General features: G+C 38.3%; 2 protein-coding genes across 3 annotated transcripts; one reads left to right on the top strand and one right to left on the bottom strand.

The window, feature by feature from the left end:
• The first annotated feature begins 15078 nt into the window (after nt 1–15078).
• On the top strand, nt 15079–96650 carry CD226 (CD226 molecule). The gene is made up of 6 exons (XM_060119596.1): nt 15079–15124; nt 15429–15767; nt 72223–72570; nt 87872–87974; nt 93491–93548; nt 96537–96650. Exons 1-6 carry the CDS (start codon nt 15079–15081, stop codon nt 96648–96650), a joined length of 1008 nt encoding a protein of 335 aa, XP_059975579.1.
• A 21211-nt stretch (nt 96651–117861) lies between these two features.
• DOK6 (docking protein 6) lies at nt 117862–529860 on the bottom strand. Of its 2 annotated transcripts, none has more exons than XM_060119271.1 (8): nt 529604–529860; nt 386823–386930; nt 357624–357738; nt 281689–281808; nt 264140–264329; nt 213488–213626; nt 200871–200988; nt 117862–118752 (listed from the first exon to the last, which is right to left on the bottom strand). In XM_060119271.1, exons 1-8 carry the CDS (start codon nt 529667–529669, stop codon nt 118613–118615), a joined length of 996 nt encoding a protein of 331 aa, XP_059975254.1. In that variant the 5' UTR covers nt 529670–529860; the 3' UTR covers nt 117862–118612. The 2 variants fall into 2 exon arrangements, with proteins under 2 accessions (XP_059975254.1, XP_059975255.1); XM_060119272.1 differs by lacking the exon at nt 117862–118752 and adding an exon at nt 141825–142105 and having other exon boundaries at nt 529604–529857.
• Nucleotides 529861–576716: the final 46856 nt, after the last annotated feature.

Genomic DNA, 576716 nt, shown 5'->3' with positions numbered 1-576716 from the left:
TTTGGTGAGTTCCAATGTCTTCCTGTTGATGATTGTTCAGCAGTTAGTTTTGATTCCAGTGCTTTTGCAAGAGGGAGTGAGAGCATGTCCTTCTACTCTGCCATCTTGAACCAATCTAATACCCTTCTTGATGACACCTAAAAGGTGAATGAGTCCCCAGTTCTGACTCTTCACAGAAGATTCCTGGCAGTGGGACACCAAAGAACCATAAATGTTATGATATGTTATTGCCTTCTCTCTTTATTTTCATTGAAATTTCATTGATATAATTGTAGATTCACATGCAATTGTAAGAAATAATACAGAGAGACTCCATATATTTTTACCCAGTTTCCCCCAACAGTAGCATCTTACAAAATAGAGTACAATATCACAGCCAGGGCTTTGACATTGGTGCAATCCACTTACAGTATTCAGCTTTCCCCAGTTTTACTTGTACTCATTTGTGGGTGCATGTGTGTTTTAAGTTCTATTGTATTAAGCTGTAAAGATGCATAAGTATATCATGTTAATACAAGAATAATTGCATTAATTATATTAAGATCTCTACAGTGTTGTCCCCGGTGTAAATTTGCATATCTCCCACCACAGTCAAGATACAAAACAGTTCCACCATCATGAGGTTCCTTTGTGTTGCCTGTTATGACAAATGTTTCTTTCCCACATCACTCCCCATTTTTTAACCGCTGGCAACTTCTAATCTTTTCTAAAATTTCTAAATTTAAAAACTTTTGTCATTTCAAGAATGTTGTATACTACCAAACGTAAGGTAGATAGCTAGTGGGAAGCAGCCGCATAGCACAGGGAGATCAGCTCGGTGCTTTGTGACCGCCTGGAGGGGTGGGATAGGGAGGGTGGGAGCGAGACGCAAAAGGGAGGGGATATGGGAACATATGTATATGTATAACTGATTAAATTTGTTATAAAGCAAAAAATAAAAAAATTAAAAATAAAAAAAATAAAATAAATTTAAAAAGAATGTTGTATAAATGGAATACATTCACTATGAAACCTTTCAAACTGGCTTTTTTTTTTTTTTTTTTTTTTACTCAGCATGATTCCCTGCAGATTTATCCAAGTTTTTGCATGTATCAATAGTTTGATCTTTTTTATTGTTGAGTAGTATCCCATGGTAGAAATATACCAGACACCTAAGTCTTTTATTTTATTTGGAGTGATTATAAATGGTATTATGTTTTAAATTTTGGTTTCCCTATGATTATTATTAGTATATAGAAATGCATTTGAATTTGGGATGTTGATCTTGTATACTGAAAACTTACTGAACTCACTTATTAGTTCTAGAAGATTTTGTAAATTTCTTGAGTTTGCTACATAAACAATCATGACCTCTGCAGTTCGGAGTAGTTTTATGTCTTCCTTCCCGATCTGTATGCCTTTTATTTCTTTTTCTTGCTTTATTACAGTGGCTGGAACATCTAGTACTATGTTGTACAGCAATGGTTCAAGCGGACCTCCTTACTTTTTCCCCAGTCTTAAGAGGAGAGTATTCAGTCCTGGCTATGGGTTCTTTGCAGATGATCCTGATCAAGTTGAGGTAATTCCCCTCCATTTCTAACTCATGGCTTTTATTGTGAGTGGGTGTTACATTTTTTATCAAATTCTTTTTCTGTGTCAATCAATATGATCACAAAATTTTTCTTCTTTAACTTGTTGATACATTGAATTACATTTATTTTTGATTCTCAAATGAGAAGTGACTTTGGACAGGTGAAGAAGGCAGTACACCATGTAAGACTTTGAAAATGAAGCCAAGGTGTTTAGATGTGAATCTATTGCACACCATTTTCCAAAGTATGTTCTGAGACTTATGCTAATAGAGGATACATATAGATGTAATTTCACAGTCAAACTAGTTTGAGAAACAGTGGTTTAAACTAAATTCAGTAGGCTTCTTCGTTCCTGATTTTCTCAGAACCTTTAATATTCTGCATTGAATGATATCTGTATTTCAAAAAAGGGAATGAAGAGTGTAAAGTTTCCAAATCCAGTTTATCCACAAAATCCACATTTTCCATAATGTCTTTGATAATTGGAAGATGCACTTCGGGAAACATTGCCATAGGAAATAATTTTTTCTAATGAAAATTTCTGACCTGGGGAGTACCATAGAAGAAAGGCAGTGTGCTGCGGTAGGTCTTACACATGGAACTTCAGGAAGGTTTCCTACCTGCTGAAAGCCCACTTCATTATCTGTTGAGTGGGGAAAAAGCCTGACTCCATGGGTGGGCAGTAGGATGTTGAGGTAAAGAGTGTGTGCTCTACAGTCAAACATCTGAGTCCAAATCCTGGTTTTGCTACCTAAAAGGTGTGGGGAACATTGGGTAAGTTACTTAATCACTCTGTGCCTGTTTACTCACATGTAATGTAAGAATAGTAACAATTCCTACTTTCTAAGATTTTTAAAAGGTTTAATGAATGAAACATGTAAAGCCTTAGAGAAGTGTCAGGCAACTGGTAACCACTTACTAGTCATTACCTGTGCTGTTTATAGTTGAAGGATTAAGTGAGATGATCAGAAAAATGCCTATCAATTTTATTACTCTGAAAGTAGTTATTAGGAAAGTAGATCCAAGGGCAGTTGTAGGATGAGTTAGAAGCAGGTGAATCTATGCTCCCATGTTGGATGCTTTGAGGACTAGGCCAGTGAGAGTACAGATGTAGAGGTTGCTTTTTAAAATACTTTCTTTGACTCTGTAGTATTTGGTGATTGAATATGAGGGGTTGAAAAAGATGACCCAAAGGTGACAGCAGTGTTCAGCCTCGGCATTAGGGAAATGGATGTTGTACCCACCATGAATGAAGTGTGTCCTGGATATTAACGTGTCAGCCAGATAATTTTAGCGTTCTCATTAAAAAAATAATAGATATTTTAATTTCAGGTTTTAATAAATGCAGGAAAATAAAGAGTTTCAGCCTGTTTATGCTAAACTATGAAATTTGATCCCTGTTGGTAAAGGAACAATTTGATTACATAGCTATACTACAAGGAAAATTATGCCTGTGATGCAACTTTGAACTTTGAGGACATCTCAGCTTTTTATTTAGGGCACTGAATTGGTGGAATGGTTCCTCAGAGTAAATTAAGAGAGAGAAAGGCATGCTGGTGCTCAGAATAGCAGAGAAGATTGAAATAAATGGGAAACGTGGTAAAATGACTGAAAATAAGCCAAATATATAAGATAAAGTTAGATCATAGTTATTGTTTATTGAACACCTGCTACATACTGGCCATCACTTTTGGATTGGGGATAGAGTTAGTTACAACTGCCGAGGTCTACCTGGGACTGTCCTGGTTTTAGCAATGAAATCCCATGTCCTGGGAAACTGCTTGGCCTCAGGCAAACCAGGACGGTGGGTCACACTCAGCACAGCAGTGAACAAGGCAGTCTTTGCACTCAAGGAATTCACATTCAAGTTGGGGGATCCAGAGACAGATGCAAAGCAGATAAAAATAAGACAAAAGGCACAGTTTTATATATAGTGCAGCGTCAGGTTAGAAGGAATGTAAACTATTGATATATTGGTTCATCTATTCATTTTGAAAAAGGAGCTGGCTCCTTCTATATCTAGTGTGGGAAAGAGAGGGTCACCGCAGGTCATAATTTGACTTTCAGAAGGATCACTACTTACCCCCTCAGAGTGGATGCACATGAAGTGGGTAGGCTCCCATTGCCCTGAGGGAAGGGAATAGAAGGACTGTTTTTCTGTCTGACCCAGCTTGCCCTTCACAGGACCTGGTGGAAACTTTTCAAAAAGGCCACATGCACTGGGGAGAGGAGGATGGAGACTCTGGCCCTGCCTCCTTGAGAGCCAGCAGTGTTAGAAGCTTTATGATGGATAAGGGTAATCCTGATTGAGGGCTGGGTAGAAAAGACACCATAGCCTCCCAAGGTGACCAGGAGCTTACCAGGAATGAAGATGGGCTGCACCCAGCACCAGGGCCCAGGCGGTCTTTGTTACTGCTGTATAAGTGGAGACCAGCTATCCTGATTTGTCCAGGACTGAAGGGTTTCAATGCTCATGGGATTTCAAACCCACAGCTAACTGAGGTGGCTTTTAAGATGACCTATTATCCAAACCAGGACACTTTTGAGAATGAAATGGGAGGCTATTAATAAACACACCAGTTCAACCAGGTGTATGTTGGAGCCATTCTGGGGGGCTCCAGAGAGAGATGGGACCCTATCTACATTAGACTACACTTATTCTGGATTCAAATTACAGGAAGATGTGGGGCCTTGTGTAGCTGAGGCAGCAAACCTTCCCTTATCTAGTTACCCTGCCATGGTGACAGGCTATGGGGACAATGACCTTGGTGTAATTGTTAACCAAACAGCTCAAATATAAGCTCCATTACTCGACTGCAGACAAAACTGTCCTCAGGGCACCAGCAAAGCAGAGGAACAACCATGACAACAAAAAAAAAGTTCAGAAATTTGTAATAACAGTATCTATCAAGGATCTAATTTAAGTATGTATATGTTTTTTTTAATTGAGGTGTAGGTGATGTACAATTTTACATAAGTTTCAGGTGTACAAGATAGTAATCCACAATTTTTAAAGACTATATTCCATTTACAGTTATTATAAAATATTGGCTATATTACCCATGTTGTGCAATGTATCATTGTAGCTTATTTATTTTATACATACTAGTTTGTAACTCTTAATCCCCTACCCCTATCTTGCCCCTTCCTCCTTTCCTCTCCCCACTGGTAGTCATTATTTTGTTCTCTGTATCTGTGATTCTGTTTCTTTTTTGTTACATTCACTAGTTTGTTTTATTTTTTACATTCCACATATAAGTGATAATCATACAGTATTTGTCTTTCTCTGGCTTATTTCACTTAACATAATATCCTCCAAGTCCATCCATGTTGTTGCAAATGGAAATATTTCATTCCTTTTTATGGCTGAGTAGTATTCTAGTGTATTTATTTATACTACATCTTCTTTATCCATTCATCTTTTGATGGACACTTAGGTTGCTTCCATATGTTGGCAATTGTAAATAATGCTGCCATGAACACTGGAGTGCATGTATCTTTTTGAATGAAGGTTTGGGATTTTTTTTTTTTTTTTTTGAATACCAAGGAGTGGAATTGCTGGGTCATATAACAATTCTATTTTTAGTTTTTTGAGAAACCTCCATACTGTTTTCCACAGTGGCTGCACCAATCTACATTCCCACCAACAGCATGCAAGGGTTCCTTTTATCCACATTCTTGCCAACCTTTGTTATTTATGTCCTTTTGATGATGACCATTCTGACAGGTGTGAGGTAATATCTCATTGTGGTTTTGATTTGCATTTCTCTGATGATTAGCAATGTTGAGCATCTTTTTATGTGCCTGTTGTCCATCTATATATATTCTTTGGAAAAACATCTATTCAAGTCTTCTGCCCATTTTTAAAAATTCAGGTTGTTTGTTTTCTTGAGTTATATAAACTGTTTATATATGCTGGATATTAATCCCTTATTGGTCATATTATTAGCAAATATTTTCTCCTAGTCTGTAGATTGTCTTTTCTTTTTGTGGATGGTTTCCTTTGCTGTACAAAAGCTTTTAAGTCTAATTAGGTCCCATTTGTTTATTTTTGCTTTTATTTCCTGTGCTTTAGGAGACAGATCCCAAAAAATATTGCTACAATTTATATCAGAGAGTGTTCTACATATGTTTTCCTTTAGGAGTTCTATGGTTTCTGGTCTTATATTTAGGTCTTTAATCCATTTTGAGTTTATTTTTGTATATGGTGTTCTAATTTCATTCTTTTACATGTAGCTGTCCAGATTTCCCAGCACCACTTATTGAAGAGACTGTCTCTTCTTCATTGAATATTCTTGTCTCCTTTGTCATAGACTAAATGACCATAAGTGCATGGGTTTATTTCTGGGCTCTCTATTCTGTTCCATTGAGCTATGTGTCTGTTTTTGTGCCAGTATCATACTGTTTTGATTACTGTAGCTTTAGTAGTATACTGTAGTATAGTCTGAAGTCAGGGAGTGTAATACCTCCAGCTCTATTCTTCTTTCTCAAGATTGTTTTGGCTATTTGGGGTCTTTTGTGTTTCTATACAAATTGTAAGATTATTTCTTCTTGTTCTGTGAAAAACATGCTTGGTGTTTTGATATGGATTGGATTGAATCTGTAGATTGCCTTGAATAGTATGGTCATTTTAACAATATTATTATTCCAATCCACAAGCACGGTATACCTTTCTATCTGTTTGTGACATCTTCAGTTTCTTTCATCAGGGTCTTATCATTTTCTGAGTACAGATATTTTACCTCCTTAGGTAGGTTTATTCCTAGGTACTTTATTCTTTTCGATGCGATTGTAAATGGGTTTGTTTTCGTAATTTCTGTTTCTGATAGTTCATTATTAGTGTATAGAAATGCAACATATTTCTGTATATTAATTTTGTATCTTAGCACATGTATATTTTGTGCTGTTTTGGAAAGTAAAAAAAATTCTTTAAAGTACCTGGGATGCAGCAGTATTGAGAGTATAAGAGGCCGAATAAAATATTCAGAGCTTTGTGTCTGAAATTCCCCATCTGAGTGGAGGGCACTTGGCTGGGTTAACATGAGGGTGGGGTTTGCCAGCCTGGGTGGTCCACTGGGGCTGGCAGGGTCTTTGCTGTCATCAAAGTCCTGGGAGCTGGAGGCCCCACGGCTAGTCCAAGATGGATCAGGATTTGAACATAAGTCTCTTTGCAAAGCCCATACTCTTTTGTTTATAGGGGAGTAACTCTCTCTCTCACTGACTAACCATAATGCAGAGGGAGTGTTATCACATAGCAGCAGCACAGAGTAACGTGGGATGCAGAGGAGAAAGGAATGAGCTCTGTCAGGGGATGGCTGTGGAGAAGAGATAGTGAATATCTGCAAGTCCCCATCCGTCCATGGACAGTGGCTGTCTGCTGCTTCCTGGGGTCTTTAGAACCAATTCCCAAAGAGGAACTTAGTACTTACCCAGGCCTGATACTCAGGTCAGGAGTCCTGAAAATGTGTGTGCAAGTATTTATTTCCTTGAAACCTTGAGACCATCAGGAGAGGGGAGGTTGATAAACAGAGGAGGAAGAAGAAGACAGTGGCCAGTGGAGTCCTGAGTGCTGCCTGCTGGGCCCAGCAATGCCACACCAGGTGAGGAGAGGGTGTGGGCTCCCACTCTGGGTAGAACTTTTCAGAATGGCTCATTTGCTGCCTTAGTTTTATGAGTGTACGTGTGTTGAAAAAAGTTCTTCACTTGGTATACTACAGACATTTTGCATGTCTAAATATAGATCTGCATAACCATTAAAGAGCCGCAGAGCATCCCAGCCTATGGACTTAGCACAATTAATTGAGCCAGGCCACTAGAGAAAGGCATGCAGAGTGTTTCCAGTTTTCATTAATAGAAATAATGCTGTAATAAACATTTCCATTTTTAAACACATATCTTTGCTAAATTTATTGTTCTTTAGGATAACTATCTTGTGGTGACCTTGCTGGTCAGAGGATACAATAAGTCATATCTTAACTCTTCTGCATAGAAAATGTGTACCTGTGTGCATTTGCACTAACAGCATATGGCATTTGTGTTTCCATCTGCTCTTGTTAACAATGGTCACTATCATTCTTTTCATTTGTATTTTTACATATGTGACATGCAAAAATTAATTTGTCATTGTTTTCATTTTTATTTATTCATTCATTTCATTTATTACAACTGGTGAGATTAAATATCTTTTTACATTTTTCTATCTGTAGTTCTTCTCATGTGAATTGATGTTTAGCATCCATTGCCTGTTTTCTGTTGGGACATTTGTGGGATTTCTTTTTGTCATTGATATTTAAGTACTTTGGACTTAGAAAATACTATACTTCTATGTCATCCCTCTCCTGATTGTCCTGCCTTTTGCTTTATTAGTGTGTGATATTTGCCATGCCAGACTTTTAAGTTTTTATGTAGGAAAAGCTATCACATTTTCCCTGGCTTTGGCATTTTATGTGTGTGTATATATACACACACACACACACACACACACACACACACACACACACATATATACATCTTAAAATGTGTACCTTAATATATTTATATATATACATATTCTATATGTATGTAATCTCAAAACCAAAAATCCATCTCTACCCTCAAGCTTATAAAACACATTCTCCCCTTTTTTAGAATATTTTTCTTTTTCGAATTATTAATACCTTTGAAATGTGTGCTGTTGTGACAGTTGAGTGTAGTGATCAGGGTCCTTAGTTGTAACTTTCCAGAGTACTTCTGTCTAAGGTGAGAAGGAAGCAACTTGAAGGGACAGGGGACGCGGAGCAGGTCACAGAACGAATGGGTGTGAGTTGGGGGGCACTGGCTCCGTGCCACTAGGCCGGCCACAGTTCCCCCAGGGCCACCCCCGCAGGCCTGCGAAGCCACCCCTGCAGCCGGCACAGGCCCTGCCGCCGCTCCACGGGGACACCCAGCTCCCCTGCTGCTGGCACAGCCTGTGTGCTGCTGTCTTGGGCATTGGTAGGGCTGCAGCCCTGCCGCCCTCTGGCCAGAATGGACCCTTGGGGCCCTGTTGATACCCTGCTTTGAATTCTCAAGCTTTGGATTTGGATTCTGATGGAATAAATGTGTTAGCAAGATTCTAGTTCCCCCGCCCAGGCACTAGCTGTGCGGGCCCTCTGGTGGGCGTGGGGAGGTCCTGCTTTCCCGGGGGTGGCAGACGTCCACGGGGTGGGGGCTGGATGCCGACTGCGGCTTTGCCCCATAGCCAGTCACTTTCACTAACACCCTACAGTAGACAGTGGGTTCTTTCCCTGCTGTGCTGAAATGTCACTGTGTCATATGCTGAGCATCGGTAATTCTGTTTTTTAAACCCTAATTAATTCTGGGTTTATGAAAAAGAAGCTGACTTGCAGAGCCACCATTCACTGTCTACTCAGTTCTGAAAAAACGCTTTCCACGAGACCTAATTACACTTTATTTGATGCAACTTAATTACGGGAAAACATTCTACACGTATGTGAAACGTCTACACAATCCTGACCGACTAGAACATTGGGTGACACAGGAGTTTAGATGTTAGTGTTGAAAAGATGGTAAACCATTCACATAAGACAAAGAAAGCCCTTTTAGTGAAGTAAGAGAGTATTTCCTGTCCCACAGTTGCTCAAAGCATCTTTTTCTCCTCCAGGAGGCCTCTTCCCTTTGCTTAGACATATTCTTGATATTCTTCCTCAGTGAGGTTGACTGACTTCTTGGGTGAGCCGAGCTTCCGCCACAGATCTGGTTACTTCTTTCACTAACTCACTCTTTAGCCAGAGGGAACTCTGATGAAAGAGTTCTGTATTGGTTTCCTGCATGGTTTGTTGCTTATTATTATTTCAAGCCTGATTGTATCAGAATGGCAATGCCTGTGCAGATATTCTTGCTGTTTCGAAGGAACGTAGCAGATCCCCCTCTGGTCCCAGCAGAGGTACATTTGTTTTGAAATCTTTGAAGGGATCCTGGTTTCCATTCAGAGCTGCTCTCTGGGCTGCATGAGATCAGTAAACCACCTTCATTTTTTAGGTAAGCAGCACCTTTAAGCCCAAACTATTAGGTGGGTCTGGAGTGAAGGAAGGGAGTGAGCAAAGATGTCAGATGTAAGACAGGAAAAAACAGCAGAGTTCAAGTGCATCTGGCCTCGTAAGTCGGTAAGAAGTTGGATATTCTTTTGAGGATGGGGAGGCCTTGAAGAGAGTGACACAAGTCAGGCAGGTGTTTTAGGAAGCTTCCTCTGTCCCACAATTAAGTGCCCAGAAGATATTTGTGTGATGCAAGGCAGTACTTCAAGGTCTTTTGCATGCTTTCAGGCATACACAGTGTGCAGAAGAGGCCAGCCCAAATGTGTGACCTGTCGTTCAGTGTTTGGGGCAGGTTAGCCCCCAGCAAGTGGCTTCTCTTCTGTCAGATGCCAGCTTTTCTCCCCAGTATTTCCACGAATTGAATGAACTCAACTTCAGCCACAGCCCTTCATGGTGGTTTAACCTCCATTCCCTAGTACATCAAAAGGAAAAGTAAAACTAACTCTCCTGTCCTCTGGAACAACCTAGAAACTAGTGCATGTCTGGGACAAAGAAGCTGATAGACTTGCGGGGACAGTTCTTAGGAAACCACCAACTTGTGTGCTTTTTGTGTCAGAGACTCAGAGAGTCAGAAAACTACTGAAAAGAGTATCTAGGAGGTAGGATTCAAACGCCCTGCGATATGGGCAGAGATAAGCTTCCTGCACTTCAGAGACTTCTGACTCTGAAGTGCTTTGATTGGCAGGAAAGCAGATGGGGAAGAAAAGGCAAAGTAACCAATTTCAAGTTTTTTGTGTGTAGTTTCAGTTCAGAGTTAGAACATTCACAGTGAAAGTATATCCTTTCAGACTGTAGAAGCTTAGGTGGGGCAAAGAGAAGGACAGACGTATATCTGAGTTGGGAATGAGTCTGAGAAGCTAAAACGGTAAAGATGCTTCCAGAAGCAGGGACACTTCTTGACTGGTTTTAATCCTCCTTAGTGAAATATTAGTGATTTACTTCAGCTCCGACCTGAGGGAGCTCTGGTGGAGAGGGCATAGGACGAACGCCCCCAGCTACTGCCAAGATGCAAACTAGGGGATGAGCACAGCCAGGGAGATGGCCTTGACCAAAAGGGGGTGAGGCCAAGAGGCCATGATAAACAGGAAGCCCTTAACCAAGACACACACCGGGAAAGAAGAGTCAGAGCGAGCAGAGCGCTCACATCTCAAGGTTAGTAACCTTCTAGAAAAAAGACTGGATGTGACCAAGTTCACACTTTTAAAATTATTAGTGGGCAGGGAGTTCGGGCTGTGGATACAGGAGGATGACCAGTAGGGAAAGCAGGAGGAGAGCTGTGGGGAAAAGCTTTAATTAATTCGCAGAATGGTTGATCTCTGTGAACCTGTACGTTTACTGATGGGCATAGTGTAGTAAAAGGGTGTTGCATAAAGTCCTTTTTCTCAATCTGTTCCTGGGAAAGTCTGGTAGTTTGGGTCTTGAGAATAAGAAAATTTAGCTCTTTTACCAGTGTCGGGCTATCAGGCTTAAACTACCTTCCTTCAAGTAAGCCTGAGCAAGGATGAACTTCAATAATAAAGATTCGCTCTCCAGGTATAAATAACCCTAAGCAAGGGCTGGTGAACTTTTTCTGCAAAGGGCCAGAAAGCTCATACTTTTGACTCTGCAGGCCACATGGTCTCTGCTGCAGCTACTCATAGTGGCATGGAAACAGCCATAGACACGTAGACAGACGGGCATGTCTGAGTTCCAGCCAAACTATTTCCAGCAATGGGACAGTGGGCTGGCTTGTTCTGGAGGATCCCCCTGAGGCTGAACTAAAGTCTTTGCTTTGAATGGAAGTACGTTTTTATGGCCCCTCAGCGGCAGTGGAACCTGTCCTGGGGGCAGGTCTGTGACTCACCACAGGCCCTGGTTGGAAAGATTCTCTTAAGAAGATGCTGTGAGGCAGGGAATGGAAACCTGGACCACTTGCACCCCCTGGAAGCAGGAGCCTCTGAGCAGCCCAGACCTCCCAGCCACGGGCACCATCAGGTCTGCCTCTAAAAACAAGGGAGGGGACTAAGGACCACACAGCTGTGACCCTTCCGGCCCAGCAGCTTGTTCTCAGGGCTTAGCCCAGGTTTTCTCTTTCACAGGCCTCGGGTCCTCAGCATGTGGACAGTTGTCCAAGCTGGGGAGGAAAGATGTGGGAGCAGGAATGGGCTCCCAGACACAGCAGGAGTCTCAGCGCAGGCTGGGAAATGCTGGCTTGGGGAACCGAGGGGAGACTAGGATCCTCCCAGTTTCAGAAAGGGCACCGGCATCCAGGAAAGCAGAACATCTCACAGAGGGCAGAGCAGTGTGGCTGAGGAGGTGGAGAAGGTCTGTAAGGACAGCCAGGAGAGGAAGCAGCAGGTCTGAAGAGGGGCACCCAGCCCAGGCCACGTAGGGGCACCCAACCCAGATGAACGTGTGAGACGAAGTCACTTCTGAGGTTTGCTGAGACATATTAACAGTAGAGAAATCCAGGAATATCTTGATTAATGCCATCCTTGAGGATGAAGCTCTTTTATACAGACAGCTCTATTAGAAAACAAACCTTGAGCCAAAATCCCTTCATAAATCATGCAAGAAATGGCTGCCTACACAACAAAAATAGCTCCGGGCCAGTCTCTGTTTGCCTTTGGTTAGACATTGATAAATAGGGCTCATCCTTAGCAAAGTTGTAACAGTTGAACTTTACCTTCAGTTCCGTGTCTTTCTGCACCTTTCGTTCACATCCGAGACCTCTAGGTCCTTTGAGTTTAGACACATCAGAACGCAAGTGCCCTTCTGCTTTCTTCATCCTTGAGCTACGCTGACTTCGGTGCCTTGCAAATGAAGGGGTTACTACTAGTTATTATCAATGAGCACTTTTTTCCCAGTAATCCTCCCACATTCCTGAGTCCTTACTCCCAGTGCCGGGGCAGGCATTCACTGAGGGTCTTTCTGTCTTTCTGACGTGAAATATAATTTCCTTGACTCTGATTGGATCTACTCAGTCCACGCTTGGCTTCTCCACCTCCGGCCCCCAAATTAGTCATAGTTGTCAGTGGAATGGCTCAGATTTGTCATAATATCCCAGTGGTGTGGGAGACATGGATGCCCAAACCAAAACAGGTTTTTGTTAGGAGTGAGGAGAGGGTGCTCAGCTCTGTTTCTAAGAATTTAAATCAGATCACGTAATTCTGGTGCCTAAAAGCCTCCAACAGCTTCCCCTTGCTCTTAGCATTGTATCAGAAAATCTTCATCCTATCTGTCTACACAATCTAATCTCTTATCATTGTCTGTCCCCATCTCCTCTCAATGGCTCCAGCTATAATGATGTTTTAAAACAAGTTCCTCCTAGAACTGTTATTGTTTATGCCTTAGACACATGTCCCAGGAATCGTGCTTGGCGCCGGAGTGACAGATGTAAGCAAGATGTCAAGTTTGGGGGCTTCCCTGGTGGCGCAGTGGTTGGGAGTCCGCCTGCCGATGCAGGGGACACGGGTTTGTGCCCCGGTCTGGGAGGATCCCACATGCCGCGGAGCGGCTGGGCCCGTGAGCCATGGCCGCTGAGCCTGCGCGTCCGGAGCCTGTGCTCCGCAACGGGAGAGACCACAGCAGTGAGAGGCCCGCGTACGGCAGAAAAAAAAAAAAAAAAAAAAAAAAAAGTCAAGTTTGAACTCCCTTATGGATGTCATTCAAGACATTTTCAAACCAGACCCAATTTCATTTTTGTCCCTTCCCACCCACTAGACGGTAATCACATCATTTCCTGAAAATGCCCTGTGTTTTTGCACCTTTATCTCCTCTTCTTATTTCTCTACTTGGAAAGTCTCATTCAGGTTGGAAGGCCCAGGATGTGGTACACTTTTTTTGTTGTTGTTTTTTACAAAATCTTCCCCGAATCTGTTAGAATGAATTGTTCCTCTCTGGGATGTTGTAAAACTTGATCAAAGAAATGATCTAGTTTTATTATAATGAATTGCTCCTTTAATCTATCTGACCCAATACGTTATGCATGACTAGAGGGCAGAGACTGTGTCTTTCTCATGCTTGTGTCTCCAGGACCTAAGCAGGGTACCTGGTAGAGCTCAGTAAAATTTTCATCAAATTGCTTCATTAAATTACTTACAAGACAGAGATGAGAGTTACTTCATCTGACTATATCACAGAGCTATTATAGGCACAGATAATATAGATGTGAAAGGTTTTGGAAAATAGAATGCTCTGTAACCATAAGGCAGCATTATATGTTATTATATGGACACATTATAATTTTGTTCTGATTATCATTACATTTTTTATTTCATATTTGATTTTATGTTTCCTGAGAAAGTTCCCACATTAGATACTGATGTTAAGGAGAAGACACCTGCTGGTGAACTTTTAGATGGAATCACATAGGCTCAGAGTCAGCATTAGGCAAAGTTGTCTTTAGTGGTGCCTGCTCCCCCTTTTCTCAGTTTTCACCCCCCTTTTATTTTGAACCTCTCATCAGGGGTCAAATGCATTCTTACATTGTTGCCTCTTGTTACAGAGGCAATAATATATTTTTATGCTGACATGGTTATACGTTCCCAGCAAGTTCTTAGGAAACTGAACTGTTATTTTATTAGAGAGGGAAGGGAGTAATGACGTACCTACTAAGATTATATAAGACAGAACCATGGGGGAAATAAGGTGAAGGGTACACAGATCCTCTCTGTACTATTTCTGCAAATTCCTGTGACTGTACACTTATTTCAAAATAAAAAGTTTAAAAAAATCAGTGATAATGGTGGATTTGCATATTCCCTGAGCCACGACACTTTGGAATCTGGAGGGCCATCAGTGGTCCCTTCATCACCCCCGAAGCAAATGCCTGAGGTCAGCGAAGAGGCTGAGGGGACAGGAAGGCCATGCCCCGTGGGCCGTCCATGTGGTGGAGCAGCAGGCCCCTTCCTGCGCCCTGTAGTCTCTGCCCCGATCTCACATTCTCAGTGCAGACTTCCCAGCCCTCCTATCCAGGGGGGAACACTACCACACCATCCCGGTCCTGCTTTGTGTTTCTTCATGCACTTACCACCTAACTCTATTTTGTCCTTCTTTATTTTATTTTCTGCCTCCTCCCACTAGAATGTAAGTTCCATTACGGCAAGGATTTTTTTTTTTTTTTTAATTGCTGTATCCTCATCACCTAGAGCAGAGTTGGGCCCAGAGCACGCACTCAGAGAATGTTTGTTCAAATGAATGAATCTTTGTAGAAAATGAAAGCTTGAAAAGAAGCTATTTCCCCGAGAGAGAAGTAACTCAAACCTGCCCATCTTTGTACGAGAGCAAACCTGACTTTGAAGCTAAGACCTTTTTCCTGTGTTCATACTTCAGATAAAGAAGACACTGCTGATAGGATCTGAGAGGAAGGAAACAGTGCATCGTGCTGGGGCTCTCAATGTGACATTATAAATTGTCTTTCTGTGGACTGGCCTCCCAAACAGGTTCCAGAGATGGATTGCCTTACTTTCCTCTTGGCTATTCTTTATGTATACAAAGGTAAAGATAATGTCTTCATTTAAAGAATTTACTCCTTTTTTAGTCTTATAGTGTGACATGTTCAGAATTTATAATGCCCTTAGTTGGCTTAGATAATTTCTTACTTGTTCAGAAAAACTACAAGTTGTAAATACCAATTATCAGCAGTGGAAACCTTTTTAGACTAAGGTAGAAACTGTTAGCCTTTACCATGATCTCAATTTACTATCTTGATAGGTCTAGAGTAAGCTTCAGATGTCTGTTTGGTGTTTCAATCATCATGTCTAATTGAATTCACATGATCACATGATGGTGTGTCTTTCAGCTCAATGTGAAGAGAGATTTTGGGACACAACTGTTAAACTTGCTAAGAATATGGCCCTAGAATGTGTGTATCCATCAAAGGACACTTTAACCCAGATGGAGTGGTTCAAGATCAAGACACTGGAGAGAGAGTCCATAGCCATTTTCAACCCTACTTACCGTGTGATCATAAGAGAGCCGTACGCTGATAGGGTTTACTTTTCAAATTCAACCATGGCCTCTAACGATATGACCTTGTCCTTCCATAATGCCTCTGAGGTGGATGTTGGCTTCTATTCCTGCTTTCTTCATACTTTCCCACATGGAACCTGGGAAAAGGTGATACAGGTGGTTCCATCAGGTAAGTGAAATTTTTATTTACCTTTTTACCCATCTACAATATTTGTTTCTGTAAAGACCAAGTAGAAACTGTGAAATGTTTTATCATATTTTTGTGCCATTTTCCAATTCCATTTCTAGGTTCTATATTATTGTTTCAAAGATATAATACAATTCCATTTTTCTTAATGTGCTATCATTTCTGAGTAGAAGAAGCATCTCATGAATTCGAATGTCATGGGAGAAAGCACAGGCTTTATCTTGTCTTAATGAGAACTTGAACCTAGATGAAGCTGATGTTGGCAATGTTTGGGTTCAGGGGTCAGACACCTCCTGTGACGTAGTCCCATTTCCTTTTGCTTCCAACCCTGCTTGTTCAGAGTCCTTTCTGTAACACCAAATCTGGGTTTATTAGTGAGTCCTAGGCAGAGTTCAAGCACTGGCTCTGTTTTTAGCTTCATCCAAGTTTCACTAGAGAAGATGCTTCAGAAATTGCAAGCTGTCATTTCAGAAAGAATCGAATGATCTCTTGAAGTATTTCCTGCCATGTCTACCAGTGATTGTGGTTTGATGCTTAGTTAGTCCTACAAGTAATAGCCACATGGATTGGGTGTGGTATGTTGGAAAAACTTGGGTTTTACAGCCTTTACTTCCTTTATAACCTTATATTAGCTGCTCAGTCCCTCTGAATCTCAGGTTCCTGAACAGTAAATTGAGTTAATAATACCATCCTCTTTGTTGAATGGTTTAGGGATCATATATGTAAGGAATTTGGCCCATGGTAGTCGGGGAATGGTAGGTATTATTATTACTGTCACTGTTATTATTTCCTAGGCTTTTGATACAAAATGACTAGTGATGAAATTTTTAGTTGTCACAGATAGATAGTCTAGGGAAGGAAATAATTTGGGACTGTGTGTTTCTTGTCTGGTGTCTCTCAAATTATATCCCAAATAGACCTCCAGCAGAGTACATCATATACCACCTGATATAGTGCTTTCTTTTTTTTAGAAATCCGTATTATAAAAGAACAATTTAAAGTGCTATATAAGGAATATCTAATGGTCAGGAAGTAGGAAAAATTCCCATGTGTAAGTTTTCCCTTTCTGTTTAGGTGTAGCTAAGCTCAATAATAATTCTGTGTATATGGGTGAGGCTTACAGAGTGTCAATTAGCAAAATCTCTTTAGTTAAATACTTACTTATTACAGACTCCATTTTGCCACTCAAGATCTCATTTGCTGTTGTGTGCAGCCACCTGCTAAATGCTGTTTGCAAGTCTGCAGTGTAGAGTCCACTCTGATTAGCCATGCAAGTGACGGAGAGGATGGGAAGGGTCTTAGGGGTGAGCTGTTTGACACATGGCCTGAGCCACCATGGCCAGAAATAGATGCCCTTCCCCACCCTGCCTCGTGTGGTGAGCTTTTGTAGTTTGGGTCCCAAATCAGGTTATTCCGATTTCTGTAAAGAACAACCAATTGAAAAAAGGTACACCTGAAACTAACACAACATTGTAAACCAACTATACTCCAATAAAATTAAAATATTAAAAAAACAAAAATGTCCATCAACAGAGGAATGGCTAAAGAAGATATTGTACATATATACATATATACACTAATATGTATAAGATAGATAACTAATAAGAACCTGCTGTATAGCACAAGGAACTCCACTGTACAGTAGAAACTAACAACACATTTTAAAACAACTATACCCCAATTAAAAAAAAAAAGAAGGAAAAGAGAAAACAGGTAGAACGGTGGTTACCAGGGTGGGGAGGTGGGGAACGGGGGAGCTAGATGTTGGTCAGAGTACAGAGTTGAAGTTATGCAGGATGAACAAGTCTAGAGACCCAATGTACAGCATGAAGACATTAATGATAGTTAATATCATTGTCTTGAACACTGGAAATTTGCTAAGAGAGTAGATTTCAGGTGCTCTTATCACCAAAAAATGGTAACTATATGGGGAGAAGATGTGTAAATTAGCTTGACTATAGTAATCATTCCACATATCATTTTGTTGTATATGCCCTAAACATATGCAATTTTTATTAAAAACAAAACAAAACAAAAACAGGTAGCTTGACCTCTTGTGAAGGTTTAGGATAGAGGGTAGCACTAAATTATTGAGAACTAAATTATGGTTGCCACACCAAAGTAGGATTTTTAGCATCATGTATGAATGATTTTGGCAATATTTTCTTAATTTTATCCAGATTTATTTCTCCTGTTATTATTTTGAGGACAGGAAAAGGGAGATCTCTGCCTTATGGGGCTTTTTCAAAAACAGTGGTGAGATTTTCAGTCAGTCACCAAGAAAGGGGCGGCCAACTCTCCGTCTAGTTCAGGTTAGAATCTGATGGTATTCTTAAACATATTTTGCTGTTGTTTTTGATCATTTATATTTTTAAAGAATAGATTGCATTAACCAGCCAGCGAGAGTATTTCATCCACTTTTGAGATTTGGAGAGCTTCGTATTTTTTTAAAACTAAGAAAGATAGTGAATTTATTAAAATATAGTAGCTGTATTTACATTAAATATACTTAAATATACTTAACCTTAAATATACTAAATTAACCTTAGATATACTTAAATTCTTCCATGTGTGCTTTATTAACAACATATCAGGATCTACAAATCTTACATGCTTGTATAACATAAAGGGGGAGTTGATGATCTATTTAACAGTGAAAGATTGGACTTGGAATCCGGAAATCTTAATTTGTATAATAGATCGTTAAGATCGTCAAAGAGGTGAAGGAATTGAGCCACATGCTCTCTAAACATACTGATTTCTTCTGTTCACTGGAAGCTGATGATGTGTGAGAAACTTGATCAGTACCTTACCTAGGTCTCTCGTTTAACGCCCCCTGCACACTTGGTTGTGGATGTAACCTTGCTTTTCGAGTGAGGACACTGAAGGGAAGTAAGGTCTAGTAATCTGTTAATCTGTTCAAGTTCTCAGACTTCGTTTGTGTCCATTGGATAGAGTTGCAATTACAGGATGGAAAGTGCCAGCTTGTGGGGCATAGGAGCAGGCGGGGACCCTTGAATGTGGAGACATCCATCATTGCTTGTCCTTTTGGCCTCCCTCCCCCTTGAGTTTTCAGCCCAGAGTTGAAGAGCACATTGGATGTCTTATTCTGGATAAATGATATTGTTAATGCAAAATTATGTTAAAACATGTGTTACCTTCAGAACAGGCCTTTCTTAATCGGTAACTGACTTAGAGCATTTAGTGGCAAGAATGGCTGCATTTATTTCACTGCCTCATGGAAAAATACGCCGAGGCGACTTGAGAGGTGACATTTCAAAGGCAGCCCTTTCACGGCAGAGTTTGCGGTGGAAGTGGGCTTGTGGAGAAAATTACCGTAACCCATGTGTCTCTGGCTTTACTAGTCACTTAAGGCAAATGTGGTTATATTTATGGAAATGTCCCCCCAAATGTATGATGCACCCCCAAAACTCTGCTAGCTAACTCTGATTAGGTGCCTACTGTGTGTGAAGTAAATGCCTGTCCTCTCGTTTAATGCCTGTGAAACAGCAGGCGGGAGATTAGCGTGTTCACATTAGACAGCTGAGGAAACTGAAGTCAGGGTCATTAACCAAGTGAAGGCTGCTGAGCTGCTGAGCCGCAGCACCAGGATGAAACCAGCTGGCGTTTCCAAAGAGCCAGAAATGAGAGGGAGCGGAGCTTGACACCAGCAGAGTGAACGTGAACAATTAAAAAAAAAAAAAGGAAGTAGAGTTGCTGTGCAATATTATATAAGTTACGGGTGTACAATGTGGCGAGTCACAATTTTTAAAGCTTATACTCCATTTATGGTCATTATTGAATATTGGCTATATTCCCCTGTGTTGTACAATATATCCTTATAGCTTATTTAATACATAATAGTTTGTACCAGGAATTTTTTAGCATAGAGAGACTGGTGTGAGGGAAGAAGAGAAAAGGGCATCTCCGGGGGTACTGATGGTGTGGAGAAGGGATGAGGAAGTCTGGTTCACGCAGGGAACAGAGACTGGATGGTCTGCCTGGAGCACAGAGCTCCAGGAGGAGTAGGTCTCACCCGGGCTCCGGGGCCCCTCACTGCCTGAGAGGCAGCCTTGAGGGTGAGGAAGAAACTGTGACAGTGGGACCCTCTCTCTGCTCTTACAGCAGAGGTGCTCTGGGGCCCCAGGTAAGGTTTTATACAGTAGATCCTATGTTTAAAAAAGAAGCCGAAGCCCATGGGGCAGGAGAGTGTCGGAGAAGAACTTGGAAAGATGGGATGGCCCAATGTTGCTGAGCCTAATGGGGTTGGAACTTGACCCTGCAGTGTAGACTGTGGGAAGTCTCTGAATGTTTTCAGATGGAGACAAATAATGACCACTTTTTTTTTCACCACCTAGAAGATTAAACTAGTTGCATCCTTATAGAAGGGGAAGAGTTGAAGGGGCAGGGTGAACAACTATTATTTTATGGATTGGAACGCTTATCCACTGCTAGTAGGAGTGTAAGTTGGTGGATCTACTGTACTATTGGTATTGGTAATATTCAGAGTTCTCCAGAGAAACAGAACCAATAGGATGTGTCTGTGTATAGAAAGACATTGATCATGAGGAATTGGCTCATGTGATCATGGAGACTGCAGTGTGGGCCATCAGGCTGGAGACCCAGGAAAACCAGTGATGGTGTAGATGCAGGCGGAAAGGAAGCCAGGGAGGCCAGTCTTTTTGTTGTATTCAGACCTTCAGGTGATTGGACGAGGCCCACCCACATTATGTAGGCCAGTCTGCTTACTCAAAATTCACCAATTTAAATGTTAATCTTATCCAAAACCACCCTCCAAATTCATACCTAAAATTAGCCATCACATCTATTTTGGAAAATGATATTGCGTTAGCTAGTTAAAGAACCCCATTCCTAAGACCTAATCATTCTTTCTATTGTATATTCTGGGGATTGCCCACATGTAGGAGAAATGCCTGATGATGTTTAAGGCAGCAGATCACCGTGATAGCCAACAAATGAATGACTGATCGCGAGGTTCATCAACAGGGATGAATTTTGGGAACATTGTGTGAAAGAAAAAAGCAAGTTTCAAAAAAACACACAGGGGATGATTCCTTTCCTTTAAAGTTTAGAGACATGCAACTAAACAATATGCTACTTATAGATACAAACGTATGGTAAAACTCTAAGGAAAGCAGATCTCCGAAGCACAGTCAGGAAGGAGATAGAACCAGGAAGGAATACAAGGGTCTTCCAAGTTCACAATCAGGTGTTTTTCTTATACAGGTGTTTTATTTCCCATCTGTCTTAAAAATGTTTTATGAAACTTCTCTCAAATCTATTGAATTTCTAATAAAAACAGTGAAGAAGGATACAATTGCAATTGTGAGCAGTTCACAGGTAATTATCTAAGTTAAGGGTAAGATCTTCATTCTGATTTGGCCTGGAGGTCTGGAAGAGGGAAAACAAGGATTCCAAATTTTTATGATTCAGGGACTGAAAAATGATGGTTTCACTTAAAAAGATGGAAAATTAAGAGACCGGTTTGGCTTGGAAGAGAGTAAATAAGTTCAGTTTCAGATGCATTGAGTTATAAGGTAGCCTTTGACCAGCTCACGGCTGAAATTATGGAATGACAAACCATAATGAAGTTCAGGATTGAAAATACCAATTTTGGAGTCATCCAGCACACGTGAAGAAGATGGTTAACTAAGAAAGTACTTGTACATGGGACAGAGGCCGTGGCATTGAAGGATGCTCACATCGAAGTGGGGGGACCATTCGTGTTAAAGACTGGAGAGGGTATAGCGAGGGGAGGGAGGGAAGAAGCGGGGGAGACTCGAGATGCAGGACAGACGCGTAACTGGTGTAGGAGCCAGATGGGTTTCCTCTTAGCTCATGTGTACAGGAGAGGGTTAGATGGTCCCCTCCACACATTCTGGTGCTCTGTGTTACTGTATCACATAGATTTCTCACTCTGTGATCTTCCACACTCCAACCCCCACATCTCAACTTTGACACGGGATGTTCCTCACTGTCTCCTTTTTAAGGTTTCATTCTTTCCTGGGTGGGATGGGGCTCCCTGTGTGTCATCCATGCTCGGTCTTAGATGGGTCTTATCTCTATTCCCATCAACATCAGTATTTGCTTTTCTCTTGCCAGTTACTTTTTTTTTTTTTTTTGCAGTACACGGGCCTCTCACTGCTGTGGCCTCTCCTGTTGTGGAGCACAGGCTCCGGACGCGCAGGCTCAGCAGCCATGGCTCACGGGCCCAGTCGCTCCGCGGCATGTGGGATCTTTCCGGACCGGGGCACGAACCCGCGTCCCCTGCATCGGCAGGCAGACTCTCAACCACTGTGCCACCAGAGAAGCCCTACTTTTTTTTTTTTTCTAATGTTGGGGTGATCTCAGGATTTAAATTTTATTTAAATCTGGAAATGGGGGAGTGGCCCAGATCTGGCTGTAGAAATGGGTGTGCTGATTTGTGGGACCGAATTCACTTATCCATTAATTCACTCATCAAGTCTTATTGAGAACCTACTATATTCAAGATAATGTCTGTGGTGGGGAAGCTAGAAAGACATGATCTTAGCTCTAAACAGAATGCAGAGCATTAAGGGAGATAAAAGTTGTATATCACAAATTATAATGTAAAGCAAAGAGTAAGTGCTATTGTAGTTCAGAGGATAGAATTTACTTTCAACCAGGAAACTGAGGATAGATTCCCTGAAAGGGGGGAATTTGAAGTTTACCTTGAAGGAGGTAAGTCAGAATATTTGGACATGGAGTTGGGCGGAGTAGCATTCAGGAGAATTCCTTTAAATATTATCTAAAAAATAGATAACTCTGGCTCTGCTTTAACCTACTTTGCAAGCCAACACATAGGATTGATCAACAATGAATGCAGTTTATTCTGGTTTAAAATTCATGGCTTGGTTTATTTCAATGTGTTGACTTAATGCTTCAAAAGGCATAGGAATCCAGATGTGTTATGCAATTATATTTTGCAGCGTATCTTGAGAATATTTTCATACTCTCATTTCAGCTTGTGTGTTATCTATCCCAAATTCAGAAGGAAAGAAGAAAACTGCATTACCTTATATATTAGTGAAAGGTGCAAAATGATGGAGGGGAAGCCTTTGTCTAAAAGCCTTCTTTGCCTGTCAGTGGAAATTCCAAACAGGGCTAAGAGGCCATGGAAAAAGAGTCTTTCTTACTCTCCTGTTACATGGGTCACCAATACATACCAGCATGTTTTGTCCCTGCTGGATTCTTTCAGCTTTGCCTGTCAGATGCTTCTCTTTTGCTTTGGGGATGGGTTTGTTTGTTTGTTTGTTTTTAAGTGAGGTAGAAGAATAAGAAAAAAATTCTTTCATATCTACTGTTTAAAGAATTAATAAATAATTATTAATAGATAACAATAGGTAATATTAATAAATAATAAACTCTCTTAAGGTCCATTCTTACAAGCTCAGAAATAAGTCATGAAAGTTTCCCCATCTGTATAACTGTGTTATATACATACATATATGAGAATAAAAAAGGGTTCTGTGAAATGTTACATTTCAGCAGTTTTTCATTTAAGGAAGAGAAAAGATATTAAGTAGTATCAATAAGAAATAGCCAACTGATGAAAACAAAAACATTTTCAAGGCTGAGAAGTCTCACTCCTTAATGAAATAAAATAGTACATAGAGAAGGCAAATGGTGAAGAGCATTTTAAGATTCGTGGAAGGCAAGGTTATGGTCACTGCACTTCTCAAGGGTGAAATTTATGGGAATCTGAAAGTGAACTAGTTACCAGAACCCAGGCCAAGGTTGTTTTTATTGACTTGCTTTCTGTTTGCTAAGCCAGGGAGGAGATGCTTGAGAGCACATATCACCATGAGATTCAGCGCTCAGGCTTTGGGGTAAAGCTCTGTAATCAAAAATCAAAAAGGGAGACATAAAAAACAACTCTGAAACAAGGCAATACTGGATTTATGTACAAAATTAGATTCAACAATTGAATGGCAGGTAAAGTTTAACGTACAGGAACAAATACACATTTGGGTTTGGTGAGAATAGTTTTTTCTGTTTGTCCACCTGAGGGCACAGGCCTATGTCCACTGTGCTACCACCATGCCCTGCGAGGCCGCCCAGGCTTTCCCACTTCTCAGCCGGGTCAACATCCAGAAGAGAACATTTTCCCTAGACTTGTTGGGAAATCCACTCAGGCAGTCCAGAGCAGGGGAGGCACCTGGCTGTGATCTTTGCCTGTGGTTGTTTTGTTTACTTCCACAAGCCCTACCCTTCCTTGAGCAGCTATTGTTATTTCCAAGATGACCATAGCGTAAGGGTGGCTTTGGCTCGAGAATGAACTACAGCTGAAGCAGGAGCACTGGCTCCCCTGTGGCCCTTGGAGATGGTCTTCGTGCAGCAGAGACACACAGTTCTTGGGTTTTCCTCCTTCAACCCTCAGCGATCGAGACAACTTGCACCTCTTCTATCACTTGTGACCACAACCCCCCTCTCCCCAGCACTCGGGTGGCTGCGAACTGCGGGTTCTGGAACACGCTTCCTCTGCAGAGTGGGTGCTGCTGGTGTGTGGTGTGAGTGCAGGGTGGGGATTGTGGCTTTGTGAGTAAGAGCCCCTGAGGGTAATCGGAACCTGCTGGGCCCACGCACACTGAGACCCTCCCCTGGACCGTCTCGGCTTCTAGATTCTTTCTAAAAAATTCCTCTCATCAAAGGTTGAGAACAGCCCCGATGGAGGTGTGTTCACCGCATCTTCTCTCAGAAACTTCTCGTAGGATTAGGGGGAGGCGTCAGGGACCTTCAAAGAGACCTTACGGGGATGTGCATCCCGACAGATCACAGTCCTGACGGAGGGTAAAATGATAAAAAATTTTGTAAGATAAAAATGCTGGATTTGGGAAATTTAAAAACGAAGAAGTGAAAGGAAAATAAATAACTGAAGAAAGAAGGAAAAGGGTCAAGCTCTCAGGACCAGAAGCTTAGGGCTGTGCAGCCCGCTTTCTCTTTGAGCCGATGCTGTCCAGGGGCAGCTGGTTTAGCGTTTATAGAAAGAAGACTTGTCCCTAAGCTCTGCTCTTGGTTGCTGGTTTTTGTTTTTGTTTGGTTTTTATAGGGAGTGGAGGTTGCAAACAGGATAGCTTTTCTGTTCCTTCGGGAACATTTCTGAAGACATTTAAGATTTTGAAACCATTAAGAATTTTAAGACTATCAAGCCCATCCTTCAGGGATCAATGAGAAATTATTCCCCTGCACACCATCTCTTCTACTTACTCCACAATAGTTTTAATTAAATAACTCAGCTGATGGGGCTTCTGGCACTTCCCTTGAGAGATTACTCACAATCCAATAAATCTCAATGTGAGAAAAATTCCCCTGACTTAAGCTATTTAACCAACTTACATTAAAAAAAAAAAAAGTCTTCTGCATAATCTGCCCAGAGAGAAAGACCCATGTTCCGTAGAAGATTGATATAGAAAGCTTTCTAAGGATGGAGATGCGAGATGCAATATTCACATTTAATAGCACTGTAAATAGCTATACACGTCATACCTGCTGGGTTTAGTAGGGCCAATAAGGGTGATGTCTGGGCATGAATTCTGTGAGCACTTATGTGCATTTATTAATGCACATTTACGTGCATTTAACTAGCAGAATACTTAAGAAACTTAATATTCTCATTTCAGCAAATTACCTCTTAAGAACATATTTGTTCCATTTCTTGGCAGGCTACGTGAAATCCTATATGCTACCAACACTGACATTTCCAGAATAGCTTACTGAAGGTGTATGCATATGTTTAGGATAATTTCCTTCTTGACATATAAAGAACCCAAAACTTCAGAAAATTTTAGGTCATCCACCTAATTCATTCCACTAATGGAGAGAGTACATTTATTTCTCTTTACAAACTGGGTGCTACAATTGAGAGTGTGTATACCATTTTTCATTTGAGAAACAGCCAGGGAATTCAATACTCGTCTCTGAGGCAGAGCTCAGTAACATTAGTGTTTGTCCCCAAATGAGACCATTTTGTGTCCCATGAGCTTGTGACACCACAATTCTCAAATTATGTCCCTGTTATATATATATATATATATTTTTAGTTTCTGCTTTATAACAAAGTGAATCAGTCATACATATACATCTCTTCCCCCATCCCTTCCCTCTTGCGTCTCCCTCCCTCCCACCCTCCCTATCCCACCCCTCCAGGCGGTCACAAAGCACCGAGCTGATCTCCCTGTGCTATGCGGCTGCTTCCCACTATCTATCTACCTTACGTTTGGTAGTGTATATATGTCCATGCCTCTCTTTTGCTTTGTCACAGCTTACCCTTCCCCCTCCCCATATCCTCAAGTCCATTCTCAAGTAGGTCTGTGTCTTTATTCCTGTTTTACCCCTAGGTTCTTCATGACATTTTTTTTCTTAAATTCCATATATATGTGTTAGCATACGGTATTTGTCTTTCTCTTTCTGAGTTACTTCACTCTGCATAACAGACTCTAGGTATATCCACCTCATTACAAATAGCTCAGTTTCATTTCTTTTTATGGCTGAGTAATATTCCGTTGTATATATGTGCCACATCTTCTTTATCCATTCATCCGATGATGGACACTTAGGTTGTTTCCATCTCCGGGCTATTGGGAATAGAGCTGCAATGAACATTTTGGTACATGTCTCTTTTTGAATTATGGTTTTCTCAGGGTATATGCCTAGGAGTGGGATTGCTGGGTCATATGGTAGTTCTATTTGTAATTTTTTAAGGAACCTCCATACTGTTCTCCATAGTGGCTGTACCAATTCACATTCCCACCAGCAGTGCAAGAGTGTTCCCTTTTCTCCACACCCTCTTCAGCATTTATTGTTTCTAGATTTCTTTTTTTTTTCTTTTTTTTTTTTTTTTTGCTGTACGCGGGCCTCTCACTGCTGTGGCCTCTCCCGTTGCGGAGCATAGGCTCCGGACGCACAGGCTCCGCGGCCATGGCTCGCGGGCCCAGCCGCTCTGCGGCATGTGGGATCTTCCGGGATCGGGGCACGAACCCGTGTCCCCTGCATCGGCAGGCGGACTCTCAACCACTGCGCCACCAGGGAAGCCCTAGATTTCTTGATGATGGCCATTCTGACTGGTGTGAGATGATATCTCATTGTAGTTTTGATTTGCATTTCTCTAATGATTAATGATGTTGAGCATTCTTTCATGTGTTTGTTAGCAGTCTGTATATCTTCTTTGGAGAAATGCCTATTTAAGTCTTCTGCCCATTTTTGGATTGGGTTGTTTGTTTTTTTGCTATTGAGCTGCATGAGCTGCTTATAAATTTTGGAGATTAATCCTTTGTCAGTTGCTTCATTTGCAAATATTTTCTCCCATTCTGAGGGTTGTCTTTTGGTCTTGTTTATGGTTTCCTTTGCTGTACAGAAGCTTTGAAGTTTCATTAGGTCCCATTTGTTTATCTTTGTTTTTATTTCCATTTCTCTAGGAGGTGGGTCCAAAAGGATCTTGCTGTGATTTATGTCATAGAGTGTTCTGCCTATGTTTTCCTCTAAGAGTTTTCTAGTGTCTGGCCTTACATTTAGGTCTTTAATCCATTTTGAGCTTATTTTTGTGTATGGTGTTAGGGAATGATCTAAACTCATACTTTTACATGTCCCTGTCCAGTTTTCCCAGCACCACTTATTGAAGAGGCTGTCCTTTCTCCACTGTACATTCCTGCCTCCTTTATCAACGATAAGTTGACCATATGTGCGTGGGTTTATCTCTGGGCTTTCTATCCTGTTCCATTGATCTATCTTTCTGTTTTTGTGCCAGTACCACACTGTCTTGATTACTGTAGCTTTGTAGTATAGTCTGAAGTCAGGGAGCCTGATTCCTCCAGCTCCGTTTTTCGTTCTCAAGATTGCTTTGGCTATTCGGGGTCTTTTGTTTTTCTAAACAAATTTTGTAATTTTTTGTTCTAGTTCTGTGAAAAATGCCAGTAGTAGTTTGATAGGGATTGCATTGAATCTGTAGATTGCTTTGGGTAGTAGAGTCATTTTCACAATATTGATTCTTCCAATCCAGGAGCATGGTATATCTCTCCATCTATTTGTATCATCTTTAATTTCTTTCATCAGTGTCTTATAATTTTCTGCATACAGGTCTTTTGTCTCCTTAGGTAGGTTTATTCCTAGATATTTTATTCTTTTTGTTGCAATGGCAAATGGGAGTGTTTTCTTGAATTCACTTTCAGATTTTTCATCATTAGTGTACAGGAATGCCAGAGATTTCTGTGCGTTAATTTTGTATCCTGCTAGTTTACCAAATGCATTGATTAGATCTAGTAGTCTTCTGGTAGCATTTTTAGGATTCTCTATGTATAGTATCATGTCATCTGCAAACAGTGACAGCTTTACTTCTTCTTTTCCAATTTGGATTCCTTTTATTTCCTTTTCTTCTCTGATTGCTGTGGCTAAAACTTCCAAAACCAAGTTGAATAAGAGTGGTGAGAGTGGGCAGCCTTGTCTTGTTCCTGATCTTAGTGGAAATGGTTTCAGTTTTTCACCATTGAGGACAATGTTGGCTGTGGGTTTGTCATATATGGCCTTTATTATGTTGAGGAAAGTTCCCTCTATGCCTACTTTCTGCAGGGTTTTTATCATAAATGGGTGTTGAATTTTGTCGAAAGCTTTCTCTGCATCTATTGAGATGATCATATGGTTTTTCTTCTTCAGTTTGTTAATATGGTGTATCACATTGATTGATTTGCGTATATTGAAGAATCCTTGCATTCCTGGAATAAACCCCACTTGATCATGGTGTATGATCCTTTTAATGTGCTGTTGGATTCTGTTTGCTAGCATTTTGTTGAGGATTTTTGCATCTGTGTTCATCAGTGATATTGGCCTGTAGTTTTCTTTCTTTGTGACATCCTTGCCTGGTTTTGGTATCAAGGTGATGGTGGCCTCGTAGAATGAGTTTGGGAGTGTTCCTCCCTCTGCTATATTCTGGAAGAGTTTGAGAAGGATAGGTGTTAGCTCTTCTCTAAATGTTTGATAGAATTCGCCTGTGAAGCCATCTGGTCCTGGGCTTTTGTTTGTTGGAAGATTTTTTTTTTTTTTTTTTTTTTTTTTTTTTTTTTTTTTTTTTTTTTTTGCGGTATGCGGGCCTCTCACTGTTGTGGCCTCCCCCGTTGTGGAGCACAGGCTCCGGACGCGCAGGCTCCGGACGCGCAGGCTCAGCGGCCATGGCTCACGGGCCCAGCCGCTCCGCGGCATATGGGATCCTCCCAGACCGGGGCACGAACCCGTATCCCCTGCATCGGCAGGCGGACTCTCAACCACTTGCGCCACCAGGGAGGCCCTGTTGGAAGATTTTTAATCACAGTTTCAATTTCAGTGCTTGTGATTGGTCTATTCATATTTTCTGTTTCTTCCTGGTTCAGTCTCAGAAGGTTGTGCATTTCTAAGAATTTGTCCATTTCTTCCAGGTTGTCCATTTTATTGCCATAGAGTTGCTTGTAATATCTCTCATGATCTTTTGTATTTCTGCAGTGTCAGTTGTTACTTCTCCTTTTTCATTTCTAATTCTATTGATTTGAGTCTTCTCCCTTTTTTTCTTGATGAGTCTGGCTAATGGTTTATCAATTTTGTTTATCTTCTCAAAGAACCAGCTTTTAGTTTTATTGATCTTTGCTATCGTTTCCTTCATTTCTTTTTCATTTATTTCTGATCTGATCTTTATGATTTCTTTCCTTCTGCTAACTTTGGGGTTGTTTTGTTCTTCTTTCTCTAATTGCTTTAGGTGCAGGGTCACGTTGTTTACTCGAGATGTTTCCTGTTTCTTAAGGTGGGATTGTATTGCTATAAACTTCCCCCTTAGAACTGCTTTTGCTGCGTCCCATAGGCTTTGGGTCGTCGTGTCTCCATTGTCATTTGTTTCTAGGTATTTTTTTATTTCCTCTTTGATTTCTTCAGTGATCACTTCGTTATTGAGTAGTGTATTGTTTAGCCTCCATGTGTTTGTATTTTTTACAGCTCTTTTCCTGTAATTGATGTCTAGTCTCATAGCATTGTGGTTGGAAAAGATACTTGATACAATTTCAATTTTCTTAAATTTATCAAGGCTTGATTTGTGACCCAAGATATGATCTATCCTGGAGAATGTTCCATGAGCACTTGAGAAAAATGTGTATTCTGTTGTTTTTGGATGGAATGTCCTATAAATATCAATTAAGTCCATCTTGTTCAATGTATCATTTAAAGCTTGTGTTTCCTTATTTATTTTCATTTTGGATGATCTGTCCATTGGTGAAAGTGGGCTGTTAAAGTCCCCTACTATGGTTGTGTTACTGTTGATTTCCCCTTTTATGGCTGTTAGTATTTGCCTTATGTATTGAGGTGCTCCTATATTGGGTGCATAAATATTTACAATTGTTATATCTTCTTCTTGGATTGATCCCTTTATCATTATGTAGTATCCTTCTTTGTCTCTTCTAATAGTCTTTATTTTAAAGTCTATTTTGTCTGATATAAGAATTGCTACTCCAGATCTGATCTTTATGATTTCTTTCCTTCTGCTAACTTTGGGGGTTTTTTGTCCTTCTTTCTCTAATTGCTTTAGGTGCAGGGTCAGGTTGTTTACTCGAAATGTTTCCTGTTTCTTAAGGTGGGATTGTATTGCTATAAACTTCCCCCTTAGAACTGCTTTTGCTGCGTCCCATAGGTTTTGGGTCGTCGTGTCTCCATTGTCATTTGTTTCTAGGTATTTTTTAATTTCCTCTTTGATTTCTTCAGTGATCACTTCGTTATTGAGTACTGTATTGTTTAGCCTCCATGTGTTTGTATTTTTTACAGATCTTTTCCTGTAATTGATGTCTAGTCTCATAGCATTGTGGTCGGAAAAGATACTTGATACAATTTCAATATTCTTAAATTTACCAAGGCTTGATTTGTGACCCAAGATATGATCTATCCTGGAGAATGTTCCATGAGCACTTGAGAAAAATGTGTATTCTGTTGTTTTTGGATGGAATGTCCTATAAATATCAACTAAGTCCATCTTGTTTAATGTATCATTTAAAGCTTGTGTTTCCTTATTTATTTTCATTTTGGATTATCTGTCCATTGGTGAAAGTGGGGTGTTAAAGTCCCCTACTGTGGTTGTGTTACTGTCGATTTCCCCTTTTATGGCTGTTAGTATTTGCCTTATGTATTGAGGTGCTCCTATATTGGGTGCATAAATATTTACAATTGTTATATCTTCTTCTTGGATCGATCCCTTTATCGTTATGTAGTGTCCTTCTTTGTCTCTTCTAATAGTCTTTATTTTAAAGTCTATTTTGTCTGATATAAGAATTGCTACTCCAGCTTTCTTTTGATTTCCATTTGCATGGAATATCTTTTTCCATCCCCTTACTTTCAATCTGTATGTGTCTCTAGGTCTGAAGTGGGTCTCTTGTAGACAGCATATATATGGGTCTTGTTTTTGTATCCATTCAGCCACTCTGTGTCTTTTGGTGGGAGCATTTAGTCCATTTACATTTAAGGTAATTATTGATATGTATGTTCCTGTTCCCATTTCCTTAATTGCTTTGGGTTCGTTATTGTAGGTATATTCCTTCTGTTGTGTTTCTTGCCTAGAGAAGTTCCTTTAGCATTTGTTGTAAAGCTGGTTTGGTGGTGCTGAACTCTCTCAGCTTTTGCTTGTCTGTAAAAGTTTTAATTTCTCCATCAAATCTGAATGAGATCCTTGCTGGGTAGAGTAATCTTGGTTGCAGGTTTCTCTCCTTCATCACTTTAATTATGTCCTGCCACTCCCTTCTGGCTTGTAGAGTTTCTGCTGAGAGATCAGCTGTTAACCTGATGGGGATTCCCTTGTGTGTTATTTGTTGTTTTTCCCTTGCTGCTTTTAATATGATTTCTTTGTGTTTAATTTTTGACAGTTTGATTAATATGTGTCTTGGCATATTTCTCCTTGGATTTATTCTGTATGGGACTCTCTGTGCCTCCTGGAGTTGATTAACTATTTCCTTTCCCATATTAGGGAAGTTTTCAACTATAATCTCTTCAAATATTTTCTCAGTCCCTTTCTTTTTCTCTTCTTCTTCTGGAACCCCTATAATTCGATTGTTGGTGCGTTTAATGTTGTCCCAGAGGTCTCTGAGACTGTCCTCTGTTCTTTTCATTCTTTTTTCTTTATTTTGCTCTGCATCAGTTATTTCCACTATTTTATCTTCCACCTCACTTATCTGTTCTTCTGCCTCAGTTATTCTGCTATTGATCCCATCTAGAGTATTTTTCATTTCATTTATTGTGTTTTTATTCGATGCTTGATTCCTCTTTAGTTCTTCTAGGTCCTTGTTAACTGTTTCTTGCATTTTGTCTATTCTATTTCCAAGATTTCGGATCTTGGAAATAGAATCTTGGATCATCTTTACTATCATTATTCTGAATTCTTTTTCAGATAGACTGCCTATTTCCTCTTCATTTGTTATGTCTAGTGGGTTTTTATCTTGCTCCTTCTCCTGCTGTGTGTTTTTCTGTCTTCTCATTTTGCTTATGTTACTGTGTTTGGGGTCTCCTTTTTGCAGGCTGCAGGTTCGTAGTTCCCGTTGTTTTTGGTGTCTGTCCCCAGTGGCTAAGGTTGGTTCAGTGGGTTGTGTAGGCTTCCTGGTGGAGGGGACTAGTGCCTGTGTTCTGGTGGATGAGGCTGGATCTTGTGTTTCTGGTGGACAGGTCCACGTCTGGTGGTGTATTTTGGGGTGCCTGTGGACTTTTTATGATTTTAGGCAGCCTCTCTGCTAATGGATTGCGTTGTGTTCCTGTCTTGCTAGTTGTTTGGCATAGGGTGTCCAGCACTGTAGCTTGCTGGTCGTTGAGTGAAGCTGAGTGCTGGTGTTGAGATGGAGATCTCTGGAAGATTTTCGCCATTTGATATTATGTGGAGCTGGGATGTCTCTTGTGGACCAGTGTCCTGAAGTTGGCTCTCCCACCTCAGAGGCACAGCACTGACTCCTGGCTCCTCAATTTGGGATGATTCGTTGTGTATTCATGTATTCCACAGATGCAGGGTATATCAAGTTGATTGTGGAGCTTTAATCCGCTGCTTCTGAGGCTGCTGGGAGAGATTTCCCTTTCTCTTCTTTGTTCTCACAGCTCCTGGGTCTCAGCTTTGGATTTGGCCCCACCTCTCCGTGTAGGTCGCCGGAGGGCGTCTGTTCTTCGCTCAGACAGGACAGGGTTAAAGGAGCAGCCTTTTCGGGGACTCTGGCTCACTCAGGCCGGGCGGGAGGGAGGGGCACGGAGTGCGGGGCGAGCCTGCAGCAGCAGAGGCCGGCGTGACGTTGCACCAGCCCGAGGCGCGCCGTGCGCTCTCCCAGGTAAGCCGTCCCTGGTTCCCGGGACCCCGGCAGTGACGGGCTGCACAGGCTCCCCGGAAGGGGGGCGTGGACAGTGACCTGCGCTCGCACACAGGCCTCGCGGCGGCGGCAGCAGCCCCAGCATCCCACGCCCGTCACTGGGGTCCGCGCTTACAGACGCGGCTCGCGCCCGCCTCTGGAGCTCCTCCAAACAGCGCTCCTAATCCCCTCTCCTCGCGCACCAGTCCCTGTTATATTTTAAGAAGCATAGTTGCTCATTTAAATAAGTCAGTAAATATAAATAAAGAATATTTATTGAACATAGGACTTGTTACTTCTTCCTCTTATTTTCCTTAAATCCTACAAATGGTTCCTAAAAGAATGAACATTTAATAAGATGGAAACATTTCCAATTACTGGTATTGTGTTTCTTTGAGCTGACAGTGTTTGAATTTTTATTCTTAACACAGTCTGACTATTATGTTTTCAGTGAAAATAGCAGAACTGAACCAAAGTATTATACCTTATTGTTCAAATGACACTTTGAGATGTTCTAGTCTTTTATTGGATGAATGTTGATAACAGTAATTTAAAGAATTGTAAGCCCTTTCTAAATACATTGAATAGACATTTATATGTCTATTTACAAACTCCTCACAGTTTGCTGTGAGGAGAAGAAGAAATGAGTAAGAAGGTCACTGTTTTTGAGACGTTTATAATCTAAGAGGGGAGGTACGTACTATACATTATGTAAACAGGAGGACTGAGTAACCGTGCTGTACAGTGGAACTCGATAAGTAGCATAGATCAATGTCTGGGGAGTTGAGAGTGGCAGAGGTTACTTCCGGTTTGGGGGACCTTGAAAGGTGCCTGCACCAGGCTGGAAATCTAGGTAGGATTCCAGAAGAAAAATGCATCATGGAAAAAATCCCATGAAAGGGCAATGCTCTTTGCATTTGGGGCAAATGAAAAATACATTTGGTCACAAGCTTCGAGGAAAGGCAGTGGTGGAAGGTCTAGTTTTGAACTCCCTTGGTGGTTAGTAAAGTTTTCAAACAGCGGAAGTCACATGGGTCATGTTTGCAGCCATTATTTGGAGCCGTTACTCTAGCAGCTGCATGTGGGATGATTTAGAGGTGGGGAAAAAGAAAGATGGGAGACTAGGAAACAAGGGAGAGGGAGCCTGCAACCCTGTAATGCAGCAGGGGCACTGCCTCCACGGCATGGCCCACCAATGCAATCTTCACAAAGTCTCTGCTTACCTTGCTAAATCACAGCCAAATGAAGCTTCCCCCTCCTCAAGGGCTTCCTTCCCATCCACTCCTAGCTTTCATTCAATAAACAGTTAATGAATGCTGGCTGTGTGCCAGGGGGCTGTGTGAGGTTGCGGGTACATAGACACGTCCCAGTCTCTGATCTCAAGCTGAGGACTCATTTATAATGCCAGTCGAGGTATGGGACAGGTGCTGGTTGCGATAGGATGGTGGTGGCGGCAGTGCGTGTGCGCGCGCGCCTATACGTGTGTGTTGGAAGAATGATTGTTTGGAGCAGGGGGAGTAATTACGGAAGCTTCAGAGAACAAAAGATGCTTGAGCTTACTCATAGAGGGAGATGCCAAACCTCCTGGGTTGAAGGATGATCATGCCATTAGCGGGATGGCATGCCTCCTAGAGGGAACTCATGCTAATGCTACAGAAGCAAAGTGAGTCTGATGTGCTTAGGAGCCAGCCTGCTGGGTAAAGCCCGAATGTAAATTAGTTTAAGTGGCTAGTGGTGCCAGGTGGCGAATCTGGAGAGTGGAGAGCAGAAAAGAACTTTGTTATGCTTTCTACAGGGGCTCCAGATTTTTGCTTGGGAGGGGTGGGTTCAGTTTTCGGAATACTCGACTTGGAATTTTGTTTGCGTAGCAAGGCCTTATTCTGACTTAGATCGCATTTTCTTTGCAGTGGGGTGGGAGATAATGTTCCCTCTAGTTCCATTTTGTGTCACAACCGTACACCATTCTAAGGTGATCTTACTTTATTTTAGGCAATGGGAAGCCATTAAGAATTTGGATTAGGTGAATGTTTTGCAATTTAGAAAGAGCAGCCAGACAAGACTCTACAAGGGGATTAGAGGTGAGGGACAAGTGAGCGAAGTCCAGAGGCTGTTATGGGCTGAGGTGTGTCCTTGCAAAATTCATATGTTGAAGTCCTAGCCCCCAGTACCTCAGAATGTGACTGTATTTGGAAATAGTCTTTAAAGATATAACTGAGTTAAGATGAGGTCATTAGAGTGGACCTTAATCCAATATGACTGGTGTCCTTATGAGAAGAGGACATAAGGACACAGACATACACAAAGGTAAGACCATGTGAAGACACCAGGAAGAGGTGGCCATCCAGAAGCCAAGGAGAGCGGCCTCAGAAGGAATCAACCCTGCTGGCACCCTGACTGCAGACTTTCTGCCTCCAGAATTGTGAGAACATAAATTTCTGTTGTTTAAGCCACCCAGTCTATGGTACTTTGCTATGCCAGCCCTAGCAAAGTAATACAAAGGCTGTAGTCGTGGGTCAGACAAGAGAGGCAAAAGAATTATACTGAGGCAACACAGTGGAGATAAAGTAGAGAGGGGGTATATTCAAGATAGAGTCTCTTTCTAGTGTACTTTTCATTATTTTGATTTCTTCCCCTCCCACGGATTCAGAACTTATATAAAAAACCATTACAGCTGCCAGCACTTGGGCTCAGAAATTGCTGGAGCACTGCTCCCCCTGCCTTCCTGCTTTGTTGGGACTTTGTTCACAGCCACTCCTGGTTCTCATTGTCTCTCTATCCTAATTTATTCTTTTCAATGCACACCCTCTCCTCTCCCCAGACTAGGTACACATAGTTGTTTTATCATCTATGTCTGACATTCTAATATCAAAAGGCTCATTTCTAATATCTGTTTTCCCCCTGCTGCTGACTCTTCCTCTTACTGCTTTATTTCCTTATGTTCTTGGCTATTTTTGACTGTATGCTGCACATCACCCTTCATAAAGCATTTCTGGTTGTTCTTTGAGGCCCAGAATAAATGGGTCTTCATTCACAGAGGCGTTGTCTTGGATTACTTTAAAAGGCTTTATGGAGCACCCCTGCTCTGGGAATTTACACTGTAAATTCACATGAGAACTGACTTGTGCTTACAGCTACTCAAGGATTTTCTTTCTTTCCATGGTCTCCTAGGGATGTGAATGAGGGCAGGTTTACTTCCATTTCATCCTTACCATGAAGGTGTACCCCCAGATGTCTCAACAGGAAGAGGGTCTTCTCCTCCATTACCTATCGTGGGGAGGCCCTGGGCCTTGACACCCGTGTCACTTGTGCTGTGTGAGGCTCAGAATCAGAGTTCAAGTTTGCTGAGATTGGCCAGGCGTGCTCAGGGCAAAAATGGCTTCCTTCCATGTTCTCACCTCCCTAGTTTGTCACTTTCTCTTAGATTTCTCCCGGTGACTCCTATGTTGTCTGAAATTTGATGCTTTTAAATTGCTTTTAAGATATTTTAAATTGTTTAACATACATATTTAGTTGTTTTTTTAACATCTTTATTGGAGTATAATTGCTTTACAAAGGTGTGTTAGTTTCTGCTGTACAACAAAGTGAATCAGCTATACATATACATATATCCCCATATCCCCTCCCTCTTGCATCTCCCTCCCACCCTCCCTATCCCACCCCTGTAGGTGGTCACAAAGCACCGAGCTGATCTCCCTGTGCTATGTGGCTGCTTCCCACTAGCTATCTATTTTATGTTTGGTAGTATATATGGCCATGCCACTCTCTCACTTCATCCCAGCATATTTAGTTTTTAATAGGAGGTTTAGTGCTAATAATGGAGCCTGGTATTTTACTAGAAATGCAAATATCTACATTTCTAAACAATAAATCCACCCCCGCACACAATCTGTTCTGCGCCCAGTCTCTCTCATTTGAGTCAATATCCCTGCTTCTCAAAACCATAGAAGTCATTCTTTATACCTTATTTTCTCTCATTCTTCCCATTTAAGTGGCTAGACTTTCAAAATAAATATCTCATCCATGTTATCTCTGCCTATATTGCAAAGCACTGTTGTTTCTTACCTCTATGTATTTTTTTTAAGTTTATTCATACTCTAGATGCTTTTACGTGAAAGTTTTATCTGAGTAACATAGCCCATCAACCACCCAGAAAGACAACATCTGTTGCCCCAGTTTTTGGACTCTGGACCTGGTAGGACTATGTTTCTAGTTGTCTGTGTTCTACGTGCCTATAAGGGGTACCTGATTTCCTTCATTGTTGATCATCCCCTGATAAGGCAGGCAGTCTGCTCAGCTTCCACATTTCTGGGAATGGGCTCCGACCGTGATTTTACAGCAGGAGAGTTGAGAGAGAAGATTTCACTTTGTATTGGGTGTTGGGTGTGACGTAGAAGGAGGATTCAAGAGTGAGATCAGGTTTGTACCTGGGATCCCGAGCAGATGGTGCTGTCGTTTCCTGAACTGGGGGGTATGAGGTGAGAGGAAGGTCCAGGGTGAGGCTGAGTGGTTTAGTTCAGGACACCCATATGGAGCTCTCTTATAGGCAGGAGGATTTTCGAGTCTGAGCCCAAGAGAGAAATTGAGGTGGAGTGTAAATGTGCAGTCGTGAGTGTGCACGAGTGTGCACGCAGAGCTTGGGCTGGTGATCTTTTGCATCAATAACTATGGCTTATTGAATGTTTATTATGTGGCAGCCTCTGGGCAGGGTCTTAAAGGCTTTACATGGATTCTTTTATTTATTCCTCGCAATACCCATATGAAGTAGTCTTATTAATACAGAATTTTGAAAATGCATTCACACAGAAAGTGAAGGACAAACCATGAGAGTGGAGGGAGAAAAAGAACTTAGCACATAAGGGTGACTTGGTAAAACAGTGTTTAGTGGACATGAAAAAACCAAGATGAAAGAGATGTTACTGGACCAGGAGAAGCCTCACTATCTAAACCAGCATTTGCAGGCCGGTTCTGGCCCCTAAGAACCACTCCATTTGACCAGCACATTTTCAGAAAATTGGAGACACTCATAAACATCTGGAAGGATGGTCGATATTGACATGACTTTTCTGTTTGGCAGCCTTTTCTAGGCTGAGTAGCAGCTGCTTTTTCATGAATGATACATTCGTAAGTTCTCCACAGTTCCCACTATCCCCTCTCGTTCTACCTTCTGGCTTCTGTAATTTCTGTTATCTTCCTGGAACCTCTGGGAATCTGACATTTCAATCCTTATCTACTCAATTAAGCCTAAATCTTGAAAAGTGCTATTCAAGGCCTTCTAAGATTTGGTCCTTGTGTACATTCCTGCTCGTCCCTTTGTACACCCTTCTTTCAGCCAAAGTGGGTTAAGTTTTAATTCCCTAAGCATCCTCTGTATTTCTGAATTTCATGTCTTTGTGCCTTTTCTTTCCCTTAAATATTCTTTCACTCCATATACTACTCACCCTTCAGGGCACGGCTAAAGAAACGTTGGCCCGTCCCTAAAATGGAAAACAGTGTCTCCTTCTCCACTCCCCAGATGTTGTTTGTGACTACTTTTAGATTGACTATAGGCTGGGACTTCCCTGGTGGTGCAGTGGTTAAGAATCCGCCTGCCATTTCACAGGACACCGGTTCGAGCCCTGGTCCGGGAAGATCCCACATGCCATGGAGCAACTAAGCCCATGCATCACAACTACTGAGGCTGTGCTCTAGAGCCCGCGAGCCACAAATACTGGGCCCCCGTGCCCCAATTACTGAAGCCCGCGCACCCTAGAGCCCATGCTCTGCAACAGGAGAAGCCACTGCAATGAGAAGCCCACACACCACAACTGAAAGGTGGCCCCCGCTCGCCACAACTAGAGAAAGCCCGTGCGCAGCAACAAAGACCCAACACAGCCAAAAATAAAAATAAATAATTTTTTTAAAAAAGAAAAGAAACTTAAAAAAAATTGACTACATGTCATTTTCTTTGTATTCCACCTAGCGGGTACCATGCCAGTTTCTTCACTGCCTCCCCCATCAAAACCCTCAGAACCCTCCATTGAAGGCCATACCCCTCCCCCTCCCCATGATCCCAACACACTTGGACACTGTGCTTTGCACTTAGGAGACATGACTCAATAAAACAGCAAAAAGGTGGGGGTGAAGGGAGGGGAGTGAATCTTCCATAGAAAATCGTCAGCATCAACCCCTGATCAGTACATAGGAAAGGTGTTTATTCCAAACACAATTAAGTGGAACAGAACAGCCTCTTCTGATACCTTCCAGGAAGTGTAAAGTACTTTCCTGGGTGGTAAACCGAGATTTATAGCACATTATATATAAAATATAGTTTGAAGTCTTTTTTGGTGTAGTTTTTTCCCCTAAATAATTTAATTATTTATACCTAACTTCATTCTAAAAGATAAGTAGAGGAGTTTTTTTTATACCCTAAATATATTCTTTCCATTGGGCATTTATTAAAATGTACCTAACCACTTTTCTGCATATTTCACAGGTTGCTGAGATACCTTGGTAATCCACCCCACTGGCCTGTTATTTCACCACACAGAATGGTTTAGTGTCATTTGCAAGGTTTTGCTATGGATGTCTATTAGCACATTATTTGTGAATATATTGTGAGTTTAGTACACCAAGTTCACAGAAGCATTGTTCATAACAACCAAAAAGATGGAAGCAATGCAGGTCTCCACTGAGGGATGAATGGGTAAACAAAATGTGGTAAAGACACAATAAATACTATTCAGCCTTAAAAAAGGAAGGAAATTCTTACACATGATATATGGATGAACCTTGAGGACATGATTCTAAGTGAAATAAGCCAGTCACAAAAGGACAAATACTGCACGATTCCTCTTATATGAGGTCCCTAGAGCAGTCAAATTCGTAGAAACAGAAAGTAAAATGTTGGTTGTCTTGGGGTGAGGCCCAAGACAATGTTGGGTTGAGGCCAGGGGATGGAGGGTGTTTAATGGGTATAGTATAGAGTTTCAATTTTGCAAGATGAAAAGTTTTGAGGATTGGTTGCACAATGATGTGGCTGTACTAAAACTACAGAACTGTACACTTAAAAATGGTGAAAGTGGGCTTCCCTGGTGGCGCAGTGGTTGGGAGTCCGCCTGCCGATGCAGGGGACGCGGGTTCGTGCCCCAGTCCGGGAAGATCCCACATGCCGCGGAGTGGCTGGGCCCGTGAGCCATGGCCGCTGAGCCTGCGCGTCCGGAGCCTGTGCTCTGCAACGGGAGAGGCCACAGCAGTGAGAGGCCTGCGTACGGAAAAAAAAAAAAAAAAAAATGGTGAAGGTGGTCAATTGTATGTTACATAAATTCTTCCACAATTAAATATAAATATAGAAAAAATATATATTAAATATATAATAGTGAGCTTAGTTACAGGATTAATTCATGGGAGATTTACACTGTTAACAATTTTCTTTTCAGAGAAGTTCTTGCTATCTGTTGTGTTGCTTTTTGTCTTCATGACACTGAGAACAAAAATGAATTTGTTGGCAGAGAACTTTGGGTTCAGGTTCTGCCCTTGTTCCTAGTAGTCTTGTGACATTTGGAAAGTTCCTTCATTTTTATCGAGCTTCAGTTTACTCATCTATAGAATGGGAATAATAATATACACTTTATGGGCAGGCTTGAGGATTAATGAGATAATGTATTCAAGACCCTATGAGGTCATAGCAGGTGCTGGGTACATGGTGGCTGCATTGGATTCCCTTTCCACGCTCCCTAAAAAATTGGATCTTCTTGTTCTGTGTCAAGAGTATTTCCACAGACACCAAGTAAGCAGTTACTAGTTGCCAGGCAGTCCTTCAGGAACCTGAGATATTATGATGAGTGAGAAGATAGAGCTCCTGCCCTCATCCCTGTTACATACTAGTAGGGGAGAGAAATAGGTGGTACTATATCACAGTATGATAGGTGCTCTGATGGGGATAAATGCCAAAGGGGGCTATCAGAGCCCTTAGGGTGACCCTTGTCTTTCCTTATTGTGCAAGTTGTGGGCAGGGTGTCTGACAACTAAAGGAGGGCTAAGAGTTGGCCAAAGAAGGAGCCAAGTAGATGTATCCTCCACAGTAGGACCAGCACGTGCAGAGGTCCAGAGAACAAAGAGAGTGTGAATTGCTTGAGGTGGGAGCCCATGAACCTGGAAGGTAAAATATGAGGTAGGGATGGGGACAGGTAAAAGGGAGAGGCAAGCAGGGGCCATACACTAAGTGGTTCTGTGTGCCGTGCCAGGGACGGGGAGGTGATTGAAGGGTTTGGCCAGAGGATAGAGAGTAGACTGTGTCGTGGAGAGTAGTTTGCATGGGACCAAGACTGGAGGGAGCTTGGGCTGGAGGCTATTTCAGGAACACAGGCTGGAGGGGGTGAGACTGGACTAGAACAGGGCAATGGGGATGGAGAGCAGGAGACATGTTTGACAGATATTTAGAAGGTACAACTGACAGGATCCAGCCACTGATTGCGTGAGTGTGTAAGGGAAGAGAAATTCAGCATGTCACCGGGGCTCTGAACAGTGGGGAGAGTGGGATGGAGCCATCTTGGAAAGGGGAACGTGGCTTTGCAATATCTGTGAATAGAAAGTGGAGAAAGAAGTTCTGGAAATCTAAATAAGTGTATCCATTGGCTCTCCTTTTCCACATCACTGTCTACTTAGGAAATTCTAGGAGGTGAGTTGGGTGTTGTTTCTCTTTGCAGATACCATGATGCAGTGTCCTTTCTCGTTTATAGCTGGTTATGAACTAAGTGCTGTTCCAGCATATCGTCCCAGTTTTCTGGACAAGAGTGAGCCTCATTGTAGTTAATTTTGTGACCTATCTAGAGCTCCCTTGTTGTATGGTGCCCACTGGAAAGATACTTGTTCTGAAGCATGGCCGCCATTCGTAAATATCAGATGCACATTTTGTCAAACAAGCCTTCATCGAGCATCTGCAGAGAAACTTGAGTGGAGCTTCCCTATTCCTGGGGAGGTCATTTTTGTCCAGTTCCTGAGTTAGGTCAAGTGCTCATAACTTCTTTAGAGTAACATGTTACCTCTCTGTTCTAATGGGAAAATTTGGAAATTCCCTAATAGCTTCCATAGAGATGGAATAAGATCAGATAATTCCTTAAGTGTCCTTATTGTCATTCTCTTTTTGCTCTCTGAAAAACTTGTTGGGGGTGCTATTTTCAAATGCTGTCAAGTTTCTCTCACTCACTTTCTCTCTGACGTATTTAAAAACTTTTTGGCATTTATTTTGCAGTCTTTTGCAGGATGTTTTTCAAATACCCTTTTGGCCTCATTTGTGCCTCTGGGCTTCGGCACTCTCTCAGTTGAATGATCTTTTGTTTTATGGTGAGACCTTCATCCTACTGTGGCACTTTCGCTTTGCCAGTCTAACCATGAGTGGTTTTGTTTTAAACACCCAGACCTTTAGATCTGCAGCACTTACTTTCCCTGGACTTTCAAAAAGGTGTTTTTCAGTAGGTTTGGGGTTTCTTCTGGGATTTTTACTCTTTCAACTATATCTTTTATTTTTTTAACCAGAAAACATGCATTTTATTATCCTTTCTACCTGTCATTATACAAAATTTCCAATTTTATTTTTTTACTTTGATTTCTAGTTAGAATTGCCTTTAGTCATTTTGATCATGACAGGTGTTTCAAAGCACATAACATGTATCTATTCCATTTCACAATGTGATATAAATTTCAATGTATCTTTATTTCCTGTGGACTCACGGAACAGTTACATGTAAAACCAAAATGCAGGGGGTCAATAGTGTTTTCAGAGGGGGAATTCAAGATAGAGTGTAGATAAATTTGAGTTCACCAGTTTAATTTTTCAGTCTGCTCCATTTTGCATATTTTCCTCAGAGTTTTATAATATTGGCTAGAAGGTCTAAAGAACAACCCAAGCTAGTGCCCACTTTGTAAAAATTTTAAGTTTCTATAGCACTTGTCTATTTAGACAGTTTCTGTGTATGCTGTCCTTTTATACATGATGCTGTATCTATCTTCTAGAAACATTTTCTTTTGTCCAAAGGCACGATACTCCATTAATTTTTATTGATTAACCTATTTCCACCCTGAATCAGATGTTTCACTTATATCAAGCTTGTCACTTTCTTGAAAGTTTCCCATTAACCCATTTAATTTTTTTAGGCCTCCAGGATACATGGAGATAAAGTGATGGATTCCTATTGGTCAGTTCCCAGATAAGAAGGATAGAGATTTCACTAGGGAACAGCACATTTTAAGAAAGGCCAGAGCTGATGGGGCAAGGCAGAGATAAAGGAGAACATGTTGGCAGTTGCTGCTAAGAGACTTGAAAAATCAAGTGTTTGGTGGGGTTCGAATCAGTCAAAGCCAAGTTCCTCCTGTATCTGCCAGCCCCTCATCCTCCAATCTTGTCTTCCTGCAACTTGACCCAGCCTCTCCGACATTATGCTGTATTTTGCCATTTTCTTACCATATTTCTGCTTCAAAACTACTCTCAATGCCTCTAACTTAAAACTACTTGGAGGTGGAGGTGGAGCTGGGGGACGAGGCCGAGAGGGGCTCCCTTCCCAGGCTTTGGTTTTCAGCACTGCGTGTCCTCAGTTTGGCCTGGGTCTGAGTTTTCTGACTTTATGAGATTAGTGCAGAGAAGAGTGTGAGGTTCTGTTGAAGTCTAACATTTCTATGTTGGGTCTTGGGCTCTTCAACACCAATTGTTCCTTTGACCCTAGTCTATGTTTAGTGTAAAAACGTGATAGACACTCAGCAAACACGCAAGGCCTTTCATCTTGACAATGAAATGATTTCTCAATGAAATGATCCTTATTAGACCTCTATTAATATTTGAAAAAGACTATCCTTTTTAGTTAGAACAAATGTTAAATTTTGCAATATATTTGCAGCATCTCCAATGTTGTTTTTAAAAACCTTCTGAATGTTTACTTTTCCAGCTTCGTATACACCTTAGTGCTTCATTTAATAAATGATAACTTGTTATTTTTCATGGGGAATTTCTTATGTTTGATGGACCTGGTAATGATGGGTAACAAAAACAGTAAGGGTTCTTAGTACTCTCTTAAGTGTAGTCATCCAAAGACGGAAATAGGATCTTGTTTTCAATTTACACACACACACACACACACACACACACACACACACACACACACCACCCAAACCAAACCAAAACCAAAAACCTGAAGGAAAGAAGTCTCTAGGGTAATAAGAATAAAGAACATCATGGAGACAAATTATTCCAAATGGCACTGGGTACAATTTAGAGTGTGCAGGACATCTAACGTTTGTGTCCTTCACTTTGATGTACAGTTATATTGCCTAATGAGCAGACGGGTCATGTGAGGTCATATTCAAAGATAAGGTAAAGCGAGGAAGACCTCATGAGTCTCCCCACCAGGCACACATTGACCTTGACGTTTTCACAGGGGCTCAGCCTGGAGGGCGGGGTCACTGGCGTATTAAGGAGATTGGGTGGGTCGGTGAAAAGGCTGGTGCCCTCTGGTCTCACTGGACCAGAGTGGCTGAGGCCACTCTTGCCCTGGAGGTGCTCACAGTCTAGTGCACAAGAAGGTGTGTTAATTTCTGACGGCAATGTCTAGACGGGAGAGATACCAAGGTGAAAACTACCTGTGCAGTGAAGGCGGAGAAGGCTTTACAGATCACCTTGGAAGAGGTATTCAGGAGGGTTCCAGCGGACAGAGCAGCCTGCACGAGGTCGCGGGGGAGTGGCTGAGAGCGTGGGCACGTGAGGCCTCGAGTGGCGTGGTGAGCACGGAGATTACAGCTGCAGGTGGACTTGGTGACGAGGCGCTGAGGGCAGAAGAGGGACGACAGACTCTGCTGGCCCAGGGGGGCTGAAACTGTGGGTTCGTGTGGAGGAGATGGTCGCGATCAGACTGACAATCGGGAAAGACTGCGCTCTCGGGAGAAAGATGCATGTACGTCTCCATAGCCTCCGCGTGAAAAGCAAACGCATCTGAAGATGACGGTGACTGAAGATAGGAGGAGGGCACGTACAGCTGATTTACAGTGTGCACGGGGGCTGACATTTTTATTTAAAAGGGCTCCAGAATCAGTAGTTTGTATAGGTCAAAGGAGGAGCTACGGGACTCCCCTGGTGGTCCAGTGGTTAGGACTCAGTGCCTCCACTGCAGGGGGCACGGGTTCAATTCCTGGTGGGGGAAATAAAATCCCACAGGCCGCACAGCCTGGCCAAAAAGAAAAAAAAAGTAGGAGCTATGATGTGCTGTAAGATACACACCTACTATTCTGGTCCATAATGAGCCTTTGGTTCTTTCTGTTAAGAAATTGAATCACGTTTCAGATTCAAATACTGACTGTAGCTTCAGTAGCCACGACTTTGTTACCATACCTTTAAAATGAGAAGGATAATAATAGTACCTTTAAAATGTAGGGTGGCTTTGAGATTCAATGAAACACTCCCCAGAAAGTGTCACGTCTCAGGTCAAATTGTAAGTACTGAGTACATGTTAAATATTATTATCATTAATTAGCCAAAATTACCACATCAAAAAGAATGCACCAAAGTTGCTTTCTTTTGAAGAAGAGTTATGAGTAGTGCTATGTAGAGTGAGAGATACAGAGAACATATGTGCATGAAAGTAAAAGAGAGAAGGGTCAAGATTTTTCAAATGATACAATAAAAAAAGAAAAGGATGCATTCGTAGGACAAAAAGGGCTGATATAGTACATGCTGCACGGGGCATTCTTTTATCTCCTATCTGAATTGACATTTGAAAGTAACAGGGGTGTGTTTTCTGTGGGAAATTCCTGTGTTTCAAAACACATGAAGTGAGGGTTCATAAATATGAAGGACAAAGAGACTAGGCCACCTTTAATCAGAACCAGCGGAGGGAGAGCAATAAGCTCATTTGCTGTATGTTTCCTGAGGTAAGGGAGACAGTTAAGGTCATATTCCATGTTTGCCAGTTTGGGGTTTGAGCCTATGAGGAAAGAGTGAGAACAGAGCAGCAGAAGGTGAGGGGATAGTCCCTGGGCCTCAGGGTAACTGGTTGGATCTTCTTTGAAAGAACTTCATTTTAAAAATCCTCACGCAGTGTCTGCTACTACTCTGCAAATTACACATCTCGTTACTAGTACTTACTTATCAGTCATGATAAAAGAGTTCTTTGTTGTTAGACTTGATGGTCCTGCCTTGCATTGTTCAGCAAAATAAGATAAACATATGCTTTGCAGAATGCCATTTACTTCACACAGAGATAATATGCTTTGTTTCTTCACCATCTATTTATTCTTAAAATTTAACCTTCTTGCCTTCAGTTCTTTCAAAAAGTAGAGTCATGACTTTTCTTTTGCTACCAGACATTGGTTGAAGGGTTTTATCTACCTTCCAAATGACCCTTTCGATTATTGTGGTGAAAATGAAATGTTTTTTCCTATGTGATAAAATTTCCCGGTTCATGGCTTCTTTTGAAATATTTTAGATATTCTACTTTAGTCATATAAAAGGTCAAGTTTTTTTTCTTCTGTGTTTGAAAAACTTTCCCCAGCAGCTTTTCTGGAATGTTTGAATTACTCAAGTTTCTCCAGTATTCTTTCTCACCTTGAGCATCATGGAAGCAGAGAGGCCACAGCCAGTGTTGGGTCATCCCTGAGAAATGAAGCAGCAGATTGGCTGAGATAATATCCAGTACTCATTCGGTGCCGTGGTCGCAGCCTCTCCCGTCAAAACATTTACTTTGTAAAGTTTCAACCTTTCTGTGTGTTTGACATTTCTCTTCCCATTGCGCTTTTCTCTCGTTCCGGCTGCCAGATCTTCCTGGAGCTACATGATTCCCAAGTCCTCCTCCATCTTTCCATTTCTAGGCCCTGGACAGGCTCTCCACCACCTCCTGCCCCCTCTGATGGCTTCCTGTGTCCAGAGAACAGCGTCCATCTCACTCTCCTGCAGTGTCACTACTTTGCCCCAAACATTCCATCTACAAAATTCAGCATAAGCACACATCCAACATTCCAGGCCATTTTCAAGGTTTGAATCCAGGGCCTCCCGGCAATTATCAAGCTCTTTTGCTCCTTTTCAGAGTGAATCCAAACTACTCTTTTTTTTTTTTTTTTTTCTTTCACTAAACCTTCCCCCTGTGATCTCAAAACATAGTGAGCAATGGATGAATTATTACACTGGAGCCTCAGCCTTGGATAATTTTCAGTGACTTTTTTTTTTTTTTTTGCCAACAAGCTGTATAAGGAATCAAAGATGTTTATACGCAAAACTCAGGGCTTACCTGATGTTCTGAATGATGATAGAGAGGTAAAAGCAACAATTTGGGGAAGTGTATTCAAGCTATCAAGACAAAATTGGGTGAGAAAACATGTAAGTCCTTCTGTTTTATTTTTTAAAGCCAACAGCTACAGCAGAAGCATATCTTAGAAGCAGCACTGTGAATAGAGAGATAAATATAGGTTAAACTATGGGCATAAGTTGAGGGAGGGTGGTCTAATCTAGCAGGAGGAGGAGGAGTGATACAGAAAAGCTTAACGGAAGGCTCCACACCTGACTCCCAAGGCGGAGGCACAGGCAGGGCAGGAGGGGAAGGAAGGATGGAGCTGAGGGAGGGACTGACCTCGTGTGGGGGGGGTGGGGATGGGAGGACCCAGAGCGAGCTCAGGGACAGGTGGGCAGTGGACCAAAGTTGAAGGTTGGCAAAACCAGGCCCATAAAGACTTTGGGGATGCATTCAAGACTTTTAAACTGGGATCTACGGGGCCAGCTTTGTGTTTTACCAAGGTTGCTCTGACTCTATGATAAGGGATGGATGGATAGGAGTGGGCATGAATGGGGACAGTTAGTATCAGGCTATTGCTGCAACCCAGGGCAGTGGGGACGATAAGAACATGCAAGACTGGGATGCAGGGAAGGGGCAGACTGAAGGCTGTTAGGGAGCATGAGTGACTGAACTTGCAGGTGAGTTAGATGAGAGGAGTAGGTGGGGGATATTAAGGCTGGCTTCTACTCAGGTAACATGGCATGTGGTGATGCATGTACTGAGACAGAGACCATCAGGAGGATACCATGTCACAAAGGTTCAGAAGTTACGTGCAGGAAGTAGGACTGCTCTTTTAACATCTCTTAAAGCAAAACTGAGACTATAATGAATGGTCATTAGGTACACATATTGAGTATAAAACTCTTCCCTGGTGTTCTCTTATACACAGATGGCATACACAAGGTTCATGCCCTTAGGAGGTTTATACTTCCGTTGATGAACCATTTATTCATTACGGAAGATGAAGCTAGAGCTCTAGTTCCCTGGGAATGACTCATTACGAAATATTATTTTGTGGTTTGACTTTTGTCTAAAAGTCGAGAAAATATACTTTTTGTCTTATGCAATGAATCAAACATATGATGACTGTTTCTGGTTGAGATGATAAATGCTTCAAGTCATAGCTTTCTGGAAAACATTTTATTTCATACAGATTAGTCTGACAACCTAATTTTTTACCTTCTATTTTTAATTTTTTCAGAAGATATATTTCATTTTCAGAGTTGAAATAATATTTGGGGAGAGGGCAAGTGGAGATGGTCAATGCCATACTAAATTATTCCCTAGGGCTAGCATATTCTTAAATTCTATTATTTAAAATTGGTTTTGGTTTACTTATCATATATGATTTTATAAGTAACTATGCACTAAATTAATCTTTTCCTGAAATCTGCAGCGAGGTTTTTGGTTTTATTTGTGGTGTATTGCAAATAGGTCACAGATCATCGTCTTGGTGATTATTTCTAGTTGCTTAAGCCACCAGCAATTTACTTATATGCATCACTTAGATGCCTAATTTAAGCCCATGAGTAAATTATTTTTGTGGCTGAATACTACTGAATCTATTGACAGGCAAAAAAGATGCTTTATTCTCCTATCTGTTACTCTACATGGTATACCTGTGAAATGAAATAACATGACTGTGATAAACCTCACCTTGATTGCAACACATTAGGGTATATTAGTAATCACCACTACTGGCTCTGACACATCCTGTGATTAGACTCAGACCCCCCGATTTTACAGTTTTTGTTTTGTTTTTAAAAGGCAAACCCATAAATGTGATAAATGTAATTCCAAGATAATGGAGTTAGGAAGCCATCACTGAAGGCAATTTTAGAGGAAAATGGAAAGTGTAAAATGATGACTTTAAAATCTTTAAAATTACGGAAGTAGAAACTAAATTGCAGACTTTGGAGGGAAGTGTGTACTGTGTGGGGAAAATGGAAGTCACCCCTAACTTAGAGGAAGAGTTTACAGCAAGATAGAAAAGCCAGGGAGATGGCAAACGTGGGGTTCAGATATAACCATTTCAATTAGTTTCTGCTTTTAAAAAGTGACACGTAGCAATAGGACATTCACATTCATAAGAGGCATATTTATATGAGCTCTTTATGACCTTGTTTCAAACAATGTGTTTGACAACTAATGGTAATCTGAAAAAGAATTCTGTTTTTTTTTTTCTAGTTCATCTTTGCTTCCAGTGTTTACAAGTTTAATGTGGCTTTTAGATGAATTCTAGTAAGTGGAGAGCCACAGCACAACAGAAGGCACCCAGGGTCTTTGGTTAGTGACATTAACAGTAGATTCACTTATTAGACTGAAAAATACATCACACAGGCTCTTTGGTCACTTACTAGCATGGCTATATGTGTCTATATATTTCCACTTATTCTACTAATAAATTAAAGCAAGTAGCAGTGATTCTAAGCCCTATTAGAGCCAATCTTCTCTTTCATAATCAATACTTTATAAATCCCTTTAACTATTTTGAAGTCATATCACAGATAATAAAACCTACCTACACATACAATTTCAAAAGAATAAACATAATGCTTTAAGTATAATTTCAAGGAGAAGTAACAAAAAATTAATTTATTATAAGTCTACATTTAAACATGTAAGTGTTCAGGCTTTATTATGTGAAAAGACAAAAAGTGGTCAAATGTGTCCACTCCATCTAGAATCACTGTGAACCATGACTACACATGCCGTTGAAGATGCAATTACCCTGAGTGGTATTGTCACCAATGATGCTGTTTTCAAAATGAACAGCTCCTGGTGACATTTTGATACTTCAAGGTGAAATCCTCCCCCATTTAAACTGACCAGGAATAGAATTCCTAAAAAAAAGTCAGGATATGCTAAAAGAGTTCAGAAATATTTTGTGGGCTTTTTCTTGTACGAATTTACTTTTCAGATGAGTCAGGACCTCTTGCATTATTAATTGTAATTCCTTTGAAGGTTGTTCGGTTTTGCCTCAGAACTCAAAAAACATTGTATTAAATATACTAAGTCCTCAATTGATGGTTATTTGTGTGTTAGTTACTTTAGAGCGTGAACATTCCTATTTTATTGGGAGTAACAATGACAGCTGAACACAACTGAAATGGTTTTGGTTGTCATTCTCAATTAGAAGAAGGGCCAAAAGTCTGTTCTGTCTTGCCCTTCCTTCTTTTTCCAATTTCTTTGAGTAGAAATATTTTTCTAAAAGAGCAATGTATAGGACCTGGAAAAATATTGGACTCTACAGCTCTTCAACGAGAAAATTGGAGACTGAAAGAGCCATTGCAAGGAATTGCCAACCACATGTTCAAAGCAAAATTGGAAAAGAAATATTTTGCCCTGGGTCCATGGACATGGTGAATATATTGATATAGGATGTACCTTGTGAGTTTCATTTCTTGTAGTGGTAATGAACTTGAACTAAGCTCCACTGGTTCTTCCTCTCATTGCCAATGGCACTAATATGAGGTTGTCGGAAACAGTTCAGGAAGATCTCATCAGACTCCTCGGAAGGCTCAGCAATGCAGTTGCTCTCAAGACTTCTTAGCACTTGCTCACCTAACATACTAAGGGCCACAGAGCTGTTTGAAATGTGTTGTATGGAATGTTTTTGTGGAAAGGTAGGATTTCAGAGCCAGAAAAATTCTACTTCCTGATATATTTACAAACCCAACTCTTGGACAGTATTATAAATAATAGATGCTTTTGATCATTGCTCTGAAATAACGCTAAGAAAATATGATCATCATAAGACAGCTTTCCAAATTTTGGAAATGTCTCTAATAACAGTGATGTATTTTCCCCAACTTACTTTGTTTTTGGAAGCTTCATTATGAACACTAGGGATTGTAGAGAAGGCCTGGGATACCAGTCTTTTCCTCACACACTTTGATAAGAAGCATCTTCTCTCCTTCCCTCTCCTTCCTACGGGAGGTCTATAACCCTCAGTTCACTTAGCCTGTCTGAGGTTTCTCCTATGTCCCTGGGGCCGGTTCTTTGTTCAATGACAAGCATTTGACTAGGACACCTGAGCCATGGGAGAAGCATTCTCTATCCACAGTGCCTCCTTCTGCCTCTGAGACCTGAGCTGGCAAAGGGACCATAACCACAGAGCAAGACAGGTAGAGGTTTACCAGTTTAGCTCTAAGGTGATCTTTTTTTTTTTGAATATTTACACTTTAATGCATAAGCACAGATTAATGAAATTCTGAATTTGCTTCTGGCAGTTTTCCATTTTAGAAAATAAAAAAATTTTTGTTTGTTTTCCAGTTGTGGCCAAGCTAGTCCTTCTTCCACTTTGAGAAATGAGAAACTTAAATGGCAAAATAATCTTATCTGTGATCTATGACAATATCAAATCCTTTACACATACTTATCTCAATTAAGGACTTGTTTTGTGGTCAAAACTCTGCCACTCTACTTTCTAAAACGTCCTTATGTTCCTTTTTCTTTCTGTGATATCCTTGATATTCTCCATCTCTCTCTCTCTCTCTCATTTCTCCACTGCTTTTGAAAAGGTCATGAGGTGGAGGCAGGGAAGATGACTCTATGGATCCAGGTAAGATGTTAGTGGTGAAGCTGGGCCAATCTTAAAGGCACATCTTCAGAGACAGCATGTACCACCTGCTGTGTGAGGGGCCTTTGCCCATCAGATGTGATCTTTTCTACTGCTTCTCTTAAGAAGCAGAGTGTCACTGAAGCCTGGGAGTACCTTACTCTAGTTATAAGAAGCCAGTGAATGTGACTCTCTGTTGAGATTGGTTTCTGAGATGCTCTCCATCTCCTAGCTTCTTCTTGTGCTCTATGTGGTGACTTGGAAATATATTGCATTTATTACGAGTGATAAGTTCAAATCCTGCCTCTTTCCCTTACTTCTCTGGCCTTAGTTTCATCATCTATAAGATGATGCTAATAATAAGGTATGTATATACCTTATTGGATTATTGTAAACACTAAAATGAAATACTATATGAAAAGCATTTAGCATAGTGACAAGCAAATAAGAGGTACTCTAGAAAGTATGGCTATTATTATTATTATTAGCTCAGATCCAGAGATTACATTATTATCATCCTTCTTGACAGGGATCAGGAAACATAGCTGACAAGCTCAGCAAATCAGGGTGACAATTGTAGCTCCAGTGGGGAGGATTTTTTATCCCAAATTTTAAACAATTTTATACTCTAGGTATCTCAGTTTCAAATTTTATAGAGTTTTATTTACCCTTTCTCCAGACTAAGAAAGAAAGAGACATGTGGATAGAAACAAAGAAAAAGTATAGAATGGGCACCGTTTTAAAAGTAGGCAGTTATGGGCCTCCCTGGTGGCGCAGTGGTTGAGAGTCCGCCTGCCGATGCAGGGGATGCGGGTTCGTGCCCCGGTCTGGGAGGATCCCATATGCCGCGGAGCGGCTGGGCCCGTGAGCCATGGCCGCTGGGCCTGCGCATCCGGAGCCTGTGCTCCGCAACAGGAGAGGCCACAACAGTGAGAGGCCCGCGTACCACAAAAAAAAAAAAAAAAAAAAAAAGTAGGCAGTTATGTCACATCATGGTAACACCTCTTATTTTTGGGGGTCTGCTGGGTTTGCACAATATCCTTCCCATAGCAGGGCTTGGCCATTTTATGTTGAAACAAAGAAGCTCAAAAAACACTTTGAATAAGTATAAGGAAATGAAGAATTTACTGCATTCAACTGAACAAAAACTTAAGAAGTTCACAGCTAAGAAATATGATTAAGAGATATCTTAATTAATATACTGGGCAAAAATTATTTGTTCAGTATATTCCTGAATAATTTCTATTTTATTTTGAGAAAGGAATAAAAGACACAGAATTTTTTAAATGTATGCCAAAGTAGTTACCTCTTTATCTTGATCTAGTGATTTGGAAATAAATGAAAAACCAGACTGAGCAGTATGAGGAGTAGGTGAGGAAGGCGTGAAGAGCAGATGCCCAGGAGGAGATGGATCTGAGGCTCGTGGCTGCACTTTGAGTGGCAGCAGGTGATTTCCCAAACCTGGGTGGATGTCCTCATCTATGATATTGGAGACACAGTGACTTGAAGGAATAGCTGTGATCATGACTGGTGGGCTGACAGCTTCGCCTCTTTCTACAAGCACTGATTTTAAGGCTGTCCTGGCACTGGGTTGGGAGAGACACTTATTTAGGGGTTATTTCCAATTTGTTTTGGTCCCAGCTTCCAAAAAGGGCAGGCTCTAGCACATGGTGAGCTAATTGACTTCTAATAACTCATTATTTTAGTTAGATAAATGTCAGTATTTGGGCGAAAGATACTGGAGCTCAGCTGATTTCACTAATCTGCTCTGTCCTGCGGAGCCCAAACCTATCTCACTGAAGCTCTCTCTCTGAATTTTGACATTTATTACTTACTTTAAAAAATAGGACTAGCCCATCCTTCTCAATGTGGTCATGTCTCAGAAGAAACAGAGAAATTTGTATTCTTAGTTAACAAAATGTTGGGCAGTTTTATTTTTTTAATTTTTATTTTTTATCGGGGTATAGTTGATTTACAATGTTGTGTTAGTTTCAGGTGTACAGCAAAGTGATTCAGTTATACATAAACATATATCCATTCTTTTTCAGATTATTTCCCCATTTAGGTTATTACAGAATACTGAGTAGAGTTCCCTGTGCTATACAATAGGTCCTTTTAATATAACGTTGCTTTGTGTATACCAGCTTCCTGTGCTGACTCACTTCACCAACACCCAGTTTATTCCTGTCTGTGGGTCCACCCGTATCTCGTCATCATCCCTCTTTCTGAACCCCCTGAAGTGCAGCCCCAGTGCTCCCGCTGTACTTACTTGGTTTTCCTTGTGTCACTCTAGATGATACTGGAAAAATATTCCTCTGCTCCACCATCAGTCTTGTCTCCCTTTCCTCTTCTAGATTCCCAAATCCCACCCCTCTCTTTCTAATAAACTTTGATTTTGGAGTATTTTGGGGTTTACAGGAAAGTTGCAAAATAGTCCAGAGAGTTCCCATGTGCTCCTTACCCAGTTTCTCCTTGCTAACATCTTACATTACTGTGATATATTTGTTAAAAGAAAGAAAATGAAATTAGTCTATTACTGTTAACAACGCTCCAGATTTTACTGGGGTTTCCTCATTTTCACATCAAAGTCCTCCTCCTGTTCCAGGGTCCAATCCAGGGCACCATACTGCATTTAGCCATCACGTCTCCCCAGCCTACTCTGCTCTATGGCAATTTCTGTCTCTCCTTGGTTTTCATGACCTTGACAGTCTTGAGGAGTACTAGCCATGTATCCTGCAGAGTGTCCCCCATTTGGGCTTTGATGTTTTTCTCATAATTATCCTGGGATTTTTGGATTTTGGAAAGAATACACAGAGGTGAGGTGCCCTTCACATCAGATCATATCAGGGGTATCTGATATCCACACACCACTGGGAATGTTACCCCCATCCCTTGGCTAAGGTGTGTTTGCCGGGTTTCTCCACCAAAAAGTTACTCTTCTTCCTTTCTATGTTCTAGTCTTTGGACATGAGTCACCAAGTTTAGCCCACCTTCACAAGGGCTCCCCTTCCTTTGAAAATAAAAGTGAATCAGCTACACGTATACATATATCTCCACCCTCTTGCATCTCCCTTCCACCCTCCCTATCCCACCCATCTAGGTCATCATAAAGCACCGAGCTGATCTCCCCGTGCGATGCAGCTGTTTCCCACTAGCTATCTATTTTACATTTTTTACATTTGGTAGTGTATACATGTCCATGCCACTCCCTCACTTTGTCCCAGATTCTCCTTCCCCGTGCCCATGTCCTCAAGTCCATTCTCTACGACTGCGTCTTTATTTCTGTTGTGCCTCTAGGTTCATCAGAACGATTTTTTTTTTGATTCCATATATATGTGTTAGCATACGGTATTTGTTTTCCTCCTTCTGACCTACTTCACTATGTATGACAGACTCTAGGTCCATCCACCTCACTACAAATAACTCAATTTTGTTTCTTTTTATGGCTGAGTAATATTCCATTGTATATATATGCCACATCTTCTTTACCCGTTCATCTGTCGATGGACACTTAGGTTGTTTCCATGTCCTGGCTATTGTAAATAGAACTGCAATGAACATTGTGGTACATGACTCTTTTTGAATTACAGTTTTCTCAGGGTATATTCCCAGTAGTGGGATTGCTGGGTCGTATTTAGTTTTTTAAGGAACTTCCATACTGTTCTCCATAGTGGCTGTATCAATTTACATTCCCACCAACAGTGCAAGAGGGTTCCCTTTTCTCCACACCCTCTCCAGCATTTATTGTTTGTAGATTTTTTGATGATGGCCATTCTGACTGGTGTGAGGTGATACCTCATTGTAGTTTTGATTTGCATTTCTCCAATGATTAGTGATGTTGAGCATTCTTTCATGTATTTGTTGGCAATCTGTATATCTTCTTTGGAGAAATGTCTATTTAGGTCTTCTGCCCATTTTTGGATTGGGTTGTTTTCTTTCTTTCTTTTTTTTTTTTTTTTTTTTGTGGTACGCGGGCCTCTCACCGTTGTGACCTCTCCCATTGCGGAGCACAGGCTCTGGACGCGCAGGCTCAGCAGCCATGGCTCACGGGCCCAGCCGCCCCATGGCATGTGGGATCTTCCCGGACCGGGGCATGAACCCGTGTCCCTTGCATCGGCAGGCGGACTCTCAACCACTGCATCTCCAGGGAAGCCCATTGCTTCCCATTTGTAATCTGTCTCCCTGCTTACGTCTCCACCCACCCCTTCCCTGCACTCACAGGTGCTCCCTCTCTGCTGCCCTTTGCCCCCCCGGGAGCATCATGGCCTGTGCCAGGCTGGCTCCTACCTCTTCTCAGTGTCCTTTGCTACAGCCTGTCTGTTCCAGGCCACTCACCTGCGGGAACCTGCCTCCTTTCCTTCCACTCAGAAAGCAATCTAATGGACGATTTCACACCAGTGTGTTGGCACCTGCCAAGAGCTGAGGTTGTTATGTGCATTTTAACAAGGACAAGTAAAGAAACATTTCTAATTATAGGGTTTAAGGCATCGTAAAATAAGATATTTAGAAAGAAGGGCTTCCTGGGAACCTATTTTGCGTCTGTGCAGTCTAGTCCAGTTGCAGGGTGGAGAGGAAAACTCTGAGTATCACATGTAGACCCTTCCCAGAGATGAGGGCCAGGGCGGCTCCATAAACCCCTGCCCGGGGGTCGGGGGGGACTCCCTTCTGTGCTGTCAGCCAGCTGGGAGACTCACCTCTGATGGCTGCTCTGAGGATTAAATGTGTGAGCACATGTCATGCATTTAGTGCAGGCACATAATAAGGACTCATTCAAGGTTTATTATTTTGCTTTTAAAATATGTTAAAAATGTTTAAAGTATCTGAGACCAAATGCTTCAATGTAGTCTAGACAATTCACTAATGTGATATATTCTCTAGTAGGGGATGATTAGGGTTAGTGTTAATCTCTGATTTTTTTTTCTGTGAAACCCTGCCATGCAGAAACTCTACATTAAATTTCCAAATCTGGGAGGTCAATTGCTAACATTTTAGCAGAAAACAAGCCAATGCTCCTGGGCAGTATTGTCATCTATTGGTTTTATAAGACCTTAGAATTAGACCGTTTAAAATTCTTATATCCCATGAGTCATTTCTTTTTATAGTCGGGAGAAATTGCAGAGTTGCCCAAAGTTAAACTTTTTTAACAAACCTTGTGCTACTGACTTAAATAAAAAGCATCATTCTCATTGTACCATGACAGAGAGATTGCAGTGTTGTTCTTTCAACAATTAAAACCCATGAGGGTTAATTGGGAGATTGGGATTGACATATGCACACTATTATATATAAACTAGATAACTAAGAACCTACTGTATAGCTCAGGGAATTCTACTAAGTGTTCTGTAATGGCCTCTGTGGGAAAAGACTCTAAAAAAAAATAAAGAGTGGACATATGTATATGTATAACTGATTCACTTTGCTATATACCTGAAACAACACATTGCAAGTCAAGTATACTCCAATTAAAAAAAAAAAGAAAAAAAACATGAGGAAAGTTTACAGTGTGAGAAGGTATGGGTGCTCTATTTTTGTTCTGCTTGAAGCTGCTCGACACCTCAGTTCTGTGTCCCTTAGTGCCTGTCACAGGCGGAGCTGCGGGGAGGCAAAGTCATACGTGGCAATTCGGCCTTCGAGTCTGTGCTCTTCCTTCCACCTGCAGCTTCCTCCCCACACTGCCTGTGCCCTTTGAGCCCCACAAGGGCCACTGCTCTTCTTTCTGAACCTTGCTGCCTGCTTGTGATCAGGAATTTGTGTTTCTATTTCTTTTGCTTGCCTTTTTTCCCTTTAATGAATTGATTTAATATTGAGGTATAATTGACATATAGCATTGTTAACTTCAGGTGTACAGCATAATGATTTGATATTTGTATACATTGCAAAATGGTCACCACTGTAAATCTAGTTCACATCTGTCACCCTATGTATATAGATATAGAATATTAAATTTTCTTGTGCTGAGAAATTTTAAGATCTACTCTCTTAGCAATTGCTTGCTATTTTTGAGAGCTTCATCTCAGGTCACTTTAGAATACTTCCACAGTCCCATGCAGCCAACATTTTATTTTGCATTTGTAGAGAACACTTTATATTAATGAGTTTTTAGGAAAGTTCTCAACTGAGCACATACATAGTCTAGGCACAGCTGGGAGTATGCAAAGCTCCTGCTCTGATCACTTCTCATTAGCTGGTGTAAAAGCAGTGCTCCTGCAGAAAGCTTCAGGCAACTCTGGCTGTTTAATTTTTAGCCTGTTTTAAACATCAGAAGTAGAAGGTATTGTCTCAGGCTTTACCCTGGGGAGAGTTCTCACTGAGCAGGGGCTATTGACTTGGCCTTCCTCAGGAGAGCAGGTGGGATGACCAGGGATGGTGAGTGGAGTGGGGGGGAGCAGTGGAGTCCTGGGGGAGCGACGGCATTTTAAAAGACCAGCAAAGAAAGAGGGACCCCTAAAGGAGACCGGGGCAGGTCAGGAGGGACAGGGGACAAGCAGGAAGGTGCAGTGTCACAGAAGCCAAGGCATTGCCAGGAGGGCAAGGATCCAGTACCGAATGTCAAGCACGTTGGTGACGTCTTCAGTGCTGGATTTGTTGGAAATGGTGCACTGAAGCTCACGTAAGAATTGATTAGGCACGTTCAGAGGAGCAAGAGGTTCCCTGCAGAATTATGAACGGATGGGGAAGAAGAGAGAGCCAGCGCCTGAAGTTGGTTTGCAGGCCTGGGAGAGATCCTATTCAGTGCTGAGGCGTTTTGAGTCTTCCGTACCCCCAGGGACTGCTTGCCAGGGTGTCATCGGACATATTTCTCTGCTCTTTGTACTTCTGCAGGTTGGTCATTAGATTTTGAGGCTTGATCAGAGTCAGGTTTGATGATTTGGGCAAGGCTACTACTTCCAAGGAGGTGTTGTGAAGACATGAGTGCCTTTTTTTGTGAATTTGCTGGCATTGATGATTGTTGCCCGGAAACATTAATTCGTTTAGGCATTACAAATGTGATTCTAAATACATTTCTTAATATTATCAATGGATACACATTGCATATTGTCTGCCGAGTGAAACTGCAAATTAATTTTTTATTAGAAAAATAGTGATTGATGTTTTACGATATAGAGCCAATGACCAGTGAGGACTATGAAGGAGGAAGGGTGAGCAGCTGGGATGTGACGGTGACTGGGGCAGTGGCGTGATGCACAGGGTACCCAGGAATGTTTGTAGTAACCAGGGACTGAATGGTGCTTGGAGAAGGTGATGAAGCACTGAAATAATTTTCAAAAATGATCTATTATCTTGCCAGAAAAATCACATTCAAAGTACAGAGGATTTCATCATGTTATTCTACAACAAAATATCATGTGAAAACAACACACAGACAAACCTATTAGAATGGCCAAAATCCAGAACACTGACAACACCCAATGCTGCTGAGAAAGGGGAGCGACAGGAATCCTCATTCATTGCTGGTGGGAATGCAAAGTGGCGCAGCCACTTTGGAAGACATTTTGTCAGTTCCTTACACAACTAAACAACCTCTTGCCATTCAATCCAACAATCATGCTTCTTGGCATTTGCCCAAAGGAATTGAAAACTTATATCCACATGAAAACCTGCACATGGTTGTTTATAGCAGCTTTATTCGTAAGTTCCCAAACTTGGAAGCAACTAAGATGTCCTTCAGTAGGTGAATGGTACTGTGGTACATCCAGATAATGAAATATTATTTAGTGCTAAAAAGAAACAAGCTATCAAACATGCAAACACAGGGGAATCTTAAATCTATATTACTAAGTGAAAGAAGACAATATGAAAAGGCTACGTACTATATGATTCCAACTATATGACACTCTGGAAAAGGTAAAACTATGGAGGCAATAAAAAAATCAGTGGTTGCCAGGGATTGAGCGGAGGGGAGGATGATTAGGCAGGGCCCAGAGGATTTTAGGGTAGGGAAACTCCTCTGTATGACATTGTAGTGATGGATACATGTCATTGTACATCTGTCCAAACTCATAGAATGTACAACACCAAGAGTAAACCCTAAGGTAAATTATGAATTTTGTGTGGTTATGATGTGTTAGTTCACCCTTGGTAAAAAATGTATCATTTTGGCGTATGATGTTGATAACGGGAGAGGCTGTGTGTGTGTGTGTGTGTGTGTGTGTGTGCATGCGTGTGTGCATAAGGGCAGGGACGTATTAAGTAAATTTCTGTACCTTCCTCTCAGCTTTGTTGTAAAACCTGAAACTGTTCTAAAAAATAGTCTTTCAAACAAAACACAACACAGACTCTTCTATGTGTATGCTGCGAATTAATATATAACTAAATAGAAATATAAAATTAACTGGTTTTTATTATGTTTGTTTCTATTTTTACAATTAAATCCTAATCAAACTTTTCCTTCCCTATTAACGATGACATTTTGATCCCTATTTTAAGTAGATTCCCTTTCCAATTCCAAGCACCTCCAGATGCCAGGTCTTCTTATGACGTGGGGTCTCTCTGGTTGTTGTTTTCGGGGTCATTTCATGTCACTTTACACGTGCCCAGCAGGGGGATCAGGTGGCCTGAGCATCAACAAGCATGCAAGGCGAGGCAGGTTCTGCAGACCTCAGCTGGGTCTGGATTTTCCTCTGACACCAGTCAGCTATTTTGTTCATCAGGAGAGGTTAAGTGGGGTTACTCTGTGCTTCTCAACCACCTGCCCCTGGGGCAGGGCCTGTGGCCTTCAGGTCCAGTCTTCGTCTATTGACAGGTGGCTCGGGTCCTTACACAGAGCCTGTGCTGTGAAAGCCTCCCTGTACTTGCTCCCCAAGGGACAGCTCCACCTGAGGCCCCCGAGCAAGACCCACAGAGGAAAACCAAACCAAACAAAACGAAACAGGTGCGTTGGCCCTGAAGACAGACAGCAAAACTGTGGCAAGGGCAAGCCTGCCTCTTATTTTCCAGGGTCCAGCATGGCTCACAGAAAATTTTGTTTCTCCTTCTTGTTAAAATTTTGTTTATGTTCTTTCATTTTCCCAACACAGTGTCCCGTATCTGACTTAGCCTTTTATTTATATTGTCCCACAGTTTCCTTCTCTTTTCTCATACCTTCCTTTCCCTGTATGAATTTTAATTTCGCATTCGTTTCCTTTAAGCTTTTATTTTCTTACTTTTTCCATTTCTTATGAGTGTTCTCCCTTTTCTTCTTTTTTTGCCCCGGTCTTGTCTCACCTTACTTAGAGATGAAATGTTTTCTGTGTGCTTGTTATGTGGGTGAAGTGTTAACTTTGGTAAATAGCTGTATGGTTTCAGGTTGTCAGCCGGAGGGCTGTGGTTTCTCTTTCCAACATTTTGTCACATGGAACCACTTGCTGAAGAAAGGAAGCTAGTTTTTGGTAGATATGAGACTCATAGACACAATATTGTAGTTTAACACAGATAGCACATCTTATCGTATTTTAAAATAAATTTCTTTTTTTCAAGGGTGGTTTCCCTTCTCTTCTCCTCTTCTCTCCTGTCCTCTCTTCTCTACTCTTTTTTTTTCTTTTTTTTGAAGTATAGTTTACAAGCAACATTATATTAGTTTCAGGTGTACGACATAGTGGTTCAACATTTATATTCATTATGAATTGATCACTATGATAAGTCTAGTTCATCTGTCACCATACAAAATTAATACAATATTATTATTATTTTTTTTTTGACCACACCACATGGCTTGCAGGGATCTTAGTTCCCAACCAGGGATTAAACCTGGACCCACGGCAGTGAAAGTGCTGCGTCCTAACCCCTGGACCACCAGGGAATTCCCAGTAGAGTATTATTAACTATAGTCCCCATGCTGTACATTACATCCCCGATACTTATTTTATAACTGGAAATTTGTATTTCTTAATCCCTTTCACCTATTTCACCTAACCTCCCATTCCCTTCCCCACTGGTAACCGCCAGTTTGTTCTCTGTATCTATAAGTCTGCTTCTGTTTTGTTTGTTTCTTCATTTGTTTTATTTTTTTAGATTACTCATACAAATGAAATCATATGGTATTTATCTTTCTCTATCTGACTTATTTCACTTAGCATAATACCCCTAGGTCCATCCATGATGTTTCAAAGAGCAAGATTTCATTATCTTTTAATGGCTGAGTAATAGTCCATTGTGTATATATATACCACATCTTCTTTATCCATTCATCTGTTGACGGACACTTAGGTTGCTTCCATATCTTGGCCATTGTAAATAATGCTGCAGTGAATATAGGGGTGCATTGTATCTTTTCAAATTAGTGTTTTCATTTTCTTTAGATAAATATCCAAAAGTGAAATTGCTGGATCATATTGTAGTTACATTTTTAATTTTTTGAGGAACCTCCATACTGTTTTCCACAGTGGCTGCACCAATTTATTATGTTCCCACCAATAGTGCACCAGGGTTCCCTTCTCTCCTCGTCCTCGCCAGTACTTGTTATGTCTTGTCTTTTTGATAATAGCCGTTCTGACAAGTGTGAGGTGGTATCTTATTGTGGTTTTGATTTGCATTTCCCTGATGATTAGTGATGTTGAGCATCTTTTCATGTGTCTGTTGGCCATCTGTGTATGTCTTCTTCAGAAAAATGTCTATTCAGGTCCTCAGCCCATTTTTTAATTGAGTTATTTGCTTTTGTGAAATTGAGTTGTATGAGTTCTTTAAATATTTTGGATATCAACCCCTTATCAAGTATATCACTTGCAAATATCTTCTCCCACTCAGTGGTTGCCTTTTTGTTTTGTTGATGGCTCCCTTTGCTGTGCAAAAGCTTTTTAGTTTAATATGGTCCCATTGTTTATATTTGCTTTTGTTGCCCTTCTTTGCTTTTTTAATTGGAAGACAAGAAAGTGGCTCCCAGACAAGCCCTGAGCAAATCTGTGACCAGGTAGAGGCTGTGACAGAAGCTCTCACCTTCCTGCATTTCTTTTCTGGAGTCTGTGTGCTTTGTGACACTGTTACTCTTCTTTTTACTTGAACAATAGGTCAGAATTCCTTGTTGGCAACTGTGAAGCTATCAAATTAAAAACGTGGTAATAACTACTAAATAGATAGACATGTTACCATTCTGGGCTATTGTAATTTTGAAAAATAATTCCTGAAGTTTATTCTCTAGATCAAGTTCTTAAACTGCTTGCTCTCAGGATCCCTTTAAACTCTTAAAATTTTTTTTATTGTGGTAAGACCATTTAATATGTGATCTAAATTCTTAACAGTTTTTTTTAGTATACAAGCAGTATTGTTACCTACATGCACTATGTTGTACAGCACGTCTTGAGAGCTTAGGTATCTTGCATAACTGAAATTTAATACCCATTGATTAGCAACTCCTCATTTCTTCCTTCTCCCAGACCCTGGAAACCACTGTTCTATTCTTTGCTTCTATGACTTGACTCTTTTAGATACTTCATATAAGTGAAATCATGCAGTATTTGTCCTTCCGTGATGGGCTTATTTCACTTAGCATAGAGTCCTCCAGGTTCATCCCTGTTGTCTCATATTGCACAGTTTTCTTCTCTTTAAGGCTGAATAATATCTCATTGTATGTATATTCCACATTTTCTTTATCCACTTATCCATCGATGGACATTTAGGTTGCTTCCATGTCTTGGCTGTTTGAATAGTGCTGCAATGAATATAGGAGTGATACCCATAAGTGGTATTGCTGAATCACATGGTAGTCCTATTTTTAATTTTTTAAAGTAATCTCCATACTGTTTTCCATAGAGGCTGTACCATTTTACATTCCTACCAACAATATACAAAATTTCCAATTTCTCCACATCTTCACCAACAACTAATTTCTTTCTTCCTTCCTCTCCCTCCCCTCTCTCCTTCCATTCCTTCCTTCCTTCCTTTTATATTAGTCATCCTAACAGGTGTAAGGTGATATCTCATTGTGGTTTTGGTTTGCCTTTCCCCAGTGATTAGTGACATTGAGCATCTTTTCATGTATCTGTTGACCATTTATATGTCTTATTATGTAAATCAAGTATTTAGTCCATTTTTTGAATTGGGCAATTAGTTTATTTTGCTGTTGAGCTATAGGCATTCCTTATATATTTTGGAAATTAACCCTTATCAGATATAAGGTTTACAAATATTTCTCCTGCTCTTTAGGTGTTTTTTTCTCTCTGTTGATTTTTTCCTTTGCAGTTCAGAAGGCTTTTAGTTTGATGTTGTCCCACTGGCCTATTTTTGCTCTATTGCCTGTGCTTTTGGTGTCATATCCAGGAGATCATTGCCAAGGCCAATGACATAATATGTTTTCTTCAGGAGTTCTGGAGTATCAGATCCTACGTTTAAGTCTTTAATCCATTTTAAGTTGATTTTTATGTATGGTATAAGTGTTTGAGTCGCCAGCCCAGCATTACCAAAGAACAGTACTGTGAAATTCAGTCTCTTGATATGATCACTACCAAGAAAAGCTCCAGGAGTTTCAGTTATGTTTCTTATTATATGGTTAACAGAGTAAAACTTGAAGGAACATGTGTAAACAGTCATATCCTCTTTTCTATTTATGTTCTAGCCTCTTTCAAAAGCCTTTTTCTTACATAAAATGTGGTATAAAGATATTTACAATTAGTGAAACTATGTAAAATAACATCACCAATCATTTTTTTAAATTAATTAATTTATTTTTTAACATCTTTATTGGAGTATAATTGCTTTACAATGGTGTGTTACTTTCTGCTTTATAACAAAGTGAATCAGCTATACATATACATATATCCCCATATCTCCTCCCTCTTGCTTCTCCCTCCCACCCTCCCTATCCCACCCCTCTAGGTGGTCACAAAGCACCGAGCTGATTTCCCTGTGCTATGTGGCTACCTCCCACTAGCTATCTGTTTTACATTTGGTAGTGTATATATGTCCATGCCACTATCTCACTTCGTCCCAGCTAACCCTTCCCCCTCCCTGTGTCCTCAAGTCCATTCTCTGTGTCTGCATCTTTATTCCTGTCCTGCCCCTACGTTCTTCAGAATGTTTTTTTTTTGATTTGTTTTTTTTGTTTTTAGATTCCATATATATGTGTTAGCATATGGTATTTGTTTTTGTCTTTCTGACTTACTTCACTCTGTATGAAAGACTCTAGGTCCATCCACCTCACTACAAATAACTCAATTTCGTTTCTTTTTATGGCTGAGTAATATTCCATTGTATATATGTGCCACATCTTCCTTATCCATTGATCTGTTGATGGACACTTAGGTTGCTTCCATGCCCAGGCTATTGTAAATAGAGTTGCAATGTACATTATGGTACATGACTCTTTTTAAATTATGGTTTTCTCAGGGTATATGTCCGGGAGTGTTATTGCTGGGTTGTAGGGTAGTTCTATTTTTAGTTTGTTAAGGAACCTCCATACTGTTCTCCATAGTGGATGTATCAATTTACATTCCCACCAACAGTGAAAGAGGGTTCCCTTTTCTCCACACACTCCACACACATTTATTGTTTGTAGATTTTTTGATGATGGCCATTCTGACTGCTGTGAGGTGTAGTTTTGTTGTAGTTTTGATTTGCATTTCTCTAATGATTAGTGATTAGTGATGTTCAGCATCCTTTCATGTGTTTGTTGGCAATCTGTATATCTTCTTTGGAGAAATGGCTATTTAGGCCTTCTGCTCATTTTTGGATAGGCTTCTCTTTTTTATTGATATTGAGCTGTATGAGCTGCTTGTAAATTTTGGAGATTAATCCTTTGTCAGTTGCTTCATTTGCAAATATTTTCTCCCATTCTGAAGGTTGTCTTTTCATCTTGTTTATGTTTTCCTTTGCTGTGCAAAAGCTTTTAAGTTTCATTAGGTCCCATTTGTTTATTTTTGTTTTTATTTCCATTTCTCTAGGAGGTGGGTCAAAAGGATCTTGCTGTGATTTATGTCATAGAGTGTTCTGCCTATGTTTTCCTCTAAGACTTTTCTAGTGTCTGGCCTTACATTTAGGTCTTTAATCCATTTTGAGTTTATTCTTGTCTATGGTGTTAGGGAGTATTCTAATTTCATTCTTTTTACACGTAGCTGTCCAGTTTTTCCAGCACCACTTATTGAAGAGGCTGTTTTTCTCCATTGTATATTCTTGCCTCCTTTATCAAAAATAAGTTGACCATACACGCTTGGTTTATCTCTGGGCTTTCTATCCTGTTCCATTGATCTATATTTCTGTTTTTGTGCCAGTACCATACTGTCTTGATTACTGTAGCTTTGTTGTATAGTGTGAAGTCCAAGAGCCTGATTCCTCCAGCTCCGTTTTTCTTTCTCCAGATTGCTTTGGCTATTCGGGGTCTTTTTGTGTTTCCATACAAATTGTGAACTTTTTTCTTCCAGTTCTGTGAAAAAAGCCATTGGTAGTTTGATAGGGATTGAATTGAATCTGTAGATTGCTTAGGGTAGTATAGTCATTTTCACAATGTTGATTCTTCCAATCCAAGAACCTGGTGTATCTCTCCATCTGTTTCTATCATCTTTACTTTCTTTCATCAGTGTCTTATAGTTTTCTGCATACAGGTCTTTTGTCTCCTTAGGTAGGTTTATTCCTAGGTATTTTATTCTTCTTGTTGCAGTGGTAGATGGGAGTGTTTCCTTGATTTATCTTTCAGATTTTTCATCATTAGTGTATAGGAATGCAAGAGACTTCTGTGTCTTAATTTTGTATCCTGCTACTTTGCCAAATTCATTGATTACTTCTAATAGTTTTCTGGTAGCATCTTTAGGATTCTCTATATATAGTATCATGTCATCTGTAAACAGCAACAGCTTAACTTCTTTTTTTCCAATTTGGATTCCTTTTATTTCTTTTTCTTCTGTGATTTCCGTGGCTAGGACTTCCAAAGCTATGTTGAATAAGAGTGATGAGAGTGGACATCCTTCTCTTGTTCCTGAACTTAGAACAATGCTTTCAGTTTTTTACCACTGAGAATGATGTTTGCTGTGTGTTTTTTGTATATGGCCTTTATTATGTTGAAATAGGTTCCCTCTATGCCCACTTTCTAGAGAGTTTTTATCATAAATGGGTGTTGTATTTTGTCAAAAGCTTTTTCTGCATCTACTGAGATGATCGTATGGTTTTTATTCTTCAGTTTGTTAATATGGTGTATCACATTGATTGATTTGCGTGTATTGAAGAAACCTTGTATCTCCAGGATAAATCACACTTGATCATGGTGTATGATCCTTTTAATGTGTTGTTGGATTCTGTTTGCCACGATTTTGTTGAGGAGTTTTGCACCTATATTCATCAGTGATATTGGTCTGTAATTTTCTTTTTTTGTAGTATCTTTGTCTGGTTTTGGTATCAGGGTGATGGGGGCCTCATAGAATGAGTTTGGGAGTTTTCCTTCCTCTGCAATTTTTTGGAAGAGTTTGAGAATGATGGGTGTTAACTCTTCTCTAAATGTTTGATAGAATTCACCTGTGAAGCCATCTGGTCCTGGATTTTGTTTCTTGGACGATTTTTAATTACATTTTCAATTTCATTACTTGTGATTGGTGTGTTCGTATTTTCTCTTTCTTCCTGGTTTAGTCTTGGAGGGTTATACCTTTCTAAGAACTTGTCGATTTCTTCCAGGTTGTCCATTTTATTGCCATAGGCTTGCTGGTAGTACTCTCTTAGGATGTTTCATATTTCTGCGGTGTCTGTTGTAACTTCTCCTTTTTCATTTCTAATTTTATTGATTTGAGTCCTCTCCCTCTTTTTCTTGATGAGTCTGGCTAATGGTTTATCAACTTTTTTTATGTTCTCAAAGAACCAGCTTTTAGTTTTATTGATCTTTGCTGTTGTTTTCTTTGTTTTTATTTCATTTATTTCTGCTCTGATCTTTATGATTTCTTTCCTTCTGCTATCTTTGGGTTTTGTTTGTTCTTCTTTCTCTAGTTCCTCTATATGTAACCTTAGATTGTTTATTTGAGATTTTTCTTTTTTCTTGAGGTAGGCTTGTATAGCCATAAACTTCCCTCTTAGAACTGCTTTTGCTGCATCCCAAAGGTTTTGGATCGTTGTGTTTTCATTGTCATTTGTCTCTAGGTGTTTTTTGACTTCCTCTTTGATTTCTTCAGTGATCTCTTGGTTATTTAGTAACGTATTGTTTGGCCTTCATGTGTTTGTGTTTTTTACATCTTTTTCCCTGTAATTGATTTCTAATCTCATAGCGTTGTGGTTAGAAAAGATGCTTGATATGATTTCAATCTTCTTAAATTTACTGAGTCTTGATTTGTGACCCAAGATATGATCTATCCTGTAAAATGTTCTGTGCGCACTTGAGAAGAAAGCGTAATCTGCTGTTTTTGGATCGAATGTCCTATAAATATCAATGAAATCTATCTGGTCTGTTGTGTCATTTAAAGCTTGTGTTTCCTTATTAATTTTCTGTTTGGATGATCTCTCCATAGGTGTAAGTGAATTGTTAAAGTCCTCCACTATTTTTGTGTTACTGTCAATTTCCTCTTGTATAGCTGTTAGCAGTTGCCTTATGTATTGAGGTGCTCCTATGTTGGGTGCATGTATATTTATAATTGTTATATCTTCTTCTTGGATTGATCCCTTGATCACTATGTAGTGTGCTTCCTTGTCTCTTGTAACATTCTTTATTTTAAAGTCCAGCTTTCTTTCTTTTTTTTTTTTTTTTTTTTTTTTTGCGGTACACAGGCCTCTCACTGTTGTGGCCTCTCCTGTTGCAGAGCACAGGCTCTGGACACACAGGCTCAGCGGCCATGGCTCACAGGCCTACCCGCCCCACGGCATGTGGGATCTTCCCAGACTGGGGCATGAACCCGTGTCCCCTGCATTGGCAGGCGGGCTCTCAACCACTGCGCCATCAGGGAAGCCCTCCAGCTTTCTTTTGATTTCCATTTGTGTGGAATATCATCTTCCATCCCCTCACTTTCAGTCTGTATGTGTCCCTAGGTCTGAAGTGGGTCTCTTGTAGACAGCATATATATGGATCTTTTTTTATATCCATTCAGCCAGTCTATGTCTTTTGGTTGGAGCATTTAATCCATTTACATTTAAGGTAATTATCGATATGTATATTCCTATTACCATTTTCTTAGTGGTTTTGGGTTTGTTATTGTAGGTCTTTTCCTTCTCTTGTATTTCCTGCCTAGAGAAGTTCCTTTAATATTTGTTGTAAAGCTGGTTTGGTGATGCTGAATTCTCTTAGCTTTTGCTTGTCTGTAAAGGTTTTAATTTCTCTGTCATATCTGAATGAGATCCTTGCTGGGTAGAGTAATCTTGGTTGTAGGATTTTCCCCTTCATCACTTTAAATATGTCCTGCCACTCGCTTCTGGCCTGTAGAGTTTCTGCTGAAAGATCAGCTGTTAACCTTATGGGGATTCCCTTGTATGTTATTTGTTGTTTTTCCCTTGCTGCTTTTAATAATTTTTCTTTATATTTAATTTTTGACAGTTTGATTAATATGTGTCTTGTGTGTTTCTCCTTGCATTTATCCTGTATGGGACTCCCTGTGCTTCCTGGACTTGATTAACTATTTCCTTTCCCATATTAGGGAAGCTTTCAACTATAATCTCTTCAAATATTTTCTCAGTCCCTTTCTTTTTCTCTTCTTCTTCTGGGTCCCCTTTAAATCAAATGTTGGTGCGTTTAATATTGTCCCAGAGGTCTCTGAGACTGTCCTCAGTTCTTTTCATTCTTTTTTCTTTATTCTGCTCTGCAGTAGTTATTTTCACTATTTTATCTTCCAGGTCACTTATCTGTTCTTCTCTGTCAGTTATTCTGCTATTGATCCCTTCTAGAGAGTTTTTAATTTCATTTATTGTGCTGTTCATCACTGTTTGTTTGCTCTTTGGTTCTTCTAGGTCCTTGTTAAACCTTTCTTGTATTTTCTCCATTCTATTTCCAAGATTTTGGATCATCTTTACTATCATTACTCAGAATTCTTTTTCAGGTAGACTGCCTATTTTCTCTTCATTTGTTTGGTGTGGTGGGTTTTTACCTTGCTCCTTCATCTGCTGTGTGTTTCTCAGTCTTCTCATTTTGCTTAAGTTACTGTGTTTGGGGTCTCCTTTTCGTAGGCTGGAGGTTCGTAGTTCCCGTTGTTTTTGGTGTCTGCCCCCAGTGGCTAAGGTTGGTTCAGTGGGTTGTGTAGGCTTCCTGGTGGAGGGGACTAGTGCCTATTTTCTGGTGGATGAGGCTGGATCTTGTCTTTCTGGTGGGCAGGACCATGTCTGGTGGTGTGTTTTGGAGTGTCTGTGACCTTGTTATGATATTAGGCAGCCTCTCTGATAATGGGTGGGATTGTGTTCCTGTCTTGCTGGTTGTTTGGTTAGGGTGTCCAGCACTGTAGGTTGCTGGTTGTTGAGTAGAGCTGGGTCTTATCATTGAGACGCAGATCTCTGGGAGAGCTTTCGCTGTTTGATGTTATGTGGAGCCAGGATGTCTCTGGTGGACCAATGTCCTGAACTTGGCTCTCCCACCTCAGAGGCACAGGCCTGACACCTGGGCAGAGCACCAAGACCCTGTCAGCCACCAGTCTCAGAGAAAAGGGAGAAAAGAAAGAAAGAAAGAAAGAAAGAAAGAAAGAAAGAAAAAGGAAGGAAGGAAGGAAGGAAGGGAAGGGAGGAAGGAAGAAAGAAAAAAATAAAATAAAATGAAGTTATTAAAATAAAAAATAATTATTAAAAAGTAATTAATAAAAGAAAGTAAAAAGAGAGCAACGAAACCAAAAAACAAATCTACCAATGATAACAAGCGCTAAAAACTATACTAAACAAACAAACAAACAAAAAATGGACAGACAGAATCCTAGGACAAATGGTAAAAACAAAGCTATACCAACAAAAGCAAAGAAGCATACATATACACACTCACAAAAACAGAAGGAAAAATATATATATATTAAAAAAAAAGGAGGAAGAGAGCAACCAAATCAACAAACAAATCTACCAATTATAATAGGCTCTAAATACTAAGCTAAGATAAACATAAAACCAGAAACAAGTTAGATGCAGAAAGCAAACCCTAAGTCTACATTTGCTCTCAAAGTCCACCACCTCAATTTTGGGATGATTTGTTATCTATTCAGGTGTTCCATAGATGCAGGGTACATCAAGTTGATTGTGGAGATTTAATCTGCTGCTCCTGAGGCTGCTGGGAGATATTTCCCTTTCTCTTCTTTGTTCACACAGCTCCCGGGGTTCAGCTTTGGATTTGGCCCCGCCTCTGCGTGTAGGTCACCTGAGGGCATCTGTTCTTTGCTCAGACAGGACGGGGTTAAAATAGCAGCTGATTAGGGGGCTCTGGCTCACTCAGGCCAGAGGGAGGGAGGGGCTCGCTCGTTGCGTGTTCTCCTGGGGAAGTTGTCCCTGGATCACGGGACCCTGGCGGCGGTAGGCTGCACAGGCTCCCGGGAGGGGAGATGTAGATAGTGACCTGGGCTGGCACAGAGGCCTCTTGGTGGTGGCAGCAGCAGCCTTAGCGTCTCATGCCCGTTTCTGGGGTCCGCACTGATAGCCGTGGCTTGCGCCCGTCTCTGGAGCTCATTTAGGCAGTGCTCTGAATCCCGTCTCCTCGCGCACGCCAAAATAATGGTCTCCTACCTCTTAGGCAAGTCCAGACCTTTTCCCAGACTCCCTCCCGGCCAGCCGTGGCGCACTAACCACTTCAGGCTGTGTTCACACCGCCAACCCCAGTCCTCTCCCTGCACTCCGAACTCAGAAGCCCAAGCCTCAGCTCCCAGCCCCCGCCCACCCCGGCGGGTGAGCAGACAAGCCTCTCGGGGTGGTGAGTGCTGGTCGGCACGGATCCTCTGTGGGGAATCTCTCCGCTTTGCCCTCCGCACCCCTGTGGCTGCGCTCTCCTCCGCGGCTCCGAAGCTTTCCCCCTCCGCCACCCGCAGTCTCCGCCCGCGAAGGGGCTTCTAGTGTGTGGAAACCCTTCCTGCTTCACGGCTCCTTCCCACTGGTGCAGGTCCCGTCCCTATCCTTTTGTCTCTGTTTATTCTTTTTTTCTTTTGCCCTACCCAGGTACTTTGGGAGTCTCTTGCCTTTTGGGGGGTCTGAGGTCTTCTGCCAGCGTCCAGTAGGTGTTCTGTAGGAGTTGTTCCACGTGTAGATGAATTTGTGATGTATTTGTGGGGAGGAAGGTGATCTCCGCATCTTACTCTTTCTCCATCTTGAAGGTCTCCTCTCCATCACCAATCAGCGCCCAGAACTTTCTGGGTGCTTCCGCCTTAGCATCCAAGAGTTCGAGGACCGAAGTATAATCATTTGCTTCTTCTTTTCAGACGGTTTTGAGACAGCTGTGCCATCAAATAGCCAGACAGTCTCAGAACCTGGAAAAAATGTCACACTCACCTGCCAGCCTCAAATGAAATGGCTGTTAGAAGAAGTTACATGGGAAAAGATCCAGCCCCATCAGATTGACCTCTTAACTAACTGCAACTTGTCCCAAGCAAGAAGTTACACTTCAAAGTACCCAAGACAGATACTGAGCAACTGCACCCAGGGAATGAGGAGGGCCTTCATCACCATGCCCCACATTATGGCCTCTGACTCAGGACTCTACCGCTGTGGCTTCAAAGCCAGCACAGGAGAAACTGAAACCTTCGTGATGAGACTGATCGTAACCGATGGTGAGTGGGTGACAGATGCCTTAATGTGTCAAAAATGGAAAAAGCCAGCCACTGTGGATTGGTTTCTTTTGTCTTTTTCATTACTTTATTATTCAAAATATCTTTAATGATTGAATTTGGTAACTTGTCAGTTATCGCATGTTAGTGTTTATCTTGCTAATCCATCAATCACAGATTTAACAGATTTAATGTTTCCCATTTTTTTGATCTGCCACTTTCCTAAAATTAAAAAAAAAGATTCAGTCAGTCTGAAAAATACATGGTATCAACAGCCTATAAGTTTCAGCTGTATAATTTCTTTTTTTTTCAGCTGTATAATTTTTAATTTTCCAATTACTTTAAAACTTTTTGATGGTGGTAACTAGGTTTTATAATCCTCGTGTATCCTCAGCAATAATAAGGTGTTAGATTGGTATTTGCTGAGTCAGTGTTGAGTAAAGTGTAATAAATGTTTAATAATGTGGTTGCTACTTTGCCAGATCAGAGCTTTGGTTCCCTCAGTTTTTTTCAGAGCTGGGAGCAGGAATAGACTGGCCTTGAAGCTTTGAAATTGACCTTCAGGGCCTCTCACCTGAGCTGGCTCCTTCCAAGGCCTGGTACTTATTTTGTATTAGTTATTTGTCTCCTGTGTCATGATGAAGCCCTAAATTGTGTAAGCTTCAGGCTCCACAAAACCTGTGTGAGTGTAAGGAAAAGCGGTATTTCACCGACTGATGGGCAGATACAGAGAGGCCTGTGTAGACCCGCATTCCAGTTGAGTGGGAGGAAGTCTGTCTCAGACTGCCAGCTCTGCTTCCAGGCAAGTTTTCTCACTGCAGAGGGACCTGTCAGAGAAAATAATTTCTATTTACTGATGACAGAAATTTCATTTCACTTTATTCTCACCCTCTTCTTCCCTCCCTCTTCCTTCCTCCCATCCTCCCATGCATCTGCCCATCCATCCGTCTTTCTTTCTGCCTTTCTTCCATATGCTTCTAGCCAACTCATGTGCCTTGGCCTGTGTGTAGACTTTTAGAGCCAAGGCTTCCTAGGATGTGACTGCCCGTTCATAGACTCTGCTTATAGTGCAGGCTGAGATTCCCTCCTGCATCAGGAAGGAAGAAGAGGAGGTTTTGTATGTAGAGCAGCCTCCACTGCTGCCACTGTAGCAGCTGTGTGTGCTAAGGAGGCCCTTTGCCAGAGGTCAGCAGCTTTTGTACACAGTCACCTTGCACAGCATCAAAGCTTTCTCTACTCCTCTTAATGACAGAGGGAGCTTAGAACTTGATGAAAAAGATGGTTGATGGAATATTTGGGGGAGAAATATTGAGGTTCTTCATGTTGACTCCATTCCTTCAGAGACATTGAGAAAATATTTCTCACCTTAAAAAAAATACTCTTGCATTATAGAAGTGTTCTTAAAACCTGGACAGAAAAAAAGAAAGAATAAAGGTAGTCGCTAATCTTCTCTCAGAGACCAAGGCAAGAAAAAGTTCTATTCAGAAAATGTCATAAAGAACCATTTTCAAACACTTCTGAAATAAAATCTTGTCCATTATATGTTGAAAAACTTATTAAAAACACCTTAAATCATAGAGAAAATGGATTCTTGGAGGTATAATTATTTAACTCTTACTAATTAATAAAAATGTCTTTCAGTTACCCAAACATGGCTAAGTTCCTTGCACAGCTGTTTCTTTTCTTTGTACATAAGCTATAAACAGTGTCGAAAATGAAGGTGACAGTGTAATGGTCAGCATTGTTAGTGTTGAAGTGTTTTGAATTCTTGAAAAATGGCTTTTTGACATTCAACTGACAGGTTGAAAGAATATCAACTCGGCCCATTAGTAAAAAGTTATATTTGATAGAAGATGATACCTGTTTACTGTATGTTTTGGTTTAATTCCTTTTTGTTGTTGTTGTTTTTTTGTTTTGTTTTTTGTTTTGTTTTTTGCGGTCCGCGGGCCTCTCACTGCTGTGGCCTCTCCCGTCGCGGAGCACAGGCTCCGGACGCGCAGGATCAGCGGCCACGGCTCACAGGCCCAGCCGCTCCACGGCATGTGGGATCTTCCTGGACCGGGGCACGAACCCGCGTCTCCTGCATTGGCAGGCAGACTCTCAACCACTGCGCCACCAGGGAAGCCCTAATTGCTTTTAAAAATAATTATAAGTAAAGATTGAAGATAAAAAATCAGATGGAAAGCAAAAATATGCACACACACGCACACACACACACACACGCACACACACGTTCTTCCCCTGATTTTGCCTGCCTGTGTTCATCTTCAGACAAGTACCAGGTACTGAGAGGCCACTGAAAAGATGATACGATGTCAACCAATACATCGTATATCCAGGCCTTGACTTACTTTGAACAGAGGGAGAAAGTGGCAGAAGCATGAGTTGAACCCAAATTGACTTTTTTTGCTGAATGAAAAGAAATACTTGACTCCCCCTGTTTGCACTCAAGACCTGGGAAGTAGTGTAAAATGCTTCCAGACTGAGTTTTCTGAATTTGAAGCTTGTCTAGACCACAGGGGCCAGGAACAGGGGAAAAATGCATGCATACTGACAGTGACCAAAATTACTTTTGGCCCTTAATATCCTCTGGATTTTCATTAGTTATGAGAAAAGTATTTTAAGTTCTACCAAAATAATTTGTGAAGTCTTTTAATGTTAATTTAATGATGTGCAAACTACAATTGTTTCAACTGAGCTTATTAATTATAAAAATAATGAGGATCAGAGAAATGAAATCAGACCCTCAGAAAGTTTCTGGAAAAGACTAGTTTTTAACTATATTAAGAAGTATAGTTACTCATGTCTTTCCCCAATCATCTTCCACCAACGAGGCCACTCATCTGAACCATCAAGTTTATATAAAGCTTTGATGATCAGAGCAGAACAAAGAGACAAAACAGAGTCCGGGGATGTACACAGTATGCACGGGGTGGGGCGGGGGAGTTGTGCGTGGGTGATTACACTCAAATGACTAGGTTGGTACAGAGGTTCTGAGTTATGGGTTAATATAGAAGGAGGTAGGCTCAATTAAGTGATAACTTGGTGAAATACTAGATCTCATGTAAGAGCAATGAAAGCCACTATCAATTCTTGATCAAAGATGGCACAAAGTAGTATTTAAGGAAGTGTAAGTCAAATCGTAGAAAAAGAGAAATTTGAGGCAGAGGAAATTAGCTAAGAGTCAGTTGCAATAATCAGTACACGAATGACTGAGCTCTCAAACTAGGCTACCACTGTCACATACTGGGTCTTTGGGACACAAAAAAGGAGCCCACTTCAGGTAGACAAATTACAAATGGCAGATAAATTAGAAAAAAGGTGCCCCTTCCTCCACACTGATGAAGACCCAAGCTGATGCACAGGCTTGGTGATGGGCCACAGGTCCCCTACCCACTTGGCGGGGCACACAGGTGGCCTGGAGAAGGGGTAGGTGTCGTTGGTCAGATTGGAACGTCAGCTTGTGCTTGTCACCAGTGCCACGTTCCTACTTTCTCCTATTCCCAACCAATTTACTAATTTTCACCGCAGTTACCTCCTTTCCTTTAGGGTTTCAGTCTGATCTTACCATCTTCACGATCTTTTCACATTAGCTCAAACTGCTTCCCTGACATTGAACCATCAAGCATCTTGAATTTCTCAAACTTTTATAACTAGGAAACTGATACCCTTGAGTCATTTAATAACTGCGTCTATTTGCAATGGTCCCGACTCTTATATTAGAAATTACTTGAGATTAAGGATTATGACATCTCTGCTTAGAGCTGTCAATGTATCTTTCCAGAACGTGCTTAATAAGTGTTCTTGACCGATTCTGTGAATGTTAATATTTCTGTATGTTCTAGTAGGGACTGTGTCCATTTTATTTCCCAGTTTTCTAGCTGGATTATTTCTAGATTTTCTTCATCAACACAACATTTGAGGCTTAGTGATTGCTGATCAAAGAAACCTGAACTCTCAGAAGATCCACTGCAATGTTTGGGGAGAAAATTTTCATGAACTTTGTTCACATATATATCTTTCAAAAAGGTGATTTCCTTTCTTTAGTTCTCTTGTTTTGCATATTCTATATAAATGGTGTATAATGGCTAGTCAGTAGACGTGGAGGATGGAAATTATAAATAGAGATTGAAGAAGTTTTCACTAGGAAGTCATGGGGCCACAGCCAAGAGAATCTTCCCATATCTTTCTTCCGTGAGGTATGGGGTCGACCAAGGGGTAGCGTAGAGGAATAGATGCTATAGGTTCTAAATCTTGCCTGTGATGGCTTGGTGGAGATTACTGCCTCTGGACTCTGTGCTCCTGAGTGAGACCATGAGAATATTACAGAGGAGAAATAAACTTCATTTCTTTCTTTGGCCTTAGTTTCTGCTAAAATTCACACATTTTTCTCCCAGGTGATTTGGATTCCTAAACAGTTTGAAGTTGTAGACAAAATGTATCTTTTTAGGGATTTATTAATCCAGAACCTTCTGTCCCACTCCTCTGAATTTATAATAGATGCAACTATTGTAGGCATGGCAGTTTTCTGAGCTGGTATGCGCTGGGCTGCCAGATACGTCCATTTCCGTGACCCGGTGTGATGAACCTCAGCCTTTTATCATCTCTTCCTACATAGAAAATAATGTCCATGACAATTAATTTATATGATAGAACCATAGGGCCAGAATCCCAGAGCACTGGTGTCATTGCCTGGAGGCTCAAATAGCCTCTACCAATACAGATCAAGTACAATTTTTAGCCCAATTTAGTTATGTTATTAAAATTCTGGATGATAACTGGGTATCCAGATGAAACATACTGTTTCCAGCATCACAAGTGAGTTGATTACTCAATCAGGGCCTATTATGTCGTTGTAGCTTTACAGTTGCCTCTGCCCACATCAGTTCTTTTATGAGACATCTAATTAAAAAAAAAAAGCAACCAGTCAGTCATTCAGTTTGTTTTGTGAGCCCACATGTTGATTTATTCATCTTTCCTAAGGCACACAATCCTGGAATGTTTGCCTGCAGTCATTGTTTATACGTACCATATTTGTGTAGATAAACAAGGTATTGGATTGACAAGTTATTAACAGAGAGAAGGAAATGTTGAAAATCTAATGTTAAGTGGATTTGATGGTGCTCTTACATAAGGAACATTGATGAATGTGTATTGTTATCACTACTGTAAACAAAGTAAGTTGGTGGTATTAGAAAGCAGCTAATCCTAGGAACTGCTTTTCTTTAAGTGGATCCTTATCCTCAGCCTGAATTTCAAGTAATTTTCATGACACTTTCCTCTCCGTAGGAACTTAGAGTACAGGTAGGAATTCAAATTCAGAAAAATGCACTGATTTTCTTCCCACTTAAAATCCCTGACCACACTTGTGTGAGAGACCTGCCTAATGACTCCCAAGGCAAAATAGCCATTTGGACTCCTTTGTCGTGTGTGTGCTTTTTTTATTTTAAAGCATCTGGGAATTGTTAACAGCTTGTAATTGTCTCTTAGAGCCTTATTAGAAACTGAACGTAGATGACTGTGTGAAGTTTTCCCCAAAGGCAAGTAGAAAATTACTTAAAATTTAAAAAAAATTAGTTCTTCATATAAGATTAATGGCATTTCATTCTTAATAGCAATTCTAGTTTTAAGTATTGCAATTCAGTTAGTCAGACAACTACTTCCAACTTCAACTGAGGTATTTCAAACATGTACTGACCTGACCCTTGACAAATATTCAAAGGTGACCTAGTAGGTTTGCAGAGGGCTATGTTATTTAAAAGAACAAGAAATGAAGAATAAACACAGATCTGTCATTTGTAGAGATACATCTTTGAATCCCCATTTTTATCTTAAAGTTATTTACACTGAAACGATTCAGGGGTTTTTAAGAGTTATTTATTTTACAGAGGAGTATGCTTGGATAATTTAATAAAAGAAATATTTTGTAACTCTCATTGGTCACTCTAAACTTCATTTCCAGAGTTAATTTGATGCATTTCACTTTGCCTAAAACTCAAAAATAACTATGATGTTCATAATCTTTGAAGTATAAGAGTAGTGTTTTATTTAATTAACCCACAGGAAGAGATTCTTCCTTTCACGGATGTAAGGTTGAACTGTTTAAAGCTCTCCACTGCACTGGTGGAGGAGTGAGAAATGGCTTTAGCTAAGGTGACTAGTGAGTGAAATGAAAAATCCTTATCAACACAGTGATGGACACGGGCAAGTAAAGAGTAAATATTGAGATGAGAAACTACGTTAACAAAGGATGGGATATTTTCTGTGGCTTCAAATCAAAGAAGCTCAAGGGCATGATGGATGTGCAAATGACCCCCAAACTGGGGCCACATAAGAGGTGAGTTTACAAATATAAAAAAATACAGGCTTGCAAAGTATAACCATTATTCTGATTTTTTCATGTTTTATATAGAGCACTGAGATAAATTCTTCACTCTTTTAATTTGTATGTGTATATACAGAAATGTTGTGAATTAAGATAACTGTGAATATTGTTAGGTGGAACAATCTGCCATATGGTAAACATTCAATAAATACATGTGCTTGTGTGGGCAACTTTACACTCACAAGAAACACACAAACCCCAAATACTTTAATCAAAACAGGTTGTTTTGCTTTTATGCTGGCTACTGTCTTCTCTTCCTGGTCTAATAAGTAAAGATATCAGCTTTGAAATCCAATCATGCAATTCCTTTTTTTTAATCACTGGCTATTTTAAAAATGGAGAGATCAGATGGATAATTAAACTCTAGAGCATAAAGCTGCAGATTTTGCAATTATTACCAGAGCACTTATTCCTTTAGCCAGGCATTAGCTTTCACATGTTTTGTAGAGCATTTAGTAAACAGTTTTTTAATTAAAATGTCTTAAGTTGGATAGAATATGTGGAGGTACATACTCAGCCCAAAGCTTGCTGTCTGTTTCATATTCTGAAAATATCTGGATGACATTTATAGCACATTTATATATAGGCCTTTATAAATGCCATATAGTTTGAAGTCTAAAGTTTTCTAAGGACCCAAGGGAAAAGTTATAAATAGCAGTTATAAGAACTAAATGTCACAGGGCTTTGTCTTGGCCACTATATGACAAACTCACACATTATGCTTATGTTTGTGCCAGTCACTCTAAGAATCTACTGGCAATTACTCATTTAGTTGTCACTACAGCTCTATTATTATCTACATTTTATGGATGAGGAAAGTGAGGCATGGAGAGGTTAAGTGAGGCATGAAGCCTTATCCAAGACTTCACGGCTAGTAGGGAGAGGGGCTGGGATTCAAAGCCATGCAGACGGGCTTCAGGGTTCTTTTTTCTTAACTGTGGCACTATCTTGCTTCTCCAAGTGGAAGGAAAAAATCATTACTGCCATCAAGAGCAGCATCACAAGGGAAGCTGGCTACTGTGGAGTTCCACAGCCTTGCGTCCATTCTTTTAGGAGGTTCGTAGGTGCAATGGGTTACCTACCGGACCAGCACATAGAGTATCTGTAGGCAAAGGAGCGGGAGTTTGATCGCCCGCTAGTTTCTTCCAGCTCCACCTGCTCAGGTCGCCCCAGGTGCTGTGTCTGTGGGTTCCCCACTGACTCGTCCCCTTTTCTGGGGTTTGCAGGTATCCTGAAGTCACCTGAGGGAGGGTGTTCACACAGTCACATGAGGGACAAGCAAAACCAGGTAGTAGGTGTTAGGGTCTGGAGGGGAGTGCGGGTTGCTGATGAAGGCACGTCCACACCAGGAACAGGCTAGGGCAGCTTTAGGAGTAGCCTCCAGGCAAAGGCGAATTAAGGGCCTTGCTGGAGAGAACTGGTGAGAGCTCAGCTCTCACGTGACTCACTGGCTTTGCGAACACCTGCCCCCAAGGTCTTCACCAGACCCGCCCAGCAGAACCTCCCTGTGGGCAAGCTTGCTCCCTTGAGCGACTGCCCTGGAACCAGCTCAGAGTTCCCGAACACGGCCTCCTTCCGCCTTAAGTCCCTCCTCTTTCCTCTTGAATCCTGCTCTCTCTCCAGTTCTCGAGGTTGACTAATGACCATTGGACCCAGAGCTGCAGTTATTAGCCATCAGAGTAAGGACAGCAAGGACTTAGCCTTCACAATCTCCCACGAAAAAACAGAAGCCTATTTTCTATATTAAATATTCTGAAGAGTTATATTCTCTCACATGTATGGACCTTTATCTTGAACAACTAAATAAATAAATAATTTAAATGGTATGTTATGCCTACTTATGTTTTATTGCATGGGTAAAATGTTCATCTTGATTTTAGTGGAGCATTTGAAAAATTTCCTATTATATCCTCATGGATAAGCATGATAGTGACACAGTAATGTAGAGTTACACTTGGTTAAACAACAGTAATAACAACAATGTTTTGGGGAATTAGAATTGGAAACAAAATCTCCTCCCTACCCAGAAAACTGCTCCACCAAGGAAGAAGGGAAAGAAAACAATTTTACTGTTGAATAAGCATGAAACTAGAATTGTGATACGCATCATAGGCAGTCCACTAAGAGACTGCAAAGACAGAAGGAAATCTTAACCTTTTGTAAAGCCTGGCAGATACAACCCATTATATGCATGTTCTCAAGGTAAACAGTAACTAGTCCTCAAGTAGGAGGACTTGATAGCCATCATTTGTCACAAACAGCTCATCCTAAATTCACCTGGTATGATCATCTATGTTAGCTAATTGGCTTTATCCAAAGGAAAAATGAGCTTCTTACATCTTTACACCAGGAGGTAGTTTTGTACCTCGGAGCAAGGTGCCCTTGGAAGTTAGGCTTCTACCTTCCCACAGAATTGGAATATATGGGCTCTCCCTTCTTTGATGATTACATTCCAAAGATATGGCTTTGATTTATTACGGCAAAAGGATACAAAGCAAAATCAGCAAAGGGAAAAGATGCGTGGGGCAAAGTCAGAAGGACTAATTCCCAGAAGGGAAGCAGGTGTTTAGCATAAACCACATTGTTTGTGTCAACAGTTTAGACTCAATAAACCACCCTAACAGTTAAGAAATGGTGAGAACACTCCCCAATTCCAAGTTCCCACACACTAGCCAAGGGCCAACCTTGTAAGCAGGCCTTTCGAAGGCCAGCAGTCTTTGGGCTGCTACATTAATTCTTTTCTGCACACTAATTCACCACAGAAGTGAGCAGGAAGTGTGCAGGTCTTGACATTCTGACTTGTGATGCATAAATACAATCTCCTTTCATAAATAATATCTGTTTATGAAAATGGAGAAATATTTTAAGAAATATAACGTAAGACTAAGGAATACTTGAGTAGAAAGATGAGACATCTAATATGATGGAGTCAGCCTTGAAAATTTTCTCAACAAATTACCAAATCAGAACGTTCACCATCCCTGTGCCGCATATGCTGACTTGGGTGCCCTTCCCGTCCTTCAGTCGCTGTAGAGCACTATGGCCCAGAGTACAGCCAGTGCACATAGTGACACCAGAAAATGTAGCTACTGCAGTCAGCCTAGTCAGTAGTAGACTTTACAGCCTACCTTAGACTATGTGTTTCCCAACTGACGTAAAGTTGTTTTTTTTTTTTGACGTAAAGTTTTAAAGTGTTTAAGTCACTTGAGAAACTATTTTCCATCAAGAGAGGCAAAACCATTGCAGCAAAACGTGTACATAAGATTAGAAACTCGCTTCCTCATTGGCTTGCTCTGTAATTACAGGACAATTATTTAGATTCTGTGCACCTTATGTTTCTCAGTTAAAATCTAATAATTTAGTTTTTTAATTTTATTGAAGTATAGTTGATTTACAATATTGTGTTAGTTTCTGCTGTACAGCAAAGTGATTCAGTTATACATGTATATATATACTTTTTTATATTCCTTTCCATTATGGTTTATTACAGAATACTGAATAGAGTTCCCTGTGCTATACCGTAGGACCTTGTTGTTTATCAATTCTGTACATAATAGTTTGCATCTGCTGACCCCAAACTCCCAACCCACCCCTCCCCCACCCCCCTCCCCCTTGGCAACCAGAAGTCTCCTCTATATCTGTGAATCTGTTTCTGTTTCATAGATAAGTTCATTTGTGTCATATTTTAGATTCCACATATACAATAATACTTTCATTTTGAGGAGGAATAGTTACTATTCACTCAGAAGAAAAATTAGAGGTTGATGTCATGGCCCTTTAATTCTCTGAAAGTAATTTATTCCCTAGGACCTTCTTGCTATAAAACAGGGAAAGGTTTCTGAACTACAAAGAGTATAAAATCGGTCTGCACAAAGAAAGTTGACCTTTGAAAACTTGGAATCATATTACCATGCCTGTATTTCAGGCATACAGGAACGTTCAAGAGACTTCAGACCACCATTTTTTCCATTGGTCCTCCAAAGCTACAACCATTTTATACATGTTTATCAACACCACTTCTACCTTTCCCCAGGAAGGTGAATCTAGTTACAGGAACAAGCATCCTCTGTTATACATGACTAGTGCAACATGGAATGTCAACGTGAAAAGAATAGAAATTAGTTGTTTAAATCTAATTTTGAATGTGTGTGGACAAAACATAAGTTCACTCTTAATAGCTTACATTATGTGGTGCTTAAATATGTAAATATGTAAATAAAGCCCCCCTACATGTTTTATCTAGAGCCACTCCCATGGCCACCCTTGGATTGATTGCATCATCATTTTGCAGTTGCCAAAAAAGTGTCCAGAAGATCAAGTGATCTTACGCCGGGGTCTTCCAGGGAAAAGAATTAGAAGATAGGACTTAGAACCGAAGGCTTCCCTCCTCCATCTATTTTTTCAGCAAATCAGTGTCTAATGGGGGACGAAGATTGGATATTTGCACTGTACAGTGAGTCAAAAATTGGAATCAACCTGATAGTGCTGAGTCTGTCAACTAACACACATCTATCCTGTGGTAACATACACAGTGTGTATCCCATCTGTACATAGAGTGAAATCAAATATTTCTCTTCTTTTTAATGAGGTAAGACAGCAGGAATAACTTTTACTGGTATCTACCATGACCTGCCCAGGGCTGGGTAGAGGGTCATGATCTCTTGAGTTTTTCTCAGCATGTTTTTTTGGTCCAGATATTTAGGTTCTAAGTTGCTTGGTTTCCCCAGTCCCTAACCCCACCCCAGACTCTAATAAAAGGTAAATAGTAAACATCAATGCCTGCTCTTACCCGCCTGGCTCTGAGGCAAGGACCTGGCAGCATTTATATCCCAAGCCTTTCTAAGGGTTTATAACTCAGCTGTAAATACTTGGCATTGGCAGAAACGTGGCCTGGAGGTTTGCAGTCCTCGAGTAAGTTACTCATTTATATATCTCACTGACGTGCTTTAAATTGTTTTAACTGTATTTACCTTTCTTTCCTTTTTAAAATAAATTTATTTATTTTATGTATTTATTTTTGGCTGCATTTGATCTTCGTTGCTGCACGCAGGCTTTCTCTAGTTGCAGCAAGCGGGGGCTACTCTTCATTGTAGTGTGCGGGCTTCTCATTGCGGTGGCTTCTCTTGTTGTGGAGCACGGGCTCTAGGCGCACGGGCTCCAGTAGTTGTGGCACGTGGGCTTAGTAGTTGTGGCTTGTGGGCTCTAGAGCACAGGCTCAGTAGTTGTGCATGGGCTTTGTTGCTTCATGGCATGTGGGATCTTCCCAGACCAGGACTCGAACCCATGTCCCCTGCATTGGCAGGTGGATGCTTAACCACTGCGCCACCAGGGGAGTCCTATTTATCTTTCTTGATGGGAGGGAAAATAATGGCTTTATGGTTCACGACACTTTTGTCCTCTTATGAATCAACACCGCATTGGGATGAAGGTTGAAAAAAAAATCAGCAAAAAAGTGGCTGCCTAGAAGAGACAGTAATTCTTTCTTTAGGAGAGGGGCTTGAGGGCTGATGTTTCTCAAGCTAAGATCTGTTAGCAGAATTTAGGAAAAAGTGAACGTTGGGAACTGTTAACTCCCTAAAGCACCCACACCCATTTGCTTTTCCATTTTTTTTTTTTGGTTTTAGCCTCACAGGACCCAGCAAGTTGGGTGCTTACGCCAGCCTGGTCCAAGTACTGCTGGTTCACAATAACGCAGCAGAGGGGTGGGAAGCTGAGAAGGAGGTAACAAGTAGGATTGGCTATAGGCTGGGATACTCTGGATTGTAAGTGAATCTCTACCAGACTTCCATGCTTTTTGTCGGTGCCCACCATTTCATCTCTAATGCCAGGTACACAGTCTGCCTTGAAACACTATGTGTTAAAAGATGAGCGAAGAAGATGGATCTGAGTCCAGCAGGTCACCCATTGCTAGAAGAGGTTAAAAAGAGGCAACATATTTCACATTAAGCAATGCATCTGAAGTTCAGATTTTGGCTTTATAAGTGAGCAGTGTGAAACAAATGAAGATACTATTCAGTGGTTTCTACTTAATTCATATAATTGAGAGCTTAGCAAAGAATGCCATCTTAATTCTTAAGGATTCTGAGTACACTTCTGCAAAGACACTCTCTATATCCTGCACTTTAAATATAACCACTAAAAATTGGCAGAGTATTCTGCTTTAAGCATGCAGACCTTTAAATTTTTGTACTATTTTTTCTGATTATTAAAAGCAATACATCATTTAGTACATCTGAAAGATAGCAAGAAGCTTAAAGAAACCATTGCTTTTAATTCTATTCCCTGAAGATCATCACTTTAAAATTTTGGCATGTTGCTGCCTGGCAGGCATTTTCTCCTAAGTTCTATACTTGACTGAGATATCATAGCATGCGCAACTGTGAATTCTGGCTTTGAAATTTTACTTAACTTTCTATCTAGAGTCAGCAGTTTTCCATGTCATTGGGATTCTTTACACCCATGATCCTAATGTCTATAGCTGTGATTCTCTAGGAGGTGGCCTCAGACCAGCATCACACAGGAGCTGCAAATTCTGGGACCCACACAAACCTCCTGAGTCAGAAATTCTGAGGGGGGAGCTCAGCCATCTGTGGTTTAACGAGCCTCCCCCCACCCCCCTGCCCTGTGATTCTAATTACATTTGAGACCCTCAGCTGTGTAGTCTTACTTTAGAGTGCTGCTGGGAAATAAGGATTTTCTTTTTGCTGTTATAAATGTTCCACAAAACTCTTTGTTCACATTTCTGAGCATTTCTTTAGGAAAAAAGTAATTAATCAAATGTGCAAGAAGCTCGTGGAAGGGTCTGACGCACAGAGAGCGATTTCTTCCCAGAGGCAGGTTGCAGCAGATTTCTCTCCCCCAATGGAGCCTGAGGTAGTCCATCTTGCCACCTTCTTCCTTTCATGCAAACTTGCCTTTAAGCACTTTTGGTTAATAAGTTGTTTTTATCTTTCTTATTGTCTTAACATAGGTTTTTCTTGATAGCAAAGTGTGTTAAAGATACTGATTTTTTGCCTTTACATGTTGTTTGTGATTATTTTGACCTACAGATATTTTTCATTTTGACCCAGTCAGTCCCCTATGTATTTGCTTATCTGTATAAATTGGAAAGTCGTTTCTCATTACAGAGATTAAATAATACTCACTTATAGTTTCTTCTCATGTTTACATTTAAACATTTAGATCTCTGTAGTCCACCCAGATTGGCTTTTTTTTTTTTTTTACTGTAATTAAGATCTAAATAGTATTTCAAAAAGCAGGTAAATAATTTTCCCAAAATACTGTCAATGAATTTTTTGATCATAACTTTCATTTTTTTTCCACCATGCCTATTTAATTTAACCTTAGCATCTGCCATATTCAAATTATGTCAGCATAGCAACTGCGGTCCTTTTATAGGCCTGTGTTATAATGCAAATACTTTCAGGTATTTTGTTTGCTTTTAATAATGTACCAAGAGCTTAAAATCATTAATTTCTTATTTGACGGGGGAAAAATATCCTTGTTCCTTTTGCAGTGGTGGTTCAGCATATTTGTTGTTGTTTTTGTTCAATGTATTTTTGTTCTGAATAAATTTCGCTTTCCTTCTCCCCATCGTATTTGGACAAAACCCTATCTTAGACACTACATACGAGGTCTTTAAAAGTGTTCATATATTTTTTCTATCTTTATTCACCTTACAGGTTAACAAATTCAAAACATAAAAATAATATTTATTTTTTGACTTAGTTTCTTTTTTGCAGTAAAGCTTGCAAAAGAATGAGTGGAGTAGACTTTGAGCTCTTATCATGAAAAAAATCTCAGCTATAGTGGGTCAGGAAGGAAGAAATCATCTGAGTGAAGGATTGGGAAGAATGCTGTGAAAAGTATGGTTTACAGGTTGCTGTGGGATTCCAGATAGCCTGGGAGTCAGGGTACAAGTGTTCGAGCTTTTATTTCAAGAGAGAGGGAAGCTGTGCTGTTCTCTGCCATAGCTACCCCTTTTCTACAAATTTTCTGGAAAATTTGCTGCCTAAAGATATAGAGATGGCCATAAAGATGGCGCCTCGGTTTCAATTCAATCCTGTTTCCATCAACAACACATACTGACGAGTTTCTTCTCCTTGTAAGGAGCTCTGTGGGTGGCAGTGGGTGAGGTGTGCTGTGGGCAGGAGGACATTTGAAAGATGAAATGGTCTCTGACCTCATGGGATCTGGCTCCAGAGGTGAGCAAATATTTGCATATTGCCTTATTAGCCTCTTATCACAACTCTGTGATGTAATTAGAAGCGTTGGCATCACTTGACAGTTGAAGGAAGGCTGGCAGAGAAGGTTAGGAATTTGCTGGAGGTCAAACAGCTAAACAGTGAAAGAACCAGGATGAGAATTTCAGATTCCCTGACCATTGCTCTTTCCAGTTAATCGCTGAGTTGGAAAAGTAACATGCTTTTCCTGATTTTTTTTATCATTAACCGTAATTGAGTAGACAATATTTCTTGAGCAAAATTCCACTTATAAACATCAAAGTTACATACTGTTGTGTCTTGGATGTACTTAATGCAGTGGAACTAAGAAGTAATCTTCATTTATATGCTATTTTGATGTGTTTTTTTTTTTCTACAAAAGATTTCGTGTATGTGATCAGGAGCTCATTAGAATGAAGTGATATCTGTCTTGAATGCTTTCTATTCTTGGTCTCATTAAGGTGTCAAACCCACCATTAGATCAAGGAACTAGTGAAAATCTGTGAGGAGTCAGAAATATTTAGGAGACTGAAAGAAAAGTCTTTTTCCCCTATCTCATCCTATTTTTTATTGGAATCTTTGTTTTACACTGTTACCCTATGATGATTAATATACCCTTTCCTAATTTTCCCACTTCCCTTTCTTTTCTGGCTTTAGCTGAATTCCTAATTCCTCCTATAATTTTGCTTCCTTCTAGGTAAAACCAATAACCAATCCATCCTCTTCATGGCTGCAGGGACAGCTTTGTTGTTGCTGTTGATTATCCTAATTACCACTGTCATCGCCATTCCTTGTAAGAGGTGAGTATTGCAGCTCCTCCTGGATCTGGTTTTCCCTGAGTAATTCTGATGCTGGAGTTTCTCTATTAATAACCCAGTAGTTGGTCAAGCTGTCTTATGACTCAGGTACTGAGTCCATGTACTTTGAGCGCTGCTCTTGTACGTAGCGGAGAAGGAGTTCAAGTTGGAGGAGGAGGCTAGAGTGACTCATTTCGGAATTAGTAGGAGTGGCCAGTGCGCCCCTGCATTAACAAAGCCAGCCGCCTGGAGCCTCTGCTCTGTCTGCTACCCCGTCTCTCCTCTCCTCCTGCAAAGGAAAACAGCTGTCAGGTGAGGGGGAGGTATGTGTGTGTGACAGAGAGAGAGATGGATTCTGAGAGGAGATCAGGGTTGAACAGTAATAATGCCTTCATTTATTCATTCATTAAATATTTATTGTGACAGTGGTGACTGAGATATAGTGGCATGCATATTCTAATAAGCAAACAACGTGATTTTAAATGGTTATATATTCTCTGAAACAATCAGTGTAGGTGCCTTTATTACAAATTATTGAGAAGAAAGGAGTTGGGAGGGGCTGCCCTAGAGAGAGCAGGTGGCCATTTGGCCTCTTCTAAAGTTTCCTACTTTTTACTGCCTGTGGCACACTTGGCAATTTTCTAGGATGTTCCTGGTTAACTCTTCCCTTCTTAGCTGCCCCATGTTCATCAACTCACCAGTCTAGGTATTTGTTGCAGTCTTAGTTGTAGTCATATTGGGTTGGAATCATTCCTTATACTTGTGATCCAACTAAAGTATTAAATTCTTAAGGAAAGAAGGAACCAAACTTTTGATGTCTACATTTTGAATGTCCGACACATTGTAGGCACTTACTATATGTTTGTTGAGTGAAGGAATACAGCCATCTCCACTCTTCTCCCTCAGTAATGTTACCACTAATGCATGCGTGCGCGCGCACACACACACACACACAGTCCTGCGTGCTTATTGATAGGGTTTCCCATCGGTTTCTCCATCTCGTCGCCATATCCCCAAACTCCGCCTCTTTGGAGGCTCTCCTCACTGCTCGCCTGACTTCCGTGGTACTCTCTTTCTTTTTAACCCATCTGTTATTTTCCTGGTTCCTCTTCTAAAAGCTAGACTGGCCACGTCATCTCCCTGTTTAAGACCTGTTTATTGTCTTTCCACTGGCACCAGAATAATGCTAAGCTCATTAACCTTGTGGCACAGGTGCCCTTTGTTCTGACCCCAGCCCAATTAATCTGACCCCAATCTAATATTCATTCATATTTTCTACTTTACTTACTCCCCTGATATTGACAAATTGTATTGAAACTACAACTTTTATTCTGTGAACACGCCTGACTCTTCCCATTTGTTATGCCACCAAAATGCTGATTTCCCCCATATTTGGCCTTCGAATGATCTGGTCCTGCAGACCATTCAAGGTGTGGGATGCGTGTCCCCTCTGTGAGGGCTGTCCTGCTTCTCCCTCCCTACAAGTAGACATGATGTCACCATCCAGAATCATGTTGCCCTTCGTAACCACCACACCTCGCAGCCCGCTTTGTAGTTTAATCATTTCCATGCTTGTCTTCCCTTCTATTCATAATGGCAGGGGTTATGTTTTACTCATTTTTTAGTGTTTGATAGCATTTAGCACTAATCTTTCCAAATAATGGATGGTCCATAAGCATTTGTCTAATTAAATTGAAACATGAAACCGTCGTCGTTCCTTTCTCTCCATCGTGGGCTGCCCTCCAGTCTTTCCCTGGTCAGAAATTAGCAAATTGAGGTAAGGAACCCAGGATGTTAGTGACACTGAGGATGTCTCTACTGCTTCACCTTGGTTGATTAAAAAATGCACCGAGGGCAGATACGACAGGAGGAGCACATGGGAACTCAGGAAATATGGCTAGGAGAGAGTGAGTGACAGGACAGACCTCGAGAGGGTTACAGATATTGGACAGAAAGGATTTAGCTTCATGAAAATGCATCAATTTTACATGAATAGCTAAATTGAACTGTAGAATATCTTGTCCCACTTGGTTAAATGTGATAAAAAGATCAGTGGACTTGAATGCATAACCATGGCCGAACACCACAAAGCAAAAAGCACTTGTTCTTTCTACCTTGTCATTGGTATTGATTTGTGGTCATTACTTAGAATGGAAACGTCTTGAAAAATGACCCAAGGGACTAAACAATGACCTTCTGAACTCTGTCTTAGCAACTGTTTAAAATAATCCTGCTGCTTCAGCTTCAGATGTGCTGACCTGGAGAGAAGCCAAAATACATCACAGGGTGCCTGAAGGAAACTGAATTCTTCCTTCACGCCCAGCACTGGGGAGCCTGTGAGCACGAGGCATTTGGAGCACAGTTGGTGTCATTTCCAGTTAGAGACCAGAATAGTGACAATATTCAGTGAGCATGGCTAGGGGAAGGCATAGCACCAGTAAGCGTGACAGGAGCCGAGATACAGTCTAGAGATAGACACCTGAGTCTGTAGGAAGAAATTTAATATTTAGTGAGCAAATGTTAGGCACTTTCTTTTACCTTTGTTGTCAGCTTTGAGGTTCACAGCAAATAGGGTGTCTTGGTTTACCTGGGACTTTCCCGGTTTCAGCACTGATCATTCCTCATCCCAGGGAAACTCCTTAGAATCAAGCAAGCCAGAACGGGAATATGTTTATTGTCTTTATTCTACAGGCGAGAGCACTGACCTTTAGAGATGCAAATAACTAGTCAATTGCAGAGCACAAGTTAGACGCAGATCATCCAGCTCTAAACTTCATGTTCTCGTTGTATGATAAATAAGTGCTAGGGATGCAATCTACGACGTGGTAAATATAATTAACACGGCTCTACATTATGTATGTCTGTTGTTAAGAGAGCAAATTCTAAGGATTCTCGTCACAAGGAAAATGTTTTTTCTATTTCTTTACTTTTGTGTCTATATGAGATGGTGGATGTTCACCAAACTTATTGTGGAAATTGTTTCATCATGTATGTGTCAGATTATTATGTTGTACACCTTAAACTTACACAGTGCTGTATTGTATCAATTGTATCTCAATAAAACTGGAGAAAAATATCATCTTCTCTTTTCCTCATCACATTGTATATGCTAAGCTTATGTTAAAAGTATATTTGTTGGGGTGGCATAGGGAGCGGGGGAGGGAGATGCAAGAGGGAGGAGATATGGGGATTATATGTATACATATAGCTGATTCACTTTGTTATAAAGCAGAAACTAACACACCATTATAAAGCAATTATAATCCAATAAAGATGTTAAAAAATAGATTTGTTTATATATATAACACACACACATATATATATATATATTTGGACCTACTTGGGAAAGTTAACTCTATATTATTATATAACAAACCTTGTGAAGGATAATTTAACAAAGGATCAAAGGTCATAGATCTGTGTCTGTTTCCTCACTTGTGAAAAGAGGATAATAATAGTGTCTGTATCATAGATTTCTTATGAGGAATAAATAATTTATATAAAAGATCTTAGAAATATGACTTGCACATAGTAAATTTACACATAAAGTAAGTAAATAATTTGTTTAAATACCACTTAATAAGTAAATAAATAAATGCACATAGTCTGTGATTCTGTTGACATGGTAGGAGGATTTCATAGCAACTAGAAGAGACCATCAGAGTCAACACTGATTATCTGAACAACCTTTCCTTGGAGAGAGACTATCTTGCCAGGTTTTCAAAATTTCTGTGAAGTAATTATAACCTCATCTTTTTTTTTTTCTGCTTTACAACAAATTTAATCAGTTATACATATACATATGTTCCCATATCCCCTCCCTTTTGCGTCTCCCTCCCACCCTCCCTATCCCACCCCTCCAGGCGGTCACAAAGCACTGAGATGATCTCCCTGTGCTATGTGGCTGCTTCCCACTAGCTATCTACCTTACGTTTGGTAGTGTATATATGTCCATGCCGCTCTTTCGCTTTGTCACAGCTTACCCTTCCCCCTCCCCATATCCTCAAGTCCATTCTCTAGTAGGTCTGTGTCTTTATTCCTGTCTTACCCCTATGTTCTTCATGACATTTTTTTTCTTAAATTCCATATACATGTGTCAGCATACAGTATTTGTCTTTCTTTTTCTGACTTACTTCACTCTGTATGACAGACTCTAGGTCCATCCACCTCATTACAAATAGCTCAATTTCGTTTCTTTTTATGGCTGAGTAATATTCCAATGTATATATGTGCCACATCTTCTTTATCCATTCATCCGATGATGGACACTTAGGTTGTTTCCATCTCTGGGCTATTGTAAATAGGGCTGCTATGAACATTTTGGTACATGACTCTTTTTGAATTATGGTTTTCTCAGGGTATATGCCCAGTAGTGGGATTGCTGGCTCATATGGTAGTTCTATTTGTAGTTTTTTAAGGAACCTCCATACCGTTCTCCATAGTGGCTGTACCAATTCACATTCCCACCAGCAGTGCAAGAGTGTTCCCTTTTTTCCACACCCTCTCCAGCATTTATTGTTTGTAGATTTTTTGATGATGGCCATTCTGACTGGTGTGAGATGATATCTCATTGTAGTTTTGATTTGCATTTCTCTAATGAGTAAAGATGTATAACCTCATCTTTAAACAAAACTCTACACTTTTGTTTCTGACCTGTCCCCTCTGTGGTTCAATAAGAATCTTTTCTGTAGGGGGATGAAAAGAAATAGTCACCATCTCCCCATGACAACAATTTCCATACACTTGGATATAGTTATTTCATCTTTGCATTCAATTACATTACTCTCTTCTCTTGTATTTTCTTTTCAAAGATTCCTCCTGAAGTTAGGCTTTTATAAGTTTTGTTGAAACTGTGGAGAGTTTATGGAATAGTATGGTTTTGGATGGCCCATTTTCAGCTGCAGCAATGTGACTGTAGAAGCAGTGAGCCTGGTAGTCAGGAAGGAGGGCTGTGAATTCAAATCCCGATTCTACGGATAACCCACCGTGGGATTTGGGGAAAATTACTCTTCCTCACAGTGCATCAGTTCCCCAGTTCATTAAATAGAGAGTTTTTGATGAAATCTGAATAAAATAATCCATACAGGTGGTTTAGTAAAACAGCCGGAAGATTCCATAAAGCTTAGTTATATTGTCATTGTCATCCAAGAAGTTGCACTGTTGGCATTTAAAAGGAAGTTTTAATTGTGGGAAATCTCTAAGTCATTTATGTATCATTAATAACCCACTCTGCACCATTCTTTAGTAAACTCACTGAGATTAATTACTAAGGAAATGGCTGCATATCCATTTAGTTGCCTTCACCATCTGTGAGCACATTGGAGCAGGTACGAAAAATGAAAAAATTTAGGACAACGGAATTTTGGGTGAGTATGTATAAAACCGCTGTGGACAGCTGCTTTAACATAATTACTAAGGGCATGTGGGCTGCGGGCACAGGTGAGGTATTATAGAGCATCTGAAATAATGCTGGTGCTGGAGTGTCATTCTTATTACCTCTCTTGTACGTGTTTTTCCAGAAGGAGAAGGAGACAGAAAAGAGGCCTATTTAAAGAGTACTGGGACACACAGAATAGGGTAAGTTTTCTCAGAATTGTCATTCCCTGCCCCCCTCCACATTTTGTGCATCATAAATGTAAAGTCAGTCCATTTTGCAGTTAGCAATCTTCTTTTTTATTCTCCTTTCAATAACCTAACCAATGCAGTTGCCTGTTGTTCCAGTATCAGCTATTTGATGAAATGGTTATTTTCTGAACTAGTCTCCTATTATTAATACCTTTTGAAACTGTTTGTTTTACATTCACATAAATAAAGGAGCAATTACACTAGATAATAATAATCAACATTGCACATTACCAAAATCTGTATTAGTTTCCTAGGGCTGCAGCAACAAAATTACCACAAAGAGGGTGACTAGAAACAACAGAAATCTAGTCTCTCACAGTTCTGGAGGGTTGGAATCCAAAATCAAGGTCTCAGGATCAGTTCCCTCTTGGGATGAGACTCTGTTCTGTGCTTCTCTCCTGGCTTCTGGTGGTTGTTGGCATTCCTTGGCTTGTAGACACATCACTCCAGTCTCTTCCTCTCTCTTCACATGGCGTTCTTCCGTGTGTGTGTGTGTGTGTGTGTGTGTGTGTGTGTGTGTATCTCTTCTCCTTTTATAAGGGAACCAGTCATATTGGACTAAGAGCCCACCTTACTTCAGTATGACCTCATCTTAACTAATTACATCTGCAGCAACCATATTTCCAAATAAGGTCACATTAATGAAGGTCTGGGAAGGACAAAAATTTAGGGGGGATGATATCTGACCCAGTACAGGACATGATAATATTTTTATGTCGTGAGGTTACTGTGAGGATTAAATTAAATTAAACTGAAAGCATAGCAAGCACATAGAAAGATGCAATGCAGGATATTCATTATTGTTACGATGTTTGGATTAATTTATTAATTAATGGATGTTCAGATTATAAAGCTAAAGACCTTTTTATTGGGCTGCAAGAATCGAGTGAACTTGACATTGTCCTCCTTTTTTTTTTTTTTTTTTTTGCGGTACGCGGGCCTCTCACTGCTGCGGCCTCTCCCGCTGCGGAACACAGGCTCCGGACACGCAGGCTCAGCGGCCATGGCTCACAGGCCCAGCCGCTCCGCGGCATGTGGGATCTTCCCGGACCGGGGCACGAACCCGTGTCCCCTGCATTGGCAGGCAGACTCTCGACCACTGCGCCACCAGGGAAGCCCTGTCCTCCTTATTCTACGTGCCCCTGCCCCCTAATGTTTAATTGACAGAGGAGAAATTTCCTTCTGGGTTTGAAGATAAGAGGGACGCTTATTTTCATGCTTATTGTCTCCACTATAGGTCAGATAGTCTCTTTAACACATACTATTGTGTTTACAAAATTTTACAATAAAACGTTTCCCTGACTGTTATCTAAAAGTACATCCATATCTCTTCAATTTAATTATTTGCCATTGAATGCTACATGGCCAAAACCTCAAGTACTAAAAAGTTTCTGACAATCCAGTGTGTGTGCTTCAAACTTCTTAATAATCTATCAGTTTAACTTTGTTCTTTCTGTTAGGTAGTTACTTTTTTGCAAAACAAAAAAAAATTTTTTCCAAATATCTCATGGTTTGCTTTTGGGCACCAAGTGCGAAGGCTGGAGAAGTCTGGCCTTGTCTGACCTGCCGTGCCTGCACGCAAGGAAACCGTGTTCTGTCACATACAATTTCCAGATCCCTTCTCTGTCCTTAGCTGTTGTCCATTCAAGCCAATCCAAAGCCACATTTATTGCTGTGAATTTCAGAGGAGGAAAGGTGCTTTGCAACTTCCTCACTAGGTATTCAACTCTTCCAGGCTTTTGCAGAATAATGATAATTTGGATGGTGATTAGAAAGTTAGACAGTAAGCTGGTCTGTGAAGTTAGACCTACTTGATTCTTTCAGGGTTTTTTTTTAGACAAACTACGTAGGAAACAATAGCACTTGAATTTTCCTTTTACTTTCTCCTGGCAAACACCGAAACCACACTAAATTTTCAGACTACTCACCAAAAGACCCCTCTCTCTCCCTCTCTTCTCCTCCCTTCAATTCTGCCCCACTCCCGCTCTCTCTCCCCCTCTGTCACTTATGCTTACATATTTTCTCTCACACACATACATACAGGTGGTCAAAGTGACCCAATTAAGGTAGAGAAGATTCATGATAGTATAACATCATCTTGAAAGTGAATCTCCATTTATTTTTGTAATTTTAAAAAAAATTATTTATTTTATTTTATTGTGTATTTTGGGCTGTGTTGGTTCTTCGTTGTGGGCTTTCTCTAGTTGCGGCGAGCGGGGGCCATTCTGCGTTGTGGTGTGCAGGCTTCTCATTGTGGTGGCTTCTCTTGTTGCAGAGCACGGGCTCTAGGCGTGCGGGCTTCAGTAGCTGTGGCACGCGGGCTCAGTAGTTGTGGCTCGCAGGCTGTAGAGCGCAGGCTCGGTAGTTGTGGCGCACGGGCTTAGTTGCTCCGCGGCTTGTGGGATCTTCCCGGACCAGGGCTCAAACCTGTTTCCCCTCCATTGGCGGGTGGATTCTTAACCACTGTGCCACCAGGGGAGTCCCTGTAATTTTTAAATTGTGTTCAGTTGCTTATTTTTAGGCCAGCATACTGTGTACTTTAAAAGTATTTATTTTTCCATTCAACAGAAATTAATGATTATCCACTATGGGAAAATACTGTACTAGACTTTCCATATAAAAAATGCAAATAATGGTTCTCTTCGCAATAGCCTAACATCAGGAGAGGGAGTTTTACATTTAAACAGGTAATTTATATCACAATATATCAAGTGATAATCAAGGCTAGGTCTCTGTTGTATCTCACTCACCACCCTGCCAGTCAAGAATGTAATTTCTCACAGAAGTTCCATACAGTAAAGAGAATATTTTATGAAATTAACTGTAATAGAAATTTGACCTATTTCATGGTTGAACTAAGGAGAGATTTATGTTTTGAGTGTCTTTATTAAGTGCTGAAATGCAGTGAATTATTAACATCCTTTGTGTTTGTCTTTCTAGGCAACCAACAACTACAGAAGTCCTGTCCCTGCCAATCAACCTTCAGATGGTGCAGGAGAGGATATTTATGTCAACTACCCAAACTTTTCTCGTAGACCAAAGACTAGAGTCTAAGCTTTTCCCTTAATCTGAGCATATTAATGATGACTATTATGCACATGGATCTTTATACAATTTCTTCCCACTATTTAGTGTCTACCTTGGATACCAGTTGACCAAATTTATTTCATTTGACAGGAAAAATACTGCCTTAACTAGAGAGCATTCTTAACAGAAATGTTTTAGAAAACCTGACTCTAATTAGCTTACACATAAAAGGAAACTTATTGAATCATGTAATGGAACAATCAAGGGGAGATCAAGCTTCAGGCAAGGGTTATTTACCAGGGCTTAAATATTATGTCTAGAATTAAGTATGGATATAAGACAGTTTGTGCATGCCCTTTCACAGTGTTGGATCCACTTCCTTGGTGTTAGCCTAACTCTCATTCAGGCTTTTCCCTTGTGTTTCCAAGATGACTGCCAACAACTCTTGGCAATTCATAATCCTTGTTTCTGTCTGGTAAAGAGTTTGCTCTGATAGAGCAAACACATTTGGTTACTTGTCCATCATAAAACAGTCATTATGGCCAGAAAGGATGAAATGGCTTAAGTCAGTTAAGGGCTCACCTCTAGAGCTAAGTAGGAGTGGGACCAAAGCACACTACTGGGAAATTCAGAGTTTTATTAGAAGTAAAGGGGAGCCTGGAAGCTGGGCTGGTTGCCAACAAATGAGGACTGTAATGACCTTCCAAGACATCTTCTGTTAACCAGCTAAAAAGAGTAGGAGGGCAGGTCTAGGTTAGCTCTCTCTCTCTTCCCACTTCTCGAACCTACTCTGTCAGCTTGGTCCAGAAGAGTACTTGGCAGTAGAATGACTAAATGGTCAAGAGGAAGATAAATGTGACAGGGAAATCTCTTCGTGTTCTACTCTCAAATAAATTCATTTCTGATTTCATATAGAATTTCACTATCCCTGGTTTAGCCTTATGAGCAAGAGTAGTAGATGATCCAACAATAACAATTTTTATATTGAATTTTTGATACTTTTGAGAATTATTTTTAATATAAATTTCTCTCAAAAGGGTCAGATACCTAGACATTATTAGTTTAAAAAAATAATTTTGTGAAATTTAAATACGAGAAAAAGAATGATAGTTGGAGGCAGTGGTATAGGGTGGAAGGGTAGAAAAGAGAGGGGGAAGAACACTGGGAGGGTTAGGGAAGGAGGAAAAGGGACCAAAGAATAGGAGGGTACAAAGAAACTTCTGTTGCTTCAGAGTTTGGCCAAAGACACAGTTTGGCCTAATGTTATGACTGACAGGGCAATTAAAGACCATGCCTGCCATTGTCCAAATTCTAGATGCAGGCAACAATGAAAAGTATTTGTGAAACTCAGTAATGGTCATGGTCACCTTGAAACCACAATGGTTTGGTAATGACGAAATATAATGATCATTTGTGTCTCTAATACTCATCTTTAAAAGATTCTTATTTCTAGGCAGTTCCCTGGTGGCCTAGTGGTTAGGATTCTGGGCTTTTACTGCCATAGCACAGGTTCAACCCCTACTTGGTGAACTGAGAACCTGCAAGCTGTGTGGCACAGCCAAAAAAAAAAAAAAAAAAAAAGAAAAAGAAAAAAAAGATCCTCATTTCTAAAAGGTTCATCACAATAGCTGCATTTAGATTTCAAAGTTGGAGACTTTTCATGATAATCTTAAGCAATCCCAAACCAAATTCTCATATTGTCTAGACAGATGCTTAAGCTGTAATTGACAGTTTTAGCAGGCCAGTGGATGTTTTATGGTTTTATCTTTAAATACATGCATGCCACATAGTTCAATTACCTGTGAATTACAGAAATTGTGAATGCCCCTACCTATTTCAGAAGGGAAAAAGTAAAACCGACCACTCCCTGTTGTACTTACATACATGCAATGAGAGTTAGCTCTCATTTTTATTTTGTTTGCTGATAGATCTTCATATCTGGATTCAAGAAATGTTTCCACAAATATAGTTGTAACAAAGTTGGAAGGCAGTTTTACAAGAAAACCATCTAGTGTTTTGTTGACTATATCAGATCAATGAAAGTTTCCATGGCTGAATCTATCAATTTGCATGGTGAAGCAAACTTAACATCCTTTAAAAGATAAATGACTTCTTTTCCCTAAAAGTTAATAAAAATATTACTTTCTGGAAGATTCTGATGACCAAATCCTCTATGACTAATGTAGGTGAGAAGTAAAACATTTCTACCATTACAATATGGTTTCAGGGAAGATTTTTGTGGCAAACCCCTTACGTGTTGCAAAGCCTCCAGAACACTTGAAACTCATCTCTTTTTCCATGGGTGTTTTAACGTTTTATAAAAATCTCTCACTCAAAATACTTATGAGAACTATTTACTCTTTCCCTTCTTTTCTATAAATTCTTCCTCTGCAGGGCTCAGAATATTTTCGGGGATTTGGAACCTTCCTAAGTCCTGCTGAAATTTCTCTGATCTCCTCTACTGATCCTGCTACACTGTCAGCTGTTATGCTGATGAAATTCCGTTCATTCATTTTCTTTCTTTGGATATTCTACTTAACAAATCACTTTCATTGTAGTCTCTTTAATATTATACCTAACTTGCTGGAGTTGTGAACTCTACCTATAGAGTAGAGTTTTTATATATATAAAAAACTATGCTTGATATATATATGTATACACACACACATCCTATATATGGTATCTATAGTAGGTATATGGTATATATATAGTATGTGTGTATATATATATTTACATACAAACACACATGTATATATTTTTCCCCTGATCTGTTGTACCTACTATTCCAGTTGTTACTAAGGAAACAGATCAAAACAGATCCACGGAATGAAAGGTCAGACTTGAATTAAATTATGTTTTAAATCTTTTCTGCAAGGTGTTATTTAGGAAACAAGATGCTTCCTAAGATTATTTTTTACATATATAATTTATACTGATACATAATACATTAAATAATAATCTGTGTTTCCTTTGAGTGCCCTTATTTTAGTATTTACATTAAAGTAACCAGTTACAAGGAATTGCTGTGTGATGACAAGGTAGGTGAGTTTGTTAAATGTCATTATAGAGTACACAGTTTTGTCAGGGAAAGAATACATCTTATTAACCTACAATGATTAGGGTATTGATTATATTATCATCAGAGAGACCTTGGAACATTATTTAAAAGCCTTTATGCATGCTGAGAAAATCGTATAGGAATTTCATTAGCTTGTAATCATGCTTATATGGGTGGGAGGCAGGTGGATGAGGTTAGCGTTTTCAGTTAGTAAATATTCATGTTTATAGAAAGTTTTAAGTAATTCAGTTTATTACTAAAATATTATACATATACATTTAAAATACTTTGACTATCAATTTACAAGATAAAGTAAAATAAAAATAATTTTAGTAGGTTTACTTTTATTGTAAACATCCAAGTTATGTTTGTTTGTATAGAACTATGTTAAAAAATAACTACAGCTACATTACAGTAATTCTCCAAATTGGTATAGTCCACATCATAATTAGAAATCACTGTAATCAAAATGCTTCTCCTTGATTTTTAATAATGTGCTGTATTTTGTACTGCTGGTGTGAATTGTCAACAAGGTTGAAGATACTGTAGAATACAGATGCTTATATAGTGAGAATGAAGGTGCTAAACAGTGAGTACAAAGTTTAGCTTCTTTCCCCAGTAGAGATAAGAAAATATCTTTGAAAAATATAAAACAATATGAACATGTAATACCATTATTTTATTATCATCAGTAGTTAGGCCACTATTAGAATGTAGTGTCTAGAAAGTATTGACCTTCACGTGCAGGTTTTTGCATAAATTAATACACTTTTCCACTGGTCTGTTCATTGGATTATTCTAAGTCATGTCTCTAGGCTCTTATACATTTATGAAGTAAAAATAAGCTTTTTAAAAAACTTTTCTATTGCTAGTGATCCGATAGGTAGAACTATGGTTTCTAGAATTAACTGCAATGCTTTCTTAAAAATTTTTACAAGTCTTTAAGGTTGGATTACATATTATGTTTTTCGAGATTTAAAGCACTATGTTGTAAGGTGTTGTAAGAAAAGATCTAATTTGGAGGTATGGGTGATAAATGTCTGGAATAATCCCCATTTATTGCCTATTGTCCCCGTTTGAATGATAAGTAACATAGTCACCCTCTTTAGAACATTTTTTTCCCAGTTTTATGTGTAATTTCAGACTTGGGTTTTGTAAGGCATGCAAATGTTTACCTTGATATACGGTATTCTGTTGTTTGAATGAATAAAATGTAGAGCTCCACGATCGTTAGTTTCACTTGTTATCAAAGAATATTAGGGGAAAATTCCTACAGAATTATATTAACACGAAGAGTTAAATGCAGAAAAAAATCAAACCAGTGATACTTTGTAGCTTCTATCTCAGTGCAACATTCAGTTCATTTTATAAGGGCATGTAGTTCAGAGAGTCAAAGTATGCTGTTCAAGGGTCGTTTTTTGTTTTTTGTTTTTTTTTTTTTTTGCAAAAATATGTTCCCTGTCCTTCACATTTTCCCACCATTGAGACAACAAATTTCACTTCTGATTATTTTTTCTACTTTTCTGAATAGTATACATATATCATTACTAGATTTTTAAAAATTTTAGACATTCTTTATTGATTTAGATGTCTTATTCTCCACGAACTCACCACACATGTGTACCTTTCCCAAGTACCCATCCTTCCAAAATATTTATATTAAAATATTGATTATTTCAATATTTGGTGTTTATTTATTTATTTATTTATTTATTTATTTTTTCTTTTTGCGGTATGCGGGCCTCTCACTGTTGTGGCCTCTCCCGTTGCGGAGCACAGGCTCCGGACGCGCAGGCCCAGCGGCCATGGCTCACGGGCCCAGCCGCTCCGCGGCATATGGGATCCTCCCAGACCGGGGCACGAACCCGTATCCCCTGCATCGGCAGGCGGACTCTTAACCACTGCGCCACCAGGGAGGCCCTGGTGTTTATTTTTAATGATCTTGCCAATACTCTTCTTAGTTGAATCCCATGGTAAAAATGATTATGCATTCTCTCATACATAACTTTTTTTCCTACCTAGAGTTAATTATTGTCTCTCTTTGTAGTTTACTATTTTTGTATTTACCATAAATTTATCTCAGACTCTTCACCAATGGTCCAAGGGATCTTTCCAGATCCTCTGACATGCAATAGATATTTAGGCAGTCTCCTCCTCCTAAAAAATTACCCTAGAACGTTGACTTGGGCTGATAAACAGTGATTCTTTCTGCAAAGCTGTCATCCTGATGTCTCTCTTCATCCAGAAAAAAGTAGAGAGAGGACAGTACAACCTGGAGTCAATTCGAGAAAATTTCCCAGTATAAAAGGATATGAGGTGCCAGATTACAAGTATTTAAGCAGTACCCAGGAAACGGCACAATAAGAAGCCTGTTATATTTGGATTTGTGTCTGTAAAAGTTGAGGGTACTGGTTTTAAGCATTAGAAGCAGACGCTGACCGTGTTATAAATAAAACAGTTAATTTATTTGAGTGATATGGGTGGCTCATAGCAGTTCCAGGACACTGATGGAACAAGTTTAGAAAACAGAGAAAAAGTGGCAACTCCAGTGGTCCACAAGCAGGAAACCACTTTGAGCTCTGAAAACTTTCTTCACTCTTCAAAACTTAACCTCAGCTGATTTTATATTTTTCTGCTAGTTCATTCTTAAGATGATCTCCTTCTTATTTAATTGCTTATTCATGACAACCTTTATTCCCGGTATTTAAAAATACTTATAGTGAATAAGACCATTATTCTTTAATCTGATGATTGGGTAAGACTGAAATCTCCAATTTACTCTCAATGTTATTAAAATTTCTTGCTACAGCTTTTGATGTGGCTTCAGTTGCACTAATTTATCTCGCCTTTAAATTTTATCATTTCTAATGAAGATCATCAGAAGCAAATTTTGATTTTTTTTAGCTCACATGATAAACGTACAAAGAAATGTAATAGCTCAGTAGCTTCTAGAGACATACAAAACTCTTCTAGCCTTTCTGTAATCTTAGATGTCTGTTTGGTCATAATTTCAATGGCTAATGAATAACTAACTATTATAAATTTGGGCTCCTGACAAAAATATTATTATATGTTTTTACTATGCACTATAATTCCTCAAAGAAATTTCTTACATTATCCCATTTAATTTTTAATACAACTCTAAGATATAGGCAAGTTAAATATGATTATCCAAATTGACAATTGAGGCAAAAAGATCCAGAGAAACTATGTACCAGATTGTGTTTTGTCCATTGGGTTAACAAGGAACTGTAAGTCCTGGAATCTCCTTTTTTTTATGTGGTTATGGGTTAAAGTTGGCTAAAATGGAACTTGCATGAGATGTGGGGCACTGGGTATTGCTCTGTGTAGGTTATTTAGGACAATGTTGATGGACAGATGGAGAGGGTCTGGCACATTCCAGCTTGTCTTTACCCCCCTCTGTTGCATGTCCAGCTCTTCCTGACTGCTGACCCTGTAGACCAAAAATCACTCCAGATATTGCTACATGTTTGGCTGCAGAACCACAGAGGCAATAGGTATTCAGTGGTAGCAGCTTCACAGACACCTCTTAAAAGCTTCCCATTTATAGCAAGGTAACAGGATAAAAGGCCAATATATTATTTTTAAAGTCAATTGCTTTCCTACATACCAGCAATGAACAATCAGAATTATATATTTAAAAATCAACATCATTTACCGCAGCACCAAAAATATACATATAAAGTACTTAGGTGTATTTTTAACTAAATATGTACAGGACCTGTATGCTTTGTATCCTATTAACTTGTTGTATTCGCTTGTTAGTTTCAGGGTTTTTTTTGGTGGATTCTTTGGAGTTCTCTGCATAGACAACTATGTCTTCTGCAAATAAAGATAGTTTCATTTATTGCTTCCCAATCTTTATGCATTTTATTTCTTTTCCTTGTCTTATTGTGGCAGCTTGGACTTCTAGCAAAATGTTGAATAGGAGTGATGAGATAGTCCATTCCTGCCTTCTCTCACCATTAAGTATGATGTTAGCTGTGGGTGTTCTGTAAATGTTCTTTATCAAGTTGAGAAAGTTTTTCTCTGAATTTGCTGAGAGTTTTTAAAAAATCATGAATGCACGGGGTATTTTGTCAAATGCCTTTTCTGCTTCAATTGATATGATTATATCACTTTTCTTTGTTAGCCTGTTGATGTGGTAGATTACATTTATGAATTTTGAATGCTGAACCAGTCTTGCATAACTGTAATAAATCCTAGCTGATAACAAAAATTATTATTATTATTATTATTTTTTTTTTTTTGCTGTACGCGGGCCTCTCACTGCTGTGGCCTCTCCCGTTGCGGAGCACAGGCTCCGGACACACAGGCCCCGCGGCCATGGCTCGCGGGCCCAACCGCTCCGCGGCATGTGGGATCCTCCGGGATCGGGGCACGAACCCGTGTCCCCTGCATCGGCAGGCGGACTCTCAACCACTGCGCCACCAGGGAGGCCCCAAAAATTATTTTTAGACATTGTTGGATTTGTTTTGCTAATATTTTGTTGATTTTTTTTTCATCTAAGTTTATGGGAGATATTTATCTCTTTTTTTGGCAGTGTTTTATCTGGTTTCATATTAGGATAATTCTGACTTCATAGAATGAGTTAGACATGATTTCTCTTCTTCTGTTTTTTGGAAGAGCTGTAGAGAATTAATTGGTATTATTTTTTCCATAAATGTTTGGTAGGATGGTACTTTCACTTTGGAAGGTTATTAATTTTTGATTCAGTTTCTTTAATAGGGCTATATAGTTCATCTATTTTTCCTTGTGTGAGGTTTGGTAGTTTATGCCTTTCAAGGAATTGGCCCATTTTATCTGTTATCAAGTTGTTAGCATAGAGTTGTTCCCAATATTCCCTTATTACCCTTTAACATCCAATTGTTTCTTCAATTGGCTATCCGTAATGATGATCCTTCTTTATTTATGATAATGGTAATTTTTGTCTTCTCTCTTTTTTTCTTGACTACCCTCACTTGACCTTACTAATTTTTTTTTTTTTATGTTTTCAAAGAATCAGATTTTGGTTTCATTGATTTTATTCTGTTATTTTCAATTTCTTTGATTTCTGCTCTAATTTTTATTATTTTCTTTCTTCTGATTGCTTTAGATTTATTTTGCCCTTCTTTTTCTAGTTACCTAAGGTGTAAGCTTTGGCTATTGATTTTAGATTTCTCTTCCTTTCCATTCTTGGCATTTAACGCTTTAAATATCACTGCATCCCACAAATTCTGGTAAGCTGTATTTTTATTTTTATCTAAATAAAATATTTTTGGATTTTTCTTGAGGCTTCTTTGACTCATGGGTTATTTTAAAATGCTTTTTAAACCTCTCTATATTTTTGGATTTCTCTACTATATTTCTCTTACAGAGTTCTAATTTAATTTTTTTGTAGTCTGAAAACATTATTTGTATGATTTCTATTCTTTTAAATTTATTAAGGTGTGTTTTGTGGCCCAGAATATAGTCTACCTCGGAGAATATTTCATGTGAGCTTGAGAAGAATGTGCATTCTGCTGCTGGATGTAATATCCTATAAATGTTCAGCAGATCAAACTGACTGATAGTGCTGTTCAGGTCACCCATATTCTTTCTGATTTTCTCCCTGCTTGACCTATCACATGCTGACAGAGACGTGTTGCAGTCTCCAGCTACAGTTATGGAATTGTCTATGTCACCTTTCAGTTTTATCAGCTTTTGCCTCGTGGATTTTGATATTCTATTATTAGGAACATACACTTTTAGGATTGTCAGTGTTTCTTGGAGAATTGACCACTTTGTCACATGTAATGCCCTTTTTATCCCTGATAACATTCCTTGTCCTGAAGTCTGCTTTGTCTAAAATTAAACAGGTGCTCCAGCTTTCTTTTTAATTGTGGTAGCATGTCCTATATATCTCCAGCTATGGGCTTGGACCATGGCAGACATTGGATTGGCTCCCAGGAGTCCTCACTGTGGCCCAGAATGCTTGGAAGTGTACACACTCTTGGCCCACACATGTGCAGTACATACCCCCGCCCTGGCTTTGGTCAGTCCTGCCTCTGCATGTCCTTTGGCCCAGAGCCTGGTCCCCACAGCTGGCTGTGCCTTTGGGGTGAGACTTCAGCGCACTGTGATTCTGACTGAGGGTTGGGAAGCCTTGACAATGATTGGGGTTTGCTTGAAAGATGGCATGGACCAGACTGCATACTGAGAAGTCTGGAATAATGGCCTCTGGCAACTGGGGCGCCCAGGTGTTTCCCATCCAAGGACTCTCCATCCTCTCCCCCACCCCTCCCCCCACCTCAGGAACTCCTGAGATCAGGAGACATGGGGCTCGTTCTGGGATGAATGCTCCTGGCAGAGTCTTGGGCATCTTCTGCTGTCCTCTTAGCTGCTCCTGACACTGAGCACATCCCAGCCTGTTCTCTGCCTGAGCCTCTACCTGGACCTGCACTTTACTCCCCACCCGTACACAGCCACAGTCACAAAGTGCATCCTGAGAGCTTCACATGTGCCCCCTTCCCTTCCTGGGAGACTTCACAAAGAAGAAAAAAGAAAAAAAATGTACCAAGTACTCCTAGGTACTCCTCAGAGAGATTTTCCCTCTTGCAGCTCTTTTGTCTGCAGTCTGCTGTGATTATACTGGACCCCTACTGGTGTGATGGCAAGTGGCGGGGGAGGAGGGTGTTCTACTACTGTATGATTCATTCTCAGCCTATGACTTTGTTAAGTTCACAGATGGTTCCCTGGCGGAATTGCTTTCCCTCTTGCCCTCTACCCCAATCCCTAGCTGCAGAGTTTCCAGTCTACTTCCATGACAGCCTGGCCACTGTCAACTATGTTATGATGGTTATGATTTTTATTTTTCTTTCTTAGGTGAGACAGGAAGGCTGCAGGAGCTGCGACTAGGTGTGAGAACTGTGCTCTGACAGAGTCCCGTCCTGCGGAGTGTAGGTCTTTGTTACTGAGAAGGCGCTTGGCTTATTTCACAGTGGTGACGCTGCCCCTTCCCTGGCCAGATCCATGAGGGAATCTTTCTTGGATCCTCATGGTGAGACTCTGGTGGCTTTCGGGGTCCCTCTTAGACTATGGTTCCCATGAGTTTCTCACACTTAGTCCACAATTACATTCAGCAATTCGTCCAGCTCACCATTTAGGTGTTCCTATTAGTTGATGGCCTCAGAGCTTCTGCTCCAGGTGAGGAGATATTGGTTGTGGTAGCTGTCTGGATGTGTCCGTCTGCAGATTTTGCAGTGGAGGTTTGCCTTGTGACCTCAGTTCTCTGATAGATCCAAGGAAAGTCACTGATTTTTAGTCTGTTCATTTTTTTCTTGTTGTAATCATGGCCACTGCCAAGCTCTTTCTATGTTGGCATTAAACCTGGAAGTCCTTCCCCACGTACTTTTAGTATGTGTATTTTCTACTGTCTTGGTTTCTGGCCTGTTTCTTCATCCTGATTTTGTGATGCTTCACTAGGGTGGCCTGACACTGGATTCTGACCCATCTGACTCCCTCTATTCCATACTTATTTTTGTCCCACTTTCATGGGCCACAGATCCACGTGACAAAATATCTATTGTCTATGAAAATTGAGCACAAATAAAATGTAGAATACAATCTGAAGATTCGTATGAGATCATATGATCGTACTCAGTTTCCCTGACTGTTCAGATCAACATCAGGCCTTATAAAATTTTTAGTCCAAAAAGAAGCAAAAGGTAGTAAAGAGACATACCATCTCAAGCCACAAGAAGACAATAATGTGTCAAGTCTACACAGTCAACAAAAACTAAGTCAGGGGAACTGTCAGTAACACCCATCCATCCCAGAATACAGTCTGAGGCACCAGACTTCATGACTTTTTTGGATGCTGCTAAAATGGAATAAATGCAAGTCAAAGGAAAGTGTTTCCCTGGTTACATGTATTCAGTATAAATTTATTTTAAGGATTAGTTGCACAGAAGGTAAATGAGAGTCAGAAGAATGCATGGGTAAGAGGAAACAAGGCACTAACAGCATGATCAGGGTGTATATATACATATGAATGTTAGGCTTCAATGGAAGAAAACACACAATGCAAAGCAAGATAAAACAGAATGGCAACTTGAGAAAGGAGGTCCACACATCCTGAGGGCCCGTTACACAGTGCTAGTTAGTTATATGCTTTCATAAATGTGTGAAAGAGTCACTTTAACATGAACAATGGACCCAAGTCAGAGTGGCCCTATAGCTTCTTCACTCCATATGGCCATAAACCAAAACATTGCAAAGCTTTTCTAAATAGATCATTGAACAATTTCTTCTAAAACTCTAAACTCTTTCTCTTTACATGTTAGTAGAAGCAGTGTTGAAGTTGAACATTTCTATTAAGTTAGACTAAGAAACAACCCATTACTGCCCAAGACCTGTTACCATCACTTCCAGATTAGGGAACAACGTTAATAATAACCACCAGTTATTATTGTAAGAATCCCATGTCATTTAAGCTTCAAGAAAAGATGGTGTCTAGACAGGAACCAAAAAAGACAGAGATGATCTCTTTTACTCGAGTTCTCAGCAGTGACCTGAATTATTTGAGAGCTCATAATGTTCTGATACATTAAAAATAACGCCCCAAACTCTACAACACACAGTTAAGTATAGCATATAAATGTTATTGTTTAAAATGTCAAACATCATAATATAACATCTCTTTTGGGGAATAGTGCCTCTTGGATATGTATACATTTTACATCTCTATTGAAGAGTTGGAAAGGACAAATGTCACACGAAGGATGGAATAATTACATTTTGTTCACATATGTAGTGAAATAGTTTGTACTATATGCAATGTTGATTTTACCTGAGATATCAAATATCACCACCAATCAGTCTAAGTTGTGCACAATATTAAAAGTAGCAGTGAACAATCTTTCCTACATAGTACCTAGTCATCCCACTTACAATTTCTAAATTTATGATGATTCATTTTAGTTACATTTCTTAGCGCTCTCAATGGTCCATGCAATTTAGAATTTAGAATGCCAGCCTCTCTCAGTATTGAAAAAGAAGGCCAGATGGTGGGGAAGGAGGGTGGGGTGTGGAGCTGAGCAGAACGTTCACAGTATATCCTTTGCGGCATTTTTACTTTAGATTATTTTGCTGACAGTGAGGTGGCTGTAGTTTGAGTGAAATGGATTAGTTCTGCTAATGGCCTTAATATTTATTGTTTTGGACATGAAGCTCTATCTATTTAGGTCTCTGAAATAGAATTACATTTGTTAAAACACTATAAATTTCAGAAACAGCAGGCTACCTAAAACATATTTTTTAATGGATATTGGAACAAGAAAGGAATTTATTAAGTCAAGCAACATTGGCTGAACAGCGCTAGACTGGATATACCTACTTCATGACTTGAAATGCATACTTGTCCTTAAATGGTGAGTTCCTTAAAGGAGAATCCAAGTCTTACTCACTTTTGAATTCCCAGCTCTTAGAAGGTTCAATTAATGTTTTTTAAATTGAATTTTGAAATAGTATTTTTTTTCTTTTGGCTACCTTATAATCAAAGTTTGCAAATATTCAGAAGAGTATAAGACATGTAGAACAGATTTCTGTAATTCATACATACATAGACAGTGATGGCGAGTGTGTATTCGTCTTATGTACACGTTTGTGTCGAGAGGAATAGGGAATTTTAGAAAAACTAGTTTAACAAAATTTATACAATAGAAATAGCAAGAGGTAATTTTGGAGTTATGTTAGACTATGCTGCCTAATAATTTCCTGTGATTAAAAAAAGCGAGGCCTAGCTATTCAGAGAGAGAGAGAGAGAAAAAGCGAGGGATTGAGAAAGAAGAAGGGAGGAGGAAGGGAAGGGGTGGGAAGGGGGGAGGAGGAAGAGAGAAATGCAGAGACAGCTTTGAGAAAGGGATTTAGGAAGCTGATGAGGCTGGTCTCTCTTCCCTCCCTTACTCCTTGATTTTTGCCATCTCAGGTCTTCTGTGGAAAGCCACATAGCCTTTTGCCATCAGAGTGCCCTCCTGGCACTGCTGTGTATCAAAAGTAATTAAAAGGAGGCAAGAACAAGAGCCAAGAGATACCGGGTGCCCTCTACTCATGTTTTGTCAATATCAAGCATTCAGTAAGTATTCAGCCACTGACTAGTCTTTGAGATCATATAAATCAGCAGCATATGGATATCAAAATTAGGTATATTTGCCTAATATTTTTCTTGAATAACTTGGAAATAAAGATAGCAGTTTTGCCATTTGGGGGAGTTATTTGATTTTGCTTTTCTTTGTATATTACAAAAAATAGCATAATAATTGCTATTGGGCCGTGCCCTCTGACATGCATTTATTAAATATCTTCTCTTATGTCAGCTCTAAACTTACACAAACCTTGCACTTTTCATAAAGACCCTTTCCCCGGTAAATATAATCCCTGTGATTTTAATAGTGACAGGAAGGGAAAGAAAAATCCATCAAGTTCACATCACCAATTTGTTATGAAATTAGCACAAAAAAGTCATATCCAAAATAAGGTGTATTTCATTCAGCAGTTAGAAAGAATGAGTGTTTGCATCATCATTGCCACTCCCTAAGTATTTTCCAACCTTCTACCTTCTGCACAGAATTGAAAGCACTCATACATTTTTCATTGCTTTCTTCAAATTCATGACCTTGTCCAGACCTGGTTGGAGCAGGACATTTTAGCACTAGGACTGACCGCTTGACCCTCACCCATTTTGATTTCTCTGATATTATGGAAGCCTCACCCTTTCTTTAAAGACATGACTCTCTAAAAGGAACAATACTCCCAACTAATTTGATAAAGTAATAAGATATATCCAGCTAATATTTAAAGATTAAGTTTCAGGAACAGATTCTGTGGTCTAAATCCAAGTGACAAAGGTTCTATATCATGGGATGGAAAATAATAAAGAAGCCACTGGTGTCTAGTAGAGTCATGACCACACACATTTCACTTTGGATATTAAACCTTTGTCTACCAAATGTTCATTTTTAATAATTTTCTTTTTTTTATTAGAGGGTGAGCATAGTTCTGGAGGAAAAACTTTTTTCTAGTTGTGTGACACTGAGAAGGCCACTTAAAAACTTTGGGTGTGACTTCACTAGAAAATGTGTTGACCACCAATGTCATTTTCAATATTAATATTCTATGATTCCACCAAACCAGAGTCAACCTAATAAAAATTATATTCTATTATAACATAGGGTGAGGAAAACACTGGAAATATATAATAAATTCTCAGTAACCTTACATTTAATAAAGGGCCTTCTTTTACTTTATTTTAAAAATAGCAAGCCAATAAGTAAAGGAATAATTGACATTTTAAAGGTTAGCAGAATATGATTGCCAGAATTCTGCTTAATTACATAGTTACAGTTCATCATTCAATAACAAAAATTAAGGAAATCATATAATATTACAGTGCCAACAATATTAAACAATTCTTGAGTAAAAACCATCAAGTTAGATATTCAAAATCTCAGTCATGCAAAGTTGTGGTGTAAAGTATATTTTTGAACTGCTTTACCTTTTTTTAAGTGATGGGGGAAACAATCTTGCACAGTATAAATTTTCCTCTTGGTAACAATATCATTTGTAAATTTCTTAGAATTATGAGTAAGACATTAATAAGTTTTATCTATTAAGGATTGAGATATAGAAACTATGAATTCAGAAAAAGGTAATTCTTGAACTATGCATTTCCTGTATTTTACCAAGGGGAAAAATCACACAGACAGATTTTAAAATAATTTAATTTCCTAATTTTATTATTGCCACATTATAATAATATTTTCTGTTCTACCAGAAATTCACATTTAGTTTCCAGGGACAGCTATTTCTTTGCATCCCCTTCCCAAAGGTGGCCCAACAAGTATTTAAGTCCAGACGTCCCCAAACTATTATTTATCTGGGATAGATTGTGATTAAAAATAAAGAATGTCAACTCACATATTTTCCAATAGAAGCAAATTTGCAATGGGTATTTTATTACTTAACAGGGGCCTAGCATCCAAAGTTATTTTTATCAAAGTACTCATAAACAATAAATTTAATCAATGACAAATGACATTTGTTTACAATGTACAGTATAACACTTCACAAATTATATATAAATTAATTTAAAAGAATTTATGGAAAGTAGACATACAGCACATAATTTTAATATATTTTGAAAATTCATAGGGATAAAGATTTTACAAGATGGGATAATTCTGTGTAGACCTAGGAAAAAGAGTATTACAGTGGAATATATAGTGTAGGTAAATAGTCAAAAGTGTGTGTGTGTTCATGTGTATGTGTGTGTGTTAGGGCTTGTGTGGAGAGAGTAACTGGGGCCCCTGCAGACCCTGGGAGGTCTCCTGTCATCTGCAGTAAAGATGATTCCGGCTTTCATGTTCATTTATTGTCAAGGGGTAGACTGATTTGTTGCTGTGATTTATACAGTGCTTGCTATAACTAAAATTAGAGTGTCTTATACTGGGAAAGAATCTTCTACTTCATGTCATCACAAAAATTTGGAGCTCCATCTCCCCCAACTCCACTCACTTATATATATATTTTCTTTTTGATAAGAAAAAGCATTGTTCTTTGAATTATGCAATATATATGTAAATCTCAATTTTATTAATCAAATTATTTCATATTGACCTTTATCATATTAATTTCTGATTCATACTTAATATCAAGATACTTCTGTCATTTTCTTCTTCATTTTTCATGCCTTTCAGCCTCAGTCAAAGAGTTAATGATATTGAAACACCATAAAAACCCTCTCATAATGTTTTCTTTGAGAGAAATCATGTGGTGACTTAAAATTTTTTTTTTAAACCATCATCTCAATTTTCTTTTTCTCCTTAATTTGGGTTTTAAATTTCTGATTCCTGAAAATAAGCAACTCTTATGAGGCTGTGGATCACTTGAGTGTTAAGATAACAATCAAATTCCAACATGAACACAACTACAGGGACAGTGTGGAGACCTTGCTCCATTTGACCCATGATTCTGTGTCTACAAAAAGGATTGATTTTATGTTCTCTTTAAGTCTAAAATTGTCCTAAAATCAGGGAGCAGTCTGAGGAAGTTAACTGCATCAACTACTAAACTTACCAAAATAACTATTAGAAAATTTTAATCCACTCATTCTTCTTAAAACCAGAATCTGGAATATGGACTAGGGTAGCAGACATAGAAGATGAGGTAAAATAAAAACTTATTAAGCTGAATTTGTAGAAGGAAGTTAGTATAATTCAATTAAAAATGTATTTTTCCTCTCCTTTAAATCTTAACAAGATGTTAAAATCTTCAACTGGGAAAAAAGTACTAAAATCACAAGTAAAATGTGGTTTTCATATTATTTAGTAATTTTAACTTATTTCTCTAAAGTTAATTTAAATAATTGTCTACTGAAGTGTGTAAGAAAAAACTTGATGTGTAAGCTATTTTAATGTAAAAAATGCCATTCCCCAAATTTCAATTGAAAATGAAAGCTTTTTGAGTTCACATGAAAAAAAATGTAGCTTGGATATTATTATCTAAGTTGTGACAAATGCCATAAATAATTAAACGAAAGTGCTACAGAATGATAAAGATCCTCAAAATAATAATCACAATTATAATATGATGAACTAGCAGGAATACAAAACATAGACATCTACTTACTTTTTTTATAGTTGTTCAACTATCGCTTCAGGATAAATAAATTTGAATTTCCAACAAAGAACTCGAAGACAGTGTAGGAGGAATAAAACTTATCCTAATCATTCATGACCTACAACCAGTCTAATGAATTGCCTCATCCAGCCTTTCTATTGATATAGTGGTGATGAATCCAGGAAGCATGAGGAACATCTAAAAAATTGGAAGAAACCCTTAAGTGTACAAGGGCCTATTTATTTAGAGGCCACGTGGTATTTCTCGGCTCCCACCATGCCTAACTGGGAGATGACATGGAGTCAAGGAAACATTCCTGGATTAGAAGCCTGGAGTGAGGCAAAACTATTCCTGACCATTTCTTTGCCTTTGAATAAATTACAATAACCACGGGTTTTGGTTTTCTCCTGAGCAGAACATAAAGCCGAAATTTTCTTCTACGTGATTGCTTTCCAAGCTAGCTAGCATTCCATCTATTTAGAAAATGTGTCCAACATCTCATGATACTTCCCCGAGAGTCTATGAACTATCCCATGCCTCACCTAGTTGTAATAATTGTAGAAATGATACAACAAAAATTCACATTCTCGAGTAAAAAAGGAAGCATTTGTGGTCATGTCAGAGAAGAAAAGTGGGTGAATCTTTCGAGTACATTGATAGAGAATTCACATGTGAGGCTGTTGACCTCTTATTTAGTCCCCAGCCAGTGTCACAGCTAATATATCTTCGTGCTGAAACTCAGATGAGGTTGACCATATGAAACTGATGCTCATGTCACTGAAGAGACATTTAACCATGGGTGTTTTGTGATGATACATTCTTTTGTGTGCAATAATTTTCACTAAACTGAAGGAAGCATACTTGATATGTGTTGTCTTTCTGTGGTAACTTCAAAACCTGATACAACCGATGTCTTCTTTCAGTTGCATACTTAGTACGAGGTGAAACTAGTAAAGAAGGCCACGTCTGTGACATAGAACTGAGGTCAGAATATGAAGACAGCAGAGTCCCAGTGTAACACTGGACACTTCATTGGAGTTTTTGTAATTTTACCTAAACTGTTGCCCTCCTGACTAGTCCCCCTCCTCTTGTTCTACCCCCTCCATGGGAAATTGCACTCCATAAATTTCATAGGCTAGAAGTTCATTTGTGTGGTGTATCACCTACTATAATTATTAACACAGGTCTAGTGGCAAAGTTCTATCTATTTTGAGAAGGCCAAGCTTCCGGGATTATAAAGTATAGTTAATGATTGATAAAGCAGTTTGAAATTACAAGGTATTGACAGACATGATAGATTTGGAGAAAATGTGTAATTTTCACTTTGAGCAGTTTTTAGTATAATGTTTGCTATAAAACACAAATTGTTAAAGGCCTAAGCTCAGCCCCACTGAGTGTATACTGCCCATTTATTGTGCTGTATGTATTGTAAAAATCAAATCTGGACTACAATGTTTTTACAAGAATATAATTTTCTTAGCTTGTTTTCACTGTAGCATTAATGGTCCATTTTAGTAAGTGGCTCAAATAATCAAGGGAGTAGGGTAATCATGCTTTTTTACAGAGTTTTCTGAGATATTGGCCAAAGAATGAGGGGCAGACATCAATTTTTATGATGTTTTTAATATCTACTATAAAGATACCACATGCAATAAATTGGATTTATAGAAACTACTAACAGTGTAAAGTTATTTATCAGTCCACTGCTTCTATACTGGACAGAAAGAATAAGTGGTTAACCATTTTATAAGTGATAAATTATTTTCAAACATAATTGCCCAATGAAGACAGAGGAAAATTGTACAAGATACCAGGACTAGTACTATAGTTACTACTTGTTGGAAAAGGTGAGGTTTACTTTTAATAAATACATTTCACTTTATTTCACATGCTCTATCAAACCACATCTTCCTTAATATATAAGTAAATATATATTTCTTATTTCATTAAGTTCAAATTGTGGCAGTGGCCAAAACCTATTGATTCATAAATATTTATTGCATAAACAAATTAGTTCTGAGTGCCTATTATTTGTTTGATGACTAAGAGAAAGAAGTGTTTTCTTTTCCCTCCCACCAGAATAGTAAACCATTGGGTCAAAGTTATTTTGTACTTTTCTACATAAATATAATGTCACGTGTACAACAATTAATATTATCAGAACAAAAAATTGGGGACATAAAAAATAAATCCCTTCAGGTAATCTTTCCATGAAATGTGTATGTCTTCCAGGCTTTCTCTGCTCTCAGAAGATCCTTTATGACTTGTGTTGGGGTCCTTGACCACTGCTTTCTTCCAACCCGATATGGAAGCTGTGACCATCTTCGTCCACCGGTCTAAATCTGGACGGAAAGCTGACTGAGTCAGTTTCAGAAGGAGCCGAAAGATGTCTTTGGTTCATAGCAGTCACTCCCTCACAATGAAAAAGTCACATGTATATTAAAAAAGAACACAATTTCTGAAGGGAGAAAAATGCTTGCAAAGCATAGAGGCATCTTCAGTCAAAAACCTACAAGCTTGAGTGAGTTGGATACATGCCTATAACTCTACTTATGCCACTGGTGCTGGTTTTATGACCTTCCAGCAGACTGGTTCAGTAAGTTTTCATCTTTGGTTTTTGCAGAATATTTATCTGCTTGTCAGTGATTACAGTGTGCATTGCCTTATGCCAAGTATATTAGGTTAATATAAATTCTCCTATCTGTTCATTTAGCAATTTTGACTTAGCTGCAATTTTAAGTATAGTTATAGGAGTATGCTAGAATAAATTTCCAAAAATTTATCATGAAATCTTTTACAGCGTTATTCTCATTGTGATGAGATTGGGTTAAGGACATGGGAAGGAAATTTCTCTCTGACTCTTTTTTTATGACATTATTTTGAACTGGCCCAAGGTTATGCCTGATCTTTGGGACCCCCTCAGTTACACTCACTGGTAATGGTCACAAGCAAACAGTGTTCTGGAAACTACTTCATGCAGGAATCGTGTCTCCCATCAAACGTACACAAGAGCAGACTCGTCTAATTAGCAGAATCCCCCCGGACCCGCTGTCTGTGCTTCTGGCACATTAATAAAGCTGAGACATATACCAGGACCCCTGAGGATCTGTCCCCCTAAGTTCCATGTAGAAACGTGTGGTCTGTAAGCAACAACTCGACCGAGTGAGCCGCGAGAGGCTTGCTTTGAGCGCGGCACCACTGGGAGCTGTGCTCAGCTGGTCTCAGCTGGGAGTTGCTCTGGTGTGTTTCACTAGCGGCATTTCAAAAGCAAATGCCATGTGCTAAAGTAATTCAGAGGTGTTCAACCCTGAAAGCTGGGATTTCAGGGAAGGCTGTATCATCGTCAGGAACCAGTCATCCGCTCTTCTGCTGTGTCATCAAAATTCACAGTGCAGAGCATTTGAGTAATTTTCTTTTTATCCCTGAAAGCTTAGGATAATTATTTTTCACAGCCACATTAACTCTTATGATTAGCATCTTGAGGGCATTTTCAGACTTATCTGAGAGATGTGGAAAATCTAGGCAGTTGCTATAAGTGCACATTTATCACGGAGGGACTGAATACCGCTTTTACCACTAGTAACTCTCCACAATGAATTGTGACTCTGCATTTCAAGCTATGGACATGGATGAAAAAAAAAAGTCTTATCACAGATCAGCAAAAAAGGTACCCTTTCAACAGACTAACTTTGAAAGCTTAAAAAAAATTTGATATTGAAAACAAAATCAGGTTTTCATCTTACATGACCTGGGCTCACTGTTCTTTAAATCCACCTTTGGAGTATTTATGAGCTGACCATCTTAGGCACGTGGCATCAGATAATTCGGGCAGAATGATTTTTATTTTTACTTGAGTAAACTCCAAAACTAAGGGCAAAAATATCTATGTTGACCCAAATTAGCCAAACTTCCCCAGTTCACATGGAAATCACCACGTCCCTTTAAATCTACTAGGTTTGTCATTAGTCTCAGGAATGAAAAAAACTTTTTTTTTTGATCCATTTTCTCTTATAATCCCAGCCAACCCATATCCAGTAAAAGGAACGTAAAGCCCAGCCAATTCTGGTTACACAGTAAATTACAAGCCCCTGATGGCTCTCTGAGAACAGCATCTGTGACACATAAAATGATACCTACAGTCCTGTCCCTATTGTTGGTCTCCTGACTGCAAAATGTCTGATTTCATTTAAAGTGTATTTTTATCTCTTTCTTAAACAGATTGTCATGTAGAGTCCTTCTTTTTCTCGAGGTTAAATGAAAGCCAGTCGAGGATCACACCCAATCTTCCCCACGTAGCTCAGAGGGGGCCAAAGGGAGAAACATCGTCACCAACAAGGGATTACTGAACAGAAAGACAGTGCAGTGACGTGACGTGCAGGACAGCCAGACTGGTTCCTTTGCTTCCAAAGTGGTCCCCCTTTTCACATCGTCACCTATGTTTGTCACAGGAGCAGACATGACCACATAAATACTTTGCTAATAAGAAGCCTTTTTTTTCTTACAGCACTATTTTAAAAATAGCTATTCAACATAACAATCTTAATTTTAATGCACCAAATAACAGTTTTCAACAATTTAAGTGAGCATATGCTGTCACTCTCAGCACACATTGATATATACTTGTTAGATATAGATGGATACAGCAATATCCATATCTCTATTTGTCTACAGACACACACACACAACACACACACACACAGAGCACACACACGGAATAGAGCTACAAGGCCCTGCTTAAGAGTGTGTTCTAAATTTCGTGGGCGTGTTCCCTTGTCACTGGGCTTATTTATATGGAAAGTTGTGATGCCATTTGTAGAGTTTACTGGATTTGTCCCTGTCGAAACCCTCCAAGCCACAGAGCTTGTGGTGGGTCACCTTTCTGTCTAAGGACAGACCTCTCCTCAGGTGGGAGGACTGAGCCAGGAGGACAGGGGCAATGCCTTCACCCAGGCACAGTCCAGCGTGGGCGACTTCTCACCCTGCCCAGGCTTCTGCTACTGTCAGACTCAAAGGATTTTATTTAAATGACTGTTCAGACGATTTGGATTCTATTTTTGTAAAACATAGACTCCCCCGCAAGAAACTCAATAAATAAAGGACTTAGCCACGGAATCAAGGAAGCGGAACTCCAGTTTTTAACCTTCCACTGGGAGCGGGGATAGACCCGACCCATTTCAATGTTCCCTGCAATTGGTCCTCCGCGAGGCAGAGGGCGCGATGGCCCCCAGGCAGGTCCGGACAGACTGTCTCTCTGGTCTCAGCATCTCTCTGGGTGTCATTGGATAAAGCTGGAGCTGTAGCTGAAGCCGTAGCTGCTTGACCGGGACAAAGACGGCTGTGTCTCTTCGCTCTGCTCCGAGGCGTAGCTGGGAAACGTCTGTGCTCGTGACATCTTCGAGGACCCGAACCCGTGACCTGGAGAGAGAAAAAGGAAGGAGAGCTGTACCAAGAAACTGACTCCGAAAAGCGCGAGGTGAGTAGGTAAAAATGGAGAAACGGCGCCTGGTTCCTTGGTGAGTTACAAATGTTGTATGCAGGGCTCAATAGTTTCCTTAGTGTGTCTTCTCAGAAATTCTGGATGCCAGAGAGCTAGGGATCTCAGACTTGTACTCTCCTTCAACCTCTGGAACAAAAGCACGAAAAGCGTTTCCAAAAAAAAAAAAAAAAAAAGCTGTTTTTGCCGGAGAGCCTGTAAGCGCTTTCTTTTCTTTGATACTCACTTTTCAGCGTACAGAAGCAAATGACATACTTCTTAAAACCTTTTGAGCAGGCAGACTACACTTTATCCTAACCCGTCACCATCAATTATCAGGAGAAGGCTTTCACAGTGATTGCGTTCCAGGCCCTGGCTTCTCCTGGCGGGTTTGTGAGTAACCGAGCCCACTTCATGATGGTTAACCCAAACGATAAACCTTCACGGTTACTAAAATGGCCTCAGAGTTAAGCCTTAGAGGAAATTTATTTCTATGATTTTATAGTTAAGATGCACCCCTGCAACGAGAAATTTGTTTAATGCAAAATCCAGAAATGATTACTGGAAAACTAGCAGAATGCTAACAACGTAGGGAGACAGGATGCGTTCTAGGGCCTCAGGTGAACTTCCCAGGGCTCTCCCCATCCTCCTCAATCAGTCAGTAATTGTTCTTCACACGTGAGAATGGTGATTATCTGATGGATGAGCTCAGTGGGGAGAGAAGGAAACATAGATACAGTGTGCACTGCCCTCTCGGAGCTATTTGACTCAAAGCAAGAGATGTATTGAGTTTGGTTTATATTTTTTCTCGTCTCTATGGCGAGGAATCCAGGGAAGATGATCTGTTAACACAGAAACGTCAAACATCTCATCAGGCTCCTCAGGTGGGGCTGGCGTTTGCAAGGTCACGCACTAAAAGCCAGTTTCATCGTCAGGTGTGTTTGGTGACTCGGAATCGATCCGTGTCGAGTCTGAAGCTTGGGATCCAGGGAGGAAATGCAAATGCATTGGGCAATAAAAAGGTAATTAAAGTGGTAGAAGCTCTTAATGTTAAAAAGTCGTGAGAGCAAAATCTTGCTTTCGAGATAGAAAGCATTTTAGTTTCATTGTTGGCCTGGTTCTCTCATTAAGACTCAGCAGGGGCCTCCCTGGTGGCGCAAGTGGTTGAGAGTCCGCCTGCCGATGCAGGGGATACGGGTTCGTGCCCCGGTCTGGGAGGATCCCATATGCCGCGGAGCGGCTGGGCCCGTGAGCCATGGCCGCTGAGCCTGCGCGTCCGGAGCCTGTGCTCCACAACGGGGGAGGCCACAACAGTGAGAGGCCCGCATACCGCAAAAAAAAAAAAAAAAAAAAAAAGACTCAGCAGCAGGTCAGGGAGGAGAGGCCTGGGCATTTCCTACCGAGGCCGTCCCGTCTGCTCCTGTGCTGCTTCTGCCACCCAGCCTCCTGCTTCTGAGTTTCCAGACCTTTCTGCTCCCTTCCCTGCCTCTCCCAGGGTCCTGAAACCCCATTTCCTTTCTGTGCTCCTTCAGGCCTGAGGCGGGCAGGGCTGCCTTGCCGTCTCTCACATCTCCTTACTGGTTCAGTAATTGGACCGACAGCTGATTCAAGGGTCCAATTAAATTCCATCATCAAATTCTCATAAAATCTCAGCTAAGTGTGTCTTCCCTTTGCCGTAGGACCCTGAGGAGGCAATGAGGAAGATGAAGCTGGGGGTAGGCAGGAGGGTTTGGCCGTTAGAGGCGAGATCAGCTTGGGGACTTAGGAGTCAGAGCTCTGGGCACACGTGCTGCCCCTGTGGCTAACTCGTTGTAACTGATCTTGAGAGACTTACTTGGTCTCTGGGTTTCGCAGTTTCCTTATCTGCACATTCTGGATGACAATAATGGTATAATATGGTGCTTTTGAGTATTAAATCAATGTGTATCAATTAAATTCATACATGTTAAATGCATCCACACAGCAAGAGACAGATGCCATGAGGGACTCTATCCAGCACGGCCATCCATAGGGGGCAGTCCGTGAAGGCTTCCCTGAGGAGGTGGCCTTTTGACATGATGCTTATACGACAAGGTTGTGATACACTAGTCCAATATGGGGAACATCACTTAAAATTTTAACAGTTTGCCTCCTTATCTCACCATTGACTTGCTGGATGATAGTTTAGTTCCCGTAAGAGGAGAGACTGGCGTTCATGAGCACGAACCAGTTGGAAATCCTAATATTAAGACCATGTTCCTGGCCTTGGTTTTATCCTGTTATTTTAAAAAATGTAAGGAATAGCTGAAAGAGAGCAGTGCGAGAGCACACCTTTAATTCCCATTACTTGTGGTCAAAGGCTAAGGTTTAAGTCGTGAATATAGAAGAGTCTTTGCCTATGTACACAGAATCTAGAATCTTGGGGGTAAAACTTCAATCGTGCAACTAAAATTTGCCAAGCATCTACTAAAATAGATCAGGACTCTACAGAGAAGACAACGTAATGGAAGCCATGGTTCCTGAGTTTCCAGAGTTCACAAGCTGCTTTGGGAATGATCATCAGACAAGGATAGATAACAGTAAACATCAAATGAAGGGTCCGCACAGCCAGTGCTGTACGGGATCAGAGCAGGACGCCAGCGGAGCTTAGAAGAGCTGGTTACGGAACTGTACACTTCAGTTCAACAATCACCAGAGACCTCTGCTCCACGGAGTGTGTAGACACCACCACCACGGACTCTGACATTGCTGAGTCCAAAGTCCAGCTCTGCCATCCCTCTCTGAGCCTCAGTTTTTTGCATGGAAAGAACATACTTTCCTAAGGTATTTTGAGGGTTAAACAAAACAGCATACAGGAAGACACCTGGGATGGTAGGTACTTAATAAATGTTAGTTTTGATCCCTTCTTTCTATGCTGAATGTGTCCACGCTCTTGTCCATTTTCTTGTTCAATGTCTATACTTTGTCTACCCTTGCAGTACGCTGTTCTCACTGTGACAGGTTTGGAATATTATTTTCCTTCAAGGTCATCTTGAAGATTTCTTCTTCTCCTCTACAAACAATTTCTAGTCTAATGGGAGATTAAATGATGTTTTTTCTTACCTCAACCATTTCTTTATGGACCGTTCACAAATGATGCTGTTTCTGCTTATCACAAAAATAACATACCTCAATCAGAGCTGAACATATGAAGGCTTAATAAGTGCTGTTTGATTTTGGCAACAATGAGTATGAGAACAAAAGAGAGAAGTAATTAATCATTTTCTCAACATTTATTTGAATTGTGCCCTTAGGCACTGTTGATGAAAACAAAACAAAACAAAACAAATCAACTTTGTGGCTTAAATGAAAAACTTGCTGGACTAGATCTGGTCACTCCACTCAACAGAGACCCTATTTAAATCCTTCCTAAACTTTCCCCTCCGGACCATCCCCTGAAAGACAGACTCTGGGCATCTGGGGGATGCTGCAATTTAAAAGTAACAAATTTGTTCATAGCTATCAGTCTATCTTAAAAGTCCTTTTGAATTTTCATTTCTACTCCATTGTATATTCATGTTTGTTTTAATAGAAAATAATATTTTCTACCCATATATTCAGGTAACATTGACAATCTGGGAGAGAAACATATCATATTTACCTGGTGGTTTGAAGTATACTCTGAAATGACACTCCATACCATCCCCTACCCCCTTCCCTCCATGGCAAGTATATGAGCCCCAGATGGAGAAACATGGGTCCACTCCAAAAGGAAGGACATATATTGGATACAGAGGCATTTAAGACATTTGTTTATTCTAACAAAATTACATGACTTCTGGAAACTGAAGAGTACCACGTGACAAGAAAGGTGAAGTGACTCTAGCCATAGAAGGAAAACTTCCTACCGCATCATGAAAGATTCAAACCAGGGATAAACTAGATGGAACACAATGCAGTAGAAAATAACTACCAAATTGGAATGCAGGAGCAGAGATTCACGTATCACCTAGGAGAAAAAGGGAAGAATGGCCGGCTCTTGTAAATATCTTCTCTTTCCTGAGGGATTAAGTAGTACTTTGCTGCCTGGTACAGAGTTACCACTGCTCATTCTCTTTCTGCTAGCTTCTAGTTTTCCATACTTACTAATACCGATTTTATTCTTTACATAAAATATAAAGGAAATTGTTTTGGAAGGAAGTCAGAAGATTCCCAAAGCATAAAACTTGTGGTTATTAATTGGTAAGAGGCGATGCCCCAGTAATGCTACGTGCTGACGTGAATTTGTGTGTTTTATTAGTCTGTTAGAATCTGGGGGAGAGGAAAGAGTGTTGTCCCTTTAAATAATAAAACAAACAAAACAAAGCAGGAAAAAACCCCAAATAAAACAGTTGCCTCCTGAGGAAGGGAGCAGCCTGGAATCAAGGCATCAGCAGCAATCAGGACTAGGTGGACACAGGGGAGATGCTGATTTCTGTGGCTAGAAACCCCTTGTTAGGAGAGGGCACACGGCAGATCAGGCCCGGATGCTGGAGGAGGGAATGGAAGAATAAGTTGGGGTGCAAAGCAGAGGGCTTAAGGGCTCTCACTGCAGTGAATCTGGGGCCAGCAGGTTTCTATGGGATGTTTAAAACTTGTATGTTTACCTTGCAGCCAGGTAAAAGGTGAAACCAGACAGGAGGTAGAAGCAACAAGGGCCATCTCCAGTCTCTTAGTAAAAACCTACCATGTATTAGTCATGCTTAGAAATGCTCAGGACCTTTAGTCAGTGGCTCTTCTATAAGCTGTATTTGAATTTTCCTCAGTTCTAATTACAGTTCAAAGTGGACTATGTTTTGGTGGATCTTTGTGCTCTCCTAGGGGGGTGCTCCAGAAATGCCTGTGGGGATTCCAGGGTCCCAGGAGCTCCATGACCCTTGAATAGATTTGCTGGGGGGAATTGAGGCTCGGTTCAGTGCATCTGAGCCACCGGGGAATGAAGATCATGGGTTTCAATGCAGACAGAAAGTGATTTGGAAACGAAAAGCCATGATGGAATAACTACTGTTCATTGAGCACATATGTCTATGCTAACTATGTTTGAAATATTATTTTTAAAAATCCTCATATCAATTCTGTAAGACTGGGTAGCTTAAACAACAGATATGTATTTTCTCATAGTCCCAGAGGCCAGTCTTAGATCAAGGTGCTGGCAGGGTTGGTTCCTGGTGAGAACTCTCTCCTTGGCTGGCAGGGGGTCCTCACTGGTGCTTTTCTCTGTGTGCACTTTCCTAGGGTCTCTTCCTCTTATAAGGACACTAATCCTGTTAGACCTGGGTCCAACCCATATGATATTATTTAACCTTAATTGCCTCCTTAAAGGCCCTATTTCCAATACAGTCATATTTGGAGTTAGGGCTCCAGCCTATGAACTTTGGGGGACACAGTTCAGTCCATAGTCCATTCATTTTATAATAAATAAAATTAATCAGGAGACATTAATCTGAGAAAATGTAGGTGACACCTTTTCTTTTGTTAGGGATTATTATTTTCTTGACCTTTTCTCTGGGAGGTATTTGTACTTTTTAGTGAAATTATGTAATTTGGCTTAAGATTACATAAAATGATTAAATATGACATGTAATTTTTCATCCTTCAAATTGTCAAAAAAAGAAAAATTTTAATGGTTGTTTTATGCCACTGTTTCTGATATAAACTGTCAATTTGCATTGCACTAGTTTACATTCCCACTTGGAGGGTATAAGAGTACTTTTTATCTTAACATTAGATGATCCGGATATTAATTAGATTAAAAATTTTGCCAGGTTGAAGGATGAAAAATTACATCTTATTGTTTAATTTCCTTTTGCTACATAAAGTATTTAAATTTTATAGTCAAGTGTTGGTGGTTTCTGATTTTGTGTCTTGAAATAAGTCTTTCTTCATCACAAGATTATTAAAATATTTTCTTATAAGTTCTTTTTATATTTTCATAAATTTCTTTTGCTATCTTCAGCTTTTTAATTTATTGGGAATCTCTCTTGGTTCATGCCCTAAGTTAAGGATCCTGTATTGTGTGATGGTTAATTGTGCTGGCTCTGAAGGAAGACGACTTGTGTTTGAGTTCCCACTCTATCCCTTTACTGTTCTGTCCTTCGAGTTCCTCAAGTGTAAAATGGCAATTATAATAGTTTCTACCAATAGGATCATGTGTTAAAAGAGTTATTTCATAATAGCACAGTCTAATGGTGTATTACATTAGTGTTTATATAATACAATATTAACACTAAGAGCAGGGGTACTATATTGTGGTATATGCACACGACCGTGCGAGCACTACACACACACAGCCCACTAGTTCATTTAATCTTCACAACCTGCTACTGAAGTAGAAACAAAGCGTTTGCAATAGTGCCTGGCATTGATCCTTTGTTATGAGGTTCATAATGATGTGTCATGGTGTTAGTATTTTTCCAAATACTTTATGAGATTTTTTTTTCAATCAAGGAACCAAGGTGTCTCATTTCTGGGAAATACTTCTGGATTATTATTATAATTTTTGTTAATTATTTCCCTTCCACCATTTTTCTCTGCTCTCTTTCTCCCACTTCTGTTCTCTTTCTCTAACCATCTATTAGTTATATGTTCCAGTGCTGTTCTGATCTTACAATTTTCCAATCTTTTTTATTTTCACTCTCTTTTTTGCTGCTTTATTTTGTGGGAGATTTGAGGTTTGCTTAACCTTCTCTTCCAAGTTTACTAAATTATAAAAAAGATTTTACTGCTCTAATTTTAATTTGCAAAAGCTTTCTTTTCCCTTTTACTTTCCCTCTCTTGTTCTCCTTTCTTTAATATACATTCATACATTTATTGTTATTAATAATGGCACTTTCACCCCTAAAACTATGGACCTTTTTTGCTTGTTTCATAAGTGGACATCTAAATATCCTTTACTCATATCTTTAAAAATTAGAAATTTTTGAATGGGAAAATGCATATTATTTAATTCTATGTAATACCCAGCCTCCAGTTATAAAGAGACTGGTGGGTTAGCAACCGATTCTAATACTGAAAAATATCCAACACAATATAGTTTATAATAGTTTAATTTGTTTTAAAGATGGTTTAATTTTATTCATACAGAATTACATTTTTAATACCCATTTCATAAATTCTCTGGACTAAAAATAGTCTTCTATCTATCATTCTGGTTGATGTAGCATTCATTTTTCCCTGTTGCTTGCATTTCATTTCTCATGTATTTTAATTACCCATTGGGATATTAATTTTCTACAGCTGTGATATTTTCTATAACTGTGATCTCTTCACAAGACTTAGCTGAACTCTTCACTGTTAGCAGAATGCATTTGAATAGTTGTGGAAGGTATAAGCAATCTGTGGCAGCTACTACAATGGTAAATATTAACATGGGATAATCTAAGTTGAAACTGAGTAGAGAATACATGAAATAAAAATACATCAGTGTTGCTCAACAAGAGGAATGGAAAATATAAAAATTCAGTTTTTTGAGGAATGGGAAAATATCATAAGATAAAAATTCAGTTTTTTATTTAGTTTTTGAGCTATAAATTTTTCATTGCTATTTTCAAGGGTTTAGGTATAAATTTTTGAATATAATAAAAATAAGTTATATATTGATACATCTTTGTTTCCATTTATGAATATATTATTTATAGAAAGTTTTAGCAATCAAGGAACTATTCAGGATCATGAAGTAGGGTGTGCCCAGTTCAGGTTGAGATCTCCAGAACTATAATCTGAGGTATTTTAACAAGTTTACTGAAAAGTCACATTAATCTCCTGCAAATCAATAACAAGAATACTTTCCAGCTGATCATCCTCAAGATGATATCTTAGGGAGAAAATGGAAATTTTTATTTGATATAATTCTTTTCTAAAGATTTTAAATGAATGCATAGAAACACTTTTCCAAGAGCATGGGACTTCCCTACATAATGTATAGTTAGAGATTTGAGTTACGACAGAAATGTTATAGAAAAAATATTGAATGTCACATAAGTTTACATAGGAGGAATTTTGCAAAAAAGACTAAATATGAGGAAGATTAACAAAATTATTGAAAATTTACTGTCAGGTTTTCATAGAATGTAGCACAGTTTTATTCTGCGGTAGATACAAGGTTAAGCTTGCATTTAGTCTGAGGACCTCTGAAATGAGTTTGAGGATAAGTGTCCAAAAATCTGCTTAGCACTCGACACATCCGATTTCATCTCATTCTCTCTAGAACTTTACCTAGAATTTTTCCTTCTAGTAATGACTAGGTTGATTTTTTCAGAGGTCTGGGAAACATTCTGATAATCACAAGCAAAATTTTGTCTTCTTAGATTTGTAAATATTTTGTTTGTCAGTATAAGACCACAGTGCCCAAATGGTCATGGCTTTCAGACTCTGTATCTCACCATTAGGAATTAGGCCCTCATGATGCTAATAATGAAAGCTAAAATTCCAGATGGTGAGTTGCAGCAGATGAGATATGGATGTGGGGAGGGGACACACCCCGGAGAGTCTGTTATATCTTATGAAGCCAATTGGATACTTTTTAAATGGATGATAGAAAACTTTTGAATGATTTAAAGATGAGTGATTGGATCGGATTTGCGGTTCAAAAGCTCGCTCATTCAATGAGACGACAGAGGAGCTGTAATCAATCTTTTCCCACCGTCACACATCTGATAGATTAAATTTAGCCCCAGATAGAACAATTTCTCACGGAAGGCAGTGCCAATATAAAAAGAAGCCTCTGGTTTTATGTGCATTTCCTAGGGTTTACTTATAATTCTTCCTGATTTTCTCCAACTCATCAGCATTCTTCCAGGTCCAGTGGGAGCGTTGGAAACTGCCAGTACCGACCTAGAGAAGAATGAGGCCAGATGGGTGGGGGTGATGAGGAGTTGAGGACATTCGTTGTCATTGAGAGAGACCTACAGACATTTCTTACTATAGTTAAATTCAGTATTCTGCGTTCTCATTATACAATCAATAAACTGCAGTCATTTCAGAACCTGGAAATCTGAAGCCTAGATAGTTTCTGGTTAGCACTTCCTGGAAAGTCGATATTGCAGTGTCTGTATTGATATTGAAAATATCCAGATAAATAGAGAGTAGGAGATCAGAGATTCATGAAAATGGAGTCAAGGAGTACAGGACAAAGGACGTGCTCTGTGGACATTTCTTCTGTTTTATGAGAAACTGCTGCAAAAAATCCAAATTACTTTTCTAGGCAGGTTGAGAAATCCTTATTAGGCATTTTTTCACCATTGTACCCAGAGACAGCAGGGAAAATCATTTTAACCCCTGATTAGCTTTTAATTTTTACTTAGTTATCTTTATTTTATTTTTACTCTGTGAGAGATTGAAATATATTTTCATCAGTTATTGCTTAATATTAAGTACTAATGTCAAAAGGCTAGAAAATGTTTGTAGAATTATTGCCATTTTACAATGTCACGTTACCTGTAATGATTTCACTGAAAACAGGCCAGGACAGGGAAGGGTTGAGAGCACAGGCTCTAAGGCTGGTCCTAGCCTCACCGGGTGACCTCGGGTGCGATACAATCATACATCAAGTATCCGAGTGCTTGACTCATGATATTAGTGGTCATTAATCCTGCGCACTAACAGTGTACCAGGAAGTGTCAGATGCTTCACTTATGTTGATTTACTTAATCCACCTGGCAGCCCTATAGGATCAGTCCTCTTATACGCTCTCTCCTGGGTGCACAGACACCAGTGCTGGAATCCAGGCTGCTGGCTTGAAACTCTTCACTCACCCCAGAAGGTTAAGGCTACCCCACAGTTAGCACAACAGAGAAAAGGGCACGATTTGGCAAACAAAAACATATTTTAGAGGCAAGGGAGCAAGCAGGCCTCATAACTCTTTTTTCTTTTAATTCCCTCAGTTATATTGGTTTTCAGAAGAGCACAGGATAATCTGAATTACTTTATTTCATGTTACTTGACTGTGAGAATATGGATATTCACTGTGTTTTCCAAGAGTCTTTCTTTCTTTATATGTTTACTTTGATTTTATAATTGTGAAAGTCATAAATGTTAGTTTCTATCGTTTATTTTTTAAATATTTAACAATCACTTAATAGAATAAAATGCTAAATCCATCTGGATTGTTCTTGGATTATGTCCATGACAGTGAGTTGGCCAGTGTTACTAAATTCACTCAATTTCACTACTGCTGTAGAGCGTAATATTTTTATGGAAACCATTTATGTTTACATAATTAATAACATTGACTTAAATTGGTAAATCATATAAAAATTAAAATTTCCTAATTAACTAAGTCAAAGACAGAAAAGCTTTATGTTTCCTTGAGTCTTTATGCCTCTACATAAGTCTCTAATTCTATCAAATTTTAAAACTTTCTAGTACTGGGAAATTTGGCCAGCTCTTTAAGGAAACATATTAGTTTCTATTCTTTCCTACACTATATATAAAAATAAATTACAAAGACCTTGAAAAGCAAGTGAAAAAATAAGCATTAAAAATCACTAGAAATAAATCTAGGAAAGTAGTTTGAATTGGGAGATTTTTCTAAGTATGAAAGTATGAAAGCAGCTGAAGTTAAAATAAAGGGTCATTTGTCATTTTTTGACACCAAGTCGAAAAGAATCAAATTCTGAGTTTTAGCTCCTCTAAAGCTGGACAACATTCAGTCCTGTGGAGCCTCGATTTTAATGTGACCCTGTCAGGAAAGTGTTTATTAGCTACCATTTACATGTTAGAGAACATTTCAGCCTGGACTGATTCAGTGAGGGGTCATGGCAGTGGTGGTGAGTGGGCTTGAAGTGGTCAGAAAACTAGTTTTGTTAAAAATTTTAAAGGAAATTATATTTTTACTTAAGACAGGTCTGCCCAATGCGAGTACATTTTCTGTGTGCTTTGGTTGGATATATCATATATATACGTATGAATACACACATACATATATACACACACATACATATGTATATACACACATACCTATACATATATTTCAGGCTGGTAGTACTATCATCTAATGATTGCACCTTGTGATCTTCAGTCATATGTATTTTACTTAAAACATTTTTTTTGGTAGACAAGTCATTCCAAACATAAATCCAATGAAATGATAATGAAAGAATCTCTCAGGGCTTCCCTGGTGGCGCAGTGGTTGAGAGTCCACCTGCCGATGCAGGGGACACGGGTTCGTGCCCCAGTCCGGGAAGATCCCACATGCCATGAAGCGGCTGGGCCCGTGAGCCATGGCCGCTGAGCCTGCGCGTCCGGAGCCTGTGCTCCGCAACGGGAGAGGCCACAGCAGTGAGAGGCCCGCGTACCGCAAAAAAAGAAAAAAAAAAATCTCTCAGTGAAGATGAGTGTAACAACTAAGACAAAGAACAGGCATCTCTCAGGAGCTAGAAATACGGAATTCTAGAGAAAGGACCAGGAGGGTGCTGAGAAAGGAGAGCATTTTTGCTTGACCTGAGAATTTGATACCAGTATTATATGAATTCGGCCATAGCATGTAGGCCCTCCTGTTCCTTTCAATCAGGAGATTAGAAATGTAATTCTCACAAAGAAAACTGCAGAAGTTTAGCTGCGTAAGAAATGTATTCCTCTCAGTTATGAAAGAAGTGCCTGGTAGACCAGAGATGGGACCTTGAGAACTGCTGATTCTGCCAGACTCGCAGACTTTACTAGCCTTAAGCCTTGAGCAGAGTTATAGTACAGATAATTTAAATGGTTTCAGCAGGTTTAGAAACAAGACCGAGATGGCAAAATACTACACCTTTTAGAAACTTTGAAGTGAAATTGTATGGGGAACACAGGAGAGTTAAAGAATATAATTCAGGGTGTGATGGACTTGAGTTATAGAGTCCTGACTGTAGCTGAAACCTGAGGTTCCTCTTTATCTGTGAAATGAGAACAGCCCTAGGGACTCCACCTGAGCAGTGGAGATGAAGTGGGACAGTGGAACTAAACCAGTGCCGGGAGGAGATCCCAGTATGTTCTAGTGATGCCTTGGTTTTGCTTCCCTTTTATTTGAAATGGGTTTCTGGATATTGTTGGCTTTACTAAATAACTAGGCTCTGATAAATTGAAGAGAGAATTGATTTCTAAAAACGGAGGAGGGAAAGGTGAGTTGTTTAGGGGTTCCCGTTTGGGAAAGCCCAGCAGCTGGAGATCTGATCGCTGCAATGTTCTCTATCACCTACAGACAAAGAATGAGAGGCTTTTATAATGGGGAAAACCTTTGTGCCTCTTCAAGTTGGCATTCATCAAATAAACAGGAGAGCATGGCCAGAAAACAAAAACTTGTCCATTACTGACAGGTGGTATTCCAACACTGAACCCACCGTTCTTCCCTGCCTGATTTCCTGTCCTCCTGTACTTACTATTTCAGTGAATGGCACCCATCAGCCCAGCCCAGGTCAGAGAACTGGGAGCCATCCTGGTCTCCGTGCTTTGCTGTCATCTCCCCTCCTGCCATCAGCCACTAAGTCCTGCAGTTCTACCTCTTCAGAACCTCTCGAATCCACGTATTTTCTTCATGCTCCCTCCCTGTGCCCTAAACCTCTCATCAGGCTTACGGCCATAGCCAGCCAGCTGACCAGTGGTGTCCACCCCGCTGCACACCTGTTCAGGGTAAATGCAAACTCTCCCGCATGGTACTTAAGTACTTAAGGTTCTCAGTGGTGGTGACAAGGGTATGATTTGGGGGTTCTTTACTCGACCCTCATGTACAAAATCCATCAGTTCCACTCCTTTCCAGTAAAAAGCCATGTAAAAACATTGCTTTGCTTACAAGTACGGTTTCAAGACAAATCCTCCAGGGCTTCCTTTTAACCACATTGTTACCCTTAAACACCTTCCTATATATATGTGTATGAATATATTGGAACTGCCCCTAAGGACTCTGATTTGAACTGTGCTCACTTCTCCAGCTTCAGCTTTTTCCAGCCTCCACCTCCACGTCTGCTTTCACGGCCTCTTTCTAAAGGACACACAGTTCCCAGCTAAAGAGGCTCCCTGACCCGTGGCATGGGCTTCTTTCTCTGCTTGGAATGTCCACCCTCACATTCCTTTGTGCTCAGCTCTTTCAGGCTAATTCCTATTTTTCTTGAAGAATCCATCTTGGAAGCCTGGCACCATATCACCCAGCCTGAGTCTGCTGCGCTTTTCTTCCATTTTTATTTATTTTTGGCGGCGTTGGGTGTTTGTTGCTGCGCGCGGGCTTTCTCTAGTTGTGGCGAGGGGGGGCTACTCTTCGTTGCGGTGCGTGGGCTTCTCATTGCGGTGGCTTCTCTTGTTGAGGAGCACGGGCTCTAGGGACTTCAGTAGTTGTGGCTCGCGGGCTCTAGAGCCCAGGCTCAGTAGCTGTGGCGCACGGGCTTAGTTGCTCCGCGGCACGTGGGATCTTCCTGGACCAGGGCTTGAACCCCTGTCGCCTGCATTGTCAGGTGGATTCGTAACCACTGTGCCACCAGGGAAGCCCCTGCTACACTTTCTTAGCACCTCTTGCTCATCTCTTAACGCTTCACCTTGGTGTCTCTTCTGTGAGCTCTTACCCTGAACTTGAGGAAAGGAAGCTTATTTACCTTTGTCTTTGGAACCCTGTAAAATGCCAGTCTCACAGCAGGCACTCAATAAATATTAATGAATAAAACTATGAAAAATGCATGCAGCAGCTCACTCTGTGCAGATAGAAGATAGAAGGACCGATATCTCATCGATTGCCTCGCACGTCTTTGATGGTCAATAATTATTTTGTTGAATCAAAATAATTTAATGATGTCACCTGGTCCTGGCTAATGGGGAAATGACAATCCTTTTTAAAATTAGAATTTTAGTAATAATGTAAGGCTAAATGTGATTGTCAAATGTATGCTATAGGTACAAATAGGAGAATAAGGAAATGATTATTTTTAGCTTCATTATAATACACTGACCCCAACAAATGTACCCATTTAAAACGTTTTAAAAGATCTGAACACATGCGAGTTTAGTGAAAAAATGAGGAAGTGCAAGTTTGTTGGTAGACGATCCTCCATGATCCTCGTGCATCTCTGCATGTTTTGTGAGCAAAGGCACGGATGGCCTTCTTCTGAAAAATGGAGCAAGTGTCTCCCTCTGGAGAAAAGGGAAGATTTGCCTATGTCCCATGAAGTAAGGATAATGTCTCCCTCTGGGACAAAGTTCAGGCTGGATAATCGCCCACTATAAAATACTGGGGTTCCCTGTGCTTGTGGTTCCTCTCCTGTAACACAGCCTACTTCATACTTCATACTTCATATGTGGGTGTCACCTGACCCTCTCTTCATCTCCCTGTAAGAAATGGGACTCAGGAAACCAACATAAATGCTGATTCTCTGGCCAGTGCTATTGCTGTGAGTAATAAAGGGTCCTTAGTCTCTGATCCACGGGTCTCTTGTTTTCTGCCAGCATCCACGAAACTGCGGCAGGCTTACTGGCTAGCTGGCATGTGGGGTGAAATCTTAAGACTGTCCACAGTTCTTGACGATGTTAATAAATAGTGATATTTAATGATTCTCACGATAATGGCAGTGACTTCCAGTTTTTGTTGGATTTTTACAATGACTTTTTATTTAGTAAGACTCTGCTAAGTCTCAGTGAAATTCTTCATCATCTGAAATACACATCATATCTTAATGAAATAATTTCATGATAGTGACCAATAGGACAGTATCATAGAGAGAGCTGAGTAACTCCATGATATGTGAGAAAGAAAGAATGAATACGGATATTCTGGAATTCTTACTAGAAAACAGAAAATTAGGTAAGCAGTTCTTTTACCACTCAAATTCATAGGATGGATATACTTATTAATCAAAATTAATTTCCAGTAAAGACAGTCCAGTCACCTGAGAATTATCCAAATTATTTCTTATAAGGCATATAGATTTTTGTTGCTGCTATTGTTTTGATGGGGAGAGTCTCTTCTTCAGATGATTTTTTTTTAACAATAGCATGCTGTCAACATAAAAATAAAATGGAGAAAAAAATCAGAGAGTTCATTTAATTGTCACAGGGAAGAAAGAAACATTTTAGGACAAACACAACACAGAGAAGATGAATGACTCCTGCGGTTTTAGAATGAAGCTTTCATTCTGTTAGAGCCTTTGTTAAAAACAGTGAAGCATGTTTTAATTCTGAATATGGAAGACTGTGCTTGAAGATTTGCTGCCACTTAAAATTGCTCTAGAGACGATTGTTGTACCGCAATAGGGTACTTTAAAGATAGAAAATAAAGAGATTATAGGGTAAATAGCTTACAAGCTGTGATGGTTAACATTCAGGGGATGATTAACTGGTGAATATATCTCTTATCAGAGTTCTTTTGTTAAGATAGTTTCTTTTTGTTTGTCTCCTGTGAGACAGTTAAACCGAACTGAGAAGATGCAGTCTTAGTGTATTTTAGAATATCCTGTTACTGCTGTTAGAACTTGGGACGGAAAGCAGAGAAATGTGGCTGACACAGGAAGTATGGTGGGGGGGTTGATAAGCCAGTTGACAATCGGACACGCGCTGTCTTATTGATAACTTTCAATTACCGACTTGCCTCACTATTCTCAAGCATTTTAACCACTACGTGTAATTTTCACAGGATGGTTGACACGTGAGTCTATTGGAAAAAAAATGTGTATAGAAAATGAATGGCCAGTGATTCTTATTCTGATATTTACAAACTTCTGAATGGTTTGCCTTTTTACTTTAATAACAGTAGGTTCTGGCAGTGTTTACATATTGCAGCTGTATTTTTAAATAAGTGGAAAGAGATAGGATATAAAAACAGTAAATCGGAGGTTTAACATCCCTCCTAATCTTCACTGTCTGTGCTAACCTGTGCCCAGTGGAGCTAATCCATGCACAGAGGCAGCTCCCTTATTGCTTGGTGTGTGCTGAAGTGTGTACTGTTGGGAAAAATTCATCAGTGACTTGCATCATTACACATGTATTCTGCCTTTTGCTTGCTACTGACAATCACAACTTTAGATAGAGTCATTAAGTCTGCATCTATCTATCTATCTATATAAATAATATATGTATATATGCTATATTTAAAAAATATTATATGTGTTTTCCTTTGTGGCAGAAACTACAAAGCACAATAATTTTTGTCCATTCAGGTACTTGAGACTTGGGAGCTTAGTGTGGGGATGCGTGTGGGACACAGCTGGTGGTTAAGATCGTTGTCTGAAATCATGTTCAGTCTCTGGATATATGGGATGCACTGGAATGAGAACTGGTCTTGGACAAGCTGCAGAGCTCCTGGGGAAGGGATAGCTCACACGGTCTCACAGCCAGGATCACAGGGTGGTCGGGAGCTGCTCGCTGCTTTGCGGGGCAGCAGGTGCACTGTAGACGGTGTGGAAACCTGCATCAGTGGGGTAGTTCTGTCTAGACGTTTTTCTTCACTTCATGCATACTCTTCACTCATTGAGAAAAATACATGCTGAAGTAGACGGCTATTCTCCTAAGACTAAGATAACGATACAGATTAGATTGAGTGACACTGGCTAAAATTAAGAAACACGGAACTCAACAAAAGTAGCAGAGATGCAAGAGTTCATTCCTGGTGAGATGGTACAGCCTGATGCCCCTGTGTACTTTTGTTTGTTTTGTTTTGTTTTTTGCGGTACACGGGCCTCTCACTGCTGTGGCCTCTCCCATTGTAGAGCACAGGCTCTGGACGCGCAGGCTCAGCGGCCATGGCTCACGGGTCTAGCCGCTCCGCGGCATGTGGGATCTTCCCGGACCGGGGCACGAACCCGTGTCCCCTGCATCGGCAGGCGGACTCTCAACCACTGCGCCACCAGGGAAGCCCCCCGCTGTGTACTTTTAAGAATTTTTTTTTGCTTTTAGAATAATAGGCAGACATTCTCTGATACCAACAGTGCTAAAACTAAGACTGTTATATGTGTGCAAAAATTTTCTTTTTAGTATTTTTTACATGCATTGTTTCATGAAGCCCTCGCAGTAGAGAACTACACTCAGATTTCACTGGGGGTAACGCCGTGGTGCCCGACAGCCCTCTATAGGGTGGAGGGGATGCCTGCAGGCTGGGGGGTCTTTCCTGTGTGAACCTGGCTGGGCCACAGACCCGGTTTTAATCAAACACTAACTGAGATGCTGCTCTGAGGTGTTTCGTAGATGTGGTTAGAGTCCAGAAGTAGGGAGATGATCCCAGAGAATCTGGGTGGAGCTGATTCCATCAGGTGAAAGAACAGCACTGAGGATTTCCTGGTGAAGGAGCAATGCTGCCTGTGGATGGCAGCTTCACGTCCTGTCCCGGAGTCCCCGCCTGTGATCTTGAACTTGCCCAGTGAGCCCCCAGAAGTACATAAGCCGATGCCTTGCATTGTCTCCATGTGTCTCTCCAACTGCCTCTGCTTCTCTGCCTGCACCCTGATGGATGGATGCATGCACCGGGGTGTCCGCTGTAACTAAGTTCTGGTCTCGGAGCACATCCCTCCTGCTTGAGATGCCCTGGGGTACAGGAAACTCTGTTGGAAGTGGCTCCACAAACTACAGCGGGTCTGGGAAAGCCGTAGCTGCAAAAATGGCCAGTTCACAGGCTGGAAATGCTCCATAATGTGATGGCATTTCAGGCTTCAGGAGGCTCCAAGGTCCTCATAGTTCATTGGTTCTCATTTTGAAGGGGGGTCTTCAGTAGGTATTTGTGGGGGAGGGCTGTATATGGTATGGTATGTTTGGTTTTGGATCCCAAGGACTCTTTCTGAGTTCTCAGTTCTCTAAAAAACTCCAAACCTCAGAATTCTGATTTTGGCGGCCTTTCTTAGCTTAAATATGCTCTTGCTTCGGTCTGGATCTAGAACTCATAATTGAGGTGAGGGTACCCACTGAGTTTCCCTGAGATGCTGACATTGGTGTGGACCAGAGGCGGGATTCTCATGGTGCATCTAGCCTGTGATGGTTGGGATCCTGGACTGAACCCAACGGTTGCAGGACTGCTGTGGACTGAACTGTGTCCCCCCCATATGCACTTGTTGAAGCTGTAATCCTCAATGTGACTGACTTGGAGATAAGGCTTTTAGGATATAATTAAGTTAAATGAGGTCATAAGGGTGACCTAATCAGTGAGCATTGGTGACTTTATAAGAAGAAGAAGAGAGAGATCTCTCTCTTTCCACACTCACTGAGGAAAGGTATGTGAGCTCACAGCAAGAGGGCAGCCATTTGCAGGCCAGGAAGAAAGCTCTCTCCAATATCTGACCATGCTGATGCCCTGACCTTGGACTTCCAGCCTCCAGAAGTGTGAGAAAATAAATTTCTCTTGTTTAAGCCACTCAGTCTACGGTGTTTGGTTATGACAGCATCAGTAAATTCTGGAGTGATTGATTTTAGGGCCAAAGATCCTTAAGGACCATTTTTATTATTGTCTTATTTCTTTTCTTTTCTTTTTTAAACTTATTTATTTATTTTTGCTGCATTGTGTCTTTGTTGCTGCACGCCGGCTTTCTGTGAGCCGGGGCTACTCTTTGTTGTGGTACGTGCATGGGCTTCTCATTGCAGTAGCTTCTCTTGTTGCGGAGCACGGGCTCTAGGTGTGGGGGCTTCAGTAGTTGTGGCTCGCGGGCCCTAGAGCGCAGGCTCGGTAGTTGTGGCGCACGGGCTTAGTTGCTCCGCGGCATGTGGGATCTTCCTGGACCAGGGGTCGAACCCGTGACCCCTGCTTTGGCAGGCAGATTCCTATCCACTGCGCCACCAGGGAAGCCCCTCTTATTTCTTAATTAAGAAGAAAAATGAAGCTTTTTCACTTAATAAAGATGGAACACATCTGAAATGATCAGCAGTAGTGATCACCGATGATCAGTTCAAGACAAACATTCACTGAATGGAATTGTATAAGGCATTTCATGAAAGAATAAGAAAGAAATAGATGAGTTGGGCTCATATTCAAAGAAGGAAAACCTACTAGGCAGCAACGGTTGAAGTGTAGCACTTTTAAAAGTTTAGTTTGCACATCCTTTGGTGTTTGTCGAAGCTGTGAGTCTACTGACTACCTCATGGGCAACAGGGACGCGTGAGAAGTCTGCTCTCCTCCGTAAATACGGTGCCCGATGCACAATGTTTTCCCTTTGGGGTTTTCTTCAGGAGTGTACTGGTGGACGCAGCTGTAACTTTTGCTGCGATGCGACCCTACAGCTCTTGCTCAGGGCCTCTGCTGTGGCCCTGGCCTTCTCTGCCCCTCCCTGGTCCTCCTGGCATAGCGTTCAAAGGTCAGGAACGGTTCCTAAACCAGCAGCTCCAAAGCTGACCTCCTCCAATGTGGACAAGTTCTCAGACCGAGTACAGGATTTGCATGTCGACTGATCTGGATTTAAATCCTGTTTGCCCTTAATTGGAAGTCACTTAAAGGCCCCAGGTTTTGCATTTTTCAAGGGCGGGGGGTGGTGGTGGTGGTGGGGGTGGTGGTGGTGATAATATCTACCTCATGTTTTAGGCTAAGTAGAAAGTATTTTAAACAGGGTAACACATGTGAAGTTCTTTGCACAGCACTCACTCCTGTAAATGTTCCATACATATTAGCTGTTTATGTTTATGACCATGGAAAAAGATACCCCAGAACAACAAATCTCCAACCTTTCTGGTCACAAAACATCATCCATTCACTGAAAATCTGCTTTAAGGCTGCGAAGTTAATTCATTAATTTGCTCATGGGGAATGGGTCTAATTATAATGTGTGGCCACAATTTTATTATGCACAGTTCCTGTTTTTTGGAAGAGGAACACATTGCACTGGAGATGGAAAATGGTCAGTGCTGTTGGCAGAGAGACATATAGGAACAGCTGTGGTCATTCGATGTCCTGCACATCAGATTGGAAAGGGGCCTGGCAATGCCATAGGCCTTTCACTTCTGGAATTTGATTCTTCAACAGCACAAATTCGGAGCAGTGGGATTGCGGTGGGTCTTCTGATAGATTCAGGAGCTTGTTTTATGTTTTAAAAAATATCACTAGATGGAGGATACAAATAAAGCTGTTTGATCTGTTTTTAAAAGTGATATTAATATCAAGATATTTGGCTGTGCTCCTTAAGTCATAGTGTTTTATTTTCGGATACCAAAATCATTTGCATAGAAATTAGCATTTTTCATAAATCCTAGAGGACATAAAATGTAGGATAGAAAGTACAGTTGTATAAGTTTACAACTGTGGAGATTATTTTTCATGCAAATGTATTTAATCAATGAAACTGACAATGAAACCAAAAAAGAATTTTAACCAAATCTTGAAAAGTCTCAAGTTACATTACCTATCTATCTATCCATCTATCTATCCAAATAGAAAGATAAGATTGAACCCTATTCTAGTTGTTTTTAGGTCACAAACTGTAAAATATCAGAAATTTCATGGAGTTCAACCTAAAATACATACATACAGAATTTTAAAATGTGTTGATTACAAAGTTTTATGTCGTCTGTCAACTTCATTTGTTCTTATTTAAATGACTTATTCCTGTAACTGTATTCTTACGTTTTAATTAGAAAGAGCTGCAGCACTCATCATATGAACTCTGTGATGCTTCAGACCTTATTCCTAGCCCCAGTTAATGGCTTTGATGCTAATTTTAGCACACAACTGCATGATATAGTGTTGGTTTTTTATTAAAATTTTTTCCTTTGATGTGTTCAATCACAGAAGATGCATGTTTGTTGTAGTGAGTGAGACCAGACAATGTGAAGATGAACAAAAGTAAAGTTCATCTTCCCATCTTCCTTCAACCCCGGGCTAAGGCGTGGCTTTCTCTCTGTGTCATTTCCCCCTGGGGGCCTGAGATCTCACCTCCCTCCCTCCTGGTGCTTTTATTTCCTGCCCCCTAAGCTAGGCTTCCCCAGGTGCCCCGAGGCCTGTGATTTGCAGGGAGCACATCTCCGTTCTGGTCGCAGCGCCAGGCACAGGGAGGCCAGCTCACGTCCACTTGCATTCTTAACGGGGCTCAGACTTTCAGACTTGCCTGCGATGGTTGAAGAATTATTAGAGAAGAGAAACTAAAACCCAGCCCCGCCTCCACTTCACCTCCCCCTGTCCGGCCACTCGTCCTGCTGGCCACGTCCCCGCAAAGGGATTTTGCTTTGTTTACCACGGCGCCACTTTTTGTCCCCTCCCATCCCCCCCCCCCCCCAGGGCCAGTGTAGCCTTAAAAATACACGCTTGTGGTTGTTGAACTGCAGCTCAGGAGCACCTCACCCAGCCTACCTCTTCCACTTCTCTTTCGGGTTGCTACTGGTTTCTGATCGCCGGCCCCGTATTTTTATCGTCGTCCTTTACGGGTTTTCTCAAGGTCACCCAGCTCTAGGCCACGGTCTGTCCCGTCCTTTCTCCTGGGGGTCCCTCCTGTCACTCCCCCAGCTCTGTGTGGCGGTGCCTCCCTTCCGGGTTATACCCTCTCGGCCGCGGGCCGCATGCTTGCTCAAAGTAGTAACATGTTTATATGTTGCTTTCAGGCTTCAGATAGTTTCACGTGTAATTACTTATTTTAATTCTGAAAACGGCACTGAGAAGAGGGCAGGTATTATCCCCACTTGGTACTCGGAGGAACAAGCTGGGGGCTGGTGTGACCCTGCTAGGCGCGGTCCGGTGCGTGTGAAGTCTACGACCCAGATTGCCGAGTTCCTGGTGGTGTGTTTGCTTCCTCACACTGCACCCTGGGTGTCCTCTGGGCTCTGCTTCGTGGCTTCTGGCACATCAGCTGTCTAATGACAAAACTCTAAGTCCCCCTTCCCCCATTTAACTCCCCAAATGAAGTCCAACTCTGCCACTAAAAAAAAGGCAATCATCGGTATGAACGGTGTAGGATATTCTTAGGGAAGTCAGGAGACCTGAGGTTCCTTCTGACTTTGCTGTGTTGTCACTCATAAAATGGAACAAAATGGGGCAGAGTTGCTTGGCATTTAAGCGTTCATCAGAATCACCCACAGGGTTTCCTAAACACGGACTCCTGGGCTCCACCCCTAGAATTTCTGATTTTCAGTAGGTCTGGAATTTGCATTTCTAACAAGTTCCCTGATAATGCTGATCCTGCTGACTTGGGGACCACACTTTAAGAATTGCTGGCCCACATGATTTCTAAATTCCCTTAAATTTCAACCAGCTGTGATTGGGAGTGACAGTGGTCACTGTCAGTAAGCTGCTGATAAAACCATGTAGCTTGGCACTTTTTTGAAGATGAGAAGCTAAGATGGAGGATGCTCATACATACCCACCAGCTTCTCCTGACCGGGTCTGCCTAAAGCTTGATGTGAATCCAATATTGGTTCCCTTTTCCATTTGAACCTATGATGAACTTGAATGGATAGTGTTTATGTTTTAGAAATTTGTAGAGACATCAAAGCCAATCTGCATGCCATCGGATTTCTGAATGACCTTGTCACTTAGCATAATACTGTTATATAATAAATAACCTGCCTAGTGGTATGAATCTTCAATTACCTAGCCCGCCTTGTAAAATACTCATCCTTAAGGTTGATGATAATGGGACTACAGTGATTGATGAATGGGATTTTATACTGTGATTCTGGGTCTCAGCAAAAAGGAATGTATTTGGGCTCTATAGCTAGTTTCTAGTCAGGGCAGCAGCTGCACAATTTATGTTTCTTATCATTCTGCTAGGTTCATGGGTTCTGAGGGAAATAATCCTATTTTCCTGCTTAATAAATATAGGGTAAACTCATTAATTACACTGAGACTAATCTGGCATTTAGTGCAGACACTAAAATGCACTGCATTGAGTATCTGACCTTTTACAATATTAACAGTTGGAACGGGCTAAAATTTAACATACAGCACAAATAGAATTAGCAGTATGCTCCTGAAAATTTTTATATTTCATTCAGCTGCCTTCCAATAAGAATTTATAGGCAGCAAGACCATCCAAGAAGACAAAAATAAAACTAATTTTCTAAACTGTGTGGATACCATTAAATATATAATTTATTATACTAATTATAATAGAACAAGTAATTTTTTTTTTTTTAGTTTTTAAAAATTTTTTTTAAAATTTATTTTTGGTTGTGTGCAGGCTTTCTCTAGTTGCGGTGAGCGGGGGCTACTCTTCGTTGCGGTGCGCGGGCTTCTCATTGCGGTGGCTTCTCGTTGCGGAGCATGGGCTCTCACACGCGGGCTTCGGTAGTTGTGGCTCATGGGCTTAGTTAGTTGTTCCACGGCATGTGGGATGTTCCAAGACCAGGGATCGAATCTGTGTCCCCTGCATTGGCAGGTGGATACTTAACCACTGCGTCACCAGGGAAGCCCCAAGTAATTCTCTTTGATTAGGGCTTTACTAGGTTAGAGAACTAAAAAAAAAGCCCAGATAAGAGAGACATTTAAGTGGATATAATGCAAATTTCAATCTAAAATTTTGAAATACATCCAAGAAATCTTGAAGGAAAAGTAAACAGTAAAGTACACAACCTTTTTTTTAGTACACACACATACAAAACATAAACTCAGTTTCAAAAACCAAATAAGTGAAATTATAATATCTCTTCCCTTAATAATAAAATGAAAAACTTATTTGAAAGGATAGATACAATTAATGACTTTTCTTCAGAGTTTATTCATATGTTTGTACCCTAAAATGTTTCAGTTAAGCCTGTGAACCTTTGGTCAAAGCTTCAGGAAAATGTGTATTGCTTGTTAATTGACAGTTCTCAAACATTATTACATATGTGCTTTATGTTAGATCAGAATTTGTTTGGGAGAAGATCTATTTGGAAATACTGTGGCCTATTTGTGTTTCTTCTTTTTTCCTCCCCGTGTGTATGAGAGGTATCTTAACAGTGTTATGGTTTCCTGGAATATTGAAAGAAGATTATTAAACTGTAGAAACAAGTTCAGTCAAAATTATGGCACTGCCTATTTTGCATGTGGCTATGTGTATTTAAAAAGGGCTATGTCTATTTTATTTTGCATGGATTATTTCATCAGTAGTCTTATTTCTTGGATCATTACTTCTCATCACTCATTTCTTCCATGAAATCTTTTCAGTGGCCTTCATACTCCCACCTTCATCCTCCCCAAAAGGACATAACAGGTGAAATAAAGCCACCATCTAAGTGCTCGTGAACTTTCCTCCTCTGAGGTGAAAATACTTTCTTCGGTGATGAGATTAATGTCTCACCAGCATATATGCCTCCCTTAGATTATAAACCGCAAGTGCAGGAGCTGTGTCTCTTTATGTGCTGTCCAAGTTCTGACTTCTTGATGGCACTTAATCATAAGAATCATTAAATGAGTGAGAAATTGCTCTACCAAACGCCTCCATTTTGGCAGTAAAAGGATATGAAATAGCTTGTTTTTTTTTTTTTTTTTTGCGGTACGCGGGCCTCTCACTGTTGTGGCCTCTCCCATTGCGGAGCGCAGGCTCAGCGGCCATGGCTCACGGGCCCAGCCGCTCCGCGGCACGTGGGATCTTCCCGGACCGGGGCACGAACCTGTGTCCCCTGCATCGGCAGGTGGACTCTCAACCACTGCACCAGCGGGGAAGCCCTAGAGCTTGTTTTGAAGTGCTTCCCTGAAGTGCTTCCAGGATGTAAGGACTCACCTTCCTTTCTGAGCAGAAATGTATTTTGACCCTCCCCCTGTTGCTAAACTTCTCCATTCTTTATTTTTATCCAACTTTGCAGTTACTCCCTTTGGTAGATACCCTGCACCAAAGTCAGAGTTAGAGAAGATTTATGACACTCATAACACCAATACCAGCTGGCAGTCTGTGTTAATATGTGAGGTGGCAGAGCAATTTGTGGGTATGAAAAATCTTGGCTTAAGACTTTCTGAGGAAGCTTAAGAGGTACTTTGGGTTCCAGCTCTAAGATAAATAAGTTGTGGGAATGTGATGTACAGCATGGTGACTATAGTCAACAATACTGGATTGTATATTGGCGAGTTGCTGAGAGAGTAGATGTTAAAGGTTCTCATCACAAGAAAAATAATTTGGTGTTTAATAGCAAAATAAAAAACCAAACCAAAAAACACAAACAGGAAACAGTCTAACTGTTTGACAGTGGGAGTTGGTTGTATCTATTAAACTATAGACCTACTGCTTAGAATATCGTGTAGCTATTCTAAATGATGATGTACAAGGATATTAATGATGTGGGAGAATGCCCATGACATATTGTTAAGGAAAAGACTGATTAAAAAGTATTAAAGATAAGATGCACTGAGTAAAAAAATCAAACTAAACAGAACTAAACAAAAAGGCTGCACATATCTTTATACCTACATACCAACATGATAGTCTCTGGGAGATGCTTTTAAACATTTTATTCTCATTTCTCACTTTATTCTTAGTTCTTTTTTCTTTCCCCAAATTTTCTTCAATTCCCATACATTATTTTAATCAGAAGTATATGCACTTAAAGATAGATTTAAAATAGTAACTTGCTTGAATAAATATTCTTGCAGTTTCTAATTATATTGTCCTAAAATATGCCAGATTCTGTTTATTGCCTTGACAACTGCCCATTTGCCCTTTTGTCCTTGTGATAAGAAGCCAGGGTAGAAATCTTTTGATCTCAGGGAAGTTAGGGTTTTCCCTCAGGCAAGGAGATAAATAATGACTAGTAAGCTCATCACAGCAATTCCTTCCCCTTTGCCAGTTACTTACTTTCCCAGCGGTTTTCCCAGTGCAGACAGAGTTACCCATAATGTCAAAATTCTGGCCCATGAAATAGAAGACATCTGTGTGGAAATTTGGAAAGATTTCCTTCACTGATTAAAAATTAATAAGCCTAAAAGTGGAGAAACTTTGTCTCTTCCTTCTGATTTGTGTTTTGAAAGTAAATGTGATTCCTGGAGCTCTAGCAGTCATCTTGTGAACAAGAGTTACAAGCATGAAGATGGAAAGGAAGCTTGCTAAGCACAATAGAACAGAAGCATAGAAAGACCCTGGATCCCCAGTGATATCACTGAGCAGCTAAATCAACAAGAGGAGCCAAATGAGGCTTTTTTATATGATAAAGAAATGAACTATTGGTGTAAACCACTGTCAGTTTTTTTTTTTTTTTTTTTTTTTTTTTTTGTGGTACGCGGGCTTCTCACTGCTGTGGCCTCTCCCGTTGCGGAGCACAGGCTCCGGATGCGCAGGCTCAGCGGCCATGGCGCACGGACCCAGCCGCTCCGCGGCATGTGGGATCTTCCCAAACCGGGGCACGAACCCGTGTCCCCTGCATCGGCAGGCGGACTCTCAACCACTGCGCCACCTGGGAAGCCCTGTCAGTTGGTTTTTAACTTACTTGCCGCAAAAAACATTCCTAATTATTAAATGAGGTCCACTAGCAAAATTAGATGGTGGGATCGTAACTATCTCTTTTTAAAAATACTATTAAAGCCCCCTTACAAATCGTTTGAAAAAAAGAGAATATTGTAAACAATGTAATTTAACAATATTTGTTATAGTGCAGTTTGGAGTAGGTTCTCTTTCCTTTTTTTAAAAAATTAATTTTTATTGCAGTATAGTTGCTTTACAATGTTGTGTTAGGTTCTGCTGTGCAGCAAAGTTAATCAGTTATACATATACGTATATCCACTCTTTCTTAGATTTCCTTCCCATGTAGGTCACCACAGAGCAAGGAGTAGGTTCTCTTTCCTAATAGTGGTCACTAAGATGTGGTTTCCCTTGAGATCAAGCAAACTTGGGGCTAACCTCTTTTTGCAAGGGGACGGAGGACAGGAGATGGATTCCTGCTGTTCTCTGGTCCCTGTGCCAGGAGACGCTGACTCGCCCAGCTGTAGCACAGTAAGCCTTAGGGGTGACACTGGCCCTACGTGTGCTGCCTGCGTGAGGCTCAGCTGCTAGGCACCCCCTCAGGCTTGAACTTTCAACTCGAAAATAATAAAAATGTCGGTTTCGAAAAAGTAAAAAGAGAAAACTTGAGTGGCCTTTCTTAAACTATGAAAAAAAATATTTGTCTTTGACAGTTTCTTGGCAATTCAATTCCCAACTATGTGGTACTTGAACAAGAGTCCAGTATTCTCTAGCATAGAGGTGACCCCAAATGTGCAGTATTCTCTATGGATTAGCCCAAAATGTGATGAAAAGTATAATAGCCAGAGAGTCAGAGATGTGGTAATAGTTCTGGGAACTTCAGTATCTAGTTGGATGGCTGTTTTGGTTTCCTACTGCTGCTGTAACAAATGGCCACAAACTCAACGGCTTAGAACAACACAGATTACCCTGTTGCAGTCCTGGAGGCAGGAGTCTGAAATGAACGTCCCTGGGCAGAAAGGTCAGCAGGGTCACGCTCCCTCCGGACTGTTTCCTTGCTTCTTCCTGCTCCTGGAGGCCGTCCCCATTTTTGGCTCATGATCCCACTGGCACATCACCTTTGTCCTCTTCTGCAGCCACATCCCCTCCTGCCTCCCTCTTATAGACACACTTGTGATTACTTTTAGGGCCCCTCTGGGTAATGCATCTGTCTCACCACTCAAGATCCTTAACTGAATCACCCCTGTGAAGTCCCTTTGTCATGTAAGGTTCTGGGGATGCGGAAGTGATGGGCGTCCTTGGGGGACCATTATCCAGCTCACCACAAGAGCCTTAGACAGTTAAGTAAAAACCATACTGATACTAGTTGAACCCAAATTGTGTTCCACACACTATTTATTCTAAGGCCTGGAAAACAGGAGAAAAAAAGTGAATATTTAAGAGGAAAAAACATTAACTCACTTAATATTTGTATCCCTATGTGATAAGTACTAAAATTATTCTCATTTGACAGATGAAGATAATAAAGTACAGAGAATTTAGTTTACCTGAGATCATAATGCTTGTAAGGGGAAGAGTCCTAAACAAGAACCCCTATTCTTCCTCTGCATGCTATCTGCCACCTTGACTTCTTAGGACTGGAGTTTCATGGGTTGTTGAGAGGGTATAATAGAACTAGATACTCCCTGTATTTCAAGTTCTAATGGATTCTTTCCAACCCAAGGATGTAAATATATTTTGCCCAATGAGAAAAATTCCAAAGGTATGTTAGTTGTAGCAACAAAATCATTAAAATAAATGTTTCAGAGTCATTTATTATGTTGTTTGGAAAGAGTGTAGTGTAGGGAAAAAGTCATATTTCTTAAAATACAAACATCAAGATATTAGTAATGACATTTCTAAGCTGGCCAGAATGACTGAACTATTCAGAGGTTGAGTCTGAGAGGCCAGATTATATAACAGGTCACTGTAAAAAAGATACCCCATGTCTTTCAGAGGCCATTTTCATAAATGAATTTTAAAAATCTAGCATTGTGAAACTATTATGATGCCAAAATAGAAAAAAGTCTGGAGTAAAGAAGATATTCATGTGAACTTTTTTTTACAAAATTATGAATTCTGACAAAATAAAGTAACAAAGCTTTTTGTGTTAAGCTAGATCTACTGGACTTGTATACAGGCAGAGTGCATGGGATGAATCATGTTCAATAATGGCACTTAATATCTTTCCCAGAACCATAATGGGTAATTTCTGAAGCATAAGTGATTTCTGAAAAGAGGAACTAAACAGAGGCAAAATAAATGTTGACATAATGTAACTTCTTTGTTATAAGCAATTTGAAAATATAACGGGGAAGAGTAGAATGTAATTGTAATATAGAATATATTTTAAAACCCCATTTAATGAGAAGCCATTTGGTAGGTAGTGTACCTAAAGAAAAATATTAACATAATTTGAAATTAGGGAAATTCATGGATTAGTGGCTTTAGATTTCATTTACTGTTTCAATGCAATAGAAAAAGGAAGCCAAATTGAATGGTTCCAAATGTTGTGGGTTTTTTTTTAATGTAGTTTCTTATTTTTTTTCTTTAAACCCACATTTGTTTATTTATTTATTTTTGGCTGTGTTGGGTCTTCGTTTCTGTGCGAGGGCTTTTCTCCAGTTGCAGCGAGCAGGGGCCACTCTTCATAGCGGTGCGCGGGCCCCTCACCATCGCGGCCTCTCTTGTTGCGGAGCACAGGCTCCAGACGCGCAGGCTCAGTAGTTGTGGCACACGGGCCTAGTTGCTCCGCGGCATGTGGGATCTTCCCAGACCAGGGCTCGAACCCGTGTCCCCTGCATTGGCAGGCAGATTCTCAACCACTGCGCCACCAGGGAAGCCCCAAATGTTGTGTTTTTATAGCACATACAGAGATTTAAAAAAACCCTAAAAATTGTAAAAATAACTCCATAAAGATAAGCTGAACTGTAAAAGTTTCTTTCCTGCTGATTTCAATTTGTTGCCTTAAAATTGTATATGCTGGGAACTAACTCCCACCCCTTGAAAGACAGCCATCATAATTACTTCTGTTTGCTTTTATATTAAAGTCAAATGGCTTGGAGAATGAAGCTGTGCGGCTAAGTTTAGAGGGTTTCTCAGCTGATGATATCTGAGAGCGAACCAGTCAAGTGTGAGAAAACTGTAATAGAGGCTTGGTCATCAGGGCATCATGGAAATGATGGATTCTCAGGGTAGAATCACATCTGATATTTATTATGCTGTGTCTTCCACAAATGACTGAAGCAGCCTGATTACTCAAGATGTGGATTCTACGTGATAAAAACATCACATTTCAATCTCATGGCCAAAACTTGTTGTTAAATTAGTTTCATTTTAGGGCTTCCCTGGTGGCGCAGTGGTTGAGAGTCCGCCTGCCGATGCAGGGGACACGGGTTCGTGCCCTGGTCCGGGAAGATCCCACATGCTGCGGAGTGGCTAGGCCCGTGAGCCATGGCTGCTGAGCCTGCGCGTCCGGAGCCTGTGCTCCGCAGTGGGAGAGGCCACAACAGTGAGAGGCCCACGTACCACAAAAAAAAAAAAAAAAAAAAAAAAAGTTTCATTTTAGAGCCAACTAACTTATTGAGGGCACTTCATGATCTTGGATGCCCGTCAAGCAAATATCGGAGACATTCAAGCAATGCTAAGGAAGTATAGGTATCTTTCTTTTTATGGAAAAACACTTCATACCTTTTTCGATCTTTTTTTTTTTTTTTTTTTTTTTTTTTCAGTATGCGGGCCTCTCACTGCTGTGGCCTCCCCCGTTGCGGAGCACAGGCTCCGGACGCGCAGGCTCCGGACGCGCAGGCTCAGCGGCCATGGCTCACGGGCCCAGCCGCTCCGCGGCATATGGGATCCTCCCAGACCGGGGCACGAACCCGTATCCCCTGCATCGGCAGGCGGACTCTCAACCACTTGCGCCACCAGGGAGGCCCCTCGATCTTTTTTAGAATGAACAATTTCAGTCATTTCAGAATGGTAAGTGCTCTTCAAAGCCCATTTGTTGCCTTTTGGGCCATAGGCAAGCCAGAGTTAATGACTTAATTTTTTTACGAAATGAGGTTAGGTGTTCTCAGATTTAAAAATACTTAATTTTTCTCAGCTAGTTTGCAGAATATTGCTGCTGACAAAAAAAACTTCTAAAAAAATAGTTTCTAATTTTGTGGTATCTTAATGGATTTTGGATGAACAAGATAAAAGTGTTTAAAATTCAAATGAAGAAATGTTTCCTTTTAGCTCACAACTTCAATTTCTTGCTTGCAGGTCAATATATTAGTTATAATAGTAATAATTAGTAGTAATAGTAGAAAAATCACAGCATTAATTGTAAGTTTACTATGTACTAGGATTTATGGTTTCTTTAAACACATTAAATTCTGTTTACAAGCCAGTGACTTGCTAAAAAGATTCTTAGTTCTATTTTACACATTAGGAAACAGACAATATGGTAGTTAAGTTTTCTGCCCATGATTGCATAGCTAGTACTCCAGCAAGGTTGGTTTGGCCTCAGAACCAATGCCCTCATCCCCTCTAGAAGCTAAAAAACATGAAGTGAAAATGGTTGTCTCTATAACCTAAAAACTTAGAAGCAACAGTAAGTGGAATATTTCTTTCTAAATTTTATAATATTAATAATAATATTAATAATGAATAACATGATACTATTGTTTTAGTTTATTTAAGAGATTCCAAAAGTATACAAAACAGAAAACAAAAAAATTCTGTTCTAAAATCTGGTAAGATCAACTTCTGGCATTTTAGATAACTTGAATTTTCACAAAGATTTGAAGACATATTCTAACGTGCAAGTGTTATATAATTAATACAGTTAATTTTTAAATTATGATTTTACTCTTTTGAATAGTTTTAGCTTCACAGCAAAACTGAAGGGAAGGTGCAGAGATTTCCCATAAACCCGCTGCCCCTACACATGCACATCCTCTCCCCCATTATCAACATCATCCACCAAAATGTTACATCTGTTACAACAGATTAACCTACATTGATACATTGTAATCACTCAAAGCCCATAGTTTACTTTAGGGTTCATTCATGGTGTTGTACATTCTATGGGTTTGGACAAATGTATAAAGATATATATCCATCATTATGGTATCATACAGAGTATTTTCACTGTCCTAAAGATCCTCTGTGCTCTGCCTGTTCATCTTCCCCTTGACCAACCTCTGGCAACCACTGATCTTTTTACTGTCTCTCTAGTTTTGCCTTTTTCAGAATGTCATATAGTTGGAATCATAAGTACATAATATTTTCAGACTGGCTTCTTTCTCTTGGTAATATGCATTTGAGGTTCTTCCATCTGTTTTTATGGCTTGATAACTCATTTATTTTTAGCCTGGAATAATACTGTGTGGATATACCACAGTTTATTTATGCATTCACTAGGTTGCTTCCACGTTTTGGCAATTATGAATAGAGCTGCTATTAATAGCTGTGTGCAGGTTTTTGTGTGGATGTAAATTTCCAGTTCTTTTGGGTAAATATCAAGAAGCATGAATGCTGGACTGTATGGTAAGAGTATGCTTACTATTTTAAGAAACCACCAACCTGTCTTCCAAAGTGGCTGTATCATTTTGCATTCCCCAGCAATGAATGAGGGTTCCTGTTGCTCCACATTCTCACCAGCATTTGCTGTTGTCAGTGTTCTGGATTTTGGCCATTCCAGTGAGTGGAATCCTGTTGTTTTACTTTGCATGACATATAACATGGATCATCTTTTCATATGCTTACTTTCCATCTGTATATCTTCCTTGGTGAGGTGTCTGCTAAGACTATTGGCTCATTTTTAATCAGGCTGTTTCCTTTTGTTGAGTTTGAGTTCCTTTTATATTTTAAATGAGAGTCCTTTTTGGATTATCTTGTGCAAATATATTCTCCCAGTCTATAGCTCGACTTCTCATTCTCTTGCCATTGTCTTTCATAGAGCAGAAGTTTTTCATTTTAATGAAGTCCAGCTTATCAATTATTTCTCTCATGGACCATGGCTTTGGTGTTGTATCGAAAAAGTCATCGCCAGACCCATAGGTTTTCTCCTATGCTATCTTCTAGGAGTTTTATAAGTGTTATGTTTTGCATTTAGGTCTGTGATCCATTTTGAGTTCACTTTCATGAAGGGTGTAGAGTCTGTGTCTAGTTAAACTTTTTTTTGTATGTGTGTGCATATGGATGTCCAGTTGTTCCAGCACCATTTGCTGAAAAGACTATCCTTGCTCCATTGTGTTGCCTTTGCTCCTTTGTCAAAGATCTATTTCTGGGCTCTCTATTTTGTTCCATTTACCTATTTGCCTATTTTGCCAGTACCAAACTGTGTTGATTACTGTGGCTTTATAGTAAGTCTTGTAAGTCTTGAAGTTGGAGAATGTCATCCTTCAATCTCGTTCTTTTCCTTCAATATTGTGTTATCTATTCTGAGTCTTTGCCTCTTCGCATAAACTTTGGGATCAGTTTGTCATTTCTATGAAACAAATCACTGGCATTCTGAATGGGAAAGCATAGAATCTCTACATCAGTTTGGGAAGAACTAGAATCTTTACAATTTGAGTCTTCCTATCTGTGAACATGGACTATTTTTCCATTTATTTACTTCTTCTTTGATTTTCTTTATTAGATGTTAATGTAAATGGTACTGTGGCTTTAATTTCAGATTCCACTGTTTCATTGCTGGTATATGGGAATTCAATTGACTTTTCTGTATTAACTTGTATCTTGCAGCTTTGCTAATTACTTACTCATTTCAGGAGTTTTTTGGTCAGTTCTCCCAAATTTTCTGCATTGATGATCATGTCATCAGAGAACAAAGACAGTTTTATTTTTTCCTTCCCAATCTATGTACTTTTAATTTCCTTTTCTTACTGCATTAGGTACTATACTACTTCAGTATAATACTGAAAAGAAGTGTAAAGGGCAACATCCTTGTCTTGTACCTGATCTTACTGGGGAAGCTTCTAGTTTCTCACTCTCAAGTAAGTGTGATGTTAGCTGTAGATTTTTTGTAGATGTTCTTATTAAACTGAGCAAGGTCCCCTCTAGTCCCAGTTTACTGAAAGTTTTTATAATAATTGGGTGTTGGATTTTGTCAAAAGCTTTTTCTGTGTCTACTGATATCCTCATTTGATTTTCCTTTTTTAGACTGTTGATGTGATGGATTGCATTAATTGAGTTTCAGTTGTTGAACCAGACCTGTAGGGTTGAGTTGCCCACAGGCTGGATTCACTGTTGCACATTTATGGTGGTCAATATATTCTGCTCCTCTCTTTGTTTGCTGAAAATTAGGTGTATACAGAGACTTGATCAGATTTCAGGTTTGAAAATGATTTTTGACTAAGATGCCAAATCAACTCAATGGGGGAAATGAAGTTTGTTTTTGAACAGATTGTGCTGCAACAACTTTAGTATCTATATAGATTTTCAAAATCCTCTATTCCTACTTCACTCCATGTAGAAAAGTCAATTTGAGGTGAATCAAATACCTAAATGTAAAAGTGAGACCCATAGAGCTTTTAGAAGAAAACATAGAAGCCTATCATTATGTTCTTGAGGTAAGCAACTTTTTCTTAGGGAGGACTTAGTAAAGCACAAACCTTTGAAGAAAACAGTGTGAAATCAGAGTTTTCCAAAATTAAAAATTTCTTCTCCACAAAGGACTCCATTAAGAAAGTATAGAGGCAACCCATAGAAAGGGAAAGAATTTGCAATACTTATATTTAACAACTTATACCAAGAAAATATAGAGAACACCTACAAAACAAAAATAAGACCTAAAATCCAGTTTTGAAAAGAGCAAAAGCCTTGAACAGACACTTTAGAAAATTAGATAGACAGTGGCCAATGGGCACATGGAAAGATGTTCAACTTTATTACTCATGTCAATGCAAATAAAAAAACAAGATAGGGCCTCCCTGGTGGCGCAGTGGTTGAGAGTCCGCCTGCCGATGCAGGGGATATGGGTTCGTGCCCCGGTCTGGGAGGATCCCATATGCCGCGGAGCGGCTGGGCCCGTGAGCCATGGCCGCTGGGCCTGCGCATCCGGAGCCTGTGCTCCGCAACGGGAGAGGCCACAACAGTGAGAGGCCCGCATACCGCAAAAAAAGAAAAAAAAAAAAAAAAACAAGATAGAACAACACACCTGCTAGTATCACTAAAGTTAAAATCTTGAAATACCAAATACTGACTAGGATGGGAAACAACTGGAACTACACTCCCATCTGAATGGCTGAAATAGAAGAGACTGACATCAAATGTTGAAGAAGCAACTGGAACTCTCACAAGTGGTTGGTGGGAATGTAAAATAACAACGTTTGGGAGTTTCCTACAAAGTTAAACACACATCCAACTTATTACCTAGTGATTCCCCCCCAATTAATTAACCAAGAGAAATGGAAATATGTGTCCAAAAAAGACTTGTATGAGATTGTTTTTCACAGTCTCGCTCATGATAATGAAAACTGGGAACAATCCACAAGATGGTCAGTAAGAGAGAGGATTAACAAATTGTGGTATATTCATACAATGGAATAATATTCAATGTTACTGGACAATAATGGGACAGTATTCAGTGAAAAGAAACAAAGCACTAAACCACACAACAATACAAATAAATGTCAAAAGTTTGTTGAGAGAAGGAAGCCAGACACAAAATAATATACAATGTCTCATTGCATCTTTAGAAGTCTAAGAACAAGTTAAATAGATTCGATGGTGATCGAGTTCAGGAAGGAGTTGTTTGGCGGTGGAGAATTTGACTGGAAAGAGTCACAAGCGAACTTTATGAGGTGATAGAAATGTTCTATATCTTGTTTAGGTGGTGGTTACATGAGTAATTTCAAACCTCAAAGGTGTGAAATTAACGGTCTATAAATATTTATCTTATTGTAGGTAAATTATAACTCGATAACAAGTTAATATGGGAAAACAAATAAGTCAATCAAGTTGGCTTATTACATGAATCTGTATAAAACTCCAGGGTATAAGCTGTGATGAAAATCTGAGTCAAGAATCATATTTAAAGAGGAAAATTGCATGGAAGCAGCAACCTTATTTTTCTGGTTTACTAATCCCTGCTTTAATAAACATTTGATGAAAGAATGAACAAAAAGAAGAAATGAATATAAGACAGTGATAGTCACTGTGAGGAAGTAAAAAGATACTGCCCCTAACTACTAGAGAACATACCATTTGTAATACAAACTATGAAATAGTGTCATATAAGAAAAGAAAGAAATGTGATGGCAGTTCAAAAAAGGAAGAACTTATACCCAGCTGGGGGGACCAGTGGTACAAAAGGCCTTAGTAGAGGAAGTAGAAGATAACTTATTTATGGAAATATTTATTAACAATTACTTGTATCATTTATTTTTTATATTCTTTTTTTTTTTTTTTTTCTTTTTGCGGTATGTGGGCCTCTCACTGTTGTGGCCTCTCCCGTTGCGGAGCACAGGCTCCGGACGCGCAGGCCCAGCGGCCATGGCTCACGGGCCCAGCCGCTCCGCGGCATATGGGATCCTCCCAGACCGGGGCACGAACCCGTATCCCCTGCATCGGCAGGCGGACTCCCAACCACTTGCGCCACCAGGGAGGCCCTATATTCTTTAAAAAACTAGTATATTAAAAAATTTGAGCTATTTTTCCCCTAGACTAACAAAATAGAAGATTCTTGCCCTTTTTTTTGTTTACATTCTTCCTTAATATATACAGGTATTTTTTAAAGGTTAATGTCATTTCAAGATATTAGTATCCCAAGGGTGACATTCTGACATTTTTATAGTTTTCCTGAATGAAATTTAAAAAGTTACTTTAGAGAGGCAACTTAGTAAATGAGACATGGCTTATATAGCATGTGGTAAATAGTTTTCAGGTAAGTGGAACAAAAATGTGAAAAAAATGAAAGTAAAGCAAGCAATGATACATATTTTCCTAATTGTTTTATTTTTTTCACATTTAATATGCGGTTGGTGGGTAACATTATCTGACTACAGTGATGGTGGCATTTTATTCCCATAAAAAGGATACAACTCTTTTTTTAGAGAATCTTAGAAGAATTATACCACAGCAATGCCACAAAGAATTTTAAAATCATGTCTTCTTCCTTTCAATTGGTGAGAAGACCCTGTCCCTTGGGGTAGGTTTTGTGCAGGTGTAAATCATTGGTTTCTAATTCATTTCTGGTAAATATAAGCAAGTCTATCAGGAGGTAACATAAAAATTGAAAATAAATTAATCTCTATAAAATTACTGAATCAACAGGTGCAATTTCCAGAAAGAGTAATCACCATAGCCCAGCTGAGTTGTCATGAGACGAGCTGTTTTCAAGAATCTTACTAAAAAATATTCACACGACCCAGGGTGCTTTTAATCTGAACTCTACCTTCTGCTCAAGACACCACCCTCCATGCAACATCAAATAGCTTCAATAGTCTAGGCTGCCCCAAACTAGGCTATGAGGATGACAAGCCATTGCTACCTGGAGTCTGGTAGCTGGCTTGACAGTTTTGGGTTCTAACTAGGACTTCCTGCTCTGGAATAGTGCTGAGTCCCTGTTTTGACATGTCCCTTTCCTAAGCGCATTCATGATAGGGAATTTCAACAAGTTGTCAGTGACTTTAATTTTTCTATAAGCTTTATTTTGGGAGCAAGACTGGTCTGTTTTGAAATTGACTTGTGCCATGTATTTTGCTTAGCAAATTCTACTTTTAAGGATATGTGCGTTCATATTTCAGACCCTCCCAGGCTGAGAAAGTTCCGTCAAAGATGGTGGTCTTACGTTCTAAGAAGGCTGGTGTACAGGTGAAAGCTGACAGAAGTTAGACTTACATAGAGTAAAATAAATTAATTAGAAGTGAGGGGAAGGGTGAATATCATCAGAGACAAATTCACAGTGACATTTTTTTCATTATGTGGATTGGTAGAATTTGGATTAGAGAAACTGGGAATGTGGGTCCCAAACATTCCTGAAAAGCAAGCCATGCTCATTTATGTGTTTCCAGACCCTTCTCTGGATTTCTTCTCCTGCTTCCAATTATCCCGTTACGAGGCTCACCTTGAAGTGACAGGGATTCATCTCTGTCTAATCCACTAGTTGGGACTCTGGCCACAGCCAGCTTTCCCTACACTGTCCACCACCCAGACGATTGCTGTGACATTTCCTTTCTCTTCTCCCTCAAAGAAATACTCAGGCAGAAAGTTCATTCTTCTAGAAGGTGCCCCAGGCCCTCAGTTCCGGGATGACTGCAGTTCACAGTTCGGTGACTAGCTCTTTCCCTACGTGGTCCAGGATGGCCTTCCACAGTCTGGTTACTCAGAGGAAAAATAAGCCTGGGCAGATACATGGAGCTGTTTCTCTCTTCCTTCCCACTTGTTAGGAGGTAGTTAAAAGCAGATGAAACTTCTCATTAAAGACCTTTACTTTGAGTGCAGCAAGACTTTGTATTTACCCTACCTGCCAAATGGGTAAAATTCCCAAACTGTGGTGTCGTTAAGTGAATCAGTTTGTATAATAAGGAACTTCGTTATACAGAAGACCTGGCACTGTGCCTAGTGCACAGTCAGTGCTCAGTAAACATCTGTTAAATGAATATAAGCATTAGAGTACTGGACCCCTGTTCTCCCGTTGCTCAAGGGCAATGTTGTTCCGAGCTTTTTTATCTTTATTTCTGCTTTCTCTGGTGATCAGGTCGTGCTGTTTTTCAGTGGATTGCTATTAAATTTTGCAAATGTTTGTACCCGCTGTTTCATAGTTAAGAATAAATTCTTAGCTCCTTGGAACTATCCCCATATCCTTCATCATACGTTTAAAGAGACTGAAGGATTTCTACAGCCATTGTTAATTAAGCATATTCTAAGTGAGGTAGATTGGAGGGCTGAGCATGCTAAGCTTAAATGACCTTGGCTACATCTGGTCTGTATTTCACAAGAGAACTCTACAGTTCAGAGAGGGTGATCAACTTGTCCAAGGTTGTACGAGAAGCTATGACAGAACTGGGATGAAAACCCAGGTGTGTCGACCTCAGTAGGATCTGATGACAGTAGGGTCAGAGAGTATTACGTTACTCGAGTTACTTCGCACACCTGTGCTGAAATCCTAGAGCTCACATCTCAGTCTGTAAAACATGACATGTTGTCACTACTTCTACTGCCAGTAATCTTAAGCCACGGTAGTACTTCATTTGAAGAAATGGTATCACTGGTTTTTAAAGCTGAAAAATCAAAATGATGAGGAAAAAAGCATATTTTGGTGGATCTGAAAATAGACATTCACTTTCCAGAGAATAACTTTCTCCTCTGCCTAACGATGCGTACCTCTGCTAGGGAGATCATGCTTACTCCAGAACACCACAAAAAATAGATACTTTTGCAGAAACCAAGCTAAAACGTATTGGATATTTGATAAAGCTATATGCTATTGAATAGTACTGGCCACGTTTGGTGAGCTAGAAACGAAGATGGAACCAAACTGATATGAAGAGTGGTCAGGAGCCAAGTGACCACAAGACAACCATCTCTTACTTGTTTAAACAACATACTAATTTTCAAGGGAGACCATTCTAGTTTTTCTACAATTTGCATCATTTTAAAATTATTTCCCAGAAGGACTATTTACCAGATGATCAAGGACAACAAAACCTAAATGAGCATGTAATGTGTTGTAATTACAGAGCTCAAAGAATTGAGTGTTTTTTATTCTTGACGGGTCAGATTCCCTCGCATACCAGGATCTGGTTCACAGAGGTGATGCAGCGCACCGCACGACTGCACATACGCTAAATATAGACAACCAAGATCTAGATATCTTCCATATATTGTTAAAGGAATTTAAAACATTCTTATGTAGAATGTGCTTCAGCTAGATAGCACAATCAATTATAAACATGTTCTAGATTTTATAATGTAATTCTCAAAAACAACAACAAAAAATAATTTATTTAAAAAAAAAAGATTGGCATGCATGTCAACTCCTCTAGCACTGTGCCCCCCCCCCCCAGGGCAGGAGGCTTCTCTGTATCCACTGTGCCTGGCCCAGGTGGAAAGTAGGACGCCAGTAAATGTTTTTTAAATGAACAAATCCAGATAGGGCGTCCACCAGCATTGGAAATTCCAAAAGACAAAATTCAAGGCACCAAAGACAAACGGACAGATGTGAACAATGTGAGCACCTGTGTCTACCATTGGCTCCCCGCCCCTCTGCTTCAGACACCTTGTTATCTAAAGGCTAATGTTCAGTGATCTAGGCCATGGCTGTCGGCTTGGTTCTGCGTGTGGAATGAAATACGAGGGGAGAGAGAAAACGGAGGCCCAGATAGGAGGGCCGCGGAAGGTTTGGGGACTGAAATGGAAGTCCCAGCCATCAAGGTTACAAGTTTACACAAGAGAGAGCCTGGCTGCCTAGACACCTGAGAAACAGCAACTGTTTTTAAATGGCAGAGGTGCTCAGTGCTTCTTCAGCCGCACTAGGAGACATCCTCTTTTTTGAGAGCATCCCTGATCATGGGTAACAGAGGGCTTGGGGTGTAACCCGTGCTCTGCTCAACTCTGAGGACGTGGGGCTTGTCATTCCGCTGCAGCAGCAAAGGGAAATTAGTGGTGCATTTCAGTAATAGGCAGATTGTTATGTCACAGGGGATGTGCAATGTCTTTGCGTCTTAGAAACAGTATCTTCAAATTCACATTGCAGCCTCTGCTGATGTGCTCACAGCTGTGTAGGGACCTCAGTGGCAGAATACCTGCTGGATATTCAAATTAAGAAGAAAAAGTGTTTAAAAATTTATTTTGAACTTGAGATTCAGCTAGTGCCAGCTGAAATCTTAGTGGTTAGCCATAGCTACATTTGGAAAAAACTAGGTGTAATATATTTAACCTGGTTGGATATAACTAGTAAATTGATACATATTTCAGCAAAAGAAATATTGCAAAGTACGTTTGTATAAATGTTTTTAAAAATGTTTTTTGCAACTCTGACAATCTGTGTGTGTTCAGTTGCACACCCCACCTCTACCCCAGTGCAAAACAGGCATAGTTACACTTTCAGTTATAAAAGAGTAAGTTTTGGGGATCTGATGTACAGCATGGTGATTATAGCTAACAATACTGTATTATATACTTGAAAGTAGCTAAGAGAGTAGATCTTAAATGTTCTTACTGCAAAAAAGAAAGGGTATTTCTATACGAATTGTAAAATTTTTTGTTCTAATTCTGTGAAGAATGCCATTGGTAGTTTGATGGGGAATGCACTGAATCTGTAGATTGCTTTGGGTAGTATAGTCATTTTCATAATACTGATTCTTCCAATCCAAGAACATGGTATATCTCTCCATCTGTTTATGTCATCTTTGATATCTTTCATCAGTGTTTTATAGTTTTCTGCATACAGGTCTTTTGTCTCCTTAAATAAAAGGTATGTTTATTCCTAGGTATTTTATTCTTTCTGTTGCAATGGTAAATGGAATTGTTTCCTTAATTTCTCTTTCTGATTTTCATTGTTAGTGTATAGGAATGCCAGAGATTTCTGTGCATTAATTTTGTATCCTGCAACCTTAACAAATTCATTGATTAGTTCTACTAGTTTTCTGGTGGCATCTTTAGGATTCTCTATGTATAGTATCATGTCATCTGCAAACAGTGACAGTTTTAATTCTTCTTTTCCAATTTGTATTCCTTCTTTTTTCTTCTGTGGTTGCCATGATTAGGACTTCTAAAACTATGTTGAATAAGAGTGGCGAGGGTGGACATGCTTGTGTTCCTGATGTTAGTGGAAATGCTTTCAGTTTTTCACCATTGAGTATGATGTTTTCTTTGGCTTTGTCATATATGGCCTTTATTATGTTGAGGTAGGTTCCCTCTATGCCCATTTTCTGGAGAGTTTTTATCGTAAATGGGTGTTGAATTTTGTCAAAAGCTTTTTCTGCATCTATTGAGATGATCATATGGTTTTTATTCTTCAATTTGTTAATATGGTGTATCACATTGATTGATTTGTGTATGGAAACACAAAAGACCCCAAATAGCCAAAGCAATCTTAAGAAAAATGGAGCTCGAGGAATCAGGCTCCCTGATTTCAGATCATACTACAAAGCTACAGTAATCAAGACAGTATATGGCACTGGCACAAAAACAGAAATATGGATCAATGGAACAGGATAGAAAGCCCAGAGATAAACCCACGCACCTATGGTCACCTAATTTACAACAAAGGAGTCAAGAACATACAATGGAGAAGAGACAGCCCCTTCAATAAGTGGTGCTGGGAATACTGGACAGCTACATGTAAAAGAATGAAATTAGAATACTCCCTAACACCATACACAGAAATAAACTCAAAATGGATTAAAGACCTAAATGTAAGGCCAGACACTATAAAACTCTTAGAGGAAAACATAGGCAGAACACTCTACGACATAAATCACAGCAAGATCCTTTTTGACCCCCTCCTAGAGAAATGGAAATAAAAACAAAAATAAACAAGTGGGACCTAATGAAACTTAAAAGCTTTTGTACAGCAAAGGAAACTATAAACAAGATGGAAAAGACAACCCTCAGAATGGGAGAAAATATTTTCAAATGAAACAACGGACAAAGGATTAATCTCCAGAATATACAAACGGCTCATAGAGCTCAATATCAAAAAAACAGTTCAATTAAAAAATGGGCAGAAGTCTTAAATAGACATTTCACTAAAGAAGAAGACATACTGATGGCCAAGAAGCACATGAAAAGCTGCTCAACATCACTAATTATTAGAGAAATGCAAATCAAAACTACAATGAGGTTTCACCTCACACTGGTCAGAATGGCCAGGGTATGGTGAAAGAGGAACCCTCCTGCACTGTTGGTGGGAATGTAAATTGGTACAACTACCATGAAGAACAGTATGGAGGTTCCTTAAAAAATTAAAAATAGAACTACAATATGACCCAGCAATCCCACTACTGGGCATATACCCTGAGAAAACCATAATTCAATAAGAGACATGTACCACAATGTTCACTGCAGCACTATTTGCAATAGCCAGGACATGGAAGCCACCTATATATCTATCGACAGATGAATGGATAAAGAAGATGTGGCATGTATATACAATGGAATATTACTCAGCCATAAAAAGAAATGAAATTGAGTTATTTGTAGTCTATGGACCTAGAGTTTTTCATAGTGAAGTCAGAAAGAGAAAAACACCATATGCTAACATATATATGGAATGTAAAAAAAAAAAAAAGGTACTGATGAACCTAGTGACAGGGCAAGAATAAAGACGTAGATATAGAGAATGGACTTGAGGACACGGGATGGGGTAGGGGGAAGCTGGGGCGAAGTGAGAGTAGCATTGACATATATACACTACCAAATGTAAAATAGTTAGCTAGTGGGAAGCAGCAGCATAGCACAGGGAGATCAGCTCGGTGCTTTGTGATGAGCTAGAGACGTGGGATAGGGAGGGTAAGAGGGGAGGCTCAAGAGGGAGGGGATATGGGGACATGTGTATGCATATGGCTGATTCACTTTGTTGTACAACAGAAACTAACACAGTATCGTGAAGCAATTATATTCCAATAAAAATCTGTTTTCTTTTTTAAAAAAAGGGTAATTATGTAAGGAGATGAAGGTGTTAGCCAATGCTATGGTGATAATCATTTCTCAATATAATGTGTATCAAATCAATACACACACCTTAAACTTTCACAATGTTATATCTTCATTATGTGTCTCATATAAAAAAAACTTAAAAACTAAAATAAAATGAAAGCAGGTGAACAGTTAAAACTGATGGTTTCTTATCTTCAGTCATTACAAGATAAGAGATAATAAATTAGTTTCTTAAAACTTTTAGTTACATCACACACATACACATGCACACATACACACATCTGACCAAATATAATGGTCACACATCCACTGTTTAGAGTGTGTTTTGTGAAAACTTAGGGAGCCATACCAATGTAATGCAAGCATTTTTAGAATGGAAAAATTAAAATGGAACAAAAGAAAACTAAAAGATAGGTCCTATAAGATTACATGGTTTACTTGTAAAACCAGATTTTATATATATATAGTAAGTATAATATATATATAATGTATTATTTGACAAACATTTAATAATTTACATAAATCCTATTGATAACTACTATATAATTACTTGAGTGAAAGAAGGGATTCAGAATCAGGAGGTGAAAGTTGTACTGCCTTAATTTTTCACAACTGTTACATTCACTTGGACTTTTATGACCGAGTTTGTAAACGAAATATATGGGTTTGGGTTTTATTTGGCAGATTTTTTAAAAATAGCAAAACATTATTTACCTTTAAGAACTACATCAAATGTTGCTACTTCCTCTTTTAAGGAGATGTTTATCGGGCATGCCAACCTGGTTAAAGTGAGGTGAAGTGAGGGACTCTATTGTATTATAATGAGTCACATTATTTCTAGACTTCAGTTATCCGTAGGAAAACATTTCCATTATTTCATGAGATAGCCTTGCCAGACGTGAAAACACAGGGAAGCAAAAGCAATTTTTTACACTCCTAATTTACAAGTTGGGACATATTACCGAAGTCAATGAGACTGCCATTTCCAATCAAGCAGTCCACCTTCATCACCTGGCAGCGACTCTGTTACCGACATGGGTACATTTAGGAGGCATTATGATCACAACTTACACATTCTGGCTGCACATGACATGGAATTTTACGCCAACCCCTTTTGCCAGTGTTCCAGATGATCAGTTAGGACCCCTTGGACAGCTTTATTCACTGTTTCAGTGCCAAGTTTAAATGGATCATATGGTCAACATTACTTTAATGTTGGCATTTCTACCTGTGCCTTAATTTGTTATTTGCAGAACACTGGAAGCGTCCATTCTCCTCTGTTCCTCTACACTATGTAGATGGAACTGAGGCCTCTAATCTCTTCTCATTACAAGGAGCCCATTTATGCTTGTAAGTTGTGTCCACCCTCCACAGGAAATCAGTCATTCCTCTGTGTTTCTGAACTATGCAGTTGTTTGGGTGAGTGAGAGGAGGGCCTGGGAGATTCCTAGATTCCTGCTGATGCTGGCACACACGCTGGTAGTGTGTGGTTCTGCTCCCTGCGTGGTGGGTTGTTTAAATTGCTTTGTGGAGAGAATTCCACGGCACTCGTTTCAGTTCAGGAGAGACGCAGATTACCTTCAGTTACTCCAAAACTCGTTAGCACTTTGGAGTGGAGAAAATAGAAATACAAGACAAAGTATTGATGTTTTGAGATTTGAGGGGTCCAGACAAGGGTCCTCTCCCATTTAACCCAGGTCCCTTTAGTGGGTCCAGGAGGGCTGTGCCATTGGAGGATTTCAAAATATCCTAGAGGTGCCTGGTGACTCGGCAGTTTCTTCAGAAACACTCTTTTGGATGCTAAACATCTGTTAATGCAATAAGTAAACAAGAACCAGGGTATGGATACCCTCAGAAGCAAGTTTAGCTCTGAGGCTGAATGTATTTAATCTAAAATGCACATGGATTGAAAAGGGAGGAGAATAGAGATTATAATGTTTAAAGGTAAGACTTCAGAGATATTTTGCTCTTTTACTGGGCTGATTTGGGTTTTCCCCCAGAGCCTGTAGGCACCCAGATTCCCTCACCTCTGCTCACGTGGACGCCTTCTGCAGAAGAGTTTGAGAACAGGGCCTGAAGGATACTGGAACCACTTTTCAGATGGAGGTCAGTGAGTAGCATAGCCCAGATTCCCACTACCAGCAATGATGGAGGAATGGGCGAAATTTACTTCTTGATTATAAACAACTATAGAAAGTAGATACACTATATAAAACAATTGATTTTGGACAACAGGCAGCACAAGACTGTGACCCCAGGCAGGAGTAAAACCTGCGAGGCCCCCTGTGGATCTTCGTCTCTGCACATTGATTCCAGTCTCTCTCACCTCCAGAGGTGGACCCGGGCAAGAACGTGAATGGAGGCCCACAGCCCACCTCTCTAAATATTTAAAGGTTATGAATAAAGCTAATATGTTGTCAAAGGAAAGATGCTGTACCCCCCTATTTTAATATACATCATTACGACAAAAGAAAAGTATATTGATCTTGCTGCTGGTTGCAAAGGTATTTTCAGTTTGAGAAAATCAGCAAGTCGTACGTTAGGATCTATGTAGTTTTCTAATTAGGTTGATTCATATGAAATTGCTTTTGGGCTACAAAAATGGTGATCACGCAAATAAAAGTTTAAAGTATTTAAAAAAATGGTGATCACATGGTTCAACTTTGTATATATATGGTTTTTATATGAATAAATGTCTTCAAAGTATCAAAGTTTACTGATTTTAATGATTGAAATCATCCCAAGTATCTTTTAACACAGTGTAATGAAATTAGGTATTAATAAGGTAATGAAAATAGGAAAATTTACAAACATGAAGACACTAATGTACTCTTAAGGAGAGTGGGAATGAATAACAAGCTTGTTTTTTAAAATTGTTTATGACCTATTGTGATGTGTTTATTAAACCATTTCTATTTTAAAAAACATAACTTGATCTTTCATCCTGGTACAGCTAGCTTCTAAGATACTTTCTTCAGGGAGATGGATGAAGTTTTAGAAAATCTTAGAACACATAAAATCTCCAGATAGCTCTAGATTTAAAAAAATTCTCTAGCCATTGACAGGAAAAGAGGAGCTCACTTCTTCAAAATGTCTATTCTTTCTGTAGTCTCTATGTGCATTTATTCTCTCTGTAATACCTCCTTTTTTCCCATAGTAATTAAGATGCTTTATTAACTCTGGACTGTAATAAAACTGCTATATTATTCTTTCTGACCTCTTATCCATCCTAAGCGACTTCCATATCACAAATGTGAATAATAGACTGCCCAATTCTGGAAAGAACTCTTTTTATCTAATGAAATCTCTCTCTCCGGTTAGAAAATATGTAATTTTAATTATTTACAACAAAGTTTTCTTTCAAAGGTAAATACCATGTCAAGGCAGTCATTTAGATGAAAAGGTCATTTTTATTTTGATAAGTTTGCTTTTGACAGAGGCAATGTCACCATTCTAGAAATTTATGTTCCAAACTATTTTATTTGTGTAAATTGACAGGATGATTTCAATCACATTTATCTGTAAAGTTCAATTGAAGTGACCATTATTATTAATATATAATCCCATGTATTACCACGTTAAGTGCACCTTTTTCTTTTCTTTGTTTTGAATGTTTTAATCAAACAAGGAACATTATTACAATAGTAAATTTAAGAACTATATAGGAAACTATCCTAGTGCACTTTTAAGCCTAGTTTCTCCATCTGTAATGGAGTCATTTATTTGTAGAATACAAAAATATCTATTCAGTTACAGTGGAAATGGAGTATTTTTCATAAATTTTACCTATATTGTAGTTTTGCTTTCTCTGAATAACATATGTTTAGGTGATAAGTAAATCATAACATCAATAACATTTATTTCTTATCACACAAAACATATCTCTGATTAACAGTGATGGTAAAACTAGAGCTAGTTTATTTCAAGCGAGGGATAATTTTGCCAGTAAAAGTATCCTGTGAACAGAGGGTGAGTGATGGCTTACATAACCAAGGGTATATTTTCAAGAAATCTAGGCAGTGTCACAGGAGAAAATGTCAGCAGTCAAGCTTACCCACTAAGACTGTACTCCTCCTTTGGAAAACACATCTTATTTTTATAGCACTAAAGAAAACATTCTCCCATTTAATAGTGCAAATTATTTAAGTTAAGGAAAATCTTCTGACATCCTCTGAACATTCTGAAGAGGACAAGCAAATGATCAGTTGGAATTCAGAAACTATTCTCAAAGTATTTTCTCTTGTTAGCTCAAAGTATTTGCAGGTATAGCAAAGACACAGTGCACACCATAATATTTCCAACAGACGGCCATCTGTCACATGAACAGAGAAATCCATGAAAACCTCACTAGGCTAAATTAATTCAAAAAGAGTCATGTACCACAATGTTTACTGCAGCACTATTTACAATAGCCAGAACATGGAAGCAACCTAAGTGTCCATCGACAGATGAATGGATAAAGAAGATGTGGCACACACATACAATGGAATATTACTCAGCCATTAAAAGAAACAAAATTGAGTTATTTGTAGTGAGATGGATGGAGCTAGAATCTGTCAGACAGAGTGAAGTAAGTCAGAAAGAGAAAACGGGGAGGGGGAAGGGGAAACTGGGATGAAGTGAGAGAGTGGCATGGACATATATACACTCCCAAATGTAAAACAGATAGCTAGTGGGAAGCAGCCACATAGCACAGGGAGATCAGCTCGGTGCTTTGTGACCACCTAGAGGGGTGGGATAGGGAGGGTGGGAGGGAGACACAATAGGGAGGGAATATGGGGATACATGTATATGTATAGCTGATTGACTATGTTATACAGCAGAAACTAACACAACAATGTAAAGCAATTATACTCCAATAAAAATGTTAAAAAAAAAATCCCATAGTTACCACATGTGGCTCTACAGTAGACAGACCAATGAATATCCACATCTTTGTGGCTACTGAAAAACAAATTGACCCAAAACACAGATCTTTTCTCATCCTTTTATGCTTTCAGAAACATAAAACACGATTGCTTGGTTTTCAGTGGAAATCTTGGCTCTATTTTATAATTTTCCCTGACCATGGATTCAATCTTATAATAAACTCTGATACATAGCAGGAGATATTGTTTAATGTTCTGTGCTGTATGTAAACAGATTGTGTCTGCCAAAATTTTTTATTCTATATTACTGACACATAACCTTCATTCCTAATTATAATTTTAGAAATATATGTTATATATTTAAATACAATTATAATATATATCAATATTAATATATATTTCAGAAATTATGTTATATATATTGTTTATTTAAATGTAAAGGTGGGTCCACATTTTCATGTCCTATTATTTATACAATTATACAATCATTTGTACAATTCAGATTAAAATAAGCTTTTTTTTCCCCCAGTAAACAGGATGCTGTCACCAGATTCAGATTATTTTTTACAAAAATGTGAAAATATGAAAAATATGTCAAATGTAGATTCCCAAGATAGAAAAGGTTAAGTTCAGGTTTTAAGGACATTGCAGGAGTTACCAGCCCACTATCATCTTTTACCAAGAAGAAAACCAGGGAAAAGCCTCTTAAATATGAAGTCAAGTGAATTGCGGTACAATGGCAGGTTAAACACACACCCACACACAGAGGGAGAGAGGGAAAGAGAGAGAGAGAGAGATGGGGAGAGGGAAATAGTAGGACAGTGAGAGGGGGAGAGGGAGGGAGAGACAGAGAGGGGGGAGTGAAGCCGAGCAGGACCCTGTGGGGCTCCTGGGCACAGAAGCCTTTCCGTGCCCCCCATTTCTTGTTTGCAGGGAACAGCCTCCAGCCTCTATGACCTTCCCCGAGTTCGAAGGGCATATTTGAACAGTTGCTAATCGGGGAAGGGAGAGGATGCAGAGACAAGGGAGGAGCCGCCAAGACACAATAGTTCAGCCCTGGGGCAGGGTCCTGGTTCCCCCTCGGGATACACATAACAGTATCTTCAAGCCCTGTACAGGACTAAAACCCCCCACAGATGGATGATGTCAGCATTCTCCATTCCAGACTAAAGGAACCAGAGAAGCCCTTCCATAAGACCACCTGAGTCCAGATTAAAGGAACCACAGAAACTCATCAGGCTACCTGAGACCAGATTAAAGGACTGAAGGCCCTGCACACTCCCTAATCTTATCAGCAACCCCACCCTTGAACGGATTGCTGTCAAACTCCTCACCAAATCCCCCTGGTTGGGACACACAGATTTTCAGGGGCACAAGCCTGCTGTGTCCCCCTTTGCCTGGCAAAGCAATAAAACTATTCTTTTCTACTTCACCCAAAACTCTGTCTCTGAGATTCGATTCGGCATCTGTGCACAGAGGCTGAGTTTTTAGCATCAAGAGGGAGGGAGAGGGATGTGGGGGAGGTAGAGAGGGAGGAGGAGAGGGCAAAGGGGGAAACAGGGAAAGGGAGGGGGAGGGAGAGGTTGGGGAAGAGGGGGGAGGGGGACAGGAGAGGGAGAGGGGGCCACTGCCAAATCACCTTTCACTTCTAAGAGCTGAGAATACAGATGACCCTTGAACTACACAATGTTGAACAAGTGTGTGTGTCCACTTAGGAGTTTTCAATAGAATTACCAGGGTTAGTTGAATCCTTGGGTGCAGAACTGCAGATACAGAAGACTGACTATAAGTTATACGTGGATTTTCAACTGCATAGAGGGGTGGTGCCCCCAACCCCTGTGGTGTTCAAGGGTCAACTGTATTTTTCATTTTTATCTTACAAATTAGAGCCAAAATAACTTGGGCTGCATCTTCTCTCCATGGCAAAACTTCTATCATCATAAGGCAACCCAATTACAAGAATTTAATAAATAGAAGCACAACAACATGGGAATTTCTTGCCAGAAACATACTGCTTTTTGTATAGATAAGATCAGCCCTAAAGACCTTTGTAAGGCACTCTGCCGGGTAGGTACCAGGGAAAGCAAAGGTATTTTCTACTTTGACAACCTAGTGAGCAGGTAGGGGTCTACTTGGAGAAAGAGACAATTAATTCACTTTTATCTGGACCTCAAAGTACACATAACAAAGTTACTAGTACAGACAGACGTGGAAAGGACACTGGATGGAAGTGATAGTACTGGGTTGGCCAAAACGTTTGCTCAGGTTTTTCCATCAAGTTTTTCCATCTGATATGGCAAAACCCGAATGAACTTTTTGGCCAACCCAATATTAAAAAATAGAGTAAAAATGGGAAAGTACATTCCCATTTGGGACAGGTACATCCCTGGCATAAGATTTACTGAGGGAGAAAATGCTGGAAGGATAGGAAAGGGCAGAATATGAAACACCGATGTAAGGCCAACTGGCCCGAGGCAGGGGAACGCAATCAGATTCACAGGTTGCATCAGACCGAAACTCTCCGGACCACCCAGTTCCAGGAACTGACCTGGGGACCTTTCACCCGGCCCAGCAGCCTTCCCGCCTTTCGAGGGGTGGGACTAGCGGTCCCAAGACTGATGTAACCGGCACCAGATATCGCCACGATACCCGAAGAGACCACCAAATAAAGAATTCCCTGCGCCCTCCCAGATTCACCACACCCCTTTCCCTTTTTTCCTTATAAAATCCTGCCCAACCCTCGCCCAGGTGCGACTTCTCTGGCCCCTTTCTCTTGGACCAGTGAACCTCGCCCGGGAGCGCCCCCTAACAAAGCTCACTTGAAGCTTTCCTCTGTTTCGCGCTGCCGTTTGTTAAGATCCGACCTTACATTTGGTGCCGAAACCCGGGAGGGGTACCAAGCCCCGCGGGTTACCGCGCGGGCCGCTCCTCCCCTCCCCCAGGAGACAACTAGGGAACCTCTACTCATCCACCCGATCCGGCAGAAAACGGGGTAAGTCCCCCTCCCTTGTTCCCTCCGAACCCCAGAGTCCCTACCCACTGGACTCCCTGTCCCTAATCGCGGCCGCGTCAGGGACTCCTCCGTCCTCTCTCCGGGCCTCGGGCAACTGTGGAGACGTCCCAATCGCCTGACCGCCCTCCGACCTGCCGTGAATTGGAGACTGAGACCAGGGACACCTCTCTCCCTCTCCATTCACTCAGGGACAGAGTGGGGGTCATGGGAAGCTCACAATCGAAAGCAGATTCTAAGACGCCCCCGGGGTGTCTCCTAGCCAATTTTACAGCCCTCAGTTTCTCCCAAGATCTCCGTCGCCGACGGCTTATTTTCTATTCCACTGTGGCCTGGCCACAATATCCTCTAGACAATCAATCCAAAATGGCCTCCTGAAGGGACTTGATTTTAACATCCTCCGTGATCTAGATCGTTACTGCCGCAGGACGGGCAAATGGTCCGAGGTCCCCTAGGTTCAGGCCTTCTGGTATTTATGCTCCTGCCCCTCCCTCTGCGTCGATTGTTCCACTTCCCAGATCCTTCTTGCCCCTAATTTCCTTTGACGATGACGCCTCTCCACTAGCCGACCCACCCGAATCTCTCGCCTCTCCCCCCTCCAGAGCTCCTCTCCAGCCTCCACCCAACCCTGAAGCGGTCCCTCCTCCTCCCGAACCCGCTCCGGCCCATCCAACCGCTCCCCCGCCTCCCTTAACGGTTTCTCCTCCCTCGCCCCTTGCTTTGCCAGTTCGTGCACAGACACGCTCTCACGACTCCCAAGATCCAAATCTCCTCTGCCCTCTGAGGGAGGTGGCAGGAGCGGAAGGTTTAGTTAGAGTTCTTGTTCCCTTTTCCCTCCAAGATGTCTCTCAAATAGAAACGCGATTAGGCTCCTTTTCTGCCGACTCTTCCCGCTACATCAAAGAAGTTCGCTACCTCTCTCAAGCTTACGATCTAACCTGGCACGATATCTCTGTGATCCTATCTTCTACTCTGACCCCTGACGAGAGGGAAAGAATTCAAACTGCTGCCCGAAACCATGCAGATCAGGTTCACCTTACCGACAGCTCCATGCCTGTCGGAGCGACTGCCGTACCTGGCACCGATCCAGGCTGGACTTACCAGGATGGCCAAGATAGCCGTCATAAACACGACCTCATGATCCAGTGCCTCCTGGCTGGCATGCAGGCTGCCGCTCATAAAGTAGTCAATTTTGAAAAACTAAAAGAGATAACCCAAGAACCTAACGAAAATCCAGCTATCTTTCTCAATCGCCTTACAGAGGCCTTAACTCTCTACACCCGGCTGGATCCCGACACCCTGGCAGAGGCAGCGGTCCTAGCCACCCATTTTATCACCCAATCAGCCCCGGACATCCGAAAGCAATTAAAACGGGCAGAAGACGGCCCTCAAACCCCTATTCGAGATCTGGTAAAGATGGCCTTTAAAGTCTACAATGGCCGTGAGGATTTGGCAGAATCCAGCCGACAGGCTCGGATGCACCAGAAGGTGGCTCTCCAAACCCAAGCTCTTGTAGCCGCCCTAAGGCCGGCCATCTCCCATGGATCACAGCATCCACGGGGTCCGCAAAAGGCAACCCCGCCGGGGGCCTGCTTCAAATGCGGAAAAGAAGGCCGCTGGGCTCGCCCATGTCCCAATCCCCGACCTCCTTCTAAGCCCTGTCGCCGCTGCCGGCTAACGGGCCACTGGAAGAGCGACTGCCCTACGACTGGCCCTCCCTCAGCGTCTCCACGCGGGGGGCGGGCCGACCCCACGTCATTACCACTCGAACTGCTGGGATTGGCTGACGACTGACGGTGCCCGGACTTGAAAGCCCCCATCACCCTCGCCGAGCCCAGGGTAATGCTACAGGTAGCGGGTAAGTCCATCTCATTTCTGGTGGACACGGGGGCTGCCTATTCGGTCCTGCCTACGTATTCCGGGCCAGTTTCTCCTTCCCAGATCTCGGTCACGGGTATTGACGGCAAACCATCCTTCCCGCTCCAGACCGGTCCACTCCCATGTCACATCGAAGGCCTCCCTTTTACTCGTTCCTTCTTAGTCATACCATCCTGCCCAGTTCCCTTGCTGGGCCGAGATGTCCTTTTCCACTTAGGGGCCTCCCTCCAGCTGGTTAGACTTGACCCTAAGGTCCCCTCCTCCCAACTCCTGCTTCCTCTTCTCGGCCTGTCTCTAGAACCCTCCCCCTCCTATCCCCCTCTTCCAAGCACACCAAACCCAATCAATCCCCAAGTCTGGGATACTTCTAAGCCCATAATAGCAACACACCATTCCCCCGTCCTCATCCGCCTAAAGGACCCCTCCAAATTTCCACCAAGGCCCCAGTTTCCCATCTCTTAGACTCACCTTATGGGTCTACAACCTATTATCACCAGACTCCTAAACCAGGGACTCCTTATCCCACTGACTCTCCCTGCAAACACCCCCATCCTGCCTGTCCGCAAGGCCTCTGGGGATTATCGCCTGGTCCAGGACCTCCGACTAATCAATGAGGCCATAACTCCTCTCCACCCAGTAGTACCAAACCCACACACCTTGCTCTCCCATATCCCCCCATTCACAACCCGCTTTACGGTTCTGGATCTCAAAGATGCCTTTTTCACTGTCCCCCTACATCCCGACTCCTATTTCCTCTTCGCCTTTACCTGGGCGGATCCGGATACTCATACTTCCAGTCAGCTCACCTGGACAGTTCTTCCCCAGCGCTTCCGCGACAGTCCTCACCTCTTCCGTCAGGCGCTGGCATGGGACCTCACTTCCTACTCCCTTACCCCCAGCACACTCCTTCAATATGGAGATGACCTCCTCCTTTGTAGCCCATCTCTCAGCCTCTCAAGACAACATACTGCAGATCTCCTCAATCACCTTGGCTCTCGCAGTTATCGGGCCTCCCCAGCCAAGGCTCAGTTATCTGTATCTTCTGTAACCTACCTGGGGCTCCGCCTTACCCCCACCACAAAAGGTCTAACAGCCGATCGCACCCGGATTATCCATGAACTCCAGCCTCCGGAAACAGAGGAACAAATTCTCTCCTTTTGGGACCTTATAGGATTTTTCCGACACTGGATCCCTAACTTTGCTCTCTTCGCTAAAACCTTATATCTAGCCGCTAAAGAAACCCCTCAAGGACCCCTCACCTCTCCTTCCGCCGTTCGACAGGCCTTTCTCACCCTCTGTAACGCTCTGATATCTTCTCCTCCCCTTTCTCTGCCCAACCCAAACTTACCTTTTCACCTTTTTGCAGATGAACGGGCCGGAATAGCTACTGGTCTCCTTGCCCAGCCTGTAGGGCCTTCCTACCGCCCCGTGGCTTACCTCTCCAAACAGCTAGACCCAACCATTCGGGGATGGCAACCATGCCTTCGGGCCTTAGCAGCAGCAGCCGAACTGACCAAACACTCAAACTGACTCTGGCCCACCCACTAACTGTGTTTTCCTCCCACCGGCTGGTCGACCTCCTAGGCCACAAGTCTCTCTCTCCCTCCTGGGCCCCTCCCGCATCCAGGAGTTCCACCTACTATTCCCCATATTCCTTGATTCAAGAAATCTACGGCAGCCGCCCAAATCTAGCTGATACTGGGTTTCTTTGCAACACATCCCTCACGGTAAACACATCAATGGAAGCACCACCAGGCATGTTTTTGCGGTGCAATGGTTCCCTCACAAAAGAGATCAATTCTTCCTCCCCCTTCCCATGTATCCCCGTTACTCTCATCCCACAACTCACACTGTATAGCCAAGCCGAATTTTCCTCACTAATCACGTCACCCTTTACCCGACAGAAAAGAGCTATCTTTCTTCCTCTGGTCGCAGGCATCTCTCTCACCTCCTCCCTGGTCGCTGCAGGCCTCGGGGGGTGGGGGGGAGCTCTAACACATAGTGTTTCAACATCCCGTGACTTAGAACATAAACTCCAGCTAGCCATTGAAGCCTCCGCCGCCTCCATCTCCTCTCTCCAGCGCCAAATCACCTCCACAGCCCGAGTCGCTCTCCAGAATCAATGAGCCCTGGATCTCCTGACGGCTGACAACGGAGGTACCTGCCTCTTCCTACAGGAGGAATGCTGCTATTACATCAATGAAACAGAACTCGTCGAAGACAACATAAACGCCCTCCATCGCTTCGATTGGTGGCGATCCACCCTCTATACCTGGCTAACACCAACCTTAGGCCCCTTAATTCTCATCTGTACCTTGCTCATGTTTGCCCCCTGTTTTCTTAGGTTCCTTCGCAGGCGCATGGAGGAAGTCTCTCTGGTGGCCACAAACCAAATGGTCCTCGGTCCTTACACCTTGCTTCCTACAGAACCCCCCACTGGTCTCCCCTAAGCCTCGGACCTCTGGTTGCCCGACTCCCCTTTCGATGCCCCCATTCAGCATGAAGTAGCCAGAGATCAGAACACTGACCCATTACACCAAAGATGTCGGGATGTAAGGCCAACTGGCCCGAGGCAGGGGAATGCAATCAGATTCACAGGTTGCATCAGACCGAAACTCTCCGGACCACCCAGTTCCAGAAACTGACCTGGAGACATTCCGGACCACCCAGTTCCAGGAACTGACCTGGGGACCTTCCACCCGGCCCAGCCTTCCCGCCTTTCGAGGGGCGGGACTAGTGGTCCCAAGACTGATGTAACCGGCACCAGATATTGCCACGATACCCGAAGAGACCACCAGATAAGGAATTCCCTGCGCCCTCCCAGATTCACCACACCCCTTTCCCTTCTTCCCCTATAATATCTTGCCCAACCCTCGCCCAGGTGCGACTTCTCTGGCCCCTTTCTCTTGGACCAGTGAACCTCGCCCAGGAGCGCCCCCTAATAAAGCTCACTTGAAGCTTTCCTGTTTCGCCGTGCCATCTGTTAAGGTCCGACCTTAAAACCATTAGTGTTGTTAAAGGAAAGTCTAAGATTACAGTGCCGCACGGGTGGGGTGCTACTCCAGGACCCTTTGTGTGAGGTCCCCTGCCCAGCAAACAATTGATGTCCCTGTCACTGTCTCCGGGCTCTGTCTTTGGTCTCAAGGCTGGGCAACTATAAGGCTTGCAGATCTTCAGCCCAACACAAGCACGGGGTATTTCTAAGCCAACCTCTTTTTTGAGCACATACAGAATTCTAAAATAAATACTCCAGGGCCATAGACAATGACTATTCCTCAAATATACAACAGAGAGGCAACTTCTCAAATTCATTTGGAAGAATGGGATTTTCTGATGGATGAAAGGATAAGAAGTATAATTTCTCTCACAGAGTTGTGATGTCAGTGAGAACATTCTGTTCTAAAGTCACATACCTTTTATCTTTGAATATATATGTAAAAGACATATTATGTCATTTAAGGTTTGGCATTGAATTTCTTTTTTGTATTATGAATATTTAGACATATTAATAAAATGGAGGTTCTAAATTCCCTACCAAACCAATGCAATATAGCAATGCCAATCAAAAATTTCTAGGAACATGCCCAAACTATACTACTCTTTCTGTGTTAAATACAGACGTTAAAACATAAGTACATGGTTTAAATTCTTAACATAAATTTCTCTCATGTAACCATGCTCCTAAGTTTTAAAATACTGGCTGTTTGAAGTTTGAAGTAGCAAACATTGAGTTAGCATCTGTTATTTATAGGGCAGTGGGGTAAGTGCCAGAACTTCACTGAAGGCCACATCTGGCTTAAATCTACATTAACTCTGCAGTATAATTTTTTTTTTTTGCTGTACGCGGGCCTCTCACTGTTGTGGCCTCCCCCATTGCGGAGCACAGGCTCCGGACGCACAGGCTCAGCGGCCATGGCTCACGGGCCCAGCCTCTCCGCGGCATGTGGGATCTTCCCAGACCGGGGCACGAACCCGTATCCCCTGCATCGGCAGGCGGACTCTCAACCACTGCGCCACCAGGGAAGCCCTCTGCAGTATAATTTTAATGATGCTAATTCCTGATGTTTCTCTTCTTATTCTCCAATCATTATCAAGTCTCCAGATGTGATGCTCTCTGGCAGACAAAAAAAATAAAGGGGAAAGTGTATGAAATACAATTTTTAAACCTAGAACTAGGGATTGGGTACATTTAGTTGAAGAGCCAGAGGTAGAGATGAGGTTAAAAAAAACAGAAGTCAGGAAGAAAAATATAAGTGAATTTTCTCCTCTCAAGGTTCTTCTATGTAGTTTATCGTTTGTGAAGTGTAGCTGAATAGGCACATTTCAAGGGAAGTGATATACGGTGAGACACCAGTGAGCCAAATGGTCCTGTGTGTGTACATGTGTGTATGTATGTATGTATGTGTGCGTGTACGTATGTGTGTGTACGTGTGTGTGCAGATGCACATAAATACATGACAACGACAGCTGACCTTCTGTCATGGTTGTATTAACCTTTCCTTGAGCTAATATTATGTACCATGTTTATTCCCTACTGAGTCAAGTGGAATATATTTTTTCCGTAAAAGTTTGATCCATATAGAACTACATGTTACCTATTATATTTAGAAAATTGCATGGGGAAGCTTGATGGAGAAAAATCAAATATAGAGACCAAGTTTCAGGTTTAATTAACTGTGTTAAGCTACACTTCACAAACTATAAACTACATAGAAGAACCTTGAGAGGGAAAAAAGTTCACTTATAGTAATATTTTTCTTCCTGTCTTCAGTTTTCTGAAATTGAAATTTCAATTTCAGGTTTGAATTAAAGCGAGTGAAGCGATTTGCTTGAATAAGGGCATTGTTAGATTACACTAATCCAATATAATATCTGGAAACTCTGGGCCTTTTAGTAACTACTTTTATGCGTCTAATAGACAATGATTAAATGGCTGACTGTTAACATTTCACACTGAGTTACCTTCAGATTTTTCATTGTGCTATGTCAGGAGAACTTAATTAACAGTCTGCATCTTGTCTTTCATCTCTGGTCCAGCCATGATAAAATCAGTTTAGTAGTAATGGGCTCAAGCAAAGCTGGTCTACCTGAAGAGAGAGGTTGGGGCCTGGTGAAGGAAGTTCTCAGGTTACTCAGGAGTCAGGGTGATGAATCAGCAAGAATTGACCTTGGGTGGGAGGGTGGGCTGTGGACACCTCTTCTACACTGACCTGAATAAAGTCCTTCAGGAATCTTGCAACTCCATGGCCTGAAAAAGTGTCCCGTTTCCCTTGGGCTACATGGACTGAGTGATGTAAGGCTTGGGAGAAGGGGTTCATCTCTTTAGGGGGCAATGTCTTGTTTATACTCACAGATGGAAAGAAAAAAACGACTGAAGACTTAAGCCTGACATTTAGCCTGACATTCTTTTTGTCTTGCATTAAAAACATAGGGTTTGGGGCTTCCCTGGTGGTGCGGTGGGGTTAAGAATCCACCTGCCAATGAAGGGGACACGGGTTTGAGCCCTGGATGGGAGGACCACACGTCATGGAGCAACTAAGCCCATAAGCCCCAACTACTGAGCCCTCACGCCACAACAACCAAGGCCCGTGTGCCTGGGGCCTGTGCTCCACCACAAGAGAAGCCACCGCAATAAGCCTGCACACAGCAACGAAGAGTAGCCCCTGCTCGCTGCAAATAGAGAAAGCCCCAAGGGCAGCAACGAAGATCCAGTGCAGCCAAAAATAAAATACAATAAATAAATTTCAAAAAAATTCTAAAAAGAATGAAATAATACTATGACTCAATTAAAAAAAGAAAACAACTTAGGGTTAGGTTTAGAGTTAGATTTAGTTTTTCTCGAACTTTAGAAGCTAGAAAACCGTTTCTATATATATATATATATTTTAACATCTTTATTGGAGTATAATTGATTTAAAATGGAGTGTTAGTTTCTGCTTTATAACAAAGTGAATCAGCTATACATATACATATATCCCCATATCTCCTCCCTTTTGCATCTCCCTCCCACACTCCCTATCCAACCCCTCTAGGTGGTCACAAAGTACTGAGCTGATCTCCCTGTGCTATGAGGTTGCTACCCACCAGCTATCTATTTTACATTTGGTAGTATATATATGTCCATGCCACTCTCTCACTTTGTCCCAGCTTCCCCTTCACCCTCCCTGTGTCCTCAAGTCTATTCTCTAAGTCTGCGTCTTTATTATTGGCCTGCTCTTAAGTTCTCCATATCCATTTTTTAATAGATTCCATATATATGTGTTAACATACAGTATATGTTTTTCTCTTACTGACTTACTTCACTCTGTATGACAGACTCTACGTCCATCCACCTCACTACAAATAACTCAATTTCATTTCTTTATATGGCTGAGTAATATTCCATTGTATATATGTGCCACATCTTCTTTATGCATTCATCTGTCAATGGACACTTGGGTTGCTTCCATGTCCTGGCTGTTGTAAACAGAGCTGCAATGAACATTGTGGCACATGACTCTTATTGAATTATGGTTTTCTCAGGGTATATGCCCAGTAGTGGGATTTCTGGGTCATATGGTAGTTCTATTTGTAATTTTTTAAGGAACCTCCACACTGTTCTCCATAGTGGCTGTATCAATGTACACAATGAACCCACAGTGCAGGAGGGTCCCATTTCTCCACACCCTCTCCAGCATTTGTTGTTTGTAGATTTTTTAATGATGGCCGTTCTGACTGGTGTGAGTTGATACCGCACTGCAGTTTTGATTTGCATTTCTCTAATGATTAGAGATGTTGAGCATCTTTTCATATGTTTGTTGGCAATCTGTATATCTTCTTTGGAGAAATGTCTGTTTAAGTCTTCTGCCCATTTTGGATTAGGTTGTTTGTTTTTTTGATATTGAGCTGCATGAGCTGCTTATAAATTTTGGAGATTAATCCTTTGTCAGTTGCTTCATTTGCAAATATATTCTCCCATTCTGAAGGTTGTCTTTTCGTCTTCTTTATGGTTTCCTTTGCTGTGCAAAAGCTTTTAAGTTTCATTAGGTCCCATGTGTTTATTTTTGTTTTTATTTCCATTTCTCTAGGAGGTGGGTCCAAAAGGATCTTGCTGTGATTTATGTCATAGAGTGTTCTGACTATGTTTTCCTCTAAGAGTTTTCTAGTGTCTGGCCTTACATTTAGGTTTTTAATCCATTTTGAGTTTATTTCTGTGTATGGTATTAAGGAGTGTTCTAATTTCATTCTTTTACATGTAGCTGTCCAGTTTCCCCAGCACCACTTATTGAAGAGGCTGTCTTTCTCCACTGTATATTATTGCCTCCTTTATCAAAAATAAGGTGACCATATGTATGTGGGTTTATCTCTGGGCTTTCTATCATGTTCTATTGATCTATATTCCTGTTTTTGTGCCAGCACCATACCGTCTTGATTACTGTAGCTTTGTAGTATAGTCTGAAGTCAGCGAGCCTGATTCCTCCAGCTCCATAGACAACCATTTCTTAAAGCGAGATTTTTATAAAGTCCTTAGAACAAAATTCTTCATGCAGAGTGGAAATTCTATAATAATATTTTAAAGTTAACAACTATAATAAACTGTAGTAGGATATACAAGGGAATCCCCATAATGGTAAGAGCTGATATTTCAGCTGAAACTCTGCAAGCCAGAAGGGAGTGGCAGGACATATTTAAAATGGTGAAAGGGAAAAACCTACAACCAAGATTACTCTACCCAGCAGGTATCTCATTCAGATTTGACAGAGAAATTCAAAACTTTACAGACAAGCAAAAGCTAAGAGAATTCAGCAACATCAAACCAGCTTTACAACAAATGCTAAAGGAACTTCCCTAGGCAGGAAACACAAGAGAAGGAAAAGACCTACAATAACAAGCCCAAAACAATTAAGAAAATGGTAATAGGAACATACATATTGATAACGACCTTATATGTAAATGGATTAAATGCTCTAACCAAAAGACACAGACTGACTGAATGGATACAAAAATGACACCTGTATATATGTTGTCTACAAGAGACCCACTTCAGACCTAGGGACACATACAGACTGAAAGTGAGGGGATGGAAAAAGATATTCCATGCAAATGGAAATCAAAAGAAAGCTGGAGTAGCAATTCTCATATCAGACAAAATACACTTTAAAACAAAGACTATTACAAGAGACAAAGAAGGACACTACATAATGATCACGGGATCAATCCAAGAAGAAGATATAACAATTATAAATATTTCTGCAACCAACATAGGAGCACCTCAATACATAAGGCAAATACTAACAGCCATAAAAGGGGAAATCGACAGTAACACATTAATACTCAGGGACTTTAACACCTCAATTTCACCAATGGACAGATCATACAAAATGAAAATAAATAAGGAAACACAAGCTTAAAATGATACATTAAACAAGATGCACTTAATTGATATTTATAGGGCATTCCATCCAAAAACAACAGAATACACTTTCTTCTCAAGTGATCATGGAACATTCTCCAGGATAGATCATATCTTGGGTCACAAATGAAGCCTTGGTGAATTTAAGAAAATTGAAACTGTATCAAGTATTTTTTCCAAAGAGAATGCTATGAGACTAGATATCAATTACAGGAAAAAATCTGTAAAAAATATAAACACATGGAGGCTAAACAATACACTACTTAATAACCAAGACATCACTGAAGAAATCAAAGAGGAAATCAAAAAATAACTAGAAAAAAATGACAATGAAAACACGACAACCCAAAACCTATGGGATGCAGCAAAAGCAGTTAGAAGAGTTATAGCAAAACAATCCTACTTTAAGAAACAACAAACATCTCAAATAAACAACCTAACCTTACACCTAAAGCAATTAGAGGAAGAAGAACAAAAAAAACCCCAAAGTGAGCAGAAGGAAAGAAATCATAAAGATCAGATCAGAAATAAAGGAAAAAGAAATGAAGGAAATGATAGCAAAGATCAATAAAACTAAAAGCTGGTTCTCTGAGAACATAAACAAAATTAATAAACCATTAGCCAGACTCATCAAGAAAAAAAGGGAGAAGACTCAAGTCAATAGAATTAAAAATGAAAAAGGAGAAGTAACAACTGACACTGCAGAAATACAAAGGATCATGAGAGATTACTACAAGCAACTCTATGCCAATAAAATGGACAACCTGGAAGAATTGGACAAATTCGTAGAAAAGCACAAACTTCCAAGACTGAACCAGGAAGAAATCGAAAATATAAACAGACCAATCACAAGCACTGAAATTGAAACTGTGATTAAAAATCCTCCAACAGGGCCTCCCTGGTGGCGCAAGTGGTTGAGAGTCTGCCTGCCGATGCAGGGGATACGGGTTCGTGTCCCGGTCTGGGAGGATCCCATATGCCGCGGAGCAGCTGGGTCCGTGAGCCATGGCCGCTGAGCCTGCGCGTCCGGAGCCTGCACGTCCGGAGCCTGTGCTCCGCAACGGGGGAGGCCACAACAGTGAGAGGCCCGCATACCGCAAAAAAAAAAAAAAAAAAAAAAAAAAAATCCTCCAACAAACAAAAGGCCAGGACAAGATGGCTTCACAGGCAAATTGTATCAAGCATTTAGAGAAGAGCTAACACCTATGCTTCTCAAACTCTTCCAAAATATAGGAGAGGGAGGAACACTCCCACACTCATTCTACGAGGCTATCATCACCCTGATACCAAAACCAGACAATGATGTCCCAAAAAAGAAAACTACAGGCCAGTATCACTGATGAACATAGATGCAAAAACCCTCAACAAAATACTAGCAAACAGAATCCAACAGCACATTAAAAGGATCATACACCATGATTAAGTGGGGTTTATCCCAGGAATGCAAGGATTCTTCAATATATGCAAATCAATTAATGTGATACACCATATTAACAAATTGAAGAATAAACACCTTATGATCATCTCAATAGATGCAGAATAAGCTTTTGACAAAATTCAACACCCATTTATGATAAAAGCCCTTGAGAAAATAGGCATAGAGGGAACTTACCTCAACATAATATAGGCCATATATGACAAACCCACAGCCAACATCATCCTCATTTGTGAAAACCTGAAACCATTTCCACTAAGATCAGGAACAAAACAAGTTTGCCCACTCTCACCACTGTTTTTCAACATTGTTTTGGAAGTTTTAACCACAGCAGTCAGAGAAAAAAAAAATAAAAGGAATACAAATGGGAAAAGAAGTAAAGCTGTCACTGTTTGCAGATGACATGATATTATACAAAGAGAATCCTAAAGATGCTACCAGAAAACTTCTAGAGCTAATCAATGAATTTGGTACAGTTGCAGGATAGAAAGTTAATGCACAGAAATCTCTTGCATTCCTATACACTAATGAAGAAAAAGTTGAAAGTGAAATTAAAGAAACACTCCCATTTACCATTGAAACAAAAAGAATAAAATACCTAGGAATAAACCTACCTAAGGAGACAAAAGAACTGTATGCATAAAACTATAAGACACTGATGAAAGAAATTAAAGATGATACAAATAGATTGGAGAGATATATCATGTTCTTGGATTGGAAGAATGAACACTGAAAATGATTATACTACCCAAAGCAATCTAGAGATTCAATGCAATCCCTATCAAACTACCACTGGCATTTTTCAGAGAAATAGAACAAAAAATTTCACAATTTGTATGGAAACAAAAAAGTCCCCGAATAGCCAAAGCAATCTTGAGAAAGAAAAATGGAGCTCGAGGAATTAGGCTCCCTGACTTCAGACTATACTACAAAGCTACAGTAATCAAGAAAAAAAAAAAGACACTATGGTACTGGCACAAAAACAGAAATATAGATCAATGGAACAGGCTAGAAAGCCCAGAGATAAACCCACGCACATATGGTCACCTTACTTTGAAAAAGGAGGCAAGAATATACAATGGCGAAAAGACAGCCTCTTCAACTCTTCAATAAGTGGTGCTGGGAAAACTGGACAGCTACATGTAAAAGAATGAAATTAGAACACTCGCTACCACCATACACAAAAATAAAGCCAAAGTGGATTAAAGACCTAAATGTAAGGCCAGACACTAGAAAACTCTTATAGGAAAACATAGTCAGAACACTCTATGACATAAATCACAGCAAAATCCTTTTTTACCCATCTCCTAGAGAAATGGAAATAAAAACAAAAATAAACACATGGGACCTAATGAAACTTAAAATCTTTTGCACAGCAAAGGAAACCATAAACAAGATGAAAAGAAAAGCCTCAGAATGGGAGAAGATATTTGCAAATGAAGCAACTGACAGAGGATTTATCTCCAAAATTTACAATTAGCTCATGCAGCTCAATATCAAAGAAGCAAACAACCCAATCCAAAAATGGGCAGAAGACCTAAACAGACATTTCTCCAAAGAAGATATATGGATTGCCAACAAACACATGAAAGGATGCTCCACATCACTAATCATTAGAGAAATGCAAGTCAAAACTACAATGAGATATCATCTCACACCAGTCAGAATGGCCATCATCAAAAAATCTACAAACAATAAATGCTGGAGAGGGTGTGAATAAAAGGGAACCCTCTTGCACTGTTGGTGGGAATGTAAATTGATACAGCCACTATGGAGAATAGTATGGAGGTTCCTTAGAAAAGTAAAAATAGAACTACCATATGACCCAGCAATCCCACTACTGGGCATATACCCCGAGAAAACCATAATTCAAAAAGAGTCATGGGCTTTCCTGGTGGCACACTGGTTGAGAGTCCGCCTGCCGATGCAGGGGACACGGGTTCGTGACCCGGTCCGGGAAGATCCCACATGCCGCGGAGCAGCTGGGCCCGTGAGCTATGGCCGCTGAGCCTGCGCGTCCGGAGCCTGTGCTCTGCAATGGGAGAGGCCACAACAGTGAGAGGCCTGCATACCCCCCACACACACACAAAACAACAGAGTCATGTACCATAATGTTCACTGCAGCTCTATTTATAATAGCCAGGATATGGAAGCAACCTAAGTGTCCATCGACAGATGAATGGATAAAGAAGATGTGGCACATATATACAATGGAATATTATTCAGCCATAAAAAGAAACAAAATTGAGTTATTTGTAGTGAGGTGGATGGACCTACAGTCTGCCATACAGAGTGAAGTAAGTCAGAAAGAGAAAAAGAAATACCATATGCTAACACATATATATGGAATCTAAAAATAAAAAAAATGTTCGTGAAGAACCTAGGGGCAGGATGGGAATAAAGACACAGACCTACTAGAGAATGGACTTGAGGATGGCAAGGGGGAAGGGTAAGCTGGGGCAAAGTGAGAGATTGGCATGGACATATATACACTACCAAATGTAAAATAGATAGCTAGTGGGAAGCAGCCACATAGCACCGGGAGATCAGCTCGGTGCTTGTCACCACTTAGAAGGCTGGGATAGGGAGGGTGGGAGGGAGGGAGATGCAAGAGGGAAGAGATGTGGGGTTATATGTATATGTATAGTTGATTCACTGTATTATAAAGCAGAAACTAAGACACCATTGTAAAGGAATTATATTCAAATAAAGATGTTAAAAAAATTGTAGGAGGATAGCATGCTTCCCTTTGTCTAGAAAAGAAACTTCTTACTGCAAATTTAATATTGACAATGGTTAGTAATTATGGAATCTTTATACCTTATGTGGACGATCTCATTTAATCGCTGTGACAGGTACCATTATCCTCGTTTTAGACATCAAGAATATGAGGCTTAGAAAGATTAAGTAAACAGCCCAAAGTCACACAACTTAGCAGTGGTAAAGTTAATGTTCAAACACAGGTTTACTTAACTCTGAAACTCCAGATTTTAACCTCTGCAGATAGAGCCTCTTCACAATGACTGAGCCACCCAAATTTAGCAGAGCCATGGGGATAAAAAATCATTCAAAGTTGCTACCTCAGATCATCCAAAGAGAAAATTAATAAGGAAACACAAGCTTTGAATGACACAACAGACCAGATAGATTTAATTGATATTTATGGGACATTCCATCCAAACACAGCAGATTACACTTTCTTCTCAATTGTGCATGGAACATTCTCCAGGATGGATCACATCTTGCATCACAAATTAAGCCTCAGTGAATTTAAGAAAATTGAAATCATATCAAGCATCTTTTCTGACCACAACACTATGAGACTGGAAATCAATTACAGGGGAAAAAAACGTAAAAAACACAGATAGATGGAGGATAAACAATACATTACTAAATAACCAAGAGATCACTGAAGAAATCAAAGAGGAAATCAAAAAATACCTAGAGACAAATGACAATGAAAACACGACAATCCAAAACCTATCGGACGCAGCAAAAGCAGTTCTAAGAGGGCAGTTTATAGCAATACAATCCTACCTCAAGAAACAACAAACATCTCAAATAAACAATCTAACCTTACACCTAAAAGGAGTGGAGAAAGAAGAACAAACAAAACTAAAAGTTAGCAGAAGGAAAGAAATCATAAAAATCAGAGCAGAAATAAGTGAAATAGAAAAAAAGAAAACAAGAGCAAAGATCAATGGAATTAAAAGCTGGTTCTTTGAAAAGATAAAATTGATAAACCATTAGCCAGACTCATTAAGAAAAAGAGGGAGAGGACTCAAATCAATAAAATTGGAAATGAAAAAGGAGAAGTTACAACAGACACTGCCAAAATAAAAGGCATCCTAAGAGACTACTACAAGCAACTCTATGCCAATAAAATGGACAACCTGGAAGAAATGGACAAATTCTTAGAAAGGTATAACCTTCCAAGACTGAACCAGGAAGAAATAGAAAATGTGAACAGACCAATCACAAGTAACGAAACTGAAACTCTGATTAAAAATCTTCCAACAAACAAAAGCCCAGGACCAGATGGTTTCACAGGTGAATTGTATCAAACATTTAGAGAAGAGCTAACACCCATCCTTCTCAAACTCTTCCAAAAATTGCAAAGGAAGGAACACTCCGAAACTCATTCTATGAGGCCACCATCACCCTGATACCAAAACCAGACAAAGATATTACAAAAAAAGAAAATTACACACCAATATCACTGATGAATATAGTTGCAAAAATCCTCAACAAAATACGAGCAAACAGAATCCAACAGCACATTAAAAGGATCATACACCATGATCAAGTGGGATTTATTCCAGGAATGCAAGGATTCTTCAATATATGCAAATCAATCAATGTGATACACCATAGTAACAAATTGAAGAAGAAAAACCATATGATCATCCCAATAGATGCAGAAAAAGCTTTTGACAAACTTCAACACCCATTTATGATAAAACCTCTCCAGAAAGTGGGCATACAGGGATACCTACCTCAAAATAATAAAGGCCACATACAAGAAACCCACAGCAAATATCATTCTCAATGGTGAAAAACTGAAAGCATTTCCTCTAAGATCAGGAACAAGACAAGGATGTCCACTCTCACCACTATTATTCAACAGTTTTGGATGTCCTAGCCATGGCAATCAGAGAGGAGAAATAATAAAAGGAATACAAATAGGAAAAGAAGAAACAAAACTGTCACTGTTTGCAGATGACATGATACTACACATAGAGAATCCTAAAGATGTCACCAGAAAACTACTAGAGCTAATCAATGAATTTGGTAAAGTTGCAGGATACAAAGTTAATGCACAGAAATCTCTTGTATTCCTATATACTAACAATGAAAAATCTGAAAGAGAAATTAAGGAAACACTCCCATTTACCACTGCAACAAAGAGAAAAATATACCTAGGAATAAACCTATGTGAGGAGACAAAAGACATGTACGCAGAACACTATAAGACACTGATGAAAGAAAGTAAAAATGATACAAGCAGATGGAGAGATATACCATGTTCTTGGATTGGAAGAATCAACATTGTGAAAATGACTATACTACCAAAGGCAATCTACAGATTCAATGCAATCCCTATCAAAACTGCTAACGGCATTTTTCACAGAGGTAGAACAAAAAATTTCACAATTTGTATGGAAACATAAAAGACCCCGAGTAGCCAAAGCAATGTTGAGAAAGAAAAACAGAGCTGGAGGAATCAGGCTCCCTGACTTCAGACTATACTACAAAGCTACAGTAATCAAGACAATATGGTACTGGCACATAAAAAGAAATATAGATCAATGGAACAGGATAGAAAGCCCCGAGATAAACCCACACAGCTATGGTCAACTGATCTATGACAAAGGAGGCAAGGATAAACAGTGGAGAAAAGACATTCTCTTCAATAAGTGGTGCTGGCAGAACTGGACAGCTACATGTAAAAGAATGAAATTAGAACACTCCCTAACACCATACACAAAAATAAACTCAAAAGGGATTAGAGACCTAGATGTAAGTCTAGACACTATAAAACTCTTAGAGGAAAACATAGGAAGAACACTCTTTGACATAAATCACAGCAAGATCTTTTTTGATCCACCTCCTAGAGTAATGGAAATAAAAACAAAAATTAACAAATGAGACCTAATGAAACTTAAAAGCTTTTGCAAAGCAAAAGAAACTACTAAGAAGACGAGAAGACAACCCTCAGAATGGGAGAAAATATTTGCCAATGAATCAACAGACAAAGGATTAATCTTCAAAATAGATAAACAGCTCATGCAGCTCAGTATTAAAAAATCAAGCATCCCAATCCAGAAATGGGCAGAAGACCTAAATAGACATTTCTCCAAAGAAGATTTACAGATGGCCAAAAAGCACATGAAAAGCTGTTCAACATCATTAATTATTAGAGAAATGCAAATCAAAACTACAATGAGGTATTACCTCACACCAGTTAGAATGGGCTTCATCAGAAAATCTACAAACAACAAATGCTGGAGAGGGTGTGGAGAAAAGGGAACCCTCTTGCACTGTTGCTGGGAATGTAAATTGACACAGCCACCGTGGAGAACAGTATGGAGGTTCCTTAAAAATCTAAAAATAGAATGACTATATGACCCAGAAGTCCCACTCCTGTGCATATACTCAGAGAAAACCATAATTCAAAAAGACACATGCACCCCAATGTTCAGTGCAGCACTATTTACAATAGCCGGGTCATGAAGGCAACCTAAATACCCATCGACAGACGTTGGATAAAGAAGATGTGGTACTTCCGGGTAAGATGGCGGAAGAGTAAGACGCGGAGATCACCTTCCTCCCCACAGATACACCAGAAATACAGCTACACGTGGAACAACTCCTACAGAACACCTACTGAACGCTGGCAGAAGACCCCAGACCTCCCAAAAGGCAAGAAACTCCCAACATACCTGGGTAGGGCAAAGCAGAGAGATTCCCGCACAGAGGAGCGGTGCCGAGCGGCACTCACCAGCCCGAGAGGCTTGTCGGCTCCCCCGCCGGGGCGGGCGGCGCTGGAGCTGAGGCTCGGGCTTCGGTCAGAGCGCAGGGAGAGGACTGGGGCTGGCGGCGAGAACTCAGCCTGAAGGGGGCTAATGTGCCACAGCTAGCCGGGAGGGAGTCCGGGAAAACTCTGGAGCTGCCGAAGAGGCAGGAGACTTTTTCTTCCCTCTTGGTTTCCTGGTGCGCGAGGAGAGGGGATTAAGAGCGCCGCGTAAAGGAGCTCCAGAGACGGGCGCGAGTCGCGGCTAAAAGCGCGGAGCCCAGAGACGGGCGTGGGACGCTGGGACTGCTGCTGCCGCCGCCAAGAAGCCTGTGTGCGAGTGCAGGTCACTGTCCACACCGCCCTTCCGGAAGCCTGTGCAGCCTGCCACTGCCGGGGTCCCGGGATCCAGGGGCGGCTTCCCTGGGAGAACGCACGGCGCGCCTCGGGCTGGTGCAACGTCACGCCGACCTCTGCTGCTGCAGGCTCGCCCCGCACTCCGTGCCCCTCCCTCCCGCCCGGCCTGAGTGAGCCAGAGTCCCCGAAGAGGCTGCTCCTTTAACCCTGTCCTGTCTGAGCGAAGAACAGACGCCCTCCGGCGACCTACACGCAGAGGCGGGGCCAAATCCAAAGCTGAGACCCAGGAGCTGTGAGAACAAAGAAGAGAAAGGGAAACCTCTCCCAGCAGCCTCAGAAGCAGCGGATTAAAGCTCCACAATCAACTTCATGTACCCTGCATCTGTGGAATACATGAATAGACAACAAATCATCCCAAATTGAGGAGCCAGGAGTCAGTGCTGTGCCTCTGAGGTGGGAGAGCGAACTTCAGGACACTGGTCCACAAGAGACCTCCCAGCTCCACATAATATCAAACAGCGAAAATCTTCCAGAGATATCCATCTCAACACCAGCACCCAGCTTCACTCAACGACCAGCAAGCTACAGTGCTGGACACCCTATGCCAAACAACTAGCAAGACAGGAACACAACGCCACCCATTAGCAGAGAGGCTGCCTCAAATCATAAAAAGTCCGCAAACACCCCAAAACACACCACCAGACGTGGACCTGCCCACCAGAAAGACAAGATCCAGCCTCATCCACCAGAACACAGGCAGTAGTCCCCTCCACCAAGAAGCCTACACAACCCACTAAACCAACCTTAGCCACTGGGGACAGACACCAAAAACAACGGGAACTACGAACCTGCAGCCTGCAAAAAGGAGACCCCAAACACAGTAACATAAGCAAAATGAGAAGACAGAAAAACACACAGCAGGAGAAGGAGCAAGATAAAAACCCACCAGACCTAACAAATGAAGAGGTAATAGGCAGTCTATCTGAAAAAGAATTCAGAATAATGATGGTAAAGATGATCCAAAATCTTGGAAATAGAATAGACAAAATGCAAGAAACAGTTAACAAGGACCTAGAAGAACTAAAGACGAATCAAGCATCGATTAAAAACACAATAAATGAAATAAAAAATACTCTAGATGGGATCAATAGCAGAATAACTGAGGCAGAAGAACGGATAAGTGAGGTGGAAGATAAAATAGTGGAAATAACTGCTGCACAGCAAAATAAAGAAAAAAGAATGAAAAGAACAGAGGACAGTCTCAGAGACCTCTGGGACAACATTAAACGCACCAACATTCGAATTATAGGGGTTCCAGAAGAAGAAGAGAAAAAGAAAGGAACTGAGAAAATATTTGAAGAGATTATAGTTGAAAACTTCCCTAATATGGGAAAGGAAATAGTTAATCAAGTCCAGGAGGCACAGAGAGTCCCATACAGAATAAATCCAAGGAGAAATACACCAAGACACATATTAATCAAACTGTCAAAAATTAAACACAAAGAAATCATATTAAAAGCAGCAAGGCAAAAACAACAAATTACACACAAGGGAATCCCCATCAGGATAACAGCTGATCTCTCAGCAGAAACTCTACAAGCCAGAAGGGAGTGGCAGGACATACTTAAAGTGATGAAGGAGAAAAACCTGCAACCAAGATTACTCTACCCAGCAAGGATCTCATTCAGATTTGATGGAGAAATTAAAACCTTTACAGACAAGCAAAAGCTGAGAGAGTTCAGCACCACCAAACCAGCTTTACAACAAATGCTAAAGGAACTTCTCTAGGCAAGAAACACAACAGAAGGAAAAGAACTACAATAACGAACCCAAAACAATTAAGAAAATGGGAATAGGAACATACATATCAATAATTACCTTAAATGTAAATGGACTAAATGCTCCCACCAAAAGACACAGACTGGCTGAATGGATACAAAAACAAGACCCATATATATGCTGTCTACAAGAGACCCACTTCAGACCTAGAGACACATACAGACTGAAAGTAAGGGGATGGAAAAAGATATTCCATGCAAATGGAAACCAAAAGAAAGCTGGAGTAGCAATTCTCATATCAGACAAAATAGACTTTAAAATAAAGACTACTAGAAGAGACAAAGAAGGACACTACATAATGATCAAGGGATCAATCCAAGAAGAAGATATAACAATTGTAAATATTTATGCACCAAACATAGGAGCACCCCAATACATAAGGGAAATATTAACAGCCATAAAAGGAGAAATCGACAGTAACACAATCATAGTAGGGGACTTTAACACCCCACTTTCACCAATGGACAGGTCATCAAAAATGAAAATAAATAAGGAAACACAAGCTTTAAATGATACATTAAACAAGATGGACTTAATTGATATTTATAGGACATTCCATCCAAAAACAACAGAATACACATTTTTCTCAAGTGCTCATGGAACATTCTCCAGGATAGATCATATCTTGGGTCACAAATCAAGCCTTGGTAAATTTAAGAAAATTGAAATTGTATCAAGTATCTTTTCCGACCACAATGCTATGAGACTAGATATCAATTACAGGAAAAGAGCTGTAAAACATACAAACACATGGAGGCTAAACAATACACTACTTAATAACGAAGTGATCACTGAAGAAATCAAAGAGGAAATTAAAAAATACCTAGAAACAAATGACAGTGGAGACACGACGACCCAAAACCTATGGGATGCAGCAAAAGCAGTTCTACGAGGGAAGTTTATGGCAATACAATCCCACCTTAAGAAACAGGAAACATCTAGAATAAACAACCTAACCTTGCACCTAAAGCAATTAGAGAAAGAAGAACAAAAACATCCCAAAGTTAGCAGAAGGAAAGAAATCATAAAAATCAGATCAGAAATAAATGAAAAAGAAATGAAGGAAACGATAGCAAAGATCAATAAAACTAAAAGCTGGTTCTTTGAGAAGATAAACAAAATTGATAAACCATTAGCCAGACTCATCAAGAAAAAAAGGGAGAAGACTCAAATCAATAGAATTAGAAATGAAAAAGGAGAAGTAACAACTGACACTGCAGAAATACAAAAGATCATGAGAGATTACTATAAGCAACTCTATGCCAATAAAATGGACAACCTGGAAGAAATGGACAAATTCTTAGAAATGCACAACCTGCCAAGACTGAATCAGGAAGAAATAGAAAATATGAACAGACCAATCACAAGCACTGAAATTGAAACTGTGATTAAAAATCTTCCAACAAACAAAAGCCCAGGACCAGATGGCTTCACAGGCGAATTCTATCAAGCATTTAGAGAAGAGCTAACACCTATCCTTCTCAAACTCTTCCAAAATATAGCAGAGGGAGGAACACTCCCAAACTCATTCTACGAGGCCACCATCACCTTGATACCAAAACCAGACAAGGATGTCACAAAGAAAGAAAACTACAGGCCAATATCACTGATGAACATAGATGCAAAAATCCTCAACAAAATACTAGCAAACAGAATCCAACAGCACATTAAAAGGATCATACACCATGATCAAGTGGGGTTTATTCCAGGAATGCAAGGATTCTTCAATATACGCAAATCAATCAATGTGATACACCATATTAACAAACTGAAGGAGAAAAACCATATGATCATCTCAATAGATGCAGAGAAAGCTTTTGACAAAATTCAACACCCATTTATGATAAAAACCCTGCAGAAAGTAGGCATAGAGGGAACTTTCCTCAACATAATAAAGGCCATATATGACAAACCCACAGCCAGCATCGTCCTCAATGGTGAAAAACTGAAACCATTTCCACTAAGATCAGGAACAAGACAAGGTTGCCCACTCTCACCACTCTTATTCAACATAGTTTTGGAAGTTTTAGCCACAGCAATCAGAGAAGAAAAGGAAATAAAAGGAATCCAAATTGGAAAAGAAGAAGTAAAGCTGTCACTGTTTGCAGATGACATGATACTATACATAGAGAATCCTAAAGATGCTACCAGAAAACTGCTAGAGCTAATCAATGAATTTGGTAAAGTTGCAGGATACAAAATTAATGCACAGAAATCTCTGGCATTCCTATACACTAATGATGAAAAATCTGAAAGTGAAATCAAGGAAACACTCCCATTTACCATTGCAACAAAAAGAATAAAATATCTAGGAATAAACCTACCTAAGGAGACAAAAGACCTGTATGCAGAAAATTATAAGACACTGCTGAAAGAAATTAAAGATGATACAAATAGATGGAGAGATGTACCATGTTCTTGGATTGGAAGAATCAACATTGTGAAAATGACTCTACTACCCAAAGCAATCTACAGATTCAATGCAATACCTATCAAACTACCAATGGCATTTTTCACAGAACTAGAACAAAAAATTTCACAATTTGTATGGAAACACAAAAGACCCCGAATAGCCAAAGCAATCTTGAGAACGAAAAACGGAGCTGGAGGAATCAGGCTCCCTGACTTCAGACTATACTACAAAGCTACAGTAATCAAGACAGTATGGTACTGGCACAAAAACAGAAAGATAGATCAATGGAACAGGATAGAAAGCCCAGAGATAAACCCACGGACATATGGTCACCTTATCTTTGATAAAGGAGGCAGGAATGTACAGTGGAGAAAGGACAGTCTCTTCAATAAGTGGTGCTGGGAAAACTGGACAGGGACATGTAAAAGTATGAGATTAGATCACTCCCTAACACTATACACAAAAATTAGCTCAAAATGGATTAAAGACCTAAATGTAAGGCCAGACACTATCAAACTCCTAGAGGAAAACATAGGCAGAACACTCTATGACATAAATCACAGCAAGATCCTTTTTGACCCACCTCCTAGAGAAATGGAAATAAAGACAAAAATAAACACATGGGACCTAATGAAACTTCAAAGCTTTTGCACAGCAAAGGAAACCATAAACAAGACGAAAAGACAACCCTCAGAATGGGAGAAAATATTTGCAAATGAAGCAACTGACAAAGGATTAATCTCCAAAATTTATAAGCAGCTCATCCAGCTCAATAGCAAAAAAACAAACAACCCAATCCAAAAATGGGCAGAAGACCTAAATAGACATTTCTCCACAGAAGATATACAGACAGCCAACAAACACATGAAAGGATGCTCAACATCTTTACTCATTAGAGAAATGCAAATGAAAACTACAATGAGATATCATCTCACACCAGTCAGAATGGCCATCATCAAAAAATCTAGAAACAATAAATGCTGGAGAGGGTGTGGAAAAAAGGGAACACTCTTGCACTGCTGGTGGGAATGTGAATTGGTACAGCCACTATGGAGAACGGTATGGAGTTTCCTTAAAAAACTACAAATAGAACTACCATATGACCCAGCAATCCCACTACTGGGCATATACCCTGAGAAAACCATAATTCAAAAAGAGACATGTACCAAAATGTTCATAGCAGCCCTATTTACAATAGCCCGGAGATGGAAACAACCTAAGTGTCCATCATCGGATGAATGGATAAAGAAGATGTGGCACATATATACAATGGAATATTACTCAGCCATAAAAAGAAATGAAATTGAGCTATTTGTAATGAGGTGGATGGACCTAGAGTCTGTCATACAGAGTGAAGTAAGTCAGAAAGAGAAAGACAAATACTGTATGCTGACACATATATATGGAATTTAAGAAAAAAATGTCATCCAGAACATAGGGGTAAGACAGGAATAAAGACACAGACCTACTAGAGCATGGACTTGAGGATATGGGGAGGGGGAAGGGTAAGCTGTGACAAAGTGAAAGAGCGGCATGGACATATATACACTACCAAACGTAAGGTAGATAGCTAGTGGGAAGCAGCCGCATAGCACAGGGAGATCAGCTCGGTTCTTTGTGACCGCCTGGAGGGGTGGGATAGGGAGGGTGGGAGGGAGACGCAAAAGGGAGGGGATATGGGAACATATGTATATGTATAACTGATTAAATTTGTAAAATTAAAAAAAAAAAAAAAAAAAGATGTGGTACATATATACAATGGAATATTACTCAGCCATAAAAAGGAACGAAATTGAGTCATTTGCAGAGATGTTGATGAATCTAGAGACTGTCATATAGAGTGAAGTAAGTCAGAAAGAGAAAAACAGATATCGTATATTAACGCATATATGTGGAACCTAGAAAAATGGTACAGATGAACTGGTTTGCAGGGCAGAAGTTGAGACACAGACGTAGAGAACAAACGTATGGACACCAAGGGGGGAAAGCGGCAGGGGGTGGTGGTGGCGGTTGATGAATTGGGAGATTGGGATTGACATGTATACACTGATGTGAATAAAATGGATGACTAATAACCTGCTGTGTAAAAAAATAAAATTTAAAAATTAAAAAAAAAAGGAAAAAGAAAATGTAGATTCACCATAAAAAAAAAGTTGCTACCTCAGAACCTAGTAGAAGAAACAGGTTTATAAACAAATAGATTGATATATTAAAGCTATACCTAAATGTCTGGGAGCTTGTAAGAGGGAGTGCTGGATGATAACTGTGGGGTATAATGGACATTTCACAGTGAGAATATTTGGAGCATTTTTTTGGTGTCTATCTTGGGGAAGCAACTGTTTCATTCCTCTCTGAAAACTGATATCCAGGGAGGCACTTTCTGCTCTGACTTACCCTTCGTAAGGTAAGGATACACAGTACATGTTCACAGAGAAGGTCTGATCGACACAAAGTGTTGATTCTAAAAACCGGCTCATATTTTAAGGTTTGTTGCCAAATCGCCAGAAGGAAGGGTCGGGCCTTATGGAGAACGTGGGATGTATTGGCTGCTGTGGACCCACAGTGACTGATTCACCTGACAACACATAGATCAAATCCTGGGAAGATGGGAGCGTGAACACGTGCAAGCTCCTTTTTACCCCCGGTGCAAATTTCTCTGTGTGTGTCTTACTTGCTACAGGAGGCTTTTATTAACTTTGCAATTTGGAAAACATCATATCATGAAAATTTAAACAGAAGATCTCAATGGAAGCAATTTAAAAACCATGTGAACTTGAAATTAAACAGGCCGTAAAGAAGGACAAAGGGTCAGAGCTGAGCAGAGAGTAAATCCTCTGATTTCCCTCCCTCGTCTCTGCCAGAACTCCATTTACCGTTTTCCAAAGGTTATCTCTAATCCTAATTGCCTGTTTGCATCCTGTCCTTCTGAGAAATTGGAGCAGCAGATGCCCTTTCGGTGAACATAACATGCCTTCTGTGTAATCAGGTTGGCTGCTGTGCTGACACAGGGGGTCTGGAGCTAATTACAGATGTACCACGGGCGGAGGGAGCAGACAGTTCAGAGCTGGCGTTTGAATATTAATCAGCTTAATGAAAGCAGAACTCCAAAAGTTGTCACCTTTACAAACGGCATCCCCAATTGTCCTTAATTCCAAGAGCGAAGATGTTCAGGCTGTTCAAAAATGAGTCCCAGCCTATCTATGTAGATTTGTGTAAAAAATAGTAATTAAATGTATCAGGGAAAGCTTAAGGATAACACACAGTCTCATAAGGCGGCGCATGGGGATCATTTCCAGCTCACATTCTCGATGCCCCCTTCTCATCATTGTAGCTTGTGGAAGAGCAAATCCCGGATGGAAGCATCAGGTGGAGAGGCAGAAACCCAGCATCTCACAGTATCTCCTGTGCTACCAAAGGAAAGACCAGCAGCAGGAAGCGTCTGTGTTCAGTAACAACGATCCTAAAGCAAGGAACAGACGCGCCAACAAAGGCCTGAGCCTGTGCACCGAGAAGGGCTGCTGGGACCGTGGAGTGGACATGGTTCCTTTCGCGACACTGGTTGAGAGCTGTCCTCAGAGAGAAGAGTGGTCGCGACACCATCCCCTCCTTGTATCCTTTATAACACATTTTCTAATACATTTTTGAGTTCATTGAAGACTCACAAGTGCCTCCCGTGAGCGAGCTTTGGTACCACCCATGGTCTTTACTAGTTTGATTTGTCGTCTTTAATAAATGCTCTTGTCACCTTCACAAATCCCACTTTAAAGACCCTGCTCTATAGTCCATCATCTAAATAAGTAGAATGGCAATTAAAAGTCAAGGTGAGAGCCTTAAGTAAGAACAACTCTGACCTCCTTACTGTAAGCAGCTCCTTTGCCCCTTTTCTGTTTCTTCATCTCTGTTTTCCTTAGACCTTAGTTGTAAAGATGAGATCATCAGGCAACATTTAACATAGTTCCTGGTTTCTGCTTTTCTAAATATACACAACACCTTACCTAACCTGTTAGTTCCTTTCCTGGATGAGAACAAATAAGAATGAAGAATTAAGTAGTTAAAGAATGACTGACTCTCTACCCCTAGCTTCTTCCCCTTAGAAAATTTGTTGGTGGACCCTGCGGGGGCAGGTAAACCCCATGGGCAAGACATGTCCCAAGGAAGATGGGGAGGAGTCAGCAGGCCTGCACACAGCGGAAAAATGATGAAGAATCTGACCTCCTGCCTTAATGATTAACTGAGATGGTTTCCCCTTTTTCCCTTTAAAAGCTGTCATGGCTGAGCAGAATCTTGGGAACTGGTCTCTGGACATGAGTCCACCATCTCCCCAGATTGCCGGCTTTTCTGAATAAAGTCCATCCTTTTCTACCGAATCTTGCCTCTCGATTTATTGGCTGTTGAGTGGTCTTTTTCTTTCTTTTCTTTCTTTCTTCCTTCCTTCTTTTCTTTTTCTCTTTCTTTCTCTTCTTTCCTTCTTTCCCCTTCCTCCCGCCCTTCCTCTCTCTCTCTCTCTCTCTCTCCCCCCTTCTTTCTTTCTGTCTTCTGCTTTTTTTGAGCGTTCCTCATCCTCCCAACACATTTTCTGCTGAAGGCCTCAGAACTAAAATCACAGTTCTATCACTAGTAAAACAAATGATGTGTTTTGAGCATTCACTTTTGAGTCAAGAGTTCAAGATCATGTTTCCTTCCCTTTAACGGTTTATGTTTCCCTGAGTCTAGAGGTAATATCTCTAGAATGCGTTGTGACACAAATGTTTTTCACAAATGCAGAAGTTAGAGAAACATAAATAAAAAATTACGTTCTAATACAAATCAATCATTCCGATTACCTGGTAAAAATCGAGAAAAGGAAAAGTCTTTTTTAACGACTTCTCCAGGAAGAGGTGACATAACCCATCACAGCCATTTAGGGATAGAGATTTTAAACAGCAGCTGCCTCGTACTTAGCTAGTGTATACTTATTAAAGAGGAATCATTCTGTTTTTCAAATTTTTTGACTCCAGAGAGCTAGAGCACACCGGGGAAACCATAACAGCTCATACTTTCAGAGCGTTGTTCTGGGAGTACCATGGAGAGATCTGATATTGCACCTTTCTTCCAAACATTAGAGCAAACAACACAGGATGTCAGTATTGATATGTCAATCTTCTACAGTGTATATTGCCTCTATGGTTATAGACTGGATGACAGAGTGAATACAGTAAAACCAAGTAAAGTGCAGTTTTGAGGGTGACCGGCAATTGAAGTTATAGGAAGTCTTTATATGTAATGGATTTGTTTTCACACCAGGAATTTTTTTCCGTTCCAGTACGTGTGCTGCTTATTAATGAATTCCAATCTATTAAACTTTAAGCATATAAAACTTCCCCCCCTTTACCTTCTGAATGAAAGCCTGTTGAATTTAATACATATTGATCTCAGCTTCACAGTTAGAATGTTAACAGTATGGTGAAAATATTTTAACGACGGATTTTTATTCCTCAATGCTACCTGCAGTTTACTTGATGATATATCACCCACCAACGCCAAGGTTTTCCTTTGACTCTGGAAGATCAATGATGATAGTTGCTTGACTATGTTCTCCTCTTTGTAAAGAAGAGGTGATGCCACTTCAAGCACAACTGAGGGAGTGAGATGCAAAATAACCACACTTTTAAATGCAGTTTAGTGAAAAAAATGCACCTGTGCATGAAGGGGTGATGAGGTTGTTTCTATTTTGATTTTTCTTGATTCAGTAGTTTTATTCCGCCCTAATTCCGTGAGGGCAGAGCCTGAGGAGGTTACACCCCGGTAAAAACCATGGTCAAAGGCTCTGCCCCTCCACCTCTCTCAGCACAACAAAAGGAGAACAAAATAAATCATTGTCAAAGTATCACTAACAAATTTGTATCTATATTGACCTATATATTATCTACCTACCTACAATCTATTTATCTATCTTTATCTCTCTATATGATATAACCATAATATGAGGGGTATATAAAATGGCAAAATGTGTTTCTCTAAGAAGTATGCAACACAAAAATAAATTCACAGTATAGTGAAATGTACTCTACATTGAGTATATTCTATACTTATCTGACTTACAGTAATTACCTTAATCAATGCATATTTTTTGTTACATAAAAACAACAACTAACGACCAAAGAAGAATGCGACATTGAGATTGAAGGGGTTCGGAATGAGCCTCCCCAAAATGTGCCACTTTGGCGTGTGGGTTATTTTGAGGTGAAGACAGTCAAGGTCCAAAACACTCAGGAAGAGCTTTTAACCTCTCACTTAATTGCCTGAAAGAATTTAGACAGGGGGTCTGGCTCAGACACAGAGATAACTTTATCTGAATGACCGATCAGCGTGGCAGGGCAAACAGTTAATTACCAAACATCTGCTCTTCTTATCGTCCTGTGACTCACCTTCCTCCCCATGGAAGTCCCAGGTCCCTGTCCCTTCCCTTAGCTCAGGATGCCATATAAGCCTCAGTTGCCAGACTTGCCTTTGGCTCTCATGGGACTCCCGTATATGTAACAAATTTTTTTTCTCCTGTTAATCTAATGTCAATTTAATTATTAGACCAGCCAAAGAAGCTGGAAGGTTAGAAGGTAAATTTTACCTTGCCAACAAGATGATATAAATAAACAGTTCATCGTAATCAATAAGGCATTTGAAACCCTTAACTGGAAATTAATATTTGTGACATAAATCATAGAGAATTCTAATTAGTTATTGATTCTATTTTATTGTGTAAATCAATACTGTCCTCCAACAAGTCTCTGGCAATGTTTTCAGAAATTTAATGCATTCTGGTATTTTTTGTTGGGTGCTTATGACATTATTTCTAAAGTTACCAGTCTAAATCTTAATGCTACCTTCGGAGAAAAGTTTTCTGTATGTTACCATGAAAACCACAGTCTTTTATTTGCTGGGATTACAAACTGACACCTTGTCAGAACCCAAAGTTTTCAGTACAGTGGTTCCAACCCATTTCCAATTTATTTGTATTAACATCTCGCTTTCTTTTTGTTTAGAAATTTAACTGTTTTATTCTCTTATTCAAATATTCCACAGTTTTAGTTTTCTTCTATTGAATATCAATATTTACATATATATGTTTATGTTTAAATAAAAACAACCTTACGTTAAAGGCATATTTTCTAATTTTTCTAATCCCTGGAACAAGCAAGATTAGCTTCATAAGATCATGACTGGGGTGATTTTAGTGTGTGGTTACTGGCATTTGTGGACAGAAAAAACAGAATGGAAGCACGTCTCCTCTTTCTGACAAATGAAACTGTCGAAGCAGTTCCCCTCCTTTTCTCAATCCTCTAATCCTTGTGCCATTAAAGATTTTCTCATACAAATAAGTAATACAAAAAGATAATAAGGACCTATTAAATACAGGTAGTCAAGTTGGTGATAAGAGGGTTCATTTAAAATATAAAATGCAATTATCTTCTGTAAGTGACTAACATGGTTCTGACTGCTTGTCCTTGCAGAATGTATCTTTAATCATTCATTCCCACTCATCAAATCCCATTATTCTAGGTTTGAAACTCTGGCAAGCAAATACTGCCTTAAAAATATACTATTTCAGTTTGCTTGTTACAGAAATTTTTTTTTTGTCAAAACATTTAGTGTTGTTAATATGAGCAAGTTAATGTATGAAAAGAAAAATATTCTGAAAGGTTACGATGGCCATTCCTTCACCAGATATTTATTGGGTACCTAGTATGTTCAAGCCTATTATGCTCGAACAAGGTTTGATGAGTGTTTTCAGCTGTGTCTTTTTAGCCTTATTTTTCTTAGTTCCTGCTTCCTCCTGTCTTGGTCAGCTGTTAGTTTCTTGCAGCTGAATATTTTATCTGAAGGTTAAGTTTATGAATTTAGGACAAAGGGAAAAAATAGGAGGAGAACCACGGAAACTGAGTTCTGCTGCTGTTGGTCAAATACCTGCTCCCTGTTCCTCCGATTCATCTGCTAAGCAGTCAGTCAACGCTTCATCATTAGGAAAAATACAGAAGCCACAATACTTACACTTGTCTCCTTCTGCTCTGCACCCGCCCGTATGGTTTCTATGTCAAGGCTTTGGCTAAACCTTAAAACTGTGAGTGGGTTCATGCAGCATTTCATCACAGAGCTGGAAGTCAGCCTCCTGAACTGATATTCAATCCTATTACGGCAACAAGATGCTAAGAAAGAAATCCTTTGTAAAACACAGCATGAAACAGACCCTGGTATTAGCTACTTTTAGCTTCTGATAATATGTTTTGCATAATGTTTTAGTCAAATTCCTGGGCCAAAGCGGGTCCTCAGCCCTTGGTGATCTTTGGGATAATTTTTACCATGAGTCTATGAAATGATACCTTTAGCAAAGCCACGGTAAATCTCAGAGCTCCCGCTGTGGCCAGTGACAGCTGGTAAATGGAAATGGAGGAAAAGCAAGTAATGCAAATACAAAGCAATTAGCATGGCTCGTGGCCCACCTGTAGGAAGCTGAAGGAGGCGCTTTACGGTTACTTGCCTTGCAAACTGTAGATTTCTCCAACGCTGTTCTGCCGAGTGATGTGATGCCAGTATGCACTGCGCGGGAGAGAGATTGATTTGGATAACGTCACTGGTTCAGTCAAGCTCGTCTGAAGCTAAAAGAAAAAGATAATGTGTGTTAGGCTTTGTTTAAAATATTAAACTGAAATGTGTTCTTTTAAAAGTTCAGCGTTAAACGTGGGTGACGTATGATAGACTCTGTTACAGATTCCTGCATTACCTGCTGTTTCAAGATACCATTTTGGTTTTTTTGGAGGGGGGTGCGTGGTGCACCGTGTGGCTTTCAGGATCTTAGTTCCCCGACCAGGGATTGAACCTGGGGCCAATGAAATGAAAGCACTGAATACTAACTACTGGACTGCCAGGGAACTCCCAAGATATCATTTTAAAAAAAGGAAAATCATGACTTAAAAAATATGAAATGAACACTTGTAAACAATTAATCTCACTCATTAAGAAGGGAACAAAAAGATGGTAGACTGATTCCAAGGAGAATTCAAAGGGCTTATAGCTGGTCGGGAACGCTGGTAAATAGCCACAGCAGTAATCAATTACATTCCATCAGACAAGTTTATTTGCATTTCTAGAAGCAAGAATTACCTGCATTATTGATACTATCGGCTTTCTACAATTTATTGAATTGTAAAATAACTCAAAAAACGGAGGTGCAAGCCCTTTCCGAAACAGATACCCCCAAATGGTGCCAAGCACAAGATACCATTTCTTTTTCACCCATTTCATTGTCTGTTGGGCTGCACCTCACAAGCCTACAAGCCCTGTGTTTGCCCAGCTTCAAGACCGAAGAAAGAGCCCGGAGCTGGCAACAGAGACATCAGTGGTTTCATGGATGGGGGAGCTTACATGTCTGAAGCAAGGTCCTGGAGTGACACCGTACCATGTGCCGGCGCAAGGCAGGCAAAATGCGGCAGGCAGGATGCGGCAGGACATGGCGGCAGTCTTTGCTGGCGGAGGGGGATTGCCAGTTATATGGGGATTGCCAATTATATGGGGATTGACGTCAGGTGGACTCATTAGTTACCAGGGAAACCAGCGGAGGGCATGCACCTCCCCGCCCCTTTGATAAGAACAATCACCAGCTGGGACCTGGGGCAAGTATGCAGGAAGGTCAGTCATATGCATAGGGTGTAGGTGAAGCAGGCCCTGGTTGGGCAGCAGATGGACAGAGAGCAGGAGAGCAGCCATCCTGAGTGGCCTGAACACACAGCGTCTTACAGGTTTTCCTGACACCCGCTCCTACCCTCACCCAATGGCTCTTTCCTCAAATAGACCTTTTTCCTTGCTCCTGCAATAGGAGTTTGTACATATTAGAAAAAGTGTTTTCCCTGAGAAGTTCTGTGATAAAAGTGTGGTATATTTTCTTATTTGAAAGATAAACTGTAAGATTAGCTACAGAGATCCACACAACATCCCATCAGGTGATGCTCAGACACATGACTAGTCCAAATAGAATAATACTTTACGTTGCATTTTCAAGAAAGACATTCATTTTTACTGATTCACACTGTTTTTAAAAAATATCCAGACATGGTTTTGTTTGGCCTTCGTGCACATTTCTCTGATGTAATCTGAGCAAACGTGCACTTTCTGACAGTGGGCAATCCTCTAATTAATAACATCTCACATTTCCCCTTTATTTAATACCTGACTCTTGGCAAAACTGGGAGCTGTAAGGGTCACTTTGGTCAAACCTAGCCTTCGAGTCCCATTTGTTCCCTGGGGTGGACGCTGCCCCAAGGCGCTCTCCCAACTGCCAACAGTTCTCATATGTCTGCATCCAGTGGCACTACCCTTCGAAGAAGGCGCTGTCCGGAGTGCCTGGTATGATATAACAGGCCCTTTAAAGCCATATAAAACTAGAAGGCTTTTAAATTTTTTTTTTAAAGCAACACCCATTTATTAGAAGTCCAGTCATGGTGAGGCTGGGCTCTCCACTCGGGGTATCACAAGGTTAAAATCAAGGTGTCGGCTGGGCTGTACTCCTTTCTGGAGCTCAGGGGCCTCTTTCAAGCTCACATGGTTGTTGGAAGAATTCAGTTCCTTGTGGCTGTAGAACAGAGACCCCCCTATTCTTGCTGGCTGTTGGCGGAGGCCACTCCCAGCAACTGGAAGGCACCCATAGATCCTTGCCATCAGGCCCCCTCCACATGCCCTCTCATGCTTCACATCTCTCATTTCTCTGTCTCCAACCTTTAGACTCAGATTTAATTTAAGGGGTTCATGTGATTAGATCAGGCCTACCCAGATAATCTATTTTAAAGTCAACTAATTTGGGACCTTAATTACACTTGCAAAATCCCTTTACAGCAGCACCTAAATTAGAGTTTGATTGAGTAATTGGGAGACGGTGTGTGCATATCAGGGACAAGGCATCTTTGGAGCTGTTTTATTGTTAGATTTCTTCCTTTCACAGGGGGATATAGGCTGGAGAGATATGGTGAGAAGATACAGTCTGGTGGAGAAAGACGCAAGCTAGGGCACATTCAGGTGGGAGGGGATGCAAGCTGGGAGGGATACAGGTGGAGGCTTTTAAATTTTAACAGAAGGTCAAGCCATTGGGCTTGAACGTATTTATTGGATTTCACTTTTTTAGTAGTGAGGCATTTCCAGAACTGCTATGTCTTGCCACAAAAGTGTCCAACTCGGTGTATTTAAAAGTCTGGCCCTGTTGGGCTTCCCTGGTGGCGCAGTGGTTGAGAGTCCACCTGCCGATGCAGGGGACACGGGTTCGTGCCTCGGTCCGGGAAGATCCCACATGCCACGGAGCGGCTGGGCCCGTGAGCCATGGCCGCTGAGCCTGCGCGTCCAGAGCCTGTGCTCCGCCACGGGAGAGGCCACAACGGTGAGAGGCCCGCATACCGAAAAAAAAAAAAAAAAAATCCTAACTCCAGAACCTCAGATAGAAAACAGCTCTCTTGACTTCTGAGTCCACTGCTCTTTAGACTCCAATGCTGATCTCTCCTGGAAAGATGAGCCTCCTCCCCACATACGACAACATGTGACAACACAGCCTTGCACTTTGACAGAACCTGTGCCGCCAAGAAGCAGCAGGAAGGGCCTGACAACTGATATAATTTTTGTGAACATACAGGCTACCAGCACCTCTTCTCGCTTTTATCACAAACGTTATCCAGGTTATGCTACTGCCTTTTGCAATTTTCCTTTGCTGTTTTGGGACTCTGCTGGCCCTTGTGATAAACCTTAATGCTAATTTGTGTTCACCTACATAAAATTCATACGTATTAAAAAAATCGTTAAAAAAATCAATTCTGGGGAATTCCCTGGTGGTCCAGTGGTTAGGACTCTGCACTTTCACTGCTGAGGGCCCCGGTTCGATCCCTGGTCAGGGAACTAAGATCCCACAAGCTGCGCGGTGCGGCCAAAAAAAAGAAAAAAAGTATTGAAAAAAAATAATAAAATAATCAATTTTCCTTCTGCTCCGTCTCTCCCTAATTATTGCCTAGAATTTAAAAAATCATTTGAGCACTCGAGACACAAATCTATATAATTGGGAGAGGAAAAATTCAGCATTTATAGATTAGCATTTATGAGTCATTCTCTACGGGCCTGGCTCTGTGCAAACTGGTTTCATAGGTTATCCCATTTAATATCCACGTAAATTGTCAACACATATGCCATCTGAACTTTACAGACAAGGAAAACGAGGCTCAGAGGGGTCATGTGATTTGTTCACGCTGCCATCGCCAGTGGGTAATGTTTCTGAGGCTCGGAGCCCATGACTCACTGTAAAATAAATGATTGGAACCCTCTTATTCAAAGAGCAGGTTAGGTGAGAATTACACCAACTGGGTCTATTCCACTGGATCAAGGTCGGAATGCGAGTGCCTCTTTGCTATGTTCAAGACAGAACACCACAATTTGTGTGGCAAAATCACGGAGTTAACTCCATGGGCTTTGCTGTCAGCGACCTGTTGTCAAATATCAACCCCACAGCTGCCTAGCCTTCTGACTTCAGGAAAGGTACTTAAACTTTTTTTTTTTAAGATTCAATTTTTCCTTATCTCTAAAGTTAATATAATGTGCCTTAAGTGTTGTTATAAATATTTTATAAGATGATGCTTTTAGAGTGAAAAGCACAATGCTCGTCATGCCTGAAGTGCTCAGTAAAGACAGCTGCACCTTTACTGCTTCCACTGCACAGAGAGGTGGCTTAGACCAGTGGCGTCCAAGTCTCCACGTGGTCAAGATGTGGAGATTTGTCCAAAATGAGCTATCAAAGGAATGACGAAGGAAGCAGAGGCATCTACTTGGATCTAAGTCTAAAAGCTTAATAGAAGTAAAAAACCTCTAGTAATGTGAGTCAGGAATAGGTGGTCAGTATGGGCAGGTGGGAGGAGTGGAAGACAGAGGGGAGACAGGTGAGCAGAGTGTGCGTGTGTTTGCACATACGTGTACTATCAGCTGGGAAGAGACAGACAGCTTTTCTGTATGAAGAGAGTTAAAGAATGCCTCATACGGGTGCATGCATCAACATGGGCCCTGGTTTGTCTGAGACAAGAGAAAATGGGCCGGGAAACACACTGTAGGTAAGAAGCACTGCAAAAATACAGGTGGTTGGGAAATATGTTAATGTGACATGTATGTCAGTGTAAGAAAAAACAGTGCTGCTTAATAAGGAAATGCTCAACACCAGTGCACTCCTGGTCGAGAACATTTAGTTTTACTTGTTCTTGGAAAACAGCTCATGAAACTTGAAAACTGTATGGAAACAGAAGCCCAGGAGAGCGTTAGCCAGCCAAGCTTGGATTGGCACTGTTTGGATTTGTTCAAACAGTCCTCTGAAGTTGGAAGGTTTATGGACAATTGGCTTCTCACAGACTTGACTTAATTTTCAATAGGGGACACCTTACACTTAATCTTCCATTTTATTCAAGATAAATGGAAAAAAAAAAAGAAGATATCTTGCTGAGTTTGTATCAGACTAACAAATAAAATGTAGTTCATATAGTCATGTAGTGGAAGTTGCTAGGTGACATTTAAAATTGGACTGTGTAGAATATTATTTTCATTAACTTGAAACAGAACGGATGTCATTATTATATATGTTAAACCATGTATTGACCAAAATACTTTCATAGAGTGTGAAAAAAGCTGGATTTTGGAATAACATCAGAAATTATTACAAACATCTACATAAATACTTGGAGTATTAAGTACAGGTATATTCTTACCTGTACTCAGTAATGATTTTAAGAATATATATTCTCTATCAATTATTCATCTGTCTATCATCTGTAAGCAGATACATTTACAGAGACACCCATTGAATATAAGGAACATGAAGAATACATATTAAAGCATTAAATTTCATAAATAAAATTTTTGCTGTCATTTGATTTTGAAATATATAAATATCTAGAGGCTATAATAAGGTTATGTAATTAATTTCCAATGTCTGCATATAATAAAATCTGGGATGAACTTTAGTGGTGGTTATACAATTTTACCCATTTAAAATGAAAGGTTTTTCTTTTGCCATTTTATGAATTAGCTAATAATTATTGACCTTTTACTAAAGACCAGGTGGCATTCTAACACTCTGAAGTAGATATTATTGATCCTTCTTCCTCTTTTAAGAAGAGGTAGCTAAGGCACAGAGGAGGTAAGCAACTCGCAGGAGGTCACACAGCTCTGCTCGTCTTTCCCTAGAGTCTACCTGGTTACCCACCATGCCATGCTGCTTCCATGTAATGTGTATGCATTCACTGAATACATCCCAGAATGTGAACTATGTTCACATTCTTTGAAAGCATCCTTAATTATCTTCCCATGCAATGCTTACATCAATTTCTTAGATTTTAGTTTGACCACTATTGGCCTAAGTGTCTCCCTATTTTACAGCACTATGCCAAAGAAGAGTCAGTCTGATTCTTTGGGTTGTATGTGTGTATGTCATATATGTTTTTATGCTGAGTCATCTTGATTGACTTTTGACATCTGTTTTGGTTTTTTTTTAAGGAAATTATTCTTGTAATTGCCAAGAGCAGATTGTATGACCCTCAATAAATAAGATTACCACAGTTTAAAAATAAATTTTTTTGTAATTTCCTTACTATTGTTCCATTCTAGCAGTACAAATAAAAGAAACAAAATTGTATTTTTTAAACATAGAAGTTGAAATTTTTAGTGTTAGGCACTCATTTTCCTTATACATTATCAATTCTAATCAAGTTGATTAAATATTATACATAAATATTATATATTGATATAATGCTTTTTTTGAAGTGACATCTAGAGTATCCACAAAAAATTTTAAGGGAAAAAACATATATAAATAAAATATTTACTATTACACTGTCTCAGCACCATGTATTAGAAAAATTACACATTGCCTTCTCGTCCTTTCCATCTCATTTGTGTATTTATTGCAGACAGAAATGTATATTTTCTTTGTTTTTGTGTGTTTGTTTGGAGACGAAATTTCCTTTAGTGTTCTGAAACATTAGGAACACAGGCCCACTTTAGTTATCAGCTATAATAATTTGTTCTAATTGAGTGAGCTTGTGTTAGTTTAATCAGTGTCTGTCAGTCAGTAAAAGAAAATTTCACAAAAATGCTAATGGCATTTCCCAGCAGGGAACTGGTCATTGTCAGTAATAATAAAGGCTCTTGTTTTTTGGTTAATAACTGATAATATTGAGCAATAGAATCAAGAATAGAACTTTGAAGAATGAATTCATTAACAGATATTCCTATGTATTGGATATAACATACCACTTGCAATCACAAATCACACATTTAAACTTCTCCTAGAATTTTATAAACTTCTATGAATATACCTAGAAGAGAGACTGCAAAAAGTGTTAATGCTTTCCTGTGTGTGGCTCACGAGATTATTATGTTTCCAAATTCTTCACCTTTTCAGTATGGGAAAACTAGTTTTTTTGTTTGTTTGTTTGTTTTTTCCCCATAGCTGATAGAGATTCCTGTAAAATGTGGGTATGAAGAATGCTGTCACTCAAAAGGAAGCCAAACTACCTAGGATACATCCCATTCTGGAAGCTTTCTTATTCCTTCAAAATTTATAAATGAACATATAGTGCTCATGGCTTTGTTAGATATACTTGAAAGGAATTGAAAGATATAATTTAGCTACAGTTGGGAATAACAGTTTAGTGTCTTCAGAATACTTACAACAAGTATTACGGTATTTTATATACTCTAAGATGCCATCATTAGAAAGCCAATGTGATTTTATGTAGCACTACAAAAGAACAGTGCTGCTAATTAAACTGTAACTCCCATCTGACTAGAGAGATGTTAAACTGTGAAAAAGATGTGCATCTTGGAATTGATGCAACGGAACAGCATTTCCTCGTTCATGCAACTATTTAGACAAAAAATAATTTCATAGGCTGGTAGCAGTCAATACTCGGGTAAGATTTATGATCAAGTATAAATCCAGAAGGGCAAATACACGAATTTCGAGTCGCAGTCTAAGCTAGTTGTACGTAAAGCCAGCTTCGTTCTCTCTCCCTCCCCTCCTCTCTTCTCCACTCTGCCCTCCCCAGAGACAGGGCGGCATTAGACCCACCTCCATGCCTACAGGGCAGTAGGTAGAGTCAAACAATGCTGCTTCCTCACCAGAAATTTCTTTTCATCTTACATTATAAAAGGAAATAAGATCATTTGTTTTTAAATGATTACTGTTCAAAAGGTTTATGTTTGGGAACAGTACACATTTTTTAGTTTGTTAAATGTGCGAGGTTACTTTTGTTTCTTATATTTCTAGTAACAAGGGCAAGTAAAATGACAAATCTTAGAGAAAGAAAACAATTTGTTTTCTAGGGAAGAAGTTCTATGTGAGATTCTGCTACTTGTTTTTCTCCAACCACTAGAGCTTAGGAAAACCAAAGAACTGACAGCTTTGGACAGCAGTGCCTTCAACAAGTCTTGCAGTGTTGTTTTTTAGGCATTAGAAGTGGGTTTGCTATCTTGCAGGTGTTTCAATACCACTGATGCTATTTGTCCTTAAATTGTGTACAGAGCTTTTCTGGTGATCAGGAGGCAAGAATTACTGGAAACAGGAGCATTCCAGACACTATGCTTTTAAAGGACACACTGTAATTCTTGTTATGGGAGACTGTTCTCTTTTAAATCACTTAGAATATTACAAAGTTACTAACGACCCCCTCCCCCACTTCCCTTACTTATTTTTGATAAGATATCAGGAGAAATCTGTGTTTTAAACATTACATTTATGTCATCTCAGCTGCTTCTTTCCTGTGGACATTTCATAATACTTGTAAAGCTTAAAAACATAAAAAGCAAATTAAAAAAGAAGTTTCTTTTGTATTATTTGTGTTTGTTTTTGTGTGTGTGTTTGTGTTGTGTGTGTATATGTGTAGAGATCCATGGAAATCCAAAATTAAATTATTTCAGGTCTTGTTGAAGATGAAGTCAGCCTACGCTCACCCTCAGGGGGCTAAGCCATGCCGGCACATTTGCAATGTGCTTTCTGATGAATGGCTGTTCACCAAGACAATGAAAACTTTCCTCCATAATGTTGCACATGCAAGGCAGAGCACCTATAAATGCTTTCGGCAATAGAATTCGGAGAACTTGGAGGGCTCTGAGAACATGAGCTCTATGAAATGGAAACAAATTCTAGAGGTGCCATTTGTTTAACTATCTAGCTTTAACAATTTCCTCAAATATTTGAATCTTAGTAATCTCAGACAGAGTTCCAGTTTACAATTTATTATCGTGACTTAATTCTCCCATGTACCCCCTTACAAAATCCTCTTTTAAAATAAGGCTAGTTTTGAGTTAGTAAGTAAAGAAAATATAGGACTACGTAAGATCACTCTCTGTTTTACTCTCATGATCATTTTCCCTTTCTTATCTGGACTTAAGAGTGAGAAGCTGAAGCTTTACATCTGAATGGAAAAAGGAAGAGTGTCTTCTTGTACTGAAGAAATCACTCTCCATGGAGCTTTGACTGAGGACCTTCCAATAAGTTGATTATCCAAGAAATCAATCAGGCTCTGTCATGACAACATAAACAAGACCAACTGGTGTTTTTAGTATAGTTGAATCAAAATTTTGTAATGGCATTTCTTAACCATCTGATTTAATTAGTTACATTAATAAAGCATGGAAAACTTGAGATTTCAAGGAGTAAAAGGGAAAAGATAAGCTTACTCAAAATTACAAAATTTTGATCCCACAAAAGTCTGGGCCACTTGAGAGAAGGAAAGTTTTTGTCCTTTTCTTGTTTTCCCTACCACCCCGCAGCGCTTTGAGCACCGAGTAATAAATGTATTATTTACAAACCTGTGAATGGAGTTAATAAATGGCCAACTTCTCCTTTAAAACTTCTTAATGGAGGCAGTTAATATTCATTCATTCTTTCATTATCTTTCTCAGTGAAGGAAATGTAAGTACACACCTCTAACAGCCTCACCGATTTAGTAATTCTTTTTATCCATTCTCCACAGTGCAAATGAACTGTTTTATGCACAATGCTTTCCTAGATATCAGATTCTTCAAACAAGAATAGAAACATTGCCTAACTCAGATTCTAGAGATATATCAAAATATGTTTATTCCTGTGTTCCCTAGGAAGGATGGTGATAAATGGGGCAAAACAAAGTTTTACATGCATAGGATGTTAAAACATATATTTAATTCTTTCTCTTATAGTTAAGAAAAGGTTGTTGAGACATTATTTCTCATTCAAGTTTATCTATAAAGCCAGTAACACTCTGAAATCATCTCTTTTTTAAAGGATGAAAGTAAATACTTCAGTTGCCTGGACAACAATGTTTGGGGAATTCATTGCTTGTATAGCTTCTTGGTAATCTTGTAAAATATTTTTTATAACATTAAAAATGTATAAACATTTTCTATCTGATCAATATTTATCTTCCATGGCTTGGTTTTAAAACTGGAAAGCCAATGAGCAGTGTTATCTTCTTATTTTGAAGTGAATACATAATAAACAAAATGCAACATTTTTATATCTTAGGTAGGTTTTCCGGTACTTTTCCAACTCTCAAATTACACTATTGCCTAGTTTATGGCACAAACCTTTGTTTTCTTTTGTATAAATCAATTAAGAGTTAGATAGAGGGTATTTAAATTCTATTCCATACTTGTTGGAATTTCTTTTTTAAAAAGAGATTTGTGCATGTAGAGAAGGTCTCTTAAAAGAAAAAGAAAAGGTATCTGGGAGACCTGGAAATCTTTGCTTACAGCCCTAGAATTTGGGGAATTGGGGCAGTTCTCAAGTTGCGGTAGCATGCCCTTGGAAAAGCATCATTAGTTCAGCTTATTCTACAGAATGGACTACCTATGGAGTAATTTAATTAGTATCAATATTATCCTTCAGAGAAAAGCATAGCTTTGCAATCACTGTTGAAATTAAACCAAAGACTCCATTTATATGTATGCACCAAGTTGATGGAGTCTCTGATTTTGTGATTTTCAGAAACATTTGGTTTCTTTGTTAAGCCATACTGAGCCTGCTATTTAAACACCTGCCCCCTTTCCCTGCCATCTCCGAGCACCCAGATCCACGGTGTACCCAAATTCTGGCTTTCCACTGCCTGAGATCTTAGTAGGTGGACCTACCATCTCTAACTCCTTCACAGCAATTGCTTCACTCCACTCCCCTGGACTTGCTTCTCAGTGGCACAGGATAAGATAAACATACAACCGCATCAAAAGCAAATATAAATTCAATTTTGTTTTGCAAATGTTTTGGCACAAGATTGTTAGACATACTTGTAAAGGACTGGAAGACATTACGTAGCTATAGTTGGGAATAAAAATTTAGTGTCTTCACAAACATTGCAAGTCTTATAATTATTCAACATCACCATCATAATAATGAACCTTTCATAGTACTTTCTGAGTGCCAGGTCTGTTCTTAGCACTTTATATATGTTAATGCACAGATACCTCATTACAGCCAAATAAGTAGAACTCTTGTATACCCATTTTACAGATACAGGAAAATGAGACATTTAGAAGTTAAATAACTTGCTCAAGATTATACAGACAGTAAGTGGTAGAACGGGGATGGGAACCCAGTACACTGAGCGTTCTCCTTACGGCAGACAATTACAGTTGCATGAAAGAGCTCTTGAAATTTCCTTTATGAAATACAATTTAAATGGCTCACTTATGAGCATTTTGCCCGTTCAGAACAACTAGAAGTAAAGAACTACAGCTGTTGACTAATAGCAAGTGACATCACAGTTGTTCATTCTGGCTGAAAATTAACATCAGCAGATTGTAAATATGGGCTGATAATGAATGTTCAACATTCTGAAATAATTTGAAGTTTGGTAGTTACATTTTTTTCACCCGATTCAAGCCACTAGAAAAATGTCATATTAATTAGATAATTATTACAATAATTTAAATTTAACCCAAATCTTTCTAGAAGACTAAAACATACCAACCTCCTATTGATGCTTCATCAATTAATCCCATAGTCTCATGTTAATAATCTTATTAATGTTCAAGTTACTCTTTCAGCCCCACTGAAGGCCAAATGTAAGCCTGATTTGCACTTGCTGCCCTTAAGTATTAGGAAGGCTTTTTTAAACCATACCCTAGATAGAGAAAAATGTGTATGTAGTATTGACAAAATCTGAAATGTATTAAAAATAATGTAAAATAATTTGCTAGACTATTTTGTCTTCTTACATTTAAAATATAATTTTATACTTCAAAATATTATGCATTTGAGAATTTTAAAAGTCAAAACTAAAATAATACTAGATATAAAGTCCCATAGTCTTAAAATGGAATAGAATTATGAAAGTTTTTCTGGGTAGAGACCCACCTATTTCCCAAAGCTCCACTTGTCCTCTTATAGATGGAATCTAATGCATCCCTATAAATTCTGAAGAAAGAGAATATTGACCAATTAAAATTATAGCCGATAATAATTCTATTGTTTGCTTTTCAAAGAAGTTAGTAGTAAAGATTATAATTTTTTTTAGCCACTTGTAAAATTTGCTATTTCAGATTCTTTATTAAATTATTTCTTAGCTTGACCCTGAAACTTTAGCATAGTTCCACGACAGGATAACAGATAGCTGGTAAACAGTATAAGCTCCTTTTGCAAACATTTTAGTATCGGCTCTGAAACACGGACAGAAAGACCTGGAAGTTTCAGAGAATCTAGGATAAATACAAAGACAAAAAGAAAAGTGTAATCCTTTCTGGTAGAAACCTATTTTCCTCATTATTTTGGGTCCACATTCGCATCTCTGATTGTCCAACTACATGTGGAGAGATGCAGAGAGCACTGCTTCTTGTTTCACTCTCTGTGCACTCCACCCCTCTCTGGGTAACTGTGGTAACAGGTCATAGGTACATACACGAAGTGCATGGCTAGCAGCCACAAATAGCTTCTTTTGTCATATGCTGAAGAGGATATTAGAAAGATGAGGTTCAGTAACTGGGACAAGCTCTCAGGGCCGGGATGGGGTTGGACACTGGGGCGCTGTCATGAAAGGACCCACATACACGTGATGTGCATCAGACCTCAGTGACATTCATTTCCAAGCTGTTAGGTTACCAAGGAAGGAGCCTTACCCGGGCCTTCTGCTCCATTTCTAGCATTAATCTTTCATGTTGCTCAGCTATGGCCAGTGTCGCAGAATGGACCTTCTGATAGATCATTTCTCCTTCCCTTGTTTGAAAAGTGAATAGTCCTTCTCCTGTGTCACACATTCTGTGAGGATAGAGACAGGGAAAGAGATGGGTCTTCATGTGTTCAAGTGCGTAACAGTTCTCCATGTAAAAGATGCCCTCACCCTGTCAACCCCTCCACTTTGATTTTCACAGGAGTCAGTGAAGCAGATTCATCCTTGACCAAACCAACCAACGAACCAACCAACCAACGCATCTTTAAATGGTGCATGAGAATGAAACTAAGGGTGAAAATCCATGCACATTTGGATTTTTAAAGATGAAGTGGTGACAACAGCGTGAAGGAACAGACAAAAGTGCTGTCAGTTATTACAGTGCATGTCTCACCAATATTTAAAGAATAAAAGCAAATAGTTGTTTTCTTTAACAGCCTTCACTGATATCATAGCACTGTCTCCTATGACTTGATAGCTCTTGAAATGTTAAGAACTTAAGAAAAAATCTGCAAATTTATACTCATGTAGTAGGAACCAAGGAGAAGATTTTTTTGGTTTAAGGATTTGTATACATAGTTTGAAGCTTTTACTTAAACTGAGGAATCCTTACGTAAATCTCAGTATAGCCTAAGAAATAACATGGCCGAGAGGAGACTCCGTTTGGATGTGAGAATATTTGTCTGAACTTGGCCCTGCCACTTACCAGCAGTGTGACCTTAAGCAAGCTGACTAACTTGCCTGTACCTCCTTCGCACATCTCTAACAGGAAAAATAACAATACCCATCTCATCAGATACTTACGACAGTGAAGAGACTTGATACAATATTTATAGTGTTACTTAGCAGATATTAAGTGCTCAAAAATGCTAGTTATCATTATTTTCATCATAGAGAAACTATGGCACTAATCTCAATATCCACCATAAAGAAATGGTTGGCTTAAATATAATATTTTTATCTGATGGACTATTATACAACTGTTACTATGTCATTTCTGAGAGCATATAATAACATTAAAACATTTTTTTGGCTATTTTGCCACAGGGCTTGCAGGATCTCAGTTCCCTGACCAGAGGCTGAACCTGGACCACGGCAGTGAAAGCCTGGAAATCTCACCACTAGGCCACCAGGGAACTCCCTAAATTTCCTATAATGTAAATTCAAGAGGAAAAGAAAATCAGAATACAAATTCCTTTTCAATTATTTAACTATAATTACCTTTTAAAACATAGTGTTTTAAATTGGACTAAAGCCACTGACAATTTCTCAGGCAACAGGATTATGGTTAAGTTTTATTAATAACGACATTCTAAAATAAAACATATTTTGAGTTAATATTTTAAACCAGCTTTTAAAAATAATTGGAGGCCTTCAGAAAGACCCACTGAATATCAATATGATGTTCCCAATCAGAAACTGGACCTTAACTGGACTGCTGTGTTGTTGTTTTCAGGCTATAATGCCAAAAGATTTGCACAAAATGCTCATGAGGCCAACCTCTGTCGTCCAGCACCAAAAAGATTTTAGAGTCTACCTTATGATTCTCCAAGTTTTAGTAGAAAAGAAGTGTCTCAAGAGGTTTCAGAAATTATAGAGGCTGTGACTGCCATCCCTCAGGGCTCCATAGAGCCAGCACTTAGCTTCTGTGAAAGAGATCTTAATAAAATTCACAAAGCGTGAAATGGAAAGTCTGAGGGAAAAACGAAGAGTCTTCACAAAGTGAATCAAATGAGCTTTGTTGATTCAGAGGGGGAAAGAACTCCAACAGCGGAAGCAGGCAAATCCTTGATGAGTGGTGAGCCCATCTTGTTTGAGGTTGAGTTTTGTTCATTATTATCGGAAAAACACTGCTTATTAGCCTTCAGAAATGAGATAACAGAGACACAAATTGTTATTCCATACTCAGCCACTGAGCTGCAAAGGTCTAACACTTAGCATTTCCTGGGACTTAACTCTGCCCAGTGAAGGAGGCTGAAAGCTTACAGTAGGGTTTTATTTCCAGCCTCTGAAATAAAAACTACTGCAAACTTCATCCATCGATCAAGAAACCACGAATTAGAACATGCTAGCATAAAAAGCAAATAACTTTTAGGTAGAAGGGGCTCTTTTTAAAACATAGGTACCTAAAGCCAAGCTGAAATCAAACTTCTTCAGTATAATTGGCTCAGATTTATGACTTTTGTCAGCAGTGTTGGAAGAAACAGTTCAGGTTTTTCCCAGTTATTGTTTAAAACGTGTTCTCTCGGGAGTGGTAAGGAACAGATATCAAGATCTTTTTCTTATACGTCTAAACAGTTTTGTGGTAGCAAGCCAGTATTAGAGAGGACAATTAAGAGGAGGGATGAGGGGCTTCCCTGGTGGCGCAGTGGTTGAGAGTCCGCCTGCTGATGCAGGGGACACAGGTTCATGCCCCGGTCTGGGGAGATCCCACATGCCGCGGAGCGGCTGGGCCCATGAGCCATGGCCGCTGGGCCTGCGCGTCTGGAGCCTGTGCTCCGCAACGGGAGAGGCCACAACAGTGAGAGGCCCGCGTACCGCCAAAAAAAAAAAAAAAAAAAAAAAAAAAAGGGGAGGGATGAAATCATTCTGACAGCTATTGCCTCGCTCCTCGATCTGGTCCCCAGACCAGCAGCACCTGCATCGCTGGGCGCTGTCCAGAGTGCTGAAGCAGAACCTGCATTTGACAATAGGATTTGTACGCACGTTGTGGTTTGAGAAGTACTGGGCTATAGAACCCTTCCCACAGGTCACCATTTCATTCAAGGGAATGGGAGATGATGCTTGGGACTCATAGGAGGACAAATTAGAAGCCATTTTTGTGCAGCTTAAGACTTTGACATAACAAACTGAAGGTTAGAACGGAAGAAATGTGACGAAAAGGACAAAAAAACCTCTGGAAGAATCCTTTCCTTAATGTGGAAAGAGCTAAGATAGAGGTGCTGGTTACACCTGAATATCCTAAGCCCTCACCACTAACATGCACGTTCCTCAACTGCACTGACTTGAAGAATAAGTGAAAATATGCACAATGTATGTTTGTCCTGACTCCAAACTAGAATTTTATTGAAATGTATAGATAATTACAAATGATAGCTCTCTTTATACTTAACAAGGTATTTGCACAAAATTAATACTTCTTCTTACCTAAAATAAAATGTTAAAGAATAGAATCTCTAAGGTCCCTTTCAGCTTTAAGGAATAATCTGGGGCTTCATAAAAATTCTAAGAAGTAGGACTGACACACTTATTTCCAGGTCTTTTTTTTCTTTTCTGACATTGTGATATAAGGGACATTATAATAGCATAGACTATAATAGTACAGTCAAAAGACTAAGGGTACAAATTTCAACAATCATGTTATGGCCTGTCATATTCATTTATCACGTACTTATCTAGTACTATAAGTCAGGCACTGTCTTGAGCCTGGGGATGAAAAGGAGGGAACAATATACATGGCTCATTGCCTCTGAGGCTTTTTAAATGGTGGGGAAGATAAGCATTGTTCAGAAAATGATTCACTCACTGTGGTAAATGCTAGAAGGGAGAAGTACAGGGCCAAGAGGAAGGCCACGGAACGTTATTTCACCTATTTACTCCTCATGTACAAAATGGGGGTGACAAGACTTTGTCACAAGATTGTTTTTATTTTTCTTTTAATCAAATGAAGTAATGTATGTGACAGTGGGCAGGAAAGGATTAATTCAGCAGGCCTGGGTTGCTCAAACTCTGCACATCCCGAAGAAAAGTCTATTTTGGGGATGGTCCCTTGGAGGGTTTCTAGAATGCAACCTTGGAGCCTTTGTTATATTCAGTCTGATAAGAGTGTCTCTTGTGCCTGAGGCCTTGAGCCATGCTGTATTGATCTGACCAGGTAAGTTTATCCTAATAGGTGGTTCACCATGAATGCCTGTTTTGCTCTGGTGGTGGCTAAGGTCTGAGCGGCTGAGGTTGTTCCTGGACCCTGAGGACACTGCATGCCCATCTAGCTGACCCTCAACCAAAACCTCAGACACCAAGGCTCGGGGAGCAGGGGCTTCCTTGGTTCACAACACCTCACGCTTACTGTCATGTATCATTGCTGTCCCCGTGTGACTGCACGGGAGGGGGATATGGAGGCTCCTGCCTGGTCCCTCCTTGTCTGCATCCTTGTGTCTTTTCCCTTTGCTGATTGTAACATGTACCTTTCACTCTAGTAAACCAGAACTGTGTGCATAATAGTTTTTTTCTGAACCTTGCAAATCTTTCTAGGGAATCATTGAGCCTGAGGATAGTCCTGGAGTCTCCTCCACCCAAGACAGCCAGCAGGTGGTAGGTTGTTAATATATTTTGATGTAATAAGAATATTAAAAATCCTAGTCTTTTCCTTAAATGGTTCTTTTTCAAATTCCATTCCTCTAGGGATTTAAGAGGGCATGCTCTCTTTCTTTATCCCACCTCACCATTCCCTTCCAGAATCCCTTAAAATAACAGTACTGCCAGTCTCGTCTCTACTATGTTCTAACAAGTAAGAAATAACTAGAGTTCCCTGTGAATGTCTGTATTCAGAGGAAACTAAACTCCAGTGAGGCACTCCATTATGTATGGGTCTCAAAGTTCCCTTCAAGGGAGAAATAATCCTAAAAGATGGTGCCACAGAGGCAATTTCACTTGAGAAGAAGCCCCTACCATGTAATCGCTAGACCACTGCCCACCTTTTCTTGTCCTTACGTCTCAAACTTAGCTCTTTATGAAGGAGTGGCATCAGAATTCCAGCCTTTCTTCCAAATGGCAAGCAAAAGAAATTTACCAAGTGAGAAGTTAAGGAAACAGTTTAAGAAGTGAAAATGGATACTTTAAAATAATTCTCTGGGGGTCTTTAGACATAATTTCGCTACAGATGAATTTGTAAACCTCTGGCAATTTTGTCCATCTTCGCAGCATAGAAGTTCACTCCTGCAGTGAGTTTGCAGTTTTGTATGTATATTTTGTGGCCAAATATTTATCCTCCATGCACTTAGAAACTTTAAACTCTCAGCAATGGTGTAAAGCAGGAGCACTTTCCTGAAAGCCCAGTGGTGTTTCTATTCATTATTTAAAACTTAATGTTTAATTATAGAAAGTAATGAAATTCTTAAAAGCACAGCTCTCCTGCAGAGCACTTAAACCCAATGAACACTTCTTCCCTGATGACAGTTTAATCTTTATTGTCACTTAACAACACTAGCATTTTACTTTTTTTTTTTAGCAGCTTTGAAAAGGCTGAAGTTTCTGTCCAAAGCTCTAGTGAGTCAGACGTTGATCTGTAGTAAAAAAATTACAAGCAAAATGGACAAACAGTTGAAAGCAACAGCAAAGAAAGTCCAGAAACAGACCCAGTTCATACGGGAGTTCAATATGTGGTGAACGTGTTGTCTCAAATCTGTGACGGAAAGCTGGACTAGTCAATTAACTGTGTTTGGACAATAGCCATCTGGTAAAATATTTGGATCCATGTTTCTACCTCCACTGATATAAATTCCAGAGAAAGCAAAAACAAAACCAAAAAAGTACCAGAAGAAAGTAGGAAAGAATTCCTATATAAACTCAGAAAATGTAGGGGGTTTCAAGCTATGAGCCAAGGCAAAAAGTGACAAAAGATTGATAAATCTACCTGTGAACAATTAAAAAAATAAGTAAGAAATCATAAGATAGCAAATGGCAAATTCAAAACTAGGAAAAATACTTGAAACTCACAACACTGATAACTTCTGATACCTGTAAGTTAGGTATAATATCAGTATTTTTTTCATTGGGTTGTTTGATCATTAAATGGATTAATATATGTAAATTTTAAAAGTGTTTGTAACTTATTAATATGAAATAGTACTTCTATTATTATTACTACTACTACTACCCAAATAGTTAGATATCTAAAACATATTGCTAAACTAGTAAAAAACAAGGAGAATATAATGTATATAGTGTGCTAACAGTTTTGTAAAAAAGTATGTGGGGAAGAATTTATATACATCTTTGCTTATATGTACATTAAAGTCTGGAGGAATGCACAAGAAACTAGTAACCATGTTATTTGCTGGGGGGGAAGTGAACGTGACAGGTGGTCTATGAGTATGGGAGGGACACTTTTTGTTGATTCTTCTTTATGTAAACCATCAAATTAAATAAAGGAATGCTATGGATTTATTAATTGAATTTAATTCACTAAAGTTAAACCATATTAAAATTTAAAGTAAAGGTCTGAGGACCCTCACAGGGTTTTTGTGAAGATGTAGTGTTTATGATGTGCCCAGCTCAGTCTCTGTCCCTTAGCAAATAACAGGCTGCCCTCGGTATTCGCGGGGGACTGGCTCCAGGGCTGGATAGCAGAATCCGAGGATGCTCAAGCCCCTCGTATAAAGTGATGTAGTACACTTGGCCCTCAGTATCAGCGGTTCTGCATCTTCAGGTCAACGCTCAGTTGGTTAAATCTGCGGATGTGGAACCCACGGATACTGAGTGCCGACTGTACACTTTTACTGTTAAACTTATACAATACTGTACTGATGACTTAAGGGCCTCCCTTCCAGTTTAAACACACACACACACACAGTATATATATTTATATATACATTTAATCTCTTTCCAGTGTAGCACAGGCACCTGATCTGATTTTCAAGGGACCAGGATTATGGAGAGTTCTGGTTTGCAAAGCGTTGAAACAATACCCACAGCAACGAGGAGAATGATAACAGCTAGCATTCGGGGAGCACCTACTAGTGCCAGGCGGGTGAGAACTGCCGTGTGTGCATTACCTCCCTGAGCTTCACAACACCCGACAAAGCTCTCACTGCTTCCATTTTACAGAAAACACCACGCTAAGGAGGCTAACAGATTTGCCCAAAGTCATTAAAATTGATGTGGTCGAGCTGTGATCTGAACGTGTGATTTTGGAGCATAAGCTCATCATCACTAAGCCCAGTTGCATTCATTCAAGACAAGAAGCAGAAAAGCATGCATAATTCTTTCATTATGAACATTTTTGCAATAGGGAAACAGAGCAAGGACAGGGCTCGGGATAAAATATTTTGAAAGCTCTCTCCTTCTTTGCTGCTGTTCCTTTTCTGTCAAATCAGGTTCCCAAGACACATACCTCAATGGCATATGTGCACCCTTAAAATACACATGAAGGTAAATCAATCAACACTGTTGAATTGGACTCAGACATGCCCTGGACTCCCAACTTTGGGTCAAGTCCTTTATAAGGAGGAAGATTTAGCAGAACATCTGCCATCCTCTCTGCCTCCTGACTGGACCACTGTATGTTCTTAAACATTTAATGCATATGGTGCCTGTTCTTGCTTATCTCACTGTTGGTACCTTAGGGCTACCATGCTGTCCCTCAAACAAGTTGAGAGACTCGATCCTACAAGGAGATCTTGATTTTAGTCCAGGCTCTGCTGTAAATTAGCTTGAAATGCCATTTTGATCCTTTATAAAATTGAGTTTCAATGAAAGAATTGATATAAATGATCTCTAATGTACAAATTTCTTCCAAAATTCTACAATTCCTCCACCTGTGTACTCAGTGATGAGTACAAATTATAATCACATTAATTAAAATATCTCCATCTTTACACATATTTTCCAAATTTTCGTATTATTCTATTCTATTTACTTTTTCTTACTGCCAAATGTTCTCTTTTGGTTTTTCACCTCAATGAAAAAGCAGTTGAGTCTCCCTGAAGCAGTCTGAAGTTCTGGTTTTACTAAATCCTTGAGAAAATATACATATAAGATGTTCTTCTCCTTACCTTCCTTCTTGCCTCAAAAATTGAGAATTGAAAAATCCACCAGGTGAAGATGTAAATAAACCATAGGACTTCAGTTGCTATTTAATTACCTCAAAGCATGATCATAAATTATTAACATTCTCATTCTCATTATACTCTTACATTGTGTTTATGAAGGTTTAGTGGGGAAAAAAGCATTTTAAAAGGTTTACAGCTAATTTTATATGCATCCGGTGGCTTTATTGTAAAAATATTACATATTCCTTGAGGATTAGGAGTTTTAACATCTGTAACCCCCAAGTGTCAACCACAAAAAGCACCCAATGCACTCCAAAAATGTTTGTTGACTGAAATGACTTGAAAATTATCATTATGATGGCTTCCTGACAGGTAATGAAATTGTAGTTCTGGGTAGCAAAAAAAAAAAAAAAAATTAAAAATTAAAAAAAAATAAAATAAAATATCAAAGAAAGAAATTTTCTTTGAAGAATGACCCCATAGTGTTAACACATTCTTCTGAAAGGTGTAGACCAAACAATCCAAAGGAAAACAGAGCTGATACGTTCTTATGTTCCCAGGTGATATACACTTGGTCTGTCTTAATATTGTTTGAGGGAGGCTGTGTGTATATCATATGAAACAACCCAAACCTATTTTTGTAGGAAGAGCTAAAGACAAAACAAGTCAAGCAAAAGTTTAAATTCTGTCATTTAGAAATTATATTCCCTTTTTAAAGTGAATTTGCCAAGTTATGATTGGAAGATTTTTTAGCTTATCATGCAAGTTACTAATATTTAGACACTGAATTGCAAAAGAAGAGTTTTCCTTCTCTTACCATTTTGAGGGGAGCCTAAAGATGAGATAATTATATTCCCTTAGAGCAAAAGAGCATGTAATCAGGGTTTAAAATTACATTTCGTTCTCTTTTTGCTCTAAATACAGTTAATTAAGGTAATTTTAAAATTACTTGAAAGATACTTTTGTTGTCTCAAGTGACTACAGAGGAAAGTATTTAAATTATAGCCAAAATAGAAAAAAAATTAAGACTATACTTGATTTTATGTTGGTTATATTGCCTTTTCTTCTTCGGTTATATTTATTCATTCATTGATTTTTTTGGACATCAGCCAATAATGCATCAGGCCCTGTATTAGCTTCTAGACTGTATTTAAAAAATAATTAAGTAATAAACATTAACTCATGAATTGCATTTGCTCTCATTACCTGTCTATCTATCTACCCATCTTTCTATGTGTTTACTTTTTCAGTTAAAAACTCAGTAAGTGAGTAGATGGCTATATGAAATACATAACATAATTACACATTTTGAAGAATTGAACTGGTTATCCTTATTGTGTTAAAATTTTCTCTAGAGGTTTTAGGTTGACAGATCACTGATAGAATATAACTTTTACTCTTTTACTGCCATTATCAAAACAAACCACCCAGTAAAATGGTACAAAACATATCATTCTAAGGTAGAATATTACATTCTTTGTAATACCAATCAGGGAGAATACTGATGGGTATTACAAAGGATGTGGGCATATGTGTCTACTACAGCTTTTTCACTTGTTTAGAAACAGAAATTAAAATGAATGCCATGGTAAAAAATGAATATACTTAAGTTTAAAAAGTTAAAGAATTTCAAATGCAATTACTTAGTTTTTTTTTTATAATTTCAAACGTCATTATTCCAGGTTAGTAAATTTTAAACCTTAATTTTTAAACTTCACTTAAATTTTAAATTGTTTTCTTTAAAAGTATCTGAATTGAACATATAGTGAACAGACAATTTGAATCACCTTCAAAGTAGAACCCACCTGCCAATGCAGGGGACACATGTTCGAGCCCTGGTCTGGGAAGATCCCACATGCCACAGAGCAACTAAGCCCATGTGCCACAACTACTGAGCCTGCACTCTAGAGCCCACGATACACAGCTACTGAGACTGCGTGCCAAAACTACTGAAGCCCGCGTGCCTAGAGCACATGCTCTGCAACAAGAGAAGCCACCACAATGAGAAGCTCGTGCACCACAACAAAGAGTAGCCCCCGCTTGCCGAAACTAGAGAAAGACTGCGTGCAGCACCAAAGACCCAACGCAGCCAAAAAAAAAAAAAAAAAAAAAAAAGAATGAAATGAAAAAAAAAATCACATTAATTCAAAAATCTAGAGACGAAGGAGATACAAGTCATCATTCCTTAAAGGAGATGACTCCTGGGAATACATTCCTTTTAATGTTTGAACAGGTTTTCAATCTCCACCTCTGATCCATCTTCACTTACAGTCTATGACAAAGTCTCTAGATTCCTACACACATCAAGTCATGGAATGATGCAAATGACAAGAAGAAACACTGATATTGAAAGATGTAAAAAGATGTGAAATGGAAGTTGTATAAATGAAAATACTTATTAGTAATCCTTTTCTTATCCATTTTTGAGTGTCAGTATTCCTGTTTTTAAAGTAAGAAGGTTTGGCTAAATGATTGTTAAGATCCCTTTCAAATACAGAAGCAGTTCATAACTAAGCTTACAGATCCATTTAAGTGGTTAGTTAGCTTTAAACTTCATCTATTTATGCTTGTATTTCAAAAGGCAGCCAGTGTCTTTAAAACATGATGTACTGTGTTTTGTTACCTTAGTCTTGCCTTGGGTACTTTTCCTTTTCCTTCTTAACAACTTCCAGGTAAGAGAAAAGAGAATGGAGTTAATCAAAGTCATCTTGCTGTCCAGGAGTTCATGAGACAGGGATGTGCAGAAGATCAGCATGAACATACAGTTCATATCAAGGTTCATTTACACCCATCTCAGATCCATTCAGTCTATCATTTATCGAGCTCTAATGTCACATGGTTGCTCTTGGAAATTCTCAAACTCTCTGGCTTACATCCTGATATCACCTCTACAGTCAACAGCCCACTCTTTAAGGCAAGTACGATGGATAATTTTATGTGTCGACTTGACCAGGCCATAGGTGCCTAGACATTTGGCTAAACATTATTATGGGTGTGTGTGTGAGGGTGTTTCTGGATGAGATTAACATTTGACTCGGTGGACTGAATAAAGCAGATTGCTTTCCCCAATGTGAGTGCACCTCATCCAATCCATTGGAGGCCTGAATAGCCCAAAAGGTGGGATGAGGGAGAATTTGCTGTCTGCCAAACTATTTTTGAGCTGGGACATCAGTCTTCTCCTGCACTTGGACTGGAGTTTATGCCACCAGCTCTCCTAGGTCTCCAGCTGGCAACTGAAGTCTCCATTGTGAGGCTTCTCCTTCCCCATAATCCTGTGAGCCAATTCCTTATAATAACCCCCCTCTATCTATCTATCTATCTATCTATCCATCTATCTATTTAAAAGTTCTGTTTCTCTGTGCCTCCAAAGAACCCTGACTAATGCAGGAGGCATATCTTGGCTTCTAATCTCACCAGTCCTCCTGGAACCAGTGGAGATCTGCTGTCCTGACTCTGGGAGTGACAGAGTAGTGAGCAGGATCCATACAGATGGATCATGTGGTGGTTTAAAGATCAAAGAATGAAGAAAGCAGATTTTGAAAGAGGAATTTCTGTTTGCATTTTTGCTTCATTATGGACATTGTTCTCTTCAAGTTCTCTTTCTACTGAGATCCACAAAGACTTTGCATTCTGAGTCAGCTTATAGTGAGAAGGTAAGAAAAGTACTGCCCACCAGACCCAAGGTACCATTTTATCTTCTCCAAACGCAGCCCTAGACACAGCCAGACTTGGAGAGCAAGTGCAGGAGAAGATTACTAGTCTAACTGATAACTTTTTTTCCCCTTCTCTACTGAAAAAGCACTGTGGAGACTCTCTGTAATCTGCCTTGGGGAGTATTATTAGAGCAAAAGAAATATGAAGCAAATACTTTGGTTCTGAAACTCAGAGTAAGATTTGAGCCCCTAGCTAGCAGGTTTTTATGAATGTTCAGAGTTAAGTGTAGATGACTAAATCAGAGTTTTGCTATAACTCAAGGCTAGAGAGAAATTGGGATGTGACTTACAAGATGACCCTGTTCCTTGGGGACCTGAGTGACGGTGGGAAAGAGAAGAGAAAAAGAGGTAGAGAAAGCAGTGGGTGAAGCTTGCATGTCCTGATGTCTCTTCCCTGAGTGGAAATTCTGGAGAAGGCAGGAATGTTAATAAATCGGTGTCTAGATAAGTGAGCCAAAGGCTACACTTTTGACTTCCCACAGCCTAAGCCTGGATGCAGGACATCCAAAATGTCCTGTGGAGGGGACTGGAGTTGAAAGGCTGTGAGTGCTCTGAGATTAAAGAGAATGTCTTTGATCAGGTTCCAGTGGAAAGTGCCAGCATATTTCCCCGAAAGGTGAAATGGGTACGGTTATACTTCAGCAAATGTCAGTGTGGGGCAGACCAGACCAGGTGGTGTTTGGAACTGAGCTTCCTTTACTGCATGAGGCCACGTAAGACTGTTGGATGTCCAAACACCAAACTACACGCAACTGTGAAGAAGGAGGAGGAAGCCAGTGTATCACCAAGAAGAGTCATCTGAAAATGACGATTCCAAATGGCAAGTTAAAGTTACCTCCTTCTCACTGGGAGGGGATTCATGAGGAATATTAGATAGGACATAAAGAATCTGCATTTTCTTTGCTCCAGTTATGTTATATTCTTGAGCTGGTGATAGCTGTAAATGTTTGCAGTCACAAGCCGTAACACCCTCACTCCCTTGTCTGTGAAAATTAATTGGCAAAGCTTTTCATTTGCTGTAATCTCACATTTATACAGTCAGGCCAGATGTATTGTCTCTCCATGAATTTGTGGGGAAAATACTTTTTCTGAGTTTCTTCCCACACTTCCTTGCAATTCCTCCACCACACTGTCCCTGGCCTCTACAATCACTTGAGAGGATGGAGTGAACTGGATGTATTTTATTTTGATTGGTATTAGTATTAAAGAAGCTCTTGTCATTGTCAGAAAACCACAGAAAGAGTCAAAACCAAAAATATATTCTTAGATGTTGAGCATTGAGATGTGCTCGAACAAGCTCCAAAGACCCAGATTTCACTTCAGAAAAGAGTCCAACTAAAGAGGGGTCAGTAGGGCAGGCACATCCGAGCACTACAATCCTTTCTGCTGTGACCATTCACATCGAGATTGGGAGAGTATGAATTAGGAAACTAGAAGTAGTCTCTCCAGCAACATTAATGCTTGGTAAGAAACTGGAGAAACAGTACGGGGCGAGAGAGAGCAGCAGCCGCAAATAGACAAAAAGTTAAAGAAGAAAACAGATGCTTGGGAAAGGACAGCAGGTCAAATGGTGATAAAAATCCACAGGAGTGAGTGGAGGTAGCAATTATTCAAGCAAGAGTTTCTTTCAGTGAACACGCTGGCTATATCCTGAGGACACAAAAGGTTCCAGGAGCCAGAAAGGAGGGAGTAAAGATCAGAAGAAGCTGAGGAAAGAGTCAGCTTTAAAATGTAAGTATTATTTTCAGAGTTCCATCATCAGAGGATACTCGGGACGTATCTCTCCTTGCCCCTTCTGCCCACAGCCCTGGCTGAGGGCACTGACTGCATTTCCCTGATGAGTTAAGCTGCAGGTGGGTGAGACAATCAAATTCCCCCTGTTCAGTGACTTAAGTTACAAAACTCGGGGGTAATAACTTCAGGGTTAGATGCTCAGTTGTGAAAGGAGGCTCGGGAAAAGGCGAGCACATCGTGGCGGAGGTGTGGAGCCTCTTTCTGAGTGTTTAGCTCCGCTCCATGTGGTCTGATTCCAGGTATACTTTGTTCCACGTGTTTGGATTCCATAAGATTTTGGATAATGGGGGAGTGACTCCATATTTTAAATAAACACTCTAGGTGATATGTGTGCACATATAAGTTTGCAACTAGTGCTTTTAGAGCACGTCAGTATGGTTTCCTGCTCCACTGAATGTAGGCGAGAACTAAAGGGCCGCACAGAACCTTCTCACAGGACCAAATTCTCATTAGCTTCTTTATTCATTCAACAAACATTTATCTGTCAGTCACTGTATGCAAGGTACTTAGCCTGGCTTGGTAAGTGGCTGTGTAGAGCTGGGTGGTAATTTGGAGAAGGTAATCTGTGAATAATATTCTGACACTTTTTCTGAGTAGTTTATATTCTATCTGCCACCTCCAGTTCACCATATCTCCATGCCTGGACCCAAATAAATTTCTTTCATGTTTCCAGAAATATCTTCAATCATTAATTAAACATCTTCAAGAAAGCTGAGGGCCTGGTGGTAGGAATGAATTACTTATTTGCATAACTGAGAAGTATTTATAGTAATAGAGTTATGGTTTTCTGAAGAGGGCAATTTCAAGTCTTTAGCAATGAAAACCATTGCAACATTGGTTTAACTAGCCAGAGGGCTGCCTGAAGATAATGGTTTCCTGGTGGGTCAGGAGGAGGAAAGGAACAGACACAAAAAATCCTAAGTAAACGATGATGCCATCTTAATATTCCTCATGATTCTGGCAAGAGCTGGTTAAGGTGCCTCATGCAGCTGACTGAACAACTGGACCCCTTCTAGGCTCTTCAGATTCTCCCCCAGGGGAGTGGCCCGGCAGAGACGGGAGAAGACAGAGGAGTTGGCTGCCAGCATCCTCTTTAGCCGCCATCCCCGCTCAAGATGAAATACTGTGGAAATGTAAAGGAGGTGGGAGTTTACTGGAATCTTTTCAGTGTTCTCAGCCCAGCACCAACTGTTGTAAAGAATGGAATGAAAATGCCACAAGGCAAAGTAGTTGAGAGAAATTTATTCTTCTACCCTTGAGCTCTAATGGGAATTCAAATGGTATACATTTTATTTTACTTTTCTTAATGGTCAAAGCCCTTGGCTGGTTACTGTAAATACCTATCATGGATCAAGCTCCATGTGCTCATTTGAAATGCTGTCTTCACAATGAACAAAAGATCATTTGCTGCTAAGTAATATCTATACGATTCCATTTTTCTTATCACATATAAGGATGTCACAGAATCTCAATTATATAACATTCTGTGTTGCTTTGTTGTCTCCCATTCTAAATGCTTGAGCCATAGAGTTATCTTATGTTTATATAATTCATACTATTTTGTTCCATCTAGGGATTGATGACTGGCTCCAATTCCCAAGGATTGCTTGTCTTGCTATTTTCATTAGGATTTTCCACAGATTAAAGGTGAGAAGGAATTAGCAAGGTACCAAACAAGGGAGGATTGAAAGGCAAATCTCCTCTGTTTCTTTTCAATTTGTGTTTATGTCAAAGGAAGCAGTCAAGGTTTTGGGATCAGGGTTAAGAGCCCGAGCAGCCCTGGGTTGCATGGACAGCGGTGGATGGAAGCCACAGGGATAAGATGATGCCCTGGGCAGGCACCCAGAATCCTGGGGAAGCACTGAGGATCCAAACAGCTCTGGCTCAGCTTGGAGGCCTTGGAAAAGTCACCTGACCGCTAAGTCTTCAGCTGCTTGTCTATAAAACCATTTGTCTTACATATCTTATAGGATTGCTACGAGGATCAAAATGTGAAAGCATCATGAAAACTGTCAAGTACTACGAAATGAAGGATATTATTAGTGTGATTATGGGAGCTGGTTTGACCAGGGCACTCCTGCATCTGGAGAGCTCCAACTTCCTCCTTAGCGACGCCTTCTGGCTGCTTTTGAACATCACCAACCTCTGCTGCATCCCCCGATGATGCTGCTGCATTTTCTATGTTTGGAGATGGCACTTCCTGTTCTCAAACTGTGACCTGTAAGGCCTCTGGCAGGCCCAGTCGCGCCCTGGTGTGTACTCTGTCCAACTAGCAATTGCCCCTGTCGGAGAATTTGCCTGTGAAAAACGGCTTCCTCTGGTAAAGTGGCAGCTTTCCACGGGGGAAATCGGCCTTCTGCTTTCACCAGCACAGACAATGTTGGAGAAGGGAAGGAAAAACACTTTGTTATTTCATCAGCTCATGTAAAGGTCATTTTTCAACCTGTTTCTCCTGCAGTGGAAAGTGTTGATTATATAGCTCTAGTAACGTTGCCTTTTTGGAAATTCATTTTTGTTCTCAAGGGCTGTGCTGTCTTCCCTCTACACCGAGTTTCATTATATTTAGTGCAGTGTGTAAATGATGTAGTTAGAATTGCAGGCAAAATAACCCATTACTATACCTATTGTCAGCTTCCTGCATATTTAATAGAAATGCAGTATGTAAAAATATGTATAGGTCATCAGGACTGGCATGATGGAAAGGCTTAGTTTCTATTGTAGATTTGGGTGACTATGTATTTTTCTCTGGGGTTCTATTTAAAATATGGCAATTTACCTTGGCATGAAGAGTAAGAAAACAATTTCTTTTAGTGAGAATAATTTCTTTAGGGTTTCTGTGTTACTGTGGGGTTCATTTTGAACCAGTTTTACAGGTAAATAGACCAATGATGTATATTTCCTCAGGATACTATGTTGTCATTTTAGATTTCAGTGCTAAATATTTGTTATTAATATTTTAATTAACATAAATGTGATTGAATTTAAATTTTGAAATATCAAGTATTTTGCTCTTCATGCAAACACATGGCAAAGGAAATAATAATTTACCATTTAAATCTTCTAGTTGAAAAAAAAGCATTCTGGATTCAGGCTCTATAGTGACAGATGTCTTCTCTGGATGTGCTAAAAAGGACTTATGTGACCTTGAATGTATTGACTGTTCTCTACCTGTACCCTGATACCCATTCTCTATCTTTTTCTAACGTGTCTGTCTGGCATTGTGCCCTGGGAAGCTGACTTCTACAGGCTCAGGCTTACTTGCCTCCTGGTTTGGCCAGAGGAAGGTGTTGACAGAAGACAGTAGAGCTGGAAGGAGAACAGAGGTGTTTTTCCACCCTGTCCTTCCTGTCTCAACACTGTAGTTTTGACAGTGTTCCTTCTTCCAAGGATCTAAGCTCTTTCTGGGCTCTGGCTTCCTTGCTCCTTCAGACCTGGGGTAGGGACAAGCTTCTCTGTTACTAGTCTCGGGGTGCTCCACCACCCCGTGTTTGTTCCCTAATCATACCCTCACCTTTTAAAATAATTCCTACACTGGATTCTTCTCAAACACTTTGAGTAGGTCATTTCTTTATTGCTGGGTCTAAACTTAATTTATAACAAGTTTCTTCATCTCTCTGAGTCTGTTCTCTCATATATAAAGGAAGGAAAAGAATACTTATCCAGTACATCTCAGAAGACTGTTACGATGAGCAGGAATAAGGATGGAGATAATAATAGTGATAATAATAATACCTGGCCTGCATTATGTATCTACTGCAAAGCTCGCCCTCTACCCATGATACTATTTCCTGTGGAATGGAAAAACGGCCACAAACTACTTCCCATCCTGTGTATGTGCCCTTGCCATGTGCCGTTAATACTCTTCGCGTCAAAGGTGGCATTTTCATACATCCTCTGATTCTCTGCCAGCCTGTGGCTTGCCTTGGCCACTGGTAAAATGAGATGCCATCAGCAGCTGACAAAGGGCTTGTGCTTCCTTGCTTGCTGCTTTGGAACCTTGCCATTGTGTGAACAAGACCAGGAAGCCTGCTGGATAACAAGAGACACATGTCCCCATCATGCTCATCTGGTCACTGATCCCCCAGACTGGTAGGAGACACCTTATTAGGTCATACAGTCTCCGGCCAAGCTGCTACCTGACTGCAGGAGAATGTGCAAGCCCAGCCACGATCAGCGGGCCTGGACCAATTGAGCAGATCGATGACCTACAGACTCATGGACATAAATGGCTGTTGTTTACCATTAGATTTAGGTGAGTTGTTACACAGCAACGGCAGCTGATAGAACCATTCTTTGCAAATAAGAAAAATATGGCAGTTATTTTAAAATATTATGTTATATAAATGAGTGATTTGTATCATACATTATTATAATCAACATGTTATGATGGCAGAAAAAAAGGTGCTCCAAGAAGGTTTTGGGATGCTGTGCTTTTTGGAGTCTCTACAGCAGCAGACCAGAGCACAATGCAGGCGCACTGGAAGTTAAGCAGAGGGAAACTGTTTATCATCTGAGTTTCCAAAGGCATGCTGGCCATGAGTGTCAACAGATGATGTTGCATATTAGTTAGAATTAGAAATTTAAAAAAATTATATGATAAAAACCAAAAAAGAGAGAATTAGATGGCAGAAAAGAAGTAAGTTTTGTGGACGAGAGTCTTAGGAGAGAGAGAGCACAGGATTCAAACACACCAGAGCCTTGGCTTAGAAGACGTCTCATGCTGGGTCAAAGAGTGTATCTGGATGGAAGCTAATGCCATAAGATCTTGTGTTTGGGACAGGAGGGTTAGCCTCAGCTCAAACAGAATATGACAACAGAGGTTATCCAGATACTCTTCTATCCTGAGGCAGGACTGCCTGTAGAGGACACCCTCAACTGTGTGCAGCCCTTAAGGATCCTTCAGAAAACTGCAGTAATGACTATGCAGAGAAGTTCAAGAATTGCATTTTAAAAAAATGGATGCTTGGTACATTCAAAATATCATGCTTGTCCAGTCTGTGCCAAGTCAGAGAAGGACCAAGGAGAAGGGCATTCTGGGGAGAAGACATGGTACTTGTCTCTAAAGCTGGGTCACCAGTGTTCTCTGAGCTTTAGATCAAAAGCTGAGACATGAGGCTGACATTGGTGCTGATGCTTCTACATCAAGGAGGAGTTGCTAGGCTTTTTGAGGGTACTCATTTGAAGATAAGAATAATAACTTACTTGGATCACACCCTCTCATAAATATGGACTGAAAGTTCAAAGGTGTAAGTGTGACTATGTCCCTAAAGAACATATTAAGAGTAGCACAGCTTTCAACAGTGACCCAGAGTGACACAGACCCAAACCTATGATTTCATTGTATTATGTGGAATTAAATTAAGATCTCCACTGAAAAGAGGTATAACACAACACCATCTCTTTTTTGAGGGAGATTTTCATTTCCCCTGAGTTACCATAATATTCCAAATCCACAGGTACCCTTGAACTGACCATTTTTATTCAAATTTTTTATTCAAAAAATTCTCTCATAGCTTAAGCCTCTTTGTTTAAAGACAGATCAAACATGTTTTCCAACATATCCATAGCTCACACTATAGAGAATAAACTTTCAATGATCCTTTGACTTCATTCTATTTAAAAAGACAACACTGTTTACATTATATATATATATATATATATTGTGATACGCGGGCCTCTCACTGCTGTGGCCTCTCCCGTTGCGGAGCACAGGCTCCGGACGCACAGGCTCAGCAGCCACGGCTCATGGGCCCAGCTGCTCCGCGGCATGTGGGATCTTCCCGGACCGGGGCACGAACCCGTGTTCCCTGCATCGGCAGGCAGACTCTCAACCACTGCGCCACCAGGAAAGCCCCCACCTGATTATTTTTCACTGTGCAATAGACTTTTTAGTGAAATTGTCTGAGGCTTAAAATGCATATTATTTTCCTCCGCAGATAATTTGTGTTTGCCTTCTCCAAGATCCTGCCTTTGTAAATTCTGCACTTTGAATTAGAATTGCTGACAGACTGACTCCGTAGATGAAGGACATCTTAATGAATTACAGCATCAAAACTTGTAATGAAAGCTGTAACAGAAGGAGTCTGCTGTACCAGGAGAGTGCTGGAAGGCTTGGGCCACAATGACCATTGAAGGAGTTACCTGTAGAGAGGTGTGGGGAAGGGAAAATACATGCTGCACGGAAACTGCCTGTTTCCTCAGCTTTCAGACAGCTGCTGTGTGCTCTCACTCCAGGGGTACTTACTCTTTCTCTCTCTTCATATAGATATCTAGTTATCTATCTATCTATCTATCTATCGAGAGATCATTCAAAAGTATAATTATAGCACTATAACTTCTTGCAAAGCCAGTAGCTATTATGATGCTTAATAATTAAATCAGGTTATAACGTATATATAAATACCATCAATACAAGTCTTGTGTTTGCTAAATCATGGTTCCACACTTAAACTTTAAAGCATGGTTTGTTCATATTAATGTTAATGTAAACCACTGATCAACCACACGGAGCGTAGGACTTTAGGTGTTGATTACATTTTGCTTTCAACAATTTAATTATATTCTTTGCTCTTCTAAGACTACACAATTATTAATGTCCAACCATTATTTTGTACTCCCAGCGTCTTAGCTCTTTAGATTTTGAACAGACTCCAGTTTTCCTTTTTGTCAGAGTCTAGTATATTCGTGTATCCCTTTGGATGGTTATCCAGGTTCTCTTTTTTTCTTTTTCTTTTTTTTTTGGTGGTACGTGGGCCTCTCACTGTTGTGGCCTCTCCCATTGCGGAGCACAGGCTCTGGATGTGCAGCCTCAGTGGCCATGGCTCATGGGCCCAGCTGCTCCACGGCATGTGGGATCTTCCCGGACCGGGGCACGAACCCGTGTCCCCTGCATCGGCAGGCGGACTCTCAACCACTGCGCCACCAGGGAAGCCCCAGGTTCTCTTTTTGAGGGCTGACCTAGGTCAATGCTATCTTTGGTCCCAGTAAAAATTAGAGGCAAATACAGTACTAGCGCATTGGAGATGAAGTAGGTGTTCATAATGAGTACTAGTGGGCTTATGTGAGTGGTAGAATTTCTGGCTAGTATAAAACACCAGGCAAGTTCTCCTCGAGGAGAAGTAAAGCTATTAATACAATGGAAAGTGATTACTCACTCCATGAGCATAGCATAAACTATGCTTTCTTTTTAAAACTAAATAGTGGGGGCTTCCCTGGTGGCGCAGTGGCTGAGAGTCCGCCTGCCGATGCAGCGGACACGGGTTCGTGCCCCGGTCCGGGAAGATCCCACGTGCCACGGAGCAGCTGGGTCCGTGAGCCATGGCTGCTGGGCCTGCGCGTCTGGAGCCTGTGCTCTGTAACGGGAGAGGCCACAAGAGTGAGAGGCCCACGTACCGAAAAAAAAAAAAAAAAAAAAAAAAAACTAAAAAAACACTAAATAGTGGCCTTATCATAATAGTAGAGAAACAATTTCTCTAACAATTTTACTACCTTTTTACTTCCAAACCCTGTTTGGAAGTCATAGTTCCTTTCTTGATAAAATGTGGTCTATTGTTACTCCCAACTCAGAGTTCCTGCTTTCTGAATAGTGGATTAAACGACTCAGCACTTCCTCTCGCTGCATGGAAATTGCCCGTTTCCCTCAGCTTTCAGACAGTGGCTGCGTGCTCTTACTTGCCTTCCATCCAGCCCAGATCAGTTCAAATGCACCAAGATGCAAATCTCCTCCTCAGTGACTCCAAGACTCAACGTGGACCCCTCGGGTTCCTCTGCCCTTATTCTCACCCTCTGGACTGACATGGAATTCTGCAACTTCCTACTGATTGTAAAGACCACCGAAAGAGTTATATTTCTTTTTTTCTAAAATAAATTAATTTTACTTATTTATTTATTTTGGCCGTGTTGGGTCTTCGTTGCTGCACACAGGTTTTCTCTAGTTGTGGCGAGCGGGGGCTACTCTTTGTTGCAGTGTACGGGCTTCTCATTGCGGTGGCTTCTCTTGTTGCTGAGCACGGGCTCTAGGCACGCGGGCTTTAGTCGTTGTGGCACGGGGGCTCAGTAGTTGTGGCTCATGGGCTCTAGAGGACAGGCTAGGAACATGGGCTTAGTTGCTCTGTGGCATGTGGGATCTTCCTGAACCAGGGCTCGAACCCGTGTCCCCTGCATTGGCAGGCAGATTCCTAACCACTGTGCCACAAGGGAAGCCCAAGAGTTACATTTCTTAAAGTAATACACTGTAAAAGTATATCATTGTATTCACCATGTCTTTATTTTCTTTGTTCTGATGCTTTGACATTTAGGACCTTGCTGACCCTAGAGAGACAGCCCCTCCCGGGTTGGCCGATTCCTAGAGATGGTAAACTCACCTGCCCTAATCAGCCCAGGGTCAGTACCAGACACCCAGGGACAGCTCCTCCACCCCAGAGCCCCCTGAAATGATTCAAACTCACCAATCCTAAGCCTGCTCATGCTGCCTCACCAGGTTCACAATAAAGGCCCTTGACTGCATTTCCCTTTCTCTCTCTGCTTCCTGGTACTTCCCCCGTGGCCCCCCTGCCATGGCGGGCCCCCTCCTCTTTTCTTTTTTTTTTTTCTTTAGTAAACTTTTTATTGAAGTACAATACACTGTCCCACTATTGCATTGGTAACAGGTTTGACTGGCAATCAAACTCATAAGACACAGTAGCATTTGATCCAGCACTTAGTTTGCTTAGCTTTTTAGAAGGACTCAGGACAGGAAAGAGCATGCACAGCCTTTCAGTCTCAGTGGAAGCCAGCAATTCTCCATGTGCATCGATGCTTGGGTCTCTCCTTTCTTGCATAGAGACTTGTATATAGTTGCTGGTGATGAGGCCATGGGGTGTGGGGTTCATCTTTTTGTTTCTTTAATTTTTGAATTTTATTTATCTTTTTATACAGCAGGTTCTTATTAGTCATCCATTTTATACACATCAGTGTATACATGTCAATACCAATCTCCCAATTCATCACCCCCCCCACACCCCACCACTTTCCTTGCTTGGTGTCCATACGTTTGTTCTCTACATCTGTGTCTCTATTTCTGCCCTGCAAACCAGTTCATCTGTACCATTTTTCTAGGTTCCACATATATGCGTTAATATACGATATTTGTTTTTCTCTTTCTGACATACTTCACTCTGTATGACAGTCTCTAGATCCATCCACAACTCTACAAATGACCCAATTTTGTTCCTTTTTATGGCTGAGTAATATCCCATTGTATATATGTACCACATCTTCTTTATCCATTCATCTGTCGATGGGCATTTAGGTTGCTTCCATGACCTGGCTATTGTAAATAGTGCGGCAATGAACATTGGGGTTCATGTGTCTTTTTGAGTTATGATTTTCTCTGGGTATATGACCAGTAGTGGGATTGCTGGGTCGTATGGTAGTTCTGTTTTTAGTTTTTTAAGGAACCTCCATACTGTTCTCCATAGTGGCTGTATCAATTTACATTCCCACCAACACTGCAAGAGAGTTCCCTTTTCTCCACACCCTCTCCAGCATGTGTTGTTTGTAGATTTTCTGATGATGCCCATTCTAACTGGTGTGAGGTGATACCTCATTGTAGTTTTGATTTGCATTTCTCTAATAATTAGTGATGTTGAGTAGCTTTTCATGTGCTTCTTGGCCATCTGTATGTCTTCTTGGGAGCAATGTCTATTTAGGTCTTCTGCCCATTACTTGATTGGGTTGTTTTTTTTTTTTTAATATTGAGCTGCATGAGCTGTATATATATTTTGGAGATTAATCCTTTGTCTGTTGATTCATTGGCAAATATTTTCTCCCATCCTGAGGGTTGTCTTTTCGTCTTGTTTGTAGTTTCCTTTGTTTTGCAAAAGCTTTTAGGTTTCACTAGGTCCCATTTATTTTTATTTCCATTACTCTAGGAGGTGGATCAAAAAATATCTTGCTGTGATTTATGTCAAAGAGTGTTCTTCCTATGTTTTCCTCTAAGAGTTTTATAGTGTCCGGTCTTACATTTAGGTCTCTGATCCATTTTGAACTTATTTTTATGTATGGTGTTAGGGAGTGTCCTAATTTCATTCTTTTCCATGTAGCTGTCCAGTTTTCCCAGCGCCACTTATTGAAGAGACTGCCTTTTCTCCATAGTATATCCTTGCCTCCTTTGTCATAGATGGGGCCCCTCCTCTTGAGAACCGTCGGTGACCAATTATCTTTTCAATGGCATTCATCTCCTGATATGTAGGCCTCACCACACTTAAATAATAATAAAACCTACTGAAACAATTACCCATGTACTCTAATTTTTTGTTTATGAGCACTTATTAGGTGCAATATGAAATATATTTCCCATTTTTTCTATCATTTTCATAAAATATTTTTTAATTTTTTAAAGCTTATGTTTTATTCACAGGGAAGTATGTTTTTAAATGTGGCTTAATACATACTTTTACATATTATTGTTTGCAATACAAAAGCTTTTTGTCATGAGATATCATATTGCATAGGGATTCAAATTTAGTAATATGTCTACATTAGGATTCAAGAAATTCATGGAATGAGTCAATCTCTCTGCCTGTGGTGCAGAAAGTGTGAGAGAATTTTCCTTAAAAGCAGAGATCACTCGTTTATGTGAAGCAAGAAACTACAATATGTTTAAACTTCTCAACTGGTGAATGGATAAAAGAGTTGTAGTATAGTCACACCACAATAAAAAGGAATGGACTCCCGTATATGAAGCACCATGGAAGAATCTAAAAAGGCATTATGCTACATGAAGGTAGCCAGACATACATTTAAATGACATTCTGGAAAAAAGCAAAACTATAAGGATAGGAGTCAGGGGCTGGGGGTGCGGTGGGTGGTTGTGCTTGCTTGGTGCCCATTTGGAAATTAGAAATAATGCACAAATGATTCTTAGCAAAAATAGCAGAATTTAAAACACCATTCTAGGGCAGGAGTTACAAGTAACCAGAGGAGGGTATTTTTGTCAGTTCTGTAGAGCCTGTCGTCTAAAGCAACTTTGAGCAACTGTAGGCACAGTCTGAGATTTTCTTTAAATGGCAATAAGGGTCCTATAGGAGAAGCACAGTGTGGGTGTAGCACAGAATCAGTGAAACCTGTACAAATAAAGACAGAAAACAAAAGAAAACTCTAATAGGTTAAGGTTTTCACCATTTCTGTAGGGAAGAGGTAATAGAAACACTCATATTAGAACTTCATTTGTAGTTTGTCATTTATAATTGTAACAAGTCAGCGGTCTATTAAAGTGCCCCATAGTTCTCATCATATGGTGCCATTCTCAGCCAAAAGTTTCCAGTTAACTCCTCAAGGTGGAGCTTTGTAGAGTAACATGGACCAAGTGAGCTTCAAATAACGAATCCCCTCAATAATCAGGTAGGTAGGAAAGAGACACAGTTTCATCTATCAGAGTTCTTTCTGTGTTCACTCTGACCTCCCCAGGAAGAGAGAAACTAGTTTTTAGCCTGCTAAGCAAGGTGTGAGGAATATAAATGAATCCATTTGAATACAGCTGGGATTTGGCTGCTGAAATGACGTTGCTAAAGAATTCCTTTTGATTAGACTCTATATTCACAAATAAATTAGTTAATTCCAGCAGAATTACTAATGGTTTGTTTTCTTGCTCTCTGCTGAGTGAACCAGTTACTGCAAATTGTCTTAACTGTGGTACAATGAATGCAAACGTAGTAGCCTCAAAAATCACGGTGCACAAGTAGAATGGGTTCAGAATGGTAATAGGAAAGCAAATAGACAGTCAGTGGGGACTTTCAGTGCCTACATGACCAATCCAAACCCTGATGTGACTTGTTTCAAATACAATCCCTTTACAGATGCAATGGAGCATGAGTCGTTCAAATGTAACATCAGAGAGAGTCTTTTATTTCAAAGACTGTGAGATTGGAAGAATTCATTCATCTGCAAAGCCAAATGTCAAATGTTGTGCTTCTCATTCCTCACCAGCCCTGTGGTTAACAATGCACCTGACTGACAGTTCTGCCACTCAGAACAGGGTGTGAGGGGTGGGAGACTGACACCTTCAGCTTGGAAAGTTGTGAGGCCACGGGCTACCTTGTTCCGTAGCATGCGTGTGCAACACTCTGGAATCTGATTTCTAATTTCTCTTTTAAAATAGAAAACTCTAGTGTCCTTTAAGTTCAGATATTGTCTTAAAAATTTAAAAGACATAATACATCTAATTAATAATAACTGGGCTCCTGTATACTGCGTGTCAAACACTGTGATAGTTTCTTTATAAGTAGCACTTTTTCCCCATTTAATTCTAAAAACAACCCCATGGCTTCGGCAAAATTAATCTCCAGTTTTCAGATGAGGATCTGACATTCAAAGGAGTTGATGCACAAGAGAATTTTAATCCAGAATCGATTGCCTGAGATTTCATATTCTAGTCTAAACCGCTTCATTACATGACCTTAATGTGCGAAATTTATAGCATCATGGTGCCAAACTTGGTCATATAAAAACTTGGTCATGCATATTATTCATACAAATCCTTCTTCCCTTGGAGTAATTCTGTGAGCCAACGAGAGCATAACTCAACTTACCTAAGTTCTTTATATGTTGACAAATACTCTCATCATGTTTTGGAGAATGTCGCTGGATACATAAAATATATATCATATAAAAATATCCCTAAATATTTAATAAAATGAACTGCCCTACAAAATCTCCTTCTCAGTTCTTTGTGTCCAACTAAGATGGTACCCTGGTATTAACGTTTATTTGAAACGTCTTTTTTATTTATTATTTTTTCTTTAACTAAAAATATTTACTAAAGTATTTACATTTGCTAAAAACATTTACATTTAAGGATTACTCATTTATAAGAAATATTAATGGATCATAATGTCTTTCTGAATGTATTTGACTTATTCCCTGTCAACCAACTGTGAGCATATTGGGGAAGAGCCAATCCAAAGGGTCAGACTGTCAAAGAGATTTTACTGAATGTCAAATTTTACCCCAATCAAGAGGTACAGACAAGGCAGGAAAAGGACTGGGCCATCGAGAGCAGCTCCTCAGGACCTTCCTTCTGCTGCTGACGTGCACTGTCTGCCTCAGATTACGTGAGTTCTCTAAGTGATGTGTGCGACAGTCACACCCAGCAGGGAGTCAGGAAATACATATCTTTTTTTTTTTTTTTTTTTTTTTTTTTTTTGCGGTGCGCGGGCCTCTCACTGTTGTGGCCTCTCCCGTTGCAGAGCACAGGCTCCGGATGCGCAGGCTCAGCGGCCATGGCTCACGGGCCCAGCCGCTCCGCGGCATGTGGGATCTTCCCGGACTGGGGCACGAACCCGTGTCCCCTGCATCGGCAGGAGGACTCTCAACCACTGCGCCACCAGAGAAGCCCATATATCTTTATTTTATATCCCAAATATTTAGTTTAGGTGGCATTCTCTAGGGAGTGCTGCCTTATAAGTCCACCACAGGACTGTTTACCACAGGCAGTCTTAAACCAGGAGCATCCTGCTAAGAGCATTCTGTAGATAGGGAATCTGTTCCCAGCAATATCCTTAATCTATTTACCAGGAGGTCACTCAGCATGTTTACAAGACTGTCCTGGACCACTTGCTTTCCTTCTGTCCCCTGGACATTCCTTTAGTGTCACTCAGGAGAAAAATGGATCACAGACGAGGAGCTTTAACTCTTTTCTCCACAGTGGAATACACTGTTGAACTTATAATTTTTTAGAATCACTTTGCTTGGAGGACTGATGAAGTTTAGGGCCCACATGGGCAATTTAATTCCTATGTGATCCAAGCAGCAACGATTCTTGGTGAGGAACCAGGACACCAGTGCAGGCCACCATCTTGGGAGTGAGAGTTAATTCCATTTGGAAAGGAGGCGGGTATGGAAAAGGTAGATATGTTTACACAAATCCAGCATCCTTACTGGTGAAATAAGGCAACAGACACAAGAGTGATCAGGTGTAGATCCAGGTTTTTGTGGGGCCCAAAGCTTATAGAATTTTGGAAGTCATTTTACTGTAATAAGAAGAGTAGAAAAATACTGTACATCTACAAAAATACTGTACATCTACAAATTTTGGAAGTCATTTTACTGTAATAAGAAGAGTAGAAAAATACTGTACATCTACAAATACTGTACATCTACATATGCAAATAGGTTGCAAGGGCCCCTGTTATTACAGAGGGATCCTGAAGACATAGATCACAGGCATCTCAGTAAATCTGCCTGTAGGAGAGTATGATATTTATGCCAAAAGAATTGCATTCAATAATTAAGAAGCTCTGGAAAACACATAAAATAAGTAGAAGAAATATGCCATAAAAGATTTTTAGTTAGAGGTAAAGCAGAAATAAAAATTTACAAAAAAATGTAGAGGGGGAGAAGAAACTATAAACATCTGTACAGGGTTTACTGCAGGCTACTAGTTATTAAACGTCTTATCATATGTCTGCAGGCCATTCTACCCCCGACAGCATTAGCTTTCTAATGTCATTGTGTTATAATGATGAGAGAAATAAACATTTTCTGACTTCTTAGCTGCCTGTACACTTCTAAATCTTTTCTTCCTTGACTCACCAAAACATATTTATGAATTTTAGATCTTATTAAATTATAGTCATAGCAAGCTCTCTTTGTCATGCTTTCCCTGAACCAGGTTAATCATTCTAGGGATAGATTGTGAGCTGGGTATACTGTATATCCCTTCAAAGAGTAGGGACTCAGTGACCATTTATGGACGAGTAACTGACACATTTTAGTCTCGATAACCTGGCATGCAAAGTATCTCTAAATTTCTCAATTACAGTTTTAATTTCAAGGCGAATTTGGTGTGTTTTGAAAACACTATTCTTTAACATGTTTTCAATTTGTATAATTGAATCAGGAAAAAAAAGTGCTATACTTAGCACTTCATTTATTGTGAATTTCTGGAGAAGTGAGCTTCCTATGCACATTTATGGCAAGGTAATTGGCATGTTCAAAGATTTTGGTAGAATATGTATATATATTCTATATTTATAAAGTATCCACAAAGGATTAAAAGTCAAGAAAGCTTTGTTCCCCAGTATTTCTGACATGAACTGATATTCTATCTTCTTTTCTACTTGACTCAGCACAATCTTTACGAAATAGGATGAAATTAATTGATATTTGGCAATATTGATGAGCAATTAAAACACATCAGGTAATGAATGGGAAAGTAAACATGTGAAGCCTTAAGGAGTGCTTGGACAAACGTCAAATGAAAATGGATTATTCAGAATTTCAAGGAGCAAATATATTTTCATATTAAAAACAGTGTAACAACAGTATATTTTCCATATCCAATAATTGTAATTCAAACAGTGTTTTTCAAAAGAAATGACTCAGAGGATACACAAGCTCATTGGTTAGTTTTTAACCAATATGAAAAATAAAATTCTCATGATAGTTGAATCTTCTAATGTTTAAAAAGGTAACAGATACTCAAATCAAATCATTCTTTTATCTGTGATTTAAAGATCACTATTTACATATAGTTGTTAAAAATAATTTAGTTCATAGATCATTTACTAAAATTTATGTCCAAATGTAATGAATTCTCTATGTGTTAATTTCCTGCTAATTCTACTTGCAAATTAAAAATATCTATTTGGAAATAGACTTGAAGGAAATCAGATCATAAACTCAGGGACTCCATTCATTTATTTTTTTGCTCCTCTTAAATGATACCAGTTTGAGTTGTCTTATTGAGATATTGTAATTTATAATAAGAAATACATATTTAGCCTTAGTTCCTGGCACAGAGCTCCTAAAAACCTAGATGACCTTGGGTATGATGAGGGCATTTTAAATACAATACCAAAGTCATGACACATGAAATAAATAATTGATAAGCTCGACTTCATTAAAATTAAAGCCTTCTGCTCTGAAAAAGACAATGTCAAGAGAATGAGGAGACGAGCCACAGACTGGGAGATCATATTTGCAAAAGCTACATCTGATAAAGGACAGTTACCTAAAATATAAAAGAACTCTTAAAACTCAACAATATGAAAACAAACAACCCAGTTAAGATGGCAAATAGGCATATAGAAAGATGCTCCACATCACATATCACCAGGGAAATGCAAATCAAAACAACAATGAGATACCACTACACATCTGTTGGCATGGTCAAAATTTGGAACACTGACAACACCAAACACTGGAGAAGATGTGGAGCAACAGGAACTCCCATTCATTGCTGGCAGGAATGCTGAATGGTACAGCCATTTTGGAAGATAGTTTGGTGATTTCTTACAAAACTAAGCATACTCTTAGCACACAAGCCAGCAATCACATTCCTTGATATTTACCCAAAGGATGTGAAGACTTATATCCACAAAACAACCTGCATATGAATGCTTATAGCAGCTTTATTCATAATTGCCAAAACCTGGAATCTAACAAGATGTCCTTTAGTAGGTGAATGGATAAATAAACTTGGTACATCCAGACAATGGAATATTATTTAGCACTAAAAAAAAATGAACTACCAAGCCATGAGAAAACACAGAAGAACCTTAAATTGCACAGTACTAAGTGAAATAAGCTACTCTGAAAAGACTACATACTGGTATATTTCCAACTATATGACATTCTGGAAAAGGCAAAACTACAGAGATGGTAAGAAGATCAATGTTGTAATTAGAGATTAAGGGTGGGGAGGGATGAATAGGCTGAACACAGAGCATTTTTAGGGCAGTGAAACATCTCTGGATGACACCACAATGACGGATGCATGTATATTTGTCCAAACCCATAGAATGTACAACACTAAGAGTGAACCATAATGTAAACTCTGGATTTTGGGTGATTATGGTGTGCCAGTGTAGATTCATTAATTGTAACAAATGCACCCCTCTGGTGGGGCAGTTGATAATGGGGTAGTCTGAGCATGTGTGTGTTCAGGTGATATATATGAAATCTCTGTACGTTTGCTGTAGGTTTGCTGTGAGCCTAAAATTGCTATAAAAATATCTTTAATAAAACGGTAATATTGTAAATTTTATGTTTATGTATACTGTACCATGATATAAACTAACTGAAAAAAAAAGAAAGTGAATTTTTTTTCTGAAACTTTTTTATTCTTCTTAAAGTTAGTAGACTTAAATTTCAATTTAGGGCCTTGTGGCTTCACATATAAATTGATGTTACACATTCTTCTGCTTCAGGGATTTTTAGGAGGTCTATTTCACATGAAAGTTTAAGTAGTTTTAGGAGGGAAGCTTGGAGAAAGTTTGACATTGTGGAGGGACTGGATCAGGAGTTGTCAGGTAGAAAGGAGACAAGGAAAGCAGAACAGATGCCAAAGTAGATAATATTTATTAAAAAGAAGGAAGAGAAAGGAGCAAAACGGGAGGAGTGAAGAGGAGTGGGCAAGGTGGGGGAAGAGGGACATCTGGAGAGTAGAGGAAGGGGGAGGAGGAAGGAGGAAGGGGGAGGGGGAAGGAGGAAGGGGGAGGGGGAAGGAGGAAGGGGAGGGGGAAGGAGGAAGGGGGAGGGGGAGGAGGAAGGGGGAGGGGGAAGGAGGAAGGGGGAGGGGAGAGACGCATAAGAAACCTCTCGCACCATGGGACGTGTACTTAGGAAAGGATGACACAGGCACGCGTTTCATTCCTGCCAAAGTCGCCCTCACTTTAGGAAACAGGAATATGTTTTGACTGTATCTGGAGACTAATACACTTGTTGTTTAAGTCACAGACACATTAGACACAAAAGCAATGAAAAATAATAGTATTCCCTCATCTTTAACTTTTCTCCTGATTTATGATGCTGCTTCATTCTCAGATTTTGTTACAATAGGATCCTTCATTCCTATTAAGTGAAGAAAACACCTGACAGTTGGAAATCATTTCTGAGGTTTTGCTCTCACGGCTCCGCCTCATAAAGTAGCGTAATTGTTGGTATTATCCACGCTGTCTCATTAGAGTAGACATAGCCTAAGAGACTTATTTATTTTTTCCTGCTTAACCTGAGTGATTAAGAGAATCTTAGAACTGGTGCTGGGCTTCGGGGTCTTGCACACGACACTGCCCAGTTCCTCTAGGGCTGGCAGTCTCCCTCACTCATGTGTCCTGTCACTCATTTCACAGACTTCTATGGCAGACACCAGGCAGGCTGCTAGAAAAACATGTCCTCTTAAAGGACTCTTAGGGCAGCGTGGAGTCTGATGAGGTGTGTAGGGCTTTGCAATCAGTGTGTTCAGTGCTACAGTGTAGAGGTTCTGTATACGTCACTATAGGAGCATCTAAGTTAAGGAAGGTTGAACAGTTGTGTGTGTGTGTGTGTGTGTGTGTGTGTGACGTGAGGGGTGGGGTAGGGGGAGGACTATTCCAGGTAGACAAGACGGCTTGGACAGACGTAAGTAAGAAGGATCCTAGCGATGAGCATAAAATGACGGGAACCTAGGATGTGAGCTGGAGGGAGGGGGACACTTCAGAAATGCTCAGGTATTTGGGGAGCCTGGGGACATTATACATAGGAGCACAGCAGAGGCAGGCGGCAGCCGCCTCGAAGAAGCCTCACAATCCCCACGTACGGCCACTCCGAGTGCAGAAGAGGAACACCGGCAGACGCGGGTGTCTGAAGTGGGCAAGTACAGGGACCTGAGCGCTGCCCACAGGCGGTGCAGAGAGGCCCTGAGCCCCGCTGAAGATCCAAAGGGCAGAAGTCTGCGGGAGTTTGGAAGTCGCGCTGGGTGACGAGCCAGGAGCAGAGGAAAATGGATGCGGCCCCAGGTTCGGCTGGCGGCTACGAGAACTCTACTTTGGTGTTAACTGGCCATCTTACTCTACTTCTGTGGTGGGTTTACTCACCCAGACAATCATATTATACCTTCTCTTGCATCAAATATTGAATACCTTTTTCCTCTAGCCTCACAGTCAGTTACCTTGCTTCGTATTTCACCAAGAAAAGAGAAACTATCAGAAGACAACTTCCACAGGCCTCTATCGTGAGCCCCAAATGCCTGCCTCCATCTATATCATCCTCCATTATATCTTCCTGTTTAAAATACATACATACATATATATATACATATTTACTGTAGCTGCTCACTTGTTCACTAGATCCCATTTCCTCTCGTCAACTCAAGGACATTGATTAGTGATGTTTCCCTCCTTCTTCTGCTGTATCATTTTTTTCCTCTGTATAGTATGACTCCTGTCTGCATGCAAATGTTTTTTAATATAGCTCAACTTCAAAAAAAAGTTTAACCGCACATTCTTTTCCAGCTACTTCTCTATTTCTGTTCTCTACACAATAAAATTTCTTGAGTCATCATCCAGCTGATTCTGATTTCTCTCCTCTCACTCTCTTGAACTCACTCCAGTTTTTTGCCCCCATGACTCCACTGAAACAGCTCTTTTCCAGGCCATTGGTGGCCTCTGATTTGCAAAATCAGCATGTTGCTTCTCAAGCTTCATCTTACTAATCTTCTCTGTAGTACTTAACATGGTTAATATCTACTTCTTGAAGCATTTTTGCCCAGGAGTAAGTAATGGATGTTTGTATCTTCTCTTCCCATAAGTGAGGCATTCAGGTATATAACTTAAAAGCAATCTACTTGCTGATGACTCTTCCCTGATATCCAGATACATATATGCAGCCACCTTCTGAAATTCCACTTGGTTGTCCACGAGATATCTCAAACTTACCATGTCAGAAAACAAACTGGATTTTCAACCCAACCTTTCACCCTTTCAGTATTCTACATTACAGTAAATGGCATCTATATTTTTCTGGTTGCTTGGTCCAATTCTCAAAGTCAGTGGTTAATTCATATGTTTTTTTTTCACATTCCACATCTATTCAGACTCTAAATTTGATAGTTCATCCTCTTCTCCCCTGCTAAACCTTGGTCCATCATCACTTGTCTGGATATTGTAACAGGATGCTAACTGTTCTCCTTGCTTTCATCATTACTTCCCTACAGTCTGGTCTCCATACAACATCTGGAATAAATCTCTTTTATAATATAACGGGGGCTGCATCATGCTGATCTAAGTATCCCAATGGCTTCTGAATCCAATCAAAGTAAAACCTAAAGTCCTCAATAAGCCTCAAAGGATGCTACTTAGTCGGGCCCAAAGCATTTGTCTGGTGTCATCTCCTAAACCTTCCACACTCACTCTGCTCTGGCCACGCTTTCTACTCTTTAAATATAAAGCACAATACTGTCCCTGGCTGGGTCTTTGGGCTTGATACTCCCTCTTCCAAGAGTGTTATTTCTCAAATAACCACCTACAAAGCTCCTTCTTCACTTCCTTTAGGTATCTACTGGAATATCACCTTAAATAAGATATCTTGTTTGACCAACTCTATCAAATAGCATCCATCCCCATCATGCCTATACCTTTACTATGTTATGTTTTTTTTCTCCATAACACTCATCAACACCTGATATATTATTTATGTTCATCTTAATGTGTTTATTTTGTTATTGTCCTGCCTCAACAACCATAAGCATCACGAAGGCAGAGACCTTTGTTCTCTGAGTCAGCGAAGCACCTAAACAATGCCTGGCATATAATATGAACACAATAACTACCATATTTTGTCAAATATAAAACACCAAGGATTGTAAGACTCACCCAGTTTTATGTATCACAGTTATGTTCTTATACAAAGTTTTTTTTAGTCTCTTAAAAATGTATGTATTATAAGACTCAGGCTCACTTGTCATAGATTATTATATGTTACTTTTATATATGCATAAAAGGAAAATATAAGTAAAATAAGTTAACAAAGGAATTTCTAAAACGTTTGCACATACAGAGTCCAACTCTTCTGAATCAATCCAGAATTACCAATGTCCTTTGTTTTTCTTTTTTCACAAAATATTATTTCATTTGACATTATGGGTGTTAGTGGTACACAGTTCTTTATTAAAGAGTATGCTGGTTTTGATTTTAAAATTTTCTTCTAAACCACTGACACCCACTCTACAAGTTTTATGCTGGCTGGTGAATACTTTATCTACAAGAAGGTGTTCACAATAAGTTTTGCTTTTCTCAAATGGTCCTAATATGTTTCTTGAGTGAAACACTGAAGAGTTGACATTAAACTGAAATATAATTAAACTCAAGAAGTGAAGCACTAACATTACATGTAGCTTCTATTAAAGGATGAAAACGTTGGCATCAATGACCAAGGCTGTGTGCCTGCAGGTAATGGCAACTACATTGCTAGCACCACCTGGCGGCCACCATCAAATGATGCCATTCAATGTAAATGCCATAATAGTAACAACATAGATCTCAATTCCAGACATGTGAAAATATGTGCATCTTTTGAATGAATCAATCAGTCATTAATAAACAAATGGTTCAACTGTTCTAAAAAAGCCAGGCTGGATTAGTCTCCTGTGAGATGTAATTCTCATTGGTGGAGGTGGAGACCTGCCACATCCAAGGAGGAGATCAAACCAGAACTTCCATCTCTTTCCATTGATTCTCATCCTCTGGATTCCAGCAATTGTTCCTTGACTTAATGACTATTACTAAAGTTTAGGAACTTTCTGAAGGAGAAGTAAAAAACCTAAAAGGAAGGCCAAAACTCTCATTGGAATCCCTATAGACCAATTAATGAAAAGCAATTCACATTAAAGTATGTATGGGTTCAATTAAAATGTACTGAACCTTAAAGTTAATGGAGCAAAAATTAAGATCAGAGCCTCCATTTCTTGATAAGAATGGTTTCCTAAGTCATTTAATTAATGCTTTATCCTAGGGGAAAAAATTAGTCCCAGTGTTGTAGTAGCAAGAGATTTACCAAATTAGGCACACACACGAAAGACACTAAGTTCCTCAAAGGCTTTGTCTCAGTACTAATTCTCTGGAATTAAAGGAAAAGTTTATACAGACATAGGACTTTTTAACATCACATATATCCGTGATGCAAATTTTTCAAGGAAGAGGCCTTTCTTATTCCCTATCCTACGTAATTAAAACTCAACGGAACATGATAATTTAAATCTTTTTGTGACATTGAAAATCCCATTAATTATGAGATACTTTCAATCATTTGTCAAATACCATGATGTTTTAGAGAAAGAGAGATGACTAAATAATCCCTGTCCTTCATGGGCTCATAGGGTGCTTGGAGAGACAGATGGACCAATGGTTATAATATAAAGTAGGAATGTAATAAAAGAGATTTGGTGAGTAGGTACTGAAACCACAAAAAGGTTATGGATTAGGAAAATTAGTTCACTTATGCTGTGTAATTAAAAAAAATAATAAAGGTAACTTCAAACCTCAATGGCTTAACACAACAAATGTTTATTTCTCACTCAAGCTATGTCTGATACGTGTCTGGGCAAATCACCAGGGCAAACTGGATTCAGAAACCCAGGCCCCTGTAATCTTGTGGCTAAGACATTTCAGCAATAGACCACTTCAGTTGCACAGTCAGTGAAAGGGTTGGAAAATTCTTCAACAGGCATGTTCTAGACTAAATTGTACACCCCCCCTCCAGTTTACATATTGAAGCCCCGAACCCCAATACGACTATATTTGCAGAAAGGGCCTTTCTGAGGTAATTAAGGTTAAATGAGGCATAAGAACGGGGCTCTGATCCAATAGGATTGGTGTCCTCATAACAAGAGACACAGGAAACTTGCTTCCTCTCACTCCCTTTCCACCATGTGAGGGCACACTGAGAATGTGGCTGTCTGCAAGCCAAGAAGAGAGCCCTCACAAGGAACCACTCAGCCAGCACCTCGATCTTGGACTTCTCAGCCTCCAGAACTGCGAGAAATAAATTTATGTTGTTTAAGTCTCCCATTCTATGGTATTTTGTTACGACAGCCCAAGTTGACTAACACAAGACATTCAAATACTCTGGCACAGAGGCAATGCACGCTAGCCCCTTGTCCAGAACTGTCTCACGTAGCCCACCTAATTGCAAGGGGAAAGGTAAACACAGGGGAGTAGGTGGACTGCTTGGTAAGCACGACTGTCTCTGCCACAGTCATCACTTCTGGTCGGCAAAGATCCCTTTCCTCTCTTCTTCCTACACACTCAACCCTTCCCTAAAGGAGACAAACCGAAAAGCAATTCATCCAGCCCTTGATTCCAGCTCCAGGTCCAGAATCTGCAGGTGATAGGCAACAGTATCTACATCAGTTCCCAATGTGACTTCTCTTGATTCCAAAAGAATGATCTAAAAGGAATTTTTCTGCTTTTCCCCACCTAAGGAACAGTGGTTCAAGAGGGTCAGGAAGCCCAGCACTGCAAACACTCCCCTTTAAGCAGAGGGAATAGGAGACACGCAGAAGGCGGGACTGGCCCTGGTCATTCTGAAATGCTGCTCACCAGGTGAGCCGAGGTTCCTTACCCTAACTAAGGGTTAACAGTGATCCTTGACCCTCATTATGTCCCCACCATTTTGGATTTTTTTTAAAGACGTACTTCTCAGATTTGCTATAATATTTTGTTTCCTCTTCCCCAAACCTCTCTCTTTTGGTTTAAAGGTGCTACCTTGACTTTGTCAAGTTCTGTAGGAGCACCACTCAATCAATTCTTTACCCTCGGTCATCTTTTATAATTAAAAGATTATCCTAGGCACCATACTCTTAAGCTGCCTTTTACCTCGAACGCCTTTATCAAGAGGTTTTAGCAATAAATGTGGAGACTATACTCTTATTCTGTTCTTTTTCTTGAGGCTGTTTTAACTTATTTTTGTCACTTAAAAGACTTTCTTAATTTTATTTTTATTATTATTATTTTTTCTGTACGCGGGCCTCTCACCGCTGTGGCCTCCCCCATTGCGGAGCACAGGCTCCGGACGCGCAGGCTCAGCGGCCATGGCTCACAGGCCCAGCCGCTCCGCGGCATGTGGGATCTTCCCAGACCGGGGCACGAACCCGTGCCCCCTGCATCGGCAGGCGGACTCTCAACCACTGCGCCACCAGGGAAGCCCAAGACTTTCTTCATTTTATCTCCTTCCTCTTTGGTGACTCAACATACTTATCTTTTCCAGTTTTGCAGGGTTTTGATTTTTTTCAAATCCCTTTCATTTTTGCTTGCAAGTTCTCAAGTTTTCCCTGAGATCCTTTCTTTGTAGTCTCTTGTGAGCCAACAAACATTTTGTTTTCTAACTTCTTCCCCTAGATGTTGTTGGGAAATACAATTAAAAACAAAATCTTCCAATCTAGAAATCCTCTCCACAAAAGTAATAGAGAAAGAAAATACTCTTGATATCTTATTCATATTAAACCAGAATGTGATGCACATCACCGGCAATCTGCTAAGAGACTGCAAAGAAAAAGACATCTTGCCCTTTTCATAGTCACAAGCAGATATAACCCACTAAGTACATGTTCTCAAGGTAAACAATAACTGGTCTCAGGTAAGAGGATGTGACAGCAGCATTTGCCACAGCGTTCATCCTAGATTCACCCGGTAACTGGAGTGACTACCTAAACTAGCTACTTGGTTTTATCTAGAGGAAAAACAAACTTCTCACACCTTTATGACAGGAGGCAGTTTTGCAATCTGGAGCCAAGCACCACTGACGTTAGGCTCCTACTCTCCCACAGAAACTGGGGGTTAGGGGCACTCTCTCCTTTCATGTTTAAGAAGTGGTTCCTGAGTTCCCGAGAGAGAGAAGGGCACTCCTGGTTCTTAAAGCTGACAAAAGACCTATTTCATTTTCCGAAGGATTTATATGCCTTTCAAATAGAGGAAAGTACTTACAATTTTACATTTTCTAAAGTAAGTAAGTTCAAAGAAAAAGGGAGGGGAGAGCAATCTTTCCGCCCACTTTCAACAGAGAATGAAGTCTCTTAATTTTAATTTGTATTTGGTCTTACAATCCAGAAGCTCATTACACATACAGTTGGCCTGGCAAGTTATCACACGTTTCACCCAGAGGCAAGAGCTTTGCCCAGCATCTCATCAACTGCATGACATCTCTTCTCCAGCTTCCACATCCCTCTCCTTTATCCCTGGCACAACCATGATTTCAGTGCCACAGATCTTAGGGCTATTTATTTATTTATTACTGCAGCCGGCGCTCTTCCTGCTATCAATTTCTATCAGGATCAAATAGACATCCTTAAATAACAAACAAAGTGTCAGTGGTTTAATGCAGCAGGAATTTCTCACTCATACTAGTCCACTTTGGTTCTGGGCATCTATCCTGGGCAAGCAGGACAAACATTGGCATAGGAAATAAGTGCATTAGCTTAAACACAGATCACTTGTGTTCACAACCCTTACTTGGGAGCTAGCCAGGTGGCGCCCCAGACTGCCCTGGGTGTTGGGAAATGTAGGGGAGCATGAGATACTTGGAGAGCAGTACTGTTTGGGCAAAAGGCCATTGAATCCAATTTTAGGGACTTAGGAGTTTTCCCGAAGGAGACGATCTGCAACTGGAATCATAAAAGATGAGTTGGAATGATATGAGCTAAAGTGGGAGGACAGTGGGAGGTGGCAGGGTGTTCAGGATGGATGGACAGCACGGGCAAACCTTAGACGATCTTCATTACGTGTTACTTGATGCTGGAGTTTAGAGCAGTAAGCAGGACATAAGCAGAGAGTTTGTTGAAAAGGCAAAAAAAGCTCAGAACCAGGAGTGTTTTATAGGCCATGCCGAAAAAACTTAGTCTTTATGGTATAGGCAGCAGGGAGGTGCTTTTAATGCATGAAAGTAAACATAGATTTAAATTTTAGATATATCTATCTAGTGAAGTTGTGGGCTATCTTTAACCAGGTTAATAATTTCAAATAAACAGAGTAGCAGATGTCTTGGTCCATTTTGGGCTGCTTTAACAAAATACCACAGACTGGGTAGCTTATAAACAACAAAAAATTATTTCTCACAGTTCTGGAGGCTGGGATGTCTAAGATCATGGAGCTGGCAGATGTGGTGTCTGGTGAGAGGTTACTTAATCATAGACACTCTCTTTTCACCTGTTCTCACATGGTGGAAGGGGCAAGGAAGCTCTGTCCAGCCATTTTTTTGACTATTTTTTTAAAAATTCAGGTACAGTTGATATACACTAACAATAAGTTTCAGGTGTACAACAACACAATGATTCACAATTTTTAAAGGTTATATTCCATTCATAGTTGCTATAAAATACTGTCTATATTCCCTGTGTTGTACTATATATCCTCATGGCTTATTTATTTTATACACAGTAGTTTGTAACTTTTAATCTCTTACCCCTATCTTGCCCCTCCCCTTGCCCCCTCCCCACCAGTAGTCACTAGTTTGTTCTCTATATCTGTGAGTCTGTTTCTTTTTTGTTATATTCACTAGCTTGTTTTATTTTTTAGGTTCCACATATAAGTGATATCATACAGTATTTGTCTTTCTCTGTCTGACATATTTCACTTAGCATAATACCCTCCAAGTCCATCCATGTTGTTGCAAATGGAAAATTTTCATTCTTTTTTGTGGTTGAGTAATATTCCATTGTATATATATACCACGTCTTCTTTATCCAATTATCTGTTGATGGGCACCTAGGTTGCTTCCATATGTCGGCAATTGTAAATAATGCTGCTACGAACATTAAGGTGCATATATCTTTTCAAATGAATGTTTTTGGTTTTTTTTTTTTTGAATACCCAGGAGTGGAATTGCTGGGTCATATGGTAGTTCTATTTTTAGGTTTTTGAGAAACTTCCACACTGTTTTCCATAGCAGTTGCACCAATTTACATTCCCACTGAGTATAAGGGCCCCTTTTCTTCACATCCTTGCCAGCATTTGTTATTTATGATGTTTTGATGATAGTCATTATGACAGGTGTGAAGTGATATCTCATTGTGGCTTTAATTTGCATTTCTCTAATGATTAATGATGTTGATCATCTTTTCATGTGCCTGTTGGCCATCTGTATGTCTTCTTTGGAAAAATGTTGATTCAGGTCTTCTGCCCATTTTTTAAAAATTGTGTTGTTTGTTTTTTTGATGTTGAGTTGTATGAGTTGCTTATTATTTTGGATATTAACCCCTTATCAGTCATATCATTCGCAAATATTTTCTTCCATTCAGTAGGTTGTCCTTTTGTTTTGTTGATGGTTTCCTCTGCTGTGCAAACGCTTTTAAGTTTACCTGTAATTAGGTTCCATTTGTTTATTTTTGCTTTTATTTCCCTGGCTTTAGGACACTGATCCAAAAAAATATATTGCTACAATTTATGTCAGACTGTGCTCCACCTATGTTTTCTTCTAGTTTTATGGATTCTGGGCTTACATTTAGGTCTTTAATCCATTTTGAGTTTATTTTTGTATATGACATTAGAGAACATTCTAATATCATTCTTTTACATGTAGCTGTTCAGTTTTCCCAGCACCACTTATTGAAAAGAGTGTCTTTTCTCAATTGTATATTTTTGCCTCCTTTGTCATAGATTAAATGACCATAGGTGTGTTGCTTTATTTCTGGGCTGTCTATTCTGTTCCAATAATCTATGTAACTATTTTTGTGCCAGTACCATACTGTTTTGATTACTGTAGCTATGTAGTATAATCTGAAGTCAGGGAGCATGATTCCTCCAGTTCTATTCTTCTTTCTCAAGATTGTGTTGGCTATTTGGGGTTTTGTATTTCCATACAAATTTTAAAATTATTTGTCCTATTTCTGTGAAAAATGCCCTTGGTGTTTTGATAAGGATTCCATTGAATCTGTAGATTGCCTTGGGTAGTATGGTCATTTTAACAATATTAATGCTTCCAATCCATGAACACGGTATATGTTTCCATCTGTGTTGTCTTCAATTTCTTTCATCAGTGTCTCATAGTTTTCCAAGTATAGGTCTTTTACCCCCTTATGCAGATTTACTCACAGATATTTTATTATTTTTGATGTGACTGTATGTTGGGCCACTTTCATAAGCTGTGTGCCTGTAATAGCAAGAGCTTTGAAAGCTATCAGATGTAACACATTTACAAAAGATGATTAAATTCATCAAACACCTATTTCACATGCCCAACACTGTATACGGCAATACTGGTAATCAAAAAGGATCCTTTGCTTTGAAGAAATCAACGTTCTTCTATGAAAAAAGCTAAAACACCAGGACATGATTTTATAGTATCAGCCCAGAGTGTAATTAAAAAATAGAGACTGTATTTTAACAAATGTGCTGAATATAGATATACAAAGGGACTCTTTCTGGGGAAGTGGTCACCTACAGAGGAGATGCACATATCACTGTTAATTGCAGTTTCTTAGACTGGTTTATGAAAGCTTTAAGAGGAATTTTCAAAGTGAGTTAATGTGCCACTCCAGACCAGTCTTATGACTTTGGGTTCATTTATTTTAATGCTGGTGATAAGCACGGGCATAAGCCTCAGGACACTGCGAGGCTAGAAATCCACCAGTGAGCACAAGCAATGAGTGCTGAAATGATTATTTTTAATTAAATAGCCATAACCTAAAATAATTCCCATACAAATGAAAATATTTTAGTCCTTAATTAGTCAAAGGAGTAAACCTACCACTCACTCAAGACAGTGAATTCATCAGTATCTTTACCTGTTACAGGCACACAGCATATTATATACACGTGGTCATGCTAGTAATTCGTGAGTGCATTTCAGCTAGGGCTGTATTTCACTAAACTTAAAAAATTCAGAATTATCTTTTTTTTAGCAACTGTAGAAGAGTACAGACAAATAATACTTTACATGTTGTGAAGGAAATTGAAATTGTGTCAACATCAGCTGTTTCAAAACATTTTTCTTTCATATTTTCTTTTAGTTTTTTATTTGCTTAGACTTTCACCATTTTATTATAGCTTACTGACCATCTGACTTTTAAAAAACTATGAATTTATTAAATAATTTCAATTTTCATAAATAAAAGATAGAAGAGATTTAAAAAAGGGGGAAAAACTAGTATTTTTTTGAGCACTGAATACATTCCAAACCTTGCCTAATTCTCAGACATCACAAAAGGATACAAAGTAATATTTCAGTCCTTGTGGTCACAAATAAAAGGTATAAGACACAAGAATGAAAACCAATTTGGCAAAATACATAGAAGAACAAGTATTTTAACCCAAATCTAATAGTGCTGCAAAAACACGTGTTCTTCCATCTTCATACAGCTTTGCTGATGTGTCTCATGTTTCATGGCACAGTCAAAGGAAATATCTGTGTGCTGCATGTCCGTTGTTTCCAGCCACAGTTACAGTTGGTCCTTCAAATCCATCCTCGAGGATGCAGAACCCAGTGGATACAAAGAGCCAACTGTACTACACCATTTTATATGAGGAACTTGAGCATCCTTGGATCTTGTTATGTACAGGGGGTCCTGGAACCAAGCCCCCACAAATACCGATGGACAACTGTACTAATAGATGATGGAAATTTATCATACCATTACAAGGTATTAGATTATAGGGAACAATAGGTGTGTAAAATTTAGAACAAAAATATATTCCAACACTTCCACATACAAGATTTATTTTTTCCAGCTTTACTGAGGTATAAGAACAATAGAAGTTGTATACATTTAAGTTATTGAACATAACTTTTTTTTATTAAGACCATTTTCTAGTGTAGTTTTTAGTTTCACAGCAAAATTAAAGGGAAAGTACAGAGGTTTGACAACTACCTTCCCCCACACATGAATAGCCTCCTCCATTATCAACATCTCCCACCAGAGTGGTACATTTGTGGTACTTAATAAACCTACACTGACATCGTAATCACCCAAAGTTCAGAGTTTACATTATGGTTCACTCTTGGTGTTGTACATCCTATGCGTTTGGACAAATGTATAAAGATGTGTATCCATCATTATGGTATCATCCAGAGTATTTTCACTGGCCTAAAAATTTTCTGTGCTCTATTTATCCTCTACCATCCCCGAACCCCTTGGCAACTACTGATCTTTTTTACTGTCTCCAGTTTTGCTTTTTCAGAATGTCATATAGTTAGAATCATAAGGTGTGTAGCTTTTTCAGATTAGCTTCTTTCACTTAGCAGTATGCAATTTAAGGTTCCTCCACATCTTTTCATGACTTGATAGTTCATTTCTTTTTAGGGCTGAATAGTATTCTATTATTTGTATGCAACACAGTTTATTCATTCACCTTCTGAGGGACATCTTGGTTGATCCCAAGCTCTGGCAATTATGAATAAACCTGCTATAACCATTCATGTGTAGGTTTTTGTGTGGACATAAGTTTTCAACTTCTTTGGGTAAATATCAAGGAGCCTGACTGCTGTATTGTATGGTAGGAATATGTTTAGTTTCATAAGAAACCAACAAATTGTCCTCCAAAGTGGCTACACCATTTTGCATTCTTATGAGCAAGGAATGAAAAGTCCTTTTATTCCACATTCTCTCCAGCATTTGCTGTTGTCAGTGTTCCAGATTTTGGCCATTCTAGCAGGTGTATAGTGGTATCTAATTGTTATTTTAATTTACATTCCCCTGATGATATATGGTGTACTTATTTGCCATCTGTATATCTTCTTTGACGAGTTATTTGTCAAAGTCTTTGGCTCATTTTTTAATTGGGTTTTTGCTTTCTTACTGTTGAGTTTTAAGAGTCTTTGTAATTTTGGATAAAGTCCTTTATCATATGTATCTTTTTCAAATATGATCTCCCAGCCTGTGGCTTGTCTTCTCATTGAGAAGTCTTTTGCAGAGCAGAAGTTTTTAATTTTAATGAAGTCCAGCTTATCAGTTAATTCCTTAATGGATCATGACTTTGGTGTTGTATCTAAAATGTCATCACTATATGCAGGGTCATGTAGGTTTTCTCCTCTGTTATATTCTAGGAGTTTTATGGTCTTGCATTTTACATTTAGGTCTGTGATCCATTCTGAGTTAATTTTTGTCAAGGGTGTAAGGTCTGTGTCTAGAATTATTTTTAGCATGTGAATGTCCAGTTTTTCCAGCACTATTTGTTGAAGAAGCTAGCTTTTCTCCATTGTATTACCTTTGCTCCTTTGTCATAGATCAGTTGACTTTACTTATCAGGGCCTATTTCTGGGCTCTCTATTCTGATCCAGTGGCCTATTTGTGTGTTCTTCACTAATACTACACTGCCTTCATGACAGTAGATTTATAGTTATGTCTTGAAGTCTGGTAGTATTGGTCTTTTTACTCAGTTCTTTTCCTTCAATATTGTGTGGTCTATCTTAACGGCTTTTAAGATTAGTGATATTAAATCCATTTATAATATTGTGAAACCATCATCACTGTCCATCCCCATAACTCTTTTCATCTTGTAAAATTGAAACTCTATACTCATTCAACAATAATTGTCCATCCCCTCTCCTCCTAGCTCCTGGCAATCACCATTCTACTTTCTGTCTCTATGATTTTGACCACTTTAAGTACCTCATGTAAGTCGAATCATACTGTACTTGACTCTTTGTGGCTGGCTTATTTCACTTCGCATAGTGTCCTCAAGGTTCATCGATGTTACAGCATGTGTCAGAATTTCCTTCCTTTTTATGGCTGTGTAATAATCTTCATTGTATGTATATATCACATTTTAAAAATCCATTTATCCATTGATGGACACTTGAGTTGCTTTCATGTTTAGCTCTTGTGAATAATGCTTCTATGAACATTAGTGTACAAATATCTTTTTGAGACCCTACTTTCAATTCTTTTGGGTGTACACCCATAAGTGGAATTGTTGGATCATATATGGTAACCCTATTTTTAATTTTTTGAGGAACTGCCATACTGTTTTCCACAGGGGCTCTACAGTTTTACATAACCACCAACAGTGCACAATGGTTCCAATTCCTCCACACCCTTACCAACACTTATTATTATTATTTTGATAGTAGCCCTCCTAATGGGTGTAAGTGGCATCTCATCACAGTTTTGATTTGCATTTCCCTAAAAATTAGTGACACTGAGCATCGTTTCATACACTATTGACTATTTGTATATCTCCTCTGGAGAAATGTCTACTTAAGTCCTTTGCTTATTTTTAAATTAGATTGTTTTTTGTTGTTATTGATTTTTAGAAGTTCTCTCTATACTCTGGACATTAACCCCTTATCAAATATATGACTTGTAAATATTTTCTCCCATTTCATGAGTTGCCTCTTTACTCTGCTGATATTGTCTTTTGATGCACAAATTCTTTAAATTTTCATTAAGTCCAATTTGTCTACTTTTTCTTTTGCTGGCTTTGGTGTCATATCCAAGAAATCATTGCCAAATCCAAAGTCGTAAAGTTTTGATCTATGTTTTCTTCTAGGAGTCTTATAGTTTTAGGTGTTACATTTAGGTCTTTGATTCACTTTGAGTTAATTTTTGTGAAATATGGTGGTAAGTAAGGGAGCAACTTCATTCCTTTGCACGTGGATATACAATTTTTTCAGCACTATTTGTTGAAGACTGTCCTTTCACCATTGAAAGGTCCTGGCAGGCTTGCCAAAAGTCATTTGGCTATATATGTGAACTCTTTCCTTTTTTAAAATTTATTTTTAAATCTAAAAATTTCCACATAGTAACATTCATTCTTTGTGCCAAACAGTTCTCTGGGTTTTGACAAATGTACAGAATTACATATCCACCACCTCAATCAGGATAAAGAACAGTTCCACCATCTCCCAAATTTCCCTTATGTTTTTGCTTTGTTAGTCAATTTATTTCTACACCCCACCCTCTGGCACTCACTGGTCTCTTTTCTAAACATAGCTTTTTTCCCCCATATACATGGCATCACAGAATATGTTGTTTGTTGGATCTGGTTTCTTTCACTTAGAACAACGAATCTGTGATATATTTGTCATGTGTGTATCAGTCATTTGCTCCTTTATGTTGCTAAGTAGCACCCTATGGATTTATCACCGTTTGTTTATTCATTCAGTGAAGGGTATTTCGTTTGTTCAGTTCTTGGAAACGATGAATAAAGTGGCTAGCAACATTCATGTATAGGTTTTGGTATGAACCTATGTATATTTTTATTTTTCATGAGGAAATACCAAGAAGCAGGATTGCTGGATCATATCTTAAGTGTATGTTGAGGTTTATTTAAAAACGTCAAAGTGCCTTTCCAAATCACTGTACCATTTTGCATTCCCACCAACATTATAGGAGAGTTTCATCTGCTGTGCATCCTTGTCAGCATTTGATATTGTCAGATTTTCCTTTTTAATTATATCCATTAGAATAGATATATAATTGTATCTCATTGTGGTTTTAATTTGCATTTCCCTAATGAATAATTAGGTTTGGAATCTTTTACTGTGATAATTGATCAATCATATGTCTTCTTTGGTGAAGTTTCTGCTTGAATCTTTTCCCTATTTTTAAAATTGGGTTGTAGTTTTTCTTATTTTTGAGTTGGAAGTTCTTTATATGTTTTGGATACAAGTGCACTGCCAAATATGTGACTTCCAAATATTTTCTCTAGATCAGTGTCTTGCCTTTCATTCCCTTAAAAGTGTTTTTGCAGAGGCAAGTTCTTAATTTTGCTACAGTCAAATTATCTTTTTTGGGGGGAGTAATCATGCTTTGGTATCACATTTAAAAACTCTCTGCCTTACCTTTTATTTTAAATAACTGGTCATACATTAGAGAAGGAAGGATTTCTCTCTGTATTACTGATCAAAAAAGGTTTAAGGACAGAATAAGCCTCACTATGACATCACGAAATCCTTGATTATAGCACATAGAGCATTTGCTTCCATTAACCATCTTCCTATGGGAACCGTATTGTCTTATATTTCCAATTGTTAAAAATCTGTAACCAGATTTTCCCCAGGCTTCTCAATAGGGATAATATTATCAAAGTTAGTAAGACATATATTTTAAGCACTGATTGTGTTATATTAAGCATTGTGCTGAATAGGGAGGTTATGTTTTGAACAATCATTTTATAAAAAAGGATTCGGGGCTCACTTGCATTTTGTTATGCAGGCATTTGAGCTCATCCTTAGTTTTGCTTACAATATTTATGAGGTTATGTGAAGTGAAAAAGCCACATCAGCAGTTTAAAAAGTGGTTTTGTTTTTCACAGGATAAAACTGCACATAATCATGAGTCCTATGACTTCCTCTGCAGGTTTGGATATCTTTTTTGATTGTTTGATTAAATAATCTTGCATGACAAATTGGTTGTTTTCATTCTTAAAATACAAACTTAAAATCTTTACGGTAAAAGAGCAATTCCTGGGACTTCCCTGGTGGTGCAGTGGTTAAGAATCCACCTGCCAATGCAGGGGACATGAGTTTGATCCCTGGTCCAGGAAGATCCCACATGCCGTGGAGCAACTAAGCCTGTGCACCACAACTACTGAGCCTGCGCTCTGGAGCCCGCGAGCCACAACTACGGAGCCTGCGAGACACAACTACTGAAGCCCGCAGGCCTAGAGCCCCTGCTCCGCAACAGGAAAAGCCACCGCAATGAGAAGCCTACGCACCACAACGAATAGCAGCCCCCGCTCACTGCAACTAGAGAAAGTCCGCGCACAGCAACGAAGACCCAACGCAGCCATAAATAAATAAATTTATTTATTTATTTATTTATTTATTTTAAAAAAAGAGCAATTCCTCTGAGCAGGCAGGGGACTATGACTTCATCTCCCCAGGCTGCACCCCTTTGAGGACAGCTCCCAGTGAATGCTTCCTGGTCCTCGCTTGCTCTCTGTCCTCACATGTATGGGGTATGAATGTGAGGATGTATGAGGTATGCTCCTCCAGAAAGAATGACCTTGCTCCACTTTTACTGTCTATTCTTGTCTTTTATTGGTACAGTAGAATTTAAAGTGAATTTTGCAAAAAGCCTGTCAGTAGAAAAAAGACTATTTTGACATCCAATTTTATTACATTCTAGTACATGCAGTGGTATAAATAAATGGCTAGAAACTGCTTCCAAATGATGTGCCTTGTACAAAGAGCTAGTAAAATAAAACGCAGAAAATGTCATTCTTCAGCTCAACATTCACTAGGATGACAGGTCGGGCCTTACCTGCCAATTTTTCCTTTAAATTGTCACTTGTCATCACCCATACCATTCCCCTCCCAGCTTCTCCCAGTTCTGACCTAGGGAACACAGCGTCCTGCTTTCATTTTTCTGGATCACACATGGACAAAACCTTCTGCCCTTGGCTACCTTTAATAAGAGTGAGATCTTCTGGAATTTACAAACTAGACACACAGAATAATGGTCAGTAGCCCAATTATTAAAGGGCAAAGGACACCCAAAATTCAAAGAAGGAAAAACATAGAAATGAACACAAGGACACACCTCCAAACATAAAGAAACAAAGGAGAAAAGAAAAAAAATAACAAGATATCCAAGTCCTCTATCAAAATAGAAACATCTTAAATCATCATTTTAATGCTGTGGTTATGGGGTCAAGAAGAGCACGCTCTTTTGCACCCTTAGAGGGTGTGTGAATTGATATTACTTCCCTTGAAAGCAATTTGCTATATTGTGAAGAACCTTGAAAATGTTCACAGCTTTTGACCCAGTAATTCTTCTTGAAAAAGGCTCTGCTAAGAAAATGATCAGATATTTGCACATCTTTTTGCAGATGGTCCATCAGTGTGGCTTTATTTATACTAGTTCATTCTGGAAACACCCTAATATTAAATTAATGATAGCACAGCCATATGTTCAGATACCATATGACCACAAAAATCTTGATTTTAAAGGACTCAGAGATTACTTCTCAATATAATGTTAAGTGAAAATATGCTGATTTTAAAATATATTGGAAAGAAGTAAACCAAAATATTAGAAGCCATTTTCTCAAGATGGAGAAATTATGAGTGATTTTAAGCTTTTCTTTCCAATTACTCCCTCAAAAGTTTGGGTTAACTTTTTAATCAGATGATATAAAGTATTAAAAAATGGAGACTTACAAGAAAAATGTAAAAAGTGCAAAGCCTGTTCAGGTTATGAAAACATACTTCTGACTTTACTGTGCCTACCTAGGAATAAAGGCCTGGCTGTACCTCACAGCTTCAAGACCCCCTCTCCAGAAAATGCCTGGGGCTCTCTCCCCTTCCTTGGCCCCATTCCTTCCAGAGGAAGTGTTTTGTTGTAAAAGTAACAAATGCTCATTGTCAAACCTCAAACAGTGGGAAAGTATATAAAATAAGAATAGTAAATCCCCTCCAACTTTCTTTCCCCACTTTTTCTTTTCACATTAAAAACACTGGGGGATAATTTGCATATAACAATGCACACCAATATTTATAAACAGTTCCATGGCTCTTGACAAAAGTCAGGATACAGGGCATTTTCACCACCCCCAAAGTTCCTTTGTGTTTCCTAGAGTCCATTCTCTCCCTATCCCCAATTCTAGGCAACCATTCATTTGCTTTCTGTCACTGTAAATTAGTTTGGTCTGCTGTAGAATTTCCTACCAATGGAATTACACATAATGCTTACAACAATGTTTTTGAGATTCATCCAAGTTGTGTGTCATGGGTAGGTAATATTCTGTTGTATAACTATTATAATTTATCTATCTAGTCACATAGTGACTTCACTGTAATTACTTTATAAGGCCACAGATTCCTTTCTAGAATGTGATAAATCATGTCCCCAAGTGTGAATACATTAAACACCTCTTGTATAGAATCCCTAAGTCTTGTCTTGGATGTGTGACAACAATATCACAAAGGGGTCAGAGCATAATGACGTTGATTCAGTTGGTTGAAGCTCACGTCTAAACCCATACCTGTGAATAATGATTGTGAAGCAAGCATTCATTTTAGACATATGGATTCCAACCATATGCTGTGATCAAGAAACCAATGTATTTGTCTTGACATACTACATTTAAAATCTGAATTACACATTTCATAAACTATGGATTTGCCAACTTTTTTTTCAGTCATTCTGAATTAATAATACTTAATTAATGTTATTAACATAAACATCTGGGTAAATGAATATTGCATTAACTTATCTCAAACCTAAAAGGTAGTATTTAAGCAATTTTATATAAAACTCCTTTCAAAATATTTTCCTTTAAAAAAACCCCACAATTATAATGCTGGCAAGGACATGTTGAATTTTATGGAGATCCTATTGCACCAAAAATATAGGAGGATGAACCCCAAATATAATATTGTAATAATTTCACAAAGATCTTGTATGATAAAGATAATTATGAAACTGGTTTGATGCCAGAGTAAGAGACGGGAATTATTTGAATGGGGTACTTAACCTGCCATAGAATTAACACAATTTTAGTCAGATTATCAGTAAGAATGTGAAATTATTGATATATATTTGGTGATCTCTACCCTTCATGGAAATGAAACGGCCACCCTGGGCACTGCGGGACAGAACCTTTGCTCCAGGAGGGCCGCGACCTCCTGCCTGTGGCTTCTGTGCTCAAAGCTTACCTTCCTGACTCAAACGTGAACCATGTTGAGTCCCGCCCGTATCTCCTCAGTGAGCTGAGAGGCCACATCACCAGCTTGACCTTGGCATTGTGGATATCCCAGAGATAGATATTCTCGTGAGTGATCTGCATTGTGCATTCGCCATAAATGTCCAGATTTGGTGTAGGCATAAGATACACATTGAATCGCTCTGCAAAGAAACAAGGGATGGAGAAAATGAAGCCAAAAGAGGTGTAACTTTTTATGGCAGCACTGTATGAATTTGTATACCTACCTACAGCCTTCAGAAGGTGTTACCGTGTCCCTTGGTAACATAGATATATACTGTGAAACACTACCTTTTTCTATTGTATGGGAAAAGGAGTTAGAGTATTCTTTTTTTTTTTTTTTTGCTGTACGCAGGCCTCTCACTGTTGTGGCCTCTCCTGTTGCGGAGCACAGGCTCCGGACATGCAGACTCAGCGGTTATGGCTCACGGGCCCAGCCGCTCCGCGGCATGTGGGATCCTCCCGGACCAGGGCACGAACCCGTGTCCCCTGCATCGGCAGGCGGACTCCCAACCACTGCACCACCAGGGAAGCCCAGAGTATTCTTAATCATTAATCCATTCACTCATTCTTCAACTTTTTGTTGCATGCATTCTCTATGGTGGGGATTAAATTGTTAAATTGTACAGTGGGACCGTAAGGGCAAAAAACTAATTGGAGTCTGCCCAAATGGCGTAACTGTCCGCTTCTTCACATAATCTTAAGTGGATGTCATAGAAATAATTTCTGCGAGGAATGTCTTCTTTAACTTACACAAAAACTTACTCAATTTTACCTTTGAGGCATGAAGTATTTAATGCCCACTCAGACTGACTCTCAAAGCACAGAATATTCATGGTCAAATTCAGCTTATAATAATTGCAGACATTCATTATGGCCTTCAGCAGAACTTCAGACATTGTTTTGATATGCAAAATAAAAGCACATAACTGTTTCATTCCTGGATATTTTGAAATTGAAAATCTGATTATTCGGCAATGATTCCAAACCTTGCTTTATAACTTTTCATGTATCTCAAAGGATTTACCACAAAATCCTGCAGCCCTTGATCTCCATTTAAATGCATTAGATGACTTTATTTTGAAAAATAAGGTTAGTTGGTAAGTTCCAGGAAGTAAAGAACTTGGTATGACCTACAAAGTGTCCTATAAAGTATCCTTAGTTCCTAGCACTGTACTCTTGGTTTATAGTAAATGATCAATAAATATTAGTTAATTGTATGAAGGAAATAAATATATCCCACGATGAATATGGGCTGCAAGAATTGAGGAATTCCAAAAAAGTAATGAGTCGTGATAACAAAAAGTTTAAGAATTACTGGCAGATACATCTTTGTGAGTTTGAATTTAATTGTGAATAGTGCTTTAAAGGCAGTGCTGTTGCATGAATTATTTTGAGAGGCATAACTGTGCAGCTGCAGTCTGTAAAGGATTGAGATGTTTAGAAATGTGCTATCATCCATCATGATGCTACAATCTTAAACACTGTATGTTTGCTGGTACTGAGCTGGAATTGTCCGTATAATAGAATCTTTTCAGTGGCAGGTATTTTGTAAAGCAAGGATTTTCTGATGCAAAATCAGTTATATTTAACTTAAGCACGACAGCTTGAAACTTAATAACCATATGGACAATATTTATGTTCAAGTGCCTAGATATTCTGGGACCAAAAATAATCCAATGATTCAATATTCTACTTAGGTTGTTGACCCATGAAAGCAATACGTATATAGTTTCACAATTATTTCCCAAAGAAAAGGCAAAATGAGACAAATTCTATAGCTGAAAAATGAAGAACATTGTCCCATTAATTATGTGCAATAAAAGGCTGTATCTATATCTACATAGACACATACATGTTCCATAAACCTTAAAATTCTTGTGTGCAAGTATCTACGTGCAGCATTAAATACATCCTTCACTTTCCCAGCACAGTCCCCTCTCCAATGGAATTACAAGTAAATCAAAAGGGTATGATCTAATATGAGAATATAAATGAAACTTGGACCCAACAGAGTGACTCAGGGCTACAGTTAATGCCTGAACAGCAATATTCTTTTCTTTGCTCAAGACACTTTTGATGAAGTTCAGCTTCTACAGTTGGAACTAACCATGTCAGTGGCATATGTTGTGCATAGGGAAAATATTGTCATTATAAAAGCGGAAAGTGAAACAGTCCTCTAAATTCTTTCCTTTCCATCAATCCCGGAGTCTGAAGAGAGCATCGGAAGACTCACTGCCAAAATGCCAAGAAATAACAACACTTTTAAAAAAATACTGAAATAATAAACATCATTAAACAATCTTACTGTTGCTTAAGACTGCACTGACCCTTGATATTCACACCCATTGTTTGTAACTGAAAAAACGGAGCATACAAGAAAATGATCCTGACATAGAGTGTCCTTCAAATGGATGTTCCATGAAAGGTTGCACATAATCTACAGAGTATTTCAGAGGACCCAGAAGAACCATAACGTTTTCACAGAAATGTCTGCGTGCTCTAATGTTAGCAGATAAAACCTAACAGTAATAAAAACAGAAAAAGTACAGTCATCACAATGGCCATTGGAGAAAGCTGGAAAATAATTAATACATGAATTTATTATGAGTCACATGACATAGGGCTCTACACAACAAAGTCTTTGAGGCTCATTTACGAACAAATTCAGAGTGATGGGATAACTCCCCTAAGGAGTCCTTCCAGGGCCACCTCTAGACAGCACAAAGCAGGTGAACCATACCTGGATCCCTTGTCTCTGGCCTGCCTTCTACTTTCCCACATTTTTTTTTTTTAACCTGGCAACTCAAGTAACCCCTTCTTGTTATGGTTTAGAATGCTCCTACCTTCTTTTTGATGCTATTTCTTCTATCTTAAGAAAGGAATTACCTTAAACAATTTTATTTTCAATTTTTAAATATTCAAAATTTATCTTCCTCTAATGGCTGATTTCCAAGGATTTGAGATTCAATGAAAACGTAGGCTAATTAATCCAGCAGAAAACCAGGCACATAAAGATAAGGGCAGCACATCAAGTCATCTAGCAAATTATACTTCTTTGAATTCCATTTTAATGGAAGGAAGGTTTCTGCATTTGCTATGAAGAAATTATTTTATGCCCTTAGTAACATAAAACACATTGTTTTACTAAAACTTGTTATGTTTTCCATTGGATCATTTCAGTAGGAAATAGTTAAAACTGGTTCCATTAAAATGACTTTTAAAAATGTTTACCTCTGTGAAATAATTCTATCAGGCAGGTTTTTTAAACCAATCTCTGATCATGTCACCTTTTTATTTAAGAAACTGCATTTGGGTTTTACTGCCTAGCGTACTGGTTTTCAGGTTTCAGTGTGCATCAAAATTACCTGGAGGGCTTGCTTCAATACAGATGGCTGGCTTGCCTCCACCGTTATTGTTTCTGATACAGTAGGTCTACGCCAGGGCTGGATAATTTACATTTCTACTTGTTCCTAGGAGATGTTAATGCTGCTGCTCTGGGGACCACACTTTGATAAGTGTCGATTTGTGAAACTCATTTAAAAATATTGCCAAGGAAGCAGCCGCATAGCACAGTGAGATCAGATCGGCGCTTTGTGACCACCTGGAGGGGTGGGATAGGGAGGGTGGGAGGGAGGGAGACGCAAGAGGGAAGGGATATGGGAACAGATGTATATGTATAACTGATTCACTTTGTTATAAAGCAGAAACTAACACACCATTGTGAAGCAATTATACTCCAATAAAGTTGTAAAAAAAAAAATATTGCCAAGGAAGTAGCAGCATCCGAGAAACCATGAGGAATGCTTTTGAAAAGTGATGCTATGTTCCAGTGGAGCAAATCAGCACATTTTATTCAAAATTGTTTTCTAATCTCTGCTCAAATAAATTAATCCTATCTCAACTGACTCATGACTGACTTGTTAAGAAAGAGTTCTTATGCCAATTGGGATAAAGAAGGGAGAGAGGCATAGAAAGAAAGGGGGTATATGAAAGATAGTTTACAATTCAGCAAGATATGTATATTCCAAGTATGTCCTTTTGAGATCATCAACAATTACAATAAAAACACCATAAAGAAGCACTAAACAGCAGAGTTCCAAGTAGCCAAAAGAATTAGAAAAGAAACTAGCTGTCTAAATAATGATAACAATATCCTGAAACATGAATAAAATATAAAGTCCTGTGAAGACTGGTGAATGTGTGAAGAAATAAATTTTTGAAAGGTTATGTAAAAAATATTAGTTTTAAATGTGTTCACACATATAAACTATAGAATTCTAGAGTGAAAAATCCCAAACACATTGCCCATAAAACTGTATTTTGGTAAAACTTAGGTTTGTATAATGGCTGATAGATATATGAGAAAACATAATTTTATTTTAAATGGTCAAAACAATAACAAGGTGAAATATTTATAAGATGAATTGCTCTGTCCAACAAAGATGCTTACTGTTGTTGAATCTGCAGTTGCACTTACCAGGGCAGTTTTACTCTAGGGCTGGATTAAGAGGTCCAAAGGAAGAGACCATGCCCCAGATGGCCTTGACACAGGGTTAAGGTCACAACCACAAGAACAGTCTCTAGGGGGCTACAAAACAAGGTTTGGTCCAATTGAATTGGACAAGATCTGGCGAGAAAGGGTAGCTACATTCAGGAGAAATGGTCCTGGAAAAGGGATAGTGAGACCCTAGGTGATATGTGGGAGACCCTGAGAAGGACGGAGACCTTCCCTTCTCAGCCAGTGAGGTTTTACATAGATCTTGTTTAGGGCAGGAACTAACCCAATATAATATTAGCTGGAGCCTGGCAAGTGGAGGTAAGTGGAGCTTGCAGCTGCAGCAGGAAGCAGAGAATCACTGATGAGGTTTCTGACATGAAGCAAAATACCCTCCAGTGACTAGAAATAAATGAACAGAAAACAAAAGGATGATGAACCCTTCAACCAGTTTCTTGGTAATTTCCATCTTGTAACAGAAGAGATGGAACACTGGTTTTAAAGGAGAACCATGCTGAAAAACAGACATATCAGCTCAGCGAAGTTTCCTTGATAATAAATTGAAATATTAAAAAAAAACAGACTTCTGGAATTTATGTATTGAATAATTTTGTGAATCTACCTCTTAGTAAACACTCAGTATCTGTGACTGCATGAATATAAAATACATCTTGTGTATATTAGCTGATTAATTAAAATAAATTTGGGAAATGTCTATTGGATGCCAGTCCATTCTTTTTTCACAGAAGGTCCTGTAAGTTTTAGCTGTTAGCTGATTGCTGAGCAGTCTATCCCCCTCTGTCTATCCCACTTCTCCTGATACTTCAGAAGTTGTGGGTCTGAAGGTTGGGTCAAAAGAAAGGATGGAACATGGAACTAAGTATTACACCTAAATATCTGAAAAATAAGAGCTTCATAAATATTAAAACCATCAGGTTTTCCATGGGGAGAGGTTAAACTTTATAATAACTTCAGCTAAGTGGGTGAGTGTAAAGTCATACTTTTACCTTCTCTTCCTAAAATCCAAGTATGGCTCAAAAGGAGAAGCCCCACAATAAAAAAAGTGTTCTTTAGCAATTTGGTGACATCCCTAATTTTCTGAGTTTCAATTCCAGGGTCTTCCATATAGTAGAGACTTAAATATTTGTTAAAGTTCATTAATTAAAATATTTAGATATTATTAAATTAAATAACTTAAAGTTAATATTTATATACATATATATGGTTATGTAATGATTAAAAATAGCTCTAAATGAAAGATTGGATGATGTATAATTTTGAATTTCACTTAGTTGTTTCTATCAACCAGTGTTTCCATAAAGTAAAACTCACTCTACATACAACTTACTGGTCAAAATAATTTTAAAGATTTAACAAGTTATTTTATAGCAAGATAATTCAATTTTTTTCTCAAAATTTCATGTGATCAGAATATTGATAGTTATGGAAGACATCTTTTCAGTTAAATTTATTACTGCAGCTAATTCATTAAAAGACCCAAACTTATTTGTCCCATCAAATGTGGAAATGAGCGTTGTCCAGTTGATAACCTTTATCTCCTTATTTAGCCACCATGAACAGCTGTGGCCGCATCCTGTATCCTGCTCGCAGATTCATCATGGTGAGAAGAATAACCACTACACCTCTAAACTCAGGTTGTCCCCTACACTCTCGTGCACACTGCTCTGGAACCAGCCTGGTCAGGACTAGATGATTCTACAGCTCTGGCAGCCTGGGTGAGAGATCAACCTCCCCATCTGGTGAACAATCCAAATTCTATGAGTGGTTCTCTTGCCTTTCCCCCTTCATCGTGCTTGGAGGGGGACAGACCCCCTCCTTTCTGCTCTTCTCCTATGAGAGAATCCTCCTCAATTAATCTTCCAGCCTGCTCTTTAGAATTTCATGGTGCTTTTCACCCATTATCCACCAATCTGGGGCTGCAGTACATTTCTGAGACAGCAAGAAAGTCCCGCTCTAGGCTCTATATTTAACAATTGTTACATACCAATTCCACACATGAAATTTTAATATTAATACTAAATTAATAAACAGTCTACTAAATGTTATTTAGTCAAAGGACCAGAGTTATTGGTCTAATATTAACCACTAATTAGTAAGTCCACAAGAATCTGGTGTTTGAAAAACTAAATGCATGCTTGGGAGTGTTGGAATTTATTAATGAGTATTCATCTCAATTTCGAATTTAGGTTCACCCCATTGTTTGATACAATATGCTTTGTTTTTAATGGTCATATGAAGTGCCACAAAATTCAATAGAACCAGATACTACTCAGAAAATAATGCGATATTTCAAGATCATTCTGAACTTTACATTCTTGTCTCCAAATGGCTGTAATATTGGGATATTGCAGTGGTCAGCCTTCAATTTCAGCAGCCTTAGAAATGGAGCCACACTGAGAAAGCAAATATTTGCACATTTAGACACATCTTGAGATCTGTATAATGCAATTAAGCCAGCAATGAAACAAAACATGATTTATGAGTGTCAAAATTTGTGGAACTCTTCAGAAATTGTGACTCCATTTCCACCAGAGTACTGAAATTTGTCAAAATTTATTTTATTATAACGTGGCAATAGCAATAAATGCAGTTGCCAGGTGCCATTTGCTCAATGGACACTGTGAATTGGAATCCTTGCAATTCTTATATCAAATGGCAGCACTTTAAAAAAAAAACAGTAATATCTTTTAATCCCCCAGGAACTAATTTATTTTTTTACAAAAAAATTACTGTTGACAGCATTTTATCTGCATTTCCAAGTAAATCATGTTCATTGTAGTAAATACAGAAAATCATTAAAAATTCAACTGCTATTATACTGTATAGATAATCTGTTAAAGTAATGTGTATCTTAATATACAAACATATTCACATATATTGTATTTATTATCATACAGAATATAAAGTACTGAACCCTTTATATTGCCTTTACTATAGTATAAAAATTTCAGGTGCTATTAAGGATTCCTTGGGGATATAATTTTAATGATTGCATAATATTCTACTGTATAGCTATGCCATATTTCATTTAATGATTATCTATTTGATGAATATTGAAGTTAAGTCAACTTATCTGATATAAATTAGGCTATAAGAAAATAACCAACTTTCAGCTTAATTTGTTAAAATTCACTCATTTTGTATTGAGTCATAGGGTTTACTTTATTCTTATATATACATTTTGGATCATTTTAATACCCTTGATTAAATTACATTGGGTACTAAGATCTGAATTATTGGATTAAATGCCATAAACTCTTTTAAGAACCACATACTGCCAAATTGCTTTCCAGAAATTCCTTACCAATCCATATTCCAATTAAAAAACATATTTTATATATTCATTTTACATAAATGTCCTCTGCCAGATTTTTAAACTAGGTTTACTATTTCTCTGTTGATTTTAAGAATTCTATATACTACAATTTTTTCCTACCATGTTATGACAAAGACTTCATCTCAGGTTTCCTTAATTTTGTTTATGGTATTTATGGCCATAAAATGGAAAATAGTTTTAATTTTTCTAATAAGTCCTTTGTTACTGAAAGGTTAAATATTATATTACCCACTCATAGCAGTTTTAGCATTTTATTTTTTACAGTAACTGGTATATTGAAGCACAATGAAATGTTCATATCTTATTTATGTTTATTCAGTTTTGACAAATGCACAAGACACAACTTTTCTGTCACCTCAGAAAGTTCCCTTATGCTATTTTCCAGCTGCCCATGGCCCCCAGAAGCAACTACTGATCTGATTTCTAACACTGTAGGTTATTTTTGCCTATTTTAGTAGCCTCCTGTGAGCCAGAAGCTCAGCACGGCACTAATTTATTTCCAGTTTGTGGCATTCCATTTTTATTTTTTATTTATTTCCCTTTAACTGTTTTTGATGGTGTTTTTTGAGGAGCATAGGTTTGAATTTTGATGAAGCCTGAATTATTTCTTTTTACAGTTTTTTTTCAGTGTTTTATATAAGAAATCTTAGCCTACCCTAAATTTGCATCCACCTTAAATTGATGTTTGAGTATGGTGTGAGGTAGGGGTTAAGGTTCATTGTTTCCTATATAGATATCCAGTCAGTCTAAAACTATTTATTAAATAAGTATTCCTTTTCTCATCAAAATGACCAATAAGCTTATGAAAAAGAGCTTTGGTGCCCTTGTCAAAAATTACTGATCCATATATGTGGATCATTTTCTTTCTGTTCTGTTCCACTGACCTATTTGTCTATCCTGTCCTGATTACTGTCACTTATAATAAGTCCAGAAATTAGAAAGGGTACACATTCCAACTTGGTTCTTCCTTTTTGAGATAATTTGGCTAGTGTTGGTCCTTTGCCTTCCAAATACACTTTAAAATTAACTTGTCAAGTTCTAGAAAAAATGCCTGGCTTTCAGGATTTTTACTGGAATTGTGTTGAATCAATAGGTTACTGTAAGGAGAACTGACATCTTAACAGTATTGACTATTCCAATCATGAATGGCTTATCACTACATTTATTTAGATGTCTTTTCATTTCTCTCAGCAGTATTTAGTTTTCACAGTAGAGGTCTATGCTGATTTTATCTCTGAGTATGTGATTTTTTTAAATGGTATTATAAATGATACTATCATATTTGTAATTGTTCACTGATAATATATATGTGATATATATGTGTGTAAATGTTATATTTATATAGATAAGTTATATCTATATAATATTTATACACACATATATACATATAAATACATACATATTAACTTTTTATCCTGCAACATCACTGAATTCAGGTAGTTGTAGTTGTTTTCTCATAGATTCCTTAGCGTTTTCAAGGTACACTATCTTAACCTCTTATTTTCTTACTAATTTTCATAATTTTAGTTTCTTTTCTTGTCATATCACACAAATTAGGACCTTAAGTAGAGTAAGTAGAATATTGAATAGAAGTGGTGAGAGAGGATATCTTTTCCCTTTTCTCACGAGGAAAGCATTCAATATTTTACCTTCAAGAATTCTATTTTCTGAAGGTTTTACATTGATGTCCATCAGTTTCCGAAAGTCCCTTCTATTCCTAGGTTTTTGAGAGTTGTTTTCATAAATGCATATTGTATTTTATCAAATGCTTTTTATGGATCAATTGTAATGATCATTTGGTCTTCTCCCTTGACCTATTAATGTAGTGACACATAATGGTTGATTTCTGGGATTTTTTTTGCATTTCTGGCATACATACCAATATTGATCAGAGTGTATTATCTTGTTAAGTACTACTTTAATATTCCATTTTCTAATTTTTAAAAGGATTTTGTACTTATATGCATGAAAGATATCTGTCTGGAATTTTATTTTCTTGCATTGACTTTTTCTGGTTTCAGTATCTGGCTTATAGTGGCTTCATAAAATGAATTGTGAAATCATCCCTCCTCTTCTGTTTTCCAAAAAACTTTGCATAGGATTGATATTATTTCTTCTTTAAATAGAATTCAAGAGTGCAACTGTATGGGACTGGAGTTCGTGTATGGGAAGTTGTATAATTTTAATTTAAATTTCTTTTTAAAAAAAAATTTTTTTTTAAATTTAAATTTCTTGAATGGACATAGGGCTCTTTAGGTTTTCTATTTTTTGTTAAGTTACTCTGGGTAATTTGAATCTGTTAAGTAATACAAAATTTTATTTTATTTACAAAGCCTATAATCAGAGATAATATTTTGATTTTTTCTTTTATGGCAGATGGAAATTAAAAAACATTTCCCCTGACACTATTCCCTCCAATTTTAACATTTATTATATCATAATCTGAGCTCTGGGACTGTTATTACTACAGTTAGGATTTTAAACTGTGCTCAAAGAAAAATGTAGAGCTTTGCAAAATATATATTTAAAGTGAAAGGCTAAAATTTGATGCTCTAAACATCCACCTCAAAAGATTTGAAAAAGAACCTGTAAGTAAATCCAAAACTGTGGAGCAACTGAGTGATTAGTCATAGTGAATGAGAGAAGAAATTAATACATTTTAAAACATACTGAAAAAAAGGTTTAATAAATAGGTAAATCTCTGATGATGCTGACTACAGGAAAAAAAGCCAAAAATAACCTATATGAAGTAAAAAAGGAGTTATCACTACAGTGTAGACAGGTATTAAGAAGATACTACAAGGATGTTATGATTAAATTTATGTCAGTAATTTTGAAACTTTGTAAGAAATGCAAGAAACTTTGCAAGAGATTCCTAAAATCACTGGTAGATGTTTTGAAGCTGATTATAATCAACAGTTTATTACCCTGAGTTTTCAAACTTTAGTGCATGTTAGGTTCCTGGGGTTATTAAAATAGAGATATCTGGTCCCACGTCCCAGAGATGTTTGTTTTGGAGTGTGGCTGGGGGCCCAGAATTTCCTTGTTTAACACACACTTGATGTGAATGTGACAGAGACATGCACAATATTCCAGAGAAATATGGACTTTCTTGTTCTACTTGCTTTGTATGCTATATTTTATTTAATCCTTACAACAATCCTATGAGACGTGTACTATCAGTATCATCCCAAAGAGCAGGAATCAGATTTAGAGCATTTCAGTCTCTTGACCATGGCCCCAGAGCTTATGAGAAGTAGGACAGAACTTGATGATGTACTAAGTTTGTTTGGCAACATATGTTCGTCAGGTTACAGGTTTGACTTTCAAGCTTGACACCATAGTTTTACTGTAGCAGGAACAAAATGGATCACCAAAAGTTGGGTGTATCAAAAATGAAATCTCGGCCCCTGAATGCTTATACTGGTGGGAGGGAGAGGAAATGGAGTTCCCCGGACTGAGCCAGAAAGTTGCAAAACTCATTCAAGAAATCAGAGTTTGGGGTCCAAAAAACTCAGTACTTACTGAAATATCCAGAGGGAGAAATACAAGGTTTTATTCTGCCGGTGAAAAGGATGGAGAGTCTAATACAGTAGAAACACAGGATTAGACAATTGGAGTGAAAGAAGAAATGCAGAAGCCAAGTACAAGAATGGTAGGAAACATTCCTACCTACTCAAAGGGAACTCACAATATCCAGGAGGTCCATGAAGAGAAGCCCTAGAGAAGCTAATTTGTACTACCCGAATCTAAACAAGCTTTGGTATGAAAGTATAATGGACCACATGAATGCTCTGAATTAACAGAGCACAGAAGAGTGAGACAAATTTGAGGTCAGCATTCTTAACTGTTTTTGAGCCACAAACCACATTAGCAGTCTGGTGACGCCATGGACTCTTCTCAGAATTATGCTTTTAAATGTATAAAATAAAATTCATAGCATTACAAAAGAAAAAGAAATCTCATTAGTGTATACTGAGGTTTTCTTTTCTTTCCTCTTTTTGTGTGTGTATATTTGTGTTTGTTTTCTGTCAAATGAGGACTCACTTAACCCAGTTTCTGATCAAAGTTCAATCTTTGAGCTTCCTCCTCGTTTCATCCAGGCTGATTTGAAAACCCTCAGAACTGATATAGTCCCAGGTGTCAGCAGAGGAAACATGGTCCTCTTATCTGGTTCGTATGTACCCATCTCCCTATGGAGTTACTTCACTTGCTTTCCTGTGACACAGCAAGTCCTGCTTTCAGAGAGTATCTGGGGTCCAGTGGGGGCCAACAGGAAGCCTGGGCACCCCATCCATGCCATATCAGTTTTGAGACAGTTGAGGTGTAGCTTTATCTTGTTACACCTTGCTAGGTTCTGCTGACATCTCTCCACCACATCTCTCCATCTCTTCCTATGCTTGTCATCAAACTCCATGCAGAGAATCAAATTCTAGTCTTTGTTCTTGTAGTAGCCTCCAATTTACATGAGGAGATAGAAGCATGTGTCTGTGTCCACTCAAACTCCCAGGGAAAGGGTAAGGGCAAGGCATTACCTTATTTTCAAAGTCCCTCTTTTTGCCTGTAGTTGGGAGATACCAGTAATTCTGGACTCAGCATTCTCCCCAGAAGCTTCTCCTTTCACATAATTACAAATGTTTCTGAAATTTGCATTTTTGTTATCATTGTGTTTGTATAGGGCATGTTTCCAGGGCAAAGGAAAGAGGACAGGTCCTTTGGTGCTTCAAGATATTTCTCCCAGTATGCATCTCACTTTGTAACGATATGGCCAGAGTTAGACAATGGATCACTTAGATTTGGCGGTGTAGGGAGGGAAGCACTACAAAACACCCTTGCTTTCCTTGAATCATCTCTTTCAAAGAGAGGTAGAAATATATTTGGCATTGGCCTTGATTCCATTGTAGCACATACTGAGGACCAAATGGGAAAAGTGGTGTTTTGACCTAGTTTATTGATTATATGCAATGTCGACAGCAATCAAAGAATGGAATTAGCAGTACAAGATAAGGTGAGAAGGCACATATTTAGGGCCCACTCAGGACTTTGTGTTACATCCATGAGTATCATCTTATTCTTGCCAGGATGGCTGCTCCCATCACCGTCATCTTTCAGCTTTCCCTGTAGATAAGCACCTCCACTGGTTATACTGGCGTTTTCCAACCTGTTTCATGGAACAGATATGAATATCCACAAGCTATGAACAGGGGTTATGCGTAGAAAAAGACAGATAGGTAAAATGAGTATGGGAAATGCCGCATTATACAGAGTTTAAAAAGATCTTTATTCTAGTACTTCTCAACAGCTGTATTCTGCCCATGCATATGGTGACCATCATATAGGGTTGGTATTAATTTCCTAGGGCTGCTGTTACAAAGTACCAAAAAACTGGGTGGCTCAAGGCAACAGAAATGTATTATCTCATAGTTCTGGAGGCTAGGAGTCTGAAATCAAGGCGTTGGCCGGGCTAGGTTCTCTCTGAAGGCTTTAGAGGGAGAATCCTCCCTCGTCTCTTCTAACTCCTGGGGTTTGCAGGCAATCCTTGGCCTTCCTTGGCTGGTAGATGCACCACGCAAGTTACATGGCCATCTCCTCTCCGTGCCTCTTCACATCATCCATCTCTGTGTCCAAATTTCCCCTCTTTATAAGGACGTATCACATGTCATATCAGATTAGGGCTCTTTCTAATGACTTTGTTTACACTTGGTTCTCTGTAAAGATCCTATTCCCAATAAGGTCACATCCTGAGGGTTAGGACTTTGACATCTCTTATTTTGGAGGGGAACACAATCTAACTCACAATAGTGTTATATAATATTACATTCACTCTGCTGATTCCCTCACTGCAGAAGGCATATAGTAGTAGTAGGAGCAGTATGTCCTGGAACTCACTTTGGGAAATACAGGAGTGTGTGGATGGCATTTGGAAGCTCAAACATAGGTATGTGAAATTTCTTCTCCCCATGCAAAAGTTGGTTTTGCTGAGTGTTATCCCAGGGACAAAGAAAAAAAAAATAACCTGGAACACTCTTTCATGACTAGTCATAAAGTATGTGTATACGTATGAATATGGCTTACCCCAAATCATTTTTGAAAAACTGGGGAAAAGACCCTTCAAATAGAGAAAGTTTTACTGTTACGGGTGTTATTGTTTTGTCATTAACTGGCCATTTTCCAAACGAATAAAAGGCCTGCTAATACTGGCTTTAATTACTGATGGACATTAAGAATTTCAGACTTCCTGCCTGATTGAGAAGGCTTATTTAGAGGAATAAAAAATAAGTATTTTTTTAAAGGTAGTCTGCTCTGATTAGAACTGATCATACCTATACCATAGCACTTCTAATTTTATTTTAGCATGTGGATTGTATCATTTATCTCAATTCTTCACTTCCTCTCCACATTAGATCAGACTTTCTAACTCATGTCATGGCCTCACAGGTGGGGTGTACTTTTGTACCCCTTGACTTTGGGCTTGGCCATAGGATTTGCTTTGGTCAATGAATGTCAGTGGACATGACAAATGCAGAGACTTAAATTATGTTGCAAGTTTGGGCTTGATCTCTTGCCCTAATGTTTTTGTTTTGGGAACATGCCTTAGGTAGCCATTAGCATCAGGAGGAAGAGATATACACGGAGGAGATGTAGACATCATGTGCAGCTTGGAGCCAATCTCAGCATTACTCAGCCTAAATCCAATGAACCCTAGCCAACCCACCTATGCATGAATGATAAAGACACACTTCCAGATCTGTGCTATTGAGATTTTGTGTGACCAAGAACACAGCATTATTTTAAAAAACATTGATCAATACACCTTGTTTGTAGGTTTGTCTCCCTCACTGTTCTGTGAGCTTTTTAAAAGTAATGGCCCTATTTTATATAATTCTACATTTCCTCAGCTTAGTTCTTGCATAGCATAGCCTCAAAAATGTTTGATGGGTGAAGAATGAATGAGTGAGTGACATAAAAGGGACTCTGAGTGGAATGTAGGGAGCATGGATACTATGGCAACCTAAGTAAATAATTTAGAAACAACACTGGAATACTGCTTTGCTTCTGCAGAAAGGTTATACACACATTCTTAGGCTAAAAGTAGGAATTCATGCCAATTCTAGACCATTCATAAGCAGGGACTCTTGGTTCTGAAAAAAAACCCTCAAATCTGACTCTGCATTAACCAGACGGCAAAGTCTGAGGTTATTTTTCCATTTTGTTTTGGATAATGATCTCTTGTATCAATAGCAAAATGGACATATCCTTGAGTCTACTTCCAACTGTAACAGCAGGAACTTCACACAAGTGACTCGCTTCTTGGTTGTGATGCTTACTTCTGCTATTAATGATTAACATGAAACATTTGTTTTCTAGAATTGGTATTATGTATTGTGACTCCTTTCTAAATAACTATGATTTTAACACCTTACATTAATATTTTCTAAGGTCAGCATAGGCTATCTTAAATACAACTGAAAGATGTGAAGATTCTGCAAGTTGTAAGAATTTAAAGCTCCAAATGTCTACTTAGTATGCACTCTTTTGTAGCAGTGTTATCTGAAGTCTAAGAATAAGTTTGTGTGTGTGTGTGTGTACTTGTGTTCCCTTATTTTCACCTATACTATGTGGGATCCTGAATCAATAGGAAAGCAGCTGACAGCACTAGATGAAAAATGATTATAGCAAAGAATTTAATCAATAACCACTTTTATCTTAGCAACATACATTACACATTTAAAAATTAATTGCACAAATGGTTACTCTTTGCTAGTCTCAGAGTAAATAAGGCCAAGCTGTTTGAAGAGTCAGAAAAACACTAGAGGAGAAGTAGCAATTTTGAATGTCAGAAAAAAAATGCTGTGGTCAGGACTGAGCAGTGAGTCTTCCCTTGATGATGGGATACCACAAGATCACCACAAGCCACCATAATGTAATTTATTACATCAATTCTCCACACATGCATGTGTATCTCATCTCTGAGGAGAAATTTCAAACTAAATCCCAGCATATCACTGGTAAAACATTAAAATAATGTTTCTGATGAATAAGAAATTATAGAATTTAACACTAAAATGCCTTAAGGAAAAAACCTAAATCTGTGATGACAAATCTTTCATAAAGGATTGATTCCAATCTGAACATATTAATGACTTAAAACATGTATTAGGAAGTTAAAGAATTTGTTTATATTAAGAGGTGTTATGATTGAAAACTATGAAAAGACAGCTTTAAAAGATAATATTATTTTTAAAAATACTTCAGTTAGCTAAAACAACAAATATTTTCCCTACATGTAGTAAAAAGAACAGGTGTGTCCCTAAAGCAATCCTGGGGCTCAAGGGAGAGGGTTCAAGTTAGCTAAAGAGCATTCTTAGTCTTTAGCATAGGATTTTATAGACTACTGGTAGTTATTTCAGGGCAGACTTAAAATGGAATTATCATGTTTACGGGAGAGGTCTATTGATTAGGAAGTGACAAAATCGGGGAATGCAAGTAACAAATTGTGCCAATTTGTGTATGTGTGCTTCTCTTCCAGGCAGCATGTAAACACATATTCACTGGGATTTTTGAGCTGGCAATAGTAGAGTCTTTAATTTAGATATTCTGTCGAGATTTATGGCTTTCATGTTGTCCTATGGTATAAATTACTCTTTTAAAAAGTTTGAGCTAGCTCTCAATGGCCAAAAGAAACAAAGGAAAGATGTTATTATTTGGACTTGAGGAAGCATTTTAAAGAAAGTGTATGTAGACTCGAAGAGCTTGGAGCAATGGCTATGTCCATGGCCTTGGACTCAAAGAGAGAAATTCACCCACGTGGAAGGTACTTCCTGGGGAAAAGAAATCCTTCCAGCTAAGTTTTTCCTTTTTTTTTTTTTTGCGGTATGCGGGCCTCTCACTGTTGTGGCCTCCCCCGTTGCGGAGCACAGGCTCCGGACGCGCAGGCTCCGGACGCGCAGGCTCAGCGGCCATGGCTCACGGGCCCAGCCGCTCCGCGGCATATGGGATCCTCCCAGACCGGGGCACGAACCCGTATCCCCTGCATCGGCAGGCGGACTCTCAACCACTTGCGCCACCAGGGAGGCCCAGTTTTTCCTTTTAACGCTAAACATTGAAGGGTCTCAGTGATCATGATTGTGTGTGTGTGTGTGTGTGTGTGTGTGTAAGACTGCCAATTTCCTTTACGGTACCATGTACTTTTAGAGCATCATTTAAATGTATCAAATACTACCTTCTTTAACTAAATAATTACTATATATTAAAAGCACATATAACCCTTTTTATCAATTTAGGATTATTAAACAAAATAAACCTAAAAAAGCATTGGATGGCATTGGATGTTATTATAATTTCAGGTCTTCTCTAAAGTATATGCGGGAATTAGATTCTTTATAATGAATAAACTTATTGTTGAGATAACTTATTTATTGAGATAAATGACAATGTCACAGAGCAAGAAGGCAGGGGACCTGGATTGTACCTTAGTATTTTTCTAGTTGGCATGCAGTCTTGAGAAAGTCCCTTAACAGCTGAGGTTGATCAGTTTACTTTACCTAGGACTGGTCTGAAACATTTGTGAGGTCCTTTCCACTTTCAAAGTTCTATAACTCCCAGTGCACTTTAAAAGAAAGGAAGGATGGAGACGCACACTCACCATTCTGTTCCCGCTGCACTCCTGCCGCCAAGAGATCAGGCTCCCCGAGGCTGATGTCATTCAGCCTGGTCCCCAGACACTCCATGCAGAGATGCTTGCACCACTCCTCGGCCTCCAGCTCTGAAAATGAGCACATGCCATGGAAGTCAGGCAAGGCTAGATAGGAATGATGGAGAAAGAATGTTTCCTGAACCAGTTTCCCAGGTAAGTGGTGAGCATTAAAAAATCTACCTTAAGAAAACTAAAAAGCTATATTTAAGCAGTGAAATAAAACAATCTCCACAATTGTTTCCCTTGACATTATAACATTGTATTTTAAAGTTATTTTAAGTTATTCCAATGCACTTTATCTTATTTATAAATAATAGACTGAGATTTGTTTACTATCCAGTATATTTTAGATTGATTTAATTTGAGGAAAGAATTTACTTGGAAAAATTAAATACAAAATAAAAATATATAAGTGAATAGCTGAAAAATGTCGAACTAGATTAAACACATGACTGCACTCCTGAATGTAGCTTGGATTTGTGCGGACTGAAGGTCTGATCCCCGTCATTCTGAACTGCAGTGGATCATAGATCAGCAAAAGAATGTGATCGATTTCCTTTTACAAATCTCAAAAGTAGACCATCCTCACTTAAAAAAATTTAGGGAGAGGATATTAAAAATAACTTTCCCCTTTAGAAAACTCCAATTATAGGGCCTCCCTGGTGGCGCAGTGGTTGAGAGTCCGCCTGCCGATGCAGGGGACACGGGTTCGTGCCCCGATCCCGGAGGATCCCGCATGCCGCGGAGCGGCTGGGCCCGCGAGCCATGGCCGCGGGGCCTGTGTGTCCGGAGCCTGTGCTCCGCAACGGGAGAGGCCACAGCAGTGAGAGGCCCGCGTACAGCAAAAAAAAAAAAAAAAAAAAAAAAAAAAAGAAAACTCCAATTATCTAAGATATTGATTAGATCACTCTCCTTTTATTCCCATTACTTCCCGACTTCTCTATATTTGCGGTTTTTCTTTGCTTGAAACCTTTGAATACCTTACACCTACATAAAATCTTGTAGTATCGAACGCTTTCACAATCATGGATGAATTTGATCCTAATATAAGCCCTCTGTGCATGAGATGACTAAGGATTAGTGTCATAACTGGGTCTCATATCCTATCATGGGTCAGCACCAAGACAGAATTGGAACACAAGCCTTCTAACTATTTTTATATGCAGAGATCCGAAAGGTTAGACATTTTGGGCCAAGCCCCCAAATGACTGCACAGAAATTGGATAAGAGCTTTCCACTGACACTCATCCAGAGAAATTTCTGACTTTTTCACATAGCGTAAGTCTGTACTAGAGCAGTTTAATATAGATTTCCTTCAAACCTCTTGCCCCCCTCTGTGGATGACATTGCAGCCTTTGCCCTGGCATTTTGAACTCCCCATAAAGACGCCATCTGTGACACGTATTCTTGACTCCGAGGATATGAGTATCAACGGCTCTGCTCCACAGCCAGCGTCGTCAAACCTGGGGAATGCTTTCTCGCCGTGCTCTGTCACAGCGCCTTAGCATCAAAAATGGGTTTGATCAATGGGATGTCAAGCCGTATTTGTCACTTTTTCTTAGTTTTATCAAGACCATAGAATGTTGTTAGAAAATAAAGAAAAAGAACACGCAGTCTCCCACGGAGTTCTATTCTGACGAAAATAACGCTTCCGATGTTCAAATCACAAAAGTGATTTTTCCTTGCAAAAGCTATGGTTTGCGTCCTTCAGGGATTGTCCTCTGTGGTGTCAGACACAGCATGTGCCCAAGAAGAAAGCAGATTCTCATGTGGGCCAGGCCTGGCTCCTTGTCTGGCTGGTGGGCTTTTCCTCATGAACCCAGAAAACAATCCCTTCTGATCCCAGGGCCTCTAATACAATAAAAAGGCATTGCTGAGGCTCACAGCTTTCTAAAAAAAAAAAAAAGGTTTTTTCTTCTGGTGAGGGAATGCCAGCCTTCACAGAAAAATTTTACACAAGCAACAACAGCATATATTGAAAATAATTTTCATTAGATATATGAATTTTGACTTCTAAAATTTATGAAAGTTTTGAAAGCTTTTCTAACAACAGATCAAAAGCTTAAGCCAATTTCCATGCCATGTCTCTAGAAATCCTTGATATTTTTGCTAAGGGAGACAATATGGCTACATTTTTTCTTTTTACCTTTGATGTTTTGACTATTTCTCAGAACTCCATGACCTTCAATCATCAGTGAAATCACATGCAATTAACATCTCATCTGCATGACTCTACCTGCGAGTACTTCCAGGACCCCATAGATGGAAAGAAGAATATCTGCTCCACTACGTGTGGTACAATTAAAAGTGTGAAATATGACAAAGCACCTGGGTCACAATGTTCCCTTTAAATACTAAGTCAGTGCATGCCCAGAGGTTAAAGAAATATGTCCCTCACTCCTTCTAGTAAATCTTTTGTCCTAGGATTGAATGAGATAAAGAAAACAACCACAAAGTAAAGGGCTTCTAGGAGGCCTGAGCTGACTATTTTGAGTAGAACTCAACTTTGTGTTTCTGTAAGGACCAGAGCCACCAGGCTGCCTCCACAGCAATGAGAGGGGCTCCTGGGCTTCCACCAGCAGGAAAAGATGCCTTTTGCAGCCAATCTTGAGAATTGCAACGCTTCTGCATTTTTTTTTTTTTTTTTTTTTTTTTTTTTTTGTACGCGGGCCTCTCACTGCTGTGGCCTCTCCCGTTGCGGAGCACAGGCTCTGGACGCGCAGGCTCAGCGGCCATGGCTCACGGGCCCAGCTGCTCCGCGGCATGTGGGATCCTCCCGGACCGGGGCACGAACCCACGTCCCACTGCATCGGCAGGCGGACTCTCAACCACTGCGCCACCAGGGAAGCCCCGCTTCTGCATTTTAATACTACACCAGCATGTATGAAGAGACATAGCAAGAGTAATACAATTAGACTAGATATAGTCATATTAAAGACTGAATTATAAACTATTTCAGAAAGAAAGAGAGAGAGAAGGAGAGGGAGAGAGAGAGAGGGAGAAAGAGAAAGAGAGAGAGACATCCCTGCAATTCGGCTCAGAAGAATCAGATCAGATCAGAATCATCAAGGGTTCATTTCTTTATTAACAAACATTTTCTCACTATAAGCCAGGCACTGTGCTAAGAGGATATGGAAGAACACAGTTTCTGTTCTCAGTAATCTTACAGTCAGGTGGGTGGGCAGGAGAGTCTGGTGTGTGGTTCTCTGAAGGGCTGTGGCTTAGCCGGTAGGAGCTGGGGCACCAGGACAAAGGCTGAGCAGCTCAGAGGGAACCTGATCAGGGACCTGCAGGGCGAGCAGGAAGGAGAGGGAGTGTGTGTGAGTGTGTGTATGGGTGTGTGTCTGTGTATCAGCTTGTGAGTGTGTATCAGTGTATGTGAGCGTGGGGCAGTGTGCATATGAGTATGTTAGAGTGCATCAGTGTGTGACAGTAGTTGTGAGTGTGTGTTTGTGAGTACACGGCTCTGTGTATGAGTATGTGAGTGTGTGAGGCATTTGTGTGAGAGTATGACGGGGCGTTACGTGTCTCTGTGTGAATGTGCTGGAGGACCCAGGCCGCACTGAGGAGGGTGGTCGGGGCTGAGATGGAGAGGCACATCCAGGACAGCGACAGTGACACCCTGTGACCAGCGAGGGACGGCCCTGAGTTCAAGGAGTAAAGTCTGAGAAGCAGTCAGCACTCTGTCTGTCCTCTTCCCGGTTTTGTAGTATTTAGTTCAGGTAGATCAGCCCCAAACCTTCACCTCAAAAGTACTAACCTTTGTAGTCTGCATACTTGATCTAACAGTTTTGCTGCAGACAAGCTGGATTTGTTTATTATACAAGGCTTTGTTGCTTAAAATCTGTTTTTGACAGTCACCTTACAAATAATTATAGCTGTGCTTTTCCTTTGCTCTTTTCTTAGGCAAACTCCATGTATTGAAGTCCTTTAATATCTTTTATTGCATGTTAATTTACTTTGTCCCATCATTATTTAACTAGTGTTTTTCTCTGAATTACCTTACATCTTTCACCTTTCCATTTTCTGTGTTCACAGAACTGAGGAGATTAAATACGAATGCAATAATCTAATAAACCCACTGTATTTTAAAATATTTATTTTCCCATAATTTCAGTGCCTTTTGTCTTTTATCTTTCAAGCGTCTACCTTGGTCTACACATAATGTGTAAATAATTCAATTTCTTTATGGAGGAATAAAGGCATAAAATGTTCTGCAACGTTTTCTACGTTTTTCTCTTTATGGTGGAAGTGCTTTCTCACTTAGATGTCTTTTTTGGATAGCTTGCAGCTATGCTCGAATTCCTAATTCAGGTCAATAACTTTTCTCTAGAACAGAAACCCAAATAATGTTTTCATTATGTATAGGATTAGTTAAATGAACAAATTTGGTAACTTCCAAAAGAAAAAAACCCTGAAAGATGTTTGGGAATAACAAGACAAACAGAGAAGAGAGACTAAACTAAATAATGAGACTGTAGGGAAAATGATGATCAGGGACCCTGCTAAGTAGAGATACAGTCAAAGATGGACGGCTGCTCCCGAGTTTCTTTCCAGCACTTCTTTGCAGAATTCTAGGGAGAATTTGCAGAATTATGGCTAAATTCCTCTGAATAAGAAGAGATCTTTACATAGCAGACTCTTAAGAATGCCTATTGAATAAATGATTAAATTTAAGCTTTATTACTTTCACTAAATTTAGGCCTTAGGATAACGACTTGAAAGTTAAATGATCCAAAAGGAGCTATATTTGAAAACAGTGAAAAAGGGTCATCACATCTACAGAAAATAGGCTATCAGCAAAAATCATATAGCAGAATTAAAAATGGCACTGAATCAGTTTCATGGTAATTTGCTGTCAAGACTAGTTTTGTGTGGAAATAATAAATTTTTGTATTTAGTCCTCACTGGATTTGGCTTTTATTAATAATCTTAGCAAAATGTAGGTAAGATAATACCGTTTTGTCATCAGCAAAACCAGGAATTCTTAAGTGTATGTAATTCTTATTTGCTGGGCAGATTTGCTATAATTTGCTGACAAATGTTGTTTTTATATTTACTGAAGTCTTAAATACTTCAGTATTTGCTGGGAAGTGAAGAAAAATATCTCCCGATGTAGACTATTGCTACAAAGATCTCTTATTGTCATTTGAAATTTATAGAGCTATTAAAATATACTATATTTTGATGACATTTTTTTCATTCTTGAAAATTGGCACCTACTTCTTATTTAACTGGCCTTGTTGATATGTTATGGACTTTTCTTTTTCTCTTACTTTTTCTGGCGTAGGAAGACAAGAGACCAGTTAAACCCTAACTGCATGCTTCAGCAAAGACGGGAAGAGTGTTTAGCTCACAGGAAAGAGCCCTGTCTGTTGAAGTCAGATGGGTAGGGTTGATCAGTTCTGAGATGTGGAACATTTAGTTTTCTTTTCTAAGTAAGAGGCACGTTTATTTCCTGTCCCTGAGGTGCCTTAATTTGCTCCTTTCCACATTCCCTCACACCTAATAATCCTTTAAAACTTGTTTCAAATACGCCCTTCTTTGTTTAGTTCCTTCAGGCCCAAGTTTGGATTTGACATCTTTCCTCTACATTTCCATTTCACTCTGTCTATACTTCGATCATAGTCCCTATATCCCTGAGTTATTTGTCTGCCTTTCCCAACTATATTCTGATACTAGAGTCAGGGAGACATTGATTTAGTCAGTCTAGAGCCAGTGCAGCACCTGGATATGGAAACTAATAAATAAATGTGGAACAAGTAAGTAGATGTGATTTGCACTGATTCCTGGAAATTAATACACATTCTAGAACCAAATGAAAATAATTTGGGAAGTAGTCACTTGCTGGATGTTTTGAAGTCTTTATTCATCCCCATTTTAAGTGGAGATTATAACTTCTACTCTTCACAGCTGGCTCGTCTAGATAAAACAGATCTTTGATTAGGAAGGGGAAGAGAGAAATTTCAAATATGATTCTCTATCAAACTTCAGTAATTCTAAAATATCTCACATTCGAAAGGTTTCTTATTTTAATAAACTGTCTTTTTCTTTTAGCCTCATTAGTGGTATTTATGCCAAAATGGAAGACTTGTATATATTCCTTTTGATCCTATATATGATAAACACTTGGCAAGATTTTTATTTTCTATAGCGATATGGAAATGGAATCTTAGAAAAGGTCAACTTTGAGCCAAGGAAATGAGTTACCTAAGTTTATTTGATCTTTTATGCACATAATCATAACTTATTTTCCTTAATTTAACAGATTGATACATCACATTTTTGGATTCAATATAGCATGTCTTATTCTGCCATTCTCTCCTTTTGTGAATTAGAGGAGTGAGGCGAGGCTTTCAGATGTGGCCAAAGAGAAAATCGCTCCCGTCTGTCTTCCAAAGTAAGGAGTGACAAACAGCAAAAAATGATAGAACCATCGAATGTGCTGCTTTTTAGCCTGACAAGAATTTGCTGCAAAATGTTTCAATATGGAGGTTAGTCAATGACACAGAGCTTAAAGCAAATCAGAGAAAATAAGAAAGAACACAAATGAACACTTGCAAATAGCCTGAGAATGATGGGAAAATGATGTCAAAACATTACAAGAAAGCAAGGTAGAAAGGGGTCCTTTGCACTAACGCTGAAGGTCAGCTCCAGAGTGAGTGCATTTGTGATAGAAAACCAGCCCTAGGAGGAACACTTTCCAATCTGTGGAATTCTTAATAGACACCAACTGAAAACTTGATGTGCGTGCCTAAGCTTCTCATAGGAACTTTTGTGAAGCAGGGAACTTTTTGAGAAAGAGGCACCATCAAGAGCTCTTAATCATGTTCTCATAAGGCCTAAAAGCAATTCCTTTCTACGCAGCAATCGTGAGGTACTTGGGAGTAGAAAGGAAAACACGAAAGAGGAGAGCTCTGTGTTGGAATATGGAAGTGTTGCCGGTGCCGTGGTTCGAAATCGAAGACTGTGCCTGAAACCACACAGAGCTCCGAAATTGTTTCTCTATACAGGGCCAAATTTATTACAAAAACCTTTGACAATTGCTCAGAGTATGGAATTGAATTTGGCCAACAACCCCAATGAGCCTGGGAGTGTATTATCCTCAAAGCTTCCAGAAAGGAACACAGCCTTGCCGACACTTTAGTTTTTGCCTGGTTAGACTAGTGTTGGACTTCTGTCCTTTAGAATTGTAAGATGATAAATTTGTGTTGGTTTAAGCTGCTGTGTGTAGGGCACTTTTTAATGTCAGAAACAGAACACCAAAACAAACACAAAGGCCAATTAGTCTCTTCCTCTCTACCAAGAAAACCTCCAAGCAAGCAAATTAATTTAATGGGTTGTGATCCATGAAAAATTAGGAAGGTATACAGATATAGATGGAACATGATGTGATTAAATCTGCTTGAAGCTTAAGAAGTAAAATAATTAGGAAAGACTTCCTGGTTAACACTGGGGTCAGGGAGTCTCAAAACAGAGCATGCAGGGACTGCCAAGAGCTAGCCAAAAAAAAAACAACAGGGGGTTGAGGAGGGATGCTGCCAACGACGACTGAGGAGAGTTGGAGCAATCACCAGAAAGATGAGATGCAGCTTGAATCTTAAGATACTAAGAAAGGACCGGGTAGAAGAGGACATGATCTATAGGGAAGGGATGTAAAAGGATGCATGATCTAAAGGACCGGATGTCATATAAAAGGCAAATGCGATTTAAAGGGACACACTGGGTTTTGAGGGGCAAGAGGGATTTTTGTGGAGTCTTCCAGTTACACAGCCTTTAAGTGAGAAAAAAAGGCAAAAAAGAAGAAGAACCCTTCAGCAACTGGGTGGGGGAGGGGAAAAGAAGAAAAAGTAGAAAATTTAGGATCCTGTAAGACAAAGGGATGCCACATTTCAGAGAATTCACTCTCTTCCCCATCACCAAAGCAAACAAACCCTTGCCATGCTACCCGGACCTTGTTAAAAGGACAGAAAAGGGCAGAATTAAACTAGGACTCTTAAAAACACCCCAATGTCAAAAGAATCAACAAAGGAAATAAAAGTCCATGGAGAACTATGGCAGAAGTTCAAGACGTGAAAATTCACACAAATTCAAATCAGTTTAGGAAGACTGCCTCTCACCTCACCCCATTCTCCCAAAATGATAACATGAAGCAGAAGAACACTGTAAGTGTGCACTCCAAAAATAGATGAACACATTCAAACAAGCATTTGTGGATATAAAAATTCTGTTTGAATTAGGAATTCAAAAACTAAGAATGGAAATGAACAACAACAACAAAAATAGGTGAAATGAAAAGTGGAATGAATCTAGAAAAGAAATGAAAGAAAAAGAGAAAATTAACTCTGAAATGACAAATTATAAGATGCTTAAGAAAAAACAGTCTCAAATGAAAACTTACTAAGAGGCATTGACCAAAGTGAGAAAATAAAACTGTCATGAAAAAAGAAGTAAAAAGGAGAGAAGTAGTGGCGATGGGTACCAGGCAAAAGAATAATGGTGGCTTGAATCGATGGACCAGTAGAGTGGGCATAGTGGTGATAAGAAACGTTAAATTTAGAATATATTCATGAAAACCTATGATATTTGCAAGTTTGCAATATTTGCAATATTTGTAGCATGAGGGAAAGAGAGAGATTAAAGATGAACACAGAGGGACTTCCCTGGTGGCGCAGTGGTTAAGAATCCTCCTGCCAATGCAGGGGACACGGGTTCGAGCCCTGGTCCGGGAGGATCCCACATGCCGCGGAGCAACTATGCCCATGCACCACAACTACTGAGTCTGCGTTCTAGAGCCCACGAGCTACAACTGCTGAGCCCATATGCCACAACTACTGAAGCCCTCACGCCTAGAGCCCGTGCTCCACACAAGAGAAGCCACCACAATAAGAAGCCTGCGCACCGCAACGAAGAGTAGCCCTCCCGGCTCGCCTTGTTTTACCAACCTCTCCTCCTTTCTTCTACCCAACAGCCCCTGACAACCACCATTCTATTCTGTTTCCATGAGTTCAACTTTTTAAAAAATGTCCATATATAAGTGATACCATGCAGTATTTGTCTTTCTCTGTCTGGATCATTTCATTTACCATGATGCCCTCAAGGTCCATCCATGTTTTTACAAATGGCAGGATTTTCTTCTTTTTAAAGGCTGAAAAATATTCCATTTTGTATGTACCACATTTTCTTTATCCATTCATCTGCTGATGGACACTTATTTTTCTATATGTTGGCTTTCGAGAATAATGCTGTAATGAACATGGGAGTAAAGATATCTCTTTGAGATAATGATTTCTTTTTCTTTAGATATATAACCAGAAGTAGGAATACTGGATCATATGATAGTTCTATTTTAATTTCTTGAGTAACTGTGTAGTCTGTACACCAATTTACATTCCACCGACAGTGTACAAGTGTTCTCTTTTCTCCACATCCTGGCCAGCATTTGTTATCTCTTGCCTATTGCATACACGGTCAATTAATTTTCTAAAAAGGCACCAAAAATACACAAAGAAAAAAGAAAAATCTCTTTCATAAATGGTGTTGGGAAAACTGGATATGCACATGCAAAAGAATGAAAGTCCACCCCTATCTTACACTATACATAAAAATCAACTCAAAATAGATTAATCACTTGAATGTAAGACCTGAAATCATAAAACTCTTAGAAGAAAACAGAGAGTAAGCTCCTTGATTTTTACGATTCGATACCAAAAGCACAGGCAACAAAACAAAAATAAACAAGTGGGATTACATTAAACTAAAAAAGCTTCTTCACAGCAAAGGAAACCATCAACTAAATGAAAAGGCAACATATGGAAGGGGAGAAAATATTTGCAAGCCACATATCTGATAAGGGGTTAAAATACACAATGTACAAGGAACTCATAAAACTTAATAGTAAAAAAACCAAATGGCCCCATTAAAAAATGGGCAAAGGACCTGAACAGGTATTTTTCCACGGAAGACATACAAATGGCCAACAGGTACATGAAAAGGTACTCAACAACATTAATCATCAAGGAAATGCAAATCAAAACTACAATGGTATCACATGACCAACTGCTTTAAATACCAGCAAAGCTCAAATAAAATGAGGTCCAAATTTGACTACAAGATTCACCAATGTGGAGGGCATTCGTTTCCTTAGTAAGGAGAGTTTTTGATTAACTGATAGAAATAAAAGGCTGATTGAACAGGTACAAGGAAAACTAGGAGAGAAGAGACAGAAATTGGAGTCAGAATATAGGTAAATATAGACAACTCTTTTCTGAAGGTGGCACAAGTGATGTGGAGGGAAAAGTGAGATAAGAATTTTAGAGGGTATCTATCAGGATTTGTGCAGGGGTGTGAGAAGGAAGTACAGTGCCATATACAGGCCTCCATGGTGATTCTGGACACGAGAGATGACCAAGAAGAATGAGCTTCTCGTGGTAACTGATGTGACAGAGATAAAGGGCATTTGAAATTGGTCCTGATGGCCCCATGCAGACAGTATGGCAATACATACAGTGAGTGCCGAGCGGAGAAAGGGATGGGAGGTCTTTCTGGCAGCACAGTTCCTGGGGCTTCCTGGTGGCTCCTGCTGATGAAGTTGGAGCTTTCAGATTGCCAGACATATTCCAAGGCAGTGAGAAATTTCCTCTTCACTGCAGACAAGGCCTCCCTGGGTTCTTGTCCTGCTGAGCGCACAGAATGTCGCCTCAGCCCCACTGACAGCGGATTGCACAGGAATCTCTTCCCCTTGACTTTTGTGGAAAGAGATCCTGGGTCATCAGAAGGCAGTTGTTTCTTAATCTCACAAATCTTGGGGTCGCCTTTGACTTCTGTCATTTAACTCATTCCATACTTTCCATCTCATATCATCCAATGCAATCAATAAATATTGAGCCCCATTACGTGCAAAGCACCATTTAATATCCTGGGGGTAAAGTCTCTGCTTTCTTGGTTCATTCTAATGGAAACAGGCAATGAAGCAGCAGAAAGAACTAATTAAGGTAGTGACAGAGTCAGGCATTTGTGGTGGCTCTTTTAGACAGTGTGGTCAAGGAAGTCTTATTTATGGAGGCAACAGTGTCAAATGTAACATTAAAATATTTCTCACAAATCGCTTCTCCCCATTCCCACTGCTACCATTCTTTGTTTCCTTCTCTCTGCTGGACTGAGACAAAAGCTACTTCATGGACCTTCCTATAACAATCACCCCTACATCTAATCCACCTGAAACACTTTCATGCACAAAACAGATGTTGTCATTCTATTTCCCATTTTAAACCTCTTTATGTTTAATATTTATTTTATTATCATATCTTGCCTGGACTACAGAAAATAGCATCCTAACCTGTTTCTTTGTCTCCAGTTGCTCCCTCTATATCAGTCTTGAGTGCTATTCACCCAATTTTTTGGTTCTTCTCCTTAGGGCTTGTAGCATGATGGCATTTCCTTGCACTAGTAACATCTGGTTTAGTCACTGGTTTGACCAATGAATTATGAGCAGAAATTCCTTGTGACACTTCTGTGTGAAAGTTGTAATAGCTGGGTGTATAATTCTTTACACTCCCTTCCCATTGATGCAGTGAGGTGAAAGGAAACAATGAAACTGTGCTTGCGTCAGTCTGGATTCCTGATGTCCATGATGAACGGAGCCATTCTACAGACTCACAGGGTAAGCAAGGAAAAAAACGTTTGCTGGGTCAAGGGACTGAGATTTTAGGATTGTATGTTATGGTTACATGTCTCATGTTTCCTAATTAAAAAAAAATAGAAGGAACAGAAATAGAAGTGGGTGATTCTATCACAAAAACTTAAAATGTGTCATTGTCTTGGTGGTCAGTCAGCAAGGTATAAGGAAACTGTAACCAGATGCATGCTGATGCATATTAGGAGGTGGTGAAATATTTGGTTAAAATGTCACCTGCAGTAACTTGGTGAAGGAGTTAGAAAATAACATGAAGTAGGGAAAGGAACTGAAAAACAGAATATTAGCAGCAAGTGTTAGTTGCTATAGGTTGCATTTGACAAGGTATAAGGAAAATAATTGGTCAGTTTGCACATAAAAGGATTTAAAGGAAGCAGAGTATATGCAAATAATTAGAGCCTTTCAAGGCTGAAAAAGACAGCTGCTTCTCAACTCCAAGTCAACTCCAATAAAAATAAAAATGATAAGGCTTTGAGCTATATAATCCTTTCTTGAAACCTCTGAATGGCTGAAAGTTCCTTGGAGTAAAGGTCCAGCCAAGGGTGTGATGGCCAGTGTATCTCTTCATTAGGAGAAAGAGCTCAGGAGGAAGGTACCAAGGGGGTGGTTCTCCCATCAAACGTGACCTCTCAAAGTCTGAAGAAGACCTTGCAGGAGGCCTAGAATTCAAGAGAAGTGTTTCTAGAAAAGAAATGTGGGCATAACTATTGGCACACGGAACTAGGTAAAAATCAAATAGATTAAAAATGGCTACATATTCAGAAACAGAAATCTGCTCTAGAAAAAGTTAATGGCTTTTGGAGCTTGTATACCACCCTTGAGCTTCTAGGGCAGAAAGCTGTTGAGAAAGTGTCTCAGTTCCTAAAGAAGGTATACATGCCCATGTTCACTTCAGATGTCCAGTCAAGGCAGAGAAAAGAAAATCAGGAAAGTCCCAGAGACTGGAATCACAGGTTTCATATAACAAAGGACAGGTGACCCTCTTCTAGGGAACAAAACTGGTACATAGTCAAGTACCAGACCCCATGCCACACAGCAGGGGGCCTCTGCACAGCATTTATTCTGTCTCCGCCACGGTGAGGAGGAGCATAGGTTTCTACCATGAAAAGCCACATCTGGACTTCCTCCAGCAACAACCGTGCATCCGACTGGATGAGACACCGAGACTGCGTCTTTTAGAAAGGGGTGAATGTATTTTTTGTTTAGGAAGAAAACTGAACAGATGTTTGGTTACCAGAAGTGTGGATGGTATATTCCCTTTACTTGGTAAACTGGATCTGAAGCTTCTTCTTTCAGGTTCATAGTTAGATGGCATTTTCTCCCCTTGGAGTTAGGTGCCTAGCACACCGAATATTTGTTGAGTGAATGAGAAAGTAATACAGTAGCACGTTCCCTTTAAGTACACACAGTTTGAGTCACTCTAAGAGCACACAGGGGGAGCCCTGCCTGCAGTTAGGAGATGGGATGAATGTCATGAATATCTTTTTCTTTTTTTTTATCTCTAACAAGAATACACTAATGGTTTTGACCATAACGCCTGCTGGAATTATTCTTTCATTCTAATCATACATTCAGAAATGAAGAAAGCATGGGGACCACGAGGAGTATAAAAATGATAATTATCCTGATGATTTACAAGATGATTATTAACATTTTTACGTTCTTTTCACATGATCATAACTATGTACACCTGACAAAGATGGCTTTTCAAAAACTAGTATCAAACTGAGAATATATAATAAATACTATGTTCAAATTCATTTTCCATTCACTGGGAATAAAGATAATATATTATCCTCAGAAAAGTACTCAGATGAGTCTGAAAAATTATTTCCTAGCAATTTGAAAACAAAATACAGAAATAATGAAAAAAACCCAACTGATTATTTTAAGTTCAAAAAACTACAAGAATTTAAAATATCAGATCCTGAAATTAATTGTATGCACTTTTGATGCATTAGTATATTTTAAATTTTAATCTTTATTTTTATATCACCTTTGTGCCCAATCCAAACATTACATAATAATTTATTTAAAAATGTATTTGTTGACCAATCATCCTTTAAATTAATGGCTTGTGAAATGAGATAAATTGGAAATGTGTTTTCATATATTTCAGAAATATTTTATTAAAGTAAACTTTATAATACCAGTAAACGGGATTTGTCCTCTTGGGTTTGGATCCAGCTAAAGCTACCACCTGAAAACAGCTAAATATCCTCACATTGGGAAAACATTCTAAAGAGAGCCACCATACTCATTCACCCAGGACCTAAAGCTAGAAGCGTGAGACCAGGTGGCTGCCTTCACTTGCAATTCCTTCCCATACATATGCTAGAGCAAACAACCACAACCACGGAAATTAAAAGCAATGATCTGAGTTCCTAGGAAAGTACCATGGAAATTCCCCTCTCTAATTCTGAAAGAGAGGCACGAAACACCCTATCTCAAGCCACGGGACGGCGTGTTCTTGTGCATCTCAGTATGTATGTGTGTGTGGGGGAGAGTGAGTGGTGAGAGAGCTTCTCCTACACACTGGGGGTATCAGGCTACTGGTTTCACTCCCAGGCAGGGAATCTGCTTATTGAACTTGCTGTTCTGCGTATTTGTCAATTTGATGAGGGAGAGGGGAAGGACTGGAAAGAGACCAAGAGGTGGCATTGGTGGCCGGCCGGCATTCACAAACATGAGACGGCAAAAATAAAACTTCAGTGTGTCCCAAGTGGACCCTGCTGAAGTCCAAGAGGGCTGCATGCTGGCTGAGGGCTGGATAGGGGATCCCAGCACCAGAAGTTCTTGCACAGACCCTGGTGGAGGCCGCTGGACAGGGGTCAGCAGAGACGCGCGTGGGTCGATGGTCGGAGCACGTGTATGCAGAGTCGGGTCTGTGCAGGGAGGCGGCCGTCTTCCCAAAGAGCTCCCGAGTCCCACCCAAAGAGAGCCTTTGGCTCGGAGACCATGCAAGTCCATGGAGGCCGGCACCCATGCTAGCCGACCAAACAGGTGTCAGGGTCTCTTCCTCTTCCTCAGATTTTCAACCTGACTATAAAAAGTCTCATTGTGAATCAACTGATGCACCCTTATACAAAATTTGGTTTGATTAAAGTCAATCAACGTGAAACTGTATACAAATATTTTCTATTTTCTATCTGTTCAAAGGAAATATCCATCTCCCAACAAAGACCTGAAGACAGAAGACCCAAATAGACAAGAAGGACAGAGCTTCAGACTTGGAGAATATAGTTAGGGGAGAAGAAAAACATTTTCAAGGAAAGACTCTCTTTACAAGAAATGAAGGTAAAGAAAGCAGTAAGTTACATCAGGAGCAAGCATTCTAAAAGTATCTAAGATAAATGTATATCCTGGTTAAAATGTGAGTGTCTCAAGACAGAAGTGTGGGAGAAAGAGGAGAGGAGAAAAGGAAGAAAACAAAGATTCACCCCTGGAATTCTGCATCAAAACGCTGTGGGGAGATTAAATTCTGGGTTTATTTAGAAGAACTAAGTTGAAAACAGGCTAGTTGTCTCTCTTCTGATTACTATTTGTTTCTGTGCTAAGCCCAGAAGTCAGCTTCTCAGAGCGGTCACAAGGTAGGTATAATTCAGATTTCCGATTCGGACAAACAAGTAAGAAGACGTCTGTAATGTGCATTTACAGTTTGGGGAGATCGGTGACAGTCTATGTCATGTATTTTTTGTACTCTTTCTAGTTTTCCTTTACATTGTATCTGTGTCTGTATTCAGTTTTAAAAATTAATCCAGTAAATTAAAGTTATAACTTAATAAACAACTATTTTAGGTAGGAAACCAAAATTAACTAGACAATCATTAATCATGTTGCATTTTGATATTCTTTGATAAGAATAAGCTGAATTTTAGAACCATTATCCCAACAACTGCACAGAAAGGAACCTTGATTTATTATTACAGAGTGTAATGGAAAGGGCTCCACTTTTTTGTTTTTTACCGTTTGATCCCCTCCCCTGATGTGGACCTCTAGCACCACGAATCTGTTCTCTCTATAAGCTTGGTTTTTTTGTTTTGTTTTGTTTTCTGTTTTTGTTTTTTTAGATTTTACATATAAGAGATCATAAGGTATTTGTCTTTTTCTGTTTGACTTATTTCACTTAGCACAATGCCCTTGAGGACCATTCATGCTGTTACAAATGGCAAGATTTCATTATATTTTATGGCTGAATAATATTCATATATATATATATATATATATATATACACACAAAACAATTCTTTCTTTATCCAGTCAACCATCAACGGACACTTAGGTTGTTCTTATGTCTTGGCTATTGTAAATAACGTTACAATAAACATGGGGGCATGTATACCTCTTTGAGTTAAGAGTTTTCATTTTCTTCAAATAAATACCCAGAACTGGAAATGCTAGATCTTATGATGGTTCTATTTTTAATTTTTTTGAGGAATATCCACATTGTTCTCCATAGTAGCTACACCAAGTGACATTCCCACCAACAGTGCACAAGGGCTCCCTTTTCTCCACACCCTCACCAACACTTGTTATTTCTTGTCTTTTTGACCATAGCTGTTCTGACAAGTGTGAGGTGGTATCTTATTGTGGTTTTGATTTGCATTTCCCTGATGATTAGTGATCTCAAGTATCTTCTCATGTATCTGTTGGCCATCTGCATGTCTTCTTTGGAAAAATGTCTATTCAGACTTCTGCCCATTTACAAAAAATAAATCTATTTATTTATCTATTTATTCATCTATCTATTTATTTATTTATGGCTGCATTGGGTCTTCGTTGCTGAGCACAAGCTTCCTCTAGTCACGGCGAGCAGGGGCCACTCTTCATTGTGGTGTGTGGGGTCTAGATGCTCAGGCTTCAGTAGTTGTGGTGCACAGGCTTAGTTGCTCTGCAGCATGTGGGATCTTCCTGGACCAGGGCTCGAACCCATGTCCCCTGCACTGGCAGGTGGGTTCTTAACCACTGTGCCACGAAGGAAGTCTCTCTGCACATTTTTTAATTGGATTGTTTTTGTGCTGATACGTATGAGCTCCTTATGTATAACCATTATCAGACATATCATTTGCAAATATTTTCTCCCATTCCATAGGTTGCCTTTTTTGTTGTTTATGGTTTTCTTTGCTGTGCAGAAGCTTTTTAGTTTGATGTGGTCCCACTTATTTATTTTTGCTTTTGTTGCTTTTGCTTTAGGTGTCAGATTCAAAAAATAATCGCCAAGACCTACGTCGAGAAGCATACTGCCTAAAATTTTCTTCTTGGAGTTTTATGGTGTCAGGTCTTATGTTCAAATCTTTAATCCATTTTGAGTTAATTTTTGTGTATGGTATGAGTTAGTGGTCCAGTTTAATTCTTTTGCATGTAACTGTCCAGGCTTCCCAACACCATTTATTTTTTTTATTATTTATTATTTTTTATTTTTTATTTTTTTTTGCGGTACGTGGGCCTCTCACTGTTGTGGCCTCTCCCGTTGCGGAGCACAGGCTCCGGACACGCAGGCCCAGCGGCCATGGCTCATGGGCCCAGCTGCTCCGTGGCATGTGGGATCTTCCCGGACCGGGGCACGAACCTGTGTACCCTGCATCGGCAGGCGGACTCTCAACCACTGCGCCACCAGGGAAGCCCCCAACACCATTTATTGAAGAGACTATTCCTTCCTCATTATAGAGGGGTCCTTCATAAAATTTTAGTTCTGATGAATGTATCACTTGAGAAAGAAACATGAAATTATTTTAGTGATTACATTAGGACCAATCTCCCCGCAAATGTCACTATCCTGCATTAGCACGCCCCATCCTAAAACAGACGATGAGAGAAAGTGGCCAGCCTCTTTGAGATTTGTATATTGGAGTCAACATTTACAAGTTGGTGGAAATTCATTAATTTTTAATCAAATAAATAAACAGAGACATGTGCATCCTACTACTCTCCATATAAAAAGTAACACATTTAGCAACTGATTCAAGTCTATGTCCCCAAATATGAACAACTGATGCATCTTGCAGGCTGTCATGCACAGTGTCTGTGTCAGAAGCACAGAAATCATGTAGAAAAGATTTAAAAGTGGCCTTCAGGAAGGAAGTTGGGGCCCTGTCAGCCTGCGACATGCGCATCTGTTTCTGACATGCAGTACAGCCTCTTCCAAATGGACCTGGGGATGCACAGAAAGTGAAACATGCCACAGCGGAGGTTCCTCCTCTCCCTGCACAGCTGGGCCACACCCTGATCCTTTGCGTCAACAGACTTAGTTCTACCATTCACTGCTTAGAGTGCAACACAGGATTTCTGACTGTTCATCCAACGATGTTTAAAACCTAGCACTTATTCAATGTCCAGAAAGATAGTGTCCTAGCAAATAATCACAGGTCCACCCAGATTAAGGTCTTTTTTAGCCATTCCCGAGACATGCCAAGACACACCATGGCTGTAAAATGCTAGGCAGTGCATGTTACTGCTGTCCTGATCCTCTCACTCCAGTCACCACAGTTAACAACCTGCTTGCTCCTGTCCGCAGTGCCCTTGACTTTATCTCAGGCTGCTTAATTGACAAAATTCTGCTGGTAAAGGTAAGCAGTGTGCAATTTCTCAGGGAATTGATTCCTAAATAAAAACACAAAGAAATATATCATGCAGAAACACATTATATTACATGATTATCTTCTTTTGCAACATGACAGCATGTAGCCTTCTTTCTCACGTGTTCCTGGTCACTTCATCTCTTTCTTATGGACACTATTTTTTATGTTTTGCTGTGCCTCCTTTGTAAATAATCACCTTATGTAATAGGAAAGACCAGATGTTGCTAGTTTCTTCTGAACAAGTCATAGAGGGGAGAAAGCACAGGTGGACACAGGAGGTTAGGAGTTAGAGCGGTGGGAGACCCCTTTATGGATGGGATTCAGGGGCAGCAGAACCAGATACAGCGATTAAATGTTTAGAGAGTACTAACATTTGAAATTGCAGGGTGTGAAGGAAGTTTTCAAACTGTGTATATTGGCTTTTAATATGTTTTCAAATGTTCAGAGTAGGAAAAAATATCTCCTTAAGGGAACCAGACAGAACCATGTTGTAACTCTTAAGGGCTGGCCTTTGCCAGCTGAAGTCTGTTAAGTAATAGTGTTTTATTAGTATATGCAGGCTTACTGTTACAGCTCCGATAAGAGTTGATCAGGAATATTGAGAAATGAGTTATTGGAATCCCAGTTGCCAATTCACTTTTTCCCTTATTGGAAAAAGAAAGTTATACATGCGAACAATAAGCATGTTGAGGTTATTAGCTTGTGCTCTATTCTGGAATAATGAAAAAAGACACTAGAAAAAATGATGTTTCCATTTGTGAAAGAAATGGAGGAATACAGAGGAGATACTGGGAGATCAAAGTAGTGGAGTCAAGAAAGCAGAATAACCCCTTTACTCTGTTTTTTATTTTTTACTTTTTTTTACTCGTATTAGTCATCCATTTTATACACATCAGTGTATACATGTCAATCCCAATCTCCCAATTCATCACACCACCACCACCACCCCCCGCTGCTTTCCCCCGTTGGTGTCCATATGTTTGTTCTCTACATCTGTGTCTCAATTTCTGCCCTGCAAACCAATTCATCTGTACCATTTTTCTAGGTTCCACATATATGTGTTAATATATGATATCTGTTTTTCTCTTTCTGACTTACTTCACTCTCTATGACAGTCTCTAGATCCATCTAGGTCTACAAATGACCCAATTTCATGCCCTTTTATGGCTGAGTAATATTCCATTGTATATATGTACCACATCTTCTTTACCCATTCATCTGTCAATGGGCATTTAGGTTGCTTCCATGATGTGGCTATTGGAAATAGTGCTGCAATGAACATTGGGGTGCATGTGTCTTTTTGAATTATGGTTTCCTCTGGGTATATGCCCAGTAGTGGAATTGCTGGATCATATGGTAATTCTATTTTTAGTTTTTTAAGGAACCTCCATACTGTTCTCCATAGTGGCTGTATCAATTTACATTCCCACCAACAGTGCAAGAGGGTTCCGTTTTCTCCACACCCTCTCCAGCACTTGTTTGTAGATTTTCTGATGATGCCCATTCTAACAGGTGTGAGGTGATACCTCACTGTAGTTTAGATTTGCATTTCTCTAATAATTAGTGATGTCGAGCACTTTTTCATGTGGTTTTTGACCATCTGTATGTCTTCCTTAGAGAAGTGGCTACTTAGGTATTCTGCCCATTTGTGGATTGGGTTGTTTTTTTAATACTGAGCTGCATGAGCTGTTTATATATTTTGGAGATTAATCGTTTGTCCGTTGATTCATTTGCAGATATTTTCTCCCATTCTGAGGGTTGACTTTTCATCTTGTTTATGGTTTCCTTTGCTTTGCAAAAGCTTTGAAGTTTCATTAGGTCCCATTTGTTTATTTTTGTTTTTATTTCCATAACTCTAGGAGATGGATCAAAAACATATCTTGTTGTGATTTATGTCAAAGAGTGTTCTGCCTATGTTTTCCTCTAAGAGTTTTATAGTGTCCGGTCTTACATTTAGGTCTCTAATCCATTTTGAGTTTATTTTTGTGTATGGTGTTAGGGAGTGTTCTAATTTCATTCTTTTACATGTAGCTGCCCAGTTTTCCCAGCACCACTTCTTGAAGAGACTGTCTTTTCTCCATTGTATATCCTTGCCTCCTTTGTCATAGATTAGTTGACCACAGGTGCGTGGGTTTATCTCTGGGCTTTCTATCTTGTTCCATTCATCTATAGTTCTGTTTTTGTGCCAGTACCATATTGTCTTGATTACTGTAGCTTTGTTGTATAGTCTTAAGTCAGGGAGTCTGATTCCTCCAGCTCCACTTTTTTCCCTCAAGACTGCTTTGGCTAATCGGGGTCTTTTGTGTCTTTTAAGGTAATTATCGATATGTATGTTCCTATTACCATTTTCTTAACTGCTTTGGGTTTGTTTTTGTAGGTCCTCTTCTTCTCTTGTGTTTCCCACTTAGAGCTCTAAGTTCCTTTAGAATTTGTTGTAAAGCTGGTTTGGTGGTGCTGAATTCTCTTAGCTTTTGCTTGTCTGTAAAGCTTTTGATTTCTCCATTGAATCTGAATGAGATCCTTGCCTGGTAGAGTAATCTTGGTTGTACGTTCTTCCCTTTCATCACTTTAAGTATGTCATGCCACTCCCTTCTGGCTTGTAGAGTTTCTGCTGAGAAATCAGTTGTTAACCTTATGGGAGTTCCTTTGTATGTTATTTGTCATTTTTCCCTTGCTGCTTTCAATAATTTTTCTTTGTCTTTAATTTTTGCCAATTTGATTACTATGTGTCTCAGCATGTTTCTCCTTGGGTTTATCCTGTATGGGACTCTCTGTGCTTCCTGGACTTGGGTGGCTATTTCCTTTCCCATGTTAGGGAAGTTTTCGACTACAATCTCTTCAAATATTTTCTCGGGTCCTTTCTCTCTCTCTTCTCCTTCTGGGACCCCTATAATGTGAATGTTGTTGCGGTTAATGTTGTCCCAGAGGTCTCTTAGGCTGTCTTCATTTCTTTTCATTATGTTTTCTTTATTCTGTTCTGCAGCAGTGAATTCCACCATTCTGTCTTCTAGGTCACTTATCCATTCTTCTGCCTCAGTTATTCTGCTCTTGATTCCTTCTAGTGTAGTTTTCATTTCAGTTATTGTATTGTTCATCTCTGGTTGTTTGTTTGTTATTCTTCTAGGTCTTTGTTAAACATTTCTTTCATCTTCTTGATCTTTGCCTCCATTGTTTTTCCGAGGTCCTGGATCATCTTTACTCTCATTATTCTGAATTCTTTTTCTGGAAGGTTGCCTATCTCCACTTCATTTGGTTGTTTTTCTGGGGCTTTATCTTGTTCCTTTATCTGGTATATAGCCCTCTGCCTTTTCATCTTGTCTATCTTTCTGTGAATGTGTTTTTTGTTCCACAGGGTGCAGGGTTGTAGTTCTTCTTGAACCCCTTTATTCTGATCAGGAAATTTGATAAATAAAAGGCAATTCTTGACTGCAGTGTGTTTTCCATAGTCTGAAATGAATGCGCTTATACTGTAATAATAATGTAATAGTAACAATAGTTGTTATCGTTCTAAACTTTAAAACAATGTTTGTTATTTTTCATATATTTACTGTGTGCCAGATATTATGCTAAGAAATTTACATGACAGTATTAAGTCACATACACATCCCATTAATGCTATGAGAGAGTCACTGTTAGTATCCCAGCTTTACTGATGACATAACTGAGACCCAAGCATGTAAAGAAACTGCCCACCCACATCTCCAGCATGTGAAGTCCAGGGGTCACACCCAGCATCCAGCCCCAGAGTCTATTCTCTTTTGCATAATAGAAGAGTACAGTAAATTTTTATTTTATGTCTGATAGAATTCCAACCCAATTCCAGAATTATGAACTGCAGGTGAAAGTCTTCCATCATGTTGGTAGATTTATCATTTCCCTCATGGTTTGGGTCAAATTTCTTCCTGTCATGTTATCAGCATACAGCCTTTATTTTGAGACTATTTTATTAGGTGTATAAGAGCAGAGGACTATTACACTTGATTGCTAATAAATAATTTAACTTAGAATTCACATTCCATTACACCAGCTTCCTTTGGTTTGTGTTGTTGTATTTTTTTTCCCTGTATCAACCACCTTTTGCTTAGATTATGCTGTGGTAAGAAACAGCCCTGCCATCTCATGGGATTTCTGTAACAAAAATGCTTCTTTCTTCTCCTGACCTTGCTGGATGCAGGTCAGCTTCAGCTTTGCTCCAGGTTTTCTCCTTCTGGGACCAGGCTGGCAGCCTTTATCCCAGGCTCAAGATAAAGGAGATAAAAGCAAAGACAGAGCCGTGCAATGCTCTTAAAGCTCAGATGTGGCATGTGTCACTGCTCCCTTATTTTGCTGATGAAAGCAAGTTAATGAAAAAGAAGACTCAATATTATAACAGAGAGAGGTAATGATGGAGAACAATCATCTACATGGGATTTATCTTTTCTCATTCCTTTTCTTTCTCTCACTCCGGGTCTTAACTTTTGTGTGTGTTTATCTTGTAAGAAGCATATAACTAAATTTTAAAAAACAATTAGAGATCTCTTTAAAAAACAGAAGATATTTACATTCATTTGGATTTTTATCTACCATTTCAAGTTTTCCACTTGTGACTCCACCCCCGACCCCCCCCCCCCATCTTTCCTTGTACTTGTCTCTACCGGAGGTTCTCAGACTTTGCTATGCCTTCGAGTCACCTGGAGAGCTTGTTCAATGGGTTCTTGGACCCCCACACACAGAGGACCTGATTCAGCAGGTCTGGGGTGGGGCCGGAGAATTTGCATTTCTAACAAGTTCTCAGATATGCTGGTGCTGTTGGTCTGGAGACCACAGTGTTCTATAGCATTAGCTGCATTTTCTTTCTTTTCCACCTTCCCCGTGTAGAAGAAGAAAATACAATGATCTTAAAACACTTCAATAATTTCCTCTCATTTTTGTACCATATTATTTTCCAGCATTTTATTTGTAGCTTATTTTAAGTCTCTTATCTCTAAAGTCCTAAAATAGTTATTATTTTTAGCATTTTATATCAATTTTACTTCAAATTTAGCAATTGTTCACTTATATTTTTAGTCAACATTTATTGAACTTGTACTATGTGTCAGTGCTTTGCAAGTATTGACTTGTTTACCTCCCATAAGAAACATGATATAATTGCTACTATTATTTTCATTTTCATTTTATATGTGGAAACTGAGGCACAGAGAGGTAAGTGATTTTCTCTTAGTTACACAGCACAGCTGATTCTGGCACCCACATCCTTAACCACCCCCATCACTGCACTTTGAATCCTTCTTTCTTTCTGCTTTTAGTTTCCTTTTTGCTAAAGAACATATTTTTAGTACTTCTTTCTGTGAAGGCTTAGGTTAATACATTTCCTTAGTTTTCATATTTCTGAAATGTCTACCTTCACTCTTGAAGCTATCTTGACAGTTATTTTTCTCCAGCATTTTGAAAATATTTTTCTAGTGTCTTCTGCCTCTTGTTGCTAATATTGAGTCATCCATTCATCTTCTAAAAGTAGTTTGATTTTTTTGGGGGGAGTTGCTCTTAAGATTTTTTGCTTTATATTTAATTTTGCACATTCACCATACTGTGTCTACTTGTTGCTTTGATGTAACTCTTGAAGACACATATCTTTCTTCAGTTCTGAGATTTTTTTCAGCTATTATCATTTTGAGTTTTGGCTCTCTCCTATTCACTCCTGTTTCTTACCTTGGAAATCCTGTCAGATATATGTTGGACATGCGCTGGATATTCTCATTCTTTCTTATCTTAGTATCATAAATTAATATTATCTCTTCATATTTTGTGCTGCCTTCTTGATTTCTTCAGATTCATCTTCTAATTAACTAGTAATCTCTTCAGACAGTCTAGTTTATTCAGTCCTTTCCATTTCAATGACTTAAAAAAATCTAGAAGTTCTACTGGTTTATTTTGCCTGTGTTCTGTTTTCATATTATTATGCCCTTCTAATGTGATGTCTATTTCTTTCTTATCATGTTTATTTTATTTTTTTATTGAAGTATAATTGATTTACAATGTTGTGTTAGTTTCATGTCTACAACAAAATGATTCAGTTTTATATATGTGTGTGTATATATATATGGATATATAGGTATATACAAACACACACACTCACACACGTATATATATGTTTTTCAGATTTTTTCCCTTATAGTTTATTATAAGATATTGAGTATAGTTCCTGTGCTATACAGTAGGTCCTTGTTGGTTATCTATTTTATATATAGTAGTGTGTATATATTAATCCCAAACTCCTAATTTATCCCTCCCCCCTTTATTTATTTTAAATGCAAGTATTTAACATTCTTTTTAAACTTTTCCTATTATTTCTGGTTCTTGGAGTGCTAATTTGCCTTTTTGTATCAGCTGACTTTCTCTTGTAACTTTTTCATGTGGTTTGTACTGTGTTATTGTAAGTTCATCTTCAGAAAGGTTTTCTCTCCTCTGGAAATATCATAAGCCTTCTATTGTTAAAGTCTCTGAACAAAACTGTTTCAACTTTGCCTCCTTCAAAACCCTACTGCTGTGAGCAATTCTGTATAAATTCTGAGCTTAATCTCAGTTTGGGATTCTTTCCTTATGCAAATAACTTATATTAATACATTATATTCATATGTGGAGTGAGCCTTTATTTGGGTGACTCTTCTCCAACCCCACCTCTGAGACAGATGTCAGCCCTCACTGCTTTCTCAATCCTTTGTTAACCAACAAAGGAATCTCTCTCCTATTTCACAGAGAAAATAGAAGTCATCACTACAGAATGCTTCCCATTACAAAATGTACAAACATCTGCATTCATCTTTTCTACTAAGCCTCCTGCTATAACAGAGGAGCCAAAAACAGCAGTAGTAAAAAAATAATGAAGGGGTTGGAAGATGAAACAGAATGTCAATATTTTATAGACAGTAAAACAAACAGACCAGGAGGTAAAATTAGAGGCTGCAAAAATAATTACTCTCTAGCAAGGCAGTCCAATACACTATTAGTAGAACTTCTAAAATCAGTGGAATGAGAAAAATAATAGAAGAAATTATCAAACAAATAATATTAAAAAAAAACTTCCAATAATGAAGGGCAGGAATCAAGCACCCTTTTAGAATACCAAAAATAAAGTGATAATTCAGAGATCTTTCAGTGAGAGAAAAAGACTATGCCACATACAGGGATCACCTATCAAAAATGGCCTTGGGTGTCTCAGCTGCAGCATTGGAAGCAAGAATGCAATATAAAAATGTCTTCAGAATTATAAGATAAATTATTATCAATCTCGAAGTCTATGCCTAAATGAATTATGGATTAATATTAAAGGAAAACCAACAGCTTTTCCTAATATATATCCTCAATCAAGTTCCCAAACAGTCATGCATCTTTTGTGAACTTTTGCATTCTGGCGCTCTCTGTCACTGGTCTATTTGTTTACTCCTTTACACCCAAAACAAGTTTTAATAACCATGACTTCTTAATACATTTTAATATCTAATGGGACAAGTCTCTTCTTCCCCCTCAATTTTTTTCAAAATTTTGTTTATTCTTGAATGTTTTCTTTTTTAATTTTGGTAAGAACACTTAACATGAGAGCTGCCCTCTTAATTTTTTAAGTGTACAACACGGTATTGTGAACTGCAGGCACATTGCTGTACAGATGATCTCCACAAATTATTATCTTATATAATCGAAAGTTTATGTCCATTGAACAGCAAGGAGCTCTTCCCTTCATTGGATATGGTCAATTTTGATCCAGTTTTACCAAAATATCACTGAAAATTTGAGAAGCCAAGACACTTAAACTTGTGAAAGGCTTTTCTGTTTTCTATTATTCCATGTTAGATACATATCAAGCAATATCCAGGCATTTTCTGCACTGTTCCTTACTATTTAGGGCTGGCATGGCTCACCCGGGATTGGGAGAGATGAGTGGGTTGTTGTCCACTCTCTGTAGCAGATCCTCTATTAACAGCATCTGGAGCCCTTGCTCAGGGCAGGAGGTATCCTGATCCTCTTGTCACTTCTCCTAGCTCAGAGACTGAAACCCTCATTTATTAGTATATTATGGTCCACGACCCACCCAGAAGAAGTAGTCCTTATATTTTCTTTACAGATACAAAAAATCAACCACTGCTGTTTTGTTTTTTTTTTTAAACAAGAATGGAACATCATATGGAATTTTCAGAAATTCTTGTCCGACATGTACCTATCACATTGACCTACCTTACCCAAGAACAAGAGACAGTGGGCATAGAGTGTTAGTCCTACGTTCCTTTTCTCAGAAAGGAAATCCATTACATGGTGGTTTTGGAGCATCTAAGCTTCATGTAGGGGACTTTAAAGGGGTGTCTCTTGACAGATCTATGTTAGAATTAGTGGTCATTTTTTAAAAATTGTAATTATTACAGTTCCATTGCACGAATAGATGAATATAGGAAGATTAGATATAATTTATATTCTATAAAGATTTACATATTTTTTATTTAGGTCTTGCATATTTCTCAGATTGTTTACTATTATGGGGATTTCTGTCATTGGAAGTAAAGTCATTTGTTTCCATTACCTTTTATAAATATGTATTGCTTCTTTGTAAGTCCTTAATTTCTGTATCTTGATCTTTTGTCAAGCCACTTTACTAAACTCATTAATTCAAATCCATTTTCGATTGATATTATTTTGCATTTTCTAGTTATACAATCAGAATTTGCTGTGACTCAACTATTAAAAGAAACAGTTATGCAAAAAAATTCCTCACAGCAATATAAATTAATTGCCAAGCTCTGAGCGTATCTATTGAGGCTGATAACTTAAGTTTCTTCATCCTAAGAGAAGTGGGCAAACCCTGGCAGTGAAAGGGATGTAACCACAGGATGTACCCTAAACTAAGACCCCTTTTCTCATTAGTACCATGGACTTGTGCAAATTCAGGCCATTCAATGAAGTGCATCAGTTTTCAGATCTCTGCCCAGGAGACTTGGTTTATTTGGTCACAAATTCTTTCCCTGAGAGCTTTGTTGTGACTATTTTAAAAATGAATATAAAGTTAATACTTTTCTTTTCTATAATTAGATAAGCATTTGAAATATTATGAGTGACAGGTGTTGAAAAAAATACTAGCCTTCCTCACATGCCTGAGGTTTGCATGTATTCCTATAGAGAGAAATAGTCACAGACCCTTAAATGGGAACTCCTGTGGATAATGAGAGAAGTTAGGGAAACTTCGGTACCAGGAAATGATTAGGACTCAAGAATATGCCATCTGGGCTTCCCTGGTGGCGCAGTGGTTGAGAGTCCGCCTGCCGATGCAGGGGACACGGGTTCGTGCCCCAGTCCGGGGAAATCCCACATGCCGCGGAGCGACTGGGCCCGTGAGCCATGGCCGCTGAGCCTGCGCGTCCGGAGCCTGTGCTCCGCAACGGGAGAGGCCACAACAGTGAGAGGCCCGCGTACCGCAAAAAAAAAAAAAAAAAAAGAATATGCCATCTGGATGCTATGCGCTGATAATGTCATATCCAGTGGGATTGTGTGCTTAGTAGTACAAACCTTGTCTCTCTCTTTCCTTTCTTTTTTTTTTTTGGTAAGATTCTGCTCATGTTCTGTCTCAATTTATACATTTTTTAAAAATATTGTACATCTGAAATTGGCCAGGGATTTGACCTTCTGCATAGAAACCAAGAAATAAAAAAGAATTTACTACTGTTCCCAATTGCATGAACAGTTATTTTAATGCTGATGGGAATAGGGGGCTGTTCTGATTATTTTCTACAAGCCCTGTCTAGGCACAAGCAGAATGTGTATCGGCATTTAGCCAAAGAAAACTTGCATGCTCAAGACTGCTGAATCCCAGGCACTAAGGTGCCACCTACCAGTTAATACGGGACATTCAGTGCATACATTCCCACACTCTCACATCTTCTAATTCTCAGTCCTTATGCTAAAGATATGAGAGCATCACAGCAGTGTGAGATGCTCCCTTTGTCTCTTTCCTTCAATCTACAACCAGTAAAACATCCATAACTCTGTAACAAGGGTGCCTCTGTCCAACACACCAGGATTCTGGAAAATTGCACACATCTGTGCATGTGAAGGTAGGTGGACTGGAACACACAGAGAAGACAGAACCACGGGAACAATGAGCGTGGTGCCTACAATCCGGACCTGGCGATGGAGGCTGAGTCCACAGCCCCAGAGAACTGGGCAGCAGCAAGCGAGGAAGCGCACCTGACACCAGCCTTCTGGCTGCAGTGGCACCACACCCACAGGGAACTGAACAGCAGTGGCAGTGGAGCGTATGACCCCATCTGTCCAGCTGCAAAGGCCGTAGCAACTCTGCCCCCCTCCCCCATAGTGGCGGCTCCTAGGAACCCGACAACCCTGTCACAGCAGAGACACCTGTGACCCGGCTATCCCATCCCCACTCTCTTTCTTCTATGCAGCAGCAGAGCTTGTGACCCAGGAGACCCCAAATGTAGTGGAGGTGCCTGGTATCCCTGTGCCTCAGGTGGCAACACCAGGGACACCTGCAGCAGCAAGGCACCAGCTACCCAAAGGCACAAGCAGTGACAAGAGTCTCAAATATAACCAGAGGCATCCCAGGTGAGGCACCGAAAACTTGTGTGTAGCGCCACCTACTGGAAAAGAAAAGAAAGGCCCCTAATCACTAACCTGTTGAACCATTATAATCATGTTAAAACAAACAAACAAACAAAAAACCTTTACCTAAAGAAGAAAGGTGTTTGCTACTTCAAATGCACCAGCAAGAGGAACAACTCATCTAGCACCATTTAGAACCGTGGTAACATGGCATCATGAAAAGAAAATGGCAGTTCTCTAGAAACCAAACTTAATGTCACAGAATATGATGATCTAACTGATAGATAATTCAAAACACCAGTCATGAAGAAAGAAACGATGAGCTACAAGAAAATTCACAAAGACAGTTCAATGAGCTCAGGAATAAAATGAATGAACACAAGAAATACTTCACCAAAGAGACTGAAACACTAAAAAAGAACCAAAGAGGACTGCCCTGGTGGCGCAGTGGTTGAGAATCCACCTGCCAATGCAGAGACACGGGTTCAAGCCCTGTTCTGGGAAGATCCCACATGCTGCAGAGCAAATAAGCCCGTGCACCACAACTACTGAGCCTGCACTCTAGAGCCCGTGAGCCACAACTACTGAGTCCACATGCCACAACTACTGAAGCCCATGCGCCTAGAGCCTGTGCTCTGAAACATGAGAAGCCACCACAATGAGAAGCCCATGCACTGCAACAGAGTAGCCCCTGCTCTCCCCAACTAGAGAAAGCCCACGCACAGCAACGAAGACCCAATGTAGCCAAAAATAAATACATAAATAAATAAATTTATTAAAAAAATAAAAATAAAAAAGAACTAAAGAAATTCTGGAGCTAAAGAACTCAACGAGATGAAGAATGCATTACAAAACACTGGGAGAGACCTTCAAGATGGTGGAGGAGTAAGACATGGAGATTACCCTCCTCTCCACAAATACATCAAAAATACATCTACACGTGGAACAACTCCTACAGAACAGCTAACTGAATGCTGGCAGAAGACCTCAGACTTCCCAAAAGATATATATATATTTTTTTTCTTTTTTCTCTTTTTTGTGAGTGTGTATGTATATGCTTCTTTGTGTGATTTTGTCTGCATAGCTTTGCTTTTACCATTTGTCCTATGGTTCTGTCTGTCCGTTTTTTTTATTACTTTTTAATTTCTTTTCCTTTTAATATATATTTTTATTTTAATAACATTATTTTATTTTATTCTTCTGTCTTTCTTTTTTTCTCCCTTTTCTTCTGAGTCGTGTGGCTGACAGGGTCTTCATGCTCTGGCCGGGTGTCAGGCCTGTGCCTCTGAGGTGGGAGAATTGAGTTCAGGACATTAGTCCACAAGAGACCTCCTGGCTACACATAATATCACATGGCAAAAGCTCTCCCAGAGATCTCCATCTCAACACTAAGACCCAGCTCCACTCAATGACCAACAAGATACAGTGCTGGACACCCCATGCCAAACAACTAGCAAGACAGGAACACAACCCCACCCATTAACAGAGAGGCTGTCGAAAATCTTAATAAGATCACAGACAACCAAAAACACACCATCAGAGGCGGTCCCACCCTGCTGAAAGGCAAGATCCAGCCTTATCTACCAGAACACAGGCACCAGTCCCCTCCACCAGGAAGCCTACACAACCCACTGAACCAATCTTAGCCACTGGAGGAAGACACCAAACACCGGAAACTACAAACCTGCAGCCAGTGAAAAGGAGACCCCAAACACATAAGATGAACAAGACGCATCTATATGCTGCCTGCAAGAGACCTACTTCAGACCTAGGGACACATACAGAGAGAAACTGAGGGGATGGGAAAAGATATTCCATGCAAATGGGAATCAAAAGAAAGCTGGAGTAGCAATTCACGTATCAGAGAAAATAGACTTTAAAATAAAGACTACTACAAGAGACAAAGAAGGACACTACATAATGATCAAGGGATCAATCCAAGAAGAAAATATAACAATTGTAAATATTTATGCACCCAACATAGGAGCATCTCAATCATTAAGGCAAATGCTAACAGCCATAAAAGGGGAAATCGACAGTAACACAGTCATAGGGAGGACTTTAACACTCCACTTTCACCAATGGACAGATCATACAAAATGAAAATAAATAAGGAAACACAAGCTTTAAATGATACATTAAACAAGATGGATTTAATTGATATTTATAGGATATTCCATCCAAAAAGAACAGAATACACTTTCTTCTCAAGTGCTCCTGGAACATTCTACAGGATAGATCTTATCTTGGGTCACAAGTCAAGCCTTGGTAAATGTCAGAAAATTGATTTCATATCAAGTATCTTTTCCAACCACAATGCTATGACACTAGATATCAATTACAGGAAAAAATCTGTAAAAAATACAAACACATGAAGGCTAAACAATACACTACTTAATAACCAAGAAACCACTGAAGAAATCAAAGAGGAAAGCAAAAAATACCTAGAAACAAATGACAATGAAAACACAATGGCCCAAAATATATGGGATGCAGCAAAAGCAGTTATAAGAGGGAAACTTATAGCAATACAATCCTACCTCAAGAAACAAGAAACATCTCAAATAAACAACCTAACCTTACACCTAAAGCAATTAGAGAAAGAAGAACCAAAAAACCCCAAAGTTAGCAGAAGGAAAGAAATCATAATGATCAGATCAGAAATAAATGAAAAAGAAATGAAGGAAACAATAGCAAAGAACAATAAAACTAAAAGCTGTTTCTTTGAGAACATAAACAAAATTGATAAACCATTAGCCAGACTCATCAAGAAAAAAAGGGAGAAGATTCATATCAAGAGAATTAGAAATGAAAAAAGAAGAAATAACAACTGACACTGCAGAAATAAAAAGGATCATGAGAGTTTACTACAAGCAACACTATGCCAATAAAATGGACAATCTGGAAGAAATGGACAAATTCTTAGAAAAGCAGTACCTTCCGAGACTGCACCAGGAAGAAATACAAAATATAAACAGACCAATCACAAGCACTGAAATTGAGACTGTGATGAAAAATCTTCCAAAAAGCAAAAGCCCAGGACCAGATGGTTTCACAGGTTAATTCTATCAAACATTTAAAGAAGAGGTAATACCTATCCTTCTCAAACTCTTCCAAAATACAGCAGAGGGAGGAACTCTCCCAAATGCATTCTATGAGGCCACCATCACCCTGATACCAAAATCAGACAAAGATGTCACAAAAAAAGAAAACTACATACCAATATCACTGATGAACATAGATGTAAAATCCTCATCAAAATACTAGCAAACAGAATCCAACAGCACATTAAAAGGATCATACACCACGATCAAGTGGGATTTATTCCAGGAATGCAAGGATTCTTCAACATATGTAAATCAATCAATCTGATACACCATATTAACAAACTAAAGGAAAAAAAAAACATATGATCACCTCAATAGATGCAGAAAAAGCTTTTGACAAAATTCAAAAAAAAAAAAACTGAAAAACTGAAAGCATTTCCTCTAAGATCAGGAAGAAGACAAGGATGCCTATTCTCACCACTATTATTCAACATAGTTTTGGAAGTTTTAGCCACAGTAATCAGAAAAGAAAAAGAAATAAAAGAATCCAAATTGGAAAAGAAGTAGTAAAGCTGTCACTGTTTACAGATGACATGATACTATACATAGAGAATCCTAAAGATGCTACCAGAAAACTACTAGAGCTAATCAATGAATTTGGTAAAGTAGCAGGATACAAAATTAACACACAGAAATCTCTTGCATTCCTATACACTAATGATGAAAAATCTGAAAGAGAAATTAAGGAAACACTCCCATTTTGATTGCAACAAAAAGAAAAAAATACCTAGGAATAAACCTACCAAATGGGACAAAAGACCTGTATGCAGAAAACTATAAGACACTGATGAAGGAAATTAAAGATGATACAAACAGATGGAGAGATATACCATGTTCTTGGATTGGAAGAATCAACATTGTGAAAATGACTATACTACCCAAAGCAATGTACAGATTCCGTGCAATCCCTATCAAACTACGAATGGCATTTTTCACAGTAGTAGAACAAAAATTTTCACAATTTGTAAGGAAACACAAAAGACCCCCAATAGGCAAAGCAATCTTGAGTAAGAAAAACGGAGCTGGAGGAATAAGATTCCTGGACTTCAGACTATACTAAAAGCTACAGTAATCAAGAAAATAGGGTACTGGCCCCAAAACAGAAATATAGATCAATTGAATAGGATAGAAAGCCCAGAGATAAACCCACGTACATATGGTCACCCTTTCTTTGATAAAAGATGAAAGAATACACAATGGAGAAAAGACAGCCTCTTCAATAAGTGGTGCTGGGAAAACTGGACAGCTACATGTAAAAGAATTAAATTAGAACACTGCCTAACACCATACACAAAAATAAACTCAAAATGGATTAAAGACCTAAATGTAAGGCCAGACACTAGAAAACTCTTAGAGGAAAACATAGGCAGAATACTATGACATAAATCAGAGCAAGATCCTTTTTGACCCACCTACTGGAGAAATGGAAATAAAAACAAAAATACACAAATGGGACCTAATGAAACTTCAAAGCTTTTGCCCAGCAAAGGATACCATAAACAAGATGGAAAGACAACCCTCTGAATGGGAGAATATATTTGCAAACGAAGCAACTGACAAAGGATTAATCTCCAACATATACAAGCAGCTCATGCAGCTCAATATCAAAAAAACAAACAACCAAATCCAAAAATGGGCAGAAGACTTAAATAGACACTTCTCCAATGAAGATATACAGATTGTCAACTAACATTTGAAAGGATGCTCAACATCACTAATCATTAGAGAAATGCAAATCAAAACTGTAATGAGGTTCACCTCACACCGGTCAGAATGGCCATCATCAAAAAATCTACAAACAATAAATACTGGAGAGGGTGTGGAGAAAAAGGAACCCTCTTGCACTGTTGGTGGGAATGTAAATTGATACAGCCACTATGGAGAACAGTAAGGAGGTTTTTTAAAAAAACAAAAATAGGGCTTCCTTGGTGGCGCAGTGGTTGAGAGTCCGCCTGCCGATGCAGGGGATGTGGGTTCATGAACCGGTCCGAGAAGATCCCACATGCCGTGGAGCGGCTAGGCCCATGAGCCATGGCCAATGAGCCTGCGTGTCCGGAGCCTGTGCTCCGCAATGGGAGAGGCCACAACAGTGAGAGGCCTGGACAGCACCCCCCCCCCAAAAAAACCAAAAACTAAAAATAGAACTATCATACGACCCAGAAATCCCAGTACTGGGCATATACCCTGAGAAAACCGTAATTCAAAAAAAGTCATGTACCACAGTGTTCACTGCAGCTCTATTTACAATAGCCAGGATGTGGAAGCAACCGAAGTGTCCATCGACTGCTGAATGGATAAAGAAGATGTGGCACATATATAATGGAATATTACTCAGCCATAAAAAGAAACGAAATTGAGTTATTTGTAGTGAGGTGGATGGACCTAGAGTCTGTCATACAGAGTGAAGTAAGTCAGAAAGAGAAAACCAAATACTGTATGCTAACACATATATATGGAATCTAAAAAAAAAAAAAAAAAGGTTCTGATGAACCTAGGGGCACAACAGGAATAAAGACGCAGACATAGAGAATGGACTGGAGGACACGGGGAGGGGGAAGGGTAAGCTGGGGTAAAGTGAGAGAGTGGCATGGACATAAATACACTACCAAATGTAAAATAGATAGCTAGTGGGAAGCAGCCACATAGCAGAAGGACATCAGCTTGGTGCTTTGTGACCACCTAGAGGGGTGGGATAGGGAGGGTGGGAGGGAGATGCAAGAGGGAGGAGATATGGGGATATATGTATATGTATAGCTGATTCACTTTGTTATACAGAAGAAAGTAACAACATTGTGAAGCAATTATACTCCAATAAAGATGTTAAAAATACAAAAAAGAAAAAGAAAGAAGGAATAAAACACAGCATTCTTAAAGAGATGTTTGATCTCTAAGTGGTTGTTTCTTTTTATGTTCTTGGAAGAAGACAATATTTTTTTATGTCTTCTTAGCCACTAATGAAATAAACTCTCTCTGTCACTTTCTTTAGTAAAGTTTAAGAGTCCTGATTCTACAAATGCGGAAGCCCGTCTACAATCCTACTGCCCCTCCTATCCCGCTGCTCAGTCTCTTCCTTTCTTTATTCCCAAAGTTTGTTGTTATTGCTTCTGTCACTCAGCTAATAAGTGGTGAAGCTTCTGCTCCGAGCAGGGGGGGTTTTCAGTTGCTTTTGGCCATTGAAAAATGAACTATCACAGTGCTCTAGAAAACATTCTGCCAGTTTGGAAACAGAGACTCCAAATGGCTGGGTGACTTGTCCAATTGCATTGAGTGGAATATAGCACAGTCCACATCTTTCTGATTCCACAGTGCTCTTCTTATACAACTGTGCCTCTATGAGATGAAAATGAGACAAAAATTGCTTACCAGGAAAACACAAACTGATAAGGAAGCTTAAAGGCAGTGAGATTCTCTTTGGAATAGCATTTGAGAACCCATTTCAAAGAATAGGTAGAGAATTCACAAGGGAAAGAATGGGAGAATCAGAGTGGGCATGTCTGTGAACAGTGATTTCTCAGGCAGGTGGTAATAAGAGAGTAGTACTGGGTAAGGCCAGAGAGTGAGTCTAGCTTGGCAGGCAAAGGGCTTGAGGGCCTTTTATTAGGCAGCAATATGGAAACATCAAAGGTTTTTGGTTATTTTTTTTATTAGAACAATGCTATACGTTAATCTGGCATTTTCATTTTTAACGAATTGAGCAGAGATGCTGGGGTCAGGAGAACTAGGTGAAATGAACAGTAAGAGCAGAAACACTTGCTCAGCGCACTCATGGTCACCTGGGAACCAGCAACTGACCCTCATCATCAGTTAACAGGGCCATGATTTAGCTACAAAAATCAGAAGAGGACAAGGGACTTTGGAGGAGATGATTCTACTCTAGTTTAGGGACAGGAAAGAAACAGGAATCTAATGGTTAGAGATACTCAGATATTTCCTGATTAATAATGATGATACGTCTCATGTGCTCTGTTGATATTCACCTTTTTTCTTTCTTTTCTCTCTTTCTGTCTCTCCTTCCCCTCTCCACGCCCACCCCCCTTCTTTCTTCTTTCTCATATTCATTCAGTCACTTATATGCATTAGATGCTGTGCTTTGGTTAGTCCCTAACTGGTTGGGAATAAAGCAGTAAATAAGGCATCTCATTAGGATCCTGTAATGTCTTACGTGAGAGCAGAATAAGAGACAATGGAGACAATGGAATTTGTAGTTCACCCTAAAGGCCAGGTGATTCTTATAACTGGGCAGGTGTATGACAGAGTGCAATATAGCAGCAGCTGGCCCACTATAGCTTGGGCACCAAATTGAGCCTGCTCCATGTTTTTGTAAATAAAGTTTTATTGGAACAAAGTCACACCCACTTGTATTGTCAATTGCTGCTTTCACACAACAATAGCAAAGTTGAATAGTTTCAACAGAGACTGTATGACCCACAAAGCCTAAAATATTTATTATCTGGCTCTTTATAAAAATAGTTTGCCAGCCCCTACTCTAGAGAAACATCAAAGGCAATATGAAGGTTATTGATTAGGGAATCAGGAGCTCTGAGTTTATAGCTTACAGTCCCCGTTCTACGAAAAACAGTGGGCCTCGGGTAGGACCTTCAATCTTTTAGAAACCAAGGCATGTGATTTGTGGGTAAATCGTACATCTTTCCTTAGGAGATGATGGAGAGAAGTCATTTTTTCCTGAGAACTTAAAAGTTCACCAACTAAAATATCCTGATCCTTTGATATTTTGCTGAAAGTATTACTAAACCACCGAAATAAATATGTAACTCACTTCATCAAAGGCTCTGAAAGGTGGCTATATAACCCTTTGCTGAATAAAAAAGGAGAAATCATTATCATTTATCAAGTGATTGGTAGAATACTTCTTTCAAAACTTGCAGACATGGGAAGAAATTAAAGTAAAATGTTTTTTTGGGATAAAATGTTTGAGAACCACTAAATTAGATATTCTCCGATGTCCCTTTGAATTCTAAAATTCTGTGAACACAAATGTACCGCATGGATACTTCAAAGTTATTATGATCACTTCTCTTTCTTTTTTTTTTCTCCCTGAATGTTGATAGGGCCAAGAAGCATTTGGAGAGCGGGGGGGGGGGGGGGAATGAGTGCTTAAAACAAAGATAAAATGGAGTTATGTAGGCATGTAAGTTTGGAAATTGCTGAACTGAATAAGGATAAAAGTGTCATTTTATTGCTTTTTTACTCTCTTTTTAAAGCCTTTAATATGTAAATGTGCCTGATGAATTTTCAAAAGGGGAGACGTATTATATTGTGTTTCCCAAACTCACAGAACCATGAAGACTCATTTTTCTGAACATCTCTTGTGACCTCTTTTCTACAGAAAACACCGCTTTAAACAATGATGATCAGTGGGCTGTTCCGTAGATTTACGACAGAATAAAGCTGAATGGCAAGACTCATTTGGCTGTAAGATCAGGAGGATACATGGGGGGCAGGTGGGGGTGCTTTCTCCTGAAGGCTCCAGGTAATGACTCTGGTGCCAGGCAGTGAGTGCGTCACAGCAGTGAGGAGTGGGGCTCTGCCATTCAGGGCTAAAAAAGAAACAGTGCTTTAAGGTCCACACAGACACCCAATCATCCTAGAAGCGTACTGTCTCCTAAACTGAAGTCACTTCACCTACTACACCCTCACTTCCCAGGCTGCGTTTTTGCCTTTCCAACCTTTTTTGGCTTTTAAAATGATTTTGAACTTCTCTGAACTGGACTTTGTTTGCATAAGCGTATGTGCTCTGCAGAACTGGCACACAAAATATGACTTATAAGCATAGTATCCCTGGCAGCCCTGATCACAGGTTCAGGAAAACACTGACAGTTACAAAGAGAGATAAAGTGACTTAGATGTAGCAAAAGGTAACAAGGAAGTGTCTTAGCTTGTGTTACCCCGGGGAAGCAGAGCCTGAGACAAGCAACTCAGGTCACTGAGAAGATTTTCGTTCCTCTTGTCCTTCAGAGAGTGTGTGAGTGGAGTTGTCATGTGGCACATCCCCCCTTGGCTAGCACAGCCAGATCCGGCTAGCTAATCTGTGAAGCATGCCTGAATTGTTTCCATCTTCTTTTGTTGGTTGCAGAGAATCCTACACGAGGCCACAGCGAAGGGGTGAAAGAAAGATGCCAAGGCAGGAAAGAGACAGGATGTGGGGCTCTATGCTACCTGTTCCTGTGATATCTTGTGTCTTCTGTACCTGTTAGGACTTGATCCTGAATATTTCCATTGTACGGTGCATCGCTGCTGTGTCCACCTGACCTTGAGATTTGGAAGGTTTGCTAATGTCCAGCTCACAAAGGGTGGCTCCTATCACATTGGCACTCAGTGCCCCGTGGTCCAATAATTATTCCCTACCAAGGCCAAGACCACACAAGGGGTGATATTTAAATGGAGAGCAGTGCTCCATAGAGAGATGAACTCTCTGAGATCCCTGGGTCTCTGCACACAGGCTTCCTGGGGGGCTTGCCAGGGACTCCCATCACACTCTCACACATCACAGGCACCAGCAGCGCCACAGGGCTACTGGGTCGCACGGTTCCAGGGACAGGAATGCCTTCAACACAGCCAGGATACGCTGAAGAGTCCTCACTTGCTCACAAGGCCACTGACAACTGGCCATCTTCCAAGTAAATCAAGAAACGGCTTGGAAAAACATTCTAAACTATGATATATGTTGTTTCCAAATTTAAAGAAGCCCTCCCCCAATGCTGACCCTCTTTCTTAGCAATTGGAGATGATGCTGAGTGTAGCATGGTGTCCTCCGTCTGGGTGGGGAGTCCAGACATGTGGTCACTAGCAATTCTCGTGCTCCCCTTTCACCTGAGCCTGCTCCCAGCTTCCGACCAGTGCAAGTCTGAGTCACTGAGATGCTACTGCAGGCCAAGAGAAATCACTCTGCTTACAATCAAAATCCGATCCTCCTTCAGGGGAGCAATCCAACTCCCAAAACCTATCTGAGGGTGTGCTGTCTAAAGCCATTCCTGGTTCCTTGGCAGCACGGGTCGTGTGGAAAAGCAAGGCTCAAAGCAAAGCCATATGTGGTCCTACTTCACTAGAAAGTACAGTCACTGAGGGAGCAGTGAGGGGCGAGGGAGAGAAGGGAAAGCCAATCTAAAGACGTGCTACCAAGCTGGCCACCTCTGCGTGCAACTGGGTTCTCAATCTGGCAGCGCTGTGTTGTGAAATGCCACCAAAACCTGTCTCCAGCCCATCCACCTGGGGAGAAAAAGAACAATGCATGTGTTCACATTTAATCCCCAGACTCCACCTCCCACTGGGGAAGGGTTTACACCAGAGCTTTGAACTTCCCATACACCTTCTAGTTGCCCAAGGGTTAGTGCCAATCAGGATCCCATGGTATTTGAAGCCTTGGGGTCAACAGGACAGCCATGGAGACAAGTGAGAAGCACACAGCGTGTGCATTGTAAGTTTGCACCCGGTGGGTGTCAGCTGGAGCCCACCTGGCGCTGGTAGCCACAAGAGTAACTACAGAGGTGCCTGAGCCAGGTATGCCTGAGTCATCAGAGGCAGGAAGAAGCCAGTGAACATGGAGAAAATAAAGAGGGGATAATCGAAGGATGAAATTAAACACATAGGTTGAGGGGATTTTTTTTAAAAAGGAAGAAATATTAAGAAAGAAAAAATTACAAAATATTGAAAAGTAATGTACATAAGATAAAAGATGTTTAATTTTATCAGTAATGTATTGGGCAAAGTAATTTGCTAAGAATTGGATAGTTAGAGCATTAAGAGTATTTCAGCTTTGGAACACCTGATGTGGGCGGCTTGTTAGGAAATCATTACAAAATGAATCAGCAGTAAGGATCTGGCTGAAGTTAGAGACACTTTAGTGTGATTCTTTGACTCTTCTCAGCATCATGCCCTCAGCAGAGAATAGATGAAGCTGTTGTTCTGGGAAAGTTAGATTTTATTGCTGATACAGCATGCAGAGCAGATAGAATGCCAATGGGATGAAGGAGCTGAGAGAGCTTTCATCTTGAACCATGGTGGTCAGATATGACCAAGAAAACCAAAGCAATGTTGATAAAAAGAATGTCGGAAGGCTTAGACTACCTGATTTCAAGACTAACCATAAATAAAACTCTAAGTAATTAAGTCAGAGTGGTTTTGGCATAAATACAGACATATAAGATCAAAGAGGCAGGATAGAGAACCATTCCATAAAGAGACCCACACATGGATGACTGAAGGATTATTTTTTAAAGCACTAATGTATTTCAGAGAGTAGGATAGTCTATCTAAAACATGATATTGGAACAACTGCATATCTATATAGAAAAATGAACCTCGACTTCTTTCTCACTCCATACACAAAAGTTTACCTGAATGGATGGTGGACCTACAAGCAAAAGCCCTGTGTCCACACCTCCAACTACTCTTCCCCTCACTCACTCCTCTCCAGCCACACTAGCCACCTTGGTGCCTATGCAGGTGTGGTTTCCTCTGCCTAGAATCTCTAGCTCTTCCCATAGCTTATTCCCTTGCTTAATTCAGGTCTCTGCTCAATTATCACCATTTCAGCGAGACCTTTCCAGAATACCTCACTGAAAATTGTCTCTGTATCCTCAGCCACTTCCCAATCTCTTACCTTGCCTTGTTTTTGTTCATTACACTTATTATTATCTGAAATTACACGTTCACTTGTTTCCTTGTTTGTTGTCTGTCTCCCCATCTAGAATGTTCTCTCTTGGTCTGAATTTTATCTGCCTTGATCACTTGTCTAACCCCAAGCAAAGAGTAGGCAGCCTATAATTATTTATTGAATTAATAAATACCAAAAAATTTTAATATTTTCTCCCCCTTGTTACATTATATTTAATTTATAGAAAATGAATACAGCTGTCCTTCAGTATCTATGGGAGATTGGTTGCAGCACTTCCCACAGATACCAAAATCTGAGGATGCTCAAGTCCCTGGTATAAAATGGTGAAGTCTTAGCACATAACATACACACATCCTCCTGTGTACTTTAAATAATCTCTAGACTGCTTATGATACCTAATACAATGTAAATGCTATATAAACAGTAATAAATACAATTTGAACACTATGTAAATAGTTGCTGGTGCATAGAATTCAAGCTGTGGTTTTTCAGAACTTACTGAAAATTGTTTTTTTAAAAAAAATATTTACCATCCTCGATGGTGGAAATATGGATGCAGAAACTGTGGATATAGAGGGCTGACTGTACCTATCAGAGATCACCTTGTCTAATTCACATATAGAAGAGGAAATTAAACTGGAAAACTTATGACACACTAAAGTTACAACTTAGATTGTGAAATAACTGGGACTAAAATTCTTTGACTTCTGTGGCAGGGGTAGGGGGTATAATTTAAAATGGTATACAAAAGTACACTAAAATTTAGAGTGTCCAAGAGTTGTCAAAAGAGAAAATTTCACTTTATGATCACCATGATATATAGGTGAAAGAGGCATTATTATTTCCTCATTTAGAGACAAGCCTAAATGTCTAACTGGCTCACCCAAGGCCGCACTACTATTTTGTGCAGGACGTAGTACTGAACTCAAGTCATCTAACTCCATTTTCAGATATTTTATGCTTGGACTTATTTTTCAAGAGGAGAAGATATGGTACCATACTGTACTTTTTTTGGCTGGGAGACAACTTTCTGATATTCCTCTAGTTATGATAGATCCAAGTCACTGCTAAATTAAGGCTATTTTTTCTGTCTTCTCATGCAAGTCTTTCAATATTACTTTCTCTTATTTATTATTTTCTTTTTCTCCTAAAGCTTAAAACTGGTGAGCCAATGATGACCATTTAAAAATTTTCCCATATTCAATATTCAGTACAGAAATTTTTGTTGTTTTGAGTTAAAATGTTTGTTAAATGGTCTCACAATCATCCTTCCAATATAAACTACTCATTGTGACATGTCTCCACTTCTGCCAGAATTCAAGAGTGATAAATGTTATTGAGTTGTATGAGCTGTTTATATATTTTGGAAGTTAATCCCCTGTCGGTCGCATAGTTTGTAAATATTTTCTCCCAGTCTGTAGGTTGTCTTTTCATTTTGTTTATGGTTTCCTTAGCTGTGCAAAAGCTTGTAGGTTTGATTAGGTCCTACTTGTTTATTTTTGCTTTTATTTCTATTGCCTTGGGAGACTGACTTAAGAAAACATTGCTAGGATTTATGTCAGAGAATGTAAAACAATAGTTCTTAACAAATCGATGAAAGACACAGAAACACAAACTAGAAGAAAATGTCAGGGGATTCATGGATTCTCTAACATCCATACATGAACTGTATATGGAGAATCTCTGACCTAAAGCTATAAACTTAGTAACTGCTGGTGGATGAAGGATAAACATGGCTGAAATTAATGTAAATCACAATGCTTCCAGAACATTCAAACTGGGCACTTGGTAGTGGCCATAGAGGATGGCATCTGACCAAAAACAGTTTCTATGCTTAATTATGTCTTATACATAGAGTCAAAAAAAAATACTAGGGGAAAGAAAACATTAGATTACCATTGCTTCTTAAAGTAGCTGGATTCGAATACATGTTTCATTTTGCTCCAAATGATGTGTCTTTGTATATTTATTATATGAAACTCTGTACATATTTGTAGTTATAAATTTATCAATAAATGCTGTTTTTAAAGAAAATAGTAAAAAGTGGCTCACCAAAACTGTTTATTTCTAAATATTTCTGTGTATTTCTAAATATATTTCTAAACATATCTAGGGAGACCTTACTTTTGAATATCCTGCTTCCAGATAAGAGGATGATTCTTTCTACTGGCAAAATCATTTTAGTTTTCAGAAGCCACAAGGTGACTTTAATATTTAAAATTTATATCTATGAGAAGATGTGTCTCCAGGTTCTATCCTATATACTGCATTCTGACACAATGGTCTTTCAGTAAGACAACAGACTACCATAGTCCTGAAATTTAGAAGATTATTTTCATAATATTTTAGAGAAGTTGAATGCAGGACTTTTGGAAATTTTAAAATAATCTTTTTTTTTTTTTTTTTTTTTGCGGTACGTGGGCCTCTCACTGTTGTGGCCTCCCCCGTTGTGGAGCACAGGCTCCGTAAACGCAGGCTCAGCGGCCACAGCTCACAGGCCCAGCCACTCCACGGCATGTGGGATCTTCCCAGACCAAGGCACGAACCCGTGTCCCCTGCATCGGCAGGCGGACTCTCAACCATTGCGCCACCAGGGAAGCCCTAAAATAATCATTTTTATTACTCAAGTGGAAATTCAGAACATAAGGAGAGAGAGGTATGTATTAAAAGACTAGAAAATGCACGAAAGTTTTCCTGAGCTCCACATACCAAGACACCTAAATTTGATTACATTATACACTGCATTCAAAAGTTCTACTATCTATTAGCTAAGACAATATGTACTCCTAAGACAAACCAATTCTGTTTTTCAGTGATAAACTGTATATACTTTTTATACTTTACTGCAAGGTCATCAAGGGAAATGCAAATGCATTTTATTAAATTACCAAATAATGGTAAGGATGTCTTAACTTTCAATGATAAAAATTTAGGGTTGTGGACAGTGGCATTTATTCAATAGTCATGCAGTCAAGAAGATGGGTTAATATTTGAATATTGAAGACACAGAATGAATCAGTTTAGTCATGCAACCAACAGGATAATTTTCAAATTGAGTAAATATTAGTGAGGTGTGATAAAAAGGATTAGAGGTAAAAATAAACAGGCTTATATATACAAGAGTATTTTCAGGAAAGAGGCGTGTGAACTCAAGAAGGTAATGCTTTGATTTTTGGACAATATGTCTATTCAGATGTGCACATTTACTCTAGCAGTTGTTTCAAGTCAGATGATTGCATCTAATATTGTGGGGAAGTGCATCTAGATAATCCTAGATAGTCTAGCTACACTGACAGGTGGCCACACTGGCCAGTGTGTTGGTTGGGTGAGTCCTTCACTCGGTGAAGACTGAGTCTGGGGGTGGGAGGAGGAGTGGATGAGGCACGAGGTGGCTGGAGCGGGTAGTCCGTGTGTGAGATGCTGGAGTGCACAACAACCCAAGTGGCCAAACTGAGGCTGAGCAGTGACAGAAGATGACGAGAGCTGGGGGTTCAATTTGGTTGCAGTAAATTATCACGCTTTTCACTGAAGGTCTCCAGTCCCACATTATCTGTCAATGTCTCAAATTCAACTTACAAATTACTGTCAGAACTTCGTTGGTCAGCAATTCTTTGGGGTATCCAGAAGCCTCAGAAGACACTGGCTTTATGCATTAACAATTGTATCTTCTCCAAACTCCTAGTCATCAGATTTTTTCATCCAAAGGGACAATTAGCAAACATGCTTTCCCAGATCGTCTCTGGTGTATATTTCCTTGGTTGGTGCTTGATCAAGGAGGAATGCTGTGAAATGCATCTTTAAATGCAAAGACAAGAGCTGCTTTTTCAAAGCAGATTTAGCTAGAGGTAACTTATTAGAACAGGAATAATTTCCTGGCAGAGAAATGCATGCTAATTCAACGATGAACACAACCTCCTGGATGTTGATTATTTAACAATTTGAGCTGACGCCTTCAGATTGCAAAGCTCAGTTTCTTGCATTTCTAAACGCTGAAAGTTTCTTGGGGGCGTCTACCTTTTATAGCTTTAAGAAACTACCTTAAGAAAAGGCCCATAAATTTAAATTTTTCTGAATAACACAAAAAAGTGTTCAGCAATACCCAAAACATTTTACAGAAGCCCTTTATGGGAATTTGACAAAGAGCTGTAACGTACAATGCAATACATGCAGTCAGAGTATAATTTGACCATTCAATAGAGAAGAAAGAAATCCAAAATAATGCCTGGAGCTTTGAAAAGAGAAATGGATATAATGATTAATGCTTTGTGAGACTTGGGGGACATTTCCTCAGGAAGAACAATATATCTCCTCCCCATTATTATGATTTCATTTTTTTATGGCACTTTACATGGTAACAGCGAGACTCTTAGTCTAAATTCAGCCCTTTGGCTATATTCTGACAGGCTATTTGTGCTCTGATTTCATGAATAATAAATGACTGAATGTGAAGAAATATATAGCTTTCCTCACTCATGCAAAAAGTTTTAAAATAAAATACATTTTAACATAAATGCTGCTAAACACTTTTTAAAAATGCAAAGGAATAAAATTTGACAGGGTGGGCCATTCTTTTTTTCCCCCTCTCATTCAAAAGATGCATGGCGTAATAAAAAGAGCAACAGAGTCAAGAAACCCAGAATCCATTTTCTACTTGGTTTTGGAAACATCTCCATTTAAACGATCAGGGTTTGGTTAGATCTTTCAGGTCTTTCTTGAATCCTTGCCGTTTGCATGTTGAGATAGGCCAGGTGGATATGTGTGCAGGGTAAACTTGCCTTACCTAACAGGTTTTCACTAGGAACTAAGAAATCATTAAAAATTACTAGCAAATGCAGAGTCAACTGTATATTGCAGTTTCTCCTGGAATTGTGCTGAAGAGCTGAAGGTACTGAAGACCCAGTGCTGAAGGAAGGTTTGATAAGGATGCAGAGTCCTCAGGACCAGCACATCACCCCAGGATCAGTCCTCCAAGATGGAAATGACAGACTCCAATCATTAACTCTACAGGGACAGGATTCAACAACCTCCTTTTAAATGTCTCACTTTCTCTTCTTACTGTCGTGTTGACATGATTTACCTAGTTCCATAGGAATTCTCAATTTAAGTCTCTAGGTGATGGGAACACTGTTGTCTCCATTGAGCCATCCAAATAGAAACTCACAGAGGACAATGAGTCTATTGCAGTTGGCAGTTATAACAGAAAAATATTAACTAGCTCCTCAATGCCAAGTTCTCATAATGGTTTTTATCCCACTTGTAAATAAATTAACAGTAAAATAAACATATTGCAAATTTCTCTTTCAAAAAGAATGACAGATGCTGGAAGGGACAAAGACAAAGGAAAAGGGCCTGTCAGAATGCCACTCTTTTAATTGGGTACAGAATGTGGGGTATGAAATATGTCAGGAGCAAGTCTAATACCTGACCATCTAGGATGATAGAAAAAAATAAGCAACAATTATTTTTGGTATCTTATTCTAAAGCTCAGCAAGCCTCCAGCTGAGCTCTTGTACACTGAGCAAATTACAGAAATACTGCCACTTGCTGTTTCTCTAAAGACTACAGCACTCATCTGTATTGCTCCAGGGGAACCAGGCTATAAAGACCCTGGAATGAAGCTACTGGATAGATCTGGAGCTGCCTGAACACTCTCAGAACAGCTGCCAGGTTAATTTGGCAGGAACCATAATTCTCAAACTGGCAGACTCTTGACATTCCCTCTGATTGGCTAGGAGACCTTAAAATATTGCAGCCTTTGTGAATAAATCAGCAGTTTTTTTCCTACTATAGGATCATCCTTCCAGCCAGGGGCTAGGTGCCTTCTGGCACCATGAATAAGCAGTTAACCTTGATGTCTGTGGCTTGCACATGGCTTCACCACCAGCCCCAGTTGACCTCAGTCTTCAGTGAACTCTTTCTTTTTTCCTTTTTAGTGTTCTTTTATTTAGTTAAGCATATTTATTGGAGTATAACTGTTTTACAATGGTGTGTTAGTTTCTGCTTTATAACAAAGTGAATCAGCTACACATAAATATATATCCCCATATCTCCTCCCTCTTGCGTCTCCCTCCCACCCTCCCTATCTCACCGCTCTAGGTGGTCACAAAGCACCAAGCTGATCTCCCTGTGCTATGTGGCTGCTTCCCACTAGCTAGCTGTTTTACATTTGGTAGTAGCCCACTGAAGTCCTGCTCTGATGCATCCAAGAACCTCTTCTACATGAAGGTGTGAACTAGTCTCAAACTTAGGTCAATGTCTAAGACATTCTCAAACCAATAAATGTAATAATTCTTTCTATATGTCTCCACAGAACTTCAGAGATATAGTCAGAAGTTAAAAAAAAAGGAAGTCCATAGTCAAAAATACATTTAGAAAAATTTCATTTCATATCTGTTTCTCAGAGGGGCACAACTTACCATAACGTATTAAATGCTCTGTGTTCTATAGCAAGCAAAATTGTTCAAGTCTGTTTAATCCAGAATTCCTCAAACTTTTGATCACTCAACTAACCTCTCCTCATTAAATTATTAACCTTGCAAAAAATCAATGGTCTACGATTTGGGAAAAACACTACTCTCATGTAAAATTAATTTCTTCAAGTATTATTTACAAAAGAATGAAAGTTAAATATTGATTCCATAGGAGCACTTCTAGGAAACAACTTTTTTTTTTGTACATTATGTATAAAGTTCATTGAAAGGGGCAAAATGTGTATCTTGAATTTTTCTATTTTATGCAGTCTTAGGAAGTGACAGCTCTATATTTTACATACAAATGTAAGTTGTGGGTGATTAATTATACTGAAGAAAGAGTGTTCTCCCAAGGATAAACTCCATCAAGTTGCAAGGATCCCTATTTTGCTAAGTCTCCTTCATCCTCATACTTGATTGACTTGACACCCAGGATATTTGTGCTTGAAGACCATTGAAGAGTATAGGAATCTTAATTATTCACAAAATATCACACAGGTATCTCACTGGGCAGTAGAAAACACTCTCTACTACACCATATATATTGCTCCAACTTCTGGTTTAAATGTGTCTGCTGACATTTTTCAGTGTCTGTGTCTGCTCCTTATGGCTGTCATGGAGGCTGGATCCATCTGTAGTTGTCGACTTGTTGTCAGCTGAGCTTTCCTCCTTGTCTTCCAACACCACTCAGCTCTCCCCTATTTCAGTTGCCCTCACCCCTTCTTCACTGTCTCCCTTTTTCCTCCCGTGTCCTGCTTTTTCTCAACTGTTGAAATGTGAATCAGACCATGACATGGTTGGTCCACACCCTCCAATGCCTACCCGTCTCACCAACTACAGTCTTTACCACATCTACAAGGTAATCAAAAGTCTTAATGTTCCCCTCAGCTGGACTCTAGGCCTCTGACCTCTCACTCACCACTGCCCTGATTACAGAATCCAGATGGCCTAACCACAGAGGTCCCTCTCTCCCTTTTCTTAGAGCATTTACTTTGCCGTTTCTTAGGAGTAGGTCCTTTTAAGAGCCCTGTTGCCAGTTTTGCCTCCCAGGAATGTCCTGGCAGCCATCCCTCTGAAATGGAACCATCAGGGAAGACAGCACCCCATCTCCCGGTGTCTGTGGGAGGCAAGGAGCCTCACTTCCCTGGATGCCTTGCTCCAAGTTGTACAGCTCCCTCCCAGATATGAGCAAGTTTACTTTTCCTATGGGAAGGCCAGTTCTTCCTACTTCTTGCTGATTTTCTTTATAGCACTCACCACCAACTTATTAAACATTTTACTTATTTATTGTGCTTATTTTTTAGTCTCTTCCAACTAGACTATCAGCTCTTTGCAGACATGAATTTTTCCCTGCTTGTTCACAGCTGTATCCTTAATGTCTAGAACCAAGCCTTTACATGGTTGACATTTAATACATATTTTTTGGAATTAATGAATAAAGAAAGGAAGAAATGCAGAAAGGTATATATCTATTCTTTTCTCTGGCAGTCATCAATAAAAGTCAATGTGGATGGATTGAGTGAGGATTTAAAGTGATAAGGGGAGAAGGTAAAGGGCACAGGTTACATTAACTTGTCTTTTTAATCAGGGGTGAACAGTGGAATTAGGTGTTATCTGAAGTCAAGTGTGTTAGAGGCATCTTTGATATGAATCCTAACATAGGGTTGATGTTCACTCTGTCTAGGAATATAGGTAGGAGGTCACATTTTCCTACTCCACATCTCAGAATTCACTTAGTTCTATCCCTGAAAACACTAAACCTTTTTGTGACTCTGTTTTCATAGAGATAATATTTACGAATTAAAATTTTGAAAGTAAAATTAAACAGGCTTCAAAATAACTGAGCTGAGTCTGTGAACATTTTCTCATAGAGTTCCAATATTTGATGGGGCCTGGCCCAAAGAAAGCATATAAAAATTGTAATAGTGCTGCTACTGCTGACATGGAAAAGAGCTTAATGATTTGCATATTTTCTGAAGCTAATTAAGATACCTGCTTGAAAAAAAATACTTCTTAAGCTTTGACTACTTTGTCCTATCTTCAGGATTTGAACTTACACATATAAGCATGTCCATCTGACCTTAAACCTATGAAACAAGGATAATTATTTATTATCAATAACAGACATAATGAGTCTGGTGTAGGGTTGGCTAGGTATAGATGGGCCCTCGTTATGTGTATTACCTACTGTAAAATTTATTCTTAAAAGCAGAGTCTCAACCAAGGCAATTGAAGGTGAGTCGCCCTTCTGACAAACACAACCTGAGAAATGGATCAAGCCATAGAATTTATTTCCCTGACAAATTATAAAACAAACTTACTCCCTGGTCATAAAACATGCTCTTCTTAGGATTCTGACTCATGAAAATGTAATAAAACCACTCTAACTTGTTACCTTAAAGTGAATTCTAATTTGGTCTTGACACCAATAGTTTACTGCATTCTTAGGTCACCTACTCACACTGCTTTATAGCCTTTTAAATGGCATTTGGAGCATTTACCTATGTGATAAGGACATGGAAAATGCTAGAAAAAATGGAAGAAAACTAATTTTCAGATCTTCTCTAGAGTTGCCTTGTCGAGTTGTTCTAGAATGCATTTCAGCCTTCAGTATATTTTAATGACTTTGAGAGCAGTACTTTAAAAATAAAAATTTATAGGTAATATCCAGTAGAGTGGGATGTAGAGAAGCTTTAAAACAGCACTGAACTCCACAAAAGTTTGGAAAAGCAGATAGGAGAAAAAAGGACCATACTAATAAGATTAGGTATAACCTCTGTACCATAAAGTAAAAGAATGCACAAAAACACTATTTTATATGTGCAAGTTGGGAAGAGACCAGCCTCTAGTATGTATGCTAAAGTGATTCAAAAGCCAGGATTCATTATAAATTGAAGAGTGAATAAAAATGGCATGAAAGAAAATATACTTAGGAATCAGTTAATTAATTTAAAAATATGCCTCTAAAAATAATTAGAAAGTAATTCTCTCGTGAAATTTATCCCTGGCTAAACTTTTATTTGGTTAATTGCATATGGTTTAGGGATCTAATGGGATGACCAAAGATTAAAGGGAGAGACTTCATATTGCCCTGGTTTCCTATCTGGTTTTAGATTACCAACCAATAGAACTTGAAATAGAACCCTGCTGCTGGCATTTGTTATAAAAGTGGCTACAAAAGCTTGCTATATTTTAAACATATGTTAGGCCATTGTCTTTCTCAACTCATAGGCGATAGAAGTAAAAGTTATAATGATTTGCTAAATCTTCTGGCACCATGAGAGGACGAGGATGATTGGTGACACTGATGATGAAATAGCTTTAAACTAACCTCTTTAAGGATAGATTCAGAAAAGGGGTAGAGAATTTCAGGGGCCAACAAATAAAACAAATTCATTTCTAAACTGTTTTTAGATTTATTAAACATTTTAAGTCCTCAAATAATGAAATGGCACTGGTCCCTTAGGCTGCATCAAAAATTGATAGAAGAAAAAAAATTGATAAAAGAGGTAACTATCTGAGCCAAAAAGTGATGGTTAGTTACCATTCACAATGAGCTTACTCTATGCTAGGTGCTTTATATCTGTGATGTCTATTTGTTAATAGCACTATATTCCTTTTTGCAGACGAAAACACCAAATTTAAAATATATGTAATGCAGCGACTAGGTGTGGCATTTCCAAATTCACATCCTGGCTCTAGCACTTTCGAATTATGGGCATCATCACAGCTTCTCTGTGCCTTTATTTCATCACCTCTGAAATGGAAACAACTACCTACTACGAGTTTTGTGAGAATTATTATGAGATTAAAATGAAGTCATAGTGTAGAACACAGTGCTGGAAACACATTAGTATTTGATAAACATTAGTAACCGTCATTAGAGGGACGTAATATTTTGCCTAGAGGCACAGAGCAAATAATTGGCTGAACGGGATTCATCTGTTTCCACTGCTTTACTTTCTTAGAAGATGGAGAACTTTTCTTGGAAATATGATTAGGCACATTATGAGCCAATATTAACTGGGCAAGGCAGATGTTCAATAAATAATTTAGACCTAAGTTGAATTTTACTCTCCTAGTTATGCTTTAAGTAGATTTTATCTCCTTTTCCAGGCACTGGAAAACTTCCCCAATATAATACATGGAGTGTTTACAATAATTATCATAGTATATAAACAAAGTGTTGTGGAAATAGGGAGATGGCAATTTCAATGCAAATGGGTTTATTTCACTTTCATAATGATTCAGGAGCGGTGGTGATGAACATGAGTAATTATTTTTTTCTCTTCCCAGTTGGGTACAAACCTATAAATTCTTATCTTCCTGAAATTCCCAAGTGAGAACTGGTCTCAAGGTCACTGATTTTTTTTTTTTTTTTTTTAGTTTTTACACTTGTATCCCTTAAACAATAATAACAGTTGTTGTACCTACCAGTTGTCCGAATCTCTGAATCTCAATTTTCTTTGTGTCATTTTGCAATTTCCATTCAATGCCTGCAAGCTCTTTACCTAAAGAGGCCATGGTGCCCTGCATTAAATCTAACTTGCTGCTTACACCTGCCTCACTATTTATAAACAAATTCAATATGATGTAGTGAACCACAGCTATGTTGTTAGAAGTAGTACACTTAAAGAGAAAAACACAGCTTGAAGCAAATGGCAACAGGGTACTTAAACCCAAAATCTTATTGCTTATTTCATAGCATTTTTAGTGACACATGAAAGAAAAATGCTGTTGGCTGCAGACATTAAAAGGCAGCTTTGTGATATATTCTGCCCAACAAATTATAGTTATCAAAACAAATAAATCCTGCAGATGTCAATGTGATGTGCTTCCATAATACAAAGCTTGAATTCACAGGAGACAAAGGTTATCTATCACACTGTGGCCTGAAATATAATTCTCAACTCTCCATTTTTTCTCCTTATAGAGCTGGAGAACGTCATAAAAATAAGGCAATGGGTTTATAAGCTTAAAAGAAGGTGTGTTCCTGGAAAACACAATAAACAGAAAGGGTTTGTTTAAAAAATTCAATGGGATTTCCTATGAGACATTTCTTAGCATGGTACCTGGCTCAGTGGATGTTACATGTTTCTGGCATCTAAATCTGTTGAAAAGTGAAAAATTCAAAAGGGAAACTAACACAATATCTGTTACTGTACTTAAGAGTATTTGCAAATCATAAAATTAAAATATTTCCTTGTAAAAATCAAATCCTCCCAAGAAAGCAACACAAGAAGTATAATAAAATGAACTTTTAATTATATTATTTTAAACATATTTTAAGGTCATGTTCTCTCTTTCAAAACACATGATCGGTAACAACGTACATTTTGTGTGAAACTACTAGGTGTAAAGCATCATCTTTTATTATTAAGGAATAAATATTTCCCATAGGAAATTTTCCAAATACTCAAACTGCACATCTTTCATTAAAACTATCTTCACACATTCCAACCTCAGACCAGCATCTCTTATTTTTTCAGTTTACTCCATTGAGTATCTCAATTCCAACACTCCTTGAACTCCATCAAGACCACTAACCCACTGCTGATCCTACCTTATTTTCAAACTCAATCACCCCTTGATGTCCCCACTCTCACTCTTATCCAGCTTAAACTCAACCATTATAATCACCCCCAGGCCCCCAAAGTCAACTTCCTTGACTCTTCCCCTTGCTTCTTACTATTCACTTACCAAAACAAGACAAAAAATATATACATTACGAAGCCCTCTGAATAGTTTAGAAAGAGAAGGACACACAAGTACATAGTCTTAGTAATGAGAGGAGAACTATACAAATGAAAGGAAATTAGAATCAGAAGTTACATAGTAATGAGAGCTAACACTGACAAGCACTTACTAAGTCCCAGTCACCCTAAGTGATTAACAATTTTAGTACCTTCTGTAATTGTCCTTTTATTTGTTTTTTTTTTTTTTTTTTTGCGGTATGCGGGCCTCTCACTGTTGTGGCCTCCCCCGTTGCGGAGCACAGGCTCCGGACGCGCAGGCTCCGGACGCGCAGGCTCAGCGGCCATGGCCCACGGGCCCAGCCGCTCCGCGGCACATGGGATCCTCCCAGACCGGGGCACGAACCCGTATCCCCTGCATCGGCAGGCGGACTCTCAACCACTTGCGCCACCAGGGAGGCCCTGTAATTGTCCTTTTAAAGGTGACAAGGCCAAAGTTTATGGAAAGGAAGTCACCTTCTCCCAAACACACCACTAGAAAGTAGGGAGAGAGCATCTGAACCCAGGCAGTCGATGACGGAGGCTGTGGTCTTGCCTGGTCAGATACAAAGAAATCTGAAAACCAGGATAAAGTGGACAGTGCTCCAGGAAAATAAAATTACCAGAATGCATGCAGATGGATGCAGAAAGCCTGCCTGGCTGTGAAGTCTATAAACAAAGCAATATGGTTTCAGAAGCATATATAAACCACTGGATAGTTTAAAAAAAGGAACATCTGGACATTCTTTTTATGAACACTGACAATATCCTATGTCAAACCCTGTCTAGGAAAGTACAAGAAATTCACAGACCTGTCTCAACTGTGAATATAGTTGTAAAAATCCTGTGTTACAATTGAACTTGAGTCTATCAAGAATAATGCTTCAATATGCCCGATTGGGATTGACTCTTGAAACATTTGTCAAATGCTTAATACGAGCCAGGCATTGTTCTTTTGACTTTAAATCTTTACTACAAACCCATGAGGTGAAATTGTTATTGGTCCCTTTTACAGAGGAGGAATCAGGGTGCAGGGAGGATCTGAACTCAGGCAGTGTGGCTCTAGAGTATGATCCAGGCCATGACTTTGCAAGAAATATATTGACATAGCTTATCCTATTAATTGTTTGAGGAAAAAGAAACTTGTAATTATATTGCCGAATTTGAGTGAATTGACATATTTTAAGAATATGACTTATTTATCAGAAATACAGCATAGTATAACACTGTAATGATATAAAATGAACTAGGGTCATATTTACCAAAGAAGTTCACAAACATGACAATGAGGAAAATAGCAACTTTCCAAAGAATAGAGTATGATTATATATTTATTCAAATTTCAAAAATATGTAAAATAAGCCATGATTCTAGAAATAAATATAAATTATAATAAAACTATAATTCACAAATGTTTAATAAATTATGCAATTATAATAACATTTTAGGGATTATATAATTATAACAAAAGCACGTATCACATATTTATACAGTATTTGATTTATTTATTTCTTAAGGTGGTTGATGGGGTCACAGGTGTTTGTAATACTATTATTTATATTATTATCTATGTATGATATTTTAATAATCCATAATAAAATAAAATCAAAACATAAAAATTACACAACTTTTAGAGTATAAAGTTATAAAAAGAACATCACTGCTATTCCTTTACCAAAGCAAAGTCATTGATATGAATTTTCAGTACTTTATGCTTTATGACACAGATATTTGTGTGTATGTGTGCATGTGTATATATATGTATGCTTGTGTATGTGTTTACACACATGTTCAAAATACTGTACCTTATAGTACATTTTATGAACTGCATTTTTCACTTAATAAATGATCTGCATCTTTTCAAATTAATAAATACAAATTTACATCATCGGTTTTAATTGGTGCAAATTATTTTATTTTTTTAACCAATGACAAACTAGTGGACAATTACTTCATTAATTTTTCTGTTTTATAAAAAGCACTGAAGTGATCTTCCTTGTATGTTTTCTAACTTTTATCCACGGTGCTTGTTTGCTTATGATTTGGTCATCTTTGCTAGCAAATCCCTATATTAGAGGTTGCCCATGGGAATCCTGAGAGGTATGTGTTGCTGAAGGAGAATTACCAATTCTGAGTCATTTTAGACAAATTCCTGGGCTTGTGATGTCCAGGATCATAAAGGTGGTATAATGGCACAAAAATGCCAGCAAGGGCAGATATGGGATTGAAATTTTCAGAAAAGTCTAGCCTAGGAGAGGAAGTCTCCTAGACATTTTTCTTTGCTGGCATTTGAATTTTTTTTTCTTAATCACTTTTTACTGGAAGCTTTGACTTCTGTTTCCCCAACTGGCAGGAGCCCAGGCACTGTCTGTTGCCCTGCAGGCACAGCTGTGAAGATGAATGCATGTCCTGTGTTCATTACACAGATGAACCAAGGCTCCCGGGTCCAATTCACTCCTCTGCAAAGCTTTCTCCTCATGTCTTCTTTTTGGTGGCACTTCTTTTCTTTCTTGTAAACTGAACTATGCACTTAAATGTTTGTTATATTTTACTTAGTACTTACTTCTAAGTATTTTCAGTACATAAAGCAGCCTTATTTTTGGAAACAGAAAGCCTGTATCCCTTTGATAATCAGAAAGAAAATGTAAAAAAAAAAACCCAAAAAACTTTAATTTGCGCCATTTGTGTTCAAAACAACATCCAAACTCTGGAGCCCCTCTCAGCTATTTCCACTCCTCTTTCTCTGCTCCCAAAACGACTTTGAAAACATGAAGGAACTTCTTCAGTTCTTGTTTGCAGTTCTACATGGAATTCTTTTTTCTCTCCACCCACATGTTGAAAGCCATTCAAAGTCCTCCACAAATGACATATTTTGAAAAAACCTGTTCTGGAAGAGCTCTGTATTAGTTCTAGGACTGTCATAATTAATTTTCAAAGACTGGGTGGTTTAAAACAACAGAAGTTTACTCTGTCACAGTTCTCTAGGCTGGAAGACCAAAATCAAGGTGTCAACAGAGCTGGTTTCATCTGGAGGCTCTGAGGAAGGACCTGTTCCGTGCTTCTCTCCTGGCATCTGATGGTTGTTGGCAATACTTGGCATCCCTTCGCTGTAGCTGCGTCTTTCCAATCTCTGCCTTCATCTTCACATAGCTTTCTTATCTCTCCATGTTTCCTCTATGCCTCTGTATCCAAATCTGCCTCTCCTTTCTCTTATAAACACACCAGTCATTGGATTTATGGGTGACCCTAATCGACTATGACCACATCTTGATTTGACTGTCTCTGCAAACCCCGTTTCCAAATAAAGCAACAAGGGTTGGGACTTGAACATATATTTTGAGGGGACACAATGCAACCCACTATGAACTCTTTTTTATCATATCACTCTGTTTTGCTACTAGAGCATTTTGTATAAAGGCTTCTTTCTAACCTGTTTATATTCAATCTTCTACAAATATATGGATACATAAGGGACAAGCTGGCAAAAAATAAATTCAGTCTTGAAGTCTATTTCACTGTTGAATATTAATTGCTTAAAAGATTTTCTAGAAAGCTTAAATTAGAAAGTCTTACATATTTTTAAGCTAGTTTACTGAGATGAGTTGCCTCTTTAAGAAACATACTCAATTTTTAGTCTTCATTCAACATTTCAAATTAAAGGTTTTTTTTTCTGAATAAAAATATTCAAACCACTTTTCTGCTTCAAAGATTTCAAAAGTCTGGCACCCAATTATAGATGGCTTGATATCTTAGAAAAGAACAGTTCTGTATAACATATGGTACAATTTTAGAGTGACACATCAAGGGTAATATTCTTTATGTAAATCCTGAAAATAAAGCAAAAGTACATTTTCTTAATGTGCAGGAATAAGGAATAACAACAATGCTTCCCCATCTGACCATTTGCCAGCTGACACTCTATGGTAATTGTTCATAAAGCTTGAAAAGTATTTTGTGCAGTCTTGCCCAGAGAGCAGTTAGTTCTAACTTTCTGCAGCTTGATTGACTTTTGGGGAAATCTACTTGGTTGGCTCCAAGAAAGAGCACAAAAGTTAGCTTCATTGTGTGAAACGATGGGCAGAAAACCATACAGAGCCAGCCTGACAGGAAGGGTGGCTTACCGGACATGAGGATGGAGTGACGGGATGATACAGGGTGCTGACACAGCAGATGGCCAATTAGCTATAGCTCATTTTACTGAGCACAAAGTTCAAAGGCAGGGATCTAAAGCAGGACCAAGGTGAAAGTGAAAAAGCAAGCCACTAGAACTGGAACTTAAACAGAAGACTCCAGGGATATGTAGTAGATTTTATTCTCCAGTCAACAATTTCTAGAGTTTATCAGTCTTTAGTGAGTGTTTAAACCAGGATATATCAGTTTTATACATGTTAAACTTAATGGTATATGCTTAATTTAATTGTTAAACAGCTTATGTATTTTCCTCTCTTAGTGAACTAATTCGTTTTTGTTTCCAATGTCCCAAATCAAAGAACCTCTTTCAGGTGATGGTGCATTAGCCCCATTCATCCTAAATGGCATCAACTCACCTCAGCCACAATTTTGGTGCCTAGGTAGGGACTGCTCTGGACTGAACCTACCAGACAACTCCACTTACCTCCAGTACATATCAGCACCTGGACACTGTAATGTCATAAAATTTTGCTCAAATCAGTTCTGTCTCTGATTTATTGTCATACCAACCTTATAAAACCATGCCCAAATTTTACCAAACTAATTTAGTCTTGCTATGAGAGGGTGCAAATGCAGGCTGGGTATTTTTATTCAATGTGAGTCTGAGAGGAGCATTAAAAATTCAAAGTCTCATTACACTGTCACTGCTACACAGCATTTCACTTTCTCTAAAGAAATAACTTCAAAATCCCAACACATTTCAGATCACATAAGGCCACTAGCTTATGTTTTTTAATGATTTCTTCTAAATCTCATAGCAGGATAGCTAAGAACCAGATGGTTATAAACTGGCAATTCTATCCCACAGTGACTGAGTCAGCTAGAAATATAAGTTGTTACAACCTCATTCAAGTTGTCTTTTGTACTGAACAATCAATAAACAGAAAAGTCTCCCATTATCCCGAAAGTAAGTGGACTGCTCATAAAAGTGCTGGGCTGACATCACTTGAAACTGAAGGAGTATGTTTATCCACAGACCATGTAGCTGAGCAGCTGCAGTGAATTTTTTTCTAATGTCACACCCTAATTTGACTTCTTAAATGTAATAAAATTGATTTCCTCCTTCATATGGGATATACACCAGCTGTTATTTTGAGTTATACAAACTATATTTTAACAATTTAAAGTCACATTTGATTATGAACTGAACAATCATTAGAATTTGTTAGTTGTTTCACTAGCTTACTTTTATCGAATTAACTTTAATACTACAAACTTGAAAAGTTCTATAATCTGCACAGCATACTTGGAGTATAGAACTTTTATGAGTGGACTTTCCTTCATTCTTAAGCAGAAGTTCAGCCCTTCCAAAAGTAAATAATCCACATGGTTCAAAGGATTTCTTAATCAGCAAAGAGGATTTTGTTTAATCAAATAAAAATCACTTTTGGTGAAATTACACGTATTTTATTATAAAATTAATGAATAGTAATGGTACTTTACAGTAAGTTCTATTCACCTAAGTCCAAGAACAGGTTCCTAGTCCAGCATGTCTTAACGATTTGACACAGATGCTTAAACAGTTCATTTTTAATGTTTAAAGGTTCTAGGCCATGGGTGGGAGCCAGCATACGTTTTGCAATTGCATATATAATAAAAATGCTAATCAAAAAGGCTTAAATGTATGCCTATTACCTTTTAATCTAAATTCAAGAATGATTTTTGATTGCATCCTTTTTGGATGTATTTGTGGTAGGAAAATATTATAGGAAACCTGAGAAGCAGAAAAACATAGAAAATCTTCTGGAAAAAAATACTTTCATAAAACAATCACGAATAAAATTTAAGATAAAAATATATCTTACTAATATAAACAATTACCAGGAAAAGAGATTATATTAAAAAAAATATTCTCTTAAAAATGAAGATATAGTAATCCTCCAAAGAATGGGAGGGAGGAGGAAATTGAGGGCGTCTCATCTTAGCTCAGTTCCAGGCAGAGGAAACACAACATGCAAAGGAATGAAACAGTAAATGGCATGGCATATTTGAGAAACTGTATTAAAAAAAAAAGACTAGGAAGCAAGATGGCAGAGTAGAAGGACGTGCTCTCACTCCCTCTTGCAAGAACACCAGAATCACAACTAGTTGCTGGACAACCATCAACAGGAAGACACTGGAACTCACCAAAAAAGATACCCCACATCCGAAGACAAAGGAGAAACCACAATGAGATGGTAGGAGGGGCACAATCACAGTAAACTCAAATCCCATAACTGCTGGGTGGGTGACTCACACACTGGAGAACACTTATACCACAGAAGTCCACCCACTGGAGTGAAGGTTCTGAGCCCCACATCAGGCTTCCCAACCTGGGGGTCTGGCAACAGGAGGAGGAATTCCTAGAGAATCAGACTGTGAAGCCTAGTGGGAATTGATTGCAGGACTTCGACCGGACTGAGGGAAACAGAGACTCCACTCTTGGAGGGCATACACAAATTAGTGTGTGCATTGGGACCTGGGGAAGGAGCAGTGACCACAGGGGAGACTGAACCAGACCTACCTGCTAGTGTTGGAGGATCTCCTGCAGAGGCAGGGGGTGGCTGTGGCTCACTGTGGGGACAAGGACACTGGCAGCAGAAGTTCTGAGAAGTACTCCTTGGCATGAGCCCTCCCAGAGTCTGTCATTAGCCCCACCAAACAGCCCAGGTAGGCTCCAGTATTGGGTTGCCTCAGGCCAAACAACCAACAGGGAGGGAACCCAGCCCCACCCATCAACAGTCAAGTGGATTAAAGTTTTACTGAGCTCTGCCCACCAGAGCAACTGTCAGCTCTACCCACTACCAGTCCCTCCCATCAAGCCTCTTAGATAGCCTCATACACCAGAGGGCAGAGAGCAGAAGCAAGAAGAACTACAGTCCTGTGGCCAGTGGAACAAAAACCACATTCACAGAAAGATAGACAAGATGAAAAGGCAGAGGGCTATGTACCAGATGAAGGAACAAGATAAAACCACAGAAAAACAACTGAATGAAGTAGAGATAGGCAACCTTCCAGAAAAAGAATTCAGAATAATGAGAGTGAAGATGATCCAGGATATCGGAAAAACAATGGAGGCAAAGATCGAGAAGATGCAATAAATGTTGAACAAAGACCTAGAAGAATTAAAGAACAACAAACAGAGATGAACAATACAATAAATGAAATGAAAACTACACTAGAAGGAATCAAGAGCAGAATAACTGAAGCAGAAGAACGGATAAGTGACCTGGAAGACAGAATGGTGGAATTCACTGCTGCAGAACAGACTAAAGAAAAAAAGAATGAAAAGAAATGAAGACAGACACCCTAAGAGACCTCTGGGACAACATTAAAGCAAAAACATTCACATTATAGGGATCCCAGAAGGAGAAGAGAGAAAGGACCAGATAAAATATTTGAAGAGATTATAGTCAAAAATTTCCCTAACATAGGAAAGGAAATAGCCACCCAAGTCCAGGAAGTGCAGCGAGTTCCATACAGGATAAACCCAAGGAGAAACACGCCAAGACACACAGCAATCCAACAGACAAAAATTAAGGACAAAGAAAAATTATTGAAAGCAGCAAGGGAAAAACGAAAAATAACATACAAGGGAACTCCCATAAGGTTAACAGCTGATTTCTCAGCAGAAGCTCTACAAGCCAGAAGGGAGTGCCACAATATATTTGAAGTGATGAAAGGGAAGAACCTAAAACCAAGATTGCTCTACCTGGCAAGGATCTTATTCAGATTTGATGGAGAAATCAAAAGCGTTACAGAAAAGCAAAGGCTAAGAGAATTCAGCACTACCAAACCAGCTCTACAACAAATGCTAAAGGAACTTCTCTAAGAGGGAAACACAAGAAAGAAAAGGATCTACAAAAACAAACCCAAAACACTTAAGAAAATGGTCACAGGAACATACATATTGATAATTACCTTAAACGTGAATGGATTAAATGCTCCAACCAAAAGACACAGGCTCCCTGAATGGATACAAAAACAAGACCCATATATATGCTGTCTACAAGAGACCCACTTCAGACCTAGGGACACATACAGACTGAAAGTGAGGGGATGGAAAAAGATATTCCATACAAATGGAAATCAAAAGAAAGTTGGCGTAGCTACGCTCATATCAGATAAAATAGACTTTAAAATAAAGAATGTTACAAGAGACAAGGAAGGACGCTACATAATGATCAAGGGATCAATCAAAGAAGAAGATATAACAATTATAAATATATATGCACCCAACATAGGAGCACATCAATACATAAGGCAACTGCTAACAGCTATAAAAAAGGAAATCAACAGTAACACAGTAATAGTGCGGGACTTTAACATCTCAATTACACCAATGGACAGATCATCCAAACAGAAATTTAATCAGGAAACACAAGCTTTAAATGACACAACAGACCACATAGATTTAATTGATACTTATAGGACATTCGATCCAAAAACAGCAGATTACACTTTCTTCTCAAGTGTGCACAGAGCATTCTCCAGGATAGATCACAGCTTGGGTCACAAATCAAGCCTCAGTAAATTTAAGAAAATTGAAATCAAATCAAACATCTTTTCTGACCACAATGCTATGAGATTAGAAATCAATTACAGGGAAAAAATGTAAAAAACACAAACACATGGAGGCTAAAAAATACGTTAATAAATAACCAAGAGATCACTGAAGAAATCAAAGAGGAAATCAAAAAATACCTAGGGACAAATGACAATGAAAACACGACGATCCAAAACCTATCGGATGCAGCAAAAGCAGTTCTAAGAGGGAAGTTTATAGCTATACAATCCTACCTCAAGAAACAAGAAAAAATCTCAAGTAAACAATCTAACCTTACACTTAAAGGAACTAGAGAAAGAAGAACAAACAAAACCCGAAGGTAGCAGAAGGAAAGAAATCATAAAGATGAGATCAGAAATAAATGAAATAGAAACAAAGAAAACAATAGCAAAGATCAATAAAACTAAAAGTTGGTTATCTGAGAAGATAAAATTGAAAAACCATTAGCGAGGCTCATCAAGAAAATGAGGGAGAGGACTCAAATCAATAAAATTAGAGGGGCCTCCCTGGTGGCGCAGTGGTTAAGAGTCCGCCTGCCGATGCAGGGGATACGGGTTCGTGCCCCGGTCTGGGAGGATCCCATATGCCGCGGAGCGGCTGGGCCCGTGAGCCATGGCCGCTGGGCCTGCGCATCCGGAGCCTGTGCTCCGCAACGGGAGAGGCCACAACAGTGAGAGGCCCGCATACCGCAAAAAAGAAAAAAAAATAAAAATAAAAAAATAAAATAAAATTAGAAATGAAAAAGGAGAAGTTACAACAGACAACACAGAAATACAAAGCATCCTGAGAGACTACTACAAGCAACTCTATGCCAATAAAATGGACAACCTGGAAGAAATGGACAAATTCTTAGAAAGGTATAACCTTCCAAGACTTAACCAGGAAGAAACAGAAAATAGGAACAGACCAATCACAAGTAATGAAATCGAAACTGTGATTAAAAATCTTCCAACAAACAAAAGTCCAGGACCAGATGGCTTCACAGGTGAATTCTATCAAACATTTAGAGAAGAGCTAACACCCATCCTTCTCAAACTCTTCTAAAAAATTGCAGAGGAAGGAACACTCCGAAACTCATTCTATGAGGCCACCATCACCCTGATACCAAAACCAGACAAAGATACTACAAAAAAAGAAAATTACAGACCAATATCCCTGAAGAATATAGATGCAAAAATCCTCAACAAAATACTAGCAAACAGAACCAAACAACACATTATAAGGATCACAAAACAGGATCAAGTGGGATTTATCCCAGGGATGCAGGGATTCTTCAATACATGCAAATCAATCAATGTGATAAACCATATTAACAAATTGAAGAATAAAAACCATATGATCATCTCAATAGTGCAGAAAAAGCTTTTGAGAAAAGTCAACACCCATTTATGATAAAAACTCTCTAGAAAGTGGGCACAGAGGGAACCTACCTCAACATAATAAAGGCCATATATGACAAACCCACAGCGAACATCATTCTCAATGGTGAAAAACTGAAAGCATTTCCTCTAAGATCAGGAATGAGACAAGGCTGTCCACTCTCACCACTATTTTCAACATACTTATATAAGTCCTAGCCATGGCAATCAGAAGAGAAAAAGAAGTAAAAGGAATACAAATTGGAAAAGAAGAAGTAAAACTGTCACTGTTTGCAGATTACATGATACTATACATAGAGAATCCTAAAAATGCCACCAGAAAACTACTAGAGCTAATCAATGAATTTGGTAAACTTGCAGGATACAAAATTAATGCACAGAAATCTCTTGTATTCCTATATACTAATGATGAAAAATCTGAAAGAGAAATTATGGAAACACTACCATTTACCATTGCAACAAAAAGAATAAAATACCTAGGAATAAACCTACCTAGGAAAACAAAAGACCTGTATGCAGAAAACTGTAAGACACTGATGAAAGAAATTAAAGATGATGCCAAAAGATGGAGAGATATACCATATTCTTGGATTGGAAGAATCAATATTGTGAAAATGACTATATTACCCAAAGCAATCTACAGATTCAATGCAATTCCTATCAAATTAGCAATGGCATTTTTTACAGAACTATAACAAATCACCTCAAAATCTGTATAGAGACACAAAAGACCCCGAAGAGCCAAAGCAGTCTTGAGGGAAAAAAGTGGAGCTGGAGGAATCAGACTCCCTGACTTAAGACTATACAACAAAGCTACAGTAATCAAGACAATATGGTACTGGCACAAAAACAGAAACATAGATCAATGGAACAAGATAGAAAGCCCAGAGGTAAACCCATGCACCTATGGTCAACTAATCTATGACAAAGGAGGCAAGGATATACAATGGAGAAAAGACAGTCTCTTCAAGAAGTGGTGCTGGGAAAACTGGGCAGCTACATGTAAAAGAATGAAATTAGAACACTCCCTAACACCATACACAAAAATAAACTCAAAATGGATTAGAGACCTAAATGTAAGACTGGACACTATAAAACTCTTAGAGGAAAACATAAGAAGATCACTCTTTGACATAAATCACAGCGAGATCTTTTTTGATCCACCTCCTAGAGTAATGGAAATAAAAACAAAAATAAACATGTGGGACCTAATGAAACTTAAAAGCTTTTGCACAGCAAAGGAAACCATAAACAAGATGAAAAGCCAACCCTCAGAATGGGAGAAAATAGTTTCTCCCATAGCAAATGAATCAACGTACAAAGGATTAATCTCCAAAATATATAAACAGCTCACGCAGCTCAATATTAAAAAAACAAACAACCCAATGCAAAAATAGGCAGAAGACCTAAATAGACATTTCTCCAAAGAAGACATACAGATGGCCAAGAAGCACATGAAAAGCTGCTCAACACCACTAATTGTTAGAGAAATGCAAATCAAAACTGCAGTGAGGTACCACCTCACCAGTTAGACCAGTTAGAATGGGCATCATCAGAAAATCTACAAACAACAAATGCTGGAGAGAGTGTGGAGAAAATGGAACCCTCTTGCACTGTTGGTGGGAATGTAAATTGATACAGCCACTATGGAGAACAGTATGGAGGTTCCTTAAAAAACTAAAAATAGAATTACCATATGATCCAGCAATCCCACTACTGGGCATATACCCAGAGAAAACCATAATTCAAAAAGACACCTGCACCCCAATGTTCATTGCAGCACTGTTTACAATAGCCAGGTCATGGAAGCAACCTAAATGCCCATCGACAGATGAATGGATAAAGAAGATTTGGCACATATATATAATGGAATATTACTCAGCCATAAAAAGGAACGAAATTAGGTCATTTGTTGAGACGTGGATGGATCTAGAGACTGTCATACAGAGTGAAGCAAGTCAGAAAGAGAAAAACAAATATCGTATATTAATGCATGTATGTGGAACCTAGAAAAATGGTACTGATGAACCAGTTTGCAGGACAGAAGTTGAGACACAGATGTATGGGCACCAAGGGGGGAAAACCGTGGTGGAGTGGGGGTGGTGGTGTGCTGAATTGGGCAATTGGGATTGACATGTATACACTGATGTGTATAAAATTGATGACTAATAAGAACCTGCAGTATAAAAAATAAACAAACAAGAAAACAACAACTAATACTAAACTTTCTTTGAGTATTTCTATGGAAATATGTTAATATAAATGTTTCAGACATTACATGAATTTTCTAAAAAAAAAAACCACAAAGATATAGGATTTGGGAAATACAATGTGAATAAACTGAAACGTGATTAACTGATATCCAGGGATTTCAGGTACAAAGTAACACTTATGCAAAACTTTTGAACAATTTAATAAGTTTATGGATATATCGGGATTTGGGTTTTGCCCAAATAGTTTTCGTTTTTAATGTGGGGAAATTTATTCATGAATATTCCATTACAAATTTCAAATGGGAAAAACTATAGAAATACGTTCATTATATTACAGAATAAATTCAGTGTTTCAAATAATTATTTAGGAAATGAACCAGGTTGTTCAGAATTTAAATATTACTTGCCCTGAATTATTTGGAGACAACTTTTCAGATTTCATATACTGACAAAGACAGACATAGCTGAGCTCTTCCTTTCCTTTTCTCTTTTCCTTAATGAAGGTAACAGAATCTATTACCCAACCTCTGGGTTTCCAACATCTAAGCCATCAGTTCCTTTATTCACTAGGCATTGAACATACTCCAAAAAATAAAAATTTAAAAAAAAAAAGCAATGAACATGGGCTCCCTTTTCAAGGAATGGCAGAATGCAGAAATGTTCATTTGTATTCAAGAATGTTTTATTCATAGTTGTTACAGCAGACCTGGTGGGCCATGGTGATTTGCACACACACACACAGCACACTGATCACCACCCCCCACTCCCCATCACAGCACAGAGCAATCTGTTATTTGGCAATTTAAATAATTTTTCCTATGGGGCAGTCAAATTAGTTTCCCAAACTTGTTTTGAAAAACAATGATCTCTTTGAAAAAGGAAGATGATAAACATACCATTATGACAAAACTTAAGTATAAACTTTACTCATTCATTAATTCAACAAATTTTTATTAGCACTGTGGTGCTGGTAATTCCAGGAGGAGAAACACACCAGGGTTATGTCTTCATTGAGCTTAAAATCCTACAGAGCAGAGAGGTTTTGAACAAGGTACATGAAGTCCAAGTTCCAGTGCTATGGCGGAATAGAGCAGAGATACTAAGATGAGGGGCAGGAAGCATGAGATCCTACACTGAGGATGGAAGGAAATGGAGAGATGGTTGGTTGAAGTGTGCGGGGGGCATAGTAGGCTGGGGAAGCTCATACAAGGTCTACACGTTAGGAAGGAGCAAGACACGCATGTATGTACGTGTGCACACATGTCTTTGTACTCATGAATCATACACAAGGTACACAGGTACACATTTAGGATTATTTTTATTGTTTGTTGTTATTGCTGTCAGTTTCTTTTTAGCATGTTAGACTATACCACTTTTTATTTCTGCAATTCTTTCTCTAATCTGTCTTTTAACTTAAAAATACATCATAGTTGACCTTCAGATAACTGATATAGAGCTAGTATTTTACTGGAAGTTTTACTGAGATAATTGTAGATTCACTTGTAATAATAAGAAATACTACAGAGAGATCCTGTGTATATTTTGACCACTTTCTTCTCTCTGACCCCAATGTTAATATTTTGCAAAATTATAGTACAACATCAAAACCAGGAAACTGACATTGGAAGTCCACAGATTTTATTCAGGTTTCCTCAGTTTTACTTGTACTTATTTGTGTGTGTGTGTGTGTGTGTGTTAAATTCTACACAATTTATCACCTTGTGGATTTGTGTGTGCACCACCACAATCAAGATAACTGCTCAGGTCCAATACAAGTTCGTGTTACCCTTTTATGACCATACACTCCCTGTCTCCACACCCCCAAACCCCTACCCTAACCTCTGGCAACTAAACTGTCCTCCATTTGTAAAATGTGTCATTTCACAGATGTTGTATAAATAAAATCACAAAGTATATAATCTTTTGGGATAAGCTTTTTTTCACTGGGCCTAATTCACTTGAGATTCACCCAGGCTGCTGCATATATCAAACATTTGTTCCTTTTTACTGCTGAGGAGTATGAATATACCACAGTTTGTTGAAGGACCTCTGGGCTCTTTCTAGTTTTTGACTATTATGAATAAAGCTATTATAAACATTTTTGTACAGGTGTATATGTGTGTGTGAACATAAGTTTTCTTTTTTTTCCCCTGAGATAAATGTCCAAGAGTGCAATTGCTGGATTGTGTAATAATTACATATTTAATTTTATAAGAAGCTGCCACACACTTTCCACAGTGGCTAGACCACTTTACATTCCCACCAGCAACGTATGAGTGATCCAGTGTCCCTGCAACCCCTCAAGCATTTACTGGTATCACTATTATTTTTTTAAATTTCAGCCATCCAGATAGGTGCACAGTGATACCTTATTATGGTTTAATTTGCATTTCCCTGATGATTAACTTTTTAAAAACTTGGATACATTCATGGGAACATTCACATATGCATAATTTCATATAAATGGGATATTTTATATATACTGGGTATTTTCTTCTGTTCATTTTATTTTCTTACTTTTCCTTTTTGCTTGCCTTTTTTTTTTTTTTTTTTTTTACCCATCTTCCTTTCTATCTACCTTGTTATCATCTCCTCGGCCCAGGTAATGCTTGTTAAAACACACACTCTTTCAATTTTTCTTTTACAAAATGGGATTATTCACTACATACTTCTCTGCTGGTTGTTTTGCTTGAAGAACTACACTTCTTAAAAATGTCTTCAAGTTAATTGGGTTAATTAGAATTCTTCCTATTGATTGCACAATATTTCATGATAAGGATATACCATAATTTATTCAATGATTTTCCTGATAGGGATTCACTTGTTTCCAATTCTGTTGTCATTACACATAATGTATAATACACAGGATATGTTCCCAAAGAGGTTCACTGAGTCAAAGGTATGTATGTTTATAGTGGCAGTTGTCAGCTTTCTTGAAAAAAATAATTGAAACAATTCACATTCTCAATAGCCATTATGAGAGTATATTTTAATCTTCATTTTCATTAGAAGTAAATGTGAGAGCTCCTTTTAATCGTGGATTTAATCTTGTTATTTTAGTTTTCACATTTGACTGCTTTTCAGTTTGAGTCTGTTTTCCATGTAATTTTGTCATTTTATTAAAAGATATAGACTATTCCATCTTAATATCTTAATATCTATCCGAAAAACATAATTTGCAAGAAAAAATACTCAAATTCCTTGTTTTTAAGTACTTCCTTTTTTCCCATTGGCATGCCACGAAGTTAACACAATTTTAAAAAAATGTGCCATGGCTTCTTAAACACTTTTCCTACCATCTAAAAGCAGACTGTTACATCTACACATAAAAAAAGGGTTTAAAAAACAAATAATACTTTCAAATTAACCATAATTTAAACTAGTTGAAAACTCTTTGCAAGAAATGCAAAAAAAAATCGTTCTTCATTTTTACACTTAGATCTTGCCTCAGTCTCACTGTCAGGATATTCTTCCATTGAAATTTAAGGCCATTTTCTTTTAAATAAGAGACTTTCATTTCTCAAAAATTTTACATGAACCATGAAACTACCACCACTGTCAAAAAAGAAAGCAAAGCTTCCAATTTCAGACCTCTGGGTTACAACTGTGAGTCTAAATTTCAGAATTATGTAGAAACATAATTCAATATCATTCTTATCCGAAATAAGATGCTCTGGTATTGCCTATGTACCCACAACACAACTCAGTACAAATAAAAATTGTAAAACAACAGTGAAAATTGAAACATACCAACAATAGAGAAAATGTTCTTTTATCTGTTTTGGAAAACCAATTTTCTGGTTGTTGATAGTTTTTTTTTTTTTCCTTTCTTTTTTTTTAAACATCTTTATTGGAGTAAAATTGCTTTACAATGGTGTGTTAGTTTCTGCTGTATAACACAGTGAATCAGCTATATGTATACAAATATCGCCATATCCCCTCCCTCTTGCGTCTGCCTCCCACCCTCCCTATCCCACCCCACTAGGTGGTCACAAAGCACGGGGCTGATCTCCCTGTGCTATGCGGGTGCTTCCCACCAACTATTTTACATATGGTAGTGTATGTATGTCAATGTCACTCTCTGACTTCGTCTCTGCTTACACTACCCCTTCCCCATGTCCTCAAGGTCATTCACCACAACTGCATTTTTATTCCTGTCTTGTCCATAGGTTCTTCAGAACCATTATGTTTTTTTAGATTCCATATATATGTGTTAGCATATGGTATTTTTCTCTTTCTGACTTACTTCACTCTGTATAACAGACTATAAGTCCATCCACCTCACTACAAAAAATTCAATTTCATTTCTTTTTATGGCTGAGTAATATTCCATTGTATGTATGTGCCACATCTTCTTTATCCATCTGTCGATGGACACTTACGTTGCTTCCATGTCCTGGCTATTGTAAATAGTGCTGTAAAGAACATTGTGATACATGACTCCTTTTGAATTATGGTTTTCTCAGGGTATATGCTCAGTAGTGGGATTGCTGGGTTGTATGGTAGTTCTATTTTTAGTTTTTAAGGAACCTTCTTACTGTTCTCCATAGTGGCTGCATCAATTTACTTTCCAACCAACAGTGCAAGAGGGTTCCATTTTCTCCACACCGTCTCCAGCATTTATTATCTGTAGATTTTTTGATGATGGCCATTCCTACTGGTGTGAGGTGTTACCTAATTGTAGGTTTGATTTGCATTTCTCTAATGATTAGTGATGTTGAGCAAATCTTCATGTGTTGGTTGCCAATCTGTATATCTACTTTGGAGAAATGTCTATTTAGATCTTCTTCCCATTTTTGGATTGGGTTATTTGTTTTTCTGATATTGAGCTGCATGAGCTGCTTGCATATTTTGGAGATTAATCCTTGTCAGTGGCTTCATTTACAAATATTTTCTCCCACTATGAGGGTTGTCTTTTCATCTTGTTTATGGTTTCCTTCCCTGTGCAAAAGTTTTTAAGATATATTAGGCCCCATTTGTTTATTTTTGTTTTTATTTCCATTTCTCTAGGACATGGATCAAAAAGGATCTTGCTGTGATTTATGTAATAGACGGTTCTTCCTATGTTTTCCTCTAAGAGTTTTATAGTGTCTGGCCTTACATTAAGGTCTTTCATCCATTTTGAGTTTATTTTTGGGTACGGTGTTAGGAAGTGTTCTAATTTCATTCTTTTACATATAGCTGTCCAGTTTTCTCAGCACCACTTATTGAAGAGGCTGTCTTTTCTCCCTTGTATATTCTTGCCTCCCTTATCAAAAATAAGGTGACCATAGGTGCGTGGATTTATCTCTGGGCTTTCTATCCTGTTCCATTGATCTATAGTTCTGTTTTTGTGCCAGTATCATACTATCTTGATTACTGTAGCTTTGTAGCATAGTCTGAAGTCTTGGAGCCTGATTCCTCCAGCTCCATTTTTCTTTCTCAAGATTGCTTTGGCTATTCGGGGTCTTTTCTGTTTCCATACAAATTGTGACATTTTTAGTTCTCATTCTGTGAAAAATGCCATTGGTAATTTGATAGGGATTGCATTGAATGTGTAGATTGCTTTGGGTAGTATAGTCATTTTCACAATGTTGATTCTTCAAATCTAAGAACATGGTATATCTCCCCATCTGTTTGTATCATCTTTAATTTCCTTCATCAGTGTCTTATAGTTTTCTGCATACAGGTCTTTTGTTCCATTTGGTAGGTTTATTCCTAGGTATTTTATTCTTTTTGCTGCAATGGTGAATGGGAGTGTTTCCTTAATTTGTTTTTCATATTTTTCATCATTAGTGTATAGGAATGCAAGCGATTTCTGTTCATTAATTTTGTATCCTGCTACTTTACCAAATTCATTGATTAGCTCTAGTAGTTTTCTGGTAGCATCTTTAGGATTCTCTATGTATAGTATCATGTCATCTGCAAACAGTGACAGTTTTACTTCTTTACCAATTTGGATTCCTTTTATTTTTCTTCTTGGATTGCTGTGGCTAAAACTTCCAAAACTATGTTGAATAACAGCGGTGAGAGTGGGAAACCTTGTCTTGTTCCTGATATTAGTCGAAATGGTTTCAGTATTTCACCACTGAAAATGATGTTGGCTGTGGGTTTGTCATATATGGTCCTTATTATGTTGAGATAAGTTCCCTCTATGCCTACTTTCTGGAGGGTTTTTATCATAAATCGGTGTTGAATTTTGTCAAAAGCTTTGACTGCATCTATTGAGATTATCAGATGTTTTTTATCCTTCAATTTGTTAATATGGTGTATCACATTGATTGATTTGCATATATTGAAGAATCCTGGCATTCCTGGGACAAACCCCACTTGATCATGGTGTATGATCCTTTTAATGTGCTCTTGGATTCTGTTTGCTAATATTTTGTTCAGGATTTTTGCATCTATGTTCAGCAGTGATATTGGCCTGTAGTTTTTTTGTGTGTGTGTGCGACATATTTGTGTGGTTTCAATATCAGGGTGATAGTGGCCTCACAGAAACAGTTTGGGAGTGTTCCTCCCTCTACTATATTTTGGAAGACTTTGATAGGGTAGGTGTGAGCTCTTCTCTAAATGTTTGATAGAATTCTCCTAGGAAGCCATCTATTCCTGGGCTTCTGGTTGTTGGAAGACTTTTAATCACAGCTTCAATTTCAGTGCTTGTGATTGGTCTGTTTATATTTTCTATTTCTTTCTGCTTCAGTCTTGGAAGGTTGTGCTTTTCTAAGAATTTGTCCATTTCTTCCAGGTTGTCCATTTTATTGGCATAGAGTTGCTTGTAGTAATCTCTCATGATCCTTTGTATTTCTGCAGTGTCAGTTGTTACTTCTCCTTTTTCATTTCTAATTCTGTTGATTTGAGTCTTCTTCGTTTTTTTCTTGATGAGTCTGGCTAATGGTTTATCAGTTTTGTTTATCTTCTCAAAGAACCAGCTTTTACTTTTACTGATCTTTACTATTGTTTCCTTCATTTTTTTTTCATTTATTTCTGATCTGATTTTTATGATTTCTTTCCTTCTGTTAACTTTGGGGTTTTTTTATTCTTATTTCTCTAATTGCTTTAGGTGTGAGGTTAGGCTGTTTATTTGAGATTTTTCTTGTTTCTCGAGGTATGATTGTATTGCTATAAATTTCCCTCTTAGAACTGCTTTTTGCTGCATCCCATAGGTTTTGTGGCATCGTGTTTTCACTGTCATTTGTTTCTAGGTATTTTTTGATTCCCTCTTTGATTTCTTCAGTGATCTCTTGGTTATTTAGTAGTGTATTGTTTAGCCTCCATGTGTTTGTATTTTTTACAGTTTTTTTTCCCTGTAATTGATATGTAGTCTCATAGCATTGATCTGCAAAGATACTTGATAAGATTTCAGTTTTCTTAAATTTACTAAGGCTTGATTTGTGACCCAAGATATGATCTATCCTGGAGAATGTTCCATAAGCACTTGAGAAGAAAGTGCATTATTGTTGTTTTTGGATGGAATGTCCTATGAATATCAATTAAGTCCATCTTGTTCAATTTGTCATTTAAAGCTTGTGTTTCCTTATTTATTTTCATTTTGGAGGATCTCTCCATTGGTGAAACTCGGGTGTTAAAGTTCCCTACTATGATTGTGTTACTGTTGATTTCCCCTTTTATGGCTGTTAGCATTTGCCTTATGTATTGAGGTGCTGCTATGTTGGGTGCATAAATATTTACAACTGTTATATCTTCTTCTTGGATTGATCCCTTGATCATTATGTAGTGTCCTTCTTTGTCTCTTGTAAGAGTCTTTATTTTAAAGTCTGTTTTGTCTGATATGAGAATTGCTACTCCAGCTTTCTTTTGATTTCCATTTGCATGGAATATCTTTTTCCATCCCCTCACTTTCAGTCTGTATGTGTCCCTAGGTCAGAAGTGGGTCTCTTGTAGATAGCATATATACTCATTTTGTTTTTGTATCCATTCAGCCAGTCTATGTCTTTTGGTTGGAGCATTTAATCCATTTACATTCATGGTGATTATTGATATGTATGTTCCTATTATCATTTTCTTAACTGATGTAGGGTCACTTTTGTGGGTCTTTTCCTTCACTTCTGTTTCCTGCTTAGAGAATTTCCTTTAGCATTTGTTGTAAAGCTAGTTTGGTGGTGCTGAATTCTCGTAGCTTTTTCTTGTCTGTAAATCTTTTGATTTCTCCATTGAATCTGAATGAGATCCTTGCTGGGTAGAGTAATCTTGCTTGTAGGTGTTCCCCTTTCATCACTTTAAATATGTACTGCCACTCCCTTCTGGCTTGCATCGTTTGTGCTGAAAGATCACCTTTTAACATTATGGGGATTCCCTTGTATGTTCTTTGTTGCTTTTCCCTTGCTGCCTTTAATATATTTTCTTTGTATTTAATTTTTGATAGTCTGGTTAATATGTGTCTTAGCGTGTTTCTGTTTGGGTTTATCCTGTATGGTACTCTCTGTGCCTCCTGTACTTGATTGACTATTTCCTTTCCCATGTTAGGGAAGTTTTCAACTATAATCTCTTCAAATAGTTTCTTAGTCCCTTTCTTTTTCCCTTCTTCTTTGGGACCCCTACAATTCGAATGTTTCTGTGTTTAATGTTGTTCCAGAGGTCTCTGAGACTGTCCTCAATTCTCTTCATTCTTTTTTCTTTATTCTGCTCTGTGGTAATTATTTCCACTATTTTATCTTCCAGGTCACTTATTCGTTCTTCTGCCTCAGTTATTCTGGTATTGATTCCTTCTAGAGAATTTTAAATTTCATTTATTGTGTTGTTCATCATATTTTGTTTGCTCTTTATTTCTTTTAGGTCCTTGTTAAACGTTCTTGTATTTTCTCCATTCTATTTCCAAGATTTTGGATCATCTTTACTATCATTACTCTGAATTGTTTTTCAGGTAGACTGCCTATTTCCTCTTCATTTGTTTGGCCTGGTGGGTTTTTACCTTGCTCCTTCATCTGCTTTGTGTTTCTCTGTCTTCTCATTTTGCTTAATTTACTGTGTTTGGGGTCTCCTTTGTGCAGGCTGCACCGTTGTTTTTTGTGTCTGCCCCCGTGGGTAAGGTTTGTTCATTGGGCTGTGTAAGCTTCCTGGTTGAGGGGACTACTGCCTGTGTTCTGGTAGATGAGGCTGGATCTTGTCTTTCTGGTGGGCAGGACCACGTCCAGTGCTGTGTTTTGCGGTGTCTGTGAACTTATTATGATTTTAGGCAGTCTCTCTGCTAATGGGTGGGGTTGTGTTCCTGTCTTGCTAGTTGTTTGGCATGGGGTGTCCAGCACTGGAGCTTGCTGGTCATTGAGTGGAGCTGGGTCTTAGCATCGAGACGGGGATCTCTGGGAGAGCTCTCGCCGTTTGATAGTACATGTGGCCGGGAGGTCTCTGGTAGTCCAATGTCCTGAACTCAGCTCTCACACCTCAGAGGCTCAGGCCTGACCCCCAGCTGGAGCACCAAGACCCTGTCAGCCACACGGCTTTTGGGAAGTCTAAGATCTTCTGCCAGCATTCAGTAGGTCTTCTGTAGGAGTTGTTCCACATGTCGACATATTTTTGATGTATTTGTGGGCAGGAAGGTGATCTCCACATCTTACTCCTCTGCCATCTTGAAGGTCCTCCTCTGGTTGTTGTTAGTTTTAATATGCAACATTATTTAAGAGCTCAGAGAAAATTGAGGTTGTGCAGTCGCAAACAATGAACAAGAAGGCACAGATACTTTTGGATATTAATATATGACACCAGCAACTTTGGGATGGGTTCTATTACCACATGGGGATTTATATTACCAGTTAACAGACTTCCATGTAACCACCAAAAAGACAATTTTTAATGATGAAATGAGGTCAGATGACTAGTGAAGAAAGGTACATAAAAGGAATAAAGGCATTCAAGGAAAGAGGAACACTTTGATACATTCTAATTCAATTTGGGAAAGCTAAGATAAGTGTAGGTGAGGAGGTATGAGCAATTTATTTAGGCAAAGTGACTTTATGTTTTTGAATAACATAACCCGGTAATAAATATACCTATAAACTTTAACCATAAATACAGAAACTTTAATCCCTTTAAAAAATTACTCAACAAAGCTTCTCCTAAAGACTCATCTATTATTTGAAATTCACATCTCTCAAACCCTTAGTGCTTTTTGCTTCCATCCATTATAAAATGAATACATCATTTCCCTGAGCAAAATCTTTAAAAAACTATAATAAGCCAACTAATATATTACACAGCACAGGGATTCCAAAATCAAAAACACTGCAAGTTCCAACAATAACCTGCCTTGTGACTCAATAATGCCAGAGTGTTTTATGAACTGGGGTGCTAAAATTCAATCTGAAAGGTATTTCACTGTAATACTGAGAATCCATGAAGGCAACCAATCACTCAAGTTCTGTTTTCAAATGTTTGGGGACCGTGGCTGTGCCGTGCCACACTCCTGCACAGCAGCACTGTTATCGTGCTACCAACTGCCTCCAGCTGCACTCAGCAAGGACCAGAACACACAGCATGCGCTTGCCCTAACAGCTTCTCACCGGCATTGTTTATTTAATTCTCCGAGCTTGAAAGGAAACCTGAAGAGTCCTCAGACCACCTGGGAGCAAAAGCACGACACATAATAAACAAGCACCCAAAACATCTGTAGAAATAGATACACTGAGCTTCTTACTAAAGCCTTCCACAGCACATTCTTATCACAATAAGCCATCCTATTCAGTGGTAGATCTTAATCCATCTGGGCTATTGTCTCAGAAGCAATTCCATATCTTCAAGTTGGAGACAAGGCTATAATTGCTTACCTGACTCACAGGCAAATGTCTTTGACGTTTCATCATGAAAGATAATTGCCACTGCATGTTTCTTTGTCTCTCGAGGCAGCCTGGTTATATTTTTGATGTTGTGCAGTTCAGTTACCTTGAAAGAAAAATATTTTTAACTTAAGTGTACAGTACATGCTATATATCGGTGCTTACACAAAATGATCAGTTATTACTGTCTTAAGCCACTTTCCAATGGCTATTTTTACTTGATAGCCAGGTATGATGTACTGGGTAAAAGGAACTGCTGTAAATAGGCCTTTAGTCATGTGGAGGTCAGGTGTGGGCGAAGGGATGTGTTCCACAGTCTTGTCATTAGGTCTCAGTCTTTAGTGAGCCTGTGCCCCTGGACTGTGAGCTTAACAAGTGTTTCTCAGTCCTCCCTAACCATAGGTGGGAGAGGATGGCTAGAGTGGGCAGAAACTGGGTATTTACCTTGTCTTTAACAAGGGTACCAGTTTTGACTTGATCAATGTACAATGCTTTCACTTTATCACACATTTTAACTGAAAATGAAGGGTTTTGATGAAGGGAAATGACTTAATTCCATTTATGATTCACAATGCCATCCTAGAAGCACTATCAATCACTAACTAGTGTTCTAAGTGAAAAAAGATAAACAGATATACTTATATATTTAAAAAAATTTGCTCCTCTATTTGTGAAGATGATACCTCTGATGTTGATTAGGATATACTAGTATAAAAATAGTTTAAATGACCAATTCATGGCTAACAATTGTACTGATGACACCTAATATCTGTAAAATAAAACTATGTGGCTACTTGTTAAAGAGCTTTATGTTTTTTGTCATATTTCCTTTTAAAATCTGTAGTGATCTAGACTTCTAGTCTCATAAAATAACATGCTTATCACTCAGTGTTGCTGTGTAGGCTGTCCATAGGGGCCCTTTTGTTCTTTGTCACAGTGAATTTACAGTCTACTGTCTACATTCTACACTGCAGGAAAATTCATTTTAATGCATCTTTTCTTCATATTTGTTTTTTTCTCTCTCCTTGTCATTATCTCATTTAAGATTAACATGCAAAATTAAAATGGGTAAGATAAGTGATTTTAAGTTAAACTAAAAATGATTTGCTTCATATATATGCATATATATAAACACCTGTATGTATTCATTTGTGAATTATACACATACTATATCTATCTATCATCTATCTATCTATCTATCTATCTACCTACCTACCTATTTGGAAATACTCATTTTCTCTTCCAGGAAAGAATAATTAGACACTAATATCTTACAATGTCTGAGGTCTAATACTCTGGGGAGAAAGATGAGTTTTTTTTTTAGAACAGTGATTTGCATATTATATTTAAAGTACATTAAAGCATGTTCTCAATGATAAATTCTTGAATTTTTAACTGATTTGATAACTGACTCAAGTAATATTTAAGCCAAATTTTTTTCTAACATAGTAAGTTAAAGATATTTTAAAAAGAGATATTATTTTCAAGTGTTATTAATTTTAAATAAACAAATGATCTTATCAAAATTAAATAGAGACTAAAAGCAATGAAGATTTTGTGTTGCTTAAGAACTGATGCAACTTATGTCAGGTGAGCATAAAGTGATATGCTGCTATGTACATTATATATAATATCTAGTTGTACCAAACAATATCATAAAAACATTTACTATCCTGCTCAAAGGTCTTTCCAAATATGTTTATTTACAAATATAAAAGAATATTGAAACAGATATTGTGGATTACATCTTTTTTTGTCACCTCATAGCAAAAAATCAACAGAAGAAATTAATAAATACCCTAGCAAAATGCAGCAAGCACTAGAGATCTAACTTTAGTGCCTTAGGCAATCTGACAGATGATGTAGTTCAAACAAAGTGTTCGCTCTTCTGTAAAATTTACATTTAGAAATGCAGAGAACCTCTTCAAGCAGACATTGTTATCCTGGTTTCCACAACAGTGCAAGGCTTTTTGTTGTTGATCAATAGAGCGATGCCACCCACTTCAGTGTGTGCCCTAACACATTGAAGAGATGCCAGAAAGCAAAATACTCATGAGGAGCATAAAATTCCACTTCTCAGATTGTCTTGGTTACGAAATTCAAGTGTTATACTAGATTATAAAATGTTACAAAATCATACCAGAAGATACCAAAACCATACTTAGAAGATTTTCTAAGGAGTTGGTATACCTTTGGAATTTGATATATCTTTAATTCAAAATATATTTTAAAAATATTTAAAATCATAACAATTTAGGTCAAGATATATTTGAATCTCCTGTCCTCACTTTTCACTCTCAGTACTATATGATTTTACCATCAAGTACAAAACTATTTGTATTTTCTTACATGAAGACAATTTTTAAAAGAATGTCTTTAAATGTTTTAAAATAAAAATGTTTTTATTAGTCTAAAACCTAACAATGTGACACAAAAGTAATTATGAACTTTTATTAAGATTGTGAAATCCTAGAGCATTTCAATAAAATATATCAATAAATTATTACATCATTTAACAATTCAATCCATATATCTGAAATATTGATTTTTCATATTGCTATAAAAGGGCAAAATTTTAAAGTTTAATAATAAAGTATTAAAATAATTACTTTAAATATGAAGTCAACAGAATATAATTAAAGGAAAAATTACTTGAAAATAATTCTGGTTTTTCAAGTCTAAGTCAATAAATGTCACGGTCAATAATTTAAAATATTGGGGCTTCCCTGGTGGCGCAGTGGTTGAGAGTCCGCCTGCTGATGCAGGGGACACGGGTTCGTGCCCCGATCCCGGAAGATCCCACATGCCGCGGAGCGGCTGGGCCCGCGAGCCATGGCCGCGGAGCCTGTGTGTCCGGAGCCTGTGCTCCGCAACGGGAGAGGCCACAGCAGTGAGAGGCCCGCGTACAGCAAAAAAAAAAAAAAAAAAAAAAAAAAAAATAATTTAAAATATTGAGGTCTAATAAGTGATAGAAGTAAAACCTAAATATAAACATACCTAAATGATGACTTTGCTACCTGGTGTTATTTAATTTTTATTTCAAGGAGCAATCCCCAAGGAATTCATAGTGATAAGAGCCAGAGGTAGAGAGTTCAAAGAAAAAAACATATAATTTTTTTTCTGAAGGACTTCATAACATAGTTGGGGCGATAATATTACAAATGATGGTGATAAACCCTGTGATAGCCAAACAAACACAGAAAAAGAAAGTCTGTATTTCTGCAACCAATTTATGGATTGGTCACCTGTACCAATCACTGTTACAAGAAACCTGGATTTTAAAGCATAAGTTAAAAAAGTATATAGACAGCTTCCAAACCTTATTCTCCTGCCCTATTTTGTTCATGTGGGTTATATCTATTAATGATCACAATAAGAAATATTAGTACTTATAAAGTATTCAAAACTTATTTATTAATGTGTTTAAAACTAATAATAAACCATTTTATGATAACACAAATACTATTCTAAAGTTTTAAAAAATTTCTTAAATAGGCAAAGAATGTTAATGTTTTTACATTTTTGCAAAACTCAATGTCTGGCTTAAGAGAAGACAGCTTGATACTCATTTCTGCTTCTGAATTCAGATACATGGTTTTGATTAAGTATATACAGAAAATAAGTCCTTACACAGACATGAAGTTGCAAAAGGGAAGAATAGTTTAAGAGCATTTTCAGCCAACTGTAGATATTCTTCAATTCTATCTCCAAAGTTGACATATTTCTTTTAAAGGTTATTACCATGGGGGGTCTGACATAGTGTCATACACGCTTTACACTCTGTTGCATTAAAATCCATAGGTCTCTTCACCTTTGGCTGATTATGGGTAAAACACCGGTTCACTGAGTTATGAAGATCTTATAAATGTCAACATATTTCATTATCAATATAAAAAATTCATCAATATCACCCTTGGTTTCCACAAAAAAGTCTGTAAGTTTTGAGAAGTTGTTAAGCTCAAGAATGCAGACACAGTAGATGCCCAAATTTTAATTTTCATCTGAAAACTTAAAATTTAGCTTTGTTAATAAATACTGTCAATTGTTTTCTTTGAAGACAGGCTCATGTAGTTCATTTTTGAGAATATGTCTGAGAAATACCCAAGTCTGAATAACCATATTTCTTCTGTCAATCACACTTTCATTAAAATAGGTGTTCTGTGAAAAATATTTTTGCCAGTTTGCTTGTAATTTCAACAATCACACAAGTGCTCCCCCTGGAGATAATCATTTCATGTCAGTATGTAGCAGATGTGTTTTATGGGTTCTTACCATCTTTTCACATACAGTATTAAAAAGATGTACTTAAAGGTCAAGATTTAATAAAGTTATTTTTATTGTTTCATCAAGATGATTTCTAAGTAAAATGAAAATACAATTGACATATGTTTTGTTTGTTCATTTGCTTATTTGGGTGAATGTATGATGGTAAAGAATAGAATGACTTTAGTCCCATTTATTTTTACTGCTTTGCTTAAGCCTTTGGTGTCATATCCAAAAAAATAATTGTCAAAACCAATGTCAAGGAGATTTTCCCCTATGTGTTTTCCTAGGAATTTCATTGTTTCGGGTCTTACATTTAAGTCTTTAATACATTTTGCGTTGATTTTTGTGTACGGTATAAGAGAAGGTTCCAATTTCATTCTTCTCCATGTGCATATCCAGTTTTCCAAGCAACAATTATTGATGACACTACCCCTTTCCCATTGTCTCTCCTTGGCACTCTTGTTGAAAATTAGTTGATGAAATATATATATATATATTATTTCTGGGCTCTCTATTCTGTTCCACTGGTATCTTCATCTACTTCTATGCCATTGTAATACTGTTTTGATTACTATAGCTTTGCAATATAATTTAAAATGTGGAAGTGTGATGCCTAAAGCTTTCTCAAGATTGCTTTGGCTGTTCAGGGACTTTTGTGGTTTGATACAAATTTTAGAATTGTTTTTTCTAATTCTGTGAAAAATGCCTTTGGAATTTTGATAGTGATGGACTCAATATTGTATATTGCTTTGGGAAGTATTGATATTTTAACAATATTAATTCTTCCAGTCTATGAACACAGGATATCTCTATTTATACCCGCTTCAATTTTTTTTCATCGGTGAGTAATAGTTTTCAGTGTACAGGTCTTTCACCTCCTTAGTTAAATTTATTCTTAAGTATTTCATTTTTTTGATACTATTGTAAATGGGATTGTTTTCTTGATTTCCTTTTTGGAGATATCATCACTGGTATAAAAAATGCAACTGATTTTTGTATGTTGACTTTTTATCCTACAGCTTTACTGAATTCATTTATTAGTTCTAACATTTTTTATGGAGTCTTTAGGTTTTCCACATATAGGATCATGTCATCTGCAAAAAGCAATAATTTTACTTCTTCCTTTCTGATTTTGATGCCTTTTATTTCTCTTTCTTATCTTATTGCTCTATTACTTCCAGTACTATTTTGAATAGAAGTGGTGAGAGTTGGCATCCTTGTCTTTACCAGATCTTAGAGTAAAAGCTTTCAGTTTTCCTCCATTGATTATGATGTTAGCTGTGGGCCTTTCATAAATGGGCTTTATTTTGTTGAGGAAATTTCCTTCTGACCTATTTTGTTGAGAGTTTTTTTTTTAATTATGAATGGATTTTTGACTTTGTCAAATACTTTTTCTGCAACCATTGAGATGATCACGTGTTTTTTATCTTTCATTTTTTAATGTCGAGTATTGCATTGATTGATGTGCATATGTTAAACCAACTTTGCATCCCAGGGATAAATCCCACTTTGTCGTTATGTATAATCTTTTTGATGTGCTGTTGAATTCAGTTTGCTAGTAGTTTATTGTGGATTTTTGCATCTATGTTCATCAGAGATATTGACCTTTCTTTTCTTGTGGTTTCTTTGTCTTTGCTTGACTTTGGTATCAAGATGATGCTGGCCTCATAAAAGGCAAGCGTTTGGAAGTAATTCATCTACTTCTGTTTTTTTAAAAAGTTTCTGCACAGCAAAGGAAGCAATCAATGAAATGAAAGGGCAACCTACAGATTGGGAGAAAATATTCATAAACCATATATTTGATAAAAGATTAATATCCCAGGGCTTCCCTGGTGGCGCAGTGGTTGAGAATCCACCTGCCAATGCAGGGGACACGGGTTCGAGCCCTGGTCTGGGAAGATCCCACATGCCACGGAGCAACTAAGCCTGTTAGCCACAACTACTGAGCCTGCGTGTCTGGAGCCTGTGCTCCACAACAAGAGAGGCCGCGATAGTGAGAGGCCCACGCAAAGCGATGAAGAGTGGTCCCCACTGGCCAGAACTAGAGAAAGCCCTCACACAGAAATGAAGACCCAACACAGCAAAAATAAATAAATTAATTAATAAACTCCTACTCCCAACATCTTAAAAAAAAGATTAATATCCCAAACATATAAGGAATACATGTACAATATTCAATAGCTGAAAACAAAACCAAACCAAATAACCTAATTAAAACATGGGCAAAGGACCTAATAGATATTTTTCCAAAGAAGACACACAAATGGCCAACGAACATGAAAAAGGTGTCCAACATCACTAATCATTAGGGAAATGCAAATCAAAACCATAAGGAGATATCACCTCATACCTGTTAGGAGGGCTGTTATCAAAAAGTTAAAAGATAAGTGTTGGAGAGGATGCAGAGCAAAGGGAGCCGTGGTACACTGGTAGTGGAAATCTAAACTGGTACAGCCACTATGGAAAACAGTGTGGATGTTCCCCAAAAATTAAAAATAGAACTACCACATGATCCATCAATCCCTCTTCTGGGCATATACCCGAAGGAAATGAAACCAGTACATCAAAGAGATATCTGCGATCCCATGTTCATTGTTGCATTATCCACAATAGCCAAGATATGGAAACAATGCAAGTGTCTGTCAATGAATAAATTGTGATATACATGTAACATATAAAATATGAATATTATTCAGTGTTAAAAGAAGGAGATCTGGCCATTTGTGACATCACACATGAACTTGGAGGACACTATGCTAAGTGAAATAAGCCAGACAGAGAAAGTAAAACACTGTATGATCTCACTTGTGGAATCTAAAAAAGTTGAATACATGGAAGCAGAGCAGAATAGTACTTAATGGTGTGGAAAGTGGGGAAATATTGGTGAAAGGATACCTAGTTGTAGGTATGTAGGGTGTTAAGTCTAGAGATCTAATGTACAGCATGATGACTATAGTTAATAATACTATATTGTATTATGTATTGTATTGTGACCAGATTTCAGGTGGTCTCACAACACACACACACACACACACACACACAAGGTTAACTATGTGAGGAGATGGATATGTGAATTAGCTTGACTCTAGTCATCATTTTACTATGTATATGTATACCAAAGCAGCATGTTGTACACCTTCAATATATACAAATTTTATCTTTTAAAAAATAATACAATAACTACTACTATTGTTTGGAGCCATTGCCTTGATTTGTGCTGCAGTTTTACCTATTATTGCCTTTGTACCAAAACAAAGTGAAAATGACAAGTAATATGTCAGTACTATGATGGAAAGAGTCTTGTCTTCATGGGCCACTCTGAGATCCACTGCTCCAAATACAGCTTTGTCCCAGGCCCACAACACCTGCTCTGTCATAAAACTCTGTCAACGTCTACTTCATGAGCACTCTTACTCCTTCCCTTCCACAACTTCACTACTCATCCAGACTCTCACTCTTTCTCATCTTAAATATTTCCATTATTTTTCCGTCAGCCGGCATACTCTTCGTCTTCCATTATCTTGTTCACACTGATCGTAGACTAATATCATTAATCCAAACATTTGATGCTGCCCCTCACGGCCTTAAATCCATTTAATAACACCTCAAAATTAAGTTCTCACTCCTTAGCAAGGACTTGACAACTTTAATGATTCAGTTCCTACCTGTACATCTAATCTCATGTTTCTCTACACCAACTTTGAACACAAGTTAGGTTCCAGCCATATACAAAATCTTTCAATTTTCCTGAATAGAAACATGCTATTGAAAGGTTATGTAGTCTTTCACAGAATAATCTTCTTGGGGTTCCCGGTTCCTTCATCTTCCTTTCAAGCTCACAATCATTCATCAAGACCAATGGCAAGCCTCCCTTAGTCTCTCCTGAATGACTCATGCATGGTTAATAACTTATCCCTGTTGGTGATGGAGGGGTGGGATGTTTCTCAAGACCTTGACAGCTTGATCTGAATTTGGATGGCTCCTTGACTCATTATGAAACCTGGTTGTGTTCTTTCACTGGACTCAGTAAGTAAATTATTGAGTTGTTCCTTTACTAATTCATGTCATTTATTTATTAATTCTTTACATAACTAGACTTCAACATAGGATTTTTTTTTTTGCATTTTGACTATATGCTTTACACAGTGAAGACCAGTAGGCATCTGTTAAGTGATTATTTCTTTCATATTTGATGAGAGAAGAAAAGACTAAAGATAAAGAAGAGGGTAGCATACAGCTGCATTGGGCTATATGTTCTGAAAGGGAGGGCATACTTCTATGTATAACTTATGAAGTAAGTCAGAAAAAGAAAAACAAATATTGTATATTAACGCATATATATGTGTAATCTAGAAAAATGGTATACATAATCTTATTTGCAAAGCAGAAATAGAGACACAGACATAGAGAACAAACATGGCTACCAAGGGGGAAGGTGGGGTGGGATGAATTGGGAGAATGGGATTGACATATATACACTACTATGTATAAAATAGATAACTAACGAGAACCTACTGTATAGCACAGGGAACTCTACTCAGTGCTCTGTGGTAACCTAAATGGGAAGGAAACCCAAAAAAAGAGTGGTTATATGTATACGTAAGCTGATTCTCCTTGCTGTATAGCAGAAGCTAACACAACACTGTATAGCAGCTATACTCCAATAAAAATTAATATAAAAAAGAACAAACATCAGAGAAGCTGCTTCACTTGTATATCAAAATGGTTAACTAGACTTTACTTGTTCTACCATTACTTAGAACTTTCAGGAAGAATCTGATATGGGCTGAAGGACATAGTGATATTTTTTCAAATTAAGTCCAAGTTTTTCAGAGGGATTTTATTTGCATACTAGCAACAGTTAGTATAAACAAATTAAGGTTTATTGCACAATTTAAAAATCATCATACTTTTTATGTTATATACCTTTCCCCTTAGCATAACTGTGCAAATTAAACTAAATATTAGCATTCAATGCAGATCTTACTCACAAGTATAAAATTAATTTTCACTATTTAGTATACAGATAAAAAGTTGAAAAAAGCATATTTACTGAAATTATTTTTTGTTTTAAAGTGTCTTATCAGTTTACTGTCATGACAATTGAGATCAGATGCTGCCTATTTAGGCACTCAGTTTCCTTCTTTAAACCTAATCTTATTTTGAAAAATAAAAGACATTAACTTTCAGATTTTTTCAAGTATATTTAAATGAATTTGAAAATAAATTGCACTCCTCTTTCTTATTAATCTTACTAATAATTCTTCTCAATCCTGACATTTTACTAATCTTCTATGGTTGTTCTAATTAAGTCAGAGTTTTGATTTTTGAGAAGAGATATTTTTAGGAGCTAGTTTAATAAAATCCACTTTATTAGGATAGAGAATATTGATTTTCCAATAAGAAAAAAAGGTGGAAGTTTTACTGAAGTTTTTAAATTATTACAATTAATACATATCAATCTCTTTTGAAAGCTTGAGTCCTAAATTTTCATAATGCTAATTTAAATATTGGTGTTATCCTATACATTGTATACTTCAATATTCTAGTCATAATATTTGCATAGAAATTTTATAATTGCTTCCTTTCAATATAATTTATATCAATTTTCCAATAGCTGCTTCCTTACATTTGTCTCCTGTCGCTGAATAATATGAATGTGTACCATTGAAAGACTCAATATAACTCAATTTTTAAGCTCCTTGTGATGATATCATGTACTCTGATACAGACCTCCCATGCTTACTATTTGACAATCCCAACATGCTCATAATCAATAATTACAAGTTCAGTCTTTTAAATCTTTGAAAGACTTAAGGTCTCTCAAATATTAAACTACATTATGAAATGCATCTTCTAGAAAAAATAACTATGGATAAAATTACATTAGAATTAAAATTATAGTAGTCACCATTGGCTGTCTAATCAGCATCCAGTTCCAGTTCCTTCATTCATAACAGAATCTGATGTTTTTCAGTTATGCACTCCTACATCATGCAGCCCAAGTGCCCTGGTAGGCATCTCTCACCCCTAGTATCATGGTAGAACTTGTTACTCCTAGGGTCACAGTCTCCTTGCTTGTGATTAGTTTAAGAAAGAGAACATGACCTAAATATAACCAATGACTTGTGAATGGAAGTCTTCTGGTGGCTTCTGACAAATGTTGTCTTATCTGGAGGTAACCTCCAGATAAAACTAGCCCCCTTCTCCAGTGGATGTTGTCCTGTCTGGATGTCATAATTCAGAGATGCTACAGTTATCATTCTACTAGGTTGAAGTTGAAGGCAACTCTAAGGATGGCAGAGCAGAGATAGGAAAGAAGAACAAAAAAAACAACCCCCCACCAGGTCCTTAATTTTCATTCTTAAGCAGAATCAAGAACGAACCAAACCCTGAAGCCATTTTCTTTTTCTGGACATGCTGTAATATGTGAAAATGCTCTTCTTAAAGTTGTTTGAATTGGGGTTTCTGTTATTTTCAGCCAAAAACATTCTAACTTATAAAACAGAGAGCTAAGCTTTCCTCATTTAACAATGGGAAATTGTTGTCCCTGTCGGGGTGGCCGTCCCACAGTTAGAGTGATGACCAGAGTCAGGGCCATGCCTCCTGCTTCTCACACTAGTGATCTTTCCATCAACTTATGCAATAGCTATTGCTCTGAAATTCATGCTATTTAATAATGGCAAAAATGGATAATCAAGAAGTTATTACAGGAAGGAGAATTCAACTACCAAAGAGACCCAAATTGTAGGGATGATGAAAGGAATCCCAGAAAAACTCATTACTTTATTACTCCAAAATATTTTGAGGTTCTCTATTATGAAAAACAAAAAGATAACCTATTTTCAGGGCCAAGAAATGCAGAACATTAGTACAAAGGAAAAATAAGCACTAAAATAGGAAATGTATATATGTCTTTCTCTCCCTCCCTCTCTCTCTCTCTCTCAACATGTGTAAATTTAGTGTCTAATAATATGTTTCACTAACTTAAGAACAAAAAAGCATGAAACAGCTCAGTCAGCCCTAGCATCATTCTCACTCTGAGAGGCACAGCTTTGCTACACAGATACTAACAGATACTCTACAGATTCTAGGACTTTACTTACTAGATGCACAATTTTAAATCTTTTAATTACAGTAATGGTTGAATAGCAGCCCACCAAAAGACATGTCCAAGTCCTAAACCCCAGAACCTGTGAATGGGACCTTATTTGGGAAAAGGGTCTTTGCAGCTGTAATTAAGTGAAGGACCTTGAGAGGAGATCACCCTGGATTCAGTGTGGGCCGCACAGCCAATGACCAGTGTCCTTAGAAGAGTAGAGGGAGCTTTGAGGCAGGACACAGTGGACACGGTCACGTGAGTGTGACGGCAGAGGCGGAAGCGATGCTGCCGCAAGTGAAGGGGTTCCTGGAGCTACCAGAGGCTGGAAAAGGCAAGGGAGGATGCTCCCCTAGAGGCTCTGCAGGAATGCAGACCAGCCGACACCTTGATTCCTGACCTCTGGCCCCCAGAACTGGGGGAGAATAAACTTCTGCAATTTTAAGCCAAATCTGTGGTAGTTTGTTAGGCTAGCCTGGGAAACTAATACAATTATACAGTACTATTTGAAGATGAACAGCCCAATTTGTGTTTTAAAGTCAGTAGTCTTGAATGAAGGTAAAATGACAGAAAGAAAATGATGAAAGATTTGTATATAGCCCCGTTTCTCTAGTAAGATATTAGTTTCTTAAAAAGCAAAGAATATATCTGTATTTATTTTGAGTCACCTAAAGTATGGTTAACATCAGAAAGTGTCTAAACATAGTTCTCAAAATTGATAGACGGCATGAGAAAAATCACATGGTTACCTGAGCAGATTAAAAAAATAATTGATAAAGTTCAACACCTTTTATGAGAAAAAAACCCTCAATATATCAAGTATAGAAAGGAATTTTCTTTAATACCAACATTTATTTTACTTCATGCACAAGTACTAGACACAGTTCCTTTATTACTGGAAACTTGGCAAGGATACTCTCTGTCAGTGCCTCCGTGTAACATAGGTCCTAGACAAGAATTTAAGAAAAAGGCTAAGAAAGGAGAAGACAGAACTATCAGTATTTGTAGACAATATGATCACTGACATGTAAACACTAGCAGCATTAATAGAAAAATAAATTATTAAAACAAAAATATTCAACAATACTGTCAAATGCAGTCAACACAAAAAATCAGCAGGATTTCTCTACACTAGCAAATATTAACTAGAAAAAATAATACCTTCACAATAACAAGAAAAACTGTAACATACCTAGGGATTTCGTTGGAAAAATTTTTAAACCTTAAAAGAGGAGCTGAGTAAAAAGCATATTCCATGTCCTTAGATAAACTGCTAAGGTAACTTTAGAAAGTAAGAACTGAGCGTGTTTGGGGAACAATGTTCCTAACAAATGCCACAACATCGTGTGATCGGTGGTTATTTAAGACAAGTGGCATGTTAGTGGTACAAGAACAAACAAGGAGACAGTACAGAGTAATCAGAGAAAAACCTATGTATGTGAGTATAAGATCTATGCCATCACAATAATTGAGAGGATAGCTCATTTAACAAATGGACTAGTGATAACTGAGTCCCTAAGTATTAAAAAAATAGATTTCTGTTTAATGCAGGACTCCACAAAGTGAACGGACAGAGGTGAGAAATTATTTACAACATCTAAAATTGAAGTAAGACTAGTGTTTAGAATAGACAAGAAAACCTTATAAAACAGCCAGAAAAATAAACGGACCCCAGTATGATATGGACTAATGATATGATCAAAGAATTCGTGGAAGAATAAACTCAGAAAGCAATTGTGCATAGGAAGAATTCCTCAAATTCATTGGGAATAGAAAACTGTATGTTAAAACACAAGTGAATATCACTTTACACCCATCAGATTTGGAAAATTAATGACTAATGGAAAGAATTAATAAGAATGTGAGCATACAGAACCCTCAGGTGCCCTGCGGATGTGTACAGTGGAGCTGATTTCTGAAAAGTCATCTGGTTGTACATACTTAAGTACTCACATATCCTTCATGCAACGATCTTATTCTTTTTATATATGCCAGAAAATTTCTCACATTGGGGCATAAAGACACAGAACAAAAATCTTAATTACTTCATTGTTTGAGGTAATGAGAAGTTGCTGGCAATCCAGTTTCTATCACTAGGAAAATGGAAAAGTAAAATATAATGGATGTAAACTATGGGGTATCATGTAACAGAAGCAACTGGCAAAATGGAGACACAGAAATGCAAATAGGTCTAAAAGTCATAACGCAGCATGAATTAAAAATAAACATAGTAAGTTATAATACAATATTACTTAAGTGAATTAACAAAGCAGGACATGTTCAATAAATCAACAGTATACATTTATAAGATTCACATAAAGTTTCCCATCAAAATCATTATAATGATTATGGAAGTGGAGAGATGAATGGGATTAAGAAATGGGAATAAAATAGATTAATCAAATATTATAGAGATGAATGATGATAGCATCCATTAACTTAGCAATAATGATTAAATCAACCTTTGCAGCTGCCTTCTATCACACCAGAAAAAGAAAGAGGAAAGAAGGACGGAAGAGAAGGAGGGAGGGAGGGAGGGAGGGAGGGAGGAAGGGAAGGAGGGACGGAGGAAGGAAGGAAGGAAGGAAGGAGGGAGGGAGGAGGGAGGGTGGAAGGAAGGAAGGAGGGAGGGAGGAAGGAAGGAAGGAAGGAGGGAGGGAGGGAGGAAGAAAGGAAGGAAGGGAGGAAGGGAGGAAGGGAGGAAGGGAAGGAGGGACGGAGGAAGGAAGGAAGGAAGGAGGGAGGGAGGGAGGGAGGAAGGGAGGAAGGAAGGAAGGAAGGAACGAACGAAGGAAGGAGGGAGGGAGGAGGGAGGGAGGAAGGAAGGAAGGAAGGGAGGAAGGGAAGGAGGGACGGAGGAAGGAAGGAAGGAAGGAAGGAAGGAGGGAGGGAGGAGGGAGGGTGGAAGGAAGGAAGGAAGGAGGGAGGGAGGAAGGAAGGAAGGAAGGAGGGAGGGAGGGAGGAAGAAAGGAAGGAAGGGAGGAAGGGAGGAAGGGAAGGAGGGACGGAGGAAGGAAGGAAGGAAGGAGGGAGGGAGGGAGGGAGGAAGGGAGGAAGGAAGGAAGGAAGGAACGAAGGAAGGAGGGAGGGAGGAAGGAAGGAAGGAAGGGAGGAAGGGAAGGAGGGACGGAGGAAGGAAGGAAGGAAGGAAGGAGGGAGGGAGGGAGGGAGGAAGGAAGGAAGGAAGGAGGGAGGAAGGAAGGAAGGAAGGAAGGAGGGAGGAAGGGAGGAAGGGAAGGAGGGAGGAAGGGAGGAAGGAAGGAAGGAAGGAAGGAGGGAGGGAGGGAGGGAGGAAGGAAGGAAGGAGGGAGGAAAATCCACTTCCTAAAGAAAAGTCAACTGAATGATATGTGAAATTCTAGCAGGTCAACTGCTATTAACAATTATATGGCTATTACAACTTTTCAGTGCTCTGAATTAGTCTTCAGCTCAGCTCTCTATGGCTTAGTATGTGGTGACTCCTAACATAGTAACCAATGGGCACAATTATGTTCTGCTAGTAAAGGACACAGAGTGGAAAGGGTATTGGTACGATCATTAATGTATATCAGTTCCAAAGAGTGTATATATAAGAAAGCTATAAGAGGCTCTGGTTACTTCCCTATGCTTATGAGACCAACTCTAGGTGAGATCCATGACTTAACTGCGAATCATGTTTAGCTTGTTTACCTATATATGCTTATAGCATCTAGACAGGATATCCAGGATTATTTATACCTTTTTATTTAGATTTAAAAATGCATAGCTTTAAGTAATAGAAAACTCAAATATCAGTGATTGAAATCTGTGGTAGGCAAACTATGGCCTGTGGGCCAAATTTAAATAAATTTTTTAAATAAAGTTTTTGTAAATAAAGTTTTATTGGAACACAGCCATTTGTCTACATATTGTCTGTGGCTGTTTAATGTACTACAAGGGCAGAGTTGAAGAGTTGCAACAGAGACCTTAGGATCTGCAAAGCCTAACATTTTTACTATCTGGCCCTTTACAGATAAAAGTTTGCTGGCCACTGATTTAAGCAAGTTTTTTTTTCTCACATAATAACTTAGAGGTAGGCAGTTATTAGTGTTAGTTTAGCAGTTTGATAATATAAGAGGCAACAACTCAGGCCCAAATACAGGTATTCCCTACTTTTCAAAAGTTCTCTTTAGACCACTTCCCTTTTATTAAAGACCTACATCAGCACCTGTTTTCGCCACCATTTCTCTCAAGCTCATCTCCTCAGGGCACAAAATGTCTGCTGCATTTCCAGCTATCATGTTTTCAATGTAGAAAAAGGGAATAAGGGACATTACTGGCCGTATCAGAAAATATAAATTCCTTTCTAACCTTTTAGTAGGCTTAAAATTTTTATCTCATTGGTCAGAAATGTACCTCCATAACTGCAGGAAGTGTAAAAAGTGATCACCTAGCTCTTTCAGTCTCTATATTGAAGATGGGAATGGAAGAAGTGAGTTACAAATGGGTGGGTGTTGAGTTAGCAATTAATTCAATTAAACCCCATGCCTGAACTGTCAGAGTTGCATCATGTTTTGCTTCAAATGCAATACCTATCTTGTGTATACCTCCTACAGGCTATGAGGGAAAGGGGATACTCTCACTTTTGCCAGACCAAAAACACCCCTTCCCAAATGAAGATAAACAAAAATTTAGATAGTACGCACTAGAGTTAGATCACAACACAGATACTCCAGGTCACCTGACCTAGTCATGGGAACTTTTTCTCCAGCCGGTCGTAGGAGAGAAAGAGAGTCGAAGCTTGAGAATGTCTTGGTGTTCCGTTGCTGTCTCAGGGAGGGAAAAAGCCACATAAGTCAAGGATTTCAGGCGGCCTCTAGTTGCTGAGAGCAAACCTTCTTGGCAGCCAGCAAGGAAACAGGGACCTCAGTCTTACAGCTGCGAGGAACTGAATAAGCCAACTCCAGAAGGAGCTTGGAAGCAGATTTTTCTCCAGGGCCACCAGATAAGAGCTCAGTCTGACTGACCACTTGACTTCACGCTCATGGAACCCTCAGCAGAGAACCCAGCCATACTGCACCTTATGACCTACAGCACTGTGAGCGCATAAACGCCTGTTTTTTGAGACCCTGAGTTGGTGGCAATTTGTTACACAACAATAGTAAGTGTAAGCTATATTCCAATTATTTGTGATTAAACTGCATAAAAGATCCAAGTTCGGGGGTAATACTGAGTCTGACCACATGAGTTTATCTGCAAGATGGAACTGGAATAAAAGACAGGAAAGTTGACTTTTACATCCACCATCAGGGAGTCAGCTGTACTAGCTCTAAGACTAGGAGAATATCATGTAGCCCTGAGCTTAGCAGGACAATTTCCACTACACCAAGACAGCTTTTTATGAAAGGGCATAAAAAGGAGAATAGTGGAGAATTACAGACTACTGCAAATCCGATTACATTTCAATTTTATAGTACCCTGGATTTCTAAATATGATTAACTTGATTCAAAGACATAGAAAAGGAGAACTGGGGTGGAAATAGTTGCATAAAACTTACAATCCCTCTTTCTCTTTGTCCCTAAATAAATGGGGGAAAACCCCTAACTTCTCTGAATATTGTATAGCAGGAATTTAATCATTTATTCAGGATGTCAAATTATGTGTGAAAATAATTCCGAGTAGAACAAACTCAACACTTATTTCACTGAATCTCAAAGGCTATGGTTCCCTAAATTAAGAGCCTGTTCTCTTATCAACAAAATCAGTTTAGTGGCTACTACTTGTTTGTAACCTAAGATCGTTTAATGGGTAATGAAAATTTTACCTTTTGTTATTAGAAGTATTAGATAACTCTGCAATGACCTATATGGGAAAAGAATCTAAAAAAAGAGTGGATATATGTATATGTATAACTGATTCACTTTGCTGTACAGCAGAAACTAACACAACATTGTAAAGCAACTATACACTAATAAAAATTAATTAAAATAAAATAAAATAAAATGGCCACTGGTCCAATGTAAACACACATACACATACAAAAAGAAGTATTAGATGTAAAAAGGATTTACAATTTTTAAAATATTATATAATTTGAAACAAATATGAAACAGCGTTATTTATAAAACAAAAGATGATACATAGATATTTATAGCAAGGTACAAAGTAATAATTCAAGAATAAAGTCTCACTAAAATATTCTTCAAGTTTTAAGTTGTAAATGAATATGATTTCATTACTTGAAGTATAATATATAAATTTCCATTAATGGTAGAAAAACAATTTATCCTCAGCGAATATTATGCAATTAGCTTTTCTCCTGTTGCATCTGTCAGATATTATACAACTAAGCAGACTTTGTTAATGAGTAAGAGATTTTTAAAAATCCAAAATGCATTGATGATATTCTGAAAGAATAATTAAGGGCACTGGATCAAAATCCATTAGATAAATGTAAAAATGTTTCAGAAATCATGGAAATAATGTCATAACAAAATTGTGCTGTTGAATATTCTTTCTCAAATTTACTATCTGATTTACCACGGAAAATGGCTTGTTTGAAATTACAAGTTACTTTATCATGCAAATGGGTCTCAAAATTTTTCTAAAGTTGGTATGAATTATGTCTCTGGTTTCAAAGATGCAAAATCTGAGGCTGAAATGACTTGCACAACCATAACTGTTTTACTTTTCACATTGTCTTACATGAAGCTGTCATCTCACTTTCTGAGCTATGATATTATTTGCATTTTACAGACAGGAAAGTGAGAGAAAGACGTTGTTTAAAGCATACTATGTCTTCCTGATGTAGCACCATTGCAGAGGATTGCCTCCTACACACACAAGTGAGTAGTTTTAAAAAGTGAATAAAGACAATAATTTTCCTAACATAAATCATATTGCTGCATACTCTAAGTCAAGCCCAGATTAATCATACAGATATTTTCTAAGGGTCTGATTCCATATTTCTCAGTGAACATATATCTGTCATAGAGCAATAGGTTATAAACAAGTCCTGATTGCTGAGTGATTGCTTTTCCATGGCTTTCTTAAGCCACACAGAATGATTCTTATTGGAGATATCTTAGATGTTGCAAAATTTCAATTGACCTTGACTCAAGTATTACAAACATCAAGTCCAACTCTGGGAGTTCCCTATTATTTTGAGATCACAGCTCCATAAATCCCCTCCATCCAAAGGTCTTCACCCATGGTCTCTCCTGCTGATCTCTGAGAGCTGTCCATTCTCAGCCCATCCATCTCTGTCAGTGAAGGTGCATCCAGCCTTGGGCATTTCTCCCCTTCATCTTATCCTACAGAAAACCAACTTTTCATATTCCATTTCTATGAGTCTTCCCTGAGTGACTAGCACTAGTGTTCAGATATTATGAGACAATTAACAAATGATCATGGATTAACAGTGACTGTCACAGGAACCAACGTGTGTGTCCATAGGAGCTTCTGTTCAAGAAACTGAAACGTCTTCAAACTAAGAGATTACAGCTAGATGAATGAATGAATAAATACACAAATGGATAAGATGCCTTAACCCAAATAAATGATTATCACTCTGGGAACTTCTGGTGGGTATTTCAGGACAAACCAAGCCTATGATCGCTCTTCACACCGCACCAAGTGTGTGCTCATCCAAGCATTTAGCCATTTCTTCATGGAATCAAAATGAAAATGTTCAAGATACCACACTGTACACATGTGCTGTTTCTACACTTACCGATGCTTTTGCTTCTAGCTTTAAGAACATACTATATTTATAGGTGGCTGTTTTTCATAAGGATGCCTTCATCTTTTCCCAAATTCTCTCAGATGTTTACTTTACATATAGATAAATAGGACAACTCCAAATAGGAGTAAAAGAGAATAAAACAATGTTTTTAATGTCAGGTTATAGGGAATTTAGAAATAATATTGGTCTCAATACGGGCATCGCTTTTCTGGCATCGAGTAGAATGGGAACTTCACATAGCACTATCTTCATTCATGCTTCTAAGGGATTCTATTTATATTTTCCTCACTACAGACAGCACTCATATTTACTTTATTAAAATTTCTATAAACTGTTTCTTTTTCATCTGCTTAGAAAATTAAGGAAAATTTATTAGCTGATTCTATGTAAATTGCTTTAGTTCAGTTTCCATTGAGGATAAATTTGTTTTGAATATCTGTTATGACAATTATATATAGCTACATTTTCAACCCTAATGCATTTTTAATAACTTCCTTCAGCAGCTAGTGATTTGAATTTCAAATTTCTTTCTACTGAGAAGTAAAAAAAAATTATATCCCATTTTATAGCAGTTTCATATATAAAAATTGATTTATGGAGCAAGATCTCTCTCACAGTAAACATATCAAATGTCTAAATGAGATCAGTAATACTCATAAGCTTTGTAATATGTATGTTTCAGATAGAGTATAGCATTAAGTTAAAGTTGGTAAAAAAAAATTGTATCCTTAGATTATTTTGCAGAAGGCCCTCACTTAGGTTGGAAACATTTTGTTCATTTGGTTGATTATTTTAATTTATTTCTATTGAGCACTACAGCAGATTTTAGGGCATATCAAAATAACCGACTAATCAGAAGTTTAAAGTGTTTAAACATTAACAAATAGGACAATTTGGGAAATCCATAATGGTCTACTTCTTTAAGCCATCTTGAAAATGAAGTATTTTTTTTTCCAATTCTGGAGATCCAATATTTGGACTGAGCATTAATTGTTCAAGGGAAAACAAAGATTTTAAATATGCCAGCCTTTTTCATAAAGAGATCTTTCTTTATTGACCTGATCATCAGAGGGAACTATGAGAAATTTAGAGCTTTGCCATGTTCACGTCTGAAAAAAGGACTCATAATTCTATGAATGGAAAAAGCCATGGGAAATGATAGTTCAGTCTTTGATTTTGAAGAAGCGAAAGTATATTTCAGGATAAAAATGTCATGAACATCTGTGATTGTTTTTATTGCCTTGATGGATGGTTGTCCAGGCCTTGGACAAATTAACCCATCTGACTCCTGGGGTGGCCTTCTGGACACTAGCTACACCCACCCGCCCTGTCCTAGGGAGGGGCAGCCCCAGAGAAGAGCAGGACTCACACAGTCTCCAAAGTTCTGTCTTCTCTCTTCTTCAAACTCTTTGCAAATGTCAGTATTTTTAATAACTTTATGGTAAAATTAACAATTATCTCTTTAGAATTATTACATTTTCCAGCTAGGAGTATATTTAAAGAGTCTTGATAATTACTATACATTTTATAAATTTTACTGGATAGGATTTTCATGTTTATTCTACTAGCATTTCCTCATTGAAATGGGACTTTTCATAATTTTCTATCATTCCTTGAATTAGCTGGTGTTTTTTTCAGTCAAGTATCAACTTTTTGATTTGTAACTCTCAATAAATTTATAATTGAAATACCTTGGATGTCACCATAAGGCTGGAACTACGGTCAGTGTCTTTTATTTATTTATTTATTTATTTATATTTTTTTATGCGGTACGCGGGCCTCTCACTGTTGTGGCCTCTCCCGTTGCGGAGCACAGGCTCCGGATGCGCAGGCTCAGCGGCCATGGCTCACAGGCCCAGCCACTCTGTGGCATGTGGGATCTTCCCAGACTGGGGCACGAACCCGTGTCCCCTGCATTGGCAGGCGGACTCTCAACCACTGCGCCACCAGGGAAGCCCCAGTGTCTTTTATAGAAGACGGTTTCATTTTACACTGATCATGCTTTGACAGAGAAGTGTTGACATACATCCACCTTCACATTAATTCTGTTCAGTAGATTTCCTGGGCAGTTTCACTACAAACTGGCTGTACTTCTAATTGTTTAATGAAATATATACGTGAATATACCATACATAAATACTTCAAGATCTAACATGCCAAGAATCACCATTTTTTCACCCAGTCTCGATGAACAGCACAGCCATTCATCCCTCACTCAGTCCTGAAAAGATATCAAGTCTTATTCCTCTCTCTTCCATTTCCCCGATACCCAATCAGTTACTAAGTCTTCTTAATTTTACTTGACTGTACCTAGAAAATATCACCCAAATCTATCTCTTCTCCATTCACTTTACCCTTCTCCATTTAGGACTCTGTTGTCTATTATGGGGAAATGGAAATAATTATACTATAATATTTAATTATATTGTTTTTCTGTATATAGTCTATTATCCCATCCATTTGATGTGATGTCATGCAAATTATTTTTTTCTGAGTACATATTTGAAGATATGAAAAACCATTTAAAACCCTTCACAACTGCTCTATTGCTTACAGGATAGAGGTTAAACTCATGAGGAAGGTATTTATGACCCTTCACTTGCTCCACCCACTTCCTTTGTGCTTATTTTCCACCACTACAGCCCTCCTTTCAGAGTTTGCCAACACTAGATTCCTCAAATTTTCTTCAACTCACCATGCAGTGTAACGTCAGTACTTGTAATCACCCTTTTTCTTCCTCATAGAATGCATCCCTCTCCATTATTTTGTTTTGTCAAAACAGAGTAATCTTAAGAAGCCCTTTGGAAAGTCCTGATTTCCAAAGGTAGACAAGTGTTCCCTTTTACTTTTATTACTGCACTTCATCATATTTCATTGTAGTTAGCTATTTTATAACCTAGCTTTCTTGTATTGTAAAATCTTAAAACAATAATGATAATAACTCTTAACATTTTTTGACTGCTCTAAACAGTCTTTAAAGAGTTCACATGTAGTATCTTATTTACACCTCATAACGGTCTTGGAGGAGTAGGGCAATTACTGTCACTACTGGAAAAATAAGAAGAGTATCTCATCTCTTCATCTTCTGAGCCTCAGTGTCTGTCTAGTCACCAGATACCATAGTTTCACAAAACTATATATTATATTATATTTATATTATATTATATTATATTATATTATATTATATTATATTATATTATATTATATTATAAAAATAGTATTTTCTCTGTTTTCTTGAACTGGGTTTGACAGTCATTTCCCAATATTCAGGGCAGGGCTCTTTTCCTTTGTAGCACAGTAGAAATTACTCTCAGTGGCAAGATGCACCTGTATGTTACTTATGGCACCCAGTGAAAGCAAATATTTACATTGAAAGTTTTTCCTTTAATTTGAGCAACATCAGAGTTGCCCAATGGTAATATAATTTTTATGGCTAGGTAGAACTTTATCATGTGTGAGTGATAAAGAGTGGCAGTACTGAATAATAGAAGAGATGATAAAAGAGAATTTGAATAATGTTAGCTGTACATTCTAAGAAAATAAAGAAGAAAAAATCAGTGTCAGCGCTAGTTAAGAAGAAAAGTAGTGAGGTTGACACAAATATTTTGGTCTGAATGCTGAAGAGACATTTCAAATTTAGCATGTACAAAATAAAAGTGTGTGATTTTTTTTTTACCCAAAGCCTATAATAAGACAGCCAGTGAAGCATTAGGCAAAACTTGCTAAAATAGTATCAAAATAAGAGAAGAAACCATTTACATATTTTCTTGAAAACAACCGTTAAGATTTCTTATTACTGATGAATCATGACCAAATTATTCTTCCATAACAGAATTGGTCTAACTTCATGGTTTTAATTCACAATCACTGAGGAAAAAAATAAGATAAAATTCCTGAAAGGAAATTTAAATCACTAGGAAACAGAATTAGCCTCCCAACTCCTGGGAATAATAAGTTGTAATAATAAAAGCTTTTAATCTCCAAAACATTGCATGAGAAAAGTAAATTTTAGCTGCCACACACACTGAATCTAGTTATTAAAGTGCTTTAGGAAGTTTCAAGTTACAGTCAGTAATATCTGTTTAGTTATTTATTAAAAGATGAACTATTCCTATTCTCACTGCACAGGATCTTTCATGACTTAATTTTCACAGACTGGAGAGAGAGCTTACACACATAAAGTGTGTATGTTTTGAAAGTGTTAGTTATAGTTTTCTAACATTAATTTTCATTTAACCTACTTATATCTGCAGTCATTCTTTTCCTTCTTTTTTGTTAAAATGAATGCTCTCTGGTTCTGTTAAAGACCAAACCCTATCATTATACACAAGAACCTTTTAATCATCACAGTTTCTGTCTACTAGATTGTTCCCTTTGGCATATAGGTGTGTTACAATACATGTCATATTTAAAAAACATATCTGCTCTATATATTGGCTCAATTTTGCAGTGAAACATCTTGAAAAAAATTGCCTGAGTAGCTACCCGTTCCTTACCCCTCAATCTCGTGTAAGCTACTCCAGGTGAAATAAGTCCCCATGTTTCACTGAAATAGCTCTTGGCAAAGCCACCAAAGACCTCCATGTTGTCAGTCCAATGGTCCCTTTTCTGTCACCTTTCCCAATCTCTTAAACTAGACACAGATGACCATTTATTCACATTTTTTAGCACAGTTTTCTCGTAGTTTTCAATGGTTTACCCTTAATGCTATTTTTCTCATCTGACTGCCTGCTGTTCTCAGATTTCCTTTCTGGCCCCTCCAGCTCTGCTAATCCTCTAAGAGTTGGAGTGTTATCTCCTTTCTCTTCATTCTTTCCCAAGGACATTTTATCCAGTGTTACAGGATAAAGTGCTATCAATATGCCAATGACAGTCAGATAAATAACTTTATCAGTGACATTTCCCCCACCCCAGCCCACATTTATCTAATTGACTACTTGACATTTTAGTTTGAATGCCTAATAGACATTTCAAATTTAACATATGCTAAGTGAAACCTTGTGGTTTTTACTCAAAGCCTGCTCTTCTGTCTTTCCCATCTTCATGAACTGCGCCATCCTTATCTCTGTTGCTCAAGTCCATGAGTCCTACCTTTCACTTACACTCAACATTTAATCCATAGGTACATCCTGTCCATTTTCACAAACTATATCCAAAATGTGTCCTTTGACCTCCAACTTCAATACTAACTTGATCTTTCTCAACAGTCTGTTTTCCAGGATGATCTTTTTCCTTGTTAACTTTATTGAAGAATGATTTATACACGGTAGGTTACCATCATTTAAAGTGAACAACTGAATGAATTTTGACCATTGTATGTACCTTTTAAACCACCACCACAATAAGAATAAAGAGGCCTTCCACCACCCCCCTAAACGCCTTAGGTCCTTTTGCAGTCCAACCTTCCATCTATTCCTCCCTCAAAATAGGCAACCAAGGAAGGCTATGATTTTTTTTCTATAAATAAGAATTTTGTTACCACAAATACAAGGGTGAAATCATACAATATGTACTATTTTGGGTCTTCTGTCTTTCAGTCAGCGTCATGATTCTGAGATTCATCTGTTATTATGTGTATCAGTAGGTCTTTCCTTTCAATCATTCAGTGGTTTTCCATTGACGGATGTACCACAATTAGTTTATTCATTCTCCTGTTTGGGTTGTTTCCACTTTTAGGCTATTTTGAATAAAGCTACTATGAACATTTTCGTACATATATTTATTTGGACATGGCTATTCATTTGTGGGGAAGGGGGGTAAATTTCTAGAAGTGGAATGGCTGGACAGATGTATGTTTACTCTTTTAAAGAAACTGCCAACTGTTTTACAAAATAAAATTTTTCATGTCCATCAGCAATGTATGAGTTCTACAACTCTGGTTAGTTTCAATCTTTATAATTTTAGCCATTCTAATGGATGGATAGTGTTACTTTGAATTTAAATCTTGCAGATCACTGATGATGTTGAGCATCTTTTCATGTTCTTGTTTGCTGTTCATATATCTTATTTTGGAAAATATCTGTTCACGTCTTTTGTTCAATCTAAAATACTGGGGTTTTATCCTATTATTGAGCTCTAAGAATTCTTTAAGTATTCTGGATATGTTTCTGGTCAGAGAAATGTTTGCATGTATTTTCCCAGACTTACCTCCCTTTTTGTTAGCTAAATCACTTGAAGAGAAAAAGTTTTAAATTTCAATATAGTTCAATTTACCAATTTTTTCTTATGGTTTATACTTTTTGTGTGCTGAGAAATATTTGCTTATTACCAAGTGGAAAAGGTTTTCTTCTATACTTACTATGCAGAGTTTTATAGTTTTGGCGTTTAAATTTAGACCAATGATCTGCTGAGTGTATTATGTGTGTAATGTGATGTAAGATCAATGTTCATTTATTTACATAGAGACATCTAGTTGTTCTAGCACCATTAGTTGGAGAAAGTTTCTTTTCCTATTGACTTGTCTTCATACCTTTGTCAAAATGTAACTGACCATATATGTATGCATTCATTTCTGACCTCTCTATTCCCTTCCATTGATCTATATAAATATCCTTTTGCTAAAATCATAATATCATGATTTCTGTCACTTTATAGTAAATCTTGAAATCTTATAAATTTCCAATTTTGTTCTTTATTAAAATTGCATTGGCTAATGTAGGTTATGCAAATATCCATATAGAATTAGCTTGTCAATACCTACAAGAAAATATTCCTGGAATTTTGATAAGAATTATGTTACATATTGATTTAGGAAGAATTGACATCCTAACAATATTGAATTGGTATCAATCTAATAATATTTTATTTCTTGCCATTTATTTGGGTCCTCTTTAATTCTCTCAGCTATGTTCCATAGTTTTCAGTGTAGAGATTGCACATGTGCTTTATAATTATTTGTTGGCACCACTGTAAATTGAGTTCTTTTTTAAAAAATTAATTTATCAAGTGTTAACTGCTACTATTTAAAAATGCAAATGATAATAAAATATCATTCACTAAATTCATTCATTAGTTCTGGTATTTGTTTTGAAGATGATCATGCATTTTCAACAAATGATTATGTCATTGAGCATAGAAACAGAGTTTTCTTTTTCTTTTCTGTAGGTATTTGTTAGATGCTTTTTTCTGATTAAGGAAGTTCATTCAGTCCTTGATGTTCTGAGAGTTTTAAATCATAAATGGATGTTGAATTTTGTCTCTATATGCATACAGAAATGTCTTTCTGTATACATTTAAAGGATCCCATGATATATTTTCTCTTTAATTCTACATTATTACATTGGTCGATTTTCAAATGTTAAAACAACCTTGCATTTCTATCATAAATCTTACTTGATCATATGTTATCATTTTAACATATTGTTGAATTAGGTTTGCTAATATTTTGTTTAAATGTTCTGATTTGTAGGGATATTGATCAGTCACTTTCCCCTACTGTCTTCATCTAGTTTTGGTTTTCAGATAATATCAGTCTGATAAAGTGAGTTGGAAAGGTTTTCCTCCTTTTTATATTTTCCTTAAGTATTTACGTGGATTAATTTTTTCCCTTTAAATATGTCGTAGTATTAACAAGTGAAATGATATGGACCTGAAGTTTTCTTGGTGGAAAAGTTTTGACTATAAGTTCAAAGTTTTTATTAGGTCTTGAGCTATTGAATAAGACTGGGTAGTTTGTATCTTTCAAGGAGTTTGTCTATTTCATTTAAGTTGTCAAGTAGAATTTGTAGTGATAACCCCTTTGTTCTTCCCAGTCTTTGATTTTTTTAATTCTTTTTTTTCCTGATAAATTCAGTTAAGAGTTTATCAAGTGAGTGATTTTTTTTGTAAAAGAAACAGCTATTGACTTTACAAAATTTCCTGATTGTTATTTTGGTTTCTGTTTCATTGATATTTTCTCCTACATTTATTGTTTCTTTCTAATGTAAGAACTCATAGCTATAGATTTCCCTATACTCACTGGTATAGCTATATTCCACGCATGCTAATATTTGTGTTTTTATTATCTTTGAGTTTAGAATATCTGCTAATAGCCTCTGTGACTACTACATTGCCTTGGAATTATTACCCCTTAGAATATGTTAATTACCAAATATTTAACATTTACTAGATAACATTGATTTCTAATTTAAATAATTTATGGTGAGAGAACACACTCTTTATGACCCTTTTCAATTTATTAAGACTTGTTCATATTGAATCAAAATTATCTGCATATGTGTGTCTTTCCCTCTGGAATACAAGCTCTTTCAGGGCAAGGACTGTGCCTCGTCATCTCCTCGTGCACCCCAGTGCATCGTGTAAAGCAGACAGCTTATACTTATCTTTGTCTAAATTATTAACCCTTATAGGTGGTTATAATACTGCTTATAATGTTGCCATTTTGCAAGTAAAAGACAGCTGGATCATGAGTACATGGACTCTAGGTGCGCTGGCTGGAGAGCGTCCGGCCAGGGTACAGCACTGACCAGCAGGCAGGCGTTCTGACCAGGAATCCACAGAATATATACTATGCTCAGTCTTCCAAAATTTTACTCAAAAGCTAAACGTTACAGACTTACATTTCATGACCTGGCAGTTTGTCATTAAGTCAGGTTTAAAATTATTGCCATGGTCATCATCATCATACAAAATATCAATATGACTTCAGGCTGCAAATAATTTTTCATATAGTTAGAACCTGCATCACTGTGTTGGTTTTTATTTGATACTCTATCTTAAATAGTCTTCAAAAGAGACATGTAATATTACAATTTTAAAATCCATGTCCTCATGAGAAAACCAAACTCCTATGAGCTTGTAAGTGGCTGGGCAGGAACTTGAACTTGGATTCTCTATTAGTAAATCTATATTAAAATATAGAATACCTCATAGAGAGTTAAAGAAATTCACATTCTAAGCCTTATGATATAGGTTCAAATTTAATACAAAAGATTGCTAGTTATTTGTGTAATAGGATTGGTTAGCACATTACTGCTGAATAATCTATTTTTAATAGACTTTACTTTTTAGGGCAGTTTTATGTTCACAGCAATATTGAGCAGAAAGTACAGAGCTTTTCCTTACGCAACCTGCCCTCACAAATACATAGCCTCCCCCATTATCAACATCCCCACCAGATGGTACATTTGTTATAACTCATGAATCTACTGTGATACAACATAATCACCCAAAGTCCATATTTTACAGTAAGGTTCACTCTTGGTGTTGTACATTCTATGGCTTTGGACAGATTTATAATGACATACATCCACCATTATAGTATCATAAAGGGTAGTTTCACTGTCCTAAAAATCCTTGGTCCTATGCCTATTTATCCCTCCCACCCCCCTCATCCCTGGCAAACACTCTATTTTTAATAAGGGAAGAAATAAGCAGTATACATCACATAAAATAAATTCCACAGACTCATTACATTATTCAGGGTAACTTACTCTATGCTACCACCAGTGAGGAATTAGAGTCTTTCCTGAGCTTATGTGGGCATTCTATCAAAAAAGCAATGCTGTTTCACAGTTCTGCATTCTGATCATGAATCCTCCACATTACTATCAAATACTTAACCCTTTTTTGACATTATCACCAGAGATAACTTTCAGGAGCATATCTAGCATCATTCTAGGGCAATTTCTTACATACTTTTAATTCTTAGGAAATTGATATTTCATTCATAGGATTTATGTCACATGTCTACACATCAGCATACACGATGATCGTTCTTGTTAAGCTGTAAAGAGCCATTAACACTGCTAACACCAGCCTCCAAAGTTTTATCTCCAAAACATTGCCCACGGTTTAAATCAAAGTAAAAATGCACAATTAACCTGAAAAGAGGGAAAATGCCTACTCAGCACCTTGGGAACTGATCTGGTTGAGTTATGAGTCATCTCATTTTGCAAAGTAGCAATAAAAATGACTCTTTCATTTTGCAGAGGTACCACTGGCATTTATAGCAGATGATTAAAATAAAGGAGAAAAAAAACTTTTGCATTTTATCAGTGCAGGGACATTTTATCCTGGCCATGCATTTCTGCCTCTGCAGATTTCATCTATCAAAAGAAATGTCTCCAGAGTTGTTGCCAAGGGTACAGTTATTCCCCAGAGATTCCAAAGACCGTGACTTACCTTATGAAAGTTTCTGAAATATGCTGCCTTTTCATCTGGAAATTTTTCTAGCCTTCTGGGTCCTTTACTAGACGCCTTCTTAAAAACCAACCAGCAACGTCTGAAAATCTGAAAGTAAATAAAGGAATCCCATTATGTCTTTTGTACATGAGTTTAGCAGCATCAGGGATTTATCTATTCAACTAATCCAGGGGGAATAAATTGTTTTACATGCACTTATCTTACAGAGAGAAAAAATTTGGGAAGTTAGAGGCATGTTATTCTTTAAAATTATAGCAAATTTTAAAAACAATATTAAATATAAACATAAATTTTATATGGAAAGATTTTATGCTATGACATTTTCAGTGCACTGGCTTCAATCCTCTTTAATCTAACTAAATCATCTGGGTATCAACACCATATAAAATATTTATTCTCACCATCCTGGTGACAAACTGTTTTCCATGATAACGAAGTAACAATTTACTAAGATTAAGCACTTTCATAATGTTCAATATTCTATCTTTGGAAAAACATTGCATTTAAAAATTAACTTACAGTGTTAATTATAAAAAATGCTCATATACTACTTTAGAAAATGAAACAGATATGTTTTTATAATGGACACATCTGTCACACCCTTGTATGCTTTTATAGCAACTACTATTTACTAAATGCTTATGTGCAATACATTTTAAAATTTATAGACACATTTAATCCTCATACCTACTATATGAGGTAGGTTGTCTTCATTTTAGGATAAAGATAGTAACAGAGTAAGTGTCAGGATTTGAACACACATCTGTCTGAACACACATCTCTTCAGCTTTGTTTTTAAAAAAAGCAGGGCTATATATTACACAAACACAGGCCCTTCCTTCTGGACTCTGCCTGATTTTACAGGACTAATTCATGTTGGCTCTTACACTGTCACCTGATGCCCACCTTATCACCCTCCATTCACAGGTATGTTTAAGTCACATCAATAAAATGAGACTTTTTTTCAATAACTAAAGAGGTCTAGAAATGCAAATTTAATATTTCAAACTTTTATAGAAATGCATATTTTTGCTGGAGTTTACATTCTCTATAGCCAGAAACTAAGATCACTGTATTGCTGTTCTATTTCTTTTTTTTAATTTTTAAAATGTATTTATTTTTAGACATCTTTATTGGAGTATAATTGCTGTACAATGTGTGTTAGTTTCTGCTTTATAAAAAAGCGAATCAGCTATACATATACATACATCCCCATATCTCCTCCCTCATGGGTCTCCCTCCCACCCTCCCTATCCCACCCCTCTAGGTGGTCACAAAGCACGGAGCTGATCTCCCTGTGCTAAGTGGCTGCTTCCCACTAGCTATTTTATATTTGGTAGTAAATATAAGTCCATGCCACTCTCTCACTTTGTTCCAGCTTACACTTCCCCCTCCCCGTGTCAAGTCCATTCCCTACGTCTGTATCTTTATTCCTGTCCTGCTCCTAGGTCCTTCAGACCATTTTTTAAATTTCTTTAGATTCCATATATATGTGTTAGCATACGGTATTTATTTTTCTCTTTCTGACTTACTTCACTCTGTATGACAGTCTCTAGCTCCATCCACCTCACTACAAATAACTCAATTTCATTTCTTTATATGGCTGAGTAATATTCCATTGTATATATGTGCCACATCTTCTTTATCCATTCATCTGTCAATGGACACTTAGGTTGCTTCCATGAACTACATACTGTAAATACAGCTTCAATGAACATTGCGGTACATGACTCTTTTTGAATTATGGTTTTCTCAGGCTATATGCCCAGTAGTGTGATTGCTGGGTGGTATGGTACTTCTATTTTTAGTTTTTTAAGGAACCTCCATACCGTTCTCCATAGTGGCTGCATCAATTTACAGTCCCACCAACAGTGAAAGAGGGTTCCCTTTTCTCCAAACCCCCTCCAGCATTTATTGTTTGTAGATTTTTTGGTGATGCCTATTCTGACTGCTGTGAGGTGATACCTCATTGTAGTTTTGATTTGCATTTCTCTAATGATTAGTGATGTTGAGCATCCTTTCATGTGTTTGTTGGCAATCTGTATATCTTCTTTGGAGAAATGTCTATTTAGGTCTTCTGCCCATTTTTGGATTGGGTTGTTTCTTTGATATTGAGCTGCTTGTAAATTTTGGAGATTAATCCTTTGTCAGTTGCTTCATTTGCAAATATGTTCTCCCATTCTGAGGGTTGTCTTTTCGTCTTGTTTATGGTTTCCTTTGCTGTGCAAAAGGTTTTAAGTTTCATTATGTCCCATTTGTTTATTTTTGTTTTAATTTCCATTTCTCTAAGTGGTGGCTCTAAAAGGATCTTGCTGTGATTTATGTCATGGAGTGTTCTGCCTATGTTTTCCTCTAAGAGTTTTATAGTGTCTGGCCTTACATTTAGGTCTTTAATCCATTTTGAGTTTATTTTTGTGTATGGTGTTATGGAGTATTCTAATTTCATTCTTTTACATGTAGCTGTCCAAATTTCCCAGCACCACTTATTGAAGAGACTGTCTTTTCACCATTGTATATTCTTGCCTCCTTTATCACAGATTAGTTGACCATAGGTGCATGGGTTTATCTCTGGGTTTTGGGCTGTCGTGTTTACATTGTCATTTGTTTCTAGGTATTTTTTGATTTACTCTTTGATTTCTTCAGTGATCTCTTGGCTATTTAGTACTGTATTGTTTAGCCTCCATGTGTTTGTAATTTTTACAGATTTTTTCCTGTAATTGATACCTAGGTCTCATAGCATTGTGGTTGAAAAAGATACTTGATATGATTTCAGTTTTCTTAAATTTACCAAGGCTTGATTTGTGATCCAAGATATGATCTATCCTGGAGAATGTTCCGAGAGCACTTGAGAAGGAAGTGTATTCATTTTTGGATGGAATGTCCTATAAATATCAATTAAGTCCATCTTGTTTAATGTATCATTTAAAGCTTGTGTTTCTTTATTTATTTTCATTTTGGATATGTCCATTGTGAAAGTGGGGTGATAAAGTCCCCTACTATGATTGTGTTACTGTCAATTTCCCTCTTTATGGTTGTTAGCATTTGGCTTATGTATTGAGGTGCTCCTATGTTGGGTTCATAAATATTTACAACTGTCGTATCTTCTTCTTGGATTGATCCCTTGATCATTAGGTAGTGTCCTTCTTTGTCTCTTGTAATAATCTTTATTTTAAAGTCTATTTTGGGGCCTCCCTGGTGGCGCAAGTGGTTGAGAGTCCGCCTGCCGATGCAGGGGATACGGGTTCGTGCCCCGGTCTGGGAGGATCCCATATGCCGCGGAGCGGCTGGGCCCGTGAGCCATGGCCGCTGAGCCTGCGCGTCCGGAGCCTGCGCGTCCGGAGCCTGTGCTCCGCGACGGGGGAGGCCACAACAGTGAGAGGCCCGCATACCGCAAAAAAAAAAAAATAAATAAAGTCTATTTTGTCTGATATGTGAATTGCTACTCCAGCTTTCTTTTGATTTCCATTTGCATGGAATATTGTTTTCCATCCTCTTACTTTCAGCCTGTATGTGTCCCTAGGTCTGAAGTGGGTCTCTTGTAGACAGCATATATATGGGTCTTGTTTTTGTATCCATTCAGCTAGTTTATGTCTTTTGGTTGGAGCATTTAATCCATTTATGTTTAAGGTAATTATCGATATGTATGTTCCTATTACCATTTTCTACATGTTTTGGGTTTGTTTTTTGTACGTCTTTTTCTTCTCTTGTTTCCTGCCTAGAGAAGTTCCTTTAGCATTTGTAAAGCTGGTTTGGTGGTGCTGAATTCTCTTAGCTTTTGATTGTCTGTAAAGGTTTTAATTTCTCTGTAGAATCTGAATAAGATCCTTGCTGGGTAATCTTGGTTGTAGGTTTTTCCCTTTCATCACTTTAAATATGTCCTGCCACTCCCTTCTGGCTTGCAGAGAGTTTCTGCTGAAAGATCAGCTGCTTACCTTATGGGGATTCCCTTGTGTGTTATTTGTTGTTTTTCCCTTGCTGCTTTCAATATTTTTTCTTTGTATTTAATTTTTGATAGTTTGATTAATATGTGTCTTGGCGTGTTTCTCCTTGGATTTATCTTGTATGGGACTTTCTGCACTTCCTGGACTTGATTGACTATTTCCTTTCCCATATTAGGGAAGTTATCAACTATAATCTCTTCAAATATTTTCTCAGTCCCTTTCTTTTTCTCTTCCTCTTCTGGGACCCCTATATTTCGAATGTTGGTGCATTTAATGTTGTCCCAAAGGTCTCTGAGACTGTCCTTGATTCTTTTCATTCTTTTCTCTATATTCTGCTCTGCGGTAGTTATTTCCACTATTTTATCTTCTAGGTCAGTTATCCATTCTTCTGTCTCAGTTATTCTGCTATTGATTCCTTCTAGAGAATTTAAAATTTCATTTATTGTGTTGTTCATCATTTGTTTGTTCTTTAGTTCTAGGTCCTTGTTAAATGTTTCTTGTATTTTCTCCAATCTATTTCCAAGATTTTGGATCAGCTGCACTATCATTACTCTGAATTGTTTTTCAGGTAGACTGCCTATTTCCTCTTCATTTGTTTGGCCTGGTGGGTTTTTACCTTGCTCCTTCATCTATCTGCTTTGTGTTTCTCTGTCTTCTCATTTTGCTTAACTTACTGTGTTTGGAGTCTCCTTTTTGCAGGCTGCAGGCTTGTAGTTCCCATTGTTTTTGGTGTCTGCCCCCAGTGGCTAAGGTTGGTTCATTGGGTTGTGTAGGCTTCCTGGTGGAGGGGACTGGTGCCTGTGTTCTGGTGGATGAGGCTGGATCCTGTCTTTGTGGTGGGAAGGACCGCATCCGGTGGTTTGTTTTGGGGTGTCTGTGACCTTGTTATGATTTTAGGCAGCCTCTCTGCTACTGGGTGGGGTTATATTCTTGTCTTGCTAGTTGTTTGGCATGGGGTGTCCAGCACTGAAGCTTGCTGGTCATTGAGTGGAGATGGCTCTTAGAGTCGAGATGGAGATCTCTGGGAGAGCTTTCACCACTTGATATTACATGGAGCCGGGAGGTCTCTGGTGGACCAATGTCCTGAACTCCACTCTCCCACCTCAGAGGCACAGGCCTGACACCCGGATGGAGCACTAAGGCCCTGTCATCCACACGGCTCAGAAGAAAAGGGAGAAAAAAAGAAAGAAAAAAAAAGTAAAATAAATTAAAGTTATTAAAATAAAAAGTAAAAAAAAATTATTGAAAATAAAAAAATTACAAAGTAATAAAAAAGAGAAAGAAAGAAGAGAGCAACCAATCCAAAAAACAAATCCACCAATGATAAGAAGCACTAAAAACTACCCTAAAAAATAAAAATAAAAAAGGACAGACAGAACCCTAGGAGAAATGGTAAAAGCAAAGCTATACAGACAAAATCACACAAAGTCCACTGCCTCAATTTTGGGATGATTCGCTGTCTATTCACATATTCCACAGATGTAGGGTAAATCAAGTTGATTGTGGAGATTTAATCCGCTGCTCCTCAGGTTGCTGGGAGAGATGTCCCTTTCTCTTCTTTGTTCGCACAGCTCCTAGGGTTCAGCTTTGGATTTAGCCCCGCCTCTGCATGTAGGTCGCTGAGGGCATCTGTTCTTTGCTCTTTTGGGAAGTCTGAGGTTGTCTGCCAGCATTCAGTAGGTGTTCTGTAGGAGTTGTTCCACATGTAGATGTATTTCTGATATATTTGTGGGGAGGAAGGTGATCTCCACGTCTTACTCCTCTGCTATCTTGAAGGTCTCTGTTCTGTTCTATTTCTTTATTTATAGTGCAAAGTTTATTTATACTTTTTTTTAACTAATATAGGTCAGATACTATAATTCCTCTGGAGTGTGCACTGTCTATTATTCACTAGAAGACAGCATTTCTCCTATTCAAAGGCACTCAGAACAATCACAGGAAGACCTCTCATCATAAAAGCAGAATAAACAGAATAACAGTACAAACACAATTTCATATTACTCTTGCTACCTTTCCTAGCTCCATACTGGTAGCTTCAAAAAGCACATGAAGGACAGCCCTGGGCTTTCAGCACATGTGGATATACCTCTCTTTCTCTACCCAGGTGGAGACCCATCTCCTCTGTCACAAGATTTCTAACCACAGCCCTGGACATAAGGAGTTAAGACTACTCCTTCAGATCTCCTAGTGTTCTCTCCACACACTTGTGTTCCACACACTGTGTTCTAGTTATTTATTTATTTTTTGACCCCTTACTGATCTCTACCCTCAAGGTAAAACAACCTAAAAAAGGTAGCATAAATATTGATAATAATATGGTATCAGCATATGGTTCGTTGGATTCCTCACCCCCAATGTGATGGTATTTGGAGATGGGGCTTTGGGAGGTAATTAGGGTTAGATGAAGTCATGAGGGTTGGGCCCTCAGGATGGAATTAGTGTTCTTATAAGAAAAGACACCAGAGAGCCTGCCCTCTCTCCATGCTCTCACAGAAAAAGAAGTCATGTGGACATGCAGTGAGATGCCGGTCGTCTGCAAGCTGGGAAGAGGGTTCTCGCCAGAACCTGACCATGCTGGCCCTTGATCTTGGACTTCTAACCCCCAGAACTGTGAGAAAATAAATGTCTGTTTTTCAAGCCACTCAGCCTATGGCATTGCGTTATGGCAGCCCATGCTAAGAGAGATACTTTTTTAGATTTTGTTTTTATTAGCAGAGTAGTAGTATTAACAGTAATATTGTGGAAGTGAAAAACAGTTACATGAATCTGAGTAGAAATGTGAGAGATCCAAGGCAGATAAATAAACATATCCTTTGCAAAGTATATAGATTATTAATATTTATCTCCTGATTATTTATTAGTGGATTTGGAATTCTAGTTGAGGTAGGAAGACCCTCTTTGAATGGATTTGAGACCCAAAATCCTGGTAGTATAGTTTCTGTTCTTTCCTAGAGAAGAATGCTTTCCCCTGTACCCTGTGCACATTATTGCTCAGGAACCATGGTGATATTCAATGAAGCCTTGTAATATTCATGGAAATACACAAACATACTCCATGACTGCAATGTCTCAGCTTGTGTGACAACATTAATTTTTACTGAATAGTTAGATAAACATGAGTCAGAAAGCAAAAGTGTTTCCATTTACGCACTTGATATTGCTATAGAATAAACCTGATAACGGATAATAAGGAAAAATAGACTTGGTATTTATGATAGCATCTTATCTCTTTGCTATTACTTTAACAGAGGCAACCACATATAGATAAAACTGATTGTTAAAGACCTGATGTAACAGACTGTTTACCAAGCCAAGGCCTTAAGTTATTATTTTCTTGTTCTGGGATAATTTTAGATTTATAAAACACTGGGGAAAATGGTGCAGAGATTTCCCGAAAAGATTTTACCCAGCTTCTCCTAATATTAACACCCTAAATAACCATGACACATTTTTCAAAACTAAGACTTAACATTAGTAAAATACTATTATCTAAACTACAGATTCTATTCAGAAATCACCAGTTTTTCCCACCAATGTCCTCTTCTGTTTTGGGATCCAATCCAGGTCACTATGCTGCATTCAGTGGTCCTGTCTCCTTATCTCCACTGATCTTTGACAGTTTCTCAGCCTTTTTTGCTTTTCATGACCTTGACAGTTTTGAAGACTACTGGCCAGGTATTTTGCACAAAGTTCCTCAATTTCTGTTTCAATTAAATTATTTTTGATATGTCAAAAGTCTAATGAAATCTCATAATACAGTTATTAAAACAAAATTATTGGGAAAAATAGTATGAATTATCATGACTGTGGACTGGTTATATTTTGATGTCTAGTTGAATTTTTTAACTTATTTAATAAATGCTAATAAATGCAGAGGGTTTTTTTTTCCGCCTTCTTTTTTTTTTTTTTTTTTTTCAAAATAGTTTGCTTTGTGATGGTAGTAAAAAGGGACCTGGTGCAGAGAATTTGGAAGTGTCTTTCTCTGTCAATGTGAAGTCAAATTCAGCATGAGTCAGCAGTCTGAAAGCAACCTTCGTACCAGAAGCATGCAGTTCATAGGAGCACGAGGAAATCACCTCCCTGTTACTCTTTATCAAGTGGGATTTTAATAGTGTTAGTCTGCTTTAGGCCCTGGAACTGATGCCTTATATGAGTATGTTGGAGAATTCTGGAGATGAGCAGCAAAAATGACTGCTCGAGACCAGGAAATCACTCCTCTGAGAAGAAAAAATAAAGGAATAGGTTTTATTTTGCTTATAAATGAAAGATACACATTTTTCGAGTGCCTGAAAGAGAATCACACCAATTAAATTAGGTATTTTTAATTAGGTATTTTTACTAATTTAATTTAAATTCGGTATTTTTACTTTTGTTCCAAGAGACAGGACATAAATCAGTGCCCTTCTTTAGCAGTGTGTGGGAGGAGAGGGTGCAGTCTCTTCAGACACTGCTTGGCTCTTCAAGGGCATCTGAAGATGCAGGGACCATTTAGCTGGTTAGCAACGGAACTTACAGGTTGCAGGAAGGCTCACTTTCTCCCGAGTCCTGTCCCTTCTCGGATGACACGCCTGCCTGTCCCATCACTGTCCAAGATGCTGCTTCACTCTCTCCTGAGGAAGTAACTGATTTCACCTTCTCACTCCAAGTTATCTCCTAAACATGCCAGTTGTCTCACCAAACAGGCTCCTGGTTACCCTTCAGATTTTCCTTTGAGAAAATTCCACGTTGTTGCCAGGACTACAGAAATCCCCAGGATACACAGCTGCTCCACACCTCAGTTTTACACTGCATTAGCCAGCCAGACCGATCACCATAGTTAAATACCCTCTTGATTCCCTTCCATCTGATGAAAACCTTTTACCTCATAGTAGTCCCTTTTCTTCAGTGTTTTCTCCTTTCCAAGGAGATTTTACACAAGGGGCATCCTTTTTCCATTTAAGACTCACTGTGATGTAGATGGTTTGATTTCTTTGCTTTAGTTCATAGCCATAATGACGTTATTTATCCAGCATCCATTCCCAAGATTTAACTTAACCAAAAGTCGGATTTAATGGGCCTGTTCCATCATAAGATGTTGACCTAATGAACATTGTTCATGTAGGATTTTGGTTAAAAACTTGGGATAATTTTTAATTATAGGAGTTGTCAAACCTGAGGATCCACTGCACTAAAAGGAGTCACAGAAACTTCGTTTCTAGAGATTTTTAAAAAGATAGAAGATAGTGGCATATCTGGAGCATCTTATGTTTGTGTTCCCTTCTTTTTTTAAGATTTTTTTTTATGTGGACCATTTTTAAAGTCTTTATTGAATTTGTTACAATATTGCTTCTGTTTTATGTTTTGGGATTTTGGCCGTGAGGCATGTGGGATCTTAGCTCCCCGACCAAGGATCAAACCCGCACCCCCTGCATTGGAAGGTGAAGTCTTAACCACTGGACCACCAGGGAAGTCCCTGTGTTTCCTTCTGAAAGCAAGATACTGTATAAATGATAACTTGGGATATAGGATTCAATTATTTATAACTGTATATAAGATGAACATATCAAGACAACGAATAAATAAACACATAAGCAAAGACCATTCAGGAATGGTTATTGCAGGCTTATGCTATGAGTAAATTCAATTACTTAGTCCTGAGTCTTTCTCCTCTCACAAATTGTGTATGGTACTATTGAAAGACACTCTGTGTTTCTGTAAAAAGTGGTTAATACACAGGACTAAGCTTAATGCACTGATGAATTTAGCTTTAGCTATCTTTTTCAATAGAGATATGAACTTTCAACACTGGCTTATATTTAATTGCTGTCAAATATATACTGATACCAGAATCACTCTTATCTATTCCATTTGTTCAAAAAATATTTGAGAGCTCTTTGTTCTGTGGATACAATAGTAAAAAAATGCAGATAAAAATTATAATAACAACAAAAAACACACAAACTTTCTGTCCTTGTGGAAATAAAGTTCCTGCCCCTTGGAACATCCATTTCAATTGGGTAGACAGATGATGGCAAATAAATAAGTGTATTTGTAAATAGTATTTTTTTCACTGGTGTTCAGTGCTATGGAGGCATGGTGAGGGAAGGCTCACCCAGGAGCCTACATTTCAGTATTAGAGGAAGTGAGAGAATGAGTGGTACAGACATCTGGGGAAAGAGTGCTTCAGTAAGACAAAATTGCAAGAGCAAATGCCCTGGTGAGGGAGCCTGCCTGAACTATTATTCCAAGAACTGCAAGGAGGCCAGTGTGGAGGGCAGTGAACCGCAGTAAGGGTGGTAAGAGATAAGAGAAGAAAGATATGGGAGAGCCAGGTCAGGAAGGATCTTGGCTTTAAGATTTCAATCAGATTCATCAACTCTTTCTCTAAGTTATGGTAGATGTCCTTAAGTAAACTGATAGTTTATATAGTGGTATAAGGTCAGGAATATTGGGTATTTCAGGTTGATTTCTTTTAAATGCTTAGATTTTTCAAGGCACATGTCATCTCTAAACTGTAAGACTTGCAGCTATCAATTGCAATGTCTACAGTCCTGTGGCTTCTGTATGCCCAGAGAGTAGACTGCTATAATCAAATATATGCACTACAGGTCCTCCTTTGTACACACCTGCAAGTCTGGATATAGTTCACAGCCTGCTGAGTTCCCTGACATAAATGCAGTGGCTCTCTGATAAATGTAAAACCCAAAGGGTTTTTCTCCACCTGTGAACTGATTAGAAATACTTAAGAATACAAGAGCAATGAAAAGAGATGAGCCAGAGGCAACTTTAAAGGTGCTATAAGGGGCACCAAGCAGCCCTCATTGTAAACAGGCAGAGAGTATATTTCTGGGGATGGAGGATGTAAATATATTTTCTTAAATATCCACAAGTCTAAATACATTCATTTTTATCTGTAACTTAATTTAGCAAAAAACTAACTAGTATCTCAAAAAATATAAGAAATCTTATCACTAATTCAAGGATTGTTTTTTACTTCAGTGTTTTAAAAATACTTCTGGCCATTTCTGTTTTAGGTTATATAATCTGTGACTGAAAAAGCAGAGGTCATTAAGGATGAAACGGAGTAAAGGCAGGCTATCATTTTATGTGTATATGGCTATCCATTTATATTTATATATATATGCATTTGTCCTTATATCTGACTTTTAAATTTCAGTTTATATACATATATAAATAATATACATAAATATGCATCTATCTCTGTATAAACGCTCACCTATTTAAATATAAAGCACAGAACCAAAAAATTAAAAACTTCTTTCCCTCCTCCTCAGACCATAATTTTTCAATTAAAAAAAAGAAAGTTCTCACCAATTTTGTTAACTCAAGAGCTTTGCATCATTCACTACTGTTTAATGCAAAATATAAATATTGGTATCCATTAACATTGAAAAAATGCTTAAAGCACAATATGTATACCTCATTTTTTCTCGTTTCATGGTTGGAAAGACCAAAATAAATGTGTTCATCTTTTCTGTTTCTATTATCTTGCTTTCTCTTTATCTTAATAACCCAGAAAAACAATTGGAAATTTACAAAAGGCAAACAATGATTCCCCAAATCTCACCATTGCCAATTTTTGAGGAGGCCAAGTGTTTTTTGTTTTTCACCTGAATATATATAGTTCTCTCTGCTGCATTTGTCTACCAGGCCATCAATGAAATACTGGGAAAGAATACAGACATGGTTTAGAGTCACAGCCAGAAATGAAACACTTCACAGCAGCAGCAAGTTTTAGGTTGAGAGTGTGAAATTGTCATCATTATCATGAGAATGAAAACCAGGTGTAGAGCAGACCTGCAGAGCAGTAACCCAAGCAGGTGGCAATCTTTAGAGACAATCACAGCACTGGAGGGAGTCTTACAATTACTCTCTTCCTGCTCCTTGCTTTCAAAGAGCCCAACACTGACATGACACAGAACAAAATATCCTTTCTCTTTGCTCAAAATCTCCAGGAAAGAACCATGTCTTCTGGGTTTTACTTTCTCTAAAATCGGAGTATTCTTTGGCTCTATATCAACTTATGCTTTTGAAACTGACAATATTTTATTTTCATCAGTCAGTTGTAGAGGCATAACTCAATAATCACTGAAAACTCTATTCCCAGGTACAACCAGCATGTTTCTATTTTATGGACCCAGTTACTATAGGGTTCAGTAAGTGAAAGTCAAATGTCCAAATCAAAATATTTCCTCTTCGGTTTACTTCTCCTTCCAGGATTTTTATTTCCTCTTTTTAGTCACATACGCTTCAAATCTTGGTGTCTTCATTAATTTTTGCCTTTACCTGCACCATCCAAAAATCTGTGGGCAAAATCCAGAAGTGAGATGCTCCTGTGATATATAAGAATGGGGAGCAGCCGCATAGCACAGGGAGATCAGCTCGGTGCTTTGTGACCACCTAGAGGGGTGGGCTAGGGAAGGTGGGAGGGAGACGCAAGAGGGAGGAGACATGGGGATATATGTATATGTATAGCTGATTCACTTTGTTATAAAGCAGAAACTAACACACCATTGTAAAGCAATTATACTCCAATAAAGATGTTAAAAAAAAGGACGGGGAGAATTGAGGAACACACACACACACACACACCTAGGAAAGAAATAAAGAATAAAAACACAAATGGTAGAAACCCTTAAAAATCAAAGACAGTTTTCATTTGATGTAGCAGAAAATGGAGTCAATGATCAGTTTTATTAAGGGAATGACATTATGGGAATAATATTTTTAAAATATTAGATCAGTAGTAGGGTTACTATAACTATGACAATAGAAAAATTTCATTAGGTGATTAGTACATTCATACCAGAGAAGGAGATTACAACTCAGCCAATGTTGAGGGCAGCAGAGAAAGAGAAGATGAACCCAAGGTGAAAAACATTACAGGAAAAATTTGAACTTCACAATAAACTTAATACAAGTGAAGAATTAAAGATATATCTAAGTTTTTAACCAAGTGAATGATGGTATTTATGCAATTGTCAGAAAACCTAAGAAATGAGTTTAGTAAGATGTAGATATATAAACTAAACTAAATGAGTTTAGTTGAGATACATTGAGTTTAATATGATATTTAAACAATTGCATTACCAAAACTGCTCTTGACAAATTTATAAACTGCAGTCTTTCTGTAAAATGTTGCTTTCCAGACTACCTCAGGATAACTTCTTACCATTAAACTATGTCCTCTTTGTGAAACCATTATTTTACTTCAGTTTCCAGATATAAATTTTCAGACTCATCCAATGTTGATTCAACACCTAGTGCTTTTATGAATACCTAGTGCCTCTTTGAAACTAATAAGTACAGTATATTTAAAATATTGAATCAGAAAACACATTTCCAACTTCTGTTTCAAATTAGTATATCAACTTGACCTAAGTTTACATACTTGTTGAATTGTCCTGAGTAAAATGTTTAAGCCTAAAATAGAATTATTCCATGCCTCTCGTAATCCACTGTTCTTTAAAAGTAATGATAATATCCAGATGTTGGTTTCAAATGAGGGACTTATATACTAAGGTTTCAACTGACAACAGACATGAGTTTTCTGGTAATAAATGTGATTATAACTGATGTTACTGGTTTCATTTCAATTAGCCACAAACGGCTGCCAGATTTGGTAATGAACTTAAAGAATTATGAAAACGTCAATTATACGTGAAGTTTTGTAATGATCTTTGAGAAATTCCAGAACTTGTAGGGTCAGTAGTTACTAATCATTAAATTCTTTTTCATATATGTACTGCATATGACATATTACCTTAAAGTTAACGTACATCCTTCCAATCGAAGACTTTAATATATCTACTATATCTTTATACCTTTATAAGCAATATTTATTACTGTTTTTATATTACAAATTTTGCACAAATAGTATAAAACTTCATGTACGAAACAATATAAAACGGAATTTTCACTTCCAATTATATATTAGAGCTTTATCCATGTTGATAGACTATATTTGTTTTTTGTCCTTTTTGCTGTTGATTTGCAGAAAAATTTAAATATATTTTACTTTTAAATCCTTTATCAGGTAAATGTATTGGAAATACCTTCCCCTATTTTGTAGTTTGACTTTCACTTTTTTATAATGTAACTTTTCATGCAGAAGTTTTTCACTTTAAGATAGTCAGTTTTGCTTATATATTTATGACTTCTGTTTATTAAGAGAAATGCATAATCTATTTACATTTATGTGGTTACTGATATATTTGAACTTTTCACCACCTCATATTTGTTTTATTCTTTTTAATGTACATATTTTACTGTTTTCCTACTTTGTGATGGATTTATAAAATTTCTTAGACTGTCTCACCTTTTTTTTTTTTGCTCAGTAGCCTTTGAAAACTTTTTTCATTCCACTCCATGAAAGTATTCATTTAGTTGACAAATACATTTAATCACCCATGTATAACATCCCTCTTTCTTTTCATTACTAACATCTAGCGGAATCCCACTTTAAGAAACACTGTTCTAGTAACCTCCCAGCTGATCTCCTGCTTTCACATTTGTTTTACTCCAACCCAACTTATTAGCTATTACCATATTAAATGTCTTAAATCACAGCTCTGGCCACATATATCTTCAGACCAAAAAACAAATGAAAAAAAGAACAACAAAAACTTTCCAATGCATCACTATCACCCACTGCTTATAAAAGAAATTTCAAATTCTGAAGCTTGCTATTCAAGAACCCTCATGAACAAATTCCAAAGTCTTGGGAAATATTTGTCACTTCTCCCATTAAATTTTCTCCTTGAATTGCACTGCTTTCATTTCTTTTTTGCATCATATTCTTTACCTGAAATTCCCCTATTTTTCAATTCACATTCTTTAGAATCCTAGCTACCCTTTGAACCCAGACTTAAGTCTTAATTTCTCTCATGGAGTCTTCCTAGATCAAACCAGTCAAAACAAGCAACTCTTTACCATTTTCCTTTATCATTTGTTCTTTGCTGTCTTTTGACAGTTAATCTCCCTCATTGGATTATAGTCTCCTTCAGAGAAGCAGCCATGCCTTACACGTTATTGTTTTCCTTCTCCATCCCTAAACTCACTCATTGCAAAGTGAATACTTAAAAACTGTTGGATGAATCAATCAATACCTTATAGGTATATAATCCTTTATAATTTCCAACATGGGCACATACTCTTGGTCACATGTTGATCTAAATATCTGAAATGTATTAACACATTTCATTCACAAAACAACTATTAGGCTTCATTATTACTGTATGTTACATAGGACAAAATTGAGGCACAGAAAAATTTTTTTTTAAAGATAGTCACTGAGATATAGGAATCAAGCCCTGATAATCTAACTTCAGAGCTTGTATTTGTTATTATTACATTACCTCCTCATGCACTATGTCCTCTCAGTCTTAAATGAGGAAGATATTAATGTGTTGAATTTAAAGCTGGGAAAACTTACATCAAGATAAGAAGAAAGTTTGGCTTGCTCCAAGAATGAAAGCCTGGGCCTAGGGAAAAAAGGATGCTAAAAACAAAGAAATTTTGTCTAGTTTTTTTTTTTTTTTGTCTACTTTGGTCAATTTTTGTCTTTTATCTATTTCTATTTTTTGAAGTCAATCATGTGTGGGAAATACCTCTGTCTCTTTCTTTCCTCAAACCCATCCCTTACCATTTGTTCTCTATTCACCTAAATCACAGAGAAATGTATCCTAAATATCTAGAAGACAGTCCTTGCTATCAAGGGATGGAAACCAGCCAGTGAAGGAGAATTACCCGTTTATTCTGATACACTGAAAATTTCAGCACATTTGCAACATTTCATGTCTAAAAACTCAAGTGATGAGAAAGACCAAAAAAAGATAACTGAAAAGAAGAATGAAAAGAAGAAGGATCTGAAATTTACTTCCTTTCCTCTAAAATCTAGAGAACCTACGGGCAACACGAGGCTTGTCTGTGATTAAACCAATGAAGAACTCAATCCAAGTGCTTAGTTATAAATAAATGTTTGCCCCCCAAACAGACTGTTTTGAAAATATCCTTTGGACACACTTTGTATCCTTTCATGTTAAGGATACAAATCTTGTGCAGTAATGAGTGATTTTTAAAAAGATCGAGAATAAAAGAAAATGTCAAGATCTAAACTAAATGGTATTTGAGAGTATGGGCTCCTTGAAGGCTTAGGCGCTAATCCACGCTCAGTAGCTGAACAGAAGCTTCTCTCCTCAGAGCATAAAAAAGACATGAAAGCTTCAGGAGTTCGAAAGCCCAGGGAAGAAATAGTTTAAAGGGTGATTGATTTCAAATGTATAGGGAGACGCAAGAGGGAGGAGATATGGGGATATATGTATATGTATAGCTGATTTGCTTTTTTATAAAGCAGAAATTAACACACCATTGTAAAGCAATTATACTCCAATAAAGACGTTTTTTTAAAAAAAAAGCTCATTTTGAAATGAAACACCTTAAGTGAGAGGTTTTACTCAGAAAAGAAAATTAATTTCTTAGTAAAAAGTACATAGTGTTTCTTATCTACTTTACATTTTTATTTCTCTCATTTTCCCTAATTTAATTTTGGCTGCTGTTTCAAAAATGTACTGGCTTTCTATTTACAGCTACATAATTAGATTTGGATGCTCTATATTTGTTTTAGTATTATTTTAATTTTGTGGTTTAACCTGACTTTTTTCTCTTCATTCAACATTTTGGGCATTGCTTCAATCAGGTAACAGTAGCAATCTTGACTTTCAATACTAATAACTAGCATCTTAAGTTCTTATTATGTTCCCCAATGTAATGAGGAATTTATAAATATTAACATAGTTGAAACCACACCAAAATCCAATAAGGTGGGCAATATAATTATCATTGTTTACAATATGGGACACTCAGGCATAAAAGTTAAGTAACTTACTCAAAGTTTGGCACAATTCTAAAGTATTGCTATGGTTTGCTAAGTTGGCCTCCTACCTCTGCTTTCTCTCTAAACTATTCTGTACACCACCATTGAAATAATTATGCTAATGTTTTCTTATGGACCACTGTGAAATGATCACTACAATCCAGCTAATTAATATATCTGTTACCTCATATAGCAAATTTCAAGAGTACAATACAGTATTGTTAATTATAATCACCATGCAATACATTCAATACTTTCTTTGTGCTTCCAGATGTCCTGACATCTGGTCAACCTGATTAACTTTTCCTATCAATGTGATACTTAGGTTTCAAAGAAGGAAACTTTGGGCGGATTGAGCTTGCCTGCTCACAATAATACCTCCAGTCTCCACTTTCCTATGGTCTCCACAAATGGGAGAGTTATTATAGCCTTCCTTGTTTTGTGACTCAGTATAAATTTCATTTCTCTCATTAGAGCCCATGCTTGTTGAAAGTACAACTTTGTATATTAAACAGCTTCTTGCATAATATATTCTTATAAGGGCTCAATATATATTGGTAGAAAGCATAAACTCACCTTAGATTTATAAAGAACCAGTATAATCATTACAAACTTAAGTGCAACCATAAGCTTCAATAACAGTTTAATACTTATTCCCAATAAAACGTCTTTCATAAATGATTGGAAATGGTTGTTATTTAATTTTTGAATGTAACTTAATATTTTCAGTCCTGTGGATAATATATTGATATATTATTTACTCACAGGTCTCACCCATTGCCACCTCCTTGACACAAGTCTTATATATTCAGTCATTATGAAGGGCATCAATTCCTACATCACATGCAAGTAAATATATCTACTTAGGAATTATTCCAGAGCATGACAGCAAATTACAGTAGGATACAATTTTAGAGGCTTCATTATAATTCAAATTGCAAAATGAATGAATGCTGACAATGTGTAAACATTATGCTTACTATATGAAAGAGTAAAACTCATACTTATCTTAAAAGTTTGGGGAAACAGACTCACAAATAAACATAATATCAGGTGAGTTAAGAAAAGGGCAATGATATATGTGCACTAAAGGATAAAATATACACTCCTCTCCCCTTTCCCCCCATCACTCAAATGAGCCCAGGAACCAGCATTATACTTAAAGGAAAAACACATCATTAGATCATTTCTGCCAATCAGGATTACAACAAAGATACCCTTTAGCAACACTAAGATTTACAAGGTAGCAGAAATATTATCCAGTGCAATTACAAAAAGGAAAGAAATTAGAGAAAGGAATAATAGAAAGTAACAGCTAAAACAACTTGTAGATGAAATAACTATATATTGGGAAACTCAGTAGAATCTGCTGAGATCTATTACAGAGCATAAGGGAATTCATTTCACTACAGTAAAAGTTTATAAAATCATCAGAAGTCAAAAATCTTAAATATAACAAACAATAATCATTTAGAAAGTATGATGGAAAACTCCATTTATGGTGGTCACATAAATGTTAAAAAAATCTAGAAATACACTCAAAAGAAATGTTAAGACCTCCAAAATGAACATTAGAAACCATTTCTGGAGGACATCAAATACGATTTAATGCAAAGATGCCCTGTGATTGTCATAGAAAATAAATTCACCTCTATTAGTTCATATGTTTAATGTAATAAACCTTAAATTACTCTTTCATAACTAGACACACTAACTTATGGTAAAATAGGAAATAGCAAAAAAAAAAAACCCTCAGAAAAATAAGAACAATAGTTGGGGAGACCGAACATGTATTAAAACATACTATAACACCCCAATAATTATAACAGTGTGGTAATGGCACCTGAGCAATCAGACCAATAGAAAAGAATAGAAATTCTGCAAAGACCATGTGACAATAAAGGTGTCATCTCGAATCAATGCAGAAAGGATAACAAACATTTTAAATTTGAAAAAAAAGTATAAAATTTGTATACATGACTTTGACCCAGCAGTCCCTCATTTTAATTTTACACCATCAGTTCATCTGCATTCATAACAATGTTATGTGGATAAATTATATACTGCAGGATCGTTGATAATAGCAAAATAACCCTAATACCTGCTGATAAGGAACTTGTCAAGTAAATATGGCACATCTACACAATGGAATAAGAAAGCTTTCTATGTATGGATCGAAAATATCTCCAGGTTATGTTTATGTGTAGGAAAAAAAAAACTTGTTTTTTTTTTCACACACATATGCATTTTGTATGAGAAAGAAATTTAAAAATATATAGCCATAATTTCTTGGATCTCCATAAAGAAACACTAGAACCACAAAAAAGAACTTTAAAAATTGGTTTCCACCACAGAAGTGAGGGGTAGGGTTTACCAAGATGAGGGTAGAAGAGAAACTTCTCAATTCATGAATTATGCACCAGTTATATTCCTTACCTACCTGGTAAGGAATATTAAAATATGATCAACAAGTATTTAAAGTTTCACAGAGATATTTGGCTTTTAAAAGAAAATTTACATGGAAAAAGCCTGAGTCAGGGAGATCCCTTAATTGGCTTTACATCTACAATAGCTGACATTCAGTAAACAATTTTGTTATCCCAAGCACTCTCTCACACTCAACCCTCACACCAAAACTGTGTGGTAACTATCCCTATTATTTCCATTTTACAGATGAAGCAACTGAGGCTCAGAAAAACTGTCTACTAGCCTTGGAGGACCAAGGAGAGCATTTTGCATGGGGGAGGGAAGAGAGAGGGTAGGGGAAGAAGGAAGCAGGGGAAGATGGACATTTAAAGGGAAATAGAGGAAAGGGATTCCCAGGAAGACAATCAGAAAGGTAACAGGAATAACTAAAGAGTTATTACCCAGTAATTAAGAGAGTAGGAATACAAGGGATGGTATAGTAAAAAACAAATCATCTAAGGTGGCTATTTTAACTATTCTTATTGGGGAAAATAAAAGGCAATGTGTAGCCTGCTTGAAAGAAATGACACTAAAAATGGGACACCAGGTCCACAGCGGTCTCTGCTGGAACGTAAATGCTATAGGACTTGCTTATCTTTCTCCTCACTCTTTTCATATTTATCTTCCATGTAGGTTCTCATACATCAAAGTAACATTTCTATCCTCAAAATGCATTTTTCCAACCATCAAGATACATGGGAAAAGAGCCTATTTACCTAGTTTTTCAATAAAAATAACGATAGCCCTGTAACTTCACAGTATTTGTCATATGTTACAATAGTAAAACATCAAATTGAACATAGCAGGTTTATTTTAAAATTTCTGCTTGGATACAAGTCCTTATAAAACATCTTTCACTCATTCCTCTAGAAAAATAACAATACAAAAAGCTTTCTAGGGAGCTTATTTTTATTAGACGCTCTATCTCTGATACATCTTGGACACTCTGGACTATACTGTCAATGCACTTTTAAGACATATTGTTGTAAAAATCATATAAAAGCAGAAAGAATTCCCTCTGCAAAAGCGATTTTATCGGCATCTTGGCCAGGTAACTACTGATGATGTCTTTGAAATGTATTTGCCAGAGGTTCAAAAGCATAAAATCAGAACAGAAGTAGAAGTTTGCATATTTGTATAAAACTACCACACTCTTCTAGACATAAAGGAAGACTCCAACTCTTATCAGCATGTCTTAGTCATAGCAAGTGCTCAATAATTAGCTTAGTGTACAGATCCCCAAATGCAATTCGATCACCTCAATAAATATTCACAGACCACTTAATATACGCCACTGTGGGGCTTCCCTGGTGGCGCAGTGGTTGAGAGTCCGCCTGCCGATGCAGGGGACACGGGTTCGTGCCCCGGTTTGGGAAGATCCCACATGCCGCGGAGCGGCTGGGCCCGTGCGCCATGGCCGCTGAGCCTGCGCATCCGGAGCCTGTGCTCTGCAACGGGAGAGACCACAGCAGTGAGAAGCCCGCGTACCACAAAAAAAAAAAAAAAAAAAAAAAAGAAAAAATATACGCCACTGTGCTAGGCACCTGGCAATATGATAATGGATGAACCCTGGCTTGAAGGAACTTGCAGGCTGGTGGGGCAGACCAGCATGCAAAAACTAATTTCAAATCACTGAAGAAAGCACCTCAATAGTGGTACTCTCAGTACCCTGAGACAAAGAGGAGCATCTGACACAGCCTGAGAAGGAAAGCTGAATGAAGGAAAGCTGATTAGAGTGAGACTGAGTTAACCAGGCAATATCAGAGGCAGGAAGCAAGGTTTTTACAAAATCAAAGTGAAATCATCTTAGGAATCATTTTATCTGTGATTACTTGAATAGGATTTAAATACTTCTTTCTTGTACGTTAATGTTTATTATTCTTTGCCGATATGACAATTTTGATGAATTAATTTAAGATATATGAAATTGCTCCCTCATCCATTCAATCGCTAACAGGCTAAGGGATACTGGACAGCTTTCCGAACCACTTGAGCTTACTTATTCTCTCCTGTAAGATGAAGGAGTTGAACTAAATCACTATTCAGAGTCTTTTTAAAGCAAAAAATATTGTGATTTATTGTGGATATATTAATACATGTGAATACACAGGCTATACCTCTACCATTCATTATTCAAGTTTAAGAATGATTAAGGGGCCTCCCTGGTGGCGCAAGTGGTTGAGAGTCCGCCTGCCGATGCAGGGGATACGGGTTCGTGCCCCGGTCTGGGAGGATCCCATATGCCGCGGAGCGGCTGGGCCCGTGAGCCATGGCCGCTGAGCCTGCGCTTCCGGAGCCTGCGCGTCCGGAGCCTGTGCTCCGCAACGGGGGAGGCCACAACAGTGAGAGGCCCGCATACCGCAAAAAAAAAAAAAAAAAAAAGAATGATTAAGAATAATGATGTGAAGGATTAATCTCCAAAATATACAAACAGCTCATGCAGCTCAATATTAAAGAAACAGACAACCCAATCCAAAAATAGGCAGAAGACCTAAATAGACATTTCTCCAAAGAAGACATACAGATGGCCAAGAAGCACATGAAAAGCTGCTCAACATCACTAATTATTAGAGAAATGCAAATCAAACCTACAATGCGGTATCACCTCACACCAGTTAGAATGGGCATCATCAGAAAATCTACAAACAACACATGCTGGAGAGGGTGTGGAGAAAAGGGAACCCTCTTGCACTGTTGGTGGGAATGTAAATTGATACAGCCACTATGGAGAACAGTATGGAGGATCCTTAAAAAACTAAAAATAGAATTACCATATGATCCAGCAATCCCACTACTGGGCATATAACCAGAGAAAACCATAATCCAAAAAGACACATGCACCCCAATGTTCATTGCAGCACTATTTACAATAGCCAGGTCATGGAAGCAACCTAAATGCCCATCAACAGACGAATGGATAAAGAAGATGTGGTACATATATACAATGGAATATTACTCAGCCATAAAAAGGAATGAAATTTAGTCATTTGTTGAGATATGGACGGATCTAGAGACTGTCATACAGAGTGAAGTAAGCCACAAAGAGAAAAACAAATATTGTATATTAATGCATATATGTGTAACCTAGAAAAATGGTCCAGATGAACTGGTTTGCAGGGCAGAAGTTGAGACACAGACATAGAGAACAAGCGTATCAACACCAAGCGGGGAAAGCCGCGGGGGGGTGGTGGTGGTGGTGGTGTGATGAATTGGGCGATTGGGATTGACATGTATACACTGATGTGTATAAAATTGATGACTAATAAGAATCTGCAGTATAAACACACAAACAAAACAATACTAAACTTTCTTTGTGTATTTGTATGGAAATATGTTAATATAAATGTTCCAGACATTACATGAAATTTCTAAAAATCTTATATGTTCTGGTATAATGTTGTAAGTCATAATTCTAGTTATTACTTTAAAGTGTATATCTCAGAAATAACTAAATTTCCTTGTCAATTGCATTATTATGAACTTTCATCAAATCTTTAACCATGGTCATTTTTAAGTCTTTTGTCATTTACAAACAGTTCTGGGTGTACTATGATGCTTTTGCAAATATGTTCCTATAAAAGGGTTTCATCTTCAAGGAATTCATGAAAAGACTATGACAAGTGCAGGTTTCTGGTAACAGACTATACTGCTGAACTGAATGAATAAGCATTTTCAGAACTCTAATGGAAAACTGATGAATTCATAAAAGTGTTAACAAAAGGTCTAGATAAAAAAAATTAATTAAATGGGACTGAGTGAACTGATGAGGATGATTATAATTTTTGTGACTTTCTGTTTGAATAAATAAAAAATCCCACAAGGACTTAGAGGCAAAAAATATACAAATCAATTTTCACTGCAAAGTAAAGGAGCTGTTACAGTGGAGGATTACTGGACTGAATGTCAATATTATGGCATAGTATGAGTGTGTTTCATGTTTGGTAATTGCAATCATTGTTGCTTTTGTTGTGGTCATCCATTTACAATGCTTGGTGTCAGTCTATTTATCTCCTGTAAAAATAAAATACAGTGTGTGTGTGTGTGTGTGTGTGTGTGTGTGAAAAAAAAAGGATGTGATAACTTTTCTAAAAATCATCATGTATATAGTAATTATAAAAATTTCAAATACCACAGAAATGCAAAAAAGACAGAAAGTCTTCTATCAATCATAAATAATTATAATTAACAAAGTAACCAACATTTTATATAGATTCTCTCTTCAATATACTAGCGTGAATGGATGGATAGTCAGAGATAATTTTACAAAAATGAGATGTTTAACAAAACTATATTTAATTTAATAAGAGCAAAACATTCATATTACCTTTCTGTTTTAACAATATATATTTAACAATATATATGTTGTATTTCATTAGTCATATTTTTGTATATCAAATTCTATGGCATGTAATTTTTACTCTGCTAATAACTGACTAAATTATCTAAAGATAAAGGTATGCAATGCTTATTAGATTCTTTTACCATAGATTCTCTATTCCTGAGGTAATTATTCCTATGCATTTTTCAGTGGACCTAACTTTATGGCCAAGTTATTTGTTCTAAGGAAGGTCTGTAGGTATATTCCTTGAATTCTTACTTCCTTGAATATTGTCACATGTCTTCTTTATAGTCATTGACTATTTGGCTGGATTAAATTCCTTGGTAAATGCTTGATCCTTTGAGACCTTACAGACATTGTGCTAATTACACAGATGCTGAGTCTGGCACTGGTCCTTTCCTATGTCATCTCCAATTATTTTTTGGCAGGACTTTATACTTCTTTATTATTTTTCAAGAATTCTTTCTAGGTGTTATGATTCCTAAAATATATCATGTTTAAGAAAGTAAGTCTATTGCACTGACATTTGGATAATAATTTGGCCAAGTACAATAGTTTTTTGGATAACATTTCCAAGCACCCAAAACTTTGTAGGTATTCATATATTATTTTCTGGAATCCAAAGTTTCATAAGAAAATTTTAGACTCATCTGTATAATCCCATTGTAAGTCATTTTCTTTTCTGTATGGAAATCGGAAGAACTCTATTTATTTTTTAATACAGTCTAAGAAAAAACAGAAACACTATATTTAATAACAAAAGACAGAAGTAATAATACCTTTAAAGTCAGGAACATGATGAGAATGGCCGTTATCATATGTATATTATATATAATTCCTAGCAAGTTCATTAGTCAAGAAAAAAGAAAAAGTATATAAGGGTTAGGAAAATGTCAAAGAAACAGAAACTATCATTATTCATAGAAATTAGATTGCCTACATTAAAAAAACAAGTGAATCCATATCAAGTTCTTAAAATTATAATTTCAGTAGGTCAACCAACCCCAAGAGCAATATACAGTAATCAATTGCTTTCCCATTCACCAACAAAGATGTAGAAAATGTAAGAGGAAAATATAAGTTTTACAGTGGTAATGAAAATATAAAACAAGAATAAATCTAAGAAATAAAAGTGATTAAGAGTAATATGGAGAAAACATCTAACTTTTTTGGAAGACATTAAAGTACTAAGGAAATGAAGAGATATATGAGCAATATAATGATTCACACTGATTCTCTTCACCCTAATCTATTAATGTAATTTCAACCAAAACCCCTGCATGGTATTTTATGCAGCTTTGCAAACCTAAAATCATGGCAGATGCTAAAGAAGACTTATAATGGAGGTATAATAATTAAGACTAAGTGGTATTGACACAGAGACAGATAAAGGGATGAGTGGAAACTATTAAGGGTCTCATTGACTGACAGACAAAAGTGTGGAACACTGATGCATGACAGAGCTGGGATTTATAACAGTGGGGTAAAAGACTTCTCAATAAATCAATAAATGGTACTGGGAAAACTGGTTATTCATATGGAAAAAACAATGAACACGTTTTATTCCAATGTCTCACCATAAACAAAATCAGTTCCTGTGGATAAATATAGTATTAATAAATATAAAAAGCAATGCTTAAAAAATTTTAGAACCAAATACAGGGTAACATTTTTGTTACATGTTTGAGAAAGATTTTTTTTAGACTGTATGTCAAATGCACAAGACATAAAGGTAAAGACTGAGAAACATAACTATATTGAAATGTAAAATCCTATTTGTCAAAATATATCATTAACGTGTTTTAAATTCCCAGAGATGATATGTGAAACAGATAAGAGATGACAATATGTACATGACTTTTCACGCAAACCTGGATATTTTGAGTGAAATCTAGTAGTAAATCAGGATATATGAAGAAATACACAAAGGGTATTTAGTTGCAGATAAAAAATTCTTCTTAGACTTGTTGGCGAATATATAAGTATTGATTTTTTTTATTCCGTAAATCTATGAGTAGTTTAAACTTTACATAATAAAGACTTTAAGAGAGGAAAATTTTAAATTTATTCAGTTCACATTAGAACATTTCATCATTCTAATTCCTGCTATTTCCCAAACTTGGGAAAACAAAATATTATTGCTTATACGTATATGGGAGTTTCCCTTTCTCTAATAAGAATCAGGAAGAGCCATGATTTTGTTAGAATTTATTGTTCTAATGGGATAGTATTAATGCACCAGAGATTAGTTGATTAGTGGAGTTAAAATTCAAGGCATTCAATTCAAATTTTACAGCATGTAGCCAAGGTACAGCAAAGAATCACTGTTAGGCTGAATTAGAGCCTGGGTTGAAGCATATACAAATAAGGACTGCGGTTGAGGAAAATGAGAGAAGAATGCAGTTGCTAAAGCAAAATGGGAAAGAGCAGAGGTCAAATATAACAGATGTTTCAAAGATAGTGCAGAAACATTAACACAGATGGGCACTAGAGACGTCAGTGTTCTAAACTGAGCACCTGCTGGGAATATCATCTTGCATTTACATATTGGTAATTTTACATCACATTTATCTTATTATCCACACGTTGTGGTACTCAGAGCAATTGCATTAGGTAGATGATAATTTAGAGCATGGCTTTCCCATGTTACAGACTGACCAGATAATGTCACATTCACATACTCAAACTCTCACTCTTTAGGAAGTATATATTAATAGAAGGTTCATTTTGAATACATTTTATATTAATTGCATCAAAATTTAAAAATAATTTTGTTTGGTTCTTATTTATTAGGATGAAAAAGTATCACATATTTGTCTGTAAGCACCATCCATCTAATCAGGTCATCTAAATGATCCTAGTTTTAATTTCATACATGAGAAAATGGAGACAAAATAATTTCCCTAAAATCACCATCACTTTTAAATTAACTATTTAGAATTAGAACTTAATTCTGCTAATCCTGAGCCAGTATTTTTCCCATTATTCTATAAGTCTTCCCATTAAAAAGTGAGACAGTTTTATAGTTCTTCATACAAGGTACATTTTTTGATTGGTTAATTTAATTTTTATTATAAGTAAATGTCACACTTAAATGATGAACATTTAATAGTAATCATGAAGAAAAATTTTTATACCTAAAATATATACAGTGATATATAGAAGTTATATAGGTTGTACACCAATACAACAAAAATGTATAATTCAACTTGAAGATTAAAAATTGTATTATCAATGTATTCATATTAACATATTGGACCAAATAAACAGAATAATGCAATTTTTCTTGCATAGTTCAGAAGACAATTATCCACTATGTCAAATCTATTTGATGTCAAGCCTACTGTCAGAACTAAGGAAAGATAAAGGAGTCTTTAGCCTAGAGGGAAACATTATATTTCATAACAAGCTCACTTCTTCAATACTGTCTCTAAAGTATAATAAAATATCACATCCATTTTGGATCTGCTTTTGTTCCTTTTTTTATAAAACACCAATCTACTGATTCACAACACACCTGGTTAGCCTTCTGCACAATGGAATTTCTCAATGGTAAGAGCAGAAATAAAGAAATATAAAAACTCCAAGATCTTTAGATTAAAAGTTTTAAGTATGTTAGGTAAAATTTGTGGTCATTATTAGTGAAAAACTAGGAATTTTCCAATTATAAACAACTGTTGGCATCTTTAACATACTCTGGAATGCAGAATCATTTTACAGAAGAACAAAAGGAAAACCTGATTACTCCAGCTAAGCCTCTCCCACAGTTGTGGAACCAGACCAGGGTCAGGTGAGTGTGGCATCATCTTGCCGCTTTCAGATTTAGTTGTGGTCACTATAAACCAGCCAAGCGGAGTGGTATCAGCACTTGAAACTGTCAGCATCAAAGATCCAATGAGCCCTTCTGTGTAATTACAATCTGATATCTCTGAATTCATGTATAGGATTAAACATCTTATTTTCTTTTTGTTACAGAGAAATATAAATTTGGAGAACAGAGAGAGATATAGCATAGCCCAAGACCTGGGTTAAAAATGCTACTAATAGGGGCTTCCCTGATGGCGCAGTGGTTGAGAATCTGCCTGCTAATGCAGGGGACATGGGTTCGAGCCCTGGTCTGGGAAGATCCCACATGCCGCAGAGCAACTGGGCCCGTGAGCCACAGCTACTGAGCCTGCGCATCTGGAGCCTGTGCTCCAGCAACAAAAGAGGCCTCGATAGTGAGAGGCCAGCGCACCGCGATGAAGACTGACCCCCCCACTTGCCACAACTAGAGAAAGCCCTCACACAGAAGTGAAGAACCAACACAGCCAAAAATAAATAAATAAACAAATGTGGGTTTAAAAAAATTTTTTTTTAAATGCTACTGATAGCAGCAGGACTTGTAGGTTAGTTACTTACTCTTACTATCTCTTCAATTTTGCTAAATTCAGGCACAAGACAAGGATGAGTCATTTCATCCCAGGACAAATTCTCTGGCCTGGACAATGAGGCCAAGAAATAAATAGAAGGCATAAAAATTGGAAAGGAAGAAGAAAACTGCCTTTATTTTCAGATAACATAATTTCATATTCTAAAATTCTAAGAGCTGTCTGTCTAAAGAACAATTAGAGCTAACAAATGAACTATTTTGAATATATAAACTATACTGAAGGTTTAAAACACAAAGATGACTGCATTTCAGTATGCTAGCAACTAACAATTGGAAAATAAAGTTTAAAAAGCAAAAGAGTATAAAATACTTAGAAAAAATATACCAAGATCCAGGAAAGACCTCTATACTGAAAACTGTAAAACACCTCTGAGAGAACTTAAAGAACACTCATACAAATGGAGAGATATACCCTGTTCTTTCCAAATTCCTAGAGATTCCATACAATCATAATCAAAATACTAGCAGACTTTTATAGTAGTCATTGACAAGGTGATTATGAAATTTATATGTAAGTGCAAATGACCCAGAACAGCTAAAACGATCTTTAAAGAGAGATAGAATTCTAATATATTGCTGGAAATAGTGTAAAATGGTACAACCAATTTTGAAAACAGGAAGTCCTTTTTAAAGTTAAGCATTCCCAGTGACCAGCAATTCTGCTTGTGTGTACATACTAGAGATTACTGCGGTAGACAGACTGAGAGAAGGCAGAACTCAAGCAGAGATTATTAAAAGAGGTGCAGATTCTGAATTTATTTAGAAGCAAATGCGACAGGATTTGCAGACTTGGTTGTGTGCTGCTGGGGAGATCCAGAATTCTATATTTAGTTAAAGCCTAATGGTTAAGGCACATACATACTATTTGTATCCTAGATTTGGTCTTGGCTTTATAAATATTCTAGTTACAATACGAACCGTAATTTATTTTATTCTATTTAAAATCACTTTCCTTTTTTTTTGAGAGAGCTTCTGGGGAAGATGGCGGAAGAGTAAGACGCGGAGATCACCTTCCTCCCCACAGATACACCAGAAATACAGCTACACGTGGATCAACTCCTACAGAGCACCTACTGAACGCTGGCAGAAGACCTCAGACCTCCCAAAAGGCAAGAAACCCCCCCACATACCTGGGTAAGGCAAAGCAGAGAGATTCCCGCACAGAGGATTGGTGCCGACTGGCACTCACCAGCCCTAGAGGCTTCTCTGCTCGCCTGCTGGGGCGGGCGGCGTTGGAAGCTGAGGCTCAGGCTTCGGTTAGAGCACAGGGAGAGGACTGGGGCTGGTGGCGAAAACTCAGCCTGAAGGGGGCTAATGCGCCACAGCTAGCCGGGAGGGAGTCCGGGAAAACTCTGGAGCAGCCGAAGAGGCAAGAGACTTTTTCTTCCCTCTTGATTTCCTGGTGCGCGAGGAGAGGGGATTAAGAGCGCTGCTTAACGGAGCTCCACAGACGGGCGCGAGCCGGGCTAAAAGCGCGGACCCCAGAGACGGGCGTGGGATGCTGGGGCTGCTGCTGCCGCTGCCAAGAGTCCTGTGTGCGAGCACGGGTCACTGTCCACGCCGCCCTTCCGGGAGACTGTGCAGCCCGTCACTGCTGGGGTCCCGGGATCCAGGGGCAGCTTCCCTGGGAGAACGCACGGCACATGTCGGGCTGCTGCAACATCACGCTGGCCTCTGCCGCTGTAGGCTCGCCCCGCACTCGGTGCCCCTCCCTCCCCTCCGGGCTGAGTGAGCCAGAGTCCCCGAAGCGGCTGCTCCTTTAACCCTGTCCTATCTGAGCGAAGAACAAATGACCTCCGGCGACCTACATGCAGAGGCGGGGCCAAATCCAAAGCTAAGACCCGGGAGCTGTGAGAACAAAGGAGAAAGGGAAATCTATCCCACTAGCCTCAGAAGCAGCGGATTAAAGCTCCACAATCAACTTGATGTACCCTGCATCTGTGGAATACATGAATAGACAACAAATCATCCCAAATTGAGGAGCCAGGAGTCAGTGCTGTGCCTCTGAGGTGGGAGAGCCAACTTCAGGACACTGGTCCACAAGAGACATCCCAGCTCCACATAATATCAAACGGCGAAAATCTTCCAGAGATCTCCATCTCAACAGCAACACCCAGCTTCACTCAACGACCAGGAAGCTACAGTGCTGGACACCCTATGCCAAACAACTAGCAAGACAGGAACACAACGCCACCCATTAGCAGAGAGGTTGCCTAAAATCATAAAAAGTCTGCAGACACCCCAAAACACACCACCAGACGTGGACCTGCCCACCAGAAAGACAAGATCCAGCCTCATCCACCAGAACACAGGCACTAGTCCCCTCCACCAGGAAGCCTACACAACCCACTAAACCAACCTTAGCCACTGGGGACAGACACCAAAAACAACGGGAACGACTAACCTGCAGCCTGCAAAAAGGAGACCCCAAACACAGTAACATAAGCAAAATGAGAAGACAGAAAAACACACAGCAGGAGAAGGAGAAAGATAAAAACCCACCAGACCTAACAAATGAAGAGGTAATAGGCAGTCTACCTAAAAAAGAATTCAGAATAATGATGGTAAAGATGATCCAAGATTCTATTTCCAAGATCCAAAATCTTGGAAATAGAATAGACAAAATGCAAGAAACAGTTAACAAGGACCTAGAAGAACTAAAGATGAATCAAGCATCAATTAAAAACACAATAAATGAAATAAAAAATACTCTAGATGGGATCAATAGCAGAATAACTGAGGCAGAAGAACGGATAGTGAGGTGGAAGATAAAATAGTGGAAATAACTGCTGCAGAGCAAAATAAAGAAAAAAGAATGAAAAGAACAGAGGACAGTCTCAGAGACCTCTGGGACAACATTAAACACACCAACATTTGAATTATAGGGGTTCCAGAAGAAGAAGAGAAAAAGAAAGGGACTGAGAAAATATTTGAAGAGATTATAGTTGAAAACTTCCCTAATATGGGAAAGGAAATAGTTAATCAAGTCCAGGAGGCACAGAGAGTCCCATACAGAATAAATCCAAGGAGAAATACACCAAGACACATATTAATCAAACTGTCAAAAATTAAACACAAAGAAATCATATTAAAAGCAGCAAGGGAAAAACAACAAATAACACACAAGGGAATCCCCATCAGGTTAACAGCTGATCTCTCAGCAGAAACTCTACAAGCCAGAAGGGAGTGGCAGGACAAAATTAAAGTGATGAAGGAGAAAAACCTGCAACCAAGATTACTCTACCCAGCAAGGATCTCATTCAGATTTGATGGAGAAATTAAAATGTTTACAGACAAGCAAAAGCTGAGAGAGTTCAGCACCACCAAACCAGCTTTACAACAAATGCTAAAGGAACTTCTCTAGGCAAGAAACACAGCAGAGGAAAAGACCTATAATAACAAACCCAAAACAATTAAGAAAATGGGAATAGGAACATACATATCGATAATTACCTTAAATGTAAATGGACTAAGTGCTCCCAACAAAAGACACAGATTGGCTGAATGGATACAAAAACAAGACCCATATATATGCTGTCTACAAGAGACCCTCTTCAGACCTAGAGACACATACAGACTGAAAGTAAGGGGATGGAAAAAGATATTCCATGCAAATGGAAACCAAAAGAAAGCTGGAGTAGCAATACTCATATCAGACAAAATAGACTCTAAAATAAAGACTACTAGAAGAGACAAAGAAGGACACTACATAATGATCAAGGGATCGATCCAAGAAGAAGATATAACAATTGTAAATATTTATGCACCCAACATAGGAGCACCTCAATACATAAGGCAAATATTAACAGCCATAAAAGGAGAAATCGACAGTAACACAATCATAGTAGGGGAATTTAACACCCCACTTTCACCAATGGACAAATCATTCAAAATGAAAATAAATAAGGAAACTCAAACTTTAAATGATACATTAAACAAGATGGGCTTAATTGATATTTATAGGACATTCCATCCAAAAACAACAGAATACACATTTTTCTCAAGTGCTCATGGAACATTCTCCAGGATAGATCATATCTTGGGTCACAAATCAAGCCTTGGTAAATTTAAGAAAATTGAAATTGTATCAAGTATCTTTTTTGACCACAATGCTATGAGACTAGATATCAATTACAGGAAAAGAGCTGTAAAAAATACAAACACATGGAGGCTAAACAATACACTACTTAATAACGAAGTGCTCACTAAAGAAATCAAAGAGGACAATAAAAAATACCTAGAAACAAATGACAATGGAGACACGACGACACAAATCCTATGGGATGCAGCAAAAGCAGTTCTAAGAGGGAAGTTTATAGCAATACAATCCTACCTTATGAAACAGGAAACATCTCGAATAAACAACCTAACCTTGCACCTAAAGCAATTAGAGAAAGAAGAACAAAAACATCCCAAAGTTAGCAGAAGGAAAGAAATCATAAAAATCAGATCAGAAATAAATGAAAAAGAAATGAAGGAAATGATAGCAAAGATCAATAAAACTAAAAGCTGCTTCTTTGAGAAGATAAACAAAATTGATAAACCATTAGCCAGACTCATCAAGAAAAAAAGGGAGAAGACTCAAATCAATAGAATTAGAAATGAAAAAGGAGAAGTAACAACTGACACTGCAGGAATACAAAAGATCATGAGAGATTACTACAAGCAACTCTATGCCAATAAAATGGACAACCTGGAAGAAATGGACAAATTCTTAGAAATGCACAACCTGCCAAGACTCAATCAGGAAGAAATAGAAAATATGAACAGACCAATCACAAGCACTGAAATTGAAACTGTGATAAAAAATCTTCCAACAAACAAAAGCCCAGGACCAGATGGCTTCACAGGCGAATTCTCTCAAGCATTTAGAGAAGAGCTAACACCTATCCTTCTCAAACTCTTCCAAAATATAGCAGAGGGAGGAACACTCCCAAACTCATTCTACGAGGCCACCATCACCTTGATACCAAAACCAGACAAGGATGTCACAAAGAAAGAAAACTACAGGCCAATATCACTGATGAACATAGATGCAAAAATCCTCAACAAAATACTAGCAAACAGAATCCAACAGCACATTAAAAGGATCATACACCATGATCAAGTGGGGTTTATTCCAGGAATGCAAGGATTCTTCAATATATGCAAATCAATCAACGTGATACACCATATTAACAAATTGAAGGAGAAAAACCAAATGATAATCTCAATAGATGCAGAGAAAACTTTCGACAAAATTCAACACCCATTTATGATAAAAACCCTGCAGAAAGTAGGCATAGAGGGAACTTTCCTCAACATAATAAAGGCCATATATGACAAACCCACAGCCAGCATCGTCCTCAATGGTGAAAAACTGAAACCATTTACACTAAGATGAGGAACAAGACAAGGTTGCCCACTCTTGTCACTCTTATTCAACATAGTTTTGGAAGTTTTAGCCACAGCAATCAGAGAAGAAAAGGAAATAAAAGGAATCCAAATTGGAAAAGAAGTAAAACTGTCACTGTTTGCAGATGACATGATACTATACATAGAGAATCCTAAAGATGCTACCAGAAAACTACTAGAGCTAATCAATGAATTTGGTAAACTAGCAGGATACAAAATTAATGCACAGAAATCTCTGGCATTCCTATATACTAATGATGAAAAATCTGAAAGTGAAATCAAGGAAACACTCCCATTTACCACTGCAACAAAAAGAATAAAATATCTAGGAATAAACCTACCTAAGGAGACAAAAGATCTGTATGCAGAAAATTATAAGACACTGATGAAAGAAATTAAAGATGATACAAATAGATGGAGAGATGTACCATGTTCTTGGATTGGAAGAATCAACATTGTGAAAATGACTCTACTACCCAAAGCAATCTGCAGATTCAATGCAATCCCTATCAAACTACCACTGGCATTTTTCACAGAACTACAACAAAAAATTTCACAATTTGTATGGAAACACAAAAGACCCCAAATAGCCAAAACAATCTTGAGAATGAAAAATGGAGCTGGAGGAATCAGGCTCCCTGACTTCAGACTATACTACAAAGCTACAGTAATCAAGACAGTATGGTACTGGCACAAAAACAGAAAGATAGATCAATGGAACAAGATAGAAAGCCCAGAGATAAACCCACGCACATATGGTCACCTTATCTTTGATAAAGGAGGCAGGAATGTACAGTGGAGAAAGGACAGCCTCTTCAATAAGTGGTGCTGGGAAAACTGGACAGGGACATGTAAAAGTATGAGATTAGATCACTCCCTAACACCATACACAAAAATAAGCTCAAAAAGGATTAAAGACCTAAATGTAAGGCCAGACAGTATCAAACTCTTAGAGGAAAACATAGGCAGAACACTCTATGACATAAATCATAGCAAGATTCTTTTTGACCCACCTCCTAGATAAATGGAAGTAAAGACAAAAATAAACACATGGGAACTAATGAAACTTAAAAGCTTTTGCACAGCAAAGGAAACCATGAACAAGACCAAAAGACAACCCTCAGAATGGGAGAAAATATTTGCAAATGAAGCAACTGACAAAGGATTAATCTCCAAAATTTATAAGCAGCTCATGCAGCTCAATAACAAAAAAACAAACAACCCAATCCAAAAATGGGCAGAAGATCTAAATAGACATTTCTCCACAGAAGATATACAGACTGCCAACAAACACATGAAAGGATGCTCAACATCTTTACTCATTAGAGAAATGCAAATCAAAACTACAATGAGATATCATCTCACACCAGTCACAATGGCCATCATCAAAAAATCTAGAAACAATAAATGCTGGAGAGGGTGTGGAAAAAAGGGAACACTCTTGCACTGCTGGTGGGAATGTAAATTGGTACAGCCACTATGGAGAACAGTATGGAGAGGTTCCTTACAAAACTACAAATAGAACTACCATATGACCCAGCAATCCCCCTACTGGGCATATACCCTGAGAAAACCATAATTCAAAGAGTCATGTACCAAATAATTCATAGCAGCCCTATTTACAATAGCCCGGAGATGGAAACAACCTAAGTGTCCATCATCCAATGAATGGATAAAGAAGATGTGGCACATATATACAATGGGATATTACTCAGCCATAAAAAGAAACGAAATTGAGCTATTTGTAATGAGGTGGATGGACCTACAGTCTGTCATACAGAGTGAAGTATGTCAGAAAGAGAAAGACAAATACCATATGCTAACACATATATATGGAATTTAAGAAAAAAAACATGTCATGAAGAACCTCGGGGTAAGACAGGAATAAAGACACAGACCTACTAGAGAATGGACTTGAGGATATGGGGAAGGGGAAGGGTAAGCTGTGACAAAGCAAAAGAGCGGCATGGACATATATACCCTACCAAACATAAGGTCGATAGCTAGTGGGAAGCAGCCGCATAGCACAGGGAGATCAGCTCGGTGCTTTGTGACCGCCTGGAGGGGTGGGTTAGGGAGGGTGGGAAGGAGACGCAAAAGGGAGGGGATATGGGAACATATGTATATGTATAACTGATTAAATTTGTTATAAAGCAGAAAAAAAATTTAAACTTAACTGGTAAAAAATAAATAAATAAATAAATAAAATCAGTTTCCTAAGTGCCTTAGTTATACCTAGGTATTACAACCTACCCAGAATGCAGTGTGGTAAGACCATTTTGTGTGAGTACATGTGTCTTTCAGTATATAAAAGGGTTAATGAGCACATATCAATTTGTTTAAAAAACTGTATTCCATCCTATCCCAGTTTCTCTCTTGAAGGGACTAGGCATACATATTCTTAAATAAATAAAATTGATTGTTTTATATTAAATATACAAGCATTCATTCAAAACCAACTAACTCCAAGACCCTGGATATTCAAACAAGGGATACACAAGGCTTGGTTCTATGCAGATCAGCTAAAGTAACTAATGAAATAATACAGCTGCTGTAATCTAGGTATATACAGAAAGATACAAAACCACAAATAATGCTGTATTTTGTTCAACTGCTTTTCTGTCCAATTACTTTAAGTCCTTCTAAGTATCTGGAGAACAAAGGTCTTAAGTGATACGTCTCTTTAGAATAATCTATCACATTCAGTATATCCACAGTTCATATTTACAGGCAAAAGCTGACTTCCTTTATCTTAGAAAAATTAAAAGAATAGATCCATACAAGGCTGATCTGACTGGATGAGTAGTTTTAGTCAATCTCTTGTTATTTGAAAACACACAAATACAAATACAAATACACAAAATACACACACAAAGGGATTTATGGTGTGATTTCCCCCCATCCTCCAGTCTCCAAACATCTGCTGGTAATTAAACATTTCTATCAAAGTATAAAAACCAGTGATTTAGGAATTATAAAAGGAAAGATAATTTCCTTAATTTTCAAACCAAGGGAGAAATAATTAAAAGAGAAAAGTAAAGCAGTTTGCTTTTTAAGAATCGACTCATAAAATTTTAAACTTATTACATAATAAATTTAAGAACTTGATTTTTTTATTGATCACTGAAAATAAAATATTGAATTTGTCCATATGGAATGTATTCTAATATGCACTTTTCATTTAAATAAAACAATTACTGAAGTTCCTCTCCTGCAGTTGTCAGGTTAATGTTTATATTTATTTGCATAATATGAATCTATTCTATTTTTTACTTTTTTCTGTGCATAATTCCCAGTACCTTATTTTTATTCAATTTGATTGAATAGAAAAATCTGTTGGCATAATGTTAGACATGCTTTGTTCTGTATTATAGAAGACATGACAAGACACACTACAAATAAATTTTTAGAGAATAATGAAGACACAATTGAAATGGCTGAAAAAAAAGGAAAGTTGTCAGAACTAATTTTGAGTTAATATCGAAATTACATTAGTAATAAGCAATATTGTACATATGTTCATTTAAACATATGCAGTTTACAATGTAAAATAAAATTGAAGCCGTTTACACATTAATGTAGAGGACTGTTTGTTTCAGTAATTGTTTATTTTTTCTGAGGGAGGATACAATATTGGGTTAACATAACTAAACATGGGAAATCTTTTTTTTAAAAGAACCTACTTGCACTGTTATTTCTCCTTATTTCTTTTAGGATATCACAAATGCCACCTTTCAAAATGACTGTATGCATTTGGTCCCTAAGGAACAAAGTTTGAAACTGATGGTTTCTCATAAGGCTGTTTACTGAGAAAACAACACTTACTTTCATGAATATTTAACCACCACTCAAGTTTTATTTTTAAAACAATTTTAGTTCCATAAATATCTTAAAGCTATTGACAGTGAATATGTATTTAAAGTATCACCTAATGTGTTAATAAAACTATTACCTGACTTAGTCAATTACAGTTTTGAACGCTTAAATACGTTCTGACCAGAACCGACAGGAAAAACCTTTATTTTCACTTTTTTATAAAATGAGAAAACGCCCCTTCTTTGGATATTGTTTCATGCAGAGTCATAAACGTAGTGCTGTGTAGACTGAAAATGATATTGAGAACTCTGCCAATGTCTCGAATAAAGCTCTTCTTCCCCAGGGTATTAACTGTAAAACTGAAAAGGGACAAGAGCTCTTTGTTTAAATAAAAAAGAGGGCTCTCAAGTATCACCGAATTTTGATAGAAGTCTATGAGATGTCCTTTCAAAAGTAACACCTAAGTGTTTTCAACATACAGGCATAACCTTGTTTTATTGGGCTTCCCTTTACTGCGTTTACCAGACACTGCGTTTTTTTCCAAATTGAAGATTTGTGGCAACCCTGTGTCAAACAAGTCTATCGGCAGAATTTTTCCAACAGCATTATTTTTTAAATAAGGTGTGTAGATTGTTTTTTAGACATAATGCTACTGCACACTTAACAGACTACAGTACAGTATAAACATAACTTTTATACTCATTGGGAAAGCAAAGAATTTCGTGTGACTTACATTATTGCTCTATTTGCTTTACTGAGGTGGTCTGGAACACAGTATTTCCAAGGTATGCTTGTAATGACAATATTTTATTTATTATTTTTTATTGAAGTATAGTTACTTTACAATATTTGTTATTTTCTGGTGTACAGCAAAGTGATATTCTTTTTCATATTTCTTTCCATTATAGTTTATTACAAGATATTGAATATATTTCCCTGTGCTATGCAGGAGGACCTTGTTGTTTATTTTATACATGGTAGCTTGCATCTGCCAACCCCAAACTCTTCTAATTTATCCCTCCCCTGCCACCACTTTCCCCTCTGGTAACCACAAGTTTGTTTTCTATGTCTGTGGGTCTCTGTTTTATAATTAAGTTCATTTGTACCATATTTTAGATTTCACATGTGATATTATATGATATTTGTCTCTCTCTCTCTCTCTCTTACTTCACTTAGTATTACAATCTCTAGATGCATCTATATTGCTGCAAATGGCACTATTTCGTTCTTTTTTACAGCTGAGTAATAATCCATTGTGTATGTATGTATGTGTATGTGTGTGTGTGTGTATATATATATATATATATATATATATATACACACACACACACCACATCTTCTTTATCCTTTCATCTGTTGACAGACATTTAGGTTGCTTCCATGTCTTGGCTACTGTAAATGGTGCTGCTATGAATATTGTGGTACATGTATCTTTCGAATTAGAGTTTTTTCCAGATATATGCCTGGGAGTGGGATTGCAGGATCATATGGCAACTCTATTTTCAGTTTTTTAAGGAACCTCCATACTGTTCTCCATAGTGGCTGCACCAATTTACATTCCCACCAACAGTATAGGAGGGTTCCCTGTTCTCCACACCCTCTCCAGCATTTATTACTTGTAGACTTTTTAATGAGGGCCATTCTGACCGGTGTGAGTTGATACCTCATTGCAGTTTTGATTTGCACTTCTCTAATAATTAGTAATGTTTAGTATTTTTTCATGTGCTTATTGGCCATCTGTATGTCTTCTCTGGAGAAATGGTAATGACAATATTTTAATGAGAATGAAAATACTATGGTCTGAGTGAAGAAGAGAGAAAAACAGATACAGATGGGTGATGTCCAGGGGCTTAAATTATGAAATGGTGTAGAAATTTCATGAGAACAAAAGGAATGAGAATCACATTGGAAAGAGGGCATACAGACTGAGAACTAAGATGATCTGGAATACATGTGCTCGACTTCATGTAATGGATTTGGTATCGAAAACATATGTGATAGAAGAAGCAAAATAGGGAGTGAGAGAATTACTGAACTCACTCTCTTAATGAGAAATTATCTCCTTTTCTACCAATGAGGAAAATGCTTAAAATAAGCACAGACAAAATAAAATTCTACAATACTCTCTATTTCTATTTTATCATAAACCAAAACTCTGAATTGGAAACAATTAATGGACTCATATCTTCTAAGATAAATTTCCATGTAGCTTCTATTATCTAAATCTACTTATTAAATGATGCTACAGTTTAACCTATTTAAGTTGGGGACAAATAGTAGGGCATACATTAAAATCACACAGAAAACTAACAAATTTTTACATGTTTATATATCAAACAAAAATTGTTTTGTTTCTTTACCAAGTTATGATAGGTATGAAAGTTTTAATTTTATTAGTGGTCCATTAAGAAACTAGATTTGGCACACATTTCCAAGGGCTCAGCTTAAATTAATGTTAAACTATGAAATCAGCAGATTATTCCTGATGAGTGCCATTAGTCTACAAAAGTACTGCTTGATGAAACTTGGCTCCCTAATGAAAAATTCATTTATAAAATTCAGAAATCCTTAAGAAATAAAATGTTACACTTACTAATAACTCTTCATGACTGGTAATGTCCTCTTAAAAGAAATTCTCAAATAGGAAAATTAACCAATGGATTTACCCACTTACTTGTAAAATACTTGTTAGTAACAGATTTACTTTTAATCTGTAAAGACTAGCCAATTAAGATTTCTTAAGCAAAAATTAAAAAGGAAAAGCTATTGTATTTTTCAGAAATTTCACTATAGGGTACAATATTGATTTTCTGCTTAGTCAAAATAAAGATGAAAATGTTATTAACATGCTACCATACATGTATAAATTGTTTTCATCAATTTATAATTATTTATCAGAGTCCATCAACAAGTCATGTTTTTATTACTTCCTGTCATTATCTTCCACAGAAAACATTCTACACATACCTGGACAATTTTCTCATTAACTCTGAATAACTAGTGTAAGTAAAATCTAGGGGTCTAGATTGAATCTCTCTCTGGGATCCCTCACAATGAAGGTAAACTAGTGAACTAGCTATCAACACACAACCTTCTAATGCAGTGGTTCTCTAAGTGTGGTGCCCAGACAAGCAGTTTCAGCATCACCTGGGAACAAATTATACATCAAAATCCCTGGGGGTGAGGTTTCAACAAGCCTTCCAAGTGATTCTGATGCACATGGAATTCACTATTTAAGAATGTATTTTAAATAGAACATTAGAACATTCTTTAACACCATACACAAAAATAAACTCAAAACGGATTAAAGACCTAAATGTGAGACCAGCCACTATACAACTCTTAGAGGAAAACATAGGCAGAACACTCTCTGACATAAATCACAGCAAGATCTTTTTCAATCTGTCTGGCAGAGTAATGGGAATAAAACCAAAAATAAACAAATGGGACCTAATTAAACTCAAATGCTTCTGCACAACAAAGGAAACCATAAACAAAACAAAAAGACAACCCACAGAATGGGAGAAAATATTTGCAAATGATATGATCAACAAGGGATTAGTCCCCAAAATTTACAAACAGCTCATGCGGCTTAATATCATCAAAACAAAAAACCCAATCAAAAAATGGAAACTAACACACCATTGTGAAGCAATTATACTCCAATAAAGATGTTAAAAAAAAAATAGGCAGAAGACCTAAATTGACATTTCTCCAAAGAAGACATGGCCAAGAGGCACACAAAAAGATGTTCAATATCGCTAATTATTAGAGAAATGCAAATCAAATCTACAATGAGCTATCACCTCATACCAGTCAGAATGGCTATCATCAAAAAATCCACAAACAATAAATGCTGGAGAGGGTGTGGAGAGAAGGGTACCCTCTTGCGCTGCTGGTGTGAATATAAATTGATACAGCCACTGTGGAGAACAGTATGGAGGTTCCTTAAAAAACTAAAAATAGAGCTACCATATGATCCTGAAATCCCCTTCCTGGGCACATATCTGGAGAAAAACATGGTCCAAAAGGATACATGCACCCCAGTGTTCATTGAAGCACTGTTTACAATAGCCCAGACATGGAAGCAACCTAAATGTCCATCGACAGAGGAATAGATAAAGAAGATGGGGTCCATATGTACAATGGAATATTATTCAGCCATTAAAAAAGAATGAAATAATGCCATTTGCAGCAACATGGATGGAACTAGAGATTGTCATACTGAGTAAAGTAAGTCAGGCAGAGAAAGAAATATTGTTCGATATTGCTTATATGCAGAATCTTAAAAAAAATGATACAAATGAACTTATTTACAAAACAGCAACAGACTTACAGACTGAGAAAAGGAACTTATGGTTACCAGGGAGGGAAGGGTGGCAGGGAGGGATAGTTAGGGAGTTTGGGATTGACATGTACACACTGCTATATTTAAAATGGATAACCAACAAGGACCTACTGTATAGCACAGGGAACTCTGTGCAATATTATGTAACAACCTAAATGGGAAAAGAATTTGAAGAAGGATACATGTATATGTATAACTGAATCACTTTGCTGTACAACTGAAACTAACACAACATTGTTAATCAACTATACTCCAATACAATGTAAAAAGTTTAAGAAAAAGAATGTATTTTGTTTAGTAATAACTTGAGCAAAGATTTAAAGGAGGAAAATACCAACAGTCTTTGGGGCAGAGAGGGTACTTATGTTGTGGCATACTCACGGTGATATCATGCAATTATTGCCTTTTGTAGCAGAAGCTGGGACTCAGCAAATACTTGTACTCCTTTCCAACTCAGTGTCACAATTCCTTAAATGAGTTAGCTGCATAAATAAATGAAGATTGCAGAGACTGCAGACAGGGAAACTTCTTTGGAGAACACAGTTTGAAGTTCATTGAGAAATCAAACCAAGGTCTGAGATGAAGGTATAAAATAGTGCTGATTATGGGAATTTAAAAGAATTCTCCGGTGCAAAAAGTCATAAAGCAATGAAAAGAATTATTGGTTAGTTGGATAGGGGAGTAAAGGAGAAAGAAATCAAAGGGGAATTCCAATTATTAAACAAAGACTGGAATGGAATTTATGGAGTTCTCGATAACGCCTGGTGTATTATTAGGATTCAGTTTAGGTGGTAGGTAATCTAATTTATTATATAATTTCCTTTCATTGCAGATGGTGAGGAGGATATGCATAGATATGTGGAGAAAGAGGGAGAGAAAGAAAACAAGAGAGCAAGAGGGAAAATAAGAGTCCTAAACCAATACATAATACTCATTGCAAGATCGGACCACAAAAGACACAAAAATCCAGTCCTTGATCCCTTTTATACTGCTAGATCCACTGTCTTTTGATCTTTGGACCTGTCAGGGCAATGGAAATTCACTTTTGTTTTCTTCTTTCCTGGAAAGAGGTGATAGTGAGTACCACAATGTAAGCACTGCCAGTTGCTCTAAAGCAGTGCTTGTTTTAATAGTTTCCAACTAAGAGAGATGTTGAGTAATGTTACATATGTCATGATTGTGCTAAAGAGTAATTAATGCGGCCCAGGGAGAACTACAGCATGAATGATGGATACTTAGATCATGGAGATCCGGTTTTATTAAACCTTACATTTAAATAGAAAGTCTAAACAAATAAATGCTGGAGCGGAGGACTCTTTAGCACTGTAAAATCTGGCAAGATTACAGCCTTCCTTGGGGGAAGTACTCTTATCAGCAGTGAGTTAGGCTACAATTCAAGGAATCTCCTGGATTAATGCCAAACACAAAGATCTTGTACTAACTCTCCTTGATTCAGAAGTTTAATATGCTATTAGAAACTCTTGAGAAGTTAAGTATTTGTTTATTTCAAAGTTATTTTCCTCCTTATATTAACCCTAATTATCTTAGAAAATTTTAAATTCTGAAAGGAAAATGATTAGAGAATATTAGATAATATTGTGTCTGAGAGAATATAAGAAAAGAACATTCTTCCTAGAGTAGCCTGAATACTAATCTGGCTCCACCATTAATTTACTGTGATATTAATAATTTATGTATCTAAGTCTTGGTTCATGCATCTGTAAGTTGAAGCGCTTGTACTGGAACACAGCTTTACGATTATGCTTACAACTAAGTTTAACGTTCATTAATGGTGACTATTATTTAGGTATAGAAAACAGAATCACTACTTTTTATGTATGAAATCAAATCAACAAAGGCTTGGCATTTGTCCTTTAAAAGTAGGCTCGATGGAATGTAGAATGTGACTAAATAATATAACTATATTATAAATGTCTGAAACAGCCTCACTGAAGTTGGTAAGGGAATAGGTGCTGAATTAAGTAACTTTGGAAATGAGGGGAAACTGTGAGATTAACATCAAAAACAATTACACAAATGCACAGAATCTTATGGACAAAGCTCTTTCCCACAGAAGTACAGGTTAACAATTCTGAAACTACTATACTTGTAACTGGAGTTAAACAATTAGGCAAAGATGGTAGATGGTAGGAAACAAGTTTCCCACTGTTGGAGTGGGAGGTCACAGAAAAGCAAGGGGAGGAGGCTAGAATGATCCATGTGATGATGGATGAGACATGGAGACATCAGTAGGAACTCAAGTTTCACTTAATATAGAGATGTATGTTTATAGTTATAAATATTTATACATCTGCACACATACATGGGTTAGGAAACACCCATATATTTCCTTGCTCTCTCAGCAACTTTATGTACAAAATACACAATCCTCTCCACATGGAACACTGTCCAGGACAGACCATATGCTGAGCCATAAACAAACGTAAATAAGTTTAAAAGGATTGAAATCATACAAAGTATGTTCTAAGGCTACAATGGAATGCAATTAGAAATCACTAACAAAAGAAATTTGGCAAATTTCTATATGACTCAGCAATTCCATTGCTAGGGCTATACCCAAGAGAAGTGAAAACATATGTCCACACAAAAATCTGTACATGAATGTTGACAGTAGCATTATTAATCATAGCCAAAAAAGTAGAAACAACCCAAATGACCATCACATGATGAATGGATAATTAAAATGTGAGATAGCCATACAGTGGAATATTATTCAGCAATATAAAGAAATGAAGTACAGATACATGCTTCAACACTGATGAACCTTGAAAACATAATACTAAGCGAAAGAAGTTAGTCACAAAAGACCACATATTGTATGATTCTATTTGTATGAAATGTACAGAATAGGCAAATCAATAGAAATCACTAACAAGTAGTTGTCTAGGGTTGCAGTGGAATTAGGAGAAAATGGGTAGTGACGGTTAATGGTTATAGGATTTCTTTTTATGGTGATGAAAATGTTCTAAATTTGATTGTGGTGATGCATGAACAATTCTGTGAGTATACTAACAACCATTGAACTGTGCCATTAAAGGAGTGAAATGATATGTGATTAATATCTCAACAAAGCTGGTATAAAAATATAGTAAGGAAAGGAGGAGTATGTATAACTTGATTGTAAAATGATATATTTTTATAAATATGACTTAATGAATAAATTTTAATTTGTGTAGATTCTCAAACTTCATGTGGCCCATACAAAAAAAACAGACAACAGGCCAGATTTATACATAACTCAAGAACCAAGAATGATTTTTACATTTTTAAATGATTGCAAAGGTAAATGAAGAATATTTTATGACAGGTGAAAATTATATAAAATTCATATTTCAATGTCCATAAATAAAGTTTCATTGGAACCTAGCCACTTTCATTCATTTATGCATTATCTATGGTGGCTTTTATACTACAGTGGGTCAGTTAAGTACTTGTGACTTTATGGCCTACAAAGAAGCCTAAAATATTTACTATCTGGCTTTTTGCAGAAAAAAAAATGTGTTACATTTCCCAGTCACTGTGAGGAGCCCAGAGCAAGGAAATATATAGCCAAATGTAATAGTGTGTGCCTGAACTAATGCAAATGCAGTGAAGATTAAAAGGAAATATTGGATTCAAATTAAACAGAACAATAGATTTCATTACTCATTGATCTTTCTTTGCTCCGTAGTCCTCAGCACAAGCAGAATCATCTTTCTATAGCAATTATCTCCTTAGATTTCTTTAGTGATTACCTAAACTTTCAATACAAAATAGAAACCCTCCAGAAACATGCAAAATCATTCATGATATACTTCAAAAAAATTTTACATAGATTTTAAGGTTAAAAATTTTAATTATAAAGAAAAATACAAGTTAAACTGAAATTTAAAAATCTAAATTTTTGGAACAGAATGATTTGGCATTTGAGGGTAATGCTAACCATTAGATAAATCACATTTTATTATACATAATGAAGAAAAATTCTAGAGTATTATGAATTTCTCCTTCAAAAATAGAAACAAATATTATTTGCAAAAATAGTTTCCCATTTCTTATATAGTTTTAAAGAAGTTTCAAAATTTAGTCATTTCTACTTATCCACCTAAAAATTGTAAAATACAGCATTTGACTTAGTTTAATTCAGATAATAATTTTATATGCCAGTATATATGTAATATATACCATGAGAATGAAGGTTTCTTTTTCCACTAAAAAGCCTTGTTTTATAATTAATTTATTCAGAACAGTATTCTCCTCTCTCCAGTACACTTGTGAGCATAGCATTCAAAGCTAGTCTAATAATTGCAATAATATATGACTGAGAAGATAAGAAAAAAACAATTAAGTAATACAAATTGATATAAGAAAAAACTTACCATTTATTTTTTAAAACAAACTAATCAAATTATTTAATTAATTTTCATTTTCAAAACTTTGCTTAATAGTTTCAGGCTAATGCATGAGTACTTGCCTGATTTTTTTTAAAAAGTGGAAATTCTTCATAACCAGAAAAAGCCATCATGTCTGCTGCTTCAAAATGAATGGTTCTTCATTGGGCCAGTTGTAGGCTCGGTTGCAGACCACCAAAATAAGGCGAATATCGCAATAAAGCGAGTCACATGAATTTTCTGGTTTCCCAGTGCATACACGAATTACATTTACACTATACTGTAGTCTGTTACGTGTGCAGTAGCATTATGTCTAAAAAAACAACATATATACCTTAATTAAAAAATAGTCTATTGCTAAAAAATGCTAACCATCATCTATGCCTTCAGCGAGTCATAATCTTTTTTCAATAGTTACATCACAGATCACTGGTCACCATAACAAATACAATTATAATAAAGTTTGAAATATTGCAAAAAGTACCATAATGTGACACAGACATGATGTGAACAAATACCATTGGAAAAATGATGCCGATAGACTTGCTCAATGCAAGATTGCCACAAACCTTCAACTTGGAAAAAAACACAAGATCTGTGAAGTGCAGTAAAGCAGAACGCAATAAAACAACGTATGCCTGTAAAATATCACATGAAAGTAGAAGAAGGTTTAATAAAACACACCTTCTGATAAGAGATTGTGACACCCAAAACATTTGGAAAGTATTGCTTGGTTCATTTCTTATGTTTAGGTTGCTTAATCTATAGAACTTTCAAGTTTTTAATTTTTAATCATTAATTCACTCCATAACCTCAATTCTTATGCAGAACTGTCCAATTTGACTAAAATAATAAATGTGTTTCTCAAACACAAAATCAACACAAAACATCTCACACATTCCAGGATACAGAAGTCACTGCATAAGGCACAAACGAGTGTGGATAAAATCTCTGGTAACAGCATTAGACTTCTGCACCTGTGCACTTGAAGACATCACCTCTTCACTCTCCCAGCTGCTGAAAAACTGAGTTGGAAGTTGGAAAAACATTTGGGACTATGAATTTAAGAACCAGGAATAACTTTAGATCAATTTTCAAGTCAATATTTAACTTTTAGATCATGTAGACCTAATGCATTTGCAAATTTTGAGCAGACATTTTCTTAGGTCAGATGACCATAACCATTACCAGAAGGAACTGAAGTTGCACAGAGTTACCAACAGCACAAACATCATTGGTGCTGACACAGCAGTTCTTCCTTGGCCCAGTTACAAAAACACATAAACAAAACAAATAAAACCAAAGAGATGGGGAAAAAACTTCATGTAGAGAAAAAAAATGTTTTTCTCTGGTAGCAGATCAATATCTACAGTGTCTGAAAAAACCATTTAAAGAGAAAATATTTTCAATCATCAAGTAAAGCATCTGTTTTGAAATCAAAATGGAAAAGCTTGGATAAACCCAATAAGTCATTTCTATGGTATGTATTACACTACACCGATCTTAGAGAGTTTAAATTTAGATTTCTTTGGCGGATAAATGAGGCAATATGTTATTTTTCAAATGAGGTTTATATTATGCATATTGTTTAATTTTCTAAAAAGTAATTGGGAACTACTCATGGAACATAAACATTAAAATATGTTCATCGAAAATTTTCAAATTGCCTCATTCCTTACCCACATTTCATAAAACACTAATTTTAGATCAAGTTGGTGGCTCTCTCTATGTTCTACTTCTACTGTTTGCCTGTGTCCATCGTGGAAGATGAACTTTATTGAATCAATACTTAGAAATATGGAGATATATGTATACATACAATTGTAAAGCAATTATACTCCAATAAACATGTTAAAAAAATATGGGCTTCAGTGAAAAATCCGTGGGAAACTGAGAGGCTTTACATTACAAACCACAAAATAAACAACTCAGTAACAAATTTATGTTACACGTTTCCAGTCACTCCAAAGTCCCACTTTTGCTCTCTCTTGACCATTGCCTTGTGAGGCCTCTACATTGTGCTTTGCTGCCTGACTTCCTAGACCCTCTGTCCCAGCTTCCTTCTTCCCTCTCTCCTTCCCTTTCAGAGCAATTAACCCCTGTCTCATTGCCTCCACTGTTACCCATCATATCCATAACCATGCTCAGAAAACAAGGCAAGCTCCTGTTGCCATGATTTACCTTCCTTCAGAAGCAGAAAGGGAATTGAAAAGAATAGCTTTATTTTCCTGTCACATTTTTGAACTGTAATTCAGTAACTTTTCAAAGGTTAGAAGATAATTCAATAACATGGAACAATACTCCATTATCACAGAAGAAGATATCATAAAAGCTAAATAGAATAATATCTATAAATTTTACATGAGAATTATTATTTTTGCCCAAACCAAGTCAGTTACAGACATAAAAAAATTTATATTACAACATATTATTTTAACTAATAAATCCAGAATGGAGACAAATAGTCAATAATTCTATTTCTCTTAGAAAGAATGATTTAGTTTTGCAAGTAACTACTTATTTTCTCCTAGAAGAATTAATAAATGTCAATTGTAAATTCTTTCATAGAAAATTTTGAGCCTCAGTGTTTTCATCTCATTGTCCATTAAAAATGTACTTAAAACACTAGGTTTGACTTTAAACAAAATGTCCTTTCTTAAAGGTTTTTGCAAAGATGGAAATAAACATTAATTCACAAGTTTAAAAAATGACTGTAAATTTCAAGATATTAGATACAGCAAACCTTCTAAAAGAACTCAGAACACTGCCAAACTAATGACATATGATTTGACTGGTTCTTTGTCTCACCTGAATTTTAAGATACAGATACCTGAATTTTAAGATAGAGAATGTAAACTACATATACTGCCGAACATAGTGTGAGAGATAAGTATATATTATTTAAAACATGCAATACTAAAATAAAATCTCAGATTCATTTATTTCTGTAGATTCTAGGTGTTTAAGTGAAATTCTATAATATGTATAAATATTTAAGTAAAATTTTTAAATCTGGAAAATCAGGTTACAACTACAGTGATATCTCATGTATCCAAGAGGTATCTTACCAGAACAATCCATTAAAGACTAAGCTTTTTGGACTAAAATCTCTTAACCAGTACATTTATTGTTACTACCATCCCCCATTCCACGTTTCATTAATTGCTTTTACATCCTACTTGTCAAAACATGAACAATGGAGTGAAGGGGGCTTGTCTTTTTAATCATTATACCCACACATTTTAGGTAGGACTTCGCATATTTCATAGTGGTGAATTGAACTGAACTGAATTGAACCAAAAGAAAATGTTCAGGCTGACCCCACCCTATTACATAGTTTTCTAAAACAAAAGCAGAAAAGATCTGAACAATCAGTGATTCAAAGAAAGAAAGAAATTAAGATTTAAAAACCTAATCTACTGACATATATAATATTCAAGTATATTTAAAATTACACAAAGAAGATGATATGATTTAATCACTTTGGCTTACACTAATAACACCCTACCCAAATCCAATAGTGTAGTAACTATTTTTAACTAGGGCAATTAGTAGTTTTAAATAAGTAAATATACTATCTTTAAAAAAAATTCATTTTTAAAGAGTCTTCAGAAACATGATTGAGGGTAACTGAAATTGCAAGTAACTATAAAATGCATAAATTATCCTTAATATAATAAACAGTTTTTATATAAAATGAATTGAGATTAGAATTCAAGGTATTCAAAGTTATTTCACCTGCATAGAAGAAAAGAGATTTATTTATTTTAATACTATTATTTTAAATGAAGCTATTCAGACTAACAGTGTCATAGACACTTTTTAGCAGTGTTATTTTGTGCAATTAAATAATAACAAACAATAATAATAAAATAATAATTTTCCTTTTAAAATAGGAAACTAAAAAACCAAAAATACTACACATTAAATTATCTAACCTTTCTGCTGAAGGATCTACTGACAATGCCAATATGACAGTTTACAATTATAAACATTAACATCACTTTTTTTATAATCTGTTTTATGCCATGTTATGCACAAGACTTATTACATTATTTCAAACACTTTCAAGAAAACTTTTTTAATTGTAAAAGTAATAAAATGCTGTTATTGAAAATTTAGAAAAGTAAAATTTACAAAATCATATATTTTAATAACTACTCCCAAAGTAGCCTCTTTTACTATTAGTATATTTTTCCAGATTATCTATGTTTACATTTTTCCAAAATTGTGGAGCTCCTTTTTAATGGGCCTTTTACACATACCATTTTAATCATCTTCCTAAATATCTAAGTAGTCTCCAAAATCTCAATTTTAATGACTCTGTACAAATCCAATATATGGATTTATTTAAATTTTGCTTACATCTGTGGCATTTCAGTTAATTTTTTGTATGTATGAATAATGAAAATAAAGCATTCTTCATCTGAATTATTTTCTTCTGCTTCTTTATTCTGATTGCCTTAGTTTAACTAGTAAGTGAATATAAATGTAACTGACAGTTGAATATTTCTTTAAAAATTCAATAGGAAATATTAAAATATCCCCCCCACAAAGTCTGCACCAATATACATTTGTCTTCACAATTTGTAATTATGTTCAACACAATCTATCATAACATCAATATTTGCACAATATTTGCTTTCGGTGTCCAATACAAAATCTGTGAGGTTGAGCCTAAAAATGAGTTAATATTCCTAACTCTTAAATTTTTTAATCCTATTTTTTTGTGTTTTCTCAAGAAAATTTCTGAAAGCCAACTACAATGTGCTGTTGCTAAATTTCTGCATTTTCTTTTTTAGTTTATATGTAACACAGACAGCAGAAGGAATTTCCATTGTCATATACGTGGTGGCCATTACAAATGTGACTAGGAGAAAATAACTTTATGCATCTGACAATTTTTAAAACTATTGTCATTTTAAAATCAATGGTAAATTTACCTTCCACCATGTATGTCATTAGATCTAATGAAACTTAAATACATAATTTTCAGAGTTATACTGAGTCAATGTCTTCCACTGTGTTCATTCTATCAGATTATCCTTTCTATATAGCATGGTTTTAATTTTTAGTCTTACCTTTTATTTTTTAAGACATTTTCTGTTCTCTTTAGCCAAAAAGATGATGCTCTGGAAGGATGATCCACATATTACCTTGCCAAATATCTATGAATTTTCGGCTGCTGTCTCCTCATTTAATTTTCATATAAAATTTTCAAATTCAGTCAAACACCTGACTTACAGTAATAATGATTTCAGGCAAAATGACCAATGTTGCTACTGAATTTACATATTAAAATGTTTCAAACACAATGCAGTATTTTATAAGTAAGTAAAGTGCTGTCTCATAAAAGAGCATAAAAAGGAACATGCCTAAGAAGGAAGACTAATAAGTAGACAGACAGACAGGGAGGAGAACCAACACTGGAGGCAGGACACATCAAAAAATAATAATAATAATAATAATAAAAGAAAAAGGGAAGAAGAGGAGTAGGAGGGCTGGAAGTAACACACGTCATTCTCTTTTCAGGCATTTTGTGTTCAGCTGTGCATATTTTTACCAGCAGAATCCTCCACAATTTTAATGTTTTGAAAACAAGTTCTCAGTTTATCAGACCAGCAATGCTTTCCCAAAATGAAGGAGTGCTGATAAAAATCCTTTCTTTCTAAGTAATTCTTCTCATACTTATGGCAGGTAATAATCATACTGTGAATATAGGAGTCATTGGGATGCACAAATGGAAACTAAGCTGCCAGTGGCTAGCAGGCAGAGTCACCAAGGGCGAGTGAAAGGCCACGCTCTGCCAGCTGATATATAGGACTGAGGACAGCCCAGGCCTTATGATCAACACAATTCCATGGTTGACATTTGCACATTCTTGTTATTTACTGCTCAGAATTCAACATCTCTAAGAAAAGGCTTAGAGATGGGAGATTTAAAAAAAATAAAGATTCAAGCTATATAACACAACTCTCAAATCTGGCTGAGCTCAATTCAGAGGCATCTAAAGTGAAGTATCCTAAGAATTAGGGACAGGGTCATTAAACACTCAGTTGAAATCGAAAGTAATACATATAAAAAATACATAAATGCAAAACAACCTGACTTCTAGTTACAATCAATAAATACATACAGTAGTCCCCTCTTACCCAGGAGGAATATGTTCCAAGACCCCCAGTGGATGCCTGAAGCTGTAGATGGTACTAAACCCAGTATATACTCTTTTCTTCCTATACACACATACCTATTGATACAATAACGTTTAATTTATAAATTAGGCACAGTATAACATCAATAATGAGTAACAATAACAATATACAGTAATAAAAGTTATGTGAATGTGCTCCCTCTCTCCCTCTCCCTCTCTCTCCCTCTCCCTCTCTCTCAAAATAGGTTATTCTACTGTACTCACCCTTCTTGTGATGATGTGAGATAATAAAATGCCTACATGATGAGATGAACTGCGGTGAATGAGGTAGGTGCTGGGATGGAACATTAGGCTACTGTTGACTTTCTGACAATACATCAGAAGAAGGATGATCCTGGATCATCGACCCATGATGATGTCAACAGTTACTGAACTATATGAAACCTGACGTCAGTCAGGAACAGATGTCAATGGTTGGAGATCCTGGGGGGATTGGAACAGGGAGAGATTTCATCATGCTACTACTCTGAACAGCACAAAACTTAAAACTATCAATTGTTTATTTATGGAATTTTACCTTTAATATTTTCAAACTGTGGTTGTCCACGGGTAACTGAAACCTCGGATAAGGGGGGACTACTGTACCTACATAAAAAGGGGTCTTGCGGAGACATGGTTTGCAAGAGAGAGTCCCAGGGTTCTATGTAGTCTGTTCAACTATTCAGAGAGACCCTGGAACTTCTCAAGTTTAATGAACATAGTCAAGGATATTCCTCAGAAGCCAAAAACGATGCAAATTGAAAAGCTAATAGTATGAATAGAATCTAGAAAATACATAAGCAAGACAGCAGCTTTTTCTTTATGCAGAAGTTAGGTGGTCTCACATGGTAACAGGGACATCTAATCCATCCAGGGATCATATCCATATAGTAAATATGAAGGTAATAATGTACTAATGCTTAAAAACTTCAGTTGTTAATCTCTGCTTTGATTCTATTCGCATCTAGTGGCCTTGAGATAGTATTTTAAGTTTTTATTTATTTACAAAGAGTCTCCTATGTGTTCATATCCATAAATAGAACTGAGAACATAAAGATTCGAAAATTACAGTCTCAATTTTCAAAGTTTGCTATTTAAAATGGTGTAGGCTCAAAATCTTTGTAGATAGATTAAGAGGATATAGGTGTACTTTTTTATGTGAAAATGCAAATGACCTAGGTTGGTCAATATAATATTAAAGAAGATTAATAAGATAGTGTATTAAATTACAGAATAAAAAGTCAATATAAAAAATCTTTGCCTTCAGAGAAATTATTGCCTAGTAAATATTAATGAGTTTCTCATTGTTTCTTGCAAATTAAGTGTTTTGTGATTCTATGTCTTCACTTACACCATTCCTCAATCTAGAATATTTCCTTCTCATCTTCACCTGGTGAAATAACAATTTATCTTTATGACTCAGTTTAGTTGTCATCTGGACAAAGCCTTCCCAGTTCCTCCAGGCACATTTGGTTGTTCTCTCATTTCAGCAAATAGGACTTTATTTGTACCTGTGCTGTACCACTAATTATTTATATAATGGTTATGTGTTTGTATTTCTGCCATTCTTGCTAGACCAGGTATTATTTTAAATTCACAGGAAAGGTAACTTCTTAATCCCCAGCATATTGTATAATGCCTAGAATTTAAAACTTTCTTGGGTGAACTGTACTTTGTACATTTGCAGATTTCTTGTAAACTTCTCTGGAATAGAAATTTAAATCATGTTGGGAATTACAAAGCTTCAAAAAAGTAAGAATTGATCAGTGTTTAGTAAACAATGAAACCAAAACAATATATGCTAAAGTGAGTATTGGTGAAAATTAATTGTGGTCTGAAGAATTTGGAAATGCATAACCATAATCTGTTTGAGAACTTTATAAAACATATTAGCATGCCTTGACGGCTCTACAATGATGAAACATTCCCTCAATTATAAGACTTCCCAAACGTACTTGATCATAGATTAAGAAAGAGAGAGATAGAGACTATTATTCCTCTATGAGCCTAGTCTTACACAAAAGGTTTTATTTTTTCCCCCCAAAAAAATGTTGATGTAAAGTTAATCAGGGGAGGTGAAAGTGAAAACATTAGTACCATATATTTTTCACATCCACGTTATTTCTCTATGGACTTATCTGATTTTTTGTCCCTCCTTTGTCTCATAGATTTGTGTTTATTTTTTCAAATCCATTCTATTTTTGTTTCATCTGAGCTGTAGCAGAAACAAAGAGTATTAAAAATAGCTTCTGTGTTCTTTAACTCTTGCCTGCATCCCTCATTTAATCAGTATGTCACTGGCTTTGTGGTAATGATGCCCTGAGAGGGCTCAAAAACAAAGGGAAACAAGACAAATGATTGACCAAGCAGTAACAAAAAAGGGAGGTTATCTGGTGACTATCAGAAAACATTGAAGCTGACAGGCTGCTGCATTTATTATCAGGTTCACCATAGAATCAGAAAAAAAGTTTATCTTTCCTTTTATATGCATTAGAAAGGTTATCTGACCACAAACATATGGGAAATCTCCCTTTAGTTATACATATTTACATAACGCTTCCAGTGCACTCTTGTCTTGGTGGTCTAAAAGAAGTCTCCGAAGAAACGGCAGACATGATAAATTGTACACAATTAAACATGCTGGATAAAATAATTTTGGTGGAAAAATATTTGTTTCATCTCATGTGTTTTAAATATTACAGTGAAAATAGGGTAAGCATGTTTTAAAAAAAAATAGAACAGAAGACTTACGTTATCCTGACCTTAACAAGAGCATCCCACATACGAATAGCCAAACCGGTCATTAAAAATTCGCCATTGGGCCTCCCTGGTGGCGCAGTGGTTGAGAGTCCGCCTGCCGATGCAGGGGATGCGGGTTCGTGCCCCGGTCTGGGAGGATCCCATATGCCGCGGAGCGGCTGGGCCCGTGAGCCATGGCCGCTGGGCCTGCGCATCCGGAGCCTGTGCTCCGCAACGGGAGAGGCCACAACAGTGAGAGGCCCACATAACGCAAAAAGGAAAAAAAAAAAAAAAAAAAAATTCGCCATCAATCATTCTAACAGTACCATATCATCCTATTAATTGAGAACTTCTAATTAGCCTGAGATTACGGACAGAAGACACAGCTGAGTGTTGGGCTGAATAGCTCTACCTACAAACCTCAAAGGCACACAATGATGGCCTGTGTCTTCCAAAAAATGGGGAACTCCAGCCATGAGTGGTCTTGTAGGAGAGGGAGCACACTGCATAATTACATGGGAGGGCTTCGTCTATCCTGCTGGTGAGAATTATGATCTAATTTTGAAATAAAAATGGATTCTAAAAAAACTGCCATAATTTTTTTGAGAAGAAAGATGTGTGAAAAACATACACTTGTTGCTCAAATGACATCAGTCATGATTCTGTTCACAATGTAAGTTAATGAACTAAGCCCTTACTTGTTTATTATCAACAAGGGTATCTATTATGAGTTATATGGACTCTGTTTTCATTTTAAACAGTTTAAAATGTATTACATGGTTTATTCATTCCATGTCAGGATTCAGTCAACTATGTGGCTAGTAAACAATTTTACAACACAATATCCTATTAAATTTTTTAGGAATGTCACTTTTTCTGACCTCAGAAATTTAGCACATAGATATTTGAAAATAGATACAGAACACAGGTAATTCTTCAAAATGATAGCAAAGGAAGAAACTTTTACAATACTCCCTTTTTTCCTTCTTCCCTCCCTCCCTCCCTTCTGCCACCCTCTCTCCCTCCCCCGCTTTTCTTATTTTCTTGTTTCCTTCGTGTTTTTTTCTCTACTCGTTTGTATTCTTATATTTGAATCAATATTTTGATCTCAAAGTGATCAGTAAAAAAGTACATGGACAGGGGCTTCCCTGGTGGCGCAGTGGTTGAGAGTCCGCCTGCCGATGCAGGGGACACAGGTTCGTGCCCCGGTCCGGGAAGACCCTACATGCCGCGGAGCGGCTGGGCCCGTGAGCCATGGCTGCTGAGCCTGCGCGTCTGGAGCCTGTGTTCTGCAACGGGAGAGGCCACAACAGTGAGAGGTCCACGTATCACCACCAAAAAAAAAAAAAAAAAAAAAAAAAAAAAAAAAAAGGAGTACATGGACAAATCAATAGTGGAATAATACATACATATATATTTTAAGTATTTACATAGGGGAGGTAATCAAATAACTGCAAGGAGATTTCAAGAGGAAAAAATCTAAATGGAAAATGATCTTACACTTTATCCTTTTTGCATATATTGACTCTTGAATGACTGTTACTTAATACCTTTAAATATACATTCAATAAGTTATATGCATTGACAAAAAGTTAAAACCTAACCAGAGGGAATATGTATTTTAACCTTAAAGTGGACTTAGCATTTATTAAATTTTAATCTGTCAAATGTTACTGTGAAATGAGAACTATATTTGATTACAGAGAGCTTAGTTTCTAGAAGATGATACAATTATCTTCTAAAGATAAAATATTTTATATTTTCACTGGTTTATAAGCTTTTTAGATAAAATTATAATACTGCTGTCCTATAATACTAAGAAATATGTTGATCTCTTGGCAAGTAAGAACTATTTATTCATTGCATTTTTCATTGCTAAGCAATTTAGCCCAACTAAGATCTCACAATTAAAAAACTCTACACTGCCTTTACATTGCTTTGCTGCCCTAGAATTTTACCATGATGCACAAATTGCAAAAAATCTCTCCTGTTATGCAAGATTTTCAAATGATAAAAAGGTCTCTATGCATTTTATCAGAGAGTGAAATGTAGCGTTGAACCCAAAAAGAAAATACTATTCTTCACCAATATCAGATTGGTTAGAAAAGAAACAGTTTTTCTCTGGAGATTACTTATTGCTGGAAATCCCCATTAGCACAATCCCCAAGTGACCGGAACTTCCCATAAGCACAGTATGGACCCAATGTGCTGGGGTAGAATGTACCCAAAGGTGTGTGTATGTGTGTGTGAACATGCACACAAATGTATGCAAGTGTGTATGTCTGACAGAGTTACATACATGCAGTCAGGCTAGGAACTTAATTTAAGCATTTGACAGAAGGACAGAAATATAGTTGCTCCCTAAAATAAGGCAACAATCATAAGATCTTAAGAGCTTGTTCTTCATCTTGCTTTTAGACAACACCAAAAATATTTTCTGCCATGATTTTTTTCAATGCAAACAAATGAACAGAGATCAGTACAACTATTGTTCAAATATAAAATATCAAACTAAAATATGCATCAAATTTAGTGAAGAGATTTTATTTCTGTGTTTTAATTATAGTTGTAGAAAATGAAAAAAGTGGTATCAGAATTTTATCTTATATGTTTAACAAAATCAGATACTTGCAATGTTTAATGAAAATAAGGGTAAAAATCTACCTGGCATTTACCTCTAGTGATACATATTTACACTAGAAAATAATACATGAGCTATAAGACATCTAAAATATGAGACAGCGAAAGGAAATTTGGACCATTGGGTGCATATATCAGGTTTTTTTAAAAATGATATAACAATTTTTAAGGGATAATAATCATAGAAACCATTGACTTGGACCAAATCCTCAATTTTTTAGATGGAGGCTGAGTCATGGAGAGATTGGTTGACTTTTCAAAGATGATGAGATTGGTTGACTTTTCAAAGATGATAACCCTTATCGATAGTACAGGAAGGACTCAGTTTAATACTCATTACATTTTCTCTCTCCAACCCCACTATCAAAATAAACTCTTCCATGGTAGTTTAAGAAGCAAAGTTCAAGGGGAGATTCTAATAGGCTTGGCTTGGACTAAATGCCCACTCTTGCATAAAATACCATGTGCCCAAGAAAGGGGATATCTTGACTGGCAAGGCTTAAGTGACAGGTTCACGTCTTTGTTTGCAAGGGGTGAGGTTTGGGGAGCACTGAGGCAAGATCCGAAAATATGGAATGTGATAGAGGAATGGATAAAGAAGATGTGGTACCTATATACAATGGAACATTACTCAGCCATTAAAAAAAGAATGAAATAATGCCATTTGCAGCAACATGGATGGACCTAGAGATTATCGTACTAAGTGAAGTAAATCAGACAGAGAAAGACAAATACCATGATATCACTCATATGTGGAATCTAATTTTAAAAAATGATACAAATGAACTTATTTACAAAACAGAAACAGACTCACAGATTTATAAAACAAACTTATGTTTACCAAAGGGGAAATGTGGGGCGGGGGGAGGATAAATTAGATGTTTGGGATTAACATATACACACTACTATATATAAAATAGATAACCAACAAAGACCTACTGTAGAGCACAGGGAACTCTACTCAATATTCTATAATAACCTATATGGAAAAAAAACTGAAAAAAGAATGAATATATGTATAACTGAATCACTTTGCTGTACATCTGAAACTAACACAACATTGTAAATCAACTATAATAAAATTTAAAAAAGAGAGAGAATGCTTTTTAAACAAAAAGACAGAGCGAGGGGAGAGCGATGGAGAGAGTGAACAGAAAAATCAACTAATATACACTCTAAGCATCATTACTGTGATTGTCAGGATAAACTCAAATATCAGCCCAAGCATAACACAACAGGTACCACCAAACAAATCTCTCTTCCATTCTACATCCAAACTGTACCAACCCAGCATATTTCTCAGGATTATCTAACATTCTGCTATGTGTTATGATAGGTGCAGTAATTTTAGTCTACTGGACACTTAATTTGGAATAAAAATTAAGTGAGCCACATTCTAGAAAAGAGTTAGTGAAAAATGATATTCAGATAGTTATATTTTATAATTAACAGGCAAATTGTTTAATATTTTGTAGGAAATTCCCTAATTTTAACGTTAAATATGGATGAGGTATGTCTGTGGTAACCATTAATGGGTTCAACAAATTAAAAACCTTTAATATGTCAATTATATCAACATGTGCCTTACCCAAATATTGCTACTATTTACTGTGTTATAAAATAACAATAATAAATTGGAAAAATGACAATGTGCCCATGGGTTTAAGTCTCCATCTCCCTTAATGAGTATCTGCATAAAAACGATAAAATTGGAGCAAGGTTTTATGGATTCTGAAGATCTCTTACTCCTTGTATTACCTGAGTCCTTCAAGTATTTGCCCTTAATTCCTAGGTAAGTAGTTATTACAGCTTAACTCCCAAATGAAATTAAGGTTGAGATAAAGAGAGTTGAAAAGAAACACTCGCACAATCACAATATTACAGATCTGTACCCTGTTTCTCATTTGATGCAATGCATTACAAAAAAAAAAAAAAAAGGCATGTCATAATGTGTCAGAGGAACGTGCCAAGATACAAACAGCAGGTGTTATGGGAGAAAGATGGTTCAAGGTCATGGAGGGTTATATAATGTTACAATAATAGGGTGTGAAAGATATGAAGTAATTTTTAATATAAAGAAAGTAACAAGGATGGAGTCATCTATTTACTTAAATCATCTCCCTCTTTAAAACTTATTTCCTCTGCTAACAAGTTTTGTTTTAATTTTACTCTTTTTTTGGGGGGTAAATAAGACAGTGTTGCCAGACTTATTTGTATTCTTCCTCAACTCACCCACTTAGCTTCACTTATGATTTGGTAACATTTATAATTTTGACCAAATACAAAATAATTTTGAGAAAGAGAAAGAGAGAAGGGTTAAGAAAAAAAGGTGAAGAAGAGGAGAAGAGAAAACAAAAATCAACAAACTAAATTAAAATAATTTTTAAAATTACTAAAATAATGTAATCCTTTGAGTTAAAATTAGTTGTTAAATATGTTTTTATAAAATGACAGACCAAATTGACTAAATCAAATCTGATTTCCTTTCTCTTTTATACCAATTTAGAATCGTAACATTTTTTGTATGTTGCAGTAAAGGTAACTTGAAAAATGCTAATACCTTGTATTGTTGCCAAATTACAGATATATAGATCACTTTGGATAGAATACAAATTTGTTACATTCACACTGGTAATTTCCATTCAGAAAACCATAAAAATTTTTTAGAATAATTAGCTCAGTGTTTGGTATTTAAATGTAATAAGCTAAACAACAAAACTCCAACTCATGTCATTCATTAAAAAAAATATTTGGCATAAATATTTTAAAAGCAATTAGTGAAGAACTTTAAGATAAAAAAAGTAGTCCATATTCACAACAGCAAAACTGATGGTATGATCAGTAAGAGGCAAAGTATCCTGTCAAGTGATTAAAAATGTTTTCATTATTTAACGGTGGATATTACCTAAAAGCAATATTATACAATTCCAACAGCACCAAAAAGAAATATACTAGTAATAATTAAAAAGACAATACCCAGTAGCTCCAATTCGGTGTAATACATTTACATTTTATTGCTTTCTGTGCTTAATAAGAATTCTGGGATTCATTTGATTCAAAGAATTTTCAAAGCTGAGCCAAAATGATTCTAAAATAATAAGCTCACAAAGCACAAATAAAGAGTATTAATCTCCTAGGAGAGTAATCGCAGGGTAAAATTTACACTGAATCACCATTCTTCCATTAGACTTCTGTGCTGCAACACTGATTTAATAAAACTACCATCCAGAAAGAGCAGTTCAATCAAGTTGAAGACTGCTAGCAAAAAACTGTTGCCACTGCTGCTGTTCTTATTTTGAAGACTGAAAATAACGACAGCATATCACTCCCATTTACTGATGCATAAACGCACAGCACCCTGAGAACATCAACGGCAAACTTGCAATTTAGTTTTGTTTGCCCAAGAATAAAATCCTATGGGGACTGCTTTATTTAAATAAGAGCAGTCATATTTTAATTAAATATGAGCTTATATATTAAGTGAACAATTTGGGAATATTTTATTGGAGTGAAGAATTAAAATATGCTTTAATCAAGCATTTGTATGTAAAAATATAATAAGATTTAGCTTAAGTCTGTGTTATGTAATTTCATATTCAAAGTCCTCAACTTTTCATTGTAATAAAATTGAAAGAGTGGTGGAAAATTCGGGACAATATTTAAATGTTTCTCACATGGAATATCACAAGCCCTAGATCATAAGATTTACAAATAATCTTTAAAAGTTTTAAAAATTTATCTTAATTACACTTGTGTCTTGAAAACATATAGTAAGTGTTAAACTATCATAAAGTGATATTTCTTAATCATATGTAAAAAAGATGTTACTTTTATTTAAGAAAAATATTACTTCTTGAGTTGATTACTAAAGAATATGTACTTATATATATATTTTATAAACATCTTTATTGGAGTATAATTGCTTTACAATGGTATGTTAGTTTCTGTTTTATAACAAAGTGAAACAGCTATACATATGCATATATCCCCAAATCTCCTCTCTTAGGTCTCCTTCCCACTCTCCCTATCCCACCCCTCTAGGTGGTCACAAAACACTAAGCTCATCTCCCTGTGCTATGAGGCTGCTTCCCACTAGCTATCTATTTACATTTGGTAGCGTATATATGTCCATGACACTCTCTCACTTCGTCCCAGCTTGCCCTTCCCCATCCCCGTGTCGTCAAGTCCATTCCCTACAACTGCATCGTTATTCCTGTCCTGCCCCTACATTCTTCAGAACCTTTTTTTTTTTTTTTTAGATTCCATATATATGTGTTAGCATACGGAATTTGTTTTTCTCTTTCAGACATACTTCACTCTGTAAGACAGACTCTAGGTCCATCCACCTCGCTACAAATAACTCAATTTCGTTTCTTTTTATTGCTGAGTAATATTCCATTGTATATACGTGCCACATCTTCTTTATTGATTCGTCTGTCGATGGACACTTAGGTTGCTTCTATATCCCGGCTATTGTAAATAGAGCTGCAATAAACACTGTGGTAGATGACTCTTTTTGAATTATGGTTTTCTCAGGGTATATGCGCAGTAGTGGGATTGCTGGGTCCTATGGTAGTTCTATTTTTAGTTTTTTAAGGAACCTCCATACTGTTCTACAAAGTTGCTGTATCAATTTACATTCCCACCAACAGGGCCAGAGGGTTTCCTTTTCTCCACACGCTCTCCAGCATTTATTGTTTGTAGATTTTTTGATGATGGCCATTCTGACTGGTGTGAGGTGATACCTAGTTTTGATGTGCATTTCTCTAATTATTAGTAATGTTGAAAATCCTTTCATGTGTTTGTCGGCAATCTGTATATCTTCTTTGGAGAAATGCCTATTTAGGTCTTCTGCCCATTTTTGGATTGGGTTGTTTGTTTTATTGATATTGAGCTGCATGAGCTGCTTGTATATTTTGGAGATTACTCCTTTGTCAGTTGCTTCATTTGCAAATAGTTTTACCATTCTGAGGGTTGTCTGTTTGTCTTGTTTATGGTTTCCTTTGCTGTGCAAAAGCTTTTAAGTTTCATTAGGTCCCATTTGTTTATTTTTCTTTTTATTTCCATTTCTCTAGGAGGTGGGTCAAAAGGATCCTGCTGTGATTTATGTCAAAGAGTGTTCTGCCTGTGTTTTCCTCTAAGAGTTTTATAGTGTCCAGTCTTACATTTAGGTTTTTCATCCATTCTGAGTTTATTTTTGTGTATGGTGTTAGGGAGGGTTTAATTTCATTCTTTTACATGTAGCTGTCCAGTTTTCCAGCACCACTTATTGAAGAGGCTGTTTTTCTCCATTGTGTATTCTTGCCTCCTTTATCAAAAAAAAAGGTGACCATATGTGCGTGGGTATATCTCTGGGCTTTCTGTCCTGTTCCATTGATCTATAGTTCTGTTTTTGTGCCAGTAGCATACTGTCTTGATTACTGTAGCTTTGTAGTATAGTCTGAAGTCAGGGAGCCTGATTCCTCCAGCTCCATTTTTCATTCTCAAGATTGTTTTGGCTATTCGGGGTCTTTTGTGTTTCCATACAAATTTTGAAATTTTTTATTAAAGTTCTGTGAAAAATGCCATTGGTAGTTTGATAGGGATTGCACTGAATCTGTAGATGGCTTTGGGTAGTACAGTCATGTTCACAATGTTGATTCTTCCAGTCCAAGGACATGGTATATCCCTCCCTCTGTTTGTAGCATCTTTAATTTCTTTCATCAGTGTCTTATAGTTTTCTGCATACAGGTCTTTTGTCTCCTTTGGCAGTTTTATTCCTAGGTATTTTATTCTTTTATTGCAATGGTAAATGGGAGTGTTTCCTTAATTTCTCTTTCAGATTTTTTGTCATTATATAGGAATGCAAGAGGTTTCTGTGCATTAATTTTGTATCCTGTTAATTTACCAAATTCATTTATTAGCTCTAGTAGTTTCCTGGTAGCATCTTTAGGATTCTCTATGCATAGTATCATGTCATCTGCCAACAGTGATAGCTTTACCTCTTCTTTTCCGATTTGCATTCCTTTTATTTCTTTTGCTTCTCGATTGCTGTGGCTAAAACTTCCAAAACGATGTCGAATAACAGTGGTGAGAGTGGACAACGTTGGCTTGTTTCTGATCTTAGTGGAAATGGTTTCAGTTACGATTGAGAACAATGTTGGCTGTGGGTTTGTCATATATGGCCTTTATTATGTTGAGGTAAGCTCCCTCTATGCCTACTTTCTGGAGGGTTTTTATCATAACTTGGTGTTGAATTTTGGCAAAAGCTTTTTCTGCATCTATTGAGATCATCATATAGGTTTTTTCTCCTTCAATTTGTTAATATGGTTTATCACATTGATTGATTTGAGTATATTGAAGAATCCTTGCATTCTTAGCATAAACCCCACTTGATCATGGTACATGATCCTTTTAATGTGCTGTTGGATTCCTTTTGCTAGTATTTTGTTCAGGATTTTTGCATCTATGCTCATCAGTGATATTGGCCTGCAGTTTTCTTTCTTGTGACATCTTTGTCTGGTTTTGGTATCAGGGTGATGGTGGCCTCGTAGAATGAGATTGGGAATGTTCCACCGTCTACTATATTTTGGAAGAGTGTGAGAAGGATAAGGGTTAGCTCTTCTCTAAATGCTTGACAGAATTCACCTGTGTAGCCACTGGTCCTGTGCTTTTGTTTTTTGGAAGTTTTTTGTTTGTTTGTTTGTTTGTTTTGTGGTACACAGGCCTCTCACTGCTGTGGCCTCTCCTGTGGCACTCTTCCAAAACGATGTTGAATAACAGTGGTGAGAGTGGACAACGTTGGCTTGTTTTCTGATCTTAGTGGAAATGGTTTCAGTTACGATTGAGAACAATGTTGGCTGTGGGCGGAGCACAGGCTCCGGATGTGCAGGCTCAGTGGCCATGGCTCATGGGCCTAGCTGCTCCACAGCATGTGGGATCCTCCCAGATTGGGGCACGAACCCTTGTCCCCTGCATCAGCAGGCGGACTCTCAACCACCGCGCCACCAGGGAAGCCCTGTTGGAAGATTTTTAATCACAGTCTCAATTTCAGTCCTTTTGATTCATCTGTTTATATTTCCTGTTTCTTTGTGGTTCAGTCTCAAAAGATTGTGCTTTTCTAAGAATTTGTCCGTTTCTTGCAGGTTGTCCATTTTATTGGCATAGAGTTTCTTGTAGTAATCTCTCATGATCCTTTGTATTTCTGCAGTGTCAGGTGTTACTTCCCCTTTTTCATTTCTAATTCTATTGATTTGAGTCTTCTCCCTTTTTTTCTTGATGAGTCTGGCTAATGGATTATCAATTTTGTTTATCTTCTCAAAGAAACAGCTTTTAGTTTTATTGATCTTTGCTATTGTTTCCTTCATTTCTTTTTCATTTATTTCTGATCTGATCATTATGATTTCTTTCCTTCTGCTAACTTCGGGTTTTTTTGTTCTTCTTTCTCTAATTGTATTAGGTGTAAGGTTAGGTTGTTTATTTGAGATGTTTCTTGCTTCTTGAGGTAGGCTTGTATTGCTATGAACTTCCCTCTTAGAACTGCTTTTGCTGCATCCCATAGGTGTTGGGTCATCATGTTTTCATTGTCATTTGTCTCTAGGTGTTTTTTGATTTCTTCTTTGATATCTTCAGTGATCTCTTGGTTATTAAGTAGTGTATTGTTTAGCCTCCATGTTTTTGTATTCTCTACAGATTTTTCCTGTAACTGATATCTTGTCTCATAGTGTTGTGGTCAGAAAAGATAATTGGTATGAAACCAATTTTCTCAAGTTTACCAAGGCTTGACTTGTGACCCAAGATATGACCTATCCTGGGGAATGTTCCATGAGCACTTGAGAAGAAAGTGTATTCTCTTGTTTTGGGATGGAATGTCTTATAAATATCAATTAAGTCCATCTTGTTTAATGTAGCATTTAAAGCTTGTGTTTCCTTGTTTATTTTCATTTTGGATGGTCTGTCCTTCGGTGAAAGCGGGGTGCTAAAGTCCCCTACTGTGATAGTGTTACTGTCGATTTCTCCTTTCATGGCTGTTAGCATTTGCCTTATGTATTCAGGTGCTCCTATGTTGGGTGATTAAATATTTACACTTGTTATATTGTCTTCTTGGATTGTTCCCTTGATCATTATGTAGTCTCCTTCTTTTTCTCTCATAATAGTCTTTATTTTAAAGTCTGTTTTGTCTGATATGAGAATTGCTACTCCAGCTTTCTTTTGATTTTCTTTTGCATGGAATATCTTTTTCCATCCCCTCACTTTCAGTCTGTATGTGTCCTTAGGTCTGAAGAGGGTCTCTTGTAGACAGCATATATACGGGTCTTGTTTTTGTATCCATTCAGCCAGTCTATGTCTTCTGGTTGGAGCATTTAATCCATTTACATTTAAGGTAATTATTGATATATATGTTCCTATTACCATTTTCTTAACTGTTTTCGGTTTGTTATCATAGGTCTTTTCCTTCTCTTGTGTTTCCTGCCTAGAGAAATTCCTTTAGCATTTGCTGTAAAGCTGGTTTGGTGCTGCTGAATTCTCTTAGCTTTTGCTTGTCTGTAAAGATTTTAGTTTCTCCGTTGAATCTGAATGAGATCCTTGCTGGGTAACCTTGGTTGTAGGTTTTCCCCTTTCATCACTTTAAATATGTCCTGCCACTCCCTTCTGGCTTGCAGAATTTCTGCTGAAAGATCAGCTTTAAACATTATGGTGATTTCCTTGTATGTTATGTTTTGCTTTTCCCTTGCTGCTTTCAATATTTTTTCTTTGTATTTAATTTTTGATAGTTTGATTATTATGTGTCTTGGTGTGTTTCTCCTTGGATTTGTCCTGTATGGGACTCTCTACACTTCCTGGATTTGAATGACTATTTCCTTTCTGATATTAGGGAAAGTTTTCAACTATAATCTCTTCAAATATTTTCTCAGTCCCTTCCTTTTTGTCTTCTTCTGGGACCCCTATAATGTGAATGTTGGTGAGTTTACTGTTTCCCAGTGGTCTCTGAAACTGTCCTCATTTCTTTTCATTCTTTTTTCCTTATATTGCTCTGCCGTAGTTATTTCCACTATTTTATCTTCCAGCTCATTTATCCGTTCTTCTGTCTCAGTTATTCTGCTACTGATTCCTTCCAGAGAATTTTTAGTTTCATTTATTGTGTTGTTTACCATTTTTTTTTTTTTTTTTTTTGCTCTTTAGTTCCTCTAGGTCCTTGTTAAATGTTTCTTGTATTTTCTCCATTCTATTTCCAAGTTTTTGGAACATCTTTACTATCATTACTCTGAATTCTTTCCCAGGTAGACTGCCTATTTCCTCTTCATCTGTTTGGTCTGGTTGGTTTTTACCTTGCTGCTTCATCTGCTGTTTTTCTGTCTTCTCATTTTGCTTAACCTACTGTGTTTGGGGTCTCCCTTTCGCAGGTTGCAGGTTTGTAGTTCCCATTGTTTTTTGTGTCTGCTCTCAGTGGCTAAGGTTGGTTCAGTGGGTTGTGTAGGCTTCCTGGTGGACGGGACTGGCGCCTGTGTTCTGGTGGATGAGGCTGGATCTTGTCTTTGTGGTGGGCAGGACCACATCTGGTGGTTTGTTGAGGGGTGTCTGTGGCCTTATGATTTTAGGCAACCTCTCTGCTAATGGGTGAGGTTAAGTTCCTGTCTTGCTAGTTGTTTGCCATAGGGTGTCCGGCACTGTTTGTTGCTGGTGGTTGAGTGGCGCTGGGTCTCAGCATTGAGAGGGACATCTCTGGGAGAGTTTTCACTGTTTAATATTACATGTAGCGGGAGGTCTCTAGTGGACCAATGTCCTGAACTCGGCTCTCCCACCTCAGAGGCACAGGCCTGACCCCCAGCCGGAGCACCAAGACCCTGTCAGCCACACGGGTTTTGGGAAGTCTGAGGTCTTCTGCCAGTGTTCAGTAGGTGTTTTGTAGGAGTTGTTCCACATGTAGATGTATATCTGATGCGTTTGTGGGGAGGAAGATGATCTCTACGTCTCACTCCTCCACCATCTTGAAGGTCTCCTCATAAATACATTTTATATTTGAATATTATTAATTATATCCTCTTTCCTCTTATAACATTCATTGGGTGAAAAATGTTTACTACTGTGTATAATAAGTCCGTCGCTCAAGGTATAAAAATAAAATAGCAAACCTTAAAATAAGCACTAACCAGAGGCTAGGGTCAGATAATATCAGGCGTGTGTTTCAATATTAAACTTTTTATATACTTTCCATTCCCTCTTTAGGTTAATTTCATGAAAAGTTATGTTTCTGAAGAAAGAGTTGGTGTGTCTATTTTAAGCAATTGTCATCCCCTTGCCCGTAGTTTGTTAAATGCAATGAGATATTTTGGGCAGTTCCAATTAAGACAATAGCAATTTAAACTTAATAGATCTTTTTGACCACACATATTTCCAAAAGAGTTTTTTGGAGAGTAACTACTCATCTGGCTACCAAGATTAAATGACTGTCCTTTGCATTAGCATTACAGGTACCTCACTAACTCTCAGAGTAGACAGGTGTCCATCACCTAGATTGGTAGTTTAATATTTGCCATGGAAACCTATCATATTATAACTTTCCACTGTGACTCCATGTGGAGGACATGACTAAAGATGCTTTATAAAACATCATCTGAGTCACTGAGAGCCCTCAGGAATTCTTTACTTCTCAAAAGGTCTTTCTCTTGAAACAATGTTTTATACATATGAATATAACATTTCTCCTATTGTTCAGGAAGAATAGTGACTCTGCTCATTCTTTTTTCTGTCTCTGAATAACAAATATTGGTTTAAAAAATGTTATTCAATACAAAATGACATCTGTCAAATTTTATTAGACACAGATACATTAACCAAAAGGAAATTAATTCCTTTTTAAAAGTGCCACATATATTGAAGTGAAAAACAAATATTTGTGCTATTTTAAGACACAGTCTAACAAATTTACTGTTTTAAAGTCTATGCTTTTAAATACTTTTGCCTTCTTCACTCTTACATGAAGGAAATTTAACCATACTTACTATTTATCAAAATAGGAGACTACACCAGTCAATGAGAATGGAGACTGTCAACTTGGGTGTTTCCAGCACTCTCTGGCTTCCCATCTTCTCCTCAGCCAATCGCCAGTAGATTTAGGCTCCCACAAAAAAACTGAACCTCCTCTGGCACAGATCAACCACAGTGAAAAGTCCAATGGTCAATTCTGTCCTCAGTTCACTGGGTCTCTACTTAAAACTGACACGCATTTTGGTTATGCTCAACTCCTAGCTTCTTCAATGTTCAAGGTTCCTATAATTATCTTTTCAGGTTAAATAAAAGAATATATCAGATTGAAATCTCCCCCACAGGGAGCTATTCATTAGACAAATAGTTTTAGCAGGGAGACACAAAAAGGTTCATACAATCTATTTGCAGATTCAAAGAAATTCCAGCTACCCAGAAACTTTAGTTTACATTAAGGTTCACTTAAGAAAAATGTGAGAATACTCTGTGGCCATTATTCAGTTAAGCCAAATCCTTAGAATCCTCAACCAGACACAGGCAATTTGGAGATCAATCCACAGACTGCATATGGCAGAACCTTCTATATACTTATACTTTAGGAGAAAAAAGTATCTTTAAAATATTTTAGCAAGTCTATCATCTCTTGAAAATCACTAGCTTCACTAACAAAACTAATTTTTTGCATTATTATAGTACTTTATAAAGTCTGTGTTTTGATTGATAAATTGCCAGGACAACCACGTGTAGGTTCTTTCAGAGTGTGGGATTCCTCATTCCACAGAAAATGCATGGAATTGGAGGCTGTGATAGGACAAGTGATCCATCCCTAGGGTTAGAGTAACCACTGCAGAGTATCACATTGTCAGTGCTTTAGTATTTTCTAGCCAATTAACGATACTGTAACAACCTTTCCTTTGCATCTGACACTGCGGACCATTTGCTTCTTGAAGTGCTCTCTCTTTGGGATCCTAGATTCTAACCTGAGAATTTCTGTTTTTGTTTTGCAATTTCATCTCTGTCTTCCTGAATTATTTCTCCTTTTTCAACTTTTAAAATATCAGTGACTCCCCTCATTCTACCCTCAGCATACAGTTTTTCTCTCAACAATCTTTCCTTCCATTATCTCCTCCCCTTTCATAGATTTTTTGTTTTCAGAGTCCTGAAATTTCATCTGCTGGATATATAAGACGTTCAAATTCAACACCCTTCCTAATACAATAATCATGTCCCACCAAAACAGCTATGATAAGTGACCATGCTATAACTTCAAGGAAGTTAGCAAGTTATGCAGCTGTTTACTTAGTACCAACCCATCTTAAGCACAACTTACCACTATAAAAGTCAATCTAATGGCATTTTTTAATTTTAGTAAGACCTTCTGAAATAACAGCTCTCTTAGTTCTTCTGAAGATATCAAGGGAGAAGTGTTATTCCATTGTTACAGAGAATTGTTCCAAACCTCCTGTTTTTCTTCCCCCTAAAATAAATATAATGGGGATTTGATTCTGATAACAATGAACTTGGTGTTTCATATCTTTTGTATTTATTAAAATCTTAATTGCAGATTTAATATTCTAGCATTTATAAAATATATTTTAAGAATCTAATACAGGGCTTCCCTGGTGGAACAGTGGTTGAGAATCTGCCTGCCAATGCAGGGGACACGGGTTCGAGTCCTGGTCTGGGAAGATCCCACATGCCGCGGAGCAGCTGGGCCCATGAGTCACAATTACTGAGCCTGCGTGTCTGGAGCCTGTGCTCCGCAACAAGAGAGGCCATGACAATGAGAGGCCCACGCACCGTGATGAAGAGTGGCCCTCGCTTGCCACAACTAGAGAAAGCCCTCGCATAGAAACGAAGACCCAACACAGCCAAAAATAAATAAATTAATTAATTTAAAAAAAGAATCTAATACAAGTATAAAGCATTCTGTGTTTTAGTGGGAAATATTTTAAATTAGTCATTACATTGACTGATGTGTTTCTTTTTTGACTTATTTTGATATGCATGGTTACAAACTTGTCAGAAAAGCTAAAGAGGTACCATGCGTCCTAGCTGTCATCAGGCATTTTTCAGCAATCATTATATATTAATTATGCAAATTTAAAAGCATGGAGACCACTAAAATATCATTCACCTAACACACAAGTTCACTGAAACCCAAGATTATATTTTGAGAGTGATGACTCTACATAGTGACTCTTCCTTGAGAGGAACAGATGTTGACTTGGTGTTCGTGGCAGTGCTGCATTAGACAACTCACACTGAAATTACACCCTTAGATGGAAAGTAAATTATTTGAGGATATTAGGTTCTGATATGTAGTATGTTTCAACCATAATATAAATTTTGAAAATTGCACTTTTTTCTTCTGATTACCTAGTGAGTAGCGCACACAGATTAGGTCACTAACCAGTTAAATCAGTGAAGTTAGTATGAAATGAATATTTTTCAAGATCATTTCACAGTGATAAATTTGAGAATTCACAATTGTTGAGAATTCACTCTACTATGAAGTTAGTTCTAAAAAGCAAACTGGCACAAGTCTAAAGTACTGTTTACTTCTGTTGCTAATGAATATGACATTTTGGATATTACATGGGAATGCTATTGACCATAATTATTTCAATTTATTTTTCTCATCTCATGTTTTGGTTGAATACACCATTTTTTAGGGTTGTTTTTCACTCTGGAGGATTCTTTTCATAAAAGTACAGGAAATGCAGCATTCTAACACTTTCACACAGAACCCAATACCAAAAGTTGCTAGCATTTCAAATTTTACCGACTATTTCCAAGTACGTGCATTAAAATAATTTATTGAAGGTGACTGCTAGAGTTATGAGCATGGTGGTTTCATGTTACACAAATTTTAAATATTTTTCATACTTGTCAAACTATATTGACTAAAATTAGCTTACATTCCAGAGTGATACAAGATTGACATATTACAGGAGTCTCCCCTTATCCATGGTTTTGCTTTCTGAGGATTAAGTTACCCGTGGTCAACCAAGGTCCAAAAGTAGTAAATGGAAAAACTGAATAAACAACACAGAAGTTTTAAATCTCCTGATGTTTTGAGTAGCGTGATGAAATCCTGCTCCACCGCGCCCAGGATGTGAATCACCGCTTTGTCCAGAGCATCCTGCCCGTTAGCCACTTAGTATCCATCTCAGTTATCAGATCTACTGACATCACAGTATCACAGTGCTTGTGTTCAAATGATGCTTATTTTACTTAATAATGGCCCTCGAATGCAAGAGTAGTGATGCTGTCAATTTGGATATGTCAAACAGCAGCCATAAAGTGTTTCCTTTAAGTGAGAAGGTAAAGTTCTCAACTCATCAGAAAAGGAAATAAATCTCATGCTGAGGTTGCTAAAATCTATGGTAAGAACAAATATCCTATCTGCGAAAGGAAAAAGAAAATTATGCTAATTTTGCTGTCCCACCTCAAACTGGAAAAATTGGGGCCACAGTATATGCATGATTAAATTTGTACAATAAGATATTTTGAGAGCGAGAGAGATCACATTGACATAACTTTTACTACAGTGTATTATTATAATTGTTCTATTTTATTATTAGTTATTAGTATTAATCTCTTACTATGTTAAATTTATAAATTAAACTTTATGGCAGGTATTTATGTACAGGAAGAAACATAATATTTAATAGATATAGGGTCCAGTACTATCCAAGGTTTCAGGCATCCACTGGGGCATCTTGAAATGTTATCCCCCATGGATAAGGGGGGTTACTCTTGTTTAAATAAAGGTGAACACATCGATCTATTTATCTATATCTATCTTAAAAATTAATTGTTATTAACATTATCCATTAACATAATGTTTAAATTATTGAACTCTCAGCAATTTGCTCATTCAATAAATATGTATTCAATTACCCTCTATAGGTGCTGGGGTAACAGGCAGTGAACAGAGGAGCTGGATTCCTTGCCCCCATCTAGTTTATATTCTAGGGGAGGTACTCTTCATGTAGTGACTGTGGCTATTAAGGCAGGGTTAGGAAGCTGAGAGCCAGTAGAATGGGTGTATATCTGTGCATTGGACAAAACTGATCATTATAACTGACTGCTGCTCATCTGCTTAGTTGCTTTGTCTAGTGCGATAGCTCTCAAATTTGAGCATGCATTAAACTCGACCAGACTGATTATTACAAAACGGTTTTTGGTGCTTCACCCCCAGAGTTTATGACTAGTAGGTCTGGGTGCGGCTAGAAATTTGAGTTCTAACAAGTCCCCTCCCATGTGATGCTAATGCTGCTGTTCCAGGACCACCATCATAACTGCTCTTTGGTATTTAAGGAAGTGACATGTCTAACACTATTTTCCATTGTGTATGAGAGCCATAAGTATAAAATCAATAATTGTATGTCACCATACTCTCATGTAAACAATATCACGATGTTTATTGTACAATTTCAAAAAAGAAAATGTATTATTCTTCCTACAGGCCATATTTCCCTCTACATGAGATAATCAAAATTATAGGTGCACACCACTCATCTCTTCAGTTTTCTATCTGCTGCTGGCATATGATTATCTCTGCACAAAAAGAGATAGATTTGGGAATGAATACTTTCTTACAAATATAGCCATAATAAACCTATCTGAGCTCTCAATTTGGAGATGTCTGTTCTTAATATTCCTTTGGTTTTCTTCTGCACACTGATTGCCATTTACTTAGTGGTAATGTCGAGCCAGTTGGCAAAAAACAAAACAAAAAACAACCCCGATGATTTATATATTTAGATAGCATGGTACATTTCTGAAACATGCCTAGGCAACCTATTGTACACAACTTCAAATTCAACAGATACAATAAACAACCTCTAAGGCCAAAGCTGTATGCAAAATAACAGCCTGATAAATGATTATGGCAATTTAGAAAACCCTCAGTCATGGCTGGAATTAATATTCAACTCTGATTCTTAGTTCTTCCTTAGGAAATGTACAGATAACAAGCTAAACATTTTCCTAATTTATGATCATAATTACATCACACAAAGGACATACAGTACAATAAATGGGATCAGTGAGATGATATTTCAGAATCTCAAATTTAGTCCCATGCAGTTTTACTGAGTTTTTAGAAAACACTCTTTGTACACCATTAGCTATTTTCGGAAGACACATTCAACAACACATAAAAAATCCTATTATATTATGTATACAAAATGTATTTATTGTGTCAGAAAATGATAGGCAATATAATTCTTCACTAATTATCTTTCTGTCGTGAAGGGCATCTGAGCTAATCAAGAGAGCAAAGTGCAAAAATTATGCATTTCCTCTAGAAACTAGTCAAGAAAAGTATTCACTAATGATCTAAATAAACTCAGTAGATGTTCTATACTGATAACATTGTTCAGTTAATTTAAACAATTTCCATTTCATTGTGGTTAATATTAACAGCTGATATTTACTGAGTGTTTAGTACATGCCATGCCATGTGTGGTGATTCTACATTTCAACAAACTTTTTATTTCAAGAAGTAGAGAAATACATACATAATTTTAGGCCCTTGCTATACAACTGATTTCAAAAGTCTTGTATAAATTTATACAATCACTAATAATGTATAAATATACGAATTTTTGCACATTCCTTTCAATATTAGAAATTATGTATATGGATTTTTCTTACCTTCCAGTATGTGTTCTCATACGTTTTGTGGAAGAAGAAAATTCTTAGGTAATCTGTTAATATTGTTTCAGTGAAATAGCTAACCTGTATTCCTATCTTAATTAGTATATACACCCAAGCAATTTTGTGAGTAACCCCAGAGGTGTCATTTTTATAAAGAAATACCTTTAAAATACTGAATGTAACTAAACTACTGAACACTGAAAATTATAAATATACAGTGCTAAATATATTATCTAGACATATGATAGGCTAAATTTGTCCACTAAATTAGAGGAAGTTTAGGACAGTAATGTTTGCTATTTGTTTAAAAAGTAAACACAAAATAGAGAAATAATTTTTTTCAATGATGATTTTAACTTTCTTTAGTATATACTTGTATTTCCCAATTTTTTTACAATAAATATATATTTAATTTATAGTCAGAAAACACTTAGGCATGTAAAGCTTATTCACTGGAACCAATGAGCTGGAGATAACTGAGTAAACATCTACTCCAGTGATCAATCTTTTCTGCAATCATTTATTTCTTTCAAATAAAATATTTCTTGGAACTCAAAATGAATAAAAGCAATGAACAGGTCCCTCCAGCACTGCATATTTCTGTGGTTTGTGAAAAACATTTCCTTACTTGTAGAACCTCTAAACATTTCTGCATTCTTACAAATACCACTGAGCTCCCTATCCAAACATGCTTTCCAGGCCTCCTGATTTCTTGGTCAGGCTACTGTCCCATCAATTCAATATGTGAAGGCATCATATTCTAAATTAAGAAATTAAAAAAGAGTAGCTTTATTTTATATGACACTTTTTGTCTCCTCCAAGAAACATATAAGGTGTTGAGGCCAGGTATGAGGAAGAATCATAGTCTCTCCTAGGAGCAGAACGTGTTGAAGGCAATCTATTCAACTGCTCCCTCACCACTCACAGTGGGAGCAAGAGTCACCCCGCGTCCCCATACTATTCACAGGAGCCAAGTGTAACTCAGTTCATCACAATGATACATACTTGCACGTATTAGCAGTATGCAAAATCAACCCACTTGGAAACCAGGGGATGCAATTTGCTAAAGTTAAATATAAAACCTAAGACTTCTAAATAATTATAAATGTTTCAAGATTTTATCACTTTATATTTATCTCAAAATCATATTTTTTACTTTAAGCAAAAAAATTAAATTTAAATAGAGCCAATTGTCTTTTTTTTTTTTTTTTTTTTTTTGCTTGGTCTAATTGCACAAGACAGTTAAGAAAGCATTAAATTAGTATATAGGTGGTCACAGTTTTAGTCTTTGGTCTCAAGATTCTTTAAGTAAAAAATCTGTATTAAATGACTCGAGAGGTATTTTTTCATTTAAGTATATGCTAGCAGACATATATTAATAAATTAAATTTCTCTAAAATATATAAGAATTAAAAGAACTCATAACAACTACTTCTTAACTGGAAACGTTTTTCATATTTTCTTTGTATTTCCACAATCCATTGTGGAGGTTCTTCTTCTTTGTTTCTGAATTTTGCATATTCTATCAACCTCACTTATTTACATGACATTTCAATTGTAATGAAATTACTCTTTGCACGTGGGGTATCAAGTTTGCTGATGAAAACAGCATGGAACATAATAGCCTCCCATTTGTGCTGTGAGACATAGCTGCTGTCTAATGATACCACTGTGAGAACTAGTGTTTCATCACTTATAGGAAGTCACAATGCATGCAAACACAGAGATCGCCCATTGGGGCAAAAAAAGTCTGTGTTGTTTTAGAAATTTCAAGCTCCTTAAAAATAGAAAATATATGATCACATGATACAATTCTTTTTCAAAATTTAGTTCTCTAGCAATCTGAGCTTCTGGACTAATTAGCATGTTCTGTGAATATTCAGAACTATGAAAGAGCAGCCTGCAATAATGCATTATATATACCAGAAATCTGTTTAGAAATCCATTTATGTAGAGACAGGCTTTCCAGAATTATTTTCCAAAATATATGCATGACCTCAAAATTGTCCCTCCCAACATTTTTTCGGCAAAATATATGACAAAAAAATAAATAAAATACCACTCTTTTCACCTTCCACTTCTAAAGGTGTACTAATTTGTATGGTAAAACAACTCAGACTTTGTAAACCAAGAATTAGTAAACTATCTACTTGAGATATGCCAAAACATACACAAACAGACTTATGGAACACATGGAAATCTGAACAGGACTTTCTGTATGCATTAGGGACAGAAGGATAAGGAAACACTCAAAAATGTTTGCTTTATTCTATAAGAAACAGGAGAAAAGAAACCCTGACTGGAATAAAATGGTCATGGCAATGGGAAGGGGGAAGCTGGGCTGATCTCTGGGGTCATGGGAAGAAAATAAATGGGACGACCAAGGAGTTGATATGTGATCAATATTTTTTAAAGAAGGTCCTGGCCTCAGCTCTCAATCTCTGAAAAAAAATCCTCTGCCTTTTTTGCTGCCAGTTTCCTGAAATCTTTGTAGCTGTAATGTCTCTCTTATCATTCCTGCATCTTAGTAGTGAGAGGTATCACTGTGGGTGTGTGGTTTGGGGAGAGGTAATGGCGACAATTCAGGAGAAAAGCTATTTCTGCCAGGGCTACCTTCAGAGTGAATAATAATGACAATTATACTGTGTGCTGGGGACTATACATTATTAATTTAACTTATATGTGAGCCTCACAGTAACTCCAAGCAATAAGACTCTTGGTATCCCATGTCACACATGAGAAATCTGAAACAAAGTGACAGTCACTTGCTGAGGCCAATGAGTCCATTGGCCCCAGAGCCCACATCTTATCCAATAGCACATGCCACCTACATCATTCCATGGAGGGGTACATGCTCAGCAGACAAATGATTACCTGAAGAGGGATGGAATTGGTACTGAAACATGGGGCAGGAGAAGCATCTCTCTGAAGAAGATTCATGTACTTCTGCTTAGTAAAACAAACAAATAGGTCTTTATGGACTGACTGGGGAATCTGATTTACAATTTAGATTTCCTATGGTTCTTAGTTTGTGATTACCATTTAATCATATATGTTAAAAATGTATATATAACCTGTTTTATATAAAAGGCTGCTACATTCTACAAATGAGTGAAAACGTGAAATATATTTTTTAAAAGAGATATAATATACATGATGTCAAAGCTACAGAAAACTGCTCTATATCTAGAGTAGGTTCAATGTAAATCATGTTAATGAATGGTTAGAGGTACATTTATAACATTTTACTGATATAGTTTACATAGTTATTGATATGATACTTGCCTGAAAACAAAATCTGTGTGGAATATCAATTTTTTTGCCATTTTGCCAGAATTTTATGTTAAGATTCATTTCTGTAAAGAAAATACCATAACTTCCAATTTGATGTGGTTTAAAAAATATTTTTCCAAGAGATTTTATATTACATAGAGGTAGCATTTTAGAATAATAAAGTATTATAATTATGAAAAATAAACTTTATTTCTTAAAAAGGACACACTTTATTAAGTAGGTAGTAGGGTGATATCTGTAAACTTCTTGCACATCTTAAGGCATTTGTTTTTCGTCCTTATTGCTGGTCACAATTCCATAACCACCTTTCACTCAGAGATCAAGAAAGGGCATTGGTATTACACTAGAGGAAATAATTTATGAGTGTTTAAGAGTGTATAACTTACTAATTTGTTCCCTAAATACTAAAATACCATTTTAAAATAATTGCTTTATGTGTTCTCTCTCACTAAATGGTAAGCTCTTCACTGGTCTTCGGAGACTTTCAAAGTTTTCATTCACCTGAACCTAACTTTCCATAAACATTTAAACTCATAAATAAATCAAGCGTGAAGGTAAAGTGAAGAAAGATTCAGAAAACAGATTGTTGGGGAAGCAGTCAGGAAAAGTGTCCTTGTGGGATTTCAAGGAGAGAGGTGTGTACTGAGTGAGAAAGCATTAGAACACTCCCAGCGGAGACAATGGCTGAAGGAGAGAGTTTATGTACCGACAGTCCTTGACTTACAATGGTTCGACTCCACAATTTTTCAACTTTAGAATTCTGTGGAATGGATAGGCATTCAGTAGAAACCATTCTTCCCATTTTGAATTTTGATCTTTTCCCAGGCTAGTGATACACAGTACGATCCTCTCTCCTGATGCTCCCGGGCAACCACACAATTATGTGGGTGAAGAACTGACACACTTAAACCATTCTGTACCCAGACAATCATTCTGTTTTTCACTTTCACTACAGTATTCAATACATTACATGATATTCAACACTTTAGTACAAAATAGGCTTTGTGTCAGATGATTTTCCCTAACTTCAAGCTAATGTGAGTGTTCCAAGAATGTTTACGGTGGGCTAGGCTAAGCTGTGATGATTGGTAGGTTAGGTTATTAAATACATTTTTCACTTACAATATTTCCAGTCCAGGATTTGAACCTGGGCCCCACACTGAAAGCACCAAGTCCTAACCACTGGACCTGCACGGAATTCCCAGAATAGATTTATTGGAATGGAGGTAAACCCATGGTAGGTGAAGGAAGATCTGTAAATTCCCAAAAGAAATGAGCATGAAATGTAAGCAAAAAGCAAGAAGGCATGCAAAAGTTCCATCTTAGGAACTGGGGGAAACAGAGATAAAAATGACAGTAAGATGGTGTGGCATAATAAAAGTAGATATATACTGTGTGTACACCTCATGCTAACAACGTAGGGCTTGTCTAAGGGTAGAAAAGAATAAAAATGCATTTCACAAACGATTGGCCTTAACACTTGAGACTTAAACAGGGAGAAATTTCTCTTGTGGGCTTTATTCCTTTATTTCTCTCACTACCTTGTTGAGTTTTTCCAGCAAATCGTTCACTGTTTCCTTCAAAACTCCCAATGTTTCTATCCCTTTCACTCATATCAGGAATGCTAACAATAAATTAAGAATATTAAGCCCTCAAAGATGACGCAAAACCTATGGGATGCAGCAAAAGAAGTTCTAAGAGGGAAGTTTATAGCAATACAATCCTACCTCAACAAACAAGAAACATCTCAAATAAACAACCTAAATTTACACCTAAATCAATAACACTAAAAGCTGGTTCTTTGAGGAGATAAACCAAATTGATAAACCATTAGCCAGACTCAACAAGAAAAAAAGGGAGAAGACTCAAATCAATAGAATTAGAAATGAAAAAGGAGAAGTAAAAACTGACACTGCAGAAATACAAAGTATCATGAGAGATTACTACAAGCAACTGTATGTCAATAATATGTACAACCTGGAAGAAATGGACAAATTCTTAGAAATGCACAACCGTCCAAGACTGAACCAGGTGGAAACAGAAAATATAAACAGAACAATCACAAGCACTGAAATTGAAATTGTGATTAAAAATCTTCCAACAAACAAAAGCCCAGGACCAGATGGCTTCACAGGCGAATTCTACCAAACATTTAGAGAAAAGCTAACACCTATCCTTCTCAAACTCTTCCAAAATATAGCAGAGGGAGGAACACTCCCAAACTCATTCTACGAGACCACCATCACCCTGATACCAAAACCAAACAAGGATGTCACAAAGAAAGAAAACTACAGGCCAATATCACTGATGAACATAGATGCAAAAATCCTCAACAAAATACTAGCAAACAGAATCCAACAGCACATTAAAAGGATCATACACCATGATCAAGTGGGGTTTGTCCCAGGAATGCCAGGATTCTTCAATATACGCAAATCAATCAATGTGATCCACCATATTAACAACTTGAAGGACAAAAACCATATGATAATCTCAATAGATGCAGAAAAAGCTTTCGACAAAATTCAACACCCATTTATGATAAAAACCCTTGAGAAAGTAGGCATAGAGGGAACTTACCTCAACATAATAAAGGCCATATATGACAAACCCACAGCAAACATCATTCTCAATGGTGAAAAACTGAAAGCACTAAGATCAGGAACAAGACGAGGTTGCCCACTCTCCCCACTATTATTCAACGTAGTTTTGGAAGTTTTAGCCACAGCAATCAGAGACGAAAAAGAAATAAAAGCAATAAAAATCGGAAAAGAAGAAGTAAAGCTGTCACTGTTTGCAGATGACATGATACTATACATAGAGAATCCTAAAGATGCTACCAGAAAACTACTAGAGCTAATCAATGAATTTGGTAAAGCAGCAGGATACAAAATTAATGCACAGAAATCTCTGGCATTCCTATACACTAATGATGAAAAATCTGAAAGAGAAATTAACGAAACACTCTCATTTACCACTGGAACAAAAAGAATAAAATACCTAGGAATAAACCTACCTTAGGAGAGAAAAGAACTGTATGCAGAAAACTATAAGAAACTGATAAAAGAAATTAAAGATGATACAAACAGATGGAGAGATATACCACGTTCTTGGAGCAGAAGAATCAACATTGTAAACATGATTATACTACCCAAAGCAATCTACAGATTCAATGCAATCCTTATCAAACTACCACTGGCATTTTTCATAGAACTATAACAAAATATTTCACAATTTGTAAGGAAACACAAAAGACCCTGTACAGCCAAAGCAACCTTGAGAAAGAAAAATGGAGCTGGAGGAATCAGGCTCCCTGACTCAGACTATACTACAAAGCTACAGTAATCAAGACAGTATGGTACTGGCACAAAAACAGAAATATAGATCAATGGAACAGGACAGAAAGCCCAGAGATAAACCCACGGATATATGGTCACCTTATCTTTGATAAAGGAGGCAAGAATATACAAAGGAGGAAAGGCAGCCTCTCCAATAAGTGGTGCTGGGAAAACTGGACAGCTACATGTAAAAGAATGAAATTAGTACACTCCCTAACACCATACACAAAAATAAACTCAAAATCGATGAAAGACCTAAATGTAAGGCCAGAAACTATAAAACTCTTAGAGGAAAACATAGGAAGAATAGTCTATGACATAAATCACAGCAAGATCCTTTTTGATCCACCTCCTAGAGAAATGGAAATAAAAACAAAAATAAACATGTGGGACCTAATGAAACTTAAAAGCTTTTGCACAGCAAAGGAAACCATAAACAAGACAAAAGGACAACCCTCAGAATGGAAAAAAATATTTGCAAATGAAGTAAATGACAAAGGACTAATCTCCAAAATATACAAGCAGCTCATGCAACTCAATATCAAAAACAAAAACAAAAACAAAAAACAACCAATCCAAAAATGGGCAGAAGACCTAAATAGACATTTCTCCAAAGAAGATATACAGATTGCCAACAAAAACATGAAAGGATGATCAACATCACTAATCATTAGAGAAATGCAAAACAAAAACTACAATGAGGTATCACCTCACACCAGTCAGAATGGCCAACATCATAAAATCTACAAACAATAAATGCTGGAGAGGGTGTGGAGAAAAGGGAACCCTCTTGCACTGTTGGTGGGAATGTAAATTGATAGAGCCACTATGGAGAAGAGTATGGAGGTTCCTTAAAAAACTAAAAATAGAACTACCATACAACCCAGCAATCCCAATACTGGCCATATACCCTGAGAAAACCATAATTCACAAAGAGTCATGTACCACAATGTTCACTGCAGCACTCTTTACAATAGCCAGGACATGGAAGCAACCTAGGTGTCCATCGACAGATGAATGGATAAAGAAGATGGGGTACATATATATAATGGAATATTACTCAGCCATAAAAAGAAACGAAATTGAGTTACTTGTAGTGAGGTGGATGGACCTAGAGTCTGTCATACAGAATGAAGTAAGTCAGAAAGAGAAAAACGAATACCTTACGCTAACACATATATATGGAATCTAAAAAAAAAAAAAAAAAAAACAGTGGTTTTGAAGAACCTAGGGGCAGGATAGGAATAAAGATGCAGACGTAGAGAATGGACTTGAGGACACGGGGAGGGGGAAGGGTAAGCTGGGACGAAGTGAGACTAGCATTGACACATATACACTATCAAATGTAAAACAGATAGCTAGTGGGAAGCAGTCGCATAGCACAGAGAGATCAGCTTGGTGCTTTGTGACCACCTAGAGGGCTGGCATAGGGAGGGTGGGAGGGAGACACAAGAGGGAGGAGATACGGAGATATATGTATACCTATAGCTGATTCACTTTGTTATAAAGCAGAAACGAACACACAATTGTAAAGCAATTATACTCCAATAAAGATGTTAAATAGAAAAATAAAAAAGGGCTAACTCAAGGCTGGAAGGCCTGGGAACCACTGGCTCTGCCCTGAAGGAGGAGGGAGCTGCCTGTTGCCTGACACACCTGATGGCTTTACCACTTTGATGGCCCTTGAGATTGCTTTGTGGAATCACATTTTTTTTTTTACCCTAAAGGAAGAAGTTTTTAAAAGGAAAAAAAAAAAGAGAGAGAGAATATTAAGCCCTCAAATCCATGTTAGTTTCTAAACTCTCTGAATCACTCTCTTTGCCCTCAACTCCCCACCCTGACTCCAACTTCTGTCTTGAAGGAGAATATCTAGTCTGCCTGTCAAGGACGTTGTTCACTCTAGATTTTTTTCTAACTTTCTAGAATCCTCAGCCATCATTTTCTTCTGACTACCTGTTTCCAATTTGAATGTAACAAGGCTTCTCATCCCTCCTCAAACTATCCTCCTACTCTCTTTCACCTTTAGATTTCCATTCCATCTGATTTCTAGTGTTGCTAAATCTCTGAAAATATGCATCTACCCTAGCTGTTTCCACTTGCTCCTACCTCTCAGGTGCCCTTCTCAATTCCCATCATCCTGACCATTTTACCGTCCAATGTGTACAATGACCTCATGATTTCCAACTTCCACAGTCTTCATACTCCTCAGAATCCTTCAGAATCAGGCACTACACACAAATAATCACTTCTGCCTGACTCTTGTTAGTGACCATTACTGCATTAAATTTAACTTTTGTATTTTATAGAAGGAAATTTTAGTCAGTTTTATCACAGATAGACTGAGGTATACATTTATATTTAATCACCAACACAAATATCCAATTAATTATAAACTAAAGAATAATGTGAAATGTGCTGACTACATTTGCAGCTACATTAATTTTTGTTGTTTGTGCTGCAAGCCTAAACATAAATTTCCCAGCTTCAGATATATCCAAAACAGCAGCCTATTACATAAATAATAATATCCAAGAAAACTGTGTTATAAATTGTGTTTTTCCTAGTCATCATTTGAAAGAACAGAGGTGGTATGCTGCAGCCCAATGATACGGGATCGTGAGAGCTTATTGTTAAGTTTTTAGGAATTCTGTGAGCTGTTGTTAAAACACTGATAGCTTGAAATCAGTCTTGTTAAGAGTACTGGTATTTTGGCTTACTCACACACAAAAAAAATAAAACCTTTTTCTTTTTGAAAGCCCAGATTGTAGATTGCAGCATTTGCCGATTTCTGTGATATAAATACTTCCACCACCATGGCTGATTCCAGCTTATTTATGTGAAGTCACTGAAGGTACTCAGCACATGGAACTAGTGGGCCCACACCCAGCTTAGGAGCATGTCATCAGAGGTGGACCACCTACCCCTTACGTGAGCAAGATGGGGATGGAGCAGATGGACCTTGAGTATTTGTCCTATACTGAGTCCTATACTGAGTCTGAGAAGTTTTCTGGAAAAAGATTTTGAAACACTGGGATTCAGAACTACGTAAATATTTAAACTGGACAGGGTGGGTAGGGCAGTAACATGTAAACCAATAACAAAAGCATTGTTAGGATTTCAGAGACAATCTCACCGAATAAACTTGAGTTCTTGAGTTCAGTGCTGGTTTTTCATTGAACCACTTTCAGTGCACTCAACTTAGCCTCTGTTTCTATTTAGTAGAAAAGTTCTATGTGTGTAAAACTTAAAAAGCTGTAACACTTTGGACCCTGTGGACCACATCAATAAGAGCTGATCAAAGAGCTAGGCTCGTTTCTCCATCACTTTTGCTATAGACTGATGAGCAGTCTGACTGTGGTAGTACAGGCAACAGTGACACTGGCATTAAAGGAGTTGTCACACAAGATGAACAGCACAACTGACTCACAACCAGATGGATAAGCCAGCAACAGTGAGACCCAGATGAGCTGAGGCCATTCACTGGTGGTGAGGTCAGTGGCCTCAGTAGAAAGAGGGACACATGATGATATGGACTGAATGGTTGTGTCCCCCACAAAATTTATATGTTGAAGCCTTAACCCCCAATGTGATGCTATTTGAAGATGGGACCTTTGGAAGGTAATTAGGTCCAGATGAGAGCATGAGGGCGGGGCCCTCCTGATGGCATTAGTGCCCTTATAACAAGAGACAGACACCAGGGAACTTGTTCCCTCTCCCTCCCATGTGCACACAAAGAAGTCACATGAACACACAGGAAGATGGCAGCCACCTACAAGCCAGTGTAAAAGCCCTCATAATGACACCTCCTTGCTGGCACCCTGATCCTCGACTTCCAGCCTCCAGAAATGAGAAATACACTTCTGTTGTTTAATCCACCCAGTCCATGGCATTTTTGTTATGGTAGCCCAAGCTAAGACACATGGGCTCTATATGAGTGGATTAAGAGTCTGTTTCAGGCCCCAAGGGAGCATAGAGTGTGCCTCCAACACAGGGAGTTTGGGTAGAAGCATTTGGGGAGTAGCCTGAGGGAGTGGGAAGCAGCAGGCAGGAGGCTGGGGAATCAGGCATGGAGTCAGCCCTCAGGAAGAGCAATCAGGCTCCCGGGTGCCAGATTAGAGAGAAACCAAAACAACCCACAGGCAACAGTGGGGGCCCTGAGGTGAGTTAAGGCAACACCTTGGCCAGTGACTCAAGAAACAAACTGGACTGATTTATAAACACAGTGAGATGCTTACTGAAACTCTGTAAATTGGCAGAGACCATCAAAGTGGGGAGAAGCCGAGATCTCACAACTCTAGAATTGGTGAAGATCTGTAAGTATAGGGACATTCCAGCTGATGAAATATCCTATCACCCCCTTCTCTGACTTTACTCCACCCCGAAGTTTTCTTGTGTAACTCCTACAAACATCTATTGACATTCAGCAATTCATTCAACAGAAGAGGTAAATCTCTAAAATCAGCACAACAAGCCAGGAAAAAGAAATATCCCATACTCTGCAAACAAAGACCCTGCTTGTTACTGGAACTCAAATCTCCTTTACACCTATGAGTTATCCTATTTTCTCTGTTTCACATTTGTTTTTCAACCAAGATGTGACATATAAAGACAACAGAGGATGAAGAAATAATATTTACAGACTAGGCATATTTTAATAAAAAGAACATATATTAATAAGGAAAACAAATAGGTTTAGGTGATATTGGTATATTTATGTAAACTTAAAATATTTGAAGTCTGCAATGAGACAAATGACTATATCCAAAAAGGTTTGACTGAATTCTCTTCTTGTTAGACAAGAGCTGTCTGTGCCAAAAGATATGTCTATGCTGACATTCTTCCTAGAAAAATCTGTTCTCACAGTTTCCTACCAACATTCTTTGAGTCCATTACACAGAAGAATTATCTCTCCTCAAACTGAGACGTATATTTGAATGATTTATCCTCTGTTCTCTAATCTTAATTTAAGGCCCATTTCTGGAATTTCCTCCTGGAATCCAGGTGGACCCTCTGACTGCCTTGACCAATATGACAGAATGATGCGGTTCCAGTCCCAGGCACAGCAATTAATGGTCTGGGAACTTCCGTCCCTGTTGGTTGAAAGCCAGCTGGCATGTGAAGGTGTGACTGCACCAGGAAAACCAAGCTTGAGAAGCCTGAGTCCCAGGAACAGGCTTTGGAGTTGCGGCTGCCTGAGGAGAGGGAGAGGAAGCAAGGAGGAGCCAGACTTGTGAACCAAGGAACCGAATGTGTTGGAAATAGATCCCCAGCCTCAGTGACTCCCACTGACACCCCATTCATCAGGGACAAGCTACTCAGCAAGCCCTTCCCAATCTTGGTAAAATTTGAAGAAAATAAAACCATTGTTTCTAGCTTCAAATTGTGGGGTAATTTATGTGGCAGCAACAGATAAGCAAAACGCTGCTTTCTTTCTAACAATTTTGTGTTATTTGAGGCTATCTTAATTTGTTCAGGCATGAACTTATAAGATTACAAACAGTTCCACGTGGATTAATTTTTCAAGGCATATGGCCCAGCAGCTCTGTATCTCTTTCCTGTTGCCAAAAAGTTTGTCCCAGGTGTAAAAGAACTTGGAGCTTGGTAATGTACAAAAAAGCATCAGTAACTGTTTATTAGTCAATGTGCAAAAGAAAAAAGCAATAAAGAAGTTTAAAAATCTGAATCTTTATCTGGTTGCCAAAATCATTCATCCTACCTTCTTATATACAATTTCTATCTATAATAGTATATTTTAAGTTTATTTCTAAACATTTTTGTGATTCAATGTATTAAATGAATACTTGAGAAAAATAAGAGAATTCTAATAGATGTTGAATATAAAACTATTTTCCTCAAAGGTAAGAGGAAGATTAATGTATTTATCAATTGATTTTCATCCATCTTTAGACTTTCAATCTGCCATGTATTTTAAATATTAAACAATGGAAACAAACCTGTTTCACGGGGAAATAAATGTCAGAGGCTCAAACAACACTACAGTAATTTCTGTCAATGATTTAAACTTCACTGTCAAATATTTACATAACATAGTTTAAATGAAAGTAAAAACTATGCACTTAGTACGAATGAAGTGGCATTTTTCCAAAGGATAATTCTCTTTAAGAGCTTGTTCAAAATCTACTATGGATTCTTTAATAAGATTTCATTATTTCAACTCTTTTGATCCATGCTACTGTAAGACATTTCTACATTTTTACAGTTCCTTTTTTAACTATGATATTATATATATATATATATAATTTTACACCTTCTGTATTCACTATGAGAATATTTATTACTATAAGATTATTAAACTACGAGTATCTCCTGCTTTTCAAAAGTTCACATTATGCCACTTCACTTTTAAAAAGATCTACATTTGTACCTGTTTTCCATAACCAAAAGAAATCCCAAGTGGATTTTTGCTTTCACTAAAGGTGAAAAGTGAAAACAGCATTCAGCGTTTGTCTTGCAGGGGGCTATTACTGAGGCAGTGCCCACCCGGAAAGGAGGACTAGCCCTGCCAAGGTTCCTTTCCCGGAAGTCACTCAGCATCTCAGCATCAAGCTGCCATAGCTTTGAACTGTGTCTGTGAGCCTCTGTGCTTTATCTCGATTTATTTTGTGCCTCCGTTAGCAAGATGTGTCCTAATGCGACTGCTTCTTCTCTTTACACCATTCTGGCTTCTGAAAGGTTTCATAGGAACGCTCTACTTTCAGATAGTGTGGGGAACCTGTACCATAATTTATGCTCTTTCAGTGATTAAGACCTTTATTTGCCATCACTGAGTTTTTCATAAAAAACCCGACTCTCACATATATAATTATATGACATTATAAATTAGCAAACTGAAGACTAGAATTAGATGATTAAAATACTCAAACATCAAGTAAATGAGAAGATATTTATCACAAGTGGATTCAATTGCTAGTCCTTCAAATATATATATGTTCTTATATTTTGTTGAAATTTCAGAGACTTGTTGACAAGAACCTCAAATTCCATCTTTTTATACCATATATTTTAGACTTAATTCAATGATAAATATGAAGTGGGTTTCTGTAAAATATCATTGGTTTTCAAATGATTCTTCAGTAGCAAAGATTTGTTTGTTTGTTTGCTTGCTTTGGGGGGGAGGGGGCAGGAGGAACAATAGTAAAACCCTCCGGGGAAAGGTAAGCTGGGGCGAAGTGAGAGTGGCATGGACACATACACACTACCAAATGTAAAATAGCTAGCTAGTGGGAAGCAGCCGCATAGCACAGGGAGACCAGCCCGGTGCTTTGTGACCACCTAGAGGGGTGGGATGGGGTGGGATAGGGTGGGTGGGAGGGAGATGCAAGAGGGAGGGGATATATGTATACTTATAGCTGATTCACTTTGTTGTACAGCATAAACTAACACAACATTGTAAAGCAATTATACTCCAATAAAGATTAAAAAAAAAAAAAAACTTCTTCAGAATTGCAATGAAACAGATGAGGTTATCTCTTTTCTAGGGGACTGAGGCTGGGGATCAGCCATATCCCTGCCCACCTGATCTCCTACTCCTGTTGATATCACTCCTGAAACACTTCTGTAGATGTTTAGGGTCGGAAGCATACCATTTGAAAACCAGTGAACTAAATCAGTATCACTGATGAAAATCAATGTGTCTTTTGGAGTGAACAGTGAGTGAGTTTAAATGAAACGTCAATCAGAAGAGTCATCCATACTTGCTCACTGCCTTCAAGCAAAACACAGGGCACACCGTGAGCTGAGTACTAGTGGAAAAACACTGTCACGTTATAAACAGTGTCCATTCTTTGACACAGGAGAGACCATTTACCAAGCATTCTGGCTCTCTCCCTACTTCCTGGCCCTTTGCCCTTAAAGGAGTCACATCGGGACTCATCTGTAACAGCAATGTATGTCACTTTCAGCTCAGGTATGGAAAAGCCTATGCAAGATTCCGCAGCCCCCTAATCTTCTGTGATGGCAACCAAGGAGAAGACCTGTTTCAAATGGTACATTCACAGCATGGTGGCACTTTCATCAGATGGCTTCCCGGTGAACATTCGGAGCAGGGCCGTGACCAATCCAACATGTTTATGCTACACATTTGCTTCGACTCTTCAAATAGAGGAGTGATCTTCTCTCCTAATTACATCCTCCTGTTCTCTCACTACTTTTTGACAATGGGACCCAGGGATTGATAATCAGCCATCTATCTAGTAGAGCTTTTCAAGAGTGTGTCTGACCTAATCATTTATTGGAGTCATCTATCTCCTCCTCAAAGTACTGCATAAATTCTCTATTTCTCAATATTTATATATATTACTGACTATAGGTCTTGAGAGAAATTGATTTTTTTAATTTAAAAAGCTACTTTGAAGAATCAATGACTAATGAAATCATTCAACAAATACGTATTGAACAAATCCTGAAACATGGAAGGTTGTCATTCAATATCTGTTGTAAATTAATGAGTAACAGTATTTGTGAAATGATTTGGGGCTTGTGAATATATAAATATACATTGTGCATATATATGTATATATTATGTGAACACATATGCATATATTATATAAACATATGCATATATACAATATCTTTTGTAAATATTTCACTCTAGAGGTATAGAAAAAATCTGAGGCTTCATGGGAATATTTCTAAAATTATATTATGAAAATTATTTTTCTTTTGTGCTATAAGAGGTGGAGGAAGAGAAAAATATAATGGCTGTCATCCTATGTTTAGGAAAAGATAAGCAGTATGTTTGGGTTTACAATTTTTAGTAGAATCAGAGAACATTTTGTCTGATCACTTAAACCAGAGCAGAAAAATGTTTTTATTTCTAGAGCATTAACAGTTCTACCTTCCTAAGAAGGATGAACCAGATGAGCCGTGGTCAATGAGGCCTTTCGTCACTCTTCTGAAGGATCTTAGTACTAAATGATGCCAAAAGGGCTGCCCTCACGTCTCAGACACAGACTTGGGGGGAGGGATCACTAGTGGCGGGTGGACAATGAGGATTAGATTACAGGACACCTGCTGGCCTATTTGCTCTATATTCTGGGCCAGTGGGACAGTTAAACAGCCACCTGCAGCCATGCCTCTCCAACTGTCTGGGGGGAAGGATCCATTTTTTCTTTTTTTTTTTAATCTCTTACCCATTAAGAAACTTTATGAAGTACATTGAAAATGAGTATCTTAAACATATTTACAACATAGAGACCCATTTAAAAATGTAATTAAAAATGTAATTGAATTCAACACTATGCCAAATGACTACAAGGTCTTCAAGCCTGGTTCTCACTTTTGGCCCTAACTCACCTGGACTGGGGATGTGAGCGGCCCCGCTGGCACATCACGTGTTTAAGAGCTGACTTAAAGAGCCCCAAACCAAACCTTAAAGGATGTGCACTGGATACGCTGTGCAGTACAGCTGATCCTCATTATCTGTAAAGTCTATTATTTGAGAATTCATCTACTCATTAATATTTTTTGTAATCCCAAGATCAACTTGGATCAACGATTGCCCACACATTCCCAGCTGAGATCTTACAAGACAATGCTCCATATTCTTTGTTTCAAGTCTCTTAACTATAAACTAGTGTCTTTTTTCATGTTTTTATTTGCCATGTTTTTCACATTTTTGTGCTTTTTGTTGGTAGTGTCACTGTTTAAAATGGCCCCAAGCACAGTGCTGAAGTGCTGTCTAATATCCCTGAGCACAGGAGGGTTGGGATGTGCCTTAGGGAGAAAATACATGTGCCAGACAGGCTTAGCTCAATCATGAGCTACAATGCTACTGGTGTGAGTCTAATGTTAATCACTCAACAATATGTGTTAAATAGAGTGTCTTTAAACAGAAACACACTTAAAACAAATGTATGTATTGATTGCTTGATGAAAATGTTGTGACCAGAGGTTGGCAGGACCCAAGTCTGTATTTCTCCTAAGAACAATGGTTCAGTATTAGCTAACTCAATGTTCTTGTTTACTTTATAGGACGTAACTACCATGAATAACAAGAATTAACTGCATATACAACTCTTTCCTCAAATGAGTGTGGCAGAGTCATTTTTTTTCAAGTCATGCTAGAAGCTGTTTAAAAATATAGTTAAAAATACACTTATATGTTTAGTTTTTCATGGGTCACTAAGAAATAAAAATATTTTAAAACATATTAACTGAGGATGGACCAAGCTTAACATCCTCTAGACTTAGCTATATTAATTCTTTAATTCACTAAAGAAATACAAAATACAAAAACTGAAAATGTCTAGAAGTATTTTAGGACTGTACTGTCAAAGAAAGATAGCTTCTAAATTTAGGCTTTGTTCCCGTCACCAAAAATAAATCAACTGAGTATCTCCATGCATACTTATAAAGCTGAGACACTTATTTGGATTCCTTCTATAAAATAAATATTTCAGTTGCTTACAGAATAGAGACTGTGAATTTTTTTTTACAAAGCATACACATATTACATATAAATCAGTTTGTCAAAGTGTCTTACAAGAATATTTCAGCCAGTCTTGGTTTATAGGAGTATTTAATTTACCTTTTGAGGTAAGACTCGGGCCTTATAGGGTTTATAAATTAAGCAAACAGAAATTCAGTGTATGCTAAGGTCACAGGATGTCAGCAAAGAGCAGAAAACCCTCAACCTGTTGGCTGATACTGTAGATAAAGAAAACATATGGGGCTTCCCTGGTGGCGCAGTGGTTGAGAATCTGCCTGCTAATGCAGGGGACACGGGTTCGAGCCCTGGTCTGGGAGGATCCCACGTGCCGCGGAGCAACTGAGCCCGTGAGCCACAACTACTGAGCCTGCGCATCTGGAGCCTGTGCTCCGCAACCAGAGAGGCCGCGATAGTGAGAGGCCCGCGCACCGTGTTGAAGAGTGGCCCCCGCTTGCCACAACTAGAGAAAGCCCTCGCACAGAAACAAAGACCCAACACAGCCAAAATAAATAAATAAACAAACAAATGTGGGGTTTAAAAAAAAAAAATATGGATTAATTCTTAAGTAGTTTTATATTCTTGTTTATTTGAAAAATCTAAAAAGATGTAAATAATCAAATAAACCCAATTTGGCATGCTGATTATTGGACAAAAACATTATTTTAATCATTAAAGAAAACAATTAACTTTTAAAAGGAGGTCCATAACTAGTATGAATAAAACACAAAGGCCAATGTCTTTCTAATGCCTTTCTTTAAATTTTATTAAGTCAAGTATGGGTAAAAGCCTGCCATCCTCTAAGGCACTATTCTCTTCAAGCAAGTCTACTCTGCACAGTTTGTTATAGCAACCTGGAGAGAAGAGTTTCTGCAGGTTTGAATGTCACCTGCAGTTACTGAGAAGAAAGGAGTTGCAAAGACTCTTACGTTACAAAAGTTCAGGGACAGGAGTAGCTAATAGAAGCAAAGAAGAAGAAATCAGCACGAAAGTGATGACTCCACAGACTGTTAAAATTCTACAGAAGGTTGGAGGCCCATTCCAGCCAAGCAGTCTAAGACACCTTCCACGAGGGGCCTCCAGAATTCCACTTTGTAAACAGAACAAGTCTCCTAAGACTGAGGGGGACCTCAGGACAATGTGACTACGTTACATCATTGAAAGACAGCAATTAGTAAATACATATTTAGAGGGTCTTTTAAATTATTCATATTTCTTATACAACTCTTTGATTTCATCCCTTTCATAAGGTTCCTTAACTTCTAGAACAATTTTCAAAACAGAAAAATATTGCTAGCAGAGACATGCATATGCTAAGGAAACCAAAACGTTTTAAATGAATTCTTTTCATACTGATATGAAATACATGTTTTTTTCACTTCTATCTTTATGGAATACCTTTCTGACAATGATGCATGCACTCCAACAGGTTCAGCCCAAGAAAAGAATCATTCCTTCCATCATATATGTAATAGTCATGTTGAATGTTCTAAATGTGTGGCACACAAACATAAATGAATTGAACTTTTCTCCCAATTCTTTCCCCAAATGTGCGATATTATATTTTTCATGTCCCATTCCATTCATAACACTTGAGTGAACCACCTGATTTTGGATCATTTTTAGTTATGAAGAGTTGAGTTCAGCACAGTTTAAAAATCCTCATCCCACCTCCCATCCACTCTCACGCAGGAGCCTGGAGGGATGAGAATGAAGAGGGTGTGTCCGTCCCCACTCTTCTCTCTCAAGCACCCGGCGGGGGAAGCTGTGCTCTGATATGGGCTGGGTCCTCCCAGTCATCAATGCCTCACTGCACAGGTGCTGAATACTAGCAGGGAAAAGAGCGGAATAAGGGGAAATTTCTCTCCTCTTCATTTGCCACTCTGGAAGAAGTGCTTCTGCAGCTCAGGTTGACCGGCCATGCAGATATCTCAGGCCTGTGTGTGAGTTCTTCACCCTCACAGCTCCCTGACATGGGACCACCTCTACCTGATGCAACTGCCTGAAAATTAAAAACTTGTACCATGACCTCAGTTACATCGAAGTTATGTAATTTACCTTACCCACAGGTAAATTCATGGCTAAGACACTTCTTACCACAAGATGCTTCTAAACAGTACAAAGGTACAAAGGTCCAGTCCAATAACAGCATGTTTGGGACAGATGTCCAAAAAAGTAAAATAAATACAAGCATTTGTTTACCTTACTGAGCTCTTCACTTACTTTAATGGTGTTTGCCTGTTTACAAGCATCACTGATTTACATCTCAGATTTTAAAGGCTTTGAAGCAAAGTTCATAACTATTTACCTTGATACCTGTCCCTGTCACACATTTGTAAATAAAACTGATAAATATATCTTAATTAACTCAAACAGGTTAGATACATTACTAGCCTTAAATAGTTTGATGATATAAATTCAGAGAATTACATTAATTATATGAGGCTATAGAAATATTTTAAATGAGCTACCTCATTTCCATAAAATAATTTAGTCAAGGATGTAGAGTTAACAAATGAAAAATGTGTTAGATTCTTGTCACTACTGTGGTCTATTAATATTCATATCTTTGAGACTCATTTTACCATCTCAAAAGTTAGATAAAATTGGGACAAAGAAAAGAAACAATTTCCCACGTGAATCATTTACAAGTTTTAATCCTATAAATTACACATCAATAGGTATATTTAAAATAAGAGCATAGTGCATAAGCTACTTCTGAAAAGCTAAACTTTATAATTTATTTTTTAATTAGTTAAAATTATTTTGAGGTAAGTTATCACTACTATTAGAATATATTTTACTATTTCAATTAATATGTGATTAATAACAATGTATTCAGCTATATTAATATGTCAACAAGTAGACTCTAACATCACATTAGTTTAGATGCTAAAAAATTAAATGTTTTAAGTGTGCCAATTTATTAATAACTCCCAAAGTTGACCTGCTCCCTCTTGATTTATGTCTAAATTTATTAGGGGCTTCGATAATTAAAATCAGGTCATTACCACATACTCACAAGAGACTGAACAGATGCAAGCGAAATGTTTAATCATGTTAGTGTCAACCTTCATTCAAAATACTTTGTGAATTTTAAGCATTCCCTTAAATTATTTCTATAACTCTACTTAAGAGTGTTAAATTTTTTTTTTCCCTCAGGGGAAGAAATCATAATTCCATTCTAACTGATACCACAGATAACAAAGGGTATTTCATTTTTTATGAAAATGTGCCAAAGTTAATGAATAAATTACCTGGAGAAGAATGTTTTAACTTATATATATTAACTTTTATTAATGGGCCATTTTTCTTCCAAAGAGTTCACAATTAAATCTCTAAAAATGTATTATGGTGGCTATAGAACAGAAAACATATCTGCAATGAAATACAAGTGGAGTAAAACATTGTACTCCTCTAATCCCCAGAACCCTGCAAAAGTTGCTTCTATATTTACTGTCATCTATCAACTGGCTTAATATCCATTATATATGATGGCAAGGTGTGGGAGTCATATTCTATAATTCCTCCAGCTCATCCTGTTAAATGTACTACACATGTTGCTACATTGTACACCAACTTATGTTGCTACATTGTACACCAACTTATGAAAAAGATGTAAGTTTTCTTTACTGTTTGCTAATGATAATACTGTTTACATGCATTCACTCTTGATACATTTTGTGATAGTTTTAGGCTAAATGAAATTAAGGCTAAATCCTCAAATACTAAAGTAGTGATCTTTTTCATAGTTATGTTTATAAAGAAACCAAATGTGGAAGGAACATAGCAGGTTTGAAAACATAGTTTGAAGGTCAAATTTATGCTAATTTGTACAGTTACCATCTTAGCTGCTGAGTTGATTAATGGACATTGATCATTCAGGAGGTGCCAAAGCCACCACCACAGTTATCAATGTTCAAAATTTTTCTTTGAAATTCCTATAAAGTCATATATTATACCTAGCGAAAAGCAGGAATTAGGTCACCTTTGAATTATAAAACACATATAGATTAGCCTACTTCAAATATAAAACAAGTAGTAATGTTTTAGAATATAGATACAGATGCTATTCATTGCAACTTCAGGATTTAACTTTTTTTTGGAGTATGGAGGAACTCAATAAATATCTGTGTAATAAATTGAATGATACAATTACACTCTCTTGCTGTAAGCTATCCAAAGCTATGAAAAACAACAAAGATAATATGAAGCATAGTCTCATTTGATTAAAAACAAGATAAAACACATAATTTTAAATCTAGAGCAAACTTAGGGACCACGATGCTCACCGCAGTTTTAAGTCATCACCTCTACCTTCTCTACCTGCCAGTATGGCTTACTGACACCAGAGGCTCCAATAGGATGATCTTATCTCAACAATCCTTGAGACTGATGCTTTCATCGGAAATGGTACCGTGAAACCTGTTTCTACACTTGAGAGTTGATAGGACTCCCTCAAAGATGAAAGTTCTTCTCAATTTTATTTCAAACTTTAAATTTATATTTCAAACAGCACAGTCACCACTGGGTTATCACACACTCTATGAAACACACAGTCATCCCTACACTATACCCATCTTCAAATGTTCCCGTGTTACAAGCAGCCTGTTTTTTTTTTTTTTTGGTGGTACGCGGGCCTCTCACTGTTGTGGCCTCTCCTGTTGCGGAGCACAGGCTCCGGACGCGCAGGCTCAGCGGCCATGGCTCACGGGCTCAGCCGCTCCACGGCATGTGGGATCTTCCCGGACCGGGGCACGAACCCGTGTTCCCTGCATCGGCAGGCGGACTCTCAACCACTGCACCACCAAGGAAGCCCAAAGCAGCCTGTTTTGAAGGCTGCAATGCAAACAGGTTCAGTGATGGGGTCATTAACAGGACTCATGTCCTCATGACCTCCACTGACTAATTCAAGTAATCTCTTACTGTGTTCATAAAAATTGGAATTATACATTCCACTGGCCGCTCCAGAGTCCCCCACTCTCACTGTGCTCTGGCCAGCTCTGCATCCCAGAAGCTGATCTGTATGGACTACAGAGCAGGTCCCTGTGCTTCCAGCTGGTTCCGGTCGGGTTCTGACAGAGGAAAGTTCCAGCGGGAAATGGGAGTGAGGGGGATGGCATTGCAGTGTGTGTCCCTTCACTCCCCCCTCAGGCCTCAGAGGGCACCGCTTCCCCCTGCCCAGGCCCACTCCCTTGGGCGGCCCCTCTGACACCTTCGGCTCCAATCTGGGCATCAATCCCTTCTCTTGTCCTTGAGGCCTGGGGACAGCAGAGTCTGACTCTTGCTCTCTCCTATCTTTTGTTGGTTTCCCTTAACCTGTCCATTACCCATCTTGTCCACAGTTAAGATTTCCCTAATCATTCCTGCTGAGAGGGCCATCTGTTTCCTCCAGGAGCCCCAACTAACAAAGGGACGACGACTATGTGTGTCTTCCAAGAAACCCTCTGATTGCTGTCTCGTTCTTGAGAAAATAAAATAAAAATTCATGAGTTCTCAGATACTTATATCCCTTATGACACAGAGAGTTTAAGAACATCTAGAAAATTTCTGGCTCTTATATGCATTTTCCATATTTAAAAAATTCACAACGTGCATATATCTAGGGAAAAAACTACCCGTATGTGCTAAAGAAAAATGGTTCAAAAGATGAAAACTCTCATTAACAATCTATACATGGATCAAATCAATTATACTAGAGTCACAAAAAACTACCTGTGGAGAACTGCATTTAAAATGCCAGGTACCAGGCTAAGATGCTCATATTGTTAATGCTTGTTGAGTAGAACTGGAAGGTCAGCATTTATAAAGCAGAATGGAGACAAAGTTTTTCAGGTGGGCAACAAGACAAGAATAGCTGTTACATACTTACTAGAAAAGCTAATACGTCTCAAGGAAAACAATTAATTTTCAAGCAGATATACAGCTCAGTATGATACCACTAAGACCCAAGCTTCCTTACTTTCAGGAAAATAATTTCAGGTAAAGCTGGGACAGTTTAAACGAGGGCTCACCTAGGAAGGCGTCCAATGCAGCGCTCAGCAGCACAGCAAACGCTGAATTTCTCTCTTCAAAATTTTAAATTATCTGCCAATTCTGTGATAAATGTTTCCTGTTTTTTTCTTTGTTTATAGTTCCAATTTCAAAGTACTTTATTTTTTACTATCTCACTATGGGCAAATCAAAAATACTAAGTAGGTATTTGAAATCGATACAAGTGCATTTCCACAGGGTCCAACCTTAATTCTTAGTTTTATTTTATGCCTTGTAAACTACTTACTCTTCGTAAGATCAATACTTCTGCTTTTCCAACCTTCCCAGTGAAAATAAGATTCCAATATTATCTTCTACTTAACCACAGTCTCTTTCTTTTTTCTAAAATGGTCGCATATGTTACACAATTACCTTTTTATGTTGTGCTAAAGTAGATTAAAATACTGAGGTATACAATTGCTATTCATTAACTACATTATTTCTAATGGAGTGATTTGTTGACTTTTCCTTAATATGTAAAAATCAATAAAAATGTGCCTACCTAGAACTCAAAAGTGAAACATCTATCTAGTTCAGGATTTATTTGGGGACTTTGATAATATTTAAATTTTATCCAAGATAACATTTTTCCAAATATGTAGAATAGATACATTGGTGTTTAATAAACCATTACATTCTGCCATACATTTTCATTTGGTTCAAGTTTTTACTTACAGATAATTAATATTATTGGCTGTAGTATTTCTGAAGAGATTGTTATAGTTTTGTTATTGAACTAGAATTATAAGACCACATTAATTTTTGTTTTTGACAAAAGTTACCCTAGCTCTGGATACAACACTGATTGAAAAATATTGCATTGGGAAACCTTTGGAACTATTTTAGTTATGCTGTGACCAAAGACTTTCTTGCCAAAGAAGGCCTAGGCAGTTTCAAAGGGAGTTATAATATACGTTGGTTTAAAAATGAAAACTGTCATTAAAAAGAGTTTTGACACATTTTCTAATAAATTGGCTTTTGAAATATATTAAACCTTATAGAAACCATATCAAGAGTCAAATCAAATTCCTTGTAGGGAAAAATTTTATTTTAAATATCTAAGCACATATTTTGTGAATGAGTCTAAATAAAATGAATGTTTCTTATTTGTATTAGAATAAAGCAGCCTGAATTTGCTTTATATCTCAAAATTCAGCATCAGGTTGTTTAACCTTTCAAATGATTTTCTGCTTCTCCAATACAGAGGGGCCATACTGCTTCTGTGCTTATGTGTACACAATTACACAGTCTCCAAAAAAAGAAAAGAGAGAAGAGAGTGCACTTGTGCCTGCATGACAGAGAGAGAAAGAGGAAGGAGGAAGCCCCCCCCACCCAAAACCCACACACACATGGACTCACATAATAAAGGCTATATATGGAGGATTTAAAAAATAATTTTGAAATACATTTTCAATTCCTGAAAAATCCTATTGTAGTGAAGCTTTTTCTATGGTTTTCCTCAACAGGAAGGATAATACTACCTGAAATAAAGGGTTCATTGAGTCTGAAAGATGGCTTTCTTGAATCTTTACTGAGTCTCAAAAGCTTAGGTATGTTGAGAAAGAAAATATATTCCTCATTTTTAAAAGCCCGTTTTACACTCAAAAGCAAAGCTTCAAGCCATTGCTGGAGGACAAGGAGGCTAAATACATAAAGGCTATTACTACTGACAGGAAGGTGCCCTCTGCATTGGGAGGAACAAAGAAAACAGAGAGAGAAAAACAAGGGCAGGATTCCCCAAGTCCGCAACCTTGTTTCCCCTGAACCTCCACTAGGTGTGAACTTCATGACGGGTGGTGACAGAAGAAACCAAAAAATCACGAAAAGGAGCTAAAAGCAAAAGGAACAGGTGCATGTTCTGCTTCCATTTGTAATTCTAATTCTAAGATCAGTACCCCTGCAGAGGACTCCACAGCAAGCTATGTGGCCAAAGCAATTAAAAATATTGCCAGCCACTGTTAAGGTCAAGAAAGCACAGAAACAGGGGTCCTGAGTCTCTTTCCCTCAGCAAGTTTGTAACATGGAAGGGACCTCAAGTACCTGCATATTACCCAGCAAAGGCCTGGGAGGGTCTGTCACACAGAGCTCAGTGAGGGTCTAGCTGACCCCTGAGCAGAGACTCACAGTAGTAGGCCCAGGACTGAGGCCAGATGCAAAACAGAGTGATATGTGAGAATCTTCAGTGGTGGCGAGAACTTGGGTGAGTCTGTGTTAACAGGGACCAAAGAACGTGACCATGGCAGGAATTATCCTACCGACAGGAAATACATCAGGGACCATCACTTCATTATTGTGATTACATAAACTAATTTGAGACACTTTAACACCTCTTCCATTATTTGGCCTGTAAACTTTCAACTAAAAATAGTTTTATAATTAAGGTTATAATTAGGGTTGCCAGATTCAGCAAATAAAAATACAAATACTGCATGGGACTTACTCATACTAAAAGAAAATCATTTTTTATCTGAAAGTGAAATTTAATTGTGTATCCTGTATCCTATCTGACAGGCCTACTTGTAATTAAGCAGCAAGTTGGAACCTTTTCTCAAACTTGGGAAGCATGATTAGCTACATAAAATATGGAATATTAGTTTTTCCCACCCAAGTCTGTGCTAGTTAAATTTTTGTTGTACTATATAAGGTAAATATAAAATGTGTTTTCCCTCTGATTTATAGCTTTAACACTGCTGTAAAACAAAAGAAGTAAATGCCAGCAATTATCTTTGAAGAGGTTTCAGATGGTATGAGATTCTCCAACACTGATCAGAACAGGGCAGGTATGAATAACCTATGCTTGAAATTCTTTGTTTCTTAAGAAGGAGTTCTTGAATTGGATAATTTGTTTGCCTTTAGGCCAGACATTTTGACTGAGACAAATGGAAAGGAGAAGAATGTTTCTTTGAAGAAATAGTGGGATCAGACATGTGTGGGTTTCTCCCCAATATTTCTCTTGATGAGGAAATGGGAAAGAAGACAAAGAAAAAAAGGTTCCAGAAATAACTGACGAACCTTTTTCCTCCTGGGCCTAAGTGAGTCCCAGAAATCTGGGAAGGGGGAGGCAAATTCCAAGGCAATGTAATGAAGGGAGCCCAGGCAAGAACTTCACGGAAACCTGAGCCCCAAAGGCAGGAATAATATCTGCATCCTTTTCTTCTAAGGACTGTGAGTCCCTGGGCGGGGTGGGGGGGGGGTGGATTCTCAGCATGGGGACAGAGGGCAGCATCGCAGGAGGAATGAGGAAGCTGCATCCAGTGAGCAGTGCTGCTTCCCTGAGTTCGGTGTCAAGCTCAGAATTTGGCCGAGATAATTAGGGATGCTCCACCTGTGTTTGCCTGTCTCCTTAGCTCCCAATGTAGGTTTTCTGATATTGATTTCTGGCTTTTCCTAAATAGGAATTGGAGGAACCATTTCTCAGGTGAGGTTTTGCTTCAGTTTCCTTATATGTAAAAGGGGGACATTTATGTCACCTAATTAATAGGGCTGTTTGGTAAAATGATATGAGATAATGCGTGTAAAAGACCGACCACAGTCCCTGCTTAATAAATAAATGCAAACTAGTACAACAATAACTTGATTATTCTTATTATTTTATAATAACACTGTAAGGTAAGTATTGTGGTGAAATGGAGGCAACATGAGAATAAGAAATTTGCAATGAAAAATGGGGTAGAACAGAATTCTCAGTAAGAGCATAGACAGATTTCATTAGGTGCTTTGAAAGTTTATTTCCTGCTCAACCAAAAACTATTCTGTTTGCGATATCAGAAGCAAAAGACCATTCATTCATTCATTCATTCATTCAATATTTACTGATTAGAATTTTCTTTCAGATGATAATATTGTAACAGCATCTTAAATGGTCTCCCTGATTTCTTTCTCTCCTGTCCCCTCTAACCCTCATCCACTTTTAATATAGCAGCCAGAGTGATCTTTAAAATACATAAACCAGGTAAGGACAAATTCCTACTTAAAACTATCCAGTAACTTTTCAGAGAACCTCAGATAAAATCCAAAGAGCATGCCATGGTTACCAAACCCTGCTTGGTTAATCTCCTGCCACCACCTTGGTTAATCTCCATTACTCACCTTCATTTTTGGCTTCATTTTGTTTCTTAAATACACCAGGCCTGTTTCCTAAGTTCAGAATATCCTTCTTGCATCTCCATTTGTATCACACTTTAAAAAAATCCTTAGGTAGAACTTATCTTCATCTATTTCTTTGCTTATGTGTTAAATAGATATTCCTCATCTCTATCCTCTAAAGCAAAAACTCCATGAGAACAGAACTCAAATGTTCTAGCCCCAGCACCCAAGTCAAAACAACAACTATTAGTTGAATGAGTGAAAATGTCTTACACTTTGTTTTCTACTCCTTTACTAACATATTTTCCATGCAACTTTCTGGAATAGTTCATAAATTATATGTATTTTCAAAACAACACCCTCCCCAAATTAGATTACCATCTCTACTAATTGCTTAATTATCTTCCCCATCCTTCAAAGCCATACACAAAATTAAAATGATTTGGAATTGAAAATACTATATTATTTAAATTAAAGGATAAAATGCTTCATTATTTAAACCTGTATAGCTTTGTTACTTCCTTGTACAGCAGAAACTAACATAACATTGTAAAGCAATTATTCTCCAATTAAAAAAAAACCTGTATAAAACTAAGAATTAGATAAACAAATAATAAGAAAGCAAATTCAGTAAAATCTACTTGCTTTACGAAATTATCAGTATTAAGCAGACACTGGAGACTTATAAATGTCTTTCTAGTTCTGATGCACTGGGCTCTTGGCCCCCCAATTTCTGGGTGCCTTCCATACTGCTTTTCCTTTTTCAGTTGAAGTTATTATAAAGAAGAGGCAACCCTAAATTCCTACACAAACCCTGCCTTTCCTTTAGCAGCAGCAGCACTATCCTCAGATATGGGATAGAAAAGATATCACCTTCAAAAGCAACTCCTCACCCACCCTCCTTTGTCCCAAACATCCAAGTAGTTATAAAATCCAGATTAGCTTGCTCTGAAGTATGCAACAGTTTCTTCCTTTGCTTTTGTTTCAAAACAAAATCTCCATTTTTATCCAGAGTTGTGTTTGTCTCTTGGTTTCCCAGCTGGTCCCCATACTCCAAGTTCTTTCCAGTCCATCACCCATGAATTGCTTGAGAAGACGCTCTAGTCCATCTTATACGCAGTAGTAGTTAAATGGTTCAAACCTGTGGCTAGATCATACCATTATCTAAGTCTGAAACCTAAAATGGCCCCAGATCTTATTGTATATTAGATTAAACATGAGATATTTAATGTCTTTCAGCTTCTATTTCTCTCTCCAGCCTCATCTCTGCTTCTCAGATACAACTATAATTATAATAAATACAAAAAATATATGCAGTATATATAATACATACATGTATAATATATTCAAGATAATTATATATAATATATACACTATATAGTTTCTACTGCATTTTGTATGACACAAAATGCAGCAGAACCCCATCTATTAAGCCACTCATTCCTCAAGGGTACAGATACTGCCTGTGACCTCTCATAAGACCTGGTGCATACCAAACCCTCAAATTTATTACGTGTGTTATTGATGTGCTGGGTTTAACTGAGTTTCAAATTATAAGCACAGCAGAATTTAACAGGAAAATCTGCTCAGTGGACATGTTCCTATTTGTTAAACAAGTATTCACAATTTGCTTCCTGAAATACAGAAGGCTCCTTTACTGTATACAAGGAAAGTAATTCCATTGAAATGAGAAATATCAAATCCCCACCATTATACAATGGCAACTGTGTATATAATACAAGTCAGGCAGTGATACATGAATCATGATAATCACCTAGGGAGGATAAAGTGTGAATTAATAATGAGGCACATAGTAAGAAACAGGGTGGATTTTTCATTTGAAAATGTAATAAAATAACTTCAAAATTAAATCATTACCTATCACATGGCATACGGCTGTTCAGAAATGCAAGCTGTTTTTCCATGCTATTACTTGCAGTAAATTAGGGAGTCACCATACTCTAAATCATTTTGATAACTATGTCACCCATCACTTCTAATACAGATATCACAACAATAATAATAATTGTAAATACCAAGACTAACGGTTAATGTGTACCTCATAAAAATAAGTAACACAAATGATAGAGGAAACTGTTTACTTAGACTTTTGGTTAATTCTGGTATAGTGTTTGATTTTCTGGTGGAACATAGAAGGATATGTTTTTTTAAAAGGACCGATTTTTTCAGTATGTAAGAGATATGAGAAATTAACTGATTTGATAATATCCAGAGAGCTTCTAGGAAACACATGCTAAATTATTAACTTATACAATATTATGAGTCAAATACAGGTTCGTTGAATACAGACTAGGAAAGAAAACTCTGCATTTCCTTGAAAAACTATGAATTAGTGTTTGAAACCACTCATGTTTCAATCTATCTTACTTCTTCTAGAACAGGACCACTTCACATTCCTGATTCAAAACAAATTCTTACTTGATTCATTACCAATTTTCACTCATGTTAAATATTTGCTTTCTTACATTCACATTCATCTTTTAAAAATGGTCTTCTGATCTTATGTGTAAATACCAATATCTTTAGAAATTAATTTGTAATTTGCTATTGCCATATTACCTCATCTTTTAGCAGCTATAATATAGTATATTTTAATCATTTCTTTCAAATATTTATTAATTTTATCATCCTCTTTACTTTACAACATTATTAAATAAGATAATGGGCTGACTAACACTTTCCCTGTATTAAAGTATGCAGACAGAATTGTCCTTGCCAAAACAAAATATTCAATAATAATAACCACTAAGGTTAAAATGAGTTATGGCTTCTTCGATGCTGTTACCTATCCTCAGCACTGAGTGTCTTCATGGTCCCTTCATCCTTCCTACTTAAGAAAAAAGGGGCAGGAAAGGGAAGGGAAGGGAATCCTCATTTTCCTTGGTATCAATATAAAAGTAACTTGGATCAACAGCTTACTCATCAGAAAAGGATATTTCATTATGGACAGAAGGCCCTGCCTTCCTTCTCTCTCTCTCTCTCTCTCTCTCTCTCTCTCTCTCTCTCTCTCTCTCTCTCTCTCCCCCTCTCCCTCTCTCTCTCTCTCTCTCCCCCCTCCTCCCTTCCTCCTTCTCTTCCTCCTTCCTCTCTCTCAGGTCTTTGGGATTTTTGTCCACGTAATATTACATTATGTATGTGATTAGCTAATCATTGAACAAATAGAGGATTCTCCCTTCTTCATCCTGCTTTCTTTTTTTGAAAACCTTTCAAAGGCAGGAAAATATGGACAATTTTATTTTAAATTTAAAGGCCAAAAGAAAAATTCTATTAGGAATTTTGCTTATTCCTTTACAGTCACATCACAAAAATCCAAAAAGTAAATTCAGTTCCTTCTGTCCTAAATGAAGATATATGTTTCTCAATATTGGCTTTCCATGATTTTAGTATTATTAGAAAACTAAAGGATAGAAATCAAACATGCCGCACAACAAAATGGGTGAATTGGTTTCCAGTATGTGTCTGTGTACATGCATTTAATAGCCAATTAAGTTATATTAAAATGCTGCAAGGAAATATAAATGATTTGAAATTTGAATTACATGTGAAGAGCATTTACTCTAAAAAGTATGATCTGAAATTTAAAAATAGAGATTATTTTGGGTTTTGTTGTTGTTCTTAGAAGTAGATCCCTCAGGCCCTGATTAGTTTTACATAATAATATTATACATCTTTAAAGGCATTCCACAGTTTGCATTGTTTATTAATTCAGACTGGCTCTGCTCAAAATGAGCCCAAATCACAAAGGTTTTATGACAAATATAAGACATCTACAGTGTTTCAGCTACTGAATTGTACGGATTATGCTTCTACAGTGTCTTATAGATCATTTTCCTTCACTAATTTGTCAGAGCAAAATTCTTCACTAAATATCTTTGTCTTACCCTGGAGATGATGAAAGAAAAGTATCAATATGCATTCACTTCAGGCTCTCATAATCTACTAGAAAGTCCCATTAAAAAAAAATCAAACTGTTGTCATCAAACTATCAAGATACAGACAGCTCTGGGAATAGGTTTCCCCTTAAAGAATAGGAAAGTGGACCTTAATAACTAAAGTTTAAACAGCAAAATAAACATAACCCCTCCACTGTGACACACACCCTTACAGTCTGCTGAGTCTAGCTTTCAGCTAAAAAGGTTTTTACCAAATGCCAATCCCACATCAGGATTCATGACAAATTACGGGAATTCACGTTGATTAGATGATTTCTTCTCAGATGTGAGTCTATCATTATGCAAACATGTATGAAAACAACACTCCTGCTCTTAGGTTATTATACTCATTAAGTGTGCTACAATTTACAATTACATTTGAGGCCCAGGGCTCACTGTGCACTTTAAGAATAGCCAAATCTTTAGATGGCCCAGATCTTTATGCTTTAGGTCCAGAGCTCAGAATCCCAGAAACACAGGAGGAAGCAATTTAAGTAACAAAATATTGACAAAAGTCTATAGTAGATATTATTTTCAAACAAAGTAGCAATAACAACAACGATTACAGTTTAAGCTTTATTGGTGTCAGCAGGATGCTGTGCACTATCCTGGTGATACAGATGCAGTAGCAAGAAATCTAAAGAGAGGACACAATGAAGATCGTAAGATACACACGCACGCATGCACACACGCACAGGACAAGAGATGACAGGGAAAGGCAAATTACTTGTAGCACATAAAACTGGGACATGCTCTGTGAACGTCTTTATCAAGTGTCTTATTCAGGCATACGTTAGTTAAACGTTTCAGTTAGTTTAACGAGAAAACTTCAGTGTTTCATGTAACCCAACACGTTCTTAAGAAGGAGGGAGAGCCCGCGAGGCCAACGGTAGGTACGTAGCAATGCTACAAACACTGCTGTCCATCTCTACCTGCTGGGTGCTGACCGAGTCTCCAGAGGACAGTGGACCAGGAGGGAGAGTGGACATGGCGACACGGATTCCACAATGCCAAGCCAAAGACGAACTTCCAAGCAACAGGCTGAAAAGAAATCACTGCTGAAGGTAATGAAACACAGGCAGAGCTGCCAGTCAGCCCTTCAGGCTCACAGAATTTAAAAGGCAAGGATGGTTCCTAAGGACTCGAGTTACTTGGGCACAGAGCTAAAATAATCGCTCAAGCTCCCAAGAGAAACCACCTCTCCAATGTTCCAATGTTTTCCAATGTTTAAATGCTATTACTCTGGATTTGTTGAATTCTGCACAGATTTGAGGGTTTCTGTAATCTTCTAGCAGAAGGATTAATCAGTTAATACACTACATGAATGCTCTATGAAAACATTTTTTTAAAGCCGAAGCAATTCACCGAAGCTTTAATAAAAATAAAGACCAACAATCAAGCACAAGTAGGACAGGATTTTTCTCTCATTTACAAGAATATGTTGAATAAATATACCTTAAATACCCATGACATTTAGACTTTTTAACACTGAAATGGAAAGAAGCAATAATGTAATCAAAATATTCATGGAAAATTGATGTTGGAAGGTACGTTTTGTAAATACTCTTAACCATCATAGCCCAAGGAGAGGTTTCAGGACACACACACACAAACACACACACACACACACACACACACACACAAGTCTATGCAAGAAGACTAATAACTAACATTTCATTTTTTAAATGGTTAGTGAATAACCTCTATCTGCCAAGACCTGTGCTAGATCTTGAGAACATGTGGTTAAAAAACACACATGATGCTTGCTTTCATAAAACTTATGGTTAGTGGGAAATACCAACAAATAGACAGTCACAATATATTATGATCAGTGATATGGGAGCAGCCAGGGTGGACATAGCACACTTTGGAACGTCAAGGAAGATATCCTAGAAGAAGAGGTATGAAAATGTTTTGCAGGAAAAACATGATTAGCAGGCTAACCAGACAAGAGAAGGAAAGGGTGCAGGGAGAAGTTTTCAAGGCAGAAGGAAAAGCATGTGCAGGAGTCTTGAGATGAGGAAGAGTGAGCAACAAACTAAAGGTGAACCAGAGTCTGTTCACTGTGGACAGAACAGAGCTAAGTGGGAAGCAAATCAGAAAAGACCTTACAGATCACAGTAAGCATTAAGGATTTGAGGTTGTTCTTAAAGGGCTGAAGATGGAAGGCAAACCCATGTTTTATAAGAAGACTTAGTTGGCAAGATGGTTGGAGAGGACTAAAGGAGATGATGAATTGCTTGGCCACTTCTTATCAAACTAACATACGTGTGTGGGTGTCGGTGAAATCCTTTGAAAAAGTCGCTTATAGGGAAAAGACAGGTCTACAACTGTAGGAGAATATGAGATCAAAATTTTTCAAATTTTGTTTTTTAAAGAGAGTTTTAAAAAGATGTTTGTTTATTCCAGTGGGAATGAAAGTGGGGAAGAGAGACTATTTAAAGATTGAGGGAAAACAATTTTGTGAAAACCTAACAATGGATTAAATAGTGTGCCCAAGTGTGGATGTTATTCAGAGAAAAGCTGGAAAGAATTTAGACCAGAGTCGGGGGGTATGTGCTCCATTATAACCCAATGGGATGAATCAAGGCTATTTAGTTACCAGTCAGACTGTCAGACATTTACCAGGAAACTGAGAAGCCACTGTTAGGTATTCTCAAGGTGGACGGGCAGTAAGGTTACTTGCCCTGAGTGATGAGGAAGATGGCAGGTGAGAAGTCAAAGGAAATAGAAGGTTTAAAATAAGAGCAAACAAACTAGTAAAATACAAAAATAATTCTAGGAGGCATTTCTGAGTCAGAGGAGTTTGAAAATTTTTTCAGTAATATATATTAAATGTGTGTGCGTGTGTGTGTACGTGTGTGTGTGTATCTGTATGTCTGTGTGAGACAGAGAGAGAGAGACTCTGAAGTATGTTTATTCATCAGAGCCAAGAAAGAAAGTGCTGGCATTACAATACCACACTGCTATGACTTGTAATAATAATAATATAATGATGGTAACAATGCTATCCTCAAATATTCAGTACTTCCTATGAACAAAGCTATAAGGAAGGCACTTATGGGAAATGTAAGTCAGTTTAGGGCTTTTTTGTGCTTTTCTCAAGCATAATTCTATTCCTTTTTGCATGCCTGGGCACGTGCACACACAGATACATGCACGCCGCGAGAGGTTAACAGAACCAAATGTGAAGCAGAAAGCGTTGCTACTCTAGGAATTCCAAAGTGAGCATGGACTGGCTGGAAATGAGACTTCAAGAAAGACAGAAGTGGGCTTTTAAAACAATAAAAATATGGAAAGAAGAAAATACATTTTTCAGCATAGATGTCAGTTGTTTACAAGTTAAAAAATAATAGATTCAGTAGCTTAGTTAGAAAATCATAAATTCACAAAAGTGTCAGGTAATATAAATTTCTCATACTGCCCATGAAAAGGTATGAGTGACTTCACACTTACTGTTTCAGAATATGTAACATGCACATAGAAACATTAACAAATTTATGTACAAATATACTGACCAAGCCCATCTAGTAGTTTTATAATATAAAGCATGATTGTATATTTAGTTTTACTTGCATAAAAACTTACTGGTATCTTTCTAATTGGTATTTTATACGTAATATAAATATACTACATCAATATATTTATGTATTTAACATATTATTACCTCATTGATATATTATATTATTTTGACATATGCATCTTCTTGTTATTGCATTATATCAGGATATAGTAATAATCACTGGACCCATTCCTGGTGGTGTTAAGTTTTATCATTTAAGTTGTGAATATTCTCTCTATTAACTATTTTTTTCAGTGGTTGATGATGCCAGAGAGATTCAGTTACTACTTTAGTGATTGTAAAATAATATTTTTTCTATTTCTAACACTCATTTTGCAATTTTATGGCTCATTTTTTGGTAAAGAAGAGTTTCCTCCTCTCCCCAACACCCCTTATATACTGTGCCAAAAAGCAAGGACATGCTTCACAGCTTATGGGGAAGTGGCAAGAAGACACACAGAAACAAGCTGGAAGAGGCTCTCATGTGCCACATTGGGGTCAATTTAAGTATCAAAGTAAATAATGACAGGAACTGACTACAAATTGATTTTTTAAAAAGAGTCCATAAATGATATTATAGAAATAAGAGAAAGTCATTTGTAAACACAAATAGCATACCAATAGGAATGTAACTCCCTTATTTAATGAACTTTATCCATAGATACATCAAAGTAGTTACATTCTTTAATAAAATTATCTGAAATATATATCTTTATATCAATTATATATGTTTAAGCCAAGTATCAGATGTAATGAATATACTGCTTTCACATTTATATTGAGATTTCTTCCCAAATGTGAATTATCAAATAGTATTCACTGTGCTCAGTGACAGGAAAGTTCTAACTACAGTGGCAGAAGCTTAGTCATGAAGAACATAAATATAGAAACAGAAGACAGTATGCTCCGCAATAATCGCCATCAAAAGCAATAAGTAGAATTGTTCTGAGCACAGGTTCTGGCGACAAGGCTGACTAGGCTTTACTCTTGTTTTAGAATTTGCTCCTTACTTGCCAGATGCCTGACTTTCCTCAAATATAAAAAGAAGTGAGTATTAAATTATTTAAAAAGTAAAATTAAAAAAACATTGACACATTTCAAGTATTCAGTAAAGGTTGGCCATTAATTATTACTGGTGTTATCAACTTAATAACATAAGGACCAACAAAGAGGGCAAGAAGAATTGTAGAGAGTAGATTCAAAATAAGAAAAAGTGCAAACCATTCAGAAAAACTGGCAAGGCCTGGAAAGTATAAAAGGCAAATTTTAGTTGTTATGGAATATAATAAATTAAAGGGTACTTTAATGAAATAATTTATTTTGAAATGTGTTCCTGAAGAAAAACAATGTTTTGGTATCAATTTCTTTTTTAAAAAGCACATTTTGATGCAGTAGATATGGTGCTTCATTATAATGCTTGAATGAAAAATGTTTGTTTGTATATGGCAGAAATGAATTTGAAATCTTGTGCCTCCTCTATTTCTTTAATCCCTTCTTTAAATTCTCATTTTTAATCTGGATACACTATAGTCATGTAAATCTCTTTAAAGAATTGGCATTTCAAACTAGTTGTCCATTCTTTTGGAGAAAAAAGATTAATGTTGTCATTATTTGCATGGATTTTAAAAAGATAAATGAGTTCAAATTACCCATAATTTAGCTTTTTGAATATAAATGATAAGTCGTTTGCCAATACAGCTGCAGGTAATTTTACTGAAAGAGAAGGATTGCCAATATTTTACATTTTATGCTGTGGCATTTACCTCCAAAATGTTCTGCGCTTCTCATCTGCTGTCAATTAAAATCTTGAGTCTCTATGAATCTTACTCCCCATTCCTATGTAAAAACAAACAGCCATATTGATTGAATTATCTCCCAAAATACAACTGTGACTCTGCACAAGTCTAATGAATATGCCACATATACCAAAAGGAGAGAAAGCACTTGGAAAGGAACTCATTGAGATATTTTTCAGTATGAATTATTCATATACCTGAATAATATATGAAAATATATAACATATATGAATATATAATATACATAATATATAAACATATATTTCTATTAAAAACAGTTCAAGCTACAATCACTTTATATATTAGAATACACGCCACACACACACACAGACAATTAATTTACAAACACTCAATGCAGCAAAAGTTTCCTGTTGACTGCAGAGATAAAGTAGATCAAATGACTTTTGTGACAGCAAGAGTCAAAATGGAGTTCAGGGATCTGCTAAAACCCTGTGAGGCCTTACAATTCTTGTTAGATGCACACCTATTAGGGGCTTCCTTGGTGGCGCAGTGGTTAAGAAACCTCTTGCCAGTGCAGGGGACACAGGTTCAAGCCCTGGTCCAGAAAGATCCCACATGCCATGGAGCAACTAAGCCCATGCACCACAACTACTGAGCCTGCGTGTCACAACTACTGAAACCTGCACACTTAGAGCCTGTGCTCTGCAAGAAGAGAAGCCACCGCAATGAGAAGCGCGCACACCGCAACAAAGAGTAGCCCCCACTCATCACAACTAGAGAAAGCCCATGCACAGCAAGGAAGACCCAACACAGCCAAAAATAAAAATTAATTAATTAATTAACTTAACTTTTTTAAAAAGAAGCATATCGGGCTTCCCTGGTGGCGCAGTGGTTGAGAGTCTGCCTGCCGATGCAGGGGACACGGGTTCGTGCCCCAGTCCGGGAGGATGCCACATGCCGCGGAGCGGCTGGGCCCGTGAGCCTTGGCCGCTGAGCCTGCGTGTCCGGAGCCTGTGCTCCACAACGGGAGAGGCCACGGCAGTAAGAGGCCCGCGTACCGCCCAAAAAAAAAAAAAAAAAAAAAGCATATCTACTAGTTTCTACAACACCATTTGTTGAAGAGGCTATCCCTTCACCATTGTGTATTCCTGGCATCCTTGTTGAAGATGAATTGATCATGTAATTGTGAAGTTATTTCTGGGCTCTCTATCCTATTCCATTGGTCTTTTGCCAGCACCGTACTGTTTTGATTACTGTTAACTGCACAATATATTTTGAAATTAGGAAGTGTTATGCCTCCAGCTTTGTTCTTCTTTCTCAGGATTGATTTGGCTATTTGTGGTCCTTTGTGATTTCACATGAATTGTAGGTCTGTTTCTTCTGCTTCTGTGAAAAACTATCTTTGGAATTTCCATAGGGATTGCATTGAACCTGTAGATTAATGGGGGTAGCATGAACATTTTAGCAATCCATGAACATGGGATGTATGGATAGTCATATTAAAAGAATGAAGGTGGACCCTTATTTTACACCGTACACAAAGATTAACTGAAAATGGATTAAAGACTAATAAAAAAATCAATTCCTCATTACTGTGTATTAAATTACATTTTTACAATAATGATACAAAAGTTTATAATGTAATGTCTACCATAAATTTGATTATTCCCAAGTGAGAATGAAAAATACTGTTCATAGATGTATTACATGAAAAGCAGACTGGTCCTGCACCCAACTCGTCAGCAACAAGCCCTTTGCACAGCTGCATAAGAATAACAAAAATTAATAACTCAAGACCACAAGGGACTAGACCATAAGTCAAATTTATCAATCACTAGAGAGAAAGAAAGAACTAGCCTGATCATATATACTAGATAGTCAAATGTAGTCCAGGTTACACCTTCATCCTGTGTTCCTGACTGGTTAGCTCTTCTTTTTACTTTCAAAGTGTCCAGATTTTGATGGTGACTTACTTGCTTACCCTATATACAGTTTGTATTTTGTATATTCTGCTTTTTAAAAATGTGGTCATTGATATAGAAGACACTGAATTGGTATTTGCTGAATGCATATTAAATGTCACTTTTAATTATCCCTAATATTTGACTTCAAAAGGTAACACATTTCCTTTTCATTCAGTACTCAAAAATATATTTCATTATCTCCCATTAAGAGCCAGGCACAGTGTAATCAACTATTAACAGCCAATAAGGAGTGACATCACCAAAATGGCAGTGTAGGGAACTCCAGGGCTCCGTCTTTGCAAAAAAGCAACTAAAACACCAGGAAAACTATCAGAGTTAACTTTTGCAGAGTTCTGGAATCAAGCCCAAAACTCACCACCACCAGGGTAAACCTTACTGAGAAGGATGCTGCTGCATTGCCGTAAGAGACAGCTGTGATATTTTTAATTGCCTGTATACCGTTTCGCATTCTCCAGACTAGCAGTGGCTGGCGAAACAAAAGACCACACTCCCGGTGCAACGCTGCTAGTGCCAGAAGGAACAACGTGGATGTTATTCTCAAAGAATTGTGGTTGTGTTTTTTGACCTGACAGCTCCCTGAACAACCACTGTGAGGGCTTACAGTTAATTCATTTGAATCAAGGCATTTCCAGGCTGGGGTAGCATTTGCCAAAAGCATTTAAAGGCAAAAGTATTGGCACAGAAGGCTGAGGCAAGGCATAACAGTCAGGAGAAGCAATAGACCAAAAAGCCAAGGAAGAAGAGGTTGAGAAAGGAAATATGTGGGAAAATAAAAGCTTCTAAAAGATGAGTGTATAATGGGCAATTGAGAAGACCAGGCACATGCCCAGAGCTGTACACCTACTCTGAAAAGAGCTGAGGAAAACCTAGGCATTCACTTCTCTCTCACTTTCAGGGTCCATGCCAGCATAAAGTGAAGGCTAAAGTAGAGCTGTAGATGTCCTGGGTAAGTATTGAAGGAGTGCAAAAGAAAGGAAATGATAAAGATTAGAGCAGGGATCAATGAACTAGAGAACAGAAAAACAACAGAGAAAATCAACAAAACCTAAGGTTTATTCTTTTTAAAAAGGTGAATAAAATTGACAAACTTTCAGCTAGACTGACCAAGAAAAAAAAGAAAGAAAGATTCAAATTACTAAAATCAGAAATGAAAGCGGGGACATTACTACAGACCTTATAGAAATATGAAGGATTATAAGAGATACTATGAACAACTCTATGCTAAAAAAATTAGAAAATCTAGATGAAATGGACAAACTCCCAGAAACACAAACTACCAAAACTGACTGAATAAGAAATAGAAAATATAAACAAATTTATAATAGTTAAGAGACTGAATCAGTAACCAACCTCTACCCCTAAAGGAAAGCCCAGAATCAGATAGCTTCACTGGTGAATTATGCAAATTTTTCAAACAAGAATTAACATCAATCCATTTCCAACTCCTCCAAATAATAAAAAAGGAGGAGGGAACACTCCTATCTCATTCTCTTAGGAGAGAATAATCTTGACACCAAAGCCAAATAAAGACATCATAAGAAAACTATAGACCAATTCTTATGAAAATAAAGGCAGAACTTTTCAACAAAATACTAGAAAATTGAATCCAGCAGCATATTACAAAATTACACACCATGACCAAGTGGGATTTATTCAGGAATGCATGTGTGGTTCAACATACGAAAACCAATCAAAGTAATACACCACAACAGACTTGAGGGAAAATTCATGTCACACGATAATCTCAGTTAGTGCAAAAAAAGCATGTGACAAAAGCCAAAACCCTTTCTTGATAAAAACACTGCATAAACTAGGAATAGAAAGGAACTTCCTCAACCTAATAAAGGGCATCTATGAAAAACCCACAGCTGGTATTTTACTCAATGATAAGAGACTGAAAGTTTTCACTCTAAGATCAGGAACAAGACAAGGTTAACCAGTTTGGTCACTAGTACTCAACATTGTATTAGGAGGTCTAACCAGAACTCTTAGGCAATTAAAAACAAAACAAAGGTGTCCAAATTGGGAAAAAAAAGTGAAAGTATCTCTACTTGCAGAAACACTAATCTTCCATATAGAAAATTCTAGAAAATCCACACACAAAAAATCATTAGAGCTAATAAACAAAATTGGCAAAATGGCAGAATAAAAGATCAACACACAAGAAAATCAGCTGTATTTCTATACACTGGCAATGAATAATCTGAAAATGAAATTAAGAAAACAATTCTATTTACAATAACATCAAAAATATAATACTCAGGAATAAATTTAACCAAAGAGGCACAAGACTTGTACACTGAAACTATAAAACATTGCCAAAACCAAAACCATTTTTAATTACCTCAATAAATGGAAAGACATCCCATGTTCATCAATTAGAAGACTTAATAGTGTTAAAGTGGCAATACCCCAACCCCTACAAGTGATCACTGCAATTCCTATCAAAATCTCATTAGCCTTTTGCAAAAATTCATATGATTCAAAATACACATGGAATTTTAAGTAACCCCAAACAGCCAAAATAATCATGATAGAGAACAGAGTTGGAGGACTCACTTCCCAACTTTAAAACCTACTACAAAGCTACAATAATCATAACAGTGTCCTGCTATCATTAGGAAAGACATGTGGGTCAATGGAATAGAACAGAGATTGTAGAAATAAACCCATACATCTGTGGCCAGTTGATTTTCAACAAGGGTGCCAAGACCATACAATAGGGAAAGAATAATTTCTTCAATAAATGGTGCTATTACAACAGGAAATCCACACAGAAAAGAATAAAGTTGAACCTCTAACTCATACCATAAAAAAAAATAACTTAAAATGAATCAAAGACCTAAATGTAAAGTTAAAGCTATAAGACTATTAGAAGAAGACATAGGTGTAAGTCTACATAACATTGGATTTGGCAATAGAATCTTGGATATGAAGTCAAAAGCACAAGGTAAAATTGGACTTCATCAAAATTAATTTTTTTGTGCATCAAAGCATATTATCAAGAAAATGAAAAGAGAGCCTACAGGAGAAAAAATTGCAAGTCATATATCTGATAAGAGTCTAATTTCCAGAATATATAAAGAAACTTTACAATTCAACAACAAAAAACAAACAAACAACCACTGCCCCACAAACAGGCAAAGGACTTTAGTAGGCATTTCTCCAAAGATATACAAACGTCCAACCAGCCCATGAAATGATGTTTAACATACATGTTCAACAACAGTCATTAGAGAAATGAAAATCAAAACCACAGTGAGATACCACTTTATACCCACTAGGATAGCCATCATCATAATCATTATCATAATCACAACAACAAAGAAAACATCAAGTGTTGGCAAGGATATGGATAAATTGGAATCTTTATACATTGCTGATAGAATGTAAAATGGAGCAGTCATCGTACAAAACGTTTTGGAGTTTCTTCAAGAAGTGAAACAAGGAATTACCATATAAGACAGCAATTCCACTCATACATATATATTCAAAATAATTTTAAAAGGTATCACTAAAAACTTGTACACAAATGTCCATAGAAATACTATTTACAATCATCAAAAGGTGGAAAAAAACCAAATACCCATCAACTGATGACTGGGCAAACAAAATATGGTATATTCATACAATGAAATACTATTCAGACATAAATGAAACATACATAAATGACACATGCTAACACATAGATGAACCTCAAGAACATTATGCTGGATGAAAGGGCCAGACATAAAAGTTCACACAGTATATGATTTCATTTATATACCCAGAATAGTTAAATGTATAGAGACAGAAGCAGATTGGTGACTGCCAGGGACTAGGGGAGTATGAAATGGGTAGTGACTAAGTATGGAATAGAGATTTCCTTTGGGGTGATGAAAATGTTTTGGAACTAGATAGACATGATGGGTGCACAAGGCTGTGAATGTTATATTTTAAAATGGTTTATTTTATACTAAGCTGACTTTTGCCTCAATAATATATTTTTTTCTTAGAAAAAAAGAATGAGTATGGCAATCAGCGCTGAGGAGACAGCAATAAGGATGACACAAATGCTTCTCTGTGAGGTTTTTAACCAAGTAAACCTCAAAGAAACAATTACAAAATAGGCATAGCTCATATGTAGGGCTGGATGGTTGGGAAATGCATTCTTGGAAAATGACCACAAATTGAATCAACTCCATACGGTGCCCTTTCGGCATAGTTGTGAAGGCAATGAGTTCCTGAATCAGATATTCACAACTATTCTTTAACTCTTCAAATATCCAGCCATCTTGATATATCTGCAATGATCATACATTACAAGTGAATTGGCCCAGGCTGCAGTGATGCATGCCATACACTCCAAAACATCAAAGGTTATTAAAAATTGCAAATTGCCTACTGAACTTGATCCTAGATTAGCACAGCCATTTCCCTGAAGTCATCTAAAGCTATCTTAAAACTCACATTTTTAATTCCCTGCTTAATATCCTTCCCGGCTTGCTTTGCAGGCTACAAGAAACAGATAAGTATTCAGGGTTCTCCAGCTTAGAAAGAGTAACCCCTGTCCTAACAAGAGCTGTGGAGTATTGGGTCTCCTGGTATTTATAATAATATAATAATTACACACACTTTTATAGCACTTTACTTGTATCACTTTTCTAAATGACTTAACATGATTTAACTCACTTACTCATCACTCCAACACTACTTTGCAGAGGAGAAAACTGGAGAACGAAGAGGAGATAAATATCCCCAGGTCACATTGCTAGTACGTGCTGGAGCTGGGTTTCAAGCTGAGATAGTCTTGCTCTAGAATCCATACACTGAACCAATACGTACATTCTCACAAGGTCTCTTGAAGGCTCTGCCCCTAGTTGCTTGCTGAGCAAGGAGCTATGCATTCAGCAGGTAGTAAAGTTTCACATTCAGACACTAAAGTCATTCTTTAAATTAAAAGATGGTTTAAAATCAACATGTGAAAATCATCTTATTAACTCTAGATTCTATATAAATATAATTTTTTGCTTCAAAAGAAATTATTCAGGCCCCGAACCTACTGATGCATTCATTATGAGGTAGAATACCTCTTTACACCAAATGAAAAAATTTGAGTCATCTTCCTTATTTTTAGATAAAATAAATGTGAAATAACATTGATTTCCCCACCATTTGTTTATTAATTCAGTATTTTTAAGCACTGGCTATGGGTCAGCCTTGTGCTATGAGAATGTAGTGAGATATAACAGAAGTGGTCTTTAACCTCATGGAACTCACAGTAAGTGGGAGAAACACTAAAACAGTATTCATACAGATATATAAAGATTATGATCTCTATTATGCTGGGAAAATGCAAGTGGCTTAAAGATAATGATCAGTATATAAAAAAGGTATCAAACTAAATTTCTACTGCTGAAAAATAATTTGCAAATATATTAGGAATCCTGAAGGATACTTAAAAAGCACATAAAAGATAATTCCAAATGTTAATATGCATAAGATGAGCAAATTTATCCTATTTTAAGGAAAGAACATAAATCAAAAATGACATTAACGGTGAAATTTTAAAAAATAAAACACAAGGTAAAGAAAGACTGATTAATTATGCAAGGATTGTACACAATTCAGGATTATCCAAATCCTCTGATTCTTTATTTTGTTCTCTTACCCTATCTCTGTATATCCCAGGGTAACCATATTTTAATCCCCAGCTTAAACGTTATCTCCTTTCTAAAATATCATTCTGAACTCTACCCTCCTTCCAGGCAGCACAATTTGTTCTTTTCTCTCAATATCCAAAATACTGTGTCTTTCTTAAGGCGCTCAAAACATTCAGTGTTGCATTATGAATATCAAAACATTCGGTGTTGCATTATGCACTCAAAACATTCGGTGTTGCATTATGCATATCAGGGTTTTACCTCTACCTGAGCCATCTCTTTATACCACAGAACACCTGTAGCGCTTTTCACAGGCAACAGCTATTGAGAACAATTACTCTGTCATCCCCTGGTTGTTGATATTTCTATTATAAAAAAGAGTAACAGATCTGTAGCTACATTTATTGCTACATTGTCCAATGCATATTCTGGTGGATGAAACAATATAATTCTCTGATTCAGAAATAACTTGTAAATTTAAGTTATCTTAGCCATATTTGAATGAGTCATTAGGGAGTAGGTTTGGTACAGCTTTGAAATTTTTTTTATAAGAAAAATAGTTCACGACAAGTAATTCATATTAAGTTGTACAACAGATGTTATGTACAAAGATGTCCTATTGAATTTATTTTCTCTTGTCTTCTAATGTCATCCATTGCAAAAAATGTTTCAAAAAGCAAAAGAACTGAGATCCTGAAACACCTACCACAAAATAGTACGATGAACAGAACAATTTTCAATTTCAAAAATTAAGCACAGCTATAATAGAATAGTTGGCATACTTTTATACTATTTTGACAGTTACACAGTATTATAATAATAACTACAATGAAATAGTACTTTAACTTCATTTGGTACTGACATAAGGTTGTTTTTTCTGGTTGGCTATTAGCTCTGATTTAACATAATTTTTTTCTTTTAAACACAGAATTTACCAGAAATAGGATGTACAGAGAATTGATTTTTAAAGTTTAATTTCCATGCTTTTCTAGTGTAATTTCAAAAGCTTAATGTAGTCGAATTTTTACAAATTAGCCCATTGAGAATCAGAGGGATTTGAAATACCTCAAGAAGCTACTGAATTTCACTACCCACATACTCAGTACCTTCAACTATACAATGTACAGTTGTTTTTCCATTCAAAGATCGAAATTTTACACAAGTCCATCATTTTTTGTTTCATGTTCAACGTTTTTCATAGTCAAGGCAAATAAAATATATGCTTTTAATAAGAATGTAAATCCGAGAAGAAAAAGCAATTTGTATAGAAAATGAGATAATTGAGAAACCAAATTCGGCCCCATTAGAAACAGTAAATGTTGGAAGACAGTGAAACAACGTCTACAGGCGTCTCAGTGAAAAAGACTGTAACCTGAGTAATAGATTTGGCTACATTTTCACTACATTTATTTAAATGTAGCTCAAGTTATCTTTCAAGCAAAAACGTACCAGGCAGACATTCCCAGGGATTCAATAAGTCAGAGAACATACAGGCATACCTCGTTTTGTTGCACGTGGCATACACTGCGCGGTTTAGAATCGGAAGGTTCGTGGCAACCCTGCCTGGAGCAGGTCTACGAGGCGCCATTTCTCCAGCAGCACCTGTTTACTTCGCATCGCTGTCGCGTTGTAAATTCTCGCGATATTTCAGACCCTCCACCAGCAAAAACGATTACTCCTTGCTGAAGGAGTAGATGATGGTTAGCAATAACTTATTTTTTAATTAATGCATGTACTTTTTTTTTTTTTTTTTTTTTTGCGGTACGCGAGCCTCTCATTGCTGTGGCCTCTCCCGTTGCGGAGCACAAGCTCCGGACGCGCAGGCTCAGCGGCCATGGCTCACGGGCCCAGCTGCTCCGCAGCATGTGGGATCCTCCCAGACCGGGTCACGAACCCTCCCCTGCATCGGCAGGCGGACCCTCAACCACTGCGCCACCAGGGGAGCACTCAGCGAAGTTTTTTATGCAACTTAATAACAGATCCCAAAATGCAAATGACAAAATAAATGCAAAATAAAGGATAAAAGATCCTAAAAACCTTTGCAAAGGAAGTGTAAAGTAGTTGGAGGTGAAGAGAGCTGTCTAGGCTCATTACACACAAATACACAATGGGACAGAATAGAGCCCAGACACAACCCACACATATATAGAAACGTGATCTATGAAAAAAGTAACATTGAACCTGAATGGAAAAGGACAGACTATTTAACAAATAGTGATGAGAAAATTGGCTAAACTTTTAGACACGTAAATCTGATCATTATCTCACACTAACCAAGAATTATTTCAGGTGAACTGAAAAACCTACATATGAAAATTAAAATTTGGAACAGTTAGAATAAAATGTACAAGAATATCTTTATGATAGTAGGTCAGGGAAGAATTTCCCCAAAAATAAAAAAAAAGATAAATATATGTATCTAGCTATGGTATGCTAAAGCTAAAATGATCTTAAAGATAGTCTTGCCCAATGCCTTAGTATACAGACAGAGAGATAAAATCAAGGGGGACACAATCAGAAAATTAAGTATATGTTTAACAGTTTAACTTAATTTTCTGATTGTCTATCCCCCTTGACTTTAATAGTTTATGTGATTTCTTTCATTTTAATATGGAAACAGTTTGTCAACTTTTTAAATCAGAATCACTTTGTATCTGATTAGAGATTGCTTGAAGAACTGCATTTTTAAAAAATTCTTATTTAAAAATAAGAAATTGCATTAATGATGATTCAATGAATAAAATAAAATATTGTAAAATAAATTCAAATTTTCTTACATTTTAAAGACCTTACAAAATAAATGTGATTGTGAGATAATTGAAAAATTAATTTCATGAACAAATAAAGTGAAAAGCAGGAAAAAAGTACATAAAAGGTACAAGCAAAGCACTTTAAATAATTGAAAAAGGGAGGGGGAAAACCACGTATTGCTTAGAAATTATGGGAAAAGCTTTGTAAATGAGGTGACTTTTTAAGTGGTCTTAAAGACAGGTAGCACTGTGACAAGCCATGATAGTGAGAGCAGAACAAATACTATATATCATATTATATACAGTAAGTATATACAATCAAAAGGCCAGAAGTGGGAAAATTCACCCATTTTACAATACACAAAAGGCACTATGACAGCAATGCCCTTCTCTATATTTGCTGCCTATGCTGGCTCTTTCTTGCATTTTTTGGCTTAATTTCTATATAGCATCCCCCCTTCCAATCTTGACCATGCCAACCCACACCTCAAATGCACAAATATTACTGTATTACTCCCCTGCTTAAAACTCCTCTTCTAAAAACCCAATGAATACACATCAGGGTTGTAACTTCCTATCACTTTAAATGTCTTCTAAAATCTGACTCTACTCTGGCACACTTTACACACAAGCGGTTCTGGGGTACTTATGGTTCACAAACGCAGATATTCCATGGCCTTTGCCCTGCCCAGGTTACCCCATCACCCAATCCTTCCTCTACACCCACTTAATGAGCCTGCCTCATCCATCAGAACAAACTCAGTCACCTCCATTCTGGTGCCTTCTTGGTTCTCAATGGCAAAGTTCACCATCTTCCCTTGCAAAAGGCACGTATAACTCTGCATGGCAACTGTGTGTTTAATTTTTTGACCCCCTTATGAGATGTGCTCCTTGAAGGCAAGGTTCATGCCCTTTGCTTTGATGTGTCCTGAGCACCTACACAGTGTCTGCACAGAGCAAGACATCAATATATTCAATATTCAGTTAGATACAAGTTATGCAAAAACAATAGTTTTCCTATAAATCAATATCAACCAATTAGAAAATCTAATTTAAAAAGATTTCATTCAAAATGACAATAAAAACTTTAAAGTACATTAAGAGTAAATACAACAAAATGTTGGAAATATATGAAAACATGAAAAATTGGATCTGTTTCACAAGCTCATGGATAAGAATACTTAATAAATGAAGGTGAAAAAATTGGCTCTCCATATGGAAACAAATAAGATTACAAATGTAAATCCTAAAATGAGGATTAATTACAGGTTGATTAAAGATCTAAGTGTATAAATAATGCATGAAAGCAACCGACTAAAACAGAAAAACAACAGTTTTATATTACCGTGTGGAGTAACTTCTTAAATAAGACCCAAAAGGTATAAGCCATAAGGAAAATAAATTTGATTTCATTAAAATTTAAAGTATCAGTAAGACACAGGAGACCATAAGCAAATTTAAAGGCAAGCCATAACATGAAAGAAGATAATTGTATAGTTTACTAACTGCATAGGAATAGTGTTCAAAATACAGAGAGAACCCCTATGAACCATTAAGAAAAAATATCACACAGAAAAATAGGCAGTGGAACTGAAGAGAGAATTTATAAACCAGGAAAATCCATTGATCAACAAACATATGAAAACGTGTTCAAACTGTAGAGAAATATAACTTTCACACACCCATTTACCCAAGGGAGGAAAAAGTCTCATCTGAAAATATAAGATGTTGGTGAGGAAGCAGAGTAAAAGGGACTTAAATTCGGGGGAGAGTGCACTTGGCTATACCATCTGGGAAACAATTTGGCAATATCTAGTCTGTGCCAACATATGCCCAGAAAATCCACTTCTAGGCATACAACCTCAAAACAAACAAACTCCTGCACATTGTACTAGGAAATACAAACTGTGGAGTACTTATACCAAGGAATAGTGTACAGAATAAAATGAATAAACAGGAACTCCATCAACATGATTAAGTCTCAAAAAACATAATCTTGAGCAAAGTCAAGTATGTTTCAGGAAGTTACAAAGTGTATGATTCCAGTTATATAAAGCTGAAACTATGCAAAGCAACAGCACATATTACTAAAATAAATATAAAAATGTAATAAATATAGAAAAACTATGCATAGAATTATAAACGTAAGTTTACTTCTGAAGTTACTGTGTTGGGGCTTCAACTTTACCCATTTTATTTGTTTTAAAAAAGTGAAGTAAATATAGCAAAATGTTACTTTTTAAGACAGTTTTACGTTCTCTGCTTGAAATGTTTCATAACTTAAAGAAATATGGCAATATCAATTGCTTCTAAGGATGTGATACAAGTTCTCCCATTTCATTGGAACAACCAGAACAATTACTTGTGAGCAATCTGAAAACATCTAGTAAAGTGAAAATGCACATATTTTAAAAACTACTATTCTAATTCTAGCCACATACCTTGGAGAAACTTGGATACATAGGATCAAGAGAATTATATAAGTGTATTTGTTGAAGTATAGTTTATAATAACAAAAATAGAAAAACCTCATTGATGTCCATTAACAGAAGAAGTATAGTTTATTTATGTAATACAGGACAATACAACCATTGAAATGAACAAACTGGATCTATGTAGTCACATAGATAAATATTGAGTACAATTGTTCAATGTGTTACTGTGATAAGATTGGTAAAATATGGGTAGTCTGTATGTGGCAGTTTGTAATACGATTCTATATAATTTCCAGTAAGTTTGAAATATTACATAATTTAAAAAAACCTAAATAAAACAATGGTAGATATTGTCGATAGCTTTGAATTACAAGTTTTAGTTTTAATTATTACTCTAGGTAATGAGAAACCATGGGAAAATTTAAGAGGGGGAATTATATGTTTCAAACTGAAATTTAGGAAAATTAATCTGGCAGAAGTACAAGGGTAATCGAGCTGGCAGTAAAAAGAACTGTTGGAAAAAACCTCACCAACATTTGAGCTTGAAGTTATAGAAGCAGAATTTCAACTGGAAGGAGACCACTGAGGACAAAGACATTTGCAGGCAGCACCAATAAGACACGGCATTTGGTTGTCTGTAGTGAATCAGAGAAAGGGAAGACCCAGTATCGTCTCTAAGATGTGATAGTGAGTCATTTCGAAATGACTGGTAGTGTTAATAGAAATATCTACTTATATATGTTTTTATGTGATGAAGTGGCTGGTTTGGGAAGAAGAAATAGTATGCTCTATTTAGACTCATTGCACTGGGGTGCACTATGGGTATTAAGAAGGAAAGCTTTCATAAAAATTTGGGCATGCCAGTCTGGAGATTGGAAGTGAGATTAAAGTTTAAAATAGCTACTTTAGATAAATCTTTTGAGAAGTAGGAATAAAACTGTAGGGCTCAGGACTGAATAAGGATTCTAAGAAAAAGAGGTAAGAGTTTAAGAAACAGACCATCGAGAGAAGCCTTGCAGTGGTGGGCACTGGGAGGGCAGGAGGCGGGGGGAGCCAGTGAAAGATGCAGCTGACAAGGCAGAAGGAGGCACAAACGCAGGGATTCCTCGCCTTCCACACAGACGTGACACCTGCTGTTAGAAACAGAGCACATGCATTTAGGGCTGGAAATTGGTAAGGTGTATATAATGCAAGGCCCAGCAGTGAGTGACAGTCGAAAAAAAAAAATCAAATGACAGAGAAGAGCTAGTCAAGCACAGTCCAGGAGGCCCAGCACTCCAGGTGAGGAAGCATGGCAGCCCCAATGCAGGTGTGGCCAAGGCGTGATCACCCTAGTGACCTTCACTCTGGTTACCATGCCTTCACTTACATCAATCCATGCACATCATTTTGCCAGACTAAAATGTCTAAAACACCTTTAATCAAGTAATTGCTCTGGATTAAAATCCTGCCATGTTCCCACTTTGTGTCAAACATAAAACTCAGTGAAGCGTGTTGCCTAAAGCAAAGAAAGAGGTACTGTCCCAAAGGGGTGAAATATATAAAATACTCCAAAATGATGATACTGCTTCACTGTGGCAAGTCAAGTCAGTGTTTGTTGTTTAGAAATACCACTATCAATAGGTAAAAGTCATGCGGTCTACCATGTTCCTGCACTTTGAATATTTTATCTTATTTACAGCTTACAGTAACCCTATGGAATAGCCTTTTGGCAGGTGACACTCAATTTACAGATGAGGTACAGAGTTGGAAAGTTAATGGACTCAACTGAAGGTCTTTCTTTCCAGAGCTTTTCCTCCCCACTATACTGTGCTAATGCTTGAAGCTTGGAACTCTTGAGTTGAGGCTTACATCGTGTGAATAACCTGAAATACTGAGTTTTCCTGAAGCAGAGGTTTGTGGAGAGTTGTTTCAGAGACAAAAAGAATGTAGTCATTGCTAGAAGAGGGATAAAAATCAGCTCCATCGAAGTCATAAAATCACTTATCATACAAGTCAACATCAATGAGATGGAAGAAGACCTATTTCAGAATTATACTTTTGCATATAGGACTATTTTTGTAATGGTTTTCATGTTAAAAAATAAAGACAAGTGAGAAATTTTCATAATTCTCAAACACTTAAAGCGATGCACGGACCTAGGTTTCAAGGCTGGCAGATTACACGCAGCAAAGGGAAAGTGTTAAAGAGCTCTGAGGACCCACTGGTGACATTATCTTTGAGATTAAGAATTGAGACACAGGGCCTCCCTGGTGGCGCAAGTGGTTGAGAGTCCGCCTGCCGATGCAGGGGATACGGGTTCGTGCCCCGGTCTGGGAGGATCCCATATGCCGCGGAGCGGCTGGGCCCGTGAGCCATGGCCGCTGAGCCTGCGCGTCCGGAGCCTGTGCTCCGCAACGGGAGAGGCCACAACAGTGAGAGGCCCGCATACCGCAAAAAAAAAAAAAAAAAAAAAAAAGAATTGAGACACAGCAGAGACAAAGCGCTACAACAGAGATATTAAATGGCTCCAATATATATTGGGAGGAAACCTACATAAAATAGGTTATTAAGAAAAAGTATACCATGTCCTAGTCAAGGACGCCATATCAGAGGGCAGCCTCTACTGGGGTAAGAGTGAAATGCATTGTCATCAAAATGTGTGCAGTAGTTAGCACAGGTATTCTGAGAAGAAACTAGAAATGAGTGTAAAAGAATGAAGCCTTCAGACTCAGTGTTATCTTACCTCCCTTAAAATCACAGTCTTCCTCTGTAAAATAAAGATGATATCTGACCTACCCACTGAAGAATGTGCTATTTTAAAGGGGAACTATATGTAAAAGCATGTTTTAAATTGTAAAATACTATAAAAATACAAGTTGTGGGTATGACTCTTAATGGAAAATTCCTCTTGCTCAAAAACAGATATAAGGTTCTAATTCATATACTATTTGAAATTTCAAAACCAATATTAAAAGTAAATGTAAAGAACAGTCAGAATAGCAACTGAAACAAATGCAACACAATATAAGAAATACATCTATTGTTACAGAACTTAATTTTTTTTTAAATTTAGGTAGCCTTTACAGAAATAGAGACACAGACGTGGAGAACAAATGTATGGATACCAAGGGGGAAAGAGGTGGGGTGGCAGGAATTGGGAGACTAGGATTGACACATATACATTATTGATACTATGTATAAAATAGACAACTGTTGGGAACATAGCATATAGCAAAGAGAACTCTACCTAATGCACTGTGGTAACCTAAATGGGAGGGAAGTCCAAGAGGGAGGGGATATCTGTATGTGTGTGGCTGATTCATTTTGTTGTGCACTGGCGTATACCACAACATTATAAAGCAACCATACTCCAATAAAAATTAATAAAAAAAGTTTAGGTAGCCTTTAAACAAAACTTATGCAAAAACAAATGTACTTTGGGGATTTTTGCTGTTGCAATGGTGTGTTCTTAGGGAAGCTAAATTTTAGTGCTTTCTCAAAGAATTTTCAGAAAGTGTCTTCAGGTGAAGTTAAAAAATATTATAAATTGAATAACATCTTTATGTAATTTTTTTTTTTTTTTTCCGGTACGCGGGCCTCTCACTGCTGTGGCCTCTCCCGTTGCGGAGCACAGGCTCAGCGGCCACGGCTCACGGGCCCAGCCGCTCCACGGCATGTGGGACCTTCCCGGACCGGGGCACGAACCCGTGTCCCGTGCATCGGCAGGCAGACTCTCAACCACTGCACCACCAGGGAAGCCCTAGGTAAGATATTAAGACATTTTCTAGCTGATACATCGCCTATTACAGCCTTTGTATTGCAATTCAGTTGATAATGCTAAAGCTAATTATGAAGAGGGAAATTACAAAGTGTCTCCAAGACAGCAGAGCCAGTACTCCTCTATGTGTCAATCAAAACCCTGATAGTGCAGTTCTGAATATAAACTTATTTAACAGTTTAGCAAAGATTTATTGACTGCCCGCTTTTGTGCCAGGCTAAGCTAGTCTGACATTGGTTCTTACCCATCTCTGTACCCCCTGTGCATAGTACATACTAGACTTGCAGGTATTGACGCTAATTTTTCTTTTCCTTCCTTTTGCTGCTTCATCTTGATATATTTCATATTAATATACCCTTAATTAATATTAATATTAATATTTCATATTAATATACCCTTAATGTTAATATACATTAACATAGTCTTGATATTTTTAATTGAAAAACGTACCAAATATGTTACAGATTCTAACTGCGTAGCAAAATGATTATTTCCTTCACCACTGCTTCTGAATCCTAAATGAGTCAGATACCCAAATGCCTCAGGTGTTAAGCTATTTTTTAAAAGCAATTGTTCGGTTCCCCCTTCACTTTCTATCCAGGTAATGAAATTAACCTGTCGTCAGAGAGCACAATAACTGAAACCTCTTCCTAGACGCTGTATTTGGGACTTCATTTATTTTGTATTCTGGGCAGTTTTATTATCATTTTAAAGGAGCTGCAACTAGGTATCACCTTGAGAATCAAAACAGATAATGGCACTTTTTGGATGGGAATGTAGCCAAGTGATCTCTTACTGGAGATACAAAATGAAATGTCATTGAATTGCTGCTGAGCTTTATCTTCTTCTCAGTAATGACATTTTCTAAAATTTGGGCAAGGTGGCTCACTTTGAGCTCAAAAGCAAAGGTAGAGAGGTTTGCACTGCTGTTTGTTTCCAGAGTCAATGGAGTGTTCAAGCCGCTTGGTTCCTAGTAATTAAGGTGTCCTGTGGGCAAATGTAGCTGATATAAAATAAACCTCATTTCACAGAGAACACTAATGTGCAATTGCAAAATAATCAACATTTATATTTTCAAACTAAAAAAACTTCTGCACAGCAAAAGAAACCATCCACAAAATAAAAAGGCAACCTATGAAATGGGAGAAAATATTTGCCAATCATGTATCCAATAAGGAGTTAATAACCAAAATATTTAAACAATTTATACACCTCAACAGCAAAAAAAAAAACCAACAACACTCTTAGAAATGGGCAGAGGACTTAAATAGATGCTTTCCAAAGAAAACATACAGATGGCCAACAGGTACAGGAAAAGGTGCTCAACATCACTAATCATCAGGGAAATGCAAATCAAAGCCCCAGTGAGACATCACCTCACACCTGTTCGAATGGCTAACATCAGAAAGGCAAGAGATAACAAGTGTTGGCAAAGATGTGGAAAAAAGGGAACCCAGGGCACTTTGGTGGGCAGGGAAGTCAGTGCAGCCACTATGGAAAACAGTATGGAGGTTCCTCAAGAAATTAAACACAGAACTACATAGGATCCAGCAGTTTCACTTCTGAGTACCTATTCAAAGAAATTAAAATCAGGACTCTAGTAGAGTTATCTACACTCCCATGGTCACTGAAGCATTACTCACAGAAGGCTTTCTTTGCTTATGGGACCCCAATTCAAAAGGGCTGCAAAGATGCATATTCCTTTTCAAAGGGATACACTTTCAGTAGCTCTGTCAAGGGACTTTGAGCATCATAGACCAAGGTCTGTTTCAGATCTTGTAAAATAGTTATTTAACGTTAACAAAGTACAATGAGGTTGGTATTCTTATCCTCATTTTACAAATAAGAAAAGTGAGGCTCAGAGGTATCACATTTGTAAAATGGGGCTACATTTTGATGCCCCGCTTATATTTTTTAATTAAACATTTTTGAGATAATTGTAGTCCCACAGGCAGTTATGAAAAATAATACAGAGTGACCCTGCATTGTCTTTACTCAATTTTCCCTATGGGAACATCTTATATAGTCCACTATTACAACCAGGATGTCAATTAATACGGTCAAGATACAAAATATCCCCATCACCACAAAGGTCCCTCACGTTGCCCTTTTATCACCCTATCCACACACAGACTCCACTTGCTCTCCCCTGTCTATAACCTCTGGCTACTACAAATCTATTCTTCACTTCTATAATTTTGTATCTCAAGAATGTTATATAAATGAACACACAGTTTATAACCTTTTGGAATTTTTTTTTTCCACTCACTCAACGTAATTCTCTCAAGACTCACCTTTGGGGGTTATCAGTGGTTTAATCCTTTTTATTGCTGAGTAGTATTACATGATGTGGATGTCGTACAGTTTAACCACTCACCCAATGATGGACATCTGGCTTGTTTTCAGTTTGGGGATATTTCAAATAAATCTGCTACAAACATTTGTGTATAGTTTGCCTGTGAACAAAAGTTTTCATTTCTCTGGGATAGATGTCCAGTGGATGGCACCGCTGATGACCGTATGGCCATTGCATAATTAGTTTAATTAAGAGACTGCCACATTGTTTGCACGAGTGTCTGAACCATGTCACATTCCCAACAGCAACGTATGAGTGATCCAGGTTTTCTGCCTCTTGCCAGTATCTGCTGTTGTCACAGGTTTTCATTTCAGCCTTTCCAATAGGTGTTTACTGATAACTCGTGGTGGTTTTAATTTGCATCTCACTAGTTGCTAATAATGTGGAACATCTGTTCATGTGCTTATTTTCCATCTGCATATCAACTTTTGTGAAGGGTCAGTTCATGTTTTTTGCCCATTTTCTAACTGGATTATTATTTTTTAAATTTAACTGCAGCGTTTTAAGAGTTTTTTAGTCAAGTTCTCTGTTAGAGACATGTAGTTCATAAATAATCTCCACCCCCCCATAGCTTTCTTTAAATACTCTTCACAGGTTCTTTCATAAAGCAAAAGTTTTTCATTTTTATGAAGTTAATTTATCAAGTTTTCCTTTTAAGGATCATACATTTGATGTCAAGTCTAAGAACTCTTTGCCTAGTCCTAGTTCCCAAAGATTTTCTTTTACCTTTTGTTAGAAATTTTATAGTTTTACTTTTAACATTTAAATCGCTAATCTATTTTGAGCTATAAGGTGTGAGGTTTATGTTGAGATCCCTTCATTTTGCCTATGGAAGTCCAATTGCTCCCATAACATTTATTTGAAAGATATCCTTCCTTCACTGAATTGTTTCTGCACCTTTGTCAAAAATGTGTTGCGTACATTTGTGTAGGTTCCTCTTCTAGAACAAACTTTTATATAATTATATAGGGTCTGAATGTATGCTTCCATTAAAGCTCCTAAACTTCTCCATGGGTGAACAGAGTCATTCACTAACTATGCTCTATACGTCCACATTAGGAGTGACTACAACAGAAAATGAATTCTAGTGTCTACATATTGTTAAGGACAATTGTTTAATAACCATTACTCTAAAAATTAGTTATTTTAATATATATTTAGTATACATAGGATTTTAGTATATTTTAAAATTTAATTGCATCACTTCCAATAATGCCATTTTATCCATCGGATGTATTAGTTGCTATTAGTTGTAATCAAAGCTGACAATGGCTGACTTAGATGGAAAAACGTTTATTCAATTTTTCATTACCTCAAATCAGGAATAGAGGCTGGAGAACCAGGTTCAAGACTAAGAAACCATAAGTGACCCATTAAATTATTAAAGTTTCTTGATGAAGCTATTGCTTTTGGACAGTTTGCATTGCTTCTACTTTTGCATCAATAAATTAATCCAGGAGAAAGGACTATTCTGCATGCCCTGTGAAGACTTCTCCACTGGGTTGCCTCTTGCATCAATAACTCGATGTCTAGACATGTAAATGGCAATACTAGCTCATTTCTCATACCCTAGTAGCAAGGAAGATGAGGAAATAATATTTTTGGTATTTTATTTTCTACAATGTGAGCCATTATTTGCTATCTTCAACATCCATAATGTGGGGTTATTCTCCAAATAGTTGGAAGAACATTCAAATGCTGGGTGAAAAAAATAAATGATGGATGTCTGAACTGTATTGTTAATTGGTTTAGCTACTTCTTGAGGTATATTATAAGCTATTTATCCTAGTTCAGTAGGGTTCTGTGGTAATGTATAGTGATAAACAGCTTGCTTTGAAATTATTTTCTGATGAAAAGTACTTCACTTATGCTAGAATCACTTGGGTAGATTAAAACCAAACCAAACAAATACAAACAAACAAAAGCAATTCTACTGCCCAGAGATCAACTAAATAAGCCTCCATGGGAGCCGATCTTGTCACTGCATTTAGTAAACACTAAAACAAACAAACTCAAAACCCTCTCCTGTGATTACAATGTGTATCCAGGGCTAAGAACCATTGCTTCAAGAGGCAGAACTATTTGGCCTCGTTCATTAAGTCAAACCCTAGAGCAGGCTTAGAATCCTTGCCTTGTTTTCCCTCCATTTTTATACAGGGGCAGGTTAGACCCACGTACACTCCTTGCAAAGTTGTAGTTAGTCCTATAACTTAAATATCTTCATTTTTCTTCAACTTCACTATCACAAACCCTAGTTCTAATGTGGAGGTAAATAACCTGTTGAAAATATTTCAAGACAAAATTACCACGGGGAGAAGGTCTCACTCCTATGGAAGAGCTACAGCCAACCCTCTTGGCTCTCAGTGGAGTTCCAGAGGACCACATGGCCTCTAGCTCTCACAAAGCAATCACTATAAAACTCAACCAGCTGGGACCGCTCCATTCCTGTTAATGGTGGACCAGGTAATTTGGGCCAGCCTTTCTGCTGTTGATTAGAAATGGTGGACAAATACAAAACTCATCTATCTGAAGGCATTGAAGACTACCAAGGATAAAAACAGAATTTTAATAGGAAATTCTAAAAATTAGAATGAAATGAAAATCCTAGACCTGAAAAAATTACTTAAATTGATAATAATGAATAGGTTTAACAGTAGATTATTCACAGCTGAATAGAAAATTAGTGAACTGGAAGAAATTTCAGTAGAAAACATCCATCCTGAATCTTCAAGACACAAAAATAGGGAAAAGAAAAGGTGTAAAGGCACAGACGTATGGTACAAATGATCTAACATATGAGTAAGGAAGAAGAGAAAAAATGGACAGAACTGATATGTGAAAGAGTAATGGTGGTTAATTTTTTAGAACTGCAGGAAGATATCAAGCTATGGAATTAAGAAGCACTATAGACCCCAAAATATTGAAAAGAATAAAAACTACACCTCCACATATGATAGCAAAACTCCTGAAAACCAGGAAAAGAGAAAGTTACAATCAGCCTGAGGAAAAAAAGACTAATCCTTTTCAAAAGGTAGCAATATGACTGACAGCTGACTTCTCAATGCAAACAATAATAGGCTGAAGAATTCTTCTCAGTGCTGGAAAAAAATACTTCTACATCGGTGATTCTCAATCAGAGCTAGCCACTAGAATTACCAGTGCCTTTTCTGGATACTAGAACCCACTCCTATTTGGTCTCCTTGCCAAAAGTCCTACTTGACTACAATCCTTTCTACACACCCAAGATTCAGGGATGTTGCTGATTTCAGAATGAACATATAACCTTTCCTGTAAACACATCAGTGACTTCCTGGATTCTCAGGACAGAGCAAGCTCCTTTATTCTGGCCCTTTACCTCAATCAACGTTCCACACCCATCTCAGGGACTCCAATGTGCAGTCCCTCACAAATATTGAGAATCTTTTTTTTTTTTTTTTTTGTACGCGGGCCTCTCACTGTTGTGGCCTCTCCCATTGCGGGACACAGGCTCCGGACGCGCAAGCTCAGCGGCCATGGCTCACGGGCCCAGCCGCTCTGCGGCATGTGGGATCTTCCCGGACCGGGGCACGAACCCGTGTCCCCTGCATCGGCAGGCAGACTCTCAACCACTGCGCCACCAGGGAAGCCCCAGAGAATCATTTTTTAATAGAGGGCTAAGTAATGTAGAGTATTATGCAAAATATCAGGATGCAACAGTATGAGTGTTAAGTAGCCTTTGGAGCTTTAAATAGTTGTTATGTCTTAAATGTATAGAAGAGTACATTTCATACTTATACATAAATTTGGCACCTTATAGCTAAACATCATGATTTGGCACTGGATGTACTTTTACTTAGAAGAATTACATAGCTAATACTTAAAGATTCCGAAGTGTAATGAAGTCTATAAAAGCATCAGTAAAATGACATGCGTCCTTCCTACAGCCCAGCCCCAAGGGCCCTTAAAGCACTCAGAGAGATGTATTCCATTTCCCTAGTAAGTTAAATGAAAAGGCATAGTTTTCTAAGCAAGTTCAAATATGTCAAAAGTGTGTTTTTGTTCTTTTTCTTGAATAGTATGTGAAAAGTTTCACTAGAGTTATGTAGACAGACATAAATACAGAATTTTCTCTTACTGGTTGCCACCCTTTAAAAGTTATAGTTTTTGAAAGATACACTAAATTTCAATTTTAGACTAATATCAAATATTTTTTCCAAATAAAGTATAATGTGAACATGTAACAATTTATAATTTTAAAAGTATGTTAAGACATTTTATGAACATTTTCTTCTCCTGGAGTTGGGCTAGGTGCTTTTACATAGTCAGGAAGGATAACAATTCAGCGTGAATGAGGACTAACAGACCATTTGGAGATATATACATATTCTATTTAATATATAACATATATATCACATTATATATATGCATGTATCTATGTATGTGTACATATGTACACACGTATACACACACATACACACATACATGCATATTCAAAAGGATAGTGAATGGTTAGAAAAAGTAATTTCATATTTACAAAGAAGAAATCATGGGGAGAAAAATAACTACACATGTTTACACATGCAATAGATCTTATATAAAAGTTTACAAATGTAGATGACAAAGGCATATAGCCAATTTAAAAAAATAAGGAAACTAAGGGAAAAAAAAGGAACATCATTTCAGTATATCTATTTCAATTCCTGCCACTTAAAAGTAGCAAGCCACACAAATAAACACACAACCCACCCCAGCCTCTCAGAGTTCACGGTATACTTCAGTGCTGCCTGATATTAAAGAAACAGTGTAACACAATCACACTTTTTGCTGCATAACTATGTCACCTTTTGATTTGCCAGATCCCAGTAAATGTTTATTATTTTTTACTTGTGTTTTTCTTTAAATAAACTCACTTTTCATTAAGTTCATTGAAACATAAGCTTTTATATGACAACCTTAAATAAAAGGTGGTTTTTCATAAATAAAGATAATGGTAAAATAAATAGATTTAAATATTTTTAAAACATTTTAAATTCTACCAGGACACTGTCAGTTTTTGAAGCCTGTTATCCTTTCGTAAAATAAGAGGTTAGCTGAGTTTTAGATGGTACAATGAAAATGAAATCAAGGCCATTCAAGTGGCCTGGAGAAATATCTGTATAGAACCTCCTTACTGTGGCATACATTCTTTCATTACATAGCTCTTTTTTTCTAGCTTTATTGAGATAAAATTGACATATAACTTTGTATAAGTTTAAGGTATACAACTTAATGATTTGATATGTATATATTGTGAACTGATCAACACAATAAGTTTAGTTAACATCCATAACCTCACACAGTTGCAATTCTTTTCTTGGGATAAGAACTTTTAACATCTACTCTTTTAGCAACTTTCAAATATACAATACAGCATTGCTAACTATAGTCACCATTGTATATATTACATCCTCAGAACTTATTTATCTAATAACTGAAAGTTTGTACTTTTGACCTCCTTCACCCATTTCCATCACCTCCCACCTGCCAACACACTTTTATATGCAATATAGATAGCTTAAGGCTAAATTAATGATAATATTTGCTTTACACTATGTTTCCAATTAAAGAAAACACATTTACTTCAAATAGTACACATAGCTGTTACTACCTGTCCAAATATTTTGTAAAGTGGAAACTGTTCATAGTAGATATAACACTGAACTTGAAGTTATAAAACCTAGATTTGAGTATACGCACTCACACATACAAACCCAATCTGTATCTCTGTAGTCCTGGCTGATTCATTTTACTTCTTTTAAATTTTAGCTTATGTATAAAATGGGGTTAAAAACTAAATATACTTTCAAAAGTATGCTGGGAGGATTATAAAATATATATGAAAATTCTTTATAAGCTGGAAAATGCATGGTACACCCAATGCAACATGATTATGTTACTATTATACAGTCTCAAATTAGGGCTTCCCTGGTGGCACAGTGGTTAAGAATCCGCCTGTCAATGCAAGGGACATGGGTTCGAACCCTGGTCTGGGAAGATCCCACTATGCCACGGAGCAACTAAGCCCATGCACGAGAGCTACTGAGCCTGCGCTCTAGAACCCATGAGACACAACTACCGAGCCCGCATGCCACAACTACTGAAGCCCGCGTGCCTAGAGCCCGTGCTCTGCAACAAGAGAAGCCACCACAAAGAGAAGCCTGAGCACGGCAACAAAGACCCAATGCAGCCAAAAATAAATTAATTAATCAATTTTTTAAAAAAGTCTCAAATTAAACTTCACTGTATTTGTCCTCCAAGTCATTTTACTGTTAAGCCAAGCTTTATGCAATGGATTCAGTAAAATAACAGGCAAAGCACTTTGCACATGTTCAAAGATTACAACCACCATTCATTTCAAATAACATGAAAATAGTTTTCTTTATTAAATAAATTGCTGTTCTTTGCTAATAACAAAATACCATTCCTTATTCCATCCAGATTGACTGACAGGTACAATATTCTCAGTGGGAAATAGTGTTATAATGTAAAAATGAATTACTCAGAAGATAATCCTGCTCTGTATCTTAAAATAAAAACTAATGGACACCAATGTAAAGCAATTATACTCCAATAAAGATGTTTAAAAAAAAAACTAATGGAGATTTATGCAGAAAGTTAACAAAAGTGTTCTCTACCTAGAATTCTTGGCCTCTCTGGACAAGTTACCAAGAGCTTGAAGAATAAAGAAAATACCGTGAGTAAAATGAAGCAAAAGCTATAAACTGAAGGCAAAGAAACTATAGTATACTCTATTTTAATTAGTTTGTCTCAATTGGTAGAAATTACTTTTTCCTTTAAACTAGCACTTCAAAATTTACAAAATCTAGAGATGATCTGTAGATGGTGGGAATACAGGTAGCTTTTATTTGTATTGCTTGCTTTTTAAATTCTACAGTGTCTAAAACGAAGTGGATGGAAACAGAAACAGACCAACGATAGGAATACTTAATAGTCTTACTCAGTAGTAGTCACCTGGCTTATTATGACCCAAATAGAACAACACATTAGAATAAAAATACTTCAAAACAATGACACCTATTTCAAATACATATGTTATTTTATACTCGTGTTATTTTATACTCATCTCCAATGTCAGCCATTATCGAGCACTTCTGAAACACTTTTAAGGAAACTGAGAATGTAAAACTTACAAAGATAGTTGACCACTGTTTGATTACGCTATTTTCATCATTTAAAAGATTTCCCTGAGTACTGAGTAAAATCTTTGTTATCTGAGGGGATGCCATCTTTTAAAGTTCACCTCGACAGCAGTCATCTGTAAACCTAGCAAGTCAAAACTGAGATGTGAACTCTTATCTCACCCCTGATTTAATGGCTTCCCCCAGGTATTGCATGGACATAATCATTTAATATCAAAGCCAGCAAAATGTCTGGCTTTGGTTTTTACAGTTAGGCTTACTTTTATTGTCTTTGCTTTTGGCTTTAAGTTTTGAAAATTCAAAGAAACTCATGCATGCCCATATGCATACATAGGGATGTTTTAAAAAGGAAAAAGTCTCACTAATTCAAATAATAGAATTTCTTTAGAATAGCTAAAATGTCATATACACAAACATACGGTGGCAAATAAATTAGTATAGAGAGATTGAAAAGAAGGTATACAAGACCATTTTCTACTCTAAAATTCTAAGAACAAGTGATTTTTGTAGACATATATATAGATACAGAAATAAGTGGTATGTACACATGTTAAACGTATACATAATAGTCACCATAAATAAAAATCTGAAAGAGAAAGAGAGCTCAAATAATTAAAATTTTTATACATTCTAAATCCATATTTAATGAGAAAAGAGGTAAATGATAAATCACCATGGATATAATGGATCCATTTCAGAAAGCAAAATGCCCAGGATATACAATATTCACAAATGGGTGAAGATTTAAAGGCACCCAATACAACTTCTACATCTTAAATACTTAAATTGAGAACTCATGTCTGAGGTAATGATCCTGAAAGTTCTTCTGAACTTTTGAATGGTCAGAATTATTGTTATTTATATATATTATCTTAAATACATTTATTGTATCTAATTCTTGGCAAATTGGTAATGCATTTCATACATGATACTCTCTCTTCACAAAATAGTTTCTAGAGATTTGGGAGACCAGAGAAATTTTTAAATGCTCTATGGACCAAAAATGCTGCAAATGCACCCACAAAAATTCCCATTTATATTAATGAGGGAGATTCTATAAAGGGATAAATTTTCAAAAACATCTCTCATAAAAACTACTCTCTTCCATCATCAGATAAAAGCTGTTTGTAAAAGGACAGGAAAATTCAGAACAGTTTATGAGAAGCAGATAAATAATCATCAAACCAGGTATGGGGGTGTCTCAAGGTTTTAATCAAGGAGGGAGAGAGGGCATGAGATAGATGAATCCACAATAAGTTGTTAAAACAAATGGAGACTATGCAAAAGAGATAATCCTGAATAGATGATTAGCTCATAAGGTTGGTGCTCATCAAATACTCCAAAATTGTGCTCTATATTTCCCTGCTTTCCTTACAGCCAGGCGGGGACAGGTGATTATTACTGACCTAGTGTACCATGAGCGGTGGTGATATAGGAGGTATCCACTGTTAACAACCTTGACTTAATACGACATGAATCTGGAATATTCTCACACACACACACACACACCCAGTGTACGCCACCTGATAAACAGTAGATGCTCCATGATTTGACCGTTTGTTGAATATGTAATACCAGCCTATCCTGAGACACTCCTTCAATACCCACACATACTAATCCAGTCTCTCACCTAACTTTGAGTAAGAGCTAGAAAAAAAAGCTACATAAAATACTACTTGTCTATGCACAACGTGCCTGTGAATATTCACAATGATGTATTTGAATAGAATTCCTTGAAAACAATGATGTTAGAGTCTAGAAGCAGTCAAACTGCAGAATTACTGTAGACTATTTGCAGTCTGGAATTTGTACACTGGTGGCAATGGTGATGATGCTATGGTGATGTCACTGCATAATGCTGCATTCACTTTTGCTACATTTATAGAGTCAATAAGCCCCATATAAAGTTATTAACAGTTTCAGCAATTGTGTTCTTAGTTTACCTGCAAACCAAGAACAGGTTGGATATTTTGCAATATATGCCTTGCTGACTAAATTCAACCTATTAGAGGTCAGAAGAAAAATAGATAATCAAGGCTAAGAGATAAACAATATTGACCAAAAAGCATTTGCTTTGTTTTATTTTTATTAGAGTTTTTAATTACTCTTTTCTTAAAAAAAAAAAAATACTGGCCACCATGGTATCTTGTGAATTATAATATAAATCATGCAACAGATAAGATGGTGAGAACTAAACTACAGTAAGGGCTTTTAAATCCTGCAAAAGGAAAACAATATATTCATAGAAATAGTAATGTAGAATAATGAAAAATTAATAGAGAATTTAAAGAAATGATTCTTTATAAGAGTCGTCATTATACTTTTAATGATCTAATACCTTCAAAAATGTAATGACTGGGACTTCCGTCGTGAGGCAGTGGTTAAGAGTCCGCCTGTCAGTGCTGGGGACACAGGTTCCATACATGGTCCGGGAAGATCCCACATGCCACGGAGCAACTAAGCCCGCGAGCCACAAGTACTGAAGCCCGCGCTCCTCGAGCCCGTGCTCCGCAACGAGAAGTGACCGCAATGAGAAGCCCGCGCACCGCAACGAAGAGCAGCCCCCACTCGCCACAACTAGAGAAAAGCCCCCGTGCTGCAACGAAGACCCAACGCAGCCAAAAATAAATAAATAAATAATGACTTAACAAGCGTATTTTTTAAAGGACAAGAATAAAATTCAGGAAGATGATTCTATTTTTTCTCAAAATTATTTTCCTAAATGGAAGAAAAACTGATTAATGATCCAAGACAAATTTGAAAGCAAACAAACAAACAAAAAAAATGTTTAACACTTACTACTTCACCCAACTATTTGGCTAAGGAATTATCCTCAACACGTAGCACTAGGTTCTGTAAAAAGACACAAAAAGACACAGGGCAGGGGCCCTTTCAGACACTTTGACCTGGAAGCACCTCTGGAAGGGCTGCCCCACTGCCTAGCGGACAGGAAATGCTTTTCTGCCCTCATTCAGCATAATAATAACCACTAACTTGTGAGGAGTAAAGGGCACATCCAACGCTTTATCTCAAAATATATTTTCATGTCATCATTTTCATCTCTGATACAACTGGCCTCATATCCAGGCCTTTTTCTCCCTTAGAATACTATAAAATTTGGTTCTTGAAAGCATGCATTCTACCCATACTAAATCAAGTATCTGTGCATATTTAATCAGAATTATTTTTATTGTGAAATTTAATTTTGAACATAATCCATAAAAGAACCATTATGTATCCTCTGAGTTAAAAGTATTCTTTTATTTAGAAAAGTTCATAGTTCTGAGCCCATAAAATTATAAATATGTATTATTAACTAGGAAAACTTATGCTTAGATAATTCCTATAACTGATTCCTATTACCTTATGCTTAGGTAATTCCTATAACTATGATTTTGAGTATAATTATACATTTTCATTTTTAAGGCACACAATATTTGCTTAGTGTTTTACTATCTTACAGGACCCATTTAACTTATTAAGCTTCACAGAATCATCTGTGTGAAGTTCTGCCACTGGAATTCACCATTCTGAATACTAGCATATTCTGAATAGAAAAGTTGCTAAAATTTTTTAAAATAAATAATATTCTCCAAAATAGTCAAGGTTAATTTAGTTTAATATTTTGATATTAAAACAATGCAAAACTGTTTCAACACCAAACTCTGAAGTAAACATGCTTTTATTGTTTTCTGTGAAGGCTGTCCTTTACACATGCATAGCTCTAAACAGTGGGTATGGAAAAAGATGCTTTGGAAATTAGATAAACATCTGCACACATCTTTAGGGGGGAAACGGTGTATGGTGTTCTAAAAGGTCATTTCAAAGGCTGCAAATGCCATAGTTAACCAAGAAATATTCATTGCTCTTTCCCTGGATCCTATCTTATAATTAAGATGCAAATTCAGTTTTAATTGTATGAAATCCTGGAAAGCTCTGATGGGGGAGGAATCCTATAGACTCCAAGGCCAAGTGCGCGAGGCGGGGTTCTCAGCGTTCTGTTCCTTAGTCTGATTTTCACGTACACGGTGACTGTGGAAGCAGATGCACATCTCCCCGGGGGACTTAAATCATCCATTAGCTTATAGCGTGTGAGGTGTCAGACACAATTGAGATTTCAAGAAGACGCAAGAGCGAGAATGATGAGCAAGCACCCCGTGGGAGAGCAAAGGGCTTCAAAGGTCAAGTTCCTGAAACAGTTCTTACCCCCACCCCACCTCCGCGCCCCCAAGCTCTAGCTCCGCACCTCCTGTCTTGGCCGATGGCTGTCAGTGTGACAGATGTGAGCGGCCGCGAGAAGCCATCAGCCTGCCGGACAACTGCAGCTTTTCACGAGGGTTCTTCCTTCACTCCCTGGGAAAGAATGAGGCGCATTCTTCTACCCAGGAGCCGCCCTTGAAACCTGGCCGAGGGTCTGCACGCCGCGCCCACCCTCTCGCCCGGCGGGGCGCGCAGCAGCGCACCGAGGCGCCAGGCGGGGGGAAGGGGAGCTTTGTCCTCACCCAGGTTTGGACTCCCCACTTCTACAGGTCTGCTGAAGTTCGAGAATGGGTCCCGTGTGTCCTCCGGGTACAGTCTGCATCTCGAACGTGAAACCCAACGGGGGCAGCACAAAAAGGCAAGTCTGTCCGTCCCCTCCCTCCTCCCCCAACACCTGCGTCCACCAACTCGCGCAAAGCGGCTTCTGGGTGAGAGGTGATCCGTCCTCTTTTAGGGACTCTGCCCCACCTTAGTTTTCTAACGATACGTTTAGCATTTATTTTCTTTCTTTCTTTCTTTTTTCTTTTTTTTTTTTTTTAATGAGAAGAACGAAGTTCTCCCTCCTTCTCTTTCCCTCTCCAAGTTAGAGTAATTCATCCATTCAGCAGGGAAGGCAGGGAATGTTCTCGTTCAAGGCCGCTTTGCCCCAGGATTCCGGAGCTCCGTAGAACTGGAGCTTTGAGAAGCGTGAGGTGGAGAGACATCCAGGGAATCCCGGAAAGTGGGCACTGTGGCCCCCAGATCGAGTTTCCCTCGCGCTCTGGACAGGCCCACCCAGGCCGGCTTCGGGTGCCCACTCCCCCAGCGCGCGCTCCCGCGGGGACCTCTGCCCGTGGCTCCGACGGTCCCTCCACGTCTGCTCACTCTGGTGGCTCTCGGCCCAGGTGCCCGCCCTCCCCTCTCGCTCCCTGCAGCCCACCTCCCAGGTCCTCTAGGGCCGTCTACGCGTTCCTCTTACCTCCTCATCCGGTCACTGGAGAAGTTTTAAACCCTTGGGGGTCTACACTGTTTCTCTCCCAAGTCGGGCAGAGCATATTTCAAAAAACCAAGAGAAGGTCTCCGTAAACTTTTCTGTCGCGAACGCTCCCGTGTCAGCGGCCGTGAGCACACACCTGCGTGCACGCGGACGCAGGTCCACCTGTCCGGGCGCACTCACGGCCGGGGAGCCTGCCGGTGGGCAACTGCTCAGGGAGCACGAAACTCGCCTGCAGTCGCCGGCAGGGACGCGGGGCGCAGGCAAGGCACCAAAAGAGAATTTCGAAGCGGGCTGGGGAAGCGGGGAAGACGGTGATTCTAAACGCACACACACACCAGAGCGTGTGTCCACGTCCTGCACACAGAGCAGTTGTACCCGAAGGCGCACACTCCTGAGAACAGAGCATTGTGAATTGCTCTGAATGTAAACCCCCTCCGGGGTGCATTCATCTCGGAACTGACAATCCCTTTCGTCTACAAGACTTCTCAGTCTGGGTCTAAACCAGCGCCGCGCACATGAGGACGGGGACCCAGGCGCTCCCGGAGCCTTCAGCCGGGTCTGCAGAGCCCCCCAAGGCAGGTGCGGGCCGCCAGCCCGGCCGAGCAACAAGCGGGCCGTCCGCGGGAGGGCCGGGTCCTTCTTTGCCTCTGCCCCCGAGTGGGTCACCTCTCCCCGCCCCGCCCCCCATCGCCAGCTGCGCCAAACGGGCGCAGGGGAAGGAGAAAGCCTAGCGAGCGACTCACCCCCAGCTTCCTGCTGCGGATTTTCACGTAGCCCTGCTTGACTATGTCGTTAAAGTTGGAGGCCATGGCCAGCGCCTTCGGCTTCCCCGAGTCGAGAGCTGCCGTCCGCCACGGGGTCCGCGCAGGTCTCGCATCCAGCCGGCCGCCGCCGGCCGCCGCCCGGTGCCCCCGAGCTCCCGCCGCCGGGGACGCAGGCTGGGTGGCAGGGTGACCGCGGACGGGGAACGCGGGCCGGCGCCGCGAGCAGCGCCCGCCCTCCGCGTTCCGGTCCTCACCTTCGCCCCCCCGCCACCGCCTGCTGCTGGCGCCCCCTCCGCGCCGCCGCCGCCCCCGGTAGCACCCACGGGCTGGCGCCTCACTCGGCGGCGCACAGCTGGCCGGAGTGCACCACCGCGGCTCCCCGGCGCGGGGGGGAGGGGCGGAACGGGGGGGCGGGCCGATTCGCCCGCCCGGCTCCCTCCCCCTGGCCCGTGGGGTGGCTGGACTAGAAGATACTCGCAAGACGCGCCCCATCACTCGCGACTCGGGCGGGGAGCTTCTCCCGCCACCCGCGCTCGGGGTCCCGCTCCCACCCGGCTCCCTTTGCCCGCCACGCTCTCCTGGGTGCGGGATTCCTGAGGCCACGGCTCCTCATTCCCGGGCTCTTAATCTCCACTCTCAAGCTGGACACCGGGGAAAGGGCGGTGGGGATGCTCCCAGGGAAGCAGGCCAACGGGAGCGAGGCAATTGTTTATTTCAGTGGCCGTGTTTTACAGTGCATTTTTATTCCTAAGCGCACGCTCGCGCTCCAGGTCTTTGCCCCGTTAGGTTAGGAAGTGTAAATCGACGCCAAGCCCTTCCCAGTGCACACAAAGAGACCAATCGTGCGCATGTGTCTAATCCCTCTGCTGCTGGAAAGACTGGAGCAATCAGGCGAGGCCCCGGTCTCCGACGTCCTCTCCCGAAGAAGCAGCGAGCGCTGGAGTGGAGTGACTTATGCCCGCGTGTTAGTTAACTATGACTAAAAGTGGCTCGTGGCTTTTCATCTTCCAGGGGAAATGCAGACCACGGCAGTTACCGGTGGATGCAAATGATTTATGGAAATGTTCCACTCGTAAAAACAAAACAATGAAGAACTCTGACCCCTTTATGTAGGAACGCGTGACATTTAGAAGTAGGCTATTCTCTTTTGTAAAGACATTTTAATCTAAAAATGATATCCGTTTGATAAGATTCAAGGAAAAAAGAGGGAGTATTAAATGTTGGTTGGGGACAATATATGGATTTTTGCTATAGGGAAGGGTATTTAATACATAGTTAGTAAGGATGTTTCTAATTAAGAAAAATACTGTATAATGATTGAAAATTTTCTAAGTGACTTCTTTATCAAGAGCCTATGTTTAATAAGAGTTCAAAAGATCGTGTTTATTTCTGCTTATTTTGGTGAGCAGTATTTTTCCATGTTCTCAGTTTAAATTTCTTAGCCCTATGGGAACATAACAATAGTAAGAGAGAAAGGAAACTACTTGATTGAGGGGAGAAAAATATCAAAACCTGAAGGATAAAGTAGCACGCCCCTCACCCTACCAAACGGGCGCCCCAAAGGTGATTGTGGTCCCATCATTAGCAAGAGTCTCCATCCAGAGCCCATATAACCCAACGGCAACTCTAACCTGGCTAAACAGCACACTATTCCTATCCATTCATTTATTTAGCAAGCATTTGTTTGGATATCCGCCATGCAGAGGGCCAGGTGCCAGGGCAGATATATCCAATCACATGGCAAGATTCCTTAGGCTGCCACTCAGAATGAGTTCAAATTCTGATACTTGCAGAAAACTTGCATAAACTCCCTATTAACTTGGTGTGATTCCCCTTCTCCAAATACGTGGAGCATGTGGTCCAGCCCACACATTTGTTACTATTTCGTATACTACATGGCTGTTATTTCTTTTCTTCATGTGAAGACTGTTTTAGATTTGCAGATACTTTAAATACGTTATTCCATTCAGTCCGCTTTGCAACCCAAAGATACTTGCTATTTAATAGATGAGGAAACTGAGGCTCAGAGATGTTCAATTTCAGAGGCACAATTTCAAGATAGGTTTTGTGTCCACAATAATTTCCCTGACCACTAACTTCCACCATCCTTTATATAATAATCGGTTTCCACAAATTGATTGTAAGCTGTTTGAAGTCAGGGATTAATTTTGTCTCAGCAACAATCTTAAGGATAAGGATAAGGTAAGGTTGGTAACTCTGGCTTTTAAAGATTATGGAATGATTATGCCTTTGTTCATATGCTTATGTAAGTCTTTATAATACCCTAATATGATGTAAATATTACCCTATGTTTGATTCTTATAGTGCTGATATAGCAATTTGTGTATGTGTGTGTATCTATGACAAAATACCCTCCCCCTCTTTTTATATTGTTTGTTTGAATCTTGAAAACACTAGGTTATGTAATGTAAATTTGTCATGTAAATTCTTCTAGGTCTGGGTTGGTTGCTTGTACTCTCATGGCATAATTTATTTTAGTCACCTAAGCCCCAAACTAGTAATGTGACTTTGATATTTGAGTACATTCTTCTTTTTGTTTTCAAGAATAATTTATGAGGTGCTGTATATATCCTACTGAATCACATCAAAGCAAACAAAATGTCTGACTATCCCACTGATTAGAGGAATCAAGTGTTGTCAGCCTGATCCATACTTTACAAAATTCTCCTCCAACCTCCCACCTAATCGTTTTTGCAGCAGCTGATGATCATTGTTTAGATACATTGTTTTATTATGGATTGCGACATTTTGATTTTCTAATTTGATTTTATTCCTGCATTTATAAGCTATTTTCTTACAAAACAAAACTTTCCTTTGCAAACTACAGGACTGCCCTGAAATAGATTCCTTGTAAGAAAGGCAGGGAATATGCTTGATTCTTAACCTTTATCAACCATTTTTCAGAAATATTGAATGGGTTCTAGCAAACACAAAAAGGAAAGTCTGATCCCTTTAAAATATCATCAAAGATAGAGTTTTGTATATGTGATGTATTTCAATCCATCACAGTCCTTATTCTTTATGCTGTTTGAATTGCTCCATCCTTGACCAAAAGGAACTGCTTCAATAGACATTTTTTGTGTTTCTATCACAAAAAACCCATGAACCTTAACAGCTTTGCTGTGATCACTCACAAGATATCCTGGGCTCATCTTGTACATTTCCAACTCAGGACCTGGAATCCATTATTTCTTCTGGGAACCTTTGTTCCTTTTAATGGGAAATTCATTTCCCATTAATCTGGTTACTAGGGTGTTATTTTTGCTACTGATTCTAAGCTTTTCAGTTGTCAAGAAATGAAACACTTCGTTTAGAAATATATTTTAAAAGAGAAAAATTCTCAGTTTTTACAAATATTTCCAATTCAAATTAATGTTGACAGATTCCATATCTAAGGATTGCTTCTTTTCTTTTGAGCTTTCATTATGTGAAATACTCACAAATTTCCAGAGTCAAACCTACCAAACAAGTTGCATTGAGAGATACAGCTTTGATTTGTCCTTTCCTTCTGCTTTCTACTTCTCTGTTTAGGAAACCATTTTTACTAGCTTTGGGTTCATGTTTCCATTGCTGCTTTTTGACTATATAAGACACATATGTGCTCCTATTTCTATTTTACTTACCAAAAAAATTGCATATTATTCACACTTTTATCACTATAGTACACAGTCTCTAAACCAGGATCCAAAGATCCCCAACTCTTGGTATGATGGCCCATGTATTCCTTCTTCTGAGTCTGGCTTGGATGTTTTTACTAACTTCTAGTGAATAGAATGGCAGACGTGATGGAGTGTCCTTCCTAGATTAGGTTATAAAAGACCGTGGCTTCTCTCTTGGGTGATCTTTGCTGGACTGCTCGCTCTGGGGGAAGCCAGCTGCCACACTATGAAGCAATCCTGTGGAGAGGCCCATGTATATCAGCCTGGAGGTAGATCTTCTGAGGCTTTCCAACAGCTGTGAGTACCCTCACACATGGATTCTCCTCAGTGAAGCCCTTAAAGATTCCACCCTGGCTGACACTTTGAGAGAGAGACCCAGAGTCTGAACCAGCCACCTAAATTGCTACTGGTTGTTTCTAAATAACAGAAGACACACTTGTTTCATCTGCTAATTTTGGGGATGACTTGTTATTGTTCTGCATAAATGGATAGCTAAAGTAGATTTTAGTGTGTGGAAGTAGGGTACTGCCTCAAACAAAAACTGTAAAATTGGGGAATGGCTTTGGAATCCATCAGTGGTCTTGAGAAGAATACTGGTGAAAGCATAAAGTAACTTGCACACACTGCCAAATTTTGAAGACTGAGGACACTGTGAGTGAGATCTGACAAAAACTGAGAAAAGTATTATTGGAAATTGGAGGAAGGAGCATTCTGGTTATGTATGTAGTGGAAGGAAACTTAGCAATACAGCTTCTTGCAACTATATAGAAACTAGAAAATGTACCTAATAAACTGTGTCATGAAGATAAGAATATTTCCAGGCAAAGTGTTGGTGGGGCAGCCTCTTTCTTCTTGCTATTTAGTAAAATGAGAAAGGAGAGAGATAAATTGAGGAATGGACCATTAAAAAAAAAGAAGCAAACAACTGATTTTTTTTTAATATTCTCAGCCTTTCCAAGCCACAACAGTGCCAAAAGTAAGAAATGGCTTCTGAACAAAGATCTAACCTTGGGGACTGAAAATTTGGTCTAAAGATACAGCCAAGGGTGTGACTGTAAAATATGTATTTTTTTTTTAAGATTTCAGAAAATTAATGATTTTACAGTCACATCCTTGGCTGTATCTTTAGACCAAATTTTTATGGCTGTGCTCTGGATGTGCGCTAATAGAATAAAGAGATTCACAAGAAACCCACAAAGCTCTTAAAAGAGTTATATATGCAGGAACATTAACAGACAAAGATCACCCAGAACGAGAGACACTTGGACTCCCAATATTCTGCTAGCAGGAAGCAGTTTGAGAGAAAAGCTCAGCAGAAAAACAATCAAACAAACAAAAAACTACCTTTCATGAAAAAGTAAATATGACTGATGACTCAGAGGGAGGGATTAAGAGCCTCGAAGGAAGAGTCGAGAATCATGGAGAAGTATTCCTTGACCTTGAGAACTAATCTAGGAACTTCCATCATTTTCCCATTTGGATTTCAGAATTGTTATGAGCCATGACTCTGTGTGCTTTCTTCTGCCTGCTTTTGAGAAGGAATGTGTACAGTGGTTGTACTGTGCTTGTCCCACCATTACATGTTGGAATTGCGGGAAGCAGATTTGTCTTTTTAGATTCAAAAGTTTACCGTTTGAGAATAAGATCCACATTTTAAAAATGGTGCCTAAGGTACCCCACTTAAAGCCCCACACAGACACCAGCACCTGTTTTATATGACAAAATTTGGTGCTTTGAGCTCATGGTCTAATGAGAGGAGAATCTGAGGGTTCTTGGGAGGGGTAAGCATATTTTGTATGAGAAGGACATGAATCATTGGAATCCAAAGGGCAGATTGTAGCAGCCAGCTTTGAAAATGGGTCACAAAGATCCCCACCTCCTTGTAATATTCTCTCCTTGAGCGTGGGCTGGATTTGTTGGATGAATTCTAGCACACACGGCAGAAGTGATGAGATGTCACCTTCCAGATTAGGTTATCAAAACAACATGGATGTCTCCTCTTGTTCTCTCACGGATCTCTCCTCGCTCTTTCATAGGCAAAATGAACAAACATACCCCTTCCTCAATGGTGCCATCTAAAAGTATTATCTAATCCATGTAAAAGCTCAAAATACTACAAATATAAAATACACGGCAGTCTTTTTCTTTTGCTAACTTTTAATGAATCAGGTTTTCCCTTATTTTAAGGATAAGTTTTGTTTATCAGGGGAGAGGCTGAGTTAGGATATCCCTGGCCTTCTTCTTCACTTGTACCATAAGGCAGTCAAAAGATGTAGCTTCTCAGGGCTTCCCTGGTGGCGCAGTGGTTGAGAGTCCGCCTGCCGATGCAGGGGACACGGGTTCGTGGCCCGGCCCGGGAAGATCCCACATGCCGTGGAGCAGCTGGGCCCGTGGGCCATGGCCGCTGGGCCTGCGCGTCCGGAGCCTGTGCTCCGCAACGGGAGAGGCCACAACAGTGAGATGCCCGCGTACCGCAAAAAAAAAAAAAAAAAAAAAAAAAAAAAAGATGTAGCTTCTCAACATATCCACCTTAAGACATTCTGTGATTTACCTACTAAATTGGTTCTGGCACCAATTCGATGTGAAGTCCGGTTGGGGGAGGGGAGGTCCTCACACCAGCTCGCAATACTCAGGACACCAGCTGGGTGTCCTACAACTCAACTCAGTTCTGACACTATCTACCCAGAGATACCATCAATATTCCACAGGTTAAGGAATCTGATTCCTACAAGACTGCCCCCCAACCATCTTCAGGTGTGAGATGGGTGGTAACCTGTACTTCTGACCAACTGGCTTATGCATCAGAGTTTTCCAAGGCCCCCTCCTCCAGTTTGATTGGATTCATTTGCTAGAGTGGCTCACAGAACTCAGAGAAGCATTTTACTTACTAGATTACTGGTTTATTATAAAAGGATGTAACTCAGGAACAGCCAGACAAAAGAGATACATAGGAGAAGACACGGGGACATCTCTGCAAGATCACACTGCTCTCCCAGCACCTCCACATGTTCACCAACCTAGAAGCTCTCCAAATCCCATCATTTGGGGTTTTTGTGGAGGCTCCATTACACAGGCATGATTGATTAAATCATTGACCATTAGTAACTGACTTAACCTCCAGCCCCTTTCCTCTCCCTAGGAGGTCAAGTGATGGGTCTGAAAATTCCAAACCTCCAATCACAGGGTTGGTTCTCCTGGCAACCAGCCCCCACCCTTAGATGACCTAGGGGCATTTCCAAGTCACCTGATTAACATGACAAAAGAAACTATGACCTTTCTCGCTACTTAGGAAATTCCAAGGGTTTCAGAATCTCTGCACTAGAACCAGGTAGAAGACCAAATATACATTTCTTGTTCTAAGTCAACAACATCACTCCTACTCAGGTCTCCTCCTTTCCTAATATTTGAACCTTCTTTCTTTCCATACTGTTAGAATTCCTCTCCTGGTTCACTTTTATTCTATTCCCAATAGTTTTTTTTTTTTTTTTTTTTTTTTTAGGCTCTGTCTTTCAAAGAGTACCAAGGCCCAAGTCACTTACTTCACTTATACCGTTACCTACATCCTCATATACTCCGTGAACTTTGGAACGTCTGAACCTCCAACTTTTTATCTATTGTTTCTTCAGTTGTTCTCAGATTGGTCTGCCTCACCCACTACTCTGAGTGGGGACCCTTGAAAGTGTGCTGTTTGGGTGCATTTGGGTTTTTTTTATTCTTAGATGCAAGATCCTTCTTTTCCTCTTGTTTCTCTTACACAACCACTCTTGTGTTGAGACTCTTGTTCCTGCTGGTGACGGGATGTACCCTCTCATTGTAGACTCTGTTGTCCATCTTGTCACCTAGTTAAGGAAACTGTGTATAGATTTTTTTCCCTTTCTATCCCGGTTGCCATCTTTCTTTACGTGAGAGGATTGGTACATTCAAATTATGTTCCTTGCCCACACCTTGTACCAATACCATGGTACAGACATCTACCTCTACCTTTATAAATCATTTATAATTGAAGATTTTTATATTCAAATTATGTTCCTTGCCCACACCAATACCATGGTACAGACATCTACCTCTACCTTTATAAATCATTTTTAATTGAAGATTTTTATATACAAATTTTAATCTATTTAGGTTTATTGGAGGGAGTGCTGATATGACTATATTTCTTCTAATGTTTAATTGTGCTTATTGAATTTGAATTGCCCCAATATTATATACTATAAAGGAATATACATCCCTTTCTGTTTTTGTACCTCCTATTCAACAGAACAGAATAGTCTATATATTATTTTATAACCATGAAATGTTATTGTGTCCTTATAATGTGTATTAACATCTGGCAGTGCATCTTCACCCCAATGCGTTATTTTCTTCTTTATCAAAATTTGTGATACTGAAGTGTTATTCTCCTACAAATTTTGCCACCAAATTTCTCACTAGACTTGCTTGGAATTTTGTAAAATTTTTCAGTGAAATTCGAGGGACTGTATATATTTAATACTGAATTTTCCCACTTAGAAACATGACTTTGCTTTTTCCTTCCACAAGTCATGTGCCTTGATAAAATTTTGCAGTTTTCTTTTATAAGTATTATATTTATGCATTTCAAGTTCATACTTTGGTGCTTTTTTTTGGCTGTCATAAATATTGTTGCCTTTATTAAACTGTATAACTGATCATTATATTAGATTATTAGAAATCCTCTTATAGACATATCACTGAAAGCTCTTATTATTTATAATTCATTCAAATTTATTCTCTTGCATTTCTTATTCAAATAAAAATAATTTTATGTCCTGTTCAATATTTTTACTATAATATTTTTCTTATTTTGTTGCAATGGATATAACTTCTGGAACAATATTAAAAGATAGAAGCTAAAGCAGTCACAAAAATGTTTTTGATGTAAATGAGAATTTGGGAAGGGATTATAATTCAGATGTTGACTGTTGATGGAGATAAAAGTAGTACTTCTCAATTCTTATGTTATGAAGTGTTCCTTACTCAAAAAAATTTATTAAATTTTACTAAATATGTCTTCATATCTATCAAGATCATAAAATATAACTTGTATTTCAAGTATGATAAGCTAAGTATATTAATATATTTATGAGTATTGACCCAATTTTGAATTTCTAAAATACAGCTTATTTGATCATATTTAATCATTTATTTAATAAAGTTCTCAATTTGATGGGGTAGTAACTTACCATTGATTAGTGTGATTAGTTTGTACTTTTGTGTAGCTATCCTGTGTGTCTTAAGAAAAAGATATAGAAAGTTTTGTTCCTCTTTGTGTGCTCAGAAACATTTTAAATATAATTATCTGCTCTATGGAAGTTTGACAGCATCTTTGGTCTCACATATTTGAAAAGTTAATTATTTTATCACTTTATATCGTTTCTGATTTTAATGGTCTCTCCAGATATGCTAAATCTTTATCTGATAATTTTAGTGATTTATATAATACATCACAAATATATTCATGATTTTAAATTAATATTTTGTGTTATGTGTACAGTTAAAAAATCTCTTTGATGTTTGTGTTTCTAGTCCCTTTCTTGTTTCTAATATTTTAAGTTCCTTTCTTTTGATTATGTTTTCTAGATGTAGGTCTATTTTTTTTTTCTGATTAATTACCTGTTATTTTTAGAGTAAGTTGCATTTTTTTGCATATCTTTAGCATAGAGCTGAAAAAGTATGCCAAAAGATTTTATAAATTCAAATACTGGTTTCCAGCTTACATCTTTATGTAGTCCCAGTCCCTATTCCTAGAGCCAACCATATTTTCAAAGTCTTACATTTAGTTATTTGAGGGTTACTCCAAATTAAGTGATAAGCTTATACTTCTGTTTCTTCATTTCTCAACTTTAGAATTTATCTGGTGTCGATTTTTTTCAAGGACAAATGAGTATCTGGCTCAGTTACACCACATGCCTAACACCTCTCCAAATGTAAGTACTTCTTTCACTCTTTTTAGTTCACTATTGCCTCATTATGTGTTATGGGCTGAATTGTCACACACACATACACACACACACACACACCCCGCACCGGCCAAATTCATATATTGAAGTCCTAACCCACCAGTGCCTCAGAATGTGATTGTATTTGGAGATAAAATCTTAAAAGAAATACTTAAGTTAAAATGATGTCATTAGGGTGGGTCCTAATCCAATATAGCTGGTGTCCTTGTAAGAAGAGGCAATTTGGACAGAGATGAGTTGAGGGAGGATGATGCGAGGGTGATGCAGCGATACGAGGAGAGGACAGCAATTTACAAGCCATGGAGAGAGGTCTCAGAAGGAAACAAGCCTGCCAACACCTTAATCTCGGATCTCTAGCACCCAGAATTGTGAGAAAATAAATTTCTGTTGTTTAAACCACCCAGTCTGTGGTACTTTGTTATTGCATCCTTAGCACGCTAATACACTGTTACTTTAAGTGTTTATAACTTTTATTGTAGTGGTCTTTACATATTTCTTTAAATTTATTTTTTGATATTTGACTTTTTAAAGCCAATGTAAGCAGTATTTTTTGAAATTTAATTTTCAATTTATTTTGTTTTTAGGATATAAAAATATAATTGCTTTTTTAAAATATTGACCTTGCTAGATTTATTTTTAGACATAGTGGTATATTTGGAAATTATTTTGAGCTTCTACATGTACAGTCATGCCATCTCTAAATAAAATAGTTTTACTTCTTCCTTTCTATTCTTGTGCCCTTCTTCCTTCCCCTCCTCCTCCTCCAATTCTTATTCTTTCTCTGGTTAAGGCCTGTTCAATAATGTTTAATAGAATTGATAATATTGAACATCCTTGACTGGTTGTTAACTTCAGGGAAATCTTTTTTTTTTTTTTTTTTTTTTTTTTGCGGTATGCGGGCCTCTCACTGCTGTGGCCTCCCCCGTTGCGGAGCACAGGCTCCGCACGCGCAGGCTCCGGACGCGCAGGCTCAGCGGCCATGGCTCACGGGCCCAGCCGCTCCGCGGCATATGGGATCCTCCCAGACCGGGGCACGAACCCGTATCCCCTGCATCGGCAGGCGGACTCTCAACCACTTGCGCCACCAGGGAGGCCCCAGGGAAATCTTTTAATATTACAATATTAACTATGATGTTAACGTCATAAGTAGTCTTTGTTAAGGAGACCCTTCCATTGTTGGTTTTCTGTTTGACTTTATCATGTAGAGATGTTGAATTTTATCAAACGGCAAATGTTTTTAGGAAGAGACAGTGTTTGAAACACTTGCAAATCTCGTCGGTTACACAGGCCCCATGTAGTTACAATAATTCCTCTTGGTTCTCAATTCCACAACCCTGGCCCATTGCTGGAAGCAAAGAAAAAAATCTTAGTTTCTAAGTGGACCTCTGTAGCCAAATGCCCCTAGGGAAGGAATGGCTTTCAATTTCTCTATTGCTTTAAACACTTGCCCATTGTGTTTTCAAAGATCTGGCAACAATGACATTTTGAGGGAGTTGCACGCTAGTTTTTAGAAGTTTTTGACTTTACCCTTTAAATCACACTGCATAACTTCATTTTTCCATTTCTTCATTTTTTGGCTCTCTCCTCTGAGACATTCCTTGCACTTGATCTTTCAGAGCGTAAACTCATTATCATCAGTAATTTTTGCCCTAAGTCACTTTCTAGATCTTTTATTGGGAAACATGTTTATATCTCTTGAAATTATTTTGCATGAGTTCAGAAAGTTGTCATTTGGATGTTCTCATGTGTTCTTTGCATTATTTTATCTGTATCCATCTCTCTTCTCCTACAATTGTGCTTCATGCGCTTTGTTTTGATTGCTTTGCCTCATCTCATTGACTTCTGGACCCTTCCACTCTTTTTGAATGACTCCTGTCTAGATGTTGGAGATTGATAACTGGAAAGACTCTTGCTTTGATAGAAAGCTAAGTGTTCTCTTCCGTGTGGGCTAGATAGGTAGAGTTAGGCTAAAACTGCAAAATATTTCAAAAACATGTTGGTATATATTATAATAACTAAAGGAGATAAACTGAAGCACTACCTTTTAATTTTCTTCTACTTCAGATACAGTTTATCTAACTTTTACTTTTTCCAGTTTCTACCCTTTCCACCTAAATTGGGCTTAAAACGTAAATTGGGATTAATTGGTTATTTGCAACATATTTCTTCTTTTTCAATGATATATTTAATATTTCATCAAATTTATGATCTGATTTATTATTTAAATATAAATAAAGTAAGTTCATTCTTTTCAAATCATATAAGAAAATATTTGTAAATCTCATTTCTAGTTCCCATTAAAACAAGTAAATAGGTTCAAGGTATTAAACGATGACTATTAAGCTTAATTTGGAATTTTAAAATCTCTGTTAATTAATTGGCATACTTATTAATATATAATTTGGATGTACCTACTTACAAGACATGTAATTCAAGAAAAATAAAATTATTGAGTCAGCTGGAGTTGCAGAGCTATCTTCTTAGTTTTTAGTTAGAGATGTTCAATTTCATAAAACCAGTAGCTTGTTTTCAACACTCCAGGAACTTTTATTTTAATCCAAAGATTTTTCCTTAATGGAATAATATATTAAAGTAGAGCAGATAAAAAGGAACCAGAATCTGGAAAAGTTATTTTTCAGTTAGGAAGTAGAATGCACACTGTTGACAAAATTAATCAATAGTCAATCTAAGGAAGAAATGGAAAATTTTATTTGATCCAAACTGAGGATTATAACCTGAGAGACAGTCTCTCAGAGATCTCTGAGAACTGTTCCAAAGAGGCAAGGAGGGAGGCCAGTATTTTTTTTTTTTTTTTTTTTTTGCGGTATGCGGGCCTCTCACTGTTGTGGCCTCTCCCGTTGCGGAGCACAGGCCCCGGACGCACAGGCTCAGCGGCCATGGCTCACGGGCCCAGCCGCTCCGCGGCATGTGGGATCCTCCCGGACCGGGGCACGAACCCATGTCCCCTGCATCGGCAGGCAGACTCTCAACCACTAAGCCACCAGGGAAGCCCGCCAGTGTATTTTTGATTTTGATGAAAGGCTACTGTGCAATCAAGCACACATCCCCGTAGAAGTTTACTGCTATTCGTGAGGAACAGATAGTTAATGGTTTTAGTGCTTTTCTAAGTAGAAGATGCAAGAAACTGGGTTCATAATATTTTCTCCTAAAAATATGTAACTATCTGAGGGCCAGTTCTTCCAGTTTTCCTAGATCACAAACTGCTTCATCCTGATCTTCACCCTGAAGATCAATTCTTTTCATGGCATACTGTCAGTCAGCAACTGCAGTAGCTAATGACTTGATTCTTGTAGAACCAGATGGTGGGCAAAACATTCTTTATGCTGCAATCCCTTCTCTTTGGTCTTAATTTCGACCAAAGTTTGAGAGGCATTTTGTGACCAGTTTGTCTCATGGCACTAGGAATGCTTATTCCCAGTTGAGATGAGGATTTTGCTGATAGGCCACTCAATGTACTATTAATGTATTAGGCTCTGTTAACAGTAACCAAAGTCTCTGGACCACCTGTCTTACTAGTCTGTTATGATCCAGGAGATGGTTCTCTCATGTTGCTTCTTCCCATATCTAGAGTTACACTATGACAATTATTGATCTTATAGAACTATATATTCGATCCATTGTTTCAAGTTGCCTTATTATCATTATTTTTATTGGAGTTTCAGTCACACATTTGGTAATGCAAGACAAAATAATCTTGTAAAATATGCAGAATATAAGTAATACAGCTAGTAACATTAATAAGGTCATAAGTATTTAAGTTAAGAACTTCCATTAGGTGTGGACCAATAATCTCCCCAGGTCATCTGACCAGTCATTTCTGCACCATTTAAGGAAAATGATATATTGACATTGTACATAAAGCTCACCAAATATGCCTACACATACAAGGCGAGTGGTGGGTTATCGTTACCCCTTACAGGATTGAGAAAGGAATGGTATTTTCTAAGGAGTTACATGGCTGGCGTCAAAAGGAGAAAAACTGATCTTTATGGTTGAACAGGTTTTCTGCCATTGGGGAGGTCCAGTTAATGCATAACACAGATGCACAATGCACACTAGAGGGGAGGGAAGAGGCCCAAATGGGAAGAGAAAAATTTTATGTTTAAATTTTCCTTGTCTTGCCTTAAAATATGAATTTTATTTCATCAACACGATCCCTTAGAAGAGAAAACATGAACAGGAATAATAGGAGGGAAGCTCCGGTGTTGGAGTTCCACAACCCCTGAGGCTGACTGCCCATTAGGACTTGGGAGGTACTTGCAAATCTGTCTTGTCCATGATAATCATTTAACACTCCTGTTCTGCCTCTAAGAGCTTCTTAAAAAAATCTTTGATGCTAACTCTTACATATGATGTTCAGCTTCCGTTTTTCAAAAACATCATTAATCTTTGCCACTCACATTTCATCTCTGAAACCTTATTTGTTGAAGAAATAGCAAGAGCATCAGAGCAAGACAAATTATAACTTCCATGAGCCTCAGTTTTTTCCCAATTAACCAAGGTGAATATCAGTGATTTAGAGATGTCTATTAACAATATGATATCCCTGACACAGTACCCATCCCACAGTTTATATAAAATCAATATCAACTGTCTTCTTCTGTCTTGAATAATTGTTTTGGTATAAGGGTTTTAAGGGTTTAGCCTCTCCATATGTCTAGGAACATTATATCTTGAATCACAGATAATCAATGTCATCTGCATGTATCACAGCTATCCTAATTATTTTTCAACAGATGAACTTTTTAAAAGTAGCTTATCTAGTTCAATGTTATGACCAATCCAAATACATAAACATACATAATTGAATAGTCAAGGTGTATAACTAACTAATTAGAGTCAAAATGGTTTTTCTAGTTGATTCACAGATATCGTATACTCAGGTATTTTAATGTTGTATATGCATTATTTACCAACATTAATATAAAAAATAAAACATTTAATATCATAGTTCATTGTAGAGCTATGTTATGCTTAAAATGACAATAAATCCAAAAGAGAGGCAATTTGTAACTGAATATAGACCATAGGATTTGAAGTCACATGCTATCATTTAGGGTCTTACTTCTGCAACCTATAAGCTTTGTGAACTGGGAACGTTTGGAGAATCATTCGCCTTTAATGATCTTAAGTTTCTTTGGTAAAATTAAAGTGAGTATCCAATACAAACAAAATGTTCCAAATAATTGGTATGCTGATTAAATGACAGATGAATGAAAGCAATATAACCTTAAAGCACATTATAAATATAAATTGCATTACCCATAACTCCAGTTACTAAAAATCATTTGAAAAATATTTAGAGGATAGAGGAAAAAGAACATTTACTTCACCAAAGACTGCATTTAACTCTCTAAAGCAGACTTAGATAAATATCACAGATATTTTCTTGTTCATGGTGGAGAAAAAATTCAACATATCCAATATGGAATATAGATAGCCATTTAAATAAATAGCAGAAGTTACTGAATTAAAGTATGCAAAAGTGACTCGTAGAGGGTATTTACAACACATTTTTAAAATAAAGAGAATATTGATGCTAAATAAACGACCTATTGTATAAAAATAGAGCTGGATAAATTAAGAAAAGAATGTAAATAAAAGATGGAAGCTTAAAACCTTCCTCTGAAAGAACAAAAGTCAGAATCATCAAAAAAGAAACTCCCATCAGACAAGAAGTTTATTCTTGAGGAGCATTTAAAAAGTGAATAGGGGGCTTCCGTGGTGGCGCAGTGGTTGAGAGTCTGCCTGCTGCAGGGGACGCGGGTTCGTGCCCCGGTCCAGGAAGATCCCACATGCCGCGGAGTGGCTGGGCCCGTGAGCCGTGGCCGCTGAGCCTGCGCGTCCGGAGCCTGTGCTCCGCAACGGGAGAGGCCACGGCAGTGAGAGGCCCGCGTACCACAGACACACAAAAAAAGTGAATAGGAAAAAGACAATGGGAGGATTTTTTTGTTCCTCTGAGGATATCCCAACATATACTAAGGCTTGAATAACAGCCTCTCTGGCTTAGTGAGTCATGGAGATTTTATAGACCACGAGGACCAGACAAGGCTCTGGGTCAGTCATGACTCAGAGAGGAAATTTCTCACCAAGGTTCACAAACCCCAGTGATTCATCAGTGTCTTCCTTCTTGAGTCCCTTCTCATTACCATGGCAATTCATACAGTTCAAGAAAGTCAGAAAAGGTGTCAGAGCTTATCTCACTCCTATTCCCTGAATTTTAAATATCCATTGGAGCAAGTTTCTATCAGAACACAGGTAAATATCAGGTGTATAATATGTCATTTAATTTAGGCAACAGCAAGGAAAACAGGATAATTGCAAAGTATCTGTGGAACTATCTGACCGTTTAAAAATATTCTGCATTTATGCCATGATAGCAGATCCATGGCAGATAATTAGGGAAAGAACAAATTCAAAGCTTTCTGCTTTCTTGAGTTCACTTCAGTGCTGTTTGAATATTAGATCTTAAGATTAATTTTAGGTCTTTATCATCAGCTCTCTGAAAATGATAGGAGGTTAAAAATAGTCTATACAGCAAAGACAGAAGCTAAAAGGCAAGGAATCACAACAAAGGGAATTGTTTTTAAAAGATAAAAGAATTAATGCAGAAAATGATGGCTTGGAAAGTGAAAATCTGGAATGTTTCACTAACTATATATCATATAAACATGACATACAGTTTACATCTTATAAACCCACAATGTATCTATGAAACATTTATGATTCAAATGTGATTATATTCTAGGTAATCTTAAATGTCTCAATTTCAAGAAAGCAAAAATGTATAATAACATTATAGGACATGAAACTATCAAATTTCAATGAACCTGCAAAAAACAGACAAAAATAAATAACATTTTACAATAAGTAGTAACAAAACTATATAGTAATTGTAAAGCACTAAAATCCCAAGTACAATTTTTTTTGACAACTATTCTATTTGAAGAGTATTTTGGCCAAAGAAGTAATTAAAGTTCAATAGATTATTTAAAATATGTAATGAAGGGACACTATATGAAAATATTATGGACCTTATATTCAAAGCTTTACTAAGATATAAATCCATGGTTGTAAATGATATCATTGTTAAAAAAATAAAAGATAATAAATTGAATGGAAATATTGAATGCTCTTTGTAAGTTAGGAACTCTTCTAAGCAGTCCTTCATTTAATCCTTACAGATGCCCTGCAAGGTATTATCACCATCCTATTGATGTAAAAACTCAAATTCAGAGGGGTTAAGTAACCTGCTCCAAATACAGTTTCTATGTATTTTAGCTGTCTGGATTAGGAGCTTGAAATTTTATCTGTAATTTCCTTTCTCAAGAATAGAAATAAAGAAACTAATTGTTGAACTAAAAAACATTTTAAATTAAGAAAATAGAAGAATCACTATACCAAATATAAGAACTTGTAAACAAAAAAATAACTAGGTAGTAAAATTGATGAGCCCGGGAGTTTATTTTCCAAAAACACTGATCTAATCATCAAAAGAAGGTAAATTATAAATAAAACTGGAAATGAAAGAACAAAATATATAATGATTTTTAAATGAAAAGAAAATAGTATGACACAGAAAGTTATGCTGAACAATTTAATGAATGGAAACATGTCCTTAAAGATACATGATCAAAACTGTTTTTAAGGTTATTCCTTCACAATTCAACAAATTAAACTGTTAATTAACACTGCAATTATACCCTGGTGACTGTCCTAAGCACCAAGACTATAGCTATGAATAAGACAGACATGACCACAGTGAGATATCACCTCATGCCTTTTAGAATGGCTGCTATCAAAAAGACAAGAAATAACAAGTGTTGGCAAAAATGTGGAGAAAAGGGATCCCTTGTGCACTGTTGATGGGAATGTAAATTGGTGCAGCCACCATGGAAAACAATGTGGAGGTTCCTCAAAAAATTAAACATAGAACTACTATACAATCCGGCAATTCCGTTCTGGGTATTTAGCTGAAGAAAATGAAAACACTAACTGTTAAAGATATAGGCAGCCCCATGTTCATGCAGCATTATTTATAATAACCAAGATATGGAAACAACCTAAATGTCCATTAATAGATGAATGAGTAAAGAAATTGTAAGTTATATATATATATATATATATATATATATATATATATATATATATTATTCAGCCATTAAAAAGAATGAAATCTAGCCATTTGCGGTAACACAGATGGACCTCCCGGGTACTATGCTAAGTGAAATAAGTCAGACAAATAAAGACAAATCCAGTATGATTTCACTTATATGTGGACTCTTAAAAAGAAAAAAAAAGCACTAAACTCATAGACACAGAGAACAGGTTGGTGGTTGCCAGGGGTGGAGGGGTGGAGGTTGGGAGAAATTTTTTTTTGTTTTGGTTTTGGTTTAAATAAGTTAAAAATTAAATTTAAAAAAGACAAACATGGTTCAAGCCCCTAGTTTTTTCCATAAGATGTTATGGAAAAACCCAAACGAACTTTTTGGCCAACCCAATTTAGTATCAAGGAATAAACCAACCATCACAGATGAAATTGAAAAAATTAAAAGTTACATTCCAGTAAGTTTTTGATGAAACCAGTAAATACTTAAGACCTGATAATTTCTTGGTACATTAAAGAACAGATTATTCACATATTACATACTGTGCTAAAGAAAATAAATATAAAAACATTAATTTTATATAGCCACCATAACATTTATCCAATCTGGAAAAAAATAGTAAGAAAAATAATTAGAGGGAAACTCACGGTGAGACCGGATATCCTTTCTCCAACCTGCCCCTATTAGCTCTAGTGTTTTTACTGACCTTCCAACACGGGTCCTTCTGGCTGGTGTGGCTTGTGCCAAAAGGAGACCAAGTTTGGTTCAGAAGCAAAGGAAAGCTTTATTCTTAGATTAAAGAATGAGAACAGCTCGAGCTCTAGAGCTCAAGCTCTCCCCACAGTCGGTGGGTGGGGCTGCTTTGCAGGGATCTCGCGCGGGAGGCAGAGTTCTCGCGGGGGAGGCAGAGTTCTCGCGGGGGAGGCAGAGTTCTCGCGAGGCTGTGCGCTTTGGGTCAAAGTGCCCGGTACAGTGTCTCTGCACACGGCCTGCCGTCTCAGTCATCTCGAACTGAGGTGTCGTGCGCAGCGCTTCTGCACACAGCCCGGGAGCTGAGATGTCCGCAGCCATTTCGAACCAGGAAATCTGGTCTGAAAGGATGGGTGTGAAGCCTCTGCACGCGCCACCCTCTGAGCAAGCGAAGCCAGACTAAACCCAAAGGAAAAAAAGGTTAGACTTTATCATCCAGATTCTATTTTTATTTTCTGAGAATTGTTAATGGGCTTCAATGGTGACAGTGTAAGCCCATTGGGGAAATTCCTCATTGTGGAGAGCTTTAATAAAATTGGTATTCCCAGAGGATACCTCCCACTGACCTCTCAAGGAAAGTCAAGGTTCCCAGACCCATCTGCCAGGGCCCTGGATCATCAAAGGGACAAGCACATGCTACATCTGGGCCAAAAGACATTCCCTCTGGGGACTTTGCGTCTTGAGGGAGTGTCCCGAATGGGAAGGCACTTTGGCCTCAGAACAAGCTCACTCCTCTTGCAGGCCACTGGCTGTGACTTGTCTCACCATCAGAGCTCCTTTGGTTTCTGTCCTAAAGTCTTATTTCAGCCTTCTGACCATTCTGTGTGTCCCCAATATCCGCCTGACAAGGTCCCCGTAGCTTAAGTTATCTAGAGTTGGCTTTTGTTACTTGCACATAATAATACCAACTAGCAAAATATGAACATAAAATTTATAATTAAAATTCTAACAAAATGAAGTTACAAAATTAAGATATTAAACCACTTTTTTTAATCTAAAAAATTTATGAATGAGTTATTGGGAAATTCTTCTCAGTGAACATAGAATACATGCATAGATATTTCATTAGAATGTGAAAATCTATTTGGTAAAATTCAATATCTATACATTTAATAAAATCCCTTCCTAACTGGAGGGTTCATTCCTTTTCACAGCAAAGAGAGTCTTTTCTTGTTTGGTAAATTCTTTTCAATTTTAACCAGTTTTTTTTTTTTTTCATAATAAAAGCAATTGTACTTATTGTAGAAAATCCAGAAAACAAACAGGAAATTATCAGAAGATTAATTTACATAAACCTTTTTAAGCAGTTGGAAAATATGTGTGGTGCTGTCAGCTTAGATATGCATTAAATGCACTTAGGTCACAAAAATATCAATCATGCAAGACCCCAGGATCCTAAATCCAGCTGAGCCCAGAGCTCCTGATTGTAGGGTGGGCTTGTTGCACTCAGGACTGCTCTTTTAACTTCAGCTGCATTCCAAATACTGCATGATAGCCATCTGATTGATAGAATGAATCACTTAATTGATATCTCATTTCCCATAGTATCCCTGCTAACCTTTTTTTATGTACTCCCTTAGTCTTGCTGGTGCACCCTATCTCCCTGGTTCAGTTTTTTTTTTTTCCCTTCAGTCATTCACTGATTCATTCAACAAATATTTGTGGAGCACTTATAATGGGACAGCCTCTTCTAGACACTTGGGGAAACAGTGGTGAACAAGATAGACAAGAATCTTTGCCCTCATGGAACTGGTATTTTAGTGAAAAAAATGGAAAACAAAATAATTAATGTATGTAGCGTTTTAGATTGTGAAAACCCTAAGTTTAACTCTAAGCAGAAGGAGGCAAACCATTCGACACATTTCTTCCAATATCTTTATAGGGGCTGCTAGATGGTTGTTGCTGGAGGTACAAAGTCGGTACTGTATTTATGCTACAGATGAGAAATTAGACTCACAGGGATTAGGCAGCTGCTACAGGACACCTGACTTGTGCGGCATTCAGCACCAGGCATCTAAGAGCTGAGCCAAGGGTATATCATATTTGTATTATACCAAACTCAGCATTTCCTCACATAGGGTAAATTTGAACTGTCTATGGGAACGGGTTCTTTTTTTTTTAAACATCTTTATTGGACTATAATTGCTTTACAATGTTGTGTTAGTTTCTGCTGTATAACAAAATGAATCAGCTATACATATACATATATCCCCATATCTCCTCCCTCTTGCATCTCCCTCCTACCTTCCCTATCCCACCCCTCTAGGTGGTCACCAACCAATGAGCTGATCTCCCTGTGCTATGCGGCTGCTTCCCACTAGCAATCTATTTTACATTTGGTAGTGTATATATGTCCATGCCACTCTTTCACTTCATCCCAGCTTATCCTTCCCCCTCCCCATGTCCTCAAGTCCATTCTCTACGTCTGTGTCTTTATTCCTGTCCTGCCCCTGGGTTCTTCAGAAACATTTTTTTTTAATTTTAGATTCCATATATATGTGTTAGCATACAGTATTTGCTTTTCTCTTTCTAACTTACTTCGCTCTGTATGACAGACTCTAGGTCCATCCACCTCACTACAAATAACTCAAATTTCCTTTCTTTTTATGGCTGAGTAATATTCCATTGTATATATGTGCCACATCTTCTTTATCCATTGATCTGTCGATGGACACTTAGGTGGCTTCCATGTTCTGGCTATTGTAAATAGAGCTGCAGTGAACATTGTGGTACGTGTCCCTTTTTGAATTATGGTTTTCTCAGGGTATATGCCCAGTAGTGGGATTGCTAGGTCATATGGTAGTTCTATTTTTAGTTTTTTGAGGAACCTCCATACTGTTCTCCATAGTGGCTGTATCAGTTTACATTCCCACCAACAGTGCAAGAGGGTGAGAACGTGTTCTTATAGGGCAAGGAAGAGCAACAGATCTTAAGAACTGTGAGGACATTTTGCTTATGTCTATAGGATAATGAACTAATATAGGTGATGTTTGGAGAATCATTACTGAGGATAAGGAAAGTAGCTGTATATCAACATGATTTGTCCAATTTAAAGATTTGCTTTTTTCCTCGATGGCAGATCTATGTTATAAAAAATCCAACTACTACCCTTTCCTGGGATCTCAACTAAAATGATTTATCTTCTTGAGGCTGTTTCTGACATCTCCATGTTTTCAGACAAAAATCATTAATTCCTTTATCCTTTATAATAAAAGTAATGAATATTCTTGAAAAATGCATAGATTTAATATATTGTAATATAATCATTGACTTACATGTCCAATATAATAAACCGAGCACTCCATTACAATAAAGACAATTTCTAATATGCCTTTTCATATATACAGTTTAGCATATTAATGTGAATATGATAAATGCTCAATAAAAAATTTATAGGTTGAATCAATGTAGTAACAAATTTTATAATCAGGAAAATAAGCAATAAAAAAGAAATCTAGGGCTTCTCTGGTGGCTCAGTGGTTGAGAGTCTGCCTGCCGATGCAGGGGACACGGGTTCGTGCCCCGGTCCGGGAAGATCCCACATGCCGCGGAGCGGCTGGGCCCGTAGGCCATGGCCGCTGAACCTGCGCGTCCGGAGCCTGTGCTCCGCAATGGGAGAGGCCACAACAGTGAGAGGCCCGCGTACTGCAAAAAAAAAAAAAAAAAGAAAAAAAAAAAAGAACCAGAAAGTTTTGAAGATAAATGGTGGACTTTAATTTTTTGTTTTTACGTGAAGCTGAAAATTGACAAAGTTTTAAAATAAAGCGAGTAACACAACTTGGCTTTCTGGTACATAGTTTAGTGTTGAATACACTGCTTCTCCAGGGGCAGATGACTCTTGTGAAGATTTTTAAAAAGATATATTTTCCTTGAGTTTTATTGATTTCATGACAAGGAATTTAAGCTTAAAAGGAGGGGGAGAAAAAAATGATCTGATATTATCTGTAATATTGGTAGGATGAAGGAAATCTTGTCTGTCAAGTGATAAAGAAAATCAATAGAAGGAAGCCTCAGCAGTTCTTGGGAGAAATTATTGTAAAGTGTGTCAGAAATCATATTCATGACTTTGGATGGCACAACATATGGGTCAGAGAGAACATGAACTTGAAATTTAAATCTAAGTAGAAAAACACAATCACCAAGGTATCATGAAGTTCTGAGAGTTAGAATAGGGGCATGTAGAAATGTACATTTTACCAAAGGAACATGTCTAACAGAAAATGTGCCAGTTATTGATTGCCATGGATAGAAAGGCATGTAACTATGTACACCTTCATATACCTAAGAGTATAAGCATGGTAGAGTACATGTAAGTGAGGAAGAGAGTAATGAAGAGACAAAGAAAGAAATGAGGAGTCGGAAAGAGAGACATAGACACAGAAAGAGAGAGGGAAGAAAGAAGAGAGATTGCAGGAGAAAGAGAATAAAGGAAAGAGGGAAGAACAAACTATGAGAAAGAGAAAAGGAGAGTGGGTACTGAGGGAGAGAGGGAAGGAAAGAGGAAGGTGGGGGAAAGCAGGCGAGAGAGAGAGAGAGAGAGAGAGAGAGAGAGAGGCAGAGAGGGACTAAAGTTATTCCCGTCAGACGGAAAAGAATAGATGATCTAAACAGAAGATGTTTGTGTCTCCAATAACAGTCTGTGATATGGAAGTCTATATTTTAAAAGATGTGTTTGGATGAGTTCCTCTACTAAAGTAAGAATTATAATTATCTTCGAGTAAGTATTTGGAGTGAGTGTTTGAAAAAGAGATTGGAATTTTTGTGGTCTTCGAGGATAAAATTGGGATAAATAGATGGAACATATAAGAAAGGTTTTTTTTTCTTCATTTACTACAGTCATTTACAGTTTGAGCTATTCAAAAACAGTGCATCGTACTTCATGAGATAGTATTTTCCCACCACGAGAAGTTTCAAGAAACTATTTGACTCTTTCTCTTGAATTCTGAAGAAGAAATGCATACATTTATCAGGAGGTTGTTTCAGGTGCTTCTAAGATCACTTACAGCCCATGAATTTATGGAACACCTCGCTAAGATCAGAGATATTTTTTGTGTGTTTCTCCAATCTCTGTGATTACCTTGTACCTTCATTCATCGTTTCCGTCATGTTTCCCCCCTGAGCGAAATGTCCCTTCTGCTTATCAGATATTTTTCTCCATCTGTACCCCTCATTTATCCTCTTCAACCTCCCTGCTGTTCCTCAGCTTACCCCTATTCTTCTAATTCACCCAAAAATATACCGGCTTCCACTGCCTTTTAAAAACATTCTCTGAGATTGGTCAGTGCCTCAAACCAGCGCGCCATTTCTCTCCTACTTCACCGCTAGCTTCTCTTGCCCCCAGATCCACACCACTCACTTACTCCGACTCTTTGCAGTTTGGTTTCTGTTTCAGAAGTTCAATGAAGTCTATTTTTATAGGTCACAGTTGACTTACTAATTTCAGTTGTATAATCTTCCACTGATTACGATTTGACAGGGAAGATTCACTATATCAGGAAGAGATTTTTTTTAATTAGATAAATTCAGACATAGAATTGGTTGCATTATAAGGAAATAATTTTCCCATCACTGGTGTTTCTGATGATGTACACAATCTCCCGTCCCTAAATTATCTGCTTTTTTTTTTTTTTTGCGGTATGCGGGCCTCTCACCGCTGTGGCCTCTCCCGTTGCGGAGCACAGGCTCCGGACCCGCAGGCTCAGCGGCCATGGCTCACGGGCCCAGCCGCTCCACAGCACGTGGGATCTTCCCAGACTGGGGCACGAACCCGTGTCTCCTGCATCGGCAGGCGGACTCTCAACCACTGTGCCACCAGGGAAGCCCGAATTATCTGCTTTTGATAAGTGTTCTCCCCACTGTGTATTCTGGATGATACCAGATGAGGTGTACTGAAGGCAAGCAGTATGATCACTTTCTTACTAACTCAAGTATAGTATGATTTATTGGAAAGATCTTGAGGGCTCTGGGAATTCTGGGGGTCCTAGTAATGGTTAGGAACCAAGGTGACTGGGGATATAAAGTACAGCACTGCTCTAGTGAGAACAGGCTCTTCAGCCCCTGCTCCTCAGATTAATACCTTTCCTTTGGTTTTAGCAGCACTATTTCAAGGTCCGATGTTTTTCCAGACTTGGAGCTAGCACACAGCCTGACTCCTTCCCTTTCCCATTTTAAAGGAAGATCTGACCCCTTCATTTCCTATAAAGGAAGATAAGAACTTGGATTTGCATTTAATGGGAGAGAGTTTTTAAAAAGCCACACATAAGAAACTGACTTGCTATTATGAAAGGAGAATGTATGGTGAGCAGGAAAAACTGACACATGTCCACTTCAGAAACAGAAAAAGTACCTTTTACTCTTTCCCCAGTTAAAACCTGACCTTGAGTAAGACAAAGTGTCAGAAGAATGGTTTTGTTTTTTTTTTTTCTTTTTGCGGTATGCGGGCCTCTCACTGTTGTGGCCTCTCCCGTTGCGGAGCACAGGCTCCGGACGCGCAGGCCCAGCGGCCATGGCTCACGGGCCCAGCCGCTCCGCGGCATATGGGATCCTCCCAGACCGGGGCACGAACCCGTATCCCCTGCATCGGCAGGCGGACTCTTAACCACTGCGCCACCAGGGAGGCCCAGAAGAATGGTTTTTAAATAACTACTAATGACCTTGGATCTCATTGTAAGCCTCATTAGGCAGGGTAAAGATTGAAAACTCTTCTGTCAATCCCAGAGGTTCTGGGAACCACTATACTATCACACCTGGTCTTTTGGGAAAAGCTCGCCACAAATAATATGTATTACTGTTGTTGTAGTATTATGTATTATGTAGTAATGTATATTACTGCCCCCCTCTGTATCTTTCCACTCTGTTCTCCCTTCACTGTTACTCATTTTATGTCCCTAGGGATGTGAGCTTCTCACATCACTGACCCTGTGCCAGTCTTTGCCACAGCCCTGGGAATCACTGAAGCTGCTAATTCTCAGCTGTGGCACACATTTCTAATGCACAGTGTGTAGGTTTGTGGTTGCTGCACTAACTGCTTCTCAGCATCTTAGCTAGTACCCTTAGCAGGAGGCCCAAATATTTAATCAACGGCCTTTACTGTTGACTCACGTTATACCTCCTGGTCTTAGGTTTTTCTTCCTCTTCTTCCTTTCATGACTTTTGCTGCCAACTCGGTCTATTCCCATAAAGCAAGGGATGGACTGAGCATGACTTCCCTAAGGAAATGAGGAAGGGAAAGAAACCGTCAGTCACTGAGTGCCTGATTTTCCCAGATCCTTCACGTATGCCTTTGCAGTCAGTTATCTCTGAAATCTTATAAGAAAAGTGTTATTACTCCAAACCAGTTGATAGGAGAGCTAAATCTGGGTAATAGAACCTTTTCAAGGTCTCAAGTTGTTTACCTGACTACACACCACCTGATTTCCTTCCTATCACACTGCCCTTCTAAGCGAACTCACTCTGGGGGAAAGGAGGTTCGTGCTAACCCCGGCTGCGTGGCATAATGCAGTCCAGAGGTCTTCAGAGACGTTGTGCGGGGAGGCCCAGAGAAGAGCTGCCGCTAGTGGTCGTTTCGCTCTCAGATTCCTGAGAGGAAACACAAAGACAACTGAATCACCCAGACTTCTGTTGTTTATGTGAATGATACTTCTGTCTACCTCCTCCAGGGGAGAGGGACCTTAAAATCCATTGCTGAGCTTATCTAGACCTTTGATTTTTGTGTGAGAAATCATGAAGCTCATTGCACTCATCATAATTTTTGTTGAATATGACCTCCCAGGAACACTTCATTATTTCAAACAAATGTAATTTTTTAACTTAAAAAGCCGTATAAGTGTAGCATGGATTTTTGGAACCACACAAAAGAAAAAAATGCATTAGCACTTGCACATTTGGGAAAATTTCAGAGAAGTGGATGTGATATTAACTGGGACACAGGCACCAATGCATGGGGTCAAGGTTGTGTTGTCAGAGCAGAGATTCGAAAAATTGTATTTCCAGGTTCTCAGATATAAGATTAGAGAATTCAGCATGTCAAGGTAGAGCAGAAATTAGCTAAGACAGTAAAAAGAAATGAACAATTTGGTGATGGTGATGGTGGAGGGGAGCTGACATACCTCCTATTTTTCACTGACTTTAATTAATTAATTTTAAACATCTTTATTGGAGTATAATTGCTTTAAAATGCTGTGTTAGTTTCTGCTTTATAACAAAGTGAGTCAGCTATACATATATATATATCCCCATATCTCCTCCCTCTTGTTTCTCCCTCCCACCCTCCCTATCCCACCCCTCTAGGTGGTCACAAAGCACCGAGCTGATCTCCCTGTGCTATGCGGCTGCTTCCCACTAGCTATCTATTTTACATTTGGTAGTGTATATATGTCCATGCCACTCTCTCACTTCGTCCCAGCTTACCCTTCCCCCTCCCCATGTCCTCAAGTCCATTCTCTACATCTGTATCTTTATTCCTGTCCTGGATTCTTCAGAACCATTTATTTTTTAGATTCCATGTTTATGTGTTAGCATACGGTATTTGTTTTTCTCTTTCTGACTTCACTCTGTATGACAGACTCTAGGTGCATCCACCTCACTGCAAAGAACTCAATTTCCTTTCTTTTTATGGCTGAGCAATATTCCATTCTATATATGTGGCACATCTTCTTTATGCATTCATCTGTTGATGAACACTTAGGTGGCTTCCATGTCCTGGCTATTGTAAATAGAGCTGCAATGAACATTGTGATACATGACTCTTTTTTTTTTTTTTGCAGTACGCGGGCCTCTCACTGTTGTGGCCTCTCCCGTTGCGGAGCACAGGCTCCGGACGCGCAGGCCCAGCGGCCATGGCTTACGGGCCCAGTGGCTCCGCGGCATGCAGGATGCTCCCGGACCGGGGCACGAACCCGTGTCCCCTGCATCGGCAGGCGGACTCCCAACCACTGCACCACCAGGGAAGCCCCATGACTCTTTTTGAATTATGGTTTTCTCAGGGTATTTGTCCAGTAGTGGGATTGCTAGGTCGTATGGTAGTTCTATTTTTAGTTTTTTGAGGAACCTCCATACTGTTCTCCATAGTGGCTGTATCAACTTACATTCCCACCAACAGTGCAATAGCTTTCTCTTTTCTCTAAACCCTCTCCAGCATTTCTTGTTTGTAGATTTTTTGATGATGGACATTCTGACTGGTGTGAGGTGATACCTCACTGTAGTTTTCATTTGCATTTCTCTAATGATTAGTGATGTTCAGCATCCTTTCATGTGTTTGTTGGCAATCTGTATGTCTTCTTAGAAGAAATGTCTATTTAGGTCTTCTGCCCATTTTTGGATTGGGTTTTTTTGTTTTGTTTTGTTTTTCTTTTTTGATATTGAGCTGCATGAGCTGCTTTTAAATTTTGGAGATTAATCCTTTGTCAATTGCTTCATGTGCAAATATTTTCTCACACTCTGAGGGTTGTCTTTTCACCTTGTTTATGGTTTCCTTCGTTGTGCAAAAGATTTTAAGTTTCATTAGGTCCCATTTGTTTATTTCTGTTTTTATTTCCATTTCTCTAGGAAGTGGGTCAAAAAGGATCTTGCTGTGATTTATGTCATAGAGTGTTCTGCCTATGTTTTCCTCTAAGAGTTTTATAGCGTCTGGTCTTACATTTAGGTTTTAATCCATTTTGAGTTTACTTTTGTGTGTGGTGTTAGGGAGTGTTCTAATTTCATTCTTTTACATGTAGCTGTCCAGTTTTCCCAGCACCACTTATTGAAGAAGCTGTCTTTTCTCCATTGTATATTCTTGCCTCCTTTATCAAAAATAAGGTGACCATAGGTGTGTGGGTTTACCTCTGGAATTTCAGTCCTGTTCCATTGATCTATATTTCTGTTTTTGTGCCAGTACCATACTGTCTTGATTACTGTAGCTTTGTAGTTTAATTTGAAATCTGGGAGCATGATTCCTTCAGCTCCGTTTTTCTTTCTCAAGATTGCTTTGGCTATTCGGGGTCTTTTTTGTTTCCATACAAGTTGCAAAATTTTTTGTTCTTGTTCTGTGGAAAATGCCATTGGTAGTTTGATAAGGATTGCATTGAATCAGTGGATTGTTTTGGGTAGTATAGTCATTTTTCACAGTGTTGATTCTTCCAATCCAAAAACTCGGTATATCTCCCCATCTGTTTGTATCATCTTTAATTTCTTTCATCAGTATCTTATCGTTTTCTGCATACAGGGCTTTAGTCTCCTTAGGTAGGTTTATTCCTAGGTCTTTTATTCTTTTTGTTGCAATGGTAAATGGGAGTGTTTCCTTAATTTCTCTTTCAGATTTTTCATCATTAGTGTTTAGGAATGCAAGAGGTTTCTGTGCATTAATTTTGTATCTTACTACTTTACCAAATTCACTGATTAGCTCTAGTAGTTTTCTGGCAGCATCTTTAGGATTCTCTATGTATAGTATCATGTCTTCTGCAAACAGTGACCGTTTTACTTCTTCTTTGTTAATTTGGATTCCTTTATTTCTTTTTCTTCTCTGATTGCTGTGGCTAAAACTTCCAAAACTATGTTGAATAATAGTGGTGAGAGTGGATAACCTTGTCTTGTTCCTGATCTTAGAGGAAATGGTTACAGTTTTTCACCAATGAGAATGATGTTGGCTGTGGGTTTGTCACATATGGCCTTTATTATGTTGAGATAAATTCCCTCTATGCCTACTTTCTGAGGGTTTTTATCATAAATTGGTGTTGAATTTTGTCAAAAGCTTTTTCTGCATCTATTGAGATGATCATATGGTTTTTCTCCTTCAATTTGTTTATATGGTTTATCACATTGATTGACTTGCGTATATTGAAGAATCCTTGCACTCCTGGAATAAATCCCACTTGATCATGGTGTTTGATCCTTTTAACGTGCTGTTAGATTTTGTTTGCTAGTATTTTGTTGAGGATTTCTGCATCTATGTTCATCAGTTATATTGGCCTGCAGTTTTCTTTCTTTGTGACATCTTTGTATGATTTTGGTATCAGGGTGATGGTGGCCTTGTAGAATGATTTTGGGAGTGTTCCTCCCTTTACTATATTTTGGAAGAGTTTGAGAAGGGTAGGTGTGATATCTTCTCTAAATGTTTGATAGAATTTGCCTGTGAAGCCATCTGGTCCTGGGCTTTTGTTTGTTGGAAGATTTTTAATCACAGTTTCAATTTCAGTGCTTGTGATTAGTCTGTTTATATTTTCTGTTTCTTCCTGGTACAGCCTTGGAAGGTTGTGCTTTACTAAGAATTTGTCCATTTCTTCCAGGTTTACCTTTTTTTTTTTTTTGGCATATAGTTGCTTGTAGTAATCTCTCATTATGCTTTGTGTTTCTGCAGTGTCAGTTACTTCTCCCTCTAATTCTATTGATTTGAGCCTTCTCCCATTTTTTCTTAGTGAGTCTGGCTAATGGTTTATCAATTTTGTTTATGTTTGCAAAGAACCAGCTTTTAGTTTTATTGATCTTTGCTATTGTTTCCTTCATTTCATTTTCATTTGTTTCTGGTCTGATCTTTATGATTTCTTTCCTGCTGCTAACTTTGGGGTTTTTTTGTTCTTCTTTCTCTAATTGCTTTAGGTGTAAGGTTAGGTTGTTTATTTGAGTTGTCTCTTGTTTCTTGAGGTAGGGTTGTATTGCTATAAATTTCCCTCTTAAAACTGCTTTTGCTGCATCCCATAGGTTTTGGGTCGTCATGTTTTCATTGTCATTTGTTTCTAGGTATTTTTTGATTTCCTCTTTGATTTCTTCAGTGATCCCTTGGTTATTTAGTAATGTATTCTTTAGCCTCCATGTGTTTGTATTTTTTTTTACAGATTTTTTCCTGTAATTGGTATCTACTCTCATAGCATTGTGGTCCAAAAAGATATTTGATACAATTTCAATTTTCTCAAATTTACCATGGCTTGATTTGTGACGCAAGATATGATCTATCCTGGAGAATGTTCCATGGACACTTGAGAAGAAAGTGTATTCTGTTGTTTTTGGATGGAATGTCCTATAAGTATCAGTTAAGTCCATCTTGTTTAATGTATCATTTAAAGCTTGTGTTTATTTATTTACATTTTAGATGATCTGTGCATTGGTGAAAGTGGGGTATTAAAGCCCCCTACTATGATTGTGTTACTGTCGATTTCCCCTTTTATGGCTGTTAGCCTTTGCCTTATATGTTGAGGTTCTCTTATGTTGGGTGCATATATATTTATAATTGTTATATCTTCTTCTTGGATTGATCCCTTGATCATTATGTAGTGTCCTTCTTGGTCTATTGTAATATTCTTTATTTTAAAGTCTATTTTGTCTGAAATGAGAATTGCTACTCCAGCTTTCTTTTGGTTTCTTTTGCCTGGAATATTTTTTCCATCCTCTCACTTTCAGTCTGTATGTGTCTCTAGGTCTGAACTGGGTCTCTTGTAGACACCATATATATGGGTTGTGGTTTTGTTTCCATTCAGCCAGTCTGTGTCTTTTGGTTGGAGCATTTAATCCATTTTCATTTAAGGTAATTATCGATATGTATGTTCCTGTTACCATTTTCTTAATTGTTTGGGGTTTGTTTTTGTAGGTCTTTTCCTTCTCTTTTGTTTCTTGCCTAGAGAAGTTCCTTTAGCATTTGTTGTAAAGCTGGTTTGGTGGTGCTGAATTCTCTTAGCTTTTGCTTGTCTGTAAAGGATTTAATTTTTCCCTTGAATCTGAGTGAGATCCTTGCTGGGTAGAGTAATCTTGGTTGTACCTTTTTCCCTTTCATCACTTTAAATATGCCTTGCCACTTCCTTCTGTCTTGCAGAGTTTCTGCTGAAAGATCAGCTGTTAACCTTATGGGGATTCCCTTGTATGTTATTTGCTGGTTTTCTGTTGCTGCAGTGGTGGGCTGCACAAGCTCCCGGGAGGGGAGGTGTGGATAGTGACTTGTGCTTGCAAACAGGCTTCTTGGTGGCTGCAGCAGCAGCTTTAGCATCTCATGCCCGTCTCTGGTGTCCACGCTGGTAGCTGTGACTGGCGCCCATTTCTGGAGCTCGTTTAGGCAGTGCTCTGAATCCCCTTTCCTCGTGCACCCTGAAACAATGGTCTCTTGCCTCTTCAGCAGGTCCAGACCTTTTCCTGGACTCCCTCCCCACTATCTGTGGTGTGCTAGCCCCCTTCAGGCTGTATTCATGTAGCCAGCCCCAGTCCTCTCCCTGGGATCCTACCTCTGAAGCCGGAGCCTCAGCTCCCAGACCCCACCCGCCCCAGCTGGGTGAGCAGACAAGCTTCTCAGGCTGGCGAGTGCTGGTCAGCACCAATCCTGTGTGTGAGAATCTCTCCACTTTGCCGTCTGCACCCCTATTACTGCACTCTCCTTCGTGGCTCCGAAGCTTCCCCCCCGCCCCGCTAACTCCTGTCTGCACCAGTGAAGTGACTTCCTAGTGTATGGAACCTTTTCCTCCTTCACAGCTCCCTCCCAGAGGGGGCAGGTCCCGTTTCTATTCTCTTGTCTCTGTTTTTTTCTTTTTTCTTTTGCCCTACCCAAGTATGTAGGGAGTTTCTTGCCTTTTGGGAAGTCTGAGGTCTCTTGCCAGTGTTCAGTAGGTGTTCTGTAGGAGTTGTTCCACATGTAGATATATTTCTGATGTATATGTCAGGAGGAAGGTGATCTCCATGTCTTACTCCTCTACCTGCTTAAAGGTCTCCTCCTTCACTGACTTTAAAAAATGTTTATTATTTATAAATTAATTCTATGCATTTTAATTAGCATATCAGAATTGATGCTGGAATATTTTGTCATGTAATAGTAATTCCATAAACACTTATTTAATTCAACCTTTATTCAATGTCCTATACAGAGGTGTTCAACACTTAAACATTTTATGTGAATAATTCTTATATTAGAGGCATTAAATTGTAGTAGAAAAAAAGAGTGCTTTAATGTTGCTAAATATTTAAGTGCTCTCCGCAGCTAGATTCTGAAACCCTATTACTGCTTTCTTTAAGAGAGCAGTAAATTGTGAATAAATTTAGCCTTGTTGCTCTTCAAAATGAAAATATGATAAAAAGGAGTAAGGCATTCCATCTTTTGGTTTATGATGAGGATTAGGATTTGTCCTTTGGCTAGAGTCAATGTGGAAAATAAATTCTAGATGCCACATTGCTTTTCAAAAAATTGTTTCTGCAGTATACTTTTGCATGCAACTCTTGCTGTACAGGAAATGGAAGAGTCATGTTAAAATAAAGAACTTTGGAATGTGTGTGAGGGGGCCGGGGCGGGGGGCAGAAACGTGGGGTTATTGAACTGAGAGTTCAGGAGAGGTCCTGAACTAAAGGGAGACTCTTTCAGATCAGGAAAAATTGTGAAGTAGGTGTTTTTACTCACAAAAGTATTCAAATTATGTGCCATTTGAAATCATATGTTCACCTGTCCCTGAGTCTGTGCTCTCCCAATCTATCTAAAGCCTACATGAGGAACCCACTAGAACAAAAGCCCCACCTCTTCCTCAAAGTTGCTCTAACAAAGTCAAGGTATTCATTATGGAAAAATATTTGGGTGTAGGAAATTTCTCATAATAGCCTTTAAATCATGTGCGTGACCATACTGGACAGCAAACATTATTCCTAAAAACCTTATTTTTACTCATCTTTGTGCTCTGTAATTGCATAAGAAAGGTATTTTCATACAATAGGCATATGTGTTGAATGAAATTCCTGGGACCCAGATTGAAGAGGACTAAGAAATGGAAACAAATGAATGTAAGACTTGAGGGGTCCTAGAGGAAGAGATGAGGTGTTAGAAATAGGAAGAATGTGAAAGAGTCCATGGTAGTTACCAAACACTGCTCCCTGGGTTAGTCTGCTGATTTCCTCTCCTTCTGCTATTTGTGAATAACTGGCCCATGCATTGTCTTTCTTAGACTCTGGGAGGGTCTTCCTTATCTGTGATTCTCACGGTCTAATCTGAAGTCGATGATGGAGAGATACCTCATGGGGGCTGGTACAGGCATGGGACAGAGGGTAACTAAAAATTAAACAATCACAGTCTTTGTAAAGGTCTGTAATTTCTGTCGCAGTATAACTTCCTCAAGCTTTGGCAGCCTTCATGTCTATTTGCTTTCAATAAACTGTGCATGAAGTTAATCAGACATGTTGTTTTAAAACTTGATGGATCTCCTCTTTTATTTACTGGAGCTCTTGTTTGCGTGTCTCTCTCCCCGTCAATTTAATGGCAATTACCTTGAGGCCATGTGAAATAACAGACTTGGGGAAGAAGGAGATACCCTTAAGTAGGTTGGTACCATTGGGCTGGCTTGTATTAGAAAATCATCTCTTTTATTTCTTGGGTTACACATACAGTTGGCTTTTCCAATCCTGCAAAGCTGCAAATTATTGGACTGTCAGCCATTTTAAGTGGCAGTCCATAGCAGAGAGAGCTTCCTTTAGTGAAATTATATTCTCTTTTATTTTTCTCAGTATTTGGCCAACTTGCACCTCAGCATATCTCCTGATATCTTGTTAAAAGCATCAAGAAGCAGCCAAGGTGTATCAGTATTGTGAATTTTTTCCACCCTGTTAGCTACAGACTTATTAGGCAAAGTTTATACTCCAAAATTCTCAGTTTAACTCTATCAGAAATTCATTTGAACTCTTCCATCATCCTCATATTCCATCATGTACCATGTGTAACATATTTTAATTTCTAATTACTTCTCAAATGCCATAATAATTTCCTATCTCCCTATAACCATGTGGTCAAGCTCTTTAGAAGAATGCTGACTGGAGGCAGAAATCATTTAGAAAATAAATTATTTTTTTGACAAACTATATTCAAATGATAATCAAGCAGTGACTCTATATCATGAATGTGTGGTTAGTTGAAAATACATCTGCATTAGTTATTTCCCAAGGCTGATATTCAGCTCTATGAAATAGAAGAATAATATACTAATCTGCATAAAATATATCCTTAAATTGAGAGAGTCTGTAATTTCTTTTATTTAGATCCTAAAAGTGTCTACTAATGTCTTCCTGTATGAGCTATGGCAATGAAGATAAATAGGTTTTGATTGGTTAATTTAACAAATATTTACTTTTGTGTATTGTTTATTCTGCACCCACACTGTGCTGCATCCTGAGAATACATTAGGAAAGACAGACAGGGAGGCAGGGCCTGATAGAAAGATGGATTTTAAAGTGATAAAGACACATCTGGATTTATAATTACAAAATTTAAAAAATGTTATGATAAAAAAGGATGCTTGACATCAATGAAGATAACAGAGAGGAAGATCTATTTCAGACTGGGTTATCAGAGAAGACTGATCCAAGAGAGCGCTGTTTAATGCACTTTATTTGTTTATTTTAACTTCACATTCTTGTATTTTATGGACATGCATTTTGGAATCCATTTATTAGAACAAGTGTATGAGATATATTCTAAATAGGTTAAACAGAAGTTTCAGTGTAACTGCTTTGCATAAAAATTTCAGAGGAGTCCTATAATATTAGGAACTCATTTCAAAATATTTTCATAATCCAAATAACTGAAAAAAAAATCTTACACTATTTTTCATTATACTTTTCTCTCTGCTTCTATCTTTGCCTTCTCCAAACCAAGTCAAATCAAAGTGTTTTTTGTAATATTTTAAAAATCACATCACTTCTTTGCTTAAAGCCCTTCAACACTTTATTTTGAACTCAGAATCAACCGAAATCCCTTCTTCTGGGCTACGAAATCTCTTGTATGATTTCTGTCCATTGCCCTCCAATCATACCTCCCCATTTCTTCTCATATGCTTCTCTAAGAAATGTGATTAGCTAACACTTGGAAAAAGTGTTGGAAAAAGCAATTTGGCTGCATATATTAAAATGAAAATTGTATAATGATTTTGACCCACTATTTTTCGTTTATGGAAATGTAGAAATGATGGTACTGGTAATAAAAGCTACGTACATGGATGTTTAATGCAAAAGTTCTTTGTTACAGTAAAAATCAGTTAACAAACCCTGAAAACAATCTTAATGTTCATCAATTTGTGAAAGACTCTGGAAAATTATTTTAAGGAAACCATTGTTGCCAACTATTAAAAACATATTTGGCATTGATTTTAGAATGCATTTTTACAGGTATCTGAGAATGAAATTGTCAGGACAAAGATCCAGTGCTGTATGATAGAGCGGAGTTGTCACACTGGAGATGAGAAAATGTCTCTGGCAGATCCATATCAACTAGACACATGGTTTTCCTCCATTTCCCGAGTCTCCCTGCTAGCCAAGCTGAGTGTGAGCTAGTGGAGAAGGTAATATTCATTCCAGCTTGAGCTTGGAAAGAGAAGTCATGAGAGAAAGATGAGAAAAGGAAGAGAGAAATGATAAGAAATAACCTGTTAGAGAAAGAATGTTAAAGTAAGAGATGCATGCTTTAAAGTGTCATACAGAGTCAAGTAAGTCAGAAAGAGAAAAACAAATACTGTATATTTATGCATATATGTGGAATCTAGAAAAGTGGTATAGATGAACTTATTTGCAAAGCAGAAATAGAGCCACAGACGAAAGCAACAAACATATGGACACTAGGGGGGAAAGGGGCGGGGGTGGGATGAATTGGGCAATGGGGATTGACATGACATATGAAGTTTTATTTGGGCATTCAGCCAGTGATTCTGGCTGAGGGCTGTACATCATCAAATTTGATAATGAATAATGACAGGCTACGTACTAAGATTAAAATTAAAGTTTAGAAGACTATCATAGCAATTCTGTAGATAAATAAAAGGCAGAGATATGGAAGAGCCTTATTTTTTGTGGGTTCAATGTAGTGTTTAGAAAATCAGGTCAGAATAGTAGCTCAGATACACAGATTTCTGCAAGGGAGTTCTCTGTCAGCTTTGTTTGGAGGCTACTAGAGCCTTCTGACCATATTTGTGCTGACAGTTTTCTAAGGCTTCAGCTGATTTTTAAGCTGGGAAAGTTCAGTTCTTTGTAGACTTTTCAAAAGTCAGCCTCATCTGTGCTTACAGATAGATGTACCTCTATATTCCACAAGTGAGTTTTCAGTGTAGTTGTTAAGAAATAACCACTTATTCGTGGCTGTTTTTTTTTAGAATTTCAACATGAGGGATGACAAGCTTCTTTTTAATTAGGAATGTTGTTAAATGCATTAATAGAATTTTAATATTGAATGCACATAATAAAATAACTTAAAAATTATTGTGTATCTAGTTATGGCTAGTGCTAACTTCCATTCTGGAGCTAGCTTTTTGAGGCAAAAATTTGATTTAGGAATTATGTTTTTTGAAGAAGAAATACTTGGGAAACTATTGCATTAATATGGTGAAAACAAATTATCTCTGGTTGTAGATGATCTTATATGTAGAAAATCTTAAAGACTCCACAAAACAAAAACAAAAATGAAAACTATTATAACTAATAAACAAATTCAGTAATGTTGCAGGGTACAAAATCAACATACAAAAATCAGTTGCATTTCTGTACATTAACAAATCACCTGGAAAGAAAATATTTTAAAAATTAATAAAATTAAACAAGGAGTGAAAGACTTGTACACTGAAAACTATAAAACATTGATGCAAGAAATGTTTAAAAGATAAAAATAGGGCTTCCCTCGTGGCGCAGTGGTTGAGAGTCCGCTTGCTGATGCAGCGGACGCGGGTTCGTGCCCCAGTCTGGGAAGATCCCACATACTGCGGAGCGGCTAGGCTAGTGAGCCATGGCCTCTGAGCCTGTGCGTCCGGAGCCTGTGCTCTGCAACGGGAGAGGCCACACCAGTGAAAGGCCCGCGTACCGCAGAAAAATACAAATAAATACATAAATAAAGGAAAAAAAAAAGATAAAAATAAATGGAAAGATATCCCATGTTCATAGGTTGGAATAATTAATATTGGTGAGGTGTCCATTGATCTACAGATTCAATACAATTCTTACCAAAATCTCAATGGCATTTATTACAGAAATTTTTTTAAAATCCTAAAATTCACATGAAACTTCAAAATACCCTGAGTACTAAAAACAACTTTGAGAAAGAACAAAGCTGGAGGCATCACACTCCTTGATTTCAAAATATATCACAAGGCTATAGTAATTAAAATAGTACTTTACTGGCATAAAGACAAACATGCAGACCAATGGAACATTTGGATGATCCAGAGCCATTTCACTGTGAGAATAAAATATGAAGGAATATGTTGAAAAGAAATATTCCTGTGCATAAAATAAAGAAAATATTAAAAGGCAGAAAGCAGTCAATTCTAGCAAAACAAGTATAAAAATATCATACATGTATTAGAGAAGGAAAGAAACCAAGTTAAAAATAAGTTCGAAATTTCAGGAATCCAGCTGAACCCTCCTGAAAGGAATAAGACAATGGCAGAAGGAATTAATTGTGAGAGGCACTTTCCATGACTGTAGAGAAAAAGCAACATAAAGTAATTTATGCTTCAGTGCTTGGAAGATTCAAACACTGGGTATAAATACACATATTAAAGAGAACATGCACAAATAGTGGTTCTTATAGGTTCCTTTTGGAAAAGTTTCAGAAGCATCAAATAGCAGCTCCAGATTATGAGTCTGAAGGTGATTTTCCAACAAAGACAAAGGGATGAAGAAGAATCATTTCTAAGAGTTGAGTCTTGTGGGGTTGAAGTTTTCCTAAATTAAGAGGCAGTGGAACCAACCACTGTGGCCCAGGAACTTGAAAGGTTGCTCAGAAAATTAATAAATCATGCCTGAGAAAGATACTAACCTCAGTGTAACATTGGATCAGAAAAATGTGAGTCGGGATAAATAGCAATTTCTGCTTTTGGTTGTAAAAGGGAGGCACTTCAAATATGATCTGCAGGGAGACCTTCAAGATCACGGAGGAGTAAGAGGTGGAGATCACCTTCCTCCCAACAAATACATCAGAAATACATCTACATGTGGAACAACTACAGAACACCTACTGAATGCTGGCAGAAGCACTCAGACCTCCCAAAAGGCAAGGCATTCCCCACATACCTGGGTAGGGCAAAAGAAAAAAACAACAGAGACAAAAGAATAGGGTCAGGACCTGCACCTCTGGGAGGGAGCTGTGTAGGAGGAAAAGTTTCCACACCCTAGGAAGTCCCTTCACTGGTGGAGATGGGGGTGGCAGGGGGGAAGCTTCGGAGCCATGGAGGAGAGCTCAGCAACAGGGGTGCGGAGGGCAAAGTGGAGAGATTCCCACACAGAGGATCAGTGCCGACCAGCACTCACCAGCCCGAGAGGCTTGTCTGCTCACCCACCAGGGTGGGTGGGGCCTAGGAGCTGAGGCTCGGCCTTCGGAAGTCAGACCCCAGGGAGAGGACTGGGGTTGGCGGCATGAACACAGCCCAAAGGGGTCTAGTGCACCACAGCTAGGAGGGAGGGAGTCTGGGAAAAAGTCTGGACTTGCCTAAGAGGCAAGAGAACATTGTTTCGGGGTGCACGAGGAGAGGGGATTCAGAGCACCCCCTAAAAAGCTCCAGAAATGGGTGCATGCCACAGCTATCAGCATGGACACCAGAGATGGGCATGAAACTCTAACGCTGCTGCTACAGCCACCAAGAAACCTGTGTGCAAGCACAGGTCACTATCCACACTTGCCCTCCCAAGAGGCTGTGCAGCCCACCACTGCCAGGGTCCCATGACCCAGGGACAACGTCCCCGGGAGAACACATGGTGCACCTCAGGCTGTTGCAACCTCATGTTGGCCTCTGCCACCGCAGGCTTGCCCCGCATTCCATACACCTCCCTCCCCCCGGCCTGAGTGAGCCAGAGCCCCCTAATCAGCTGCTACTTTAACCCTGTCCTGTCTGAGCAAAGAACAGATGCCCTCAGGTGACCTACACGCAGAGGCGGGGCCAAATCCAAAGCTGAACCCCAGGAGATGTGTGAACAAAGAAGAGAACGGGAAATCTCTCCCAGCAGGCTCAGGAGCAGTGCACTAAATCTCCACAATCAACTTGATGTAGCCTGCATCTTTGGAATACCTGAACAGACAACAAATCATCCCAAAATTGAGGCGGTGGACTTTGGGAGCAATGATATATATATTCTTTTCCCATTTTCTCTTTTTGTGAGTGTGCATGTGTATGCTTCTTAGTGTGATTTTGTCTGTATAGCTTTGCTTTTACCATTTGTCCTAGGATTCTGTCTCTCTTTTTTTTTTTTCTTACTATACTTTTTAATGCTTTTTATCATTGGTGGATTCGTTTTTTGCTTTGGTTGTTCTCTTTCTTTTTTTCTTTTTCTTTTTAACTTTTTTATTTTTAATATTTTTTTTAATTTTAATAACTTTATTTTCCTTCCTTTCTTTCATTCATTCTTTCTTTCTTTCATCTCACTTTTCTTCTCAGTCATGTGGCTGACAGTGTATTGGTGATCTGGCCAGGTGTCATGCCTGTGCCTCTGAGGTGGGAGAGCCGAATTCAAGATACTGGTCCACCAGAGACCTCCCAGCCCCATGTAATATCAAACGGCAAAAGCTCTCCCAGAGATCTCTATCTCAACGCTAAGACCGAGCTCCACTCAACGACCAGCAAGCTGCAGCATTGGACACCCTATGCCAAACAACTGGCAAGACAGGAACACAACCCCACCCATTAGTAGAGAGGCTTCCTAAAATCATAATAAGGTCACAGACACCCCAAAACAAATCACTGTACGTGGTCCTGCCCACCAGAAAGACAGGATCCAGCCTCATCCACCAGAGCACAGGCACCAGTCCCCTCCACCAGGAAGCCCACACAACCCACTGAACCAAACTTACCCACTGGGGGCAGACACCAAAAACAGTGGGACCTACAAACATGCAGTCTGCAAAAAGGAGACCCCAGACACAGTAAGTTGGGCAAAATGAGAAGACAGAGAAACACACAGCAGATGAAGGAGCAAGGCAAAAAACCCACCAGACCTAACAAATGAAGAGGAAATAGGCAGTCTACTTGTAAAAGAATTCAGAGTAATGATAGTAAAGAGGATCCAAAATCTTGGAAATAAAATGGAGAAAATGCAAGAAACATTTAACAAGGACCTAGAAGAACTAAAGAGCAAACAAACAAAGTGAACAGCACAATACATGAAATTAAAAATTCTCTAGAAGGAAACGATAGAGGAATAACTGAGGCAGAAGAACGGATAAGTGAACTGGAAAATAAAATAGTGGAAATAACTACCGAAGAGCAGAATAAAGAATAAAGAATGAAAACAATTGAGGACAGTCTCAGAGACCACTGGGACAATGTAAAATGCTGAACATTCGAATTATAGGCGTCACAGAAGAAAAAGAGAAAAAAAAATGGACTGAGAAAATATTTGAAGAGATTATAGTTGAAAACTTACTGAATATGAGAAAGGAACTAGTCAATCAAGTCCAGGAAGCACAGAGAGTCCCATACAGGATCAGTCCAAGGAGAAACACGCCATGACACATATTAATCAAACTATCAAAAATTAAATGCAAAGAAAAAATATTAAAAGCAGCAAGGGAAAAGCAACAAATAGCATACAAGGAATCCCCAAAGGTTAACAGCTGATCTTTAAGCAGAAACTGTGCAAGACAGAAGGAAGTGGCAGGACATATTTAAAGTGATGAAAGGGAAAAACCTACAACCAAGATTACTCAGCAAGGGTCTCTTTAAGATTGGACAGAGAAATTAAAACCTTTACACACAAGCAAAAGCTAAGAGAATTCAGCACCACCAAACCAGCTTTACAACAAATGCTAAGGGAACTTCTCTAGGCAGGAAACACAAGAGAAGGAAAAGACCTACATTAACAAACCCAAAACAAGTAAGAGAATGGTAATAGGAACATACATATCAATAACTACCTTAAATGTAAATGGATTAAATGCTCCAACCAAAAGACATAGACTGGCTGAATGGATACAAAAACATAACCCATATATATGGTGTCTACAAGAGACCCACTAAAGACGTACCAACACATACAGACTGATAGTGAGGGGATGGAAAAACATATTCCATGCAAATGGAAACCAAAAGAAAGCTGGAGTACCAAATCTCAAATCAGACAAAATAGACTTTAAAATAAAGACTATTACAAGAGACAAAGAAGGACACTACATAATGATCAAGGGATCAATCCAAGAAGAAGATATAACAATTGTAACTATCTATGCGCCCAACATAGGAGCACCTCAATACATAAGGCAAATGCTAACAGCCATAAAAGGGGAAATCGACAATAATACAATCATAGTAGGGGACTTTAACACCCCACTTTCACCAATGGACCGATTATCCAAAATGAAAATAAAGAAAGAAATACAAGCTTAAATGATACATTAAACCAGATGGACTTAATTGATATTTACAGGACATTCCATCCAAAAGCAACACAATACACTTTCTTCCCAAGTGCTCATGGAACATTCTCCAGGATAGATCGTATCTCGAATCACACATCAAGCCTTCGTAAATTTAAGAAAATCGAAATCATATCAAGTATCTTTTCTCACCACAACGCTATGAGACTAGATATCAAGTACAGGAAAAAATCTGTAAGAAATACAAACACATGGACGCTAAGCAATACACTACTTAATAACGAAGAGATTACTGAAGAAATCAAAGAGGAAATCAAAAAATACCTAGAAACAAATGACAATGAAAACACGACGACCAAAAACCTATGAAATGCAGCAAAAGCAGTTTTAAGAGGGAAGTTTATAGCAATACAATTCTACCTCAAGAAACAGGAAACATCTCAAATAAACAACCTAACCTTACACCTAAAGCAATTAGAGAACAACAACAACAACAACAAAAAACCCAAAGTTAGCAGAAGGAAAGAAATCATAAAGATGAGATCAGAAATAAATGAAAAAGAAATGAAGGAAACACTAGCAAAGATCAATAAAACTAAAAGCTGGTTCTTTGAACAGATAAACAAAATTGATAAACCATTAGCCAGATGCAACAAGAAAAAAAGGGAGAGCCTCAGATAAATAGAATTAGAAATGAAAAGGAGAAGTAACAACTGACCTTTGCAGAAATACAAAGGATCATGAGAGACTACTACAAGCACTATATGCCAATAAAATGGACAACCTGGAAGAAATGAACAAATTCTTAGAAAAGCACAACCTTCCAAGACGGAACCAGGAAGAAATAGAAAATATAAACGGACCAATTACAAACACTGAAGTTGAAACTGTGATTAAAAATCTTCCAACAAACAAAAGTCCAGGACCAGATGGCTTCACAGACGAATTCTATCAAACATTTAGAGAAGAGCTAACACCTATCCTTCTCAAACTCTTCCAAAATAGAGCAGAGGGAGGAACACTCCCAAACTTATTCGACGAGGCCACCATCACCTGATACCTAAACCAGACAAAGATGTCACAAAGAAAGAGAACTACAGGCCAATATCACTGATGAACATAGATGCAAAAATCCTCAACACAATACTAGCAAACAGAATCCAACAGCACATTAAACGGATCATACACCATAATCAAGTGGGGTTTATCCCAGAAATGCAAGGATTCTTCAGTATACACAAATCAATCAGTGTGATACACCATATTAACAAATTGAAGAATAAAAACCATATGATAATCTCAATAGATGCAGAAAAAGTTTCGACAAAATTCAAGACTGATTTATGATAAAAACCCTCGAGAAAGTAGGCATAGAGGGAACTTACCTCAACATAATAAAGGCCATATATGACAAACCCACAGCCAACATCGTTCTCAATGGTGAAAAATTGAAACATTTCTTCTAAGATCAGTAACAAGACAAGGTTGCCCACTCTCACCACTATTATTCAACATAGCTTTGGAAGTTTTAGCCACAGAAATCAGAGAAGAAAAAGAATTAAAAGGAATGCAAATTGGAAAAGAAGAAGTGAAGCTCTCATTGTTTTCAGATGACATGATACTGTACACAGAGAATCCTAAAGCTGCTACCAGAAAACCACTAGAGCTAATCAATGAATTTGGTAAAGCAGCAGTATACAAAATTAATGCACAGAAATCTCTGGCATTCCTATACACTAATGATGGAAAATCTGAAAGAAAATTAAGGAAATACTCCCATTTACCACTGCAACAAAAAGAATAAAATACCTAAGCATAAACCTACCTAAGGAGACTAAAGTCCTGTATGCAGAAAACTATAAGACACTGATGAAATAAATTAAAGATGGTACAAACAGATGGAGATATATACCATGTCCTTGGATTGGAAGAATCAACATTGTGAACATGACTATATTACCCAAAGCAATCTACAGATTCAATGCAATCCCTATCAGACTACCAATGGCATTTTCCAGAGCTCGGAGAAAAAATTTTACAATTTGTAAGGAGACACAAAAGACCCCGAATAGCCAGAGCAATTTTGCGAAAGAAAAACGGAGCTTGAGGAATCAGGCTCCCTGTCTTCAGACTATACTACAAAGCTACAGTAATCAAGACAGTATGGTACTGGCACAAAAACAGAAATATAGATTAATGGAACAGGGTAGAAAGCCCAGAGATAAACCCATGTGCATATTGTCACCTTATTTTTGATAAAGGAGGCAAGAATATACAATGGAGAAAAGACAACCGCTTCATTAAGTGGTGCTGGGAAAACTGGACAGCTAGATGTAAAAGAATGAAATTAGAACACTCCCGAGCACCATACACAAAAATAAACTCAGAATGGATTAAAGACCTAAATGTAAGGCCAGACACTATCAAACTCTTAGAGGAAAATATGGGCAGAACACTCTATGGCATAAATCACAGCAAGATCCTTTTTGACCCACCTTGTACAGAAATGGAAAGAAAAACAAAAATAAACAAATGGCACCTAATTAAACTTAAAAGCTTTTGCACAGCAAAGAAACCATAAACAGGACGAAAAGACAACCCTCAGAATGGGAGAAATATTTGCGAATGAAGCAACTGACGAAGGACTAATGTCCAAAATTTACAAGCAGCTCATGCAGCTCAATATTAAAAAAGCAAACAACCCAATCCAAAAGTGGGCAGAAGACCTAAACAGACATTTCTCTAAAGAAGGTATACAGATTGCTAACAAACACATGAAAGAATGCTCAACATCAGTAATCATTACAGAAATGCAAATGAAAACTATAATGAGATATCACCTCACACCAGTCAGAATGGCCATCATCATAAATCTACAAACAATAAATGCTGGAGAGGGTGTGGAGAAAAGGGAACCCTCTTGCACTGTTTATGGGAATGTAAATTGATATAGCCACTATGGAGAACAGTATGGAGGTTCCTTAAAAAACTAAAAGTAGAACTACCATACCACCCAGTGATCCCACTACTGGGCATATACCCTGCAAAAAGCATAATTTCAAGAAGAGTCATGTACCACAATGTTCATTGCAGCTCCATTTACAATAGCCAGGAAATGGAAGCAACCGAGTGTCCTTCGCCAGATGAATGGATAAAGAAGATGTGGTACATATATACAGTGGAATATTACTCTGCCATAAAAATAAATGAAATTGAGTTATTTGTAGTGAGGTGGATGGACCTGGAATCTGTCATATAGGGTGAAGTAAGAGAAAAACAAATACCATATGCTAACACATATATATGGAATTAATTAAAAATTTCGTTATGAACAACCTAGGGGTGGCTCAGGAATAAAGATGCAGAAGTAGAGAATTGACTTGCGGACAGGAGGAGGGGGAAGGGTAAGCTGGGACAAGGTGAGAGAGTGGCATGGACATATATAACACCAAGTGTAAAACAGATAGCTAGTTGTAAGCAGTTGTATAGCACAGGGAGATCTGCTTGGTGCTTTGTGATGACCTAGAGGGGTGTGATAGGGAGAGTGTGAGGGAGACACAAGAGGGAGGAGATATGGGGATGTATGTATATGTATAGCTGATTCACTTCGTTATACAGCAGAAGCTAACACCATTGTAAAGCAATTATACTCTTATAAAGATGTTTAAAAAAATGATCTTTAGCCTGATCGCCTTTTCATTGGAATTTTCTAGACTTCCAAGAAGCTAGCAGCATTTCAGTGCTAAAGTATGAGATAAGATATATATGCATAAGTCAATCTTTTCTGAAGACATAATAGTTGCATATAATAAAAAATAATGCTTTGCAGGGTTGTTGCCTCCAAACAATGTGAATTTATAGGGCATGGATTTTGAATAACAGAAATGGTCTGGTTGTCATTCTGGCCAGGTGACTACATGAGTATGATCTCTGCAGACCCTCTTTCATGTGGTTCCTGCTGTGGATTTGGTAACACTGTGTACTGAATCCTGGGAATATAATTTTGCCTTGGATTACTGTTACAAGGGCTAATGATTGTCCTGTTTTCCAAATTTTAAGGGCAGGGAGATAGCAAATTGAATGTTTGGTGTTTTATTTACCCTTTTAAACTAATAAAAGTGAAACTCTTGAGAGATTTATTTCACCTATAATTTCTCAGGCCCTGAAGGATATACAACCATTAGAAAGAGATACAGACTATGCTGTTTCTAGCTGCTGTAAGGAGCATACTTGTAGTCATCAAGAATACCTCTGAATGAGATGAAATTGAGTAAGAAATTTAGGAGGACATCTTTTTCTCCCAAATGTAACATAAAATTTTGGATTTTAGTTTTTTAACTTCTAAGAACAAAGTAGCTGAATCTAATTGCTTTGGATTTTTATCTTTAAATTTAACTTGAATAAGATTTACATATTTGACCTTTAATTTCTCCCTGAGAATTTTATAATTTCATAGAATTAAAATCGGGGCATATTTCATTTGATATTTTTAAATGGAGTTTATGCTGTGGGTTTTATGCATTTCATATCACTGTTGGTTTCTGAGGTCACAGTACTTTGAAGCTGGCCATGATTTTGGATTAAAAAGGAATAGAATGGAAATGGGATGACTGAGGCGTATGTTTACATGTGTATTTCTCAGCCATGTTAAAGACCGGAGACCAGCAGAGTCCCAGAAGGATGTCCAAAGGACCTGCCTTTGGCATAAGACAAACAGCCTCCTGAAGGTGGAGGCAGGGCTGACTTGATGAATGGCTCACCTCCAACCTCAGGGAGAGCCACACACTTCTTTACAGCAGGAATAGTGATAAGGCACAAATAATTCTAGGACAAAATCTGTCTCGAATGGAAGCAGATCTCAGTGGGACAGGGAAGACATCTTTTCCTGCTTTCTCTTGTTTCTGGAAGAGAGATTTTCGCCAGATCAGCCAAAGCCACTATACCCTTTCTTCTCTTCACCCGTAGAGAGGTGACAAGCTTAGGGGATTGGTAAACTTAGGGGAAAAAAAAAAACTAGGTGTACATAGCTCAGTGCTGTCCTCATTTTTCCTTCTGGGAATCAGCTGCTAACAATGAGGACATATTTTGTTTTGCTGGCAAATAAAAGGAGAGTGTCATAATTCTGAGGTTTGGTTGACATCTGTCTCTTACCAAGCTATCCACCTCAATTTTCCTTCAGTAATAAGTGGGTATTTTGACATACAGAGTTGTAATGTATTTTCAAATTATTTAGAATCTGATGAAGAGGTGTGATCTTCACTGTATGATCTTCCCTGGGGGGTG

Source organism: Mesoplodon densirostris, chromosome 15, assembly GCF_025265405.1.
Source record: "Mesoplodon densirostris isolate mMesDen1 chromosome 15, mMesDen1 primary haplotype, whole genome shotgun sequence".
NCBI classification, from domain to species: Eukaryota; Metazoa; Chordata; class Mammalia; order Artiodactyla; family Ziphiidae; genus Mesoplodon; species Mesoplodon densirostris.
This window is presented reverse-complemented; position numbering and strand designations above follow the sequence as displayed.

What these genes read in the sequence shown, in the direction of transcription:
- CD226 (XM_060119596.1), top strand. Translation starts at nt 15,079, where the DNA reads ATGGATTGCCTTACTTTCCTCTTGGCTATTCTTTATGTATACAAAG. An exon ending in TATTCTTTATGTATACAAAG is followed by an intron (nt 15,125 to 15,428) that starts GTAAAGATAATG and finishes TGTGTCTTTCAG; the next exon opens with CTCAATGTGAAGAGAGATTT. An exon ending in GATACAGGTGGTTCCATCAG is followed by an intron (nt 15,768 to 72,222) that starts GTAAGTGAAATT and finishes TCTTCTTTTCAG; the next exon opens with ACGGTTTTGAGACAGCTGTG.
- DOK6 (XM_060119271.1), bottom strand. Translation starts at nt 529,669, where the DNA reads ATGGCCTCCAACTTTAACGACATAGTCAAGCAGGGCTACGTGAAAATC. An exon ending in TCCGCAGCAGGAAGCTGGGG is followed by an intron (nt 386,931 to 529,603) that starts GTGAGTCGCTCG and finishes ATTTACTTTCAG; the next exon opens with ATTTTCAGACGTTGCTGGTT. An exon ending in AGAAATCTACAGTTTGCAAG is followed by an intron (nt 118,753 to 200,870) that starts GCAAGTAACCGT and finishes TTCTCTCTCCAG; the next exon opens with GTCACGGGTTCGGGTCCTCG.